Raw genomic sequence first — 527,867 nt, 5'->3', positions numbered from 1 at the left:
CTCACCCCTCCTTCTCTCTCTCTCTCTCCCTCCCTCCATTTTCTCCCTCTCGCTCTCTCCCTCTTCCTCCCTTTCCCTCATTCTCTCCCCCTCCCTCTCTCCCTCCGTCTCTCTTTCTCCCTCCCTCCCTCCCCCCCTCTCTCTCTCCCCCTTTCACCTCCTCTCCCTCTCACGCCCCCTCCCCCTCCTGCGGCCTAGAAAGGGTCCCATCCCTGTGCTCCAAGGGGGAGTCCCGGTTCCGTACCAAGAGCCTCACTAAGCTGAGTCCAAGATCCGAGCTAAACCTAGTCCAAGAACCACGTCCTCTCCCAGCGCAGGAGTGTCTCACCCAGCCCGGTGCTGGGGATTCCTCCTCCTGTGCTGGAGATTCCCCGTCCTGTCCTGTAGCCATGTCCAAGAACCTCATCCTGTCCAAGCCACTTTCCAGAACCTCGTCCTGTCCAGGTCAAGGCTTTGTGGTTCTTGTTCTGTGCAGGGTTTCTACGTCCTGTCCTGTAGCCACGTCCTGTCCTTGCCAAGGTCTTAGTCCCGAGTCCTAGCCTAGACCCGGGTTCCAGTTCCGAGTCAAGACCCAGGTTCCGAGTCCCAACCAAGACCCAGGTTCCCAGTCCTTGTCCAGGCTCTGGTTCCGGAGATCCGTGTCACTAGTCCAGGCTCCTTCTTCCTAGTTCCTCGTCCAGGTCCCGTGTTTCTGGACAAGTCCAAGCCCAGGCCCTGAATCCTAGTCTCGTCCAGGGCCTGTGTTAATGTCCAGCGTCGTTTCTTCCTGACTCCCCTTGCTTTCCTGATAAATCTTGTCCTGTTCCTAGAACTGCAGTCTCTGTGTCTCGCATTTGGATCCACCATCAACTGAACAGTCCAGCCATACATGGACCCAGCAATAATAAAGGACACTGTCTTTCTGAAGCACCGCTCCTTGAAGATGTTGTGGATGCCATGGACACGAGTACCCAAGATGGAGCTGAATAATTTTACAACTTTCTGTCGCTTCTTTCGGTCCTGTGCAGTAGCCGCCTTCCCCACCCCCACCCAAACAGACGGCGATGCAGCCTGTCAGAATGCTCTCCACGGTGAGGTTTTCGAGTGTTTTAGTTGATAAACGAAATCTCTTCAAACTCCTAATATAGAGAACATGTCTTCTGAGGAAAGGTTGAGCAGGCTGGGGCTTTTCTGTTTGGAGTGAAGAAGGATGAGAGGTGACTTGATAGAGGAGTACAAGATGATAAAAGGCACAGATAGAGTGGACAGCCAGAGACCTCTCCCCAGGCGGAAATGGCCAATACAAGGGGGCATAATTTTAAGGTAATTGGAGGAAAGTTTGGGGGGATAACAGAGGTAGGATTTCACAGAGAGAGAGAGAGAGAGAGAGAGAGTGGGTATGTGGAACGTGCTGCCAGAGGTGGAGGGAGAGGCAGATACATTGGGGACATTTAAGAGACACTTAGATAGACACATGGATGATAGAAAAATGAAGGGTTATGTCGGAGGGAAGGGTTGGATTGGTCCTGGATGTAGTTTAAAAGGTTGGCACAACATTGTCGGCTGAAGGGCCTGTACTGTGCTGTAATGTTCTATATATTTGGGTCCACCATCACCACCCCCTGTATGACAGGAACATTGCCTCTTGTAGATATCCTCCATGGTGGGAGAGTCGTACCCCCGATGGAACTCTCTGAGTCCACCCTCTCCAACATTCCCACACAACTCTTCAGAAAATCTCTGCCAGACTCCCACAGTCTCAATTTTTCCTCGTCTGGCTAAACTGCGACAGCCACAGAGCTCTTTCCCCTTATCCCGCAATACCACTGGCTTTCAACAATCAATCTCAGAATTCAAATTAACAATGAACCTGGCATCAATTACGATATGCAAATGAGAATAAATTTATCCAAGTTTATACCATTGTCTGTTTTGAAATGTTTCCTAAAGTCACTCCTGAAATGAGAATCTAGAACTTTCAGATCATTTACAAAGGGTTGGACTCTCAAAGAGAGATGGGTTTATTTCTATCCAACCATTCACTTCTACTTAACGCAGAATAATATAGCACAGTCCAGACCTTTTGGCCCAAGATGTATGTCAACCTTTTAACCTAGGCCAAGATCACTCGGATGCATACCTCACACAGGGCCCTCTGTTTCTCTTTCATCCATGTGCCTAACTCAAAGACTGTTAAATCTCTATAATGTATTGCCTTTACCCTCACTTCTGACAATGCATTGCACACACTTACCACTCTCTTACACATTCATCCAATCATTTCCACTCTGGAAAAAAAAGGCTCTGGCTGTCTACTCTATCACTGCTTCTTATTATCGTATATAGCTCTGTCAATTATACACCTTTACCTTGGAAACGTAAACCAAGTCACCCTTACCCGGTTAAATTCCAAGGATTTCAAATGAGACTGTTATTTCACCGGATAATTTGACCCTGGAGTCCTGCAATCATTCTGCATTGTGCTCATGTTATTTTGTGACTGTATGTGCTTGGTCATCACTATATGTGCTGTATGTGTTTTGCACCTTGTCCCAGAGGTTGTATACGTATGTATAGTTGAATGACAATAGACCTGAAGTTGAAGTTGAACTTAAGTCTTTGTCGCTCTCTCTGTCTGGGCTATTATATCCCATCTATGCTGGTGCTGTTCAGAAGTACTCATGTGGTGATTGAACCAAAGTTCGTGCAGCCGTAATGAATCCTATGTCCTCCACTGTTCAATACCTCAGTATAAAGGACAACCATCTACTGGCCCTTTGACTGTACCCTGAACCTGTAAAGATCACTTTAATGATTCCATCTTTTAAATACTCATGCTGCACTTCCAATATTTAGGCCAACGTAGATAAACTTAAATTCTCCAGCATGGATATCTTTTTCCCAAAGTATCTCTTGTTCACTCGAAGAATTAATATGACCTGCCAGTGTAAATCTTGCACCTGTTGTCACATGAACAAAGTCACCAGAGAGAAGTAGCTGGTAGATATGAAGCAGCCTCTTGATTCGACAAAATGAGACATGGCAGGCATCATATTGAGACCTTTTCAGAGGAAGAGGTCTGCTCAACGTAAGACTACATGACATTTTATATGCTAAAGATAAAAGGACAATTCTATATTTACAATGTATCTGCAATGCTTTCTTTGAACCACACAAAACTGTCACTTTCGGTTCGGAGCAGGCAGCAAAGTGAGAGGGCTTTGGCAGTAACGGGATGAGCGAAGCAGGTTTACCCGTGTTAATTGTGGAAAGGAAGAATGTGTGTGAGGCCGATTTTCTGTGCTCGGTGTCTGTTGTGGGAGGTCCTGGAGTCTCCCAGCCTCCTAGACGTCCATATCTGCAGCCGGTGTGTCGAGCTGCAGCTCCTAAGGGACCATGTTAGGGAACTGGAGGTGTAGCTCGATGACCTTCGTCTGGTCAGGGAACTGAACTGAAGAGACTGGGGAAGAGGCGGTTGGCTCACAAATAAAGAAAGCTTGGAGACAGTGTGTGAGGGAGGATAGGCAGGTGATAAAGAAGGGAAGCATTCAAACCGATGGTGTCTATTTTAATGCAAGGAGTATTGTGAACAAAGCGGATGAGCTTAGAGCATGGATCAGTACTTGGAGCTATGATGTGGTAGCCATTGCAGAGACTTGGATGGCTCAGGCACAGGAATGGTTACTTCAAGTGCCAGGTTTTAGATGTTTCAGAAAGGACAGGGAGGGAGGTAAAAGAGGTGGGGGCGTGGCACTGTTGATCAGAGATAGTGTCACAGCAGCAGAAAAGGTGGACGTCATGGAAGGATTGTCTATGGAGTCTCTGTGGGTGGAGGTTAGGAACAGGAAGGGGTCAGTAACTATACTGGGTGTTTTTTATAGGCCGCCAATAGTAAAGAGGATATTGAGGAGCAGATAGTGAAACAGATCCTGGACAGGTGTAATAATAACAGTGTTGTCATGGTGGGAGATTTTAATCTCCCAAATGTCAGTTGGCATCTCCCTAGAGCAAGGGGTTTAGATGGGGTGGAGTTTTATAGGTGTGTTCAGGAAGATTTCTTGACACAATATGTAGATAACCCTACAGAGGAGAGACTGTACTTGATTTGTTATTGGGGAATGAACCTGGTCAGGTGTCAGATCTCTCAGTGGGAGAGCATTTTGGAGATAGTGATCATAATTCTACCTCCTTCACAATAGCATTGGAGAGAGATAGGAACAGACAAGTTAGAAAAATGTTTATTTGAAGTAAGGGATATTATGAGACTATCAGGCAGGAACTTGAGGAACTTGGAAGCCTAAATTGGGAACAGATGTTCTCAGGGAAAGGTACGGAAGAAATGTGGCAAATGTTCAGGGGATATTTGTGTGGAGTTCAGCATAAGTACATTCCAATGTGACAGGGAAGTTATGGTAGGGTACAGGAACCATGGTGTGCAAAGGCTGTAGTAAATCTAGTCAAGAAGAAAAGCTTACAAAAGTCTCAGAGAGCTAGGTAATGGTAGAGATCTAGAAGATTATAAGGCTAACAAAAAGGAGCTTGAGAAGGAAATTAGGAGAGCCAGAAGGGGCCATGAGAAGGCCTGGCGGGCGGGAGTAAAGAAAGCCCCAAGGCATTCTACAAGTATGTGAAGAGCAAAAGGATAAGACATGACAGAATAGGACCTATCAAGGGTGACAGTGGGAAAGTGTGTATGGAACCGGAGGAAATAGCAGACGTTCTCAATGAATACTTTACTTCAGTATTCACTATGGAAAAGGATCTTGGTGATCGTAGTGATGACTTGCAGTGGACTGAAAAGCTTGAGCATGTAGATATTAAGAAAGAGGATGTGCTGGATCTTTTGAAAAGCATCAAGTTGGATAATTTGCCGGGACTGGATGAGGTGTAGCCAAGGCTACTGTGGGAGGCGAAGGAGGAGATTGCTGAGCCTCTGGCAATGATCTTTGCATCATCAATGGGGATGGGAGAGGTTCCAGAGGTTGTGGATGTTGTTCCCTTTTTCAAGAAAGGGAGTAGAGATAGCCCAGGAAATTATAGACCAGTGAGTCTTACTTCAGTGGTTGGTAAGTTGATGGAGAAGATCCTGAGAGGCAGGATTTATGAACATTTGGAGAGGTATAATATGATTAGGAATAGTCAGTACGGCTTTGTCAAGGGCAGGTCGTGCCTTACAAGCCTGATTAAATATTTTGAAGATGTGACGAAACAAATTGATGGAGGAAGAGCAGTAGATGTAGTGTATATGGATTTCAGCAAGGCATTTGATAAGGTACCCCATGCAAGGCTTATTGAGAAAATAAGGAGGCATGGGATCCAAGGGGACATTGCTTTGTGGATCCAGAACTGGCTTGCCCACGGAAGGCAAAGAGTAGTTGTAGACGGGTCATATTCTGCATGGAGGTCAGTGACCCGTGGTGTGCCTCAGGGATCTGTTCTGGGACCCTTACTCTTCTTGATTTTTATAAATGACCTGGATGGTAAAGTAGTGGGATGGGTTAGTAAGTTTGCTGATGACACAAAGGTTGGGGGTGTTGTGGATAGTGTGGAGGGCTGTCAGAGGTTGCAGCGGGACATTGATAGGATGCAAAACTGGGCTGAGAAGTGGCAAATGGAGTTTAACCCAGATAAGTATGATGTTGTTCAGTTTGGTAGGTCAAATATGATGGCAGAATATAGTATTAATGGTAAGACTCTAGGCAGTGTGGATTAGCGGGATCTTGGAGTCCGAATCCATTGGACACTCAAAGCAGATGTGCAGGTTGACTCTGTGGTTAAGAAGTTTAAGCTTGTTTAACCCCCCCAACCAGTTCGATGACTTCTAACCCATTCTGCCTCACCAGATTCACAGCAATGTGTTGACTTTAAACTGTTCACTGAATTGGCCAGTAAGCCATTCAGGAGTAGTGATGGATAGTCATTTGAATACTGATCTTGTTGGAGATACACACATCGTGTGAATAAAAAAGAAGCGGAGCACACTGATCCTTACAGAATGGACATTTAGAACACAAATGGGAAAATAATTCAGTGGTCATCGATCAGACTACACTTGGAATTCTGTGACCAGTTTTGGGCTCATTATCAGTGAAAAGGATGTGCTGGTATTTGAGAGCATCCAGAGGAGGATCACAAGAATGGTCTGGGAATGAAAGGGTTAACATATGCGGAGCATATGATGGCTCTGGGCTTGTACTCACTGGAGTTTAGAAGAATGAGGGGGAAAATCTCATTGAAACTTATTGAACAGTGAAAGGTCTTAATAGACTGGATGTGGAGAGGATGTCTCCTATAATGGGGCATTCGAGGACCAGGGCGCACAACCTTCAGAACAAAGATGGGGAGGTATTCCTTCAGCGAGACGGTGGTAAATCTGTGGAATTCATTGCTACAGATGGCTGTGGAGGCCAGGTCATTGGGTTTATTTAATGCAGAGTTTGATAGGTTCTCGATTAGTAAAAGCATCAAAGGTTACAGGGAGAAGGCAACAGAATGAGGTTGAGAGGGCATATAATTCAGCCATGATGGAATGGTGGACCAGGCCCCATGGTGCAAATGGCCAAATTCTGTTCCTATCTTTTCTCGTCAGTCAGTTTAAGTAGCCCATAATAGATAATTTTAGATGAATATATGATCTCCGATTGAGCAAAACTAGCCCGATAATCCTTCAAACATTAAAACAGCTTTATTTATTGACTGCCGAATTTCGCACGGTACAAAATAGAATTTACATTATATTAAATTAATATTATTCAGATAATTTGAGCAAAGGTTATTCCCTGCCGTACAGCCAATGGCTGCTATTTTTCACGTTGTACCGATGTGGATTCGCAGAAAAATCTTTTACTCGATTCAAGTCATTATATTTATGATGCTTAAGAGAAGTGCCTTGAGAAAAAAAATTCATAATAATTGAATAGATTCAAAAATCAATAGGCACGTCAATCCACTTTGTACGTGTGTGGTGTAAGAGATGAGAGTTGTGGACAAGCTTAAGGCTTGCCAGAGTTTAAAGTCCACCGTGGGAGAAGTGTCCACATGGGTTTGGTGAGGTCCGAGGGGGGTTGGATTGTGCCTTACAAGGTACCCAAGATGCATAAGTCATCCAAGCTTCCAAATCACCCCCAGTTCCATCAGCAGATATTGGTTACGTTAGCTAACTTGGGTTATGTTCCATCAAAAAGAACACAATATGGAATATGTGTTTCAAGAGTTCCTACCTCACATCAGTTACAGTTAATGTTGATTCGACCAAGGTAATTAACCAATAGTTCCTTAAATGAAAAAACTAATTCAGGTCTTTATCACTGCCATTGATTTTCAAACTGTTTAGTTAGGATCCTCTGCATTAGAAGGTTGAATCTCACTGCCACCACGCAATCTCAGGTTGACAAGGATGGTAGAATTTTGCTTAATGCCATAAGATTGCAGTGTACGTTCATCTTCAAGCGGCATTGATTGAAAGGTTAAGTAGTACTGGCTTCGCCGGATTCGCTCCAGGGATTCAATTTTATCTTTTAAACTTGAAACCTTGTCACTTGGCAAAACCTGGATTGTCAGGTTACGCCCGTTTATTCGGACAATTACACTCAGGGTGACCAGCTGGATTTCTGCATCAAAGAAGATCTTGGCATCCAGCAAGGTGATCCTATCCTCCAGAATGGTGTCTTTGAATAGCAGGCATTGCTGAAGAGCTGGGATGTTCCACTTTTCCTGGATGCCGCGTTTAATCTCAGAGACCTTGTTGTAAATGCTGGCATTTTGCTGTAACGGGTTACAATTCAGGGTCGTCACCGTGACTCGGAATGTCTTCACTGGCTGAGGTAGACAAAACAAAAATGGGCAGAGGTAAAATATGTTCATTTTATACTTCATAGGCAACAGAAAACAAAAGAGGGAGATGGGAAACGACAACTTGAAAGGTAGTTATGGGTGTCGTTAGTGTGCAAAACTACACTTGCACCAAGAGCACTCTGTGGAATAAATTGTGGAGGCTGAAGTGAGGGTGGATGCGTGCCATGGGAATGCGAGCTAGGACAGTGTAGAATAGGCTGTCATGGTCTCAATCAGCAGACAACGCTGATTTGCTGTTCATTTGGAGCTCCATACTCCACTATTTGGCCTGTCACCAAAAACACCTGCAAATTTCGACAGAGCATTCTAGCTGACTGCATCACCGTCTGGTATGGGCGGTGTGGGGGAGGGGAGCTACTGCACAGGATTAGGTAACCAGCACAGAGTTGTAAAATTAGTCCGCTCCATCGTGCGCACTAGCCTTCGTAGTATCCAGGACATCTTCAAGGAACGATGCCTCAGAAGTGTGGCGTCCTTCATTAAAGACCCCCCCCTCCCCAGGACATGCCCTCTTGTCATTGCTACCATCAGAGTGGAGGTACAGAAGCCTGAAGGTCACACCCAACAACTTCTTCCTGTCTGAATGGACATTGAAACCACAAACACTACACCACAACTTCTTTTTTGCACTACTTACTTAATTCAACTATTTAAGATATAATATATGCACACACATAATGTAGTTCATATTTTCACTATTATGTACTGCATTGCCGCAAAGATAACAAATTTCATGACATGTGCCTATGATATTAAAACTAGTTCTCATTAATGTTACACAGCTGAAGATACAACCAAAAAAGGAACCCACTTTGGTGTGATCATCAAGTTACAGGTTAGATACTTGTTAATTTCACTTGCTGTAACTCAGTTTTTCTGTTGAATTTTATAGTCATTTCTACCAGTCGTGGTCAAGCAGCTGAATGAATCGAACACAAAGAGTACGAGAAAAAGAAATCAACCAAAACTGAACTTTTTTGGCTTGATCTGGGTTAAAGATTAATCAGATGACCTACAGCCAATGATACTGGAATACAATCTTTAAATTGGTAAGGGTGAATAAACTTCGAGCGTTCTATCAGCAATAACTCTCCCAAGAGACCCACCATTGCAAGGAAGAGCCCCCTTGCCAGAGGCTGGGCGAAGAAAGAATCGATCATCTGGGCCAATGGAGATCCCCCATTTCAGTGTTACAAATTGGAAAAGTGGCCTGAGTGAGTATTGGTACCAAGGAAGCAGTAGACTTTATGTTCTAAGCTGTTGGTCTGGGATCAACATAGTTACATTGTTGTTTGTACAGAGACAATAAAGTGCAAGATTAGATTATTTATGAGTTGCGTAGTTTATTTCTTAACCTAGTTCCATTGACGAACAGGCAACAACACTACCATGTGGTATGTGCCTGCCTCGTTTAAAGGTAAACACAAAGTTAGACCCGCATTCCCAGACTCCCGGGTCTTCCTTTGAATTAGTTTTAAGTTTTGAAGTTGTAGGACATAACAATTCCATTTAGTATCCTCATGGAGAAGTCCACTAGGACAAGTCTGCATACATAATTAAATAGTTTGAAAAATAATAGAATTGATCCTTGCATGGTTTATGTGTGTGCGTGTGTGTGTGTGTGTGTGTGTGTGTGTGCGTGTGTGTGTATGTATGTCAGAACAATTGCTTAAAAGGCTAAAGCAGTCCAGAGTTTGAAATGTCATGTGGCAGGGGTGAGTATATATGAACTTGTTGAGACCATGAGCAGTGTGAGGAGATATCCAGTCAATTTCAACATACAAGAGAAGTTTGGATAGGCACATGGAAAGGAAGGGTATAGGGGGGGGGGGGGGGCGCTATGTTCCCAGTGCAGGTTATTGGGACTAGGTGGTTTAAATTGTTCAGCCTGGATTCGATGGGTCAAAGGGCCTGATTATGTGGTCTTTTCTATGACTTTCTTCTGTAAATTGAGACATAAAATGTCATCCAGTTTGGTGAATCACCCTTTATATTGGTAGGTGGTCACACCAGCAGACCTGGATGAACAGGTGGGATCATGCCGTAAAGAAAATAAATAAATACGTGATATATGCGTCTCATGTTGCTCCATCTCATTGACATAAGCATCATTTTATTCCCAATGTGTTATCTCATTCTCCACAAATGTTCAGTAATGTTGAAAAGATCTGAGCATCTCAGTGGAAACCACTATTTGGAGACATTTAGAGACGGAGTGGGCCATTGATCACCAGCTTTATTTCATTCTGATTCAACCCAAATAATTGTACCTTTAATGAAAACCTAATTCAAAAGTTTTTATGAGACTTCCTGTTGGCAGTGGATGGATTAACAGCTTTGTACAGCCGCTCCTAGTTTACTTTACTTTTCCTACTTTCCAACCTGATCTGACACTATGACTACGAGAACTGCTGAAAGTAATAAAAGAAGAAGATTCTTCTACAGTTTTGCATTCTATTATTGAATTGATGCAAAACCACAGAAAGGAAACCTCCGAGGAATTGCAGTGATTCAGAAAAGAATCCTCCAAGAGTTTCAACAACTTGGCTTTAAAATTAAGCAATTAAGCACAAAACTGGATTCTATGCAAGAAATCCTAACTGAGCACGATAAACGAATAAAAGAGAATGAAGAAACCCTGTCGATTCTGGATGAGAAAATGGACGACCTGCAAAAGCTTTATGAAAAACAATCCAAGGTTAACAACGAACTAAGACAGAAGATTATTGATTTAGAAAACAGAAGTGGAAGGAATAACATATGAATTCTTGGTCTTGAAGAGTTAACTGAAGGCGATTGTCCTACGGAATTTTTTGCAAACCTTCTGGTTCAGATATTTCCTGATATTTTCAATTCGACACCAATGATCGACTGAGCGCATAGAATACCTGGGAACAGAATATTTACAAGCAAACCTCATTCAGTGCTAATCGCTTTTCATGAGTTTCAAACAAAGGACCGTATAATTCGTGAATCTCGTTGGAAAGGTATGATTGACTTTGATGGAAAAATGATTAGAATCGTTGAAGATTTTTCAGCAGATATTATAAGGGAACATGCTAAGTTCAAAAACGTCATATTAGAGTTCCACAAAAAAGATTTAGTTGCAGTGGGTCCAAACTTCTTCACTGGCTAAGATGCACAAGACAAGACAAGAAATCATAAGTTTTGATCTTCTACTTTGGAGATGAGACACGACAAGAGAATGAGTGGCCCTGTGCCGATATTCACATGAGCTCTTAGAGTGTCATGGTGAGTGGGGTGACTGTTGACATATGCACTGGAAGCATTGGCTGGAACAAGGCACGACAGACTGTCAAGGCGCCATTCACCAGACTGCTCGACAGATGCTGCCAATTTGGCATTCAGCTCTCCACACTCTTAATGTTGCACGGTTGAAGATGCATTAAATAGAAGGAAGGAGCTCACTTCTGTCTTGGTTAGAAGGATCACCAAGTCAACACTGGGTAAATACTGTTAGATTTCAGTGGACAAGACCTTGGGAAGACAACACAAACAAACACTAGAACCAGGAGGCCTGGTGGCAGACTGTACCTCTTGGCCTCAATTCTCCTTTCCTCACACTCTCAGATATTGTCCTTGATCATGTGTATTCCCAAACACTAAAAAAATTGTTCAGGTCAAAGAACATGTTGCAGTGCATACAAAACTGTTTATCACTCATGTGCCTTCTTCTCTAGGCTTTTGTTTAGCTCAATTAGAACATAGAACATAGAAATCTACAGCACATTATAGGCCCTTTGGCCCACAATGTCATGCCAACCATGTAACCTACTCTAGAAACCACCAAGAATTTCCTTACCGCATAGACCTCTATTTCTCTAAGCTCCATGTACCTATCTAAGAGTCTCTTAAAAGACTCTGTTGTATCCTGCTCTACCACCTTCACTGGCAGTGCATTCCATGCTCCCACCACGCTCTGTGTGAAAAACTTACCTTTGACATCACCCTTGTACCTACTTCCAAGCACCTTAAAACTATGCTCCCTCGTGTTAGCCATTCCAGCCCAGGGAAAAAAGCCTCTGGCTATCAACATGATCAATGCCTCTCATCATCTTATACACCTCTATCAGGTCACCTCTCATCTTGCGTCACTCCAAGGAGAAAAGCCCAAGTTCAGTCAACCTATTCTCATAGGCCGCGCTCTTCAATCCAAGCGACATCCTTGTAAATCTCCTCTGCACTCTCTCTATAGTTTCCACATCCTTCCTGTAGTGAGGTGACTAGAACTGAGCAAAGTCCTCCAAATGGGATCTAACTAAGGTCTTATATCGCTGTAACATTATCTCACAGCTCTTGAACTCAATCCCACGGTTGGTGAATGCCAACACACCATACACCTTCTTAACAAGACTGTCAAACTGCACCGCAGCTTTAAGTATCCTATGGACATGGACCCCAAGATCTCACCGATCCTCCACACTGTCAAGAGTCCTACCACTGATATTATATACTGTCTTCAAATTTGACCTACCAAAATGAACCACTTCACATTTATCTGGGTTGAACTCCATCTGTCACTTCTCAGCCCAGTTCTGCATTCTATCAATGTCATGCTGTAACCATTGACAACACTCCGGACTATCCACTACACCACCAACTTTCGGGTCTGTGACGAGAATACACAAAGATAAGATGTTAGCTGTCCTGTGTGATCAGCAGTTGGTCTGCCACCTGTCTTCAGGAGAGAGAGAGAGATAAGGAAAACAATGGCGCAGCATTTGGAGATGTGTAATGAAGGGGAAGGAGAGCTGTCAGGAGCGGCTCCTCCTTTGAACCCTGAACTGTTTGAAGTGATGGACAGGCGATACCCCAGCAGGGGGATAAAAAGGGACAGATTCGCTAAGGCAGGACACACACGATACCCCGAGGTAACGAGACCCTGGAAGCGGTGCGCCTCTCACAAGTCGGTGGGAAGCTCTTGGACGGCTGATCGCGGGATCAGCCTTAGACGCTCAGGGTGGAAAGGCACGATCGGCGAGAACCTGGTGTGTGTCCACCCTTGCCTGGGTGCCAGGTTCAGCGCAGAGAAACGGTCGTATCTGGAAACGGAGCGGTCATGGTCGGTGACCTCAGATGATATCACAAAGGGCTCGCCCGAAAATTGACTGCAAAGGTCTGTGTGGAAGCTGTGTTGAATATTCATTCGTTTTGCTCTCTCTCCTCCCCCCCATTGTCCATCGCCATGACAACGATTACTGTGAACTGAACTAAATTGAACTAGACTGTGTCACTTTGAAACTGGTCATTTACCCCTAAACAACGATAGAGCTTGATTAATCTTGTTATCTTAATTCTGTGTACATGTGTGTTTATCATTGCTGAACTGTTGCATTTATTATCCTTTTTTGATTAGAGTACTGTGTTGCTTGTTTCTTTAATAAAACTTTCTTAGTTCTAGTAATCCAGACGCCAACTGAGTGATCCATTTCTGCTGGTTTGGCAACCCAGTTATGGGGTACGTAACAGGTCCAACCAGTGTTCAGAACTGCAGCATGGAAGGTCAAGGTTGTGACTTTCAGCACTATGGACAGAAAATGAACCTGAAGGACAACACAAAGGCCTGTGACAGACTGCACCTTCTCCCATGGCCAGGGCAATCTGGGATATCTGTCAACAGCTAGGCATTGGTGCGGTGGAAGAAGTGGGCAAGTAAATGTCTTTCCACATTCATCATTTCCTTAAACCAGTTACCTGGACATTCCATGCCCTGACACTAGAGACACAAGGTATTCTTAGGCACTTCCTGGCTTCATTTTCCATCACGTCCCAGCCATCTGATGAAGCCACGTTTCCAGTTGGATTAGCAGGGTCAAGAATTATTGGTCTGAAAAATAAAACCATTTCAACAAAGACCTCGTAAGTTCAACAGCTCGACATCCATCTCATTGAAAATGTCATGGAGTTGCTGTATATGCCATTTGTTTTCAAAGTACGCATACACCAAGAAGTACTGATGGAAAATTTAATACTTTTTGACCAAGCCCCTCAAGTTCAGTTCAGGACTAAAATACCTGCCCACCCCTGGAAACCACAGAACAAGATGCTATTGACTGGCTGGCAAGACCAGGGTTTGTTGCCCATCGTGGTGTGAAGGGGATTAGTCAAAACTACTAAGTTTGACCTAATATTCTTCCCTGTTCATCAGGAAACCAGTAGACTTCTCAGTTGTCCTATTGTCTTTCAGGTTTAACCTAGACTCCAATGGAGGCAACAACACTGAAGTACAGCAAATGGCGTCCTCAATTACAAGCTCTTTTCCCTCATGTCACTGGCTGTACTGGAAGTGAGTTTTATCCACCATTTGTAAAATCCTGCACGTGAGGACACCAAGGACCAGGGTTTTTTGATGGTGTGATTCACGATGGGTTTCAATACCTCAGAAGCCAATTCCTGTGTTGAAACTCCGTGCAGCTATCTGTATCTCTGCAACTATTAACCAGTATTTTTCTATATGTCTTGTGAGGAGGAAATGCAATTTGAGCAGTAATAAAATCTGAGTGATAATGGACAAACTCATTGATACAAAGAAGTAACATTAGAGTGAATAACATATGAAGAATTCCATAAAGTGGAGGTAAGGTTGTTTTTGTAAGTTTTTTTACAGGAAAAGGGGGATTTGGGGACTGATGTTCTTGTTCCATTTTGTGTGGAAGGAGGGGGGCTTTGGTGATCGAGGATCGTGTAGCCTTTCTTTTTTGTGCAGGGGGTTGGGGTTGCTGTTTCTCTCTGAAATGACTTCTATGGTTTTTCCTTGTTTCATAGCTACCTGGAAAAGAAAAATCTTAGAATTGTATAATGCATATGTCCTTTAAAAAAATGAACCTTTGAACCTTGCAACACACACAAACTGCTGGAGGAATTCAGCAGGCCAGGCTACGGAAAAGAGTACAGTCGAACTGTTGGGCCGAGACTCTTCAGCAGGACTGGAGAAAAAAACGATGAAGAGTAGAGTTAAAAGTTGGGGGAGGGGAGGGAGAAACACAAGGTGAAAGGTGAAACCAGGAGGTGGGAGGGTGAAGTTGATTGGAGCTGGGAAGTTGACTGGTGAAAGAGAAACAGGGCTGCAGAAGGCAGAATCTAATAGGAGAGGACAGCAGGCCATGGAAGAAAGAAAAGAGGGGAGGAACACCAGAGGGAGGTGATGGGCAGACAAGGAGAAAGGGTGAGAGAGGGGAAAGGGGATGGGGAATGGTGAGGGATGGAGGACCATTACCTTAAGTTTTAGAAATTGATGTTCATTCCATCAGGTTGAAGACTACCCAGACAGAATATAAGGTGTTGTTCCTCCAACCTGAGTGTGGCCTCATTGCAACAGTAAAGGAGGTCATGGATAGACATATCAGATTGGGAATGTGAAGTGGAATTAAAATGGGTGGGTACCGGGAGATCCTGCTTTTTCTGGCGGAAGGGGTTTAGCTGTTCGGCAAAGCAATCTCCCAATCTTGAACCCTTTTAGGTGACTGAAAGGATTACCACTGGTGGAAAAGGAACGGAAGGGGGACTGGCTCACTGGCTAGGAGAGGTTGTAGATGCAGGGTGTGGTGCGGTGGTGGAGGGTAGGTTGTGGTGTTGGTGAGAAGTGAAAATGAAGGTGACGGTTTGGAATTTAATCACTTCAACAAGGTGAGACAATGCCGGCTACTTTAGAATTGAGGAACATTTGAAGTGCATTGAAGCATCTTTTATTATGATATGATTATTTTTTTCTCTCTGTTAGAACTGTCTGTACAGGAATTTGAAAGGGAACATTAACTAAAATAAAAATGTAGCTTTAATTATCAGTGTGAATTGTGGTCATGCATCTTACCTCCTGTCACGAAGTTTATTGTTTAAAAATTCTGCCAAGGATCCATTAGTGACATCGTAGTAGTCAGTCCAGTAGATGCAGAGTTCCCGATATCTGCAGATCAATTCCAGGACTGTGCGGAATCCTTCAGCCGTGTCAAAACTCTCCTTGCGATTACCTTGTTCCCAGGCATGGATAGTTAATAACTCTAGGGCATACTTTGGTGGCAGTCGTGCTCCAGCTCTCAACTCTGACTTCCGTGGCTTCACATACTAGAGAAAGTTATTGACAAAAATAAATAAATAAATGATGTTAAATATACTCCCTCCGATCCTGTATTTTTGTCTCTACATTTTAATCCTTTGTTATTTGTCTTGAGGAAGATACATGCTTTGGGCACACCCAGATCAACAATGACATGAAAATATCCATTCAACAATCCTTGTGTAACCCTTAATCCAATATTTCCATCACTCAAACTGCTACATCTAAAATTAATTTTCCTCATAAATATATCCTGAGGCTCAGGCTGCCATCTACAGATCTTTGAGGACCTAACCTAGTCCCAACATATTGATGTAGCTATAAAGAAGGCAAGACAGCGGCTAAATTTCATTAGGAGTTTGTCATCTAATACACTCAATAACTTCTACAGATGCACTGTGGAGAGCATTCCGACTGGCTGCATCACCATCTGATATGGGTGTGGGGCTACTACACAGGATCAAAGTAAGATGCAGAGAGTTATAAAATTAGTTAGCGCCATCATGGTCACTTGCTTCCGTAGTATCCAAGACATCTTCAAGGAGCAGTGCCTCAGAAAGGTGACGTCCATCATTAAGGACCCCCACCACGCAGAACATGTCCTCTTCTCATTGTTACCATCAGGAAGGAGGTACAGAATCCTGAAGGCACACTCTCAGTGATTCAGGAACAGTATCTTCCCCTCTACTGCCCAATTTCTAAATGGACATTGAACCCAGGAACACTACCTCACTAACAAGAGAAAATCTACTGATGCTGCAAATCCAAGCGGTCTACTGGAGGGACTCAGCTGGTAAGGCAGCATCTATGGAAAAGTGTATGGTTGACGTTTCCGGCTGAGACCTTTCATCAGGACTAGCAAAAAAAAGATGAGGAGTCAGAGTTAGAAGCTGGGGGGAGGGGAGGAAAAAACACAAGATGATAGGAGGGGAAGAGGGGTGAAGTGGAGCTGAGAAATTGATTAGTGAAAGAAATACAGAGCAGGAGAAGGGGGAATCTAATGGAAGAAAGAAAAGGGAGGGGGTAGCACCAGAGGGAGGTGATGGGAAAGCAAGGAGATAAGGTGAGAGAGGGACTGGGGAATGGTGAAGGAGGAGGGGGACATTACCTCACTACTTTTCTTTCTGATTTTTGACTTGGCCTCCACAGGAGAGCCTCTGAAGAAAGTGGAAGCTGGATATTAAACAAGCTGTCTGTTTATATTGGTATTAGAAAGATTCAGAATGATGCTGTTCTCCAGTAACTTACCAGTATGTACCAATATTTCAGCAGGCGGATCAAATCTTTGACTTTTGAAGTATACTTCTTCACAAATGCTCTCTGAAGTTCAGTAAAGCAGGGAGAAAATTCACCATCTGTGCTCCTGTTTTTGCTTAGAAATCTGATCAATTCACAATGTGCTTCATTTGCGTTGTACTGTCCCTCTGTAAGGAGTAAAATGGTTAACGAGCAACATTTCTGATGACAATCACAGTGCAGTTAATATATCTGAAACCAGGCAGGCGATGCATAGTGCTGCACTGTATTGTTGCCATCCAGTTTAGTAAATCTCATGATTTATAATCCAAAGGTTCTCAAATTTTTTTAGCTAGCTTGCATAGCGTTCCTCAAGGGACAAGGAGGTAACTCAGCCCAAGCTGCTAACTATTGTCATTTAACATATGGCACACAGTTCTGGTCACCCCGCTATAGGAAGGACGTTGAGGCTTCGGAGAGGATGCAAAAGAGGTTTACCAGGATGCTGCCGGGTTTGGAGGATGTGCTCTCACGAGAGGCTGGATGAACTTGGGTTGTTTTCTCTGGAGTGTCGGAGGCGGACGGGAAATCTGATAGAGGTTTACAAGCTTAAGAGAGCCACAGACAGAGTAGTCAGGGGGTATCTGTTTCCCAGGGTTGAAATGTCTATAATAGTAGAGGGCATGCATCGGAGGTGAGAGGAGGTTATTCGGGAATTTCCCACAGCTCAATCAGTGGCAGGGGCAGGTTTCTCGCAGGTCGGCAACGCATGTTCAAAGTACAGAAGGGACAAGCGGGGGCAACCATTGTCAGGGCAGCAATTGTCGGGGCAGCCATTGTTGGGATTAGGCTAGTGGTGAATGTAGGAGAGTCAGGCGCTGGCTCAAAGGAGACTTCGGATTGAAAGAGGAGTTGGCTCTGGGTGAGTTTCTGTTCAGGTTCCTCTTTTTCCTCTGGCTGTACCTAGTGTAGTGAATGGCTGTTGTGTGTTCTTCATGCTGATTGGATGTTGAGTCCTGGGAGACCCAGAGTCTCCCAGGGTTCTACACCTACATGCAGTGCATCCAGCTGCGGCTCCTGGAAGACCGTGTTAGGGAACTGGAGCAGCAGCTTGGTGACCTTTGGCTTGTACGGGAGAGTGAGGAGATAATCGATCAGAGTTACAGGGAAGTAGTCACCCCGAAGTTGCAGGAGGCGAGAGTTGAGGAACAGATCTGTGGGTGAAAATGCCTTGTTAATGAGAGAGGTCAGAGGAGAATGGCCAGACTGGTTCAAGCTGACAGGAAGGTGACAGTAACTCAAATAAACACACATTACAATAGTGGTGTGCAGAACAGCATCCCTGAACGCACAACTCAACGAACGTTGAAGTAGATGAGCTACAGCAGGAGGCACCTAATAAAGTGGCCACCGAGTGTGTTCTTCCTGAGTAAAGGTAGCAATAACTAAATATAGAACTCAATTGTCCCATGATCTGAGCCATGAACCAGAAAAGAGACACTGAAGGGAGAAAATCAAACAAGCTCCACTCTTCCCATCCTTCCAGAGCAGTATTTCCCAACCTTTTTTAATGCCATAGACTCTAAGCAATAACCAAGGGGTCCATGGACCACAGGTTGAGGACAATTGTTCTAGAGCTTACACAAAGATTAAAGTTACCTTTCAGATTTAATAATACTTATAAACATAGGTGAGATAACATTGCTGCAAGTTCTTACTTAATGCATCATAGGTCGGCAGAACATCAAATGACACACTCTCTGAAGACTTCTTTGATTTCAACTCAAAGCTCAGAGATTTTGGTGGGATGCTGCTTTGCTTTGTTGAGGTGATAGTAATATCACGGATCTCATAGGCAATGCTTCTGGAGCATTCTTCCAGAATTTGCTGAATTCCCTCGAGAATTTCAAGCCTGGTGTCTCTCTGGTCCTGGAAACTTTTGAAGCAACTGAGAAAGACGACAAGATCTGCATCTGAGTTCTGTTTTACGGCTGTACCTTTCCCCGATGACCCACCCTGTCAAAAACAATAATGTTTAATTATTTCTGATTATTACAATGAGTGGCAGACAGTTCCATTCCAGATATATGATGCAAACAAATGACCTCCATTTATTAGCTTCACTATTGATAGTCATGGGATTACAGTCCATTTACATTGTTACTTTGTTTTCACAATTACACACAGTGGCTATTTTTTCAGCTGCTTTCCATCCAAATATTCCCCTTTTCCAGAAATCATCAATCAGATGGGATGTCCACAATTTTTTCCCGAAGTAGATATTCTATGCGTATGATCATAAATGATCACTGACAGCAGGTTATTGTACTTTATTGGCAAAACATCCAGCCTCATACTCACTGAAGATACAGTTTTTATATTAAAAAAAAGTAAAACAGGAGCGGGAAGACCTGTGCTGATAACTCCATCCTGAATCTGTGGAATGCTCTGCCACAGACTGCAGTGGAGGCCAAATCCGCGGGGATATTTAAAGCAGAAGTTGATAGTTTCCTGATCGGGCTGGGCATCAAAGGATATGACCTGAAGGCAGGTGTATGGGGTTTTGAGTGGAATACAGTATCAGCCATGATGGAATGGAGGAGCAGATTCGATGGGCTGAATGGCCTAATTCTGCTCCTATGTCTTACGGTATTATGGTCCCTGCAACCAGCACTAAGTGATTCTGCTGGAAGATCTCAGTCAGCGCTGAGAGAATCACTATTGATTGCTCGGAGTAGGGCTACAAAGTTTGAAGATACGAATTTGCAGATAGCGTGTCGGCTAATGAAAATACAAAATGTAGAGGCAGCTCGAAGGGCCCATTGGGAACCTGATCCTGTGAAGGTTCAAGCAATGTTGAGACAGGGCAATGATCCTACTGTGGGGCTGGGAGATGGGGATACCAGGCTGGATGATGAAAATGAGGGGGACAGGGAAGAGTGAACACCTCTGCTTAATCCTTGTGATGATCGCATTCTCCCTTGTGAGTGCAAAACAGTAGGGACCAGGCCAGTGATTACACGTTTCCACACCAGCCACGGGGGGCATCGGCACACTGCTTCTTCCTCTCAGGGGGTGGGGCCAAGGAGGAGGCTCAGGAATGTGTGAGGGATGGTGTAATGGACACCTTCGACACATCACAGCTCAGAGAATTCTACGACGAGGAATTAGCAAGTTTAGAGGAAAGATAGAGACAAAAGACTGGGGAGCCCTTGGCTGCATAAAGGTTATTGAGAATATGGGAAGAGGGGGTACCAGAGGGAACCTATCTAACGAAGAGATGGGTGCCTTAAGAAGCCTGTCGTCCCAACATGCAATTGATAATGCCCTGAGAACATGGCATGCTTCTCCTGAGCATGATGCATCACCATGGATTTGAGTAACAGCAGCAGTTCAACTTGGGTATCCCACTCTTACTGAATGGAATTTAAACCCCAAAAGGAGTGGAGCACAGTAGACAAGGCAACTACACTTCTATGCCAGTGGACTCTTATCAGACCAGAGGATATTGAATTAACTTCTGGAATGTTAGGACACATGGTTACCGAGACAGTTTTCTCAATAAAAGGGCTACTGCTGTCTTTAATAGCACCAGCAGCTGGTCATCCTATAAGTAGAGCGATTCAATTATTACAGGTGTCGAAAATGTAGAAGAGGGTGCCCATAGCCAGGTGCAGAGGTTAATTGGCAGACCACAGTATGTGTGCCTGCAGACAGAGTGATCAGCAGCACTGGGGCTCCACAGGGGACTGTCTTGTCTCCCTTTCTCTTCACCATTTACACCTCGGACTTCAAATACTGCACAGTCTTGTCATCTTCAGAAGTTTTCAGATGACTCTGCCATACTTGGATGCATCAGCAAGGGAGCTGAGGCTGAGTACAGGGCTACGGTAGGAGACTTTGTCACATGGTGTGAGCAGAATTATCTGCAGCTTAATGTGAAAAAGACTAAGGAGCTGGTGGTAGACCTGAGGAGAGCTAAGGTACCAATGACCCCTGTTTCCATCCAGGGGGTCAGTATGGACATGGCGGAGGATTACAAATACCTGGCAATACAAATTGACAATAAACTGGACTGGTCAAAGAACACTGAGGCTGTCTACAAGAAGGGGCAGAGCCATCTCTATTTCCTGAGGAGACTGAGGTCCTTTAACATCTGCCGGACGATGCTGAGGATGTTCTAGGAGTCTGTGGTGGCCAGTGCTATCATGTTTGCTTTTGTGTGCTGGGGCAGCAGGCTGAGGGTAGCAGACACCAACAGAATCAACAAATTCATTCGTAAGGCCAGTGATGTTGTGGGGATGGAACTGGACTCTCTCACGGTGGTGTCTGAAAAGAGGATGCTGTCTAAGTTCACAGGATCACAAGACAAAGGAGCAGAAGTAGGCCATTTGGCCCATTGAGTCTGCTCCGCAGCTCCCCCATGAGCTAAACTATTCACCCATCTAGTTCCAATTTCTGGCTTTTTCCCCATATCCCTTGATACCCTGACTAATTAGATACCAGTCAATCTACTCTTTAAACACCCTCAATGATCAGGCCTCCACAGCTGTATGTGGCAATGAATTCCACAAATCCACGACCCTCTGGTTAAAAAAAATTCTCCTCATCTCTGTCTTAACTGGATACCTTCTAATTCTAAGACTATGGCCTCTTGTCCTGGACTCACCCACCAAGGGAAACAACCTTTCCACATCTACTCTGTCCAACCCTTTCAACTTTCGAAATGTTTCTATGAGATCCCCTCTCATTCTTCTATACTCTAATGAACACAGTCCAAGAGCCGACAAATGCTCCTCATATGTTAGCCCCTGCATTCCAGGAATCATCCTCGTAAATCCTCTCTGAACTCTCTCCAACATCAGTACATCCTTTTTAAGATAGGGGGCCCAAAACTGCACACACTATTCCAAATGAGGTCTCACCAGTGCCCGATAGAGCCTCATCAACACCTTCTTACTCTTATACACTATTCCTCTTGAAATGAGTGCCAACATAGCATTCACTTTCCTTACTGCCGATCCAACTTGGTGGTTAACCTGTAGGGTATCCTGCACGAGGACCCCCAAGTCCCTTTGCACTTCCAATTTTTGAATTTTCTCCCCATCTAAATAATAATCTGCTCGATTATTTCTTCTTCCCAAATGTACAACCGTACATTTGTCAACGTTGTATCTCATCTGCCATTTCTTTGCCCACTCTCCTAAACTGACTAAGTCTCTCTGCAACCTTTCCGTTTCTTCAACATTTCCTGCTCCTCCACCTATCTTGCTGTCATCCGCAAACCCACAAAACCATTTAATCCATAATCCAAATCATTGATATACATCGTAAAAAGAAGCGGCCCCAACACCGACCCCTGTGGAACACCACTAGTAACCGGCAACCAATCAGAATAGGATCCCTTTATTCCCACCCTTTGCTTTCTGCCTATCAGCCAATGCTCCTCCCATTTCAATATCTTTCCTATAATTCCATGGGCTCTCATCTTATTAAGCAGCCTCATATGCGGCAGCTTATCGAAGGCCTCTTGAAAATCCAAATACACAACATCCTCAGCCTCTCCCTTGTCAAGCTTATTCGAGATTACCTCTAAAAATTCCCATAGGTTGGTGAGGCAGGATCTTCCCTTCATGAAACCACGCTGGCTTCGGCCTATCTTGTCATGCACCTCGAGGTATTTCATAACCTCGTCCTTGCGGATTGACTCCAATATCTTTCCAACTACCGATGTCAGACTAATAGGTCTGTAATTTTCTGTTTGCTGCCTCCTTCCTTTCTTAAATAGCGGAACTACATTTGCAACCTTCCAGTCCTCCGGAACCATGCCAGAGTCTATTGATTCCTGGAAGATCATTTCCAATGCTTCCACAATCTCCAAAGCCACCTCCTTCAGAACCCTTGGTTGCACCTCATCCAGACCAGGATACTTATCTATTCTTAGTCCACTTAGCTTCCCAAGCACTTTCTCTCTAGTAATCTTGACCGTACCTAATTCTATTCCTTGATACCTCTGGCTATCAGGTATACTGCTCATGTCTTCCACTGTGAAGACTGATGCATAATACTCATTCAGTTCCTCCGCCATCTCTTTGTTATCCATTATAATTTCTCCAGCATCATTTTCAACTGGTCCCGTATCTACTCTTGTCACTCTTTTACTCTTCATATATTTAAATAAACTCTTAATATCCTTTTTCATGTTAATAGCCAACTTCCTGTCATAATTCATCTTTTCTTTCCTAATGACTTTCTTAGTTTCCTTCTATAAGTTTTTTAAAGTCTTCCAGTCCTCATTTTTCCCACTAATTTTTGCTTCCTTCTACGCCGTTTCTTTTGCTTTTATATTTGCCTTAACTCTCTCGTTAGCCACATTTGTGCCATTTTTCCATTCATGATTTTCTTTTTTCTTGGAATATATTTTTCCTGCATTTTCCTTATTTCTTGTAGGAATTTCATCCAATTCTGCTCTGCCGTCCCTCCATTTAGCTTACTTTTCCAATCGACTTGGGCAAGTTCCGCTCTCATACCACTTTAATTTTCCCTGTTCCACTGAAATACCGATACACCTGATACCAGCTTCTCCTTTTCAAATTTGAAACTGAACTCAATCACATTATGATCACTACTTCCAAGGGGTTCCTTTACCTCCAGCTCCCTAATTGCCTCAGGTTCGTTACACAGCACCCAATCCAAAACAGCCGGTCCCCTGGTGGGCTTATGGACAAGCTGCTCCAAAAAGCCATCCCGTAGGCATTCTACAAACTCCCTCTCCTGAGATCCACTACCTTCCTGACTTTCTCAATCCACTTTCATATTAAAATTCCCCAGAATTATCTTGACATTTTCCTTCTGACACGCTTTTTCTATTTCCAGCTGCAACTTGTAGCCCACATCCCGGCTGCTGTTTGGAGGCCTGTATATAACAGCTATTAGTGTCTTTTTACCCTTGCCATTTCTTAATTCTACCCATAAGGATTCTACCTCTTCTGATCCTATGTCCCTTCTTTCTATTAATTTGATATCATTACTTACCATCAGGGCCACGCCACCCCTTTTACCTACCATCCTATCTTTCCTATACACTGTGTATCCTTGGATAGTCAGCTCTCAATCACATCCATCATTTAGCCATGACTCGGTGATGGCCACAATGTCATATCTTTTAACCTGTAGCTGTGCAGCAAGGTTGCATGCCATCTTGGACAATGTCTCCCATCCACTACATAATGTACTGGGTGGGCACAGGAGTACATTCAGCCAGAGGCTCATTCCACCGAGATGCGGCACAGAGCGTCATAGGAAGTCATTCCTGCCTGTGGCCATCAAACTTTTCAACTCCTCCCTTGGAGGGTCAGACACCCTGAGCCAATAAGCTGGTCCTGGCATTATTTCATAACTTAGTGGCATAATTTACATATTACTATTTAACTATTTATGGTTTTTATTACTATTTATTATTTATGGTGCAACCGTAATGAAAACCAATTTCCCCCGGGATCAATAAAGTATGACTCTGACTAATTAAACAGATGGAGATTGGGTGATCCTGCACATCCCATAAAGAAATATTTTTAGCGTAGTTTAAAGCTGGTATTCGGAAGGAGTAAGTAAATGGGTTTCCTACCCCTAGCCGCTACGCAATGTGGAAGTACTATCAGGAAGAGCAAGAAGGCGAAACTGTTGAGGGGGAAGGGTCATTATTCAAGTCCTATGCAGACAGAGGTCCTTTTGTCCTCTGCCAGATTCCTCACATTCCATTCATGGTTCCCTGCGAAGGATATTAGTTCGCCAGCAGTGGGAATTGAGGTGTGGTTAGTACATTCGCGCCTCATCGTTGTAGGGAGGGGTTCATTTGACCTGCATCCCTCTTCCCTGTAAATAGTGTGATTGATCTAAAGGTGGAGAAATGCAAGGTGTGGCCACGTGCGCCAGTTATTTTTGTGCGTTTAAAGCCTTGAAGAGATTCTGTGAATGCCTTGAGTCCCAGCCATTTGCTTTTTCCCTATTAGTTGTTCTCTGATAAGTGTTGTTTCTCTTTGAGAAATGAACTGTCTTTTTTAAGTTTTTGCAGTTTCATAGGAAGTTTTAAAGAGGAGTACTACAGCCAGGCTTTGTGATTTTTGTTTTGTTTTTAATCTGTTACTTTGTTTCTTGTTTTCTAAATCTGTTACATGTTTATTGTGTCTTAATATGTTACTTTGTTATTTGTCTCTCCACATCATTGGTTTATGGATGACTCATTTCATACTGGCCGTATGAAATTTGAGTTGAAATTTGGGCAACTTAATTCCTGATATGAGCTGCCCACATTTCAGAGGGAATTGAGCATCTGGAGAGCAATTCTTATAGTTCTACTGTTTTTGTGTTTTCTAAATGTCCAGTGACAATCAGGATAAATATACCTATTCACAGAGAGTGCTGTCTGTATCACTTGCCAGACCCACAAACCTGATTCTACATTACAGGCATGGCTGCTATACAAGGAAGTAAGGGGACTAGGACCTCGTGATTTATAAGGCAGAGTTTGAACTGGGGCTCCAGTGAGCTAGAAGATAATGTGGGAAATTCGGACCCAGTGGGTTTGATGGCAGGGGATAAACTGGTTACTGGTCAGTTAAAAGGCAGTGTTGCCAGGATTTGGTCTGTTCCCTTCCCTTTGTGCAAGGGTATTAATGGCTTGAAACCTGACGGTGGTTGCTGCAAGTGAGGTGAACTGTGTTATAAGGGAGAAGTAGTTCTTTTGGGAAATGTGGAAGTTCTGGATGCTTATCTACTGCAGACCTGAAACAGATTCCATTGGCAAGACAACCTGATTGACTGGTGAGAGCCCATTCACCTGGCCCCTGCAGCCAGCACCATGTGATTCTGCTGCTAATACAGTGCTGCCCATGATGGGTGTCTTAGTCAAGAGAGGAGGAGGGCAAATCTGATCTCTGTCCTTGGGGAACTGGTAGGAGGACAAAGGAGGGGCAAAGCAGATAAAATACAATTTCCAATTCTAAATAATAATTCAACTGATCAATCATATCACAGTGCTGAATTGCATCCTCACGCTTTTCCCTGCCTCAATTTATACCAAAATTGTTTAGCTATCCGATTTTCAAAGTTTTAACATCTCAACCAATCCCAAACCGTAATTTTTTTTTGGATGGGACTAGAAAGATGAAACCAAATTTCAAATTGTCACCATTGGCCACCTCATTATCCAGAAAGCTGAAGTAGAGGCAAGCCATTCCTGAGCTCTATCAGCTGTCCAGGAAGACGATGATAGCTAGGATACCTTGGGAGATTTCCCAATGAGCCAAAACAGATTATAATTTAATGTAGTTCTTTGGCAGAAACTCTATAATACTGCTGTACAACTGTTTGCTGCCAAACTTGTTAACATTTTGGGAAACTTCTTTGACATTCTGGTGTCCTAGAAGAAAACCCATTTTCAACAATTTATCTTCAAATCAGGAGCGAAAAGGGCTGTAAAGTTGGAGATTCAGCCAACACCATTACAGGCACAAACATCCCTACCAATGAGAACATCTTCAAGAGGCAGTTCCTCAAGAAGGTGGCGTCTACCATTAAGGTCCCTCACCATCAGGGACGTGGCCTCTTCTTGTTACTACCATCAGGGAGGTGGTACACATTCAACGTTTTGCCAACAGGTTTTCTCCCTCTGCCATCAAATTTCTGGATTGTTGATGAACCCAAGAACACTGTCTCACTGTTTCTCTTCAGCACTATTTATTTATTTCTTTACTAGTTATAACTTATCGTAATTTTCTCAAGCTTGAACTGCACTGTTACCGCAAAATAACAGATTTCACAATGTATGTCAGTGATATAAACCTGATTCTAATATCATCAAATTCATCTGAAAACAACTCCATTCACAAGGAAATGAATTAAAAGATAAATTAAAATAAGAAATTATTCAAATCACTTGGAGGCACAGTAAACGTTTACATTAAAAGCCAAGCAACTCACCTTAACAGCTCTGACCACTTTAATGTTGGGTTGAGACATAAAACATCGATTCTTTAAAAATACACAGATTCTCTGCACAGCCTGCTTCACCTCAGCATTAAATCCGACTGGCTCCAAGTTTCTTTTGATGAAGTCATCCAGTCTCCTGGGCTCTGTGTAGTACAGCTCCATTGTCGCTGAGCGTATGTTCTTCCTCAGGACTGCGGTCTTATCTCTGCCCCACAGATGCAGTGGATGAGGAGCTGAACTTCTTTATAAACTGGTTGTTAGCTCCACCTTCAAATAATAAAAATTCCGTGTAACGTGGAGATAAGCTTTTCCCAGTGCAATAAGATTTGTACACATCACAGTTCAGTGACTGATCCACCCCTGCACTGCCTCGGGATGTTTTGGAACACAATGGAAATTAGCTCTCCTAAGTTTCATTTCCTTACTGTGCTGTTCCTGTGACTTTCTATTCCTGGTTCCATTAAGATTTTCCTCACTGCACTCTGGTCAGTGGCATTTTTCCTTCATTGATCCACATTTCAAGGGTAATTTTGGTAACTGGAGTAACACAGGGCAAATGCTAAGAAGTCCTATCCCTGAGACCCATATTGCAACCCAAAAAGGAATCAAATCACAAACAAGAGTAAACCTGCAGATGCTGAAAATCCAAAGCAACACACACAAAATGCTGGAGGAACTCAGCAGGCCAAGCAGCATCAATGGAAAAAAGTGCAGTCAATGTTTCGGGCTGAGACTCTTCAGCAGGATGGAGAAAAATAGATCAGAAGTAGACTTAAAAGGTGGGGGAGGAGAGAGAAGCAGAAGGTGAAACTGGGAGGGGGAGGGGTGAAGTAAAGAGCTGGGAAGTCGATTAGTGAAAGAGATACAGTGCTGGAGAAGGGGGAGTCTGATAGTAGGGAACAGAAGGCCATGGAAGAAAGACAAGGGGGTAGGAGCACCAGAGGGAGGCGACGGGCAGGCAAGGAGATAAGGTGAGAGAGAAAAGGGAATGGGGAATGGTGAATCGTGGGGCACATTCCCAGAATTTTTAGAAATGGACGTTCATGCCATCTGGTTGGAGGCTACCTAGACAGAATATAAGGTGCTGTTCCTCCAACCTGAGTGTGGCCTCATCGCGACAGTATAGGTGGCCATGGATTGACATATTGGAATGGGAATGAGAAGTGCAATTAAAATGGGAGATCCCACTTCCACTGGCAGACGAAACAGTCTCCCAGTCTACGTCAGGTCTCACCGATATACAGGAGGCCAGACCTCTGCAATCAGCTGGACCACATGTCACCTCGGGGTTCTGAAAGAAGAAGCTGAAGAGATTGTAGAGGCATTGGTAATGATCTTTTGAGAATCTCTAGAATTTGGAATGGTTCCGGAGGACTGGTAAATTCCAAATTCATTCCGTTCTTTAAGAAGGGTGGGAGGCAGATGAAAGGTAATTATAGCAACACACTCAAAACACTGCTGGAACTCAGCCGGCCAGGCAGCATCTAGGCAAACGAGTATAGTCGACACTTTCAATTGCTGGTCCTTAAACTTTCTCACGTCCTGCAAGGAGCAGAGCATTGCCTGTCTACTGACTACAGAACCTGCCGTCTACAACACCGGCAGGCATGGACGTCTCCAGACCGTGACCCCTGTTGCAGGCCTCAATGGCTCTAACGGTCCTGAGCAGATTCAAAACCCAGAATCCATCGCCATCAAAGCGTGTTCCAACAATCTCAGACACCTTCAAGGTACCAATTGTACATTCTCCAACTCCGACTTTATCCTTGACCAACAGCACCTTCAGGCCAGGACTTTTATGAACTCCACTGGAACCCCCGTCTCCCATTCCCCCACCACCACTCTGCAATCCCCTGTCTCTCTCCCAGCACTTGGGTCCTTGGAGATGCTCTCTCCTTCTTACCCCACTTTCCCTGAACACCCCAACCCACTGCTCTCTGACACGACCAACCCCCTTCCCCCCTCTGATCCAAGCTCTCATCCATACCAGGCCTTCACCGTCCCCTCCGACCTTCCCCCCTCTGAGGCAGAACGTTCTGTCCTCAGTAAGGGTCTCACCACTCCTCTCTCCAATTCCAAACTCACTCCTTCCGAATGTACTGCTCTCCACGCACCCCCGGGCTAATCCTAACCTCACCATCAACATCAAACTCACAGATAAGAGGGGTGCTATAGTAGTTTGGCATTGACCCTTACCTTGCTGAGGCCCAGCGACAACTGTCAAGCACCTCCTCTTACTTACCCCATGGACAGGACCCCACTAAGCACCAGGCCTCAAAGCACTCCATTTCTTTCTGGACACCAGACCCAGCCAGTTTCCTTCCACCACCACTTTCCTCCATCTGGCGGAACATCCTCACTCTCAATAAGTTCTTCTTTGGCTCCTCCCACTTCCTTCAAACAATAGGTTTAGCAAATGGTACTCGCATGGATCCCAGCTATGCCTGCCTTTTTGTCAACTACATGGAACAGTCTATCTTACTACTCTGACGTCTATTCCCCAACTTTTCCTATGCTACATCGACAACTGCATGGGATCTGCTGCCTGCACCCATGCCCAGCTTATTGACATCATCAACTTTGTCTGAAACTTCCACCCTGACCTCAAATTTAACTGGTCCTTTTCCGACACCTCCCTCCCCTCTCTAGATCGCTCTATCTCTGTCTCTGGAGACAGCTTATCAACTGATGTCTATTATAAAACCCGTGACTCTCACAGCTACCTGGACTATACCTCCTCCCACCCTATCACTTGTGAAAATGCCATCACAGTCTCTCAATTCCTCCATCTCCGCTGCATCTGCTCTCAGGATGAGGCTTTTCACTGCAGAGCAACGGAGATCTTGTCCTCCTTCAAAGAAAGGGGCTTCCCTTCCTCCATCTTCATCATCGCTGCCCTGAACAGCACCTCTTCTATTTCGCACAAGTCTGCCATCTCCACATCCTCCCACACCCCTACTAGTCCTCATCTACCACCCCACCAGCCTCCACATCCAGCACATAATCCTCCGTCTTTTCGTCATCACCAACAGGATCCCAAGCACATCTTTTCCTCACCCCTACTTTCTGCTTTCCGCAGGGACAAGTAATTGGGAACACAAATGGAACGTTGCTCTTTGTTGCCAATGCGGTGGAGTATGAAAGAAGGAAATGTCTCCATACAACTCAACGGGGCATTACTGAGGCAATGTGTGGAGTGCTATCTAAATATTTCTTTGGTCTTCTTATTCATGGGAAGAGAGGAAACAGTTTGTAAGCTTGATTCCTGGGATTAAAAGCTGTTTTATGAGAAAAGGCTGAGGGGGTTGGTCATTTCCTCTTTGGAAATTATACCCACTGGAGTTACAGAAAGATGAGAGGTTTTCTCACTGACAGTCTGAGAGGAATCGACAGGACAGATAGTCAACAAATACATGCCTTGTGAGAGAGGGCATATTTTCAAAAATGAGGAGAGAGATGAAGAATGAATGATTATATATCTCAGACCGAGATGGACACATGGTTGTTCTATGGGGAAGTTCATCACAGGTAAAACCGTGCTGACCACTGAGCACGTTTACATGAAATGCTGTCATAGGAAAGCAGCATCCCTCATCAGAGATCCCCATCTCCCAGGACATGCATTCTTTTCGCTTCTGCCATCAGGTAGAAGGCACAAGAGCCTCTGGGCTCCCACCACCAGGTTCAGGAACAGTTACTACCCCCTAACCATTAGTCTCGTGAATAAAATGAAGGGCCTCGTGCTTGCCCCATCATTGAAACCTTCCCACAACCACTGATCTCACTTTTAGGGAATCTTTATCTTATCTCATGTTCTTGTTATTTATTACCATTTATTTATACTGTATTTGCATTTGCACAGTTTGTTGTCTTCTGCACTCTGGTTGGTCTTTCATTAATCCTGTTATAGTTACCATTATATAGACAATTCTGTGGAATTGGGCTGGAAAAGGCAGCAGGTGTCCAAATGGAGTGGAATAAAACAAATCCATTATAAAACTGCTCACATCCCTTTTTTTATATAACAGACATCTGTCCGCTTTATCATTCTGAGAAGTTGGTCTGCACCTGCACTTTGGCTCATTCCTCATACGTTACGTTGTCCCAAACATTCAGCCCACTCCCTCTTCTACTGGAAAATAGAATTTTCCAACCCACTCTCTCTTCTATTGGAAAATAGAATAAAATAGAATAGAGTTTTCTATTGGAGAGCTTGCATGCCTATCTTTGCAGCTCATCCAATCAGAAAGGGAACAGATCAGCTGTGTCCGAGTGAGTGATGCTCGATGCGCCGTGAAACTAAACCCTCGGTAGGATGTTTGATACTAACTGTGAAAAAAGAATTAAAATCACTTATTGCAAAGCTCCGAAAGCCCAGGAAACAATGGTGACGCGTTCTGCGTCGTAATTACCTTAGGAGTGCAGTGGCCCCTTTGTGTAAATTCGGACCTCAGCAATAAATGGAAGCAATCCTGCTAAGTTTCACTGGGAAGAGTACAGCCTAGGGTTAATCGAACGAGTGGAGATGAAAGGTGCTGTTTCGACACAAGTAAACAATATTCGTGTCGATTCACAGGCTGAAGTTCAGCAAACTGTTTTGATTTCCCCGTTCTCGGGCTAAGTTTCGATTTCGAGATCTGACGTTGCTGTTAACAGAGGAAACGTTCAAAGTCAGAAGCAGGAAACTGTGGAAAAAATTATCAGCAGGCAGCAAGTATTAGAGATCGGAGAGAACAAGTTATCGTTAAGTGCAGAGAGCAGACAAAGGGAATTCTGTATCTCTGGTAGAGTGAGGCCACGGTTAAAGTGACTGACAGGTGAGATGCAGTGATAATGTTTCCTCTTACTGGGTAGCCTGGGACCAAGAGACATCGTTGACAGGAAGAATTGAACTCTGAGATGGAGAATGGATAACTCTCTACCCCGGAGGGATGTGGAAACCCAGTAAATTTCATCCATTTTCGGTCCGACACCACCAGGTTCAAGGACAGTATTAACACCCACACTTCACTCACCTCAACACTGAACTGATTTCACAGACTATGGACTCACTTTCAATAACTCTACAACTGATGTTCTCAGTATTCGTTATTTAACTATTTTTATAGCATTATTTTATATTTGAACAGTTTCTTTTTATTTGCAAATTGGTTGGCAGTATGTAGTTTTTCATTAATTCTATGCATTTCTGTGTTTTAAATGCCTGCAAGAAAATGTATCTCAGGGTGGTGTATGCTGACAGATACACACTGATAATAAATGTACTTTGAATTTAGAGGTTCACATCTTCTATTGCTGTCAGCATACATTGGCGTGCTTTAATTGCCATAACAATATTCTTTTTGCAGATAATTACAAGATGAGGAGAAGCATAAGTAAAAATAAACTTAACTTACATAAATTATCAATAACTTGCACATGTGCAAATTAAACAGTGACACCAGTGTGATTGACAGTGAAAAAAATACTCTGAGGTTTTTCAGATTGGCTCATGTACTTAATAGCAGTGGGAATGAAGCTTTGAGACTTGGGTCTTCAGGCTCCTGTTTCTCCTGCCTGATGCCAGCATCCAGTTAGCGGGGATCCCTGATGAGGGATGCTCCTTTCCTGGAACTGTCATGGTCCGGTCCATGAAATCTACATTCCGGTTCATCGATCCTTATTCCGGGTGTTCCTGTTTTCCTTTGATTCTAGTTTTGGACTGGCTACATAAATAGCTCCTCGATTCAGCTTTGGGCGCTAGACTGTTCGTTTTCTCTCCCTCTCTGACCCTCTCCCCCTCTCCCCCTCCCTCCCTCCCTCTCTCTCTCCCTCCCTCCCTCCTTCACTCTCCGTCCCCTTCTCTCCCTCTCCCCCTCCATCTCCATCTCTCTCTCCCCTCAATCTCTCTCTCCCTCTCCCTATCTCTCAATCTCCCTCCCTCTCTCTCAGTCCCCCTTCCTCTCCCTCTCTCTCTCTCCCTCCCTCTCCCTCCTTCTCTCTCCCTCCCTCTCTCTCTCTCTCTCTCTCCCTCCCTCCCTCCCTCTCCCCTCTCTCCCTGTCTCTCACTCCCTCTCCCTCCCTCTCTCACTCTCTCGCTCTCTCACTTCCCCTCCCTCTCCCGCTCTCTCACTCTCCCTCCCTCCCACTCACCCCTCCTTCTCTCTCTCTCTCTCTCTCCCTCCCTCCATTTTCTCCCTCTCGCTCTCTCCCTCTTCCTCCCTTTCCCTCATTCTCTCCCCCCTCCCTCTCTCCCTCCGTCTCTCTTTCTCCCTCCCTCCCTCCCCCCCTCTCTCTCTCCCCCTTTCACCTCCTCTCCCTCTCACGCCCCCTCCCCCTCCTGCGGCCTAGAAAGGGTCCCATCCCTGTGCTCCAAGGGGGAGTCCCGGTTCCGTACCAAGAGCCTCACTAAGCTGAGTCCAAGATCCGAGCTAAACCTAGTCCAAGAACCACGTCCTCTCCCAGCGCAGGAGTGTCTCACCCAGCCCGGTGCTGGGGATTCCTCCTCCTGTGCTGGAGATTCCCCGTCCTGTCCTGTAGCCATGTCCAAGAACCTCATCCTGTCCAAGCCACTTTCCAGAACCTCGTCCTGTCCAGGTCAAGGCTTTGTGGTTCTTGTTCTGTGCAGGGTTTCTACGTCCTGTCCTGTAGCCACGTCCTGTCCTTGCCAAGGTCTTAGTCCCGAGTCCTAGCCTAGACCCGGGTTCCAGTTCCGAGTCAAGACCCAGGTTCCGAGTCCCAACCAAGACCCAGGTTCCCAGTCCTTGTCCAGGCTCTGGTTCCGGAGATCCGTGTCACTAGTCCAGGCTCCTTCTTCCTAGTTCCTTGTCCAGGTCCCGTGTTTCTGGACAAGTCCAAGCCCAGGCCCTGAATCCTAGTCTCGTCCAGGGCCTGTGTTAATGTCCAGCGTCGTTTCTTCCTGACTCCCCTTGCTTTCCTGATAAATCTTGTCCTGTTCCTGGAACTGCAGTCTCTGTGTCTGGCATTTGGATCCACCATCAACTGAACAGTCCAGCCATACATGGACCCAGCAATAATAAAGGACACTGTCTTTCTGAAGCACCGCTCCTTGAAGATGTTGTGGATGCCATGGACACGAGTACCCAAGATGGAGCTGAATAATTTTACAACTTTCTGTCGCTTCTTTCGGTCCTGTGCAGTAGCCGCCTTCCCCACCCCCACCCAAACAGACGGCGATGCAGCCTGTCAGAATGCTCTCCACGGTGAGGTTTTCGAGTGTTTTAGTTGATAAACGAAATCTCTTCAAACTCCTAATATAGAGAACATGTCTTCTGAGGAAAGGTTGAGTAAGCTGGGGCTTTTCTGTTTGGACTGAAGAAGGATGAGAGGTGACTTGATAGAGGAGTACAAGATGATAAAAGGCACAGATAGAGTGGACAGCCAGAGACCTCTCCCCAGGCGGAAATGGCCAATACAAGGGGGCATAATTTTAAGGTAATTGGAGGAAAGTTTGGGGGGATAACAGAGGTAGGATTTCACAGAGAGAGAGAGAGAGAGAGAGAGAGTGGGTATGTGGAACGTGCTGCCAGAGGTGGAGGGAGAGGCAGATACATTGGGGACATTTAAGAGACACTTAGATAGACACATGGATGATAGAAAAATGAAGGGTTATGTCGGAGGGAAGGGTTGGATTGGTCCTGGATGTAGTTTAAAAGGTTGGCACAACATTGTCGGCTGAAGGGCCTGTACTGTGCTGTAATGTTCTATATATTTGGGTCCACCATCACCACCCCCTGTATGACAGGAACATTGCCTCTTGTAGATATCCTCCATGGTGGGAGAGTCGTACCCCCGATGGAACTCTCTGAGTCCACCCTCTCCTACATTCCCACACAACTCTTCACAAAATCTCTGCCAGACTCCCACAGTCTCAATTTTTCCTCGTCTGGCTAAACTGCGACAGCCACAGAGCTCTTTCCCCTTATCCCGCAATACCACTGGCTTTCAACAATCAATCTCAGAATTCAAATTAACAATGAACCTGGCATCAATTACGATATGCAAATGAGAATAAATTTATCCAAGTTTATACCATTGTCTGTTTTGAAATGTTTCCTAAAGTCACTCCTGAAATGAGAATCTAGAACTTTCAGATCATTTACAAAGGGTTGGACTCTCAAAGAGAGATGGGTTTATTTCTATCCAACCATTCACTTCTACTTAACGCAGAATAATATAGCACAGTCCAGACCTTTTGGCCCAAGATGTATGTCAACCTTTTAACCTAGGCCAAGATCACTCGGATGCATACCTCACACAGGGCCCTCTGTTTCTCTTTCATCCATGTGCCTAACTCAAAGACTGTTAAATCTCTATAATGTATTGCCTTTACCCTCACTTCTGACAATGCATTGCACACACTTACCACTCTCTTACACATTCATCCAATCATTTCCACTCTGGAAAAAAAAGGCTCTGGCTGTCTACTCTATCACTGCTTCTTATTATCGTATATAGCTCTGTCAATTATACACCTTTACCTTGGAAACGTAAACCAAGTCACCCTTACCCGGTTAAATTCCAAGGATTTCAAATGAGACTGTTATTTCACCGGATAATTTGACCCTGGAGTCCTGCAATCATTCTGCATTGTGCTCATGTTATTTTGTGACTGTATGTGCTTGGTCATCACTATATGTGCTGTATGTGTTTTGCACCTTGTCCCAGAGGTTGTATACGTATGTATAGTTGAATGACAATAGACCTGAAGTTGAAGTTGAACTTAAGTCTTTGTCGCTCTCTCTGTCTGGGCTATTATATCCCATCTATGCTGGTGCTGTTCAGAAGTACTCATGTGGTGATTGAACCAAAGTTCGTGCAGCCGTAATGAATCCTATGTCCTCCACTGTTCAATACCTCAGTATAAAGGACAACCATCTACTGGCCCTTTGACTGTACCCTGAACCTGTAAAGATCACTTTAATGATTCCATCTTTTAAATACTCATGCTGCACTTCCAATATTTAGGCCAACGTAGATAAACTTAAATTCTCCAGCATGGATATCTTTTTCCCAAAGTATCTCTTGTTCACTCGAAGAATTAATATGACCTGCCAGTGTAAATCTTGCACCTGTTGTCACATGAACAAAGTCACCAGAGAGAAGTAGCTGGTAGATATGAAGCAGCCTCTTGATTCGACAAAATGAGACATGGCAGGCATCATATTGAGACCTTTTCAGAGGAAGAGGTCTGCTCAACGTAAGACTACATGACATTTTATATGCTAAAGATAAAAGGACAATTCTATATTTACAATGTATCTGCAATGCTTTCTTTGAACCACACAAAACTGTCACTTTCGGTTCGGAGCAGGCAGCAAAGTGAGAGGGCTTTGGCAGTAACGGGATGAGCGAAGCAGGTTTACCCGTGTTAATTGTGGAAAGGAAGAATGTGTGTGAGGCCGATTTTCTGTGCTCGGTGTCTGTTGTGGGAGGTCCTGGAGTCTCCCAGCCTCCTAGACGTCCATATCTGCAGCCGGTGTGTCGAGCTGCAGCTCCTAAGGGACCATGTTAGGGAACTGGAGGTGTAGCTCGATGACCTTCGTCTGGTCAGGGAACTGAACTGAAGAGACTGGGGAAGAGGCGGTTGGCTCACAAATAAAGAAAGCTTGGAGACAGTGTGTGAGGGAGGATAGGCAGGTGATAAAGAAGGGAAGCATTCAAACCGATGGTGTCTATTTTAATGCAAGGAGTATTGTGAACAAAGCGGATGAGCTTAGAGCATGGATCAGTACTTGGAGCTATGATGTGGTAGCCATTGCAGAGACTTGGATGGCTCAGGCACAGGAATGGTTACTTCAAGTGCCAGGTTTTAGATGTTTCAGAAAGGACAGGGAGGGAGGTAAAAGAGGTGGGGGCGTGGCACTGTTGATCAGAGATAGTGTCACGGCAGCAGAAAAGGTGGACGTCATGGAAGGATTGTCTATGGAGTCTCTGTGGGTGGAGGTTAGGAACAGGAAGGGGTCAGTAACTATACTGGGTGTTTTTTATAGGCCGCCAATAGTAAAGAGGATATTGAGGAGCAGATAGTGAAACAGATCCTGGACAGGTGTAATAATAACAGTGTTGTCATGGTGGGAGATTTTAATCTCCCAAATGTCAGTTGGCATCTCCCTAGAGCAAGGGGTTTAGATGGGGTGGAGTTTTATAGGTGTGTTCAGGAAGATTTCTTGACACAATATGTAGATAACCCTACAGAGGAGAGACTGTACTTGATTTGTTATTGGGGAATGAACCTGGTCAGGTGTCAGATCTCTCAGTGGGAGAGCATTTTGGAGATAGTGATCATAATTCTACCTCCTTCACAATAGCATTGGAGAGAGATAGGAACAGACAAGTTAGAAAAATGTTTATTTGAAGTAAGGGATATTATGAGACTATCAGGCAGGAACTTGAGGAACTTGGAAGCCTAAATTGGGAACAGATGTTCTCAGGGAAAGGTACGGAAGAAATGTGGCAAATGTTCAGGGGATATTTGTGTGGAGTTCAGCATAAGTACATTCCAATGTGACAGGGAAGTTATGGTAGGGTACAGGAACCATGGTGTGCAAAGGCTGTAGTAAATCTAGTCAAGAAGAAAAGCTTACAAAAGTCTCAGAGAGCTAGGTAATGGTAGAGATCTAGAAGATTATAAGGCTAACAAAAAGGAGCTTGAGAAGGAAATTAGGAGAGCCAGAAGGGGCCATGAGAAGGCCTGGCGGGCGGGAGTAAAGAAAGCCCCAAGGCATTCTACAAGTATGTGAAGAGCAAAAGGATAAGACATGACAGAATAGGACCTATCAAGGGTGACAGTGGGAAAGTGTGTATGGAACCGGAGGAAATAGCAGACGTTCTCAATGAATACTTTACTTCAGTATTCACTATGGAAAAGGATCTTGGTGATCGTAGTGATGACTTGCAGTGGACTGAAAAGCTTGAGCATGTAGATATTAAGAAAGAGGATGTGCTGGATCTTTTGAAAAGCATCAAGTTGGATAATTTGCCGGGACTGGATGAGGTGTAGCCAAGGCTACTGTGGGAGGCGAAGGAGGAGATTGCTGAGCCTCTGGCAATGATCTTTGCATCATCAATGGGGATGGGAGAGGTTCCAGAGGTTGTGGATGTTGTTCCCTTTTTCAAGAAAGGGAGTAGAGATAGCCCAGGAAATTATAGACCAGTGAGTCTTACTTCAGTGGTTGGTAAGTTGATGGAGAAGATCCTGAGAGGCAGGATTTATGAACATTTGGAGAGGTATAATATGATTAGGAATAGTCAGTACGGCTTTGTCAAGGGCAGGTCGTGCCTTACAAGCCTGATTAAATATTTTGAAGATGTGACGAAACAAATTGATGGAGGAAGAGCAGTAGATGTAGTGTATATGGATTTCAGCAAGGCATTTGATAAGGTACCCCATGCAAGGCTTATTGAGAAAATAAGGAGGCATGGGATCCAAGGGGACATTGCTTTGTGGATCCAGAACTGGCTTGCCCACGGAAGGCAAAGAGTAGTTGTAGACGGGTCATATTCTGCATGGAGGTCAGTGACCCGTGGTGTGCCTCAGGGATCTGTTCTGGGACCCTTACTCTTCTTGATTTTTATAAATGACCTGGATGGTAAAGTAGTGGGATGGGTTAGTAAGTTTGCTGATGACACAAAGGTTGGGGGTGTTGTGGATAGTGTGGAGGGCTGTCAGAGGTTGCAGCGGGACATTGATAGGATGCAAAACTGGGCTGAGAAGTGGCAAATGGAGTTTAACCCAGATAAGTATGATGTTGTTCAGTTTGGTAGGTCAAATATGATGGCAGAATATAGTATTAATGGTAAGACTCTAGGCAGTGTGGATTAGCGGGATCTTGGAGTCCGAATCCATTGGACACTCAAAGCAGATGTGCAGGTTGACTCTGTGGTTAAGAAGTTTAAGCTTGTTTAACCCCCCCAACCAGTTCGATGACTTCTAACCCATTCTGCCTCACCAGATTCACAGCAATGTGTTGACTTTAAACTGTTCACTGAATTGGCCAGTAAGCCATTCAGGAGTAGTGATGGATAGTCATTTGAATACTGATCTTGTTGGAGATACACACATCGTGTGAATAAAAAAGAAGCGGAGCACACTGATCCTTACAGAATGGACATTTAGAACACAAATGGGAAAATAATTCAGTGGTCATCGATCAGACTACACTTGGAATTCTGTGACCAGTTTTGGGCTCATTATCAGTGAAAAGGATGTGCTGGTATTTGAGAGCATCCAGAGGAGGATCACAAGAATGGTCTGGGAATGAAAGGGTTAACATATGCGGAGCATATGATGGCTCTGGGCTTGTACTCACTGGAGTTTAGAAGAATGAGGGGGAAAATCTCATTGAAACTTATTGAACAGTGAAAGGTCTTAATAGACTGGATGTGGAGAGGATGTCTCCTATAATGGGGCATTCGAGGACCAGGGCGCACAACCTTCAGAACAAAGATGGGGAGGTATTCCTTCAGCGAGACGGTGGTAAATCTGTGGAATTCATTGCTACAGATGGCTGTGGAGGCCAGGTCATTGGGTTTATTTAATGCAGAGTTTGATAGGTTCTCGATTAGTAAAAGCATCAAAGGTTACAGGGAGAAGGCAACAGAATGAGGTTGAGAGGGCATATAATTCAGCCATGATGGAATGGTGGACCAGGCCCCATGGTGCAAATGGCCAAATTCTGTTCCTATCTTTTCTCGTCAGTCAGTTTAAGTAGCCCATAATAGATAATTTTAGATGAATATATGATCTCCGATTGAGCAAAACTAGCCCGATAATCCTTCAAACATTAAAACAGCTTTATTTATTGACTGCCGAATTTCGCACGGTACAAAATAGAATTTACATTATATTAAATTAATATTATTCAGATAATTTGAGCAAAGGTTATTCCCTGCCGTACAGCCAATGGCTGCTATTTTTCACGTTGTACCGATGTGGATTCGCAGAAAAATCTTTTACTCGATTCAAGTCATTATATTTATGATGCTTAAGAGAAGTGCCTTGAGAAAAAAAATTCATAATAATTGAATAGATTCAAAAATCAATAGGCACGTCAATCCACTTTGTACGTGTGTGGTGTAAGAGATGAGAGTTGTGGACAAGCTTAAGGCTTGCCAGAGTTTAAAGTCCACCGTGGGAGAAGTGTCCACATGGGTTTGGTGAGGTCCGAGGGGGGTTGGATTGTGCCTTACAAGGTACCCAAGATGCATAAGTCATCCAAGCTTCCAAATCACCCCCAGTTCCATCAGCAGATATTGGTTACGTTAGCTAACTTGGGTTATGTTCCATCAAAAAGAACACAATATGGAATATGTGTTTCAAGAGTTCCTACCTCACATCAGTTACAGTTAATGTTGATTCGACCAAGGTAATTAACCAATAGTTCCTTAAATGAAAAAACTAATTCAGGTCTTTATCACTGCCATTGATTTTCAAACTGTTTAGTTAGGATCCTCTGCATTAGAAGGTTGAATCTCACTGCCACCACGCAATCTCAGGTTGACAAGGATGGTAGAATTTTGCTTAATGCCATAAGATTGCAGTGTACGTTCATCTTCAAGCGGCATTGATTGAAAGGTTAAGTAGTACTGGCTTCGCCGGATTCGCTCCAGGGATTCAATTTTATCTTTTAAACTTGAAACCTTGTCATTTGGCAAAACCTGGATTGTCAGGTTACGCCCGTTTATTCGGACAATTACACTCAGGGTGACCAGCTGGATTTCTGCATCAAAGAAGATCTTGGCATCCAGCAAGGTGATCCTATCCTCCAGAATGGTGTCTTTGAATAGCAGGCATTGCTGAAGAGCTGGGATGTTCCACTTTTCCTGGATGCCGCGTTTAATCTCAGAGACCTTGTTGTAAATGCTGGCATTTTGCTGTAACGGGTTACAATTCAGGGTCGTCACCGTGACTCGGAATGTCTTCACTGGCTGAGGTAGACAAAACAAAAATGGGCAGAGGTAAAATATGTTCATTTTATACTTCATAGGCAACAGAAAACAAAAGAGGGAGATGGGAAACGACAACTTGAAAGGTAGTTATGGGTGTCGTTAGTGTGCAAAACTACACTTGCACCAAGAGCACTCTGTGGAATAAATTGTGGAGGCTGAAGTGAGGGTGGATGCGTGCCATGGGAATGCGAGCTAGGACAGTGTAGAATAGGCTGTCATGGTCTCAATCAGCAGACAACGCTGATTTGCTGTTCATTTGGAGCTCCATACTCCACTATTTGGCCTGTCACCAAAAACACCTGCAAATTTCGACAGAGCATTCTACCTGACTGCATCACCGTCTGGTATGGGCGGTGTGGGGGAGTGGAGCTACTGCACAGGATTAGGTAACCAGCACAGAGTTGTAAAATTAGTCCGCTCCATCGTGCGCACTAGCCTTCGTAGTATCCAGGACATCTTCAAGGAACGATGCCTCAAAAGGGTGGCGTCCTTCATTAAAGACCCCCCCTCCCCAGGACATGCCCTCTTGTCATTGCTACCATCAGAGTGGAGGTACAGAAGCCTGAAGGTCACACCCAACAACTTCTTCCTGTCTGAATGGACATTGAAACCACAAACACTACACCACAACTTCTTTTTTGCACTACTTACTTAATTCAACTATTTAAGATATAATATATGCACACACATAATGTAGTTCATATTTTCACTATTATGTACTGCATTGCCGCAAAGATAACAAATTTCATGACATGTGCCTGTGATATTAAAACTAGTTCTCATTAATGTTACACAGCTGAAGATACAACCAAAAAAGGAACCCACTTTGGTGTGATCATCAAGTTACAGGTTAGATACTTGTTAATTTCACTTGCTGTAACTCAGTTTTTCTGTTGAATTCTGTAGTCGTTTCTACCAGTCGTGGTCAAGCAGCTGAATGAATCGAACACAAAGAGTACGAGAAAAAGAAATCAACCAAAACTGAACTTTTTTGGCTTGATCTGGGTTAAAGATTAATCAGATGACCTACAGCCAATGATACTGGAATACAATCTTTAAATTGGTAAGGGTGAATAAACTTCGAGCGTTCTATCAGCAATAACTCTCCCAAGAGACCCACCATTGCAAGGAAGAGCCCCCTTGCCAGAGGCTGGGCGAAGAAAGAATCGATCATCTGGGCCAATGGAGATCCCCCATTTCAGTGTTACAAATTGGAAAAGTGGCCTGAGTGAGTATTGGTACCAAGGAAGCAGTAGACTTTATGTTCTAAGCTGTTGGTCTGGGATCAACATAGTTACATTGTTGTTTGTACAGAGACAATAAAGTGCAAGATTAGATTATTTATGAGCTGCGTAGTTTATTTCTTAACCTAGTTCCATTGACGAACAGGCAACAACACTACCATGTGGTATGTGCCTGCCTCGTTTAAAGGTAAACACAAAGTTAGACCCGCATTCCCAGACACCCGGGTCTTCCTTTGAATTAGTTTTAAGTTTTGAAGTTGTAGGACATAACAATTCCATTTAGTATCCTCATGGAGAAGTCCACTAGGACAAGTCTGCATACATAATTAAATAGTTTGAAAAATAATAGAATTGATCCTTGCATGGTTTATGTGTGTGCGTGTGTGTGTGTGTGTGTGTGTGTGTGTATGTATGTCAGAACAATTGCTTAAAAGGCTAAAGCAGTCCAGAGTTTGAAATGTCATGTGGCAGGGGTGAGTATATATGAACTTGTTGAGACCATGAGCAGTGTGAGGAGATATCCAGTCAATTTCAACATACAAGAGAAGTTTGGATAGGCACATGGAAAGGAAGGGTATAGGGGGGGGGGGGGCGCTATGTTCCCAGTGCAGGTTATTGGGACTAGGTGGTTTAAATTGTTCAGCCTGGATTCGATGGGTCAAAGGGCCTGATTATGTGGTCTTTTCTATGACTTTCTTCTGTAAATTGAGACATAAAATGTCATCCAGTTTGGTGAATCACCCTTTATATTGGTAGGTGGTCACACCAGCAGACCTGGATGAACAGGTGGGATCATGCCGTAAAGAAAATAAATAAATACGTGATATATGCGTCTCATGTTGCTCCATCTCATTGACATAAGCATCATTTTATTCCCAATGTGTTATCTCATTCTCCACAAATGTTCAGTAATGTTGAAAAGATCTGAGCATCTCAGTGGAAACCACTATTTGGAGACATTTAGAGACGGAGTGGGCCATTGATCACCAGCTTTATTTCATTCTGATTCAACCCAAATAATTGTACCTTTAATGAAAACCTAATTCAAAAGTTTTTATGAGACTTCCTGTTGGCAGTGGATGGATTAACAGCTTTGTACAGCCGCTCCTAGTTTACTTTACTTTTCCTACTTTCCAACCTGATCTGACACTATGACTACGAGAACTGCTGAAAGTAATAAAAGAAGAAGATTCTTCTACAGTTTTGCATTCTATTATTGAATTGATGCAAAACCACAGAAAGGAAACCTCCGAGGAATTGCAGTGATTCAGAAAAGAATCCTCCAAGAGTTTCAACAACTTGGCTTTAAAATTAAGCAATTAAGCACAAAACTGGATTCTATGCAAGAAATCCTAACTGAGCACGATAAACGAATAAAAGAGAATGAAGAAACCCTGTCGATTCTGGATGAGAAAATGGACGACCTGCAAAAGCTTTATGAAAAACAATCCAAGGTTAACAACGAACTAAGACAGAAGATTATTGATTTAGAAAACAGAAGTGGAAGGAATAACATATGAATTCTTGGTCTTGAAGAGTTAACTGAAGGCGATTGTCCTACGGAATTTTTTGCAAACCTTCTGGTTCAGATATTTCCTGATATTTTCAATTCGACACCAATGATCGACTGAGCGCATAGAATACCTGGGAACAGAATATTTACAAGCAAACCTCATTCAGTGCTAATCGCTTTTCATGAGTTTCAAACAAAGGACCGTATAATTCGTGAATCTCGTTGGAAAGGTATGATTGACTTTGATGGAAAAATGATTAGAATCGTTGAAGATTTTTCAGCAGATATTATAAGGGAACATGCTAAGTTCAAAAACGTCATATTAGAGTTCCACAAAAAAGATTTAGTTGCAGTGGGTCCAAACTTCTTCACTGGCTAAGATGCACAAGACAAGACAAGAAATCATAAGTTTTGATCTTCTACTTTGGAGATGAGACACGACAAGAGAATGAGTGGCCCTGTGCCGATATTCACATGAGCTCTTAGAGTGTCATGGTGAGTGGGGTGACTGTTGACATATGCACTGGAAGCATTGGCTGGAACAAGGCACGACAGACTGTCAAGGCGCCATTCACCAGACTGCTCGACAGATGCTGCCAATTTGGCATTCAGCTCTCCACACTCTTAATGTTGCACGGTTGAAGATGCATTAAATAGAAGGAAGGAGCTCACTTCTGTCTTGGTTAGAAGGATCACCAAGTCAACACTGGGTAAATACTGTTAGATTTCAGTGGACAAGACCTTGGGAAGACAACACAAACAAACACTAGAACCAGGAGGCCTGGTGGCAGACTGTACCTCTTGGCCTCAATTCTCCTTTCCTCACACTCTCAGATATTGTCCTTGATCATGTGTATTCCCAAACACTAAAAAAATTGTTCAGGTCAAAGAACATGTTGCAGTGCATACAAAACTGTTTATCACTCATGTGCCTTCTTCTCTAGGCTTTTGTTTAGCTCAATTAGAACATAGAACATAGAAATCTACAGCACATTATAGGCCCTTTGGCCCACAATGTCATGCCAACCATGTAACCTACTCTAGAAACTACCAAGAATTTCCTTACCGCATAGACCTCTATTTCTCTAAGCTCCATGTACCTATCTAAGAGTCTCTTAAAAGACTCTGTTGTATCCTGCTCTACCACCTTCACTGGCAGTGCATTCCATGCTCCCACCACGCTCTGTGTGAAAAACTTACCTTTGACATCACCCTTGTACCTACTTCCAAGCACCTTAAAACTATGCTCCCTCGTGTTAGCCATTCCAGCCCAGGGAAAAAAGCCTCTGGCTATCAACATGATCAATGCCTCTCATCATCTTATACACCTCTATCAGGTCACCTCTCATCTTGCGTCACTCCAAGGAGAAAAGCCCAAGTTCAGTCAACCTATTCTCATAGGCCGCGCTCTTCAATCCAAGCGACATCCTTGTAAATCTCCTCTGCACTCTCTCTATAGTTTCCACATCCTTCCTGTAGTGAGGTGACTAGAACTGAGCAAAGTCCTCCAAATGGGATCTAACTAAGGTCTTATATCGCTGTAACATTATCTCACAGCTCTTGAACTCAATCCCACGGTTGGTGAATGCCAACACACCATACACCTTCTTAACAAGACTGTCAAACTGCACCGCAGCTTTAAGTATCCTATGGACATGGACCCCAAGATCTCACCGATCCTCCACACTGTCAAGAGTCCTACCACTGATATTATATACTGTCTTCAAATTTGACCTACCAAAATGAACCACTTCACATTTATCTGGGTTGAACTCCATCTGTCACTTCTCAGCCCAGTTCTGCATTCTATCAATGTCATGCTGTAACCATTGACAACACTCCGGACTATCCACTACACCACCAACTTTCGGGTCTGTGACGAGAATACACAAAGATAAGATGTTAGCTGTCCTGTGTGATCAGCAGTTGGTCTGCCACCTGTCTTCAGGAGAGAGAGAGAGATAAGGAAAACAATGGCGCAGCATTTGGAGATGTGTAATGAAGGGGAAGGAGAGCTGTCAGGAGCGGCTCCTCCTTTGAACCCTGAACTGTTTGAAGTGATGGACAGGCGATACCCCAGCAGGGGGATAAAAAGGGACAGATTCGCTAAGGCAGGACACACACGATACCCCGAGGTAACGAGACCCTGGAAGCGGTGCGCCTCTCACAAGTCGGTGGGAAGCTCTTGGACGGCTGATCGCGGGATCAGCCTTAGACGCTCAGGGTGGAAAGGCACGATCGGCGAGAACCTGGTGTGTGTCCACCCTTGCCTGGGTGCCAGGTTCAGCGCAGAGAAACGGTCGTATCTGGAAACGGAGCGGTCATGGTCGGTGACCTCAGATGATATCACAAAGGGCTCGCCCGAAAATTGACTGCAAAGGTCTGTGTGGAAGCTGTGTTGAATATTCATTCGTTTTGCTCTCTCTCCTCCCCCCCATTGTCCATCGCCATGACAACGATTACTGTGAACTGAACTAAATTGAACTAGACTGTGTCACTTTGAAACTGGTCATTTACCCCTAAACAACGATAGAGCTTGATTAATCTTGTTATCTTAATTCCGTGTACATGTGTGTTTATCATTGCTGAACTGTTGCATTTATTATCCTTTTTTGATTAGAGTACTGTGTTGCTTGTTTCTTTAATAAAACTTTCTTAGTTCTAGTAATCCAGACGCCAACTGAGTGATCCATTTCTGCTGGTTTGGCAACCCAGTTATGGGGTACGTAACAGGTCCAACCAGTGTTCAGAACTGCAGCATGGAAGGTCAAGGTTGTGACTTTCAGCACTATGGACAGAAAATGAACCTGAAGGACAACACAAAGGCCTGTGACAGACTGCACCTTCTCCCATGGCCAGGGCAATCTGGGATATCTGTCAACAGCTAGGCATTGGTGCGGTGGAAGAAGTGGGCAAGTAAATGTCTTTCTACATTCATCATTTCCTTAAACCAGTTACCTGGACATTCCATGCCCTGACACTAGAGACACAAGGCATTATTAGGCACTTCCTGGCTTCATTTTCCATCACGTCCCAGCCATCTGATGAAGCCACGTTTCCAGTTGGATTAGCAGGGTCAAGAATTATTGGTCTGAAAAATAAAACCATTTCAACAAAGACCTCGTAAGTTCAACAGCTCGACATCCATCTCATTGAAAATGTCATGGAGTTGCTGTATATGCCATTTGTTTTCAAAGTACGCATACACCAAGAAGTACTGATGGAAAATTTAATACTTTTTGACCAAGCCCCTCAAGTTCAGTTCAGGACTAAAATACCTGCCCACCCCTGGAAACCACAGAACAAGATGCTATTGACTGGCTGGCAAGACCAGGGTTTGTTGCCCATCGTGGTGTGAAGGGGATTAGTCAAAACTACTAAGTTTGACCTAATATTCTTCCCTGTTCATCAGGAAACCAGTAGACTTCTCAGTTGTCCTATTGTCTTTCAGGTTTAACCTAGACTCCAATGGAGGCAACAACACTGAAGTACAGCAAATGGCGTCCTCAATTACAAGCTCTTTTCCCTCATGTCACTGGCTGTACTGGAAGTGAGTTTTATCCACCATTTGTAAAATCCTGCACGTGAGGACACCAAGGACCAGGGTTTTTTGATGGTGTGATTCACGATGGGTTTCAATACCTCAGAAACCAATTCCTGTGTTGAAACTCCGTGCAGCTATCTGTATCTCTGCAACTATTAACCAGTACTTTTCTATATGTCTTGTGAGGAGGAAATGCAATTTGAGCAGTAATAAAATCTGAGTGATAATGGACAAACTCATTGATACAAAGAAGTAACATTAGAGTGAATAACATATGAAGAATTCCATAAAGTGGAGGTAAGGTTGTTTTTGTAAGTTTTTTTACAGGAAAAGGGGGATTTGGGGACTGATGTTCTTGTTCCATTTTGTGTGGAAGGAGGGGGGCTTTGGTGATCGAGGATCGTGTAGCCTTTCTTTTTTGTGCAGGGGGTTGGGGTTGCTGTTTCTCTCTGAAATGACTTCTATGGTTTTTCCTTGTTTCATAGCTACCTGGAAAAGAAAAATCTTAGAATTGTATAATGCATATGTCCTTTAAAAAAATGAACCTTTGAACCTTGCAACACACACAAACTGCTGGAGGAATTCAGCAGGCCAGGCTACGGAAAAGAGTACAGTCGAACTGTTGGGCCGAGACTCTTCAGCAGGACTGGAGAAAAAAACGATGAAGAGTAGAGTTAAAAGTTGGGGGAGGGGAGGGAGAAACACAAGGTGAAAGGTGAAACCAGGAGGTGGGAGGGTGAAGTTGATTGGAGCTGGGAAGTTGACTGGTGAAAGAGAAACAGGGCTGCAGAAGGCAGAATCTAATAGGAGAGGACAGCAGGCCATGGAAGAAAGAAAAGAGGGGAGGAACACCAGAGGGAGGTGATGGGCAGACAAGGAGAAAGGGTGAGAGAGGGGAAAGGGGATGGGGAATGGTGAGGGATGGAGGACCATTACCTTAAGTTTTAGAAATTGATGTTCATTCCATCAGGTTGAAGACTACCCAGACAGAATATAAGGTGTTGTTCCTCCAACCTGAGTGTGGCCTCATTGCAACAGTAAAGGAGGTCATGGATAGACATATCAGATTGGGAATGTGAAGTGGAATTAAAATGGGTGGGTACCGGGAGATCCTGCTTTTTCTGGCGGAAGGGGTTTAGCTGTTCGGCAAAGCAATCTCCCAATCTTGAACCCTTTTAGGTGACTGAAAGGATTACCACTGGTGGAAAAGGAACGGAAGGGGGACTGGCTCACTGGCTAGGAGAGGTTGTAGATGCAGGGTGTGGTGCGGTGATGGAGGGTAGGTTGTGGTGTTGGTGAGAAGTGAAAATGAAGGTGACGGTTTGGAATTTAATCACTTCAACAAGGTGAGACAATGCCGGCTACTTTAGAATTGAGGAACATTTGAAGTGCATTGAAGCATCTTTTATTATGATATGATTATTTTTTTCTCTCTGTTAGAACTGTCTGTACAGGAATTTGAAAGGGAACATTAACTAAAATAAAAATGTAGCTTTAATTATCAGTGTGAATTGTGGTCATGCATCTTACCTCCTGTCACGAAGTTTATTGTTTAAAAATTCTGCCAAGGATCCATTAGTGACATCGTAGTAGTCAGTCCAGTAGATGCAGAGTTCCCGATATCTGCAGATCAATTCCAGGACTGTGCGGAATCCTTCAGCCGTGTCAAAACTCTCCTTGCGATTACCTTGTTCCCAGGCATGGATAGTTAATAACTCTAGGGCATACTTTGGTGGCAGTCGTGCTCCAGCTCTCAACTCTGACTTCCGTGGCTTCACATACTAGAGAAAGTTATTGACAAAAATAAATAAATAAATGATGTTAAATATACTCCCTCCGATCCTGTATTTTTGTCTCTACATTTTAATCCTTTGTTATTTGTCTTGAGGAAGATACATGCTTTGGGCACACCCAGATCAACAATGACATGAAAATATCCATTCAACAATCCTTGTGTAACCCTTAATCCAATATTTCCATCACTCAAACTGCTACATCTAAAATTAATTTTCCTCATAAATATATCCTGAGGCTCAGGCTGCCATCTACAGATCTTTGAGGACCTAACCTAGTCCCAACATATTGATGTAGCTATAAAGAAGGCAAGACAGCGGCTAAATTTCATTAGGAGTTTGTCATCTAATACACTCAATAACTTCTACAGATGCACTGTGGAGAGCATTCCGACTGGCTGCATCACCATCTGATATGGGTGTGGGGCTACTACACAGGATCAAAGTAAGATGCAGAGAGTTATAAAATTAGTTAGCGCCATCATGGTCACTTGCTTCCGTAGTATCCAAGACATCTTCAAGGAGCAGTGCCTCAGAAAGGTGACGTCCATCATTAAGGACCCCCACCACGCAGAACATGTCCTCTTCTCATTGTTACCATCAGGAAGGAGGTACAGAATCCTGAAGGCACACTCTCAGTGATTCAGGAACAGTATCTTCCCCTCTACTGCCCAATTTCTAAATGGACATTGAACCCAGGAACACTACCTCACTAACAAGAGAAAATCTACTGATGCTGCAAATCCAAGCGGTCTACTGGAGGGACTCAGCTGGTAAGGCAGCATCTATGGAAAAGTGTATGGTTGACGTTTCCGGCTGAGACCTTTCATCAGGACTAGCAAAAAAAAGATGAGGAGTCAGAGTTAGAAGCTGGGGGGAGGGGAGGAAAAAACACAAGATGATAGGAGGGGAAGAGGGGTGAAGTGGAGCTGAGAAATTGATTAGTGAAAGAAATACAGAGCAGGAGAAGGGGGAATCTAATGGAAGAAAGAAAAGGGAGGGGGTAGCACCAGAGGGAGGTGATGGGAAAGCAAGGAGATAAGGTGAGAGAGGGACTGGGGAATGGTGAAGGAGGAGGGGGACATTACCTCACTACTTTTCTTTCTGATTTTTGACTTGGCCTCCACAGGAGAGCCTCTGAAGAAAGTGGAAGCTGGATATTAAACAAGCTGTCTGTTTATATTGGTATTAGAAAGATTCAGAATGATGCTGTTCTCCAGTAACTTACCAGTATGTACCAATATTTCAGCAGGCGGATCAAATCTTTGACTTTTGAAGTATACTTCTTCACAAATGCTCTCTGAAGTTCAGTAAAGCAGGGAGAAAATTCACCATCTGTGCTCCTGTTTTTGCTTAGAAATCTGATCAATTCACAATGTGCTTCATTTGCGTTGTACTGTCCCTCTGTAAGGAGTAAAATGGTTAACGAGCAACATTTCTGATGACAATCACAGTGCAGTTAATATATCTGAAACCAGGCAGGCGATGCATAGTGCTGCACTGTATTGTTGCCATCCAGTTTAGTAAATCTCATGATTTATAATCCAAAGGTTCTCAAATTTTTTTAGCTAGCTTGCATAGCGTTCCTCAAGGGACAAGGAGGTAACTCAGCCCAAGCTGCTAACTATTGTCATTTAACATATGGCACACAGTTCTGGTCACCCCGCTATAGGAAGGACGTTGAGGCTTCGGAGAGGATGCAAAAGAGGTTTACCAGGATGCTGCCGGGTTTGGAGGATGTGCTCTCACGAGAGGCTGGATGAACTTGGGTTGTTTTCTCTGGAGTGTCGGAGGCGGACGGGAAATCTGATAGAGGTTTACAAGCTTAAGAGAGCCACAGACAGAGTAGTCAGGGGGTATCTGTTTCCCAGGGTTGAAATGTCTATAATAGTAGAGGGCATGCATCGGAGGTGAGAGGAGGTTATTCGGGAATTTCCCACAGCTCAATCAGTGGCAGGGGCAGGTTTCTCGCAGGTCGGCAACGCATGTTCAAAGTACAGAAGGGACAAGCGGGGGCAACCATTGTCAGGGCAGCAATTGTCGGGGCAGCCATTGTTGGGATTAGGCTAGTGGTGAATGTAGGAGAGTCAGGCGCTGGCTCAAAGGAGACTTCGGATTGAAAGAGGAGTTGGCTCTGGGTGAGTTTCTGTTCAGGTTCCTCTTTTTCCTCTGGCTGTACCTAGTGTAGTGAATGGCTGTTGTCTGTTCTTCATGCTGATTGGATGTTGAGTCCTGGGAGACCCAGAGTCTCCCAGGGTTCTACACCTACATGCAGTGCATCCAGCTGCGGCTCCTTGAAGACCGTGTTAGGGAACTGGAGCAGCAGCTTGGTGACCTTTGGCTTGTACGGGAGAGTGAGGAGATAATCGATCAGAGTTACAGGGAAGTAGTCACCCCGAAGTTGCAGGAGGCGAGAGTTGAGGAACAGATCTGTGGGTGAAAATGCCTTGTTAATGAGAGAGGTCAGAGGAGAATGGCCAGACTGGTTCAAGCTGACAGGAAGGTGACAGTAACTCAAATAAACACACATTACAATAGTGGTGTGCAGAACAGCATCCCTGAACGCACAACTCAACGAACGTTGAAGTAGATGAGCTACAGCAGGAGGCACCTAATAAAGTGGCCACCGAGTGTGTTCTTCCTGAGTAAAGGTAGCAATAACTAAATATAGAACTCAATTGTCCCATGATCTGAGCCATGAACCAGAAAAGAGACACTGAAGGGAGAAAATCAAACAAGCTCCACTCTTCCCATCCTTCCAGAGCAGTATTTCCCAACCTTTTTTAATGCCATAGACTCTAAGCAATAACCAAGGGGTCCATGGACCACAGGTTGAGGACAATTGTTCTAGAGCTTACACAAAGATTAAAGTTACCTTTCAGATTTAATAATACTTATAAACATAGGTGAGATAACATTGCTGCAAGTTCTTACTTAATGCATCATAGGTCGGCAGAACATCAAATGACACACTCTCTGAAGACTTCTTTGATTTCAACTCAAAGCTCAGAGATTTTGGTGGGATGCTGCTTTGCTTTGTTGAGGTGATAGTAATATCACGGATCTCATAGGCAATGCTTCTGGAGCATTCTTCCAGAATTTGCTGAATTCCCTCGAGAACTTCAAGCCTGGTGTCTCTCTGGTCCTGGAAACTTTTGAAGCAACTGAGGAAGACGACAAGATCTGCATCTGAGTTCTGTTTTACGGCTGTACCTTTCCCCGATGACCCACCCTGTCAAAAACAATAATGTTTAATTATTTCTGATTATTACAATGAGTGGCAGACAGTTCCATTCCAGATATATGATGCAAACAAATGACCTCCATTTATTAGCTTCACTATTGATAGTCATGGGATTACAGTCCATTTACATTGTTACTTTGTTTTCACAATTACACACAGTGGCTATTTTTTCAGCTGCTTTCCATCCAAATATTCCCCTTTTCCAGAAATCATCAATCAGATGGGATGTCCACAATTTTTTCCCGAAGTAGATATTCTATGCGTATGATCATAAATGATCACTGACAGCAGGTTATTGTACTTTATTGGCAAAACATCCAGCCTCATACTCACTGAAGATACAGTTTTTATATTAAAAAAAAGTAAAACAGGAGCGGGAAGACCTGTGCTGATAACTCCATCCTGAATCTGTGGAATGCTCTGCCACAGACTGCAGTGGAGGCCAAATCCGCGGGGATATTTAAAGCAGAAGTTGATAGTTTCCTGATCGGGCTGGGCATCAAAGGATATGACCTGAAGGCAGGTGTATGGGGTTTTGAGTGGAATACAGTATCAGCCATGATGGAATGGAGGAGCAGATTCGATGGGCTGAATGGCCTAATTCTGCTCCTATGTCTTACGGTATTATGGTCCCTGCAACCAGCACTAAGTGATTCTGCTGGAAGATCTCAGTCAGCGCTGAGAGAATCACTATTGATTGCTCGGAGTAGGGCTACAAAGTTTGAAGATACGAATTTGCAGATAGCGTGTCGGCTAATGAAAATACAAAATGTAGAGGCAGCTCGAAGGGCCCATTGGGAACCTGATCCTGTGAAGGTTCAAGCAATGTTGAGACAGGGCAATGATCCTACTGTGGGGCTGGTAGATGGGGATACCAGGCTGGATGATGAAAATGAGGGGGACAGGGAAGAGTGAACACCTCTGCTTAATCCTTGTGATGATCGCATTCTCCCTTGTGAGTGCAAAACAGTAGGGACCAGGCCAGTGATTACACGTTTCCGCACCAGCCACGGGGGGCATCGGCACACTGCTTCTTCCTCTCAGGGGGTGGGGCCAAGGAGGAGGCTCAGGAATGTGTGAGGGATGGTGTAATGGACACCTTCGACACATCACAGCTCAGAGAATTCTACGATGAGGAATTAGCAAGTTTAGAGGAAAGATAGAGACAAAAGACTGGGGAGCCCTTGGCTGCATAAAGGTTATTGAGAATATGGGAAGAGGGGGTACCAGAGGGAACCTATCTAACGAAGAGATGGGTGCCTTAAGAAGCCTGTCGTCCCAACATGCAATTGATAATGCCCTGAGAACATGGCATGCTTCTCCTGAGCATGATGCATCACCATGGATTTGAGTAACAGCAGCAGTTCAACTTGGGTATCCCACTCTTACTGAATGGAATTTAAACCCCAAAAGGAGTGGAGCACAGTAGACAAGGCTACTACACTTCTATGCCAGTGGACTCTTATCAGACCAGAGGATATTGAATTAACTTCTGGAATGTTAGGACACATGGTTACCGAGACAGTTTTCTCAATAAAAGGGCTACTGCTGTCTTTAATAGCACCAGCAGCTGGTCATCCTATAAGTAGAGCGATTCAATTATTACAGGTGTCGAAAATGTAGAAGAGGGTGCCCATAGTCAGGTGCAGAGGTTAATTGGCAGACCACAGTATGTGTGCCTGCAGACAGAGTGATCAGCAGCACTGGGGCTCCACAGGGGACTGTCTTGTCTCCCTTTCTCTTCACCATTTACACCTCGGACTTCAAATACTGCACAGTCTTGTCATCTTCAGAAGTTTTCAGATGACTCTGCCATACTTGGATGCATCAGCAAGGGAGCTGAGGCTGAGTACAGGGCTACGGTAGGAGACTGTCACATGGTGTGAGCAGAATTATCTGCAGCTTAATGTGAAAAAGACTAAGGAGCTGGTGGTAGACCTGAGGAGAGCTAAGGTACCAATGACCCCTGTTTCCATCCAGGGGGTCAGTATGGACATGGCGGAGGATTACAAATACCTGGCAATACAAATTGACAATAAACTGGACTGGTCAAAGAACACTGAGGCTGTCTACAAGAAGGGGCAGAGCCATCTCTATTTCCTGAGGAGACTGAGGTCCTTTAACATCTGCCGGACGATGCTGAGGATGTTCTAGGAGTCTGTGGTGGCCAGTGCTATCATGTTTGCTTTTGTGTGCTGGGGCAGCAGGCTGAGGGTAGCAGACACCAACAGAATCAACAAATTCATTCGTAAGGCCAGTGATGTTGTGGGGATGGAACTGGACTCTCTCACGGTGGTGTCTGAAAAGAGGATGCTGTCTAAGTTCACAGGATCACAAGACAAAGGAGCAGAAGTAGGCCATTTGGCCCATTGAGTCTGCTCCGCAGCTCCCCCATGAGCTAAACTATTCACCCATCTAGTTCCAATTTCTGGCTTTTTCCCCATATCCCTTGATACCCTGACTAATTAGATACCAGTCAATCTACTCTTTAAACACCCTCAATGATCAGGCCTCCACAGCTGTATGTGGCAATGAATTCCACAAATCCACGACCCTCTGGTTAAAAAAAATTCTCCTCATCTCTGTCTTAACTGGATACCTTCTAATTCTAAGACTATGGCCTCTTGTCCTGGACTCACCCACCAAGGGAAACAACCTTTCCACATCTACTCTGTCCAACCCTTTCAACATTCGAAATGTTTCTATGAGATCCCCTCTCATTCTTCTATACTCTAATGAACACAGTCCAAGAGCCGACAAATGCTCCTCATATGTTAGCCCCTGCATTCCAGGAATCATCCTCGTAAATCCTCTCTGAACTCTCTCCAACATCAGTACATCCTTTTTAAGATAGGGGGCCCAAAACTGCACACACTATTCCAAATGAGGTCTCACCAGTGCCCGATAGAGCCTCATCAACACCTTCTTACTCTTATACACTATTCCTCTTGAAATGATTGCCAACATAGCATTCACTTTCCTTACTGCCGATCCAACTTGGTGGTTAACCTGTAGGGTATCCTGCACGAGGACCCCCAAGTCCCTTTGCACTTCCAATTTTTGAATTTTCTCCCCATCTAAATAATAATCTGCCCGATTATTTCTTCTTCCCAAATGTACAACCGTACATTTGTCAACGTTGTATCTCATCTGCCATTTCTTTGCCCACTCTCCTAAACTGACTAAGTCTCTCTGCAACCTTTCCGTTTCTTCAACATTTCCTGCTCCTCCACCTATCTTGCTGTCATCCGCAAACCCACAAAACCATTTAATCCATAATCCAAATCATTGATATACATCGTAAAAAGAAGCGGCCCCAACACCGACCCCTGTGGAACACCACTAGTAACCGGCAACCAATCAGAATAGGATCCCTTTATTCCCACCCTTTGCTTTCTGCCTATCAGCCAATGCTCCTCCCATTTCAATATCTTTCCTATAATTCCATGGGCTCTCATCTTATTAAGCAGCCTCATATGCGGCAGCTTATCGAAGGCCTCTTGAAAATCCAAATACACAACATCCTCAGCCTCTCCCTTGTCAAGCTTATTCGAGATTACCTCTAAAAATTCCCATAGGTTGGTGAGGCAGGATCTTCCCTTCATGAAACCACGCTGGCTTCGGCCTATCTTGTCATGCACCTCGAGGTATTTCATAACCTCGTCCTTGCGGATTGACTCCAATATCTTTCCAACTACCGATGTCAGACTAATAGGTCTGTAATTTTCTGTTTGCTGCCTCCTTCCTTTCTTAAATAGCGGAACTACATTTGCAACCTTCCAGTCCTCCGGAACCATGCCAGAGTCTATTGATTCCTGGAAGATCATTTCCAATGCTTCCACAATCTCCAAAGCCACCTCCTTCAGAACCCTTGGTTGCACCTCATCCAGACCAGGATACTTATCTATTCTTAGTCCACTTAGCTTCCCAAGCACTTTCTCTCTAGTAATCTTGACCGTACCTAATTCTATTCCTTGATACCTCTGGCTATCAGGTATACTGCTCATGTCTTCCACTGTGAAGACTGATGCATAATACTCATTCAGTTCCTCCGCCATCTCTTTGTTATCCATTATAATTTCTCCAGCATCATTTTCAACTGGTCCGTATCTACTCTTGTCACTCTTTTACTCTTCATATATTTAAATAAACTCTTAATATCCTTTTTCATGTTAATAGCCAACTTCCTGTCATAATTCATCTTTTCTTTCCTAATGACTTTCTTAGTTTCCTTCTATAAGTTTTTTAAAGTCTTCCAGTCCTCATTTTTCCCACTAATTTTTGCTTCCTTCTACGCCGTTTCTTTTGCTTTTATATTTGCCTTAACTCTCTCGTTAGCCACATTTGTGCCATTTTTCCATTCATGATTTTCTTTTTTCTTGGAATATATTTTTCCTGCATTTTCCTTATTTCTTGTAGGAATTTCATCCAATTCTGCTCTGCCGTCCCTCCATTTAGCTTACTTTTCCAATCGACTTGGGCAAGTTCCGCTCTCATACCACTTTAATTTTCCCTGTTCCACTGAAATACCGATACACCTGATACCAGCTTCTCCTTTTCAAATTTGAAACTGAACTCAATCACATTATGATCACTACTTCCAAGGGGTTCCTTTACCTCCAGCTCCCTAATTGCCTCAGGTTCGTTACACAGCACCCAATCCAAAACAGCCGGTCCCCTGGTGGGCTTATGGACAAGCTGCTCCAAAAAGCCATCCCGTAGGCATTCTACAAACTCCCTCTCCTGAGATCCACTACCTTCCTGACTTTCTCAATCCACTTTCATATTAAAATTCCCCATAATTATCTTGACATTTTCCTTCTGACACTCTTTTTCTATTTCCAGCTGCAACTTGTAGCCCACATCCCGGCTGCTGTTTGGAGGCCTGTATATAACAGCTATTAGTGTCTTTTTACCCTTGCCATTTCTTAATTCTACCCATAAGGATTCTATCTCTTCTGATCCTATGTCCCTTCTTTCTATTAATTTGATATCATTACTTACCATCAGGGCCACGCCACCCCTTTTACCTACCATCCTATCTTTCCTATACACTGTGTATCCTTGGATAGTCAGCTCTCAATCACATCCATCATTTAGCCATGACTCGGTGATGGCCACAATGTCATATCTTTTAACCTGTAGCTGTGCAGCAAGGTCATCCACTTTATTTCTAATGCTGCATGCATTTAAGTTGCATGCCATCTTGGACAATGTCTCCCATCCACTACATAATGTACTGGGTGGGCACAGGAGTACATTCAGCCAGAGGCTCATTCCACCGAGATGCAGCACAGAGTGTCATAGGAAGTCATTCCCGCCTGTGGCCATCAAACTTTACAACTCCTCCCTTGGAGGGTCAGACACCCTGAGCCAATAAGCTGGTCCTGGCATTATTTCATAACTTAGTGGCATAATTTACATATTACTATTTAACTATTTATGGTTTTATTACTATTTATTATTTATGGTGCAACCGTAATGAAAACCAATTTCCCCCGGGATCAATAAAGTATGACTATGACTATGACTGTGACTAATTAAACAGATGGAGATTGGGTGATCCTGCACATCCCATAAAGAAATATTTTTAGCGTAGTTTAAAGCTGGTATTCGGAAGGAGTAAGTAAATGGGTTTCCTACCCCTAGCCGCTACGCAATGTGGAAGTACTATCAGGAAGAGCAAGAAGGCGAAACTGTTGAGGGGGAAGGGTCATTATTCAAGTCCTATGCAGACAGAGGTCCTTTTGTCCTCTGCCAGATTCCTCACATTCCATTCATGGTTCCCTGCGAAGGATATCAGTTCGCCAGCAGTGGGAATTGAGGTGTGGTTAGTACATTCGCGCCTCATCGTTGTAGGGAGGGGTTCATTTGACCTGCATCCCTCTTCCCTGTAAATAGTGTGATTGATCTAAATGTGGAGAAATGCAAGGTGTGGCCACATGCGCCAGTTAGTTTTGTGCGTTTAAAGCCTTGAAGAGATTCTGTGAATGTCTTGAGTCCCAGCCATTTGCTTTTTCCCTATTAGTTGTTCTCTGATAAGTGTTGTTTCTCTTTGAGAAATGAACTGTCTTTTTTAAGTTTTTGCAGTTTCATAGGAAGTTTTAAAGAGGAGTACTACAGCCAGGCTTTGTGATTTTTGTTTTGTTTTTAATCTGTTACTTTGTTTCTTGTTTTCTAAATCTGTTACATGTTTATTGTGTCTTAATATGTTACTTTGTTATTTGTCTCTCCACATCATTGGTTTATGGATGACTCATTTCATACTGGCCGTATGAAATTTGAGTTGAAATTTGGGCAACTTAATTCCTGATATGAGCTGCCCACATTTCAGAGGGAATTGAGCATCTGGAGAGCAATTCTTATAGTTCTACTGTTTTTGTGTTTTCTAAATGTCCAGTGACAATCAGGATAAATATACCTATTCACAGAGAGTGCTGTCTGTATCACTTGCCAGACCCACAAACCTGATTCTACATTACAGGCATGGCTGCTATACAAGGAAGTAAGGGGACTAGGACCTCGTGATTTATAAGGCAGAGTTTGAACTGGGGCTCCAGTGAGCTAGAAGATAATGTGGGAAATTCGGACCCAGTGGGTTTGATGGCAGGGGATAAACTGGTTACTGGTCAGTTAAAAGGCAGTGTTGCCAGGATTTGGTCTGTTCCCTTCCCTTTGTGCAAGGGTATTAATGGCTTGAAACCTGACGGTGGTTGCTGCAAGTGAGGTGAACTGTGTTATAAGGGAGAAGTAGTTCTTTTGGGAAATGTGGAAGTTCTGGATGCTTATCTACTGCAGACCTGAAACAGATTCCATTGGCAAGACAACCTGATTGACTGGTGAGAGCCCATTCACCTGGCCCCTGCAGCCAGCACCATGTGATTCTGCTGCTAATACAGTGCTGCCCATGATGGGTGTCTTAGTCAAGAGAGGAGGAGGGCAAATCTGATCTCTGTCCTTGGGGAACTGGTAGGAGGACAAAGGAGGGGCAAAGCAGATAAAATACAATTTCCAATTCTAAATAATAATTCAACTGATCAATCATATCACAGTGCTGAATTGCGTCCTCACGCTTTTCCCTGCCTCAATTTATACCAAAATTGTTTAGCTATCTGATTTTCAAAGTTTTAACATCTCTACCAATCCCAAACCGTAATTTTTTTTTGGATGGGACTAGAAAGATGAAACCAAATTTCAAATTGTCACCATTGGCCACCTCATTATCCAGAAAGCTGAAGTAGAGGCAAGCCATTCCTGAGCTCTATCAGCTGTCCAGGAAGACGATGATAGCTAGGATACCTTGGGAGATTTCCCAACGAGCCAAAACAGATTATAATTTAATGTAGTTCTTTGGCAGAAACTCTATAATACTGCTGTACAACTGTTTGCTGCCAAACTTGTTAACATTTTGGGAAACTTCTTTGACGTTCTGGTGTCCTAGAAGAAAACCCATTTTCAACAATTTATCTTCAAATCAGGAGCGAAAAGGGCTGTAAAGTTGGAGATTCAGCCAACACCATTACAGGCACAAACATCCCTACCAATGAGAACATCTTCAAGAGGCAGTTCCTCAAGAAGGTGGCGTCTACCATTAAGGTCCTTCACCATCAGGGACATGGCCTCTTCTTGTTACTACCATCAGGGAGGTGGTACACATTCAACGTTTTGCCAACAGGTTTTCTCCCTCTGCCATCAAATTTCTGGATTGTTGATGAACCCAAGAACACTGTCTCACTGTTTCTCTTCAGCACTATTTATTTATTTCTTTACTAGTTATAACTTATCGTAATTTTCTCAAGCTTGAACTGCACTGTTACCACAAAATAACAGATTTCACAATGTATGTCAGTGATATAAACCTGATTCTAATATCATCAAATTCATCTGAAAACAACTCCATTCACAAGGAAATGAATTAAAAGATAAATTAAAATAAGAAATTATTCAAATCACTTGGAGGCACAGTAAACGTTTACATTAAAAGCCAAGCAACTCACCTTAACAGCTCTGACCACTTTAATGCTGGGTTGAGACTTAAAACATCGATCCTTTAAAAACTCACAAATTCTGTGCACAGCCTGCTTCACCTCAGCATTAAATCCGACTGGCTCCAAGTTTCTTTTGATGAAGTCATCCAGTCTCCTGGGCTCTGTGTGGTACAGCTCCATTGTCGCTGAGCGTATGTTCTTCCTCAGGACTGTGGTCTTACCTCTGCCCCACAAATGCAGTGGATGAGGAGCTGAACTTCTTTATAAACTGGTTGTTAGCTCCACCTTCAAATAATAAAAATGCCATGCAACATGGAGATAAGCTTTTCCCAGTGCAATAAAATTTGTACACATCACAGTTCAGTGACTGATCCACCCCTGCTCTGCTTATTGGATGTTTTGGAACTCTATGGAAAATAGCTCTCCTAAGTTTCATTTCCTTACTTTGCATTCCTGTGATTTTCTATTCCTGGTTCCATTAAGATTTTCCTCACTGTCCTCTGGTCAGTGGCATTTTTCCTTCATTGATCCACATTTCAAGGGTTAATTTTGGCAACTGGAGTAACACAGGGCAAATGCCAAGAAGTCTTATCCCTGAGACCCATATTGCAACCCAAAAAGGAATCAAATCACAAACAAGAGAAAACCTGCAGATGCTGAAAATCCAAAGCAACACACACAAAATGCTGGAGGAACTCAGCAGGCCAGGCAGTATCTATGGAAAAAAGTACAGTCACTGTTTCGGGCCGAGACCCTTCAGCAGGATAGAGAAAAATAGATCAGAAGTAGACTTAAAAGGTGGGGGAGGAGAGAGAGAAGCAGAAGGTGAAACTGGGAGGGGAAGGGGTGAAGTAAAGAGCTGGGAAGTTGATTGGTGAACGAGATACAGCGCTGGAGAAGGGGGAGTCTGATAGTAGGGAACAGAAGGCCATGGAAGAAAGACAAGGGGGTAGGAGCACCAGAGGGAGGCGATGGGCAGGCAAGGAGATAAGGTGAGAGAGAAAAGGGAATGGGGAATGGTGAATGGTGGGGCACATTACTGGAACTTTTAGAAATGGATGTTCATGCCATCATGTTGGAGGCTACCTAGACAGAATATAAGGCGTTGTCATCCAACCTGAATGTGGCCTCATCACAACAGTATAGGAGGCCATGGATTGACAGCTCGGAATGGGAATGAGAAGTGCAATTAAAATGGGAGATCCCACTTCTTCTGGCAGATGAAATGGTCTCCCAGTCTACATCGGGTCTCACTGATGTACAGGAGGCCACACCTCTGCAATCACCTGATACGAATAATCTAATCTTATCTAAAAAACCCGGAATCCATCGCCATCAAAGTGTGTTCCAATAACCTCAGACCCCTTCAAAGTACCAATTGTACATTCTCCAACTCCAAATTTAGCCTTGACCAACAGCACCTTCAGGCCAGGACTTTATGAACTCCACTGGACACCCCGTCTCCCATTCCCCCACCACCACTGTGCAATCCCCTGTCTCTCTCCCAGCACTTGGTCCTTGGAGATGCTCTCTCCTTCTTACCCCACTTTCCCTGAACACCCCAACCCACCGCTCTCCTCTGATATGACCAACCCCCTTCCCCCCTTCTGGTCCGAGCTCTCATCCATACCAGGCCTTCACCGTCCCCTCTGACCTTCCCCCCTCTGAGGCAGAACGTTCTGTCCTCAGTAAGGGTCTCACCACTCCTCTCTCCAATTCCAAACTCACTCCTCCCGAATGTACTGCTCTCCACGCACCCCCACGCTAATCCTAACCTCACCATCATACCCACAGATAAGAGGGGTACTATAGTAGTTTGGCATTGAAACTTACCTTGCTGAGGCCCAGCAACAACTGTCAAGCACCTCCTCTTACTTACCCCATGAACAGGACCCCACTAAGAAGCACCAGGCCTCAAAGCACTCCATTTCTTTCTGGACACCAGACCCAGCCAGTTTCCTTCCACCACCACTTTCCTCCATCTGGCGGAACGTCCTCACTCTCAATAAGTTCTTATTTGGCTCCTCCCACTTCCTTCAAACAATAGGTTTAGCAAATGGTACTCGCATGGATCCCTGCTATGCCTGCCTTTTTGTCAACTACATGGAACAGTCTATCTTACTACTCTGACGTCTACTCCCCAACTTTTCCTATGCTACATCGACAACTGCATGGGATCTGCTGCCTGCACCCATGCCCAGCTTATTGACGTCATCAACTTTGTCTGAAACTTCCACCCTGACCTCAAATTTAACTGGTCCTTTTCCGACACCTCCCTCCCCTCTCTAGATTGCTCTATCTCTGTCTCTGGAGACAGCTTATCAACTGATGTCTATTATAAAACCCGTGACTCTCACAGCTACCTGGACTATACCTCCTCCCACCCCATCACTTGTGAAAATGCCATCACAGTCTCTCAATTCCTCCATCTCCGCTGCATCTGCTCTCAGGATGAGGCTTTTCACTGCAGAGCAACGGAGATCTTGTCCTTCTTCAAAGAAGGGGGCTTCCCTTCCAGCACCATCATCGCTGCCCTGAACGGCACCTCTTCTATTTCGCACAAGTCTGCCATCACCACATCCTCCCACACCCCTACTAGTCCTCATCTACCACCCCACCAGCCTCCACATCCAGCACATAATTCTCCGTACCTTTCATCATCTCCAACGGGATACCAAGAACATCTTTTCCCCACCCCCACTTTCTGCTCTCCGCAGGGACAGGTAATTGAGAACACAAATGGAATGTTGCTCTTCGTTGCCAATGTGATGGAGTATGAAAGAAGGAAATGTCTCCATACGACTCAATAGGGCATTACTGAGGCAATGTGTGGAGTGCTACCTAAATTTTTTGTGGTCTTCTTATTCATGGAAAGATAGGAAATAGTTTGTAAGCTTGATTCCTGGGATTTAAAGCTGTTTCATGAGAAAAGGTTGAGGGGGTTTGTCATTTCCTCTTTGGAAATTATACCCACTGGAGTTACAGAAAGATGAGAGGTTTTCTCACTGACAGTCTGAGAGGAATTGACAGGACAGATGGTCAACAAATACATGCCTTGTGAGAGACAGCATATATTCAATAATGAGGAGAGAGGTGAAGAATGAGTTATTATATATCCCACACTGAGATAGACACAAGATTGTTCAATGGGGAAGTTCATCACAGGTAAAACCGTGCTGACCACTGAGCACGTTTACATGAAATGCTGTCATAGGAAAGCAGCATCCATCATCAGAGATCCCCATCTCCCAGGACATGCATTCTTTTTGCTTCTGCAATCAGGTAGAAGGCACAAGAGCCTCTGGGCTCCCACCACCAGGTTCAGGAACAGTTACTACCCCTTAACCATTAGTCTCGTGAATAAAATGAAGGGCCTCGTGCTTGCCCCATCATTGAAACCTTCCCACAACCAATGATCTCACTTTTAGGGACTCTTTATCTCATTATCTCATGTTTTTGTTATTTATTACCATTTATTTATACTGTATTTGCATTTGCACAGTTTGTTGTCTTCTGCACTCTGGTTGGTCTTTCATTAATCCTGTTAGAGTTACTATTATAGAGACAAGAAAATGAATCTCAGGATTGTATATAATGACATATATCTACTTTGATAATAACATTTTCTTTGAATTTGAAATTAAATGTTCTGTGGAATTTGGGCTGGAAAGGGCAGCAGGTGTCAAAATGGAGTGGAATAAAACAAACCTATTATCAAACTGCTCTTTGGCTCATTCTTCATGCGTTATGTTGTCCCAAACATCCAGCCCACTCTCTCTTCTATTGGACAACTTGCATGCCTATCTTTACAGCTCATCCAATCAGAAAGGGAACAGATCGGCTCTGTCCGAGTGAGTGATGCTCGATGCGCCGTGAAACTAAACCCTCGTTAGGATGTTTGATACTAACTGTGAAAAGAGAATTAAAGTCACTTATTGCAAAGCTCCGAAAGCCCAGGACTCAATCGTGACGCATTCTGCACCACAATTACTTCAGGAGTGCAGCGGCCCCTCTGTGTAAATTCGGACCTCAGTAATAAATGGAAGCAATCCTGTTAAGTTTCACTGCGAAGAGTACAGCCTAGGGTTAATCGAACGAGTGGAGATGAAAGGCGTTGTTTCGACACAAGTAAATAATATTAGTGTCGATTCACAGGCTGAAGTTCAGCAAACTGTCTTCATTTCCCCGTTCTCGGGCTAAGTTTCGATTTCGAGATCTGACGTTGCTGATAACAGAGGAAACGTTCAAAGTCAGAAGCAGGAAACTGTAGAAAAAAATAGCAGCAGGCAGCAATTGTTAGAGATCGGAGAGAACAAGTTATCGTTAAGTGCAGAGAGCAGACAAAATGTTGTATCTCTGGTAGAGTGAGGCCACGGTTAAAGTGACTGACAGGTGAGATGCAGTGATAATGTTTCCTCTTACTGGGTAGCCTGGGACCAAGAGACATCGTTGACAGGAAGAATTGAACTCTGAGATGGAGAATAGATAACTCTCTACCCCGGAGGGATGTGGAAACCCAGTAAATTTCATCCATTTTCGGTCCGACACCACCAGGTTCAGGGACAGTATTAACCCCGACACTTCACTCACCTCAACACTGAACTGATTTCACAGACTATGGACTCACTTTCAATGACTCTACAGTCATTGATATAGACTTCATTGATCCCAAAGGAAAATACGGTATCACTGTAGCATTACAAGTGCACAGATATACGAATATTAGAAGAGAAGTAAGAAAGAATAAAAAAATTAGTTACCTCTAACAGTCTAACAGGAGGGGTTCACAACTTCCAGGGCTTTAGGCTGTCTCATTATAGACCCTAATGACCAAGGTAAGAATGACCTCATATTTGGAGCAGCGCAGTTGTCTTAGTCTGTTACTAAATGTGTTCCTCTGTTCAGCCAAGGTGGCATGCAGAGGGTGAGAAACATTTTTCAGAATTACCGGGTTTTTCCTTAGGGTCTTTTGTTCTGCCACAGCCCCCAGTGTGTCCAGTTTGACTGCTATAACACGGCCAGCCTCTCTAATCAGTTTATTGAGCCTATTGACATCAGCTGTGTTGATGCCATTTCCCCAGCACACCACCGCATTGAAGATTGTACTGGCATCAACAGAGTGGTAGAACATGTGAAGGAGAGGCCTGCATACTCCAAAGGACCTCAGTCTCCTCGGGAAGTAGAGGCTGCTCCGGCCCTTCTTGTACACAGCATCTGTGTAGGTGCTCCACTCAAGTCTGCCATCCAGGTGCACCCCCAGGTACTTGTAGGTCCTCACCACATCCACATCCAAACCATCAATAGTAACAGGGAGCAGTGCAAGCTTAGTCTTCCCAAAGTCCATCACCATTTCCTTTGTCTGACTGATGTTGATCTACAGATGATTCAGCTTGCACCACTTGACAAAGTCCTCCAGCAAGGCCCTATATTCATCCTCCCGTACTCCCTTTAAATAACCAACTATTACAGAGTCATCAGAGAGTTTCAGCAGATGACATGACTCAGTGTTGTCTCTGAAGTCAGAGGTTTGCAGGGTAAACAGGAAAGGAGCCAATACTGTCCCCTGTGGAGCCCCAGTGCTGCTTATTGTCATGTCTGACACACAGAACAGCAGTAGATTTAAACGATAGGGGAGGGGAGAGAGAAGTACAAGGTGATAGGTGAAACCAGGAGGGGGACGGATGAAGTAAAGAGCTAGAATGTCGATTGGTGAAAGAGATACAGGGCGGGAGAAGGGAGAGTCCAATAGGAGGGAACAGATGGCCATGGAAGAAACAAAAGAGAAGAGAAGCACCAGAGGGAGGCGATGGGCAGGCAAGGAGATAAGGTGAGAGATGGAAAAGGGGATGGGGAATGGTGAAGTGGGTGGGGGCATCACTGGGTTCAAGAAATCGATGTTCATGCCATCAGGTTGGAGGCTACCCATATGGAATCTCAGGTGTTGTTCCTCCAACTTGAGTGTGACCTCATTGCGACAGTAGAGGAGGCCATGGACTGACATATCGGGAAAGAAACGGGAAGTGGAATTAAAATGGGTGTCCACTGGGAGATCCTGCTTCTTCTGACGGATGGCATGTAGGTGCTCAGCAAAGCTGTCTCCCAATCTACGTCGAGTCTCACCGAGAGACAGGAGGCCACACCTCTGCAATCACCTGGACCAGATGGACGACACCTCAGGGTTCTGAAAGAGGTAGCTGAAGAGATTGTGGAGGCATTGGTAATGATCTTTGGAGAATCTCTAGATCCTGCAAGGGTTTTGGAGGACTGGAAAATTCCAGATTCACTCCATTCATTAAGAAGGATGGAGTGATACATCGCAATACACACAAAATGCCGGAGGAACTCCGCAGGTCAGGCAGAATCTATGGAAAAGAGTATGGTCAACATTTCCAATTGCCGGTTCTTCGACTTTCTCAAATCCGGCAGCCTTACATGCTGCTGCTGGAACCCCCATCACCCCTTCCCCCACCACCATTCTGCAATCCCCTGACTCTCAGGTCCCACCACCAGCTCTTGGGTCCTCTGAGATACCGTCCTCTTCTTAACAGTCCTTCTCTGAACACCCTAACCATCCCCTCTCCTCTGACATTACCAACCCTCTTCCCCCCTCTGATCCTAGCTCATCTGTGCCGGCTCTTCACTACCCCCTCCAACCTTCCCCTCTCTGAGGCAGAACGATTTCTCCTCAGTAAGGGCCTCACCTTCTTCCCACTGCACCCACACCTCAGTGAGTTCCGCTCCCACCATGACGTTGAACTCTTCTTCCGCCACCTCCGTCTCCATGCCCACTTCTTTGGTAAGGGCTCTCCACCTGCAATGATGACCCCTTCTCCTGTCTTCAATCTACCTCCTCTTCCTAGACACCCCACACTGGACTTCTGCCTGCTCTGGACCATTTCATTGCCAACTGCCAATGGGACATCAACTGTCTCGATTTCACCACTTCTCTCTCCAATTCCAACCTCACTCCTTCCGAACGGACTTCTCTCCAGTTCCTCCACCTAAACTAATCTTAACCTCACCATCAAACCTGCAGATAAGGGGCAGACTGACCTGTAGCTAGTGGAAACCCTGCAACAGCTGTTACAGACCTCCTCTTACCTACCCCTCGAACAGAACCCCATAAAGAGAACCAGGCCATTGCCTCCCACACCATCACCAACCTCATTAACTCTGGCAATCTCCTATCCACTGCCACAAACCTCATCATTCCCGCACCCTACACTTCCCGTTCCTACCTCCTACCAAGGATCCACAAGCCTGCCTGTCCCGGTAGACCCATTGTTTCTGTTTGTTCCTGCCCCACTGAACTCATGTCTGCGTTCCTCAACTCACTTTCATCCCCACTGATTCAGTCCCTTCCTACCAACATCCGTGAAAGTCACGAGATCTTGATCTTTTCAATGATTTCAAGTTCTCTGGCTCCAAAGATCTTATTTTCACCATGGTTGCCCAGACCCTCTACACCTGCATCCCTGCATCCCCCACCAAGAAGGCCTCAAAGCTCTCCGTCTTTTTCTGGACACCAGATCCAATCAGTTCCCCTCGCCCACCACTCTCCTCCATCTAGCAGAACACGTCCTCATTCTCAATAATTTCTCCTTTGGCTCCTCCCGTTCCCTTCAAACAAAAGGTGTAGCCATGGGCACTCACACGGGTCACAGCTATGCTTGCCTTTTTGTCGGCTACGCGGAACGAGTCTATGTTTCAAATCCATGCTGGTGTCACTCCCCAACTTTTCCTACACTAAATCGCGGAATGTGTCGGAGCTGCCTTTTGCCCCCGTGCCGACCTCGTCGACATTATCAACTTTGCCTCCATCTTTCACCCTGCCCGCAAATTTACCTGGTCCATTTCCAACACCTCCCTTCCCTTTCTCAATCTCTCTGTCTCTGTCTTTGGAGACAGTTGATCTACTGATGTCTATTATAAACCCACTGACTCTCACAGCTATGTGGGCTATATCTCTTCCCAACCTGTTACTTGTAAAAATGCCATGCCCTTCTCTCAATTCCTCCATCTCCACTGCATCTGCTCTCAGGATGAGGCTCTTCATTGCAGAACGAACAAGATATTATCCTTCTTCAAAGAAAGGGGCTTTTCTTCCTCCAACGTCAACACTGCCTCAACTGTATCTCCTACATTTTGCTCACGTCTGCCCTCACACCATCCTCCTGCCACCCCACCAGGGATAGGGTTCCTCTTCTCCTCACCTACCTCCACGCACGCCCAGAATAAAATTCTCAGTAACTTCCGCCATCACCAGTGGGATCCCAAGCACATCTTTCCCTCGCCCCCCACTTTCCTCCTTCTGTAGGGATCACTCCCTACGTGTCTCCCTTGTCCATTCCTCCCTCCCCACTTATTTCCCTCCTGGCACTTACCCTTACAAGCAGAACAAGGGCTACACCTCCTCCCTCACTACCATTCAGTCCTTCCAGCTGAGGTGACACTCATCTTTGAGTCTGTTGGGGTCAAATACTGTATCTGGTGCTCCTGGTGTGGCCTCCCGTATATCAGTGAGACGAACGCAGATTGGGAGATCTCTCTGACAGCCATGTACGCCCCAACCGCCAGAAAAAGCGGATCTCCTCGTGGCCACCATATTAATTTCACTTCCCTTTCCCATTCCAATATGTCAGTCGATGGCCTCCTTTACTGCCACGATGAGGCCACACTCAGGTTGGAGGAGCAACACCTTATATTCAGTCTGGGTAGCCTCCAACCTGATGGCATGAACATTGATTTCTGAAACTTCCGGTAATGTACTCACCCCCTTGCCTCGTTCACCATTTCCCATTCACTATTTTCTCTCTCACCTTATCTTCTTACCTGCCCATCACTTTCCTCTGGTGTTCCTCCCCCTTTGCTTTCTTCCATGACCTTCGGCCCTTTCCTGTCAGATTCCCCCTTCTCCAGCCCCTTCACCATCAACTTCCCAGCTCTTTACTTCACACTTACCCCCTCACAGTTCCATCTATCACTTTGTGTTTCTTCCTCCACCCCTACCCCCAAATTCCAACTTTGATTCCTCATCCTTTTTCCTCCAGTCTGGATAAAATGTCCCAGCCCATACCATTGACTGTTCCCTTTTCCATATGTGCTGCATGGCCTACTGAGTTCCCCCAGCATTTTATGTGTACTGCTTGCATTTCCAGCATCTGCAGATTTTCTCTTGTTTGTGAAAAGTAATTATAGGCCAGATAGTCCAACTTCAGTGGTGGGAAAGATGGAATGTATTATTAAAGAATGGGTTTTAGACTTCTTTGAGGCACATGATAAAATAGGCTATAGTCAGCATTGTTTTCTCAAGAGGAATTCTTGCCTGACAAATCTGTTGGAATTCTTTGAGGAAATAACAGACAGGATAGACAAAGGAGAATTGGTTGATATTGTGTACTTGGATTTTCAGAAGGTCTTTGATAAGATGCCACAGATGAGGCTGCTTAAGAAGATAAGAGCCCGTGGTATTACAGGAAAGGTACTATCAAAGACAGATTTTTGGCTGACTGGCATGAGGCAAAGGGTGGGAATAAAGTGGACCTTTTGTGATTGGCTGTCAGTGTGTAGCGGTTGCTGCAGGGTTCAGTGTTGGGATTGCTTCTTTTCACGATATACGGCTTTATGGACAAGTTTGTGGGCTATACAAAGACGGGCAAAGGGCAGGTAGTGCGAAGAAAGCAGGGTGTGTCTGCCAAAGGACTTAGACAGTTTCGAGGAATGGTCAAAGGAGTGGCAAATGAAATAAAATGTATGGAAGAGCATGGTCATGAATTTTGACAGAAGGAATAAAGGTGTGGACTATTTCTAAATAGGAAGAAATTTCAAAAATCAGACATTCAAAAGGACTTGGGAGTTCTCATGCAATATTCCCTTAAGACTAACTAGCAGGTAAGCAAAGCTAATGTTAGCTGCTTATGTGTATGTGTGTGTGTGTGTGTGTGTGCGTGTGCATGCGTGTGTGTGTGTGTGTGTATGTGCGTGTGTGTACGTGTGTGTGTGCGTATGTGTATTTGTGTGTGTGTGTGTGTGCGTGTGCATGTGGCTTGCGTGTGCGCGTGTGAGTGTATGCATGCGAGTGTGTGTGCGTGTGCGTACGTGTGCACGTGCGCGCGTGCTTGTGTGTGTGCGTGTGCACGTGTGAGTGTGTGTGTGTGTGTGTGTGTGTGTTGGAGGGAAGCCCCAAGTAGTGGTAAATGCGGTGAATGCGGAGGTGGGCCGGTGGGGAGATGGGCTGAACAGAGGAGGGTGAGTGCTGGGACTGAACCCTATATGGAGTGCTAACATGAACACAAAATCGTCTGCAGACACTGGTGATAGGCTCTAACTAACTTGCTGGAATTGTTTGTTTATTTTGAGGGTCGGTACGGGCTGGTACTTTGAGACCCCCACCACCACCCCCCCCCCCAATGGCCAGCAACACACCTACTTAACCCTGGCCTAATCACAGGACAATTTGCAGTGACCAATCGACACAGTCGCAGGACTGTGGGAGGAAACTGGGGCACCGGAGGAAACCCACAGGGAGGTTGTACAGAAGATGCCAGCTTGAACTCTGAACTCTGAACCCTGACGCCCTGAGCTGTAATAGCATTACGGTACTGCGGTGTCCCGAAGAAGGATCGTGCAAAGCGGTGGATGTACTAGACTGATGAGGGGTAGTGTCAATGATGGGCAGTCAAAGCTCTTGTTACAGGGGCTCACATTCCAGTGTGGACAGGAGATGGATTATTGGCAAACAGAGTCAGGACCCTTTACAGGATGGAAGAAGTAATGAGTACTGTGCCACAGCGATGGTGCTGTGATCCCCAGTGGAGAAAGGACTTGGATGTAGCCATTGGACTGTCAAGTTGTAAAGACGGGTAACCAGTGAGAAGATATCTGCTGTCTTTAGGAATTTATACATCCTTCCCATGAACGTGTGGGTTTTATCTGATGCTCTGGTTTCCTCCCACAGTCCAAAGACAAACCAGTTAGTAAGTTAATTGGTCATTGTAAAGTGTTCTGTGATTATGCCCGTGTTAAATCGGTGGGTTGCTGGGCAATATGGCTCGTTAGACCGGAAGGACCTGTACCACACCATTTCTCTAAAGAAATAAATAAAATAAACACGAGATTCTGCAGACGCTGGAAATTCAGAGCAACGCATACAAAATGCTGGAGGAACTCAGCAGGTCAGACAGCATCTGTGGAGAGGAATAATCCACTGTTTACTCGCCTTCACATATACTGCCCGTTCTGCTGATTTCCTCCAGTGTCTAGACCACTGCCATGTTCATTCAAATGTCCTAGGACTTGAGCAAAGTCTGAATTCCTCAGGGTACAGCTCTGAGAGGGGAGATCAGTGAGATGGGAGTGGGATCAGTCAATGGCCTCTGCCAGTCTCGGTGAAAGTCCCTCCCTGACTGAGTGGTTTAGCACTGAGAGGGGAGATCAGTGAGATGAGGGTGGGATCAGTCAATGGCCTCTGCCAGTCTCGGTGGAAGTCTCTCTCCGACTGAACAAAGCAGATCTCTGGATCTCCTTAACAACAATAAACAAACAATTCCTGAGTCTTCACCCCCTCCCTCCTCCCAGCAACTTCAGAGTGCAATGTATTTGTGTTCTAGTGAAGAAGTTATAGGAAAGATGTGGTTAAACTGGAAAGAGTGTAGGAAAAATATAGAAGGATGTTGCCTGAGTTCTCAGACAGGTTGACCAGGCTGGGTCCATTCCTTGGAGCGTAGGAGAATGAGGGGCGGCCTGATAGAACTGTTTAAACTAATGAGAGGCATCGATGAGGTGGACGGTAACAGTCATTTCCCCAGGATAGGGGAATCCAAAACTAGGGAGCATAGGTTTAGGCTGAGAAGGGAAAGGTTTAAATGGGAGCTGCCAGAGCAGGGGAGAATTCCATAGTCTGTCAAACTGCTGGTGTGTCCTGCAAGTGCAGAAAGGTTCTGGGGTGTCAGAGGGATGTAAGAACATTTCAGAGATGATTTCTACTCAAAAACCAAAGGGCAGAGGTCTAAGGTGATGGGGGAGGGCTTTAATAGGGCATCATTTTCACCAAGAGAGTAGTCAGTATACTAAGCAAGCTGCCAGTGGAAGTGGTTTTGGCAGATCCATTAACAACATTGAAGAGGCATTTGGACAGGTAGATGATGGGAAAGGTTTTGGAGAAATATGGGCAAATATGACAAGCTTAGTTGGCAGTCTTGGTGCTGAGGGGCCTCTTGCCATGCTCAGTGACTAACTTACCCCAAGTCTGACCCGTTCCCGTAGTCCTGTGGTATTTATGTGATGGTTTTACTGTGTTTCTGGTTGACAGTGATTCCCAGCACACTGACGATGGGGTCTTGGTGATGTCAATGTCAAGATTAGGAGGTTGGATTCTTGTTGGAGGAGGTCCTTTCCTGACAATTCCATTGCATGAATGTTACTTGCCACTTCAGCCTGTGCCTGACTGTAGCCCTGCTCTAGCTAAAGATTAGCTTTATTTATCACATGTATGTTGAAATGCTTCAAATCAAATCAGCTAGGATTGCGCTAGGCACCCCATGAATGTCGCCACACTTCTGGTACCAACATAGTGTGCCCATGGCTTACATCTAACCCGCAACGTCTTTGGAATGTGGGAGGAAACCCACGCGGTCACAAGGAGAACGTACAGACAGCAGTGGGAATTGTAACCAGTCAGTGATCCCTGGCACTGGAAGGCATTTGTGCAAACCTCCATGCTACTGTGCGGCACGCAGGCCTGGGACTTGTGTGTGGAACTGAGAATCATGCAGTTATCAGTGTGTGAACTCCCCACTCTGACCTCCGGATGAAAGGCAGGGCACTGGGCCAGAGGAATTCCTGCAGTGACGTCCCTCAACGTCCACAACCCTTGGATGAGCGTGTAAATCCAGCCATCAGTGCCTGGCTGAAGTGCTGGGTTAGGTCAGTGGCTGATGTGGATGGAGACTTAAGTAATGGCCATGGAAGGGAAAGAGACAAATCCTCATCCTTGAGGATAAATCTCACCCTCCCTCCCCCTTGTTCACAAGGTGAATGGAATCGCTGAGGCACTGGTGCGACAATGGGGCCACAATCGAGCAGCACTTATCTGCGTGTGTCTACATCTGTTTAATAAGCAATGTTTCTATCTTCACTGCCTCGAATCCTCACAGCCTCATGCTGGTAATCTGCAACTAATTATAGACAGCTGGCAAATGATCAGGTAATTGAACAAAATATACCCCTTGGCAGTGAAGAAGGAGCTGAGATTTGTCATGAGGACGAGGAGGAGGAAGAACCAGAGGAACAGGTTGCAGTAATCACGTTTCACACCACCGGTTAGCACTGTCTTACTCTGGGGATGGGGACACAGACGCTGGAATCAGGAGCTCAGTGGCCTGGGCAGCGTCTGTGGTGGCAGAGGAGAAAAGAAGTGTTGATAGTTCAGGTCGAGACCCTGCATCAGGATATCCTGAAACATCGACAGTTCCTTCCCTCTCACGGACCACTGCCTGAGCCGCTGAGATCCTGCAGCAGATTGTACATTACTAGCTTTGACAGCGTAGCACAAAGCCAGAGAAATGAGGGTTTCAGAGTCTGGTATGAACTCAGAGTGTCCTGTCTCAATGTCTGCAATGGGAACATCAGACATAGGAGCAAAATTAGGCCATTCAGCCCATTGAGTCTGCTCCACCATTCCAGCATGGCTGATTTATTATCTCTCTCAACCCCCTTCTCCTACCTTCTCCCTGTAACCTTTGATGCCCTGACGAATCAATCTCTGTTTTAACTATCCCAATGACTTGGCCTCCACATCCATTTGTGACAGGGAATTCCACAGATTCATCCCCTGCGGCTGAAGGAATTCCTCCATATCTCTGTTCTAAAGAAGCAGGCTTGTATCTGAGGCTGTGCCCTCTGGTCCCACAATATTAAATATCCTCACCACATCCACCCTGTCTAGGTCTTTCCATGTTCCACAGGTTTCAGTGAGATCCTCCTTAGTTTTCTGAACTCCAGCCAGTACAGTCCCAGGACCATCAACACTTGATGCTGTCAGTGCCCCTGTAATGCGTCACGAACACTGGTGCGGTAGGAGCATTATGCTACGTTACTGTGCTGCCCCAACTTCTATCTATTTATTTCGAGAAACAGTGTGAAACAGGCCCTTCCAGCCCAACGAGCCGCACCACCCAGCAGCCCAGCCGAATACAGGACAGTGACCGGCTAACCGGTATACCTCTGGGCTGTGAGAGGAAACTCGAGCATCCAGAGGAAACCCACACCCACACAGAATGAGATGCAATCTTTTTTACAGAGGATCTCAGAATTCTTTCGAACTGAACTCTGACGGCCCAAGCGATAATAGTGTTGCACTAACAGCTGTCCTGGCTTTGTTCCATTCCCTGCATTGCGAGTCTGGTCCCTGCATTGCGAGTCTGGTCTCTGCATTGCGAGTCTGGTCCCTGCATTGCGAGTCTGGTCCCTGCATTGTGAGTCTGGTCCCTGCATTGCGAGTGTGGTCATTGCGAGTCTGGTCCCTGCATTGCGAGTGCGGTCATTGCGAGTCTGGACGGCTCAGGTTGTGAGAAGGTCCCAGGGAATTCAAACTCAGGTTACAAACGAAAGGGAGCTGGTGCTGGATCCATTGGGGTCACCAGGAGTGATCAAGGATACTGGGACCATGGTAAATGCTGCATTCTGCAGAGGGTGTAGGGGAGGAAGAAAGAGGTGAGTAGCTGAAAGGACAAGGAGCTCAAGCGGGTATGGTGATGCAGCCAAAAGGAGTGTTGGGGACGGCAGTACGTAGAGGAATGAAGAGTTACGGAATACGGAAGTGCTGTTAATCTGTGCCTGGTGGCCCTGTGCTAGAGACAGTGGCCTGGCAGGCGCCCTATGCAACACCAGCCCCATAACGGGCGAGTGGAGTAGAAAACTGTTACCGTGACACCCAAATTCCCCAAGGAAAGGTAAACTTTGGTAAGTTCGAGCAGCAAATGTTCTGGGTTGGTTGCCCATTCCCCGCACACACTCACTCACACACTCACACACACACACAATCACACTCACACACACAATCACGCTCACTCACACACACACACACACAATCACACACACACATACACACACACACACACACACACTCACACAATCACACACACACACACACACTCACACGCACACACTCACACACACACATACACACACACAATCACACACACTCTCACACACACACACACACAATCTCAAACACACAAATACACACACACAATCACACACGATCACACACACATACACACACACTCACACACACACACACACACACACAATCACGCACACACACACACACACACACACACAATCTCACACACACGCAATCACACACACACATACACACACACACACACACACACACACACACACACACACAGACTAAGCAGATGGTGAAGCTCGGTGGTTGAGGTTGTGGGTTGTGGCAGATACACTCACAGCATCTGAAGGTGAAACACTCTGGTTCTGTCAGCTGTGTAAGTCTGGGGAAGGCAATCTCCAGCCCCAGCAAACGTGTGAGGTTGAGGTGTGAGCCCACCCCGAAATCTCCTGTTTGTGTGGATGCTGCGTGATTTGTTACTGTTACGAAATAACAGACAATTAAACGATTTAGCTTTATAATTAATTTGACTAAAGGATTCGTAAAGAAAAAGCAAAAAAAAGAAGGGCCCATTTTAATGAAACAGTCTATTGTGACAAGTTGGAGCTCACAGTTTCCCCTTCGCCGATCCTCCCTCGATCTCCCAAAGCTTCATCAAATCATGACCTTGCTCCAGGTCAAGTCCTACGACCTCTTCTCGCTGGCATCTTCTCCCGCCAAACAAAGTCCCAGCTCACCCCAATGTCAGGCACACAGGATGAAGCACACTCCCTTCAATGGACGGCTCACATTCCAAAGCACCCATTATCTCTAACCATAACACAAACCACTGCTTCTACATTAAGATCAACACGTTAGGAGTGAAACCTTTCCCAGGGTGTTACAGTCTCCCCCACCTCCACCCCCACCAAAATTAGTCACCCCTTCATACAAAGCACAAAGTCCACCCCAGGTGTAAAAGGCAGATAGTTTCTCCCCAGCTTGTCTGACAGGGACACTAGACATTACCATCACCGGGAAGAGATGCACTATGGACATCCCCTGCTTGAAGGTGACCTCCCTCTTCGTAGCGTTCCTGACGATCACTGCCATCCTGCTCACCTGTACAACCGAGAGCTTCTGCAGTTCGGGCCTCACCAGCACCCCAGCAGGTAAGCCCGACTCCTCCTGGTGAACTTCCAAAACATCCAGCAAGAGGAGCTCGGCCTCAGGCATTCCGGGAAATTTGGGGTTTCCCATCACTCTTGCATCCCTGGGCAGTAACATGATTGACCTTGACTGGGTGAACCACACAGTCCCTCATCTAAGCTCATTATCTGGCCCGGTGTGGCCACGAACTTCCTCGAAAGCAGCTCGAACCACCAGGTGAACGGATAATGTTCCTAGGAAGCCCTCTCCAGCTCCCTCCTTGCAGGCCCTCATGAGTCTCCTCACAACAGGAGTATTTGTCCCCACAAGAATTGAAACGCCGCCCTTCTCGCGGGATCCGGACAAACTAGTGTTAATGTACCAAGGACCTCAGCCACTCCCACATCAGCCTCTGACAACTCCAGCTTCACTGACAAATAACCATCATACAGAGAGGCAGATACATTAAGACCCCAGATCTCCAGTGCACTGAGTAGCGTCAGTGGTAAATGCGTCAAATACTGGTTGTAAAACAAACGGTACAGCAGAGTGACCTGTGACCTTGTGTCAAGTATGGCTCTGGCATAGATACCCTCTATCCATAGTGATACACTGGAGCTTGGCCCCACTAAACCTTCAGGAATGGGGTTTTTTGCTTTAGTGTATTCCTATTGCTGGGAATATGTTCCCCCAAGATGCCAGACCATCCCCTCACTGGGTCTCTTATAACTTTCCCAGCGTCTCTCTCAGCTTAGGTACCGGGGGCTCACTCTCCGAGGGGTTTCCTGTCGCTCACACTCCCGCCTGAAGTGTCCCTCTTCACCACAGTTATAACAGACAACACCGCCCGCTCCCCTTCTCATGGGACCCAGGCTGCTGGCAGCCCTCTGCATAGTCCATGCCCTTAGACCATCCACCTCCCTATCAGCTCCATCATACGGGGGGGGGCACACCCACTGATAACAACCGGGATATCTCAGTTCTCAACTCAGCCACAATCTCCTCTACCACTCCCCGGGGCAGGCTATCTGTGGTTACTTTACCACAGAGGACCACTACTGGGGACTGTACCCTGCTGACGGAGTCCTCCCACTCCTCCAATGCATTCTCCTTCTCTCGTACTTCTCTGATCAGCTCAACAAACAAGGGAGGAGTGCACGTCTTATGAGACACTCGGGGACCCCATGCGATCAAGTTCTGGGACTGGGCGCCTGTCGCTCTTTGGTCCATTCTTAACTGATCCACCTCAGCCGTCTGAATGGCCCCTCAGCACCACAAGCAACTTAGTTGCCTCTTCAGCTGAAGGATGTCACCAGAAAGCTTCTCCCCCTTCTCTTGACACGTTCTGAAACCCCGTCATGATCTCCATTGGGCTTCCAGTCGCACCAAACACCTTCTCTAGTGCTTGTATGTCGGCTGCAGAAGTGGCAAGGGGGTTCTGTGCCTTACAGCCCTCACTACGTCAACAGCCCGCCCCCTCAAACTCTCAACCAATCACTGCTGTCTTACATCATCAGAGCACTGTCAATCATCTAACAACTGAGAAGTCTGCTCCGCCCAACTCTCATACTCCTCTTCCCCTTTAAGGGTGGGATTCGTTCCTGAGAATAAACGGAGCCTACGATAGCCAGGACTCTGAACCTGGACATTTTTCCATTTATTCGACAGAGTGGTAAGAGCCGCTACCAACTCAGAATTCTCACTTTTCCCTGGGGAACTGATTAGACATTCCATTCAGACCACTCCTTCCCCTCGCTCTGAAGAAACGAGAGAACCCTGTCTTTGAAATCTCTGCCTCCAGCTACAGGAGACTCGACTTGTGATTCGGCCTGCTCCCCTAAACTCTCCTCCTCCCAGGAAGTATGGACAGTCCATGGCCCCACTCTACCGGGGCCCCAGTAGTACCAGGCAGTTCCACTGCCAATACGTCAGTGCTAGTCTGAACTAAAACAGTCTCTGACCGCCATTTTTTCAAATCTCCACCTCACAATCGTAACTTTGCCTATACCTTTAACAGTACTTCAAAGTCAAATTAACAATCCAACAGGAGTACAAATATGTACCCCACCCAACACGCACACATTCGTTGCCGGTAACCACACGGATGTACATCACCGCTCAACCCTGGCAGCATCCATACCTATGTAACATAATCGCTTTACCAGACAATAGTTTAGTACAGACTTAAACACACAACCTCTGGGCAATCACACAGCATCCAATGAAATTGATCCCGGATGAGCCCCCACAATTGAAACACTCTGGTTCCATTGGCTGCGTACGTCTAGGGAAGACAATCTCCAGCCCCACCAAACGTGTGAGATTGAGGTGAAAGCTCACCCTGAAATCCCCATTTGTGTGGATGCTCTGTGATTCGTTACCCTTTTACAAACCAGTACCACGAAATAACAGACAGTATACTGCATACAATTAAATGATTTAGCTTTATAATTCTTAATTTGACTAAAGGATTAGTAAAGAAAAAGCAAAAGAAAGAAAAGGGCCCATGTTAATGTGCACAGGTTGGAGCTCATGGTTTCCCCTTCACCGAACCTCCTTCGATCTCCTCGGGCTTCATCGAATCATGGCTCCTGCTCTGGGTCGAGTCCCACGACCTCTTCTCTCCGGCGTCTTCTCCCTTCATCTCCCGCCGAACAAAAGATCCAGCTCTTACCGGTGTCAAGCACACAACATGAAAGCACAATCCCTTCATTGGACAGCTCACATTCCAAAGCACCCGTTATCTCTAACCACCACCCAAACACTGTTGCTACAGAAAGACCATTATGGAAGCAGTGAAATCTTTCCCAGGGGGTTACAAAGGACATTTGAAATGTGCTTAGATTGGAGAAGGTGAGAGGGGCATGGACCAAACACTAGCCTGGTTCGATATGTTGGTCAGCATGGGCGAGCTGAGCCAAATGGCCTGTTTCCATAGCAACACACACAAAGTGCTGGAGGAATTCAGCAAGTCAGGCAGCATCAATGAAAGTGAATAAACAGTTGACGCTTTGGGCTGAGGACCTACATCGGGGCTGGAAGGAAGAGGGAAGACCCAAGATTAAAAAGGTGGGGTGAGGGGAAGGGGAACTAGCTAGAAGCTGATAGGTGAAGCCAGGTGGGTGGGAAAGGTAGAGGGCTGGAGAAGAGGGAATTTGACAGGAGAGGAGAGTGGACCATGAGAAAGGGAAGGAGGAGGGGACCCAGGGGGAGGTGAAGAGAAGAGGTAAGAGGCCAGAGTAAGAAACAGAAGGAAAGGGAAGGGGGAGGGAAAAGTTACTGGAAATTGGAGAAATCAGTGTTCATACCATCAGGTTGGAGGCGACTGAGACAGAGTATGAGGTGCTGCTCCTGCACCCTGAGAGGGGCCTCATTCAGAGTGAAGAGGAGGCTGTGGACTAGCATGTTGGAATGGGAGTGGGGATGGGAATTCAAATGGTTTGCCACTGGGAAATTCAACTTTTTGGACAAAGCAGGTGCGCCACAAAGTGGTCCCCAATATACGTTGGGTCTCACCAGTGTTGAGGAGTCCACATCAGGAGCCCCGGATACAATAGGCGACCCCAACAGATTTGTGGATGAAGCTTGCTTTGCCTGGGTGGAGTGTTTGGGGCCCTGAATGGAGGTGAGGGAGGAGGTGAACGTGCAGGTGTGGCATTTCTGTATTGGCCAGGTCCATACGGTGTAACTGACTGTAACAGGTGGGTAACTGTGGGATGATATTGAAAAAGGACATAAATGTCCTTGACCTTGCATCCACACCCCCATACTGACTGGGTGCACACAGGCAGGAATGGTTCTGTGGACCGATTAGTGATGTTCAAACTCAAATCCACAGAGGTTGGGTAGCCTGGACCCTGCCGAGGTTATTGATGTAATGATCAGGAAGACAAACTGATTCATTATTCACTGTCGAACTTACAGGAAATATTTTCACTTCTGACCCAGATATCACGGTTCCTCTCTCACTGTCTCTTCCCTGTTTCCAGCCTCCTGCTCAACTCTCCTGGGTCCTATGAGGTTTCCGAGTGAGGAGATGGGTAGAGGGGATACATTAATGCTTTTACACGCAGCCAGGCGAAAGACGGGGTGGGAGCCGTGAGAGGGCACTGCCAGGAAGCGTAGTGATTGTGGAGACCGGGCCAATGCCCTCACCTGCCAAAGGAGGGAGCTACAAGGTGAAGTGGCAGAGAGTTCACACAGAGGAGGAAAGGGGGCTTTCAGTGTGTAAATGGCCAACATTATACAGGGGCTGCAGTCAGGGCAAAGGAAGATGGCACATCCAAAGAGCCACTACAAAGTGTAGCCTTTCCCTCCCCAGCTACCCATTCCCCCCTCTCCTAACATTAAGCTAACATTAGGTGTTTGAGGAGAATTGGTTTGTCAACTGAAATACTCCAAAACTTCTACAAATGTATCGTGGAGAACAACCTGACTGGCTGCATCACAGTCTGGTATGGGGCAGGGCTACTGCACAGGATCGAAATCAGTTGCAGACACTTGTGAAATTAGTCAGCTCCATCATGGTTATCACCCTCCATAGTATCTAAAATATCTTCAAGGAGAAGTGCCTTCGGAAGGCTGTGTCCATCACTAAGGATCCCCTCCACCCAGGACATTCCCTCTTCACACTGTTAGCATCGGGTGGGAGGAACAGAACCCTGAAGGCCCATCGTCAGCAGTTGAGGAACAGCTTCTTCCCCTCTGCCATCTGATTTCAAAATAAACACTGAACCCACGAACAGTACCTCACTACTTTTTTATTTCTGTTATTTTGTTAACTTATTTTAACTGAACTATTGAATAGATACATAATATATCTATGTCGATATACATCTATATCTATAAATATATATGGGCATCTGTTAGTCTCGTGAGACCGTGGATTTGCGCCTTGGAAGGTTTCCAGGGCGCAGGCCTGGGCAAGGTTGTATGGAAGACCAGCAGTTGCCCATGCTGCAAGTCTCCCCTCTCCACGCCACCGATGTTGTCCAAGGGAAGGGCACTAGGACCCATACAGCTTGGCACCAGTGTCATCGCAGAGCAATATATTGCTGCCATTAAGTTAACAAATCTCACAACATATGCCGGTGATATTAAATCTGATTTGGATTCTGATTTTAATTCTGATTCTGAAAAGGCATTGGTCAGGCTACACTTGCGATATTCTCTTGAAACATATCAAGTATTGAAAAGCTTAGATAGAGGTGGTGTGGGAAGGATGTTTGCTGTAGTGGGGGAGTCTAGGACCAGAGTACACAGTCACAGAACTGAGGGACCTCCATTTAGAACACAGATGGCAAAACACTGCTTTAGCCAGATGTTCAATCTCTGCAGCTCATTGCCACAGGGAGCTGTGCAGATCAAGTCATTGGGTATATTTAAAGCAGAGGTTGATAGATTCTTGGTTAGTCAGGGCAGCATAGGTTATAGAGAGATGGCAGGAGAATGGAGTTTAGAAGGATAATACATCAGCTATGATAGAATGGTGAAGCAAACTAGATGGGCTGAATGGCCTAATTTGTTCCTACTCTATGCCTTATGGTGGATGTCAATAGTAGTTATTTCTTGGCTTTCAAATGGGGCATTCAGCTTCATGTCATAAATAGGTTGAAAAGAATTCGTAAAGCAAGATATTACCAGAAAAGATTTAACTGCAGAGATCACCAAAACCAAAACATTTCACAGGCTGTGTAAAACAAAGGACGGGCATACTGTCCATGTTACTGAAGTTGCCACAGACATCCTGTGCTCTACTATCTTTACGGTGCAGCCAAGCTCAACCCATCAAGTTATTCCACGACAGTGGTCATTGTCATCGCTGGTTAAAGCAATCCTTTTACACCAATACTTCATCTTTTTCTGTCTCAAAGTGCTGGAACACCCTACAGCAGGTGAAGGTCTGCAATAGTAAATCAGCACCCAGTTCTCAAGGGTAAGTAGGGATCAATAGTAAAAGCAGGCATTGCTAGCAAAGCCCAGGTAGTGAAAATTATCTAACAACAAGTTTGCTGTTCATTATCCTTCTCTTCGTACAGAAACATCTGTATGATGCTAAGCTAGGACACAGCATCAGTGATGTTACCTGGGGTCAAACAGGTGTTTTGGGTCTTTCAACATCGTACACCCTCGCCCAGGTGACCCGACCGGGGTTGATCAGACCCTGGCCTGTGCCCTAGCAGCAATCCACGGATCTGCCCTCTTTATCCAGAGCCATCTTGACGCTTTCTCTGCTGCATCTATGGCGGTAGAAATGGCTCTCCTTCTTGTCTCTCCCGTGATTCCAAGTGCAGTGTATACTTTGAGCGTGACTGGCCTGCAAAGCCACGACACCCGACCTCCATGGGCCAAAACTTTGCTCTCCAGCCTCTTCTTTGGCAGTTGTTCTTCAGATCCTCATACTTAGCTCTTTTCTGCTCGTAGGCCTCCTCCATGCGTTCTTCCAACGGCACGGTAAGCTCAAGCATAAAAACGTGCTTCAATGGGTCAGACCACAAACACAACGTCAGGTCGCAATGTAGTCTCTGTGATGTGGGGTGGAAACTGCAGCTGTTTTCCCAGGTCTGATTTTAGCTTCCAATACTGTGAAGTGAAGAGCAACCCGGTTGCTTTCTGGTGTTCTGTTCGATTTTCCCCCTCTTTGACAAAGCAGATGGTATTCTTGACCGGACTTGTTTTCCGGCAGATGTTAGGGGTGCTGCAGATATTTTAGCAATTGTCCGGAGGACCTGGTCATGCTGCCACTGATAACGGCCATCGGCAAGAGCTCTGGGGCAGCAGCTCAGAATGTACTCTAGCGTACTGGTCTTCTCACAGAGGGTGCAAGCTGGTCGTTCTGCAAGGCCCCAGCAGTGCAGGTTGGATGGGCTAGGATGGATGTCATAAACAGCCTGGATAAGGAACTTGATGTGGTGTGGATCCACCTTCCAGAGATCATTCCACGTGATCTTTCGCTCGATCACCTGCTCCCATTTGGTCCAGGCTCCCTGTTGTTTCATTGCCACTGCTCTGCTGGTCCTCTCCTCCTCCACAGCTGCCCCTACTTCATTCTGAACCAGTTCTCGTCACTCTTTCCCTTGTACTTTGTCAAAATGGGGGACTTCAAGTTTCACAATGGGGGCGTTGGGAATGGACCCAAATGCAAGCCTGGGCTTCCAACTAGGCTCAATATTGCCTCTTGGCGCCCTTAATGGCTTTCCGGAGTTCACGCCTGGATTCCATGTAGCAACTGGTATCCCTGGACCTAAAAGCCGCAGCCCTAGCCTTTAAAAGGGACTTGACCTCATAATTCATCCAAGGTTTCTGGTTAGGGAATACCCGGATCGTCTTGCGAGACTCACAGTGTCCGTGCATTTCCAAATAAAGTCCATGACAGCTGAGGCATACTCATCGAGGTTAGCTGACGAATTCTTGAATACTAACCAGTCCACTGATTCAAAGCAGTCACGGAGGACCTCATCCGTTTCCTCCGTCCAACGCAACACTACTTTTGACACCGTGACCTCCCGCTTCAGTTTCTGTTTGTAAGCCGAGAGGAGGAGTATGGCCTGATGGTCCGATTTTCCGAAGCGAGGTCGTGGGACGGAATGGTAGGCATCCTTGACTGCTGTGTAGCAGTGGTCAAGTATATTCAGGCCTCTAGTGGAGCAGCAGACATGTTGGTATAACTTTGGCAGTGCCTTTCTGAGGTTGCCCTGGTTAAAGTCCCCGGCCGTAATGATCAAAGCCTCCAGATACCTGGTCTCAAGTTCACTGATGTTGGCACACAGTATGTTCAGAGCACACTCCACGTCCACCTGGGGGGGAATGTAGACCGCTGTCAGTATGACCTAGGTGAATTCCCGTGGCAGATAGTAGGGACAACACTTCACCAACAGGTGTTCCAGGTCTGGGCTGCAGGAGTTTGTCCGTGCCACTGTGTCCGAGCACCACCCAGTGCTGATCAGTAAGCAGACACCACCTCCTTTCGTCTTGCCCGAAGATGCCGTGCGGTCCATCCGATGGATCATAAATCTCTCCGGTCGGATGGCACAGTCGGGGGTGGCAGGGGAGAGCCAGGTCTTGGTGAAACAGAATACACAGCAGTTCTGCATCTCCCTGCATTAGGTGAGTCTCCTTTTAAGATCATCCACCTTGTTCTCTATAAACAGCCTGGATAAGGAACTTGATGCAGTATGGATCCACCTTCCAGAGATCGTTCCACGTGATCTTTCGCTTGATCACCTGCTCCCATTTGGTCCAGGCTCCCTGCTGTTTCATTGCCACTGCTCTGCTGATCCTCTCCTCCTCCACAGCTGCCCTTACTTCATTCCGGACCAGTTCTTGTGACTCCTTCCCTTGTACTTTGTCAAAATGGGGGACTTCAAGGCTTCCAAGTCCAACTCTTCCCTTGGCAACTGTCCCCACCAGCACTTTGTGGCACAGTCGTGCCTCAGCTTCTTCCACTGCAGCCTCTGCTCTCCACTTTCTTCCAGTTCTCACTGCCACTCTTGCTCCAGCAACCTTTTTGGATCTGAAGACTCCCAGAACTGCAGCACCTCTCTTGCTCGCCAAACCTTGAACTCCTCCTCGATGGACTTCAGGGGGAGCCTCGGTTTGCAGTTATTCCTGTACGGAGCGATGCTGCTGATGTTCCTCGGTAAACCCAGCCATCTTCGCAGGAACTGGCTGACTACCCTCTCTAATTCAGCAGCAGTGGAAACTGGAAACTCCTAGGGGATTCTTGGTAGAACACCGTGCTGGTAAATCCATGCCTTAAACCGCCCTGGAAAGCCAGTGCTGTCAACCTCTTGCAACCATTGTTCAAACTCTCCACAGGTGGAGTCTGGACAGTGCTATTTTAGCAGTTGGACAGACTTCTGTTCATGTCAGTGTGTTGTATGTATATTTGCTGAATACTTCAGTGGGAAAGCACATTGGAGGAGAATACAGTGAAGCTGTGAAGCGATGTGTTATAAGTTACATGTGTGAGAAACAGAATGAAATATAGGAAAAATGAGGTTGTCCACTTTAGAAGAAAAGGATAAAAACATGGTCCTAGAGCAGGGGATCTCAAGCTTGTTATACGCACTGGACCCCAACATTAACTGAGGGGTCTGTGGACTCCCAGTGGGGAACGTCTGTCTTCGAGAATGTTGTTATGCAGAGGAACCATACAGGAAGCATGAGAATTAGCATACAGGGACAACAAGTAATTGGGAACACAATTGGAATCTGTACCTTGTAGCCAATGCGGTGGAGTGTGAAAGAAGGAAATGTCTCCATACAACTCAACGGAGCATTACTGAGGCAATGTGTGGAGTGCTATCTGAGCATTCTTTCTGGTCTGCTTATTCATGGGAAGATGGGAAACAGTTTGTAAGCTTGATTCCTGGGATCAAAAGCTGTTTTATGAGGCAAGGTTGAGGGGTTGGTCATTTCCTCTTTGGAAATTATACCCACTGGAGTTACAGAAAGATGAGAGGTTTTCTCACTGACAGTCTGAGAGGAATCGATGAGACAGATGGTGAACAAGTACATGAGTTGTGGGAGAGGGCATATTTTCAAAAATGAGGAGAGAGGTGAAGAATGAATGATTATATATCCCAGACCGAGATGGACACATGTTTGTTCTATGGGGAAGTTCATCACAGGTAAAACCGTGCTGACCACTGAGCACGTCTACATGAAATGCTATCACAGGAAAGCAGCATCCCTCATCAGAGATCCCCATCTCCCAGGACATGCATTCTTTTTGCTTCTGCCATCAGGTAGAAGGCACAATGGCCTCAGGGCTCCCACCACCAAGTTCAGGAACAGTTACTGACCCTTAACCATTAGTCTCGTGAATAAAATGAAGGGCCTCGTGCTTGCCCCATCATTGAAACCTTCCCACAACCAATGATCTCACTTTTAGGGAACCTTTATCTCATTATCTCATGTTCTTATTACTTATTACCGTTTATTTATACTGTATTTGCATTTGCGCAGTTTGTTGTCTTCTGCACTCTGGTTGATCTTTCATTAATCCTGTTATAGTTACTACTATATAGATTTGCTGATTATGCCCACAAGAAAATGAATCTTAGGGAAAACGATGAAAATGATGGCATATATGTACTTTGATAATAAAATTTACTTTGAATTTGAAGTTAAGTGTTCTGTGGAATTAGGCTGGAAAGGGCTGCAGATGTCAAAATGGAGTGGAATAAAACAAATCCTGTTTACATCCCTTTTTTTATACATCAGGCATGTAAAAAGAGAATGAAAGTCACTTATTGCAAAGCTCAGAAAGCCCAGAACACAGCCGCGATGCGTTCTGCACCACAATTGCTTCAGGAGTGCAGTGGCCCTATGTGTAAATTCGGACCTCAGCAATAAATGGAAGCAATCATATTAAGTTTCACTGCGAAGAGTACAGCCCAGGGTTAATCAAAGGAGTGGAGATGAACGGTGTTGTTTCAACACAAGTGAACAATCTTTGTGTCAATTCACAGGCTGGTGTTCAGCAAACATTTTTTTGCACAAGTTTCCATTACCCCGTTCTCGGGCTAAGTTTCGATTTCAAGATCTGACGTTGCAAATAACAGAGGAAATGTTCAAAGTCAGAACCAGGAAACTCTAGAAAAAAATATCTACATGAAATGCTGTCATAGGAAAGCAGCATCCCTCATCAGAGATCCCCATCTCCCAGGACATGCATTCTTTTCGCTTCTGCCATCAGGTAGAAGGCACAAGAGCCTCTGGGCTCCCACCACCAGGTTCAGGAACAGTTACTACCCCCTAACCATTAGTCTCGTGAATAAAATGAAGGGCCTCGTGCTTGCCCATCATTGAAACCTTCCCACGACCAATGATCTCACTTTTAGGGACTCTTTATCTCATTATCTCATGTTCTTGTTATTTATTACCATTTATTTATACTGTATTTGCATTTGCACAGTTTGTTGTCTTCTGCGCTCTGGTTGGTCTTTCATTAATCCTGTTATAGTTACTATTATAGAGACAAGAAAATGAATCTCAGGATTGTATATAATGACATATATCTACTTTGATAATAAAATTTTCTTTGAATTTGAAATTAAATGTTCTGTGGAATTGGGTTGGAAAGGGCAGCAGGTGTCCAAATGGACTGGAATAAAACAAACCTATTATCAAACTGCTCTTTGGCTCATTCTTCATGCGTTATGTTGTCCCAAACATCCAGCCCACTCCCTCTTCTATTGGACAACTTGCATGCCTATCTTTACAGCTCATCCAATCAGAAAGGGAACAGATCGGCTTGTCCGAGTGAATGATACGCAATGTGCTGTGAAACTAAACACTCAGTAGGATGTTTGATACTAACTGTGAAAAAAAAGAATTAAGGTCACTTATTGCAAAGCTCCGAAAGCCCAGGACATAACCGTGACGCGTTCTGCGCCATAATTACTACAGGAGTGCAGTGGCCCCTCTGTGTAAATTCTGACCTCAGCAATACAGTAAATGGAAGCAACCCTGTTAAGTTTCACTGCGAAGAGTACAGCCCAGGGTTAATCGAACGAGTGGAGATGAGAGGTGTTGTTTCAACACAAGTAAACAATCTTTGTGTCGATTCACAGGCTGAAGTTCAAACATTGTTTTGCACAAGTTTTCATTTCCCCGTTCTCAGGCTAAGTTTCGATTTCGAGATCTGACGTTGCTGTTAACAGAGGAAACGTTCAAAGTCAGAAGCAGGAAACTGTAGGAAAAAATATCAGCAGGCAGCAAGTGTTAGAGATCGGAGAGAACAAGTTATCGTTAAGTGCAGAGAGCAGACAAAGGGAATTTTGTATCTCTGGTAGAGTGAGGCCACGGTTAAAGTGACTGACAGGTGAGATGCAGTGATAATGTTTCCTCTTACTGGGTAGCCTGCGACCAAGAGACATCGTTGACAGGAAGAATTGAACTCTGAGATGGAGAATGGATAACTCTCTACCCCGGAGGCATGTGGAAACCCAGTAAATTTCGTCATTTTAGGTCGGACACCACCAGGTTCAGGGACAGTATTAACCCCGACACTTCACTCACCTCAACACTGAACTGATTCCATAGCCTGTGGACTCAAATTCAATCACTGATGTTCTCAGTATTCTTTATTTAACTATTTTATAGTATTATTTTATATTTGAACAGTTTCTTTTTATTTTCAAATTGGTTGTCAGTGTGTAGTTTTTCATTAATTCTATGTATTTCTGTGTTTTAAAACCTGCAAGAAAATTAATCTCAGGGTGGTATATGCTGACATATACACTTTGATAATAAATTTACTCTGAACTTGTAGAGTTCACGTCTGCTATTATTGTAGACATACATTGGCAGGGTGTAAATGCCATAACAATGAGCTTTTTGCAGATAATTACAAGATGAGGAGAAGCATAAGTTAAAATAAACTTAAATTACATAAATTATCAATAACTTGCACATGTGCAAATTAAACAGTGACACCATGTTACAAGTGTGCGTCGATGGCGGACCCAAATACAAGACAAGGACACTGGAGTACTAGGAACAGGACTAGGTTTGACAGGAAAGCAAGGGAAGAAACAATGCTAGACATTGACACAGGCCCTGGATGAGACTAGGATTCAGGGCCTGGGCAAGGACTTGGGCTAGAAGCACAGGACCCGGACGTGGAACTAGGAACTCCTGAACCAGCGTCTGGACAAGGACCTGGAACTTGGGTCTTGGTTGGGACTCGGAACCTGGGTCCTGACTCGGAACCGGAACCCGGTTCTAGGCTGGGACTCAAGATTGGACGTGGAACTCCTGCACAGGACGAGGCACATGGACAGGACGAGAAAACAAAGCCTTGGCTTGGACAGGGTGAGGTTCTAGGACTTGGCTTGGACCGGGCGAGGTTCCTGGACTTGGACTGGACAGGGCGAGGGAACTCCAGCGCCGGGCTGGGTGATGCACTCGTGGGCTGGGCGAGGACACGAAGCTCAGACTTAGACAGGGCTGGAACATGGCACCTGGACTTGAGAGACAGGAACACAGGAACATGGAACACAGAGCCAGGACCCAAACTCAATGTTAGATAGCTCCTTATCTTGGCGTGGCAAAGCTCTGGTCTCACTCCAGTGGTGTTGCACTTGGCGGGGATACTGACAAGGTTGCAGCTGAAGGTTTCAGGCAGAAGGGAGAGGGAAGGGAACAGTCCAGCACCCCAAGCTGAATCCAGGAGCTATTTATGTAGCCAGCCCGGAACTAGAATCGGTCTTCTCCTATCATTTTGGATATCCCCCTCCCCCTCCCACTTTCAAATCTCTTACTGGCTCTTCTTTCAGTTAGTCCTGATGAAGGGTCTCGGCCCGAAACGTCGACCGTACCTTTTCCTAGAGATGCTGCCTGGCCTGCTGCGTTCACCAGCAACTTTGATGTGTGTTGCAGACATATTTTATACATTTAACAAGGTGCTTTATTAAGGTATTGCTTGTGCAAACATTCAATAGATGTAATTGTCACTTCTATCCAGTAACTCGTTTTATTGCACATGTTAATACAGCAAAATAATACATAAAGACACGGCAAAAGTAAAGGCAAACAAATGAGGTAACAGCAAATTTCACTTTTGCCCAGTAACAAGCCTTAATGCATTTTGTTGTAGCTGTCATCCCTTTCATCGGTGAAGAGACTGGCTGTAGGAGATCCTTCTGGACAAACGCGCACCAAGTCTTTCATTTCGCAATTTCCTTTTAAGCTTTTCAAGTGTGTAACTGGACAAACATGCACCAAGTATACCATTTCCTCTTCGCTTGTTTTCTGTGTGTCCTGCGCACGCCCAGTTGGAGGAGATTTGCCCAAATACCCGCTTTAATGTGGACGGAGGTATTTTCAAGAATGCCTCATGTGGGTGCCTATCGTTTTTACGCGAAACCGGCGTTTTCAAAATTATCCAGTCTAGTGTGGACGTAGCCTAAGAAACTGGTAAATCTCCATAATGTATTGCCTTTACCCGCTCTTCTGGCAATGCGTTCCACACAATTACCACTCTCCTACACATTCCTCCAAAAAAGCAGAGGGAGGGGAGGGGGGAATGTTAACTCAGACCGTGGGAGGCCTGTGTTGGGTATTTTCATGCCTTACAAGGCGCAGATTGGAAGTCTGTGTGGGGAGCCAATTACCTCCAATCACCTGAAAATTATCTCTTCTTGTATTAGCCATTTCCACTCTGGAAAAAAAAAGGCTCTGGCTGTCTACTCTATCACTGCTTCTTATTATCGTATATAGCTCTGTCAATTATACACCTTTACCTTGGAAACGTAAACCAAGTCATCCTTACCCTGTTAAATTCCAAGGATTTCAAATGAGACTGTTATTTCACCTCATAATTTAACCCTGGAGTCCTGCAATCATTCTGCATTGTGCTAATGTTATTATGTGCTTGGTCATCACTATATGTGCTGTATGTGTTTTGCATCTTGTCCGCAGAGGAACGATGGTTCATATTAGTTGTATACGTATGTATAGTTGAATGACAATAGACTTGAAGTTGAAGTTGAACTTAAGTCTTTGTCACTCTCTCTGTCTGGGCTATTATATCCCATCTATGCTGGTGCTGTTCAGAAGTACTCATGTGGTGATTGAACCAAAGTTCGTGCAGCCGTAATGAATCCTATGTCCTCCACTGTTCAATACCTCAGTATAAAGGACAACCATCTACTGGCCCTTTGACTGTACCCTGAACCTGTAAAGATTACTTTAATCATTCCATCTTTTAAATACTCATGCTGCACTTCCAATATTTAGGCCAACGTAGATAAACTTAAATTCTCCTGCATGGATATCTATTTCCCAAAGTATTGCTTATTCGCTTGAACAATTAATATTACCTGCCAGTGTAAATCTTGCTCCTGTTGTCACATGAACAAAGTCACCAGAGAGAAGTAGCTGGTAGATATGAAGCTGTCTCTTAATTCAACAAAATGAGACATGGCAGGCATCATATTGAGCCCTTTTCAGAGGAAGAGGTCTGCTCAACACAAGACAACATGACGTTTTATACACTAAAGATAAAAGGACCCTTCTATATTTACAATGTATTTGCAATGCTTTCTCTGAACCACACATAATTGTCACATTCTGTTCGGAGCGGGCAGTGAAGTGAGAGGGCTTTGGCGGTAATGGGACGGGGCAAAGTAGGTTTACCTGCGTTAATTGCGGAACGGAAGAATATATGAGAGGCCGGTTTTCTGTGCTCAGTGTCGGATGTGGGAAGTCCTGGAGTCTCCCAGCCTCCCAGATGGCCATATCTGCACCCAGTGTGTCGAGCTGCAGCTCCTAAGGAACCACATTAGGGAACTGGAGATGCAGCTCGATGACCTTCGTCTGGTCAGGGAACTGAACTGAAGAGACTGGGGAAGAGGCGGTTGGCTCACAAATAGAGAAAGCTTGGAGACAGTGTGTGAGGGAGGATAGGCAGGTGATAAAGAAGGGAAGCATTCAGACCGACGGTGTCTATTTTAATGCAAGGAGTATTGTGAACAAAGAGGAGGAGCTCAGAGCGTGGATCAGTACTTGGAGCTATGATGTGGTAGCCATTGCAGAGACTTGGATGGCTCAGGCACAGGAATGGTTACTTCAAGTGCCAGGTTTTAGATGTTTCAGAAAGGACAGGGAGGGAGGTAAAAGAGGTGGGGGCGTGGCACTGTTGATCAGAGATAGTGTCACGGCAGCAGAAAAGGTGGACAACATGGAGAGATTGTCTACGGAGTCTCTGTGGGTGGAGGTTAGGAACAGGAAGGGGTCAATAACTCTAGTGGGTGTTTTTTATAGGCCGCCCAATAGTAACAGGGATATCAAGGAGCAGATAAGGTAACAGACCCTGGAAATGTGTAATAATAACAGAGTTGTCATGGTGGGAGATTTTAATTTCCCAAATGTCGATTGACATCTTCCCAGAGCAAGGAGTTTAGATGGGGTGGAGTTTGATAGGTGTGTTCAGGAAGGTTTCTTGACACAATATGTAGATAAGCCTACAAGAGGAGAGTCTGTACTTCATTTGGTATTGGGAAATGAACCTGGTCAGGTGTCAGATCTCTCAGTAGGAGAGCATTTTGGAGATAGTGATCATAATTCTATCTCCTTTACAATAGCCTTGGAGAGAGATAGGTACAGACAAGTTAGAAAAGTGTTTAACTGGAGTAAGAGGAATTATGAGGCTATCAGGCAGGAACTTGGAAGCTTAAATTGGGAACAGATGTTCTCAGGGAAAGGTACAGAAGAAATGCGGCAAATGTTCAGGGGATATTTGTGTGGAGTTCTGCATAGGTACATTCCAATGAGACAGGGAAGTTATGGTAGGGTACAGGAACCGTGGTGTACAAAGGCTGGAGTAAATCTAGTCGAGAAGAAAAGCTTACAAAAGGTACAGAGAGCTAGGTAATGTTAGAGATCCAGAAGATTATAAGGCTAACAGGAAGGAGCTTAAGAAGGAAATTAGGAGAGCCAGAAGGGGCCATGAGAAGGCCTTGGTGGGTAGGATTAATGAAAACCCCAAGGCATTCTACAAGTATGTGAAGAGCAAGAGGATAAGACAAGAAAGGATAGGACCTATCAAGAATGACAGTGGGAAAGTGTGTATAGAACCGGAGGAAATACCAGAAGTTCTTAATTAATATTTTACTTCAGTATTCACTATGGAAAAGGAGCTTGGTGATCGTAGTGAAGACTTGCAGCAGACTGAAAGGCTTGAGCATATAGATATTAAGAAAGAGGATGTGCTGGACTTTTTGGAAAGCATCAAGTTGGATAAGTCACAGGGACCGATGAGATGTACCCCAGGCTACTGTGGGAGGCGAGGGAGGAGATTGTTGAGCCTCTGGCAATGATTTTTGCATCATCAATGGGGACGGGAGAGGTTTCGGAGGTTACGGATGTTGTTCCCTTATTCAAGAAAGGGAGTTGAGATAGCCCAGGAAATTATGGACCAGTGAGTCTTACTTCAGTGGTTGGTAAGTTGATGGAGAAGATCCTGAGAGGCAGGATTTATGAACATTTGGAGAGGTATAATATTGTTAGGAATAGTCAGCATGGCTTTGTCAAGGGCAGGTCATGCCTTACGAGCCTGATTGAATTTTTTGAGGATGTAACTAAACACATTGATGAAAGGAAGAGCAGTAGATGTAGTGTATGCGGATTTCAGCAAGGCATTTGATAAGGTACCCCATGCATGGCTTATTGAGAAATTAAGCATTATGTGGCACCATGTTCCTGGAGGAACGTTGTTTTGTTTTTACTGTGTACTGTACCAGCAGTTTATGGTCAAAATGACAATAAAAAGTGACTTGACTTGACTAAGGAGGCATGGGATCCAAGGGGACTTTGCTTTGTGGATCCAGAACTGGCTTTCCCACAGAAGGCAAAGAGTGGTTGTAGACAGATCATATTCTGCATGGAAGTCGGTGACTTGTGGTGTCCCTCAGAGATCTGTTCTGGGACCCTTGCTCTTCGTGATTTTTATAAATAACCTGGAAGAGGAAGTGGACGGATGGATTAGTAAGTTTGCTGATGACACAAAGGTTGGGGGTATTGTGGATAGTGTAGAGGGCTGTCAGAGGGTGCAGCGGGACATTGATAGGTTGGAAAACAGGGCTGAGAAGTGGCAGATGGAGTTCAACCCAGATAAGTGTGACGTTGTTCATTTTGGTATTGTCTGTCCTTCAATCAATCGTTGTTTTCACACCTCTACGATCCCATGCTCCAGAGCATTTTACGATCAATCTACAGTCCATATTCAGATCTGAAGATTGGTGGCTGAAGTTATTTGATATATGTCCTAACTCCAAAATTGCCTTAACAGCATCCATATTAATAAAAAAAAACCCTTGTGTCAATCTGTCAATCATGAATAAACTTTGCTTTCTTTCTCATCATCTGAATCATTTGTAAATATGCTGATTATGATCACAGGAGTTAAGCTGACTGACATTGCATAGATCTGGACATTGATCCAAATGTATAAGGCCTATTGTCACTGAAAAGACTGGGCAGTCAATATCTCTCTGTAAACTCTGGTGCTGCAGGTGGTTGCCAGGAAAGTTTAAGCTTGTTTAAACCCCCAACCAGTTCAGTGACTTCCTAAACCATTCTGCCTCACCAGATTCACAGCAATGTGTTGACTTTTAACTGTTCACTGAACTGGCCAGTAAGCCATTCAGGAGTAGTGATGGATTGTCATTGAATACCAATCTTGTTGGAGATACACACATCGTGTGAATAAAAAAAACCAAGCACACTGATCCTTACAAAATGGACACTTAGAACACAATGGGAAAATAATTCAGCGGTGATCGATCAGACTACACTAGGAATTCTGTGAACAGTTTTGTGCCCATTATCGGTGAAAAGGATGTGCTGGTATTTGAGAGCATCCAGAGGAGGATCACAAGAATGGTCCAGGAATGAAAGGGTTAACATATGCAGAGCGTATGATGGCTCTGGGGTTGTACTCACTGGAGTTTAGAAGAATGAGGTGGGGGAAATCTCATTGAAACTTATTGAAAATTGAAAGGTCTCAATAGACTGGATGTGCAGAGGATGTTTCCTATAATGGGGCATTCGGAGACCAGGGCACACAACCTTCAGAACAAAGATGGGGAGGTACTTCTTCAGCCAGATGGTGGTAAATCTGCAGAATTCATTCCTACAGATGGCTGTGGAGGCTAGGTCATTGGGTTTATTTAATGCAGAGATTGATAGGTTCTCAATTGGTAAAAACATAAAAGGTTACAGGGAGAAGGCAACAGAATGAGGTTAAGAGGGCAAATAAATCGGCCATGATGGAATGGTGGACCAGGCCCGATGGTGCAAATGGCCAAGTTCTGTTCTACCTTTTATAGTCAATCAGTTTAAATAGCCCACAATAGATAATTTGAGCAAATGAATATAAGATCCCCGATTAAGCAAAACCAGCCCGATAATCCTTCAAACATTAAAACAGCTTTATTTATTGACTGCTGAATTTTGCACAGTACAAAACAGAATTTACATTATATTAAATTAATATTATTCAGATAATTTGAGCAAAGCTTCTTCCCTGCCATACAGCCAATGGCTATTTTTCACGTTGTATCGATGTGGAGTCGCAGAAAAATCATTTACTCGATTCAAGTCATTATACTTATGATGCTTAAGAGAAGTGCCTTGAGGGAAAAAACGGCATAATAATTGAATAGATTCAAAAATCAATAGGCACGTCAATCCACTTTGTACATGTGTGGTGTAAGAGATGAGAGTTGTGGACAAGCTTAAGGCTTGCCAGAGTTTAAAGTCCACCGTGGGAGAAGTGTCCACATGGGTTTGGTGAGGTCCGAGGGGGGTTGGATTGTGCACTTACAAGGCACCCAAGGTGCATAAATCATCCAAGCTTCCAAATCACCCCCAGTTCCAACAGCAGATATTGGTCACATTAGCTAACTTGGGCTATGTTCCCTCAGAAAGAACACAATATGGAATATGTGTTTCAAGAGTTCCTACCTCACATCAGTTACAGTTAGTGCTGATTCGACCAAGGTAATTAACCAAAGCTACTTTAAATGTAAAAACTAATTCAGGTCTTTATCACTGCCATTGATTTTCAAACTGCTTAGTTAGGATCCTCTGCATTGGAAAGTTGAATCTCGCTGCCACCACGCACTCTCAGGTTGACAAGGATGGTAGAATATTGCTTAATGCCATAAGATTGCAGTGTACGTTCATCTTCAAGCGGCGTTGATTGAAAAGTTAAATAGTACTGGCTTCGCCGAATTCGCTCCAGGGATTCAATTTCAGCTTTTAAACTTGAAACCTTGTCACTTGGCAAAACCTGGATCGTCAGGTTACGCCCGTCTATCCCGACAAATATCTCCATTACACTCAGGGTGAGCAGCTGGATTTCTGCATCAAAGAAGATCTTGGCATCCAGCAAGGTGATCCTATCATCCAGAATGGTGTCTTTGAATAGCAGGCGTTGCTTAAAAGCTGGGATGTTCCACCTTTCCTGGATGCCACGTTTGATCTCAGAGACCTTGTTGTAAATGCTGGCATTTTGCTGTAACGAGTTACCATTCAGGGTCGTGACCGTGACTTGGAATGTCTTCACTGGCTGAGGTAAACAAAACAAAAATGGGCAGAAGTAAAATATGTTCCTTTTATACTTCAGAGGCGACAGAAAACAAAAGAGGGAGATGGGAAACGACAACTTGAAGGGTAGTTATGGGTGTCGTTAGTGTGCAAAACTACACTTGCACCAAGAGCACTCTGTGGAATAAATTGCAAAGGCTGAAGTGAGGGTGGATGCGTGCTGTGGGAATACGAGCTAGAATAGTGCAGAGTAGGCTGTCATAGAACATAGAATAGTACAGCACAGTACAGGCCCTTTGGCCCACAATGTTGTGCCGACCCTTAAACCCTACCTCCCAAATAACCCCCCACCTTAAATTCCTCCATATACCTGTCTATCAGTCTCTTAAACTTCACTAGTGTATCTGCCTCCACCACTGACTTAGGCAGTGCATTCCACGCACCAACCACTCTCTGAGTAAAAAACCTTACTCTAATATCCCCCTTGAACTTCCTACCCCTTACCTTAAAGCCATGTCCTCTTGTATTGAGCAGTGGTGCCCCGGTGAAGAGGCGTTGGCTGTCCACTCTATCTATTCCTCTTAATATCTTGTATATCATGGTCTCAATCAGCAGACAACTCTGATTTGCTGTTCATTTGGAGCTCCATTCTCCACTATTTGGCCTGTCACCAAAAACACCTGCAAATTTCGACAGAGCATTCTAGCTGACTGCATCACCGTCTGGTATGGGCGGTGTGGGGGAGGGGAGCTACTGCACAGGATTAGGTAACCAGCACAGAGTTGTAAAATTAGTCCGCTCCATCATGGGCACTAGCTTTCGTAGTATCCAGGACATCTTCAAGGAACGATGCCTCAGAAGGGTGGCGTCCTTCGTTAAAGAACCTCCTCCCCAGGACATGCCCTCTTGTCATTGCTACCATCAGGGTGGAGGTACAGAAGCCTGAAGGTCACACCCAACAACTTCTTCCTGTCTGAATGGACATTGAAGCCACGAAAACTACACCACAACTTTCATTTTTGCACTACTTATTTAATTCAACTATTTAAGATATAATATACACACACACATAATGTAGTTCATTTTTTCCTCTATTATGTACTGCATTGTCGCAAAGATAATAAATTTCATGACATGTGCCTGTGATATTAAACCACGTCTCATTAATGTTACACAGCTGAAGATACAATCAAAAAAGGAACCCACTTTGGTGTGATCATCAAGTTACAGGTTAGATACTTGTTAATTTCACTTGTTGTAACTCAGTTTTTCTGTTGAATTCTATAATCATTTCTACCAGTTGTCGTCAAGCAACTTAGTGAATCGAACACAAGGAGTAGGAGAAAAAGAAATCAACCAGAACTGAACTTTTTTGGCTTGACCTGGGTAAAATAGTTATGTCTATAACCTCAACTGCCCATTCCTCCACAGCCCCAGATACTACTGCTGATCAGCTTTCCCAAACACATCATTGAAAACTTAAATCCATAAGACATAGCTACAGAATTAGGCCATTCAGCCCATTGAGTTTGCTTCACCATTCTATCATGGCTGATATATTTTCCCTCTCAACCCCATACTTCTGCTTTCTCCTCTTAACCTTTGACGCCCTGACTGATCAAGAACCAATCAAACTCCTCTTTTAATACACTAAGTGATTTGGCCTCCACATCTGTCTGTGACAATGAATTCCACACATTCACCAGCCTCTGGTTACAGAAGTTCCTTCTCATCGCCATTCTGAATGAATGTCCCTCTATTCTGAGGCTTGGCCTCTAGTCCTAGAGTCTCCACTGTAGGAAGCATCCACTCCACGTCCACAGTCTAGCCCTTTCAATATTTGAGGGGTTTCAATAAGATTGCCACCTCAAGAAGTTTTTTTCCAATATTAAACATGTTGTATAAATCCACAGTTCAAGACCCCAAAAGCTGGGTCACCCCCTGCTTCGGTTGTGTATTACGTAGTAATCAACTGTATTTTAAAATGGTTAGGCTTTAAACATTTAGGATGATTAACCTAGATAATGAAATAGAACCATGTCACAAGGCATTCAAATCTGCACGTAATACATGTGTCATCTTCACCAGGACCTTGCTTAGCTCGAAACTCCACCCAATAATGTGCAACATAGTGAGGTAAGGTGACTGGTTTTCAGCACCAAAGACTGCAAATTACCATAGAGGACAATTCAAGCAGTGCAAAATCAGAAGGCCTGCGACAGACTGTAGCATATCCCCTGGGCAGAGGCAGTCTGGGATGTTTATCAGTAGCCAGACACTGGCAGGGTGAAAGAAAGTGGAGAATAATGTATCTCCACTCCCTTATATCTGAAAATCAATTATTCAAACTCTTACCTGGACATCCCATGCCTCAACATTAGAGACACAAGGCATGCTTAGCCATTTCCTGGCCTCATCTTTCATCACATTCCAACCATCTGATGAAGCCACGTTTCCAGTTGGATCAGCTGGATCAAGAATGATCGGTCTGAAAAATAAAACCATTCCAATGACAACATTGAACTTTGAGCTATTTGCTGACAGTACACGCGCTGCGTATAATGGCCATCTTTGTGATCAATTTGCATTAATCCTCCATCAGTTTATGACAAAATTGTTCAATTTATTATCAGAGAAAGTATACAGTACACAACTCGAAATTCTTACTCTTCACAGACATCCACAAAATTAAAAAAAACGAATGAATGACAGGAACATCAGAACATCAAAGCCCCCCATTCCCCATCCCATACACAGGCAGCACAATGAGCAGAAAAAGGAATCAACTTTCCTGCCCAGCTCTAGTCCGCTACAATGGTAGTGTCTGTGGCCTCAACTCTCCATTCCTCCGCAGCCTCAGAATTTGTCATTAATCATCACAGTATTCCCAAACATGGTAACAATAATTCAAACAGATGTATCACTGAAAACATGTCACAATGCATACAGATCTAGACATTCCCCATCTGCCATCACAACAGAAACAGAAATGGACATCCACAAAATGTGAGGAATGTACTCTGAGATTTTGAGTCAAACTTTGAAATGAGGAAGTACTCTACGGAAAACTCCATAAGGTGAGAGAAAGCTGACAGAAAATACTACTACTGATGGAAAATGGCCAAAAAGTGAAATAGAAACACTGGCTAAAAGAGCTTGAGGAGGCAAAAAATGGTGAGGTGACAGACGGTAGACTGTAATGATGTAGAGAATTGTAAATAAGGCTGAGGACTCTGAAGTCAATCATCTCAGTAAGGTAGGCAACAGTGGTTAGTTAGGAAATGAGGAACATTAAGAGATACATTCAGATGTTACCTTCGGAAATGTAGAGGGTTCAAAGGAGGTTCACGAAAATGATTCCAGGATTGAATGGTTTGTCATATGAAGAGCATTTGATGGCTCTGTGCCTGCACTCACTAGAATTCAGAAGGATGAGGGTGATCTCAATGAAACTTAATGAATGGTGAAAGGCCATGATAGAGTGGATGTGGAGAGGATGTTTCCTATGGTGGGAGAGTTTAACACCAGAGGACACAGCCCCAGAATAGAAGGGTGTCCTTTTAGATTGGAAATAAGGAGGAATTTCTTTAGCCAAAGGGTGGTGAAACTGTGGAATTCTTTGCCACAGCCAACTGTGGAGGCCAAGCCTTTATGTATATTTAAGGCAGAGATTGATAGATTCTTGACTGATCAGTGCATGAGGTGATACGGGTGAAGGCAGCAGATTGGGGCTAAGGGGAAAATTGAAACAGCCATAATAAAATGACAGCAGACCTGATGGGCCAAATGGCCTAATTCTGCTCCTATACCTTGTGGTCTTATGTTTTAAGAATGTGATGCCATGTAATACTTTCTATTGGACCTGTATGTACAAGAATCCAGAAGGTGAACCCAATTTAAAAACATAGGGTCCCATTATTTGGCATAGTTTGAAGTGTGGTTGGGAACCTTACCTTCTGTTGTGGAGTTTCTTGATTATGAAGTCTGCAAGAACTGCATTATTGACATCATAGTAGTTAGTCCAGTAGATACATAGATCCTGATATCTGCAGATCAGTTCCAGGACTGTGCGGAACCCTTCAGCCATGTCAAATCTCTCTTGATGATTACTTTCCTCCCAGGCATAAATGGTCAATAACTCTAAGGCATACTTTGCAGGCAGTCGTGCTCCATTTCTCAGCTCTGACTTCCGTGGCTTGACATACTAGGGAGAATTATTGACAATCACCAATAAGCAAATGTGATGTTAAGCACACTCATTACCCTCTGTTTTGGTTCTATACTTCGAATCTTCATTATTTTCTCTGATGAAACAGCCTCCCTGAGGTTACATGCCAAGACCACACCTAGACCAATGGCTACATGGGATCATTCCCGAGTGGCCCCTATCTCAACATCTCCACCACACAAATTGCTGAATCTGCACTGAGATCTAGGTCAGGTCAGCCACGATCACAGCCTGAAGTCAAACTCCCATGGGCTGACTCTTCCTCCTGTTTTCTTGGCCTTATGAATGTTCTGAGAGTACCAGAAGAACATATAGAGAAAAGACTTGGATTTAAGTACCCCATTTGTGTAAAGCAAGATTTCACACAGGGCAATGATGGAAATGACGAAATGATCTGTATATTGTCAGTCAGTTGGGGAGTACATGTTGTCCAATCTCTGATAGTGCTGTGGTGCCATCAGTCAAGCAGAGAGGACCATCACATCCTTTGGTTAAATCTCAACCGAATGAGAAATTGAATCAAAAATAAATTTTGAATTCAATTAGAAATGTCTTTCTGACCATTTCTAGCCTGAAGCAGGTTGCATGCTGGGAGGATACTCTGGAAACTAGGGACTCAATCCAAAATTGTACCATGGAAGTCAGTGATTTCATTGGAGAGCTGTGTTCTACCAACAAACATACAATGGTATCTCATGGGTTTCCTGCATTGGCTATTGGGCAGGTCCTTGGCAGACAAAAGCAAATAGCAACATCCCCAAAGATTCTGGGGATCTTCGGTCCATAACCATTCAAACTTGGAGAAGGGATATTCAAGACTGTATTGAGAACCTGATGCATTGGACTAGGGACACACTTACTCCATGATCCTGAGGAAATGCCAAAGAGGAAGAAGGTGTAATCTGAGATATCAAAGGAAGATAGCATTTTAGGTTTGATACAACAACCCTTCTATAGGCTTTCAATGATTAACCATTATCACTTTCTTCCGTCACTCACCTCCTTGTACCAATATTTCAGCAGGCGAATCAAGTCTTTAACCTTTGGAAATTGCTGCTTCACAAATGATCTCTGAAGTTCCGTAAAACAAGCAGAAAATTCTCCATCTGTCATCTCGTTATTGTTTGCAAATTGGATTAGTTCGAGATGTGCTTTGCTTGTATTATGCAGTGGTGCTGCAAGAAATAAAATGATGAATGAGAACATGGTCAAAAGACTATTGATTAATATCTGGTCAAGTATCACTTCCAAGACCAAACAGGCCATTCTATTGGATTCACTCCAGTTTATTTAACCTCAGGATATTTTCCACCATCCCAAAGGTTCCCAGAAAGAGTTTGCTGAAGTTTGCATAACAAGCAAAGGAGAATGAGGGGAGATTTGATAGAGGTATTCAAAATAATGACCGGTATAGATGGGGTAAAAGCAAGCAGGCTTTTTTCCCCACTGAGGTTGGGTGACACTAGAAATAGAGGTTATGGTTTAAAGTTGAGAAGCAATTTTTTTTAAAGGCAGGGGTCCCCAACCTTTTTTATGTCATGCACCATTAACCAAGGGGCCTGTGGACCCCAGGTTGGGAACCCCTGGTTTAAGGGGAATATTTGGGGGAACTTTTTCACACAAGAGGGTTGTGAGTGTGTGGAATGAGCTGCCAGCAGAATGATGGCTGTGGGTTCAATTTCAACATTTAAAAGAAATTCAGATAGATACATAGATGGGTGTGGTATGGAGGGTTGTGGTCCAGGTACAAGTTGATAGGACTGGGCAAAATAATAGTTCAGCATGGGGTAGATGGGCTGAAGGGCCTGTTTCTGTGCTGTAGTGTTCCGTGACTCTATTTCTGCCAAGAATCACCTGTAAATTTAACCCAAGGTAATGCCTAATGCTTTTTGCATCTTGGTAAGAGTGGCCAAGAAAATGAATCCCTTTCTTATGAAAGGAAAGGAAAAAGGCAGATATTATCTTTTAAGAGCAAGTTTTAGACTTGCTACCCAAGATTTCCCCTGGAATTCATTTTGTTATCAAACTGGTTTAATGTCAGTGGTAAAGCAATATCAGTAACATTTAGGGTTAATATTCCTTGTTATTTCTCCTATGAAAGGATCTTCTGTGCCATATACAGACAAAAAGTGAACTGTAATCTACACTCAGTGGCCACTTTATTAGGTACACCTGCTTGTTAATGCAAATATCAAATCAACCAATCACATAGCAGCAATTCAATGTACAAAAGTATGTAGTCCTGGTCAAGAGGTTCAGTTGTTGTTTGGACCAAACATCCAAATGGGGAAGAAATGCATTCTAAGTGACTGACTGTGGCATGATTGTTGGTGCCAGACAGGGTGGTTTGAGTATCTCAGAAAATGCCGATCTCCTGGGATTCTTATGTACAATAGTCACTAGAGATGGCTTAGAATACATTAAAAAAGATAAAACGTCCAGTGAGCACAGTTCAGTGGGTGAACTCTCCTTGTTAATGAGACATCAGAGGAAAATGGCCAGACTGGTTCAAGCTGACAGGAAGGTGACAGTAATTCAATCGCCTTGTGTTATAGCAGAGCCATGCAGGAGCACATTTGTGAATGCACAACACTTCGAAACTTGAGGTGGATGGGCTACAGCAGCAGAAGGCCAAGATTACAGGAAGTACTGAATAAAATGGTCACTGAGTGCATTTTCTTCCTCAACAACAGCAGCAACAACTTGACTCAGAATAAGACTCTGAAGAGAGCAAATCAGACAAGCTCCTTTCAAACCGCCTATCCACAGAAGCAGTGACAGAAGAATTAAAATTACATTTGAGATGTAACATTACTATTAATTATAGTCAACGTATCATTGCTATTAATTCTTACTTAATGCATCATAGGTTGGCAGAACATCAAACGACACGGTCTCTGAACTCTTCTTTGATTGCAGCTCAAAGCTCAGAGATTTTGGCGATGTGGTACTTTGCTTTATGATGTTGATATTGATATTATCGACTTGATATGCAAGGCTTTGAGAATATTTATCCAGCATTGCCTGAATTCCCTCAAGAATTTCATGCCTGGTGTCTCTCTGGTGCTGGAAACTTTTGAAGCAACTGAGAAAGACGACGAGATCTGCATCTGAGCTATTTTTTAAAGCTGTTCCTTTTCCTGATGATCCACCCTGTCAACAAAAAAAAAGTTACACATCTAATTATTGTTGTTTTCAAACATTCCCAGAATTAGAATTGAAATCACGTTTAACATAGCCAGCATATGTTTTGTGTGCAGGATTAACATGGTGGAGCTTTGTTCTGCTCCTTTAGTTCAGAATTTTCCCCTTTTCCTGAAAATCCAGAAGGGAGGCAGTTGAACAAACACTCTTTAAGGAGATCCCCAAGTAGACATGCACTACGTTCATAGAAGACATTTGACAGTTGGTCATCGCTATTACCATCCAGCCTTGTCCTCACTGGAGGACACAAATGCAGTCTTTCCAAGGAAATGGAGAGGTAACCTTTGTATATACCTCCATCCTATCCAGAACACTGCCACCAAAATTAACGCCCTAATTTTTTTGTATTTCATTTTTTTTAAAATTTAGCATAATTTCATGCATTCTAAGCCCATATTCACTGACAAACAACAATTTGTTGAAGCCGAATGTATGCCTTGTTACGCCCTGAAGACACGGGTCACGTCCTCCCCACCATTGAGCACATCTGCATGGAGCATTGTCACAGGAAAGCAGCATCCATCATCAGGGACCCCCACCACCCAGGACATGCTCTCTTCTCGCTGCTGCCATCAGGAAGAAGGTACAGGAGCCTCAGGACTCACAGCACCAGGTTCAGGAAGTTATTACCCCTCAACCATCAGATTCTTGAACGGGGGGCGGGATTACTTACTTGCCCCCGTGTAATCCATCTTTCATCTACAGTTCCCAGCTGCCCTGGAAGAGAGCCCAATGATCCATGCATCCAAAGCCCTCCCTCCTGCACGATCCCCTTAGCCACAGGTTTAATTCTATTATCTTCCGATTTGTTGCCTTCTTAGCCCAGGGCTCTGGGAGTAATCCTGAAATTACAACCCTAAGGTACTGTTTTTTTTTAGGACTTTCTGCCTAAATTTCTGAATTGACCTTGCAGGACTTCACCTCTTCTTCTGTTGATGTTGCGAGTGTCAGGTGGACACAACTCCTGCAGAGTCATTCCCGCTGAACCCTCCCTGATCTGTCCGGCTTCCATCACTTCACCGGCTGCTGTCCTGCCCCTTTAATAAACAGCAGACTTGGAAAAGAGAAAATTCTTCTCCGGCCTTGCCTCACCGCTGCTGGCCTTTCTCACGGAAGCCCGGTGTTCATCATCGCGCACACGTTAACCGCCCAGCAACATTTCCACCTCAAGGAAGACATTCTCAAAGTGGCCACTCAGCTGGAGACCACTTCCCTTTCACTCATTGCTAAGCGCCTCGGGGTCATGCACTGGGTGCTGACAGAAGCTTCACACAAGGATCAGGGGACCACCTCGTAAATTACTCGCCATACACCGCGCCTACTTCAAGCAGCGAGGCAGAAAGTTTTTTTAAAAAAGCGGGAACTCCAGACTTACTCCCAGTGGAACTTCCAAAGCTCAAGACAAATTTATTATCAAAGTACATATACATGTCGCCATATTCTGCCCTGAAATTAATTTTCTTGCCGGTAGTGTAGATCCGTGCTTTCCACTCAGAACTCTTCATCCACCACAGAGCACTCAGACCTGTGGTGGAAACAAGTCGGATTTGTCTTGAATTGCTGCCCAAGAGGGAGAAAGCTGTGGCAAGTTGATAAGATCCCCCATTGGACCTGGGCAGGTACACAATTTAACAAAGACCTTTGGACCGAACCACACTGACTGCATTACAAAACTGTTGACAGCTTCGCCTTTAGTTTTTAAAAAAAATGAAAACCATTCACCAGTTTTGCCATCATTACACTGGCTGCCCGTGTCCTATGGGATTAGTCTTAAAATAATTTTTAAAATATATCTTACCCCTAAACAAACCTCCCCTCACCCGCCCTCCTCGAACATACCATGGCAGCTAATGTATTTACAATACAACAATTCAGAAATACAAGTGCGGACATTTCACAGCCATACTCCCACACCACTTCAAGACGAAGGCCCACACACATCCACGACATGTCAGATGATCCAAAATACACTCATATTACAATTCGTCAACCACCCTGTGAGGTAAACCATATGCGTGTTAAGAGGGAGGCAGCTTCCCAAGTACAATCAAATGCCCTCAACTCGTAGGTAATTCCTTAAGACTCCCAAAATATGACAAGAAAGGTCCCCATTTCGAATAGAACTTTTTCACAGACCCCCTCATAGTGAATTTAATATTTTCTAATTTTAGAAAAAACATTACGTCCTCTAACCAAGCAGCAGCAGATGGGGGAGTGGCATATTTCCAGACCAGCAAGATTTTCCTACGGGCCAATAGCGATGTAAATGCAATGCTATCCGACTGGCTTGCATTTAAACCTAAAACATCATCTGCCACGCCAAATACAGCTATAAGCGGGCAAGATTTCAGTGTCACCTCCAAAACCTCTCTGATAATTTAAAAACCAGTGTCCCATAGCCATCAAGCCGAGGGCAAGACCAAACTGCATGCACTAAACCAGCCGGAGAGAAGGAACACCTGTCACAGCCAGCGTCTGTCCCGGGATATATGTCAGCAAGCCTGGCTTTACTTAAATATACCCTGTGTAAAACTTTAAATTGTATGAGCCCCAGTCTAGCACATGGTGACGTAAAAATAATTTTAACTGTATACATGACTCTAAATAATCTAGCTCCTCAATATATCCCTTACGTCCCTAATCGTAATCTTAAATCCGTGAATACTGGTTTGCTTAAAGTTCCTAGAGTCAAGCATACAAGAACTGGTGATGCGACCGTTTGCTCTGATACAGCAAAAATCTTGCAAAAAAAAAACTCAGTGACTGAGATACGCCAGACTAGTTTCACAACACTTCCAAAAAACTACTTTTTAAATTTGGCTTTCTTACTATATAGGATTACTTAATGTCTCTTGATGTTGATTACATTTATATAATTCGGTATATTGGATTACAATTTATCCTATATAATGTTTACCTTGTTACTCTTAAGCTTATCTCTTATTTTTATGAGTAGATTAATTTATCAGCATCTTCATTCACGAGGAAAAGAAGCGCTTGCTGTTTTAAAAAGTGAATTGTAGTTAAGTACCACTCGGTAAGTATTTTTCATTTAAAAACTAACCGACTCACCTTAACGGCTTTGATCACTTTAACGTCGGTTTGTTTGGTGAAACACTGATTTCTTAAAAACTCGCAGATCCTGTTCATGGCCTCTCTCACCTCGACATTAAACCCGCTTGGCTCCAAGTTCTTTTTAATGAAGTCGTCCAGTTTCTTGGGGTCTATTTCGTGTAGCGCCATCGTTACTGAGCGTACGTTCTTCCTCACAGGCGGCGTCCAAACTTCTTGCTTCCACCGCTGAGAAGTTCCTTATAAGCCGGTCGCCAGCCCCGCCTTCAAATTATTCTAATATGGTGAAATTTGCCGGTACATTACATTTTATGCACGTCACTGCTCTGGTTGGCTGTCATCGCTCGAGCTGATTAATGGCAGCACCGCGCCCATTTCGATTTCAGTGGATAACGCCGTAGTTTCGGTTCCTTTTCTTTCCATCGCTTTTCCTGGCCCCATCAATGCTGACTCAATATGCGCTGATCACTTGTTTTTATTTTTAAAAAGCATCTTTCCTTCAGACTCTCGCTCTAGTTATTCAGACACCCGGAATAACATTCCAACCCACGGGGCAAACTGCCCTCCTCTAAAACACGTCTCGCATCTCAAAATGAACTTACTTGTATGTCAGAGTCTGAATCCCTCCACCCACTGTTCAGGGGCCCTGTCCTCTTCACTGTTCCTCTCCTGTCCCTGTCTGTACTTTGTGCCTGCGCAAGTTTTTCATTGCACCTGTGCGTATGAAATTAAAATCGACCTTCACATTGCTGAGGCTCAGTCTAAACACAAGAGTCTACAGATGCTGGAAATCCAGAGCAACACACGGTAAAATACTGGAGGAACTCGGCAGGTCAGGCAGCAGCTATGGAGAGGAATAAACAGCCTATGTTTGGGGCCCAGACTGGAAAGAAATGGGAATAATGCAGAATAATAAATTGGGGGAGGGGGAGGAATGCAAGCTATAAGGTGAGGGGGAAAGGGAATGAGGTGAGAAGCTTGGAGGAGATAGGATAATGGAGAGTCCGATCCCTGTGTTGAGTAGGGGTGGGGAGACATCTCCAAGGTTCTGGAGAGGAAAGCCTCATCCTAGGAACAGATCTGCAGAGCATCAGAGATATCTCCCTTCTTCAAAGAATAGGATTTCCCTTCCTCTACCACCTACAAACCCTTCTCACAGTGGCATGCCTGTCACATCCCTCACACTCTGCTTCATTCTGATCCCATCATTTTCACTTCTTTCTCTACAAGTGCCCAAACCCTAAACCCTCTCGTTACCTGGTCCACGTCACCACTCTCTATTTGATGCTGACTTTGTATCCTCCGGTACAATATGCTGGGAACTAGAAAAAGGCGCTGAATATCCTGTTCACTCAGCAAGTCCCCACCACTAGTACTTCCTACTCTCACTGCTACTGCCTGTGTCTTCTACCTGTGTCAGTCAAGCAGCAGAGGTTCATCTCCGCACAAAGTGCTCCCCTGTTTTGAGAACAGCAGCCTGGGGGATCATTTTGCTGCAGTGGGGCGGTGTGGGGAGCCATTCCCTCTTGTGATTCTGTCATCACCATTCACCACCTTCTGGGGGAAGTGGGATGGTCACACTCCAAGATGAAGATATGGTGGGGTCCAAAAGGGGATTTGGTACACAGCGTTGGCTCCCTTTGGAACAATGAAAGGGTATTGATCTGTGGCCTTGGACAATGCTCCTCAGGGATTGCCAGCTCTTTTTGCATGCTGTCCATTCCTTGTAAGCCACAAAGCTTGTCCTTCTCAGCTGGTGTGGCAAGTAAGAGGAAGGACAGGGAGCATTGGGGCAGTGCTACTTTATACTTTATACATTATACTTTATTGTCGCCAAACAATTGATACTAGAACGTACAATCATCACAGCGATATTTGATTCTGCGCTTCCCACTCCCTGGATTACAAATAATAAATATTAAAAATAGTAAATATTCAAATTTTAAATTATAAATCATAAATAGAAAATAGAAAAATTGGAAGTAAGGTAGTGCAAAAAACACCAAGGCAGGTCCGGATATTTGGAGGGTATGGCCCAGATCTGGGTCAGGATCCGTTCAGCAGTCTTATCACAGTTGGAAAGAAGCTGTTCCCAAATCTGACCATATGAATCTTCAAGCTCCTGAGCCTTCTCCCGGAGGGAAGAGGGACAAAAAGTGTGTTGGCTGGGTGGGCCGTGTCCTTGAATATCCTGGCAGCACTGCTCCGACGGTGTGCAGTGTAAAGTGAGTCCAAGGATGGAAGATTGGTTTGTGTGATGTGCTGTGCCATTCACCACCTTCTGGGGAAGTGGGATGGTCATACTCCAAGATGAAGATATGGCGGGGTCCAAAATTGCTGAGACTGTTCATCAGGACTGGAAAAAAGAGATGAGAAGTTAGAGTAAGAAGGTGGGGGGAGGGGAGGAAGAAGTACAAACGTTTGTACAAGGTGGTAGGTGATAGGTGAAACTGGGAGAGGGAGAGAGGTGAAGGTAAGAGCTGGGAAACTGATAGATCAAAGAGGGAAAGGGATGGAGAAGGGGAATTTGATAGGAGAGGACAGAAAGCAATGGAAGAAAGGGAAGAGGAGGAGCACCAGAGCGAGGTGAGATAAAGTGAGAGGGGAAAATGGGAATGAGGAATGGTGAAGCGGGGGCGGGGGGGGGGGAGCAATTACCACCTGAAGTTCAAGAAATTGATGTTCATGCCTTTAGGTTGGAGGCTACCCAAATGAAATATAAGGTGTTGCTCCCCTAACCTGAGTGTGGCATCATCGCAGCAGTAGAGGACACCATGGACTGACACGTCGGAATGGGATTGGAAAGTAGAATTGAAATGGGGGCCACCAGGAGATCCTGCTTTTTCCAACAGATGGGTCATAGATGCTCGGTGAAGCGGTCTCACCGATGTACAGAAGGCCACTCCAGGAACACCAGATACAGTAGATGACCCCAACAGAGTCAAGGTGATGTGTCGCCTCCCCTGGAAAGGGCCATGAATAGTGCCTCATTAGAGTAGGTGTAGCACTTGTTCCACATGCAAAGGCAAGTACAAGGAGGGACATCAGTGGAGAGGGGTGAGTGGACAAGGGAATTGCATAGGGAGTGATCGCTACAGAAAGTGGAAAGTGGAGGTGAGGGAAGATGTGTTTGGTGGTGGAATCTTGTTAGAGATGGCGGAAATCATGGAAAATTTTGTGCTGATGGGGTGGTAAGTGAGAACAAGAGGAACCCTATCCCTCATGGGGTGGCAGGGGGATGGGTGAAGGCAGACATGCATGAAATGGAAGAGGTGCATGTGAGAGCAGCATTGATGGTGGAGCAAGGGAAGTCCCTTTCTTTAAAGAAGGAAGACATCTCATTTTTTCTGGAATGAAAAGCCTCATCCTGAGAGCAGGCGCGGGCAGAGGTGTTGGAATTGAGAGAAGAGGATGGCATTTTTACAAGTGACTTTGTTCTGAGACAGTGACCCCAGATTCTAAAGCCCTAAGCCAGAGGAAACATCCCTTCTGCATACAAACTGCCAAGGCCAGTAGGAATCGGTAACTTTAAATGAGGTCACTTTTCATTCTGCTGATGTCTGGAGATTGCAGACTTCAGACTCAAATTTATTTATCACATGTACTTGGAACATACAGTGAACTGTGTCATTTGTGTTATCATGCAACATAACCCAAGGATGTGCTGGGGGCAGCCCACAAATTACCAATGTTCATCTGCACAGTAAAAGTAGCAACAGCAACAATAAAAGCAAAACAGTCCCCTTTCACACCCACTCACACAGTTAGACTGGCCTCCAACCTCAGGACAGACCATCTCTGGGCCTTCATTTCTTGCCTATAAATACTCACTGGTAAACTCCCTATCCCAGAAGGTAGTCGAGTTGATCTTCACCACATTACCCCAATAGCATGTATTTTCTTTCTTGTCTAAAGAGATAATCGTCTACGTAATACTCCAGCTGTGGTGTAATAATGGTACTAAATAAATGAGTAAGACATCTTTACTCCTGCACTCCAATCTTCTCATAATCAAAGCAAACAAATGAAGGACGTTTGCTGGGTGGGAAGTATCCACAATGACTTTTTCCGCCTGTTTCTTTGTTTTGGACACATACGACCCCTGCATTGTTGGTAGACTGCAGCCAATAATGTTTTCTGCTGACCTGACAGTTGGCTGTAGTTTTTCTGTATTGCACCAAACCAGATAGTAATGGCTGATGTGAGGATGCTCTCTATGAAGAATTGCACCAATAGATTTTGGGTAAGAACATCTTACCAACATTCTCTGCCAAGACTTTTTGTTAATGAATGAGATATGGGTCTCCCACACAAGGTCCTATGAAATAAACAAGGGATGAGTGTAGGATGGGTATAAGATCGGAGCTTAGTGGTTGGTATGGACATGGTGGCCATTTCTGCATTGAATTGCAATGACTCTCTAAAGGAGTACTGTTAGGGTGTATTCTGAAGTTGGCAAATATTAATTTCACCAGCAACTAATCTTCAGACTTGAATGTGGATTGTAGATTGAATTTAAGGCACAGCTCAGAACAATCAGACCTCAGAAGCCTGCATATGCATGAATGCAGCCGAGAGTCAGTGGAGTTTAATATTCATTTTGGGTATCTGGAGTGTGGGTGCAAAGGAGATGGCGTGTGATAACTATATGTAATTCAAAAGGAAGTATTGTACATACATTGAAATGGTAGAATTGCTGTGTTGTTACCTTTGATCTTCAGCATATAAAATGTCATGTAATATTGGGTCGAGCAGGCCTCCTCTTACAAAAGTGTCTCAATATGATGCCTGCTGCTGGTTTTTGTTGAATAAAACACTTCTATATCCACAAACTTTAGTGTCTCTCTGGTGACTTTTTCACAACAGAACAAGTACAATCTGACAAAGTGACCAAGTCCCGGAAATGAACATTTACATCTGTTCAGTGTTTCAGAGGAATAAGCAGAAGGGAAGATAGATGGAGTCATTCCATTTATCTTGACCACAGGAGCACCAAAGAGTGGGAAAGTGAGGTAAGTCTCACTGCAAATCACTTGTGCCGCTGGTGTAGGGTCCCAGGAATTTCCAACATGGAAACTTCTCAATCAACTCAGAACTTGATAAATGTGAAGCTCCAGAAGAGATACTGGAGGAACTCAGTATGTCAGGCAGCATCTATGGGTGGAAATGGACAGTCAATGTGACATTCTTTATCTGGACTGAAAGGCAGAACAGAGATGGCCAATATTAAGAAGTGAGGGGAAGGGGTGGACCAAAAACTGGATCCAGGTGAGAAGGGATGATAGGCAGATGGAAGAAGGAGGAGTGGACATGGGGACAGAAGCTGGGAGGTGATGGCTGGAGGCGATAAAGGACTGCAGATGAAGGAATCTGGTAAGAGAGGAAGGCCTAGTTTGCACTGGTCTCACCAATGTAGAAGATGTCATATCGGAAGCACTTGATACAATAAACAAGACCATAGGAGATGGATGTGGATGCCCGGCTCACCTGGAAAAACTGCTCAGGACACTGCCACGATGAAGCCAAACACAAGTTGGAGGAGGAACACCTCATACTCTGTCTGAGTAGTCATTAACCTCTAACTGTCATGGTCCGGTCCGTAAAGTCCACATTCCGGTTCACAGTCCGGTCCGTGGACTCAGGATTCCGGGTCTTCCAGCTGTCCCTTGTTTTGTTTGAGTTATTCATAGGCACCTGATTCCCATCTTGGGGCTTGGAATATAAGTAGCCTTGGGCTCAAGTGTGAGCTGCTGGTTTGTCTTGTCAAGATTTCCTAGGAGCAATCTGCTGGTGGAAGGCTAGAGCGGCTACTTGTCATCTTTAGGCCATGTTGGAGAACCATCGCTTCATGGAGCCCTGCTGTCGGCAGTCGGAGCTGTCTTTGTGGTATGGATTCGGCTGTTTCCCATGCCAGCTGAGTGACTGCCAGCCGCTCTGAGCTAGGTAGGGATCTGGCTGTTTCCGTAGCCAGCTGAGGTTGCTGGCTGAACTGCGACTCGGAGCAACCCCGATGCAGAGAAGAAACTGTCTGTTGTTCTTTGGTGTTTGTCTCTTCTTGTCCTCGCCTCTATGGGGTAAGTCAGGCCATTCTGCCGTTGCCCTGTGGGGGGTCCTGTCTTGTTATGTCTTGTCCTCGCCTCTGTTGGGTAAGTCTGGCTGTTCTGCCATTACCCAGCAAGTGGACCTGTCCCACCTTGGTGTGGAGGTAAAGTTGAGTCCTGGTTCTATGTCAATGTACTGTCCAGTCTTGTATTGGTGTCATGTTAAAGATGAGTCCTGGCTTTTCGATGGATAAGTCCTAGCTCTATGTTGATGTACAGTTCCCAGTCTGTCTCTGAGCTCCAGCCTCTGAGTTATCAGCCTCCGCATTCTAAGTCCCCAGCTTCTAGCCTCAAGACTCAAGAACTAAGACCCCAGCCACGTCCTGTCCTGTAGCCATGTCATGTCCTTGCCTGGTTCTGGGGACAGAGCCCGAGGCAAGACCCAGGTTCTAGGTCCTTGTCCAGGCTCTGGCTCGGACTCCAAGCACAGGCTCCTTGTTCATAGTTCCTTGTCCAGGTTCCCTGTCTAGTCCATGTCCTGGCCCTTGTCTGCGTTTTTGTCCTTGCTCCTTGTCTGCGTTCTTGTCCCTGCTCCTTGTCTGTATCCTGTCACGTCCCTACTCTAGTCAAGTCCTGTTCCTTGTACTTCAGTGTCTGTGTCTCACATTTGGATCTGTTCTCAATGCCCCCATTGTGACACTAACTTCTGGTAGGTACCCACTCCCCTGTGGATCCCCCCCTTTAGTTGTTTTCCCCAGTTTAGTAATCCTCTCACCACTTTCCTCCCCCACCCACATGACCTGCCCATCACCTCTGTGGTTCCCCATCTACTTCCATGGTCCACTGTCCTTTCCTATCAGATTTCTTCTTCTCCTTCAGCCCCATACTTCTTCCAGCTATCACCTCCCAGCTTCTCACATCATCCCCACTCCCACACCCATCCAGTCTCCTCCTCACCAATTTATACCCCCTCCTCCCCATTCCTACCCCTCTCTTCTTAATCTGGTTTCCTGTGCAATCCTGATGAAGGATCTGGACTGAATCATGGACTGTTCATTTCCCTCCTTTGATGTTAACCGACCTCCTGAGTTCCCCCCCCCCAACATCTTTTGTGCTTTCTTCAAGATTCCCAGCATTTGTAGAATTCCTTTGGGTTTCCTTATTTGACGCCCTGGTTGGTGATGGGGGCTGGGTGAGCACTGGTGAGGTCAACTGTAACACATCCTACCGTTACAAAGTGCAGGTGGGCAGGAGCAAGAGAGATGTGAGGACCAGGGAGTCTCAGAGAGAGGGCTCCATGCCGAAAGCAGAAAGAAGTGGAGAGCGGGATGTACGGCAGGTGCTGGGCTCACGTTGGAGATGGTGCACGTCACAAAGCATAGATGGGGTGAAGCTTAAGGTCCGGGGGTACACACTGTTTCGGTTCTGTCCTCGGGGAGATGGGCGACAGAGGTGGGGAAATAGAGGTGCTGTGGATGGAGCACAATTGTTTTCTTGTGTTACATTTTATCACTTACGTAGTCATTTCATGAACCACGTAATTGTATTCAGAGATGACACGTTTAAGGTTATATTCAGTCCAGATCCGGCTTCGCATTCTCGGCTTCCAGCTGTTGTGTCATTCCCGGAATCCGAAAGTGAAACAGCCGATAGCGTTGAACCCTGTAACAGGGCGCACGCTTTTCCAACTCACTGCGGGGAATTTTTCGGAAACGAAACTTCGGCTGGAACCTGATTGGTTTGTTTGTCAACACAGCGACAGCGGGCCGTGAGATCGGCGCAGCGGCGCGGTGACGTTCGGAAACGGGAGCAGAAGATAAAGCGAGCCGGGGGAGGCGGAGAGACTCAGAGTTGCGGGAGCAGGGATACCGATCAGCAGCAGCCGGAGAATTTCTATTGATTTACCCGGACCGGAGCTGAAAGTCGGTGCAGAATAAAGGGCAAAGAAAAAAAGCTGCGGATCAGATTTTCTTCAGATTCGTCCTGACTTCCGGTACTGTCGACAAAAATTGTAGACTTTATTTGATTATCTCAAAGTTCTCATTTTTATCTAGCTGTTTACAGCATTGACAATATAATTTAACTTACTAAGATCCTCTGAACCGGGTGGGAAATGTAGTCTCTAAGGTTGACAAAACGCGGGGCGAGAACAAGTTAGTAGAAAATTACAAACGTTTGTAACTTTGCAGAAAGGGGCAATAGATATGCTACAAATGTTGGCAACTATCGGCGAGGGAAAAGAGCATCCGTGATATCATTGAATAGCGGTGCAGGCCGAATGACCATTCCTGCTTCTCAGATTGATCGTCTCAGGGTTCGGTGAAACCCGTTAATCGGCTGATGTAGAGTGACGGTCTTGTTAAAACGGTGCATGAAATCTTCGCTTATGTCATGACAATAAATTGCGTGTGAAATGAGTGACTCGGGAAGTCTGGGTCGGAAGTGACCACTTTCTGTGCAGGAGAGCGAGGGGGGGTGGGGATTGTGGTGAATGTTTGTTTGAAAGTCAAATGGAGTTTATTCTCAGCAGAATCGATTTAGAATCCGAATTGGGGTGATCACCACTAACTTACATCGATAAACTTGGCAGCTTGTGGCGGCAGCACAGTGCAGTGCAGAGCATATGATATAAAGTATAATAACACACTCACACACATATAGATACAGTATATATACGTGTGTGTGTAGCGAAAATACTGTTCATTAGTTCATGTGTTCCTAAAACGCTGAGCGTAAGGCTTCAGACTCCTCGCTGATGGTAGCAATGAGAAGCGGGCATGACCGGCAGGCCCATACTGATGGATGCCTTCTCCTTCAGTCATCACCTTTTGAAGATACCCTCTGTTAGTGCCCATGATGGAGCTGAATGAGTTTACCACCCTCCGCAGCTTTTTCTGACCCTTTGTCGTGGCTTCTCCATATCAGACGGTGATGCAACAAGTTCGAATCCTCTCCCCGGTACACCATTAAAGCGATATGACAAAAGTGATTTTTTTCCTATTAAGCGGCAGTTGGAATGGCCCTGGCTTAGAAATCTAAACAAGTTGCACATTTACACATGTGCATTTACAAATGTCACTTACACATTTGTTTGCCGCTGATCGGATTACATTCAAAAATGTTTAAGTTTACCGGCTCACGCAGTCCCTCCCCCTTAAGTTGTCAGTATTGCGGCTCAAAATTCCTGTCACACATTTAGAACTGCTAGGGACAGAGGGGTCTGTCTTTTCCCGCTTGTCTACAGATCTTAGTAAGTAGTCTAATTGTGTTGATATTATAGGCAATGCCATATTAATGCATCATAGTTCATGCACATCTGGTGTAAAAACTCTCTAATCACTTCTCCTTTCTCCACAGCGATTTAACAAGATGAGACTTCAGGTGAGGTTTATCACCGGCGATGGTTTCGAACTTGATGTCGACCCTGCCATTCAAGTGTCGACTCTCAAGATGAAAATCCAGGAAAAGACCAAGGTGCCCATTTTGCAACAGCGTCTGATGGTGCAAAATGGCCAAAGCGTGGAGATGCAGGACCAGAGAAGTCTGAGCTACTACAACCTCAGCCCCAGCCCCACCGTCATGTTGCTGGTCAGGAAAGAGGAATCCATGCAGATATTTCTCCTGAATGACAAGGGGAAAACCTCGACGTACGACGTGATGCCCTCTGAGTCCGTGCAGAATTTTAAAGCGCGGGTCCATCGGCAGGAGGGGGTCAGACCCGACCAGCAGCGCCTGGTTTACGAGGGCAAACAGTTGGAGGATGGGCGATTGCTCTCCGACTACAACATCAAACCACTAACCACCATCTCTCTGCTGCTCCGGCTACGTGGAGGCTGATTTACTCCTGCAGACGGTTGAGAAAACTGTGATTAAAAATAATTTATTGGTATTTTATTGCATTCCTATATCCTGTCGTTAGCACTTTGTTACATTATCCTGTCTATCTGCTACGTTCCACACTGGCATTCACAAGTTGGACAAAGGACCGATTTCCGCTCTGTATTAATGCTGTGCTGTTGGGGTGTCTGTCGGACAATGACATAAATTCCCATCGAGGTTTGTTGCCTATCACCTTGTTGCCTTCTTAGCCTGGAAAACATGGGTTGTCAATTTTGCAGAGGCCAGATATTAACAATATCGAAGGAACTCTGGCAACCTGCACCTCCTCTTCAGATCAATGTAACTCCGAATGGCTGATCACAATCTGATGGTCTATGACTTCCCACATAAAATGGGTCTCACTCAGAGACCCAGAAATAACTGCTGTGGCAATTTCAATTTACAATGTTTTAAAACAAATCCCACTAAAAAGATTGGGTTTGATGGGGGAGGGGGAGATGACTTACTGCTTTACCTTAACGAGCTCAGAAATTGTTTGCTTCAGTTACTGTGTTCTTCCAATGATCTTTATTTTCATTTTAGCATTAAAATTTAATGAAATCAGATTAGTTGAAGTTCTAAATGTTTTGAAATTTTCATTGTTGAGATTTCCAATATGATTTGAAATGATTTTTTTAAATAAAAGTCTAAAGGCATGAACACTGGCATTTCTGTGTGATTGCTTTCATCTAGTTCTATAGACCCTGGTAAGAGATGAAGTATCTTGACCGAAGTTTGATTGTGGTGTTTGAACCATGCACAAGATTCTCAAAAACCCCAATTCACATTCAACACTTTACCCAATGGAATCATTATGTTAGCTATTCTGCATTCTTTCCTATTTAATCCGAAGCAAATATTGAAGTTTAACTGTCACTATTCCCCACTGTGTTACTTTTACCTCACTTAACCATAGAAACCATAGAAACTACAGCACAGAAACAGGCCTTTTGGCCCTCCTTGGCTGTGCCAAACCATTTTCTGCCTAGTCCCACTGACCTGCACAGGGACCATATCCCTCCATACACCTCCCATCCATGTATCTGTGCAATTTATTCTTAAATGTTACAAAAGAACCGGCATTTACCACCTCGTCTGGCAGCTCATTCCATACTCCCACCACTTTCTGTGTGAAGAAGCCCCCCCTAATGTTCCCTTTAAACTTTCTCCCCCTCACCCTTAACCCATGTCCTCTGGTTTTTTTTCTCCCTTTGCCTCAGTGGAAAAAACCTGCTTGCATTCACTCTATCTATACCCATCATAATTTTATATACCTCTATCAAATCTCCCTTCATTCTTCTACGCTCCAGGGAATAAAGTCCTAACCTATTCAACCTTTCTCTGTAACTGAGTTTCTCAAGTCCCGGCAACATCCTTGTAAACCTTCTCTGCACTCTTTCAACCTTATTTATATCCTTCCTGTAATTTGGTGACCAAAACTGAACACAATACTCCAGATTCGGCTTCACCAATGCCTTATACAACCTCATCATAACATCCCAGCTCTTATACTCAATACTTCGATTAATAAAGGCCAATGTACCAAAAGCTCTCTTTACGACCCTATCTACCTGTGACGACACTTTTAGGGAATTTTGTATCTGTATTCCCAGATCCCTCTGTTCCACTGCACTCCTCAGTGCCTTATCATTAACCCTGTATGTTCTACCTTGGTTTGTCCTTCCAACGTGCAATACCTCACACTTGTCAGTATTAAACTCCATCTGCCATTTATCAGCCCATTTTTCCAGCTGGTCCAAGTCCCTCTGCAGGCTCTGAAAACCTTCCTCACTGTCTACTACACCTCCAATCTTTGTATCATCAGCAAACTTGCTGATCCAATTTACCACATTATCATCCAGCTCATTGATATAGATGACAAATAACAATGGGCCCAGCACTGATCCCTGTGGCACACCACTAGTCACAGGCCTCCACTCAGAGAAGCAATTCTCTACCACCACTCTCTGGCTTCTTCCATCGAGCCAATGTCTAATCCAATTTACCACCTCTCCATGTATACCTAGCGACTGAATTTTCCTAACTAACCTCTCATGCGGGACCTTGTCAAAGGCCTTACTGAAGTCCATGAAAACAATATCCACTGCCTTCCCTTCATCCACTTTCCTGGTAACCTCCTCGAAAAACTCCAACAGATTGGTCAAATATGACCTACCACGCACAAAGCCATGTTGACTCTCCCTAATAAGCCCCTGTCTATCCAAATGCTTGTAGATTCTGTCTCTTAGTACTCCCTCCAATAATTTACCTACTACTGACATTAAACTCACCGGCCTATAATTTCCCAGATTACTTTTTGATCCTTTTTTAAACTACGGAACAACATGAGCCACTCTCCAATCCTCCGGCACTTCACCCGTAGACAGCGACATTTTAAATATTTCTGCCAGGGTCCCCGCAATTTCAACACTAGTCTCCTTCAAGGTCCGAGGGAACACTCTGTCAGGTCCTGGGGATTTCTCCACTTTAATTTTCCTCAAGACAGCAAACACCTAGAATGTACAATCATCACAGCGATATTTGAATCTGCACTTCACACTCCCTGGATTACAAATATTAAATATTAAAAATAGTTAAAATTAGTACATATTAAAAATTTAAATTATAAATCATAAATATAAAATAGACAAATGGAATGTAAGGTAGTGCAGAAAAACTGAGAGGCAGGTCCGGATATTTGGAGGGTACGGCCCAGATCCAGCTCAGGATCCGTTCAGCAGTCTTATCACAGTAGAAAAGAAGCTGTACCCAAATCTGGCTGTACGAGTCTTCAAGCTCCTGAGCCTTCTCCCGGAGGGAAGAGGGACAAAAAGTCTGTTGGCTGGGTGGGTGGTGTCCTTGATTATCCTGGCAGCACTTCTCCGACAACGTGCAGTGTACAGTGAGTCCACGGACGGAAGATTGGTTTGTGTGATGTGCTGCGCCATGTTCACGATCTTCCGCAGCTTCTTTCAGTCTTCGACAGGACAACTTCCATACCAGATTGTGATGCACCCTAGAAGAATGCTTTCTACAGTGCATCTATAAAAATTAGTGAGGGTTTTAGGGGACAGGCCAAATTTCTTTAGTTTTCTCAGGAAGTAAAGGCACTAGTGGGTCTTCTTGGCAGTGAACTCTGCTTGGTTGGACCAAGTCAGATCATTTGTGATATTGACCCTGAGGAACTTAAAGCTTTTGACCTGTTCCACTTGCACACCACCGATGTAAATTGGGTTGTGTGGTCCACTACTCCTTCTGAAGTCAACAACCAATTCCTTCGTCTTGCTGACGCTGAGGGATAGGTTATTGTCTTATTATTGTCTTAAGATATTGATCTTAATTGAAATGGAACCACCTTTGATTGGGGCGCATGGTATTAAGGTTCTGAATTTAAACTCACCTCCAATTTTACTGATGTAGCGAGGTGGAATTGATCCTTTTGTCATTTAAAACCTGAATAATTAATTGCTGTAGCCCTGAATAAAGGTTTCAAAATTGTCCTTTAACTGTCCTAGAATTTTACTTTAAGAACTTTAATAGACTCCTGCAGGATCAAGAAGAGGCGAAGGAAACAAATCTATCAATGAGTCTGTGCATTTTAAGAATTAGGTGTAAATTGATGGTTTAACATCTTTTCAATTTTGTGCTGAGTCCCAAAGATAATAATTAAGGCATTAACACATGCCAGAAGATAATTCTACATATTAACTTAAACAAATTATATGATTCCACAATTTTTAGTATGCTTACACTGAGCATTAGCAATGTCCACCTGACCTCTCAAATAGTTAATGATTGCTCAGGTGAATCTATTCCAAGAGGATCACAACCTTGTCATAGGACTTGGAGGCTTGTGTGCCTCAATGACCCAGAGAGTTATGTTGCCTGGAGTCAGAGCCTTTTGCTTTGGCTCTTGGTAGGGTCACGTGTGCCAAACAGGTCAAAAGGTAGAGGGTGTTGTAGCGTGGATGACATTACTGGAGAGTCAGAGTCACTGGTAGATTCAAACCAGCTTCTTTATTTGACATTCGACACAACAAGCAGGCATCATATGGACGGAGACGCTTCCGGTAGAAAGGTCTGCTAGTCCAATGTGGTTCACATATTTATATGCTAAACTCAAAGGCCATCACTACCTAAAAAGTTATAGACAATACTTCCTTTTGAAGCTACATACAAACATCACATCTTTGGATTTCATCCTTTCCTTCCAACGCCAGCATGTCTGGGTTGGTATCCACAGCCTTTAGTTAAATCCACAATAAATTTATCTGGCATTTTACGTGCTACCATACAAGACAATTAATATTTATAAAGTACAGATAATACTGTCTTTGAAACTACAGCATCTGGTCAAGCTATGGCACCAGAAGCATCTGGTATTCACACCTTTTTAGGAAGCGCATTGTTGTGGACTCAATCCATAGTACTTTGTCAAATAGAAGTCTGGTGGCAAAAGTCATTTAAGTGTAAACAAATCATCTATCCAAAAAAATTCACTCTAACAGAGGGCACTCTAACAGTGGACCACCACATCTCCAGGTTCAGGTGTTCAGCTCATGGATAAGAGCAGTGACTGGTCAAAAAATAATTGTCACAGAAACAGCAATGAAGAAACCTTGTGTCCAGATGGAGATGGAGGTCCTTTATTGCTGTCCTAAACACCAGAAGGATCCAGGTGAGAAGGGATGATAGGTGGATAGAGGAGGGAGAGTGGACATGGGGACAGAAGCTGGGAAGTGATGGGTGGAGGTGATAAAGAGCTGCAGATGATGGAATCTGATAAGAGATTCCCAGTCTAATTTCCACCTGGTCTCACAAATATAGAGGACACCACATCAGAAGCAGTTGCTACAATAAAGAAAGCCAAGGGAGGCGCACGTGAATGTCCGCCTCACCTGGAAGGGCAGTTTAGGACACTGCCAGGATGAAGCCAAACACAATCTGGGGGGGGGCAATATCTCATACTCAGTCTGCGTAGTCTTTAACCTGATGGCATTAACCTCTGACCTCTGGTGAACACGCCCCCTTTAGTTTTTTTCCTATTTTGGTGATCCCCTCACCTCTTTCCTCCCCCACCCTCATGACCCTCCCAGGATCCCCATCTCCTTCCATGGTCTCCTGTCCTTTCCGATCAGATTCCTTCTTCTTCAGCCCCTTAGCGCTTACACCTATCACCTCCCATCTTCTCACATCATCCCCACTCCCACACCCATCCATTCTCCCCCTCACTAATTTATACTCCACCTCTCTCTCATCCCTCCTCCTTATTCTGGCTTCAACCCCCTTTCTTTCCAATCCTGATGAAGGATCTCGAGTGAATTATGGATGTTCATTTCCCTCCATTGATGCTGCCTGACCTCCAGAGTTCCCCCAACTATTTTGGCTGCTCTTCAAGATTCCTGGCGTCTGTATGATCTCCTGGGTCTCTCTGTAGGGACCTGGTTGGTGATGGAGGCGGGCTGACCATTGGAGAGGTCAACTGTAACACATCCTATGAAGTTTCGCTGGTGGGGGTGGGGGAGGTGGGGTGGGGGGAGGGATCTGAGGACCTGTGAGCCACGGACCGAGGGGTTCATGCCGAAAACAGAAAGAGGTGCTGAGCAGAACTTGTTACAAATGGTGGAATCACGGTGGAGATGGTGGACGTTGAAAAGATTGATATGCTGGATGGGGTGAAGCTCGGGAAACGGGGTAACACTACGGCTGTCTGCCCACGGTGATCTGGGCAAGAATGATGGGGAAATAGAGGTGATCTGGATTGGGCACAGTTGTGTTGTATTGTTTGGGTGGATTCGTGCATTTTCTCACTTAGGTCGTCACTGAATGAACCAGATTAATGTATTCAGAGATGACATGTTTCAGGTTATTTTTCGGTCAAGATCGGGCTTCACATTCTCGGCTCCCTGTGCCTGTGTTATTGTTGCAGATGCTGACACCAGAACGGAATCCGAAAGTGAATCAGCCGATAGCGTTGAACCCTGTAACAGGGCGCACGCTTTTCCAATTCACTGCGGGGATTTTTTCGGAAACGAAACTTCGGCTGGAACCTGATTGGTTTGTTTGTCAACACAGCGACAGCGGGCCTTGAGATCAGCCCAGCGGCGCGGTGACGTTCAGAAACGGGAGCAGAAGATAAAGCGAGCCGGGGGAGGCGGAGAGACTCAGAGTTGCGGGAGCGGTGATACCGATCAGCAGCAGCTGGAGAATTTCTATTGATTTACCCGGACCGGAGCTGAAAATCGGTGCGGAATAAAGGGCAAAGAAAAAAAGCTGCGGATCAGATTTTCTTCAGATTCGTCCTGACTTCCGGTACTGTCGACAAAGAATGTAAGACTTTAATTGATTATCTCAAAGTTCTCATTTTTATCTAGCTATTTACAACATTGACAATATAATTTAAATTACTAAGATCCTCTGAACCGGGCAGGAAATGTAGTCTCTACCGCTGACAAAACGCGGGGCGAGAACAAGTTAGTAGAAAACTAACTTTACAGAAAGGGGCAATGGATACGCGACAAATTGTTGTCAACTAGCGGCGAGGTAAAAGATCATCCGGGATATCATTGAATAGCAGTGCAGGCCGAATAGCCACTCCTGCTTCTCAGATTGATAGGCTCACGATTCGGTGAAACCCGTCAATCGGCTCATGTAGAGTGACGGTCTTGTTAAAACGGTGCATGAAATCTTCGTTCATGTCACGACAATAATTTGCGTGTGAATTCAGTGACTCGGGAAGTCTGGGTCAGGAGTGAACACTTTCTATGCAGGAAAGCGGGGGTGGAGGGTGAATGTTTGGTTGAAAGTAAAATGGAGTTCATTCGCAGCAGAATCGATTTAGAATCAGAATTCGGGTGATCACCACTAATTTAAATCGATAAATTTGGAATTTGGGGCGGCAGTACAATGCAGTACATAACATATAATATAAATTATAATAGCACACACACGCACACACACACAGTATATATACGAGTGTGTGTGTGTGTGTGTGTGTGTGTGTGTGTGTGCGTGTGTGTGACAAAAATACTGTTCATTAGTTCATCTGTTACTAAAACGTTGAGCGTGAGACTTCAGGCTCCAACTGATGGTAGCAATGAGAAGCGGGCATGACCGGCAGGCCCATACTGATCGATGCCTTCTCCGTGAGGTACCACCATTTGAAGATACCCTCTGTTGGTGCCCATGATGGAGCTGAATGAGTTTACCACCCTCAGCAGCTTTTTCTGACCCTGTGTCGTGGCCCCTCCATATCAGACGGTGATGCAACAAGTCCGAATGCTCTCCCCGGTACACCATTAACACAATGTGACAGAAGTGATTTTTTTCCCTATTAAGCGGCGGTTGGAATGGTCCTGGTTTAGAAATCTAAACAAGTTGCACATTTACTGCGGTTCCAATGAGTAACATTTACACATTTTTTTGCCGCTAATCGGATCAAGTTCAAAAATGTTTAAACCCACCGGCTCACGCAGTCCCTCTCCCGTCAATTGTCAGTATTGCGGCTCAAAATTCCTGTCGCACATTCAGAACTGCTGGGGAAAGAGGGGTCTGTCTTTTCCCGCTTGTCTACAGATCTTTGTAAATAGTCTAATTATGTTGATATTATAGGCAATGCCATATTAATACATCATAGTTCATGCACATCTGTTGTAAAAACTCTCTAATCACTTCTCCTTTCTCCACAGCGATTTGACAAGATGAGACTTCAGGTGAGGTTTATCACCGGCGATGGTTTCGAACTTGATGTCGACCCTTCCATTCAAGTGTCGACTCTCAAGATGAAAATCCAGGAAAAGACCAAGGTGCCCATTTTGCAACAGCGTCTGATGGTGCAAAATGGCCAAAGCGTGGAGATGCAGGACCAGAGAAGTCTGAGCTACTACAACCTCAACCCCAGCCCCACCGTCATGTTGCTGGTCAGGAAAGAGGAATCCATGCAGATATTTCTCCTGAATGACAAGGGGAAAACGACGACGTACGACGTAATGCCCTCTGAGTCCGTGCAGAATTTTAAAGCGCGGGTCCATCGGCAGGAAGGGGTCAGACCCGACCAGCAGCGCCTGATTTACGAGGGCAAACAGTTGGAGGATGGGCGATTGCTCTCCGACTACAACATCAGACCACAAACCACTATCTCTCTGTTGCTCCGGCTACGTGGAGGCTGATTTACTCCTGCGGACGGTTGAGAAAACTGTGATTAAAAATAATTTATTGGTATTTTATTGCATTCCTATATTCTGTCGTTAGCACTTTGTTACATTATCCTGTCTATCTGCTACGTTCCACACTGGCATTCACAATTTGGACAAAGGACCAATTTCCGCTGTGTATTAATGCTATGCTGATGGGGTGTCTGTCGGACAATGACATAAATTCCCATCGAGGTTTGTCACTTGTCACCTTGTTGCCTTCTTAGCCTGGAAAACATGGGTTGTCAGTTTTGCAGAGGCCAGATATTAACAAGATCAAAGGAAATCTGGCAACCTGCACCTCCTGTGCAGATCAATGTAACTCCCAATGGCTGATCACAATTTAATGGTCCATGACTTCCCACACAAAGCGGGTCTCACTTAGAGACCCAGAAATAACTTGTGGCAATTACAATGTTTTAAAACAAATCCCACTAAAAAGATTGGGTTTGATGGGGGAGGGGAGATGACGTACTGCTTTACCTTCATGTCCTCAAGAATTAATTGCTTCAGTTACTGTGTTCTTCCAATGGATCTTTATTTTCATTTTAGCATTAAAATTTAATGAAATCAGATTAGTTGAAGTTCTGAATGTTTTGCAATTTTCACTGTTGAAATTTCCACGATGATTTGAAATGATTTTTTAATAAAAGTCTAAATGCATGAACACTGGCATTTCTGTGTGATTGCTTTCATCTAGGTCTATAGACCTTGGTAAGAGATGAAGTATCTTGACCAAAGTTTGATTGTAGCATTTGAATCATGTACAAGAATCCAGACATCCCACCCTGCAAAAACTCCTTTCAGGGAAGTAGCATCATCAATTTGCGGGAGACTCCTGGAACTTCTGGGAGAGGTGGGATTTCTGCAATAGAGTAGCTCCTGAGCAGCTGGACAGCTAGTTTAAATAATGTTCGCTATGCTAATGAATGAATGACACATGTTAAACTCACCTCAGCATGTCTTTTACAGTCTTAACCCACCATGGGCAATAGAAAAGTTACTGTTGCAAACAGTGCAGCGAGCAACACTGTCATTATTTTTGACCCCTATTAGGCAGGGGTACACTTTAGTGTAGCCTGGGGTGATGTACGTTTTATATTTTATTTTTTTGGAACACTCTGCCATGGCATGCGTTCTGTCTCTCTCATGGTCACTCTTGCTCTCATACTCTCTCAAAAAAAAATTGATTTCCAGGACATTTTGTATTCTTTGTGGGCATCAGGGATCCGCTATTAATATGCAGGAGACTCCCGAAACTTCCAGGAGAGGTGGGATGTCTGAGAATCCCAAAAAACCCAATTCACATTACACACTTTACACAATGGAATTATTATATAAGCTATTCTGCATTATTTCTTATTATACCCCAAGCAAATATTGAAGTTTAACTGTCACTATTCCCCACTGTGTGTTACTCCTACTTCACTTACTCCCTTTCCTACATCATTATGCATGGAATTGTGAAAACAGTTTTCGAAAGTTGCAGTATGAATTTCCTGTTCCAACACATTTGCATATATGCCAGCCCCTTGCTTTGGATATAGATCTAACTGAAATGGAAACACGTTTGATTGGGGCAGATGGTATTAAGGTTCTGAATTTAAACTTACCTCCAATTTTGCTGATGTAGCGAGGCCAAACTGATCCTTTTGTCTTTTAAAACCTGAATAATCAATTAACTTTAAATTATGATTTCAAAATTGTCCCATTTTTTCTTTTAAAAACTAAAAGACTTCTGTTGGACCAAGAAGAGGTGAAATAAAACAAACCTGTCAATTAGTCCATGCATTTTAAGAATTAGGTGGAATCTGATTTTTTGGTTCAACATTTTTTCAATTCTGAGTTGAGCCCCCAAGATAATTAAGACAGTAACACATGCCAGAAGATAATTCTGCATATTAACTTAATCATTATACAAATTATATGATCCCACAATTTTTAGAATGTTTACACTGAGTATTAGAAATGCCCACCTGACATCTCAAATAGTTAATGATTGCTCGGGTAAATCTACTCTAAGAGGACCACAACCTTGTCGTAGAGTTTGGAGGATTGCGTGCCTCAGTGACCTGGAGAGCAGTGAGGGCCTTGTGCTTTGGTTCTAGGTAAGGTCACCTGTGCCAAACAGGTCAAAGGGTAGAGGGCAGACTAACAGTGGACCACCATACTTCCAGGTTCAGGTGTTCAGCTCATGGATAAGAACAGTGACTGGTCAAAAAACAATTGTCACAGAAACAGCAATGAAGAAACCTTCTGTACAGATGGAGATGGAGGTCCTTCATTGATGCCCCAGACGACAGATCGATCCAGGTGAGAAGGGATGAAGCGGCAGATGGAGGAGGGAGAGTGGGAATGGTGACAGAAGCTGGGAGGTGATAAAGAGCTGCAGATGATATAATCTGATATGAGAGGAAGGCTTAGTTTGCACTTGATCTCACCAATGTAGAGAACACCACGTCGGAAGCACCTGGTACATTAAACAAGGCCATAGGAGATGCATGTGAATGTCCACCTCACCTGGAAGGACTACTTAGGACTCTGCCATGATGAAGCCAAATACAAGTTGAAAGAGGAACACCTCATATTTTGTCTGTGTAGTCTTTAACCTGACAGCATTTACCTTGAACTTCCGGTAAGTAATCACTCCAATGTGTCCACCCTTTAGTTTTTCCCATTTTGTTCATCCTCTCACCACCTTCCTCCCCACCTTCATGACTTGCCCATCACTTCTCTGGTTCCCCATCTCTTTCCATGGTCCATTGTCCTTTCCTATCAGATTAACTTTTCCATGAGACTTCAGCTAATTGGGGCAGCCACATACTTTGGTCCCAATGTGTCCTAACTAACTAGAATCCACTGTATTTCAATGTGCATGAAGCAGCATGTCATGTAAGGCCAGAGACAGGGAACTGAAAAGTGGGATTAGTATGGATGGATATTTGCTGACATAGAATGGTATATTTCTGTGCTGTGGGATCTGCAGCCAATGTCTAATTTACTAACTCATCCTGAAAGTCAAGTGACTGAATCTTTCTGACAAACCTCCCATGCAGGACCTTGTCAAAGGACTTGCTAAAGTTCATGTAGACAACATCCACTGCTCTACCTTCATCAATTTTCCTGGTAACTTTCTGCAAAAATTCTATAAATTTGGTTAGACACGACCTACGACGCATAAAGCCCTGTTGACTATCCCTAATCAATCCTTGCCTATCCAAATACTTATATATACTGTGATGGAGTCCTGAATTAGCCCTGAATAGAAACTGTGCTCGATTACCCCTATGAACTGTGTTTTTGAAGAGAGAGAGTTATTTAACACCAACATCTTGTTTTGAAAAGAGAGAGAGAGAGAAAGAGAGAGAGAGAGACAAAGACTAACTTTTGGACTGTCACTTTAAGGCACGAGGAGGAACTGGGATTAACTTTTGGATTTCTGCTCAATTGGAGAGAGAGAGCACTGAGCAGCTCGTAAGTTGCTATGGTGACCGAGGGCGGCATCATTTGATGGACAATCGATGTTATGATTTTTTCGGCAGGGTGCTTATACTTCCCAAGGACATGGCATGCTAGTACACTCTTACACAGACAGAGATGGGAGGAGTTATTTGAGTGACAGTTGGTACTCAGTACAGTGAGATAAATAGGAGGTCAGATGATAGACCTCAGGCTCATGTTTTTAGACACTGAATGAGCTTTGTTGTGCCCACAAAAAAAAGTGGGTTTTTGGAGGATCGATCAGTGGCTCTTGCAGTGAGAAAAAGGAGTGACCCGTGGGGAGTGATCCATGTGTCCAACCTTTGCCTGGGTTGATGATTCCACCACAGAAAAATGGTCCCCTTTGTTGAAGTCACAGTCGGTGCCTTTTAAAGGATTTCAGAGGACGACGGGAAGATCGACGGCGTCAATTCACCTGAAGACTCAAATCTCTCCCCTCTCTCTCTCCATCACTACTCAACTCAACACCACGAACTGAACTGAACTTTACTCATCATCGTAAGGCTATTTACTCCTACACTTGAAGAAGCTTGGTTTTCATATATTTTTGCACACTTACTTACATATGATTATTGCTAACCTGTTTGATTTACCTGCATATATATCACTGTATTGCGTAGTTACTAATAAGTATTATTAGTTAATAGCAATACTGGACTCCAAAGTGTTTTATATTTCTGCCGGTTCTTTAACCCGTCACCGGGTACGTGACAATACTGTCCCGTAAAATAACTTCCAAACACTTTCCCACTCTGATAGCAGGCTCAGTGACCTATAATTTCCCGCCTTTCTTAAACAACGGAAAAACATTAGCCAGTCATCCGACACCTCTTCTGTTGCTATGGACGTTTCAATATCTCTGCTCAGGTCGCTGCATTTTCTTCACTCGCCTCCCACAAGGTCAAAGGAAACACCCTGTCAGGCCCTGGGGATTTATTCACTCTGATTTGCCTCAAGACAGTAACCAGCTCCTCCTCTGTAATCCGTATACGGTCTGTGACCTCACTGCTGTGTTGCTCATTCCTAAAGACTCTGTATCGGTCTCATGAGTAAATACAGATGCAAAAAAAAAATCCGTTTAAAATCTCTCCCCCCACCCCACCTCCGTCTCTTTCGGCCTCATGCATTGATGACCACTCTGATCTTCAAGAGGACCAATTTTGTTCCTCGTAATTTATCTGTAGAAGCCCTTGGGATTCTTCTTCAGTTTATCTGCTAGAGCATGCCTTCGTTTAGCCTTCCTGAGGGTTCAATGAGATAGCCGATAATCTTCAACCCTGGAACAGGATGGAGACTTTTTCCAAACACGGCAGGGGAATTTCCCGGGAAGTCTGGCTGGAATCTGGTTGGTTTGTTTGTCGACACCGTCACCATCAGGGCTGTGCAATCAGGACAGCGGCTCGGCGAGGGTCCGAAACCAGCGCGGAAAATAAAAAATAGCGGGCGGAGGAAGGCGGAGACGGGTCTGACACCGGAAAGTAGATCGGCAGCGCTCAGAAGAAGCCCACACAGATACGGCGCAGAGCTGAGAGTCGGTGCGGAGTAAAAGGCACAGAAGACATCTTGTAGATCAGATCTTTCTATAAATTCGTCCCTATTCCCTGTACTGCCAAGAATTGTAAGGCTTTATTTGGTAATCTCAAAGTTCTCACTTTCATTTGATTTTTTCTTTGAATATAAAGTACTGTATATAACATACAATTCTCTGAACCGTAGTCTTCAGGTTACAGTTGACAATATAGAGGGAGAGAAAGGTTAATCAGAAAAAGAAACTTTATAGAAAGGGATTCGATGGATTTGGAGTGACTGCAGAGAAGTGGCGGCAAGGGGAACGTCAATCGGGATTATCACTGAACTGTAGAGCAGGTGAAATGGCCGCTCCTGCTTCCCACAGCGATACGTTTATGGTTTTGCGATGCTTGTTTAGCTATTTTACACAGTCGGCCTCGGTAAACTGGCTTCGCGAAAGAAAGCGGGTGCTGGAATCGCGTAACGCACAAAACACTGGAGAAACTCAGCAGGTCAGGCAGCATCTGTGGAAAAGAGTGAACAGCCTACACTTCGAGCCGAGGCCCTTCTTCAGGACTGGGGATAAAAAAAAAGATGAAATGACAGTCCACCTCCTGCCCACCCCTATTCCCAATCCTGATGAAGGGTCACGTCCTGAAACGTCGACTGTGCACTCTTTTCCATAGACGCTGAGCTCCTCCAGCATTTTGTGTGTGTTGCTTTGGATATACAGCATCTGCAGATTTTCTCCTGTTTGAGGAACACCGTGGGTCAAGCAGTTCATGTGGAGGGAGATGCAGACATCCCACCTCTCCCGGAACTTCCAGGAGTCTCCCGCATATTAATAATGGCTCCCTGATGCCCGAAAATTATATACAATATCACGGAAATCAATTTTTTTGAGAGCAAGCGAGAGAAAAGCAAGAGAGAGCGCGAGAGCGTCCACGAGAGAGAGAGCGCGCGCGCTAAAGTGAGAGAGCGCGAAGGCAAGCGAGCGCGCGAGCGAACGAGAAAGCCAGCGAGAGCGCAAGCGATAGAGAGAGAGAGAGAGAGAGAGAGACAGAGAGAGAGAGAGAGAGAGAGAGAGCCATGGCAGAGTGTTCCAAAAAAATTATAAAACGTTCGTCACCCCAGACTACACTAAAGTGTACCCCTGCCTAATAGGGGTCAAAATAATGACAGTGTTGCTCGCTGCCCTGTTTGCAACAATGACTTTTCTGTTGCCCATGGTGGGTTAAGACTGTAAAAGACATGTTGAGATGAGTTTAAGAGGTGTCATTTGTTCATTAGCATAGCTAACGTTATTTACACTAGCTGGCCAGCTGCAAAGGAGCTACTCTATTGCAGACTTCCCACCCCTCCCGGAACTCTCCCGCAAGTTGATGGTGCTACCTCCCTGAAATCAGTTTTTCACGGTGGGATGTCTGGAGATGCCGGTCCGTGGTTTCAGGCCGAGAGCTTTCGTCGCCAGGGAAGACGGAGGGCGGGCGGGGAACTTTATTGAAAAGTCGGAAGATCCGCTGCACCGCAGTGAGCATAGTTGGGCTCTTCCCTCCTCCTTTAACCTTAAAACCGGATAAAAAGACCTCGGCTGGAATCGTTCCTATGGGATTATTGTGTGGCTTGTTGAGATAGTGCGTAAAATGTTCATTAATGTTGCGAAGATAATAACGCGTGTGTGAATAGGGTGACTCGGGAGTCTGGGTTCGGAGTGAACACTTTCTGTGCGGGAAAGCAGTGTTGGCTGAGAGTCAGACCGAAATAATTCACGGCAGATGATCGCGCTGGGAGAAGTGGTGTGTGTGTCGGGCGGGGCGGGGGGGGGGTGTTAATTTGTTTTATTTGTCTCTGTGGAACGCTGATTTGAGTACGCCAAGCTTATAAAACTACACAAGTGCGTCATTTAACACGGCCCCGAGTATCTGCAGTCTTTATCTCTAATTCACGCACTTTCTCGGCCACTGATTAGATAAAAGGTTCGGAGAAAAGGAGCGAAATCAGTTTGGCACACTGAACTGCCATTGCGGGAATCTGGATAAAAAGCGAATTGCTGGAGGAACTCGTCGGGCTGAGCGGCGTCCGTGAATACAGAGAGATGGTCGACCTTTCAGGTCAAGACCCTGCATCGGGACTCCGGGTCCGACGCGTCGACTTCCCCCAACTTTCACAGGTCTACCTGACCCGCGGAGTTCCCCCATCGAGTCAGCTTTTTGCTGCCGGTGTTTAAAACCCTGTTCTGATTTCCCCTGAAACAGTCCCATTGCAGCTTGCTAAACCTGAGCCCGATTACGGAGGACCTGGTGTGTCCAGCAAACTTTGAACTCAATACGACCATAGGACCGTAAGATGAACAGTACTGTGCAAAAGTCTTGTGCACATGCAGTATATAGCTAGGGTGGCTAAAACTTCTGCACAATACTGTAGTAATTTTATGTATTGCATAGTACTGCTGCCACAGAAAAAAAAATCATGACGTATTTCAAACAACAGGAATTCTGCAGATGCTGGAAATTCAAGAAACACACATCAAAGTTGCTGGTGAACGCAGCAGGCCAGGCAGCATCTCTAGGAAGAGGTGCAGTCGACGTTTCAGGCCGAGACCCTCCGTCAGGACTAACTGAAGGAAGAGTGAGTAAGGGATTTGAAAGGGGGAGGGGGAGATCCAAAATGATAGGAGAAGACAGGAGGGGGAGGGATGGAGCCAAGAGCTGGACAGGTGATTGGCAAAGGGGATATGAGAGGATCATGGGACAGGAGGTCTGGGAAGAAAGACGGGGGGGGCGGGGGGGACCCAGAGGATGGGCAAGAGGTATATTCAGAGGGACAGAGGGAGAAAAAGGAGAGTGAGAGAAAGAATGTGTGCATAAAAATAAGTAACAGATGGGGTATGAGGGGGAGGTGGGGCCTAGCGGAAGTTAGAGAAGTCGATGTTCATGCCATCAGGTTGGAGGCTACCCAGACGGAATATAAGGTGTTGTTCCTCCAACCTGAGTGTGGCTTCATCTTTACAGTAGAGGAGGCCGTGGATAGACATGTCAGAATGGGAATGGGATGTGGAATTAAAATGTGTGGCCACTGGGAGATCCTGCTTTCTCCGGCGGACAGAGCGTAGATGTTCAGCAAAGCGGTCTCCCAGTCTGCGTCGGGTCTCGCCAATATATAAAAGGCCACATCGGGAGCACCGGACGCAGTATATCACCCCAGTCGACTCACAGGTGAAGTGTTGCCTCACCTGGAAGGACTGTTTGGGGCCCTGAATGGTGGTAAGGGAGGAAGTGTAAGGGCATGTGTAGCACTTGTTCCGCTTACACGGATAAGTGCCAGGAGGGAGATCAGTGGGGAGGGATGGGGGGGACGAATGGACAAGGGAGTTGTTTAGGGAGCGATCCCTGCGGAATGCAGAGAGAGGTGGGGGAGGGAAAGATGTGCTTATTGGTGGGATCCCGTTGGAGGTGGCGGAAGTTACGGACAATAATATGTTGGACCCGGAGGCTGGTGGGGTGGTAGGTGAAGACCAGGGGAACCCTATTCCTAGTGGGGTGGCAGGAGGATGGAGTGAGAGCAGATGTACGTGAAATGGGGGAGATGCGTTTAAGAGCAGAGTTGATAGTGGAGGAAGGGAAGCCCCTTTCTTTAAAAAAGGAAGGCATCTCCCTCGTCCTAGAATGAAAAGCCTCATCCTGAGAGCAGATGCGGCGGAGACAGAGGAATTGCGAGAAGGGGATGGCGTTTTTGCAAGAGACAGGGTGAGAAGAGGAATAGTCCAGATAGCTGTGAGAGTCAGTAGGCTTATAGTAGACATCAGTGGATAAGCTGTCTCCAGAGACAGAGACAGAAAGATCTAGAAAGGGGAGGGGGGTGTCAGAAATGGACCAGGTAAACTTGAGGGCAGGGTGAAAGTTGGAGGCAAAGTTAATAAAGTCAACGAGTTCTGCATGCATGCAGGAAGCAGCGCCAATGCAGTCGTCGATGTAGCGAAGGAAAAGTGGGGGACAGATACCAGAATAGGCACGGAACGTAGATTGTTCCACAAACCCAACAAAAAGGCAGGCATAGCTAGGACCCATACGGGTGCCCATAGCTTCACCTTTAGTTTGGAGGAAGTGGGAGGAGCCAAAGGAGAAATTATTAAGAGTAAGGACTAATTCCGCTAGACGGAGCAGAGTGGTGGTAGAGGGGAACTGATTAGGTCTGGAATCCAAAAAGAAGCGTAGAGCTTTGAGACCTTCTTGATGGGGGATGGAAGTATATAGGGACTGGACATCCATGGTGAAAATAAAGCGGTGGGGGCCAGGGAACTTAAAATCATCGAAAAGTTTAAGAGCGTGAGAAGTGTCACGAACATAGGTCGGAAGGGATTGAACAAGGGGTGATAAAACAGTGTCGAGGTATGCAGAAATGAGTTCGGTGGGGCAGGAGCAAGCTGAGACAATAGGCCGGCCAGGACAGGCAGGTTTGTGGATCTTGGGTAGGAGGTAGAAACGGAAAGTGCGGGGTGTGGGAACTATAAGGTTGGTAGCAGTGGATGGGAGATCCCCTGAGCGGATAAAGTCGGTGATGGTGTGGGAGACAATGGCCTGGTGCTCCTTAGTGGGGTCACGATCAAGGGGTAAATAAGAGGAGGTATCCGCGAGTTGTCGCTGTGCCTCGGCAAGGTAGAGGTCAGTACGCCAGACTACAACAGCACCCCCCTTATCGGCGGGTTTAATGATAAGGTTAGGATTAGTGCAGAGGGAGCGGAGAGCAGAGTGTTCCGAAGGAGTGAGGTTGGAATGGGGACAAGGTGCGGTGAAGTCGAGACGGTTGATGTCCCGTCGGCAGTTAGCGATAAAGAGATCCAGAGCAGGCAGAAGACCAGAGCGGGGTGTCCATGAAGAAGAGGAGGGTTGAAGACGGGAGAAGGGGTCATCGGTGGGGGTGGAAGAGTCCTTGCTGAAGAAGTAGGCTCGGAGACGGAGACGGCAGAAGCAAAGTTCCGCATCGTGGTGAACACGGAACTCGCTGAGGTGTGGGCGAGGGGGACAAAGGTGAGGCCCTTACTGAGGACAGAGCGTTCTGCCTCTGACAATTGAAGGTCGGAGGGGATGGTAAAAACCCGGCATGGATGAGAGCTGGGATCAGAGGGGGGAGGGGGAGGCTGGGGGTGTCAATGGAGTGGGGAGGGTTGGGGTGAGAGGAAGATGGAGCCTCTGAGGGCCCAGGAGTTGACGGTGGGATCTGAGGAAGACGGGGCTGCGGAGTGGTGGTGGGGAAGGGGAGACGGGAGTCACAACAGCAGCACATAAAGACCCGGCCTGGAGTTCAAGGCTGGAGTTGCAGTTGGTGGTTGCGTAATCGCTGTGAAGGTGTCCATGGTCGTTGCTGGAGTCCGGGTTTTGAATATGCCCTGAGGTGTTGGAGCTGCCGAGATCAATGGCGGGAGCCGCAATCTGAAGTTCATGCCTGCTAGCGTCGGGGCCGGCAGGCTCTGGAGTCCGTAGATGTAGGATCTTGCGATCTTTGCCTAACATGACAAAGTCAAAAAAACGTATTTCATGACATATTTCAACAGTTTTGGTCCCGATATCTCAGAAAGGATGTGCTGTCTTTGGAGAGAGTCCAGAGGAGGTTCTAGAGGATAATTTGGGAATGAACAAATTATCCTACAGCTTTGGGCCTGTACTCACTGGAATTTTGAAGAATGTGTGGAGATCTCATTGAAACCTACTGAATGTTGAAAGGACTAGATGGGGTGGATGTGGAGGGGATGTTTCCTATGATTGGGGGCATTCAGAACTAGAGGGCACAGCCTCAGAATTGAGGGGCGACCCTTTAGAACAGAGGTAAGGAGGACTTTTTTTAGCCAGAGAGTAGTGAATCTGTGGAATGCTCTGCCACAGACCTCGGTGGAGGCCTAGTCCATGGGAATATTTAAGGCGGAAGTTGAGCATTTCATGATTGGTCAGGGAAACAAAGGATATGGCGAGAAGGCAGGTGTATGGGGTTGGCTGGGATCTGGGACCAGCCATGATGGAATGGTGGAGCAGACTAGATGGGCTGAATGGCCTAATTCTGCTCCGATGTCTTATGGTCTTATGGCCCGAAAAGTCGACTGTACTCTTTTCCATATGTGAATGATGATGAACCTGATCCTGATTCTGATATGCAGACTGATATTGGGAAGGGGGCAGGGAGAGGGGAAGCATGGTTGGGAAAAGAGAAGGGAGAGGGGAGCGAGTGGGAAGCACCAGAGAGACATCCAGTAATGATCAATAAACCAATTGTTTGGAATCAAATGGCCTTGCCTGGTGTCTCCCGGCACACCTTCTGCCATGTCACCATCCTTCCGCAGCGCTCTACCCTCACCATTCCGAACTTCCTTTGTTACGGTCAGATTTACAAACTCGCCTCTCATTCCTGTTCTGAAGGGTTGTCCTTCTGTTTTGAGGCAGTGCCCTCTGGTCCTGAACCCTCCCAGTATTAGAGACATGCTCTGCACATCCACTCTATCTGGTCATTTCAAAATCAGGTTGATTTCAAGGAGGTTCACCCCTCATTCTTCCAAACTGCCATTGATACAGGTCCAGAACCATCAAATGCTCTCATGTGTGTTCGCACTTTGATTCCCAGGCTCATGTTTTAAGCCTCCTTTGGATACTCTACAATGCCAGTGCATTCCTTCATAGAGATGGGGCCCAAAACTGCTCACAACACTCCAAATGTGGTCTGACCAATCCCTTAGAAAACCTCAGCATTATGTGCTTGCTTTTATAATTTCATCGTCTTCAAAAGAATGGTGACATCCTATTTGCTTGTCTTACTATCAACTCAAGATGCAAGTTAACCTTTGGGAATTTTACACTAGGACTCCTGTGCATCTCTGATTTCTGAATTTTCTTTCCCACTTAGAAAATTGCCTTTTTTTTTCTTTTTACCTAGGTGCATGACCTTAAAATTACCTACGAATTCCATATTCCATCTGCCATTTCTTTGTGTGATCTCATCCTGGCAGTAGAGGGGACCATAAACTGATATGTTGGAATGAGAATGGGAAATAGAATTGAAATGGGTAATTAGAATTAATATGTCAGAATGGGAATGCAAAGTAAATTTGAAATAGCATGGTTTGTCCATGCTAGTATCTTTCCTGTAATACCACAAGCTCTTCTTTGTCTATCCTGCCAGTTATTTCATCAAAGTTCAAACACCATCACTTTAGAATTACAGTGTCTGGAGGAGAAAAGATCAGATTAATAAATAAGGCTTTCTCTGCTTGTCTACAAGGTCAACATTTGTGAAACATTCTGTTATTACTAAGAATACTAATTGTGTTGATATTATAGGAAATGTCACATAAATACACCGGTATACATCCCCGTGTGATGCAAAGCTCCCTAATCACTTCTCCTTTCTTGACAGTGACTTGACAAGATGAGAGTTCAGGTGAAATTTATGACCGGTGAGGGTTTTGGACTTGACGTCGACCCTTCCATTCAAGTGTCAACTCTCAAGATGAGAATCAAGCAAAAGACCAAGGTGCCCATTTTTTAGCAGTGTCTGATGGTGCAAAATGGCCAAAGCGTGGAGATGCAGGACCAGAGAAGTCTGAGCTACTACAACCTCAACCCCAGCCCCACCATCATGTTGCTGGTCAGGAAAGAGGAATCCATGCAGATCTTCCTCCGGAATAACAAGGGGGAAACCACGACATACAACGTGATGCCCTCTGAGTCTGTGCAGGGTTTTAAAGAGCGGGTCCATCGGCAGGAGGGGGTCAGACCCGACCAGCAGCGCCTGCTCTTTGGGAGTATCCAGTTGGAGGATGGCCGGTTGCTCTCCGACTACAACATCGAGCCTCAAAGCACCATCATTCTGCTACTCCGTCTTCGTGGAGGTTAATTTATCATTTGATGGAAATATTATTAAAATATTGTCACAATATTTTCCAATTTAAAATGAAATAAAACTAGTTCATGTTTATAAAGGAACTAATGTTGTGAGCAATGGTGTTTGTCTGACTGAATAACCTTCAGATTTCTATATACTTCAAAAACTGTACCTTCTTCACACCTTGATATGCATCGGGTGGCATATTTACTATTCTGTAGCATTTGACTTTTTATTAAGAGGCTAACTTAATGCTCAACCCAGCTCATATGGTAAGTGTGCGAGGAGCCGGTGAGATTTGAACTCATGACCATTTGCCTTGAAGTCCAGTGCTGATGCCACTACACCACCAGCCAGCTATGTCTATATTTCAAGATCAAGTTGATTGTCAATCAAACGTACACGTGTATACAACTAAACGAAACAATGCTCTTCAGAGACCAAGGTGCGAAACATAGTGCACATATCATATACAACACATGAAATAATATTAACACAATAATATTGACAGATAAAAAAGTATTGTGTAGATGTGCAAGTTGACATACAGTTAAATATACAACAGTACAGTACTGCTGGTACTGTCAGAAATAATGTGCACTGGGTGGTAGCAGGATTCATTTTCAACCAATGTCCATGTTTGACATTGGTACAAGATTCAGTGGCTCTAAAAAAGTATTCACCCCCTCTTGGAAGTTTTCATTGAATCACAGTGGATTTAATTTGTTTTTTTTGACACTGATCAACAGAAAATTACTCTTTCGTGTCAAACTGAAAACAGGTCACTACTAGGTGATGTCAATTTATTACAAATATAAAACACAAGATAATTGATTGCGTAAGTGTTCACCCCCTTCAAGTCAGTATTTAGTAGATGCACCTTTGGCAGTAATTACAGCCTTGAGTCTGTGTGGAGTCTTTGGTGAACTCTTGAAACCGCTCCCCCCCCCCCCCCCAGACCTCTATGGAAAAGAGGACCATGACAGACTCTGTCAATAATTCTGCTGTCTCATCCTCTCTGGAGATCTGCCAAGTGCCTGCTGCTGTCCACCTCCGATAAGTTAAATGCTGCAGTCAATTCAATGCTTTTATCAACTTTTGGTTAGGTCATTTACGGTGCCCATAAATAGTATTCACTCAACTTTGGAAGTTTTTGTGATTTATTGTTTTACAAAATTGAATCACAGTGGATTTAGTTTGGCTTTTTTGACAATGATCAACAGAAAACTACTCTTTCATGTCAAAGTGAGAACAGATCTCTACAAAGTGATCTAAATTAATTACAAATATAAAATACAAAATAATTGATTGCATAAGTATTCTTACAATTTAATATGACACTTTAATAGCCTTTTAATATGACACACCAAATCATCACTGGTACAGCCAATTGGTCTCAGAAGTCACAGAGTCAGTTAGAGTGTCCTAGCTATACTGTATATAAACCTGTGTGTAGTCAAGGTGTTTCAATTCATTGTACTGAAAATACCCTGTATCTTAAAGGTCCACCTGCTGGTGAGTCAGTATACTGGCAAAAACTACGCCATGAAGACAAAAGAGCATTCCAAGCAACTCTGCAAAAAGGTTATTGGAAAGCACAAGTCAGGAGATGGATACAAGAAAGTTTGCAGGTCACTGAATATCCTTTGTAGTGCAGCTAAGTCACTCATCAGGAAATGGAAAGACTATAGCACAGTGTAAATCTACCTAGAGCAGGTGATCCTCAAAAACTGAATGACCGTACAAGGAGGGGACTAGTGAGGGAGGGCACCAAGAGACTTATAACAACTCTGAGCTTCAGTGGCTGAGATGGGTGAAACTGCACATACAACACTGTTGCCTGGTGTTTCACTGGTCGCAGCTTTATGGGAGAGTGGCAAGAGAAAGCCACTGTTGAAAAAAAAACTCACATGAAATCTCAGCTGGAGTTTGCCAGAAGGCATGTGGGAGACTCTGAAGTCAGCTGAAAGAAGGTTCTGTGGTCTGTTGAAACCAAAATAGAGCTTTTTGGCCATCAATCATCAAAAACACATCATTCCCACCGTGAAGCATAGCGGTGGCTGCATCATGCTGTGGGATGATTCATTGTAGCAGGCCCTAGAAGGCTATGAATGAGGAGAGTAAAATGAATGCAGCAAAATACAGAGAAATCCTGAGGGAAACCTGATGCAATCTGCAAGAGAACTGCGACTTGGGAAAAGGTTTGTTTTCCAGCAAGACAATGACCCCAAGCATAAAGCCAAAGCTACACAAGAATGGCTTAAAAACAACAAAGTCAATGCCTTGGAGTGGCTAAGTCAGAGTCCAGACCTCAATTCAATTGATAATTTGTGGCAGGAATTGAAAGTGCTGTCCACTCACGATCCCCATGCAATTTGACAGAGTTTGAGCAGTTTTGTAAAGAAGAATGGGTAAAAATTGCAGCGTCCAGATGTGCAAAGCTGATAGAGATCCATTATTGGGACACCATGGAATAAACTTATTACAACAGTTTTAACTTTAATCATTGTATGAGCCCTTTACAATTTATCTGCCCAATGAATAGCAGACAACCAGCCTAACGAAACAATAGATCCCCAGCTCGTCCTTGGAATAAGACCGGGGCAGCAGCATTTGAGAGAGTCAAACAGGTTCTGGGGTTTCACTTGGGCCTGAGGTTGGTGAGACTCAACAAGCCTCCTCCTGGACCTGATGCCCATTGCCCACTTGGGCACTCACTGGATGGTGCTCAGCCTGGACAGGGGCAAGTTATTGGACTGGCTGAGTCAGTAGTTATGGGGGAAGGGGGGAGAACACCTGTACTGAAGGAGTTACAAAGGCATTGGGAACAGCCTACCTGGGCAGAAACTTCCATCAATGCCACGTCCCACAACCTCTTCCACTCCAGTGGCAAAAACAGTTACACAGTAGTCTGTGCTGCCTCTCAGTTCAAGAGGCCAGGATTCAGTCCTGACTCTGGCCAGCGTCTTGTGTGGGATTTGTACATTCTCCCTGTCTCCGCACCCACCACCCCCACAGGCACTTCAGTTTCTTCTGCCATGCTGGTTGGTGGCGTAATTGTCTATGATAAATTTCCCCAAGTGTAGGTAGATGGGGGGAAAATCTGGAGGGTACTTGGTGGGATTGCAAGAGGATAACCAGGGATTTAGTGTAAATGAGTGCTTTCCGGTGACTATATGGTGCCTGTATTGGGCAGTAGAGCCTGATTCCCAGTAGTGACTTCACACTCAGTGGGCCCTTTATTCGGTAGATACCTCCCGTACCTTATAAAGCAGCCACTGAGAGTAAGTTTGTGGTCTTCTGCTGCTCAAGCCTGTCCACTTCAAGGTTCGGTGTGCTGTGTGTTCAGAGATGCCTTTCTGCACACCAAATATTGTAACAAATGATTTCTTGAGTTACTGTCGTCTTCCTGTCAGCTTGAACCAGTCTGGCCATTCTCCTCTGACCTCTTTCATTAACAAAGTGTAGCCTCAGTCTCGCTCAGCTCGCTTTCGTCTAAGGGGAGCAGACTTCAGCCCCACCAAACTCTGTAATCGATTTTGTGTAAATGCTGTGTGATGTACCCCACCACGCCAAATAACAGACAGCACACCATAGGCGATTAAATGATTACACTTTATAGATCTTACTGGAACTATGTAATTAATAGCAATACAATATAAAAAGGAAGAAAAAGGCACCAAACTTATCAATGTCCAACCACTTTGTGCACAAAAGTTGGAGCTCAATTAACAGAGTCTGCTTTCCACCATTAGATCCCCTCCGACTTCCTTGACCCGCCGCCTGGGAGCAACCACGGTGGTCAACCAGATGCTCCACACGAGTCTGTCCTCGTCTCCTCTCCTCCTGAAGACCCTGGGCCTCGGACTCCCGCTCGGGGTCCGTTCCGTCGCCCAGCTTACAGCATCATGTCTCCTCTCTCTGTCCCCATTGCATCTTCTTCCCCAAAGCCTATGAAAATAATAGCTTACAGACACACAAGAAAGAATAACATCTATCCCAATTGGTTAGCAAATGAATACAATTCTCATTATCAGTAATATAACCAAACAAGCTGCTAGAGAGAGAACCAGTCTCAGCAAACATCACAGAGAAGCCGTTTTATTAGCCTTAGCAATAACATAAAAGAAGAAACCCCTTACAAAAGCATTTTCACCCACTGAACAGAAGCTCACTGGATTTTTCTTTTGTTTGTTTTTTATGGAACCATTCTCTGTAAACTTTTGACACTGTTGACTGTGTGAAAATCCCAGGAGATTAACAGTTTCTGAAATACTTAAACCTCCCCATCTGGCACCAGCAATCATTCCACAGTCAAAATCACTTAGATCACATTTCTTCCCCTTTCTGTTGTTTGGTTTGGACCATATCTGCATGCCGTTCTGAAATGAGTTGCTGCCATATGATTTGCTGATTAGATATTTGCATTAAAGAGCAGGTGTAGCTCATAAAGTGGCCGCTGAATGTATGACTGATTAGCTTCAGGATGTGGCTAGTGTGCGGGCCTAGCATCTTTGTCCAGCTCCCCCACTGTCCTTCCAACCACCAACTTTGGACACTGGCTTCAGTCACTGCCATTGGAGTTGGTACATGGCATCAACAATTCTGAACAGATTGATGGTGCACCTACATTGGATTAACAGCCGCTTTGCGTCAGGATTTTACTGAAATGAAAGATTCTGCATTTGCCCAAAATCTTGCTCAGCACCCACGGAAAGTGCTGGTAGAACTCAGCAGGTCAGGCAGCCTTTCTGGTGGGGAATAAACAGATGACATTTTGGGCAGAGTTGCTTGGTAGTTGTTTGAATCTGTAATAAATGTGCGAAGAAACTAAACGAGAAAGTTGCAGATAATGAAACGATGTTGGAGTCCAAAATAAACACAAACAGTTAGAGAAGTATTGATTTTAATGGAATGAGAGGATATCTTGCCTGGGTTAAATAGAATGAAAGTTTAACAAGAAAAAATGTACACCCTATCCTCGATATATGCGTCTTCATTCTATGCGGATTCACAGTTATGCGAGGAACCTGTTTCTACCAACGTCTCGTTATATGCGTCCAAAATTCACAGTTATGCGAGGAGCACTGCCTTCCCGCCAATTCGAGTCACGTGCACACGCTTCACCGTCTCACTGTTGGGACGAGAAGCACCGCTTTCCCGCCAATACAAGTCACGTGCACGCGCCTCACGGTCTCGCGGCCCCCGCCACTCTCGCATTGCTTCTGGCAAGCTGTGGATGCGCGATCATAAACTAGTGTTGGTTTTACCTACGGCGCAGTAATTTTGCGCTTGAAATATTTAACTATGCCTCCTAAGCGTCCGATGTCATGTCCTGGGCCGTCAGCCGTGCGGCAGAGAACCGCTCTAACACTGGAAAAAAAGTTGGAAATTATAAACAGCGTGGTATCAGCTGAAAGTAGCACAGCTCTGGGACGCTACTGCCAGGAACAGAATCTTGCCTTTAAAGTTCTTTTGTTGCTTGAGAATGCGCCAGCCCACCCTAAACATCTGGACAGCATTCATCCTAACATAACAGTGCGTTTCCTGCCGCCTAACACAGCATCGCTGATTCAACCACTCGACCAAGGTGTGATCCACATTCAAGGCGCGCGTTTTTTTTTTACGGCGAACTATCTCTCAGATGCTGCAAGCAGCAGACGATTTTGAAAATCCCGGGAGTTTACCAACGGTGAGGGAATAGTGGAAGTCGGAACACTTGGCACAAATGGCGATGGACATGGACCCACGTTTAGAATGGAGTCAGCATTTCAGTCGTTCCCGGCCGTCAACCCTTCTTCCCTACAAGCAAATTTATGCTGAAAAGCAAAATGCCGCCAAGCAAACAACCCTCACCACTTTAAGCAAATCGCTCTAATCTTTGTGCTGCCGGCAGTTCTAAGAGTTCCGTGAGTCTTCTTTCACCCCTTGCTGTGCTTGATATGATCCTGACGACCACAACCGTCCACCGTATCCATGTAAAGCTGCCCGACACCACAACAACCACTCATCTCCTGGAGCGAACACACCTGCCACTGTTGGTGAGTACTGTACACCCTCGGATGTTAACTTTCTATGATTTATTACATTGAAGATTACCTTAAATTGATTAAATATAGTACAAAGGTTGTCTTGTAGTACTGCATTTGTGTCCTATTGGTATAAAAATGTGAATAAGTTACAGATAAAACATATTTAGGAAGCCCTTTGGAACGCATCCCTATTTTCTCTATTTAAATAATTATTCACATTATGCGTCAACTTCGAGGAAGGTATCCCTCGCATATAACGAGGATAGGGTGTATTTAAACAATGTGGTGCACTTAAGAGAAAGTTTCTTTGGTTACGTTGGTTCATTATCTGTCGTGTCATATGACATGGGTGATCATGGTCTTTGACCATAATTGTTCTTGGCAAATTTTTCTAAAGAAGTGGTTTGCCATTGCCTTCTTCTGGGCAGTGACTTTACAAGACAGGTGACCCCAGCCATTATCAATACTCTTCAGAAATTGTCTGGCTGGTCACATAACTAGGATTTGTGATATGCACCAGCTGCTGATAGGATTGTCCACCACCTGCCCCCATGGCTTCGCGTGACCCTGATTAGCGGAGCTAAAACGGTGCTACACCTTGCCCAAAGGTAACCAGAGGGCAGAAGCACCTTACATCTCCTCTGGTAGAGATGTATCTCCACCCCAATACCCAATATTTGGCTACAGTTTAGATATATTCCCGCAGGGTTCCCTGGAAGAACAAAAAGAGAGGGAATAGTCATAGATCATAGTTCATAGTCCTACTTTATTGATCCTGGGGGAAATTGGCTTTCGTTACAGTTGCACCATAAATAATAAATAGTAATAGAAATAGTAATAGAACCATAAATATTTAAATAGTAATATGTAAATTATGCCAGTAAATTATGAAATAAATCCAGGACCAGCCTATCGGCACAGGGTGTGTCTGACCCTCCAAGGGAGGAGTTGTAAAGTTTGATGGCCACAGGCAGGAATGACTTCCTATGACGCTCTGTGCTCCATCGCGGAGGAATGAGTCTCTGGCTGAATGTACTCCTGTGCCCAACCAGTACATTATGTAGTGGATGGGAGACATTGACCAAGATGGCATGCAGCTTAGACAGCATCCTCTTTTCAGACACCACCGTGAGAGAATAAAGCATGGCAGAGAAAATAGAGTTAAGGGCATCTTCCATTATTGATAATAGTAGTGAACACCAGGCTGATTGGAAAATGTTCAGAGAAAGTAAAAAAGCGTATCAGAGAGATGAAGACAGCATGAGAAAAGAATAGCAGCACATATTAAAGTTAATCCGATGCCTGTCCAGGTTTGATTGATCTAAGATTTGGAAAGGTCAGGTACGGGCCAAAACATGGCCGTGAGGTTTAGGCCCAGAGCATATCAATGCAATAGGGTCAGGGTCCGAGAGCAAGGAACGACCCGATGTTTGGATGTTTTAAACGCCAGACCAGATGGTTTGAAAAGTCAGGGTGTCAGGACCAGAGGTCAGGGTCAGGACGGGTCTGCCCACTGTTTTGCGATGTTTGCTCTGCTCTGCACCTCAATGAGGCTGAGGCAGTAGGCCTGCTCTAGGCTTCGTGTCTGCAGGCCCTGTGACGTTTACTACGCTATGCGCCTGAACTGAGGCTGAGGCTGTAGGCCTGCTCCAGGCTTCATGTCTGCAGGCCCTGTGACGTTTACTACGCTATGCGCCTGAACTGAGGCTGAGGCTGTAGGCCTGCTCCAGGCTTCGTGTCTGCAAGACTGTGACATTTACTACGCTATGCGCCGCAATGAGGCTGAGGCTGTAGGCCTTCTCCAACTGCTCCAAGTTTCATGTCTTAGGACTCATTTTCGTTCTAAATGCTATTTGCTTACTTTTACTGTTTGCACAATTTGTTTTTTTTATCTCTCCCTGCACATTGGGTATTTTTCAGTCTTTTTTTATGGCTCTTTTGTGTTCTTTGTTTTGTGGCTGACTATAAGTAGATGAATCTCAAGGTTGTATAATGTATTTTGAACCTTTTTGAAACTTTACATGCAAAAGTACTCAGTGGGCAGGAAATCATTGTAAAATGAGGTCAAGAAACAAAGAGGTGGGGGAATTCAGCAGGTCTGGCAGCATCTGTGGAAACAAAGGGATGATGGATGTTCCAGGTCGAGAGTGTGCTTCCGAACTTGGCATGTTACACTGAAGTTGTACAAGATGTTGGTGAGGCCTAATTTTACATACATACATACATACATGAATAGCTATTAATGCCTAAGTGTGGAAGAAAATAAAGAAGAAAATTAAATTTTGAATTAAATTTTGTCTTCAAGCTTGACTACCTAAGTATTGCTGAAGATTTGGCTCATTGGGACTTGATAAAATGCAGATGCTGCCTTGCTTGTGCTAGCTAACAGTAGATCATGCCAATAATGAGGTATTGTTAACCTTTGTCCGAGACTGTCTAGCTAATGGAGGAACTGACTATAGACATGCAGTTCTGATTTTAAGTATTGCACCGAAACAGTTGTAAACTGGCTGATACCTACCAAGTGGTTCTCGAAGTTGTTGACTAAGTATGTTTAGTGGTTGGCTATTGCCCAAAGTTTACTGTATAAATTTAAGATGTAACCTGACACTGACAGTCGTAAGGCAACGGCTCCCCTGTGATCACGTATTAAAGGGTTAACCTTATGCCGAAGTCTGTGTCTTTATTTCTGTTTGATAATGGGGTAAATTCTTTCTCAGTAAAATATGAACAGGGTAGATTTCTTTGACATTAAGACATTTGCAAGAAGATATCAAAAAGACTGGACGAGTACAGCGAATACTTACAAGGATGTTGCTGAGTCTTGAGGACCTAAGTTATATGGAAAGATTGAATAGGTTAGCACTTTTTACCCTGGAGCATAGGGGAATGAGGAGAGATTTGACAGAGGTGTACATAATTATGAAGGGTATAGGTAGGGTGTACAAGCAGGTGTTTTGCACTGAGATTGGATGAGACTAGATTAAGTGAAAGGTGAAATATTTAAAGGGAATCTAAGGGGGAATTTCCTCCCTCAGATGGTGATGAGAGTATGAAATGAGCTGACAACAGAAGTGGGGGATACAGGTTCTATTTCAACATTGAAGAGAAGTTTGGATAAGTGTCTGGATGGGAGGGGTGTGGAGGGGCTGTGGTCCAGGTTTGGGTCAATGGGACAAGGCAGAATAATAGTTTAGGACAGACTAGATGGGCCGATGGGCCTGTTTGTGTGCTGTCACGCTCTATGACTGGATGACTCTCACTGACGGTATGTGCAGAGGGGAGATAGCCAGTATTGAGAGGTTAAAGAACAGAATTGAGGGAGGGGCTAGGAGGTGATGACAGGTATTTCTGGGAATAATGCAGAAGGTGCAGGATCAGTTCATTCCAAAGAGGAAGAAAGATCCTAAGAGGAGTAAGAGGAGGCCGCGGCTGACAAGGGAAGTAAAGGACTGTGTAAAGATAAAAGAGAAGAAGTATAACATAGCAAAGACGAGTGGGAAGCTGGAGGATTGGAAAACTTTTAAAGAGCAACCGAAGATAACTAAGAAGGTAATAAGTGGAGAAAAAATGAGGTACGAAGGTAAACTAGCCAAGGATATAAAGGAGGATAGTAAAAGCTTCATTGGGTATGTGAAAAGGAAAAAAATAGTTAAGACCAAAATTGGGCCCTTGAAAACAGAAGAGGGTGAATATATTATGGGGAACAAGGAAATAGCAGACGAGCTGAACAGGTACTTTGGATCTGTCTTCACTAGGGAAGACTCAGACAATCTCCCAGATATAATAGTGGCCAAAGGACCTAGGGTAATGGATGAACTGAAGGAAATTTATATTAGGCAGGAAATGGTGTTGGATAGGCTGTTGGGTCTAAAGGCTGATATGTCCCTGGGATCTGATGGTTTGCATCCCAGGGCACTTAAGGAGGTGGCTTTAGAAATCGTGGACACATTGGTAATCAATTCTATAGATTCAGGATCAGTTCCTGTGGATTGGAGGGTGGCTAATGTTGTCCCAGTTTTCAAGAAGGGAGGAAGAGAGAAAACAGGGAATTATAGACCGGTTAGCCTGACGTCAGTGGTGGGAAAGATACTGGAGTCAATTATAAAAGATGAAATTACGACACATTAGGATGGCAGTAACAGGATAGGTCCGAGTCAGCATGGATTTACCAAGGGGAAATCATGCTTGACTAATCTTCTGGAATTTTTTGAGGATGTAACTATGAAAATGGACAAGGGAGAGCCGGTGGATGTGGTGTACCTGGACTTTCAGAAAGCCTTTGATAAAGTCCCACATAGGAGATTAGTGGGCAAAATTAGGGCACATGGTATTAGGGGCAGAGTACTGACATGGATTGAAAATTGGCTGGCTGACAGAAAACAAAGAGTAGCGATTCACAGGTCCCTTTCGGAATGGCAGGCAGCGACCAGTGGGGTACCACGGGGTTCAGTGCTGGGACCGCAGCTATTTACAATATACATTAATGGTTTAGATGAAGAGATTAAAAGTAACATTGGCAAATTTTCAGATGACACAAAGCTGGGTGGCAGTGTGAAATGTGAGGAGGATGTTATGAGAATGCAGGGTGACTTGGACAGGATGGGTGAGTGGGCAGATGCAGTTTTATGTGGATAAATGTGAGGTTATCCACTTTGATAGTAAGAACGGGAAGGCAGATTATTATCTAAATGGAGTCAAGTTAGGAAAAGGGAAAGTACAATGAGATCTAGGTGTTCTTGTACATCAGTCACTGAAAGCAAGCATGCAGGTACAGCAGGCAGTGAAGAAAGCTAATGGCATGCTGGCCTTCATAACAAGGGGAGTTGAGTATAGGAGAAAAGGGGTCCTTCTGTAGCTTTACAGGGCCCTGGTGAGACCACACCTGGAATATTGTGTACAGTTTTGGTCTCCAAATTTGAGGAAGGACATTCTTGCTATTGAGGGAGTGCAGCGTAGGTTCACGTGGTTAATTCCCGGGATGGCAGGACTGTCATATGTTAAAAGATTGGAGCGATTGGGCTTGTATACACTGGAATTTAGAAGGATGAGAGGGGGATCTGATTGAAACATATAAGATTATTAAGGGATTGGACAGGCTGGAGGCAGGAAGCATGTTCCCGCTGACGGGTAAGTCCAGAACCAGAGGCCACAGTTTAAGAATAAGGGGTAGGCCATTTAGAATGGAGTTGAGGAAAAACTTCTTCACCCAGAGAGTGGTGGATATGTGGAATGCTCTGCCCCAGAAGGCAGTGGAGGCCAAGTCTCTGGATGTTTTCAAGAAAGAGATGGATAGAGCTCTTAAAGATAGCAGAATCAAAGGTTATGGGGATAAGGCAGGAACTGGATACTGATTGTGGATAATCAGCCATGATCACAGTGAATGGCGGTGCTGGCTCGAAAGGCCGAATGGCCTACTCTCCTGCACCTATTATCTATTGTCTATTGTGATAGGTGGAGCAAAGTGAGGAAGAAGTTGATGGGCTAATGGATGCAGGTGGGGGAGGGGCACAGAACTGGGGAGACAGGGTGAGAGGAGCTCAGAAAACCTGTGTGGGTCAGGATCAGAATCCAGTTTAATATCACTGGCATATGTTGTGAAATTTGTTATGTCGCAGCAGTACATTACAATAAAACATTATTATTATAGTAAGTAACAGTAAGAAGGATATATACATATACTTTAAGTTGAGCCTGATTGAATTTTTTGAGGATGTGACTAAACACATTGATGAAGGAAGAGCAGTAGATGTAGCGTATATGGATTTCAGCAAGGCATTTGATAAGGTACCCCATGCAAGGCTTATTGAGAAAGTAAGGAGGCATGGGATCCAAGGGCACATTGCTTTGTGGATCCAGAACTGGCTTGCCCACAGAAGGCAAAGAGTGGTTGTAGACAGGTCATATTCTGCAAGGAGGTCTGTGACCAATGGTGTGCCTCAGGGATCTGTTCTGGGACCCTTACTCTTCGTGATTTTTTATAAATGACCTGGATGAGGAAGTGGAGGGATGGGTTTGTAAATTTGCTGATGACACAAAGGTTGGGGGTGTTGTGGATAGTGTAGAGTAAGGGTCGTCAACTTGTCGATCGCGATCGACCGGTCGACCTTTCAGACTTTCCCAGTAGATCCCGAAGAAAAATCAAAAATAAATTCACAAATACTGTTGTAATGTGAGCATTATAAAAGTAAGTGATACTAATTAGGATAATGGTAATATAGCAATATTTTTGCTAAAAAGCTGTTTGTAAAGAGAGATTGTTTCCGGTTTGCGGGGGTTTAGTTCCATTCTTTCTGCTCAGTGTGCATGTGTGTAGTTCCCCCGACATGCACCGCATTTTCAGCGTAGCCTGTGCTGCATCAAAGTGACCAATCAGATTAGGGATAAGAGTCCTGACTGTCGCAAACATCAATATACGGCAGTGTCCCCAACCTCCGGGCCGCGAAGCAGGCAGTGGTGCAGCGGTAGTCGGGATGCGCACAGCACATTTTTAAGAAAAAAAGCCAAAATAAACAAGGTAATTAATGAGGTGCTGCCCGGCACGTAAATGTCGGCTCAGATCAGAGGCAAGGCAATCAGCAATCGCTCGTGATATCCTGATAGCATAGTGGAGGCTCCACGAAAGAAGGCGAAAACATACAAATTCCATCCAGAATAGGAAGAGGAATTTCTACTTACCTTGGTGAAAGACAAGTGTGTATGTATGTTGTGCCACCAAACACAAGCACTGACTAAAAGAGGGAATCTGGAGAGGCACCACAACACCAACCACCAGGAATTTAAAGACACCTACCCCCCAAAGAGCGCAATTCGTGCCTGGAAAATTGAGCTGAAATCGAGGTTGAAGGCCCAGCAATCATTTTTCACAAAACATGCTGCTCAAAATAAGGCTGCTATTGAAGCATCATTTCGTGTAAGTCACCCTTTGGCTAAACACAAGAAGCCTTTTACAGATGGCGATTTATTCAAGGAAGCAATGGTCATTACCGCTGATGAAGGGTCTCGGCCTGAAACGTCGACTGCACCTCTTCCTAGCGATGCTGCCTGGCTTGCTGCGTTCACCAGCAACTTTTATGTGTGTTGTCATTACCGCAGAGACTGTTTTAATGACTTTAAAAACAAAAACGGCATCACAACCGCAATACATAATATACCACTTGGCCCTCCAACAGTGACAAGGAGGTAGAGTCACCGTCAGAGGATGTGAATATTTTTCATTACAGTTCGATGAATCCCTGGATGTAATGCAAACAGCTCAGCTTGTTGTATTTGTCAGAATGGCTTTCCAGGATTTTACAAGAAAGGAGGACTTCCTCACTCTTTTGCAATTAAAGGAAAGAACGAGAGGTGAGGATATCTACAATGAATTTAAAAAAATGTCCATGAAAATGACATCCCCATTCATAAACTGGTGGCAATTACTACTGATGGGGCTGAGCAATGTACAGTGTGCGCGTTGGTTTTGTAACAGTAAAATTCAGTGCCTACTTTGGGTGAACATCTATGTGAAATTGTATCTTCACAGATGAAAATTATTAAATCTAAGTACAGGAGCTGACTTACTGACAGACACCTCTCTCGGGTTGCCAACTTTCTCACTCCCAAACGACGGACAAAGGTTGCAGTCAAATCCCAGGATATTTGTGTTTACCCCAAGAAAGACTACCATGACCATGAAGCCTTTGCATGGGCACCTGTGTGCGCATGCACGTACATGCCGATTTCTTCTCTTTACCCCACCAATCGGTTTTGGCTTAATTTTCATTATTTCTACTTTATAGGCTGTGTATTTATCATGTCATTGCTGCTTTTACTATATATTAGTGTTATTTTAGGTTTTATGTGTTATTTGGTATGATTTAGTTTGTTATTTTTTGGGGTCTGGGAGCGCTCAAAATTTTTTCCATATAAATTAATGGTAATTGCTTCTTCGGCGTAAAGCATTTCGGCACGAAAGGTTTCATAGGAACGTTCTACCTTAGCGGGGGAAATACGGGACAGCTGGCAACCCTACACCTCACAGACTGTCTCAGACTGGCTGTCTGCAGTTATGAGCCAAATTTCAGGGAACTAGCAGAAAGTATTCAGCCCCAGTCATCACACTGAGTGCAACAGTCAATTTTTATTCATTTATTTTTCGTATTGAGATAAAATTAAATAATGAAACTTAGAATTAAAGGTGTGAAGTGTTGTAATATTCTTAAAGAAAGACAGCTATGGCCTGTTTGATATGCTAGTTACAGTGTTTTCTTGTTTGAATTAATTTGAAAGTTTGACAAAAGTATTTTGTGTAATTACACAATTCGCCCAAATAAAAGGCCTCAAATTGGAAGTACAATCTGAGCTGTTTTTTCTCTAAACGATTTAGTAGGTAGATCTTGCCTTTCACTGAAGTCGAGGTAGGGGATCTTGGGCTTAAAATGATTGGTGACCACTAGTGTAGAGGGTTGTCAGAGGTTGCAGCGGGACATTGGTAGGATGAAAGACTGGGCTGAGAAGTGGCAAATGGAGTTCAACCCACGTAAGTGTGAAGTGGTTCATTTTGGTAGGTCAAATATGACAGCAGAATATACTATTACAGTAATGGTAAGACTCTTGGCAGTGTGGAGGATCAGAAGGATCTTGGGGTCCGAGTCCATAGGGTGCTCAAAGCAGCTGTGCAGATTGACACTGTGGTTAAGAAAGCATGTGGTGTATTGGCCTTTATCAATCATGGAACTGAATTTAGGAGCCGAGAGGTAATGTTGCGGCTATATAGAACCCTGGTCAGACCCCACTTGGGAGTAATGTGCTCAGTTCTGGTCACCTCATTACAGGAAGGATGTGGAAACCATAGAAAGGGTGCAGAGGAGATTTACAAGGATGTTGCCTGGATTGGGGAGCATGTCTTATGAAAACAGGTTGAGTGAACTTGGCCTGTTCTCCCTGGAGTGATGAAGGATGACAGGTGACCTGATAGATGATGAGAGGCCTCAATCATGTGGATAGTCAGAGGCTTTTTTCCCAGGGCTGGAATGGCTATCACTAGAGGGCACAGTTTTAGGTGCTTGGGTGTAGGTACAGAGGAGATGTGAGGGGTAGGTTTTTTTATGCAGAAACTGGTGAGTGTGTGGAATGGGCTGCTGGTAACGGTGGTGGAGGCGAATACGATAGGGTCTTTTAAGAGATACATGGAGCCTAGAAAAATAGAGGGCTATGGGTAACCCTAGTAATTTCTAAGGTAAGGACATGTTCAGCACAATTTTGTGGGCCAAAGGGCTTGTATTGTGCTGTAGGTTTTCTATGTTTCTATTCCACCCCCCAACTGTGCCTACACACCAGCCAATGTTAATCAATATTGTCTGGTCCTTCAATCAATTGCTGTTTTCACACCTCTACGATCCCATGCTCCAGAGCATTTTACACTCAATCTACAGTCCATATTCAGATCTGAAGATTGGTGGCCGAAGTTATTTGATATGTGTCCTAAGTCCAAAATTGCCTTAACAGCATCATATTAATAAAAAAAATAACTCCCTTGTGTCAATCTGTCAATCATGAATAAACTTTGCCTGCTTTCTCATCATCTGAATCATTTGTAAATATGCTGATTATTATCACAGGAGTTAAGTTGACTGACATTGCATAGATCTGGACATTGATCCAAATGTATAAGGCCTATTGTCACTGAAAAGGCTGGGCAGTCAGTATCTCTTTGTAAACTCCGGTGCTGGGGGTGGTCGCCAGGAAAGTTTAAGCTTGTTTAAACCCCCAACCAGTTCAGTGACTTTCTAACCCATTCTGCCTCACCAGATTCACAGCAATGTGTTGACTTTTAACTGTTCACTGAACTGGCCAGTAAGCCATTCAGGAGTAGTGATGGATTGTCACTGAATACCGATCTTGTTGGAGATACGCACATCGTGTGAATAAAAAAAACCAAGCACACTGATCCTTACAAAATGGACACTTAGAACACAATGGGAAAATAATTCAGCGGCCATAGATCAGACTACACTTGGAATTCTGTGAACAGTTTTGTGCCCATTATCGGTGAAAAGGATGTGCTGGTATTTGAGAGCATCCAGAGGAGGATCACAAGAATGGTCCAGGAATGAAAGGGTTAAAATATGCGAAGTGTATGATGGCTCTGGGCCTGTACTCACTGGAGTTTAGAAGAATGAGGGGGGGATATCTCATTGAAATTTATTGAAAATTGAAAGGTCTCAATAGGCTGGATGTGCAGAGGATGTTTCCTATAATGGGGCATTCGGAGACCAGGGCACACAACCTTCAGAACAAAGATGGGGAGGTACTTCTTCAGCCAAATGGTGGTAAATCTGCAGATTTCATTGCTACAGATGGCTGTGGAGGCTAGGTCATTGGGTTTATTTAATGCAGAGATTGATAGGTTCTCAATTGGTAAAAACATCAAAGGTTACAGGGAGAAGGCAACAGAATGGGGTTGAGAGGGCAAATAAATCGGCCATGATGGAATGGTGGACCAGGCCCGATGGTGCAAATGGCCAAATTCTGTTCTACCTTTTATAGTCAATCAGTTTAAATAGCCCACAATAGATAATTTGAGCAAATGAATATAAGATCCCCGATTAAGCAAAACCAGCCCGATAATCCTTCAAACATTAAAACAGCTTTATTTATTGACTGCTGAATTTCACACAGTACAAAACAGAATTTACATTATATTAAATTATTATTATTCAGATAATTTGAGCAAAGGTATTCCCTGCCATACAGCCAATGGCTGCTATTTTTCACGTTGTATCGATGTGGAGTCGCAGAAAAATCATTTTCTCGATTCAAGTCATTATACTTATGATGCTTAAGAGAAGTGCCTTGAGGAAAAAAAAAGCATAATAATTGAATAGATTCAAAAGTCAATAGGCACGTCAATCCACTTTGTACGTGTGTGGTGTAAGAGATGAGAGTTGTGGACAAGCTTAAGGCTTGCCAGAGTTTAAAGTCCTCCGTGGGAGAGGTGTCCACATGGGTTTGATGAGGTCCAAGGGGGGTTGGATTGTGCACTTACAAGGTACTCAAGGTGCATAAATCATCCAAGCTTCCAAATCACCCCAGTTCCATCAGCAGATATTGGTCACATTAGCTAACCTGGGCTATGTTCCATCAGAAAGAACACAATATGGAATATGTGTTTCAAGAGTTCCTACCTCACATCAAGTACATTTAGTGCTGATTTGACCAAGATAATTAACCAAAAGTACTTTAAATGTAAAAACTAATTCAGGTCTTTATCACTGCCATTGATTTTCAAACTGCTTAGTTAGGATCCTCTGCATTAGAAAGTTGAATCTCGCTGCCACCACGCACTCTCAGGTTGACAAGGATGGTAGAATATTGCTTAATGCCATAAGATTGCAGTGTACGTTCATCTTCAAGCAGCGTTGATTGAAAAGTTAAATAGTACTGGCTTCGCCGGATTCGCTCCAGGGATTCAATTTTAGCTTTTAAACTTGAAACCTTGTCACTTGGCAAAACCTGGATCGTCAGGTTACACCCGTCTATCCCGACAAATATCTCAATTACACTCAGGGTGAGCAGCTGGATTTCTGCATCAAAGAAGATCTTGGCATCCAGCAAGGTGATCCTATCATCCAGAATGGTGTCTTTGAATTGCAGGCGTTGCTGAAAAGCTGGGATGTTCCACTTTTCCTGGATGCCACGTTTGATCTCAGAGACCTTGTTGTAAATGCTGGCATTTTGCTGTAACGAGTTACCATTCAGGGTCGTCACCATGACTCGGAACGTCTTCACTGGCTGAGGTACACAAAACAAAAATGGGCAGAAGTCAAATATGTTCCTTTTATACTTCAGAGGCGACAGAAAACAAAAGAGGGAGATGGGAAACAACAACTTGAAGGGTGGCAATGGGTGTCGTTAGTGTGCGAAACTACACTTGCACCAGGAGCACTCTGTGGAATAAATTGCAGAGGCTGAAGTGAGGGTGGATGCGTGCTGTGGGAATACGAGCTAGAATAGTGCAGAGTAGGCTGTCATAGAACATAGAATAGTACAGCACAGTACAGGCCCTTTGGCCCACAATGTTGTGCCGACCTTTAAACCCTACCTCCCAAATAACCCCCCACCTTAAATTCCTCCATATACCTGTCTATCAGTCTCTTAAACTTCACTAGTGTATCTGCCTTCACCACTGACTCAGGCAGTGCATTCCACGCACCAACCACTCTCTGAGTAAAAAACCTTCCTCTAATATCCCCCTTGAACTTCCTACCCCTTACCTTAAAGCCATGTCCTCTTGTACTGAGCAGTGGTGCCCTGGGGAAGAGGCGTTGGCTGTCCACTCTATCTATTCCTCTTAATATCTTGTATATCATGGTCTCAATCAGAAGATAACTCTGATTTGCTGTTCATTTGGAGCTCCATTCTCCACTATTTGGTCTGTCACCAAAAACACCTGCAAATTTCGACAGAGCATTCTAGCTGACTGCATCACCGTCTGGTATGGGCGGTGTGTGGGAGTGGAGCTACTGCACAGGATTAGGTAACCAGCACAGAGTTGTAAAATTAGTCCGCTCCATCATGGGCACTAGCTTTCGTAGTATCCAGGACATCTTCAAGGAGTGATGCCTCAGAAGTGTGGCGTCCTTCATTAAAGACCCCCCCCCTCCCCAGGACATGCCCTCTTGTCATTGCTACCATAGGGTGGAGGTACAGAAGCCTGAAGGTCACACCCAACAACTTCTTCCTCTCTGAATGGACATTGAAGCCACGAAAACTACACCACAACTTTCTTTTTTGCACTACTTACTTAATTCAACTATTTAAGATATAATAAACACACACACATAATGTAATTCATTTTTTCCTCTATTATGTACTGCATTGTCGCAAAGATAATAAATTTCATGACATGTGCCTGTGATATTAAACCACGTCTCATTAATGTTACACAGCTGAAGATACAATCAAAAAAGGAACCCACTTTGGTGTGATCATCAAGTTACAGGTTAGATACTTGTTAATTTCACTTGCTGTAACTCAGTTTTTCTGTTGAATTTTATAGTCATTTCTACCAGTTGTAGTCAAGCAACTTAGTGAATCGAACACAAGGAGTAGGAGAAAAAGAAATCAACCAGAACTGAACTTTTCTGGATTGACCTGGGTAAAATAGTTATGTCTATAACCTCAACTGCCCATTCCTCCACAGCCCCAGATACTACTGCTGATCAGTTTTCCTAGACACATCACTGAAAACTTAAATCCATAAAACATAGCAACAGAATTAGGCCATTCAGCCCATTGAGTCTGCTCCACCATTCTATCATGGCTGATTTATTTTCCCTCTCAACCCCATTCTTCTGCTTTCTCCTCTTAACCTTTGACGCCCTGACTAATCAAGAACCAATCAACCTCCTCTTTTAATACAATAAGTGATTTGGCCTCCACATCTGTCTGTGACAATGAATTCCACACATTCACCAGCCTCTGGTTACAGAAGTTCCTTCTCATCGCCATTCTGAATGGATGTCCCTCTATTGAGGCTTGGCCTCTAGTCCTAGAGTCCCCACTGTCGGAAGCATCCACTCCACGTCCACGGTCTAGCCCTTTCAATATTCGATAGGTTTCAATAAGATTGCCACCTCAGGAAGTTTTTTCCAATATTAAACATGTTGTATAAATCCACAGTTCAAGACCCCAAAAGCTGGGTCACCCCTGGCTTCGGTTGTGTATTACCTGGTAATCAGCTGTATTTTAAAATGGTTAGGCTTTAAACATTTAGGATGATTAACCTAGATAATGAAATAGAACCATGTCACAAGGCATTCAAATCTGCACGTAACACATGTGCCATCGTCACCAGGACCTGGTTTAGCTCAAAACTTCAACCAATAATGTGCAACATAGTGAGGTCAGGTGGCTGGTTTTCAGCACCAGGGACTGCAAATTACCATAGAGGACAATTCAAGCAGTGCAAAATCAGAAGGCCTGTGACAGACTGTAGCATATCCCCTGGGCAGAGGCAGTCTGGGATGTTTATCAGTAGCCAGACACTGGCGGAGTGACAGAAGATGGGGAATAATGTATTTCCACTCCCTTATATCTGAAAATCAATTATTCAAACTCTTACCTGGACATCCCATGCCTCAACATTAGAGACACAAGGCATGCTTAGCCATTTCCTGGCCTCATCTTTCATCACATCCCAACCATCTGATGAAGCCACGTTTCCAGTTGGATCAGCTGGATCAAGAATGATCGGTCTGAAAAATAAAACCATTCCAATGACAACATTGAACTTTGAGCTATTTGCTGACAGTACACGCACTGCGTATAATGGCCATCTTTGTGATCAATTTGCATTAATCCTCCATCAGTTTATGACAAAATTGTTCAATTTATTATCAGAGAAAGTATACAGTACACAACTCGAAATTCTTACTCTTCACAGACATCCACAAAATTAAAAAAAACAAATGAATGAATGACAGGAACATCAGAACATCAAAGCCCCCCATTCCCCATCCCATACACAGGCAGCACAATGAGCAGAAAAAGGAATCAACTTTCCTGCCCAGCTCTAGTCCGCTACAATGGTAGTGTCTGTGGCCTCAACTCTCCATTCCTCCGCAGCCTCAGAATTTGTCATTGATCATCACAGTATTCCCAAACATGGTAACAATAATTCAAACAGGTGTATCACTGAAAACGTGTCACAATGCGTACAGATCTAGACATTCCCCATCTGCCATCACAACAGAAACAGAAATGGACATCCACAAAATGTGAGGAATGTACTCTGAGATTTTGAGTCAAACTTTGAAATGAGGAAGTACTCTACGGAAAACTCCATAAGATGAGAGAAAGCTGACAGAAAATACTACTACTGATGGAAAATGGCCAAAAAGTGAAATAGAAACACTGGCTAAAAGAGCTTGAGGAGGCAAAAAATGGTGAGGTGACAGACGGTAGACTGTAATGGTGTAGAGAATTGTAAATAAGGCTGAGGACTCTGAAGTCAATCATCTCAGTAAGGTAGGCAACAGTGGTTAGTTAGGAAATGAGGAACATTAAGAGATACATTCAGATGTTACCTTCGGAACTGTAGAGGGTTCAAAGGAGGTTCACGAAAATGATTCCAGGATTGAATGGTTTGTCATATGAAGAGCATTTGATGGCTCTGTGCCTGCACTCACTAGAATTCAGAAGGATGAGGGTGATCTCAATGAAACTTAATGAATGGTGAAAGGCCATGATAGAGTGGATGTGGAGAGGATGTTTCCTATGGTGGGAGAGTTTAACACCAGAGGACACAGCCCCAGAATAGAAGGGTGTCCTTTTAGATTGGAAATAAGGAGGAATTTCTTTAGCCAAAGGGTGATGAATCTGTGGAATTCTTTGCCACAGCCAACTGTGGAGGCCAAGCCTTTATGTATATTTAAGGCAGAGATTGATAGATTCTTGACTGATCAGTGCATGAAGTGATACAGGTGAAGGCAGCAGATTGGGGCTAAGGGGAAAATTGAAACAGCCATAATAAAATGACAGCAGACCTGATGGGCCAAATGGCCTAATTCTGCTCCTATACCTTGTGGTCTTATGTTTTAAGAATGTGATGCCATGTAATACTTTCTATTGGACCTGTATGTACAAGAATCCAGAAGGTGAACCCAATTTAAAAACAAAGGGTCCCATTATTTGGCATAGTTTGAAGTGTGGTTGGGAACCTTACCTTCTGTTGTGGAGTTTCTTGATTATGAAGTCTGCAAGAACTGCATTATTGACATCATAGTAGTTAGTCCAGTAGATACATAGATCCTGATATCTGCAGATCAGTTCCAGGACTGTGCGGAACCCTTCAGCCGTGTCAAATCTCTCTTGATGATTACTTTCCTCCCAGGCATAAATGGTCAATAACTCTAAGGCATACTTTGCAGGCAGTCGTGCTCCATTTCTCAGCTCTGACTTCCGTGGCTTGACATACTAGGGAGAATTATTGACAATCACCGATAAGCAAATGTGATGTTAAGCACACTCATTACCCTCTGTTTTGGTTCTATACTTCGAATCTTCATTATTTTCTCTGATGAAACAGCCTCCCTGAGGTTACATGCCAAGACCACACCTAGACCAATGGCTACATGGGATCATTCCCGAGTGGCCCCTATCTCAACATCTCCACCACACAAATTGCTGAATCTGCACTGAGATCTAGGTCAGGTCAGCCACGATCACAGCCTGAAGTCAAACTCCCATGGGATGACTCTTCCTCCTGTTTTCTTGGCCTTATGAATGTTCTGAGAGTACCAGAAGAACATATAGAGAAAAGACTTGGATTTAAGTACCCCATTTGTGTAAAGCAAGATTTCACACAGGGCGATGATGGAAATGACGAAATGATCTGTATATTGTCAGTCAGTTGGGGAGTACATGTTGTCCAATCTCTGATAGTGCTGTGGCGCCATCAGTCAAGCAGAGAGGACCATCACATCCTTAGGTTAAATCTCAACCGAATGAGAAATTGAATCAAAAATAAATTTTGAATTCAATTAGAAATGTCTTTCTGACCATTTCTAGCCTGAAGCAGGTTGCATGCTGGGAGGATACTCTGGAAACTAGGGACTCAATCCAAAATTGTACCATGGAAGTCAGTGATTTCATTGGAGAGCTGTGTTCTACCAACAAACATACAATGGTATCTCATGGGTTTCCTGCATTGGCTATTGGGCAGGTCCTTGGCAGACAAAAGCAAATAGCAACATCCCCAAAGATTCTGGGGATCTTCGGTCCATAACCATTCAAACTTGGAGAAGGGATATTCAAGACTGTATTGAGAACCTGATGCATTGGACTAGGGACACACTTACTCCATGATCCTGAGGAAATGCCAAAGAGGAAGAAGGTGTAATCTGAGATATCAAAGCAAGATAGCATTTTAGGTTTGATACAACAACCCTTCCATAGGCTTTCAATGATTAACCATTATCACTTTCTTCCGTCACTCACCTCCTTGTACCAATATTTCAGCAGGCGAATCAAGTCTTTAACCTTTGGAAATTGCTACTTCACAAATGATCTCTGAAGTTCCGTAAAACAAGCAGAAAATTCTCCATCTGTCATCTCGTTATTGTTTGCAAATTGGATTAGTTCGAGATGTGCTTTGCTTGTATTATGCAGTGGCGCTGCAAGAAATAAAATGATGAATGAGAACATGGTCAAAAGACTATTGATTAATATCTGGTCAAGTATCACTTCCAAGACCAAACAGGCCATTCTATTGGATTCACTCCAGTTTATTTAACCTCAGGATATTTTCCACCATCCCAAAGGTTCCCAGAAAGAGTTTGCTGAAGTTTGCATAACAAGCAAAGGAGAATGAGGGGAGATTTGATAGAGGTATTCAAAATAATGACCGGTATAGATGGGGTAAAAGCAAGCAGGCTTTTTTCCCCACTGAGGTTGGGTGACACTAGAAATAGAGGTTATGGTTTAAAGTTGAGAAGCGATTCTTTCCTTTCCATCTCTTTTCCTGGCCCCATCAATGCTGACTCAATATGCGCTGATCACTTGTTTTTATTTTTAAAAAGCATCTTTCCTTCAGACTCTCGCTCTAGTTATTCAGACACCCGGAATAACATTCCAACCCACGGGGCAAACTGCCCTCCTCTAAAACACGTCTCGCATCTCAAAATGAACTTACTTGTATGTCAGAGTCTGAATCCCTCCACCCACTGTTCAGGGGCCCTGTCCTCTTCACTGTTCCCCTCCTGTCCCTGTCTGTACTCTGTGCCTGCGCAAGTTTTTCATTGCACCTGTGCCTATGAAATTAAAATCGACCTTCACATTGCTGAGGCTCAGTCTAAACACAAGAGAGTCTACAGATGCTGGAAATCCAGAGCAACACACGGTAAAATACTGGAGGAACTGGGCAGGTCAGGCAGCAGCTATGGAGAGGAATAAATAGCCTATGTTTGGGGCCCAGACTGGAAAGAAATGGGAATAATGCAGAATAATAAATTGGGGGAGGGGGAGGAATGCAAGCTATAAGGTGATGGGGAAAGGGAATGAAGTGAGAAGCTTGGAGGAGATAGGATAATGGAGAGTCCGATCCCTGTGTTGAGTAGGGGTGGGGAGACATCTCCAAGGTTCTGGAGAGGAAAGCCTCATCCTAGGAACAGATCTGCAGAGCATCAGAGATATCTCCCTTCTTCAAAGAATAGGATTTCCCTTCCTCTACCACCCACAAACCCTTCTCACAGTGGCATGCCTGTCACATCCCTCACACTCTGCTTCATTCTGATCCCGTCATTTTCACTTCTTTCCCTGCAAGTGCCCAAACCCTAAACCCTCTCGTTACCTGGTCCACGTCACCACTCTCTATTTGATGCTGACTTTGTATCCTTCGGCACAATATGCTGGGAACTAGAAAAAGGAGCTGAATATCCTGTTCACTCAGCAAGTCCCCACCACTAGTACTTCCTACTCTCACTGCTACTGCCTGTGTCTTCTACCTGTGTCAGTCAAGCAGCAGAGGTTCATCTCCGCACAAAGTGCTCCCCTGTTTTGAGAACAGCAGCCTGGGGGATCATTTTGCTGCAGTGGGGCGGTGTGGGGAGCCATTCCCTCTTGTGATTCTGTCATCACCATTCACCACCTTCTGGGGGAAGTGGGATGGTCACACTCCAAGATGAAGATATGGTGGGGTCCAAAAGGGGATTTGGTACACAGCATTGGCTCCCTTTGGAACAATGAAAGGATATTGATCTGTGGCCTTGGACAATGCTCCTCAGGGATTGCCAGCTCTTTTTGCATGCTGTCCATTCCTTGTAAGCCACAAAGCTTGTCCTTCTCAGCTGGTGTGGCAAGTAAGAGGAAGGACAGGGAGCATTGGGGCAGTGCTACTTTATACTTTATACATTATACTTTATTGTCACCAAACAATTGATACTAGAACGTACAATCATCACAGCGATATTTGATTCTGCGCTTCCCACTCCCTGGATTACAAATAATAAATATTAAAAATAGTAAATATTCAAATTTTAAATTATAAATCATAAATAGAAAATAGAAAAATTGGAAGTAAGGTAGTGCAAAAAACACCAAGGCAGGTCCGGATATTTGGAGGGTATGGCCCAGATCCGGGTCAGGATCCGTTCAGCAGTCTTATCACAGTTGGAAAGAAGCTGTTCCCAAATCTGACCATATGAATCTTCAAGCTCCTGAGCCTTCTCCCGGAGGGAAGAGGGACAAAAAGTGTGTTGGCTGGGTGGGCCGTGTCCTTGAATATCCTGGCAGCACTGCTCCGACGGTGTGCAGTGTAAAGTGAGTCCAAGGATGGAAGATTGGTTTGTGTGATGTGCTGTGCCATTCACCACCTTCTGGGGAAGTGGGATGGTCATACTCCAAGATGAAGATATGGCGGGGTCCAAAATTGCTGAGACTGTTCATCAGGACTGGAAAAAAGAGATGAGAAGTTAGAGTAAGAAGGTGGGGGGAGGGGAGGAAGAAGTACAAACGTTTGTACAAGGTGGTAGGTGATAGGTGAAACTGGGAGAGGGAGAGGGGTGAAGGTAAGAGCTGGGAAACTGATAGATCAAAGAGGGAAAGGGATGGAGAAGGGGAATTTGATAGGAGAAGACAGAAAGCAATGGAAGAAAGGGAAGAGGAGGAGCACCAGAGCGAGGTGAGATAAAGTGAGAGGGGAAAATGGGAATGAGGAATGGTGAAGCGGGGGTGGGGGGGGGGGAGCAATTACCACCTGAAGTTCAAGAAATTGTTGTTCATGCCTTTAGGTTGGAGGCTACCCAAATGAAATATAAGGTGTTGCTCCCCTAACCTGAGTGTGGCATCATCGCAGCAGTAGAGGACACCATGGACTGACACGTCGGAATGGGATTGGAAAGTAGAATTGAAATGGGGGCCACCAGGAGATCCTGCTTTTTCCAACAGATGGGTCATAGATGCTCGGTGAAGCGGTCTCACCGATGTACAGAAGGCCACTCCAGGAACACCAGATACAGTAGATGACCCCAACAGAGTCAAGGTGATGTGTCGCCTCCCCTGGAAAGGGCCATGAATAGTGCCTCATTAGAGTAGGTGTAGCACTTGTTCCACATGCAAAGGCAAGTACAAGGAGGGACATCAGTGGAGAGGGGTGAGTGGACAAGGGAATTGCATAGGGAGTGATCGCTACAGAAAGTGGAAAGTGGAGGTGAGGGAAGATGTGTTTGGTGGTGGAATCTTGTTAGAGATGGCGGAAATTACGGAAAATTTTGTGCTGATGGGGTGGTAAGTGAGGACAAGAGGAACCCTATCCCTCATGGGGTGGCAGGGGGATGGGTGAAGGCAGACATGCATGAAATGGAAGAGGTGCATGTGAGAGCAGCATTGATGGTGGAGCAAGGGAAGTCCCTTTCTTTAAAGAAGGAAGACATCTCATTTTTTCTGGAATGAAAAGCCTCATCCTGAGAGCAGGTGCGGGCAGAGGTGTTGGAATTGAGAGAAGAGGATGGCATTTTTACAAGTGACTTTGTTCTGAGACAGTGACCCCAGATTCTAAAGCCCTAAGCCAGAGGAAACATCCCTTCTGCATACAAACTGCCAAGGCCAGTAGGAATCGGTAACTTTAAATGAGGTCACTTTTCATTCTGCTGATGTCTGGAGATTGCAGACTTCAGACTCAAATTTATTTATCACATGTACTTGGAACATACAGTGAACTGTGTCATTTGTGTTATCATGCAACATAACCCAAGGATGTGCTGGGGGCAGCCCACAAATTACCAATGTTCATCTGCACAGTAAAAGTAGCAACAGCAACAATAAAAGCAAAACAGTCCCCTTTCACACCCACTCACACAGTCAGACTGGCCTCCAACCTCAGGACAGACCATCTCTGGGCCTTCATTTCTTGCCTATAAATACTCACTGGTAAACTCCCTATCCCAGAAGGTAGTCGAGTTGATCTTCACCACATTACCCCAATAGCATGTATTTTCTTTCTTGTCTAAAGAGATAATCGTCTACGTAATACTCCAGCTGTGGTGTAATAATGGTACTAAATAAATGAGTAAGACATCTTTACTCCTGCACTCCAATCTTCTCATAATCAAAGCAAACAAATGAAGGACGTTTGCTGGGTGGGAAATATCCACAATGACTTTTTCCGCCTGTTTCTTTGTTTTGGACACATACGACCCCTGCATTGTTGGTAGACTGCAGCCAATAATGTTTTCTGCTGACCTGACAGTTGGCTGTAGTTTTTCTGTATTGCACCAAACCAGATAGTAATGGCTGATGTGAGGATGCTCTCTATGAAGAATTGCACCAATAGATTTTGGGTAAGAACATCTTACCAACATTCTCTGCCAAGACTTTTTGTTAATGAATGAGATATGGGTCTCCCACACGAGGTCCTATGAAATAAACAAGGGATGAGTGTAGGATGGGTATAAGATCGGAGCTTAGTGGTTGGTATGGACATGGTGGCCATTTCTGCATTGAATTGCAATGACTCTCTAAAGGAGTACTGTTAGGGTGTATTCTGAAGTTGGCAAATATTAATTTCACCAGCAACTAATCTTCAGACTTGAATGTGGATTGTAGATTGAATTTAAGGCACAGCTCAGAACAATCAGACCTCAGAAGCCTGCATATGCATGAATGCAGCCGAGAGTCAGTGGAGTTTAATATTCATTTTGGGTATCTGGAGTGTGGGTGCAAAGGAGATGGCGTGTGATAACTATATGTAATTCAAAAGGAAGTATTGTACATACATTGAAATGGTAGAATTGCTGTGTTGTTACCTTTGATCTTCAGCATATAAAATGTCATGTAATATTGGGTCGAGCAGGCCTCCTCTTACAAAAGTGTCTCAATATGATGCCTGCTGCTGGTTTTTGTTGAATAAAACACTTCTATATCCACAAACTTTAGTGTCTCTCTGGTGACTTTTTCACAACAGAACAAGTACAATCTGACAAAGTGACCAAGTCCCGGAAATGAACATTTACATCTGTTCAGTGTTTCAGAGGAATAAGCAGAAGGGAAGATAGATGGAGTCATTCCATTTATCTTGACCACAGGAGCACCAAAGAGTGGGAAAGTGAGGTAAGTCTCACTGCAAATCACTTGTGCCGCTGGTGTGGGGTCCCAGGAATTTCCGACATGGAAACTTCTCAATCAACTCAGAACTTGATAAATGTGAAGCTCCAGAAGAGATACTGGAGGAACTCAGTATGTCAGGCAGCATCTATGGATGGAAATGGACAGTCAATGTGACATTCTTTATCTGGACTGAAAGACAGAACAGAGATGGCCAATATTAAGAAGTGAGGGGAAGGGGTGGACCAAAAACTGGATCCAGGTGAGAAGGGATGATAGGCAGATGGAAGAAGGAGGAGTGGACATGGGGACAGAAGCTGGGAGGTGATGGCTGGAGGCGATAAAGGACTGCAGATGAAGGAATCTGGTAAGAGAGGAAGGCCTAGTTTGCACTGGTCTCACCAATGTAGAAGATGTCATATCGGAAGCACTTGATACAATAAACAAGACCATAGGAGATGGATGTGGATGCCCGGCTCACCTGGAAGAGCTGCTCAGGACACTGCCACGATGAAGCCAAACACAAGTTGGAGGAGGAACACCTCATACTCTGTCTGAGTAGTCATTAACCTCTAACTGTCATGGTCCGGTCCGTAAAGTCCACATTCCGGTTCACAGTCCGGTCCGTGGACTCAGGATTCCGGGTCTTCCAGCTGTCCCTTGTTTTGTTTGAGTTATTCATAGGCACCTGATTCCCATCTTGGGGCTTGGAATATAAGTAGCCTTGGGCTCAAGTGTGAGCTGCTGGTTTGTCTTGTCAAGATTTCCTGGGAGCAACCTGCTGGTGGAAGGCTAGAGCGGCCACTTGTCATCTTTAGGCCATGTTGGAGAACCATCGCTTCATGGAGCCCTGCTGTCGGCAGTCGGAGCTGTCTTTGTGGTATGGATTCGGCTGTTTCCCATGCCAGCTGAGTGACTGCCAGCCGCTCTGAGCTAGGTAGGGATCTGGCTGTTTCCGTAGCCAGCTGAGGTTGCTGGCTGAACTGCGACTCGGAGCAACCCCGATGCAGAGAAGAAACTGTCTGTTGTTCTTTGGTGTTTGTCTCTTCTTGTCCTCGCCTCTATGGGGTAAGTCAGGCCATTCTGCCGTTGCCCTGTGGGGAATCTGTCTTGTCCTTGCCTCGGTGGGGAAGTCAGGCTGTTCTGCCGTTGCCCTGTGGGGGGTCCTGTCTTGTTTTGTCTTGTCCTCGCCTCTGTTGGGTAAGTCTGGCTGTTCTGCCATTACCCAACAAGTGGACCTGTCCCACCTTGGTGTGGAGGTAAAGTTGAGTCCTGGTTCTATGTCAATGTACTGTCCAGTCTTGTATTGGTGTCATGTTAAAGATGAGTCCTGGCTTTTCGATGGATAAGTCCTGGCTCTATGTTGATGTACAGTTCCCAGTCTGTCTCTGAGCTCCAGCTTCTGAGTTATCAGCCTCCGCATTCTAAGTCCCTAGCTTCTAGCCTCAAGACTCAAGAACTAAGACCCCAGCCACGTCCTGTCCTGTAGCCATGTCATGTCCTTGCCTGGTTCTGGGGACCGAGCCCGAGGCAAGACCCAGGTTCTAGGTCCTTGTCCAGTCTCTGGCTCGGACTCCAAGCACAGGCTCCTTGTTCATAGTTCCTTGTCCAGGTTCCCTGTCTAGTCCATGTCCTGGCCCTAGTCTGCGTTTTTGTCCTTGCTCCTTGTCTGCGTTCTTGTCCCTGCTCCTTGTCTGTATCCTGTCACGTCCCTACTCTAGTCAAGTCCTGTTCCTTGTACTTCAGTGTCTGTGTCTCACATTTGGATCTGTTCTCAACGCCCCCATTGTGACACTAACTTCTGGTAGGTACCCACTCCCCTGTGGTTCCCCCCCTTTAGTTGTTTTCCCCAGTTTAGTAATCCTCTCACCACTTTCCTCCCCCACCCACATGACCTGCCCATCACCTCTGTGGTTCCCCATCTACTTCCATGGTCCACTGTCCTTTCCTATCAGATTTCTTCTTCTTCTTCAGCCCCATACTTCTTCCAGCTATCACCTCCCAGCTTCTCACATCATCCCCACTCCCACACCCATCCAGTCTCCTCCTCACCAATTTATACCCCCTCCTCCCCATTCCTACCCCTCTCTTCTTAATCTGGTTTCCTGTGCAATCCTGATGAAGGATCTGGACTGAATCATGGACTGTTCATTTCCCTCCTTTGATGTTAACCGACCTCCTGAGTTCCCCCCCCCCCAACATCTTTTGTGTTTTCTTCAAGATTCCCAGCATTTGTAGAATTCCTTTGGGTTTCCTTATTTGAGGCCCTGGTTGGTGATGGGGGCTGGGTGAGCACTGGTGAGGTCAACTGTAACACATCCTACCGTTACAAAGTGCAGGTGGGCAGGAGCAAGAGAGATGTGAGGACCAGGGAGTCTCAGAGAGAGGGCTCCATGCCGAAAGCAGAAAGAAGTGGAGAGCGGGATGTACGGCAGGTGCTGGGCTCACGTTGGAGATGGTGCACGTCACAAAGCATAGATGGGGTGAAGCTTAAGGTCCGGGGGTAAACACTGTTTCGGTTCTGTCCTCGGGGAGATGGGCGACAGAGATGGGGAAATAGAGGTGCTGTGGATGGAGCACAATTGTTTTCTTGTGTTACATTTTATCACTTACGTAGTCATTTCATGAACCACGTAATTGTATTCAGAGATGACACGTTTAAGGTTATATTCAGTCCAGATCCGGCTTCGCATTCTCGGCTTCCAGCTGTTGTGTCATTCCCGGAATCCGAAAGTGAAACAGCCGATAGCGTTGAACCCTGTAACAGGGCGCAGGCTTTTCCAATTCACTGCGGGGAATTTTTCGGAAACGAAACTTCGGCTGGAACCTGATTGGTTTGTTTGTCAACACAGCGACAGCGGGCCGTGAGATCAGCCCAGCGGCGCGGTGACGTTCAGAAACGGGAGCAGAAGATAAAGCGAGCCGGGGGAGGCGGAGAGACTCAGAGTTGCGGGAGCAGGGATACCGATCAGCAGCAGCCGGAGAATTTCTATTGATTTACCCGGACCGGAGCTGAAAGTCGGTGCGGAATAAAGGGCAAAGAAAAAAAGCTGCGGATCAGATTTTCTTCAGATTCGTCCTGACTTCCGGTACTGTCGACAAAAATTGTAGACTTTATTTGATTATCTCAAAGTTCTCATTTTTATCTAGCTGTTTACAGCATTGACAATATAATTTAACTTACTAAGATCCTCTGAACCGGGTGGGAAATGTAGTCTCTAAGGTTGACAAAACGCGGGGCGAGAACAAGTTAGTAGAAAATTACAAACGTTTGTAACTTTGCAGAAAGGGGCAATAGATATGCTACAAATGTTGGCAACTATCGGCGAGGGAAAAGAGCATCCGTGATATCATTGAATAGCGGTGCAGGCCGAATGACCATTCCTGCTTCTCAGATTGATCGGCTCAGGGTTCGGTGAAACCCGTTAATCGGCTGATGTAGAGTGACGGTCTTGTTAAAACGGTGCATGAAATCTTCGCTTATGTCATGACAATAAATTGCGTGTGAAATGAGTGACTCGGGAAGTCTGGGTCGGAAGTGACCACTTTCTGTGCAGGAGAGCGGGGGGGGGGGAATTGTGGTGAATGTTTGTTTGAAAGTCAAATGGAGTTTATTCTCAGCAGAATCGATTTAGAATCCGAATTGGGGTGATCACCACTAACTTACATCGATAAACTTGGCAGCTTGTGGCGGCAGCACAGTGCAGTACAGAGCATATGATATAAAGTATAATAACACACTCACACACATATAGATACAGTATATATACGTGTGTGTGTAGCGAAAATACTGTTCATTAGTTCATGTGTTCCTAAAACGCTGAGCGTGAGGCTTCAGACTCCTCGCTGATGGTAGCAATGAGAAGCGGGCATGACCGGCAGGCCCATACTGATGGATGCCTTCTCCTTCAGGCATCACCTTTTGAAGATACCCTCTGTTGGTGCCCATGATGGAGCTGGATGAGTTTACCACCCTCCACAGCTTTTTCTGACCCTTTGTCGTGGCTTCTCCATATCAGACGATGATGCAACAAGTTCGAATCCTCTCCCCGGTACACCATTAAAGCGATATGACAAAAGTGATTTTTTTCCTATTAAGCGGCGGTTGGAATGGCCCTGGCTTAGAAATCTAAACAAGTTGCACATTTACACATGTGCATTTACAAATGTCACTTACACATTTGTTTGCCGCTGATCGGATTACATTCAAAAATGTTTAAGTTTACCGGCTCACGCAGTCCCTCCCCCTTAAGTTGTCAGTATTGCGGCTCAAAATTCCTGTCACACACTTAGAACTGCTAGGGACAGAGGGGTCTGTCTTTTCCCGCTTGTCTACAGATCTTAGTAAGTAGTCTAATTGTGTTGATATTATAGGCAATGCCATATTAATGCATCATAGTTCATGCACATCTGGTGTAAAAACTCTCTAATCACTTCTCCTTTCTCCACAGCGATTTAACAAGATGAGACTTCAGGTGAGGTTTATCACCGGTGATGGTTTTGAACTTGCTGTCGACCCTGCCATTCAAGTGTCGACTCTCAAGATGAAAATCCAGGAAAAGACCAAGGTGCCCATTTTGCAACAGCGTCTGATGGTGCAAAATGGCCAAAGCGTGGAGATGCAGGACCAGAGAAGTCTGAGCTACTACAACCTCAACCCCAGCCCCACCATCATGTTGCTGGTCAGGAAAGAGGAATCCATGCAGATATTTCTCCTGAATGACAAGGGGAAAACCTCGACGTACGACGTGATGCCCTCTGAGTCCGTGCAGAAGTTTAAAGAGCGGGTCCATCGGCAGGAGGGGGTCAGACCCGACCAGCAGCGCCTGGTTTACGAGGGCAAACAGTTGGAGGATGGGCGATTGCTCTCCGACTACAACATCAGACCACGAACCACCATCTCTCTGCTGCTCCGGCTACGTGGAGGCTGATTTACTCCTGCAGACGGTTGAGAAAACTGTGATTAAAAATAATTTATTGGTATTTTATTGCATTCCTATATTCTGTCGTTAGCACTTTGTTACATTATCCTGTCTATCTGCTACGTTCCACACTGGCATTCACAAGTTGGACAAAGGACCGATTTCCGCTGTGTATTAATGCTGTGCTGATGGGGTGTCTGTCGGACAATGACATAAATTCCCATCGAGGTTTGTTGCTTATCACCTTGTTGCCTTCTCAGCCTGGAAAACATGGGTTGTCAATTTTGCAGAGGCCAGATATTAACAATATCAAAGGAACTCTGGCAACCTGCACCTCCTCTTCAGATCAATGTAACTCCGAATGGCTGATCACAATCTGATGGTCTATGACTTCCCACATAAAATGGGTCTCACTCAGAGACCCAGAAATAACTGCTGTGGCAATTTCAATTTACAATGTTTTAAAACAAATCCCACTAAAAAGATTGGGTTTGATGGGGGAGGGGGAGATGACTTACTGCTTTACCTTAACGAGCTCAAAAATTGTTTGCTTCAGTTACTGTGTTCTTCCAATGATCTTTATTTTCATTTTAGCATTAAAATTTAATGAAATCAGATTAGTTGAAGTTCTAAATGTTTTGAAATTTTCATTGTTGAAATTTCCAATATGACTTGAAATGATTTTTTTAAATAAAAGTCTAAATGTATGAACACTGGCATTTCTGTGTGATTGCTTTCATCTAGTTCTATAGACCCTGGTAAGAGATGAAGTATCTTGACCAAAGTTTGATTGTGGTGTTTGAACCATGCACAAGATTCTCAAAAACCCCAATTCACATTCAACACTTTACCCAATGGAATCATTATGTTAGCTATTCTGCATTCTTTCCTATTTTTTCCAAAGCAAATATTGAAGTTTAACTGTCACTATTCCCCACTGTGTTACTTTTACCTCACTTAACCGTAGAAACCATAGAAACTACAGCACAGAAACAGGCCTTTTGGCCCTTCTTGGCTGTGCCGAACCATTTTCTGCCTAGTCCCACTGACCTGCACACGGACCATATCCCTCCATACACCTCCCATCCATGTACCTGTGCAATTTATTCTTAAATGTTACAAAAGAACCGGCATTTACCACCTCGTCTGGCAGCTCATTCCATACTCCCACCACTTTCTGTGTGAAGAAGCCCCCCCTAATGTTCCCTTTAAACTTTTCCCCCCTCACCCTTAACCCATGTCCTCTGGTTTTTTTCTCCCTTTGCCTCAGTGAAAAAGCCTGCTTGCATTCACTCTATCTATACCCATCATAATTTTATATACCTCTATCAAATCTCCCTTCATTCTTCTACGCTCCAGGGAATAAAGTCCTAACCTATTCAACCTTTCTCTGTAACTGAGTTTCTCAAGTCCCGGCAACATCCTTGTAAACCTTCTCTGCACTCTTTCAACCTTATTTATATCCTTCCTGTAATTTGGTGACCAAAACTGAACACAATACTCCAGATTCGGCCTCACCAATGCCTTATACAACCTCATCATAACATCCCAGCTCTTATACTCAATACTTCGATTAATAAAGGCCAATGTACCAAAAGCTCTCTTTACGACCCTATCTACCTGGGACAACACTTTTAGTGAATTTTGGATCTGTATTCCCAGATCCCTCTGTTCCACTGCACTCCTCAGTGCCTTATCATTAACCCTGTATGTTCTACCTTGGTTTGTCCTTCCAACGTGCAATACCTCACACTTGTCAGTATTAAACTCCATCTGCCATTTTTCAGCCCATTTTTCCAGCTGGTCCAAGTCCCTCTGCAGGCTCTGAAAACCTTCCTCACTGTCTACTACACCTCCAATCTTTGTATCATCAGCAAACTTGCTGATCCAATTTACCACATTATCATCCAGCTCATTGATATAGATGACAAATAACAATGGGCCCAGCACTGATCCCTGTGGCACACCACTAGTCACAGGCCTCCACTCAGAGAAGCAATTCTCTACCACCACTCTCTGGCTTCTTCCATCGAGCCAATGTCTAATCCAATTTATCACCTCTCCATGTATACCTAGCGACTGAATTTTCCTAACTAACCTCTCATGCGGGACCTTGTCAAAGGCCTTACTGAAGTCCATGAAGACAATATCCACTGCCTTCCCTTCATCCACTTTCCTGGTAACCTCCTCAAAAAACTCCAACAGATTGGCCAAACATGACCTACCACGCACAAAGCCATGTTGACTCTCCCTAATAAGCCCCTGTCTATCCAAATGCTTGTAGATTCTGTCTCTTAGTACTCCCTCCAATAACTTACCTACTACTGACGTTAAACTCACCGGCCTATAATTTCCCGGATTACTTTTTGATCCTTTTTTAAACTACGGAACAACATGAGCCACTCTCCAATCCTCCGGCACTTCACCCGTAGACAGCGACATTTTAAATATTTCTGCCAGGGCCCCCGCAATTTCAACACTAGTCTCCTTCAAGGTCCGAGGGAACACTCTGTCAGGTCCTGGGGATTTCTCCACTTTAATATTCCTCAAGACAGCAAGCACCTCCTCCTTTTTAATCTGTACACTTTCCATGGTCTCACTACTTGATTCCCTCAATTCCATAGATTTCATGCCAGCTACCTTAGTAAATACAGACGCAAAAAACCTATTTAAGATCTCCCCCATTTCCTTTGGTTCCGCACAAAGCTGACCACTCTGATCTTCAAGAGGACCAATTTTATCCCTTACAATCCTTTTGCTCTTAATATACTTGTAAAAGCTCTTTGGATTATCCTTCACTTTGACTGCCAAGGCTTCTCCCTTTCCTACATCATTATGCATGGAATTGTGATAACAGTTTTCGAAAGTTCCAGTATGAATTCCCTCTTCTGCACGCATTTGCATGTTTGCCAGCCCCTTGCCTAGGATATACTTTACACTTTATTGTCACCAAACAACTAGTACTAGAATGTACAATCATCACAGCGATATTTGAATCTGCACTTCACACTCCCTGGATTACAAATATTAAATATTAAAAATAGTTAAAATTAGTAAATATTAAAAATTTAAATTATAAATCATAAATATAAAATAGACAAATGGAATGTAAGGTAGTGCAGAAAAACTGAGAGGCAGGTCCGGATATTTGGAGGGTACGGCCCAGATCCGGCTCAGGATCCGTTCAGCAGTCTTATCACAGTAGAAAAGAAGCTGTACCCAAATTTGGCCATATGAGTCTTCAAGCTCCTGAGCCTTCTCCCAGAGGGAAGAGGGACAAAAAGTCTGTTGGCTGGGTGGGTGGTGTCCTTGATTATCCTGGCAGCACTTCTCCGACAGCGTGCAGTGTACAGTGAGTCCACGGACGGAAGATTGGTTTGTGTGATGTGCTGCGCCATGTTCACGATCTTCCGCAGCTTCTTTCAGTCTTCGACAGGACAACTTCCATACCAGGTTGTGGTGCACCCTAGAAGAATGCTTTCTACGGTGCATCTATAAAAATTAGTGAGGGTTTTAGGGGACAGGCCAAATTTCTTTAGTTTTCTCAGGAAGTAAAGGCACTGGTGGGCCTTCTTGGCAGTGAACTCTGCTTGGTTAGACCAAGTCAGGTCATTTGTGATATTGACCCTGAGGAACTTAAAGCTTTTGACCTGTTCCACTTGCACACCACCGATGTAAATTGGGTTGTGTGGTCCACTACTCCTTCTGAAGTCAACAACCAACTCCTTCGTCTTGCTGACGCTGAGGGATAGGTTATTGTCTTATTATTGTCTTAAGATATTGATCTTAATTGAAATGGAACCACCTTTGATTGGGGCGGATGGTATTAAGGTTCTGAATTTAAACTCACCTCCAATTTTGCTGATGCAGCGAGGTGGAATTGATCCTTTTGTCATTTAAAACCTGAATAATTAATTGCTGTAGCCCTGAATAAAGGTTTCCAAATTGTCCTTTAATTGTCCTAGAATTTTACTTTAAGAACTTTAATAGACTCCTGCAGGATCAAGAAGAGGCGAAGGAAACAAATCTATCAATGAGTCTGTGCATTTTAAGATTTAGGTGTAAATTGATGGTTTAACATCTTTTCAATTTTGTGCTGAGTCCCAAAGATAATAATTAAGGCATTAACACATGCCAGAAGATAATTCTACATATTAACTTAAACAAATTATATGATTCCACAATTTTTAGTATGCTTACACTGAGCATTAGCAATGTGCACCTGACCTCTCAAATAGTTAATGATTGCTCAGGTGAATCTATTCCAAGAGGATCACTACCTTGTCATAGGACTTGGAGGCTTGTGTGCCTCAATGACCCAGAGAGTTATGTTGCCTGGAGTCAGAGCCTTTTGCTTTGGCTCTTGGTAGGGTCACGTGTGCCAAACAGGTCAAAGGGTAGAGGGTGTTGTAGCGTGGATGACATTACTGGAGAGTCAGAGTCACTGGTAGATTCAAACCAGCTTCTTTATTCGACATTCGACACAACAAGCAGGCATCATATGGACGGAGACGCTTCCGGTAGAAAGGTCTGCTAGTCCAATGTGGGTTCAGATATTTATATGCTATCAAAGGCCATCACTACCTAAAAAGTTATAGACAATGCTTCCTTATGAAGCTACATACAAACATCACATCTTCGGATTTCATCCTTTCCTTCCGACACCAACATGTCTGGGTTGGTATCCACAGCCTTTAGTTAAATCCACAATACACTTATTTGGCATTTTACGTGCTACCATACAAGACAATTAATATTCATAAAGTACAGATAATACTGTCTTTGAAACTACAGCATCTGGTCAAGCTATGGCACCAGAAGCATCTGGTATTCACACCTTCTTAGGAAGCGCATTGTTGTGGACTCAATCCACAGTACTTTGTCAAATAGAAGTCTGGTGGCAAAAGTCATTTAAGTGTAAACAAATCATCTATCCAAAAAAATTCACTCTAACAGAGGGCACTCTAACAGTGGACCACCACATCTCCAGGTTCAGGTGTTCAGCTCATGGATAAGAGCAGTGACTGGTCAAAAAATAATTGTCACAGAAACAGCAATGAAGAAACCTTGTGTCCAGATGGAGATGGAGGTCCTTTATTGCTGTCCTAAACACCAGAAGGATCCAGGTGAGAAGGGATGATAGGTGGATAGAGGAGGGAGAGTGGACATGGGGACAGAAGCTGGGAAGTGATGGGTGGAGGTGATAAAGAGCTGCAGATGATGGAATCTGATAAGAGATTCCCAGTCTAATTTCCACCTGGTCTCACCAATATAGAGGACACCACATCAGAAGCAGTTGCTACAATAAAGAAAGCCAAGGGAGGTGCACGTGAATGTCCGCCTCACCTGGAAGGGCAGTTTAGGACACTGCCACGATGAAGCCAAACACAATCTGGGAGAGGCAATATCTCATACTCAGTCTGAGTAGTCTTTAGCCTGACGGCATTAACCTCTGACCTCTGGTCAACACGCTCCCTTTATTTTTTTTCCTATTTTGGTGATCCCCTCACCTCTTTCCTCCCCCACCCTCATGACCCTCCCAGGATCCCCATCTCCTTCCATGGTCTCCTGTCCTTTCCAATCAGATTCCTTCTTCTTCAGCCCCTTAGCGCTTACACCTACACCTCCCATCTTCTCACATCATCCCCACTCCCACACCCATCCATTCTCCCCCTCACTAATTTATACTCCACCTCTCTCTCATCCCTCCTCCTTATTCTGGCTTCAGCCCCCTTTCTTTCCAATCCTGATGAAGGATCTCGAGTGAATTATGGATGTTCATTTCCCTCCATTGATGCTGCCTGACCTCCAGAGTTCCCCCAACTATTTTGACTGCTCTTCAAGATTCCTGGCGTCTGTATGATCTCCTGGGTCTCTCTGTAGGGACCTGGTGGGTGATGGAGGCGGGCTGACCATTGGAGAGGTCAGCTGCAACACATCCTATGAAGTTTCGCTGGTGGGGGTGGGGGAGGTGGGGTGGGGGGAGGGATCTGAGGACCTGTGAGCCACGGACCGAGGGGTCCATGCCGAAAACAGAAAGAGGTGCTGAGCAGAACGTGTTACAAATGATGGAATCACGGTGGAGATGGTGGACGTTGAAAAGATTGATATGCTGGATGGGGTGAAGCTCGGGAAACGGGGTAACACAACGGCTGTCTGCCCACGGGGAGATGGGCAAGAAAGATGGGGAAATAGAGGTGATGTGGATTGGGCACAGTTGTGTTGTATTGTTTGGGTGGATTCGAGCATCTTATCACTTAGGTTGTCACTGAATGAACCAGATTAATGTATTCAGCGGTGACATGTTTCAGGTTATTTTTCGGTCAAGATCGGGCTTCACATTCTCGGCTTCCCTGTGCCTGTGTTATTGTTGCAAATGCTGACACCAGAACGGAATCCGAAAGTGAATCAGCCGATAGCGTTGAACCCTGTAACAGGGCGAATACGTTTCCAACTCACTGCGGGGAATTTTTCGGAAACGAAACTTCGGCTGGAACCTGATTAGTTTGTTTGTCAACACAGCGACAGCGGGCCGTGAGATCGGCCCAGCGGCGCGGTGACGTTCAGAAACTGGAGCAGAAGATAAAGCGAGCCGGGGGAGGCGGAGAGACTCAGAGTTGCGGGAGCAGGGATACCGATCAGCAGCAGCCGGAGAATTTCTATTGATTTACCCGGACCGGAGCTGAAAGTCGGTGCAGAATAAGGGGCAAAGAAAAAAAGCTGCGGATCAGATTTTCTTCAGATTCGTCCTGACTTCCGGTACTGTCGACAAAAATTGTAAGACTTTATTTGATTATCTCAAAGTTCTCATTTTTATCTAGCTGTTTACAACATTGACAATATAATTTAAATTACTAAGATCCTCTGAACCGGGCAGGAAATGTAGTCTCTACCGCTGACAAAACGCGGGGCGAGAACAAGTTAGTAGAAAACTTACTTTACAGAAAGGGGCAATAGATACGCGACAAATTGTTGTCAACTAGCGGCGAGGTAAAGAATCATCGGGGATATCATTGAATAGCGGTGCAGGCCGAATGGCCACTCCTGCTTCTCAGATTGATAGGCTCACGGTTCGGTGAAACCCATTAATCGGCTGATGTAGAGTGACGGTCTTGTTAAAACGGTGCATGACATCTTCGTTCATGTCACGACAATAATTTGCGTGTGAATTCAGTGACTCGGGAAGTCTGGGTCAGGAGTGAACACTTTCTGTGCAGGAAAGCGGGGGTGGAGGGTGAATGTTTGGTTGAAAGTAAAATGGAGTTCATTCGCAGCAGAATCGATTTAGAATCAGAATTCGGGTGATCACCACTAATTTAAATCGATAAATTTGGCATTTGGGGCGGCAGTACAATGCAGTACATGACATATAATATAAATTATAATAGCATGCACACACGCGCACACACACACACAAAATATACGAGTGTGTGTGTGTGTGTGTGTGTGTGTGTGTGAGAGAGAGACAAAAATACTGTTCATTAGTTCATCTGTTACTAAAACGTTGAGCGTGAGACTTCAGGCTCCAACTGATGGTAGCAATGAGAAGCGGGCATGACCTGCAGGCCCAGAATGATCGATGCCTTCTCCATGAGGTACCACCTTTTGAAGATACCCTCTGTTGGTGCCCATGATGGAGCTGGATGAGTTTACCACCCTCAGCAGCTTTTTCTGACCCTGTGCCGTGGCCCCTCCATATCAGACGGTGATGCAACAAGTCCGAATGCTCTCCCCGGTACACCATTAACACGATGTGACAGAAGTGATTTTTTTCCCTATTAAGCGGCGGTTGGAATGGTCCTGGCTTAGAAATCTAAACAAGTTGCACATTTACTACGGTTCCAATGAGTAACATTTACACATTTTTTTGCCGCTGATCCAATCAAGTTCAAAAATGTTTAAACCCACCGGCTCACGGAGTCCCTCTCCCGTCAATTGTCAGTATTGCGGCTCAAAATTCCTGTCGCACATTCAGAACTGCTGGGGAAAGAGGGGTCTGTCTTTTCCCGCTTGTCTACAGATCTTAGTAAATAGTCTAATTATGTTGATATTATAGGCAATGCCATATTAATACATCATAGTTCATGCACATCTGTTGTAAAAACTCTCTATTCACTTCTCCTTTCTCCACAGCGATTTGACAGGATGAGACTTCAGGTGAGGTTTATCACCGGCGATGGTTTCGAACTTGATGTCGACCCTTCCATTCAAGTGTCGACTCTCAAGATGAAAATCCAGGAAAAGACCAAGGTGCCCATTTTGCAACAGCGTCTGATGGTGCAAAATGGCCAAAGCGTGGAGATGCAGGACCAGAGAAGTCTGAGCTACTACAACCTCAGCCCCAGCCCCACCGTCATGTTGCTGGTCAGGAAAGAGGAATCAATGCAGATATTTCTCCTGAATGACAAGGGGAAAACCTCGACGTACGACGTGATGCCCTCTGAGTCCGTGCAGAATTTTAAAGCGCGGGTCCATCGGCAGGAAGGGGTCAGACCCGACCAGCAGCGCCTGGTTTACGAGGGCAAACAGTTGGAGGTTGGGCGATTGCTCTCCGAGTACAACATCAAACCACTAACCACCATCTCTCTGCTGCTCCGGCTACGTGGAGGCTGATTTACTCCTGCGGACGGTTGAGAAAACTGTGATTAAAAATAATTTATAGGTATTTTATTGCATTCCTATATTCTGTCGTTAGCACTTTGTTACATTATCCTGTCTATCTGCTACGTTCCACACTGGCATTCACAAGTGGGACAAAGGACCGATTTCCGCTCCGTATTAATGTTGCACTGATGGGGTGTCAGTCGGACGATGACATAAATTCCCATCGAGGTTTGTCGCTTATCACCTTGTTGCCTTCTTAGCCTGGAAAACATGGGTTGTCAGTTTTGCAGAGGCCAGATATTAACAATATCAAAGGAAATCTGGCAACCTGCACCTCCTGTTCAGATCAATATAACTCCGAATGGCTGATCACAATCCGATGGTCTGACTTCCCACACAAAACGGATCTCACTCAATTTCAGTTTACAATGTTTTAAAACAAATCCCACTAAAAGATTGGGTTTGATGGGGGAGGGGGAGATGACTTACTGCTTTACCTTAACGACCTCAAGAATTGTTTGCTTCAGTTACTGTATTCTTCCAATGGATCTTTATTTTCATTTTAGCATTAAAATTTAATGAAATCAGATTAGTTGAGGTTCTAAATATTTTGCAATTTTCATTGTTGAAATTTCCAATATGATTTGAAATGATTTTTTTAATAAACGTCTAAATGCATGAACACTGGCATTTCTGTGTGATTGCTTTCATCTAGTTCTATAGACCCTGGTAAGAGATGAAGTATCTTGACCAAAGTTTGATTGTGGCATTTGAACCGTGTACATGAAATTCAAAAACCCCAATTCACATTCAACACTTTTACACAATGGAATTATTATATTAGTTATTCTGCATCTTTCCTATTTTATCTGAAGCAAATATTGAAGTTTAACTGTCACTATTCCCCACTGTGTTACTCTTACCTCACTTCTCCCTTTCCTACATCATTATGCATGGAATTGTGATAACAGTTTTCGAAAGTTCCAGTATGAATTCCCTCTTCTGCACACAGTTGCATGTTTGCCAGTCCCTTGCCTAGGATATACTTTATACTTTATTGTCGCCAAACAACTAGTACTAGAATGTACAATCATCACTGCAATATTTGAATCTACAATTTACACTCCCTGGATTACAAATATTAAATATTAAAATAGTTAAAATTAGTATTAAAATTTTAAATTATATTTCATAAATACAAAATAGAAAAATGGAAAGTAAGGTAGTGCAAAAAAACCGAGAGGCAGGTCTGGATATTTGGAGGGTACGGCCCAGATCTGGCTCAGGATCTGTTCAGCAATCTTATCACAGTAGGAAAGAAGCTGTTCCCAAATCTGGCCATACGAGTCTTCAAGCTCCTGAGCCTTCTCCCGGAGGGAAGAGGGACAAAAAGTCTGTTGGCTGGCTGGGTGGTGTCCTTGATTATCCCGGCAACACTTCTCCGACAGCATGCGGTGTACCATGAGTCCACGGACGGAAGATTGGCTTGTGTGATGTGCTGCGCCATGTTCACGATCTTCCACAGCTTCTTTCAGTCTTCGACAGGACAACTTCCACACCAGGTTGTGATGCACCCTAGAAGAATGCTTTCTGCGGTGCATCTATAAAAATTAGTGAGGGTTTTAGGGGACAGGCCAAATTTCTTTAGTTTTCTCAGGAAGCAAAGGCGCTGGTGGGCCTTCTTGGCAGTGAACTCTGCTTGGTTGGACCAAGTCAGGTCATTTGTGATATTGACCCCGAGGAACTTAAAGCTTTTGACCTGTTCCACTTGCACACCACCGATGTAAATTGGGTTGTGCGGTCCGCTACTCCTTCTGAAGTCAACAAGCAATTCCTTCGTCTTGCTGACGTTGAGGGATAGGTTATTGTCTTATTATTGTCTTAAGATATTGATCTTAATTGAAATGGAACCACCTTTGATTGGGGCGGATGGTATTAAGGTTCTGAATTTAAACTCACCTCCAATTTTGCTGATGTAGCGAGGTGGAATTGATCCTTTTGTCATTTAAAACCTGAATAATTAATTGCTGTAGCCCTGAATAAAGGTTTCCAAATTGTCCTTTAATTGTCCTAGAATTTTACTTTAAGAACTTTAATAGACTCCTGCAGGATCAAGAAGAGGCGAAGGAAACAAATCTATCAATGAGTCTGTGCATTTTAAGATTTAGGTGTAAATTGATGGTTTAACATCTTTTCAATTTTGTGCTGAGTCCCAAAGATAATAATTAAGGCATTAACACATGCCAGAAGATAATTCTACATATTAACTTAAACAAATTATATGATTCCACAATTTTTAGTATGCTTACACTGAGCATTAGCAATGTGCACCTGACCTCTCAAATAGTTAATGATTGCTCAGGTGAATCTATTCCAAGAGGATCACTACCTTGTCATAGGACTTGGAGGCTTGTGTGCCTCAATGACCCAGAGAGTTATGTTGCCTGGAGTCAGAGCCTTTTGCTTTGGCTCTTGGTAGGGTCACGTGTGCCAAACAGGTCAAAGGGTAGAGGGTGTTGTAGCGTGGATGACATTACTGGAGAGTCAGAGTCACTGGTAGATTCAAACCAGCTTCTTTATTCGACATTCGACACAACAAGCAGGCATCATATGGACGGAGACGCTTCCGGTAGAAAGGTCTGCTAGTCCAATGTGGGTTCAGATATTTATATGCTATCAAAGGCCATCACTACCTAAAAAGTTATAGACAATGCTTCCTTATGAAGCTACATACAAACATCACATCTTCGGATTTCATCCTTTCCTTCCGACACCAACATGTCTGGGTTGGTATCCACAGCCTTTAGTTAAATCCACAATACATTTATTTGGCATTTTACGTGCTACCATACAAGACAATTAATATTCATAAAGTACAGATAATACTGTCTTTGAAACTACAGCATCTGGTCAAGCTATGGCACCAGAAGCATCTGGTATTCACACCTTCTTAGGAAGCGCATTGTTGTGGACTCAATCCACAGTACTTTGTCAAATAGAAGTCTGGTGGCAAAAGTCATTTAAGTGTAAACAAATCATCTATCCAAAAAAATTCACTCTAACAGAGGGCACTCTAACAGTGGACCACCACATCTCCAGGTTCAGGTGTTCAGCTCATGGATAAGAGCAGTGACTGGTCAAAAAATAATTGTCACAGAAACAGCAATGAAGAAACCTTGTGTCCAGATGGAGATGGAGGTCCTTTATTGCTGTCCTAAACACCAGAAGGATCCAGGTGAGAAGGGATGATAGGTGGATAGAGGAGGGAGAGTGGACATGGGGACAGAAGCTGGGAAGTGATGGGTGGAGGTGATAAAGAGCTGCAGATGATGGAATCTGATAAGAGATTCCCAGTCTAATTTCCACCTGGTCTCACCAATATAGAGGACACCACATCAGAAGCAGTTGCTACAATAAAGAAAGCCAAGGGAGGTGCACGTGAATGTCCGCCTCACCTGGAAGGGCAGTTTAGGACACTGCCACGATGAAGCCAAACACAATCTGGGAGAGGCAATATCTCATACTCAGTCTGAGTAGTCTTTAGCCTGACGGCATTAACCTCTGACCTCTGGTCAACACGCTCCCTTTATTTTTTTTCCTATTTTGGTGATCCCCTCACCTCTTTCCTCCCCCACCCTCATGACCCTCCCAGGATCCCCATCTCCTTCCATGGTCTCCTGTCCTTTCCAATCAGATTCCTTCTTCTTCAGCCCCTTAGCGCTTACACCTACACCTCCCATCTTCTCACATCATCCCCACTCCCACACCCATCCATTCTCCCCCTCACTAATTTATACTCCACCTCTCTCTCATCCCTCCTCCTTATTCTGGCTTCAGCCCCCTTTCTTTCCAATCCTGATGAAGGATCTCGAGTGAATTATGGATGTTCATTTCCCTCCATTGATGCTGCCTGACCTCCAGAGTTCCCCCAACTATTTTGACTGCTCTTCAAGATTCCTGGCGTCTGTATGATCTCCTGGGTCTCTCTGTAGGGACCTGGTGGGTGATGGAGGCGGGCTGACCATTGGAGAGGTCAGCTGCAACACATCCTATGAAGTTTCGCTGGTGGGGGTGGGGGAGGTGGGGTGGGGGGAGGGATCTGGGGACCTGTGAGCCACGGACCGAGGGGTCCATGCCGAAAACAGAAAGAGGTGCTGAGCAGAACGTGTTACAAATGATGGAATCACGGTGGAGATGGTGGACGTTGAAAAGATTGATATGCTGGATGGGGTGAAGCTCGGGAAACGGGGTAACACTACGGCTGTCTGCCCACGGGGAGATGGGCAAGAAAGATGGGGAAATAGAGGTGATGTGGATTGGGCACAGTTGTGTTGTATTGTTTGGGTGGATTCGAGCATCTTATCACTTAGGTTGTCACTGAATGAACCAGATTAATGTATTCAGCGGTGACATGTTTCAGGTTATTTTTCGGTCAAGATCGGGCTTCACATTCTCGGCTTCCCTGTGCCTGTGTTATTGTTGCAAATGCTGACACCAGAACGGAATCCGAAAGTGAATCAGCCGATAGCGTTGAACCCTGTAACAGGGCGAATACGTTTCCAACTCACTGCGGGGAATTTTTCGGAAACGAAACTTCGGCTGGAACCTGATTGGTTTGTTTGTCAACACAGCGACAGCGGGCCGTGAGATCGGCCCAGCGGCGCGGTGACGTTCAGAAACTGGAGCAGAAGATAAAGCGAGCCGGGGGAGGCGGAGAGACTCAGAGTTGCGGGAGCGGGGATACCGATCAGCAGCAGCCGGAGAATTTCTATTGATTTACCCGGACCGGAGCTGAAAGTCGGTGCAGAATAAGGGGCAAAGAAAAAAAGCTGCGGATCAGATTTTCTTCAGACTCGTCCTGACTTCCGGTACTGTCGACAAAAATTGTAAGACTTTATTTGATTATCTCAAAGTTCTCATTTTTATCTAGCTGTTTACAACATTGACAATATAATTTAAATTACTAAGATCCTCTGAACCGGGCAGGAAATGTAGTCTCTACCGCTGACAAAACGCGGGGCGAGAACAAGTTAGTAGAAAACTTACTTTACAGAAAGGGGCAATAGATACGCGACAAATTGTTGTCAACTAGCGGCGAGGTAAAGAATCATCGGGGATATCATTGAATAGCGGTGCAGGCCGAATGGCCACTCCTGCTTCTCAGATTGATAGGCTCACGGTTCGGTGAAACCCATTAATCGGCTGATGTAGAGTGACGGTCTTGTTAAAACGGTGCATGACATCTTCGTTCATGTCACGACAATAATTTGCGTGTGAATTCAGTGACTCGGGAAGTCTGGGTCAGGAGTGAACACTTTCTGTGCAGGAAAGCGGGGGTGGAGGGTGAATGTTTGGTTGAAAGTAAAATGGAGTTCATTCGCAGCAGAATCGATTTAGAATCAGAATTCGGGTGATCACCACTAATTTAAATCGATAAATTTGGCATTTGGGGCGGCAGTACAATGCAGTACATGACATATAATATAAATTATAATAGCATACACACACGCGCACACACACACACAAAATATACGAGTGTGTGTGTGTGTGTGTGTGTGTGTGTGTGTGTGTGTGTGAGAGAGACAAAAATACTGTTCATTAGTTCATCTGTTACTAAAACGTTGAGCGTGAGACTTCAGGCTCCAACTGATGGTAGCAATGAGAAGCGGGCATGACCTGCAGGCCCAGAATGATCGATGCCTTCTCCATGAGGTACCACCTTTTGAAGATACCCTCTGTTGGTGCCCATGATGGAGCTGGATGAGTTTACCACCCTCAGCAGCTTTTTCTGACCCTGTGCCGTGGCCCCTCCATATCAGACGGTGATGCAACAAGTCCGAATGCTCTCCCCGGTACACCATTAACACGATGTGACAGAAGTGATTTTTTTCCCTATTAAGCGGCGGTTGGAATGGTCCTGGCTTAGAAATCTAAACAAGTTGCACATTTACTACGGTTCCAATGGGTAACATTTACACATTTTTTTGCCGCTGATCCAATCAAGTTCAAAAATGTTTAAACCCACCGGCTCACGGAGTCCCTCTCCCGTCAATTGTCAGTATTGCGGCTCAAAATTCCTGTCGCACATTCAGAACTGCTGGGGAAAGAGGGGTCTGTCTTTTCCCGCTTGTCTACAGATCTTAGTAAATAGTCTAATTATGTTGATATTATAGGCAATGCCATATTAATACATCATAGTTCATGCACATCTGTTGTAAAAACTCTCTATTCACTTCTCCTTTCTCCACAGCGATTTGACAGGATGAGACTTCAGGTGAGGTTTATCACCGGCGATGGTTTCGAACTTGATGTCGACCCTTCCATTCAAGTGTCGACTCTCAAGATGAAAATCCAGGAAAAGACCAAGGTGCCCATTTTGCAACAGCGTCTGATGGTGCAAAATGGCCAAAGCGTGGAGATGCAGGACCAGAGAAGTCTGAGCTACTACAACCTCAGCCCCAGCCCCACCGTCATGTTGCTGGTCAGGAAAGAGGAATCAATGCAGATATTTCTCCTGAATGACAAGGGGAAAACCTCGACGTACGACGTGATGCCCTCTGAGTCCGTGCAGAATTTTAAAGCGCGGGTCCATCGGCAGGAAGGGGTCAGACCCGACCAGCAGCGCCTGGTTTACGAGGGCAAACAGTTGGAGGATGGGCGATTGCTCTCCGACTACAACATCAAACCACTAACCACCATCTCTCTGCTGCTCCGGCTACGTGGAGGCTGATTTACTCCTGCGGACGGTTGAGAAAACTGTGATTAAAAATAATTTATAGGTATTTTATTGCATTCCTATATTCTGTCGTTAGCACTTTGTTACATTATCCTGTCTATCTGCTACGTTCCACACTGGCATTCACAAGTGGGACAAAGGACCGATTTCCGCTCCGTATTAATGTTGCACTGATGGGGTGTCAGTCGGACGATGACATAAATTCCCATCGAGGTTTGTCGCTTATCACCTTGTTGCCTTCTTAGCCTGGAAAACATGGGTTGTCAGTTTTGCAGAGGCCAGATATTAACAATATCAAAGGAAATCTGGCAACCTGCACCTCCTGTTCAGATCAATATAACTCCGAATGGCTGATCACAATCCGATGGTCTGACTTCCCACACAAAACGGATCTCACTCAATTTCAGTTTACAATGTTTTAAAACAAATCCCACTAAAAGATTGGGTTTGATGGGGGAGGGGGAGATGACTTACTGCTTTACCTTAATGTCCTCAAGAATTAATTGCATCAGTTACCGTGTTCTTCCAAAGGATCTTTATTTTCATTTTAGCATTAAAATTTAATGAAATCAGATTAGTTGAGGTTCTAAATATTTTGCAATTTTCATTGTTGAAATTTCCAATATGATTTGAAATGATTTTTTTAATAAACGTCTAAATGCATGAACACTGGCATTTCTGTGTGATTGCTTTCATCTAGTTCTATAGACCCTGGTAAGAGATGAAGTATCTTGACCAAAGTTTGATTGTGGCATTTGAACCGTGTACATGAAATTCAAAAACCCCAATTCACATTCAACACTTTTACACAATGGAATTATTATATTAGTTATTCTGCATCTTTCCTATTTTATCTGAAGCAAATATTGAAGTTTAACTGTCACTATTCCCCACTGTGTTACTCTTACCTCACTTCTCCCTTTCCTACATCATTATGCATGGAATTGTGATAACAGTTTTCGAAAGTTCCAGTATGAATTCCCTCTTCTGCACACAGTTGCATGTTTGCCAGTCCCTTGCCTAGGATATACTTTATACTTTATTGTCGCCAAACAACTAGTACTAGAATGTACAATCATCACTGCAATATTTGAATCTACAATTTACACTCCCTGGATTACAAATATTAAATATTAAAATAGTTAAAATTAGTATTAAAATTTTAAATTATATTTCATAAATACAAAATAGAAAAATGGAAAGTAAGGTAGTGCAAAAAAACCGAGAGGCAGGTCTGGATATTTGGAGGGTACGGCCCAGATCTGGCTCAGGATCTGTTCAGCAATCTTATCACAGTAGGAAAGAAGCTGTTCCCAAATCTGGCCATACGAGTCTTCAAGCTCCTGAGCCTTCTCCCGGAGGGAAGAGGGACAAAAAGTCTGTTGGCTGGCTGGGTGGTGTCCTTGATTATCCCGGCAACACTTCTCCGACAGCATGCGGTGTACCATGAGTCCACGGACGGAAGATTGGCTTGTGTGATGTGCTGCGCCATGTTCACGATCTTCCACAGCTTCTTTCAGTCTTCGACAGGACAACTTCCACACCAGGTTGTGATGCACCCTAGAAGAATGCTTTCTGCGGTGCATCTATAAAAATTAGTGAGGGTTTTAGGGGACAGGCCAAATTTCTTTAGTTTTCTCAGGAAGCAAAGGCGCTGGTGGGCCTTCTTGGCAGTGAACTCTGCTTGGTTGGACCAAGTCAGGTCATTTGTGATATTGACCCCGAGGAACTTAAAGCTTTTGACCTGTTCCACTTGCACACCACCGATGTAAATTGGGTTGTGCGGTCCGCTACTCCTTCTGAAGTCAACAAGCAATTCCTTCGTCTTGCTGACGTTGAGGGATAGGTTATTGTCTTATTATTGTCTTAAGATATTGATCTTAATTGAAATGGAACCACCTTTGATTGGGGCGGATGGTATTAAGGTTCTGAATTTAAACTCACCTCCAATTTTGCTGATGTAGTGAGGTGGAATTGATCCTTTTGTCATTTAAAACCTGAATAATCAATTGCTGTAGCCATAAATAAAGATTTCAAAATTGTCCCATATTTTTTTTCCTTTAAGAACTTTAATAGACTCCTGCAGGATCAAGAAGAAGTGAAGGAAACAAATCTATCAATGAGTCTGTGCATTTTAAGAATTAGGTGTAAATTGATGGTTTAACATTTTTTCAATTTTGTGCTGAGTCCCAAAGATAATAATTAAGGCAATAACACATGCCAGAAGATAATTCTACATATTAACTTAAACAAATTATATGATTCCACAATTTTTAGTATGCTTATACTGAGCATTAGCAATGTCCACCTGACCTCTCAAATAGTTAATGATTGCTCAGGTAAATCTATTCCAAGAGGACCACAACCTTGTCAAAGGACTTGGAGGCTTGTGTGCCTCAATGACCCAGAGAGTTACATTGGCTGGAGTCAGGGCCTTTTGCTTTGGCTCTTGGTAGAGTCACGTGCGCCAAACAGGTCAAAGGGTAGAGGGTGTTGTAACGTGGATGAAATCACTGGAGAGTCAGAGTTACTGGTAGATACAAGCCTGTCTTTATTCGACATTCGACACAACAAGCAGGCATCATAGGGACGGAGACGCTTCCGGTAGAAAGGTCTGCTAGTCCAGTATGGGCTCTATATTTATATGCTAAACTCAAAGGCAATCGCTACCTAAAAAGTTATAGACAATGCTTCCTTTTGAAGCTACATATAAACATCACATCTTCGGATTTCATCCTTTCCTTCCGACGCCAACATGTCTGGGTTGGTATCCATTGCCTTTAGTTAAATCCACAATACATTTATTTGGCATCTTACATGCTAACATAGAAGACAATTAATATTTATAAAGTACAGATAATACTGTCTTTGAAACTACAGTATCTGGTCAAACTACAGCGCCAGAAGCATCTGGAATTCACACCTTTTTAGGAAGCGCATTGTTGTGGACTCAATCCACAATACTTTGTCAAATAGAAGGCTGGTGGCAAAAGTCATTTAAGTGTAAACAAATCATCTATCCAAAAAACTTCACTCTAACAGAGGGCACTCTAACAGTGGACCACCACATCTCCTGGTTCAGGTGTTCAGCTCATGGATAAGAACGGTGACTGGTCAAAAAATAATTGTCACAGAAACAGCAATGAAGAAACCTTGTGTCCAGATGGAGATGGAGGTCCTTTATTGCTGTCCTAAACACCAGAAGGATCCAGGTGAGAAGGGATGATAGGTGGATAGAGGAGGGAGAGTGGACATGGGGACAGAAGCTGGGAAGTGATGGGTGGAGGTGATAAAGAGCTGCAGATGATGGAATCTGATAAGAGATTCCCAGTCTAATTTCCACCTGGTCTCACCAATATAGAGGACACCACATCAGAATCAGTTGCTACAATAAAGAAAGCCAAGGGAGGTACACACGAATGTCCGCCTCAGCTGGAAGGGCAGTTTAGGACACTGCCACGATGAAGCCAAACACAATCTGGGGGAGCAATATCTCATACTCGGTCTGAGTAGTCATAGCATTAAACTCTAAGTTCTGGTCAACACCTCCCCTTTAGTTTTTTTCTTATTTTAGTGATCCTCTCACGTCTTTCCTCCCCCACCCTCATGACCCTCCCAGGATCCCCATCTCCTTCCATGGTCCCCTGTCCTTTCCGATCTGATTCCTTCTTCTTCAGCCCCTTAGCGCTTACACCGATCACCTCCCATCTTCTCACATCATCCCCACTCCCACACCCATCCATTTTCCCCCTCACTACTTTATACTCAACCTCTATCTCATCCCTTCTCCTTATTCTGGCTTCAGCCCCCTTTCTTTCCAATCCTGATGAAGGATCTCGAGTGAATTATGGATGTTGATTTCCCTTCATTGATGCTGCCTGACCTCCAGAGTTCCCCCAACTATTTTGGCGTGCTCTTCAAGATTCCTGGCATCTGTATGATCTCCTGGGTCTCTCTTTAGGGCCCTGGTTGGTGATGGAGGCGGGCTGACCATTGGAGAGGTCAACTGCAACACATCCTATGAAGTTTCGCTGGTGGGGGTGGGGGAGGTGGGGTGGGGGGAGGGATCTGAGGACCTGTGAGTTACGGACCGAGGAGGCCATGCCGAGAGCAGAAAGAGGTGCAGAGCAGAATGTGTGACGGGTTGTGGAATAACGGTGGAGATGGTGGACGTTGAAAAGATTGATATGCTGGATGGGGAGAAGCTCGGGAAACGGGGTAGCACTACGGTTGCTCAGCCCACGGGGAAATGGGCAAGAAAGATGGGGAAATACAGGTGATCTGGATTGGGCACAGTTCTGTTGTATTGTTTGGTTGATTCGAGCATTTTATCACTTACGATGTCACTGAATGAACCAGATAAATGCATTCAGAGATGACACGTTTAAGGTTATTTTCCGGTCAAGACCGGGCTTCACATTTTCGGCTCCCTGTGCCTGTGTTATTGTTGCAGATGCTGACACCAGAACGGAATCCGAAAGTGAATCAGCCGATAGCGTTGAACCCTGTAACAGGGCGAAAACGTTTCCAATTCACTGCGGGGAATTTTTCGGAAACGAAACTTCGGCTGGAACCTGATTGGTTTGTTTGTCAACACAGCGACAGCGGGCCTTGAGATCAGCCCAGCGGCGCGGTGACGTTCAGAAACGGGAGCAGAAGATAAAGCGAGCCGGGGGAGGCGGAGAGACGCAGAGTTGCGGGAGCGGGGATACCGATCAGCAGCAGCCGGAGAATTTCTATTGATTTACCCGGACCGGAGCTGAAAGTCGGTGCAGAATAAGGGGCAAAGAAAAAAGCCACTGATTAGATTTTCTTCAGATTCGTCCTGACTTCCTGCACTGTCGACAAAAATTGTAAGAATTTATTTGATTATCTCAAAGTTCTCATTTTTATCTAGCTGTTTACAACATTGACAATATAATTTAAATTACTAAGATCCTCTGAACCGGGCAGGAAATGTAGTCTCTACCGCTGACAAAACACGGGGCGAGAACAAGTTAATAGAAAACTAACTTTACAGAAAGGGGCAATAGATACGCGACAAATTGTTGTCAACTAGCGGCGAGGTAAAGGATCATCGGGGATATCATTGAATAGCGGTGCAGGCCGAATGGCCACTCCTTCTCAGATTGATAGGCTCACGGTTCGGTGAAACCCGTTAATCGGCTGATGTAGAGTGACGGTCTTGTTAAAACGGTGCATGAAATCTTCGCTCATGTCACGACAATAATTTGCGTGTAAATTGAGTGACTCGGGAAGTCTGGGTCGGGAGTGAACACTTTCTTTGCAGGAAAGCAGGGGGATTGAATGTTTGGTTGAAAGTAAAATGGAGTTCATTCGCAGCAGAATCGATTTTAGTATCAGAATTGGGGTGATCACCACTAATTTAAACCGATAAACTTGGTAATTTGCGGCGGCAGTACAATGCAGTATATAATATAGAATAGTACAGCACAGTACAGGCCCTTCGGCCCACAATGTCGTGCCGATCCTCAAACCCTGCCTCCCATATAAGCCCCCATCTTAGATTCCTCCATATACCTGTCTAGTAGACTCTTAAACTTCACTAGTGTATCTGCCTCCACCACTGACTCAGGCAGTGCGTTCCACGCACCAACCACTCCCTGAGTAAAAAACCTTCCTCTAATATCCCCCTTGAACTTCCCACCCCTTTCCTTAAAGCCATGTCTTCTTGTATTGAGCAGTGGTGCCCTGGGGAAGAGGCGCTGGCTATCCACTCTATCTATTCCTCTTATTATCTTGTACACCTCTATCATGTCTCGTCTCATCCTCCTTCTCTCCAAAGAGTAAAGCCCTAGCTCCCTTAATCTCTGATCATAATGCATACTTTCTAAACCAGGCAGCATCCTGGTAAATCTCCTCTGTATCCTTTCCAATGCTTCCACATCCTTCCTATAGTGAGGTGACCAGAACTGGACACAATATTCCAAGTGTGACCTAACCAGAGTTTTATAGAGCTGAATCATTACTTCGCGACTCTTAAACTCTGTCCCTCGACTTATGAAAGCTAACACCCCATAAGCTTTCTTAACTACCCTATCCAGCTGTGAGGCAACTTTCGGAGATCTGTGGACATGTACCCCGAGATCCCTCTGCTCCTCCACACTACCAAGTATCCTGCCATTTACTTTGTACTCTGCCTTGGAGTTTGTCCTTCCAAAGTGTACCACCTCACACTTCTCCGGGTTGAACTCCATATAACATATAATAGAAATTATAATAGCATACACACACACACACACACACACAGAGTATATATACGTGTGTGTGTGGGGGGGGGGGGCAGAAATACTGTTCAGTATCTGTTCATGAAACGTTGAGCGTGAGTCCGCAGGCTCCTCGCTGATGCTAGCAATGAGAAGCGGGCATGACCTGCAGGCACATACTGATCGATGCATTCTCCTTGAGACATCACCTTTTGAAGATACTCTCTATTGGTGCCCATGATGGAGCTGGATGAGTTTACCACCCTCAGCAGCTTTTTCTGACCCTGTGTCGTGGCCCCTCCATATCAGACGGCAATGCAACAAGTCCGAGTCCTCTCCCCGGTACACCATTAACGCGATGTGACAAAAGTGATTTTTCCCCCCCAATTAAGCGGCGGTTGGAATGGTCCTGGCTTAGAAATCTAAACAAGTTGCACATTTACTACGGTCTCAATGACACATTTACACATTTTTTTGCCGCTAATCGAATCAAAGTTCAAAAATGTTTAAACCCACCGGCTCACAGAGTCCCTCTCCCGTCAATTGTCAGTATTGCGGCTCAAAATTCCTTTAGAACTGCTAGGGAAAGAGTGGTTTGTCTTTTGCCGCTTGTCTACAGATCTTAGTAAATAGTCTAATTATGTTGATATTATAGGCAATGCCATATTAATACATCATAGTTCATGCACATCTGATGTAAAAACTCTCTAATCACTTCTCCTTTCTCCACAGCGATTTGGCAGGATGAGACTTCAGGTGAGGTTTATCACCGGCGATGGTTTCGAACTTGATGTCGACCCTTCCATTCAAGTGTCGACACTCAAGATGAAAATCCAGGAAAAGACCAAGGTGCCCATTTTGCAACAGCGTCTGATGGTGCAAAATGGCCAAAGCGTGGAGATGCAGGACCAGAGAAGTCTGAGCTACTACAACCTCAACCCCAGCCCCACTGTCATGTTGCTGGTCAGGAAAGAGGAATCCATGCAGATATTTCTCCTGAATGACAAGGGGAAAACCTCGACGTACGACGTGATGCCCTCTGAGTCCGTGCAGAAGTTTAAAGAGCGGGTCCATCGGCAGGAAAGGGTCAGACCCGACCAGCAGCGCCTGGTTTACGAGGGCAAACAGTTGGAGGATGGGCGATTGCTCTCCGACTACAACATCAGACCACTAACCACCATCTCTCTGCTGCTCCGGCTACGTGGAGGCTGATTTACTCCTGCGGACGGTTGAGAGAACTGTGATTAAAAATAATTTATTGGTATTTTATTGCATTCCTATATTCTGTCGTTAGCACTTCGTTACTTTATCCTGTCTATCTGCTACGTTCCACACTGACATTCACAAGTGGGACAAAGGACCGATTTCCGCTCTGTATTAATGCCGTACTGATGGGGTGTCAGTCGGACAACGACATAAATTCCCATCGAGGTTTGTCGCTTGTCACCTTGTTGCCTTCTTAGCCTGGAAAACATGGGTTGTCAGTTTTGCAGAGGCCAGATATTAACAATATCAAAGGAACTCTGGCAACCTGCACCTCCTCTTCAGATCAATGTAACTCCGAATGGCTGATCACAATCTGATGGTCTATGACTTCCCACACAAAACGGGTCTCACTCAGAGACCCAGAAATAACTGTTGTGGCAATTTCAATTTACAATGTTTTAAAACCAATCCCACTAAAAAGATTGGGTTTGATGGGGGAGGGGGAGATGACTTACTGCTTTACCTTAATGTCCTCAAGAATTAATTGCATCAGTTACCGTGTTCTTCCAAAGGATCTTTATTTTCATTTTAGCATTAAAATTTAATGAAATCAGATTAGTTGAAGTTCTAAATGTTTTGCAATTTTCATTGTTGAAATTTCCAATATGATTTGAAATGATTTTTTTAATAAAAGTCTAAATGCATGAACACTGGCATTTCTGTGTGATTGCTTTCATCTAGTTCTATAGACCCTGGTAAGCGATGAAGTATCTTGACTAAAGTTTGATTGTGGTGTTTGAACCGTGTACATGATTCGCAAAAACCCCAATTCACATTCAACACTTTACACAATGGAATTCTTATATATTAGCTATTCTTCATCTTTCCTATTTTATCTGACACAAATATTGAAGTTTAACTGTCATTGTTCCCCACTGTGTTACTCTTACCTCACTTCTCCCTTTCCTACATCATTATGCATGGAATTGTGAAAACATTCGAAAGTTCCAGTATGAATTTCCTCTTCCACACACATTTGCATGTTTCCCAGCCCCTCACCTTGGATATTGATCTTAATTGAAATGGAAGCACCTTTGATTGGGGCAGATGGCATTAAGGTTCTGAATTTAAACTTGCCTTCAATTTTACGGATGTAGCGAGGTGGAATTGATCCTTTTGTCATTTAAAACCTGAATAATTAATTGCTATATCCCTAAATAAAGGTTTCAAAATTGTCCCATTTTTTTTCTTTTAAGAACTTTAAAAGACCCCTGCAGGATCAAGAAGAGGTTTAAGAAACAAATCTATCAATGAGTCTGTGCATTTTAAGAATTAAGTATAAATTGGTTTGTTGGTTTAACATATTTTCAATTTTGTGCTGGGCCCCAAAGATGATAATGAAGGGATGAACACATGCCAGAAGATAATTCTGAAATGTCCTAGGGGGAGCGTTTGCTCCTGTTGTTCAAGAGGATTTAAACTAATGTGGCAGGGGAATGGGAACAAGTGCAGAGAGACAGAGGGGTGTAAAATGAGGGTAGAAGCAAAAAGTAGTAAGGTGAAAAGTAAAAGTGGCAGGCCGGCAAATCCAGGGCAAAAATCAAAAATCATAATTGTATAAGGGCTAAGAGTGTTGTAAAAGCGTGCCTGAAGGCTTTGTGTGTCAATGCAAGGAGCATTCGTAACAAGGTGGATGAATTGAATGTGCAGATAGTTATTACTGAATATGATATAGTTGGGATCACAGAGACATGACTCCAGGGTGACCAAGGATGGGAGCTCAACATTCAGGGATATACAATATTCAGGAGGGATAGACATGAAAGAAAAGGAGGTGGGTGGCATTGCTGGTTAAAGAGGAGATTAATACAATAGAAAGGAAGGACATTAGCGGGGAGGATGTGGAATCGATATGGGTAGAGTTGCATTACACTAAGGGACAGAAAACGCTGGTGGGAGTTGTGTACAGGCCACCTAACAGTAGTAGTGAGGTTGGGGATAGCAATAAACAGGAAATTAGAAATGTGTGCAATAAAGGAACAGCAGTTATAATGGGTGACTTCAATCTACATATGGTTTGGGTGAACCTAAATGGTAAGGGTGCTGAGGAAGAGGATATCTTGGAATGAATGCAAGATGGTTTTCTGTACCAACGTGTCGATGAACCAACTAGAGAGAAGGCCATTCTAGACTGGGTATTGAGCAATGAGGAAGGTTAGTTAGCAATTTTGTCGTGCGAGGCCCCTTGGGTAAGAGTGACCATAATATGGTGGAATTCGTCATTAAGATGGAGAGTGATATAGTTAATTCGGAAACAAAGGTTCTGAATTTAAAGAAGGGTAACTTTGAAGGTATGAGACGTGGATTAGCTAAGATAGACTGGCAAATGATACTTAAAGGGTTGACGGTGGATATGCAATGGCAAGCATTTAAAGATAGCATGGATGAACTACAACAATTGTTCATCCCAGTTTGGCAAAAGAATAAACCAGGGAAGGTAGTGCACCCGTGGCTGACAAGGGAAATTAGGGATAGTATCAATTCCAAAGAAGAAACACACAAATTAGCCAGAAAAAAGTGGCACACCTGAGAACTGGGAGAAATTCAGAGTCCAGCAGAGGAGGACAAAGGGCTTAATTAGGAAAGGGAAAAAAGATTATGAGAGAAAACTGGCAGGGAACATAAAAACTGACTGTAAAAGCTTTCATAGATATGTGAAAAGAAAAAGATTAGTTAAGACAAATATAGGTCCCTTACAGTCAGAAACAGGTGAATTGATCATGGGGAACAAGGATATGGCAGACCAATTGAATAATTACTTTGGTTCTGTCTTCACTAAGGAGGACATAAATAATCTTATGGAAATAGTAGGAGATCGAGGGTCTAGTGAGATGGAGGAACCGAGGAAAATACATGTTAATAGGGAAGTGGTGTTAGGTAAATTGAAGGGATTAAAGGCAGATATATCCCCAGGGCCAGATGGTCTGCATCCCAGAGTGCTTAAGGAGGTAGCCCAAGAAATAGTGAATGCATTAGTGATAATTTTTCAAAACTCTTTAGATTCTGGATTAGTTCCTAAGGATTGGAGGGTGGCTAATGTAACCCCACTTTTTAAAAAAAGGAGGGAGAGAGAAACCGGGGAATTATAGACATCAGTGGTGGGGAAAGTGCTAGAGTCAGTTATCAAAGATGTGATAACAGCACATTTGGAAAGCGGTGAAATCATCGGACAAAGTCAGCATGGATTTGTGAAAGGAAAATCATGTCTGATGAACCTCATAGAATTTATTGAGGATGTAACTAGCAGAGTGGATAGGGGAGAACCAGTGGATATAGTATACTTGGATTTTGAAAAGGCTTTTGACAAGGTCCTACGCAGGAGATTAGTGTGCAAACTTAAAGCACACGGTATTGGGGGTATGGTATTGATGTGGATAGAGAATTGATTGGCAGACAGGAAGCAAAAAGTGGGAATAAACGGGACCTTTTCAGAATGGCAGGCAGTGACTAGTGGGGTACCGCAAGGCTCAGTGCTGGGACCCCAGTTGTTTACGATATATATTAATGACTTGGATGAAGGAATTAAATGCAGCATCTCCAAGTTTGCAGATGACATGAAGCTGGGCGGCAGTGTTAGCTGTGAGGAGGATGCTAATAGGGTGCAGGGTGACTTGGATAGGTTAGGTGAGTGGGTAAATTCATGGCAGATACAATTTAATGTGGATAAATGTGAGGTTATCCACTTTGGTGGCAAGAACAGGAAAACAGATTATTATCTGAATGGTGGCCAATTAGGAAAAGGGGAGGTGCAACGAGACCTGGGTGTCATTATACACCAGTCATTGAAAGTGGGCATGCAGGTACAGCAGGCGGTGAAAAAGGCGAATGGTATGCTGGCATTCATAGCAAGAGGATTCGAGTACAGGAGCAGGGAGGTACTACTGCAGTTGTACAAGGCCTTGGTGAGACCACACCTGGAGTATTGCACGCAGTTTTGGTCCCCTAATCTGAGGAAAGACATTCTTGCCATAGAGGGAGTACAAAGAATGTTCACCAGATTGACTGCTGGGATGGCAGGACTTTCATATGATGAAAGACTGGATCGACTGGGCTTATACTCTCTGGAATTTAGAAGATTGAGGGGGGATCTTATTGAAACGTATAAAATCCTAAAGGGATTGGACAGGCTAGATGCAGGAAGATTGTTCCCGATGTTGGGGAAGTCCAGAATGAGGGGTCACAGTTTGAGGATAAATGGGAAGCCTTTTAGGACCGAGATGAGGAAAAACTTCTTCACACAGAGAGTGGCAAATCTGTGGAATTCTCTGCCACAGGAAACAGTTGAGGCCAGTTCATTGGCTATATTTAAGAGGAAGTTAGATATGGCCCTTGTGGCTAAAGGGATCGGGGGGTATGGAAAGAAGGCAGGTACAGGGTTCTGAGTTGGATGATCAGCCATGATCATACTGAATAGCGGTACAGGCTTGAAGGGCTGAATGGGCTGCTCCTGCACCTATTTTCTATGTTTCTATATTAACTTAAACAAATTACATGATTCCACAATTGTTGGTATGCTTACACTGAGCATTAGCAATGTCCACCTGACCTCTCAAATGGTTAATTGTTGCTTGGGTAAATCTATTCGAAGAGGACCACAAACTTGTCATAGGGCTTGGAGGCTTGTGTGCCTCAATGACCCAGAGAGTTACGTTGGCTGGAGTCAGGGCCTTTTGCTTTGGCTCTTGGTAGGGTCACCTGTGCCAAACAGGTCAAAGGTTAGAGGGCAGAGTAACAGTGGACCACTGCACCTCCAGATTTCAGGTGTTCAGCTCATGGATAAGAGCCGTGACTGGTCAATAAACAATTGTCATAGAAACAGCAATGAGGAAACCTTTTGTACAGATGGAGATGGAGGTACTTTATTGCTGTCCTAAATGCAAGATGAATCCTGGTGAGAAGGGATGATAGGCGGATGGAGGAGGGAGAGTGAACATGGGGACAGAAGCTGGGAAGTGATGGGTGGAGGTGATAAAGAGCTGCAGATGATGGAATCTGATAAGAGATTCCCAGTCTAATTTCTACCTGGTCTCACCAATATAGAGGACACCACATCAGAAGCACTTGATACAATAAAGAAAGCTAAGGGAGGTGCACATGAATGTCTGCCTCACCTGGAAGGGCAGTTTAGGACACTGCCACGATGAAGCCAAACACAATCTGGGGGAGCAATATCTCATAATCCATCTGAGTAGTCTTTAATCTGATGGCATTAAGCTCTAACTTCTGGTCAACACTCTGTCTTTAGTTTTTTTCCTATTTTGGTGATTCTCTGATCTCTTTCCTCCCCCACCCTCATGACCCTCCCAGGTTCCCCATCTCCTTCTATGGTCTCCTGTCCTTACCGATCAGATTCCTTCTTCTTCAGCCCCTTAGTGCTTACACTGATCACCTCCCATCTTCTCAAATCATCCCCACTCCCACACCCATCCATTCTCCCCCTCACTAATTTATACTCCACCTCTATCTCATCCCTCCTCCTTATTCTGGCTTCAGCCCCCTTTCTTTCCAATCCTGATGAAGGATCTCGACCGAATTATGGATGTTGATTTCCCTCCATTGATGCTGCCTGACCTCCAGAGTTCCCCCAGCTATGTTGGCGTGCTCTTCAAGATTACTGGCATCTGTATGATCTCCTGGGTCTCTCTTTAGGGCCCTGGTTGGTGATGGAGGCGGGCTGACCGTTGGTGACGTCAGCTGTAACACATCCTACACTTACAAAGTTCCGCTGGTGAGGGTGTGGGAGGCGGGTTGGGGTGAGGGATCTGAGGACCAGTGAGTCACAGACCGAGGGGTCCATGCTGAAAGCAGAAAGAGGTGCAGAGCAGAATGTGTGATAGGTGGTGGAATCACGGTGGAGATGGTACAGATGAACCTGTACTGATTGGATGGGTCGCACCTGAACTCGAGGGGGAGCAATATCCTTGCAGGTAAGTTTGTTAGCATGGTTCGGGAGGGTTTAAACTAATTTGCGAGGGGGATGGGACCCAGAGCGATAGAGCAGTGAAAGAAGTGCATGGAGTAAAGCCAGATCTAAAATATAGAAAGGCTTTGCGGAAAGAGAAGCAGAATAAACGGTGTAAAGACAGTAAGGTAGAAGGGCTGAAGTGTGTGTACCTCAATGCAAGAAGCATCAGGAACAAAGGTGATGAACTGAGAGCTTGGATACATACATGGAATTATGATGTAGTGGCCATTACAGAGACTTGGCTGGCACCAGGGCAGGAATGGATTCTCAATATTCCTGGATTTCAGTGCTTTAAAAGGGATAGAGAGGGCAGAAAAAGGGGAGGAGGGGTGGCATTACTGGTCAAGGATATTACAGCTACAGAAAGGGTGGGTAATGTAGCAGGATCCTCTTTTGAGTCAGTATAGGTGGAAGTCAGGAACAGGAAGGGAGCAATTACTCTACTGGGGGTATTCTATAGGCCCTCGGTAGCAGCAGAGATACAGAGGAGCAGATTGGGAGGCAGATTTTGGAAAGATGCAAAAATAACAGTGTTGTTATCATAGGTGACTTTAACTTCCCTAATATTGATTGGCACCTGATTAGTTCCAAGGGTTTAGATGGGGCAGAGTTTGTTAAGTGTGTCCAGGATGGATTCCTGTCACAGTATGTGGACAGGCTGACTAGGGGGAACGCCATACTAGATCTAGTACTAGGTAATGAACCGGGTCAGGTCACAGATCTCTCAGTGGGTGAGCATCTGGGGGACAGTGACCAGTGTTCCCTGGCCTTTAGCATTATCATGGAAAAGGATAGAATCAGAGAGGACAGGAAAAATTTTAATTGGGGAAAGGCAAATTATGAGGCTATAAGGCTAGAACTTGCGAGTGTGAATTGGGATGATGTTTTTGCAGGGAAATGTACTATGGGCATGTGGTCGATGTTTAGCGATCTCTTGCAGGATGTTAGGGATAAATTTGTCCCGGTGATGAAGATAAAGAATGGTAGGGTGAAGGAACCATGGGTGACAAGTGAGGTGGAAAATCTAGTCAGGTGGAAGAAGGCAGCATACATGAGGTTTAGGAAGCAAGGATCAGATGGGTCTATTGAGGAATATAGGGAAGCAAGAAAGGAGGTTAAGAAGGGGCTGAGAAGAGCAAGAAGGGGGCATGAGAAGGCCTTGGGAGGTGGGGTAAAGGAAAACCCCAAGACATTCTTCAATTATGTGAAGAAAAAAAGGATGACTGGAGTGAAGGTAGGACCGATTCGAGATAAAGGTGGGAAGATGTGCCTGGAGGCTATGGAAATGAGCGAGGTCCTCAATGAATACTTCTCTTCAGTATTCACCAATGAGAGGGAACTTGATGATGGTGAGGCTGATGTTCTGGAGCATGTTGATATTAAGGGAGAGGAGGTTTTGGAGTTGTTAAAATACATTAGGACGAATAAGTCCCTGGGGCCTGACGGAATATTCCCCAGGCTGCTCCACGAGGCGAGGGAAGAGATTGCTGAGCCTCTGGCTAGGATCTTTATGTCCTCGTTGTCCACGGGAATGGTACCGGAGGACTGGAGGGAGGCGAATGTTGTCCCCTTGTTCAAAAAAGGTAGTAGGGATAGACTGGGTAATTATAGACCAGTGAGCCTTACATCTGTGGTGGGAAAGCTGTTGGAAAAGATTCTTAGAGGTAGGATCTCTGGGCATTTAGAGAATCATGGTCTGATCAGGGACAGTCAGCATGGCTTTGTGAAGGGCAGATCATGTCTAACAAGCCTGATAGAGTTCTTTGAGGAGGTGACCAGGCATATAGATGAGGGTAGTGCAGTGGATGTGATCTGTATGAATTTTAGTAAGGCATTTGACAAGGTTCCACACGGTAAGCTTATTCAGAAAGTCAGAAGGCATGGGATCCAGGGAAGTTTGGTCAGGTGGATTCAGAAGTGGCCTGCCTGCAGAAGGCAGAGGGTCGTGGTGGAGGGAGTACATTCAGATAGGAGGATTGTGACTACTGGTATTAACGACCTGGATGTGGGGGGTAGAAGGGTGGGTTGGCAAGTTTGCAGACGACACAAAGGTTGGTGGTGTTGTAGATTGTGTAGAGGATTGTCAAAGATTACAGAGAGACATTGATAGGATGCAGAAGTGGGCTGAGAAGTGGTAGATGGAATTCAACCCGGAGAAGTGTGAGGTGGTACACTTTGGAAGGACAAACTCCAAGGCAGAGTACAAAGTAAATGGCAGGATACTTGGTAGTGTGGAGGAGCAGAGGGATCGGGGGGTACATGTCGACAGATCCCTGAAAGTTGCCTCACAGGTGGATACGGTAGTTAAGAAAGCTTATGGGGTGTTAGCTTTCATAAGTCGAGGGATAGAGTTTAAGAGTCGTGATGTAATGATGCAGCTCTATAAAACTCTGGTTAGGCCACACTTGGAGTACTGTGTCTAGTTCTGGTCACCTCACTATAGGAAGGATGTGGAAGCATTGGAAAGGGTACAGAGGAGAGTTACCAGGGTGCTGCCTGGTTTAGAGAGTATGCATTATGATCAGAGATTTAGGGCTTTACTCTTTGGAGAGAAGGAGGATGAGAGGAGATATGACAGAGGTGTACAAGATAATAAGAGGAATAGATAGAGTGGATAGCTATTGCCTCTTCCCCAGGTCACCATTGCTCAATACAAGGGGACATTCCTTTAAGGTAAGGGGTGGGAAGTTCAAGGGGGATATTAGAGGAAGGTTTTTTACTCAGAGAGTGGTTGGTGCGTGGAACTCACTGCCTGAGTCAGTGGTGGAGCCAGATACACTAGTGAAGTTTAAGAGACTACTAGACAGGTATATGGAGGAATTTAAGGTGGGGGCTTATATGGGAGGCAGGGTTTGAGGGTCGGCACAACATTGTGGGCCGAAGGGCCTGTACTGTGCTGTACTATTCTGTGTTCTATGTTCTATGACGGACGTTGAAAAGATTGATATGTTGGATGGGGTGAAGCTCGGGAAACGGGGTAACACTACGGCTGTCTGCCCACGGGGAGATGGGCAAGAAAGATGGGGAAATAGAGGTGATGTGGATTGGGCACAGTTGTGTTGTATTGTTTGGGTGGATTCGTGCATTTTATCACTTACGTTGTCACTGAATGAACTAGATAAATGTATTCAGAGATGACACGTTTCAGGTTATTTTCCGGTCAAGATCGGGCTTCACATTCTCGGCTTCCCTGCGCCTGTGTTATTGTTGCAGATGCTGACACCAGAACGGAATCCGAAAGTGAATCAGCCGATAGCGTTGAACCCTGTAACAGGGCGAATACGTTTCCAATTCACTGCGGGGAATTTTTCGGAAACGAAACTTCGGCTGGAACCTGATTGGTTTGTTTGTCAACACAGCGACAGCGGGCCTTGAGATCAGCCCAGCGGCGCGGTGACGTTCAGAAACGGGAGCAGAAGATAAAGCGAGCCGGGGGAGGCGGAGAGACTCAGAGTTGCGGGAGCGGGGATACCGATCAGCAGCAGCCGGAGAATTTCTATTGACTTACCCGGACCGGAGCTGAAAGTCGGTGCGGAATAAAGGGCAAAGAAAAAAAGCTGCGGATCAGATTTTCTTCAGATTCGTCCTGACTTCCGGTACTGTCGACAAAAATTGTAAGACTTTATTTGATTATCTCAAAGTTCTCATTTTTATCTAGCTATTTACAACATTGACAATATAATTTAAATTACTAAGATCCTCTGAACCAGGCAGGAAATGTAGTCTCTACCGCTGACAAAACGCGGGGCGAGAACAAGTTAGTAGAAAACTAACTTTACAGAAAGGGGCAATAGATACGCGACAAATTGTTGTCAACTTGCGGCGAGGTAAAGAATCATCGGGGATATCATTGAATAGCGGTGCAGGCCGAATGGCCACTCCTGCTTCTCAGATTGATAGGCTCACGGTTCGGTGAAACCCGTCAGTCGGCTGATGTAGAATGACGGTCTTGTTAAAACGGTGCATGAAATCCTCGCTCATGTCACTACAACAATTTGCGTGTGAATTGAGTGACTCGGGAAGTCTGGGTCGGTAATAAACACTTTCTCTGCAGGAAAGCAGGGGCGCGAATGTTTGGTTGAAAGTAAAATGGAGTTCATTCGCAGCAGAATCGATTTAGAATCAGAATTGTGGTGACCACCACTAACTTAAATCGATAAACTTGGCAATTTGCGGCGGCAGTACTGTACATAACATATAATATAAATTATAATAGCATACACACACATATACAGTGTATATTTACGCGTGTGTGTGAAGCAAAAATACTGTTCATTAGTTCATCTGTTCATGAAACGTTGAGCGTGAGTCTTCACGCTCCTCGCTGATGGTAGCAATGAGAAGCGGGCATGACCTGCAGGCCCAGAATGATCGATGCCTTCTCCGTGAGGTCTCACCTTTTGAAGATACCCTCTGTTGGTGCCCATGATGGAGCTGGATGAGTTTACCACCCTCAGCAGCTTTTTCTGACCCTGTGTCGTGGCCCCTCCATATCAGACGGTGATGCAACAAGTCCGAATGCTCTCCCCGGTACACCATTAACACGATGTGACAGAAGTGATTTTTTTCCCTATTAAGCGGCGGTTCGAATGATCCTGGCTTAGAAATCTAAACAAGTTGCACATTTACTACGGTTCCAATGAGTAACATTTACATATTTTTTTGCCGCTAATCGAATCAAAGTTCAAAAATGTTTAAACCCACCGGCTCACGGAGTCCCTCTCCCGTCAATTGTCAGTATTGCGGCTCAAAATTCCTTTAGAACTGCTAGGGAAAGAGTGGTTTGTCTTTTGCCGCTTGTCTACAGATCTTAGTAAATAGTCTAATTGTGTTGATATTATAGGCAATGCCATATTAATACATCATAGTTCATGCACATCTGTTGTAAAAACTCTCTAATCACTTCTCCTTTCTCCACAGCGATTTGACAAGATGAGACTTCAGGTGAGGTTTATCACCGGCGATGGTTTCGAACTTGATGTCGACCCTTCCATTCAAGTGTCGACTCTCAAGATGAAAATCCAGGAAAAGACCAAGGTGCCCATTTTGCAACAGCGTCTGATGGTGCAAAATGGCCAAAGCGTGGAGATGCAGGACCAGAGAAGTCTGAGCTACTACAACCTCAACCCCAGACCCACCGTCATTTTGCTGGTCAGGAAAGAGGAATCCATGCAGATATTTCTCCTGAATGACAAGGGGAAAACCTCGACGTACGACGTGATGCCCTCTGAGTCCGTGCAGAAGTTTAAAGCGCGGGTCCATCGGCAGGAGGGGGTCAGACCCGACCAGCAGCGCCTGGTTTACGAGGGCAAACAGTTGGAGGATGGGCGATTGCTCTCCGACTACAACATCAAACCACTAACCACCATCTCTCTGCTGCTCCGGCTACGTGGAGGCTGATTTACTCCTGCGGACGGTTGAGAGAACTGTGATTAAAAATAATTTATTGGTATTTTATTGCATTCCTATATTCTGTCGTTAGCACCTTGTTACTTTATCCTGACTATCTGCTACGTTCCACACTGACATTCACAAGTGGGACAAAGGACCGATTTCCGCTCTGTATTAATGCTGTACTGATGGGGTGTCTGTCGGACAATGACATAAATTCCCATCGAGGTTTGACGCTTGTCACCTTGTTGCCTTCTTAGCCTGGAAAACATGGGTTGTCAGTTTTGCAGAGGCCAGATATTAACAAGATCAAAGGAAATCTGGCAACCTGCACCTCCTGTTCAGATTAATGTAACTCCGAATGGCTGATCACAATCTGATGGTCTATGACTTCCCACACAAAACGGATCTCACTCAGAGACCCAGAAATAACTGTTGTGGCAATTCCAATTTACAATGTTTTAAAACAAATCCCACTAAAAAGATTGGGTTTGATGGGGGAGGGGGAGATGACTTACTGCTTTACCTTAATGTCCTCAAGAATTAATTGCTTCAGTTACTGTGTTCTTCCAATGGATCTTTATTTTCATTTTAGCATTAAAATTTAATGAAATCAGATTAGTTGAGGTTCTGAATGTTTTGCAATTTTCACTGTTGAAATTTCCACGATGATTTGAAATAATTTTTTAATAAAAGTCTAAATGTAATGACACTGGCATTTCTGTGTGACTGCTTTCATCTAGGTCCATAGACCTTGGTAAGAAATGAAGTATCTTGACCAAAGTTTGATTGTAGCATTTGAATCATGTACAAGAATACAGACATCCCACCCTGCAAAAATTCATTTCAGGGAGGTAGCACCATCAATTTGCGGGAGACTCCCGGAACTTCTGGGAGAGGTGCAATAGAGTAGCTCCTGAGCAGCTAGCCAGCTAGTTTATATAATGTTAGCTATGCTAATGAACGAATGACACCTGTTAAACTCACCTCAATATGTCTTTTACAGTCTTAACCCACCATGGGCAATAGAAAAGTCACTGTTGCAAACAGTGCAGCGAGCAACACTGTCATTATTTTTGACCCCTATTAGGCAATGTGACAAGAATACACATAGATAGATGTTAGCTGTCCTGTGTGCTCAGCAGTTGGTCTGCCACCTGTCTTTGGGAGAGAGAGAGATAAGGAAGACAATGGAGCAGCATTTGGAGATGTGTAATGAAGGGACGGGAGAGAGAGCTGTCTAGAGCGGCTCCCCCTTTGAACCCTGAACTGTTTGAAGTGATGGACAGGCGATACCCCAGCAGGGGGATAAAAAGGGACAGGTTCGCTAAGGCAGGACACACACACGACACCCGAGGTAACGAGACCCTGGAAGCGGTGCACCTCTTACAAGTCGGTGGAAAGCTTTTGGACGGCTGATCACAGGATCAAGCCATAAAACACACAGGGTGGAAAGGCACGATCGGCGGGAACCTGGTGTGTGTCCACCCTTGCCTGGGCGCCAGGTTCAGCGCAGGGAAACGATCATATCTGGAAACGGAGGGGTCACGGTCGGTGACCTCAGATGACATCACAAAGGACTCGCCCGACAGCTGACTGCGAAGGTCTGTGTGTGGAAGCTGTGTTGAATATTCATTCGTTTTGCTCTCTCTCCCTCCCCCCGACTGTCCATCGCCATGGCAATGATTACTGCAAACTGAACTAAATTGAACTGAACTTTGTGTCACTTTGAAACTGGTCATTTACCCCTAGACAGCAATAGAGCTTGATTGATCCTGTTATCCTAATTCTGTGTGCATGTATGTTTATCTTTGCTGAACTGTTGCATTCATTATCCTTTTAATTAGAGTACTGTGTTGTTTGTTTCTTTAATAAAACTTTCTTAGTTCTAGTAATCCAGACTCCAACTGAGTGATCCATTTCTGCTGGTTTGGCAACCCAGTTACAGGGTACGTAACAGCAGGGGTACACTTTAGTGTAATCTGGGGCGACGTACGTTTTATATTTTCTTTTTTTGGAACACTCTGCCATGGCGTGCGTTCTCTCTCTCTCTCGTGGTCACTCTCGCTCTCATGCTCTCGCTCTCTCACTCTCATGGTCTCTCTCGTGCTCGGTCCCTTTTCGCTCTCCAAAAAATTGATTTCCAGGACATTTTATATAATTTGCGGGCATCAGGGAGCCACTATTAATAGGCAGGAGATTCCCGAAAATTCCGGGAGAGGTGGGATGTCTGAGAATCCCAAAAAAACCTAATTCATATTACACACTTTACACAATGGAATTATTATATAAGCTATTCTGCATTATTTCTTATTATACCCCAAGCAAATATTGAAGTTTAACTGTCACTATTCCCCACTGTGTGTTACTCCTACTTCACTTACTCCCTTTCCTACATTATTATGCATGGAATTGTGAAAACAGTTTTCGAAAGTTGCAGTATGAATTTCCTGTTCCAACACATTTGCATATATGCCAGCCCCTTGCTTTGGATATAGATTTAACTGAAATAGAAACACGTTTGATTGGGGCAGATGGTATTAAGGTTCTGAATTTAAATTTACCTCCAATTTTGCTGATGTAGCGAGGCCGAACTGATCCTTTTGTCTTTTAAAACCTGAATAATCAATTAACTTTAAATTATGATTTCAAAATTGTCCCATTTTTTCTTTTAAAATCTAAAAGACTCCTGTTGGACCAAGAAGAGGTGAAATAAAACAAACTTATCAATTAGTCCATGCATTTTAAGAATTAGGTGGAATTTGATTTTTTGGTTCAACATTTTTTCAATTCTGAGTTGAGCCCCCAAGATAATTAAGACAGTAACACATGCCAGAAGATAATTCTGCATATTAACTTAATCATTATACAAATTATATGATCCCACAATTTTTAGAATGTTTACACTGAGTATTAGAAATGCCCACCTGACATCTCAAATAGTTAATGATTGCTCGGGTAAATCTACTCTAAGAGGACCACAACCTTGTCGTAGAATTTGGAGGATTGTGTGCCTCAGTGACCTGGAGAGCTATGTTGGCTGCAGTGAGGGCCTTGTGCTTTGGTTCTAGGTAAGGTCACCTGTGCCAAACAGGTCAAAGGGTAGAGGGCAGACTAACAGTGGACCACCGCACCTCCAGGTTCAGGTGTTCAGCTCATGGATAAGAACTGTGACTGGTCAATAAACAATTGCCACAGAAACAGCAATGAAGAAACCTTCTGGACAGTTGGAGATGGAGGTCCTTCATTGCTGCCCTAGATGACAGATAGATCCAGGTGAGAAGGGATGACAGGCAGATGGAAGAGGGAGAGTGGGAATGGTGACAGAAGCTGGGAGGTGATAAAGAGCTGCAGATGATATAATCTGATATGAGAGGAAGGCTTAGTTTGCACTTGATCTCACCAATGTAGAGGACACCACATGGGAAGCACCTGGTACATTAAACAAGGCCGTAGGAGATGCATGTGAATGTCCACCTCACCTGGTAGGACTACTTAGGACTCTGCCATGATGAAGCCAAATACAAGTTTTGTCTGTGTAGTCTTTAACCTGACAGCATTTACCTTGAACTTCCGGTAAGTAATCACTCCAATGTGTCCACCCTTTAGTTTTTCCCATTTTGTTCGTCCTCTCACCACTTTCCTCCCCACCTTCATGACTTGCGCATCACCTCTCTGGTTCCCCATCTCTTTCCATGGTCCATTGTCCTTTCCTATCAGATTAACTTTTCCATGAGACTTCAGCTAATTGGGGCAGCCACATACTTTGCTCCCAATGTGTCCTAACTAACTAGAATCCACTGTATTTCAATGTGCATGAAGCAGCATGTCATGTAAGGCCAGAGACAGGGAACTGAAAAGTGGGATTAGTATGGATGGATATTTGCTGACATAGAATGGTATATTTCTGCGCTGTGGGATCTGCAGCCAATGTCTAATTTACTAACTCATCCTGAAAGTCAAGTGACTGAATCTTCCTGACAAACCTCCCATGCAGGACCTTGTCAAAGGACTTGCTAAAATTCACGTAGACAACATCCACTGCTCCACCTTCATCAATTTTCCTGGTAACTTTCTGCAAAAATTCTATAAATTTAGTTCGACACGACTTACGACGCATAAAGCCCTGTTGACTATCCCTAATCAATCCTTGCCTATCCAAATACTTATATATACTGTGATGGAGTCCTGAATTAGCCCTGAATAGAAACTGTGCTCGATTACCCCTATAAACTGTGTTTTTGAAGAGAGAGAGTTATTTAACACCAACATCTTGTTTTGATAAGAGAGAGAGAAAGAAAGAGAGAGAGAGACGAAGACTAACTTTTGGACTGTCACTTTAAGGCACGAGGGGGAACTGGGATTAACTTTTGGATTTCTGCTCAATTGGAGAGAGAGAGCACTGAGCAGCTCGTAAGTCGCTATGGTGACCGAGGGCGGCATCATTTGATGGACAATTGATGTTATGATTTTTTCGGCAGGGTGTTTATACTTCCCAAGGACATGGCATGTTAGTACACTCTTACACAGACAGAAATGGGAGGAGTTATTTGAGTGACAGTTGGTACTCAGTACAGTGAGATAAATAGGAGGTCAGATGATAGACCTCAGGCACATGTTTTTAGACACTGAATGAGCTTTGTTGTGCCCACAAAAAAAGTGGGTTTTTGGAGGATCGATCAGTGGCTCTTGCAGTGAGAAAAAGGAGTGACCCGTGGGGAGTGATCCATGTGTCCAACCTTTGCCTGGATTGATGATTCCACCACAGAAAAATGGTCCCCTTTGTTGAAGTCACAGTCGGTGCCTTTTAAAGGATTTCAGAGGACGACGGGAAGATCGACGGCGTCAATTCACCTGAAGACTCAAATCTCTCCCTCTCTCTCTCTCCATCACTACCCAACTCAACACCACGAACTGAACTGAACTTTACTCATCATCGTAAGACTATTTACTCCTACACTTGAAGAAGCTTGGTTTTCATATATTTTTGCACACTTACTTACATATTATTATTGCTAACCTGTTTGATTTACCTGCATTTATATCACTGTATTGCGTAGTTACTAATAAGTATTATTAGTTAATAGCAATACTGGACTCCAAAGTGTTTTATATTTCTGCCGGTTCTTTAACCCGTCACCGGGTACGTGACAATACTGTCCCGTAAAATAACTTCCAAACACTTTCCCACTCTGATAGCAGGCTCAGTGACCTATAATTTCCCGCCTTTCTTAAACAACGGAAAAACATTAGCCAGTCATCCGACACCTCTTCTGTTGCTATGGACGTTTCAATATCTCTGCTCAGGTCGCTGCATTTTCTTCACTCGCCTCCCACAAGGTCAAAGGAAACACCTTGTCAGGCCCTGGGGATTTATTCACTCTGATTTGCCTCAAGACAGCAACCAGCACCTCCTCTGTAATCCGTATACGGTCTGTGACCTCACTGCTGTGTTGCTCATTCCTAAAGACTCTGTATCGGTCTCCTGAGTAAATACAGACGCAAAAAAAAAAAATCCGTTTAAAATCTCTCCCCCCACCCCACCTCCGTCTCTTTCGGCCTCATGCATTGATGACCACTCTGATCTTCAAGAGGACCAATTTTGTTCCTCGCAATTCTTTTGCTCGTAATTTATCTGTTGAAGCCCTTGGGATTCTTCTTCAGTTTATCTGCTAGAGCATGCCTTCGTTTAGCCTTCCTGAGGGTTCAATGAGACAGCCGATAATCTTCAACCCTGGAACAGGATGGAGACTTTTTCCAAACACGGCAGGGGAATTTCCCGGGAAGTCTGGCTGGAATCTGGTTGGTTTGTTTGTCGACACCGTCACCATCAGGGCTGTGCAATCAGGACAGCGGCTCGGCGAGGGTCCGAAACCAGCGCGGAAAATAAAAAATAGCGGGCGGAGGAAGGCGGAGACGGGTCTGACACCGGAAAGTAGATCGGCAGCGCTCAGAAGAAGCCCACACAGATACGGTGCAGAGCTGAGAGTCGGTGCGGAGTAAAAGGCACAGAAGACATCTTGCAGATCAGATCTTTCTATACATTCGTCCTGATTTCCTGTACTGCCAAGAATTGTAAGACTTTATTTGGTAATCTCAAAGTTCTCATTTTCATTTGATTTTTTCTTTGAATATAAAGTACTGTATATAACATACAATTCTCTGAACCGTAGTCTTCAGGTTACAGTTGACAATATACAGGGAGAGAAAGGTTAATCAGAAAAAGAAACTTTATAGAAAGGGATTCGATGGATTTGGAGTGACTGCAGAGAAGTGGCGGCAAGGGGAACGTCAATCGGGATTATCACTGAACTGTAGAGCAGGTGAAATGGCCGCTCCTGCTTCCCACAGTGATACGTTTATGGTTTTGCGATGCTTGTTTAGCTATTTTACACAGTCGGCCTCGGTAAACTGGCTTCGCGAAAGAAAGCGGGTGCTGGAATCGCGTAACGCACAAAACACTGGAGAAACTCAGCAGGTCAGGCAGCATCTGTGGAAAAGAATGAACAGCCTACGCTTCGAGCCGAGGCCCTTCTTCAGGACTGGGGATAAAAAAAAAGATGAAATGACAGTCCACCTCCTGCCCACCCCTATTCCCAGTCCTGATGAAGGGTCACGTCCTGAAACGTCGACTGTGCACTCTTTTCCATAGACGCTGAGCTCCTCCAGCATTTTGTGTGTGTTGCTTTGGATTTACAACATCTGCAGATTTTCTCCTGTTTGAGGAACACCGTGGGTCAAGCAGTTCATGTGGAGGGAGATGCAGACATCCCACCTCTCCCGGAACTTCCGGGAGTCTCCCGCATATTAATAATGGCTCCCTGATGCCCGAAAATTATATACAATATCACGGAAATCAATTTTTTTGAGAGCAAGCGAGAGAAAAGCAAGAGAGAGCGCGAGAGCGTCCACGAGAGAGAGAGCGCGAAGGCAAGCGAGCGCGCGCGCGAGAGAGAGAGAGAGCGCGAAGGCAAGTGAGCGCGCGCGCGCGAGAGAAAGAGAGCGCGAAGGCAAGCGAGCGCGCGAGCGAACGAGAAAGCCAGCGAGAGCGCAAGCAAGCGAGAGAGGCAGCGAGAGAGAGCGGGGGGGGGGGGGGGGGAGAGAGAGAGATAGAGAGAGAGAGAGAGAGACAGAGAGAGAGAGAGAGAGAGAGAGCGCGCGCGCGCCATGGCAGAGTGTTCCAAAAAAAATATAAAACGTACGTCACCCCAGACTACACTAAAGTGTAGCCCTGCCTAATAGGGGTCAAAATAATGACAGTGTTGCTCGCTGCCCTGTTTGCAACAATGACTTTTCTGTTGCCCATGGTGGGTTAAGACTGTAAAAGACGTATTGAGGTGAGTTTAAGAGGTGTCATTTGTTCATTAGCATAGCTAACGTTATTTACACTAGCTGGCCAGCTGCTAAGGAGCTACTCTATTGCAGACTTCCCACCCCTCCCGGAACTCTCCCGCAAGTTGATGGTGCTACCTCCCTGAAATCAGTTTTTGCACGGTGGGATGTCTGGAGATGCCGGTCCGTGGTTTCAGGCCGAGAGCTTTCGTCGCCAGGGAAGACGGAGGGCGGGCGGGGGACTTTATTGAAAAGTCGGAATATCCGCTGCACCGCAGTGAGCATAGTTGGGCTCTTCCCTCCTCCTTTAACCTTAAAACCGGACAAAAAGACCTCGGCTGGAATCGTTCCTATGGGATTATTGTGTGGCTTGTTGAGATAGTGCGTAAAATGTTCATTAATGTTGCGAAGATAATAACGCGTGTGTGAATAGGGTGACTCGGCAGTCTGGGTTCGGAGTGAACACTTTCTGTGCGGGAAAGCAGTGTTGGCTGAGAGTCAGACCGAAATAATTCACGGCAGATGATCGCGCTGGGAGAAGTGGTGTGTGTGTCGGGCGGGGCGGGGGAGGGTGTTAATTTGTTTTATTTGTCTCTGTGGAACGCTGATTTGAGTACGCCAAGCTTATAAAACTACACAAGTGCGTCATTTAACACGGCCCCGAGTATCTGCAGTCTTTATCTCTAATTCACGCACTTTCTCGGCCACTGATTAGATAAAAGGTTCGGAGAAAAGGAGCGAAATCAGTTTGGCACACTGAACTGCCATTGCGGGAATCTGGATAAAAAGCGAATTGCTGGAGGAACTCGTCGGGCTGAGCGGCGTCCGTGAATACAGAGAGATGGTCGACCTTTCAGGTCAAGACCCTGCATCGGGACTCCGGGTCCGACGCGTCGACTTCCCCCAACTTTCACAGGTCTACCTGACCCGCGGAGTTCCCCCATCGAGTCAGCTTTTTGCTGCCGGTGTTTAAAACCCTGTTCTGATTTCCCCTGAAACAGTCCCATTGCAGCTTGCTAAACCTGAGCCCGATTACGGAGGACCTGGTGTGTCCAGCAAACTTTGAACTCAATACGACCATAGGACCGTAAGATGAACAGTACTGTGCAAAAGTCTTGTGCACATGCAGTATATAGCTAGGGTGGCTAAAACTTCTGCACAATACTGTAGTAATTTTATGTATTGCACAGTACTGCTGCCACAGAAAAAAAAATCATGACATATTTCAAACAACAGGAATTCTGCAGATGCTGGAAACTCAAGCAACACACATCAAAGTTGCTTGTGAACGCAGCAGGCCAGGCAGCATCTCTAGGAAGGGGTACAGTCGACGTTTCAGGCCGAGACCCTTCGTCAGGACTAACTGAAGGAAGAGTTAGTAAGGGATTTGAAAGTTGGAGGGGGAGGGGGAGATCCAAAATGATAGGAGAAGACAGGAGGGGGAGGGATGGAGCCAAGAGCTGGACAGGTGATAGGCAAAAGGGGATACGAGAGGATCATGGGACAGGAGGTCCGGGAAGAAAGACAAGGGGGGGGGACCCAGAGGATGGGCAAGAGGTATATTCAGAGGGACAGAGGGAGAAAAAGGAGAGTGAGAGAAAGAATATGTGCATAAAAATAAGTAACAGATGGGGTATGAGGGGGAGGTGCGGCCTAGCGGAAGTTAGAGAAGTCGATGTTCATGCCATCAGGTTGGAGGCTACCCAGACGGAATATAAGGTGTTGTTCCTCCAACCTGAGTGTGGCTTCATCTTTACAGTAGAGGAGGCCGTGGATAGACATGTCAGAATGGGAATGGGATCTGGAATTAAAATGTGTGGCCACTGGGAGATCCTGCTTTCTCTGGCGGTCAGCAAAGCGGTCTCCCAGTCTGCGTCGGGTCTCGCCAATATATAAAAGGCCACATCGGGAGCACCGGACGCAGTATATCACCCCAGTCGACTCACAGGTGAAGTGTTGCCTCACCTGGAAGGACTGTTTGGGGCCCTGAATGGTGGTAAGGGAGGAAGTGTAAGGGCATGTGTAGCACTTGTTCCGCTTACACGGATAAGTGCCAGGAGGGAGATCAGTGGGGAGGGATGGGGGGACGAATGGACAAGGGAGTTGTTTAGGGAGCGATCCCTGCGGAATGCAGAGAGAGGTGGGGGAGGGAAAGATGTGCTTATTGGTGGGATCCCGTTGGAGGTGGCGGAAGTTACGGACAATAATATGTTGGACCCGGAGGCTGGTGGGGTGGTAGGTGAAGACCAGGGGAACCCTATTCCTAGTGGGGTGGCAGGAGGATGGAGTGAGAGCAGATGTACGTGAAATGGGGGAGATGCGTTTAAGAGCAGAGTTGATAGTGGAGGAAGGGAAGCCCCTTTCTTTAAAAAAGGAAGGCATCTCCCTCGTCCTAGAATGAAAAGCCTCATCCTGAGAGCAGATGCGGCAGAGACAGAGGAATTGCGAGAAGGGGATGGCGTTTTTGCAAGAGACAGGGTGAGAAGAGGAATAGTCCAGATAGCTGTGAGAGTCAGTAGGCTTATAGTAGACATCAGTGGATAAGCTGTCTCCAGAGACAGAGACAGAAAGATCTAGAAAGGGGAGGAGGGTGTCCGAAATGGACCAGGTAAACTTGAGGGCAGGGTGAAAGCTGGAGGCAAAGTTAATAAAGTCAACGAGTTCTGCATGCATGCAGGAAGCAGCGCCAATGCAGTCGTCGATGTAGCAAAGGAAAAGTGGGGGACAGATACCAGAATAGGCACGGAACGTAGATTGTTCCACAAACCCAATAAAAAGGCAGGCATAGCTAGGACCCATACGGGTGCCCATAGCTTCACCTTTAGTTTGGAGGAAGTGGGAGGAGCCAAAGGAGAAATTATTAAGAGTAAGGACTAATTCCGCTAGACGGAGCAGAGTGGTGGTAGAGGGGAACTCATTAGGTCTGGAATCCAAAAAGAAGCGTAGAGTTTTGAGACCTTCCTGATGGGGGATGGAAGTATATAGGGACTGGACATCCATGGTGAAAATAAAGCGGTGGGGGCCAGGGAACTTAAAATCATCGAAAAGTTTAAGAGCGTGAGAAGTGTCACGAACATAGGTCGGAAGGGATTGAACAAGGGGTGATAAAACAGTGTCGAGGTATGCAGAAATGAGTTCGGTGGGGCAGGAGCAAGCTGAGACAATAGGACGGCCAGGACAGGCAGGTTTGTGGATCTTGGGTAGGAGGTAGAAACGGGAAGTGCGGGGTGTGGGAACTATAAGGTTGGTAGCAGTGGATGGGAGATCCCCTGAGCGGATAAAGTCGGTGATGGTGTGGGAGACAATGGCCTGGTGCTCCTTAGTGGGGTCACGATCAAGGGGTAAATAAGAGGAGGTATCCGCGAGTTGTCGCTGTGCCTCGGCAAGGTAGAGGTCAGTACGCCAGACTACAACAGCACCCCCCTTATCAGCGGGTTTAATAATAAGGTTAGGATTAGTGCAGAGGGAGCGGAGAGCAGAGTGTTCCGAAGGAGTGAGGTTGGAATGGGGACAAGGTGCGGTGAAGTCGAGATGGTTGATGTCCCGTCGGCAGTTAGCGATAAAGAGATCCAGAGCAGGCAGAAGACCAGAGCGGGGTGTCCATGAAGAAGAGGAGGGTTGAAGACGGGAGAAGGGGTCATCGGTGGGGGTGGAAGAGTCCTTGCTGAAGAAGTAGGCTCGGAGACGGAGACGGCGGAAGAAAAGTTCCGCATCGTGGTGAACACGGAACTCGCTGAGGTGTGGGCGAAGGGGGACAAAGGTGAGGCCCTTACTGAGGACAGAGCGTTCTGCCTCTGACAGTTGAAGGTCGGAGGGGATGGTAAAAACCCGGCATGGATGAGAGCTGGGATCAGAGGGGGGAGGGGGAGGCTGGGGGTGTCAATGGAGTGGGGAGGGTTGGGGTGAGAGGAAGATGGAGCCTCTGAGGGCCCAGGAGTTGACGGTGGGATCTGAGGAAGATGGGGCTGCGGAGTGGTGGTGGGGAAGGGGAGACGGGAGTCACAACAGCAGCACATAAAGACCCGGCCTGGAGTTCAAGGCTGGCGTCGCAGTTGGTAGTTGTGCAATCGCTGTGAAGGTGTCCATGGTCGTTGCTGGAGTCCGGGTTTTGAATATGCCCTGAGGTGTTGGAGCTGCCGAGATCAATGGCGGGAGCCGCAATCTGAAGTTCATGCCTGCTAGCGTCGGGGCCGGCAGGCTCTGGAGTCCGTAGATGTAGGATCTTGCGATCTTTGCCTAACATGACAAAGTCAAAAAAACGTATTTCATGACATATTTCAACAGTTTTGGTCCCGATATCTCAGAAAGGATGTGCTGTCTTTGGAGAGAGTCCAGAGGAGGTTCTAGAGGATAATTTGGGAATGAACAAATTATCCTACAGCTTTGGGCCTGTACTCACTGGAATTTTGAAGAATGTGTGGAGATCTCATTGAAACCTACTGAATGTTGAAAGGACTAGATGGGGTGGATGTGGAGAGGATGTTTCCTATGATTGGGGGCATTCAGAACTAGAGGGCACAGCCTCAGAATTGAGGGGCGACCCTTTAGAACAGAGGTAAGGAGGACTTTTTTTAGCCAGAGAGTAGTGAATCTGTGGAATGCTCTGCCACAGACCTCGGTGGAGGCCAAGTCCATGGGAATATTTAAGGCGGAAGTTGAGCATTTCATGATTGGTCAGGGAATCAAAGGATATGGCGAGAAGGCAGGTGTATGGGGTTGGCTGGGATCTGGGACCAGCCATGATGGAATGGTGGAGCAGACTAGATGGGCTGAATGGCCTAATTCTGCTCCGATGTCTTATGGTCTTATGGCCCGAAACGTCGACTGTACTCTTTTCCATATGTGAATGATGATGAACCTGATCCTGATTCTGATATGCAGACTGATATTGGGAAGGGGGCAGGGAGAGGGGAATCATGGTTGGGAAAAGAGAAGGGAGAGGGGAGCGAGTGGGAAGCACCAAAGAGACATCCAGTAATGATCAATAAACCAATTGTTTGGAATCAAATGGCCTTGCCTGGTGTCTCCCGGCACACCTTCTGCCATGTCACCATCCTTCCGCAGCGCTCTACCCTCACCATTCCGAACTTCCTTTGTTACGGTCAGATTTACAAACTCGCCTCTCATTCCTGTTCTGAAGGGTTGTCCTTCTGTTTTGAGGCAGTGCCCTCTGGTCCTGAACCCTCCCAGTATTAGAGACATGCTCTGCACATCCACTCTATCTGGTCATTTCAAAATCAGGTTGATTTCAAGGAGGTTCACCCCTCATTCTTCCAAACTGCCATTGATACAGGTCCAGAACCATCAAATGCTCTCATGTGTGTTCGCACTTTGATTCCCAGGCTCATGTTTTAAGCCTCCTTTGGATACTCTACAATGCCAGTGCATTCCTTCATAGAGATGAGGCCCAAAACTGCTCACAACACTCCAAATGTGGTCTGACCAATCCCTTAGAAAACCTCAGCATTATGTGCTTGCTTTTATCATTTCGTCGTCTTCAAAAGAATGGTGACATCCTATTTGCTTGTCTTACTACCAACTCAAGATGCAAGTTAACCTTTGGGAATTTTACACTAGGACTCCTGTGCATCTCTGATTTCTGAATTTTCTTTCCCAATAGCCTTTGTTTTTTCTTTTTACCTAGGAGCATGACCTTAAAATTACCTACGAATTCTATATTCCATCTGCCATTTCTTTGCGTGATCTCATCCTGGCAGTAGAGGGGACCATAAACTGATAAGTTGGAATGAGAATGGGAAATAGAATTGAAATGGGTAATTAGAATTAATATGTCAGAATGGGAATGCAAAGTAAATTTGAAATAGCATGGTTTGTCCATGCTAGTATCTTTCCTGTAATACCACAAGCTCTTCTTTGTCTATCCTGCCAGTTATTTCATCAAAGTTCAAACACCATCACTTTAGAATTACAGTGTCTGGAGGAGAAAAGATCAGATTAATAAATAAGGCTTTCTCTGCTTGTCTACAAGGTCAACATTTGTGAAACATTCTGTTATTACTAAGAATACTAATTGTGTTGATATTATAGGAAATGTCACATAAATACACCGGTATACATCCCCGTGTGATGCAAAGCTCCCTAATCACTTCTCCTTTCTTGACAGTGACTTGACAAGATGAGAGTTCAGGTGAAATTTATGACCGGTGAGGGTTTTGGACTTGACGTCGACCCTTCCATTCAAGTGTCAACTCTCAAGATGAGAATCAAGCAAAAGACCAAGGTGCCCATTTTTCAGCAGTGTCTGATGGTGCAAAATGGCCAAAGCGTGGAGATGCAGGACCAGAGAAGTCTGAGCTACTACAACCTCAACCCCAGCCCCACCATCATGTTGCTGGTCAGGAAAGAGGAATCCATGCAGATCTTCCTCCGGAATAACAAGGGGGAAACCACGACATACAACGTGATGCCCTCTGAGTCTGTGCAGGGTTTTAAAGAGCGGGTCCATCGGCAGGAGGGGGTCAGACCCGACCAGCAGCGCCTGCTCTTTGGGAGTATCCAATTGGAGGATGGCCGGTTGCTCTCCGACTACAACATCGAGCCTCAAAGCACCATCATTCTGCTACTCCGTCTTTGTGGAGGTTAATTTATCATTTGATGGAAATATTATTCAAATATTGTCACAATATTTTCCAATTTAAAATGAAATAAAACTAGTTCATGTTTATAAAGGAACTAATGTTGTGAGCAATGGTGTTTGTCTGACTGAATAACCTTCAGATTTCTATATATTTCAAAAACTGTACCTTCTTCACACCTTGAAGTGCATCGGGTGGCATATTTACCATTCTGTAGCATTTGACTTTTTATTAAGAGGCTATCCCAATGCTCAACCCAGCTCATACGTTAAGTGTGCGAGGAGCTGGCGAGATTTGAACTCATGACCATTTGCCTTGAAGTCCAGTGCTGATGCAACTACACCACCAGCCAGCTATGTCTATATTTCAAGATCAAGTTGATTGTCATTCAACCGTACACCTGTATACAGCTAAACGAAACAATGTCCTTCAGAGACCTAGGTGCAAAACATAGTGCACATATCATACACAACACATGAAATAATATTAACACAATAATATCGACACATAAAGTATTTTGTAGATGTACAAGTTGACATATAGTTAAATATAGAACAGTACAGTACTGCTGGTACTGTCAGAAATAGTATGTACTGGGTGGTAGCAGGATTTGGCAGACCACCTTGAGTCTGTGTGGAGTCTTCGGTGAACTTTTGAACCCCTCCGCCCATCCCACCCCCCCCCAGAGACCTCTATGGAACAGAGGACTATGACAGACTCTGCCAATAATTCTGCAATTCTGCTGTCTCATCTTCTCTGGAGATCTGCAGAGTGCCTGCTGCTGTCCACCTCAGACAAGTTAAATGCTGCAGTCAATTCAATGCTTTTATCAACTTTGGTTAGGTCATTTACAGTGTCACTCAACTGTGGAATTTTTCATGGTTTATTGTTTTACAACATTGAATCACAGTGGATTTAGTTCGGCTTTTTTGACAATGATCAACAGAAAACTACTCTTTCATGTCAAAGTGAGAACAAATCTATACAAAGTGATCTAAATTAATTACAAATATAAAACACAAAATAATTGATTGCATACGTATTCATACAATTTAATATGACATTTTAATAGCCTTTTAATATGACACACCAAATCATCACTGGTACAGCCAATTGGTCTCAGAAGTCACAGAGTCAGAGTGTCCTAGCTATACTGTATATAAACCTGTGTGTAGTCAAGGTGTTTCAATTCATTGTACTGAAAATACACCTATATCTTAAAGGTCCACCTGCTGGTGAGTCAGTATACTGGCAAAAACTACACCATGAAGACAAAAGAACATTCCAAGCAACTCCGCAAAAAGGTTATTGGAAAGCACAAGTCAGGAGATGGATACAAGAAAGTTTGCAGGTCACTGAGTATCCCTTGTAGTGCAGCTAAGTCACTCATCAGGAAATAGAAAGAATATGGCACAGCTGTAAATCTACCTAGAGCAGGCGATCCTCAAAAACTGAGTGACCGTACAAGGAGGGGACTAGTGAGGGAGGGCACCAAGAGACTTCTGACAACTCTGAGCTTCACTAGCTGAGATGGGTGAAACTGCACATACAACACTGTTGCCTGGTGCTTCACTGGTCGCAGCTTTATGGGAGAGTGGCAAGAGAAAGCTACTGTTGAAAAAAAACTCACATGAAATCTCAGCTGGAGTTTGCCAGAAGGCATGTGGGAGACTCTGAAGTCAACTGGAAGAAGGTTCTATGGTCTGATGAAGTTTTTTGGCCATCAATCATGAAAAACACAACATCCCTACCGTGAAGTATAGCAGTAGCTGCATCATACTGGGGGATGATTCGCTGTAGCAGGCCCTAGAGGGCTATGAATGAGGAGGGTAAAACGAATGCTGCAAAATACAGAGAAATCCTGAGGAAAACCTGATGCAGTCTGCAAGAGAACTGCGACTTGGGAAAAGATTGTCTTTCCAGCAAGACAATGACCCCAAGCATAAAGCCAAAGCTACACAGGAATGGATTAAAAACAACAAAGTTAATGCCCTGGAGTGGCCAAGTCAGAGTCCAGACCTCAATCCAATTGATAATTTGTGGCAGGAATTGAAAAGGGCTGTCCACTCACGATCCCCATGCAATCTGACAGAGTTTGAGCAGTTTTGTAAAGAAGAATGGGTAAAAATTGCAGCATCCAGATGTGCAAAGCTGATAGAGATCCAATACTGGGACATCATGGAAGAAATTTATTACAGCAGTTTTAACTTTAATCATTGTATGAGCCCTTTGCAATTAATCTGCCCAATGAATAGCAGACAACCAGCCTAATGAAACAATAGATCCCCAGCTCGTCCTTGGTAGAAGACCAGGCCAGTAGCATTTGAGAGAGTCAGACAGGTCTCTGGGGCTTCACATGGGCCTGAGGTTGGTGAGACTCAACAGGCCTCCTCTTGGACCTGATGCCCATTGTCCACTTGGGCACTCACTGGGTGGTGCTCAACCTGGACAGGGTAAGTTACTGGACTGGCTGAGTCAGTAGTTCTGGGGGGAGTGGGGGAAAACACTTGTACTGAAGGAGTTACAAAGGCATTGGGAACAGTCTACCTGGGCAGAAACTTCCATCAATGCCACGTCCCACAACCTCTTCCACTCCAGTGGCAAAAACAGTTACACAGTAGTCTGTGCTGCCTCTCAGTTCAAGAGGCCAGGATTCAGTCCTGACTCTGGCCAGTGTCTTGTGTGGGATTTGTACATTCTCCCTGTCTCCATGCACCCCCCACCCACAGGCACTTCACTTTCTTCTGCCATGCTGTTTGGTGGCGTAATTGTCTATTATAAATTTCCCCAAGTGTAGGTAGATATAGGGAAAATCTGGGGGTACTTGGTGGGATTGCAAGAGGGAAGCCAAGGATTTAGTGTAAATGAGTGCTTTCCGGTGACTATATGGTGTCTGTATTGGGCAGTAGAGCCTCATTCCCAGTAGTGACTTCACACTCAGTGGGCCCTTTATTCGGTAGATACCTCCCGTACCTTATAAAGCAGCCACTGAGAGTAAGTGTGTGGTCTTCTGCTGCTCAAGCCTGTCCACTTCAAGGTTCGGTGTGCTGTGTGTTCAGAGATGCCTTTCTGCACACCAAATGTTGTAACAAATGATTTCTTGAGTTACTGTCGTCTTCCTATCAGCTTGAACCAGTCTGGCCATTCTCCTCTGACCTCTCTCATTAACAAAGTGTAGCCCCCGCCCCCCCCCCCCCCCCCGGTAAGCCTCAGTCTAGCTCAGCTCACTTTCGTCTGGGGGAGCAGCCTTCAGCCCCGCCAAACTCTGTAATCGAGTTTGTGTAGATGCTGTGTGATGTACCCCACCCCGCCAAATAACAGACCGTACACCATAGGCGATTATATGATTACACTTTATAGATCTTACTGGAACTATGTAATTAATAGCAATACAATATAAAAGGAAAGTAAAAGGCGCCAAACTTATCAAAGTCCAACCACTTTGTGCACAACAGTTGGAGCTCAATTAACAGAGTCTGCTTTCCACTATTCGATCCCCTCTGACTTCCTTGACCCGCCGCCTGGGAGCAACCATGGTGGTCAACCAGATGCTCCACATGAGTCTGTCCTCGTCTCCTCTCCTCCTGAAGACCCTGGGCCTCGGACTCCCGCTCGGGGTCCGTTCCATTGCCCAGCTTACAGCATCATGTCTCCTCTCTCTGTCCCCATTGCGCCTTCTCCCCCAAAGCCCACGGAAACAATAGCTTACAGACACACAAGAAAGAATAACTCTATCCTAATTGGTTAGCAAATGAATACAATTCTCATTATCAGTAATATAACCAAACAAGCTGCTAGAGAGAGAACCACTGTCTCAGCAAACATCACAGAGAAGCTATTTTATTAGCCTTAGCAATAACATAAAAGAAGAAACATCTTACAAAAGCATTTTCACCTACTGAACAGCAGCTCACTGGATTTTTCTTTTGTTTGTTTTTTATGGAACCATTCTCTGTAAACTTTTGACACTGTTGAGTGTGTGAAAATCCCAGGAGATCAACAGTTTCTGAAATACTCAAACCTCCCCATCTGGCACCAACAACCACTCCACAGTCAAAATCACTTAGATCACATTTCTTCCCCTTTCTGATGTTTGGTTTGGACCATATCTGCATGCCGTTTTGAAATGAGTTGCTGTCATATGATTTGCTGATTAGATATTTGCATTAAAGAGCAGGAATACCTCATAAAGTGGCTACTGAATGTATGACTGATTAGCTGCAGGATGTGGCCAGTGTGCGGGCCTGGCATCTTTGTCCAGCTCCCCCACTGTCCTTCCAGCCACCAACTTTGGATATTGGCCTCAGTCACTGCCATTGGAGTTGGTACATGGCATCAACAATTCTGAACAGATTGATGGTGCACCTACATTGGATTGACAAGCCGCTTTGAGTCAGGATTTTACCGAAATGAAAGATTCTGCATTTGCCCAAAATCTTGCGCAGCATGCACAGAAAGTGCTGGTAGATCTCAGCAGGTCAGGGAGCCTTTCTGGAGGGGAATAAACAGATGACATTTTGGGCAGAGTTGCTAGGTATTTGTTTGAATCTGTAATAACTGTGGGAAGAAACTAAATGGGGAAGTTGCAGATAATGAAACTGTGTTGGAGTCCAAAATGAACACAATCAGTTAGAGAAGTATTGATTTTAATGGAATGAGAGGATCTTGCCTGGGTTAAATAGAATTAAAGTTTAACAAGAAAAAATGTATTTAAACAATGAGGTGCACTTAAGAGAAGGTTTCTTTGGCTATGTTGGTTCATTATGTGTCATGTCAAATGACATGGGTGATCATGGTCTTTGACCACAATTGTTCTTGGCAAATTTTTCTAAAGAAATGGTTTGCCATTGCCTTCTTCTGGGCAGTGACTTTACAAGACAGGTAACCCCAGCCATTATCAATACTCTTCAAATATTGTCTGGCTGGTCGCATAACTAGGATTTGTGATATGCACCAGCTGCTCATATGATCATCCACCACCTGCCCCCATGGCTTCATATGACCCTGATCAGGGGAGCTAAGCAGGTGCTACACCTAGGGTTGCCAACTGTCCTGTATTAGCCGGGACATCCCATATATTGGCCTAAATTAGTTTGTCCCATACGGGACCGCCCTTGTCCCGTATTTCCTCTGCTAAGGTAGAGTATTTCTATGAAACCGTTTGTAAGCCAAAATGGCGTAAAGCACAGAAGCAATTACCATTAATTTAAATGGGAAAAATTTTTGAGCGTTCCCAGACCCAAAAAATAACCTACCAAATCATACCAATAACACATAAAACCTAAAATAACACTAACATATAGTAAGAGCAGGAATTATATGATAAATACACAGTCTATATAAAGTAGAAATCATTTATGTACAGTGTGTCAGAATCGGGAAGATTAAGCCAAAACCGATTTGTAGAAAAAATTGACACGTACATATATGTGCACGTCACGCATGCGCACACAGGTGCCCGCGCAAGGCTTCGTGGTCATGGTAGTCTTTCTCGGGGTAAACACAAGTGTCCTGTATTTGTCTGCTACTTTTGGCCCTTATTTGGGAGTGAGAAAGTTGGCAACCCTAGCTACACCTTGCCCAAGGGTGACCTGCAGGCCAGCAGAGGGAAGGAGCACCTTACATCTCCTCTGGTAGAGATGTATCATTCTCCACCGCAATACACAATATTTGGTTACAGCTTAAATATATTCCCGCAGGGTTCCCTGGAAGAACAAAAAGAGAGAGAATAAAGCATGGCAGAAAAGCGTATCAGAGAGATGAAGACAGCATGAGAAAAGAATAGCAGCACATATTAAAGGAAATCCGATGCCTGTCCAGGTTTGATTGATCTAAGATGTGGAAAGGTCAGGTATGGGCCAAAACATGACCGTGAGGTTTAGGCCCAGAGCGTATCAATGCAATAGGGTCAGGGTCCGAGCACGAGGAACGACCCGGTGTTTGAATGTTTTAAACGCCAGACCAGATGGTTTGAAAAGGCAGGGTGTCAGGACCAGAGGTGAGGGTCAGGACGGGTCTGCTCACTGTTTTGCGATGTTTGCTCTGCTCTGCGCTGCAATGAGGCTCAGTCTGCAGGCCTGTTGCAGGCTTCGTGCCTGCAGGCCCTGTGACGTTTACTACACTATGCACTGAACTGAGGTTCAGGCTGTGGCCTGCCCCAGGCTTCATGTCTGCAGGCCTGTGATATTTACTACGCTATGCACTGAATTGAGGCTCAGGCTGTAGGCCTGCTCCAGGCTTCGTGTCTGCAGGACTGTGACATTTACTACGCTATGCACTGAACTGAGGCTCAGACTGCAGGCTTGTTGCAGGCTTCATGTCTGCAGGCCTGTGATATTTACTACGCTATGCACTGAATTGAGGCTCAGGCTGTGGCCTGCTCCAACTGCTCTGGGATTCATGTCTTATGACTCATTTCCGTTCTAAATGTTATTTGCTTACTTTTATTGTTTGCACAATTTGTTTTTTTTATCTCTCCCTGCACATTGGGTATTTGTCAGTCTTTTTTATGGGATATTTTGTGTTTCTTTGTTTTGTGATTGCCTATAAGTAGATGAATCTCAAGGTTGTATAATGTATTTTGAACTTTTTTGAAATTTTACATGCAAAAGTACTCAGTAGGCAGGAAATCATTGTAAAATGAGATCAAGAAACAAAGCGGCGGAGGAATTCACATAAAAGTTGCTGGTGAACGCAGCAGGTCAGGCAGCACCTCTTCCTAGAGATGCTGCCTGGCCTGCTGCGTTCACCAGCAACTTTTATGTGTGTTGCTTGAATTTCCAGCATCTGCAGAATTCCTGTCGTTCGGCGGAGGAATTCAGCAGGTCTGGCAGCATCTGTGGAAGCAAAGGGTTGGTGGATGTTTCGGGTCAGGAGTGTGCATCCGAACTTGGGATGTTACGCTGAAGTTGTACAAGATGTTGGTGAGGCCTAATTTTACATACATACGTACAGACATAGCTATTAATGCCTAAGTGTGGAAGAAAATAAAGAAAATTAGATTTTGAATTAAATTTTGTCTTCAAGCTTGACTAGCTAGGTATTGCTCAAGATTTGGCTCATTGGGACTTGATAAAATGCAGACGCTGCCTTGCTTGTGCTAGCTAACAGTAGATTATGACAATAATGAGGTATCGTTAACCTTTGTCCGAGACAGTCTAGCTAATAGAGGAACTGACTGTAGACATGCAGTTCTGATTTTAATTATCGCACTGGAACAGTTGTAAACTGGCTGATACCTACCAAATGGTTCTCGAAGTTGTTGACTAAGTATGTTTAGTGGTTGGCTATTGCCCAAAGTTTACTGTATAAATTTAAGATGTAACCTGACACTGACAGTCGTAAGGCAACGGCTCCCCTGTGATCACGTATTAAAGGGTTAACCTTATGCCGAAGTCTGTGTCTTTATTTCTGTTTGATAATGGGGTAAATTCTTTCTCAGTAAAATATGAACAGGGTAGATTTCTTTGACATTAAGACGTTTGCAGGAAGGTATCAAAAAGACTGTACGAGTACAGCAAACATTTACAAGGATGTTGCTGAGTCTTGAGGACCTAAGTTATATGGAAGGGTTGAATAGGTTAGCACTTTTTGCCCTGGAGCATAGGGGAATGAGGAGAGATTTGACAGAGGTGTACATAATTATGAAGGGTATAGGTAGGGTGTACAAGCAGGTGTTTTGCACTGAGATTGGATGAGACTAGATTAAGTGAAAAGTGAAATATTTAAGGGAATCTAAGGGGGAATTTCCTCACTCAGATGGTGATGAGAGTATGAAATGAGCTGACAACAGAAGTGGTGGATACAGGTTCTATTTCAACATTGAAGGGAAGTTTGGATAAGTATCTGGATGGGAGGGGTGCAGAGGGGCTACAGTCCAGATACGGGTCAAGGGGACCAGGCAGAATAATAGTCTAGGACAGACTAGATGGGCCGATGGGCCTGTTTGTGTGCTGTCACGCTCTATGACTGGATGACTCTCACTGACGGTATGTGCAGAGGGGAGATAGCCAGTATTGAGAGGTTAAAGGAGAGAGTTGAGGGAGGGGCTAGGAGGTGCTAGGTGGAGCCAAGCGAGGAAGGAGTTGATGGGCTAATGGATTCAGGTGGGGGTGGGGCACAGAACTGGGGAGACAGGGTGAGAAGGAGCTCGGAAAACCTGTGTGGGTCAGAATCAGAATCCAGTTTAATATCACTGGCATATGTTGTGAAATTTGTTATGTGGCAGCAGTACATTGCAATTCATAAGAATAAAAGCATTATCATTATAGTAAGTAACAGTAAGAAATATATATTTTTTAAGTTAAATTAAATAAGTAGCGCAAAAACTGAAATAAAAAAAAGTAGTGAGTTAGCGTTCATGGATTCAATGTCCATACAGAGATCGGATGGCAGAGGGGAAGCTGTTCCCGAATCACTGAGTGTGTGGCTTCAGGCTCCTGTACCTCCTCCCTGATGGTAACAATGAGAAGATGGCATATCCTGGGTGATGAGGCTCCTTAATGATGGATGCTGCCTTTTTGAGGCGTCGCTCCTTGAAGACGTCCTGGATGCTGGGGAGGCTAGTGCCCATGGTGGAGCTGATTGAGTTTACAGCTTTCTGCTGCTCATTTTGATCCTGTGCAGTGGCCCCTCCATACTAGGCAGTGATGCAGCCCATTAGAACGCTGTCCATGGTACATCTGTAGAAATTTGCGAGTGTCTTTGGTGAAATGCCAAATCTCCTCAAATTCCTACTATAGTACCATCTTTGTAACCACATCGATATGTTGGGCCCAGAACAGATCGTCAAAGCTGCTGACACTGGGGAAGTAGGATTGCAAGATATCTGAAATTGGAAAGTTCAATGCCGATAACAGTGGGTTGTAAGCTACCCAGGCAGAATATGAGGTGTTGTGTGTGTTGCTCTTTTAGTTTGTGTTTGGCAGTGGAAAAAGCAATGGGCAAGCAGTGGGGTGGGAGAAAGAAGAGTTCAATCAAGCAGTAGTAAATCAAGGCAACTGGACTTGCTGTGTTGTCTAGAAGACGTTTCGCCACTCATCCGAGAGGCTTCTTCAGTTCTGATCCATGGTGGGTAGTTTCTGATTTATGAACCCTGAACCCTGTGAGTTGTTTAAAGGTATAACAATCACATGAGGGTCGTTAAGAGTCGTAGAGGTAATGAGAGGGTTATTAGACTTGCCTTTGCATGAATAGAGGTGTGAAATGTTGTGGAGATGCTGGGGTAGAGATGTTAGGACTGTACAGCAAGTAGCTGATAAGCGGTGTTGTACCCCACCCCCTCTGTTCAGGGACGGGGTTTCCAGTTTGACAAAGATGTCTTCTTTAACCTGTCTTTCAAATCACTGTCCTCAATGTGCACATTGTTATCAAAGGGGAATCCCTTCTCCTTTAGGCGTAGTCTTGGCCTGAGCTGTTAGCCCTCCCACGATGGGCCATCCGTTTGTGAAGCGGTTGTTTTGCCTCGCTGATATACAGATCTGTGCGGTTCTCATTGCAGTGAACAGCATATACAATATTGCTCTGTTTATGTTTGGGTGTGGGATCCCTGAACAGAGGGGTGAGGTACGACTGAAACGCCTGAAGACCCCAGGTTGCATTACTGACGATGTGTCCCACTGCACATCCGGTTAATTAAGCCAAGTGGTGTCGGACCAGGATAATGAAAGGCATGGGCCAGATTAAAGGGACTCAATGACCCTATCTGTCACAGTCCCACATAGCTCACCACATTATACTCCACATCCTTATCTCTCCCAGCCCACATCTACAACCCTGAACCCTACCCTTAAATCTAGACCTAACGTCCAAGGGCCGGCACACCTCAACTAACCCTAAACGCACACAAACTAACGCTGGCCACACCCCCACAGTCCCACTGACTTGTGTAAGGACGAGGAAGATCCAATAACAGCAAGTGTTGGCCCTGGTCAATGAAAGTGTGGGCCAGATCAAAGTGGCAGGGTTGCTTGACACTGAATTTCAAGTGACAAGATCAAGCACAAGAGGGATGATTTTCCCACTGCCTGCATAATCTCAACCACCTATCAGCTACTTACTATACAGTCCGAACAGCTCTCCCCGGGGTCTCCACAATGGTTCACACCTCCATTCATGCAAAGATTAGACTAATGTCCCTCTCATTACCTCTGTGACTCTTAACAACCTTTAAATAACTCAGAGTTTATAAGCCAGAAAACTACCCACCATGCATCAGAACTGAAGAAGCCTCTCGGATGAGTGGCGAAATATCTTCTAGACAACGCAGCAAGTCCAGTTGCCTTGATTTACTATTGCTTGATATACAATGACCTGGATGACTGAGAACCTTCCTAGGCAAGAGGAGTTCAAAAAAAGGTCACTGTGCCCTTTGCAGAAGGCAGCTGATCCATAGGCAGATGATGTGGATGAGGCTTGAAGTGAATACTTTATATCAGTCTTCACCATTGAAGAAGATGCTGCTGGAATCTCAGCAAAGGAAAATAAGCAAATATTTTCAATGGGCTAAGATTCTGAAAGAAGAGGCACAAGAAGCCCACCTGTAATTTACGTGGATAAGTCACCTGGTCCAGCAGAAATGCATCCTCGATAGCTGTGAGGAAAGTGTAGAGCCCCATAGTTCCCCAAACTCCCACAAGTTGGGCTAACAGACAGAAGAATGGAGAATTGCTAATGTTACGCGCTTGTTCAAAAAAAGGGAAATTCAACTTCACCAAGGAAAAGCAGTTGTGGTTGTCTATAATGGCTTGAGTTGGTGCCAAATAATCAGTTTGGTTGAAGGCCATGGAACATTATGGCCAAAGGAGTAAATTAAACAGTTAACTTGTCACCCCAGGTTCGGATACGGCCCAAGTGCGGAGTGAGAGATACTGAAGCAGGTCGATAGTTCACAGACTTTAATGCGAACAGTGTTAAAGGGAAAAGAAAACAATAAATGTTAGGCCAAACAGGGTCATTAATTAAAACTCTCAAATGGAAAATGAAGCCTATACTGCGGCTGAAAAGAACAACTAAACATTAAACGAATAACACTAGTCTTCAGAGTCAGTTGACACAACAGTCCAAATTCTCAGGCAAGGCGGAATGCAAGCAGGCTGTGAAGTGTTGCAGTGTCCAAGTCTCGACAAATACTACGATGGAATGAATGGAGTTAAATACTATCATAATAAAATAATAATTAGCTGACACATACATATTCACGAGCGTAATGGCGTTATCTGCTGTGCTGCCAAATCTGTGGTTGTGAGAGAGAAGGACCAGAGAGACATTCTGCAGTGATCAATAAACCAATTGTTTGGAATCAAATGACCTTGCCTGGTGGCTCAGGGCTGGGTGTGTCTGCACCTGTGTCCATCCCTGCTCCTCTCACTCCTTCTCTGCCACCTATCCCACACCCCTCCTGCAGCGCTCCAACCTCACCATTCCCGATATCCTTTGCTCCCACCAGATTTACAAATTCGCTCTCAGCTCCACATTGACAAATACAGTACTGTGCGAAAGTCTTAGGTACCCTAGCTATATATGTGCCTATGATTTTTGCACGGTCCTGCAGTGAGGAAGATAGTACCAAGTTTCAAATCAGATGGGATGGGTGGATGGAGATGATTTGCAATTGAACAAGCAGTGAAATGTGTAAACATCTGTCTATCACAAGCAGCTGGGTTGTGAAATTCACTTTTAGAGAAAGCAGTGGGAGTAGATTCAAATCTAATTTACGAAAGGGGTTGGATAATTATGTGAAGTGTAAGAGTTTGTAGCATTATCGGGGATGAGTGCAAATAGCAAGCTTGCTCTTGTATAGAGCCTGAGTGAACCAAATGCCTTCTTCTGTGTATTTCTGTAAATCTTTGATGCCACAACATAATGATAGATTAGAATCATAGATCTGTATGTTATGGAAAACAGACCATTTGGCCCTACCCATCCATGCCAACTAAGTTGACTAATGGAGCTAGTCCCATATATCTACATTTGACCCATACCCCTCTAAAACAGGATTTCCCAACTTGGGGTCCACAGACCCCTTTGTTTAATGGTATTGGTCCATGGTATAAAAAAGGTTGGGAATCCCTGGTCTAAACCTTCCTTGTGCATGTACCTGTGCAAATATTTTTTAAAAGTCGTATTTGGACCTCATCTACTGCTTCATCTGGAAACTCATTCCATAGAGTTCAAGTTCATTTTATTGTCATTTATGTGTATCCCACCAAATGAAACAATATTCCTCTGGACCAAGGTGCACACGCATAACACATAAAGTAATATTACTACAAATAAAGTAACAAATAATAAGGTGTATTCACTACACAAGTTTAAAGAGTAAACAGTATAACACTATTAGCACTTCATACGTGATGAGACCTGGGTGGTCGCAAGGTGATCAGTAGTCTTACAGCCTGGGGGAAGAGGCTCTTTCTAACACTACGGGACCTCCTGCCTCGTGCTCGGGGATGTAAGAGTTTGTTGGACAGATTGGAGGGATCCTTGACAACGCTAAGGGATCGCAGATGCTCCTGATAACTACTTTTGAAGGATGGAAGAGAATCTTGTCATGGTTATTTGGAGGCTTGCATGCCTCAGTGACCCAGAGGGCTAGGTTGGCATGAGTCAGGGCCTTGAGGTTTGGCTCTTGGTAGGGTCACTCATGCCAAACAGGTCAAAGGGTAGAGGCCAGACTAAGAGCATTCCACTGGTCCTCCAAGTTCGGGGATTCAGCTCAGGGTTGACAACCCCGAATGGTAAAACAAAGTTGTTACTTAAACAGCAATGACTCTTTCTTTTATATCCGTATGCAATGGTAGGGACAGACAGAGATGGAGGTCCTTCCTTGCTGCCCTAAACACCAACAGCGTAACAGGCAGTTAGTAAAGGTGGAAGTGGAACCCCGATGATCCACTCAACAGTCTTCATAATCCTCTCCTCACCACCCATCCCCTGTGTGGAAAGAAAATGCCTCTCAGGTCTCTTTTCATTTTTTTTCCCTCTCACTTTAAACCTCTTCCCTACCCTTTGGAAGATTATGGTTATTCAATCTATCTATTCCCCTTATGCTTTTATAAAGTTCTATAAGATTATCTCTCTGCCTCTTATGCTCCAGGGAAGCACGTCCTACCCTATCCAGACTTTCCTTATGATTAAAACCCTCCAGTCCCAGTAACGTTTTCATAAAATACTTTTTGCACCGTTTCCAATTTTAATGTTATATTCCTGTAGCAAAGCAAACAGAAATATATACAATACTCCAAATGTGGCCTTACCAATATCTTCAAAGAAAGGGGCTTCCCTTCCTCCACCATCAATGCTGCCCTCTACTGCATCTCTTCCATTTCGTGCACGTCTGCGCTCACCCCATCCTCCCACCACTCCACCAGGGAGAGAGTTCCTCTTGTCCTTATCTACCACCCCACCAGCCTCTGCGTCCAGCACATAATCCTCCGTAACCTACTCCATCTCCAACAGGATCCCACCACCAAGCACCTTCCCCCCACCGCCACCCCCAACTTTCTGCTTTCCGCTTGGATCGTTCCCTACCCAACTCCTTGTTCGTTCATCCCTCCCCACTGATCTCCCTCCTAGCACTTATCCTCGCAAGCAGAACAAGTGCTACACCTGCCTCTACACCTCCTCCCTCCACTACCGTTCAGGGACCCCAACAGTCCCTCCAGGCCAGGCGACACTTTACCTGTGAGTCTGTTGGGGTCACCTATTGTATCCAGTGCTCCCAGTGTGGCCTCTTGTATAACAGTGAGACCCAATGTAGATCAGGAGACCGCTTCGCCGAGAACCTAGGCTCTGTCCACCAGAAAAAGTGGAATCTCCCAGAGGCCACCCATTTTAATTCCATTTCCCATTTCCATTCTGACATGTCCATCCATGGCCTTTTCTGCTGTCATGATGAGGCCATGCTCAGGTTGGAGGAACATCACCTCTTATTCTGTCTGGGTAGCCTCCAACCTGATGGCATGAACATGATTTCTCAGGCTTCCAGTAACATCTCCCCACCCTGTACCTATTCCCCATTCCCTTTTCCCTCTCTCACCTTATCTCTTTGCCTGGCCATCAATTCCCTTTGGTGCTTCTTCCCCTTTCATTTTCTTCCTCGGTTTTCTGTCCTCTCCTATTAGATTCCACCCCCCAGCCCAGTACCTCTTTCACCAATCAACTTCCCAGCTCTTTACTTCACTCTCCCCCTCCCAATTCCACCCATCACCTTGAGTTTCTCCCTCCCCTCCCCCATCCTCTGACTCCATCTTATTTCTCCAGTCCCGCTGGAGGGTCTTGACCCAAAAGATCGACTGTACTCTTTTCCATAGATGCTGCCCGGCCTGCTGAGTTCCTCCAACATTTTGCGTGTGTTTCTTGGACTTCCAGCATCTGCAGAATTTCTCTTCTTTGTGATTGGATTAACATTAACTCTGTTTTTCACACTGCAGATGCTGTCTGACCTCCCTGGTCTTTCCAGCACTTTCTGCTTTTATTTCAGATTTCATGCATCTGCACTATTTTGCTTTTGGATAACTTACCGTTGTTTCAGTGGTTCAGTTGAGCGAACATTGCCCAACACGGAACTGAGTCATATTATTGGTCTGGTCCTTGTGCTGGGCTAAAACAACGAAAGCTGGAGATCTCGAGCAGCAGGCTCGGCTAAAATAACTAGCCTTAATTCTCGTTATTAGGCCTTAGTAATCCTTGGGAAGGGAACATTTTAAAAAACACTGCTCACTGATATTCAGCAACATCGATAGAAAGGGGACGGGCTTGGATATCTTCAAAGAATAATGGTTCACTTAACTTGCAGCAGCGGAGCCAGATTTGGTCTCTTGGGTGCCAAGATGGAGCATTGCTCAATATCCTGACACAAAGTAGGGCCCTGATGACCTGCGCTGGACTCTGAAGAGGTGAAGAGATAAATTTGAAAATAGTTGAAGTTCAAAAAAGAAAACAGAATCTATGAGCCTATACAAATAGGGGTTAAAAAGATGCAACTAAATTAATGCACACCAGATTAACAGAAGGTCTATATTTCACACCTACCTGTTCAAGCAGAGCTTGGAGCAGGTGCTACTCAGGTGTTTACACTTTGTTTACCTCTTCAGAAGAGCAGCCCCAGGGGAAACGCAGAACTAATCCAATCCATAAAACAACACTCTCAATGCCTGTCAAGTATCCTTCATTGCTGAAAGCGCCCCCCCCAACTCCCTGCGAATGCGGAAATGGTGCAAGCTGTACAAATCACTCAACCACTCTGCCAGATGATGTCACATAGGGCTCTCAGTACACAATCCTCCTGCGCATTTAACCTGGGTGACATGCAGGGACATTTTGGGCAATGACTAATTGAACATTAGCAAAAGACAATATCTTTGAATGTTAATAATTTGAAATCGGCAACAGGCCGCCCGGTTTAGCCTAGTTCCTCACAAGCTCGGGGGACTTTAATAAAAATCCCCTGCCAGCTTCGGATTTTGTTGGGATTCTAACAAAGCTAACCAATCAGAATTTGTAAGGTATCAGTAGCTCAGAAACAACAGGAAGGGAGATGAGGGGAGGGGAGGAGTTTGCCAAGGGCACAGTGAGATAGCAATACAGGTGGAGGCAAAAAGAGGAATAAGTGAATATCAGAAAGAGGAATAAGTGAAAACCGAGGAGAAACCCTAAGGAGAAGGACTGGGGGGTGCAGAGAATCCACTTATCTCACTGTATAACAAGTGCATCTGAGAAGACTTACACATCCCTGCACTCAGCTGGAGAGGTGCTACCGGCAATCACAGTGAGTACATTTCATATTTCTGTGAAAATGAGGATTTGGGGTTTTCTTTAGGGGTTTTTCTTCTGTTTCATGGCTGTCTGTGGAGAGAAAGAATTTCAGGGTGTATATCATATATATTCTCCGATATTAACTGGAGCCATTGAACCAACGAACCCCAGTGTTCCAGAGTGGAGAGCAAATTATTCTGAATTTCAGAAAGAAGTTTACATTTTCTTCTTTATATTGTCAATTGAAAGCTCAATTCCAAAGAATGTTTTTATGTTCCTTCCTAATTTTCCCTGTGATCTGTCACCACATAAGAGGTTTTTGTAAAATCTTGCAATCGTTGGCACATTTTCTGTCTCCCTCCTTCCTGTTCCTGATCCAACCAGCCCTTCCAGTTCTGTTTTTGCCTTTTCCATTATTGCTGTTGTTGACAGATGAGCAGCTCACACTCACCAGGGCAGCATAACATTGGTTTGAGTGAAAAATGTTGGCAGGTGGCCCTACCAGTCTTGATGAGAAGTACTTGGTTGTTTTTCCTTCTGCTGCATACTGGGGTGATAAATTTAATTTCTGCATAGCATTTCAAATATGTTCATCGTCAATATAGTGGACAGGGAGGTTCTGTTTCCCAGGGTTGAAATGCCCAACACCAGAGGGCATGCATTGAAGGTGAGGGGAGGCAGGTTCAAGGGGGATGTGAGGGGCAAGTTTTTATTTACTCAGAGAATTGTGGATGCCTGGTATGGTGGTAGAGGCAAATACATTAGAGGCTTTTAAGAGACGTTTGGATCGGCACATAGACATAATGAGGATGAGACATATGGACATGGTGTAGGTAGGAGGGATTAGTGATTGGGCGTTTTTGATTTGCTTTTTAGCTGGGTCAGCACAACAATGTGGGCCGAATGGCCTGTTTCTATGTTCCATCTTGTAATTGTAAATCATGGCGAGCTCTGTAAGGCATCTGCAGTTTACCTGAAATGCAAGCTTTAGCATGAGCAGAAGTTGGAGCAGGTGAGACACAGAAATAGAACTGGGTCCAACAATCTCGGGTCCCTGAAGAATCATCTCATGCGACGCCACTCACCTGCCGCAGGCCACCTTGCAGAGATAAACACAACGAGGAAGCGGGCCTCAGAGAGCTTCTGCAGATCAAAAACAGAGACCTGGTCTCCTTCCCGGTGTAGTCTTAAGGAGATAAGGATGGGAGAAGGCAGGCAAGCCAGGAATAGTTGGGGGGCAAAACAAGGCATTTCCTTTTTCAAGATGAAACATGTGAAGATCAAGATGTTGTTCCTAGAGGAGACAGTAGTATAATGATAATCCCATAATCCACAAATGGAATGGGAATGGCAAGAAAATGATTCTCAAGGATGTACAGTATATAATGACATATATGTACTCTGATAATAAATTTACATTGAACTTCGAATGGATACTTATGAGTAGAGCCTGTCAATTTTGGTTGAGTAATATGATTTTTTTTTGTGTACTATCAGTAATATCAAGCAGAAAATTTGGGAGAGATGCATTAAAAAAACTCTTTGCTTTTTTATGCTGTTGGAGTGATGGAGATAATATTTTCTGTTGTTTCTCTCATCTGGGTTTGCAGAAGTCTTTGAGACAACTGCTGCCTTTCTGTCCCAGTCCCACTGAAAGTGTCGTTGATGGGAATCTATCGTGCGTGTGCTATTTGAAGGAAGGAGAACATCAGTGTAGGCGGCTTTTCTAATTTCCGTGTCCAGTTCGAAGCTGTCCAGTGGGGAAAGTCAGATAAAGCTTACAGAGCAGAGTAACTCTTAACTCCACAGAGCAATTTTAAACAACCTGGACAAATGCCACAAATGAAATAAAATATTACAAACACAAACACTATAAATTGTAGTACCTGCAATGAGGGTATGATTTATACTGAAGATATGATATAGAGTTATGGAAAAGTACAGCACAGAAACAGTCCCTTTGGCCCATCTGGTCCATGCCAAACCATTTAAGCTGCCTACTCCCATATTGACCTGCACCAAGACCATAGCCCTCCATACTCCTACTATACATGCACCTGTCCAAACTTCTCTTAACATTGAAACTGAGCTCGCATGCACAACATGCTGGCAGCTCATTCCTCACTCTCACGACCTTCTGAGTGAAGAAGTTTGCCCTCATGTTCCCCTTAAACCTTTCACCTTTCACCCTTAACCCATGACCTCTGGTTGTAGTCCCACCCAACCTCAGTGGAAAAAGCCTGTTCGCATTTATCCAATAAATACCCCACATAATTTTGTATACCTCTGTCAAATCTTCTCTCAAACCTTCTATGCTCTAAGGAATAAAGTCTTAATCTATTCAATATTCCCTTATAGCTCAGGTCTTCCAGACCCCACAACATCCCTGTAAATTTTCTCTGTACTCTCTCAAGCTTATTTACATCTTTAAAATGTAGCAAAATATTCCACTCTAATATGACTTCTGTATGCTGTTTATCTTTTACCCCTTAAGTACAGCATCTGGCCTCTCTTTCTTTCTTTCTTTCTCTCTCTCTCCTCTCACTCTGTCTTTCTTTTGGAGGGGAGGGAACGTCAACTCAGACCATGAGAGGCCTGCGTTGGGCATTTTCATGCCTTACAAGGCACAGATTGGAAGTCTGTGTGGGGCGCCACTCCTCACACAGACACTAGAGCAATGTGTGATTAAGTGCCTTGCTCAAGGACACAAACACACTGCCACAGCTGAGGCTCGAACTGGTGACCTTCAGATCACTAGACGAACACCTTAACCACTTGGCCACTTTACTCTCTACAAATAATCAATCCTGTTGATGTTGCCTTGCAATTTATGTGCTCTTTGTACTGAAGCTCGGGATGACTTCATATAAAACTCACCAATGCTGACTACTAAGATTATTCTGCCTCTGACAGAATAAATTGCCCTGAAAAGATGAGGTCATATCATCATGTGCGTGTTAATTGAAGATTAGCACAAAACTTTACTGTACCAGCGGCCCGGGTCCAACTCCCGCCGCTTTCTGTAAGGAGTTTGTATGTTCTCCCTGTGACCGCGTGGGTTTCCTCCAGGTGCTCCAGTTTCCTCCCACAGTCCAAAGACGTACCGGTTGGTAGGTTAGTAGGTTAATAGGTAAACCATCGCGTGATTAGGAACACAAGATAATCTGCAGATGCTGGGGTCAAAGCAACACTCACAACACGCTGGAGGAACTCAGCAGGTCGGGCAGCATCCATGGAAAAGATCGGTTGACGTTTCGGGCTGGAACCTTTCGTTGGGTTCCGGCCCAAAACATCGACCGATCTTTTCCACGGATGCTGCCCGACCTGCTGAGTTCCTCCAGCGTGTTGTGAGTATCGCGTGATTAGGCTGGGGTTAAATAGAGGGATTGCTGGGTGGAGTGGCTTGAAGTGCTGGAAGGGCTTAATCTGCACTGCAGCTAAATAAATAAATAAATAAATAGAAAGACAGATTAAATCATACATGGATGGATAGATAGATAAATAAATAAATAAATAAATTAAAGACTTTTATCCTAAATTGCATCTGTTCCCTCCTTTCTCTCAGCTCTGTTTACTTATAATCCCAAAATCACATCCATGATAATTTACTAACACAAACTTCCTTTTCATTGTACCACTCACTTCCTGTACATCTCATATACAAATATTTGATATCCATCATTAGTGCTACATGATTGGATAGGAAATAAATCCAGCTGTGTTCATTATTTGCAGAGAAAAATAATTTCTTTGATCCTACCGTCAGTCTGAACCTTGCTCTCGAATGTTGCCACCCATGCATGCCCATCAGGGGCAATGATGGTCACACTACAGTCAACTTTTTATTTATGTAGTAGTTTCTTATTTAGATTGAGAAGAAAAGATTGTACTTTAAATCAACAAATACTTTAGTATTTCCCTTCCAGCCTACATCCTGTTTGATAGATTCAGCTCTGACACTGGCCCCACATCAGGCTCCTGAACCAGTGTGGATAACTTCACTCATTTAGTCATAGTCATAGTCATAGCCATACTTTATTGATCCTGGGGGAAACTGGTTTTTGTTACAGTTGCACCATAAATAATAAATAGTAATAACACCATAAATAGTTAAATAGTAATATGTAAATTATGAAATAAGTCCAGGACCAGCCTATCGGCTCAGGGTGTCTGACCCTCCAAGGGAGGAGTTGTAAAGTTTGATGGCCACAGGCCGGAATGACTTCCTATGACGCTCTGTGCTGTATCTCGATGGAATGAATCTCTGGCTGAATGTACTCCTGTGCCCACCCAGTACATTATGTAGTGGATGGGAGACATTGACCAAGATGGCATGCAACTTGGACAGCATCCTCTTTTCAGACACCACCGTGAGATTGTCCAGTTCCATCCCCACAACATCACTGGCCTTACGAATGAGTTCGTTGATTCTGTTGGTGTCTGCTACCCTCAGCCTGCTGCCCCAGCGCACAACAGCAAACATGATAGCACTGGCCACCACAGACTCGTAGAACACCCTCAGCATCCGGCAGATGTTAAAGGACCTCAGTCTCCTCAGGAAATAGAGATGGCTCTGACCCTTCTTGTAGACAGCCTCTGTGTTCTTTGACCAGTCCAGTTTATTGTCAATTCGTATCCCCAGGTATTTGTAATCCTCCACCATGTCCACACTGACCCCCTGGATGGAAACAGGGGTCACTGGTACCTTAGCTCTCCTCAGGTCTACCACCAGCTCCTTGGTCTTTTTCACATTAAGCTGCAGATAATTCTGCTCACACCATGTGACAAAGTTTCCTATCGTAGCCCTGTACTCAGCCTCAGCTCCCTTGCTGATGCATCCAACTATGGCAGTCATCAGAGAACTTCTGAAGATGACAAGACTCTGTGCAGTAGTTGAAGTCCGAGGTGTAAATGGTGAAGAGAAAGGGAGACAAGACAGAGGCTGAAGTGACTCCCCAACCCACAGACTCGCTTTCAAGGACTCTACAACTCAGTATTATTTATTGATAGGTAGAGGAAGGTGAATGGGTGACATCAACGTGGATACTTAAAATCAACTAATATCCTGATGAAGGATCTCGGCCCAAAACGTTGACTGTTTACTCTTTTCCATAGATGCTGCCTAGCCTGCTGAGTTCCTCCAGCATCTTGTGTGTGCTGCTTAAAATCAGCTGAAGTTGAGAGGGTTCTACAGGCAGCTGCAGAGGTCAGGTCATTGGGTACATTTAAAGCAGAGATTGATAGATCCTTCATTAGACAGGGCACGAAGGGATACGGGGAGGAGACAGGAGATTGGGGCTGAGAGGGAATTGGATCAGCCATGATGAAATGGTGGTACAGACTCGATGGGCCAAATGGCCTAATTCTGCTCAATATGGATTCAATTCATGAACTTGAAGTATTCCACCACACAGATTACTAAAGCCAATTGAATCATAGCACTTGAGTGAGACCGTTCATATTTGAACAAGGTTTGTTTAAACGCGGGAGAATAAGGGAAAGAGAGAGAGAGAGAACGAAGAGGATTAGAGGGAGTAATTGATAGGAAGGATAAATGACCACAGATTAAGAGGGTCTAATTAATGTTTATTTTCTCACTAGATTCTAGTGCTGACTGAAGTCAAGTACAAGACTGAGCGGAAGTAAATTGTACAGGCTATGGGTAACAACGCAAGTGACAACTACAGTGACTTCGACGAGTTTGACTTCAGCGATGGGGAAAGCAACCTAATCCGTGAAGCCTCAGCCTCCTCCCTCGACCTAAATGAGAACGAGTTCCTGGAACAGAACGGTGCCACCGTTTACATGTACGTCCTCGGGGAGGCAAAGACGTCCTTCTATAAAGTCGGTCACAGCGTCTGCCCGCAGCTGCTGCAGGCTAAAATTCAGAACGGAAATCCGCGGAAACTGATCTTCAAGAGTGTTCTGAAGCTCAAGCTATTGAAGGAAAAGCGAGGGGCCTTTTTCAAGTTGAAGGACTTGGCCGAGGGCATTGAAGCCGACATTATCAAGGAGCTGGCGGAGTTCTGCTGTGACCACCAGCAAGCCGCAAACTGGTTTGAGTTCACGCTGGGGACGAAGCCTGTCCTGTATGATATATTTAACAAAAACATTTATAACACTGTGAATTTGAACAAAGACTGGGTCAAAGTGGAACCTCTGCCTAAGAAATGTAACCAGTGGGGAGATAATCAGTATAAATCAGCACCCAATACCTTTCATTAGACTGCAGCTCCTTCTGCCATCCATTAACTTGGTGTAAAAGCTTTTGAAAATCACAATTAGATTCCAGCCTGTAAATCAAAACCACTACTCTATATATAATCTTACCTCTGTGACCAGATACCTGCAAGTTACCCACTCTATAGAAATTGAACTACCTGCTGACGGGGGGGGGGGGGGGAAGGCGGCAGGGGAGTTATTTTAGCCAGCCGGTGGCCACCGAACTTTGGAAGGAGGCTTTAGAGAGGCTGCTGAAGAGGTTTACCGCGATTTAGTCAGGATATATCGAGAGGTTGGACACACCAGGGTTGACTTCTCGGGAGTGGTGTAGTGCTGAAGGGAGCTCTGACAGAGGTTTATTAAATGCTGAGAGTCATGGATAGAATAGAAAGCTGGTTGCTATTTCTCTGGGGTGAAAGTGCCCAATGCTGGAAGGTGAGAGACCAGGAGGTTCAAAGGAGATGTGTGAAGCAAGTTTTGTTTTTACGCAGGGAGTGGTGGATGTCTGGAATGGTCAGCCAGGGGTAGTGGTGGAGAGAAAGATATAATAGACTCTTAGACAAACAAAGAACAGAGGGATATGGGTCATGTTTAGGCAGAAGGGATGGATGTAATTAGGGGTCATTAGTTTAATTATTCTGATAGAACACCATGGGTCAAAGAGCCTGTTCCTGTACTGTACTATTCTGCATTCGAATTAAATCTCTGCAGTTAGAACACAATTTTGGTTTCAGTTGCCGGATACAATTCGCAATGGTAGGAAAAGTGAGCGCCCGGTTACCCAGCCCACTGAGGACCCCAGTTGCCACACTGGGAGTGACTTAGCATTGGAGTGCACAGATTATCTATCCCAAGTTCCTGCTGCAGGAGGGACATCCTGTACCGGGCAGAGGGGAACACCATCATTTCACTGTCCTGGCTGCCTTGCTCGGTGGCTGCTACTGCACAACCTGGTCTCACGTTCTCATCCAATCTTCGTCCAGACGGGAGAGGAACTCCAGCAAGATGCCCTTGACCACACACTCACCCTTTCAAGGTGGTCGAAAAGGAACTTGTGAAGAACCTACTTGTCTTACGGAAGTCTTCAAAGAGTTCCTGAAAATAGATGCTGCTGGGTTCTCAGTGACGTTTTGTCAGTATTCTCATGGTTTCCAGCTACAGCAATAGAAACATATTTAATTCTTACTTGCTTGTTCATCATTTATACCCAAGCAAGAACATTTTGCGACAGCTGCCAGCCACCAAGCCACCATCTGAAGTGACATTCAGCTTCTTTCCGAATGCTGTGGGCTGCTCCGAACACGAACGTCAACTCCTTTAACCAAATGGCGTCTTGACCATTGGGGAAAAAATGGTGTTTCTGCTAAAGATCAGAAGATTCTTAAGTCTCCATGCAATGTCAGATAAAGGAGAAGGTGAAATAGAACTAGTAATTGCTATTATTACTAGTGTGGGGTCTCAGTGATTTTATGATCCTGGGGTTCTTTTAAAAGTCCAAGACTGAATGAAAACTTTGTTCCTTCATGATTGTTTACTTTAAAGTTTAACCAAAGGAACAGATACAGAGCATATGAACTAAAGGCAGAGACAGAGACAAGGGAAAGATACAAGACAAGATGATACAAAGATGGCGCTTTTGCAAAAGCTGGTACTTTTATACTCAAGATAAAACCACATCCTTGAGATAAAAATGACCCAATCAATGTCACAGCACTTGTGTTATGTGCTGATACCTAGCAGTCAAAAAATGAAAAAGGTGATAAACTGTTAGGTAACTGCTATACCACTTTGCCACCAGCAGGCAGAGCCAGAACCACACATGTTGTGAAAATGTGCACGTTTAAAAAAAGTTAGTTTCCTACTATTTTTAGTCTTGCATTAACTCAACTAATACTTTATCAAAAACATAAACAATAACAAATGATTCCAACACTAGCTTGCCAGCTGTTACTTGGAGATTCACTGATAGGACTGGACTAAGATTGCTTAAAGCCTATCCGTACAGAGCACTTCCTTTTATATGTCCAAGTTCTGTGCTTAGTAGAGGCCAATAGGTCTTCATCCAGAAAATAAAAAGACTTGCTTCTCTTTTGTAAGCAAAAGTGATACCGTGACTGAGGTGTGGTCATTGCTATACAGTAATAAAAACAACATCAACCAGATTCTCATTGAGATCATAGCCTAGAAGTTAATGCCGTATTTTTCAGTATAAAGTGAATCCCTAAAGTGAGATTGTTGCAAGAGATGAGCAAAGAGAGGGAACAAGCACCTGTCCGAGTCGATGGAAATCGCACATAAAGTACATGTTACATCTCCTGACTGTGTCTTTGTTCTTATATAGAGATACAGCACAGTAGCAGGCCCTTCTGGTGCAACGTAGTCACACCGCACCACCCAGTCACACCCATGTGACCAGCTAACCTACTGTCCCGTGCACCTTTGAATGTGGGAGGAAACTGGAGCACCCAGAGGAAACCCACATGGTCACAGGGAGAACAGCCAGCGACAGACTTGAACCTGTATTGCCGTCATAGCGTAAACTACCACGCTATATTGCAGCTTCTTGCTTCTGCCAATGGCTTTAACGCTGCTACATACTCCTCAACACCTTCAATAAATCCCACCAGTGTGAGCAAGCCAGGGATAACTGAATCCACGCCTCAAGTTTGAATGCAAAAAACTTTTCGGGTTAAGGTGGCGCCTGCGTACAATGCTCCCACAGTCGACATCTTCTGGATAGACCACACTACCATTCATTTCACATCTTTTGTTTTATCTTGATTGTGTTTCTGGAGCTGTTGGAGCCTGTGATTTGCAGTTTGGAGATCGTTTGGGTGTTCCAGCGCTCTGCAGTCTCCGAGAGGATCGAGCGCAAGTCTCGTGGCGAGGAGACTACGGGAGCGGTGGTGGGTGTAAGCCCATGTTTGACTCTTTTCGCCGATTAAAGCTTCCATCGTTTGTCAATGAAAACGATGATGGAGATTGAAACATCGAGGCAAATGCAGAGGGTGAGAGCCAGCTGCCTGCCTTTTGATGGGTGGTGAATGGCTCTGCTGCCAGAGAGGGGGGAGCCTGCTACTCTGCCCGGAGAATGTTACCCAGGTTTTTTTGCATCTTGGATATGGATGTAGACTTTTTATCCATCTCATAGTTTTTTATATTCTCTGTTTATCGCCCGATCTTTCTTTCTTGTTTTTTTTTGTGCACGGGAGGGGGATGGTCCTGTTCTGTTTTTTTGTGTGGGGGGGTGAGATTTCGGGGTTGATGATGATGCGGTCATTCTTTTCTTTCTTGGTTTGGTGGCTATCTGGAGAAGAAGAATTTCAGAGTCGTATACTTTGATAATAAATGAATCTTTGAAGTTTATAAAGACAAGTTGCTTAGGGCTGCAACCAGCACAGGAAAATGTTTTACAGGTTTCTACTAAAGGTAAGTAGCACGAGACACCAACCTCGGTTTCTCGACTCCTGCTCTTGAGATGTAGTTGGAAGAGGAGGGACGAGTATCCTCCATTCAGAGAAAGGCAGAGGAGGGGTAGGGGGGATTTCTGCGAAACCAGGACTCGAATCTAGCGGTAAGGATCCGGATCAATTTCAACAACAGGTCTTCTGTCTCTCACATGGTTTCTCTTCTCCTCCTCATTAATGTACTCATGCGCCATTGCCTCAGACACTCTGACACCTCTGTCGTCTATGTAGCCAGATTCTGAAATTACTCTTTGTGCGCTCATATATGAAAATTATTCCAACACATAATAATCCGTCACAACCAGGGGTTGCTTTTTAAAAAGCGCTTTTTTTTCAATTAGTATGTGGATTGCATTTTCTCAAGTATGCAGTGTCCCTTGGATCATTTGTCTTTGGACTGGCTCTGGGTTTTCACTTTGTGTTGCAAAAGGTGTCTCATGTGGGATCATGGGGATTGTTGAGCTCTCTTTGTACGTACCGCTTCTATTCAGTTTAGGGTAATTGAATTAGCATGATATGTTTAATGCCTTTGTCTTTGGGGGTTATTGTTTCATCTGGACACCAGGGCTGTTGGATTGGTCCTGCTTTCCTACGTGCTCCAGGGTGTATTTCAGAGGGTCTTACCAACCCCTCTTTGCTCAGTCATTGTGGATCCTTGTCTGGTGGAACACTGACCGAGTTCTTCTGTGTATCGTGAGTGCTTTCAGTTCGTCAAGATTCTGCATAGTTTGCTTGAGTCCTTGTTAGTTTTTCTGGCTAACTTAAGTAATAAATCTTCTGTTTTGTTTGAATTGCCAATGCCTCTGGGATTCCTGCCCTCAAGTTCACTGGTGACCCTGACATAGCCACAACACCGGGGCTTCCCTTCATTACCAGCTACTCAGCTCTGAGATTTCCAGCATCTGCAGATTGTCCCTTGTTTGTGGTTCAGCTGTGAGCACATCACGTTGCAACTAACTCACTAACATTTTCCCCTCCCGCAGATGAAGGTGACACAGAATCGTAGGCAGCAGACTAGTGAGAAACAGTCCGACTGGCTTGCAAAATATGGTACTTAATTCCTCTGCAAAGAGCATGATGCCGGAAGATGCCAGGAAATAACTTTGCTCCACAGCCAAATTTAAACTCCAACTTAGATTCCAAGAATCTGCAAATAAATAAGAATCTGTTTAAATTGTGCTGGTTGCCGTGATGGTGTGGGAGGGGAGGGTGTAAATACTTCCTGCCCTGATTAGAATCCTCTTCCAAACACCCACCCCATCCACCAGACATCCTTACAGCTCATAGACAAAGTTCAGCAGGGCATTTTCTGGAGATGCCGGTGTAGGTCTCTCTGTTCTGAAATAGACAGGGCCCACAGCAGGAGCAAACAGAATTCTAGGCTGATCATCGAACAGGGTAGCTGTGGATTTGAGCGCATCACCATCAACCATTCTCTATCGGTTTCCTGCTCTATTCAGTTCCCAACGAAGGCACACAGGAGCCTGTCTCCTTGTTTCTGTCTCGGTGTTCACTCACTTCCTCAGCACTCTCCCACAATCAAGTAGCACTTATTCCCACTCGGTGAGGTGGGCTTTGAGGTGGTCGATCAGGCTAATGTGGGACCTTGTCTCCACCACAGGAAGTGTGTGTAATGGTTGGGTACTAGGAGAGACATCACAGCCTTCTCCTGTTTACCCAGGGTTCCTCCCTCCTCCCCAATAAAGTTTTCATCTCCCCCTCCCCTCTTCTTCTATTACCCACTCTGGCCTCTTACGTCTTCCCACCTGCCTCTCACTTCCCCTGAATCCCCACCTCTTTCTCTTTCTCCCATGGTCCACTCTCCTCTCCTATCAGATTCCTTCCTCCCCAGCTCTTTATCTTTCCTACACCCCTGGCTTCACCTATCACCTTCTACCTATCCTCCTTCCCCTCCCCCACAACCTTTTTATTCTGGAATCTTCCCCTTCCTTTCCAGTCCTGAAGAAGGGTGTCGACTGTTTATTCATTTTCTTTAATGCTGCCTGACCTGCTGAGTTCCTCCAGCATTTTGTGTGTGTCTTGCTTTGGATTTCCAGTGTCTACAAACTTTCTCATGTTTAGAATTATCTTTTTTCCATTCTCACAGTTCACTGTGGATTATATGTATTTTCAAGAAAGCTTTGAGAACATCTTTGAATTATTTCTCTGTCCTCTCCATAACTCCTTGCTCATAGTTGGACATTGGGCGTGTGGGATACATTGACGACAGAGGGCCATGAACATAATGATAGGGATGTTGGCCTAAGAGAGCATCTGAACATCAAGCTGCTCTGTGCAGATGACACCCGTGTGCATGTTGCTTCTGGACATTGTCAAATCATTCATATAAGAGAATCGTGCTTCACAGTATCCACGAAACTGAGCTCCTCTACCAATCTGCTCCTGCTGTAAACAAACAAACAAATAATTAGATAAATATTGCCTCCAAACCCACTGTTCATTAGACTAAGACTGCTTTACTCTCTTTTATGAACATACTTTTCTTAATCAAAATTATAAAGATTGGAACATGATGTGTTTTTGATCTGAATAGATTTTAGATGCAATTACTGAGAACTTAGTAAGATTTTGAAGCATTATTAAGCTACTAAAGAATCATCATCATGATTATATGCCGTCTCGTATTACATACGCGATCATGGTCTCATGACCATGATTGATCTTGGAAAATGTTTCTATAAAAGTGGTTTGCCATTGGCTTCTTCTGGGCAGTGTCTTTACAAGATGGGTGACCCCAGCCATTATGTAACAAAATACACTGATGAAGGTAGAGCAGTGGATGTAGTGCATATGGATTTCAGTAAGGCTTTTGACAAGGTTGCCCATGCAAGGCTCATTCAGAAAATAAAGAGGCATGGGATCCAAGGAGACCTTGCTTTAATTGGCTTGTCCACAGAAGACAAAGGCTGGTTGTAGGTGGTTCGCATTCTGCATGGAGGTTGGTGACCAGCGGTGTTCTGCAGGGATCTGTTCTGGGACCCCTCCTCTTTTTGATTGTTATAAACAACCTGGATGAAAGAGCAGAAGGGTGGGTTAGTAAGTTTGCTGACGACACAAAGGTAGGGCATGTTGTAGATAGTCTGGAGGGTTGTGGTGTCAGAGGTTACAGTGGGGCATCGATAGGATGCAGAATTGGTCAAGGAAGTGACAGATGGAGTTCAAACCAGATAAGCAGGATGTGGTTCATTTTGGTAGGTCAAATTTGAAGACAGAATATAGTATTAATGGTAAGATTCTTGGCAATGTGGAGGATCAGAGAGAGCTTAGGGTCTGTGACCACAGGACACTCAAAGCTGCTGCACAGGTTGACAGTGTTGTTAAGAAGGCGTATGGTATGTTGGCATTCATCAATCATGGGATTGCGTTCAAGAGCCGTGAGGTAACGTTAGAGCTTGGTCAGACCCCACTTGGAGTACTGTGCTCAGTTCAGGTCGCCTCATTACAGGAAGAACGTGGAAACCATAGAAAGGGTGCAGAGGAGATTTACAAGGATGTTGCCTGGATTGGAGAGCGTCCCTTATGAGAATAGGTTGAGTAAACTTGGCCTTTTCTCCTTGGAGTGATGGAGGATGAGAGGTGACCTGATAGAAGTGTATAAGATGATGAGAGGCATTGATCATATGGATAGCCAGAGGCTTTTTCCCAGGGCTGAAATGGCTAACACAAGGGGCCATAATTTTTAGGTGCTGGGAAGTAGGTATAGAGGGGAAGTCAGGGGTAAGTTTTTCTCACGGAGAGTGGCGAGTGCGTGGAACGCATTGCCAGCGACGGTGGTGGAGGCGGATACAATAGGGCCTTTTAAGAGACTCTTAGATAGGTACATGGAGCTTAGTAAAATAGAGGGCTATGCGGTAGGGAAATTCTAGTCAGTTTCTAGAGTAAGTTACATGGTTGGCACAACTTTGTGGGCTGAAGGGCCAGTAATGTGTTGTAGATTTCTATGTTCTATAATCAATTCTCTTTAGAGATTGTCTGCCTGGCATCAGTGGTTGCATAACCAGGACTTGTGATTTGCACTAAATGCCATCCACCACCTGCTCCCATGGCTTCCCCTGACCTTGATTTTGGGGGGTGGGGGTGGCTGAGCAGGTACCACACCTTGCCCAACGGTGACACCTGCTTGCTAGCAGAGAGGAGGAGCGCCTTACATCATCACCCCACTACCCTTAATAAGGAGTATAAAATAACATTGAACATATCTTTTTGTGAAGCCCATTTCCTGTAAAAAAACACAGCTGAAAAAATAGCTTTTTTTTAAGGTGTAGTGTAGTTACTGATTAATGCAACAGTATGTTTGCCACAGAGAATTTGCATGTATATTGTGGTATTCACATAAACTTTAACGTGACCTTTCACCAGTTAAAGTTTGTTTGCTCTTGAAAGGCAGCTGCAGTATTAGAAAACAACGTTCAACACAGAAATCCCTTTAATTTTTTTTATATAGAATATTACAGCACAGTACAGGCCTTTTGGCCCACAATGTTGTGCCAACCCTTAAACCCTACCTCCCATATGACACCCCCCCCGACCTTAAATTCCTCCATATACCTGTCTAGTAGTCTCTTAAACTTCACTAGTGTATCTGCCTCCACCACTGACTCAGGCAGTGCATTCCATGCACCAACCACTCTCTGAGTAAAAAAACTTCCTCTAATATCCCCCTTGAACTTCCCACCCCTTTCCTTAAAGCCATGTCCTCTTGTATTGAGCAGTGGTGCCCTGGGGAAGAGGCGCCGGCTATCCACTCTATCTATTCCTCTTATTATCTTGTACACCTCTATCATGTCTCCTCTTATCTTCCTTCTCTCCAAAGAGTAAAGCCCTAACTCCCTTAATCTCTGATCATAATGCATACTCCCTAAACAAGGCAGCAGCCTGGTAAACCTCCTCTGTACCCTTTCCAATGCTTCCACATCTTTCCTATAGTGAGGTGACCAGAACTGGACACAGTACTCCAAGTGTGGCCTAACTAGAGTTTTATTGAGCTGCATCATTACATCGCGACTCTTAAACTCTATCCCTCGACTTATGAAAGCTAATACCCCATAAGCTTTCTTAACTACCCTATTCACTTGTGAGGCAACTTTCAGGGATCTGTGGACATGTACCCCGAGATCCCTCTGCTCCTCCACACTAGCAAGTATCCTGCCATTTACTTTGTACTCTGCCTTGGAGTTTATCCTTCCACCTCACACTTCTCTGGTTTGAACTCCATCTGCCACTTCTCAGCCCACTTCTGCATCCTATCAACGTTGCTCTGCAATCTTTGACAATCCTCTACACTATCTACAACACCACCAACCTTTGTGTCATCTGCAAACTTGTCAACCCACCCTTCTACCCCCTACGAAAAATAGAGGTCCCAGAACAGATCCTTGTGGAACACCACTAGTCACGATCCTCCACTCTGAATGTACTCCCTCCACCACAACCCTCAGCCTTCTGCAGGCAAGCCAATTCTGAATCCACCTGGCCAAACTTCCCTGGATCCCATGCCTTCTGACTTTCTGAATAAGCCTACTGTGTGGAACCTTGTCAAATGCCTTACTAAAATCCATGTAGATCACATCCACTGCACTACCCTCATCTATATGCCTGGTCACCTCCTCAAAGAACTCTATCAGGCTTGTCAGACAACACTAGGAAATTATCTTGCATAAAACAGGCTGAATAGATTATGGCAGAGAATTAGTTTTCACCAGCATATGTTGTGAAGTTTGTTGTTATGCATAGTAAATTACAGTAAGAAGTATATAAATATAGTTAAATCTAACAGGTAGTGCAAAAAGAGAAAACGATGAAAAAGTAGTGAGGTAGAGTTCATGGGTTCAATGTAAAATCTCCATTCAGCAATCTGATTGCAGAGAGGAAGAAGCTGTTCCTGAATCACTGAGTGTGTGCCTTCGGGCTCCTGTACCTCCTTCCTGACGGTAGCAATGAGAAGAGGGCATGTGCTGGGTGATGGGGGTCCTTAATGATGGATGCCAACTTCTTGAGGCTTCGCTCCTTGAAGTTGTCTGGGGTGCTGGAGAGGCTAGTGCCCATGCTGGGCAGCATTTGGAGTGGGCAGTGGAGTGAGGGTAGCAGAGTGATAGGGCTTTGGCTCAACGGGCTTAGGTGGCAACAGGACGAGGCGAGGTAGGTTTACCTGTGTTAATCGCGGAAAGGAAGTGTGTGTGTGAGGCCAGTGTTCTGTGCTCAGTGTCAGATGTGGGAAGTCCTGGAGTCTCCCAGCCTCCCAGACGGCCATATTTGCACCCGGTGTGTCGAGCTGCAGCTCCTAAGGGACCACGTTAGGGAACTGGAGTTGCAGCTTGATAACCTTCATCTAGTCAGGGAGAGCGAGGAGGTGATAGAAAGGAATTATAGGCGAGTGATTACACGGAGGCCACGGGAAACAGACAAGTGGGTCACAGGCAGGAGAGGAAGGGGAAGAGTCAGGTACTAGAGAGTACCCCTGTGGCTGTACCTCTTGACAATAAGTACTCCTGTTGGAGTACTGTTGAGGGGGACAGCCTGCCTGGGGGAAGCAACAGTGGCCATGCCTCTGGCACAGAGTCTGGCCCTATGGCTCAGAAAGACAGAGAAAGGAAGAAGATGGCAGCAGTGATAGGGGACTCTACAATTAGGGGGTCAGACAGGCGATTCTGGGGATGCAGAAAAGAAACTCGGATGGTAGTTTGCCTCCCAGGTACCAGGGTCTGGGATGTTTCTGATCGCATTCATGATATCCTGAAGTGGGAAGGAGAACAGTCAGAGGTCATGAAACTGACTACAGGGAATTAGGAAGGAAGGAGAGAAGCAGGATCTCAAAGGTAGTAGTCTTGGGATTACTGCCTGTGCCACGTGACAGTGAGTATAGGAATAGAGTGAGGAGGAGGATAAATGCGTAGCTGAGGGATTGGAGCAGGGGGCAGGGATTCAGATTTCTGGATCATTGTGACCTCTTTTGGGGCAGGCGTGACCTGTACAAAAAGGATGGGTTGCACTTGAATCCCAGGCAGACCAATATCCTGGCAGAGAGGTTTGCTAAGGCTACTGGGGAGAGTTTAAATTAGAATTGTTGTGGGGTGGGAACCGAACTGAAGAGACTGGGGAAGAGGTAGTTGGCTCACAAATAGAGAAAGCTTGGAGACAGTGTGTGAGAAGGGACGCACTCAGACTGACGGTGTCTAATGCAAGGAGTACTGTGAACAAAGTGGATGAGCTTAGAGCATGGATCAGTACTTGGAGCTATGATGTGGTAGCCACTGCAGAGACTTGGATGGCTCAGGGACAGGAATGGTTACTTCGTCGGGTTTTAGATGTTTCAGAAAGGACAGGGAGGGAGGTAAAAGAGGTGGGGGCGTGGCACTGTTGATCAGAGATAGTGTCACGGCTGCAGGAAAGGTGGACGTCATGGAGGGATTGTCTACAGAGTCTCTGTGGGTGGAGGTTAGGAACAGGAAGGGATCAATAACTCTACTGGATGTTTTTTATAGGCTGCCCAATAGTAACAGGGATATTGAGGAGCAGATAGGGAAACAGATCCTGGAAAGGTGTAATAATAACAGAGCTGTCATGGTGGGAGATTTTAATTTCCCAAATATCAACTGGCATCTCTCTAGAGCAAGGGATTTAGATGGGGTGGAGTTTTTTAGGTGTGTTCAGGAAGGTTTCTTGACACAATATATAGATAAGCCTACAAGAGGTGAGACTGTACTTGAATTGGTATTGGGAAATGAATCTGGTCAGGTGTCAGATCTCTCAGTGGGAGAGCATTTTGGAGATAGTGATCATAATTCTATCTCCTTTACAATAGCATTGGAGAGAGATAGGAACAGACAAGTTAGAAAAGCGTTCAATTGGAGTAAGGGGAATTATGAGGCTATCAGGCAGGAACTTGGAAGCTTAAATTGTGAACAGATGTTCTCAGGGAAAGGTACGGAAGAAATGTGGCAAATGTTCAGGGGATATTTGTGTGGAGTTCTGCATCAGTATGTTTCAATGAGACAGGGAAGTTATGGTAGGGTACAGGAACCGTGGTGTACAAAGGCTGTAGTAAATCTAGTCAAGAAGAAAAGAAAAGCTTACAAAAGGTTCAGAGAGCTAGGTAATGTTAGAGATCTAGAAGATTATAAGGCTAACAGGAAGGAGCTTAAGAAGGAAATAAGGAGAGCCAGATGGGGCCATGAGAAGACCTTAGCGAGCAGGATTAAGGAAAACCCCAAGGCACTCTACAAGTATGTGAAGAGCAAGAGGATAAGACGTGAAAGAATAGGACCTATCAAGTGTGACAGTGGGAAATTGTGCATGGAATTGGAGGAAATAGTGGAGGTACTTAATGAATACTTTACTTCAATATTCACTATGGGAAAAGATCTTGGTGATTGTGGTGGTGACTTGCAGTAGACTGAAAAGCTTGAGCATGTAGATATTAAGAAAGAGGATGTGCTGGAGCTTTTGGAAAGCATCAAGTTGGATAAGTCGCCGGGACCAGATGAGATGTACCCCAGGCTACTGTGGGAGGCAAGGGAGGAGATTGCTGAGTCTCTGGCGATGATCTTTGCATCATTACTGAGGACGGGAGAGGTTCTGGAGGATTGGAGGGTTGCGGATGTTGTTCCCTTATTCAAGAAAGGGAGTAGAGATAGCCCAGGAAATTATAGACCAATGAGTCTTAATTCAGTGGTTGGTAAGTTGATGGAGAAGATCCCGAGAGGCAGGATTTATAAACATTTGGAGAGGTATAATATGATTAGGAATAGTCAGCATGGCTTTGTCAAGGGCAGGTCATGTCTCACGAGCTTGATTGAATTTTTTGAGGATGTGACTAAACACATTGATGAAGGGAGAGCAGTAGATGTTGTGTATATGGATTTCAGAAAGGCATTTGATAAGGTACCCCATGCGAGGTTGATTGAGAAAGTAAGGAGGCATGGGATCCAAGGGGACATTGCTTTGTGGATCTAGAACTGGCTTGCCCACAGAAGGCAACGAGTGGTTGTAGACGGGTCATATTCTGCATGGAGGTCGGTCACCAGTGGAGTGCCTCAGGGATCTGTTCTGGGACACTTACTCTTTGTTATTTTTATAAATGACCTGGATGAAGAAGTGGAGGAATGGGTTAGTAAGCTTGTTGATGACACAAAGGTTAGAGGTGTTGTGGATAGTGTGGAGGGCTGTCAGAGTTTATAGTGGGATATTGATAGGATACAAAACTGGGCTGAGAAGTGGCAGATGGACTTCGACCCAGATAAGTGTGAAGTAGTTCATTTTGGTAGGTCAAGTATGATGGCAGAATATAGTATTAATGGTAAGACTCTTGGCAGTGTGGAGGATCAGAGGGATCTTGGGGTCCGAGTCCATAGGACGCTTAAAGCAGCTGCCTAGGTTGACTCTGTGGTTTAGAAGGTGTGCGGTGTATTGGCCTTCATTAATTGTGGAACTGAACTTAGGAGTCGAGAGGAAATGTTGCAGCTATATAGGACCCTGGTCAGACCCCACTTGGAGTACTGTGCTTAGTTCTGGTTGCCTCATTACAGGAAGGATGTAGAAACCATAGAAAAGGTGCAGAGGAGATTTACAAGGATGTTGCCTGGATTGGAGAGCATGCCTTATGAAAGCAGGTTGAGTGAACTCGGCCTTTTCTACTTGGAGTGACAGAGGATGAGAGGTGACCTGATAGAAGCGTATAAGATGATGAGCGGCATCCATCGTGTGGATAGTCAGAGGCTTTTTCCCAGGGCTGAAATGGTTGCCACAAGTGGACACAGGTTTAAGGTGCTGGGGAGTAATTACAGAGGAGATGTCAGGGATAAGTTTTTTTACACAGAGAGTGGTGAGTGCGTGGAATGGGTTGCCAGCAACGGTCGTGGAGGCGGATACAATAGGGTCTTTTAAGAGACTTTTGGATAAGTACGTGGAGCTTAGAAAAATAGAGGGCTATGGGTAACCTTAGTAACTTCTAAGGTAGGGACATGTTCAGCACAACTTTGTGGGCCGAAGGGCCTGTATTGAGCTGCAGGTTTTCTATGTTTCTATGATGGAGGTGACTGAGTTTACAGCTCTCTGCAGCTTACTGCAGTCCTGCGCAGTGCTCCCACCCCCACAGCAGAGGATGATGCGGCCAGTTCAAATGCTCTCCACGGTACAGCTGTAGAAATATGTGAGTGTCTTTGGCAACATACCAAGTCTCCTCAAACTGCGAATGAAATATAGCCACTGTCGTGCCTTTTTGGTATCCGCATGGATATGTCAGGCCCAGGATGGATTGTTGGAGATGTTGACACCCGGGAACCTGAAGCTGCTCACCCTTTCCACTGCTGATCCCTCGATGAGGACTGGTGTGTGATCCCTTGCTTTGCCCTGTATGAAGTCCACAATCAATTCTTTGGCCCCACTGACGTCGAGTGCAGGGTTGTTGCTACAGCAGCACTCCACCAGGCGATTGGAGTTGAAGTGGCAGATTGAAAACTTCCCATCAGAACTGGGAAAGAGGAAGAAAACAATTTTCAATTGTAGTGCAAGTGGGGGTAGGAGGAATAAATAGGAAAATGGAATATCTGTGATAGGATAATTCAGAATTTCAGTGGGGATAACTAGCTGTTGATGCTCTCTGACATCAAATTTCTAAATGGACATTGAACCCATGACCACTACTCACTAATTTTTTTTCTTTTGGCACTATTTATTTAATTTAACTTTAAATATATATATACTGTACTGCACTTTTTTAATTATTGTGTATTGCAATGTACTGCTGTACGTACCTGCAAGCGGTTAACAGCACGAGAGAAGACGTGGGAGTGGATTGAGTATCAGAGCGCACTTTCTGTTGGGAATTCAATGCAGTTCATCACCTCCTCGGCCCTGTTCTACTGAATATCAACATTACTTCTCAAGGGATTCTTATCTGTGAGGTCTCATGCAAGATCGAATTAAACTCGGTTTAAGATTTTGCAGCAAAGTGCGCTGGACATACAGATGGGCAAACATGAGTTATTTTACAGGAATTCAGTTATGCAGATTAGCGAGCTCTGCTTACCATAGAAGCAGGCAGGATAAGTACTTTCCTTCCTCAGAAATTCCCGACCACGTAGACTGAGAAGGAACTGGTTCCAGAAAGCACCACAGTGGCTGGGACGATTCTGGGAAGTGTGCTATTTATCTGTTACTGAGAAATTACATGAAATGTAGGCATCTCCATTCACCAAAGCAAGCAGCAAGATTCCTCCGGAAGACAGGGTCATCAGGTGCAACTCCGAAACCCTACTCTGTTGATGCTTCCTTACTACCAGCAAAGGCCATGTTGTAGTGGAATTATACCTGTTGCACCAAACGCTGATTGTGATGTTCTGCCCCACCCGTTCTTTACATTTTCCCACAAAACAGAAATTTCCGAGGGGATTTTGAACGGACGTACGAATTTGGGATATTAATGATCTGTACAGTTCCAAGGAGTCTGACCATTCAAACTCGTTAAATGGCGGTAAATATAACAGTGGTCAGAAACAGGCTCTTCGGCCCATTGGGACCATGCTGACCCTTTCTTCCCATCTACACCAATCCCATTTGCCAGCACTTGAACAACACCCGTCTATGGCTTTTTACGGGGAATGGGATTGGACAGGAAAGTGGGGAGGTTCTAGAAATCTCATCGCTGATTGGTTGTGTGGCGAATTTAAATTCTTGAAACTTGGGTTGTTTACTACAATTTAATAGTGTTAGGTATTTCTATATTTATTTATTCAGTGATTATTATTATTATTAATAGTAGTAGTAATTCATCTTGGGGGTAATGAAGGTACCGCAATTCCCTCCTGAATCCTTCTCACATTGCAGTTCAATAGGTGGCGGTAATGCACCTTTTTAGTTGGCCTGCCTGCCAACCACCAATAAAAAAAACCAAGAAGAAAATGGGGAACCAGAATGAGGAATAAATTTTCCCACTTCCTTTTCAGTCCTGATGGAGGGCCTGTAGAGTGTAGACTGTTTATTCCCCTCCATACATGCTACCATGTTGTAGTAGGAGACTACGCCACAGTCGGGGAGGGTGAGAAGTGGTGAGGAGATGACCGCTAGGCTGATTCAGTGTGCTGCGTGCATGATGTGGGAGGTCAGGGACACCGATAGTGCCTCTGGCTCCTACACCTGCGGAAAATGTGTCCAGATTCAGCTTCTGAAGGACCGTGTTGCAGCACCGGAGAGGCAACTGGATGACGCTAGGTTCATCCGGGAGAACGAGAGCTTTCTGGACAGGACCTACAGTGAGGTCGTTACACCCAGGATACCGGAAGAGAGAAGGAGGACGACGATGAGCAAGGAAAGAATGCTTGAAGTACAGGAGACCCCGGGAGATGTGCCTCTCGTAAACAGGTTCTCCCTCTTGGAAGCTATCGGGACAGAAGACAGTGCCAGTCTGAGAGGCGGACGGGTCTGCGAGTCAACAATTGGCGCTGAGGCAAAGCCGAGGAGACAGACGTCAGGCAGAGCCGTGGTAGTAGGGGACTCCATAGTGAGAGGTACAGATAGGGGTTTCTGTAGCAACAGGCGAGATTTAAGGATGGTGTGTTGCCTCCCTGGTGCCGGAATCCAGGATGTCACGGACCGATTGCAGGGAATCCTCAAGAGTGAAGGTGAACATCCGGAAGTGGTGGTGCATGTCGGCACAAATGACGTGGGGAAGAAGAGGAAAGACATTCTACAGCGCGACTTCAGAGAACTCGGAAGAAGGCTGAAAAGCAGGACTTCCAGGGTGGTTATCTCCGGTTTGCTTCCAGTTCCCCGTGCTGGAGTGGTCAAGAACAGGGAGATAATGGATCTGAATGTGTGGCTGAGGAACTGGTGCAGGAAGCAAGGATTTACATTCTTGGACCACTGGGGTATGTTTCGGGGTAAGGATGAATTGTATGAAAGGGACGGGTTGTACCTTAATAAGCGGGACACCAGCATTCTGGCAGGCAGGTTTGCCTCTGCAACACGGGTGTGTTTAAACTGAGTAGTGGGGTGGGGGGGGGGGAGGGGACGAACTGGAAACATAAGGATGGAGATAAAGGGAAAGTGAGAATAAGAAAAGTTAAGAAAACAGCAGAATCAACAGAGCAGAAAGCTCAAGAAGGGATCGTACAGTATGGCCAAGTGATATAGGAACTGATATGGGAGGTGAGGGGAGTAATGAATTAAAAGTATTATATATGAATGCACGGAGTATAAGAAATAAAGTGGATGGGCTTGAGGCACAGTTGGAAATTGGTAAGTATGACGTTCTGGGAATAGTAGAGACATGGCTTCAAGTGGACAGGGCCTGGGAAATGAATATTCAAGGATATACGTCCTATCGAAAGGACAGACTGATGGGCAGAGGGGGTGGGGTTGCTCTGTTGGTGAGGAATGATATTCAGTCCCTTGCGAGGGGGGACATAGAATCAGGAGACGTTGAGTCAGTATGGATAGAACTGAGAAATTCTAAGGGTAGAAGACCTTAATGGGAGTTATCTACAGGCCCCCAAACAGTAGTCTGGATGTAGGGTGTAAGTTGAATCAAGAGTTAAAATTGGCATGTCGCAAGGGTAATGCTACAGGTGTTATGGGGGACTCCAACATGCAGGTAGGCTGGGGGAATCAGGTTGCTACTGGACCCCAAGAAAGGGAGTTTGTGGAGTCCCTCCGAGATGGGTTCTTAGAACAGCTTGTACTGGAGCCTACCAGAGAGAATGCAATTCTAGATTTAGTGTTGTGCAATGAACCGGATTTGATCAGGGACCTTGAGGTAAAGGAGCCATTAGGAGGTAGTGAACATAATATGATAAGTTTTAATCTACAATTTGAGAGGGAGAAGGGAAACTCGGAAATGTCAGTATTACAGTTGAACAAAGAGAACCATGGTGCTATGAGGGAGGAGCTGGCCAAAGTTCAATGGAACAATACCCTAGCAGGGATGACAGTGGAACAGCAATGGCAAGTGTTTCTGGGAATAATGCGGAAGGTGCAGGATCAGTTCGTTCCAAAGAGGAAGAAAGATCCTAAGGGGAGTAAGGGGAGGCCGTGGCCGACAAGGGAAGTAATGGACAGTATAAAAATAAAAGAGAAGAAGTATAACATAGCAAAGACGAGTGGGAAGCCAGAAGATTGGGAAATTTTTAAAGAGCAACAGAAGGTAACTAAAAAGGCAATACGCAGAGAAAAAAATGAGGTACAAAGGTAAACTAGCCAAGAATATAAAGGAGGATAGTAAAAGCTTCTTTAGGTATGTGAAAAGGAAAAAAATAGTTAAGACCAAAATTGGGCCCTTGAAGACAGAAGCGGGTGAATTTATTATGGGGAACAAGGAAATGGCAGACGAGTTGAACAGGTACTTTGGATCTGTCTTCATTAGGCAAGACTCAAACAATCTCCCAGATGTAATAGTGGCCAAAGGACCTAGGGTAATGGATGAATTGAAGGAAATTTATATTAGGCAGGAAATGGTGTTGGATAGGCTGTTGGGTCTGAAGGCTGATAAGCCCCGGGACCTGATGGTCTGCATCCCAGGGTACTAAAGGAGGTGGCTTTAGAAATCATGACGCATTGGTAATCATTTTCCAATGTTCTATAGATTCAGGATCAGTTCCTGTGGATTGGAGGGTGGCTAATGTTGTCCCTCTCTTCAAGAAGGGAGGAAGAGAGAAAACAGGGAATTATAGACCGGTTAGCCTGATGTCGGTGGTGGGAAAGATGCTGGAGTCAATTATAAAAGAAGAAATTACGACACATCTGGATAGCAGTAACAGGATTGGTCCGAGTCAGCATGGATTTACGAAGGGGAAATCATGCTTAACTAATCTTCTGGAATTTTTTGAGGATGTAACTATGAAAATGGACAAGGGAGAGCCGGTGGATGTGGTGTACCTGGACTTTCAGAAAGTCTTTGATAAAGTCCCACATAGGAGATTAGTGGGCAAAATTAGGGCACATGGTATTGGGGGCAGAGTACTGACATGGATTGAAAATTGGCTGGCTGACAGAAAACAAAGAGTAGCGATTAACAAGTCCCTTTCGGAATGGCAGGTGGTGACCTGTGGGGTATCGCAGGGTTCAGTGCTGGGACCGCAGCTGTTTACAATATATATTAATGATTTAGATGAGGGAATTAAAAGTAACATTAGCAAATTTGCCGATGACACAAAGCTGGGTGACAGTGTGAAATGTGAGGAGGATGTTATGAGAATGCAGGGTGACTTGGACAGGTTGGGTGAGTGGGCAGATGCAGTTTAATGTGGATAAATGTGAGGTTATCCACTTTGGTGGTAAGAACGGGAAGGCAGATTATTATCTAAATGGAGTCAAGTTACGAAAAGGGGAAGCACAACGAGATCTAGGTGTTCTTGTACATCAGTCACTGAAAGCAAGCATGCAAGTACAGCAGGCAGTGAAGAAGCGAATGGCATGCTGGCCTTCATAACAAGGGGAATTGAGTATAAGAGCAAAGAGGTCCTTCTGCAGCTGTACAGGGCCCTGGTGAGACCACACCTGGAGTATTGTGTGCAGTTTTGATCTCCAAATTTGAGGAAGGACATTCTTGCAACTGAGGGAGTGCAGTGTAGGTTCACAATGTTAATTCACGGGATGGCAGGACCGTCATATGTCGAAAGATTGGAGCGACTGGGCTTGTATACTCTGGAATTTAGAAGGCTGAGAGGGGATCTTATTGAAACATATAAGATTATTAAGGGATTGGACACGCTGGAGGCAGGAAGCATGTTCCCGCCAATGGGAGAGTCCAGAACCAGAGGCCACAGTTTAAGAATTAGGGGTAGACCATTTAGAGCAGAGTTGAGGAAAAACTTTTTCACCCAGAGAGTGGTGGATATATGGATACTCTGCCCCAGAAGGCTGTGGAGGCCAAGTCTCTGGATGCTTTCAAAAAAGAGATGGATAGAGCTCTTAAAGATAGCGGAATCAAAGGTTATGGGGATAAGGCAGGAACTAGATACTGATTGTGGATGATCAGCCATGATCACAGTGAATGGCGGTGCTGGCTCGAAGGGCCGAATGGCCTACTCCTGCACCTATTGTCTATTGTCTACCTGATTTGCTGAGTTCCGCCAGCACCTTGTGTGCCTCTCTCCTTTAATTCATATTTTCCTTAAAGGCAAACTTTGTTCTCAGAACAATCCCGTCTACCCATTGTTCCCTACAACATTCACCTGAAGGCGCTTCGACTCTAACATGATTTCCTGCCACCCAGCTCACTAGGAGTAATTTAAAACAACCGGCATTTTGCCTGCAAAGCAGTGAATCTTTTGTGTGTGTGTGTGTGTGTGTGTGTGTGTGTGTGTGTGTGTGTGTGTGTGTGTGTGTGTGTGTGTGTGTGTGTGTGTGTGTGTGTGTGTGTGTGTGTGTGTGTGTGTAGCCGGGCGGGGGAAAGCGGGGCTCGAAGCACTCGGGACAAACTCACTCGGTCACAAGCAACACACATCAAAGTTGCTGGTGAACGCAGCAGGTCAGGCAGCATCTCTAGGAAGAGGTACAGTTGACGTTTCTGGCCGAGACCCTGGGGGTCCCTGGGGGTCTCGGCCCGAAACGTCGACTGTACGTCTTCCTAGAGATGCTGCCTGGCCTGCTGCGTTCACCAGCAACTCTGATGTGTGTTGTTTGAATTTCCAGCATCTGCAGAATTCCTCGTGTTTGCGGTCACAAGTAGGATGCCCTATCCACAGCCAGCTCCGAGGATCGGGATCGAACTCGTGTTGCTGGAGCTGCCAGCCTCCACCCGCCCGTTATCCACGGCATGGCTGCAATATAATAAACAACTCGGCAAAGCCGCTCAGCTGCAAGTCCAGTCGCTGTTGTGCTGCGAGACTAGCGGCATTGGCGCTGTCTGAAGAAACAAACGAAAGTACTGTCTAATGGATCAAGCGGCTGTGGCATGTCCTGCGCAGGCCACGAGCCCGGGCGGAGACCGGCTGAATCCCGAGCTGCACATACTCTGCAGATCCATGCAAACGAGAGCTGACATCATAGAACTATTCCGGGTTCTAGGTGGTGAGCAGATTTGCTTTCACTAAATTGCCCGGGGACAGAAAGGCAAGTTTGGACGAGTACGTGCAAAGTAAGATTAAAAACTGTTTTCCGCACAAATAGGTAAGATCTATATCGAGATTGGGAACTAAAAAAAACAATTAAAATGGAGATTCGGGGAAACTAAATGCGAACTGACCAAAGTTCCTCGTTGCGACTTCTCTTGATACTGGATGAAAACAACAGTTGAACCCCCCAGGGTATCCATGTAAATTGCAAGAATCTGGCCGGGCCGGTGGAGAATGTGGAAGTAACCTGTGTTCAGATGTCAATCGCCCTTCAAACTCAGCGCCAGTGTGCAGCTGGAAGAAGGATAAGAGAGGTTCGTTTCGCCAGAGCCCATAAACCGAACACCATGGGTTACAACTCAGTGTGTAATATGTGGTCAGAATTTTGGAGTTACGAAACGCAAAAGGTTATGGTGGTTAAAAACCGAAATATAGCAGTCATCTACAGAATTTTCCAACTTGCCATCGTGATGTACTTTATCGTGTAAGTATACTGTGGAATTCGGGCTGGTTGCATTAAGCTTGAACGGAAGAAAATGACGTTAGCACCGCGGTTATTTTGCACAACTCTCTTGTTTTCTTATTTTCTGTTCTGACGAAGGTTTTCTACCTGAAACGTTAACTCGGTGTCGATTTCCATTTTGTCCAACTTTTCCCTTATTTTACATTATCGAGGCTTCTTTTTCGCCCGGTACAATCGGGTTTCTGTGGCGTAGATCCGTTTGTAAAGTGGCATTTTGGTAAAACTTTGGTCATCCTGTGGTTGTTTTACATTTGGTGTCAGATAATTTCCGACCACACACACACGCACACACAGCTGATCTTCAAGGTAAACAGTAACACCGCGATGTTCATTTGAGTTGCCGGGAGCCGATGGGGGGCAAATTGACTCCTTGAGCGGTAAATCCTGGGACGCGTAGAATTGGATACAACTTCTCAGATTAAACATTGAGTTTCATGAGTAAGTTTAACGGAGCGGCGACGTGATCTTGTTTATAGTTCTTTTGAACACGGCCATCTTGTGAAATATTCCCAAACACCTCAGAGAAAAATATTATCTGGGTTGATATCCGCGGCTTGTCAATTTACCAACATCACCCACATATAGGGACTATCAGTTTGCCCGGTGCCCGTGAGGTTAAAGGAACAGAGGGAGAGTGGGTCAGCAACTTTGATTTCCTTGCTGTTATTATTTCGGTGGAACTATCCTGGGTCAGCGCGGGATTAGTGCAATTAGGCAGAAAGCATGGGAGCATCTTTACTTCCTTAGGACTCTGTGAAGACAAACTTCTTATAGATCTGTAGTGGAGAGCATACTAATTGACTGCATCACAGCCTGGTATGGAAACACCGATGCCCTTGGACGGGAATTCCTACGAAAAGTAGTGGATACTGCCCTGTCCATCACGGGCAAAGCCTTCCCCACCGTTCAGCACACCTGCACCGAGCGCTGTGGCAGGAAAGCAGGGACCCCCACTACCCAGGACATGCACTCTTCTCGCTGCTGCCATCAGGAGGAAGGTGTAGGAGCCTCAGGACTCACCCCAGCAGGCTCAGGAACAATTACCCCTCAACCATCAGGCTCTTGAACCAAAGGGGTTTACTCAACTTCACTTGCCCCATCATTGACATCTTCCGACAACCAATGGACTCACTTTCAAGGACTCTTTGTCTCATGTTCTCGACGTTTATTGCGTAAATATTTATTATAATTCTTTCTTTCTTTTGGTATTTGCACAGTTTTTTGTCTTTTGCACACTGGTTGAAAACCCAAGTTGGTGAGGTCTTTCTTTGATTCTGTTTATTTATTAAATATGACCACAAGAAAATTGAGATTGCCGGTCTTTCGGGAAAGCTATGTGGACTGACTAAAGTCCCTCGTTGCTATTATCTTGATACCGTATGAAAACATTTTGAAGACAAGAGCTGAAGCCTCGAGGGTGTCGATGTAATTTGCATGAACCTGGCCGGCCCGGTAGAGGATGTGGGATTAACCCGCAGTCAGGTCTCACTCACTCTTCATACTTGACAGTGACAGTGTGCAGAGGGTAAGAGGTTCATTTCGCCAGAGCACAGTAGAATTTAACACCATGCGTTGCAAAGCATTGTCTAATGCGTGGGCAGACTTTTGGAGTTACAAAACTCCAAAGATAGTGGTGTTTAGAACCGGCAATATAAGAATCATCCACAAAAGCATCCAATTTGTCATCATAACGTACTTTGTCATGTAAGTATATTCTGGAATTCGGTGTGTTTGCATTAAGTTTGAATGAAAGAGAATGACGTTAACACAGCGGTTATTTTGCATGACTCCCTTTTTTTTTACTCGGTTTTGACGAAGATTTTCTACGTGAAACGTTAACTCGGTGTCGATTTCCATCTTGTCTTATTTTACGTTATCGAGACTACTTTTTTCGCCCGTTACAATCGGGTTTCTGTGGCGTGGATCCATTCATAAAGTGGTACTTTGATAAAACTTTGGTCAACCTGGGGTTATTTTAAATTTGGTGTTAGATCATTTCGGATCCCCACCTCACCCCCACGCTGCAGACAGCCTGATCTTCAAGGTAAAACCGTACCACCGCGATGTTCTTCTGAGTTGCTGGGAGCCGATGGAGGGCAAGTTGTCTCCTTGAGCGGTAAATCCTGGCACCTGTACAACTGGATATAACTTCTCAGATTAAACAGAGTTTCATGAGTGAGTTTAATGGAACTTTTTTATAGTTCCTTTGAACACAGTCATCTTGTGAAATATTCCCAAATACCTCCGAGAAAAATTATAAACTGGGTAGATATCTCGCAGGTTGTCAATTTACCAACACTAGCCAGATCTAGGAACTATCAGTGTGCCCGGTCCCAGTGAGATTGAAGAGTCAGAGGTGGAGAGATCAGCTACTTTAAATCCCTCGCTGTTGTTATTTTTGGAGGACCTGTCCTGGCCCAGTAAGTGCAATTAGGAAGAAAGCACGGCAGCACCTCTACCTAGGAGTTTGTGAAGATTCAGCATGGCATCTAAAACTTCGACAAACTTCTGTAGATGTGCAGTGAAGAGTATACTGACTGACTGCATCACAGCCTGGTATGGAAACATCAATGCCCTTGAATGGAAATTACTACAAAAAGTAGTGGTTATTGCCCAGTCCATCACGGATAGAGCTCTCTCCACCTTTGAACACATCTACACTAAGTATTCTGGCAGGAAATCGGCATCCATCACCAGAAACCCCCTACCACCCAGTTCATGGTCTCTTCTTGCTGCTGCCATCAGAAAGAAGGTACAGGAGCCTCAAGACTCACACCACCAGGTTCAGGGACAGTTATTACCCCTCAACCATCAGGCTTCAGAACCAAAGGGGATAACTTCCCTTGCCCCATCATTAAAATCTTCCCACATCCAATGGACTCACTTTCAAGGACTCTTCCTGTCATGTTCTTGTTTCTTATTGTACTCGAACAGTTTGTTGTGTTTTGCTGACTAGTTGAATATCCAAGTTGGTGCAGTCTTTCATTGATTCTATTATGTATTTGCTAAATATGCCCACAAGAAAATGTGGCGATTTACGGTCTTTTGGGAAAGTTAAATGTGGACTGACTGAAGTTCCTCATTGCCCTATTTATCTTGATACTGGATGAAAGCATTTTGAAGACAGCAGATAAAGCCTCGAGGGTATTGATATAACTTGTGTGAACTTGGCCAGGCCTGCAGATGATGTGAGAGGAACCTGTATTCAGATCTCAATCGGTCCTTCAAACTAGAGAACACATCGCAGTTTAAGTGATGATGTCATAACGGGGGTGTTGATGGTGGACCCAAATGCAAGACACAGACACTGAAGTACTAGGAACAGGACTTGGTGTGTCAAGCAAGCAAGGGAAGTGGGGAAGAAACGACACTGGACAAGACACAGGCCCTGGACGAGACTAGGATACAGTGCCTGGGCTAGGACTAGACTAGGAAAGTGGGACCTGGATGAGGAACTAGGAACTTTGAATCTGGACGAGGACTCCGAGCCAGAGACTGGACAGGGACCCGGGACCTGGGTCTTGACTTGGGCTCGGACTTCGGATCTAGGCAAGGACAAGACGCGGCTACAGGATGTGGCATGGCTACAGGACTGAATGTGGCAGTCCTGCACAGGATGAGGCACATGAACAGGATGAGAACCTGAAGCCTTGTGGTCTTGGCAGAGACAGGAACACAGGGACATGAAACACAGAGCCGGGAACAGGACTTGGGGCCAGGGCTCTACATAGAGTTAGGACCCCTCTTAGGGAGCAGGACATAGAGCCGGGACTCATACACAGAACACTGAGAAACAGATCTCCACTCAAGGTAGCGGCAAACGGCTGTACCTACCCAGCAGAGGCGAGGACACTAAGAGACGGTTCCCAATACAAGGTAGCGGCAAATGGCCGGACCTACCTAGCGAAGGCGTGGACACAGAGACAGTTCCCAACAATGTAACAGCAAACGGCCAGACCCACCTTGCGAAGGCGTGGACACAGAGACGGTTCCCAACACTAGATGATGGCAAATGGCCGGACCTACCTAGCGAAGGCAAGGACACAAAGAAACAGTTCCAAACAATGAAAGACAGTTCCTTATCTAGACACAGCAAGGCTCTGGTCTTGCTCTGGTGGTAGAACTTGACAGCGATACAGGCAAGGCTTCAGGCAAAGGGTGGCTTCAGAAGGAAGGGGAAGGGAACAGTCCAGCAAATGAAGCTGAACCAAGGAGCTATTTATGTAGCCAGCCCAAAATGTGAATCAGGTGCCTCAATTAGAGCACCCAACAGAACAAGGGAAAACTGGAAAACCTGGAATAAGGAACGATGGACCGGTATATGACATGAAATTTGTTAACTTTGCGACAGTAATACAATGCAAAATATAATAATCGAAAAAAACTGAATTACAGTGTGTATATATACAAACATTTGTATATATATAAATATATAGGAGGTAAATTAAATAAGTATTGCAAAAAATAGGAATAAAAAGGAGTGAGATAGTGTTCAACGTCCATTCAGAAATCTGTTGGCAGAGGGGAAGATGCTGTTCCTGAATCATTCAGTGTGTGTCTTCAGGCTCCCATACCACCTTCCTGAAACATAGAAACATAGAAACATAGAAAATAGGTGCAGGGGTAGGCCATTCGGCCCTTTGAGCCTGCACCGCCATTTATTATGATCATGGCTGATCATCCAACTCAGAACCCTCCCCCTGCCTTCCCTCCATACCCCCTGATCCCCGTAGCCACAAGGGCCATATCTAACTCCCTCTTAAATATAGCCAATGAACTGGCCTCAACTGTTTCCTGTGGCAGAGAATTCCACAGATTCACCACTCTCTGTGTGAAGAAGTTTTTCCTCATCTCAGTCCTAAAAGGCTTCCCCTTTATCCTCAAACTGTGACCCCGCGTTCTGGACTTCCCCAACATCGGGATCAATCTTCCTGCATCTAGCCTGTTCAATCCCTTTAGGATTTTATATGTTTCAATCAGATCCCCCCTCAATCTTCTAAATTCCAACGAATACAAGCCCAGTTCATCCAGTCTTTCTTCATATGAAAGTTCTGCCATCCCAGGAATCAATCTGGTGAACCTTCTTTGTACTCCCTCTATGGCAAGGATGTCTTTCCTCAGATTAGGGGACCAAAACTGCACACGATACTCCAGGTGTGGTCTCACCAAGGCCTTGTACAACTGCAGTAGTACCTCCCTGCTCCTGTACTCAAATCCTCTCGCTATAAATGTCAGCATACCATTCGCCTTTTTCACCGTCTGCTGTACCTGCATGCCCACTTTCACTGACTGGTGTATAATGACACCCAGGTCTCGTTGCACCTCCCCTTTTCCTATTCGGCCACCATTCAGATAATAATCTGTTTTCCTATTTTTGCCACCAAAGTGGATAACTTCACATTTATCCACATTAAATTGCATCTGCCATGAATTTGCCCACTCACCCAACCTATCCAAGTCACTCTGCATCCTCTTAGCATCCTCCTCACAGCTAACACTGCCACCCAGCGTCGTGTCATCCGCAAACTTGGAGATGCTGCATTTAATTTCCTCATCCAAGTCATTAATATATATTGTAAACAACTGGGGTCCCAGCACTGAGCCTTGCGGTACCCCACTAGTCACAGTCTGCCATTCTGAAAAGGTCCCATTTATTCCCACTCTCTGCTTCCTGCCTGCTAACCAATTCTCTATCCACATCAATACCTTACCCCCAATACCATGTGCTTTAAGTTTGCACACTAATCTCCTGTGTGGGACCTTGTCAAAAGCCTTTTGAAAATCCAAATATACCACATCCACTGGTTCTCCCCTATCCACTCTACTAGTTACATCCTCAAAAAATTCTATGAGATTCATCAGACATGATTTTCCTTTCACAAATCCATGCTGACTTTGTCCAATGATTTCACTGCTTTCCAAATGTGCTGTTATCACATCTTTGATAACTGACTCCAGCAGTTTCCCCACCACCGACGTTAGGCTAACCGGTCTATAATTCCCCGGTTTCTCTCTCCCTCCTTTTTTAAAAAGTGGGGTTACATTAGCCACCCTCCAATCCTCAGGAACTAGTCCAGAATCTAACGAGTTTTGAAAAATTATCACTAATGCATCCACTATTTCTTGGGCTACTTCCTTAAGCACTCTGGGATGCAGACCATCTGGCCCTGGGGATTTATCTGCCTTCAATCCCTTCAATTTACCTAACACCACTTCCCTACTAACATGTATTTCGCTCAGTTCCTCCATCTCACTGGACCCTCTGTCCCCTACTATTTCTGGAAGATTATTTATGTCCTCCTTAGTGAAGACAGAACCAAAGTAATTATTCAATTGGTCTGCCATGTTCTTGCTCCCCATAATCAATTCACCTGTTTCTGTCTGTAGGGGACCTACATTTGTCTTTACCAGTCTTTTCCTTTTTACATATCTATAAAAGCTTTTACAGTCCGTTTTTATGTTCCCTGCCAGTTTTCTCTCATAATTTTTTTCCCCCTTCCTAATTAAACCCTTTGTCCTCCTCTGCTGAACTCTGAATTTCTCCCAGTCCTCAGGTGAGCCACTCTTTCTGGTTAATTTCTATGCTTCTTCTTTGGAATTGATACTATCCCTAATTTCTCTTGTCAGCCACGGGTGCACTACCTTCTTTGATTTATTCTTTTGCCAAACTGGGATGAACAATTGTTGTAGTTCATCCATGCGATCTTTAAATGCTTGCCATTGCATATCCACCGGCAATCCTTTAAGTGTCATTTGCCAGTCTATCTTAGCTAATTCACGTCTCATACCTTCAAAGTTACCCCTCTTTAAGTTCAGAACCTTTGTTTCTGAATTAACTATGTCACTCTCCATCTTAATGAAGAATTCCACCATATTATGGTCACTCTTACCCAAGGGGCCTCTCATGACAAGATTGCTAATTAACCCTTCCTCATTGCTCAAAACCCAGTCCAGAATAGCCTGCTCTCTAGTTGGTTCCTCAACATGTTGGTTCAAAAAACCATCCCGCATAGTTTCCAAGAAATCCTCTTCCTCAGCACCTTTACCAATTTGGTTCACCCAATCTACATGTAGATTGAAGTCACCCATTATAACTGCTGTTCCTTTATTGCACACATTTGTAATTTCCTGTTTAATACCATCTCCGACCTCACTACTACTGTTAGGTGGCCTGTACACAACTCCCACCAGCGTTTTCTGCCCCTTAGTGTTACGCAGCTCTACCCATATCGATTCCACATCTTCCCGGCTTATGTCCTTCCTTTCTATTGCGTTAATCTCCTCTTTAACCAGCAACGCCACCCCACCTCCTTTTCTTTCATGTCTATCCCTCCTGAATATTGAATATCCCTGAACGTTGAGCTCCCATCCTTGGTCACCCTGGAGCCATGTCTCTGTGATCCCAACTATATCATAATCATTAATAACAATCTACACTTTCAATTCATCCACCTTATTACGAATGCTCCTTGCATTGACACACAAAGCCTTCAGGCGCTCTTTTACAACTCTCTTAGCCCTTATACAATTATGTTGAAAAGTGGCCTTTTTTAATGCTGAAGGTAGCAATGAGAACAAGGCATGACCTGGTTGACGGGAGTCCTTAATGATAGTTGCCTCCTTTTTGAGGTGTTGCTCCTTGAAGGTGTCCTGGATGCTGGGGAGGCTAGTGCCCACGATGGAGATGACTGTGTTTACAACTCTCAGCAGCTTACTTTGATCCATACGAGGTGGCGATACAGCCAGTTAGAATACCCTTCACGGCAATTCAGGTTATGGTTTTGTAATACAGAATCACACAGACTGAAGAACACCAAAAAGGCCATTCAGCCCTGCAGAGTTTTGCTAGTATTTATCTTTCTGAGGTTCATGCCTCTCTCTTCTGTTTCTCCTACAGCCATAACCTTTAATTCCAGAATCTTTCACATTTTTCTCTCATTTCCTAATAAATAGGGTGATGCTGAATGCCTTGCCTATCACCTGTGTTAGCAGATTCCTCATTCTAATCACTTTTGGATTTAAAAAAAAATCTCTCTCAAATTCCTTACTGACATTACATTTAAGGCCCTTGTTTCTTTTAATTATTCAAAAATTGAAACACTTTTAAGTCTATCCTATTCAACTATTTTAAATTCTTAAAGATATGTATCAGGTTACACCACAGACTATCTCATTCCTTTAAAAAAGCTTCAGTCTGTTCAATATAAACACAAGAGATTCTGCAGATGCTGGAAATCCAAAGTAACCTTCAAAATGCTGGAGGAACTCAGCAGGTCAGGCAGCATCTATGGAAATGAATAGACAGTCGACGTTTTGGGACAAACCCTTCTTCCGGACTGGAAGGGAAGGGGGAAGGTAACAGAATAAAAAGGTTGGGGAAGGGAAGGAGGCTAGCTGGAAGGTGATAGGTGAAGTTAGGTGGGTGGGAAAGGTCAAAGGCTGGAGAAGAAAGAATCTGGTGGGAGAGGAGAGCAGACCGTAGGAGAAAGGGAAGGAGGAGGGGACCCAGGGGAAGTAAAGAGTGGTGAGAAGAAGTGAAAGTGGAAAATAGAGGGGGGGGTGGGAATTTGTTCACTGGAAGGAGAAATCGATACTCATGCCATCAGGTTGAGGGGTACCCAGATGAAAAGTGTTTGCTCCTCCAGCCTGAGGGTGGCCTCATCTTGGCACAAGAGGAGGCCATAGATCGACACATCAGAACAGAAATGGGAATCAAAATTAAACTATTTGGTCCCGCTTGCAGTGGATGGTGCCGAGGTGCTGGACGAACTGGCCCCCCCCACCCCAATTTACAATGGGTCTTACCAATGTAGTGGAGGTCACATCAGGAACACCGGTCACAATAGACGACCCAGGCATATTCACAGGTGAAGTGCTGCCTCACCTGGAAGGACTGTTTGAGTCCGTGAACTTAGGCCACGCGCAGGGATCAGTACCTGGAGGGAGTTTAGTGGGAGGGTGGAATAGACAAGGGAATCAGAGAGAGAGCGATCCTTGCAGAAAGCGGAGGTGAAGATATGTTCAGTGATAGGATCGCTATGGAGATGGCAGAAGTTGCGGAGGTTAATGTGTTGGATGCAGAGGCTGACGGGGTGGTAGGTAAGGACAAGGGGGACTCTATCATTATCACGGCTGCGGGAAAATGGGGTGAGCGTAGATGTACGGGAAATGGAGGAAATGTGGATGAGGGCAGCATTAATAGTAGAGGGAGGGAAACTCCATTCGTTAAGGAAGGAGGACATCTCTGATGTCCCCCTTCTTCAAAGAACAGGCTTTCCTCCCTCTACCATCTCTGATGTCCAACGATGGAAAGATGTATCCTGGGAAGAGATGCGGTGGAGGCAAAGAAACTGAGAAAGGGAGATAGCATTTGTACAAGAGACAGGGTGTGAAGTGGTAACCATGGGAATCAGTAGGTTTATAAAAGTTGTCAGTAGACAGTTTGTCTCCAGAGATGGAGACAGGGAGATCAAAAAGAGGAGTGAGGTGTCAGATTTGGACCAAGTGAATTTAAGGGCAGGGTGGAAATTGAAAGCAAAGCTGATAAAATCGACAAGCTCAGCATGGGTGCCTGAATCAGCACTAATGCATCGTCAATATACAAGTGGGGAAGGCTTCAGACATAGACTGTTCTACTTAACTGATGAAGAGGAAGGCATAGCTGGGACCCAAGCGAGTGCCTGTGGCTAGCCCTCAGGTGTGGAGAAAGCGGGAGGAGCTGAAAGAAAAATTGTTTAGGGTGAGGACCAGTTCTGCCAGATGGAGGACGGCGGTGTTGGGTGGAGATTAGTTGGTTCTTTTGTCAAGAAAGAAGCGGAGGGGTTTGAGGCTTTCCTGATGGGACATTGAAGTATATAGGGATTGAACAGGCAGGGTGATGATGAGGCAGTCGGGGCCGGGAAATTGAAAGTTACTGAGGAGATCGAGGGCATGAGAAGTGATGTCGGTGGGAAGGGGACTGAACCAAGGGAGACAGAATGGAATCGAGATATGAGGACACGAGTTCAGTGGGGCAGGAGCAGGCAGAGACAATAGGCCTACCTGGACAGCCTGGTTTGTGGATCTTCGGTGGGGTGGAAGCGAGCAGTGTGGGGTAAGGGAACCATGTATTTGTGGGAGTTCTCCAGAGTAAACAGAATTATAAGTAGAATTTAGAGTTTTCATAGCCAACATCATCCTTGTAAACAACAAGAATTCTGCAGATGCTGGAAATTCAAGCAACACACATCAAAGTTGCTGGTGAACGCAGCAGGCCAGGCAGCATCTGTAGGAAGAGGTGCAGTTGACGTTTCAGGCCGAGACCCTTCGTCAGGACTAACTGAAGGAAGAGTGAGTAAGGGATTTGAAAGTTGGAGGGGGAGGGGGAGATCCAAAATGATAGGAGAAGACAGGAGTGGGAGGGATAGAGCCAAGAGCTGGACAGGTGATAGGCCTTGTAAATCTTTGTAATCCTTGTAAATCTTATTTTGCACATTCTTCATTGTCTGTATGAAACCCAGAAAAATATATTTTACTAAATGTTACCTATACTTCAATAATATAGTCAACTAAAGTAAACCTTTTCTTCTTTGGTTCTTTTTCTCTGTAAATTGAGCTTTTGTATTATTTGACTTTTTTTAAGCCTAATTAACGTGCTGCACAACCTTAAGTAATTTGCTAATATACATCTCAAGATCTGTGTTCACCTGTACCCAAATTAGACCATTAAACATTGCTTACAATGAAGTGCAATTATCTGAGGTATTTCAAAGAAGTGTATGCCAGGAAGTTTAATATTATGTGTCTCCCAACATGCCATTGTAACTATGGAAACCACCCAGTAATGAGATATGTGCATCTTCTTCGTATCGTCTAGCAGAATGACATTGAGCTGGACGTTAACTGATTTAAACATTAGGCCATTTCACTCATTTGAAAATCAAACTGGTGTGTGGAATTCTTATTAAATTGATATGTAATTGGTCTTAATAATTGAAGCATTAATTGAAAAATGTTCCAATTGCTCCCATTTTGCCCTATATGATTACCACAAGAGAGCCTTAATATCTGTGCAAATGGAAATTGTACCTGATTCTTAAATATTTAATGGCATAAAAATCAAATTATCCTGATCACAGTATACAAAAGCATTATAGGAAATTGTTTGTTAGCTAACGTAGTAGCCATCGGCCCAGTTATATAAAAAAAGGGATAACATCCTTATAAAACAGCAAACAAATTTCCTCTGTAAACTTATACATTTTATCAAACCTTTGGCTATCATAAAACTCACAATTTTGTGCTGAACCCTCTACTTGCCTATAGTCCATTTCCCTCCGTTCTCGGCATGTTCATATGCTTGTCTAAGAGACCTGTTGAATCTATCTCTACTACCATCCCTGACCCTCCGAGAGGACCACGACTTTGTCATAGGGTTTGGAGGCTTGCATGTCTCAATGACCCAGAGGGCTCTGTTACCTGGAGTCAGGACTTTGTGTGTTGACTCTTGGGAGGGTCACCCATACCAAACAGGTCAAAGGGTAGAGGCCAGTCTAAGAGTGGTCCACCAGTCCACCAGTCCACCAAGCTTGGAGATTCAGCTCAAGGCTAAGAACCCTGACTGGTAAAACAAAATTATTATGGAAGCGGCAATGAACAATCCTCCTACATCTGAGTGCGACAGTATTCCTGAGTCTCCACCCGGGACTTGCATGACTGACGGTAATGAAAACTGAGAGGAAGCTATTGACGTGATGAAAGAAGCTCCAAACACTGCCAGGACCTCCAATGCTGCCCCAAATGGCAGCAGTGCAGTGGGCAGCAAGTACCATCCCTGGCAGTGCACTTCAGACTCCTTTCCTGTAAAAAAATACGAGTTTTCTATTAAAAAAAAACTTGCCTCACACATTCTTTTGAAACCCTCCCCTCTCACCATAAATGCATGCCCTGTAGTATCAGATGTTTGAACCCTGGGAGGAAGATATGGGCTGTCTACTCCACCTATGCCATCTGAGAAAGCAGGCCTAGTTTGCCCAGTCTCTCTTTATAAGACATATCCACTAATCCAGACAACATTGAGGAAAATATTTTCCAAATCGTCTCCGTAACCTCCACAGATTTCCTGTAATGGGGCGATTGAGATTGAATACAATACTCTCAAGTATGGTGTAACAGTGTTTTACAAAGCTGCAACATAATCTCCTGACCCTTGACTAACAATGGCAGGCCTGCCATTTCCATTTTTATCATTTCATCAACCTGTGCAGCCACCTTCAAAGAAGCTATGGGCATGGACCCCAAGATCCTTTTGTACTTAAACACTGTTAAGGATCCTGCGTTATTTGTGTGCTTTCCCTCTACATTTGATTGCCCAAAGTGCAAGACCCCACATTTGCCTGGATTCAAAGATTCAAAGTACAGTTACTATCAAATTATGTATACAGAATACACCTCTGAGATTCATCGTTCCACAGGCAGCCACAAAGCACAAACACTGAAAACGCAGAGAAAAGAACAAATTGAGCCAACGGCAAAAAGGAAATGAACTACATGGAGCATACCAAACGTCAAACCAGGATGTCACCTGCCATTTCTGCATCCTATGTGGAACTGATGTCTATCCTGCTGTATATCATTGGCACTGTCCAGAATGCCACCAGTCCTTAGGTCTGACTAGCCCTCCCGTCCATGTTTTCATCCAGATCATAAACAGCAGAAGCCCTTGTATGGGTTCATGTGGACACCACTAGTCACAGACCTAGAAGCCAGAAAATAAAATGCAATGCACTGATTCTACTGAGCAGTCACGAAAAGGAGCTGTGTTGGAAATGTCCCTCAGAAACAGTGATTCAACACAATCCATTGGCAACTTTTATCTTTTATTTGATTGGCAATTTTAATCCGGCCATCTCTCTCCCATTCTCTGTTCCTTTGTTCTACATTTCCCTAACAACCACTTAATGTGTTTCTTTAATGTGGTTATCATCCCTGTTTCAGAATCAGAATCAGAACCTGGTTTAATGTCATTGGCATATGCCATGAAATTTGTTGTTATGTGACAGCAGTACAATGCAATACATAATAATTAAAACTGTGGATTACAGTACCATTTTCTATTCTTGTTTCCCTCTCATGCTTTCTCTTATTACCTGTGCATCACCTCCCTCCGTCCCCTTCGCTTTCTTCCATGGTCTTCTGTCCTCTCCTATCAGATTCCCCCTGCTCCAGCTCTTTATCTCTTCCACATATCAACTTCCAGCTCTTTAATTCACCCCTTCCCCTCCCAGTTTCATCTATCACCTGCCACCTTGTACTTCTACCTCATCCCTCCCCCCCACCTTCTTATTCCGTCCTCTTCCCCCTTCCTTTCCAGGGTCTCGGTTGGAAACATCAGCTGTCTATTCCCATTCATCCTGACCTGCTGAGCTCCTCCAGCACATTGTGTGTATTGCTCTAGATTTCCAGCATCTGTAGTACCTCTTTATAAATAAAGAAAGTTAAATTAAATAACTAGTACAAAAGTAGTGAGGTAGTGTTCATGGGTTCAATGTCCATTCAGAAATCTGATGGCAGAGGGGAAGAAGCTGTTCCTGAATTGTTGAGTGTGTGCCTTCAGGCTTCTGTACCTCCTTCCTGATGGTAACAATGAGAAAAGGGCATGCCCTGAGTGATGGGGGTCCTTAATGATGGACGCTGCCTTTTTGAGGCATCGCTCCTTGAAGATGGTCCTGGATACTGTGGAAGCTAGTGCCCATGGTGGAGCTGACTGAGTTTACAGCTTTCTGCTGCTCATTTTCATTCTGTGCAATATCACCCCCGCCCTCCAACCACCCCACCCACACCAGATGGTGCTGCTGCCAGTTTGAATGCTCTCCGTGGTACATCTGTAGTAATCTGTGGGTGTCAGTCAGTAAAGGAGTGATTTCTGTGCAGTCACTGGCCTATTTACAGCCAGTCATGAAGGGAAGGAAAAAGAAAATTGAAAGGCTGTGCCAATTTTCCAATGTTAAACTGCATGTTTGAAATATCCAACATTTTAAAAAATCTAAATTGGCTTAGTTGGAGAAGCTGGAGAGTGGCAGTAGATGACTGTCTCTCTGACTGGAGGTCTTTGACTAGTGTTGTGCTGCAGGGATTAATGCATTGTTGTTTATCATCTATATAAATTATTTAGATGATTATGTGGTAAACTGGTGATAATATGGCATGAGAAATTCTGCAGGTGCTGGAAATTCAAAGCAACACATACACGAAATGCTGGAGGTGCACAGCAGGTCAGGCAGCATCCATGAAAATAAATAAACAGTCGACGTTTTGGGCTGAGACCCTTCATCAGAACTCTTGACAATATGGTAAATTTGCAGATAAATTTGGGGGCAAGTTGGACTATCAAAGCCTGCAGCACGAACTCAACCAGCTCGGAAAATGGTCTGAAAACTGACCGCTGGAATTTAATGCAGACAAGTGTAAGGGTGCCCTCAGACATAGGAACCTGATCCATAATCCTGTGCAAATGACATCACTGGATAGGGCTATAAAGAGCTTTTAGCACGTTGGCTTTCATAAATCAGGGCACTGATTACAGGAGATGGGATATCATGTTGAAGTTGTGCAAGACATTGGTGAGGCCTAATTTAGAGTATTGTGTGCAGTTCTGTTCACCTACCTGCAGGAAAGATATTAACAAATTTGAAAGAGTGCAAAGAAAATGTACAAGGACGTTGCTGGAACTGAGTTATAGGGAAAGGTTGAATAGATTAGGATTTATTTCCTAGAGTGCAGGAGAATGAGGGGAGAGCTTAAAGAGATACAAAGCATCATTTGGGTATAGACAGGGTAAATTCATGCAGGCTTTTTCCCCTGAAGTTGGATGAGACTGGAACTGGAGGTCGTAGGTTTAGGGTGAAAGGTGAATTCTTTAAGGGAAATCTGAGAGGAAACTCCTTCACTCAGTTGGTAGAGTGAGTGTGAAACAAGCTGTAAGTGGATGTGGTTCAATTGTAAAAGTTAAGAGAAGTTTGGATAGGTACATAGATGGGAGGAGGAGTTTGGAGGGATATGATTGACTTTTGGGTAGATGGAACTAGCCGAGGGGCTCCAAACCTGACATCCATGGACCCCTTGGTGAATGCTATAAAAATGGTTGAACTAGACAGAAAATCAGGTTGATATGAACTAGGTGGTGCAAAGGTCCTTTTTATCTATGATCTAGTTCTCTGTGAATCTAAATATTGAGAATTCCCATGAAAAGAAGAGTTTTCTGATGCATCGAGGTTAAATGTCATCATTGCGAACCCCAACTTGAGTTTTGACTTGACGGTTGAATGCCAGCTTTAATTCCTGATCTTGCCCGCAAGCCATTTCCAAGTTGGAAGGTAACCACTGTAGAGGTATCGATAGGGTGAATCTTATCTTGGTATCTTTGTTGGCTTTCAAATAAAATGAAGGAGAAGGAGATTTGGAAAAATGCTTTGCTTCTGTTACATAGTGATTTTAAAAATATTTTCCTCTGTGTTAGGCCAATTTCAAAGTGCTGACTTTCACTCTAAAATGTTTTCAACTTCTAAGGGTCTTTTATTAATGCACTGGTGGTTCCTTCCAACATTCCCATTTTGTTAGGAGGATGAGGAGGAAAAGTGTGAAGCAACATCAGCCTAACTGCAACCGACAATGTCCTAAAGTACAATGCTTCTTTTTTCTTTTCTTTCTTATAACAACATAATGAAAGTCAAATGAGTGTATGTATAGTAAACAAGCAAAAAGCAAAGGAAACCCTACCACCCCGTCTCCTTTCCCCTTCCCAGCCCTTCCCTCCCCTCACCCCTCCTGTATGTGCTGTTTAGGTCCTACTGTCCCCCACACTTAGTTCAGCTGTCGGTCTCTTCCAAATACAACAGTAATGGTTGCCAGGTTTTTTCAAGTTCCTTGAGTCTGTCCTTGAAAACGTATCTTATCCTCTCTAGATGCAGAGTATCCATTAATACAGCCAGCCATTGTCTGAGTGTTGGAGTTTCCTCCTTTTTTCAGAACATCAGTGTGAGTTTCTTTCCAAAAAGTATGCCGTAGGTCAGGAGTTGTGGCTGGGTAGCCTGGAATTTATTTCACCTCGCAGAAGTTCCAAGAGTTATTAAAATGGGGTCTGGTATTATCTGAACCTTTAGTACCTTCGATAGGACCTCAAATATTTGCATCCAATACTCTTGTATCCTGGGACATAAAGCATAACTATGTAACAAATTTGCCTCTGAAGACTTGCATTTCTCACCCATTGGGGACACCTCTGGGAATATTTTATGAATCCTTACTTTTGAGTAATGTAGTCTATGTAGGATTTTAAATTGTATTAAACAATGCCTGGCATTGATGGAACAGGAGTTTACATACTTCAAAACCTCATTCCATATAACCTCCTCTATCTCTGTACCCAACTCCTTTTCCCACTCTTTTTTAATATTATCCATTGTTGTATAGCAATTGTTTTGTATGGCATCATACAGATGGGCGATGATGTGTTCTGAACCTAAACATGATCTTAAATGACTATCTAATTTATCAGGTTCTGCCGTCTCAAAACCGGAAAGATGTGATCTTATATAGTGTCTTAGCTGGAGATATCTTAAAAAATGATGCTTTTGCAATCCGAATTTGTCCTGGAGCTGCCGAAACAATGCAAAAATCCCTTGTATGTATAAGTATCCAATGCTGTGTATCCCTAATTCTCGCTATGCATCAAAGGCCCCATCTATACTTGAGGGGATGAAAGAGGGGTTCGCTGATATAGGTACAAGAAAAGATAGGGTCGTGAGTTTCAAATGCTTCCCCATTCATCTCCACATCTGTATGGTGCTATGGATAATGGGATTGCCTCTATAACAGGCTTTATTTAACCAAATAGGGGACATAATGATTGCCCCTATGGAATATGGTAGGCAATCCTCATGCTCCATCTCCAGCCATCTGGGAAGTACAACTGTATCATCTATCCAGTATGCTATATGGCTAACGTTAGCAGCCCAGTGATAAAAAATAAAGTTCGGTAGTGCCAGCCCCCCACTAGTCTTATTCTTGCAGGGATGTTCTCTCCTAATTCGATGGGCTTTATAATTCCATATAAAAGGTAGAATTATCCAATCTAATCCTTTAAAAAAGGTTTTGGTAAGATAGAGGGGCAGGTTCTGAAATAAATAGAGCAGTTAGCAGTTGGGGAAGAAAGATCATCTTGACTGCATTTACTCTACCCACTAAAGAAACTGGGAGTGTCTTCCAAAATTCTATTTTCTTTTTAATCTTTTCAATTAGAGGGGTAAAATTTGCTTCAAATACTTTTTGGTTATTGCAATTCCAAGGTAAGTAAACTTCTCAAGAATTATTTTGAATGGAAATTGTTTAAGCCCCTCCTGTTATTCTACTCGGACTGGGAAGAATTCACTTTTCCCCCAATTATTCTTACACTCCGAGAAAGTGCCAAATAAATTGACTACTTCCAGCAAAACTGGAATAGTAATATATGGTTTCATTACAAACAACAAAACATCGTCCGAATGAAGGAAATTTTGTTGATAGTATATTCTGTATTATACCCACAGATTTCGGGGTGAGAACGTATAGTCTCCGCCTGTGGTTCCAGACCCAACACAAACAATAAGGGACTTAATGCACAGTCCTGTCTTGTGCCCCTGTGCAAACTGAATGGTTCCGAGAGGGTCTGATTAGTTAGTATTTTAGCACTAGGGTTACTGTACAGTAGCTTAATCCAAGGTATAAATTTGTATCCCATTCCAAATTTTTTGAAAACCTCATAGAGGTATTGCCATTCCACTTGGTCAAATGCTTTCTCAGTATCTAAACTTAATATTGTAGGGTCTTCCTTAGGATGTCTTGGGGAATGCATTATATTAAGAAGGCGCCTGATGTTATGGAAAGAATTCTTTTTAAGGAATACCCTGTTTGATCTGAGTGCACCAATTTATTTACCTGCTGACTGAGTCTCCTTGCCAGCGTTTTAGCCAAAATTTTCTGATCTGAATTTAGCAGTGAAATCGGCCTATAAGATCCTACCTCCTCTGGGTCTTTGTCCTTCTTCGGAATACGTGTGATAATGGCCTCGTTCAGGGTTTGGGGTAACCTGCCAGTTTCAAATGACTTTCTATATGTCCTTACCATATAAGGTGCTAATAAGTCACTAAACTTCTTATAAAACTCATTACCTATTCCATCCGAACCTGGACTCTTGCCATTTTTCAGGGATCTTATTGTTCTTACTATTTCGTCATTTGTAATCTCTGCTTCCAAAGCCTGACACTCCGTCAGATTGAGTGAAGGTAACCTACAGGTGTCCAGAAATGTGTGCACACTCCCCGTCAGGACGTTAGATCGAGATGCATACAATTTTTCATAATACTGACGGAATCTTTGATTAATGTTTTTGTGTGACATCAACGGAGCGCCCGAGTCTGATTTGATGTTATGAATGGCCCGATCACTTTCCAATTTGTGTAGCTGTCTTGCCAGCAATTTGTGCGGTCTATTACCAAACTCAAAGAAATTCTGTTTCGTAAACATAAAGGCTGGGCACATCCCTTCTAAGAGTATTTGGTTAAGTTTGTATTTTAATGCTGAAATTCTGTTGTATTTTTCCGCGGGTGGTTGTCGCGCATTCTCCGTGTCTAGTTTACGTGTTTGTTCTTCTAGTTCTATTTGTTCTGCTCTACTACGTTTCTTTAGGGAAGACTGAAAAGAAATGGCACATCCTCTAACATAAGCTTTAAATGTTTCCCTTAGTAGTCCTGGGGGTGTTTCACTATCATCATTTGTATGAGGAGGAAAAGTGGAATTAGTAGACCAATGCACGGCAAGGATGACAGAGAGAGGCACAAAGAAGGAGGCAAGACTGAGAAAATTATAACCTTCCATTATATTTCAGAGGCCTGGCCATAGCAAGAGCTAGAATCAACTGCTGAAGCTACCTGTAGTAGTCTGTTATCTCACCTTTCCACTTTTCCTTTGGTCAGTACAGATTGTAACAAATGTACTAACAAACAGTACTAACTAATATCTGTTTGTTCTTTCTTATTGTGGTTTGGCATGATTTTTCAGTTTTCTTTGTGTGAGTAGGGGGGTTGTGCAATTTTTTTCGTGTAGGGGTGTTGATCATGTTGTGGGTCGTTCAATTTTTTCTCACATGGGGATGTTTTGCTCATGTTGCCAATTGCGAGATTTGTTTTTTTTTCGTGTGGGGGAGGGTTGATGTTTTCTTTTGAGCAACTTCCATGGTTTTCTTTGTTCTGTGGTTATCTGGAGAAGTTGAATCTCAGAGCTGTATGCTACGTACATACTTTGATAATAAATGAACCTTTAATACAGACTGTGACAAACTTACTAACTAACGAACAGAACTAACTAATGTCTGAGGTATTCTGAAAGTAGTTATTGGGGAAGTTTCAATTGACTACCCATCCAGATATCACTTGAAAAACAAATTAATTGTACCCAGTAGTCTAGCATGATCTTGTGCATATAATTTGCCTATCCAATCAACTTTTTGGGTACTCAGTCATTCCACTGAAAATTGGCAGAAAGTTGTTTAAAGAAATCAATGCATCTGTGAGACTACAACTGCAATTGAAAGATAACTAAATTTTCCAGGCAGTGAAAGGTATGACTGACGTTGCTTACAGAGACCTGCAGAGACTTTTTGCCAAAATATGTACCGTTGCAAGTATTACTCTGTGGACCTTTAATAAATTCAATGTTATTTGCAATCATGAATACAGGGCTATGGTAGGAAACTTTGTCACATGGTGTGAGCAGAATTATCTGCAGCTTAATGTGAAAAAGACTAAGGAGCTGGTGGTAGACCTGAGGAGAGCTAAGGTACCGGTGACCCCTGTTTCCATCCAGGGGGTCAGTGTGGACATGGTGGAGGATTACACATACCTGGGGATACGAATTGACAATAAACTGGACTGGTCAAAGAACACTGAGGCTGTCTACAAGAAGGGTCAGAGCTGTCTCTATTTCCTGAGGAGATGGTCTTTTAACATCTGCTGGACGATGCTGAGGATGTTCTACAAGTCTGTGGTGGCCAGTGCTATCATGTTTGCTGTTGTGTGCTGGGGCAGCAGGCTGAGGGTAGCAGACAACAACAGAATCAACAAACTCATTCGTAAGGCTAGTGATGTTGTGGGGATGGAACTGGACTCTCTCACGGTGGTGTCTGAAAAGAGGATGCTGTCTAAGTTGCATGCCATCTTGGTCAATGTCTCCTATCCACTACATAATGTACTGGGTGGGCACAGGAGTACATTCAGCCAGAGACTCATTCCACCGAGATGCAGCACAGAGCCTCATAGGAAGTCATTCCTGCCTGTGGCCATCAAACTTTACAACTCCTCCCTGGAGGGTCAGACACCCTGAGCCAATAGGCTGGTCCTGGATTTATTTCATAATTTACTGGCATAATTTACATATTACTATTTAACTATTTATGATTCTATTACTATTTATTATCTATGGTGCAACTGTAATGAAAACCAATTTCCCCCAGGATCAATAAAGTATGACTATGACTATGACTATTTCAGATATACTGTCTATTCTATCTACTGTGTGTGTATACACAATATCAGTTCATTCTAATTATTTCAGCTCTTAAAATATTTGGATAATCTATTTGGATGCTTTTAAAAACTGAAAGCAATACAAAGAAAAGCATGCTATGTCGCACTTGAAACGTACATCCAAAGAAACCGGGTCCTTCTCTAGCCTTGATTTGCATATCTAAATTAAATAGATTAAGAATCAAGAAATGCAAAACTCGTGTAAATAGGAACGAAGATGTTTTGCTGCTCACTGGGGTCAGTAGAGTGGCAAAAACTGGTACAAGTGCAAAGAAGGTAGACAGAGGACAGACACACACAATTAGCCTTTCTGCGGGATTCCGTAAAGGTTAATTTGCTGCTTGAGTCGATGGTGAGGAAGGCAAATACAATGTTAGCACTCATTTCGAGAGGACGAGAATATAAAAGCAAGGATGTAATTTTGAGGCTTTATAAAACACTGGTGAGGCCTCACTTGGAGTATTGTGAGCCGTTTTCGACCCTTATCTAAGATATTGGAGGGGGTTCAAAGGATGATCATGAAAATGATTCCAGGATTGAAAGGTTTGTCATATGGAGGGCATTTGATGGCTCTGGGCCTGTACTCACTGGAATTCAGAAGAATGAGGGGGTGACCTCATTGAAACCTATCGGATGTTGAAGGACCGCGATAGGGCAGATGTGGAGAGGAGGTTTCCTGTGGTGGGGAAGTCTAGGACCAGAGGGCAGAGCCTCAGAGTTGAGGGGCATCTTTTTAGAATGGAGATGAGGGGGAATTTCTTTAGCCAGAGATTGGTGAATCTGTGGAATTAGTTGCCACAGGCGGTTGTAGAGGCCAAGTCATTGGGTATATTTAAGGAAGGGGTGATAGGTTCTTCATTATTCAGGGCACGAAGGGATACAGAGAGAAGGCAGATTAGGACTGAGAGGGAAAGTGAATCTGTCGTGATAAAATGGCAGAGCAGAACCAATGGGCCAAGTAGTTTAATTCTACTCCTATATCCTATGGTTTTATGCTTGGTGAGAACAAAGTTGGTGCTGAAACAAAGAAAACCAAGGTCTCTTTTCAATGTTGTTGGACCAATAGTACCTGGTATTAGGATAATCCATAGTCATTGAGTCATAAAACACAACAATATTACTATTCAGCTGAGAAATTAAAACCCTTTTCCTGGAAGAATAAAGAATTAATTTGCAAAAAAAAAAACTACTTGATTTAATACTGAGATTAATAATTGTTTCTGATTTATACAGATATGTCTTCATCATCCAGAAATCATACCAAGATAAAGAGAATGCTCCTCAAAGTTCAGTCATCACCAAGGTCAAAGGGATAGCAATCACAAATTCCTCTTTTGAAGGTGATGTTTTGGATGTGGCAGACTACGTTAATCCACCAGAGGTAGGTGTACTTTCTGCTTCCCTCTCTCACTTCATCTCCTTATCTGCTCATCACCTCTGGTGCTCCTCCCCCCTCCCTTTTTTCCATGGTCTTCTACCCTATTCCTTCTCCAGCCCTGTATCTCTTCCACCAATCCACTTCCCAGCTCTTCACTTTACCTCTCCCCTTCTCCCGCTCACACCTATCAGCTGCCACCTTCTCCTTCTTCCTCCCCTCTCCCTGCCTCCTTACTCTGACTTCTCGTCTTTCATTCCAGTCCTGAAGAAGGGTCTCGGCCCAAAACGTCGACTGTTTCCTCTTTTCCATAGATGGTGCCTGGCCTGCTGAGTTCCCCCAACACTTCGCATGTGTTGCTTTGTGTGTGCTGCTTTCTGTTCAAGGCAGGTCGTGGAGCTTCTCGGTTGCTGGAATGGGGATCCTGGTGCTTTCTCTGACCTAGTGAAACCTAGTCATTGTTGGAAGAAACTGGATCACCCAGCATTCATGTTTTCAGATCTTGTGTGACGCCAAGTTGATTTTATCTGCAGTGAATTGCTAAGCAGTCGTGGCGTCTGTGAAACCAGACTGGGCATAGCTGGTCAGATTTGACCTATATGCAGATGTGCATGGAATTATGTAACAAGTTGAGGACCACACTTACTAACCAAAACTGAACCTGCCACTGCGTGAGAATGGTTGATAATGAGCCACAAAATTGAAGGAGGAGCACAATACCTTGTCGCTTTAGTGCAGCAAATGAGAGGGGAATAATTCTAACCCTACTGACGTATTTCTGAAGATAAATACGGTGGCATAGTGGTTAGCACAGCCCTTCACAGTGTGGGTGATCCTGATTCAATTCTTGCCGTTGCCTGTAAGGAGTCTGAACGTTCTCCCTGTGACCGCGTTGGTTTCCTCCGGGTGTTCCGGTTTCCAAGAGCCCAAAGACATACCGGTTAGTGGGTTAGTTGGTCGTTATAAATTGTCCCGTCATGAGGCCAGGATGAAGTCAGGACATTGCTGGGTGGTGCACTTCAAGAGGGCCAGAAGGGCCTATTCTGCACTGTATTGCAAATAAAATAAATAAATAATATATGTGAACTTCATTATAGTGTGGTCCACCAATGCTGGGCAGCACAGAAACGTAGCACTTAACATAGCATCGCAGCAGCGGTGATCACTGATTGGGGTTCGATTCTCTCTGCTGTACCTTCTCCCCGTGACTGTGGGTTTCCTCCGGGTGCTCTGGTTTCCTCCCCCATTCCGAAGTTGCACGGTTAGGGCTAGTGAGTTGTGGGCTTGTTACGTTGGCACTGGGAGTAGTGGTGACGTTTGTGGGCTGCCCAGCCCAATCCTCACTGATTTGATTTGACGCAAATGACGTATTTCACTGTATGTTTTGATGTACATGTGACATATAAAGATAACCTCTCTCTTTAATGATTGCGTTTTCGGCATCTCAGTGTAACATGCTGTGGCCTTGGCCTCACTAATTGCACCTTGCCACGCTGTGGGAGCTTCAACAGAGCAGGACACTTAGAGAACAGGCAATCACGGTGAGGGTAGAATGGTCAAACACTACCATCATGTAGTCCTCCTTCACCAATATCCATCTCAGCCTTTTACGGAATTAGTCTTGGTTGCCACATAGAGGGGGTCTTTATTGTCTGGCAGTCTTTCCTAGGAATGGCCCACCAATGAAGTGGCCTTTGTGGGTTCCTCATGCACATGGAGAAATATGAACTCGAGACTTGTGCTTCATTTAACACAGAGTTCTGGAGGCCTGCTTTGTGTGAGCTTGTCATCCAACAGCGAGGGACCCGAACTGGTGTTGGTGTTGCATTCAATTTGAAAACATGTTCCCATAACTCACGTGGGTCCATTTCGATAGTGTTGATAATATCCAAGTTCACCAAAGGCTAAGAATTAACTCTACAATCATTTTCATTCCAGGGTCAAGACACTTTCAGCATCACTGTGCAGACTAAAACAACCCCTTATCAGAAAATGATCACTTGCCCTGAGGTAAGAGTGATGGTCAAGTTAAAAGTCAAAATTTACTGTCAAAGTACCATATACAACCCTGGGATTCATGTTCTTGCAGGCATTTACAGGAAAATAAAGAAACACAATAGAATTTGTGAAAAGCTGTATATAAACAGGAACTGACAAACAACCAATGTGACGAAAGAGACAAATCTTGCAAATAAAAAAAATGCTGAGAACATGAGTTGAAACGGGTCCTCAAAAGTGAATCTGTGGGTTGTAGAAACCAGTTCAGGGTTGTGGTGAGTTAAGTTAACCATGCCACCTCAGGAACCGGGTGGCGGTAGGGTAATAACTGTTCCTGAATCTGGTGGTGGGGATCTAAGGCCTCGGTACGGTTACGTACCCCGTAACTGGGTTGCCAAACCAGCAGAAATGGATCACTCAGTTGGAGTCTGGATTACTAGAACTAAGAAAGTTTTATTAAAAAAACAAGCAACACAGTAATCGAAAGGATAATAAATGCAACAGTTCAGCAATGATAAACACACATGTGCACAGAATTAAGATAACAGGATCAATCAAGCTCTATCGTTGTCTAGGGGTAAATGACCAATTTCAAAGTGACACAAAGTCCGGTTCAATTTAGTTCAGTTCGCAGTAATCGTTGCCATGACGATGGACAACGTGGGCGTAGGGAGAGAGAGAACGAGAACGACTGATCATTCAGAATGGCTTCCACTCACAGACCGGCGATATTGCTCACAAGCAGCTTTCGGGCGAGTCCTTTGTGATGTCACCTGGGGTCACCGACTGTGACCCCTCCTCCAGATGCGGTCGATCCTCTGCAGTGAACCCGGCACCCAAGCGAGGGTGGACACACACCGGGTTCCCGCTGATCGTGCCTTTCCACCCTGTGCGTTTGTGGCCCGGTACTTCCCACCGACTCGTGAGAGGCGCACCGCTTCCAGGGTCTCGTTACCTCGGGTGTCGTGTGTGTCCTGCCTTAGCGAACCTATCCCTTTTTATCCCCCTGCTGGGGTATCGCCTGACCATCACTTCAAACAGTTCAGGGCTCAAAGGGGGAGCCGCTCTAGACAGCTCTCTCTCCCGTCCCTTCATTACACATCTCCAGATCGCCTGTCCATCACTTCAAACAGTTCAGGGTTCAAAGGGGGAACCGATCTTGACAATACCCAGACTGATGGCTCCTTCATTAACATCTCCAAATGCTGCTTCATTGTTCCTTATCTCTCCCTCCCCTGGGGACAGGTGGCAGACCAACTGCTGATGCCACTGGTGCTAGCCCAGGCCAGCAAACATCTTAATTTATGTGTATTCTCATCACAGTACCTCCTGAGAAGAGAGCATGGCCTGGATGATGAGGGTCTGTGGGGGAAAAAAAGGAGGGTTTAAACTAATTTGGCAGGGGGATGGGAACCGGACTGATAGTGCTGAAGGTGAGGTAGTTGGTTTACCATCAGGCAATGTGCAGTGAGGAGAGGCTGATGATAGGGCAAGATTGCAGTCAGCAGGATGAGTTGTAACGTAAAAGGCGGACAAAATCGAAAAGGATGAATAGAGGACTGAAGGTGTTGTATCTGAATGCGCACTGTATACAGAATAAGGAAGGTGAACTTGCAGCACAGTTGCAGATTGGCAGGTATGATGTTGTAGACATCACTGAATCATGACTGAAAGAAGATTATAGCAGGGAGCTTAATGTCCAAGGATACACATTATATCGAAAGGACAGGCAGGAAGGCAGAGGGGGCGTGGTTGCTCTGTTGGTGAAAATGAAATCAAATCATTAGAAAGAGGTGACATAGGGTCAGAAGATGCTGCATCATTGTGGATAGAGCTAAGGAACTGCAAGGGTGAAGAGACCCTGATGGGGTTGTATACAGACCCCCAAACAGTAGTAAAGATGTAGTCTACAATGGGAGATGGAAAATGCATGTCAAAAGGGCAGTGTTACAATAGTCATGGGGGATTTCAATATTCAGGTAGATAGGGAAAATCAGGTTGATGCTGGATTTCAAGAGGGGGAATTTCTAGAATGCCTGCAAGATGGTTTTTTTAGAGCAGCTTGTTGTTGAGCCCATTAGGGGTCCGCTATTCTGCATTGGGTGTTGTGCAATGAACCCTTAGGTGCAAGTAATCATATTATGATGAAATTCACCCTGAAATTTGAAAGAGAGAAGCTAAAGTCAGATGCATCAGTATTACGGTGGAGTAAAGGGAATTACAGAGGCTTGAGAGAGGAGTTGGCCAGAACAGATTGGAAAGAACACTGGCAGGGATGACAGCAGAGCAGCAATGGCTGGAATCTCTGGAAGCAATTTGGAAGGCACGGGATAGGTACATCCCAAGGAGGAAGAAATATTCTAAAAGCAAGGTGACACAATCATGGCTAACAAGATGAGTCAAAGCCAACATAAAAGCTAAAGAAAGTGTATATAATAGAACAAAGATTAGTGGGAAATTAGAGGATTAGGAAGCTTTTAAAAACCAACAGAAGGCAACTAAGATGTCATAAAGTAGGTGAAGATGGAATATCAAGTCAAGTCAAGTCACCTTTTATTGTCATTTCGACCATAACTGCTGGTACAGTACACAATAAAAACAAGACAACGTTTTTCAGAACCATGGTGCCACATGAACAATACAAAAACTACACTGAACTACATAAAACAACACAAAACTACACTAGACTACAGACCTACCCAGGACTGCATAAAGTGCAGAAAACAGTGCAGGCATTACAGTAAATAATAAACAAGACAATATACACAGTAGAGGGCAGTAGGTATGAAAGTAGGCGAGCCAATAATATTAAAGAGGATACCAAAAGTTTCTTCAGATACATAAAGTGTAAAAGAGAGATGAGAGTGGATATCAACCTGCTGGAAAACAATGGGAGGACAGAGAAATGGTGGATGAACTGAACAAGTACCTTGCATCGGTCTTCACTGTGGAAGACACTAGCAGTATGGTGGAAGTTCCAAAGTTCAAATACATTTATTATCAATGTATGTACACTTTATACAACTTTGAGATCCATTTTTGTTACAGGCAGCTATAAAACAAGGAAACGCAATAGAACTCATTAAAAAAAGACCATCAAATACCCAATGTGCAAGGGGAAAGAAGTGCAAATATTAAAAGTAAGCAAATAGCATTCAGATTTGAAGTTCACAAAAGTGAGTCTGCACCTTGATAGTTGCAAGCCACAGCCAAAGTTCAGTGCAGCAGTGAGTAAACCTCGCAGACCATCGAGCTGAAGTCCAGTGCAGAGTCGAGTAAAACTCACGGAGCAGCAGCTGAACTGGTCATCCGTCGCCTCTGGCCCAGACACCCTGACCTTTTTCAATCTGACCCGGTGCTTAAATCGTTCCAAGCTCGGGCTATTCCTTGCACTCGGACTCAGGCCGTGTCACTTCGATACGCTCTCAGGCTGGTGCCCTGCCGCCTCAATTCAGCCCATTCCCAACTTTTCCAATTTGACTCGGCACTTAAATCGGTCACTCGTTGGGTCTTTCTTCGCTCTCAGGCCCTGCCACCTTGACTGTCCATCACCTCTGTTCTCCTTGCCTCGGCTCTGCCAAACCAAATTGCCTCCGCCTGGACTCGGCTGCTCCGATTCAGCCTGCACACACTGCTCCACAACTGTACTGCTTCCTAGAGATTTCAGTCCCTACCGCGAAAATGCCAGGTTGTACAGGCAGTTCAAAATCTCAACTCCGACCAGGAAGTTACAGGTTACTGTTTGCAGTGATCGTTCAGCAGAAAAGGTGTGATTAGTAAAGTACTTAGTTGTTTTCTTTGTTTTCTTTGCCATCAGCAAGTAGTCACTGAGCTCCGTTTTTTCTTTTTTAATCTTTTTATTAATTTTCAAGTTCATAAACATAATAACAATAGTGATATAAAGAGATTGGAATTACCTTATTGTTAATAAACATATACAAAAAAGTCTACAAATAGTACAAGTGTAATAGACGTCAAAACTCTTGCTATAGTTAATCATGAAGAAAAAAGACCTAAAAAGAAAAGGATATTGCAAAGAAAAACACCAAAAAACAAAAAGAACTAAAAAAAAACAACTAATAGCTAAACCCAAAAAAAAGCAAATGAAACAAAACAAGGCTGAACCAATATATTAGATAGAATACATCCATTAATGTCGTCAACTCTGCTCCTCTATTCACAGAGGTCAAACTACGTCATATGAAAATGTTGAATGAATGGCTTCCAAGTCTCTTCAATTTTAACCGAAGGATCAAAAATGACACTTCTGACTTTTTCTAAATTTAAACATGATATATTTTGGGAAAAGGCACTGAGTTTCACTGGTACCACCTTAAACCGGGTTGTCAGGGGTCAGGAGTGTGTGAAGTTACCATCACTGGAGAAAAGGCTCTTAGGCAACTGAAAGGTCTGAGGGTAGATAAGTCGCCTGGGCCAGATGGTGTACACAACAGAGCTCTGAAAGAGGTGGCTGAAAAAATTGTGGAGGAATCAGTAACGATCCTTCAGGAATCACTAGATTCTGGAATGGTTCCAGAAGACTGGAAAAATGCAAATGCCACTCCACTCTTCAAGAAGGGAGAGAGGCAGAAGAAAGAAAATTATAGGCCAGTTAGTTTGACCTCAGTGGTTGGGAAGATATTGGAGTCAATTATTAAGGCTGAGGTCTCAGGGTACTTGGCGGCACATGATAGAATAGGTTGCAGTCAACATGGTTTCCTCAAGGTAAAATCTTGCCTGGCAAATCAGTTGGAATTCTTTGAAGAAGTAACAAGCAGGATAGACAAAGAAGGTCCGTTGTGTACCTTGTTTTTCAGGCGGCCTTTGACAAGGTGCCACACATAAGTCTGCTTAACAAGGAAAGATTCTAGCTTGGATAAACCAGTGGCTGATTGGCAGGAGGCAAGGAGTGGGAATAAAGGGAACATTTTCTGTTTGGCTACTGATGACTGGTGGTGTTCACAATGGTCTGTGTTAGGACAGATTCATTTTACGTTACATGTCAATGATTTGGATGATGAAATTGATGGCTTTGTGGCCATATTTGCTGACGATACAAAGGTAGGTGAAGGGGCGGGTAATTTTGAGGAAGTAGAGAGGCTGCAGGAGGACTATCAACAAAGTAGAAGAATGGGCAAAGAAGTGGCAAATGGAATACGATGTCAGGAAGTGCACTTTGATAGAAGAAAGGGAAGTGTTGACTACTTTCTAAATAGAGAGAAAATACAAAAAAACTGAGGCTCAAAAGGGCTTGGGAGTGCTTGTGCATGATTCCCTAAAGGTTAATTTGCAGGTTGAGTCTGAGGTGAGGGAGGCAAGTATGACCTTAGCACTCATTTCAAGAGGACTAGAGTATAAAACAACCTTTCTCAACATCTTTGCCCTGGAGGAGCTCTTGAATTAATTTTCAAGTCTCAGGGAAACCCTGCATAAAAATTATTATATCTACAGCTCACAGTACCTTAGTTAGCGTGATCAGTAAGTTGTAGATTAATAATCCAAAAATAATTGTCAATGCTCTTTTGAGTAGAGAATGAATTTTTAGCCAACCTTTCTTGAAAAAAAGAGATAGTTAAGCTTAGCTTGCCCTTCTTGAAATTAATCTCTTTATTTCCCTTTCATAAATTTTAGAAACTCATAAGGCAAAACATTATACATTTCTCAATTCTGGGTCGAACTTGAGATGAGCACACATGGATTTCAACTTCAACTGAAATGTGATTATTTCTATCCTTGCTCTTGATGGTTGTTGAACAAAGAAAAGCTTGCTCACACTTGTAAGAAGTTGAAAACTGCAGCAAAATGTTCATTGTTTTCCTATGAATGGCAGGATACTCTCCTTTCACAGAAATCCAAAAGTTGTCCCAGGGCAGGTTAGTAAATCTCATCTTGAGGGCATGATCAGACTGCAGCTCACAAAGTTCTTCCTCCTCTCCCAAAGTCATGTTCTCAGGCTGAGCAGAAGATTCAGGGAACGGGTCCCTCACCCAGTCATACACTTGTGTTGAAAGGGAGGAAAATACTCTTCAATTTTGTTCTGCAGTTTTTCCAGGTGGTTTTCAATAAGACTCGAAACTTTCTGATATCCTTCCTCACTCTCAAGCCCAAGCAGCAGTGGAAACATTTCAAGATTTCCTTTAGCAACATGATTTTTTTCAAAGATTCAGTTTCCTTTTAAATCCAAGAATCTTGTCACTTAAAGTCAAAACATTTTCTCCAGGGCCTTGCAGGGTCTTGTTCAACAGATTCATATGATGAAAAATGTCTGTTAAATAGGCGAGTTTCTGCAGCCATTCTTCATCTTCAAAGTACTCAGAAAAATCTGGCTTACTATTTTCTGCAAGTACTCCTGCAATTCACCTTTCAGCTCAAACATCCTGTTGAGGACTCTTCCTCTGCTAAACCACCAGATTTCTGTTCATAGCAGGAGACTGGTGTGCTCTTTGTTCAGGTTCTCACAGTTTTTTAAACATTCTCAGTAAACTGATCTTAAAGCTACTAAAAAACTAGATTTTTGAGTCTTTTTACTGACAGCAACTTTATTTTCAAAAGCTTTAATCTGTTTGTTTTGAGATTCCAATAGTCGTTTAAAATAACCAGCACTTTTATGTGTCATATTGCTGTGATTTGTAGTTAAGTGTCTTTTCAATTTTGCTGCAGTGCTACATTTGTAAGTTGTTTGCCACAGACTAGTCACAATGGAATAGGACCACTTGAATCACCAGTCCACATAAAATCCATTGATAAGTAGCTTTCATTGTAAAGATAGACTTCTGTGTCTGTTGTTGCACTAGTGCAGTGAAATGACTCAGAGGATTATAATTCCTCATCATTAACCTTATCAGAATTGTCCGTAGGCCTAGGGCTAGAATCCTCCTCTTCCATCTCACACCTCCTTTTCAAAAATAGCCACACTGGACCATCTTTAGAATGAAAATTTCTCTCCTATTTTCTACTACACCGGTAGTTTGTTCACTCTCATAAGTCAGTCGGTGGCACGTAAGGGGAAGTGCGGGGAGGTAAATCGGGAGGGAGAGGCTGACATCACAGCCCAAGTTGGGCGAGTCCATTCAATGCTCAGAAAACACACTTCACGCTTCTCAACAGCCTACCGTCCTCCCTTCCTTGCCATACAGCATTCACCAATTTCCAGCCCACCATCCTCCCGTCCCTGCAATACAGCACTCACCAATTATCTATGGTCTCAACCAAATAAACACGGTCCAACTACACACTGCCGCACTGGCTCAAGCGACCTCCAATGAGATTGCTAACAGAGCTGCTCGGTCACTGCCCACCACTGCGAGCACTAGCATCACACGCTGCGCGGAGTTCAAAAAACTATGTTTATTTTTCCTTCATCACGATCTCTCGCAGAACCCCTAGCAACTCTCACGGAACCCCGGTTGAGAAACCCTGATATAAAAGCAAGGATGTAATGTTGAGTCTTTATAAGGCACAGGTGAGGCCTCACTTGGAGAATCGTGAGTAGCTTTGGGCCCCTCATCTTTGAAAGGATGTGCTGAAAGGAGAGGGTGCATAGGAAGTTCACAAAAATGATTCCAGGATCAAATGGTTTGTCATATGAAGAGCATTTGATACCTCTGGCCCTGAAGTAATTGGAATTGGGAAGAATGAGGGGTGACCTAATGGAAATCTATTGAAGGTGAAAGGACTTGGAGTGAATGTAGAGAGGATATTTCCTATGGTGGGAGAGTCTCACACTTTCAGATTAGAGGGCATCCTTTTAGAACAGAGATGAGGAGAATTTCTTTAGCCAGATAGTGGTGAATCTGTGGAATTCTTTGGAAGAGGCAGCTCTGGAGGTAAAGTCTGTATGTATATTTAAGGCAAGGTTAATAGATTCTATATGAGACAGGACATGAAGGGGCACGGGGAGAAGGCAGGAGAATGGGGCTGAGAGGAAAATTGGATCAGCCATGATGAAATGGCAGAACAGACTTAATGGGCCAAATGGCTTAATTCTGCTCCAATATCTTCTGGTCTTAGGGTCTCATGAAGAATGATATTTCTTGTGGCAGTGCTCCATGTAAATGTGTAAATGTACAAATCTCATTACTCCTCCAAATTTTTATCATGTAGAGGGTCTGCCAGACTCTCTAATCTATGATCATACTCCGGAAATGTTCACTAGCAAATAATATCGACCAGGACCTGTTGCATCTCCACTGTTGTTATGTTTTCATAAATATCCTTTCAGTCCACTTCGTACAAGACAAGGGTCAGCCAAAGGACAGAGTAGTGGAAAGAGCTTCAACGATAATCTCCAGAATGTCAGACACCAGCACGGGTGTGCACAGGAGGGGATGCGCTTATGCAGAATTTGGCCTCTGTTGAATTATCCTGTTTCTGTCTAGTCTTGTATCTCTGCTAGCATCTGGCTGACCCCGACCTGTACTATTCCTACGGATTTTATTCGATGTAAACAGGACTCCAGTTGAATATACCCTTTTCCCAGTTTAGTATCGGCTCTGTATTCTAAACGCAATTGTAGACAGAAAATGCATTCTTCCTACATCAATCAGCTCAGACGAGTGATAAGTTACCTCAGATACAACCGTTAGCTAGCTAAGCAGTACATTAAGTTAAAAATGTTGCCAGTGAGAATAGTCAGTCTGCCCATGTTCCCCAGTGGTTCCTCCTCAACTCTCTGTCGTTTCCTCACTTAAAGCACCGGGGAAAGCATCCTGTCTGGATACATCAAGACTTGGTACGGCAACTGCTCTGCACGTGATCGCAAGAAACTGCAGAGAGCCATCTGAGGTGTTGGTGAGGCCGAATTGGGTGTACCGTGTGCAGTACCTCCAGGAAAGATGTAAATTAGGTTGAAAAGTACAGAGAAAATTTACAAGGGTATTTCCGGGTCTGGAGGACCTGAATTATAAGGAAAGATTAGGACTTTCTTCCTTGGAACATAGAAGATTGAGAGGAGATTTGATAGAGGTATACAAAATTATGAAGGGTATAGATAGGGTAAATGCAAGCAGGCTTTTTCCCACTAAGATTGTGTGACTTAAGTGGGAGGGTGATCAGCCAGAGGTCGTGGTCTGTGTAGGTACCAATAACGGCAGTGAGAAGAGTGACGAGGTTCTGCTAAGTGAGTTCAGGGAGTTAGGTGCTAATTTAAAAGACAGGGCCTCCAGGGTTGTGATCACTGGATTGTTACCTGTGCCACATGCAAGTGAGGCCAGAAATAGGAAAGAATCGAAAGGTTGAGGACAGTGTGACTAGTGTCCTGAGCTGCATATATTTCAGTGTAGGAAGGAAAGACAGATGAGCTGGGCATGGATCAACACTTGGAATTATGATATTGTAGCCATTAGTAAGTCATGGTTGCAGAAGGGACAGGACTGGCAGCTCAGTATTATGGGGTTCCATTGTTTTAGATGCAACAAAGAAGGGGGAGTGGTGTTGCTAGTCAGGGACAATGTCATGCCAGTGTTCAGTCAGGACAGACTGGAGAACCTGTCTACTGAGGCTTTATGGGTAGGACTAAAGGTAATGACCACATAGATAGATTAACAGACCACCCAACCGTCCGTAGGATTTAGAGGAACAAATTTGTAGAGAGATCGCAGACTGTTGCAAGAAACATAGGAGTTGTTATAGTAGGTGATTTTAACTTTCCACATATTGACTGGGACTCTCATATTGTAAAAGGACTAGATGGGATAAAGTTTGTCAAATGTGTTCAGGAAAGTTTCCTTCATCAGTACATAAAAGTCCCACTGAGAGAGTGTGCGACACTTGATCTGCTCTCTGGGAATGAATCAGGGCAGGCGACAGAAGTTTGCATAGGGGGACACTTTGCATCTGGTGATCATAATGCCATTAGATTCAAGGTAAATATGGACAAGGATAGGTCTGGGATTCTAAATTGGAGAAAGGCCAACTTTGATGGTATCAGAAAGGATCTGGCAAGTGTGGATTGGGACAGATTGTTTTCTGGCAAAGGTGCTTTTGGTAAGTGGGAGACCTACAAAAGTGAAATTTTGGGTGTACAAAGTTTGTAATATGTCTGTCAGGATAAAAGGTAGAGATAACAGTTTTAGGGAACCTTGGCTTTAAAGAGATATCGAGGCCTTGGTTAAGAAAAATATGAAGTTTATAGCAGGTATGGACAGGTAGGAACAAATGAGGTGCTTATGGAGTATAAGAACTGCAAGAGAACACTTAAGAAAGAAATCAGGAGGGCTACAAGAAGGCATGAAGTTGTCCAGCAGACAAGGTGAAGGAGAATCCCAGGGCTTCTACAGATATGTTAAGAGCAAAAGGACTGCAAGGGACAAAATTGGCCCCCTGAAATTGTATGCGCCCTAGCAGAGATATTTAAATCTAGGTACGTAGTGCACAGCGAAGAAGACTATCAGACCATGCAGTGGAATCTGGACCAGCTGGAACAATAGGCTAAAAAATGACAGATGGAATTTAATGCAGACAAGTGCGAGGTGTTGCACTTCATTTGAACAAACCAGGGAAGGTCTTACACAGAGAACAGTAGGGCACTGAGGAGCGTGATAGATCAAAGGGATCTGGGAATACAGGTTCATAATTCATTGAAAGTGCAGCACAGGTAGATAGGGTCGTAAAGAAAGCTTTTGGCACATTTGCCTTCATAAATCAAAGTATTGAGTACAGTAGATGGGATGTTATGGTGAAGTTGTATGAGATATTGGTGAGGCCTAATTTGGAGTATTCTATGTGGTTTTGGTCACCTACCGACAGGAAAGATGTAAAGAAGGTTGAACGAGTAGAGAGAAAATTTACAAGGATGTTGCTGGGACTGGAGGACCTAATTAAAAAGGAAAGATTGAATGGGTTAGGACTGTATTCCTTAGAACATAGAAGATTGAGGGGAGACTTGATAGAGGTATACAAAATTATGAAGGGTACTGATAGGGTAAACCCAGGCAGGCTTTTTCTAGTGAGATTGGGTGGGACTTCAACTAGAGGTCATTACAACTAGAGGGTGAAAGGTGAAGTCTTCACTCAGAGGGCCATGAGAGTGTGGAGTGAGCAGCCAGCACAAGAGGTTCATGCGAGTTTGATTTCAATGTTTAAGAGAAGTTTGGATAGGTACATGGATGGCAGGGGTATGGAGGGTTATGGTCCTGGTGCAGGTGGATGGAACTAGGCAGTTTAAATGATTCGGTATAGACTAGATGGACCAAAGGACCAGTTTCTGTACTGTACTTTTCTATGATTCTATAAAACTATTAAATGGTCCCCTAGTATGATAAAATAGATTTATGAGTGCACAGTCTCCCTTGAGAAAGCCTTTTACCTTATAGTCCACCTGCACTGCACTTTCTCTGCAACTGTAACACTTTATTTTGCATTTTGTAATTGTTTTACCTGGCACTACCTCAATGCACTGTTGTAATAAAGTAATATTGGACATAGAACACAGTTTAGACCCTTTGGCCCATTAAGTTGTGCCATCCTTTAAACCTACTGCTCAATCAACCTAACCTTTCCCTCCTACACACCCTCCATATGGATGACATCTGTAATGATCAATATGCATGGCATGTAAATCAAAGTGTTTAGCTTATCTTATTTCATTACACACTTTTTATTATAGTGCTCTGAGTTTTTCTTCAGATGATAACATTTTTGAATTCTTCCAATGTAATTAGCTATTTTAGAATGTTAATTGGAATAAATGTTAATTGGTGCATTTTTAATTTGCGGTCTTCTCTCTCTGATTTAAAAGAAGTTTCTTTAACAAAGGTAGTCAATTCTTGTTAAATTGTTTCCTAGCACTATGATGTACCTGGATCGAACTGTACGAATGACTCAGAATGTGTGTCTGAAGAAATGAATCCTTTTGGAAACGGTACCGTATCAAGTGACATGGTTGTGGGAAAAGGATGGTATAGAGGGAGAAATGAAATAACCTGCAAAACTATTTTAGCATTATACATTATTTCTTACTTACTTACTGCCCGTTCTACTGCTTGCATTTAGGGGCAGCAATGAAGGTCCTCCATCTCTAGTCACAAACAAGAAAATATCTGCAGATGCTGGAAGTCCAAGCAACACACACAAAATGTTGGAGGAACTCAGCAGGCCAGGCAGACCAATGGAAAAAAAGTACAGTCGATGTACTTATTTTCCATAGATGCTGCCTTGCCTGCTGAGTTCCTTCAGCATTTTGTGTGTGTTGCCTCCATCTCTGGTGACGTTCAGAGTTTCCTTCATCATTGCAGCAGCTTCCTCTCAGTTTTTACTGCTGTCGGTCACGCAGTCCCGGGTGGAGACTCAGAAATACCGTCGCTGTCAGATGTAGAAGGATTTTCATTGTTCTTTCCATAACAAGTCCGTTTTAACCAATCAGGGTTGTTACTCCTGAGCTGAACCTCCAAACCTGGAGGACTGGCGGACCACTCATCGTCTGGCCTCTACCCTTTGACCTGTCTGGCATGGGTGACCCTTCTAAGAGCCAAAGCACAGCTCTCTGAGTCATTGAGGCACACAAGCCTCCAAACCCTATGACAAGGTTGTGGTCCCTTTGGAGGATTATACATTGTAGATGAAGAAAAATAAGACTTGATTTTTCAGGAAATACTGGCAGTTTTGCAAAGAACCATTAGTGTATCCCCATGAAAATGCCAGGAAGTTTAGGATTTTGATGCAGGTGTGAACAAGTTGGAGGTCCCATTCTCCCAGCTGCCTTCTAGCAATAGATTCATGACTATGCTGTCCAGTCTGAATCCTCACAGAGGACAATTTTGGAACAAGTCCCCAGTGCTTGTAGTGGAGAATCCATTCTCAGAGTCAACAAGGTAGAAGGTACATGCTTAAATTTATTGATTTTTTTAATGCGTTCATTTTATATTTTAAGTCTTTTAAAATCGTTCAACAATTAAAATCTTCGGCATGATTATTAATGTTTATTTAAACATTTTGCACTCCTACGGCTGGGTAAAACAGAATCAGGTGGCCAAGCCAGATGTAAGGAGTATTTTTTAGCATTTCATGGGCAGAGCTATTCTTGTTCCCCACTACTGGAAGAACTGGCTTTGCCTCAGGGACATCATTCCTGAGGTTGGAGCCTGTCTGTACTTTCCATCGAGTTGCCCTAGGACGTCTTCATATGCACAAGTCTTTATAGTGATAGCAGAGAGCTCACTGCTGATTGCAAGTTTTAGATGATGATTTCAAGTTCCTAGTTGTGTGGAAGATTAAAGCCAGGACTGCATTACATTGCAGGTTTCAGTGACATGGTGCTCTGTATTCTAGTTAGTTGATCAGAAAGACCTTTTGCCCTCTCTCTCCAAAAGTCATATCAAGTTCTGTTGACCAATTCCTAATTTGTGTCAAATTGCATTCAGTTAATGCCCGTGTCCTTGCTGTCCAATATTGATCACCGGTTTGACAAAACCTCACTTGCCATCATAGTTTTCCTGCAGACTAACAGATTCTGAGATCTTTCTCATTCTTGAGTTCCAGCCTCTTGCAAGTTCCATCTCACAACCTCACCCCTCAAGGACACCTTCTACCTGGTGTTATAAGATGACTGAGTGGTTCCCGAGTACAATAATATGGACACTTGACCTAACAAGCTACCTTGTTACAATCTTGCCCCTTGCTGTCTACCTGCACTGCACTTTATTCGGGATTTTGTTATTCTTTTATCTTGTACTACCTCTTTGCACTGTGTGATGATTTGATCTGTATGAACAATATGCAAGACAAGTTTTTCACTGTTATCTTGGTATATTTGACAATAATAAAGCAGTTCCATTTCTAATGGCAAAGCATTATTCTTTCAGCTGCCTAGATTTAAGTTGTAGATTTTCCTTGCTATAAGACCAAAAAATATAGGAGCAGAATTAGGCCATTTGGCTCATCAAGTCCGCACCACCATTTCCTCATGGCCAATCCACTTTTCCTCACAGCCCCAATCGCCTGCCTTCTCCCTGTATCCCTTCATGCCTCGACTAATAAAGAATCTATCAACCTCTGCATTAAATATACGTAAAGACTTGGCCTCCACAGCTGCCTGTAGCAATGAGTTCCACAGATTCACCACTCTCTAACTAAGGAAATTCCTCCTCACCACCGTTCTAAAAGGATGTCCCTCTACTCTGAGGCTGTGTCCTCTGGTCCTAGAGGGTCCCACCATAGGAAGCATGCTGTCCACATCCACTCTGTCTTTCCAAATCTCTCTCATTGAGATGCATCTTACATTTTATCTCTTTGAGAAGTTTTATCATGCCATGTAATATTTTCTTATTTGATTCAAGAGTGGCAAATTTCTAAAATTTGTAACCAGTGAGGCTTGGAAATATGAAAGATATAATAAAATCTATATTGTTGCTCTTATCCATCAAAACTAGCCCAGATTTCAGCTCTTAGTGTTGGGATTGGGGGTGTTATTATCACTGTTTTTATTCACCCCTGAAAACTCCAGGTTCTGCCAGCCTGATTTACAAAGACTGGCATCAGGTATACAAAGGAAAGTCAGGAACCGGATTATCTTTAGGGCTTGGTCTCCATTGAACCAATGAGTTTCCTAAGTTATTACTTACCAAAATAAATCATTGCAATAAACAGGATAAAGTTTCAATTGCTTTTAATCATGTTTACAATCACTCTTCCTGCACAGGGGTAAAGACGGGGAGATGTGTAACTTTCCGTGACTCAATAAAGACATGTGAAGTCCGTGCCTGGTGCCCAGTCGAGAATACAGCGTCAACGAGGTTTTTATAAAACTCTTGCTAACTACTGCTTGTTACCACCGCCGTTCTTATGATTAGCTATCTGTAGTGTTACAGCTATTATTAGGCAACTACTGCCGATATTAACGTCAAGTAACTTTGGCTGGGGGTGACAGTATGCATAAACACAATAAATTACTGGAAAGAATCAACTGGTCAGGTAGCATCTGCAGAAAAAAAAACAGAGAAAGAAAGAGCATGTTGAAAATACACTCTAAACTAATTCACCTAACTAACTAAATAGTTAATAAGCTGAGCAAGTGATACTTATCAGTTGCAGCACTGCAGTTCAGAGTGATCATATCTCAGCAAGTGTTTCCTGCTCAAGGGACTTCTTCTAAGGAACTATAAGGAGCCTGAACTTCACACATTGTGACACATCAAGAAGGACAGGGCTCCAGTACTGTGCAAAAGTCCCAGGCACGTATAGCGTCGGGGGCAAGCTAACATAAGGGGTGGTACAGTAGTGTAGTGGATAGCTCAACACTTTGCAGTACTGGTGTCCTGGGTTCAATTCCCGCCACTGCCTGTAAGGAGTTTTCACGTCCTCCCCATGACCGTGTGGGTTTCCTCCGGCTGCTCTGGTTTCCTCCCACAGTCCAAAGAAGTACCAATTGGTAGGTTACAAGCAAGAGAAAATCCGTAGACGTTGGAAATCCGAGCAAGCCACGCCAAGTGCTGGAGGAACTCAGCTAGCCAGGCGGCATCTTTGGAAAAAAGCAAACAGTCGATGTTTCAGCCTGAAACGTCGACTGTACTCTTTTCCATAGATGCTGCTTGGCCTGCGGAGTTCGTCCAGCATTCTGCGTGTGTTGCCCGGTTGGTAGGTTAATTGGTCATTGTAAATTGTCCCGTGGTTCGGCTGGGATAAATTGAGGGTCTGTTGGGCAGCATGGAAGGCCTGTTCCACACTGTATCTCAATAAATAAATAAATATAGCTGGGGTGCTAAGACTTTTGAACAGTACTGTATATTTTCTTCCCAGATACCAAATAACACCGAGCTAATACAAAGCTAAGTATCCTAATTTCTGTTTCCCAACCACCTTCCTATTTTAACCAATGTACAGTACTGGTTATGCGACCACTGATGCCAGGCAGACAACCTCTGAAGAGTATTGGCAATGGCTGGGGTCACCCATCCTTCTAAGGACACTGCCCAGAAGAAAGCAATGACAGATTGTTTCTGTAGAAAAATTTGCCAAGAACAGTCATGATCACAGAAAGACCATCATGAGCCATAATACACAGCATATAACAACCAAATGAATAGTACTGTGCAAAAGTCTTAAACAACCTAGCTATCTATATGTGCCTAAGAAATATCATGTTCCAAGAGGTAGTCCCATAGCATAGACTAAGTTCCACAAGTTTGATCAGACTTGAAGAGAATCAGGTGGAGGGATCTGTGGGGTAGCAATGGAGAAGCTTTAACATTTACCCTTCTGTAACAGGTACTGAATTCTTGCTCTCCGAACGGAGGTGGGGACTGCAGACAGGATGTGACTCATACCAGAGGCCATTCCAGAGTGGAGAGAAAAGTCATAAAGGACAGCATAGTTAGGAGAACAGACACTGTTCTCTGCAGCAAGGGGGGAAGAGTCCTGAAAGCTGTGGGACTAGAATTAAGGACATCTCCTGGGTTGGAGAAGATCTTGGAGTGGGAGGAGAAGGATCAGTTAATGTGGTCTACCGAGCCTCGAAAGGCATGGGTAGCATGAGGCCAGTTTTGCTGAGCGATTAAGAACAACTCGTGGAAAAATTAAAAAGCAAGACTAAAAGGGTGAACTCGCAGATACTGCCTGAGCCACATGCAAATTGGTATATAGGATTAAAGGACTAAGCACATGTCTGAAAGATGGTTAAAGGATCCCAGGGAGTGGTAGAATTCCAGATACAGTTGACTGAGAGCACTAGGCTCCAAAACTAGTGTCTTCAACTTCAATATGGGCACTTACAAAAGTAAGAAGGTAGTTTTCTCCAAAGTGAACTGGGTCAACAGGCTAAGGGATTGGTCAGTGAATGAACAATGAATGGTGCTGGAAAGGTGGTGCATGGCACATCATCAAATTAAAACTCTGATTTAAAGATTAATATGTGTGATCACAAATTTGGTTTGATTTCTCATGATCTCCATTGCCTCCATAAAGAAACTGCTAAGCTTTTCTATTGGATCTTCTTCAGCTTTTTAAAAACTTTGTTTTTCTCCATCTTTTTGTAGGATCTCATCACTAAAAGGGATTGAGAATTTGACTTTGTTCATCAAAAACAGTATACATTTCCCAAGGTTTGGGTTTTCAAAGTAAGGTGAAAGCTGTTCCTTCATGCTCAGGGTATACTATGTATTTAAAGATCATTGATTACACCGGACAACAGGTTCTTTCAAGAGTATTGCTTCCTCAGAATTTTTTTTTTGCTTATGATGGACCACTTGAAGCTGAACACAAATTTTGGAATAATTGTATCACATAGGGATTTGGAGAAACAAGAAATTAAATTTTATTGAATATAATGTGTTTAATTGCATCTTGATGCTCAAACTTTGCAATAGTTCAACAAGCTAAATATGTTCTGTTGATGATTTTCGTTTGCGCTCAGTATGTGAGGTTTCTCACTTAAGTGTCCAACGATAATCAGTCAGCATTGATGGATTCCAGTTGCCCTGATACCATTTCTCAATGACCGCAATGTCCTGGTGAAACCATCACGGTCAGCGCCAAGATTTGCAGGGAGAAAATCTAAATGGGAATGCAGAAAATGAATCTTTAGTGACACATCGCCCTTCATGGTTTTGTATGCTGGAAGCATGTTGTCAACCAGTTGCATGTAGTTTGCTGCTCTGTAGTTGCCAAGAAATTTTCAACAATACCCTTGAATGCCTTCCATGCAATTCTCTCTAGTCTCACTAGAAATTCTTCGAATTGCCAGTCATTGATAATCTGTTTGATTTGTGAACCAACAAAAATGCCTTCCTTAATCTTGGCATCAGTTATTCTGACTTGAAATATGAATTGAAATAGTAAATATAGGCGATTTCAAAGAAATGATGGATGATAGGGAAATTTCATCGTAATTTTCATCATCAGCAGTCCAAAATCCACAAGGAAAGGATTCAGGAAGCAAAATGGTTGTTGTCCAGTGTTGTCTTTCTTTTATGATCTGGAAAGGCACAGCAATGGTATGTTAACTTTACAGATTTTAACGGGACCTAATTGATTGCTATTTGTATTTCTCACACATTGCCTAATGTACAGCTGAATTTGGTATGTATTTGAGCTTTCATTGGGATTATTGCTGGGAATTTCCTCTGGATAACTCTGGTATGCTACTGAAACTTTGAAAGATTAGTGGAAATGTTGGTATGAGTATATCTGAGGTTTCTCCTGAAGTTCAAGTGGATAATTGGCAGACTCCCTCAGACAAGTTAACACCCAAAGCATTAATTTATTTAATAACATTACTGAAGAGTATGTGTATTTGTAGAACTGACGGTCAAAAACATGTGAAAGGGTACCACTAAGGTTTACGTATGTGCATTGCCAACAATCTTTCCAAAGCGCTCAGATATGACCCAAGAGCAGAGAGAGAGAGAGAGAGAGAGAGAGAGAGAGAGAGAGACACACACTGAAGCGGGTTGACAGGTCACTGACTTTAATGAGAACCATTGCGGAATTTAAAGAAAAAGAAAAGCAATAAATGCTAGGCCGATAGAGCCATTAGCTACCAAAACTGAAACTTAATGCCAGCTCCGAGGCTGGAAACAATAACTAAACACTAAAGGAATACCGTCCCTGACAGCATCAATCCAGGTGGTAGTCCTTGTTCCCTGCACAAGGCCGAGGGTAAGCAGGGAGCGTAAGTGTTGCTCAGCAAGACTAGAAAGGAAAAGCAGGGAGTTAAATACCACCATAATGAAACAGTAATTGGCTGGAACGTGCGTTCTCATGAGCGTGACTGCCAAACCAGCGGGTATGTAGACTCTGCCGTAGAGTCCATGGTCACGCCAAATCTTGAGGGTATGTAGATGAATAAAGTGAGTGTATACTTATGTACATTCAGAGAATATTAGTGCTCCTTACAAATATATATATATATACGTATATGGTATTTTAGATTAGATTAGATTCAACTTTATTGTCATTGTGCCGAGTACAGATACAAAGCCAATGAAATGCAGTTAGCATCTAACCAGAAATGCAAAGAATAGTGTTATTTACAAAATAACTGTGAATAAAAAGTAAATGCTATAGCACACAAATATAAAAGTACTGAGATGGTACAATATGGGTGCAATACTGCTTAGCGCTGTGTTGTGAGGTTCAGCAGGGCCACAGCCTCAGGGAAGAAGCTCTTCCTGTGCCTGCTGGTGCGGGAGCGGAGGCTCCCTACAATACTTATTCTCTCCCCTCCTCAGCATATCTGTAATTATGGTGACAGGCTGATGTCTGTTGAATGGTAACAGGCCAATTATGTTGTCAGCATATCAATATCTGCAGTTGCTAATTGTGGCAGAATCCCAATCCAGTTTCTCACATCTTATTCACAGTTTACCCAAACCTGTTTCAGTCAAATTAATTTGACTAGTCAAATTAGTAAATATCACCCCCTTCTGTAACCAGATCCTAGACTTCTGGATCAACAAACTGCAATCAGTAAAGACAGACAGAAACACCTCTGCCACAATTACAGTAATGTTACCAGTTATGTCCTCAGTCCCCAACTCATGATGACATGGCCAGATTCTGCTCTAGCTCCATCTACAAGATTGCAGAAGATACCAACCATAGTGGGCCTTATCTCAAATAACAATAAGTTGGAGTACAGGAAGGGGGTAGGAAGCTTTGTGACCTGCTGTCATGGCAACAACCTTAAATGTCAGCAAAAGCAAAGAGCTACTCATTTACTTCAGGAATGGTGGGTGGTGCACATGTCCATATCGTAATCAATGGGACTGAGCTCGAGGGGGTTGAGAGCTTCAAGTTCTGAGGAGTGAACGTCACCAATAGTCCGTCCTGATCCAAACACATAGATGCCATGGACAAGAAAGCTCACCAGCGTCTCTGCTTTCTCAGGAGACTAAAGAAATTTGGCATGTCCCCATCAACCCGTACCTATTTTTGGCAACGGACCATGGAGAGTAGTCTAGCTCGATGAATCATGGTTTGGAAAGACAGCTGCTCTGCACGTGTCTGTCAGAAACTGCTCAGCTGTGGACACGCCATTCAAACCAGCCTCCCCTCCACGAGCTCTATCTATACTTCTTGCTGCCTGCATAATCAAAGACCCCGCCCCCCGGAGATCCTCTCCTCCCCTCTCTCATCAGGCAGAAGATACAAAAGCCCGAAAGCAGGTCCCACCAGACTCAAGGTTGGCTTCTTCCCCACTGTTCTAAGGTTATTGAACGATTCCCTAGTATGATAAGATGGACTCTCAGCCAGTGTGTGTCTCAATAGGGCTTTCCCTGTGGCTGTTGCACCCTGTCAATGGTTTTACCTTGTACAACCTCAATGCACTGATCTGTATGAACGATATGCAAGACAACTTTTTCACTGTTTTTCAGTACATGTGAAACCAATTACAATCTTTAGATCATATCTAAGATAGTTCTTATCTGTACATCACAGTTAAACAGTATCATACTCACCTAATCCGTAATGGATTGTAGTATTTACATCCTCATAAGGCATAAATTAAGTCCTTTTAGCCAATTAAGTCAATACTGGTTCTCACAGAACTCTCATCAATTTCACTTGGGAGCTTGGTGATAGAGGAGGGAAAAATTCAGTTTCACAGTGACTAGTTTCTATGGCTGTAGAAAAGGTGGACGTCATGGAGGGATTGTCTACGGAGTCTCTGTGGGTGGAGGTTAGGAACAGGAAGGGGTCAATAACTTTACTGGGTGTTTTTTATAGGCCGCCCAATAGTAACAGGGATATCAAGGAGCAGATAGGAAAACAGATCCTGGAAAGGTGTAATAATAACAGAGTTGTCGTGATAGGAGATTTTAATTTCCCAAATATCGATTGGCATCTCCCTAGAGCAAGGGGTTTAGATGGGGTGGAGTTTGTTAGATGTGTTCAGGAAGGTTTCCTGACACAATATGTAGATAAGCCTAATAAGAGGAGAGGCTGTACTTGATTTGGTATTGGGAAATGAACCTGGTCAGGTGTCAGATCTCTCAGTGGGAGAGCATTTTGGAGATAGTGATCATAATCCTATCTCCTTTACAATAGCATTGAAGAGAGATAGGAACAGACAAGTTAGAAAAGCGTTCAATTGGAGTAAAGGGAATTATGAGGCTTTCAGGCAGGAAATTGGAAGCTTAAATTGGGAACAGATGTTCTCAGGGAAAAGTACAGAAGAAATGTGGCAAATGTTCAGGGAATATTTGTGTGGAGTTCTGCACAGGTACGTTCCAATGAGACAGGGAAGTTATGGTAGGGTACAAAGGCTGTAATAAATCTAGTTAAGAAGAAAAGAAAAGCTTACGAAAGGTTCAGAGAGCTAGGTAATGTTAGAGATCTAGAAGAATATAAGGCTAACAGGAAGGAGCTTAAAAAGGAAATTAGGAGAGCCAGAAGGGGCCATGAGAAGGCCTTGGCGGGCAGGATTAAGGAAAACCCCAAGGCATTCTACAGATATGTGAGGAGCAAGAGGATAAGACGTGAAAGAATAGGACCTATCAAGTGTGACAGTGGGAAAGTGTGTATGGAACTGAAGGAAATAGCAGAGGTACTTAATGAATACTTTACTTCAGTATTCACGATGGGAAAGGATCTTGGTGATTGTAGTAACACACACAAAAAATGCTGGTGAATGCAGCAGGCCAAGCAGCATCTCTTGGAAGAGGTACAGTCGTCATTTCGGGACGAGACCCTTCATCAGGACTAACTGAAAGAAGGGATAACTATCTGTCTGGACTGCTGTGTGACCAACTCTTCTTTCAGTTAGTCTTGCAAAGGGTCTCGGCCCGAAACGTCGACTGTACCTCTTCCTATAGTTGCTGCCTGGCCTGCTGCATTCACCAGCATTTTTTGTGTGTTTTGCTTGAAATTCTAGCATCTGCAGATTTCCTCATGTTTGGTGATTGTAGTGATGACTTGCAGCAGACTGAAAAGCTTGAGCATGTAGATATTAAGAAAGAGGGTGTGCTGGAGCTTTTGGAAAGCATCAAGTTGGATAAGTCGCCGGGACCGGATGAGATGTACCCAGGCTACTGTGGGAGGCGAGGGAGGAGATTGCTGAGCCTCTGACGATGATCTTTGCATCATCAATGGGAATGAGAGAGGTTCTGGAGGATTGGAGGGTTGCGGATGTTGTTCCTCTATTCAAGAAAGGGAGTAGAGATAGCCCAGGAAATTATAGACCAGTAAGTCTTACTTCGGTGGTTGGTAAGTTGATGGAGAAGATCCTGAGAGTCAGGATTTATGAACATTTGGAGAGGTATAATATGATTAGGAATAGTCAGCACGGCTTTGTCAAGGGCAGGTCGTGCCTGATTGAATTTTTTGAAGATGTGACTAAACACATTGATGAAGGAAGAGCAGTAGATGTAGTGTATATGGATTTCAGCAAGGCATTTGATAAGGTACCCCATGCTAGGCTTATTGAGAAAGTAAGGAGGCATGGGATCCAAGGGGACATTGCTTTGTGGATCCAGAACTGGCTTGCCCACAGAAGGCAACGAGTGGTTGTAGACGGGTCATATTCTGCGTGGAGGTCGGTCGCCAGTGGAGTGCCTCACGGATCTGTTCTGGGACCCATGCTCTTCGTGATTTTTATAAATGACCTGGATGAGGAAGTGGAGGGATGGGTTAGTAAGTTTGCTGATGACACAAAGGTTGGAGGTGTTGTGGATAGTGTGCAGGGCTGTCCGAGGTTACAGCAGGACATTGATAGGATGCAAAACTGGGCTGAGAAGTGACAGATGGAGTTCAACCCAGATAAGTGTGAGGTGGTTCATTTTGGTAGGTCAAATATGATGGCAGAATATAGTATTAATGGTAAGACTCTTGGCAGTGTGGAGGATCAGAGGGATCCTGCGGTCCAAGTCCATAGGACACTCAAAGCAGCTGCGCAGGTTGACTCTGTGATTAAGAAGGCATACAGTGTATTGGTCTTCATTAATCATGGAATTGAATTTAGGAGCTGAGAGGTAATGTTGCAGCTATATAGGACCCTGGTCAGACCCCACTTGGAGTACTGTGCTCAGTTCTGGTCGCCTCACTACAGGAAGGATGTGGAAGCCATAGAAAGGGTGCAGAGGAGATTTACGAGGATGTTGCCTGCATTGGGGAGCATGTCTTATGAAAGCAGGTTGAGTGAACTCAGCCTTTTCTCCTTGGAGCAATGGAGGATGAGAGGTGACCTGATAGAGGTGTATAAGATGATGAGGGGCATCGATCATGTGGATAGTCAGAGGCTTTTTCCCAAGGCTGAAATGGTTGCCACAAGAGGACACAGGTTTAAGGTGCTGGGGAATAGATACAGAGGAGATGTCAGGGGTAAGTTTTTTATTCAAAGAGTGGTGAGTGTGTGGAATGGACTGCCAGTGGTGGAGGTGGATATGATAGGGACTTTTAAGAGACTTTTGGATAGGTACATGCAGCTTAGGGAAATAGAGGGCTATGGGTAACCCTCGGTAATTTCTAAGATAGGGACATGTTTGGCACTTCTTTGTGGGCCAAAGGACCAGTCTTGTGCTGTAGGTTTTCTATGTTTCTATCTAAGGCCAGGAGGTCATTCATTTCCTGTTGCTTTATCACAATTCATGTGGTTAATCTGTACTTCTGTTCTATTCATTTACGATGCTCTGATATCTTTATCTTCTGGCCTGCCTAAAACAAGCAAATGTCCCCAGTTTAAAAAAAAATCAATTGATGCACCAGCTGGGGAAAGATGTTCTAGGTCCCATTCTATTACTAGAAAAACAACTCCTGAAATAATGCTCAAGGAGTCCCATCATTAATGAATCCTCAGATCTCTATAGGTTTCATTTCTTCTCATGTTCTATTTCACAGTCTCTTACTCTGTCTCATTCCACGTGACACCATACACCAAGGACAATTTGTAACCCTCTGTTATGCACTCTTAAGCAGGCCTCTCATCTGCAGAAGATAAACTCTCGCTATCCTAATTTGATATCCATTGTGGCTTTTCCGTCTGCCTGCATTGTGTTATTTTTTTACTTGGAGTTACAGCATGGAACTGGCTCTTCCGGCCCTTGAGCTGTGCCACTCAGAAACCCACCTATTTAACCCTCGTCTAATCTCAGGACAATTCACAATCACCTTTGTGAAACCAGAGCATCAGGAGGAAAGCCATGCGCTCGTGGGAAGGATGTACAAGCTTTCTGTGCAACTCCGACACTGAATGAACTGCCCAGACAACACATCAAACAGAACCTTTTCACGTGTATCTCCATACATGTGACAAGAACAGACCAATCCAGTAGCGCTGTTTCAATGCTGAGGCAAGAGCAAACATTTTGCCGGGGAGATTCACATGGAATCGCTTGAAAGATGGGAATGCACTTGCTGGTGACAATGCATTGGGTGACTTAATGGGACCAGTAATTGGAATCAGGTTGTAGTGTCCAAACTGAGGAATCGTACAGGTAGTGGGTTTTTGAGGGATGTGTGTGACATAGGGTATCACTCTGAAGCCACTCCTGGAGATCCCAAAATGCCAGGCCACCCGGCAAGTTCCGAAGACCGAGAACCCACTGTCTGTGAAGAGCATAGTTTGAGTGCAGGTGTACATCATGGACTCTGACAGGACGCCAGCCACCCAGCCACCTGAAAGAGAGTAAAGGGACCTGAGAAGAGGAAATCTGAATTGTTTTACAGATGAACTGGCAGAAGTCACCCAGGTCTGCCAAAACCTCTGGTACCATCTACCTCAAATGATGTAGGTCACCTGTCCTCGATCACAATTGTTCAGGGAACCTCTCTATATCCCTGAATTTTCAGTGGATCTCTCCGAGCCTCTGGTCCTCCAGTGTCATTAGTTTTACACCAGTCTCTCCTTTTACACGTTCAGTCATTCAGTGAGTACGTTCATCTCCTGATTCTCCAGCGAGGTGCTTCCTCTCCCATCCTCCCTCTCTTTTCCTCTGTTTTAATTACTTTTTAAAAAATTTCTGCTTGCTTCTGATCTGTCTGTGAATGTTGCCTTCAGACACTGCTGGCAAAGTAGGCTATTGACAGTTCCACTGGAACAATCTGCCAGATAAGTTTTGGTGGCATAAGACCACAAGACATAGAAGCAGAATGAGGCCATTTGGTTCATCATGTCTACTCTGTCATTCCATCATGGCCGATTTATTATTCCCCTCAACCCCATTCTCCTGCCTTCTCCCCATAACCTTTGAAATGCTTCCTAATCAAGAACCTCCACTTTAAATTTACCCAACGACTTGGCCTCCACAGCTGTCTACGACAATGAATACCATGGATTCACCACCCTCTGGCTAAAGAAATTCCTCCACATCTCTGTTCTAAATGGACATACACATATGTCACCATATACAACCCTGAGATTCATTTTCTTGGAGACAGAAATGGATTGGCAACAAAGGATAAAGCCACTCTAATTCAAAATTTATTATCAAATTATATATACGTCACCATATACAACCCTGAAATTCATTGCCTTGTGGGAATATCCAATAAATCTATAGAATAATAACCATAATAGAATCAATGAAAGACCACCCAACTGGGGCATCAACCAGACTGCAGAAGATACCAAACTGTGAATATACAAAAAGAAAGAAATAATATTAATAAATAAGCAATAAAAATCAAGAACATGAGATGAAGGATCCTTGAAAGTGAGTCTGGTTGTGGTAACATTTCAATGATGGGGAAAGTGAAGTTGAGTGAAGTTATCCCCTTTGGTTCAAGAGTCTGATGGTTGAGGGTTAGTAACTGCTGAACCTGGTGGTGTGAGTCCTGAGGCTCCTGTGCATTCGTCCTGATGACAGCAGCAAGAAGAGAGCATGTCCTGGGTGGTGGGGATCTCTGACGATGGATGCTGCTTTCCTGTGACAGCATTTCATGTAGATGTGCTCAGTGGTGGAGAGGAGTTTACCCATGATGGACTATATAAAAAAAAGGAATTACTGAGATTTTGTTAGAGTTCTTGTTGTTGGCTTCACAGAGCAGAGCACAATTTTAGACATGAAAAGATGTTGACTTTATTTTCAATTATCTTTCAATTTACAATGCTATGAGCAGTATTGAATTTCTAATGTTATCATATTTTTTTTCTTTTTCTATTACCAGAGGAAACATTCTGACAAATGGAGGCTCACGGTATTTGAGAAAATGCATGTTTGATGAAGTGGCCAATCTCTACTGTCCTATTTTCTCACTCAAATCCGTTGTTGAAAAATCTGGGGTGACTTTCAACAGCATACTCAAAATGGTATGACAATTTATGTAAACTCTTTTTTTCAGTTTAGTTTTAGTGAGGATACTGCTTTATATTTTTTTACCTTCTGGAAGTAAATGCCAGAACTTTGACTATTCACTGCCTTTCTGACCCATACTACCTCTGATAGTAGGTATCACTATACTCCAGATATCTGTGCCCTTTCCTCTTTGGACTCCTGCTATGTGACCACCTCATTCATTTTAAAATTGATATTAACTAGACAACTATACATTCTCCAGTCACCAGCTTCTTCATTTCAGTTCAATTCAATTCGTTTTGATCATTTATTTATTTATCTACCTATTGGCCTACAACGTGAAGTAGGCCATTCTGGCCCTTTGAGCTGCACCCCGATTTAATCCTGGCCTAATCACGGGACAATTTACAATGACGAATTAACCTATCAACTGGTATTGTCATTCAACCGCCAGTGAATACAGCCAAATCAGACAGCGTTACTCTGAGGTCATGGTGCAAAATGCAGTACCAACAGTCATACACAGCACAAAGCACACGTAACACATATAAGATAGAACTATACAACCACTCAATAAAAGACACCGATCTTAAGCTTTCCAAAATCTGCAGGTGACCACGACAAAGCTTGTCTTTTGACGAGCGAATACTGGGGGGTGGGGGGGGGGGGTTGTGCGGGGATACAGCACCATCTTCAGCCTGGACATCGCACCACACTGCCCCTGATGGCACCAGCTCCTCTCCCTGGCAGCTGTGAACAGACAACACTGTGGCTTGAGGCCCAGTCCTTGCACGTAAAGATAGCAAGCAGATATAGTATATTAGTAAAATACAATCACGTAAAATATATATGTATGTAGCATGGACCCTGAGTCCATTGTTCTGCCGAGCAAATGTGGAGGTGTGGGGGTTGCCCATGAAGTCCATCTCTCAGATTGACTACCCAAAATGATATACAAGCCAGAACTACAAACAGAAGGTTTAATTTCTCTCCCCCCAATAAATCCAACTCCGATTCATCTGACCTCAGTGGTGTCCAGTCTCACTGTACAAACTAAAGAGTTTGTGGTATCAGGGCAAATGTCTAAACTTGGGTTGAAGACTAGTTGCTACCTAGAAGACCGAGGATTAGAATAAACATGTTTTATTTTGGAAGGGTTTAATTACTGCAATGTCCCAAGGACGAGTTTTTGGCCCTCATTTAATTACAGATGATATTAGTAATCCAGCGGAAGAGGCATGGTGTAACGTAGCTGATACCATGAAAATAAGTTTGTAGGTGAGAGGGCATATTGTGATGAGGATAAAATAGGTTTGGTGATTGGGTAAAAACTTAGCAAATGCAATTTAAACAAGAGAACATCTGCAGATGCTGGAAATCCAAGCAACACACACAAACTGCTGGAGGAACTCAGCAGATCAGGCAGCAACTATGGAAAAGGGTGAACAGTCAATGTTTCGGGCTGAAGCCCTTCATCAGGCCTGGAGAAAAAAGATGAGAAGTCAGAGAAAGAAGGTGGGGGAGGGAGGAGGAAGAAATACAAGGTAGAAGGTGCTAGGTGAAACGGAGAGAGGGGGAGTGATGAAGTAAAGAGCTGGGAGTCATCTCTCCCAGTTTCACCTATCACCTCCTTCCTCCCCTTCCCCCCCCACCCCCACCTTCTTAGTCTGACTTTTCGTCTCTTTTTTCTCCAGTCCTGATGAAGTGTCTCGACCAGAAATTTTGACCGTTTACTCATTTCCATAGGAACCGCCTTGTCTGCTGGGCTCCTCCAGCATTCTGTATGTGTTGCACAAATGCATTTCAGTATGGGAACAAGCGAAGATATGCACTTCTAAGTGGGAAGATATGCACAAGGGCGGCTACACTTCATTAGGAGTTTGAGGAGATTTGGTATATCACCGAAGACATAGAAGATAGAATAGTACAGCACAGTACAGGCCCTTCGGCCCACACAGTTGTGCCGACCCTCAAACCCTGCCTCCCATATAAGCCCCCACCTTAAATTCCTCCATATACCTGTCTAGTAGTCTCTTAAATTTCACTAGTGTATCTGCCTCCACCACTGACTCAGGCAGTGCATTCCACGCACCAACCACTCTCTGAGTAAGAAACCTTCCTCTAATATCCCCCTTGAGCTTCCCACCCCTTACCTTAAAGCCTTGTCCTCTTGTATTGAGCAGTGGTGCCCTGGAGAAGAGGCGCTGGCTATCCACTCTATCTATTCCTCTTATTATCTTGTACACCTCTATCATGTCTCCTCTCATCCTCCTTCTCTCCAAAGAGTAAAGCCCTAGCTCCCTTAATCTCTGATCATAATGCATACTCTCTAAACCAGGTAGCAGCCTGGTAAATCTCCTCTGTACCCTTTCCGATGCTTCCACATCCTTCATATAGTGAGGCAACCAGAACTGGACACAGTACTCCAAGTGTGACCTAACCAGAGTTTTATAGAGCTGCATCATTACATTGCGACTCTTAAACTCAATCCCTCGACTTATGAAAGCTAACACCCCATAAGCTTTCTTAACTAACCTATCCACCTGTGAGGCAACTTTCAGGGATCTGTGGACAGGTACCCCGAGATCCCTCTGCTCCTCCACACTACCAAGTATCCTGCCATTTACTTTGTACTCTGCCTTGGAACTTGTCCTTCCAAAGTGTACCACCTCACTCTTCTCCGGGTTGAACTCCATCTGCCACTTCTCAACCCACTTCTGCATCCTATCAATGTCTCTCTGCAATCTTTGACAGTCCTCTACACTATCTACAACACCACCAACCTTTGTGTCGTCTGCAAACTTGCCAACCCACCCTTCTACCCCCACATCCAGGTCATTAATAAAAATCACGAAAAGTAGAGGTCCCAGAACAGATCCTTGTGGGACACCACCAGTCACAATCCTCCAGTCTGAATGTACTCCCTCCACCACAACCTTCTGCCTTCTTCAGGCAAGCCAATTCTGAATTCACCTGGCCAAACTTCCCTGGATCCCATGCCTTCTGACTTTCTGAATAAGCCTACCATGTGGAACCTTGTCAAATGCCTTACTAAGATCCATATAGATCACATCCACTGCACTACCCTCATCTATATGCCTGGTCACCTCCTCAAAGAACTCTATCAGGCTTGTTAGACACGATCTGCCCTTCACAAAGCCGTGCTGACTGTCCCTGATCAGACCATGATTCTCTAAATGCCCAGAGATCCTATCTCTAAGAATCTTTTCCAACAGCTTTCCTACCCCAGACGTAAAGCTCACTGGTCTATAATTACCCGGACTATCCCTACTACCTTTTTTGACACTCACTAATTTCAACAGATGTACCAAAGGGAGCATTTTAAATGGCTGTATCACTGTCTGGTATGGGAGTAGGTGAGGGAAGGAACTGCAGCACAGAATTGAAGTAAGCTGCAGAGAGTTGTAAATTAGTCAGCTCCATCATGGGCACTAGCCTTTGTGGAATCCAGGACATCTTTGAGGAGAGATGCCTCAAAAAAAAGGTGGCGTCCATCATTAAGGACCCCCATCACCCAGATGCCCTCTTCTCATTGGTACTATCTGGGAGGAGGTACAGGGGCCTGAAGGCTCACACTCATTGATTCAGGAACAGCTTCTTCCCCTCTGCCATCAGACTTCTGAATGGACATTGAACCCATGAACACCACCTCGCTACTTTTTTAAAATTCTATTATTGCGCCACTTATTTAATTTAACTATTTTTAATCTTCCATGTTTTTCTTCTATTGTTATGCATTGGATTGTACTGCAGCCACAATGCAAACAAATTTCACAATGTATCCCTGTGATATTAAACCTGATTCTGATTCTGTGAGAGAAATCTCAGGTAAACTATCATCTAAGTGGAGGGGAAGCAAAGTACATCCAGGTGTTCACCTGTGTGAATTGCAACAATGCAGCAGGCAGGTGCAGCAAGTGGGGAGGAAGGTAAATGGCACATCGGCCTTTATGACAAAGAGGATGGAGTTTAGAATAGGGAAGCATTGTTACTATTGTACAGTGTGTCACTGAGCCACACCCAGAGTACTACATCCAGTTTACGCCCCCTTATTTAAGAAAAAAATATAGTAGTATTGGTGGTGCTCAGCTTTTAATTTCCTTTGGAGTTTAGAATAGGGAAGCATTGTTACAGTGAGTTGTCGGGACCACACCCAGAGTATTGTGCCCAGTTTTGGTCCCCTTGTTTAGGAAAGGATGTAGTAGCAATGGTGGTGATCAGCCTTCAATTTTCTTTGGAGTTTAGAGGAATGAGGGGTGTTCTTATTAAAACATCTAAGATCCTTGGAAGGCAGTGGGGGACTCTCAGGCAAGGTGACAAGATTAGAGTGCGGTCATTTAAAATTGAGGTGCGGAGAAATTTCTTCGGGCAGAGGGGCAGTGAATCTCTGCAGTGCACGCAGCAGAGACAATATTATTGTATAATATTAAGGTGGAAGAAAACTGCGAACGTTCAGAAATTGAGGGCTCAGAAGAGGTGATGAGGCCTGGGGCAGGACAGCCATTATCATATTGAAGTACAGAGCAGGCTCGAGGGGCCGAATGGCCTGCCTCTGCTTCTATCTTGTTCAGCTCTAAATTTTGAGGGATTGGATGGCTGTATTTTGACAACTTTTTTTTTGGGTGTGTGTGTGAGAGAGAGAGAAAGAAAGAAGAAATGAGGGAGGGAAAGAGATGGGAGGGAGGGAGAGACTGAGAGGGAGTGCTTCACAGGGAGGTGTCATGGAGAACATCATCAATTTTATGAAAAGAGTGTAAATGGAGTAGTGGTCTGTTCTCACAAAGTTTAAGTTTAGGTGTTTCTAGTCCTCCATGCAAGCAGCAGGAGACATATATCACAGGTTACCCAACCATCAAAATCAAATGGGAGATCTGTACTCTCTTTACACTAATGCAATAATTCCAATTTTCCTTTAATTGTTTGTTTCTGTGCACCACAGGGAGGAGTTCTAGGAGTAATTATAAACTGGAAGTGTGACCTGGATAAGGCGGCTTCAGAATGTAAACCTCAATATTCCTTCAGAAGTCTCGATATAGGATATAACTTCAGGTCAGTTCCTCCTTGGTTTACAGGTGCTTGCTGTAATGCAGGGATTGCCAGCCCAGGGTCCACAGACCCCTTTGCTTAATGGTATCGGACCATGGCATGAGAAAGGGTTGGGATCCCCTGTTCTATTTTGTGTCCATTTGTGTTACGTTGCTACGGAAGAGTTAAGATGCAGATCAAATGAATAAATAGAAGAGGTTCTGCAGGTGCTGAAAAACCGGAGTAACACATGCAAAATACAGGAGCAACTCAGCAGGTTAGGCAGCATCTACAGTGAGGAATAAACAGTCAACGTTTCAGGGTGAGACCCTTCTTCAGGACTGGAAAGGAAGGGAGAAGGAGCCAGAATAAGAAGGTGGGGGTGGGAGGGGAAGGGGTGCAAACTAGAAGGCAGTAGGTGCTGTGCGAGCAAGTCTGGGTGAGCACGTGGCAGGGAGCAGCAGAGAGCACAAAGGAGGGGCAACGAGTCTCACTGAACTTCCATCAAAGAGAAGGTTTAAACTTCTTCTGGAGTAGCTTTTGTTAAAACTTCAAAGAGCCTGGCTAGATGGATTAATGTGTGGAATGAAGATGCGGACATTACTGAAGCTGTAACTAATTTGAAGCAACAGATTAATGTAATTTGGTGTGCGGTGGTTGGATCTAAGCTACCTACGACATGTAGCAACCGCAAGTGAGATAATGAACATGAAACTTAAAAAGAGAAGAGTAACATCTCAAAAGGGTAGGTATGTAAAGATGTAGTTCTTCAAACTCATTACTGCCTTAGACAGTTCATGTTCTAAATGTGAGCAAATGGGGTGGCATGGTAGCATAGTGGTTAGCACAACGCTTTACAGTATGGGCGACCTGCGTTCAATTCCCACCACTGCCTGTAAGGAGTTTGTACATTCTCCCCGTGACCTACGGGTGCTCCAGTTTCCTCCCACAGTCCAAAGACATACCAGTTAGTATGTAAATTGTCTGTAAATTGTCCCGCGACTAGGCTAGGATTAAATCGGAGGATTACTGGCTCAAAGACCCGGCTGGTGGCTTCATGGTCTCTTCAGCATCATCATTATGTGCCATATTGTACATGGACGTTCATGGTCTTTCCATGAACATGATTGTTCTTGCCAATTTTTTTCTACAGAAGTGGTTTGCCATTGTCTTCTTCTGGGCAGTGTCTTTACAAGATGGGTGACCCCAGCCATTATCAATACCCTTCAGAGATTGTCAGCCTTGCGTCAGTGGTCGCAGAACCAGGACTTGTGATCCGCACCAGCTGCTCATACAACCATCCACCACCTGGTCCCATGGCTTCACGTGGCCCTGATCGGGGGTTGAGGGGGGGCTAAGCAGGTGCTACACCTTGCCCAAGGCTGACCTGCAGCCAGTGGAGGGAAGGAGCACCTTACACCTCCTTTGGTAGAGATATATCTCCACCCAACTACCCAACAAAACAAATCAACTACTTTGTTTAAATATCCCTGCTATACATTGAAATCTTGCAGATTTAATTTATGCATCTGAAAATGGGCTTGGCCACAAGAGTTAAGCATTTTAAATCAATGTCAATCCAGTTACTGTGAGGTACCCAATTATAAATGTTGGAATTTACTTTTAAAGAATGTAAATATTTTTGGTTAGTCTAATGCATGTTACCCAGTTATAAAGAATCAAATTTCAAAAAGTTTTGAATGATATTCTTTGAAATATAGATAGTGTGCTTGGGTCCAGAAATCCCGACTTTAGTTTTTATGCCTTCCTGCAAGCAATCAGAATTAGCAGAAACTCTAAAATACAATTAATTCATCCTTGTATAGGGCCAGTTTTGCAGCCTAAATTTATTGCAAAAAAAATGGAAGCTTAAGTTTCATGGAATATAATTTCCAGTTTTTCAATAAGATACTAGAAGTTGAGTGTTCTTCATTCCCAGACTTTTACCAATGCACTGCTTGTCACTTTCCCACATCTTACTTTCTGATCAGCGACAAACTCAGTCTGTGTCTATCATGCACAGCTCTGTTCAATAACACCCCTCTTAATGCTGCCTCCCATTTTCAGCAATACTGTCACCTTACAATTCTGATTCTTTTTCCAATACATGGCTCAAACCTTCCTTTCTCTCTAAACGTCTATGTTAAATTCCCCATGACTTCTACCACCCTGCAGTTGTGTTTTCTTAAGCTGTCTAACTTTATTCATTCACGCCTGTATCAACATGCCTGTTAATTTGCCCACATTAATTAATTATGAAATATTTAGCTACATTGTGTTCACATCTGCTTCTGGCAGTGGTGATTAAATTTGTTGTCAGTTGTTATGTACCCCATAACTGGGTTGCCAAACCAGCAGAAATGGACCACTCATTTGGAGTCTGGATTACTGGAACTAAGAAAGTTTTATTAAAGAAATAAGCAACACAGTACTCTAATAGTAAGGATATAAATGCAACAGGTTAGCAATGAATAAACACACATGTACACAGAACTAGGATAATAGGGTCAATCAACTCTATCGCAGTCTAGGGGTAAAATGTTCAATCACAAGTGACAGAGTTCAGTTTAGTTCAGTTTGCAGTAATCGCCGTCGTGCTTTTGGGGAGAGAGAGAGAGCGAATGCTGATATTCAAATCGGATTCAACAGACCTTTGATATTCCTCACAGTTAGCTTTCGGGCGAGCCCTTTGTAATGTCTTCTGGGTCACTGACTATGACCCCTCCGTTCCAGATACGATCGTTCCTCTGCGGTGAAGCCGGCACCCAGGCAAGGGTGGACACACACACCAGGTTCCCGCCGACCGTATCTTTCCACCCTGTGCGTCTATGGCTGGTCCCGTGATCAGTCCTCCAAAACTCCCACTGACTTGTGTGTGTGGGGCACACCGCTTCCAGGGTCTCATTACCTCGGGGTGTCGTGTGTGGTGTCTGTTGCCTTAGCGAACCTGCCCCTTTTTATCCCCCTGCTGGGGTATCGCCTGTCCATCACACTTCAAACAGTTCAGGGTTCAAAAGGAGCCGGTCTTGACAATACTCAGACCGGTGTCTCCTTCTGTTAAACTCTCTCGTCTCTTCATTAACATTTCCAAATGCTGCTCCATTGTCTTACTTATCTCTCTCTCCTGAAGACAGGTGGCAGATCAACTGTTGATCCCACTGGTGCTAGCACAGGACAGTTAACATCTTAGTCTATGTGTACTTTTGTAACCATCTTTCGTCACACAGTCAACTCCAGATCATTTCTCAGCTAAGGTTTTGTAAGGCACTGGTCAGACCGCACTTGGAGCATTGTGAGCAGTTTAGGGCCCCTTATCTAAGAAATGATGTGCTGGGATTGGAGATGGACCAGAGGAGATTCATGAGAATGATCCTGGGAATGAAAGGGTTAATGTACAGTATAAAGAGCAGTTGATGGCTCTGGGCCTGTACTCACTGGAATTCAGAAGAATGAGGGAGGATCTTATTGAAGCCTATCAAATATTGAAAGGCCTGGATAGAGTCGGCATGGAGAGGATGTTTCCCATGGTGGGGGAATCTTGGACCAGAGGGCATAGCCTCAGAACACAAGGATGTCCCTTTAGAACAGAGGTGAGGAAGAATTTCTTTATCCAGAGTTGTAACAAGAAAGCTATAGATGGTGGTGAAAGTGTGAAGTAAGGTCTAGAATTAACTTGGACTTGAAATCAACAAAGAAAATCCAAGGGTGGAATCACGAATTGTAGTACTAGAAATAGAACTCCTACAATTGAGCACTGAGTGCTCAGTACGAGGCCCTTCAGAACAGAGATTCCATGAAAGAACGTGGCAGGCAATAATTGGCAGTCTGAGTCTTAAAGGGACAGTGGCAACTAACCACACTCTGGGGAACTGGAGCGCAAAACTTGATTTCTGGCAGTGTTCAGTCAGGACCATGACCAGAGAATGGCAAATCTATGGAATTCATTGCCACAGACAGATGTGCAGGGCAAGTCATTGGATATATTTAAAGTGGAGGTTGATAGATTTTTAATTAGTAGGGGTGTCAACGGTAATGGGGAGAAGGCAGGAGAATGGGGTTGAGAGGGATAATAAATTAGGTACGATTGAATGGTAGATCAGGCTCGAAGGGCTAAATGGCCTTATTCTGCTCCTATGTCTTTATGGTCTCATTTAGTCTTACGGTTGATCGAGGCATAATCCTACCTTTATCTGCTCAGTTTACTAATCTATCAACCAGTGAAGTCTGCTTCTCCGTAACAATGTCAAAACTTGTATTAAATCTCACCTTGCTCATCATTGCTATGATAGGGTTCAAAAACGACAAGAGTCAGAGATTTCGGCAACAATATGAGATGCTGAAATCTATGACTCTCAATTTTCTTCATGTAACATGAATTACATTTGTAAGGAAATCTTCTGTGGAGCCTATGTAATTCTGTGACATATTTCCTCAAGTGATCTTGTGAGGGTGTTTCCCCTCACTGGGAAAAGCCCTGAATGGAGTGGGGTGGGGGCTTACTCTCAAAATAAAACATTTCTCAATTAAGAATGAGGTTTGCAGGAATGTTTTGAGAATTTATATCTTCAGAATCCTCTAACCAACAGTGCTGGAGGTGTCAAGCCAGAGCTAAATTGGTAGATTTTGTGGAGAACAGGAAAGTCAAGAGTTGTGTGGTTAGACAGGTGGAGTGGATACCAGGAACAGATTAGCTATGCTTTTCTCAGAACTGCAGAGCAGGCAATTAATTTACGAATAACTCCTGTTGAAATTGATTATACTGTTGTGTACGTATGATATTCAGAAATGAACACAAACCAGCAATTTATTTTCAGTTGTTCTTTTTTCTCCTGATGAATTTATAGTAATCACTTTAAAATTTGCACAACCACAAATTCAAAGATTATGCAACATGTTGTTACTAATTAACTTTGTCAAGCACAACTAAAAACATTCAGGTGTGATGTTCAAGCAAACTCTGTCACCATAATAAACTCTCTTCTTGCAATTTTCCATCTGACTGATAGAAAAACGAGGTACTTCATGGAGAACGATACTGAATATAGGACCCTAACGAAAGTATTTGGGATAAGAATTGACGTTATTGTTTACGGTGAGGTAAAATCAATTTTATATTCTGAAGTATTATTGAATAACGTAACTGCTTACGGATTATTTGACCTCTGCAGAAAGATGGTTACACCGATACTCATATGATTTGTTCTGTGAGTAACTTTGGCTAAAGGTTGGTGCTTCAAAAAGATCCCATTGATGCTTCTTTCTATTTCAACATCATTAATTTATGCAGAGTTAAGCGGCAAATAGGATTGGTGTAGATGGTCAGCATTGATGTGATGGGCCAAAGGGCCTGTTTCTGGGCTTTATAACTTTATGACTTCAATTGTTCCTTTGTTCCAGTAGCCTGTCCGACTAGATCTCTATCTCTATTCTCCTTTTTCCTGTCTAAGGTCCTTGGGTGTATCTGTACCAACCCCATCCCCAATCGCTGTCCTGATGAAGGGTCTTGGTCCGAAATGTCGACTATTTACTCTTCTCGGTAGATAATGCCTGGCGTGCTGAATTCTTCCAGCATTTTGTGTGTGCTGCTCTGGATTTCCAGTGTCTACAGATTTTCTCATGCTTGTCACTGTCAATCTTTTCCCAAATTTCATGTTCCATTGTAAAATTTTAAACTAGTGATGATAACACATAATTTTGAACTGGTCTAGACCAGGGGTTCACAACCTGGGATCCACAGACCCCTAGGTTAATGATAAAGGTCCGTGGCATAAAAAGGGTTGGGCACCCCGGTCTAGGTAGTACAGGTGCTGGGATGATGCTTTCCTGCAGCTGGGGTTTCCAGAACCAGGTTCAGTTTGAAAATAGGAGGCTGACTATTTACAATTGAAATGTGATTTCTTAACCCAGAGGGAAAGCAATCTTTGATTTTCTCTATTCAAGAGGACTGTGGCAGTTCTGTCACTGAAGACTTCAAGGCTGAAACTGATAGATTTTTGGATAAGGAAATCGAGGAATATGGGGTTGGTGCAGGAAAGTGTTGTTGAGATCAAAGATCAGCAATGTCTTATTGAATGAGATTTTGAATGGTGGAGACGGCAGGAAAAGACTGAAAGAGCCTCTGTCTGTTTCATTTCTTTTGCTCTTACTCACAATAAATGGGCCCATGCCTCAACTTTGTACTTCTTGAACTCCCTAACTCTCTTGCTTTTGACCTGCTTGACCTGTTTCTACAGAAAATCATGGACACTGGAAGTAATGGATTTTTGAACTAATCATTATTTCACTGGCAAGTTCAGAAGCCAAGTACGATAGATAAGAGTCAAACAATGACCTATGATTTGTACTTTGGATATGAATCCAATAGAAGTATGTGTAAGAGAGCTATTCAGACTACAATGATGATATGGACTATCGTTGTGGTCAGTAATATGTATTGGCTGCCCCGGAACTAAAGCGTTATTTCCTAATACCATTGCAGTTTAGTTGTGTTCTTATTTTTGGATGACTCTATTTAAAATGAAATAATATTAAAATATCTTGATTTTTGTTTACTTAGAACATAGAATACAGAAACAGGCTGTTCGGCCCACAGTGTTGTGTTGAACCAATTAAATTAGTAATCAAATGGCTAACTAAACTAATCACTTTCGCCTGCGCATCCTTCCATTTTCCTCACATTCATGTATCCATCAAAATGTCTCATAGAAGTTCCTAAAGTTTCTGCCTCTACCACCACCCCTAGGCACCCACCACTCTCCGTGTAAGATAAGTTGCCCCTCAAATCTCCATTGAAATTACCCCTTCTCACCCAAAATGCATGCCCTCTGGTATTAGACATTTCAACCCTGCAATAAAGGTGTTTCTGTCTACTCTATCTATGCCGCTCATAATCTCATAAACTTCTATCAGGTCTCCCCTCAGCCTCCATCACTCCAGAGGAAACAGCCCAGGTTTCTCCAGCCCTTCATGATAGCACATGCTCTCTAAACCAGACAGTATTCTGGTAAACCTCTTCTGGCCCCTCTCTCAAGCCTCAACATCCTTCCATTCATGGCCAACCAGAACTGTATGCAATACTCCAGATGTGGCCAAACTAGGGTTTTATAAAGTTGCAACTTAACTTCCTGACTTTTGAACTCAGTGCCTGGACTAACAAAGGCAAGCATCACAGATGTCTTCTTAACCGCCCTACTAACCTGCACTGCCACTTTCAGGGAGCTATGAACTTGGACCCCAAGATTTCTCCGCTAATCAACACTGTTAAAGATCTTGCCCTTAACAATGTACTGTCTCTTTACATTTGACCTACCAAGTTGCAACACTTCACATTTGCCTAGTCAAGTCAGTCAAATTTACTTATACAGCACATTTAAAAACAACCCACGTTGACCAAAGTGCTGTACAGATCAGAGCAGAATAGCTAAAATCACAAATACAAGAGAAACAGACATAACCAACAAGGCACACAGCTTATAGGCACAAAAGAAACAACACAAGGGCCGAGGCACAAGCCAAAAATGAGCCACATCAAGAGGATTCAAACGCTAGTGAATAAAAGTAAGATTTGAGCCTGGATTTAAAAGAGTTGATGGAGGGGGCAGATCTGGTAGGGAGGGGAATGCTGTTCCACAGTCTAGGGGCTACAGTAGCAAAAGTGCGGTCACCCCTGAACTTAAATTTAGATCGGGGGACAGCCAGGAGCCCCAAGTCAGCCGACCAGAGGGATCTGGAAGTAGAATAACGGGTTAGACCGTCTGTGATATAAGGGGGCGCAGCCCATTTAGGGCTTTATAAACAAACAGGATTTTATTAAAGTCAGTTCTGAACCGTACTGGCAGCCAGTGGAGAGAGGCCAGGATAGGAGTAATATGGTCCCTCTTCCGGGCACCTGTCAGGAGCCTGGCTGCGGCGTTCTGGACCAGTTGCAGGCGGGACAGGGACGACTGACTAATCCAGTATACAGGGAGTTGGAGTAGTCCAACCGGGAGGATATAAGGGTGTGGATGACTTTCTCGAGATCTTTGACCTTGGTTAATCTCCTTATGCCAGTTCTCCATCCATATCCGTAACAGATCTATATCCTGCTGTGTTCTTTGCCAGTCTTCTATGCTATCCACAACACCACCAATCTTCATATCATCTGCTTACTTACAAACCCACCCATCTATATTTTCATCCAGGTCATTCACAGTACATACATCACAAATCAGCAGAGATCCCACTACAGATCCCTGCAGAACACCACTAATCACACACCTCCAGCTAGATCAAGTCCCTTCCACCACTACCCTCTGTTTTTTTACAGGCAAGCCAGGTCTGAATCCAAACAGCCAGTTCATGATGGATTGGGACCTATTAAAATTATCAAATATTAAATATTTCGCTATTAAAACTTTAAGTATTTGACACCAGCTGCCCTTTCCTAATAAGAAGCGTTCTTCTGAAGAAGAAGCTAATTTTCTTGGCATCTGATAAAATATGATATCTGGTGTTAACTCACAAGGATTTATGGATGTGTATCCCTTGTTAGCTACCTTTAAAGAAAGGTATGTCCTGCTCTGCATTACCAGATTCCTTACTTATGTAATTCAACGCAACTGAATTTTACATAGACTCACAAAATATTTCACATCAATTGAATTTTCTTGATGATTTGTTGCTCTTGTAATTTAGGAAATAAGCATGACCTAGCACACAGTGGTGTGCTTAAATCATCAATAATGGCCTCTTCTGCTTTTTCTGTCAGCTTTTGTTTTAGCTCCTTTCCTTGGTTTGTTCAAACATGCAGACAGTAATCAAAATTCAGTCAACATCTGAGCTGACTTCACAATTTACATTTAACTTACCCTGTGCACAATTTTTGTGAACAATATGTGACTCCCACACGGACAATATAGGCTGAATTATTACATCATGAGTGTCTGTTGCTGGTTTTCTCTGGTTAAACTCAAAAGAATATTTGTAAACATATGGTAGTCCCTTGGCTCAGCTAACCAGCAATTTAGTTGAGTGTCGCAAACACGAGAAAATTTACAGATGCCGGAAATCCAAAGCAACACGCACAAAATGCTGGAGGAACTCAGCAGACCAGGCAGCATCTATAGAAAACAGTAAACAGTTGCCATTTCAGGCCAGGACCTTCATTGGTGCTCTTGGAGGCTGCAGAGATCACAGAGGGGGAGCAGTGAGAGAGGGTTTCACTGAACTCCCGTCGAAGGGAAGATTTAAACTTCTTATGGATAGGCATCTCTCAAAGAGACTTCACAGTGGTAGCAAAATCACCAACAGGAGAAAATCTTAGGTGCTGGAAGTCCAAAGCAGCACAAACAAAATGCTGGAGGAACTCAGCGGGCAAGTCAGCATCTGTGGAAAAGAGCGACCAGTGACATTACAGTCCGAGACCTTTCATCAGGACTCAGTTTAGTTTAGCGTCCCTGCCAGTTTGGTGCATTAATTTCTCAGTTTCAAAGAAAATGAAACTCAGAAACCCTTTGGAAACTGTGTTTGTCTGCAAAGGTATCTGTGTTACAGTTAATTGGATTTCTGCTATGTGTAGATACTCTACAAACCTCAAACCTAGAGTTACATAACAGGAACACTATGTAACTGTGTTCTCAGCATCCTTTGCAAAGAGTAGTACAAACCTCAAACCTCATTATAGTACTCTACTGTTCGCAAAGAGTTGCTATCATGCCGCTGCCTCGTCCACAGATTTCCTCCTGTGTGTTCCATTTAAGTGTAAGCTAAGACAAGGTCACACACCCATCAAATTTACTGCTTCTCCAGTGTCACTCATACAGTTAGAGACAGGTGAAATCTCCTTCTCAAACTCTTCAGCAAAATATCCTGGCTGTTAGTATAATGTAATGAATATTATTCATTATGATGTTGCTTTCCAATCTTCTATTTGCAATGTGGATGTGGATAGGTAATTCAATAAATTATTAAAACATTCAATCATTTTCACAACCATATATTGATTCAGTATCTTTATGAAAAAGTTTATCGTCACTATGACTATCCCCTGTCAGTTCAATGTTCAAAGTTCAAAGTAAATGTTATTATCAAAGTACATAAATGTCACCACATACAACCCCAAGATTTATTTTCCTGCAGGTACACTCAGCAAGTCTATAGAATAGTAACTATAACAGAACCAATGAAAGATCAACCAGAGTGCAGAAGACAACAAACTGTGCAAATGCAAATATAAATAAATAGCATTAAATAACAAGGGCATCAAAGAACAGGATAAAAAGTCCTTAAAGTAAGGTCATTGGTTGTGGGAACATCTCAGAAGATGGGCGAGTGTGTGTAGTTATCCCCTTTTGTTCAAGAGCCTGATGGTTGTGGGGTAGAAGCTATTCTTGAACCTGGTGGTGTCTGCCCTGAGGCTCTCGTATCTTCTACCTGATGGCAGCAGCGAGAAAAGAACGTGGCCTGGCTGGTGAGGATTTCTGATGATGGATCAATTGATGAGAACAAAAAGTGTATTCACCTCAGCCAGGGGATGTATCCCACCTCCATCTACCCTGCAAAGTCATCTCAGTTTTCTGTATTATTCAATGCTAACAAACTAGAGAGAACAAACTTCTAGCCTCTCAATTTCCAATAGGCAAGAACCAGTCTACTGCAAATATATGCAAACACGAGGAATTCTGCAGATGCTGGAAATTCAAGCAACACACATCAAAGTTGCTGGTGAATGTAGCAGGCCAGGCAGCATCTCCAGGAAGAGGTACAGTCGACGTTTTGGGCCGAGACCCTTCGTCAGGACTAACTGAAGGAAGAGCTAGCAAGAGATTTGAAAGTGGGAGGGGGAGGGGGAGATCCAAAATGATAGGAGAAGACAGGAGGGGGAGGGATGGAGCCAAGAGCTGCAAATATATCCTCAGGAAGGAAGACCAAAATAGTTACAGTGTTCAAGTTTGGTCCAGAAAAAACACCATGTGTTGGAGAATTGGTTGTTCAAGGTTTATCATTGCATGTTACCCAGACACAAGATGAGGTGCTGTTCAAGATTGTGTTAGGCTCCATAATTACAATGCTGGAGACCACAGATGGGAAAGGGATGGAGATGGAGGTTGTATTCCTATCGACTTTTGTAGTGGCTGTATCCAGTACAAGAAGTAGTGGATACGGCCCAGTCCATCACAGGTAAAGCCCTCCCCACCATTGAGTACATCTACATGAAACACTATCGTAGGAAGTCAGCACCCATTATAGGAGGCCCTCGCCACCCAGGACATGCTCTCTTCTCGCTGCGGCCATCAGGGAAAAGGTACAGGAGCCTCAGGACTCACACCATCAGGTTTAGGAATAGTTACTACCCCCTCAACTATCAGGCTCTTGAACCAAAGGGGATAACTTCACTGAACATTTGCCCCATCATTGAAATGTTCCCACAACCTATAGGCTCACTTTCCAGGACTCTTCTCCTCATGTTCTTCACGTTTATTGATTATTTATTTATTATTATTATTTCTTTCTTTTTGTATTTGCAGTTTGTTGTCTTTTGCACACTGGTTGAACACCCAGTTAGGTGTGAATGCCCAAAATTTTGATTTTGTTATGGTTATTATTCTCTGGATTTATTGAGCATGTCTGCAAGACAATGAATTCCAGAGTTGTATATGGTGACATATCAAGTCAAATCAAGTTTATTGCCATTTAACTATATACAAACATTTGTACATGCATATAACATATATAATGTATATGGAAATGAGACAAAGTTTTATCGAACCAGGGTGTAAAGCACATAACACACAATGACTTATGAAGGTAAAGTCTACAGATGAATCACACATAAATAACAAACTAAAGTGCATTAATATTAAATATTGTAAGGTACAGAATAGATTAACCAGTGACACTTCGAATACGGTTCAGCCGGGAGTTCAGAAACCTAATGTCCTGGGGGAAGAAAATTTTTCTCATCCTGACCGTTCTTGTTTTTATGCATTGTAGTCTCCTGCCTGATGCTAGAAAGTCAAAGAGAACACTGGATGGATGGGTGGGATCCTCAACAATACTAGGGGCCCTGCATAGGCAGCGTTCCTGATAAATGTCCAGGATGGATGGTAGGGAGACCCCTATGATCCTCTCCGCTGTTCTCACAGTCCTTTGTAGGGAGTTCAGGTCAGATGCTCGACTGCTCCCATATCAGATGGAGATGCAACTTGTCAGGATGCTCTCAAAGGTGCTCCTGTAAAATGCAGTTAAGATAGGGAGGGGGTGGGTGCCTTGCTTGCCGCAAAGTATATGTACCTTGATAATAAATTTACTTTAAACTTTGAATTAGGGTGGCACCATCCTCCACATTGTTCCTCATCCACTTCTGCCACCAATATCCCTTAAAATGCCTTTGTTCCATCCTGACTAATCACATCCCCATTTTGTTTTGAGTCATTAATTTGACATGTCTGGTCTTCATTTGGAAATGTTTTGATTTCTAGTCTTGCCATTCTTGTTATACTTTATTGTAATCCAAGGTAGACAATTTAAATTAATTTGGAAACACCCACATTATCTACGCAGCAAAGTATCTTTAAGACTTAGATTACATCTCAACTCAGCTTTCTTCTCCAGGTTGAATAAAATTGCTTTAGCAACAACATATTTTTACAGATAATTGCTTGGAAGGAAATATTAGTCAATTGGCCTGAAGCAGAATTTTATCCACTCCTTACAATAATATTTTGAGATGTTAGAACTCTTTTGTTTGAGAGCAATGTTACACTCCTGATTTGGCAGTTTTACAAGTCTCTCTGCCATGTGAGTGGAATTGGGAAATGACTGGAAGCTGTTTTTCAATCAGAAGTTCCCAAAGTTGTGTTGCTCTTGATTTCAGTGAAATTGGCCAGCAGCAGGTGAGGTAACCTAGCTTTGCCTTGGCGTGTCAGTGACCAATCAAGTCGTAGACTCAAAGTTTGTTGAAGCCCCTGTCCATGCAATGAGGTGGAATGCCTTGACAGAGGATGACAAGGTCAAAATTGTGCTCATTTTGATAAGTGATTTATTTTCAGAATTTTTAACTGAAACACATTTACATCGCATCAAATGCAAAATCTGTCATGGGCCAATGTAATCGAGCAGTGTTTAGGGAGAGCACAGCATTAAAAATGCTTTAAAATCTTTCTTTGATACAGATTAATAACACGATACAAATAATATATTCCAGGGTGTCACCTAGTTTGGACTAAACTTATCACATTTTGGCTTGATATACAAAGTTTCATTTAGTTGGTTCATTTCTGGCTGTTGACAAGTTTATGAAATTGCATAAAATCCAGACTTTCCGTTAGCCACCAGAAGTAATTAGGACTTGATCTCGGAGGTTCTACACTCATGAAGTATTATTCAATTAACTCAAATTCCTACTGAAAACACATGGGCTAGTGTGGATGTCAGAGAAATATTTAGAAATAATAGCAACATTCATCAGCTCTCTAGTTAGCTATTTAGCAATTTGTTCAAAGTTTGAAGTTCAAAATAAATTGTATTAGCAGAGTACATATATGTCACCAGATACAACCCTGAAATTCATTTTCCTGCTCTCATACTCAGCAAATCTAGAGTCATAACTATAATGAGAACATGAAAAAACTAGAGTCCTTAAAGTGAGATCATTGGTTGTGGGACATCTCAATGGATGGGCAAGTAAGTGTGGTTATCCCCTTTTGTTCAAGAGCCTGATAGTTGAGGGGTAGTAATTGTTCTTGAACCTGGTGGCGTGAGAGCTGAGGTTCTTGTACCTTCTACCTAGTTACAGTAGCGAGAAAAGAGCATGGCCTGGATAGTTGGTAGTCCCTGATGACGGATGCTCTTTTCCTATGGCAGTTTCATGTGGATCTGCTCAATGGTTCGGCGGGCTTTCCCTGTGCTGTACTGGGCTGAATCCACTACCTCAAGGACATTGGTGTTTCCATACCGGGCTGTGATGCAGCCAGTCAATATACTCTCCACTACACATCTATAGAACTTTGTCAAAGTTTTAGGTGTCGTGCCAAATCTCCGCATAGTTTGTTAAAATACAACAGGAAATCTATCCAGTGCAATAAAAATCTTTCACCCAACATTTACGACGGCTCTAAACATGGATCATTGAGCGGTACAGAATGGGAACAGGCTCTTCGACTCATTAGATTTGTACCACCCATGATGCCAAATTATACTAATCCCGTTTGCCTGTACGTGATCTATATCATTTCATTTCCAGCATATTCGTGAGCCTGTCTAACTGCCTCTTAAACACCACTATCATGTCTATAAGTTTTTTTCTCTCTTTCAACGTACTCATATGTTTGTATTTGTTGTGCAAGTTATGTATTATTTATGTTAATTTATGTTTATTACATCTGTAATGTATTGCAGAAAGCTTATTTTCATAGTGTTTATATCCTATGATAATGAACTTGAGCCTGAGGCTTGCACACCACCCTGGTATAATGTTTCAGGCAGCTACCACTCTGTAGAAACAAACTGTGGTAACTGAAAAAGGATCTGGTGGTTTCCCGACATGAAACTTCTTAGGGCACTTTACATGGGTGTTATTAAACAATTTATTATTAACAGTAAGCACAAGAGATTCTGCAGGTGCTCGACGTCCTGAGCAACACAACAGGTCAGGCAAGGTCTATGGATGGCAATGAACATTCAGTCGATGTTTTGGACCAGATGAAGGGTTGTGGCCTGAAACATTAACTGTTTATTCCTCTCCATAGAAGCTGCCTGACTCGCTGAGTTCCTCCAGCATTTTGTGTGTGTTATTAACAATAACTGTTTATTAATTAAAAATACAATTTACCATAAGACATAGGAGCAGAATTAGGCCCTGTGGCCCATCGAGTTTGCTCCACCATTCAGTCATGGCTGATCCTCTTTTCTCTCCTCCTCAACCCCAGTTCCCAGCCTTCTCCCCATAACCTTTGATGCCATGTCCAATCAAGAACCTATCAATCTCTGCCTTAAATACACCCAACAACCTGGCCTCCACTGCTGCATGTGGCAACAAATTCCACAAATTCACCACCCTTTGGCTAAAGAAATTTCTCCACATCTCTGTTTTGAAAGGGCGCCCCTGTTTCCTGAGGCTGTGCCCTCTTGTCCTAGACTCTCCCACCATGGGAAACATCCTTTCCACATCTACTCTGTCGAGGCCTTTCAACATTTGGAAGGTTTCAATGAGATCCCTCCTCATCCTTCTGAATTCCAGAGAGTACAGAACCAGAGCCTTCAAACATTCTTCATATGATAACCTGTACATTCCTGGAATCATCCTTGTGAACCTCCTCTGGACTCTCTCCAATGCCAGCACATCCTTCCTAAGATGAGGGGCCCAAAACTGTTCACAACAGTCAAGATGAGGCCTCACCAGTGCCTTATAAAGCCTCAGCATCACATCCTCGCTCTTGTAATCTAGACCTCCTGAAATGATGCTAACATGGCACCTCACCACCGACTCAACATGCAAGTTAACCTGTTACTGTTTAATTGTTTGTTATTAACTTCAAACGTTAAAACTAGTGTGTTTAACTGAGAATAGAGAGTAGTTGCCTGGACACCCTTGAGCTGTTTTACCACTTTCAGTGTCATCTGAGTCCATTGCCCAGTCCAATGTGTTGTATTTTCTTGCAGATTCTTAATTATAGGAAATTATATGTTAACCTGCCATTTTAACAGAACGTCAAGTTCTCGAATTTCTATCTTCCTCCATACATAGGTGATCATCTTCAGTGGTCAAAGTTCCATTTCTCACCTTCGAAGGCAATGCCAAGCAAAGCCCAAATCTCCAGACCACTGTGTTAGAGCATATTCTGAACTTGGGGCGTACAGCAAAATATTAACTTCAGCAACCAATCTTCAGGTCTGAATATGGACTGTAGATTAAATTTAAAGTGCAGCTCTGGACAGTAGGTTCCTAGAGATGCGAACCACAGTTCGTTGGAAAAGCAGACAATGCGAGCTAACATTCGTTTTGGTTGTCTGGAGCGTGGGTGTGAAGAAGAATGTGTGAAAGATGTACGCAGTTCAAAGGAAGCAAAGTAGATACATTGCAAATGCAGAATTGTCCTTTGATCTTTAGCATATAAAATATCATGTAATATTGGGTGGACTAGGCCTCTTCCTCCAAAAGGGTCTCAATATGATACCTGCTCTGCCTCATTCTGTCAAATAAAAGACTACTTCAGATCTACAAGCTCGGTCTCTCCGGTGACTTTGTTCACACGAAACGCGCTGTATCCAAGATCTGTGTGTCGATGGGTTAGTGAAGCGCCAACCTAATAACTTCTGTTTCATACTTTAAAATTGCTATGGTGCCATGTTCAAAGTCAGAAGCTTTCTAATTAGTGTTCATCATTTTAATTCAAATGTAGTAAAAAGTGGAAATAACCAAATTTATAATTAAAATAAATTTAAAAACTAAAGTACTTCACTTTCCATTTTAGGCAGGAAAGTTCAGTATCATTCTACTGGTTATTAATGTTGCTTCAGCCCTCACATCAGTTGGGATTGTAAGTACCTTTGTTTATATATAACACTGATTAATTACGGTATGTGCGGTATCGTTTGAAATAATAGTATGTACATTTTTGCAGTGCCAAGAATTTCATATTGAAGTGGGATTATTTAAATTGGACTGGATTATTACACCTGTGTAGTAAATATCTTTATACAAACTCACTCTGGGCTGATGCAGAGTTCCAAGGGGTCACTTCATTCCCCCCTCCTCTACCCACTTGGCTTCAGCTATCAACTTTGACCTTGTATTCCTTCCCCTCTCCAACCCCCATCCCTCCCCTTCCCCCTTCTGGCCCCCTTCCCCCTCATCTCTCTTTCCAGTCCTAATGAGGGGTCTCGGCCCAAAACATCAACTGAGTTCTTAGAGCATTTTGAATGTGTTACTTAAGATGAAGGTGGTGTAGGGTTAAGTGATAGTCACTGAGTGGTTTGAATGATCTTACAGTCAATTGGTAGTTCTGCGGAGTGGTGGTGGGGTAGTTCGGCTTGCTCTAGTTTGCATATCACAACATTCCAGACTTCTGAGCCTGTGCATTGCAAGGTGTGACTGGTAAAAGAGATGTCAGAGCATCTGATCCACTGCTTGATCCCTGGACTCAACACAGGAGCCTGGGCAGCTCCTGATCACAGTGAGCTCAGGGGCAGGATGAACATCAGTACTCTCTTCTGAGCTTGTGTATAAATGGCCCATTCATTTGAATGGGATTATAACCTTCATTAAAGTGGTAAGAGGGGCAAAGGATTCTCCGACTTTTATATCCATTAATATTTATGCTTTTAATTTGAAGTTATGCATATTGTCTTGTGAAATATTATTAAACTAATTTATATCTAAACTATTTTAATGTTAAAATGTCTTTCAACTGCTTCTAAGTGTCTGATAATCAGTTTCCTGGAGGTACATGGACACGTGTACTGTAGACCAGCAAAAAGTAGATGAACATGCATTCAGAGAAATGGTGTAGGAAGGACGGCTATAAATGGCAGGGCAATTCGGGCCACTTCATGGGAAGGATAGGATCTCTACAAGCCAGATGAGCCACATCTCAATTTCCTCACAGGACATTTTTGCTTGTAACTCTGCGAAGGTATGAAGGAGTGGGAGAGGACCTGAGTTATGAGGAAAGATTGAATCGGTGAGGACCTTAGAATGTAGAAGGTTGAGAGGAGGTTTGGTTGAGGTATACACATTTATGAGAGGTATAGATTGGGTGCATCCGAGCTTGATTTCAACATTTAAGAGAAGTTTGGATAGGTTTATGGCTGGTTCAGGTATGGAGGGCTATGGTCCTGGTGCAGGTTGATGGGAGTAGGTGGGTTAAATGGTTTTGGCACAGGCTAGATGGGCCGAAGGGCCTGTTTCTGTGCTGTACTTTTCTGTGACTCCATGGCTCTGGCTAGGATTTGGGATGGGAACCAAAAAGAAGAATTAGGAAAGAGGGAAGCTTGGCTGAAAATAGAAAGAGGTTTCGGTGAAGTGATTTTCAGGAGGGCAAAGATCAAAGGAGTTGGCAACTGCGCAGAACAACCATGGGGTTAACAAAACCAGAGTGATTCAGGGACAGAGCCACCCCTCTATCCCTACCCAAACTGATTCTGCATTTTCAAGCTGATTCCTCATCACTGCAGTAGCTTGATTCTTTATTTGACAGCCTCACTCATTTCAGTTTTCTTATTGCCTATCCTGAAAATATTACATACTCCTAAATATTCACTCATGTGTTCTACCTCAGGCCAATTATGGTTTGAGGACCTTGCAGCAGAGCCTTTGGATTGTTGAGAAGGTGCTGCAGTTAAAGACATGCATTGTCAGTGAAAGACAAAGTGAAGTAAAGTCTAGCCCAAAGAAAGCGATTCTGAGAAGATTTGAATCATTAGATTTGGTTTTTGCCAACTGACTCTGCCTTATGAAACAAGTACATTTCTGACCACTCATTTATGGTTTTTTTTCCCTGATCTGACCACCCTCCCATCTGCTCACACTGGTGGTACACCATATAAGCTCACTGGCAATTTTATGAGCTGCAAGTGTGGAACTCAGTGGGAGCCAAAGTATAAAGCCCAGACTCCAGCCAATGTAGCTCTCCAGAGCATCTAGACATGCAAGCCTCCAAACCACAGGAGGACAACACTGTTGTAATGTGTGGATATTTGTGTTGATTTCTTACTTGAACCAGTCTGCCATTCTCCTCTGACCTCTCTCATTAACAAAGTGTCTTCACCCACCGAACTGCCACTCGCTGGTTGTTTTTTGGTTCCTTCTCTGTAAACTCTAGAGACCGTTGTGTGTGAAAATCCCAGATCAGCGTTTTCTGAGATACTCGAACCACACCATCTAGCAACAACAGTCACAGTCACTTAGATCACATTTTTTCCCCATTCCCCATTCTGATATTTGGTCTGAACAACTGAACCTGCTATGTTAGCTTGCTTATACGCATTGAGTTGTTGCCATGTGGTTGAGTGATTTGGTATTTACATAAACAAACAAATGATCCTAATAAAGCATGTAACCACTGTCTTACTACTCTTCTTAGAGTTCACCTGAACTGGAATTGTAGGAAGTTAACAATTATGATCACCAGCCTGATAAGACCATAAGATAATCAGGGCAGTACTCACTCGTTTCAAATCTCCACCCTCTCGTCAGCTCCGGGCTTAGTTTCAGCTTCACTTTCTACAGTAGCCACAATCGTGGCAAAGGTATTTCCTTTAGCTAGAGAATGAGTTTGTGACCACATTTGATCACTCCTTTACTTACTGTCAGTGACGTAGCATTGCATTTCTTTCCACCACACTGGGTGTGCAGCAATCTCCACTTGCCTTTCAATAAAATCAACAATGTCAGCAAAACTAAGATTACGGTTGTGCCTTTTCTGCAGCTCGTACATGGTCAATCTCCATTCTTTACTAAGTTCATTGGACAATTTATCTACAAACGTACAACAATCTTCATATTAGCAGGCACGTTCAATTCATGCATGTCTGCATGTCTTCCATGGCTTTGCAACAACTTCTAAGAGAAAGACTGTAGTCTTGAAGAGCTTTCATGTCCTCTGATTTGATATGTGGCCAAGAAAGAGTCTTTTTCCATGTTGGCCACAGCGATCATCTGCTCATCACCAAAACTTTCCTGTAGTAAATCTTGGGCCTTTAGATACCCTTGCTTTGGTCAGGCCTGCTGACGACTTTTGACAAGCTCTCCAGGAGTGTACTGTTCAAGAAAATGAGATGGTGACCAAAATCCTCAGTCTTACTTTCAATGCTAGTCATGAATTCCCTTATAAGTGAATGATACTGCAATGGATCGCCATCTTAGATTTGAATCTCTCTTTTGGGCAGAGATGCAATGAGTTGTTGTTGCATGACTATGCTTGTTATTTCCTTTCCTGTCCTTCTGGACTCCAGCATGGCATTTAGATCTAAAATACCAGTGTCATTGCACTGTAAGTAAATGTTCTTTGAAGTACCTTGTGCTATTGTATATGGGCTATGTTCAGAGTACCATCAGAAGACCTTTTTGGTACAAGCTGAGAATGAACGACCCCTTAGAGTTCAAACTCGTGGCTCATACACTCTTAATTCTCAAATGTATCCATTTTGACATCGATTATGCTGGATTTTCTCTGGTCCATGTCAACATAGGACCTCTCACCAGAGAACTGCTCTGCTGGAGCACGTTTCTCACTTGAAGTCCTTAGCACTTCCAATCTGGCCATCTCGGCTGTGATTTCATCTTGCAACTTAAGCTCCTTCATCTTCCTCCAAAACTTTTCCGCCTCTTCTTCCTGGCTTCTTCGAAGTTGGTTTGGTTGTTCCCCTAAGGCTCACTTATCCCTCAATATCTGATGCCTTACGTATCAGTCAGCTAAAGCAGCCTCCATTCTGATGCATACCAATGTGATTTTAGCCACACGAGACATCCATCTGCTAGCAACGGAACATGCACCATGCATGTCAGACACACTGTCCTCAGCGCCTATGCTGTCCTGTAACTGTTCAGTTGTCACAGCTTGTTCTTGTCTTCATTAATATTTTCGTTTCCCTCAGGGGACTGACCTTCACATTTTTTTTAATCACTCTCTCAGCTTCACGGTTGCTGCTTCAAACTGAAATAATTTTGTCTTCCAAGTGCGCCAAACAGACAAAGCAATGGCACCTGTTATATTTACTGAGGGAGTTCTTATCCATGGATCCTCGCCAGATTTTACGTACCACTAGCAGCCGACTGTAATCAAGTGTTGAGATACTGCACGATGTTGTCTCCAAACAAGAAACAATCCATCTTGATGCATTTCAAATCATAGTCGGGGACTTCAACAAAGCTCCTTTGAAGAAATCCCTGCCCAATTACCATTGGCATATAACCTGTAGCACCAGAGCTTTCAACACACTGGACCACTGTTATACTAAGATAAAGAATGCCTACCATTCCATGCCCAGACAGCGCCTTGGGAAATCTGATCACTTGGCTGTTGTTCTCCCACCAGCATACAGGCAGAGGCTAAAGAGCAAAGCTCTAGAGATTAGGACAACAAAGAGGTGGTCACAGGAGGCAGAGGAGTGGCTCTGGGATTGCTTTGGTTCGGTGGACTGGGCTGTATTCGAGGACTCTTTTGTGGATCTGAATGAATACAATATGGTAGTCGTGGACTTTATGAAAACAGTTGTAGATGAATATGCCCCCACAAAATCATTCAGAGGCTTTCCCAATCAGAAGATCTGGATGAACCATGAGATTCGCAATCTGCTGAGGGCCAGATCAGAGGCATTCAAGTCTTGTAACCAAGAAAGTTACACGAGGCCCAGGTATGGTCTTTGGAAAGCCACCTCACAGGTGAAGTGGCAATTCCAGACTAAACTTGAATCAACAAAGAATGCTCAACAGTTGTGTCAGGGCTTGAATTCCATCACGTTTTATAAAGTAAAATCAAGTGACACAGGCAAGATCAGGGCTCCACTTCCAGATGAGCTCAATGCCTTGGCTTCTCACTTTGACTGTCACAACATGGAGAAACCTTCACAGAGCCCCCCATGACCCTGTGAGGCTAACCTGAGTAGCCTTCGGAGGGTGAGCCCCCAACAGGACTTGGCCCAAACAGGGTAGCTGGCCAAGTGCTAAAGACCGTGCTGATCAAATGGCTGGAGTGTTTTTCTGAGACCTTCAACCTCTCACTTCATCGATCAGAGGTACCCACCTGCTTCAGATAGGCTTCACATGTAACGGTGCCTAATAAGAAAGTGGTAAACTGCCTCAATGACTATATATAACCATATCACAACTACAGCACGGAAACAGGCCATCTCGGCCTATCATCCAGAAGCACTTGCATCCACAGTTCTGACAGGTTGTTGATGAAACATATCAACTCCTGCCTGAGAAGAGACTTGGATCCATTCCAATTTGCCTACGGAAACAACAGGTCCTCAGCAGATTCTGTCTCTTTGACTCTTCGCTCAACTCTGAAACATCCAGACAGCAAAGATACATACCTTTTTTTATCGACCACAGCCCAGCATTCAATATCATCGTCCCTTCAAAGCTAATCAATAAGCTTCAAGACCTTAGCCTCAACACCCCCTTGGGCAATTGGATTCTCAATTTCCTCACTTGCACACCCCAGTCATTTTGGGTTGGCAACATCATCCAGCACAGGTGCCCCACAAGCCTGTGTGCTTAGCCTTTTGCTCTGCCTGCTTCACGCTTGTGACTGAGTGGCTAAGCACAGCTCCAATGCAATGTTCAAGTTTGTTCAGTCATAGGACACATCAAAAGTGGATCAGCATGAAGGAGGGAGATATAAAATCAGGCTGAATGGTGCCACCTCTTACTCAATGGTAGGAAGACCAAGGAGCTGGTTATTGACTTCAAGAGGAGGAAATTAGAGGTCCATGAGCCAGTCCACATCAGGGGATCAGAGGTGGAGAGGGTCAGCAATTTTAAGTTCCCTGATGTTATAATTTCAGAGGACCTGTCCTGGGCCCAGCACGCAAGTGCAGTTGCGAAGAAAGCACAATCAGGGCCTCTACTTCCTTAGAAGTTTGCAAAGTTTTAGCATGACATCTAAAACTTTGACAAATGTCTATAGAAGTGTGGTGGAGTGTATCTGGACCGGCTGCATCATGGCCTGGTATGGAAACACCAATGCCCTTAAGTGGAAAATCCTACAAAAAGTAGTGAATACGGTCCAGTTCATCGTGGGTAAAGCCCTCCCCACCATCAAGTACATCTACAAGAAGCACTGTCGCAGGAAAGCAGCATGCGTCGTCAAGTATTCTCTCCACCCAGGACATGTTCTCTGCTCACTGCTGCCACCAGGAAGGAGGTACAGGAGTCTCAGGACTCATACCGCTAGGTTCAGGAACAGAATATTATCCCTCAACCAACAAGCTCTTGAACCAGAGCGGATAACTTTACTTGCCCCATCATTGAAATGTTCCCACATCTGTGGACTCACTTTCAAGGACTCTTCGTCTCATGATCTCAATATTTATGTCTTGTTTGTTTGTTTGTTTGTTTATTTATTTATTCTGTGCGTCTGCACAGTTTGTAGTCTTTTGCACACTGGCAGAGTGCCCAACTTGGTGTGGTCCTTCTTTGATGTTGTTATGGTTATTATTCTAGTATGGATTTATTGAGTATATCTGCAAGAAAATGAATCTCAGGATTCTATATGGTGCCATATTTGTACAAACGCTACTTTGATAATAAATTTACTGTGAACATTGAAAAATAAAAGATATTTTACATGGTTTTCAAATGTTAACCTGTGAACTACTAAATTTGCTTGTTTAGTTTTCAGTGTAAATACTTGGAGTAATTAGTTTGTCTTCCCTGCATTTAGGCGTCATTCCTGTGTGATTGGATTTTGCTGTACCTCATGAAAAAGAGTGATGTTTACAAAGAAAAGAAGTTTGAAGAGGTGAGTGATCAAATATAAAAATTACTATTTTCTGTGGTGTGTACTTAAAAATAGTGCTTGTGTGCCTCTAAGCCAGGGATTCTGCAGTTGTCCATTTCTGCTTTGGTCAGATATCAGGAAGTGTTTGTGATCAAATTGGCTTGAACTGGCTGGGTTTATTGTTAAGAACTAATACTTTAGTGACCATTGAGTAGCATTTTAATTTGCCAGCGTGATTATATAAGCTTTATTTGTCGTATGTAAATTGAAACATACAGTGAAATGCGTAGGCTGCATCCAATTAAGTCCACGAAGACTGTGCTGGGCACAGTGCACCAGTGATGCTAAGCTTGCTGCGTCAACATAGCACATCCACAACGTACTGACCCTACAATGCATTTTTCGGATGTAGGAGGAAATTAGAACACCTGGAAGAAAGCCATGTGGTTGCAGGAAGAATGTACAAGCTCCTTACAGATGGGTGATCACTACGTCACCAAACCACCCTCGCTAGAGAAATGTAGCTTTCCAGTTGAAAAATTACTTGAGCTGAAAGATTACCCACAACAGACAGGTAGCTCACAATCTAATAGCCCACAGCTAGATTCAAATAACCAGGAGATTTCTGCCTGTGGCAGGAAATGTTCTTCCTTAAACCAACTGCAAACGTTGGAATCTCCTGCTAGAGTGGGTCACTAGCTGTGTGGAGCAAAAGAACTGTAGATGTTTGGGGTTGAGATACTACATTAAGACAAGGAGCTGAGAGGAGAAGTAGTTAGTGTAAGAGGAGAGTGAGGGTAGTGGGACAGGAGCCAGAGGTGTTTGGCGGACCAAGGAGGGGGTGAAAGATGGAAGGATGGTGGGCAGGTCAAGCTAGGTGGGGGGGGGGAGGAGGGAGGGAATTTGGAGAAAGAGTCATATGGATGGTAGATGGAGGCGGACAAAAGGAAAAACAAATGGGGAGGGGAGTCTGAAGGTAAAAATAGCTGGGAGGATGAAAAACAGGAACATAAGGGGTAACACATACACAATGCTGGAGGAAATCAGGTCAGGTAGCATTTATGGAGGGGAATAAACAGTTGAAATTATGAGCCAAGACACTTCATCGGGACTGTTTAAACTGGAACGTGGGAATGAGAGTGGCGGTGCTGTTAACCGGATGAAGGCAAACATACAAATGCAAGACGCAAGTGCTGATTAGTCGGTACTGTTGGGAGGTGGGGATTTGGTTGTGGTGGAAAAAAATCAGTATATTTAGGCTAGTGGTGTAACTGACAGGATGCGAAATCGGTTACTGATCTTGAAACAATTGTACAAGTCTGCTGTATTTCACACAGTACTGTTCTTTAGACTCCTAATACTGATTGGCTTCTGCTGCTTTTTGAATGCAAGATTCCCTGTGAATTCAGATTTCCATTTTATTTTTTTTTAACTCCACATCACAATTCCCATTTGTTTATGAAAACCATGCCCTCCCTTCCTTGTTGTAGGCCTAATGGTTTCTCCAGAAATCCACAGTTCCTGCCCCCTTTCCCAAATCAAAGGATCAGGCCAGCTTTAAATTATGCAACACTGCTGAATGCTGTTCACCCAAAACATTAACTCTGCCTCACTTGAGCTGCTGCCCGAGCTATTGAGCATTTTTAGCACTTTGTCTTTATCTCAGATTTCCAGCATCTGCAATTTTGGTGTCAGAACAGTGCAAGTTAGATTTAACTGATGCTAGAAAACAATAGTGGCCTTCTGCTGATGTGTAGTTGGAGGCTGGCTATACGTATGGATCTCATTTGTTCATTTCAGCCCAGTTTAGTCCCTGACACTCCCCCCCCCCCGACAATTTTGACAATGCGTCTGTAGAACTGTTGTCATCTTTCACTGTTCACCATACAATAAGATCTTTGACTGAAGCAACACACACAAAAAATGCTGGTGAACGCAGCAGGCCAGGCAGCATCTATAGGAAGAGGTACAATCGACATTTGGGAATGGGATGTGGAATTAAAATGTGTGGTCACTGGGAGATCCTGCTTTCTCTGGCGGACAGAGTGTAGGTGTTCAGCGAAACGGTCTCCCAGTCTGCGTCGGGTCTCGCCAATATATAGAAGGCCGCATCGGGAGCACCGGACGCAGTATATCACCCCAGCTGACTCACAGGTGAAGTGTCGCCTCACCTGGTAGGACTGTCTGGGGCCTCCTCTACTGTCACACATTTTAATTCCACGTCCCATCCCCATTCTGATATGTCTATCCACGGCCTCCCCTACTGTCAAGATGAAGCCACACTCAGGTTGGAGGAACAACACCTTATATTCCGTCTGAGTAGCCTCCAAACTGATGGCATGAACATTGACTTCTCTAACTTCTGTTAATGCCCCACCTCCTCTTCGTACCCCATCCCCTATTTATTTATTATCATTATTTTTTTCTCTCTTTTTTCTCCCTCTGTCCCTCTCACTATAACTCCTTGCCCATCCTCTGGGTTCCCCCCCCCCACCCCTTTCTTTCTCCCTAGGTCTCCTGTCCCATGATCCTTTCCCTTCTCCAGCCTCGTATACCTTTTGCCAGTCAACTTTCCAGCTCTTAGCTCCATCCCTACCCCTCCTGTCTTCTTCTATCATTTCAGATCTCCCCCTCCCCCTCCCACTTTCAAATCTCTTACTATCTCTTCTTTCAGTTAGTCCTGATGAAGGGTCTCGGCCTGAAACGTCGACTGTACCTCTTCCTAGAGATGCTGCCTGGCCTGCTGCGTTCACCAGCAACTTTGATGTGTGTTGCTTGAATTTCCAGCATCAGCAGATTTCCTCGTGTTCGAGATCTTTGACTGATCAAGCTTCCAGTGCATAGACAAATAACAGGCCATTAGCTTACCAATGGGAAGTCAGGAAACAAACTCCAAATTTTGCTACAACCAATTGCATAGCAAGACAGAAATACTGTGTTTATAAGAAAGAGAAAGAATGACCTATATTTTGAAATAGTACAGTAAATATATCAAGGCTAGTAATTGTAAAACTGCACTTAATCACTGCTTTGAGCAAGAACAAATTTTCACTGTCATAAACTCTACAATCACAATTAATCACCTGGGGCAACTGATTGAAAATCTCTCCATCTCTCGTAAGTAACTAAGCAAAGATCTATTACAGTCTTCATGCAGTGCAGTCACCTTGGCTGGTTATTTCACACAGACTATGCCTCCACCTTCATATGAACGGTAAAAGTCTGTGGGTTCTTGATTACTTTTGTGATATGCTTGTCTGTATGACTTTTAAGTCCTTCTCTTAACTTGCCAATGAAAAATTGCATACAGAGGGATCTTGATGCTGAGATGCATTCTAGGATGCACGGGAACACAATAATTAGTGATGTAACCTGGGGTCCTGGGTGATTCGAGTCTTTCAACATCAAACACCCTTACCCAGGCAACCCAGCCAGGGTTGACCAGGCCCCAGCTTGTGTCCCTGCAGCACTCACCCATGGGTCACACCTCTTGATCCATAGCCCCCTGGTGGCTCTTTTCTTTGCAGCCCCAATAGAGCCGAGGGCTGTAGGTTCTGCAAAATCTCTGCACCCCACCTCTAGAGGTACTGGTTCAGGAAATGGGTCAGGTAGACATGCAGATACAATCAGCAAGTGGAAAGGCAAAAGTTAAATGGGATTTAATTGCAAGATAGTTGCACAGAAGGAAAGTAATCTTTCAAGTAATTGTACAGTATGCTGGTGAGAGACTACATGTGAAGTACCTGGAGTACTAAGCATTGGTTATATCTCCATCCAAGGGAGAATATAATTCTGACAAAAGATCTTTGACTTGAAGCTCCAGCTCTGTTTCTCTTTCCACAGATTCTTCCCAACTGGCTGAATGTTTCTGACATTTTGTGTTTTTATTTAAGATTCCTAGCATCCGCATTTTCTTTTACACTTCTGAAGAATGTAGTTATTTTGGAATTGGTGTAGCATTGATCCCCAGGTTTGATTCTTGGGACGTATTGCTGACCCACTGAGTAGAGACTGAATAAGACTAATTTGTACTCACTGGAGTTTGAGGAATTCTGAGCCGATCTCATTCAGACATAGAATATTCTGAGAGGGAGAGACCGATATTCTGAGAATGTACACTGAACGGTTGTTTCCTCAGCATGGAGAATTTAAAACCAAAATAAATTGGAAAGTCTGCTCAAAGGGTTGTAAATTACTGGATTATTTTTAATCCAAAAAAAAAACCTCGAATACAAAACGACAACAGTGTGTAGGCAGACATCTTCAATATATAGCAATATGGGGTTTCAATGACATACGATCTAAAGTTTAAGCAATTAGCTAGAGCGTTATTGTCATTGTTGAGAACGAGATTGCAGTGCTACTCCATTCTGTGCAAAACAGTTCAATTACTAAAAACGCAATGACTAAATTTAAAATAACATCTGAGCTATTTAGAATGGCATCCAAGTTACTACTGAACTAAAAACAAACAACACTCAAACTAGGAGAAATAGTGGCTGCCTCATTCAAGCACTGTACACGCCCAAGTTATAAAGTACAATCATTCAACATAAAATATCATCAAGAATCAAAGCTGAAATTTAAAAAGAAACACTGAAATCAAAGGAAGGTCGCTGCCCCAGTTAAACCAAATATTGTACACGCCCATGTATTTAGACTTTAGTAAAGACAATGGGTGGGTGGGGGGCATTACCAGTTGCACAACAGCCCTAGGAGAAAAGCTATTTTTCAGTCTGGATTTTGAAAATACTTAAGATCTGAAAGTAAAAAAACTGAAGTTGCAAATATAACTTGCACCAAGATGTTCTTCTGTCCATACCTGGTATGATGGTTCTATTTGCGTTTAGTACATAGGGATATTCATGAAACTTTATTTTTAAACTACACAGGTAGTCAGCGAAGAAGTTAAACAGGCAAATGATGGTCCTGGAACTGCAGAAAAGGAATTGATGACAGGAACTTCACAAGATTACACAGATTGTTGATTTAGATAACATTACCAGCAATGGTACGTTGCAGGTAAGGTACATCGAGGTGGAATAACTCTTGGGCAATCAAATTAAAACAAATAGATGACATTGATTTTTTGTTTACAGAGTGAACATTTTTTTCATGTTTTCTCCAGAGTCTTTGTATAGAGAGCCACCACCCACCTGTGTCTTGGACACAACTTAGTTAATCAAAGGCAAACAGGCCCTTCCCCAATTGTATGCTGACATCAGTAACAAATGTGACAATTCAACTACAATGCTACTGTCATTTGGTCCAATACAATGCAAGATATGTTTAGGCATTTTGTTTTAAATAACTGGATTTGCAAACTGCCACTGTCGACTGTTTAATATTGTTCTAGTGGCCAAAATGGCACTGTCCAAAGAACAGATCACTTGGTCAAACAAGAAAAACTGCACTAACAAACCTAGCCACTAATCAATACCACTGGAGATTTTTTTTTAAACTAAACATTCCCTTTCTCTTGTTAAGAGCCAATAAATTACTCTAGACAATTCTCTCCAGCTCTAGGAACTGATCAGAATAAATCTTGGTGGGAAAATGGAACAAATGGAACCTACAATAGTGGGATAGGTTCTTGATTAGCCAGGGCACCAAAGGGCATGGGGAGAAGGCAGGGGAGTGGGAAGAATTGGATCAGCTATGATTGAATGGCGGAGCAGACTCGATGGGCTGAATGGCCTATTTCTGCTCCTATATCTTATGGTCTTTAATTCCCTCGTTCCCAGTCAATAACTGATCCAGCTCCACTTGGTTTCTACTTAATCTGTTAAACTGGAGTGGGTCTTTCAGCTCCAAGTCTATACATCTCCAAAGTAAATGACTATTGTTCTTAATACCATATAACTAAGGTTTGTTAAACTAGAAAATATTCTTACAGCTTTACTCTTGACCTTTCAAAGGCCACTTTTATCAGACCCTGTAAAGGAACAAAAATTGATCACGTGTCCCTGATGTGGTCCATCTGTCTTCCAAGTGACAGGTAACATCAGATGACATATAACAAATAATACCTTAATGCAACATGCTATCTGTTGGGTATAACACTTACACCTAGGCAATAAACCCTCTGTGCATTGTGTACAACAGAGAAAACTTTTTTTCTTCAAGTTCTTTCACGGCTGGTTCCTGCAAAGACACCCCAATGCAGCGGTTCCCAACCTGAGGTCCATGGTATAAAAGGGTTTGGAACCCCTGCTCTAATATGTATTTATTTATGCCTTCTCAGTTCAGCTAGTACCCACACAATAACTCAAGACGAACATTTAAGTAAGTTGCTATCATTCAATAGGTGTCAATTTAAGACAGTGCATAGAATGGACAGTGATAACATTTTCATTATGATGGATCACTGGGCATAGATAGGGCAGAGGGCATCTGAGAATTTTCTTTTCCACCTGGTGATGACCACAAACTAGGACATATTGCCTGAGGTTATATAGAGGCAGATATTGTTACATTTTTAAAAAGGTATTTGGACAAACAGTTGAATAATGAAGGTGAAGGTTGCTACAGACTACATGCTGGTAAATGTTGTTATAAATGGATATTTGATAACCAGTATTGATGTTGTGTATCCGGCCCGGCTGGTGGCGTAGTGGTATCATGCTGGACTTTGGGACGAAAGATCCCGAGTTCGAATCCAGCCGGCTCCCCTGCACGCTTTCCATCCATGCTGGGTTACAAGCTGGTGATCTCTTTGGAAACTCACCCGAGCTCACCCAGCAGAAGGCAATGGCAAACCACTGCTGTAACTTGCCTCGTACGCGATTTCTGTCTACGTCACAGCGGCGTGGACGGAAGTCGTCCGCTAACCGGAAAAATTCCGGATGTACCTTTCCTTTCCTATTGACGTGGTGTGGTAGCCTAAGAGCCCACTTCAGCACTGAACGACTCTATGCTGATGACAAAGGGGGAAAAGTACAGATGTTTAAAGGCAATGACAACCCTGTTGATTTTAGATTTCATGTTTATATACTCAAAGGGCAGACTAAGACTATGTTTTATCATAAGATCATATTCCTATAAAGGATTATTTGTAGATTATTGCTTAATTTTTACACGGAATCCACCCTTTCATTTTTAAAGAACATTTTTAATCCTTGAAATCCTCAGAAGAATGTTTATGGAAGTTGGAAATAAGGGAAAGGTGGTTGTGGAATAAGAAAGTTTATACAGTTTAGCTGACAATGAATGTACTGCAGTTACGAAGTTTCTTGCTGCTAAGGATCAGTGGGCAAGTGTGAAAGTTTAGTGCAGAAATACATCAGAGCAATAAGAGTCAGTCTTGGGATAGCACCAAGTGAGTTCATTTAGCTGTTTGAAAGCCTTTGATTACTTCCAGTACTCTTAATTACTATCTGTTGAATCTTTTTTTTTGAAAATATTGCTATCTGTATGCTGGTTTAGAGCAAAATTAAGCTTGTTTGTGATTCTTCTCAGGAGAAACCAGCTTAAAAGCCACCATGGGGCTCACACATGAAAGCAAGCCACCAGATACCTGAAGCTTGGCATGAGTCTCAAGACGTATAAGATTTCTTTTAAACAACTGATCTGGATTGCACATATCAGAACTTCTACGTGTGTAATTTCAGTGTTTTCTCATCTTGCAAGCATATCTTTTTTCTCTTCTTTGTACTTCCTTGACACCTCTTTTCTGAATTATGTGATCCATTTATTGGCTGCCAAATCTTCTGTCACTTTCTTAATCTAATGCAATAATGACAGAAGACAGTAAAACTAACCCTTTGAGGTCTTGTAAATTGTGATAATATCAAAATCCAACTTAATGAAAATCCCTTTCAATCAGGGCCGCTTGGCTTCTGCGTCAAGTGACCATGAAGTCCCAATCATCACCCAATAGTTAGACTTTTGCAGTGTTCAGTATGGTAATAGGGAACAAACAAAAGAGCAGGGCAGACTGGCATGCTTTTTATATATAAAAATATAAACAGGCACAAGCACAATAGGATGGATTATTTCCTTTAACACAGTAAGATTCTAATGTTAAAGCAAGGTGAATGGTTCTTAGCTTTCGCTTGATTATGTAGTAAAGAGATAAAAATACATTTTCATATTGAAAATTAAAAATCAAGAATGAATTCAATGTAATAAGTTAAATGGCACCAGTAGATACTGCAGACCCAAGCAACTTCTTCCAGTTCTTCCATGTAACAGCTTACTTCTCTTGTCTTTCTTTACAAGGTGGTTGTGGTTCTGTTGGAATCCGTGATCTACAGTTCAAACTACAGTTCTTTGCAAGTGGCGGGGTTTTTGGACCGACCGTGCAGCCTAGCACTTCGCTACCTCCTGGAACGGCCTGGAAGACGCGCACCCTCGGGGCTGAAGCATCGGGACAGCAAGCAGTGTATCGGGTGATCGCTGGCAGATGTTGGAGGGAGACCCCTGTACCCGAGCAATTTTCACCCCCTCCCCACTCTTTCGGTGGAGAAAGAGCCTGTCGGTCTTCAAGATGAGGGTCTTGGAGAAGTGATGTGGAATATTGTAATATCGGAACAGTAAATTGCTGGTCTCAGCTCTCAGGGTTGCAGGAGTGACCTCTCTTCCCCCCCCCCCCCACTGGAGAGGGGGAGAGAGCCTGTCTGAGGTAGTAAAGTGCTGGTTTGTGAACTGTAGTTTGATGGACTCTGGATCAAGGACTCTTTGGTGCTTCCGCTGCTTCTCGTGTGGTGGGGGGTTTGACGCGTTTGCTGCTGTTTATGCAAAGGGAGGGGTGGCTTTGGGGTTTAGAGGTTTCTGTTATGGGGTTTCTTTGTTTCATGGGTGTCTGTAAATTTCAGTTGCAGTAAGCATACACCGATATTAAATGTTCTTCGACTTTTATCTTAGAAATAAAGTCTAATCACTTTCAGTTCCTGCCACCTCCACACAACATTGCAACCGAACCACATGCCACACTTAACTACTTGCGTATCCCAGTTGCAGCCCAGTCACACTGGGTCAAATCCTTGAAGGGAAACACTCCAGCTTCAAAAGATGACGATTTGCTGGAGATCAGTTACCTCACAGCATTCAAATAATGCTTTTAAATTAATATATTTTTTACATAATCCAGCTCTATTAATAGTATAAATCACAGATCAATGTCACATTGAGCTGTCTGTGAAAAGAGAATCTCCATGAGCATTTTGGTTCTATCACATATAATTCCTATAGAGCAGGGGCAGGGGTTACCAACCTGGAGTCCATGGAACCCTCAATTAATGGTGGGGGTCCTTGGCATAAACAAAGGTTAGGAACCCCTGCTTTAGAGTGAACACAGGTTCAGAAAACTTCTATTGCAAATGAAAATGGAAAATGTAGGTTGATAAATTGGTTTAAATATCTTGCAATAATAGATACTCACAATTTAGCAGGAATTCATGTTACCTCCAAAACAGATAGGGCCGGAAAACATAGTTGTTTGTTCATACCTTAAGTATACAGTAATGATGTTAATCCTTCTATAATGCTGATTTAATACTAGTGCAGCCACACATTAAACCAGGGGTTCCCCAACCTTTTCTATGCCATGGACCAATACTATTAAACAAGGGGTTCGTCGCCTCCAACTTGGGAACACTTGCATTATACACTCACAGGATTCCTGAGGGTTCAGTTGCAGAAAGCATCCACCCTTGCATCATTTACAGGAAATTAAAGTTTTATTCCTCCTCCCACCCCCCAAGGTTTGGTGGTGTGTATTAGAAACCACTATCAGAATCACTCTGGTCAGAACCTGGGGGGCACATTTATTGTACAATGGGTGATTCACTGTCTAACTTCTGAAAGCTTCTCCACAAGACACAAGCAAGTCTAAGTGGAATATATTTAAATTCTCAAACAAGAGAAAATCTGCAGATGCTGGAAATCTGAGCAACACACACAAAATGCTGGAGGAACTCAGCAGGGCTAACAGCATCTATGGAAAAAAGTACAGTCCAGCCACCGACTGTACTTGTTTCCATAGATGCTGCCTGGCCTGCTGAGTTCCTACAGCATTTTGTGTGTGTATATTTGAATTCTGACGGCTTGCATAGATTAATAAAACAATGTTGGAAACCTGATATCTGGGACTAAGTTGCTCATTTGACTGGCTCCCATTCAATGTCCTGAAAGCTTCTTTTTCCTCTAGATGTGCACCGTGCCTGCTGTGCACCATTACAAAATGCATTGCAGCAAATGCAAGGCTTTTTCAACAATGTCTGCCTCAAAGGACGCTTAAGAAGCACAAGAACAACTTCACGTGAAAGTTCCTTTCCAAGTACTATACTGTCGGAAATAAATCTCCATTATAAATTGGGTTCAAACCCTGGGGCTTTCTGCCTAACAGAATTATGCAAGTATCTTTACCATAAAGATAAATCAAGAGTCTTCCTTCACCACCTCAAAGGCAGTGAATGTTGGCTTTGTCAATCGCACTAACAAAATGGTGTGCGTGGGGGAAGATTGGAGTCTGATTGGTGGAGATTGGTGAATGGTGGCTGTTGCACAGGCAAGAATGGCATGGGAAGCACTGTCAGAGCAGCCTAGAAAGGAGACTGCAATGCATTTGTAGATGTGATCTTGGAAGGCACTGGGTAGATGAAATAAATATTGAGAATGGAAGGTGGTTAAAAGACATTAGGATATCAGGAGATTAGTACCCATAGGTCACATAACCTCTGACCTGGTCTTGTATCCACAATATTATGTGATTGCTCTAATTAAATTTGATCAATGGTGATGGCATTGATGTCAAAGGTAGGTGTTAGAGACTCAGTGTCTGGCAACTGTCTGGCATGCTAGTTACTGTTTTCATCCTATTGCCAAATATGGTCTACATCTTGCTGCATACAGGTGTGGACTGCTTTAGTGCAAATAGAATTAAACATTATGCAATCAACAAATATCCCACTTCTAGCATGATGATTTTCAGATAGTTCGGGAAAGAAGCAACATAAACGCTGAAATGGGTTAATTTTTAGTGCTGTTCATAGAAGTATTTTTGTTGCTTGAAATACAGACTGCTGACCTGTCAGCTATGTGTTTTGTTCTCAGAAACTTTTCTGGTTTCACACCACTTCCTCTCTGACAACTGTCTGAACCAGACCATTTACAAACATGGGGCAAATACTTGCCTCAGAATGAATTTCCAGCATATTCAGACCATCATGAAGACTGCCTACCTTCAACTTCACGACAATGCCCGACTCCACCACTGCATCAACCTTATTGTTATTGAAACCCTTGACTATGTTACTATTCTAATTCCTTATTGATCAGCTCCTTTGTTCAATTCTCTATAAACACATGATCATTGAAGTCACCCACATATACAGTCAAATCATACAACCTGGAGGTTGGGGATGAAAATATCTGTAAGGGAAAAAAAGTATCAAAATTTCGTTTCTCAGTTTCAATGTGGAATGCACTACCACAAAAAAGTTGCATCAAAAAGCACAAATGCATTTCAGGGGAAGTTAAGTGTGGGTCAAAATACTGGTGCATGACACACCATAAGTCTCAAGAAGATCCTCTGTATTCTCCAGCCAAGAAAGAACTTCGACCATGCCCTACTCTTTCAGAGGCCAATTCCATCATCAAGCCAGCACTCCATTGGACCTCTGAAGGGACAGGAAATACAGGAGACCAAAGACAACTTGGTGCCATACCATAGAGGTAAAAAGATCCTGAGCCACAATAGAGAAGATGGCTGAGGACCGACAGAGATGCAGGACCTTCATTGCTGCCCTAAATGCCAGTGGCGTAACAGGCAGTAAGTAAAGTAATAAAGGGAAGATAAGGGATTCGCAGCGTGGAAAGTGGTTGATATGGAGGATAAATATCAAGAGAGATCTATTGTTCAAATTGCCTTGATACAAAAGGTTTGCAAACATTAACAAATGCCTGCATTTTTACTGGATACAATTGTTCAGTGGAATACAAGCTGAGCACAAACCAAACTAAAAGAACAAATATGTCCCAAAGTAGTAAAATGTTAATATTTTATTTGCATTGCACTGTAAGTCAATGAAAAAATATTCAATTGAGAATAAAAAAATATTCTGATCATTCAAGTGTAGTACTTCTTGCTAAAATTAATCCCAACAAAAAAAAATATCCTAATTACAATTAAAATTTATTATCAAAGTATGTATACTTTACACAGCCTTGAGATTTGTGTCCTAACAGGCAGCCATAAAACAAAGAAACCCAAAAAAAACCATTAAAAAACTGTCAAGCACCCAATGTGCAGAGAAAAAGAAACAAATCATGCAAACAAATTGTATTCTGAACTGAAGTTTACAAAGAGTTTGTCCATGAACCCTTAGTTCAGCGCAGAGTCGAGTAAACGTAGCGGAGCAGCTAACTGAACGAACCCTAACCCGCGCCTCGAGCCCTAAAGTCCTGACCTTTTCAATCTGGCCTAGAGCTTAAATCTTTGTCCAAGCATCGGTTCAGTCGCTTCAAAATGTTCTGGGGCCTGGATCCCACTGCCTCCATTCGGCCTGTATCTGACCTTTCCGATTCAGCCCGGCACTTAAATCAATCGAACCTCAGGTCTTCCTTGCTCTTGGCGACACTGTTTTTTCTCGCCTCATTTCTGCCACATCAAACTGCCTTCAAATGGATCTTACAGACTATTGCTTGCGATGATCGTTTTAATTACTCTCTGCAGCTTATCTGCACAATAACATGGGAACAGATGGGAGCCAGCACAACAACTGAAGAACTTTACATAGTTAAACTGCAAGCTAAAAAAAAAGGATTTGGTTCTGTAATAAATAAAAATAAGCTATTTTCAGTCAGACTCAGAAAAAGCATGCAGAAACTGGATTATCTCCCCACTGATCTCTCTCTCTGTATATAGTGGATTGCTTATCGGCCACATTCCTCCTTTGCTTACCCAAACCTTCCAGCAATCATAGTTAAAGGTACAGGCAAAATCTAACCAAGTATACCCAAAGTACTTTTGCATTCAAACATATTGAAATTCCTCCACTCTTCAGATGAATACAAGATAACATTATTCCACCAGATATCAGTGTCATTTTTCTTTTGTTTAACCAAACATTTCTGGTGATTTTCAAGCTTTTCTCAAGCAAGCTCTGTTCCCTCTAATCAGCACAGGTGCGTAGGTGTGTGGCTGCGCAGTAACTGAAATGCTCCCATGCACATACCCCTTGTTGCCACGCAGCTGGAATTTTCTTCTATATAATGTCAATATAAAGTGCTGTGCAGTTTTCAGGCCATGTAAACATTTCCTACTCAGAGCAATTGTTGATCCACGTAAATGTAAAAAAAAATAGAGAGAACATTGCACGCAAGATCAGAAGGGCAGGCCACAAACATATTTAAAAGATTGACATTAAAGATTACAGAAGAGGAAAGAATAGTGCATGGGCTGCTAGCCATAAAACTAATTGCATAACTATACCACACACAGAAAATGCTGGAGGAACTCAGCTGGTCAGGCAGCATGTATAGGAATGAATAAAAACTGATGTTTTGAGAGCTCAGTTGGCAGCTGATATCGTTATATCATTATCTTAACATTGTCTTAGATTGCTCCTACCCTGTTTACTTAATTGTCTCCTACCAGTCTTTTTTTTGAAACCTTATTATAATGCTTTAATACTGCTCTTCTATGGCTGGGAAAAGAACAAATCTTCTGCAAAAGAAAGAGAAAAAGAAGATGAATCCCCAGTCACTTTGGATTCAATCAATGACTTCCTTAAACGGCAAAAATCGGAATTTTCTGAGGAGTTTCAATGACTTAATGGCAAATTGGACACAATTCAACAAACTTTATCTGAGCATGAGAACGGAATTCAGGAAAATACTGTGAAGCTGGTGACACTTGAAGAAGACGTTGATGATATAATTAAACTCTGCAAAGAGTTATCTTTATCCAATGATAAAATGATGAAAAGGATTATCAGTCTAGAAAATAGAAACAGGAGAAATAACCTGCGAATTCTGGGTCTTGAAGAATCAATTGAAGGCGCTGACCCTATGAAGTTTTTTGCAAACTTTCTGAAACAGCTATTCCCTGCTTTATTCACTTCTGAGCTGAAGCTCGATCAAGCATATCGCTCCCTGACTTCGAAGCCATTGCCGTCGTCGGCGAGACCCAAATCGGTCATTCTAAGTTTTCATGAATTTTGTATTAAAGACCTTTTAATTTGCCATACCCATCGACAAGGAATGATCGATTTCCATGGTTACAAGGTCAGATTTGTGGAAGACTATTCGCCTGAAGTTATGGCTGGTCGCATGAAATATAAAGAAGTTATGTCGGAATTTTATAATAAAGGATATAAACCATCCCTTCAGTTTCCTGCCTGTCTGAATATTGTCTTGAAGAACGGATTGCAAAAAAGAATAAAGTTGGTTGAAGAAGCAAAAGAGTTTCTGAAGGATGAAGTCTAAAACTGTTATATTTCTTATTTGATCAGTTTTTTTCTTCTGTTAATATGAACTTGAAATAAGGTTTCAATAAGCTTACGTTTTGGCTGTTCATATATTGTCTTTTGTTATATTCTTTTGATACTTTTATATCCCTTTTTGAGGCTTTATTTTAATACGGCTTTCTTTGAATTTGTTTAAACTGATCCTTTTATATTTTTTGAATACTGAGTTATTTTTCTTTTTATGTTGTGTCTTGGTAGGGACATAATGACCTGGTAGGACCAGAGTTTTTGTCAACAGGAATATTTTTGGGGAGGGAACTTAGTTCTTAGCTTGCCAACTGCCTATTGGTCAGCTTTCTCGCCTTGGGTGGGTGAAGGGGCCTATTTCTCTCTGGGTGTTGTGTTGGGTTGATTATATGATTGCTTGCTTGATTACCTTACCTTAAGGTTTCCTTTCTAGTTTTAATAACTTATAGCCAGATCTTTTAATTACATGTTGATTGGTATTTAAAATGGTTCGAAATATTAATGTATTTAGTTTGAATGTGAAAGGGTGAATCACCCCATTAAACGGAACAAAATGTTGCTTATATTAAAAAATTAAAAGCACCCATTATTTTCTTACAAGAAACATACATACGCAGCCGTGATAGCATATGTTTTTTTACTCGGTGGAAGGATATGCAATTCCATTCTTCGTTTAATGCAAAATCACGTGGAGTTTCCATTTTTGTAGATAATAGTTTCCTTTATTCAGCATAAAGTTGTTTCGGACCCTAATGGTTGATTTTTTTATTGTATCAGGAAGTTTAGACAGTAAATTAATTGCTTTGCTAATGTATATGCCCCCAACGTAGACAATCCAGGAATTTCTGAATGTCTATTTTCATTTTTGCCAGATTTGTGTACTTACTCTCGTGATGGGAGGAGATTTTAATTGCTGGTTTGATCCAATATTAGATCACTCATTTGTCAAACCAGCCACACTTAATAAATCAGCTTTGCTTACTCAATCCTTTCTAACTAAATGTGGTATAGTTGATGCTTGACATTTTCTTCATTCAACAGACAGGGAGTATTCTTTTTTCTCTCATGTTCATCGTTCTTATACCAGGATTGAATTTTTTTATTGACAGTCAAATGATTCCATCAGTTCGATTGATCGAATGTAAAGAGATTGCTATTTCTGACCACTCTCCTGTACTTCTATCTTTAAATCTTCCTGGTCCTATCTCTATGAGTAGATTTTGGCAATTTAATTTAACTCTGTTATCTGATGAGGACTTTTAAAAATTTATGGAGAATCAAATTACTCTTTTTTTCTGAAGAAAATACATTGGAAGAGATGTCTAGTCTTATTATATGGGATACTTTTAAAGCATACATCCAGGGTCAAATTATTTCTTATACTGCAAACATCATTAAAAAAGTTAACAAAGACAGAAATAAACTAGCTAATCAATAATAACAACTGGACCATAAATATGCTTCAGTACCTGATCCTGAAACCTATAAGAGATGTATTGAAACTAAAACTAAATATGATCTTCTTTTAACGTATCCAATTGAAAGCCAACTTTTAAAAGATAGAAGTGAATTTTATATTCATGGAGATAAAACTGGTAAGCTACTGGCTAATCAATTGAAGCCATTTATAGCCAAGCAGCAAATCAAAGAAATACGTAAAATTAATGGGGACATGACAACTGACCACCTTGAAATTAATGACTTTTAGGGAATTTTATTCTAAATTGTATAGTTCTGACTCTGTTAATGACAATATTGCAACGAATAATTTTTTAGATCAATTAGATATTCCCAATCTTTCGATAGATGGCCGTAGGCAATTGGATCAACCCATTTCCCAGGAGGAAATTGCTCAGGCTATTTGAGAATTGCATTCTGAGAAATCCCCAGGACCCGATGGATTCTCTGGAGAGTTTTATAAGGCTTTATCCTCCTTGCTTATACCACTTATGTTCCTTTAAGGCAGGAAGATTACCGCAGTTTTTTTACGAAGCTTCTATTTCGCTCATTCTCAAAAAGAATAAGAATCCTACTGAATGTTCTTTGTATAGACCTATCTCTTTATTCAAATTTGATACTAAAATTTTATCTAAAGTGTTGGCTTGCAGACTTGAAAATATTATATCTTCTATAGTTTCGGATGATCAGACAGGATTTATTAAAAATCGATATTCCCATTTTAATATATGGCATTTATTAAATGTTATGCACTGCCCATCTAAGGAAATATCGAAATGTGTGATATCTTTGGATGTAGAGAAGGCTTTTGACAGAGTTGAATGGAACTATCTATTCACATCCTTAGAAAAATTTAATTTTGAACCTAATTTTATTCATTGGATTACTGTATCTATCTCCCTCCACTCAGGTTCTTACTGACTTTCAGAATTCTAAACCCTTTAAACTGCAACGTGGAACTAGACAAGGTTGCCCTTTGAGCCCTCTGCTTTTTGATTTGGTATTAGAACCCTTAGCAATTGCTTTTTGAGAGTCTAAAGAGATTACTGGTATTTTAAGGAGAGGTACTATTCATAAAGTGTCGCTCTATGCTGATAACTTAGTGATTTTTATATCTAATGTTACAACCTCCTTACCATTTGTGTTCCATTTACTGACTAATTTTAGTCAGTTCTCAGGATATAAATTAAATTTACATAAGAGTGAACTGTTTCCTTTAAACAATTTAATACCAACTAATATTAACTTTCCTTTTAAAATTTTAAGAAAACTATTTATGTATTTAGGAGTAACAATTACTAAGAATTATAAAGATTTATTTAAGGAACATTTTTTTTAAGTTTAATGAATTATGTCAAAAAAACACTTTCTAATTGGTTGCCTCTCTATTACTGAATGGCCAAATTAATTCTATTAAAATGAATATCTTACCTAAATTTATATACCTTTTTCAAGTTGTGCCTGTTTTTATTCCTAAATCTTTTTTTGACTCTTTGGATTCAATTCTTTCTTCCTATATATGGAAGAATAAAAACCTCGTATAAATAAAGCTCACCTTCAAAAAACCAAACAGAACGGAGGCTTTGCCTTACCCAATTTTAGGTTATATTATTGGGCAGTTAATACACAAAATATTACATTCTGGATATATTACATTAACCATGAGAAATGCCCTATATGGGTTTCTTTGGAAGTCAACTTCTGTTATGAAATTTTCCATTATTTCTTTACTTGGATCCTCGCTTCCTTTATCTTTAAATAAACTAACTGACAATGTGGTGGTCAAACATACTTTGAGGATTTGGTTACAGTTTAGAAAACATTTATGTTTATTGAGATTCTCCCCTCAGGTCCCATCTTTTCTAATTATGTTTTTAAACCATCTTTAATTGACTTATCTTTTAAAAAATGGGATAGATTGGGTATTAAACAATTTCAGGCAACACACATCAAAGTTGCTGGTGAACGCAGCAGGCCGGGCAGCATCTGTAGGAAGAGGTGCAGTCGACGTTTCAGGCTGAGACCCTTCGCCAGGACTAACTGAAGGAAGAGTGAGTAAGGGATTTGAAAGTTGGAGGGGGTGGGGGAGATCCAAAATGATAGGAGAAGACAGGAGGGGGAGGGATAGAGCCAAGAGCTGGACAGGTGATAGGCAAAAGGGGATACGAGAGGATCATGGGACAGGAGGTCCGGGAAGAAAGACGGGGGGGGGGACCCAGAGGATGGGCAAGAGGTATATTCAGAGGGACAGAGGGAGAAAAAGGAGAGTGAAAGAAAGAATGTGTGCATAAAAATGAGTAGCAGATGGGGTACGAGGAGGAGGTGGGGCCTTAGCGGAAGTTAGAGAAGTCGATGTTCATGCCATCAGGTTGGAGGCTACCCAGACGGAATATAAGGTGTTGTTCCTCCAACCTGAGTGTGGCTTCATCTTTACAGTAGAGGAGGCCGTGGATGGACATGTCAGAATGGGAATGGGATGTGGAATTAAAATGTGTGGCCACTGGGAGATCCTGCTTTCTCTGGCGGACAGAGCGTAGATGTTCAGCAAAGCGGTCTCCCAGTCTGCGTCGGGTCTCGCCAATATATAAAAGGCCACATCGGGAGCACCGGACGCAGTATATCACCCCAGTCGACTCACAGGTGAAGTGTTGCCTCACCTGGAAGGACTGTTTGGGGCCCTGAATGGTGGTAAGGGAGGAAGTGTAAGGGCATGTGTAGCACTTGTTCCGCTTACACGGATAAGTGCCAGGAGGGAGATCAGTGGGGAGGGATGGGGGGGACGAATGGACAAGGGAGTCGTGTAGGGAGCGATCCCTGCGGAATGCGGGGGGGGGGAGGGAAAGATGTGCTTAGTGGTGGGATCCCGTTGGAGGTGGCAGAAGTTACGGAGAATAATATGTTGGACCCGGAGGCTGGTGGGGTGGTAGGTGAGGACCAGGGGAACCCTATTCCTAGTGGGGTGGCGAGAGGATGGAGTGAGAGCAGATGTACGTGAAATGGGGGAGATGCGTTTAAGAGCAGAGTTGATAGTGGAGGAAGGGAAGCCCCTTTCTTTAAAAAAGGAAGACATCTCCCTCGTCCTAGAATGAAAAGCCTCATCCTGAGAGCAGATGCGGCGGAGATGGAGGAATTGCGAGAAGGGGATGGCGTTTTTGCAAGAGACAGGGTGAGAAGAGGAATAGTCCAGATAGCTGTGAGAGTCAGTAGGCTTATAGTAGACATCAGTGGATAAGCTGTCTCCAGAGACAGAGACAGAAAGATCTAGAAAGGGAAGGGAGGTGTCGGAAATGGACCAGGTAAACTTGAGGGCAGGGTGAACGTTGGAGGCAAAGTTAATAAAGTCAACGAGTTCTGCATGCGTGCAGGAAGCAGCGCCAATGCAGTCATCGATGTAGCGAAGGAAAAGTGGGGGACAGATACCAGAATAGGCACGGAACAATTTCAAGATTTGTTTGATGGAGGGAATCTCTCTTCTTTTGTACAACTTTCAATGAAATTTAACCTTTCCAATACTTACTTTTTTCGATACTTACAGATTAGAGATTTTTTAAGATCTCAATTACATACATTTCCTACAAGTCCAGGTAAGAATATAATAGATACATTTTTCAATCTGAAACTCTTTGATAACAGTTCAATATCTTACATTTATGGTCTACTGTTGGGACTGAAAAAGGCCTCTTTAGATAAAATTGGGAAAAGGACCTACAGATTTTCATATCTGAAGAGAGCTGGAAGATTATTTTAAAATTGATTAATTCTTCATCATTATGTGCTCGTCATTCTTTATTACAATTCAAAGTGGTACATAGAGTTCATACGTCGAAAGACAAGCTCTCTCGTTTCTATGCAAATATTTTCCATTACTGTGATAGATGTACCAATGGAGTGGCCACGCTAATGCATATGTTTTGGACAAGTCTGAGCCTTGAAAAATTTTGGAAAGATGTATTTCAAACTTTTTCTGTACTTTTCAATATCAGTTTAAAGCCCAATCCTTTGGCTGCCATATTTGGTATTGCTGAGGACAGTGCTACAAAATTGAAGCCATCTAATTTGGGGGTATTGGCCTTTATGTCTCTTATGGCCAGGAGGGCGATCTTGCTCATGTGGGAGGCTGCCCCGCCCACTCATGTTCAATGGCTATCTGATTTTAGGTTGTGCCTTGATCTAGACAAGATTCCTCGTTCAATTTCTGATTCTAAACATGATTTTCTAATACTATAGGGACCCTTCCTGAATTATTTTCATAATCTTTGAACTATTATTATTATAGTATCATATGGTAAGGTATTTTTCTTTTTTTTTAAACCAACCAGCTCATTTTGGTAGTGGGAGTAGATTTTTTTTACGTTTATAAATAAAATACAATTATTTTATTTTATTTTATTTCATTTCATAATTCAATCTTTTCTTCTACATGATTGATTTGGAAAATGGAATACTGTGGGATATGGGATACTGAAGCTTATGGAAGAGAGAAGGAAGCACGAGAAGGACACATCTAGGAACAAGGAATTGGACCAACAAATAAGAGGAGAATGTGCAAAAGCTAAAGAACAATGGTTTATCAAACAATGTGAAAAGAGAGAGACCATGGACATGTTGCATCATTCAAGGGATGTGCACAGGGAGATTGCAGAGATGACCAACTAGAACAAGAAACAATCAAGGACTGGCATTATTCAAGACAAGGACGGGAACATACTCTTTGAGAATGACAAGGTGGAAAGTAGATGGATGGAATACATTAGGGAATTATACTACGATGCTAGAAATGATCAAGTGAGGGAGAAGAACACGGAAGGTCCGGAAATTTTGGTAGTGGAAGTAAGAGCAGCCATTGGGAAGTTAAAAACTGGTAAAGCTTGTGGTGTAGGTGGTATTACAGCCGAAATGTTGAAATGCCTTGGCGACTCGGAGGTTGAGGAGATCACGAGGCTTTGCAATACAATCTACTCAACAGGAAAGTGGCCAACAGATTTTGTGGTGTCGGAGTTTGTTATGATCCCAAAGAAAAGTAAGAGCACGAAATGCTCAGACTTTAGAACTATAAGTCTTATAAGTCATGCCTCCAAGATCTTATTATTAATACTTCTAAGCAGAATAAAAAGGACAGTTCTTAATGAAATTAATGAGTGCCAGAGTGGATTTATACCAGGTAAGGGTACCCGTGAAGGGATTTTCAATTTGTGAATGATTGTGGAATGAGGCCTAGAGGGGGAAAAAAAAAGACATCTACATGTGCTCTAGGAAGAGGTGCAGTCAACGTTTCAGGCCGAGACCCTTCATCAGGACTAACTGAAGGAAGAGTGAGTAAGGGATTTGAAAGTTGGAGGGGGAGGGGGAGATCCAAAATGATAGGAGAAGACAGGAGGGGGAGGGATGGAGCCAAGAGCTGGACAGGTGATAGGCAAAAGGGTTACGAGAGGATCATGGGACAGGAGGTCCGGGAAGAAAGACGGGGGGGGAGGAACCAGAGGATGGGCAAGAGGTATATTCAGAGGGACAGAGGGAGAAAAAGGAGAGTGAGAGAAAGAATGTGTGTATAAAAATAAGTAACAGATGGGGTACGAGGGGGAGGTGAGGCATTAGTGGAAGTTAGAGAAGTCGATGTTCATGCCATCAGGTTGGAGGCTACCCAGACGGAATATAAGGTGTTGTTCCTCCAACCTGAGTGTGGCTTCATCTTTACAGTAGAGGAGGCCATGGATAGACATGTCAGAATGGGAATGGGATGTGGAATTAAAATGTGTGGCCACTGGGAGATCCTGCTTTCTCTGGTGGACAGAGCGCAGGTGTTCAGCAAAGCCATCTCCCAGTCTGCGTCGGATCTCGCCAATATATAAAAGGCCACATCGGGAGCACCGGACGCAGTATATCACCCCAGCCGACTCACAGGTGAAGTGTTGCCTCACCTGGAAGGACTGTTTGGGGCCCTGAATGGTGGTAAGAGAGGAAGTGTAAGGGCATGTGTAGCACTTGTTCCGCTTACACGGATAAGTGCCAGGAGGGAGATCAGTGGGGAGGGATGGGGGGGACGAATGGACAAGGGAGTCGCGTAGGGAGCGATCCCTGCGGAATGCAGAGAGAGTGGGGGAGGGAAAGATGTGCTTCGTGGTGGGATCCCGTTGGAGGTGGCGGAAGATACGGAGTATAATATGTTGGACCTGGAGGCTGGTGGGGTGGTAGGTGAGGACCAGGGGAACCCTATTCTTAGTGGGGTGGCGGGAGGATGGAGTGAGAGCAGATGTACGTGAAATGGGGGAGATGCGTTTAAGAGCAGAGTTGATAGTGGAGGAAAGGAAGCCCCTTTCTTTAAAAAAGGAAGACACTTCCTCTCTTACCACCATTCAGGGCTCCAAACACTCCTTCCAGGTGAGGCAACACTTCACCTGTGAGTCGGCTGGGGTGATATACTGCGTCCGGTGCTCCTGATGTGGCCTTTCATATATTGGCGAGACCCGACGCCAGCAGACTGGGAGACCGCTTTGCTGAACACCTGCGCTCTGTCCGCCAGAGAAAGCAGGATCTCCCAGTGGCCACACATTTTAATTCCACATCCCATTCCCATTCTGACATGTCTATCCATGACCTCCTCTACTGTAAAGATGAAGCCACACTCAGGTTGGAGGAACAACACCTTATATTCCGTCTGGGTAGCCTCCAACCTGATGGCATGAACATCGACTTCTCTAACTTCCGCTAATGCCCCACCTCCCCCTCGTACCCCATCTGTTACTTATTTTTATACACACATTCTTTCTCTCACTCTCCTTTTTCTCCCTCTGTCCCTCTGAATATACCCCTTGCCCATCCTCTGGCCCCCCCCCCTTGTCTTTATGCCCAGACCTCCTGTCCCATGATCCTCTCGTATGCCTTTTGCCTATGATCTGTCTAGCTCTTGGCTCCATCCCTCCCCCTCCTGTCTTCTCCTATCATTTTGGACCTCCCCCTCCCCCTCCAACTTTCAAATCCCTTACTCACTCTTCCTTCAGTTAGTCCTGATGAAGGGTCTCGGCCTGAAACATCAACTGCACCTCTTCCTAGAGATGGTGCCTGGCCTGCTGCGTTCACCAGCAACTTTTATGTGTGTTGCTTGAATTTCCAGCGTCTGCAGAATTCCTGTTGTTTGCATTTACATGTGCTTCCTGGATTATGAAAAAGCTTTTGACCAAGTCAATCATGAACAGCTGGTCAATTGCCTGAACTCACTGGGGCTGGATGGGAACAATGCTTGACTGATTGTGAGTCTGTACTGGCATCAGAAGGCAGTAATAAGAACTAGTGGTGCGAATTCACTGGAAGTTGAGATCCAAAAAGGGGCTCGCCAGGGCTGCATTATCTCCCCTTTATTATTTAACATTTACTCAGAGGTAATCTTCAGGGTGTTGAATGATGAAGCTGGTGTCCAAATTGGTGGAGTGATGGTGAAAAACTTGAGGTATAGTCATAGTCATACTTTATTGATCCTGAGGGAAATTGGGTTTCATTACAGTTGCACCAACTAAGAATAGAGTATAGATATAGCAATATAAAACTATAAATGATTAAATAATACATAATTTATGCCAGATGGAAATAAGTCCATGACCAGCCTTTTGGCTCAGGGTGTCTGACCCTCCAAGCGAGGAGTTGTAAAGTTTGATGGCCACAGGCAGGAATGACTTCCTATGATGCTGTGTTGCATCTCGGTGGAATGAGTCTCTGGCTGAATATACTCCTGTGCCCACCCAGTACATTATGTAGTGGATGGGAGACATTGTCCAAGATGGCATGCAACTTGGACAGCATCCTCTTTTCAGACACCACAGTGAGAGTCCAGTTCCATCCCCACAACATCACTGGCCTTACGAATGAGTTTGTTGATTCTGTTGGTGTCTGCTACCCTCAGCCTGTTGCCCCAGCACACAACAGCAAATGTAATAGCACTGGCCACCACAGACTCGTAGAACATCCTCAGCATCGTCCAACAGATGTTAAAGGACCTCAGTCTCCTCAGGAAATAGAGATGGCTCTGACCCTTCTTGTAGACAGCCTCAGTGTTCTTTGACCAGTCCAGTTTATTGTCAATTCGCATCCCCAGGTATTTGTAATCCTCCACCATGTCCACACTGACCCCCTGGATGGAAACAGGGGTCATCGGTGCCTTAGCTCTCCTCAGGTCCACTACCAGCTCCTTAGTCTTTTTCACATTAAGCTGCAGATAATTCTGCTCACACCATGTGATGAAGTTTCCTACCATAGCCCTGTACTCAGCCTCATCTCCCTTGCTGATGCATCCAACTGTGGCAGAGTCATCAGAAAACTTCTGAAGATGGCAAGACTCTGTGCAGTAGTTGAAGTCCGAGGTGTAAATGGTGAAGAGAAAGGGAGACAAGACAGTCCCCTGTGGAACTCCAGTGCTGCTGATCACTCTGTCAGACACACAGTGTTGCAAGCACACGTACTGTGCTCTGCCAGTCAGGTAGTCAATAATCCATGACACCAGAAAAGCATCCACCTGCATCGTTATCAGCTTCTCCCCCAGCAGAGCAGGGTGGATGGTGTTGAACGCACTGGAGAAGTCAAAAAACATGACCATCACAGTGCTCGCTGGCTTGTTCAGGTGGGTGTAGACATGGTTCAGCAGGTAGACGATGGCATCCTCAACTCCTAGTCAAGGCTGGTAGGTGAACTGGAGGGGATCTAAGTGTGGCCTAACCATAGGCCGGAGCAGCTCCAGAACAAGTCTCTCCAGGGTCTTCATGATGTGGGAGGTCAATGCCACTGGTCTGTAGTCATTGAGGCCACTGGGGCATGGTGCCTTCGGCACAGGGCCGAGGCAGGACATCTTCCACAGTACAGGAACCCTCTGGAGACTCAGGCTCAGGTTGAATACATGGTGAAGGACTCCACATAGCTGAGAGGCACAGGCTTTGAGCACCCTAGTGCTGACACCATCCAGGCCTGCAGCCTTGCTTGAGTGGAGATGTTTCAACTGTCATCTCACCTGTTCAGCTGTGAAGCCCACTGTGGTGGTTTCATGTGGGGGAGGGGTATAGTCATGAGAGCAAGGTGGGGGACTATGAGGAGGGGTAGAGTGGAATATGTGTTAGTTGGGGGGCCAACAACAGATGAATCATGTGGGGGATGGGCAGGGGCCACAATGTCAAATCTGTTAAAGAACAGGTTAAGTTCGTTGGCCCTGTCCACACTGCCTTCAGCTCCTCTGTTGCAAGTTTGCCAGAACCCAGTGATGGTCCTCATCCCACTCCAGACCTCTCTCACGTTGTTCTGCTGGAGTTTCCACTCAAGCTTCCTCCTATACCTGTCTTTAGCCTCCCTGATCCTGGCTTTCAGGTCCCTCTGTATTGCCCTCAGCTCCTCCCTATTTCCATCTCTAAACACCCTCTTTTTAGCATTCAGGATGTCCTTTATGTCCTTTGTTACCCATGGCTTGTTATTTGAATAACAAAGGATAGTTCTTGCCGGAACATTGCAGTCCACACAGAAGGTATGCAGATGATTCAGTGTTGTTAGCCGAGACTGAGGACGAGTTACTCAGAATAGTAGATAAGATAAATGCTGAGGGAGAACGATTTGGAATGAAAATAAATGCTGCAAAGACGAAGATGATGGTAGTATCACGGAAGAAAGAAGTCCCCAAAATCAGTATCAAAATTAATGGCGTAGGCATAGAGCAAGTCAAGAAGTTCGTGTACTTGGGAGAGATGGTCACAGAGGATGGGAAATGTGATACAGAAATTAGATGAAGAATTGAGATTGCAAGATCAATGTTCTGGAGCCTGAGTGAGTGACAATGCTATGTGGCAAGAGGCTGGACTTTGGGCTGCGTTGTAGAATTTGGAAATGCTACGTCTGGAGCATTCTGTTGTATGGAGTTGAATCGTGGACCTTATGCAAGGAAGTGCAACGACAACTGGAGGCATTTGAAATGTGATTAAGGAGAATGCAGAAAATTAGATGGGTGATGAAGGTCAGTAATATGGAAGTGTTGAAGAGAGTGAGGAGAGAAAAGGAGTTGCTGAAGAATGTGCAGAAAAGGAAGCTGGAATATGCTGAACACTTGTTAGGAGGTGGTGGACTACAGAAATTGTTATTGGAAGGGATGATAGAAGAAAAGAGGGAAAGAAGGCGGCAGTGAACCACTTGGTACGATAATGTGAGGCAATGGACTGGGTTGAGTTATGCTGAGGCCAGAAAAAGAGCGCAAGATCGAAGAAGATGGAGGTGCATAGCCGCCAACCCTGGATTCGGGACGGCACCCACTGACTGACTGATATTGTGATCATATTACTGAGATTTAAATGTAATGTAATTCGTATTATTTACTTGTATCCTTATGAATTTTGCATTTGTATTCAGGCAATTTATATAATATCAATAAAAATATTGAAAAAGAAAAAGAAAACTGATGTTTTGGGCCTTTCTTCAGGACTGGAAAGGAAGGGGAAAGACGTCAAAATAAAAAGGTGGGGGGATTGCATAACTATACAATTGTGCTCAAATCAGTCATGGAACCTGAACTGGCTTGAAAAAAATTAAACCACGTGCAATTTTTTGTTAGCTGCTGCTAGTGTATACTCTTTATTCACAATGGATAATTTGGTACTTAGTTTTATTATTCCTTTAGAAATAAATGCTAAGTCCATTGTATTTCAAGTCAAAAAAGTGAAACTGAGAATTATTAAAAGGATAAAAGGAACTTATTTTGCAGCTTAGTCGTGAAAAATACATTTGTGAATTACAGAGCAAGTTCTATAATACATTGTGCATTTCAAAAATATACAAGATCACAAATTAGGATATCAGATACTTCCACAAATGCTGCTGACTCTCAGGAGTTTAGCTGATAAGTATATTTAAATCAATTTTCAACAGTTTTCTTTCAGCTTCTGTTATAAAATTACTAAAGGATTGACACTAAATATGTACAGTACTTACAGCTAGCATAGAACACTTACTTTTCAAGCAATTATAATCTACACTATTTGGAAATGCACGACTGTTCCTTGATTGTGTTTTTACAAACCTGTGTTAAACATTTTGGAAAAAGAAACATCTTTTATGAATGTTGTTCACAACTTGATGAAATTTGTGCGAGGTTTATAAACTGATAATCACACAAAATTTTACATACTTTGTCAATTAAACATATAGCAGGGACAAAGTCCAGGAGTTGACCTCTTCAGTTTGAGACAAGCTTCATAAATTGATTATTTTAACTGGAGAAGTTTATGAAACTTAAACCCTTTCAAACATAGTGCAATACTAGATAGTAGTTCCTTTTTGGACCTGTAGCTTACATCCACAGATATGAATATGAAATGTAAGTTATAGAACAAAGTAAATTTTAATTTATTAGTATCAAAAGGGTGCACCAGGATGCATTTGGTGTCTTTCAAAAAAAAAAAAACTGGTTTCATCTAACCTTTTTGTGGCACTGTTAGAAACTTCCCTATAGGAAGAAATTGTTTTCCTTGGATTGTTCAGCAAGTCAGCTGCTGTCACAGAGCTGGGATAGTGCATTAGTTGCCGAGAGAAAAAAAACATTTAACAATGCTTCAATGGACTACAAGCTGTGATGCCCATCATTTTGTTACATGCTAGCCTTCTATCTTGTTAATTCTTCTGTCTTCAGGACTTCAAGTGTATATTCATCTTAAACATCCAATCAACAGTCTCCATCAGGAAGGGCATGTTGTAATGTCTTGCAATGTTCCTAAATACCTGGATTTGCTCCATAAATCCCTGTATGTACATACATAGAAAAACAAAAGGGACAAATTAGGCAAGTCTTTTTGTGTTCCATGCCAGCAGGGATGGTGATGTTTTTTGATGGCTAATCTTGTGTCACTGTGTTGATCTTTACTAAGTTTCAGTTAGGCTAGTGTTTGCAGATCTGAGCAAAATGAATAAACTTCCGAAAGACAAAAACAAAAGTAAAACAAAGAAGTAGTAAAGAAAGGGAAACAATTTTCAACCAATATCAGAAAAAAATTCCCACTGTAAAATCAAGCTTATTCAAACACACCAGAAGATACTGGTATGGAGTGAAACCTACCATCATAGAAATAGTCAAATCAAAGTCCCGGGCACAAGGACAGTAGATAGGCATGTTAGCTTCTTTGACACCTTTACATTTCGAACAAACCTAAAGATACAAAAATGAAATTAAATCATTACATTTTTCAAGTTTATTCCAAGCAAGCAAACTTTATAGTTGCCATTCTACATCAACAAATAGGAAAGTACTTTAACTTAGAAGATGTGGCAATTCACTATTTAGATTCATTCATTCATTATGTGCTTTGTCATATGATGTGGGCGATCATGGTTTTGACCATGACTGCCCTTGGCAAATTTTTCTACAACCCTTCTTCTGGGCTGTGTCTTTACAAGTTGGATGACCCTGGCATTATCAATACTCTTCAGAGATTGTCTGCATGGCATCTGTGGTTGCATAACCAGGACTTGTGATATGTACCAGCTGCTCATACAACCATCCACCACCTGCTCCTGTGGCTTCACATGACCCTGATTGAGGGGCTAAGCAGGTGTTACACCTTGCCCAATGGTAACCTCCAGGCTAGCAGAGGGAAGAAGCACCTTACACCTCTTTTGATAGAGATGCATCTCTACCCCGTCACCCTATTATTTAGATTACATATCAATACATACATTAAAATAGCACAGGTGGTTAAGATAGAAAAATTAAGCAGATTAATAAGTTAATATACACAGATTTGCAACAAATACCATAATAAACACAGTTCCCCAAAAAATAAGTTGTACCAAATGAATCTGAAAAACACAGATCTGGTCAAGACATAAGAGAGTTCGCAGATGATTGATATCTGGAGCAACACACACAAAACACTGTACGAATACAGCAACTATGCAGAAAAATGTATAGCTGCTGTTTCGGGTCAAGACTCTTCAACAGTATTGAAAAGAAAGAGGGCGGAAGCCCAAATAAAAGGGTGGCTGGAGGGAGAGGAGCACAAGCTGAGGGCTGATCGGTGAATTCAGATGAGAGGGAAAAGACAGGAAGGTCACGTACAGGGAAAAGAGAAATTATGTGAGAAGCTGGGAGATGATAGGTGGAAGAGGCAAAGGGATGAAAGAGAGGACAGTTGATCATGGAGTAAAGGGAGAGAGGTGAAAGACCAGAGGGAGGAAAGTGTAGGTGATAGGCAGATTGTGAGGGTGGGGGAGAGGAGGAGAAGGGGTAAAAGAACCAGAGGGATAAAGGGAAGGCATAGGGGAAAACAGTGAGGTGATGTTATCAAAAATTAGAGAAATCAATGTTGGTGCCATTAGGTTGGAGACTACTAAAACAAAACATGAGCTGTTAGTCCTCCAATCTACATTTGGCCTCAACGTGGCAATAAAGGAGGTGTGGAGTACCAACTCTTTCTCCGCTACATTGATTCCATTGCATTGGTGCTGCTTCCTGTAACCATGATGATGACAATTTCATCAATTGTTATTGAAAACAATTGGATATCTCTGACACCTTGCTCTCTTTTCTTGATCTCGGTTTCCATCTCCCTTTTCACAAACCCACTGACTCCCACAGTAACCTTGACTACACCTCTTCCCACGCTGTCACTTGCAAAGATGCTATTCCCTTACCTTAGTTCCTCCATCTGCACTGCATCAGTTCTCATAATGAGACATTTCATTTCATGATATATGAGCTGTCTTCTTTATTTTTCCTTCAGAAAATGGAGTTCCCCTCCATTGCTATCAATGCAGCACTCACCCGCATCTCCTTCATTTCCTACACATCAGCCTTCACCCCATCCCACCATTCCTCCTCCCTCCCAAGACATAATGGGTATAGAACTCCCTTTATCCTCAACTACCACTCCCAAGATTCTGCATTCAACTTGTCATCCTCTGTACTTTCCACCTTCTCTAACGAAATCCTACCATGAGGCACATCTTTTCCTCCCCTCTCTGTGCATCCTTCTCCACTGATTCCTGTCCAGGCACTTATCCCCGTAACTGTGCTATATGTTAGACCTGTCCCTACACCCTCATCATCAATCAGGGCTCCAAACAGTCCTCCAGGTGAGGCAGCACTTGTGAATCCATCGGGTCTTGCATTGTATCCAATGCTCCCAGTAAGGCCTCATCTACGTCAGCAAAACTTGATGCAATTGGAGAAATGACTTCACCGAGCATCTGCACTTTGCCCACCGTCACAACTAGGATGTCTTGGTGGTCAGCTATTTTAATTCAGCTTCCCATTCCCACACTGACATGCCTGTCCATGGCCTTGTCTAGTGCCCAGTTAAAGACGGATGTAGAATGGAGGACCAGCACCTCATACTCTGTCTTGGTAATGTCCAACTTGTCAACATCAATACAAGTTTCTCTAATTTCTTAATTTCTGGCAACTACTCCCCTTACTCACCCGCTGCCCCTCCCCCACATTTTGTGGTCCCACTACCTTTTTCTTTCTATGTCCTCATGACCTGCCCACCACCTGCACCTTCCTCTGATTTTTCAGGTCCTTCCCTTTACTCCATGGTCTACCTCCTTCTCTTCTCAGATTCTTTCTTTTATAGCCCTTGGCCTCTTCCACCTGTCACCTCTCAGCTTCTCACATCATTTGGTTTCCCCTCCTATCTCCCCAGCTTCCTACCAGTCACCTGCATTCACTCATTACCTGCTAGCTCATGCTCCTCTTCTGGCCTCTTTCTTTCTAGTCCTGATGAAGAGTTTCAGCCCGAAACATTTACTGTCCATTTCTCTTCACTATGCTGCAGGGTCTACTGCTCTCCTACACCATCTTATGAGGTTGCTAAAGATCTGGTCAAGGTCTGTAGAGTACTTTTCAGTACACTTGTCAGAGCCAAATTACTGAGTTTGGATGATGACATGCGGATCAAGATTGGTATTGGAACTATTCATTATCATCATTATGTGCTATGGTCTTTCCATGACATGATTGCTCTTGGCAAATTTTTCTACAGAAGCAGTTTGTCATTGCCTTCTTCTGGGCAGTGTCTTTATAAGACGGGTGACCCCAGGCATTATCAATACTCTTCAGAGATTAACTATCTGCTTGGGGTCAGTATTCGCAGAACCAGGACTTGTGATATGCACCAGCTGCTCATACGGCCATCCACCACCTGCTCCCATGGCTTCAAGTAACCCTGATCAGAGGGTGCTAAACAGGTGCTACACCTTGCAGGTGACCTGCAGGCGAGCAGAGGGAAGAGACACATCTCCACCCCGTCACCCAGATTGGAACTATTAGTGTTTCTAAATTGTATCCAAGAACTGATCTCAGGAACCAAATGTTCAGAAGAAACAAACCAGGGAATTGGGACAATGGGTGTGAAAATTAATTACATCATGACCTGTGCAAATGCATAAGTGGACAGATAATAGTAGACAAAACTTATTACTGATAAACCTAACACACAGGGGTAAGCTTTCATTGCCAAAATAGTCAAATGGAAGGTCTGAGGACCTTTTGATCCATTGTAAACTGCTCTGGTCTGATCACTTTTACACATAGTTATCAAGATGCAAGTGAAATGTTCAAGTTCTGAAACTGAAGCAAAGAACCTGATGTTCTTGAATATTCAAATTGAGTTAATATTAACCAAATTTGAATAATCTAAGAACTTCCATTTCAATATCATAACTATTTATTGCAATTCTTACAATGGGGTATAGGCCTATTGTACAGCATTTCAGCAGATCTTTTTTAATACACTTTTAAACATTTAAAAAGTAAGCATTTTAAAATTCAGGAAATTAAGATTTTCTGTTTTCCATGTTGATTTGCTTGCCGATATTACCACAAACATTAAACTACTGCTTTACCATCCCATTTTTATATTTGTGAATGTTACACAACATTTTCCTGTATCTGATGTATGTCATTGACAGAGGTAATCTTTCAATATGACAATATGACAGAGGTAATCTTTTACAACTTATATGAATGACCTGGATCAATAATACAGTTTTATTCAATAGCTGGTGCTATGTAATGGTTGGAGAATGTGGATGATGTGCATACCAAATCCTGAAGCGTATAGGCCATCATTTTCTTTTTCAGTGCTTCAACCAGTGCCATTTCTATAGCATCCGAGTCATATGTGCCCTGGCAGTTAGTGCAACACCACTTGGGTAATAACGTGCCATCCTGCTGAAAAAGCAAAAAATATAATTGATTAAGGTTGGTTGGTTGTTCGTCCATCGTTGACGTCGATGAGGACCTCGACACCATTATGATGGTGTCGAGACTAGCATGTGATTTGGATTTAAGTGAGGGAGAGTTGTGTAGCGTCAGCCTCACTCTCTCTTCCCAATTCCCATCTGGATCCAGTGGCAAGACAGAGTCTAGACGGCTGGAGATGGGACTAGGCGCTGTGGATGACCAGGACGTCTTCTGTGTCTTGTCCTGCTCTACACGTTCCACGACGCTTGCAGAGACCGCCTTCGTGACCGTTGGACCTTCCATAGGTCTCGTCCGCTCAATCCGCCGGAGTCTGTCTTCACATGCTGGGATAGACAACTCCCTATCACACCGAGGATTTGAGACCCATCGGCTACCCTCACCTGGTTTAGCCGGCTTGTCAAAGCCGTTGCCCGGGGTGTGGCCGCTGTCGCATGCAAACAGCCACCGGGAGCCACAGGTGAGAGCTGAGTGCCAGGTGGGGACCAAAGGTGGACTAACCGCCCTGAAAAGGACACGACATGTTCCCCCACCAGAGGTGCTACCCCTCCCTGACACCCCATACCCCATGATTAAGGACAAGTTCCATAAATTCATTGACTGACGCAATTTTAAAAATAAAGTTGTTGGTTTTATATTGTAGAAATATTTTGCAATCTTAAACAAAATCATGGGATATGAATGCATGGAAATAGACAATTAGTTGCATAATCAGCTTCAAATATTAATAAAATATGGCCAGTGATAGAAAACTAATTTATTCACAAGAAAAATTCAAAAAATTTCAAATTATGAACATATGTTGTACATAATTCAATCCATCCTTATGGTTTTTACAAAGATTTGGAAATGAGCTGTAATTGTGTCTTGCAGTTATTTTATTACAAACACACTTGCCTTAAAAAATATCATTATTTAGTGTTTCTGGCATTTTTTGTTCATCCCTCACTACACTGTTGAACCCCACATGTCCTCTCAAGTTTGCTCCACCATTCCATAGCTGGGGCTGTAACTCGTTCACTTTTGATTGATTCACTGTTAATTGAACCAATAGTTCAATCACTATTGATGAGATACAGCATGGAGTAGGCCCCTCTGGCCCTTTGAGCCATGCTGCCTAGCAACCCCCAATTTAACACTAGCCTAATCAGGGACAATTTACAATGACTAATTATTCTACCAACTGGTGGGTCTTTGAACTTTGGAAGGAAATTGGAGCAGTCAGAGGAAATCTTCACGATCAAGGGAATAACGTACAAATTCCTTACAGGCTGCAGTGGGAATTGAACCCTCGTTGCTAGTACTATGAAGCGCTGTGCTAACTACTACGCCACTATGCTGCGCCATTTGCTTTATGTCCTTCACCATCACTTGGTTAAAACCCTGGAAATCTGTCTCTAACAACTTTGAGGGTACTCCCACAACTCGAGGGCTGTAGTTCAAGGAGGAAATTGAACAGCACCTTCTCAAGGGTTACAAGAGATAGGCAATCTCTGCAAAGCCCATATCCCTTGAATGAATAAAAAATTATTGCTTCTTAGTGAAAATGATGAGCACAGAAAATATTCCATGTGACAGAAACGTTTCAATGAAATAAGATCAATTCGTCAGTTGTAATGTAGCAGTGTAGCCCGGTACAACAGACTGCCCTTCATACTGTCCACTGACAACTCACTAATGTCAATGGGACAACAAAATCCTATTTTCTACAATATTTATGACAGGTTATGTCATGTTTAGACTCAATGCTCCCTCCCCTCTTGAAATACTGCCAGAAATGATAAAACCACAAGGATATGAAACAGCTTCCTCCCACAGGCAGTCAGACTGCTAAATAGCTGCTGTACCTGACTCTGCTCTGGACACTTTTAACTTGATTTTAACTGACATGTGGCTGTTGTGTTTTACTATTTATTGTTATGTTTATTATTTAGTGTTGCATTTGTTATGTTATGATTGCACTGCTCCTGGGAAACGCTGTCTCATTCTGCCCTGCAGAGCTGATGTACGGTTAGAATGACAATAAAGTTTTTTGAATCTTTGAATCTTGAATCTTACTCCTTACTAACCTGCAAGATGGAAGGGTCTTTGCAGAGGTCCAAATCTCGGCAAAAGTTACAATTCCTGCAGATGATCTCGGGCACTATGTAGGACCGGCAAGGGTCCTTAAACTGTGCTTCTTCAGAGAATTCCCCCACATCAATTAGACGCAAAAGATCCCGTTTCAATTTGTTAACCTGATTGGTTATGTTTGAATCCAGAGACAAAATCTGTTTGAAGACAACAGTGCATTAACAAACATAGCTTTTGTACACATAACAAACAGCAGCCAGGTTACTTATTTATAATAAGAGGGGGATTACTTATCCAAACTTTATCCTTCAGAAATGATTAAAGATGTAAGGGAATGGGAAGTCTTCTGTGAACAATAAGATCAGATACCCAAGAACAGCAGTCAGATGAAGCATGACCCCTATATTATACATCAAACCTAAAGTACATGTTAAAAATGTTATAGAAATAACATTTCTAGGGGATACAAGAATCAGTATTGGTATTTTTGCTGATTCATAATATTTCAGATTCAAAACCCCTTTCAGAGATCTAATTGGAAATTGTCACTCTTTATTTTGTATTGAGAGGTGCCTGGCTTAGAGAGATGTTAAATTTGCCCTCACAGATCAATGTTACAAGATATTTTGGCATTATTTTGGAAGCTAAATCTTTGAGTTGTGTACATATTGGCTGGTACTATTTTTTTTCCAAATTTACTTGCCTTCAAATAGGATTTCACGTTGTGAAGTTACTCTAAAACTATTTCCCTAAAGGGAAAATGATGCAAGTTCAATTTAACTGATTTACTGGTGGATGGCAGGGGAGCTCCATGGCCTCAGTTGTAGCGAGGGCTAGGCCTCAAGCCGTGGTGTCTCCTGTTCACAACTGCCCAGGAGAGAAGCAGAGTCATTGCACTCCACCAGAAGCGATGTGGCGCAGCTTCCAAGCTGGAGTTGATGCTGCCCCCTAGTGTTTGTTTGGCAGAAGACAAGCTGCATTGTGTTCAACTGCAGAGTGCTGCAACATTCATGGACTCAGGGTCCTGGACTATATCTTTCGTGTAACTGTTGGTACTGTGTAATGCACCTTGGCCCCAGAGTAATGCTGTTTTGTTTGGCTGTATTCATACATAGTTGAATGACAATTGAACTTGAACTTTGAACCTGCTAACCATTTACAACTGTCCTGCAGTTCATGGTCAAAGTGTTTTGTTAATTCCAAGTTTATCTACTGTCTGAATTAAAAATTTCTCCAGTAGGAATTTGAACAATAATTCAGAGAAATGGATTACTAACCCAATCATTAAATCAATATGTTACGGAATGCAAGTGGACAGCTACTAGAGGGAAAAAAACAATTTACAGGGCTAAGGAGAAAGAATGCTGGATTGGGAGATTGCTCTACCAGCGACTAATCTGACCATCTTCTGTACTGTAAGAATTCTGTGATTGCATAATAGATTCAAAAGAACATTATGACAGAGTTTCTGTCCAGAGAATAAACATTTATGTTCATCCGCAGTGAAATGAAATTTATCTAAAATGAAAACGCACATTTTAGTTTCGCAATCTTCCTTCCAAAATAGCAAATCTAAAATAACATTTATACCACTCGAGGTAAATTTGCAGCTCCATTTGCCTCACCTTGCAGACTGATTTGATGAATTCCAGAGCTGGATTATTGAATGGAAGATAGGAGCCCGGCAGAACTGGGAACATCTCAGAGGATTCAGTGGAGTGCCTGTTGCTGCTCACCTTCTTCTGAATCTTTTGGGTAATAGTGAAGAAGTTCTGTGTGAGCTCATTAGATACATATTCCTGAGAGAAGGTGATCAACCCTGCAGAATTGAAGAGTAAAAAGACATCTTTTGTACGCCCACCACATTGCATTCTTATGATAAGATTCACATCCTCATATGCTTAGCTAAAAAGACTTCTCTAAAGTACTTTAGAATGTTATTGGTGACTACCTTAAATTAATTGATGATATGGGTTGCTTCACGCTGCTCTACACCCAGTGGTTTGTAGAGAATCACTGGCTAGCTACAGTAGACTCGCGCCCGACTTCCACACTGGCGTTGTGCAATATCAAAGTCAGGAAGGAAGTGGGAGGTCAGACAAAACTGCGGTGGCTGACATTCTGATTGGAAAAGTAAGTGGAGTAAGAATTTTGGTTTCATTAGCAAATTGTAAAATTAGGTAGCTCTATCATGGATACCAGCCTCCAGAGTATCCGAGACATCTTCTAGGAGCAGTGCCTTCGGAAGGTGGTGTCCATGGTGCACTATCTATTTTAACTTCACTATTTAATAGACATATTGTAATTCAGTATTTTTCCCTCTATACTTATTTATCATGTATTTCATTGTACTAGAAACAGAAAACCTACAGCACAATACAGGCTCTTCAGCCCACAATTCTGTGCCAAACATGTACTTAATTTAGAAGTTACCTAGGGTTACCTATAGCCCTCTATTTTTCTAAGCTCCACGTACAAACTGTTGCCGTAAAGTCAAACTATTTCACGACATATGCCGCTGATATTAAATCTGATTCTTAACGTACATAGTTAATTTAGCATAAACGGCAGTTTAAAATTTATAACAATTTTTGATCATAAGCTATTTAGCTCCTTCTAAACATTTTTAAATCTGTCAAATGGTCAGCGGCATTTAAATACAATTTCAAGGCCTTTGCCTCTGGATCACCATGATAGCACTTTGACGGTTTGCTACTATCAAAGTGTCAGGAGCTACTGCTTGTGGTCACGTCTGCCCAACATGACGACCATGGCAATGACTCTAAAAGTACAGCCAAGTTGGCAGGTTCATCAGAAGGAAGGATGAGGTACAAGCCAGTACAATGATCATAGCTGAGCTGTTCCCACCCTCTCTGTGATGTTGTATAGCTGTAAACTAGGTAACAGTGTAACCACAAAGGTTCCATAAGTAGGCCTGACAACAATCTGAAATCATTCTTCCATTAAAACGAAAATGTTTGCGGCCGGATAAAGTACTCTTTAGACAGAAATCTGCTGAACACCTTCCAAATAGTGCCTTCAGAAATTTTACATGCAGCTTAGATGGGGTGTAGTGCCTTGGTTTAACACTGGCTTAACATCTCAACTCATCAAACTCAGCACTTCTTACAATGCTGCTTCCCGGTAGAACAGCATTGGCAGATCAGCCTGGACTTCATATTTCATTTGTGTAAAACAGCAGAGGCAAATGTGCTGTCATTTTGATGCATCTTGCATTAATAATTGAGAGCTAATAGAGTGGAAACCACTACAAAACAGTTTACTTTGATTCCTGCAGAAAATCTTCATTTCCAAGGTGCAGGTAAAAAAAAAAAGCATTAATTCTGCAATAATAAACACAAGAGGTTCTGCAAAGTTCAAAGTTCAAAAGAAAATTTATTATCGAAGTCACCATATGAAACCATGGGATTCATAGGTTTATTCTCTTTCAGGGATACTTAATAAAACTGATAACCATAATAGAATTATGCAAAAGATAAACGGTACAAATACAAAAAGAAAGAAGAAAAAAATCAGCAATAAATATTGAGAATATGAGATGAAGAGTCTCTGAAAGCAAGTCCACAGGCTGTGGGTACGTGTCAGTAATGGAGCAAGTGAAGGTGAGGGAAGTTGACTCCTCTGGTTCAGAAGTCTAATGGTTGAGGGGTAGTAACTATTCCTGAACCTGGTGGTGTGGGTCCTGAGGCTCCCGTACTTTCTTCTTGATGTCAGCAGTGAAAGAGAGCATGACCCGAATGTTAGGGGGTGATGGATGTAGCTTTCCTCTGATAATGCTCCATGCAGATGTGCTCAATGGTGGGGAGGTCTTTACCCTTAATGGACTGGGCTGTATCCACTACTTTTCGTAGGAGTTTCCATTCAAGCGTATTTATCGGTGTTTTCATACCAGGCTGTGATGCAGCCAGTCAATATACTCTCCACTACACAGTGGTGATGGAGATTATGGAGGAGATGTTGCCAATCAGAGTTGACTTGGGGTCTGCAAGTGAGGAAATCAAGGATCTAATTGCATAAGGTGGCATTGAGGCTAAGGTTTCGAAGCTTATTGATTAGTTTTGAGGGGATAATGGTACTGAATGCCGAATTATAGTCAATAAAGAGCATTCTGAAGTATGTATCTTTGCTGTCCAGAAGTTCCAGGGTTGAGTGAAGAGCCAATGACATGGCATCTGTTGTAGACCTGTAGTACCAGTAGGCAAATTGAAGCACATGCAAGTTGCTTCTCAGGCGGGAGTTGGTATGCTTCATCACCAACCTCTCAAAACACTTCATCACTGTGGATGTAAGTGCTACTGGCAATAGTCATTGAGGCAGGTTACTACATTCTTTTTAGGCACCAGTATAATCGAGTCCTGCTTGAAGCAGGCGGGTACTTCAGACTGCCTCTGTGAGAAGTTAAAGATATCGGTGAACCATCCAGTCAGTTGATCTGTGTTGGTCTTTAGTACTCGGCCAGGTACCCCATCTGGATCGGATGCTTTCTGTGTGTTTATGATCTAGAAGGATGCTCTCACGTCAGCCTCAGGGACTGAAATCACAGGATCATCGGGGGCTGTTCATGAAGGGTCCTCCATGTTTTGACAGTCATAACGAGCTTAGAAGGCATTGAGCTCATCTGGAAGCAAAGCCCTGTTGCTGCCTACGTCACTTGATTTGCCTTTATAAGTAGTGATAGTATTCAAGCCCTGCCACATCTGTCAAGCACCTGTTGATTCAAATTTAGCCCAAAATTGACACTTCGCCCATGAGAGTCTTTTCAGAGATCATATCTGAACCTTTTGGAGCTTTCTTAGTCACTATCTGATCTGGCCCTCAGCAGATTGTGGATCTCATGGTTCACTGGGGCTGCTGGCTGGGAAAGACTGAATGATCTTATGGGAAACACTTGTTTACAATGCTGGAAATCCAGAGCAATACCCACAAAATACCGGATGAACTCAGCAGGTCAGGCAGCATCTATGGAGAGGGATTCCCCTCCACAGATGGACTGACCTGCTGAGTTCCTTCAACATTTTGTGTGTGTATTCCTGTAATAAGTACAGCCTAAAATGCCGTTACATGGCTCATAATATTTAACATAATTTAAAAACTCTTTTAGATGTATTCAGCCATAAGTAACAATATCTGTCTTTCTAAAACTGCCCTGTCTTAATTCATTAATTAAACAATTTGCCACCAATTGTTTATTTTTGATTTCTGACATAATTCAAGAGATATTCTGATCTTCAAAATTATTTCAAAGTTACTTCAAAATTATTTCAAAAGCTAAAGAAACATGCAGAATGATATAAAATCTAATGCTTCACTACAAGCAGCAAGAATTTTATGTTTTAAATTTCCTACCTGCTGAAGTACCGGTTTCTCCTGCCGGATCTTGCGAGATTTGGCTGACTCCTCGCTGCTTGATAGGAGTGCACCCTGGGGCACTGCGTCTCAGCTCTTCTTTCATGCTGTGGTACACTGCTACAATATATGCTGTAATAATAGATTCCATTATAGTGAGGTATATTAGATTGTGTAATGAGTGATAAGCAACTCTAGTTAAGTGATCATTTGACTATTAACAACAATATAGACTCTGCAGTATCTGAGGTGGAGAACAGTTATTTGGATTCAAGGTGGCAGACTTTAATGATGAAATAAACATAATATACAGGAAACAAGGCAAGTCTCTTCAGGATAAAACATCAGGGAGATGTTTAAGTTATTTTCATTCTGATCTGATAACAAAAATTGTACCATAAGTTATACAATAAAAATGGATCAAATGAAACCACACAATGTCCACAAAAATTTTAAAAACTCATATATTGTAGATACTGTTCAATCAGCAAGGAAAACTCTAAAAATGGGCTTTTTTGTTCTAATTGTGTTCTTTCTTGTAAAAGCTGGGCAAATTTTATGCTTAATTTACAGATTTATTATGAATGCAACTTACAAGATGCTACACAAACAAGTCTTTTCGTTGCTTCTCTGTGTAAACGTATTGTGTATTTGACAATGAATGGGCAGAACAGATGAGGCAGATAGGGCTCATCAGTCGTGGTTGACAGCTGAACTAGAAGAAGGAAAACTGTGATCTTAAACCTCTGTTTTCCTTACAGCCATATCCACTCATGGGGAAGGTTTCGGGAGTAAACCCAGAGGAAAGATCTGGAGCTGGAGTCCCTAAGGCAGCCCTACGTTAAGTTCAATGCTGACTGGCAACTCCTACGACACCACTGGTGCCAAACTATTGAAATCTGCCATTCCTTTGGGTTCATCAGCTATGTGTAGAGGGGGAGCCTGCTGCATGGGCATCAGCTTTCTCTTCACATTGGTTTGCATATCGTGTAGACAAAATCCATGGTCAACCCCAATCAATGGGAAGAACATTCCAATAAACCAGAGAGCAACAGTAACAGCAAAACTATTTCTGCTGTAACCTGCAATCTCATAACCTGGTAAATCCCTCACTAAGTTAATAAAGCGCTAGGCATCCATGACCCTGTTCAATGAGGGGGGTTGAAAATAGCACCTAGGTTCCCTTAAAGCGAATGTCAAATTCACTGAGCTGCAATACAAGAATTTATGATAAGAGAAGTATCTGAACTTAGGGCACAAGGTTCTGTCTAGAACAAGAGAAGTCTTTAAAGTGACCAAAATCCTGACAAGCTAACCCATTAGACATTTAGAAGTGGACTTCGGTCAGTAGAAGTTTGAGAAAGATGTCCGTTTAACTTCTAGTTGACCATATCCTCATCCTTCCATACTATTAGAGATTGTGGGATCTTTCTTTAAATCAACTTTAATAAAAAGGCCATGAGCTGAAGGTGTGGCACAGAAAAAGTCTCTCTGTCCACAAACAAGATGTATCCAAGGACATAATTTATGTTAATCATTCTCTTCATAGTCTGTTTGTGCAATTTCAGAAAAGCAAGGACTTTTAGGGAAACTGAACATATGACAGTAATGTCAGAATAAAACTGACTGCAAGCTTATCATATATGGTTGACTCATGCCACTAATTGAATGTTTGTCTACTGGATGAAGACGTTGTACCTAATCTCTGAATGTGTAAGAATGCCTTGTTTTGTACAATTGTTGAGTGCATCAGAAGAGATGCATAATGAGATGAAAGGGTCCCTCTCCCTACTGCATATAAATATGCAGGTAAACTTGGGTGATTCCTTGCTCCACATCACTCTCCATTTCCTTGGATGAGTGCAGCACCAATAGCACTTTAAAAGCTTGATACATCCAAGACAAAGTAGCCCCAGAACTGGCATCCCATTCACTAGCTTAAACAGTCACTCCCTCCATCTTAGCAAGCAAGGACTGTTGAGCATTACACTATAGGTTACACTCAACGTTAGCTTAGGCTAACACTCTGCAAATAAATGTACGTCCACATTGAAAAACAGAGGGTTCCAGTGGCACGACTTCATCCACTGTGATGAAGTGCTTTGGGAGGTTGATGATAAGGTTGGAACATCTGGACAGCAAAGATGCATACATCAGGATGCTTTTTATTGACTACAGTTCAGCATTCAATGACTGAAGTCACAGTCTCTGAGACGTAATTCATTAACTAAATCAACTTAGGAGTAACTCATTCACAATGCAAATATAATTAAATGCATACATTTAAAAAGTAACTTTTGGACTGCATATAGCGTGTTTGTCTTTATTAATTGAGGCATCAAGCTCAGGAGTCACATTGCAGGTTTACAAAACTCCAATTAGGCTGCATCTGGAGTACTCCATGGAAATTATGAAAGGGTGCAGAAGAGATTTAGCAGGATGGACAAACTTGTTTTTTTTTTCTGGAGCGGTGGAGGCTGAGAGGAGATCTAACAGAGCAGAGGTTCCCAACCTTTTTTATGCCATGGACCCCTACCACTAACACGGGGTCCGTGGACCCCAGCTTGGAAACCCTTGTGATAAACGGTTATGAGATTATGAGAAGAATATATAGTATCTTCCCCACCCCCAAGTCAAAATGTGTTGGGTATGCATTTAAAGTGAGAGGAGGAAGTTAAAAGGAGATAGGCAAGTTTTTTTTTACATAAAGAGTAAATACGATGCCTGGGTTTTGTGGTGAAGACAAATATGATAGAGGGATTCAGAAGGCTCTTCGATGGGCACATGAATGGGCAGAGAATAGTTGGATATGGACTTTGTGTAGGCAGAAGGGACCAGTTTAGTTAGGAATTTAATTGCTATGTTAATTAGTTCTGTACTCTACTGTTCTATGTGTTATTGAGAAATGCAAATTACCTGAGACAATCATGAGGAAATAACTCTGGCACGAAGCATCCTGTGGTAGATATTGCATGATATTCCAGTTATTATCCAAAAGGTCTTCTACATCACTACTGCCTTCATCGTCCTCTGAATGAACCTTTTCAATATCACTGTCACTGTTTTCATCACCATCAAGTCCCTCTACTTCCTTATTACTCTCAGCCTTTACAAAACAGAAATCATCACACAGATCAGTTTTGTTATAAAAGCAAAAACCAGAGTTATTAGCAAAGCAAACTATTTAATGCTGCACTCATTACCATCTTCTTTGGTGGCAGAGTTGAAACTGTTCCATAATGGGCACAGCCATCCTTATGAACTCTCACTGATTAGAACCCTATTTCAGGGACACGGTTGGTGTCCTTTGTCTTTGCTTGCTGATCAATAGCAACTACTTTGGGACCTCAACTATCTAACAGGTAAGTGCAAACAAGGGAGTTGTAAGTGTAGATATTTTGCTACTGTACTGCCTTGATGACGTGCTGTAACATCAACTAGACAGTCAGCCAAGCTTCATTCAAAAGTGTCATGACAGTCAGGAACTGGCCTCCTAGCTCCTTTGGTTTATTGCACTCAATGGCATAACATAGTGAAAAAGGAGTGAAATATCAATGCTGCTGCTGGGGAAACAACAGGATGGCTTTAGGTAGAAACTTCGGATAAACCTCTGGCTTACAGCCAGACAATGTGCTTTTATATTTTCTACTTCCTGGCTGCACAGGAAGTGACCTGAAACAAGTCTGAAACTGCTTATTAAAATAAAAGCTGAATGAACGTAACATAAATTAATTGCTTGAAAGGCAGAACAGCTGATTTCCAGGGTCAGCTGCATGGAACTGTGTCACTGGCCTTGTGCACTCACTGTCGTAGATGTGGTTATGGGATTTTGCATAATCAGCATTTGGGTGACATCACTAAAATGTAGTGATGCAAATTCAAGGCTAATAAGAGTAAAATCAGATGCATCAGGACTGATCAAGGCACCAGGTGTATATACACATAGTAACAATGTTCTTGGGACATTTGACCTTCTACATTTCCCCAGCACCACCAATAACCATAATCAAGCTGAAAAGGCTACACAGTCTGGTACGCAGTCAGGTGAACAGTAAGCAGCTCGCTGTCCTAGTGACAAGACCTTGTGGAGGCAGGGTATTCAATTGGTCTCACAGCATGAGGGAGAAAGCTGTTACCCAGTCTGGAAGTCATAGTCCTGATGCTCATGTACTTCCTTCCTGACGGTGGTGGGTCAAAGAGATTGTGGGATGGGCGGTAGGGATCCTCAATAATTCTTCGGGTCCTTCATCTGCAATGCTCCAGGTCAATGTCACAAAATGGGAGGGAGACCCCCAATGATCCTCTCAGCGGTTGTCATCAACTAGTAGGTGCCACAGGGATAAATGGTGGGACTGCAACTACTTACAATCTATATTTATGGCAAGGATGAAAGAAGTGTAATGTAAACAAATTTGCTGATATAAATATGGATGAGTTTGCATGTTATCAGGAGGACATGAAGAGTGAGCAAAGAGTATAGAGTTGTTAGGTGAATGGGCAAGATGTTAGCATAATGTGGAAAAATCTGGTCATCCACTTTGAAGGAAGAATGAACAAGCAAGTTGTTATTTAAATGGAATTTGGCTATAGAAAGTTGAACCATAAATAGATCTGTGGCTCCTGGTACACGAATTACAAAAAGATAGTATATGGATATGGCAAATAATTCAGAATATACAAGGTGGCACAGTAATGCATTAAGTAGTGCTTCACACCTATTTTAGCCAGGGTTCAATTCTTGTCTCCAAAGCTGTTTTGTATGGACTTTGCATATCTTACTTGTAATCTTATACAAGTTTTTCCACTGGGTGCTCTGTTTCCTTCCACACCACAGATAGCCTGATTAGTGGGTTATTTTGCTACTATAAATAATCACCCAATGAGGTGGAAATATTCAATATAGAACTGATGGGCATGCACAAGAGAATAGATTACTGGGATACAAGTAGTGCAATGGGATTGCTTTGAGAGCCAGTATAAACTCAATGGGCCAAATGCTCTCCTCAAATATATGAAAGTTCATTGAATGTTGGATCTTCATACCAGGGTACAGAATATAAAATTAAAGTGAAATTATGATACAATTTCCCAGGGTGTTGTTGAAACAACATTTGGAATATGGTTTTGGTTTGCATATCTGCGAGGGTATGTACTTGCACTGGAGCAGTGCAGAGGTTTACTGAGTTGAATCTGGTTTGAGCTTTGGTTGATATCCACAGCAATGTGACTGACTCTTAAGCATACTCGAATGTCACCCAGTTTTAGGAAATAAGGGACAGACAATGCTAGCCTTGCTCATGACACTTGAACCCTAGAAATGAATATGTTTCAGAACACAGCTGAAGCACTTTGTTAGCAACCCCCCATGAATCATCTCCTATATAAATGTCAAGACTCAAAGTGATTTGTGGTTTTGGTTTCTGATGTGCTTTCTGGTACCAATTGTAAGCCCATAAAATATCGTTATCCTGTGCACCATGAGATCCAGCATTCTTTTATTAATATATACAGATGGACATTTCAAAATCAAATTGAATAATACATGACCTGCAAGGACCATCTAATAACTTTAGATTAGACCACATACCTCTCCATTGAGATTGTCAAAATGAATTCTTCCCTTAATACCTCCATAATTGGCCGGATCCATCCAAAGCATGAACTCCCAGCAGCGAGAAAATGAGATGGAGAGGGAATGAAAAATCTCACGGGAATGAATGCTGCAATTTTGAGTTTTTTTTTTAAAAAAAAAAGAGAAATTATATAATGTATTTTTCCACAAATGCCATAGAACCTCTGATTGCTAAATTAGGACACTAATTCCAAAAGACAGAAAATATAAAACAAAGATCAATCAAATTTCCCAGATCTCTCTTCTAGTGACATGAGCTCAAGACCAGTACTCAGCTTTTCTCTAACCGAGTCTTATCTATAGTGAAATATGAAATCAGTACATCAAATATGAAACTACAACATCAACAACTATTTGAAAAACTGAATAACATCCAAGAAGCACCACGGTGCTATTACAGTTCGGGGTGGAGTCTGCAGTTCAATTCTGGCACCTTCACTAAGGAGTTTGTATATTCTCCCCATGAGAGAGTGTGTTTTCCTCCAGGTGCTCTGGTTTCCTCCCACAACCCAAAGACATACTGGTTAGTAGGTTAACTGGTCAATGTAAATTGGCCTGTGTTTAAGCAAGGGTTAAATAGGTATGTTGCTGAGTGCTTTGGTTCATTGGGCCAAGACAGCCCGTTCCATGTTTTTAATCAATAGATAGATAGATAAATAAATAAAAGCAGATTTATTGAATCGTTACCTGGGCATGTCTAAATCAAAGACGAAACTTGTAATTGTACAACGATTTACTATATGTCCCAAATAATCTGATGAATTGAGTATTGTCACTGCCGAACAGGTAAGTTGAGCAGAAAACTTGGATATATTATAGGTTGGCAATAAAAGGCTTATTTTAGTAGTGGAGTTTACCGGAAGATATTTTAATCTAGCTTGAAGAGAGCTACAAAATCTTTTACATTTATCTGAACAGGAATTAATGCCTTGTATTATGATGTCACTTAAAATTATTAGTTACTTCAGATAAGTCAAGCAACCTTCCCTTTCACATCCAATTGCAAGCAAAGATTCTGTATTTAAGACCATTGCTTGTTTTGAAATAACCGATTCAGAAGAAAGAGTTATGCCAATAAACAGTTGAAGCCAATCATTCCGAACAGCACAGCCACAGATGCTAGGAGCTTGGTGGCTGGGTGTAGCAATAAGAATTTGCCATTGATTTTGACCAGACATAAAGCACTACTATATAGATGCTCAAACAGGAAGAATGAAAAAAAAAATCAAAAAAGTATACATGTACTTTTCTGGTATTTTCAGAGCAATACAAATATAAACTTCCAATCTGAAATAACACGTTTTTTTTGGAAGGGAAAAAAATCCATCTCTGCTAACAGGCAACTGCTTAAAGCATGTTCTTCCATGTAACTTTTGAAAACTCATCGTTGTTAATTAAAAAGCCTATTTGCATTATTACCTTTTTGTGATATATTCCACGTATCCTATTGAATCCTCAATACGTCGCTTTTTGGTGCACAGTATTATACGGTTGAAATTGGCATAGATCACAGATGAACCCAATCTTTTGAACTCTGCTACCAGCCTATGCGATTGAAAAATATCAAAATAACTTTTAGCCACCTTGAATGTACACTTGATGGGTAACTTGTTTCTTAACAACTTTACATTTTCACTTTATAGTGCAAGTTGAAATTCGTACTATAGTTCAACACTAACGTAGGAACAGTGACTTATTGGATTTTTGTATATATTTCTTATGCTAACACAAATTGAAAATTTGAACTCATTTGAACTAACTTGTTACATAACCTCTTTCACTAACTTGTTATATTTTTTCCAATTAACTAATCTATTGTAATCTCTTCAGTTCAATTTACCAGTTGCTAAAATATGCTTCTTCTCTTTATAAAATCTGTTTTTCAGTTAAGGTTGCAGAGGATGTGATAAAGTATTAATCCAGAAATTCTGGTAAAGGGTGTTTGTCTGATTTTTACCAATGAGTGAATATATGTGCAAAAATTTCTCTAGATTAGAATAACAGGAAGCTGATACTTGCTTTGTAGGTGGTATTTATCACTGCGCACAAAAGGAACCTCAAAGGAAATACTGTACTGAAAAGATTAACATGATATGTTGCTACAAATCTTCTATGTTGTGGTGGATTGTCAATTAAGAATTTACAAGAAAACGAAACAGCAACAATAAAATAAAATACAAAAGGAAAGTTTTGTCAGTGTACACCTTCCTTGCAGATGCAGGATGCATTAACCCAAATTATTCAAAAATCAAAATAGCTGATACTCAAAAGGATGCCAAGTTTTCCTTACAATGCAACTCTACCACCATCTTTTTTTTAAACAAAAGCTAAATACTGCTAGTATTATCTCAACTTACTTGTGCAATGATCCATGAAATCAAATGACAAAATATATTTTTTCCTCATAAGGGTTAATACATCCTGCAAGGAAAATGTATGACAACAAAACATTTCTTTTGTATTTGATTTTGTTATTGTTGTCTTGTTTTCTTGTAGGTTGTTAATTCACAATCCACCAAAATATGGAAGATTTAAGACCATAAGATATAGGAGCAGAATTAGGCCATTTGGCACGGCGAGTCTGCTCTGCTACTTCATCATGGTTGATCCATTTTCCCTCTCAGCCCCATTCTTTTGTCTTCTCCATGTAATCCCTTCATGCCCTGACTAATTAAGAATCTATCAACCTCTGCCTTAAATATATCCAATGACTTGGCCTCCATAGCCGCCAGTGGCAACGAATTCCACAGATACACCACTCTCTCGTTAAAGAAATTCCTTCTCATCTCCATTCTAAAAGGACACCTTTCTATTCTCAGGCTGTGTCCTCTGGTCATAGAATCCCCCTACCACAGGAAACATTCTCTCCACATCCACTCTACTGAGGCCATTCAACATTCAATAGGTTTCAAAAAGGTTACCTCTCATTCATCTGAATTCCAGTGAGTAGAGGCATGGAATCATTTTTATGAACCCCCTTTGAATCCTTTCCAATGTCAGCACATCCTTTCTTATCAAAGGGGCACAAAACTGCTTACCAAGTGAGGCCACATCAGTATTTTATAAAGCCTCTATATTACATTCTTGCTTTTATATTCTTTTGAAATGAATGCTAACATCTATTTGCCTTCCTCAGCAATGACTCAACCTGCAAATTAACCTTCAGGGAATCCTGCACAAGGACTCCTTTGTTGCAAAGGACTTGTTGCAAAGGACTTGCTTTGCACCTCAAATTTTTGAATTTTCTCTTCATTTTGAAAATAGTCTACACTTTTTCTTCTACTAACATGCTTGACCATACACTTACCAACACTGTATTCCATCTGCCACTTCTTTACCTATTCTCCTAATTTGCTGAAGTCCTTCTGTAGCCACTCTGCTTCCTCAAAACTACCTGCACCTCCACCTACCTTTGTATCATCAGCAAACTTGACCACAAAACCATTAATTCCATCATCCAAATCACTGACATAGAGCATAAAAAGAATTGGCCCGAAAAGAAGTGACCCCTGTGGAACACCACTAGTCACTGGCAGCCAACCAGAAAAGGCTCCCTTTATTCCCACTCTTTGTCTTCTACCAATCAGCCAATGCTCTATCCATACTAATATCTTTCCTGTAATACAATAGGCTCTTATCTTGCTAAGAAGCCTCATGTGTGGCACCTCGTCAAAGGCCTTCTGAAAATCCACATACACAACATCTACCGATTCCCTTTTGTGTATCCTACTTGTTGTTTCTTTAAAGAATTCCAATAGATTTGTTAGGCAAAATTTTCCCTTATCATGTGCCTCCAAGGAGCCCGAAACCACATCCTTAACAATTAACTCCAACATCTCAACCACTGAGGTCAGACTAACTGGCCTATAATTTTCTTTCATCTGCCTCTCTCGCTTTTTGAAGAGTGGAGTGGCATTTGCAAGTTTCCATTCCTCTAGAACCATGCCAGATTCTTGAAGGATAATTATTAATACTTTCACAATCTCTTCAGCCACCTCTTTCAGAACCCTGGGTTGAACACTATCTGATCCAGGTGACTTAACCATCTTCAGACCTTTCAGTTTCCCCAAGAACCTTCTCCCTAGTAATGGCAACTTCACACTTTTACCTGACCTTTCAAACTTCCAGCATACTGTTACTGTCTTCCACAATGAAGAAAGATGCAAAATACTTACTCAGTTTACTTGCCATTTCTTTGTCACCCTTTACTACCTCTCCAGCATCATTTTCCAGTGGTCCGATATCTATTCTCACCTCTTTTACACTTTATATAGAAGAAATTTTTGGTATCCCCTTTAACATTATTGGCTAGCTTACCTTCATATTATGAATTTTTGATTGTCTTCTGTTGGCTCTTAAAAGCTTCCCAATATTCAAAGTTCCCACTGATTTTTGCTGTATTATATGCCCTCTCTTTGGCTTTTACGTTGGCTTTGACTTCTCTTGTCAGCCACAGTTGTGTCATCCTGCCTTTGGAATACTTCTTCCTCTTTGGGATGTACAGTATATATCCTGCACCTTCCAAATGCTCCCAAAAGTTCTAGCCATTGCTGCTCTGCCATCATCCCTGCTAGTGTTCCTTTCCAATCAATTCTGGCTATCTCCACTCTCATGCCTCTGTAATTCCCTTTATTCCACTGCAATACTAAAATATCTGACTTCAGCTTCTCCTTTTCAAATTGCAGGGTGAATTTTATCCTATCTTGATCACTGTCCCCTTTATCTTAAGCTCTCTAATTAATTCCAGTTCATTGCACAACACCCAATCCAGAACAGCTAAGTCCCTAGTGGGATTGACCACGAGCCATCTCATAGGCATTCGAGAAAATTCCCATCTTGGGATCCAGCACGAACCCAGTTTTCTCAATCTATCTGCATATTGAAATCCTTCATGACTATCACAACATTATCCTTTTTACATGCATTTTCTATCTCTCATTCTAATTTGTAGACCATTGGGGTTTTTTTTTTACTACTGTTTGGAGGTTTGTACATAGCTCCCAGAGTCTTTTTAACCTTGCAGTTCTTTACCTTCATCAACAGCAATTCTATATCTTCCAATCCTGTATCATCACTTTCTAATGGTTTGATTTCATTTTTTACCAATGGAGCCATACCATCCCCTCTCTGTCTACTGCCTGTTCTATTGCTACAACATGTATCCTTGGACATTACGCTCCCAGCTATAAGCTTCTTTCAGCCACAATATATACCAATCTGTAACAGGGTTACATGTTCATTCTACCTTATTCTGTATACTGCGTGCATTCAGATATAACATCTTCAGTCCCATATTCACCCTTTTTGATTCTGTCCACCTTTTACATTGCAACTCATCCTGTTAACTGCAATTTTGCCCTTTCACCAGCCTCTACTTGCTAACAGGAAAGGCTGACTTATAGCAATATACCTTTAGCCATTTTAGTACTTCCTTTGAAGTTCCTTTTGTACACAGTGCTAAATTCTACCTTGTAAGCAAATATCAGCTTCCTATGATTCTAGAATAGTTTTTGCACATATTTTTGCTCATTGGCAAAAATCAAATAGAAACTCCCACCACTAGAATTTCTGAAATTGACATTTCCTTTTACAGTTTATTCTGATATCCTGTACTCTCTGTATAACATGCCCTTCAAAACTACATGAGATACAATTTTGAACAATAACTTGATGAGACACAAGTGATCTTTATTTATAGTGTCAATTTCCATTATCACTGGGGAAAATAAGAGTCGTCACCAGTCAAGCAAATAAATGTGAAATAGAATGCAGAAAGTACTGAGTAGTTCTGGTGTAATCAGTATAAAGCAGTGGTCCCCAACCATTGGAATGCGGACCGGTACCGGGCCGCAAAGCATGTGCTACTGGGCTGTGAGGAAACGATATGATTTGGTGATATGAAACGATATAAGTCAGCTGCACCTTTCCTCATTCCTTGTCACGCACTGTTGAACTTGAACACACCCCTCCCCCCCACCCCGTCGGCCGGTCCGCAAGTATATTGTCAATATTAAACCGGTCCACAGTGCAAAAAAGGTTGGGGACCCCTGGTATAAAGAGAAATAGAGTTAACATAATCAACTTGCATCAGCTAAATTTTAATGTGGTTTCTCTCTCCACAGAGGCAGCCTGACCTGAGTATTGCCAGACAAGAGAAAATCTGCAGATGCTGGAAATCCAAGCAAAACACAAAATTCTGGAAGATCTCAGCAGGCTAAGCAGCATCTATGGAAAAAAGTATAGCCGACATTTCGGGCCAAGACCGTGCTAAAGGATCTTGGCTCGAAACATCGACTGTACTCTTTTCCATAAATGCTGCCTAGTCTGCTGAGTTCCTCCAGCAATTTTTGTGTGTTACTTCAGTATCGCAGAAATCTATTTTAAATTCTGAATTTCCAGCATCTACAATTTTTTCTTCAGCTTAAGATATTTATATGTTGCTTGCTTCAGCTTGTGTTAAATGAACTTCAAGAGCCAATATACTGCACAAATCGATTCCTCATCATTAACTGCACCAATTAGAAAACATTCTATCACTAGAGTCCTAGACAGAGAATAAAGTGTCCATTTAGTAGGAGCTTTTCAGGAACTCGTAAAAATTTTAAACTTAAGCATTAACAATACTACAGCCACCAGAAAATGCTGAAAAGCTTATTTAGGCTTATATTTCACTCTTTAGTATTCACTCTCTCACATCATTCTTTTATAAACTTACTGCAGAAACAGCTTCTTCATCATGTTTTGAAGCGTGCGATGCAGCGCGGGGTCATACAGCAGTGAAGAGGGAGAACGCAGCCAACGATAAAAGTGCATTACTTGGTTATCAGCATACATATTCTGATAGTGGGTGATCTCCTTAACCCAGCCTACAACCATACTCTTCAAAATTCTGCAACAATGAGAAGCAAGTACTCATGAGTTATAAAGCAATGTTTTATGAAGCCCATAATGCACAGCACTCACACCCATGTTTAACCATTCTACAGAATGACATAACTAAGTAGACCTTAGCTGGTAGGAGGGGGAAGAAGGGCAAAGCAATGCGTTGGTACAAACTTTCCATTATTAGATCTGGAGATGCTGTTGCCCAGAAGCTTCCTTGGAAGTCAAAAATGATGCACAATTGTTGTGCTTCTAGCCATTTTATTAGATGTTCATAGTATCAGTCAGCCTGCACCAGTAAACAAGGCAGAGAGGTAACAAAGGAAACATAACTGCAAATAACTGTAACAAACTTGAAATGAAAAGGCTGCAACAGTGGGTTGCGAGCACATGCTCTTCTTTCTTATAACAAACCAGTTTGGATTAAAAACAAAACTGTTTAGCACAGCGGTCCCCAACCACCGGACCGCAAAGCATGCGCTACCGGGCCGTGAGGAAACGATATGATTTGGCGATAGGAGTCAGCTGCACCTTTCCTCATTCCCTGTCATGCCCACTGTTGAGCTTGAACACACGCGAGGTCATTACCACACATCATCCATGTCAGCAAGGGAAGGAGATCAACTCCTTGAGCTTGCAAATGACGGCGGGCTGAAAAGTATGTTTGACATAACATCTCTGCTGATATTCCCGATCAAAGTCAAGGCTGAATATCCTGAGATAGCCACGAAAGCACTGAAAACGTGACTTCCATTTCTAACATCATATCGCTGCGAAACAGTGTTTTCTGCGATGAATGCAACGAAAACTAAATTGCAGAATAGACTGGACATCAGGAACCCCCTTCGAGTATCGCTGTCTCCCATCACCCCTCAATAGGACCGTCCTGTTGCAGGGAAACAAGCCCAGGGCTCCCACTGATTCAGTGATATTGGCGTGTTGCAATGATTTTATATGAATATACGGGGAAAATATGTGCTGTGTGTTTAATATCCAAACGTTACTTAAAATGTTATGATGCTATTGATTTGTAAGTGATTTATGTAACCATATAACAATTACAGCATGGAAACAGGCGATCTTTGCCCTTCTAGTCCGTGCTGAATGCTACTCTGACCTAGTCCCACCGACCTGCACTCAGCCCATAACCCTCCATTCTTTTCCTATCCATATAGTTGTCCAATTTTTCTTTAAATGATAATATCAAACCTGCCTCTACCACTTCTACTGGAAGTTCATTCAACACTTACTTCAAGCTCCCCTGTCCTCCCCCGATAATTGACTTATCACTATACTCATGTGAGGAAAATATGTGCTGTGTGTTTAATATTAAATTCGTTAGATAAACCCTTTTAGAAACGAAATTGAGTGTATTAGCCACTTACCACCTATATTCCGGTCGTGATTAACAACCCCTCCCCCAAACAGAATCGCCAAAAACAATGTGTAGAAAAAAATCGACACATACAGGCATGCGCAAGTTACGCATGCGCACTGGTGCCCGCGCAAGGCTTCATGGTCATTGTAGTCTCTCGTGGTAAACACAACGTATTTGACCGCTACTCTTGTCCGTTGGCAACCCTACCCCCCCCCCCCACCGGTCCACGAGAATATTGTCAATAATAAACCGATCCGCAGTGCCAAAAAGGTTGGGGGCCCCTAGTTTAGCAAGTGAATCACACTTCATTTTTGAAAAGAAACTACAGAAATGGAGAATCAAGTACAGTGGATTCCAATTAATTGGGCCATCAGTTAATTGGGGCAGCCATTTATTTGGGGGCAACTCTTGAAGAACAAAAACTCATTCAAGAAAATAGCTGGGATTCTCTTTGTTTATTTGCGACACTATGCTGCTTAATTGGGGCAGGAGACTGTTGCTAAACAGGTTCTAACTAGCATCAGTTGTGTGCACTAATGTGGCTGTTAGACGCTACACTGTGCTTAGTGAGCGGTTTTTAAATAGCGTCAGTTGCACGTGTTTGTGCTCAGAAACCAGTGATGTTTGTCACTGAAAGTTGGAAAGAAATAACAGTAAGACAATTCCAAACTGCTTTGCTCACATCAGTTTCATGCATTCAGGCTTGGAGATGCCAGAAACAGCCAGTAGTGATAATGAAATTACTTCATTACTTCAGCAAATTTTGAGCTGCAAAAAATTTCAAAGATTCAAAGTTTATTTATTATCAAAGTCTGTATGCAGTATACAGCCCTGAGATTAGTCTTCCCACAGATAGCCGTGAAACAAAAAAAACACCATGGTACTCGTTCAAAGGAAACATCAAACACCGAGCGCACAAGAGAAAGAACAAAATTGCACAAACAACAAAAATGAGTGCAAAAAAAAATATAAAACATCAAACCACAAAGTCATTGAAACAGCCCAGGAATGTTCAGTTTAGTTCCGATCAGTTCAATTTAGTGCTGTGCCATCCGTTGACTGCAGGCTGCAGTGTCAGCCAACTCTGATCAAAATTGCTCAAAATAGAATTTTAAAAAAAAGGAGTAACCAGAAACACACACAACATTAACTACAGAGTCTAATCCACAAATCACTTTGATTAAACCTTGCTCAAGACCCAAAACTTCAGCAGCATTGAGAGAGTGAGAGAAAGAGAAACAGAGAGGTGCACACATACACACAGACGGAGACAGACCCAGTCAAATGCAGGCACCTTCTTCCAGGAGAAGCAAGTGAAAGAGAGAGTCAAACGCAGGCAGACAGCACTGAACACCTGCTCGCCTTCTGCTCTCGTCCTCATCGATTTCAATCTTGTTTGACACTTTCATCGGTGAGAAATGGCGTCGATCATGGGCTCATGCACCGTGTCTCCAGGCTGCTTGGCCTCTAGGCTGCATACTTTGCTCAAAACCTCATCAGATTCCCTTGGAGACAGCAAAGCACCAGATCGCTCAATTGGCCCGAAAACACATCATCAAAAAGTAAATCACAGGTTCCAATAGTAGCAGAATGATATTTGAAAGCAGTAGAATTTAAAAATATCATCTTGAATACCACAATGAAAATAAAGATTTAAGGGATGCCATTGTCAACAGCATTGGATGAAAGCAGTCCATCCATTATTTGTACTAGGTGTCTTCACTGATTTTGTTCATTCCATATACTCGATGAGTTCCTCTGTTGATAACTATTAGAGACTAATACACTATTTTATAGTACTTTGGTACTATTGGTAGCATTCTAATTTGTTCTGTGTTTCATTCAATACATACATTAATTTATTACTCAGTTTATCTTTTTTTTAATACCTTTTTAACCATTTCTATGAAACTTCAGCTAATTGGGACAGCCACTTGACTGGGCCAAAATGTACAGGTCCTGATGTATCCCAATTAACTGGAATCCACTGTATATTACAAGTTACTAAAAGTCTACAGACCAACAGACAATTAGACAAATATAAAAAACAAGTCTAAGGAAAGTTGAAAGTACTAGGAAAAACATAATATAGTCAACAAACTAGACCCAAATCCAACATCATCAACCTGCTCTGAACACCACAAGCAGAGACTCAAATAAAGAACCCACCTTCCAGTGAGGGAGGGGGATGAGAAACAACAGGCCCAAAATAACATTTCACCAGGGTTCATCTAACTCAACTTCCAGCAACTTTTCTTGATATGTTTAGAATACAGTCCTATATGCTTCAAAGCCACATATACCGAAAAGAGCAATGTAGAGAGCTATGTTTCAGTACCGCAAGGCAAATTGTTAAAATAAACAGTGGTTAAGTAGTAATCCACTGGGAGAATCTGTCAAACTTCTCAATCCCTAATGACTTACAATCACCAGTGAATTTCAGGCCAGTTGGATAGGGAATGCCACACAAGAACAAACACTTAATGAACATATTACTTGAGAGTTTGAACTGTAACACCAATGGCACTAATTTTCTCTAGAACAGCTGAATAGGAAATATCTACATTCTTAGTGTAAAAAATAAAATCAATGCCCAAACTCCAATGAAGGCTATCTGCTGACAATTTTCTCATACAAATACCTGAATGTATGTGAGCACAATGCTGTCTCATCGTAACTGGCCAACGCATTAGCTGCTTGGTTACCAGCCATCATATCTTCAAGCGAAGCTTGCTGGATAACATCAAAGCTGACACCCAAGCTGGATGCTCCCTCCATATCATTGATGTGATGGGACTGCAAGATCGTATTCACAGCCAGGTTCTGAATATCCAGTTCAACAGAAGCTATATAAGAGAGAGTGTATTAATTTGAAATCTCCAAGGAAAATATCAGAAATTTACAAGACAGAAGGCAGCCATTCAAGTCATTATGTCCACGCTAATGAAAAGAAATACCAAATTCATATTGAAGCTTAGTCTGAGCTTTGTTGATCATAGCTCAAAATTCAAAGCATATTTATTATCAAAGTATGTATAAATTATAAAACCTTGAAATTCCTTACAGGCAGCCACAAAACAAGAAACCCAAAAGAACCCATTAAAAAAAAAGACCAACAAATATGAGAGAGAGAGCGAGAGAGCGAGAGAGAGAAGAAAACAGAAATCGTGGCAACAATAAAAGCAAGCAACAGCAACCAGAAGGAAATTGAGTCCATAGATACCAAGCCTGGAGGAGTGAAGCACACCAACTACTCACCCAAATGATTTATAAAATGTAGCATACGACTTGCTTTCACTAACCCCAGTCAGTAACATACAGAGTCCCCACCATACTCAAAGTGATTTCTTTCTCCCTGAAAGTTTAGTAATAGCTTCCCATAACTTGTCTGGAAAACCCCCAAGTACTGACTATTTGTGTCCACTCCCAGTTCAAAATCAGTAACAAGTTGAGAAATCGTACTTTTGATTCCAAAGTCTAAGTTCGTCAATTAAATCTGAAGAACTGCAAAGAAAACCGATCATTGTGGAACATTCCTATCAACCTTCTTCCCCTGCAGATAAACATCTTTGTTTCCCTCTCTGCTCTTTATCCAATAGCCAGCTAGCAATCAAACCTGGTATGTTTCTATTAATTGTAATCTTCTCTAATCTTATTCATTGGCTCTTATGGGATACTTTAAATCACTTACGTCTATTGTATCCTCCAACTGCTCTGCTACCCACTCAAAAAAAAATTAATAATTTTGCTCAAACTAGATTAGTTCTTTTGAAGTCCATGCTGACTCAGTTGGTTCCTCAGCTATCACAATTAAACATGATCTATATGCATGTATTGTAGGTTCAAGTGAGATAACTCACTAGACTCAAAGTCAGACCAATTACATGCATTGATGAACACACCTGAGATGACTACCACGTGGAAAGGGAATGCTGCCATCAGCAGTAGTAGTCACCTCATTTTACTTTGAGGTTGCTGTACAGAACAATAACTAAAATAAACAAATTAGGTTCCAAAATATATTCTGCATTTGCAACTGTACTCCAGGTAGCCCTACATATTTCCAAAAAAATTAATTAAACAAATAAAAAAACTATTTAGATTTTTTTCCTGCAGTTTTCAATGCTTTACCGAGTTTGCTTTTTTCCTTCATTTGAATTCCTGTGAGAGTCTCGGCTTCAGAGAAGGAGGAAGAAGTGAATAATATGCAGAACTAAGCAGCATAGAAGTAGTTGACATTGCCTATGGGAAGCAGTGTTTATTGCGGTTCAGCAGCCCATGTACCTGTGGAGTAACGCCCTGGATTATTGATCTCAACTGTTGACCTCTCATCAAATTCCATCACCAGACGATTATCATCTGCCTCTTTCCCTCCTAAATCAGGCCGAGATGTTGGGGAAAGCCACAACAGATGGTTGTGTCGTCGAAGATGTCTGGAAAAGAAAAGGTCTGATCCAAAAGTGGAGATGTCATCTGGGAGATTTCCAATAGGTATGTGGTAGTATCTGGAATGGAATTAAGCATTGGTAGCATTAGTACTGAATAACATTTGCTTATTTGTTGACAATATACTAAAGTAATCTTCAATTTTTATTCATTAGAAACTGCCCAGATATAATGCCCATTGTTGTTAGGGTCTTTGGTAAAAGGGAAAAATATAACGCACTGGGACCTAGCAGTCACTTTGATTTACACAAGTGAATAGACTTTACTTTCTAATGTTCTTTCCAACAAATCACATTTTCTATGGTTTAGCTATGAGCTGAAAATGTTGCACCTATTAGATATAGCTAGAGAATAACTCTCCAAACTCTCCACAGTGCAATGTGGCTCATTAAGGAACTTGCTTTTACTTGCTAGCATCGGTAATTTGTATTGGTAGATGCAGATGCACAAGACCAGTTTAAGATTACATCAAACTGTCACAAATAGGTGGTTGAGAAAAGCCATATCTTTGTGTAGATGTTCATGAAAACGATTCCAGGATTGAAAGGCTTGTCATATGAGGAGTGTTTGATAGCTCTGGGCCTCTACTTACTGGAATTCAGATGAATGAGGGGTGAACTTATTGAAACCTATCAAATGTAGAAAGACCTTGATCGCCTGTACGTGGAGACGAAGTTTCCTATGGTGGGAGAGCCTAAGACAAGAGGACACAGACTCAGTATAGAGGGGTGTTCTTTTCAGAGAAGAGGAGTAATTTCTTCAGGCAGAGAGTAGTGAATCTGAGCAATGATTTGCCACAGGTGGCTGTGCAGGCCAAGTATTTGGGTATATTTCAGGCAGAGGTTGATAGATTCTTGCTTAGTCAGGGCATGACAGAGGTTGATAGATTCTTGCTTAGTCAGGGCATGAAGGGATACAGGGAGAAGGCAAGAGATGGGGTCTGAGAAGAAAAATAGATCAGCCACGATGAAATGGTGGAGCAGACTCAATGGGCTAAATTGCTTAACCTGCTCCTATATCTTATGATCATGAACCCAAGTTACACCAAAAGTGGAAACCAGCTGTTTTCTTCTTTTCCAGAAGCAACAATCTGGGAACGATAACTTCACCAATATTATTCATTATCCTCAACAAAAGCAAAGGAATCTTTTGCTGGGGGTTGTGGGAACTTAAAATATTACTCCTATTTAGACCATCAGACCATAAGACAAAGGAGCAGAAGTCAACCATTCAGCCCATCGAGCCTGCTCCGCCATTTTATCATGAGCTGATCCATTCTCCCATTTAGACCCACTCTCCAGCCTTCTCACCATTTAGATGCATATTCAAACAGAGACGACCCAGTGGGTAAAAAACAGTAGAAACCTTGGTTGATTAGTTTCCTTTCTAAATCCTGGAATATCGTGGTAATTGTAGATCCCATTACTCTGTTCTGCCAAAAGCAGGACAGCGCAGAGATCTGTACTGGCATGACATTTGGATAGAAGCCACATACAGATCTTAAGCCTTTATTAAAACTGGACAGGAACCAATTTAACATACATGCTAAGTTGTCAAGCAACTTTTAGAAGCTGAAAGGTTCCTACCTGGCCATTTCAAATGCCTTAGACAAAATGCTATCCAGACTGAGGTAGTGTTTAATCATTCTACGGACACCATGACGCTGCCAATCTAATACTCCATAGCTAATGTCATCAATCACATTAACTGGCACTAATGGGAAATCATCCAGAATTGGCATTCCATTCGTCAGCCTCTTCAGGTCCCACTTTGACTGGACAGCTATGAGAGTTGGACCTCTTCTTTCGTCCTGAAAAAGAAGAAGTACTATCAAGTTTCATCTCACTCTTTAAACACTGCTAAAATCTAAATGGATATGAGGTCAGATCCACTGAAATGCAATCAACAGAAATTCACCCCTTCTCAGTCAACCAATCACCTCTGGCTCCTGTTACACTGCTCACGCTGTCTTCATAATAGCGGCTGTCTCCTCTCTCTGCACTCAATCCCGATGCAGGGTTTCAACCCAAAACATTAACAAATCCTCCCCACTCCACCAGCTGCTAGTCAAACAACTGAATTCTCCCAGCAGACTGCTTGTTATAACAGAACAAGGAAAACATATAATTGTTCTCATCCCTATTAATAGGAATTGGCAAAGTATGGAAAGGCAACAGCACAATGCAGGTAATAAATTTTTTGCAAACAACACAACCTGAGGGTATTCCACATCTCTTGGTGGTGTTAAATCACAACTGACAGACAGAAGTATAAAAAGCCAAATAATTTGGCCCTGCCAATTTTTATAATCATAGGAATAATGAAATGAACACGATGACAGATATGTCACTGAACAATAATCACGAGGCAAAGTAGATCTAGTCAAGAGTGAGTGCAAAAGCAGCAGGCTAGAAATCTGCAGGGTATTTAAAAGTTGGCCCTGATTTAAATCACGATAACAGCCAGTGAGAAAAACTGTCGCACTAACAAACCTCAAGAGTGCAATTACAAAGGAATTAATGGGTGTATAACAGAAGATAAGATTAAAAAGCTCTTTTTCTCAGTAGCAAATCAACTAGTAAGACACGAATTACAATGTATGAAATTGCTAGCATATTTCAATAGCAGTTTCATGTATTAATTCACAATATTTTACCTTCCTCATTCAAAGCCTGAAAGTACAATTTCAATGGGTGCATATCAAACTAGTTTCACTAATTTAAACATTGAAATCTTATCATTAAAAAATAGAACACTAAATGAAAAGATAATTGAAAATAATTTCTATGAAACTGAATGAGCATTTAATCAAGGTGATTCCATATACTTCTTCCAAATTCTAGTATTACACACCTATTGTGTGTAATTACTCTGGTTTAAATTTCAAAAATCAACTTCTATTCAGACACTCAAAAATTATTAAATGGTGCTCAGCTAAAAATGACACTAACAAAAGCCTGAACATAGATTTTGTACCATATTTTGTAAGCCACACATCACTCTTTCAGTACCACAGTTTGCCTGCAGACGCAGAAGTCATTACCTTGTAGCTCAGGATAAGCCGCTGAATTGCTCTGTAGACTTGCTTTGAATCCTTTTCTGCTCGAACTTCAAACGTGTGTTTATCAGGTGGCAGCAGTTCTTCATCCAATTTCTCCAGCATAGCAGTCCTCTCAGCAGCATAAAGATTGTTCAAATTTGGCATTTGATTACTACGTACCTATAACAGAATCAAAATCAGAATCAGGTTTATTATCTCCGGCATGTGTTGTGAAATTTGTTAACTTATAAGCAGAAGTTCAATGCAATACATAATATAGAACAAGAGGGAAAAAATAATAATAATAATAGTAAGTAAATTTACTTATACACGTAAATTTACCAGACAGAACTTCAGGATTTGTATCAATACATCTAAACAAAAGCCAAAACCTCATTAATTCAGCCATCAACAGGTACTATCAATAAAGGTTTTGTAAAATTGACATATGCTATACTAATTTGTTGAATTTCTGTATTTTATATCTGTAGAAGATTATATATTAATAAAGATTTTAAAATGAAATGAAAATTGACATATGCTAGATAACTGTTTCATAATTTTCATCATGGAATTTTTGTTATGTCAATGGCCATTGTTAAATAAATGTTCCCATCCCTTTAATGAAAATGAGACTATATGACATCTTTGTTGCCATATAATGTAGCACTACCTTTGATTAACAAGCAGAACAGGTATAAGGCAAGCATAACAGACAAAAAAAAACATTATTGAGAAAATTGAAAACTCCACAGGAAACATGAGATTATCCGGATGCATCACAGCTTAGCATGGCAACTACTCTGTCCATGATGACAAGAAACCGCAGAGAGTTGTGGACACAGCTCAGCACATCACGGAAACGAGCCTCCTCTCCATTGACTGTACCTCTTGCTGCATCAGTAAGGCAGCAAGCACAATCACGAACCTCACCCACTGTCGACGTTCCCTTTTCCCCTTCTATCACACAGAAGATACAAAAGCCTGAAATCAAGTATCACCCAGCTCAAGGACAGCTTCTAACCACTCTGACAAAAGTAGTGAACTGTCTCCTAGTATGACAAGATGGACAGTTGACCTCAACATTTACCTTGTCATGGCCTTGTACCAAATTGTCTACATGCACTGCAGTATTCCTGTATTGTAACACTTTACTCTGCACTCTTATTGCTTTCCTTTGTGGAACCTCAATGCACTGTTGCAATGAATTAATCTGTGAGGAAGGGGTACAAAACAAGTATCCCACTGTACACAAGTGCAAGTGACAATAAACTAATTTACCAATTAAACAAAATCAGAATTATTATTACTGACAAACTGTATGTCATAAAAGGGTGTTGTTTCGTAGTGGTGCATAGATATAGAAAAAAACTATAAGTTACGAAATAAACAAAGAGTGTCAAAAATAAAGGAATAATGAGGTACTGTTCATGGACTTTAAAGGAAAGGGGAAGAAATTGTTCTTGAATCATTGAGTTTGGGTCTTCAAGCTCCTGTACCTCCTCCCTGATGGTATGAACAAGAAGAGGGCATGTCCCTGATGACGATTCTTCATGATGCATGGTGGGGAGGGCTGTGCCTGTGATGGAGCTGTCTGAGTCTACAACACTTCACAGCCTTATGTAACCCTGTGCATTGAACCCAGTCAGAATGCGCTCCACCATAATCTATAGAATTTACAAGAATCTTTGTAGATACAGTAAATCTCTTTAAACTCCTAACAAAGTAGCGCCACTGGTATGCCTTCTTTGCAATTACATCAAAATGCTGGGCCCAGGATAGATCCTCCGAGATGTTGACGTCCAGGAAGTTGAACCTGCTCACCCTGTTATCCTCACACAAATACAACATCTTTCACAAAATGCATGAAAAATAAAATAACCTCTACGGCAACTTCTCTTAGAATACCCCTCAGCCAGGACTACCAGGGGAACTTTGCCTGTCATTAAGTAACATTTGACAATATTGTATAGTGGTTATCAATGAAGAGTTTTATGGCCAAAATATACTAGTGCACCTCCAACTCATTAACTCCATTGCATGGGCAAAGATACAAGAGATTTTGCAGACGGCAAAGCAATACATGGCAATTAAGGTCTTCTCTCAGCAAGATGGTTTCACTCCTGATTTCTCATGTGCTCTACTTTGGTGTATAGCGCCTCTGTCAAGGCTCATCATGCCTTCATTGGTCACACACACATGCACTTGGGTGAAAATGGAATTTTCCTTTCCCTTTTCCAAACCTGCAAAGGCCAATTGAGATCAACCAGTCTTAGAATGAGTTATTTTAGTTATATATTTTTTTAAAAAAAAGAACATTAGTTATTTTACGATGCACATATTTCCTCTCAAAGTACACAATATAGCCAAATTCTCAATGAAACTGAATTTCTTGAAGGTACTCACAGTGTCAAGAACAAATACAGAAGCTTTCCTTTGAGAAGGTATGAATAGACCAAAGAGAGCCTTATTCCCCTGAGCATTGTGATAGAAATAAATGTGCCGAACACTACCTGCAAAAGCAAGGAATGAGTTACTGTACAGACAATTATTAGTGGATTTAACCAACTCACAATAAGTGAAGCCCAATTCCAAAATTACTTTATCAATGGGTAGGAAAGGTTTGTTGTCTGGGCATCTGTATAACTGTGGATCTTCTACAGAACGTATTCAATTTGCAAATTACATTGTGGTTGATTTGTACTTGGGTAAAGGGGATGGTAATGGGGTAAGAACTAAAAGATGGGTACACATTAAAATTGAGGTATTATCTGAAATTGCCAAACTCCAAAGATGAGACAATGTTCCTTAAATTTACACTGACTTTCATTAGAACTTACTTGCAGCAGAAAGTGAAGAGGTCACAAATGGAGCTGTTAATAAGTGACAGGAAATTCAGGGTCACATATGTTGACTGAATAGAGAAATTTTACAAATCGGTTAACTAATTTGCATTTAATCTTCCTAATGTAAAGGAAATTTACATTGAGGTCAGCAAGCTGAAGGTATTACAAGTAAAATGCTGGAAAGAATATCTGGGCATTGAGAGAGTAGGAAACTGTGACAGAACGGGCAATTGTTGCAGTATCTACAATTGTATGACAAAATGTTAGATGGAGAGGGTAACAAGGTTTTGCAGGGTATTGCATTTTCACAATACCTCGAAGCAGGCGTGTTTGATATGGTATTGTGTTAGGTGCCAAGATTATCTGGTAAATAGTGAGAATGAGAAAAAATAAAGATAACCTATCATAGAAACATAGAAAACCTACAGCACAATACAGGCCCTTTGGCCCACAAAGTTGTGCCGAACATGTCCCTCCCTACCTTAGAAATTACTAGGCTTACCCACAGCCCCCTATTTTCCTAAGTTCCATGTACCTATCCAAAAGTCTCTTAAAAGACCCTATTATATCCGCCTCCACCACCATTGCCAGCAGCCCATTCTACGCACTCACCACTCTCTGCGTAAAAAACCTACCCCTGACATCTCCTCTGTACCTACTCCCCAGCACCTTAAACCTGTGTCCTCTTGTGGCAACCATTTCAGCCCTCGGAAAAGCCTCTGCTTATCCACACCACCAATGCCTCTCATCATCTTATACACCTCTGTCAGGTCACCTCTCATCCTTGGTCACTCCAAGGAGAAAAGACCGAGTTCACTCAACCTGTTTTCATAAGGCATGCTCCCCAATCCAGGCAACATCCTTGTAAATCTCCTCTGCACCCTTTCTATGGTTTCCATATCCTTCCTGTAGTGAGGCGACCAAAACTAAGATCATGGATCTGTGCTAAAGAGAAGACTATTCTGGAAGCGGGTCAGACATGGATGAGATCCTGTATTATAATCATTCCCATATTTTCTGGGATTGTCCTAAATTAAGTCTATATTGGGAAGGTATTCATAGAACATTAGGTAAGGTACTTAGGACCCAGATACCTCTGAACTTTGAGACGCTCTATTTGGGGCATGTATTCTTTCTTGAACAGAAGGAAGATATAAAGTTGCTGCAGGCCCTTTTAGCGGCAAGTAAGAAATCAATCACTAGAAAGTGGCTAAATCCAAAACCACCTACATTAGAAGATTGGCACGAAATTATCTTGGAAATATTTAAAATGGAAAAGTTGACTTACTCCCTGAGAATTCAAAAAGAAAAATTTTATCAAATCTGGAATAAATGGATTGAATATATAACCCCAATGCGAGCAGACTTTAGATGACTCTCTTAATGATTTATACTGCTCTTCTCATCAACACAGTAATATTGCTAACGTAAGCACCCCTAGTCTAAATGTTTACTGTTTTTGTTTTTTTTTGGAAAATAGAGAATTAATACAAGTAAAGGAAAAGATTTGGGTAAGGGATAAAAAATGATAAAATTAAGTAAATAAGTACATAGGGATTGGATAATTATGTTTGGGGGCAGGAGCAAGTATGAACAAGTTAGGATATAAACACCTACAATGGTTGTTACATAGGCTTACATACAACATTTTGGACCAGAAGAAATGTTCCAGAAGAGATGTATGGAAACTATTACTAATCCACTATTATTACTATTTTTCTTAACAATTAATACCATTACTTAGCCTAATAGATTAGAATTTCCACTGTACATAATTATCTATTTGTGTCTAATTTCTTTTTATATCATCTCAATGTGTACTTAATGTATAAATATAGTTTTATACACATAAAAAAAATGGAAAAGGTTATACATGTGAAAAAAGTACACGATACTTGTGAATTCCTTATCCAAATAAAAATAAAATTTAAAAAAGAAGAGATCCTGTATTATAAAGTCCCCTTGGTTAAGGAGATATTGGAAACATGAGCAAGGAAAATAGCTTGATCAAAACAGATGCAGTCAAAATTGAGAAAGTGGGAAAACAAATCCTTATAGGATATAGGGTAATCAATACTTCATGCTTATTGCAATGCAACATGCTCCATTGATATTGCTGGTGAATCACATAACTCACCAACCAAAAAGTTCTACAAAGCCATTGGAGACTTCTGACAAACCATTCAGTTAATAGAAACAAATTAGAGCTCCTCAACTGAAAACTGAGCTCATTTCCTGCTATTTAAATATCTTTTAAAGCATAGAAATCTAATTTTGGATTTCCCCTACTATTACTCGATGGAACTTTAAAGATCTACTGTTATTTGTCTTTGCATTACTACCTCAAGTATGTAACTGAAGAGCAGACATCTTCAAAAGCTGCATTTGGGTAATGCATTAGCTAAACTCTTAATAGGTTCAGCAATTTTTACAAAACTAATTTAGTCAGTACAGTTCTGAAATCACTTTGGATATGGAAATCAATTCATCATGTCTTATTAAATTTAAATTTCCCCAAGGTGTTATCCAAATTAAATCTCCCGCAACAGCAATATATGGGTCATTCCATTAATTCCACACAGAAGCACATGTCAAAAGCTTGAAAGAAGGCCGAGACCATTTTTGATATTGGTAAGAGTTGGCAGAGCAAGGTGAAAGGAAAAGATCAGATCTGGAGAAGATATTTATCTTGGACAACTGAATATAAGCTGACTCGTGAAAAAGACCAGAGACAAGGATTGGGGTCATGAATGACTCCTTCTTGAAGCGGCGAGGAAGAGTGAAGCGTCGAGTGAATGCAGTGGGGGTCAGCGATGGCTCCCAACAGAGATGGTCAGCAGCCAAATCAGCAACATTAGGACCTGGGTCGTGGTCACTCTTTACAGAAGGACTGAGCTCATGCGGCTGCTCTCCTCGTATGCAGACAAAAATAAGTTCCTGATATTCTGAGATTTATGTGATTATTTTACTGTACTTTATATTGGTTTCCTTCAGTTTTTTTGGTGCTTTCTTTCTTGTGGTCGATTGGCAGGTGGGTGATGTGTTCATTTTTGTGTGTGGGAGGGTTTGATACTATTGTCACTGTTCTTTTCTGCGAGTGAGAGGGCCGGGGACTGTTATTGACGCTGTTTTTTTGCTGCGGGGGCGGGGGGGGATTTTGGAGTCTGCAAGTTTTACTTCTTTTCTTTTTGTGCTGGGGGAATGGAGTTGATATCTTTTCTTTCATCAACATCCGTGGTCTTTCTGTATTTAATATCTATCTGGAGTAGACAAATATCAGAGTTTTATTGTACCTGCATACGTTGACAATAAAATAAACTTTTGAACCTCTTTTTTTGAATGACTGACTGCATTTAAATTTTTATCTATTAATTTTTAGATTTTATTCCAATCAAATTTCATATGTCTTTCTAATTATAACAATATAATTACTCAAATATTAAAAATGAATTATATTATAAGCAAACTACTTGTATTAAAAGAACAAATACCACTTTTTTATTTTTATTTTTTACTGAGAGATAGAGCTTGGAGTAGGCTCCTCCAGTCTTTTGAGCCACACCACACAGCAATACCCCAGCCTAATCACGGGACAAATTACAATGACCAATTAACCTACCAACCGGTACGTCCTTGGACTGTGGGAGGAAACTGGAGAACCTGAAGGAAACCCACGCGGTCACGGGGAGAACGAACAAATTTCTTACAGGCAGTGGCAGGAATTGAACCTGGGTCAGCTGTACTGTAAAGCGTTGTGCCAACCACTACACTTCCTAGTGCCACCCTTCCTAGCTGTCAAAAATTAACCTAGTCACGTAACTTAACACATCCGTATCCCACAAAGAACAAACACATATTAAAAAGCTTATGCTGCTTTCAAATCTGAAATGAATAATTAAAGCACTTATTTTTAAGATGGTAACATATTCCAGAAGGGTCAAAGAAATAACTTTCCAAAATGTGGTGGTAAAATTGGAAACACTGAGAAAAATAAATTCAGAAAATGTCTATTTCAAGTACCTCAATTCCAAGCTAGAAATTGCTTTCAATTTTGCCTTCTGAACAATGGTTACTTTAAAGGTCAAAATAAATCAGTACCGATGAAGAAACAGCGATTTCATTCACATTTACCAGTTCAAGAAATACAGGAGGTTATCATCAAACATCATAATTTCAAATGTTTCTAACTCTCTGCATGTGTGATAGCACTGCAGTAAATGTGTAATATTGATTATGGGAAATGTGCTGGAGTTACATGAACTGCTCAGTATCATTTTCACTTTGTTTCTAGTGAGTAAACAATAAAATTTGTGAAAAAGGATCCACTGTTTTCCCAGCGTATATGACGAATAAACTCCTCGAGCTTCCCTCCAGGTACAGGTATCAATTATAACCGATGTTTCGATGACAAACTGCCATCTTCATCAGGGATGATGCATGGGAATGCCTAGTCTGGTGGTATTTATACCCCCGTAGTTCATCCTCCTGATAGACTAGCTCTCTTCCAATCAAGTTTCTACTATACCTTATCGGGACTACATCGGTAGAGAAGATCAAGCAATCTGAAAACTACCACCAGATACCACAGAGGAGGTAACGATAGAGGTCTGCATGGCCCTGAAAAGAGCTGTTTTGCTGATATTTAACATTACAAGATGAGAGCGACTGGCTCCCCCCCCCCCCCCCCCGGCACTATGGCAAAACCAAGCCATTATGACTTTACCAGCGAACAAAGGAAATGCAATAGACCTGATACCCTTGGAGGAATGCCACAGGACAGTCCAACAGATTCTGGACGATCCCACCTACAGAGTTCTACAGCGGGATCCCACAGATTCGACTGAGGATGACCTCTGATTTATTGAAGAAATCCAGCCTTCAGTAGACATATGCAAGACACTTCTGCCTCAGGCACCAGTACCACCAAGTCTTTATGGGCTCTCTAAGATACACAAGGAGGCTTTCCCCCTTGAGGTCTATTGTCAGTGGGATAGATTCTCTGATCTTCTACCTCGCTAGGCATTAAACAACCATGCTGTCTCCCTTTGTTGGGGGTTGTGAACATCACATCATGGATTCAATGTACTTTGTTAAAATGATAACCAATATCCAGCTAAACCCGAAGTCAGTTTTGACGTAGTATCCCTGTTCACGAAGAATTCCCATGAAGGACAGCTTGGTCCTCCTGCGGTCAAGGTTTAAAAGGGTTCCACTGACCTTTTTGAACACACCCTTACATTGATGTGCTTCCTCTATCAGGAGAGCAACTATGAACAAACAGACAGGGTGGCCATGGGATCTCCCTTGTCACCAGCTATTACTAATTTCTACATGGAGGGCATTGAGGAGAGGACTCAAGAGTTCATTGCCCTTACACCTCAAATGCTTCTTCAAGTACGTCAATGACACCTTTGCAGTGTGGCCTCATGGACTCCAGGCACTCTAATAGTTCCATGACCTTCTTAAGCAGAATACATCCAAATAGTCAATTTACAATGGAGATGGAGAAGAACGGTTGCCTCCCTTTCCTGGATATTCTAACACAATGCAAACCGGACAGTAGCCTCAGACATAGTGTCTATTAGAAACCAACTCACATGGACTTATACTTCAACATTAACAGCCGTCTTCATGCTTCCCAATGTAGAGAGGTTCCTTCTAGTTTGATTAACCGTGAAAAATCTATTTCGGTCCCAGAGTCTCCCTGAGGAAATAAGACGATTACGCACAACATTCCTTCGGAATGGCTACAAGGAGAAGGAAATCAATTGGGCCCTTAAAAGGGCTGACGGAAAAACCAGGAAACCTAACAATGAGGAGGAACCAACAGGAATTCTGCAGATGCTGGAAATTCAAGCAACACACATTAAAGTTGCTGGTGAACGCAGCAGGCCAGGCAGCATCTCTAGGAAGAGGTGCAGTCGACGTTTCAGGCCGAGACCCTTCGTCAGGACTAACTGAAGGAAGAGTGAGTAAGGGATTTGAAAGTTGGAGGGGGAGGGGGAGATCCAAAATGATTGGAGAAGACAGGAGGGGAAGGGATGGAGCCAAGAGCTGGACAGGTGATAGGCAAAAGGGGATACGAGAGGATCATGGGACAGGAGGTCCGGGAAGAAAGACGGGGGGGGGGGGGGTACCCAGAGGATGGGCAAGAGGTATATTCAGAGGGACAGAGGGAGAAAAAGGAGAGTGAGAGGAAGAATGTGTGCATAAAAATAAGTAACAGATGGGGTACGAGGGGGAGGTGGGGCCTTAGCGGAAGTTAGAGAAGTCGATGTTCATGCCATCAGGTTGGAGGCTACCCAGATGGAATATAAGGTGTTGTTCCTCCAACCTGAGTGTGGCTTCATCTTTACAGTAGAGGAGGCCGTGGATAGACATGTCAGAATGGGAATGGGATGTGGAATTAAAACGTGTGGCCACTGGGAGATCCTGCTTTCTCTGGCGGACAGAGCGTAGATGTTCAGCAAAGCGGTCTCCGAGGAGGAACCCTTTTCTACCGCCTGTCTTCCCTATATTTCCATGGTTTCTTGAAGGTTCGCCAGGATTCTGAAGAAATACCGGATTAATACCATCCACAAACCTGTAAGGAAGCTCAAATCGCAGCTTCTGCAGGTCAAAGATGACCTGGGATTCAGGTTGGCTGGCATTTACAGGATTCCCTGTGAATGCGCAACAGCATATATGAGCCAGATGGGAAGCATGGTGGAAATGCACATTAAGGAGCACAGGAGGGGTATACATTTGTGTGTTACCCAGAGAAATCGGCAGTAGCAGAACTCTGCATTTGCAATGGCCATAGGATTTTCTTTGATGGCACAAAACTACTGTGCCACATCAATGGTTTTTGGGACTGCTTGGTAAAGGAAGCCACTGAAATAAAACTAGAGGAAAAGAATTTTAACAAAGACGAAGATCTCACTCTAAGTAAGAACCGGAATTCAATTGTAAACAAGGTGGGAGAGCGGAAACCTGATTAGATGAGGACTAACCACTCATGAAGGACAGACAATGGGGGTATAAATACCACCGGACTAGATATGCCCAGGCATCATCCTTGATGAAGATGGCAGAGTCTGTCATCGAAACATCGGTTATAATCGATACCTGTACCCGACTGGAAGCCTGAGAAGAGTTTTTTCAGAATAAAAATCATACTAATTTTCCTGGTATTCTTGTAAGACGCTCCAACATCGGACAATAGATTATTACCTGGTTCTAGGTAACTAAACTGTGCTAATGAACACATTTCCAGATGCTCCAAATCAAAGTTATCCGTTTCTCGTCCTGCTAGATGGAATGATAATTGCCTATTGACCACGCAAACACACCCAAGCTGGACGAGAGCACGAAAGAGAAGAGGAACCTAGGATTAAAGAGGAGAAAAGCCATCTTAATATTGCAATATATCTTTTCAAAAAACAAAGTGTCTTGATATCAACAGAATTACTGTATAAGAATCAACAAGAAATCAAATACTTGAAAAACTAAAGACTATGGGAAATGGAATCTAAATAAATGGGGAGCAGTACAGAAAAATCTATATGTTAGGTTGCTTCCTTTGGTGCAAAGTAGCGCGATCATTGGAAAATATATTCACATATGCTGAGTTCTGCCATAACGTAGCAGTTAACCTATTTTCTCTTAGTGTTTTAAACAAAGAGGTCCAAAGTTAATTTTTTTAACGAGTTAATATGACCAAGGTCAACTCAAGGAACTGTTGTGGTTAAAATGCTAAAGAAATCTTGATGGTGGAACCTACAAAGGATAATTCCTCTGAATTTGTAAATATTGTATTAGATGTGCCTAAGATTTTTGCACAGTACCATAATTTCAATTACTTTTAAGTTATAATGCACATCATGAATTGAGACTGGTTCTTGTTTGAATTAATATCTATTATATTCACATATGTGTGGGAGAGTGGAGATACGTCTCTACCAAAGGAGATGTAGGGTGCTCCTTCCCTCCACTCGCCTGAAGGTCACCCTTGGGCAAGATGTAGCACCCGCTCAGCCCCCTGATCAGGATCATGTGAAGCCATGGGAGCAGGTGGTAGATGTCGTATGAGCAACTGGTATATAACACGTCCCTGTTATTCAACCACTGACACCAGGCAAACAATTTCTGAAGAGTATTGATAATGGCTGGGGTCACCTGTCTCTGGACACTGCCCAGAAGATGACACTGGCAAACCAATTCTGTAGAAAAATTTACCAAGAACAATCATGGTCATGACACCAAGATCACCTACATCATATAACACGGCACATAGTGATGATAGACAGATAGATACTTTATCGATCCCAAAGGAAATTACAGTGTCACAGTAGCATTACAAGTGCACAGATATACAAATATTACAAGAGAAGAAAGAAAGAATTAAAAAATAGTTACCTCATTGTGGTCATGGGGCGGGGGGGCGGGCTGTCATCACTTCCCCAGCTATCGGTTGACTCACTTTAGAGCCTAATGACCAAGGGTAAGAATGAGCTCATATAGCGCTCTTTGGAGCAGCACAAGGTGGCATGCAGAGGGTGAGAAGCATTGTCCAGAATTGCCAGGAATTTCTGTAGGGTCCTTTGTTCTACCACAGCCTCCAGTGTGTCCAGTTTGACTCCTATAACAGAGCCAATCTTTCTAATCAGTGTATTTAGCCTGTTGGTATCACCCGTGTTGATGCCATCACACCAGCACACCACCGTACAGAAGATAATACTAGCAACAACAGAAGAGGCCTGCATACTCCAAAGGACCTCAGTCTCCTCAGGAAGTAGAGTGACTCTGGCCCTTCTTGTACAAAGCCTCTGTGTTGGCGCTCCACTCAAGTCTGTCATCCAGGTGTATCCCCAGGTACTTCTAGATCCTCTCCACCAACAGCAACAGGGAGCAGTGTAGGCTTAGTCTTCCTTGTCCAGCACCATCCCCTTTGCCTTATTGATGTTGAGCTGCAGCTGATTCAAAGTCCTCCACCAGGGCCCTGCATTCATCCTCCCGACCTCCCTTTATACACCCAACTATTGCTGAGTCATCAAAGAATTTCTGTAGATGACAAGACTCAGTGTTGTATCTAAAGTCCAAGGTATTCAGGGTAAACAAGAAGGTTGATGATGATGACGATATTCACGCAAGTCCAGAATACTCCCTAACAACAAGCACAAAAGGCGTTGAGCTCATCAGGGAGCAAACCTCATTGCCATTTACAATACTATACAAAAGTCTAAGACACATGAGCTATATATATGTGCCTAAGACTTTTGCACAGTACTGTAAACTAAATAATTCACTGCTATGGCTTCTATTGCATCATATCCTTCAAGACATGTATAAAAGTGAATGTCCCTTTACAGCTTGGATAAAAAGGCTAAATATTTGAATAGAATGGATTTTAACTGAAATAGCCAGTGCGATTGAAATGAAAGACAAAACAAGTGACATACCAACACACAAGTTATGAACACGAGGCAGTCATTCAGCACCCTAAGCATGCCCCATAACACACTAAGGTAATAGCTCATTGCCTATCTGACTGTAACTTCAACTCAGCATAATCCATTAATATGTAATAGCTAATCCTTTTGCTCTATCAGTAGCTATCCAACCTTGCCTTAAAGTGTTCACAGACTCTGTCCCCATCCGGAGCATGGACTCCAAAGATTCATTGGTACATTCACCTCATTCATATTAAAGACTACTCTTTTTCTCCCCCAAGCTGTCATAAACACAGCTTTCCCAATTCCCAAGTTCTGCATTCTCCCAAAAGGAAAAACTCCCTCAGTATTTAGCATGGCAAGACTCCTTAGGATCTTGCCAGTTTCAATCTAGATTCTTCTCATTGTTCAAAAATTCAACAAATACAACCAATGTCTCACATTTGCCTCACAGGATAACATGCCCAATTCTGGTATTTGTCTAGGAAAATGTCTGGCATTTTGACACTGCAGTTAGCATTGCTATCTCTCAATTCCAGGGAGCTGGGTTTAATTCTCACTCCAAATGACAACTGTATGGAGCTCAGACACTCTCTCTCTGGCTGTGCAGGTTTCTTCCCACACCCAAAAGATGTGGTAGTAAATTAAGCAGCTATTATGAACAACCCCTTGGTGGAGATAAATGGGAAAAATATTTGAAAAGAGTTGAAGGGATGTTGAAGAATAAGTTACAGGTGCAAAAGGAAATAAGAAAGGACTATGCTGGGATCAAGAATCAACCAACAGAACAAATGGCTTCCTTCTGTGTTGAAATGAGTAAACAAAACCCTCTCTAAACTATTTCAAAGCACATACGTCTTTCATCAACCAAGGAGACCAATACGCTACATAATGCCCCAAACATGAACTTACCAGTGCTTTAGGTAACTGGGGTGTATGGGGTGTCAGACAGGGGTAGCACCTCTGGTGAGGGAACATGTCCCGTCCTTTTCAAGGCAGTCCACCTTTCGTCCCCACCTGGCACTCAGCTCTCACCTGTGGCTCCCATAGCTGTTTACATGCGACAGCGGCCACACCCCGGGCAACAGTTTCGACAACCAGGTGAGGGTAGCCGACGGGTCTCAATCCCTCAGTGAGATAGGGAGTTGTCTATCCCAGCATGTGAAGACTGACTCCGGCAGATTGAAAGGACGAGACCAATGGAAGGTCCAACGGTCAAGAAGGCGGTCTCTGCAAGCGTCGCGGAACGTGTAGAGCAGGACAAGACACAGAAGACGTCCTGGTCATCCGCTGTGCCTAGTCCCATCTCCAGCCATCTCAACTCTGTCTTGCCACTGGATCCAGAAGGGAATTGGGAAGAGAGAGTGAGGCTGACGCTGCGCAACTCTCTCTCACTTAAATCCAAATCACATGCTAGTCTCGACACCATCATAATCAGCTGCACCTCATCGACGTCGACGATGGACGAACACAAGTAACTGAAATATTACCTTCCTACTTTTATACTTGATTTTCCCTCCCAGAATAAAACCCTGCCAAATACAACTAGTTATCAATCTCCAGGCAGAATACGCTTTACAACTACTCTCTGGCTCCTGTGGGCAAGCCAATTCTGAATCTACACAGCCAAGTTTCCAATGGATCCTATGCATCATGAATTTCTGGATGAGCTTACCATGGGAACCATGTCAAATAAGTTACTGGAATCCTTATCTGCCAATCACCACTGCTCTACCTTCATCAATTTGTTTATCACCTCCACAAAAAAGACTCAAAGCGACCTATGATACATTTAAAAAAGCTTTGCCATCTTCGGTACGTGCAAAAATTTCCAGAGATATTATACACTGATCTCACATTTGCCAAAGTCCTTCTATCTGGTGAACACAGAAGCAAAGTATTCATTAAGGCCCTCCCTTACCTCCTTTGATTCATGGCATATGCTTCCCCCTTTATCACCGAGTGGTCAGAGACCCTCACTTTAGTTATCCTCCTCTTCTTAATTCCTATTCACAAGGCTTTCTCAATGTCTCCTTCTAGTCCTCTAAGTCCCTTCTTAAGGTCCCTCCTGACATCCTTATAACCCAAAAGCTCTGTCTGATTTTTGATTCCTTCATCCTGACTAAATATTCCACCTCGTCAACAACAGAGCTGAGAGATGATGACGCCTAACGGCGACTCCTTTGCCTACATCTTCGGAAACAGCTCTATTTCCACCTTAAATATCGTTATTTTTCCCCTTCAGGGTTCTTTTGAAGACCCTGACCTGGAATTACATGCAGACTTCCATTCTTTGCGGGAATGGGACCTATTCTTGGGGTTCCACGACTGGCCGTTAGTCGACATGCTAAAGGTTTGGCCTGAGAATCTTGATTGTGTTCGGAAGCCTAAGATCTTGGGACTCTGGAGATGGGCGGATTGAGGGTCAGTGTCATGGCAGGAGACTCGTGTGTCATTGGGGAAGCCGGAAAATCTTTCGCCGTGGTCCCAAAGACCCAGGGTCATTTCGATCTTCGGACACAGAGATCGAAAAAAGCGACGAAACGGACTTTCAACATCATAAACCAGCACGTTGTTGTTATGTCTCCCGCTCGCTGTGAAAATGGGGGACACCTCCCTCTCCTTTGCCAGGGAGAGAGAGAGAACCTTTGGTTTGTCGATTGTCGGATGAAATGCGAAGCTTTTGGGGTAACCTTGGTCTGTGTCTTTGCTATTGCTTAGCACACGCTTAGACTTGGTGATGGTACCAATGCGTGTTTTTTTTGCTGGTGGGGGGAGGGGGGATCGTTGCTCGCTGCCGCTTACACGTGGAAGGGAGAAGTTGGGGGCGGGACTTTGGGGTTCTCCTGTTTAACTGTCATTCATTCTTTGGGGCACTTCTCTGCTTTCGTGGAAGCTTGCGAAGAAAAAGCATTTCAGGATGTACATTGTGTACATTTTTCTGACATTAAGTTTGACCTTTGAAGCTTCATCCTACCATCTTTTCCCTGGCTCACTGGGATAAACCTATCCAGAATTCCATCCAAGTGGGCTCTAAGCAACCTCCATACATCTGTTCTCAATTTGCACCTTGCTTCTGTTCTTTTGCAAGCTGCAAATAAATCAGCAAATACTTCTGCCTGTCATATAAATTTACTTAGGCTAATCTCTGTGCTTCGAGATGAAAGATATTTCAAGAATGCGCTATAGTTTGCACACAAAATTGTGTATACGAAAGTTAACTGTGGGAGCTCGGGCATGCCAACTCTCTCAGAAGGCAAGCAGACCTTGATTTATGAGATACAATTAGTCTTGGATGACCAAATCCAAATTAGACTAGTTTAGTTTTTCACTAATTTCAGTTGGATAGAATATCAAAGTGGAAAAAGCTATAATTCAGCATATCACTACAGTTGTATATTGATCAAGACTGCTCTAAGTGTTAAGCATTGAAAATAAGCCCTTTTCCTTACTACTTTTAGTCCTGAAGCCCTCAGAGAAATCTGTGCTCATTTGTCCCTTTTGCACATCAGCAGCCTGAATCAGTCCATTCTTGGTGGTAGTGTCTTCAGCTCTAGACTCCTTAAGTGTCTTTGCCTCTCTCTTTTAAGATAGTTTCTATAATCCTATACTTACGTCAAATCTTTTGGTCACCTGATTCAGTCCTGATGAAGGGTCTCAGCCTGAAACATCGAGTGTTTATTTATTTCCATAGATGGTGCCTGACCTGCTGAGTTCCTCCAGCATTTTGTTTCTGGTACTATAACACAGCAAGATCATGACTGATTTACTCCAACTCCTCTTCTATCCTAGATCCCCATGGCCCTCCATCCCATAACTTTTCATAAATTAATTTTACCTCCATTTTAAATAGTTTTAATAAGCTAGAACTCTTTAGAGAATTTCAGGAGTAAAAGGATTCCCTAAGGATGTTATCAAAAAGACGACTCATTCATTGAAGTTCTATTTTAAGAAAAAAAAACCCATGCCGCAATTGGTGAAGGACTCCCTAAGGGTGTTATCAAAATAATATGACTCATTCAGTGAAGTTCCATTTGAAGGAAAAAAGCCTCATATTGCAACCATGAAGCCCAGCTTCCAATTTAAAAAAAAGCCTGCCTTTCATCATTTATTCACACCTGTGTTTCATAGACTCCTTCAATATCTGGAGCAGAGAGGTCTGCGTTGATCTCATTGATGTGCGCCTGGTACATGTCCTCTGGCACGGAATATTCATAAAGATTGTAAATAATGTTGGAACGGGGAAGGATTCGATTGACCTGTTAATAAAGGAGGAAGTGAATTTCAACAAACAGATAAAAAAGTGACGACATATGTAAATGGGAAATTTAAAGACAAGTGGTTACTTTTAAGCAGTGGTCCCCAACCTCCGGGCCACGGACTGATACATCACCGCGAAGGATGCAGCAGTGCAGTGGTGGCTGGAACGCACCCAGCACATCTTTAAGAAAAAAGCCGAAATGAACAAGCTAATTAATTAGGTGCCGCCCGGCACATAAATGTCAGCCCAGATCAGAGGCGATTACCGATTGTGTCGCCTCTGATCTGGGCCGACATCTACGTGCCGGGCAGCACCTAATTAATTAGCTTGTTTATTTTGGCTTTTTTCTTAAAGATGTGCTGGCTGCATTCCGGCCACCGCTGCACTCTTCGCGGCAATGTATCGGTCCGCAGCCCGGAGACTGGGGACCGCTGCTTTTAAACTTTCCCACTAAACAGTGATATAGCTCATCATAAACAGACATGAATATATAAGTTTTAGTCGTTCAGTTGATAATATATCTCCCGAGCAGCTGCATGATAGAGGACTCTGATCTACAGGACCGCATCCAGACACATACAGAGAAATAGACATCAAGTGCTGCTGGAAAATCATCAACTTGGTGAAAATTGCCCTTTGGTCACCCAAAATGTGTTGGTCTGCCAGCACACTGGGATGTCCCCAGACTCGGAATGCTGCTGACTGGCACATTCAGGCTGCAGGAGTATGTGCCGCGGGGAGCACTGAAGCTTGGTGCAGGCACCACAAGAGCTCAGTAGGGGAGGACTACAGTATAGTGTTGTTCCACTGCTGAAAGGGGAGGGGCCGGGTTGAGAGAGGAAGTTCCTGAATTACTGTAGTAGCGTAAGAGCTACGTGAGTGGCAACACTGATACTGGCTTTAAGAAATACCATTGGTGGGAAAAATAAGATTTGCTCAAAAACAAAGTGATACACTTACTTTTTTGTAGACAGCACCATCCTCCGTTTTAGGAATTCGTTGATTTACATAAAAAACTCGTGGGATGTTGAGTTTAATGCAATGCAAATCACTACCAACAACAGCCCATAGTTTGAAGAGACCCGGCTGACTCGTTTCTGCAATCTGAACCATGGGAAGAATAATTTACTCAAGTGTTTTAAACTTTACAATAGTTCAAATAGAAACTAATTTCAAAAGCCTCAAATGCAAAGATTATAAACAAGCACAATACAGTGGTAAAAAGTAATGCAATTTAGCTTCAGTCAACTTGGGAAAACAAGCCACTCATATTTAGAGTTTGTTATATATATTTTTAAATCCCTAGAGTTTTCACAGAAATGTTCACAAAAGGTCACACACAAATGAAAACAAAAGATTCAATGTAAGTGTAGGATTAATTATAGGAAGCATCTTAAAGGAGAGAGGCAGGTACATTTAAGGAGTCTAGAGCTGAAGACTCAACCACTGAGAATGGACTGATTCAGGCTGATGATATGCAAGAAGAACAAATGAGCACAGGTTTCTCTGAGAGCTGAAGATCTAAAGATAGTAAAGAAAATACACGCTGGAATTAAGGAGATTGAGGGGGGGATCTGATTGAGACATATAAGATTATTAAAGGATTGGTCAAGATAGAGGCAGGAAATATGTTCCAGATGCTGGGACAGTCCAGTACCAGAGGGCATGGTTTAAGAATAAGGGGTAGGTCATTTAGGACAGAGTTGAGGAGGAACAACTTCTCCCAGAGAGTTGTGGAGGTGTGGAACGCGCCGCCTCAGAAGGCAGTGGAGGCCAATTCTCTGGATGCTTTCAAGAAGGAGTTAGATAGGTATCTTATGGATAGGGGAATCAAGGGTTATGGGGACAAGGCAGGAACCGGGTACTGATAGTAGATGATCAGCCATGATCTCAGAATGGCGATGCAGGCTCAAAGGGCCGAATGGTCTACTTCTGCACCTATTGTCTATTGTCTAAACGAGCTTATTTAAACTAATGCTTTGAGCAGTATAGGTCAATATGCAGCTGCAGTGATCCCTCGGGATCAATCAAGTATATCTATCTATCTATATTTACAGGACGTTCCAATGCATGAGCTGAATTGACTAGAAATGCACTGAACTGTCAAGCAGTAAAAATAGAAATCAATCAATCAAGATTTCATTAGATAAGCTGATTGGGGCAGTTAGCTAATGTGTCTAATCAAAAATAAGTCAACAATACTCAAGAGTACAAAAACAAGATATCCCAAGGAAATTGAAAGGAGATTATAATAAATGCAGTGAATAAAAATTGACTTGAGTGTTTAAGGACTGTACATAATAAAGTTAACAAATATGGTAGCTTTAACTGAAATTATGAAAGTACTTGAGATAATTGTAGAAATAAAAGTGGATATAATGTGTACTGATTTTTAGAAGTTATCCTAAGGTTAGAAAAGTTTAGGTATTTTCAAGGGGAAATGCAGTCACAAGGGTGAATAGTCGAAACAAAAAAACTAGGAAAAATGAATGAATGAGTGCATTCTGAATCAAAGACATCAGAAGTGGTTTACGTTAAGTATGAATGCTAGGTCTCATTACAATTACAATTAGATTAATAGCACAAAAGAAGCTTGCAAATTCCTGAAGGTAGACAGCTGCAAACAACTCCAGATTCAATCATGGATTAATGCAATGACCTCATAGACTGCAGAGGCAATAAGGTGATTGAGGTTTTGAGCATCTCACCATACAAATAAAAACATTAGAGAGATGGATTAGCTACCAAAGTAAATTCAATGGGATTGTGCCAGGAAAATGAAACAAGTTATTATAACAAACACAATATAGGGGGCAGCATGGGAGCATAGCTGTTAGCACAACTGTCAGTGACCCGAGTTCAATTCCCGTCGCTGTCTGTAAGGAGTTTGTACATTCGCCCCATGACCACATGGGTTTCTTGCAGGTGCTCCGGTTTCCTCCCACATTTCAAAAGACGTACAGATTGGTAGGGTAATTGGTGACATGGGTATAATTGCACAGTGCAGGCTCATTGGGCCATCCTGCATCACCAAATCAAAATAAAAATAAACAATACACTGTGCACCTGTACTGAAGAAAAGGCTACCAGGATTTTTAAAGTTTTAATCTTATGCACATTTGCATTAGATGAAGATGGATTCACAATTTCTCAACTCCCACTAATAACCATTGTGGGTAATAGCGTGCCATTACCCTTACGAATGGGATTCCAGGAACAAGAGAGCCAGAGGTATCAGTGTTAAAAGAGATCATGGAAAAAAAAAAGAGCTACTACAGTGCTGCTATGTCAGAATCTTGGCATAAACCCCACTCTCTCTCTCTGATGCTACGTGTTGCGCAAATAACTTGGGGCTGAGCTCAGATCTCTGACAGTAAGCTCTGCAGCAATGAAATGATCAAAGTGATGAAATGGAGCACTAAAGCAACATACAATTGCTACCGTGACAGCCCGTGATAGCAAGTTCAGCATTGAGATTCAAGGCTTAGAGTTGTGTTCTGACAAGCTTAATGATTGTTGAGAGACCAGAGTGACTGTATAGATTATTGATTCTCTCACCATCTCCTGTTAGATTAATAGAAGCTGCTCTCTCCCACCTATACAAAGATTGGAACTGGTTCCTTTATATTCACGTGTACAGAAATATTATGAAAAGCTTTAATTTGTATGACATTCAGATCAATCATTCCATACAGAAGTACAGCTAGGAAATACAAAGAGAAAGACAAAGCCTTCACCATTAGATTTATGAACAAGTCCACAAATACTACCTCATTATGCCCCTTTTGCAATATTTGTGACTTACTGTAATTTTTATGACTTGCACTGTACTGTGGCTGCAAAACAGCAGTTTTCATGACATACATCAGTGATAATAAACCTGATTCTAGCATTACAGTTACAGAGAAAGTTCAGCGCTGGTAGTGCAAGAGCTGTGACAGGTAGACTGAGAGATCAAGAGCTCATCTTTATCATACAAGCGTCTTGTAACAGCAGGAAAGAAGCTATCCTTGAGCCTGGCGGTTCATGCTCGAGCTTTATCATCATCTGCTCAGTGATGGTGGTGGTGGTTGGGGGAAGAAAACAGAATGACAAGGGTGAAGAAGGTTATGTTACCTACTTACCCAAGGCAGCAGGAACTTCTGTGGTAAAGTATGGAGATCTATCTGTAGTTAATAAGCTCAGTGGTCAATTAGTTACAGGTCTGTGTTTAGATTAAAGGATCAAGAATTGTAATAAATCAACAACTCTTGGTTACACCCATCTTCAACCATGTTAGAAGAAGGCGTTTCAGTGTGAAGTCTATTTGGGCAGCACAGTGATGTATTTAGGAAGCTGCTGCTTCACAGTGCAAGAGTTCTGGGTTTAATATAGGTGATTGGTAGAATCTGGTAGGAATCAATGAGAATGTGGGGAGAATAAAATGGGAATAATGTGGGATTAGTGCAAATAGATAACTGATGGCTACTGCAAACTGTTGGGCAAAAGTCCTGTTCCCCTGCAGTACATCTCTATGACAGTACAGATGCTTGTTGGTCTCCAAGGGAATGGATATTTGAGGCAGAAGATGTCACAGGGCTAAGCCAAACACCATGGTACAAAGAGGATAATGTTGATTGCTCAGGAAATTTTTCCACAGATGTGATGGGCTGTATTGTTCTTCAGTCTGTAAATCAGCTTCAATCAGCAAAAAAAACATTACCTGTACAATCTGCCATGGCATATCTAGAATGGTGCGGGCAGTCCGACGTAGAAAGCTACTGAGGCTGTTTGCTGGGCCATCCCGAATGGGTCTCCCTGGTGCAACCACACCATCATCCAGCTTCCTTCTCTTCCTGCGTGCTTTTCTCTGTTTTGCCTGGAGTTCCCATTTTTTCTTCTGGTACCTTAACCACACTAACCGCTCATTCTGTTTCAAAATACAGCACAATATGAGTAAGCCTTCTATTAAATTACAAGGATTCTTAGTACTTTCATCCTACTTCCACTAAATATATGACAAACTCAAAACACTCATATTCTGCAGACTTTGACAGTGAATACTTCCAGTTCCATTCCTTCAACAATAAATCTGTTTTACACCATAATTCAAAGCACAAGTATGAAAGAGATTTACAGTTCAAATAATGATCGCAGTTTAGGAGTATTGAAAAAGCATATCCACTTCACTAACACTGGAAATAATATTTTTTTTACAAAATACAGCAGAAAAAAAGCAACAGGTTAGGCTGCAAACATGAAAAGTAAAAGGCAGTTAGTGCTTTACACTAATAACCAATCTAATTAAGTTATTGGATTATAATCCAGAGGCTTGCATTACTGACCCCAGGAAACACAAGTTCAAATTCCTTGGCAACTCAGGAATTTAAATTGTTTGAATAAACAAATTATCTTGATGACCATGACTCTTATCACTAATGCTAGTAGGTAAGAAAATCTTTATGGGCTTACTAAACAGACAGAAATGTGATGTCAGCCTTTAATTAATGTGCCCTTACACAATAAGTCATGACCAACCCACAAGCAGAAGAAATCTATTTATCCTCATCAACCATAAGCATCCACAATGTTTTTCCCTCCTGAGGTGCCACCTGTGATACAAGATATTTGCCGCAATTTTAAATTCCCAGTATTAAAAATCTACAAATGCTGGAAACCTGAAATAAAAACAGAAAATACTGGGAGGCTCTCAGAAGGCCAGGCAGCTTTTGTGGAGAGAGAAACAGACTTAACATTTCAGTTTGAGGTCCTTTCATCATAAGACCAGCTGAGTGCATCTTGATTTTAATTGCAACAATATGACTTTGTAGCAGTAACAATGGATAGAAACTCACTACATAAGTAGCACTTACATCTGATAAATAGAGGCTAATAATAAAATGAAAAGCACTAAAGAAACACTTCAGGAAATTGATCTTGCAATGCAAAAGCTTTTTACCAGGACTTTACCGTACACAAGACAGCAATCAAACCTATTTCTAGGTTACTTGGTAATTATGCCAGAACAAGCAAGCACGCGCTCATTACAGATGTTAAAATGCTAGTTTAAAAATAATCCTGGAAAATGGCTATTTAATGCTGCAAATAAATTGAAGCAAGTTAAAAATCAAGTACTGTTATCAGGATATACCACAGATAGACAGTCATGACTCATTCGTACACACGTTTCACCACATCTCTAATGCTAACGAAGCACTGGGAGGTCTACATGAAGCCATCAGTGAGCTACTGACTACACCTCCTGATAGCTTTGTGGTGATTGCTAGTGACTTTAACCACACCAGCTTAAAGACTGTGTTCCCCAAATTCCGGCAATATGTGGATTTCAAAACCAAGGGAAACAACACACTGGACTTGGTTTATACCAACACACCACGGGCATACAAAGCAGTCCCCCGCCCCCATCTTGGCCACTCTGACCACATATCTGTCATGCTAACACCAACATATAAACCACTGCTTAAACGTGTGAGAGCAGAGAAAAGAGAGATAAGGGTCTGGCCAAAAGGAGCAGCCTCAGCACTACAAGACTGCTTTTTGCACACAGACTGGGGCATATTCAAAACAGCAGCCTCCTACGATGAGAATACAGACATTAAGGAGTATGCGGGGGCAGTCATCAGCTACATAGCCAAATGAACGGAGGATGTCACTGTGATGAAAACCTTCACCGCATGTGGTTATAAAAAGCCATGGATGACAACAGAGCTGCATTCACTACTGAAGGCCCGTGACACAGCCTACAGATCGGGGGACAGGGGTGTTTTGCTCAGCCAGGTCTGCGCTTTCACTAGGGATCAGGAAAGCGAAAAGGGCCTACGCGGGCAAAATACATGGACACTTCTGTGATGCAGGTGACACCAGACGGATGTGGCAGGGAATTAAAGCTCTGACAGACTACAAAATCAGGCAAAAAACTGATGACAGCAACACCTCTCTTCCAGACAGGCTTAACAATTTCTTTGTACGCTTCGAAGCATCAAACACTACAGCAAGGGGGAGAGCCAGTCCCTTTTTACCATCTAACCAGCCGGCTCCAATCATTGATGCAGAGCAAACGCGGGGGACCCTTGCCAGGGTCAACCCATGGAAAGCAGGAGGTCCCGACAACATCCCTGGACGTGTGCTCAAGGAATGTGCTGATGTATTAGCAGATCTCCTGACAGACATTTTCAACATCTCCCTTAGTCAAGCCATTGTCCCCAGATGCTTCAAAACCTCCACAATCATCCCTGTAGCAAAGAAATCAGTTGTAGCCTGTCTGAATGATTACCGTCCCGTTGCCCTGACACCCACAGTGATGAAATGTTTTGAACAGCTTGTCAAGCCTCATATCACAGCCAGCCTCCCCTCATCGCCGGATCCTCGACAGTTTGCTTATTGTCTAAATTGCTCTACGGAGGATGCAATATCCACCACACTGCACATAGTTCTCTCTCACTTGGACAACAAAGACACTTATGCCAGAATCCTGTACATTGATTTCAGTTCAGCATTCAATACCATCATCCCGCAAAGACTAGTGGAGAAACTGTCGCTGCTTGGCCTTAACACTGCCATGTGTCGCTGGATTCTGGATTTCTTGACAGAGACCACAGTCAGTCTGCGTTGGCAGGAACATCTCTGAATCCATCACACTGAGCACTGGATCCCCACAAGGCTGTTTACACTGCTAACACATGACTGTGCAGCCAGATTCAAGGAGAACCTGATCATTAAATTTGCTGATGATACCACAGTGGTGGGGCTCATCAGCAAAAATGACGAAACAATGTACAGGGTGGAGGTCAAACACCTAGAGAGCTGGTGCAGTGTCTTGATGCTTAATGTCACCAAAACCAAGGAGATGATCATCGATTTCAGACCGTCTCAGCCTGAGCACACACCCCTCAGCATTAGTGGCTCCACAGTGGACAGAGTGGAAAACATCAAGTTCCTTGGGGTGCAGATCTCGGACAATCTCACCTGGTCCAGGAACACCACTGGGATTGTGAAACGGGCCCAGCAGAGATTGCACTTTCTGAGGAAGCTTAAACAAGCATCACTCCCCACTAACATCTTAACTGCATTCTACAGAGGCATGGTTGAGAGTGTGCTGACCTTTAGCATCACAATCTGGTACTCCAGCTGCAATGCTGTCAACAAAAAAGCTTTGCAGAGGGTGGTTAGGGGAGCAGAGAAGGTTATTGGGGTCTCCCTAACTTCTGTCCAAGACCTCTTTCAGAGTCGATGCCTCCAGAAGACACGGTACATCATTAAAGACCCCTCACACCCTCTCCATGAACTATTTATTCTTCTGCCATCAGACAAACGTTACAGGAGCATCAAAACTAAACCCACAAGGCTACTAAACAGCTTCCTCCCACAGGCAGTCAGACTGCTATATAGCTGCTCTACCCGACTCTGCTTTGGACACTTTTAACTTGCACTGGACAGTTATAACTTGATTTTAACTGACATGTGGCTGTTGTGTTTTACTATTTATTGTTATGTTTATTATTTAGTGTTGCGTTTTGTTATGTTATGATTGCACTGCTCCTGGGAGACGCTGTTTCATTCTGCCCTGCAGAGCTGATGTACAGTTAGAATGACAATGAAGTTTTTTGAATCTTGAATCTTTGAATCTTAAAAATGGCCTGAGTGACAGGCTGACAGCTTATTGCTGAAAGAAATTATGTGAAAAATCTATACTTGATAGTTTCATGTTCACAACAGACTATACTACATAACTCCTACAGTAAATGAATAGTTCTTAAAATTTTTATCTCGATACATGAATCAAATTTGTAATCCAAAGTAATAGATTCTATATTCTGTTCTTTAATTGAAGCTAACATACTTAAAATGTAGATAAACACCATGAATATTTGTTACTCAATTATATTTAACAAGTGCGTTGGCACGTGGCCAAGTGGTTAAGGCGTTGGTCTAGTGACCTGAAGGTCGCTAGTTCAAGCCTCAGCTGAGGCAGCGTGTTGCGTCCTTGAGCAAGGCACTTAACCACACATTGTTCTGCGATGACACCGGTGCCAAGTTGCATGGGTCCTAATGTCCTTCCCTTGGACAACATCGGTGGCGTGGACAGGGGAGACTTGCAGCATGGGCAACTACCGGTCTTCCATACAACCTTGCCCAGGCCTGCGCCCTGGAAACCTTCCAAGGCGCAAATCCATGGTCTCACGAGACTAACTGATGCCTATATATATTTAACAACACATCTTTGAGAACGAGATGCTTGTCAAAAAAGTCAGTAAGACAGGTCCGACAACAGCAAAACAAAACTTCTGGGCACCAGTACAGGACCTGAACTCACTTGAAGAGCTGTATCCTTTTTAACAAAATATAAATTGTAAAACTTCCTTATTGTTTTCTGGTGAGGGGTAATGTTATAGAGTAATGAAGAATAGAGAGAGTGCAAAGGAGATTTTACAAGGATGTTGCCTGGATAGGAGGGCATGCCCTATGAGAATAGGTTGAGTGAACTCAGCCTATTCTTCTTGGCGACGGAGGATGAGAGGTGACCTAATAGAGGTGTATAAAATGATGAGAGGCATTGATCCTGTGAATAGCCAGAGGCTTTTTCCCAGGGTTGAAATGGCTAACACCAGGGGGTGTAATTCTAAGGTGGTTGGAAGTAGGTACAAGGTAGGTCAGAGGTAAGTTTTTCCACAGAGAGTGGTGGGTGCGTGGAATGCACTGCCAGCGACGGTGGTAGAGGCGGATACAATAGGGTCTTTTAAGAGACTCTTCGAGGTACATGGAGCTTAGAAAAGTAGAGGGCTATGTGGTAGGGAAATTCTAGGCATTTTCTAGAGTATGTTACATGGTCGGTACAACATTGTGGGCTGAAGGGACTGTAATGTGCTGTAGATTTCTGATTCTATGACAATATCATTAAAGCAGTAATTGTATTTTTTTAATTGCAACAACATATACTTTTGTTATTCTTTGATGGCTCCAGTGAAGTCATCTCCATCACCTGTACTTACTTTTGCAAATGTTTAAAAACACAGAGACAAAAATACTTACTATCAAGTGTGCGATGGTCAGGTGTAATTCAGTAACTCTCAATCAGTAAGAAAGTCATAAGTTCATGTCACAATGCACAAGGACCAATATCCGGGTTGACAGTGCAGTTCTGCATTGTTGAAATATGCTATCTATATAGAATAGTACAGCACTGGATGGCTACTGAGCCCACGATGTTGTCCTAACATTGATGCCACCTATACTAAACATCCTCTTCCTGTGTATGGCCCATATACTTCCATTCTCTTCATATCCCTGCATCTATCTAAAAGTCTTGTAACCTCCATCAAACCGCCTGCTTCCACTGCTACTCATGATAACCTATTCCAGGTGCAAATAAATTGACTTTAACACCATCATTAAATTTCCACCTCTAACCTTAAAAGCACACCCTCTGGTGTTTGACCTTGGGGAAAGCTTAGACAGTTAAACGCTAAGGGTAATAATACCAAATTAGACCTGGTTTGCTTGAAAAATCTGGACATAAAAGGTGAAATACAATGAAGAACAGATTTGAAGCTTTGACAGTGGAACACACGCCAAGCTAGTTGGAAGTTCAAAAAGGCAGTGGTGGATGTGTCTAATGAAAAAAAGGAAGAATGGATGAAAGATGAAAGTCTGGATCTAATGAAAGAATGACAGAAAAAAAAAATCACACCAAAGAACAGCGGCAAACATAAAACTTTGAACAAAAAGGTCAAGCAGAAACGTAGGAAAGTGAAAGAACAATGATTAAATGGAGAAATTGAAGAGGTAGAAAAACTGAAAATTCTGGGGATAAGTACAAGAAGGTGAGAAAGCTCACGGGTGCTAATTATTGTACATCTAGCAGGTGTTTGAAGGCAAAAGATAGAAAAAGCAGATATACGGGCTAGATAGTCTGAATACATTGCCGACTTGTTTGAAAATATGAGAGAGAAGCCAAAAATTACTAAGAACGTGGATGGCCCAGCAATTTTGAAACCAGAAGTTAAAGCAGCAGATAGGAACATGAAAAAGAATAAAGGTACCAGGACTGGATGGCATTGTTATAGAAATGATTCAAGCACTGGACGATGATGGGATTGAAAGACTGACAGATTTGCTGAATGAAATATATAATAGTGGGGAAATAACTGAGAAACTAAGCAAGTCAGCATTTATTGCACTGGCAAAAAAACCTAAAGCACCTGAACGCAAGTAACAGCAAACAATTAGCTTGATGAGTCATGATGTGAAAGTCTTGTTATGAGTCATCATGATGAAAGCAAGAAAAAGTATGAAAGCAGAGACTGCACAAGAGCGCTGCAGCTTCATTACGGATAGTGGAATGCGAAATGCAATCTTCATCGTTAGAATGGTTTGTGAGCATGCCAAAGAGGTCTAGAAAGACCTGTATCTATGTTTCATCAAATATACCAAAGTTTTGAATAGATGAGACATGAAGAGCTTATAAAAATCCTTCAGCACTTGGACATCGATAGGAATGATATCAGAATCATTAGAAATTTATATTGGGAACAAAGAGCAGAAATGAGAGTTAAGAGTGAGACAAGTGATTTTGTACAGATAGAGGAGAGTCAGACAGGGTTGTGTTCTCTCGCCTGACCTACTCAACTTTCATAGTGAGAAGATTCTAAGAGAAATTGTAAACGCACCTTCAGCATTCGAGCGATATTAAATAACAATTTCTATAAAGCATAAACCTCAGTGATGTGGTGCTACGTTCATTCCACACTACCATATGGAAGCAAATGTTGGACAATATCACAGCAAAATAAGGGAAGACTCGAGGCTGCAGAAATGTAGTTCTAGAGAATGATGAAAATATTGTGGAAGGACGGAGTAACAAATGAGGTAATGTTGTAAAAAACCAGAAAAGGAGAGAACTGATATCATCAATCAGGAAACGGCAGTTGGAACAGGAGAGAAAAGAGATGCTTGAACATCTTGCAGTGGCGGGAAAAATTTATGGAAGAAAAAGTCACAGTTAACAGCACAAGATATCCATGCGTTACACCAGGGGATGGGCAGACAAAAGTTTTGAAGAGTTTATTAGAACTTCTCAGATTAAAGATCATGATCGCCTATGTCAAACAACATGACACATCATGATTTATTTATTTACTGAGGTGCCGCATAGAAGAGGTCCTCTGGCCCTTTGAGCCACACTGTCCAGCAACCCCCGATTTAACCCTAGCATAATCACGGGACAATTAATCTACCAACCGGAACATCTTCGGACTGCGGGAGGAAATCCACGCAATCACGGATAAACTCCTTACAGGCTACAACAGTAACTCTGGGGAAAAGATTCTGACTGTCCACCCTATTTATGCCTCTCATTATTTTAAAAATCTCTATCAGTCTCCCCACAGCCTCCAGCACCCTGTCGTGAACAACCAAAGTTTTTCAAACCTTTTCTTAAAGCTCATAGTCTTTAATCCTAGGAAACCTTTTCTGCACCCTTTACTGTCTCCACGTCCTTCACATGATGGGATGACCAGAAATGCACACAATACTCCCAAGTGCAATCTGACTGACAGTTTATATACTGGCAGCGTGACTTCCTTACTTTTGTACTCAACATCCCCACCAATGAAGACAAACATGCCATACAGCTTCTTTACCACCATATCCACTTGTGTAACTACTTTTTGTGAACGATGGACGGACCCTAAGATTTCTCTGCATGTCAATGTTATTGAGGGCCCACTATTAACTGTATTCTTTCTCCTATCACTTGGCCTCCCAAAAGTGCAACACATCAGACTTGCCCAAATTAAACTCCACCTGTCACTTCTCTGCCCATTCCTGTAACTGATCAATATCTCACTGTATTCTCTGGTAGTCCTTCACACTGCCCACAACTCCACCAATCTTGGTATCATCTACAAGACCTGCTAATTCACCAATCTACATTGTCACCTAAATAGTTCATATACATCACAGACAACAGAGGTCCCAGCTTGATCCTTATTGAATGCCATTGGTCATGGACCTCCAGCCAGAATAGCATCTTTCCACTCCTACTCTCTGCATTCCAAGGGGAAGATAGTTTCAAATCCAAACTTGCAATTCACCCTGGATCCTATGCATCTTCATGTTCAGGATCAACCCAAATTTATCAAGTATCTTATTAAATTCCATGTAGATAATGTCCACTGCCTTCCCCTCAACAAGCACCTTTGTGACCTTAAAAAACTTAAGTTTGTAAGGCATGATCTGTCCCACACAAAGTCACAGTGACTTTCCAAATGTACTTAAATCCAGTCCCCCAGTATTCTCTCCAATAATCTTCCTCTCAGTAACGGGAGGCTGTATGACCTACAATTACCTGAATTATCCCTATTTCCCTTCTTGAACAAAGGCACAACCTTTACTACCCTCCTGTCCTCCAGAACCTTGCATGCTGCTTGTGAGGAGATGAAAGATCTTTGTCAAATTCCAGCACTCTCCTCACTTGTTTCTTCCAATATTTTCGGAGATATGCTATCAGGCCCTGGGGATTTATTCACCTTAATGTTTTCATAAAACCCAGCAATCTCAAAAATTCCCAGCACATCAGCATGCGCCATTCTGGTTTCACCACCCTTCAATTTCCTCTCCTTGGTAAATACAAGCATAAAGTATTCATATAGTATCTCAGATTTGACTCCAAGCACAAATTCCTTCCTTTATCCTTGAGTGAATCTACCCTCTCCTTAGTTATTTTTGTTTTCTTAAAACAGATGTAAAGTTTCCTGGACTCCTGCTTCCCAAGCATATTTCTTGGCCTCTATTGGCCTTCCTAAAGTCCTGCTTGAGCACTTCCCTGCTACCTTTATATTGCACATGGGCTCAGTCTGATTTTAGCTTCCCAAACTTTAATTGTGCTTCCTGATTGAATTTAGGACATTTTGGGTCATCCAAAGTTTCTATATCTTCCCAGTTTTGGAGGAGAATTCAAACTGTAGGACCCGACTCCCCCAAATGTATGCCAAATATGCTATAACAAAATTTTGAACAATAGTCAATGATATATCCGTTCCCAGGTCAATATTCATTCTTACATGAAATGCCCTAGCTTAAACTTAAAACAAAGTTTGCAAAAACTGGTAAGAAATAGTGAAAACACTCACTACTTTTGAGAATATTTTTTATAAAGGACAAGAACAATCCATGTCAACATAAAATATTACTGAACCACTGACCCAAACACAAACAGAATTTCAACCCATTGTTTTAGGTGGAGTTGGCAGAATGACTGAACACTAAGAGGTCAAAACGCCCAACAAAGCAAAATATACCAAAAAGAGGGGAAAAGGACATCCAGACCCAAGAAGTGAACTGCAAGAAGGTTACAATCAAAAATAAACTTTAGGTCCTGCTTTACATAATTTTCCTTAAGGGCAGTGTGGTAGTCACGTGGAAATAGAGCAAACACCAGTGTAATTTATGCTAATTTTTCAATAACCAATTCATGATTATTCTGGAGATACAACATTAGATTCTCAGAATAATACTCAAAACAAATAAATTGACTGTTGCTTTTGAGTAGCCCAGACAGCTGGCTCAGAAATTTCTACATATACTTCTGGGTGCAAAAATGCAAGTTGCTCTTGTGCAGATGAACATAGATTTCACAGGCAAAAGGCATGAGAAAATGTTTTTAAAATAGTGTAACAGAAAGCTACCTATTATGCAAACCCATTTTTAATACTGGATTTTTGATGGCAGATTTTATCAAATGTCTCAAATGATTCAGATTTAATACAAGGTTTGAAAAAAAAAATTCACTTTTATGTCCTAACTACATGAAATAGTCTAGTCCACGTAACATATGCTTCCAAGTTAACCCAAATTGCTTCAAACCCAATCTGCTACTTTATAAATTATTAGGAACATTCTTACTAATTGGCCATATAGTCAATTCACACCCAGCTTTAAAAAGTCGTAATCAAGGGAGAAAAATGGTTACCTTTGTCTCTCCTAGTGGTGGTGGCGGTCCCAATATCTCTCTCCAAGACTGTGTTAATTCCAGATCTTGGGATCCTTCTTGGCTCTCTTCATTCCCACCACGCCTTCTTTTGGTACTGATGGGGATAACCAGCTGTGGTCCTTGCTTTGCATTTCCTAAATCTTCCAGATCTTGAATCTCTGAATGCTGACTGCTTGTCCCACATAGATTGGATGTCACCTGAAGAACATTGGACTATTTTCAGGAAATATTCTCATATTAGATCTATTAAAGACATGCACATGGGTCCCCCTGATCCTAATGTAATTTTTTTCCAGGTTCAGAACATGCACGTGTTTCCATTTATGGAAATAAACAAAAATATTGTTTTCAAAAATATATTTATATTGAAAGAAATAAAAAGAAATTGAATGAACACGGGGGGAGAGGGGGGAGAGGGGGGAGAGGGGGGAGAGGGGGGAGAGGGGGGAGAGGGGGGAGAGGGGGGAGAGGGGGGAGAGGGGGGAGAGGGGGGAGAGGGGGGAGAGGGGGGAGAGGGGGGAGAGGGGGGAGAGAGGGGAGAGAGGGGAGAGAGGGGAGAGAGGGGAGAGAGGGGAGGGGAGAGGGGAGAGGGGAGAGGGGAGAGGATGAATGATGGTAATGATACAAAGGTAAGTAGTGGAGATTCTGGAAAAGTAATAAAAACAGAAAATGCTAAATGCTTTCAGTCACTCAGGGGGCAGCAGTGATTTAAAAACAAGAACTAAAATTACAACTAGATGTCCCGACGTGACAAAGATTCAGAATATGACTTATTTTAGAACTCAATACCATTTCTCTTCACTGTTCTGTGAAGGCAACTGGAGACAACATACCTGCCTGACTCCAGTGTTTGTGAAGAGCTCATTGATCTTCTTTTGTTTGTAAACATCATTTTTTTCCAACAATTTCTTATGAAGCCAATCAGGATGCCGTACCCGTGGAACAGGATTCTTCACCTAAAGGGAATAAGGTTTATTCATCAGACTAAATATAAAATGCATCAACATGTTTTCAACAGTTAAGAATGGTAGATGTAAATGTATCCTTGGCCCAACAGTAGGCATCCCAAGGCAGGGGGGAGAAAAAGACAATCTCTGCAAATTCTTCCAAATGCACGGGAGAGGCAAACAAACAACATCCCCAGTATTGAGGCTCTAGTTGTATAGTCAGTCAGCTATATTGAGCAGTTCATGTTATTTACTTAAAGAACCCACAAATCTGGAGTGGATGCAAGTCATTCTTGATCCCAAAGGATTTCCTAAGACTATATTTTTGTTAGACAAAGACTCTGCTACAAATTTCTAGATATATACAATTTTCAGTCATTTGAAAGAAAGCATTCAAAAGCTACTAACCTGCTGAAGGGCTGCAGGGATGGTGATAATCTTCTGAATAGCGTTGCCAAGACGTTCAATGTAATAATCCCAGTCAAGAATCTAGAAAAACCAGATTGATATTTGCATGTTGTTAAATTTAACTTGTTCTCCAAGTTAACAACAGGCCTATCATACTGCAGTTCTGACACTCATTCTGATTGCTGATCCTACTATCACTATTCAGCAAGTAAACCAGCACCATTGTACCTGCCAAGAGAAGGATTAATAATTTGGGTGTACAGCCAGCAGCAGTCACTTTTCCACCATTTGTTCAGAGTTATCCTGAGTTATTCAGAGTTCCGACTCTTCTTTTATATGCCAAGTTATCAATTTTTCCCCAACATTTTGGGCACATTCCACAATTCCCAAGTACCTCCTCGCCATTAACTCAGAACCTGGAAGAATGCTTTGAAATTATATTCACTTTTGCAAGAAGCAACATCCTAAAGTTCTTTTTTAAAAATAATAATTCATTAGTGAGCCTTCTTCAAAAATAAATTGCTTCCTTGTTAATTCTTTATATAATTTAAAATCAACCCAATGAGATGTTCACATACTAAATTTAACCGTTATCCGTTTGGTCATCATATCCAAATCCCCTCAATTTGGGGCGATATATTTGCACTTGTCAATGGATTTTCATGTCTGGTACAGCCATGTTGATGCAATACTTCTAAAACTCAAATAAGAACTAAATGATCAGTGGAAATAAAGTATAATTTTGTCAATACTTTTTGTATTTGTTCCATGAATCAGCAGCTTTCCTGCCCATATTTTGCTTTTGCCATCACAAACTAGTTTTGAAAGGCATGTAAGCAGACTTGAGCACTAATGTTAGGCGACGTGGTCTGGAGGGACAGCTCCACCATGTTATGAATTCGTGGCTGTACAGTTTAAGAAAGTGTGGCGTAATAATATTAAAAATATGCTGAATAAAGTATGAAGTAGCAGGACATTGCATCTGGGATGCAATGTATCAGAAAGGGAGGAAACTATGTGAGCATTTTTATCCAGAATGCAGTCAGCAAACTGTGGCTTTTGCATGTAACTCCAAACTTAATGGTCATGAATCTCAGAAATTCACTCCAACTATCTTTTTTTTTTTTTTTTACAGCTGCACAGACCAACCATTGCTCTGAGCAGGAAATTTTTACACGTCTTGAAAACTGCATCACTTTAAATTTTTTTTTGTAATATGCACACTAGGAATATTCAGAATGAAAACTAAAAAATCATACTTTTAACTTTATTAATTGAAGGGTATAATGAAATATAGTATAACAAAGAAAATTTTTCACATTTCATAAACTTATTTATCTTCATTCCAGCTGTGTGGCAACAAAGGCTATATGCGCAAGGACATTTCAGTTACTGCGCAGCCGCACACCTGAGGGAGCAGTGCTCCCCAAGGAAGGAATCTGATGACTTTGAGCACAAAAAACTCAAGGATTGCAGGTGAACACAAAGTTGATGTACAGCTCCAATCCAACTCAAAGGCAGACATGAAGGACCCACGGGCACATGTTTACATTCTAATTCTAATATTTTGTCTTAGCCCCATTAACAAACTTAAAAGTGGTTATATTTAAAAAGTGAATGCAGCAGGTTTAAACTTTGCTTTGCTCAATTTCATTTGGTAGTAAATAAATGCTTACAGTGAAGATCAAAGTCATCTTAATATCTTAAAGCTGTGAAACGTTTAGGTTTCAAAACGTTTCAATGGTACATTTAATGTCAGAGAAATGTATACAATATACATCCTGAAATGCATTTTCTTTGTAACCATCCACAAAAACAGAGGAGTGCCCCCAAAGAATGAGTAACGGTTAAGTGTTAGAGCCCCCAATGTCCCCCACCCCAGCTTCCCTCCCTCGCGTGTATAAGCGGCAGCAAGCAATGACTTATCAAAGGGATTCTCCAGTGAAACATACTAATCGTATATCGAGGTCCTGCAATGAAGGACTCTTCAACCACTTCCTCAGATAGTGCTTTCTAACACTTGGCTCTGCCTGAAAGATGGCCAGTGGAATTGCCCTGCAAAAGAGTAGAGTTTTCATTTATACTCAGCCTTTCACATCTTTAAATGTCCCAATGTTTTAAAACAAATGAATCTCTTTCCACTGATCACAGAAAAAGCAAATGAATAAATTGCTTTTGCTGATTTTAGTTGATAAATGAACTCTCTAACAAAATGTCAGTTTTTCTTTTTAAGTTCCACATGACAAGCTTTACTTTTCTGACAGATGAAATAGTTAAGAATGTTACACTCAGCACAAAATTACCAAGGATTAATGGGGACAAATAAGATTCATTTAATACCCAATATGTGACATTTTCCAGTGTTCTGTAAAACTCAAAGTTTCTCCATTCATTGCTCTGTCAACTTATCAGTCTAAAACATTCAAAATACTTTTGAATTCAATGAAGGTTGTGAGTTTTTTTTTAAAAAAACACTTTCAATGCACTAATACCAAGTATAACCAGTTCAAGCAAAAGATACAGAAAATTCATATAAATTTACAAAATGGTGAGGACTTCTTTTTCTTACCTTTCTGTCACTGGGGATCCTTCTGGTTTCTTGGAGATGACAAAACGACAACTCAGTCCTGCGTCTTTCACCATTTGGTCCCCAAGAAATTCTGCAAGCCGTTTGGCAGTACTGATTGAGGTGGACTTTTGCTCCCCATAATCTTCCAACTTACGAGACATTGATCGATTCTCAGAGATCAGTTCAAATAACTCTGTGTCAGGCATGTTTGCTGCCTACGAGACAAAACAATGGAGTAAGTCTGAACAAACCATCTACAACAGCTTCTTTCTCATTCATTATCACATTCCTATTTGGTAAAGAGTCGTTTCTTAGCTCTCATCAGGTGTCCGTATTATTCAAGCAACATTTATAAAATCGTCCTTATCCTTCAAAAAGCATTTTAAAACTGAAGACCAAAAGGTACCATTTAAATGCAAACTATTTTTGCAACAGATATTTTGTAATTCAACGGGTTTTTTTTTTGCACACCACAGTTCCCGAGAAGACACTAGATTGCATAGAGGGATAGAGTTTAAAAGTAGTAAGCGGGGACACAGCACATTTTGCATGCCACAGTTCCTAAGGAGATGCTGGACTGCATATAATTAAGTACATGGCAAGGGCAAATAAAAAGTTGGGTTTAAGTGGAGTGGCCATTGCATGAGTGGGGAGTCGTGGCTTTGGCTCATTGAAACTATAGTGAGAAGGGGTATAGGCCGTAAGTAGATTTTTTTCTATTGCTTATTCTTTCCTTCTTAATGAACATATAGAGCTGTGGGCATGCCAGGCAGAACAGTGGAATGCTCCTCTTGCAGGATGTGGGAAGGAAGGGAGACCTCCAGTGTTCTTGATGACTACAGCTGCAAGAAGTGCATCCATCTGCAGCTTTTAACAGACCGCGTTAAGGAGTTGGAGCTGAAACTCCATGAACTCTGGACCACTTGGAAGGCTGATGGGTTGATAGACAGGACATACAGGGAGACAGTTACGCCCAAGTTGCAGGACACAAGTAACTGGGTGACCATCAAGAGGGATAAAGGGGATAGGCAGCCAGTTCAGAGTAGCTCTATAACCGTTTCCCTCAACGCTTCGGATACTGCTATGGGAGATGGCCAAGCAGAGGAAAGCCATAGCAGTCAGGTCTCTGGTACTGAGTCTGGTTCTGTGGCTCAAAAAGGAAGGGGGAAAGAACAGGCTAGCTGTAGTGAAAGGGAATTTGTTGGTTAGGGGAACAGAAAGGAAGCTCTGTAGAATGTATCTGGCAAGTATGGATTGGGACAAGCTGTTTTCTGGCAAAGTGGGAGGCCTTCGAAAGTGAAATTTTGGAAGTATAGAGCTTCTATGTGCCTGCCAGAATAAAAGGCAAGGATAACAGGTTTATCAGGAAAACCTTGGTTTTTGTGAGATATTGAGGACCTGATTAAGAAAAAGGAGGTGGTGCCTGGCAGGTATAGACAGGAAGGAACAAATGAAGTACTTAAGAAGTACAAGAAATACAAGAGAACAATTAAAAAGCAAATCAGGAGGGCTAAAAGAAGACATGAGGTTGATCGAGCAGACAAGGTGAAGCAGAATTCTAAGGGCTTCATATATTAAAAGCAAAAGGATAGCCAGGACAAAATTGGTCCTCTAGAAACTCAGAGTGGTAATCTGCATAGAGCTGAAAGAGATGAGGAAGATCTTAAGTAAATGGATTTTTTTTTGCATGTGTATTTACTCAGGAGACAGACACAGAGTCTATAGAAGTGAGTCAAAGTGGCATCAACTACATGGACCCTATACAGATTACAAAGGAGAAGGCGTTTGCTGTCTTAAGGCAAATTAGGATGGCTAAATCCCCAGGGCCTGACAAGCTATTCCCTTGGACCCTGTGGGAGGCTAGTGCAGAAACTGCCAGTGCCCTAGCAGAGACATTTGAAACATCCCTAACCATGGATGAGGTGCCAAAAGATTGGAGGGTAGCTAATATTGCTCTGTTGTTTAAAAAACGCTCTCAGTATAAGCCACAAAATGATAGGCTAGTCAGCTAGACATCAGTAGAGAGAAAGTTATTGGAATGTATTCTAATGGACCAGATATAAAAGTATTTGGATAGACAGGGACTGATTAGGGATAGTCAACATTGATTTGTGCATGGCAGGCGGTGTCCAGCCAATCTTACAGTCTTTTTTGCGGAAGTTGATGAAGGCAAGGCAGTGGGTGTTGTCTACATGAACTTTAGCAAGCTCTTTGACAAGGTCCCGCATGGGAGTTTGAACAAGAAGGTTCAGTTGCTTAGCATTCAAGACAAGGTAGTAAATTGGATTAGACATTGGCTTTGCAGAAGAAGCCAGAGCGGCTGTAGATGGTTGCCTCTCTGACTGGAGGCCTGTGACTAATGGTGTCACAGGGACTGGTGCTGTCTCTATTGTTATTGGTCATCTACATCAACAACCTGGATGATAATGTGATGAACTGGATCAGCAAATATGCGGATGACATCAAGATTGGAGTGTAGTGGACAGCGAGGAAGACTATCAAAGATTGCAGTGGGCTGAAAAATGGCAGACAAGGTGAGCAGCAGGGTACTGAGGAGTGGGGTAGAACAGAGGGATCTGGGAATACAGACCCATAATTCTTTAAAAGTGGCGTCACAGGTAGATAAGATCGTAAAGAAAGCTTTTGGCCTTCATAAAATCATGTATTGAGTATGTTATGTTGAAATTGTATATGATGTTGGTGAGCCCTAAATTGGAGTATTGTGTCCAGTTTTGGTCACTTAACCTCAGGAAAGATGTAAATAAGATTGAAAGAGTGCAGAGAAAATTTACAAGGATGCTGCTGGGTCTTGAGAACCTGAGTTGCAGGGAAAGGTTGAATAGGTTAGGAATTTATTCCCTAGAATGCAGAAGATTGAGGGGAGATTTGATAGAGGTATACAAAGTTATGAGGGGAAAGATATGGTAAATGCAGTCCTGACGAAGGGTTCCGGCCCGAAATGTCGACCGAACTTTTCCACGGATGCTGCCCGACCTGCTGAGTTCCTCCAGCGTGTTGTGAGTGTTGCTTTGACCCTAGCATCTGCAGATTATTTTGTGTTTATGAGGTGGGAGCTTTTTCGCTCAGCAGGTAGTGAAAGCATGGAACAAGCTGCCAGCGCAAGTGGTAATTTCAACATTTAAGAGTAGGTTGGATAGGTACATGGATGGCAGGGGTATGGAGGGCTATGGTCTGGGTGTATGTTGACGGGACTAGGCAGATTAATGGCACAGCAGACTAGATGGGCCAAAGGGCCTGTTTCTGTGCTGTAGTTTTCTATGACTCTATGAGTTTAACTCCACAACAGCACCCTTGGAAATTAAAACTCCCATGCAAAGCACCACTCTAGAACTTTGGAGCTTGCAAAGAATTAAATGTTATTTGATGCAATACTAGCCTTTGGTTAGCAAATGATCAAAGAATTATTTGTAACCTGAAAAGAATTAACAACTCAAAGAAAATCTAAAAGAGTTACAGGTTGCTAAATTATTGTTTTCTTCAAGTGTCCCATAGGAGTTAATATTTGTGTATACTGTTTATGGTAGTAGATGAGTCCTTTAAATTCATCAAAAACATCGCAAGGACTTAATCCCTCATTATCATGTCTTTAGAAAGGATTCCACCTCCCCAGTCTAGTTATTTCTTTCAAAGATTGTGCTGGCCTGCCATTTGCTGTTGAGTTGTGTAACCACAAAAAAAAGTTAATGCAAAACATTGCTTGCAAGTTAGAATGTAATACAAGTTATTGAAAATGTACTAACTTCCATCCAAATGGGGTCACAATGCTGAAATCACTGCTTCAGTACCAACTACCATACCTTGCTATAGAGTACATCCAGCCAGTAATCAGCTACTTTGGCAACTGACGCATACACTTCCTCCAAAGTAGTGCCTTTCAGAAAGGCCTCAAACACAGAAGACTGAAAAATCTTGATGAGCTGCAATTCTCCGCGACGCTTCACTTCAAAACCTTTCAGTTCAGCTAGTGAGCCATCCTCATTAAAGACTGCATATCTGCCATGAACATATTAATCAATCAATATCACTCATAAAAACATACCCATGGCATTGGCTAGTAACAAGAATACAGTCCAAATAGGTTTTCTAGCTAAATAAATATCTTTCAAAGAATGGATTTATCAACCAGACCGTCTTTAGTGAAACAAGGGAAGGCATGACTGGGCTACAGGCCTCAGTAAAAGTTAAAGGAGCAAACCACATATGGGCTGAAACTAGCCTTGATAAAGCCACCTCAAGTGTATCTCTATCTCTATCTTAGAAAGGTCCATAGTAATAAGTGAGGATCAAGCTGCTCTAACTTACTTCCCAGGAGATGGTTGTAGATCGAGGAGAACCCCCAAAATTACACAGAGAATATGCAAACTCTACACATACAGTGCTGAGAGCAACATCGAACTGGGTTGCTGGAGCAGTGAGACAGGAACACTACCTGCCAAGCTACTGTGCATCTTTAAAAGCAGGCATTATTTCTTACAACTTTAGTAATATGGTCGTTCTTCTCAACAACAGAGTTTACATTATGATATCTATTTCTCACACAGTGCAGCTGAGCAGTGACATTAAAAGGAAGGCTGGCAAGTGTGGAATGACACTACAGCTAATAAAAAAAAAGCATCAGTCACCTCTTCTTGAGTTTTTTTCCTTCCTCTTTGGAAGCCGGCAGAATCATAGCTAGATATGGACCATCAACTTCAAAGAAAATGCTGTTTTCTGAGCGCGTTTCATAGGTCAGTGTTGCAGGGTCCATCAGCTCCTGGTATTGTTCATTGGTGAATCGCTCCTGTAACAGCAAAGTGTTTAAGTTCAGCTGCAGCAAAACACACTACCGAGTTCAGCCATGTTACATACCTGGTACATGAAATGAACAACTGGAGATCACACAGCCATCTCTTCAAATAATTATTCAGTTTATGCTAAATTATTCCCTTAAATAAAAACTACACACAAATCCATGAAATTACAATATACCCTTGGGTATTAAAAACAGTCTCTGTAAATTGTTTTTAAATATTTCATATGAGGATGGGTACAAAGCCTTCTAACTCAAACCACACAAACTGTTTTAACAAAAAATCAAACACAGATAAAGTGTAAGACTATTATTTGGTGTTTTTCTGTCAGCTATTCAGTTACTTTGTTACTCAGTGGCTTCTACTTGCCTTCACCAGGATATTTAACATGGCACCAGGATAAGAGATTGTCACTTTGGGCTTTTTAGGATTGTTCGACTTGATGACAAAGTTTTCCGGGAAAGAATTAGGAAGGACACACCAAATACCATCAGTGTCCAACTCCAAGGGTCGCCTGTGAAAAGAAACAATTCCTTTGTGTTCTTTTTTTTTTAAGTAGAAGAGGGCAATTTAAATTTTTAAATTCAATGCATAACACATTTTGCTCAGAAACATAGAGGATATTCCCCTTGAAACTCAAAAATATATAGTACTGTGCAGAAGTCTTAGATATAAAAATGAAAGGATGTTGGGAATGGTGAGGCTGGAGTGCCAAGTGAGCGGAGTGGGACAGGTGGCAGAGGAGTGCCAGGTGGGGGGTGGCACGCGTGCAGACACACCCAGCCCTGAGACACCAGGCAAGGTCATTTGAATCCAAATATTTGGTTTATTGATCATTGCAGAATGTTTTTCTGGTGCCTCCCACTCTCTTCCATTTTTTCCAACCACAACTACTTACTCCATGCCCCCTTCCCACTCTCAGTTCACAATAAGACACAGAATCAGGTTAATCATCACTCACATATGCCATGATATTTGGATTTTTGCAGCAGCACAGTGCAATACATAAAATCACTACAGTATTGTGCAAAAGTCTTAAACAAGCTATATATGCCGTATATGCCTAAGATTTTTAATCAGTATTGTACCAATTTTTAATTGTACCATTTAAAAATTAATTACTGAAATCATCAGTGCTCCTTTGATCATGCACTCATATGCATCACTCATATTCATGCTCCCCCACCACCCAATGGGTTAAATCTTCTGTTCTACTTATATTTCATCTTGAATGTCCCAGCATTTTTCTCAAGAATTTCTGGAGAATCTCCAGACAGCTGGAGAATAGTTCTACTCCCATCGCTTTAAATAAGGAAGCATTATTGATGAGAATGCATATTAATATTTCATTCCCAACATAAAAATAAAAAATACAAAAAATTGGAAGGGATTTAGGCAGACAACACATGGCTCAAGTGAGTCTACATATCATACTTCTGTGTTTGCACATATAGGAAGTGGACAATTCAATACTTGTTACAAACAAATTAAGATACCATGATTTGCTGCAATTTGGCAGATAGCAGGGGGAAAAAAAAGAGGAAGATTTAAGGAAATACAAATTAACTAGGCAATCCACTTTCCACAATCTTCTTACCCAATCTGCTCTATCAGTTCTCTTGCCTGCATGATAATATTAGCACCAGTGTGACAGACAATCCCAGCCATTTCCATGGAATACCAACGAGCTCTGTTACAGAAAACGTGTCGTGAAATTTGTTAACTCAGCAGCAGCAGTACAATGCAATACATGATAATACAGAAAGACAAAAAAGTAAATCAATTATATTATATATACTGTATGTATATTAAATAGTTAGATTAAAATCATGCAAAGGGGGGAGAAGCTGTTCCAAAATTGCTGAGTGTGTGCCACCAAGCTTCTGTACCTCTTTCCTGACAATAGCAATGAGAAGAGAACATGTCCTGCGTGATGGGGGTCCTTAATAATGGATGCCGCCTTTCTGAGGCACTGATCTTTGAAGATGTCTTGGAAACTACAGAGAATAGTACCTAAGATGGAGCTGACTAAATTTACAACTTTCTGTAGCTTCTTTCAGACCAGTGCAGTAGCAACACCCCCCCCCCCGCATACCAGACAGAATGCTCTCCACTGCACATCTATAGAAGCTTTCGAGTGCTTTAGGTGACACACCAAATCTCTTCAAACTCCTAATGAAATATAGCCACTGGCTTGCCTCCTTTACAACTGCATCAGCATGTCACTGGATCTAAATGCTGTAACTTCTTCCCTGACACTACTGAAGGAGGGATCAGAGGGCGGAGCAAAGTCAAGATGGTGCTAAATGGCGACTCCTTCGCTTGCATCTTTGGAAACAGCTCTATTTCTATCGTTCATATATCCTTTTTCCATTTTCGAGGTTCTTTTGAAGACCCTGATCTGGAATTACACTCTGACTTCGGTCCTTTGCGGGAATGGGACCTGCTCTCAGAGCCTCATGACCGGTCACTTTTTGATATCCCAAGGACACGGCCTGGAAGACTAGCACACCTTCAGGTTGCCGGATTTTCGTGGCTCTGGAGACTGGCTGATTCAAGGTTGGTGCCCCTGACTGAGGTGTGGTGGGAGAACATGGAACATGGGGAGTAGCAGGTTAGCTGCCGTGGGCTATGCATCCAGACACCTGAGCCCTGGGGCCGACTCTCTGGGTGCAAAACTCGGGAAAAGCGACACAACAGACTTTTAACAGTACAAAACAGCAAGTTGTTGTCATGTCTCCATTTTCACTGTGAAACGGGGACATGGGGGAGAGGGAGGGAGGGGGAGAGGGAGGGGGAGAGGGAGGGGTTGAAATTGCCATAAATTTCAATAGGTGAAAACCTTTGCACTAGCAAAAGAAAATAAGTTGACAACTAGGACTCTAACATCAAATGGATATCAAAGAGATCTTCTCAGTTAACTTGCAACATCTTCCCCACATTAGAGGCAATGAGGCATGATTTCAACATCACCTAAATTTGGGTTACATTATTATTATTGCTCATGCAGGCAAATTAGCATATGAGGGACATATTCAAGATGGTGGCTCAAATTGTGAGAGCATTTCTATGCCACAAATTAATTTGCAAATTTAGAGATTTAACAGACTTATGGCTTGTTGTTATTTCATAAATGCCTGAAAAGATCTGTGATGAAAAGCCATTCAGAGTTAGATTCTGACCTCGGTGCTATCTGTCTGGAGTTTGCATCTTTTTTCGGAAACAGTGTAGGGATTCCCCAAAGTGTTTTGGCTTCCTACCACATCCTAATGACATGGTAGTTGCTGGTTACTTCAAATAACCCACAAAGAATGCTGGGGTTGGGGTGAGGAGTGAAATTAATGGTAAGCATGAGAGAATTGACAATAGCCAAAATAATCAGGAAGTTGCTCCAAGAGCCTGCATCGGCTTTGTGGGCCAGGTGGCTTCTTACTATGTTTTTATCTTCTGAAATATTGCAAATCTAAGCTGCACCCTCAGAATAAGATACCACCAGCTGATATTCCACGCATTTTCTGTTGGATTTTAGTTGTAATAAGTCTTAATGCAAGCACTCATGAATTGTTTCCAGTTGGGTACTAACCCTTTGCGCATGACATAACCATAGAAGGAGTTTAGAATACATTTGTGTGCCAGCTGCAGGGACTCGTACAGAATCTCCATGTTCTTACAACGTTTGATCTCTGTAGCATCTCCAGACTCAATAGCAGCAGACAATTTCTTTTTCCACACCTAGAAAAGTTCAATAGAAATCAGTGATGGTCGAAAGTGGCAAAATTCAAAACTAACATTTTCACTATTGCCAATGCAATATTAAAGTGTTTCACAAATAAATCTTTGAAATGGGTTGGATCTATGGAAAAAAATCTGGCAAAACTGTGGGCCTCAAATGAGCATGGTCTGAAAGGCATCTCTCTGAACAGTCACTAAATTATATGTTTAAAACATTGGAGGAAGGATTTTAATTTAAAGGTCATCAATGGAAAGTGATACTTGCAACAATAGTTTCTCTTGAGATCAAAACTTAGGTCAAATTAGCCAAGAAAACACAAAAAATCCAAGAACTAGATCAAATATAGTTAAAGGACTGCTACAAAGGCAAAGTAAGAATAGGAAACTGAAAAGAAATTGATTGTGGATGTTCCAAAGTAATATCAAATGCAGTGGATTCCAGTTAATTGAGACATATCAGGACCGGTACATTTTGACCCAATTTAGAGGCTACCAAGGTTTCATGGAAATAGTTAAAAAAGTATAAAAAGACAAACTATCATTTAACTTAGTAACAAAATATGCATTTAAATGAAATACAGAACAAATGAGAATACTACCAATATCTCTACGGTATTATAACACCATGTATCAGTTTCTAAAAGTCAACAATGGGAAATTCAAATGTATGCTGCTGTGTATGTTGTGTCTAGGGAGGGGTGGCACCTCTGGCGAAGGGGCTTGTCATGTCCATTCTGGGGCAGCTCACTCACCTTTGGACCCTGTCGGGTACTCAGTTCTCACCAGTGGCTCCAAGTAGCTGTTTGTATGCAATGGCGGCCACACCCTGGTACACCCTTTCGACAGGTTGGCTAAACCAGATGAGGGTAGCCAGTGGGCCTCATATCCCAGTGAAATAGGAGCATGCCTATCCTAGCACTTGAAGTTAGCTCTGGCAAACTGGGCGAATGAGATCTGCAGTGAGATTCAATGGCCAAGAAGGTGGTTCTGCAATGCTTCATGTAGAACAAAGGGCATGTTAAATTCCACAAGTAGTCATGATTCTCCACGGCAACCAAAGACGACCCCATTTTGTGACAACTACTCATACCACTGGACCCAGATTTCCAAGGTGGAGAGTGTGGTACTGTCCCAATAAAGTTTTTCCAACTTTAAAACCTCTCCCGCACAGGTTTCACTGTCATCGTCGTATATGACAGACAAACAACACGTTGCCGTGTTCTTTTCATTGAATGTAAATGAACAAAATTAGCACAGGCACCTAGTGCAGATAATGGACTGCCTTAATACAATGCTTTTAATGATTGCATCCACCAAATCTTCACTTTCAATGCAACTTTCAGATTTTTATTAATACAGTACCTTCAAATCCTTCATAGTTCCTAACTTGAAGTAGTGAAATCATTTCATTTTCACTTTCTGGCATCTCCAAGCCTGAATAGTTCTGAATTGTCCTGCTGCTTCTATTTCTCACCAACTATGACAAAGATCACTGATTTTTTGAGCACAAATACACAAATGACACTACTTAAAAACATTTCTTGACATATGGTGCAAGGTAGGCCCTTAGAGCCACACCACCCAGCAATTCCCCAATTAAATCCTAGCCTAATCATGGGACAGTTTACAATGACCAATTAACCTACCAACTGTCTTTGGAATGTGGGAGGAAACCAGAGCACCTAGAGGTAACCCACACATTTGTGGGAAGAATGTACAAACTCCTTATTGCTCTAAGCATGGAGTAGTGTCTTAACAGGCACACAAGTTTACGCAACTGGTGCTAGTTAGAAATTACCTATCAACAGTCTGCTATCCCAATTAAATGACATAGTGTCCCAAATAAACAAAGGGAATCCTGGCTATTTTTGTGATTAAATTTTATTCTTTCAGGGTTGCCCCAAAAAAGTGGCAGTCCTGATAAACCGAAGGACCAATTAACTGGAATCTATTGTACTCCCAAAAGAATTCTTTACAGACATATCAATAAACTGATTGAGCATAGTACAACAACAAATGATAAAAGTGAGAAGAAAAAAGGTCCTTGCCTTATGTGAGCCCTTAAATTCATACCGCCTGTCACGGAAAGCTCGCACTGTATCAACGTAAAAGGAATTTTCACGCTGGCAAATTGTGGTTACTCGTTCCTCTGTTCTAGTGATATGAATTTTCTTGTAAGCTTTGCGACAATAGTCTGAAAAATACAGACAGAAGTGTATCAATTATCAGACTGTGCCACAAGTTACAGAAATTGAGCAAACATTGGAAAGACATTGAAAATATTTGAACAGGAGTTCACCAGCTTGACTGATTTTGACCGGAGAAGTTTTGGCATGGTGTTATTAACCTCAGCAGCTGGGTCAAAGAGATTGCCATCTCTTTCCTACTTGCGTTTGTGCATTTACAAGAAAATGAAAGCATTCTAAACTGAAAGTATTCAGACATGCACAAATATGCAGTAAGTAAAAAAAATACCTGCCAATCTCTTCTTTTCATACTTTGCCTGTTCTTCACGAGACAGCTCATGAAAAGCTTGCGGTTGGCCATTTGGAAAAGCAGGAGGAAACTTCTCAGATTCAAGCTGCTGTTGAATGCGATGGTACTCACTGCGTGAGGCAGGCACTGCAAAGGCAAAATACAAGATTTTGTATGCTATTTTAAATAGCTTAATTAATGTAAATTAATACCTTGCTGAAGATTGAAGGATTGTCAGTTTGTGGTGAAATATGCAGTTCAGAGGAACACATCGATATCTACTTTTGAGTTGTCAGATACATTCTAATTCAGTCTTATTTAGCAAAGTGGCAATGCGACTAACATGATGGTAGGTCATCTCCACACAAAGATGAATCTTTGCATAAAGGAGACCGACCATCATGTTGGTAGCATTGGTGAGTCTATGCCCCAGCAAGACAACATGGGTGTCTATCTCCCTTAGGTTGACCGAGGAGATTGAGGGTAGGTATAGTAATCCTTTGTGTGGGTTCTCACACTACACACTGTAGGCCTGGACAGCCAGATTGCTATACGGTGATTACTCAAAATGTAACTAAGTCAGTCTCTGTATAGACATTAAAGTTGCCCACTAAGAGAAACTTGCATACTATTTGAAGAGCACTATTTCATTGGTTCAGCTAGCACAGGACATGGGGGATCTTCTTGCCCTTGTTTAACCTTACATCGCAAGATGTAACATTAACGCTACCACAGCATTCTCTCCTACCCATGTACCACTGTGCCACTACCTCAGATGGGTCTATTCGGCCAGTGGGACAGGGTGTGATGGCAGCAACCATTATTTTGCACCAAGGTGCTTCTACCCCAATTAAGGCATCATTACCACCACCCCCCACCCCCAATGTCTGCGAGGATAGTTGTACTGTGGAGAGCATTCTGACAGGCTGCATCACTGTCTGATAATGGAGGGGCTACTGCACAAGACCGGAAGCAGCTGCAGAAGGCTGTAAATCTAGTCAGCTTTATCTTGGGCACTAGCCTACAAAGTACCCAGGACATCTTTAGGGAGCGGTGTCTCAGAAAGTCAGCATCTATTATTAAAGACTTCCAGCACCCAGGACATGCCCTTTTCTCACTGTTACCATCAGGTAGGAGGTACAGAAGCCTGAAGGCACACACTCAGTGGTTCAGAAACAACTTCTTCCCCTCTGCCATCCGATTCCTGAATGGAATTTGAAGCTTTGGACACTACCTCACTTTTTTTTTCTTAAATATACAGTATTTCTGTTTTTGCACATTTTTTAATAATCTATTCAATATATGTAATTGATTTACTTATTTATTTATTATGTTTTATTTTATATATTTTTTCTCTCTCTGCTAGATTATGCATTGCATTGAACTGCTGCTGCTAAGTTAACAAATTTCACATCACATGGCCGTGATAATAAACCTGATTCTGATTCAACAAAGTCAAAAACTCAAAAGATCTGGGGGTAAGTTGAACACATTCAAGTCCAGTGCCTCGGTCTACATTAGGTGGTCTATCAATCTTATCCTTGTTCCATTTCAAATACTGTTTCTACAAAATAAAATGAATGACATTCTTGGTCATTTTAGAAGGTATTTATGAGTCAACAACAGCACTATGAGTCCCCTGTCTTGCACAGGCCAAACAGCACAGGATAGCAATTTCAATGACTCGACCCCTCCATCAAGTGCCTTTAAGCTTTTCACAACACTGGAAGTTAAATCCTAGATGATTTAATCTATTCAGTTCTAAATCCACAGATACCAAATTGGGATTTGTACTCATGACCTCAGACTGTTAGCTCAGCTCTCCAGATTAGTCCTGTGATTTAACTATTGCACCTCCATTGTACTTTGCTGAAGTAGGAAGGGCAGAACACCAGTGGCTTCACTTGGGTCATTTTGCATTATCTTGGCATCTGATCTTCTATCAGTTATGTTCAAATCTTACCATACAAGACGATAATCATCCACACAGTGTGAGGGGAGTAGTTTGGAACACTACCCCAGGTTTGTTTTTTCACAGAAAGATATTCAAGTTTTATTGTAGTACTTCTTATGAAAAATAAGCAGGACTTGAAGGGTGTGCTGTTCATCATTGGAAAGGTTAATCATAAGACCATAAGATAAAGGAGCTGAATTAGGCTATTTGACCCATCGAGTCTTCTCCGCCATTCCGCTATTTCATCATGGCTGGTCCATTTTCCCTCTCAGCCCCAAACTCCTGCCTTCCCCCTGTATCCCTTCATGCCTTCTGGTTAAAGAAACTCCTACTTATCTCCATTCTAAATGGACGTCACTCTATACTGAGGCTGTGTCTTCTGTGCTTAAACTCCCACACCAAAGGAAACATCCTCCCCACATCCACTCTATTGTGGTTTTTATGGAATTCTATCATGGAGGCCTACCATGGAGTTTTTCTGCATTGAACTTAGACAAAGAGGAAACGTTTTTTGTAACTTCCAATCCGTTTTTCTGGGACCTTAGAAAATGAACCCCATTCTTTCTGTAAATGAGCTTTGCAACTTCACTTCACAAGAAATGATCCACAATATTTGGTGTTGGGTTACATAAGCATAATGCAATAAAAATCCTTCCTGATATGACCTTTAATAATATGCTTTTCTGATCTTTCTAAGTATGCCAACATACTTTTAAATCATAGCTTTATAGTAATGACTAAGGCTGTATTATTCCATTTAATTCAACAGGTACAACCTATCTTTGCATGATAGAAAGCAGCGCCACGCTTCATAATAATCAGTGGATAACATTACTTATCTTCTCTTTGCCTATCCAGCTAAATGTCCTTGAGATTTCCTGCTTTAAAGATGGCAAATTCATGATACTACACTCATTTCTGGAGCATCCAGACAGGAAAGACTACTGTTAAGACTATTGCTTATTGACTACAGCTCTGACTTCAATACTATTATTCCAAGCAAACCTTTCTACAGTTCACAATCAGAAAGGACGGGTAGCAGTACTACCGCCACAATTATTTTCAACACTGGTGCTCCACAAGGTTACATCCTCAGCCCCCACCCTGCTGCCTATACAATCACGACTGCGCGGCCAGATTCTGCTCTAATTCTATCGAAAAATTTGTGTATAATACCACCACAGTAGGCCATATCTCAAAGTTGGATTACAAGAAGGAGACAGATAGTTGAGTGACCTTGTGTCATGACAATAATTTTTCCCTCAATGCCAGCAAAAAAACTTCAGGAAGGAAGTTGGTGCACATAGTCCTGTCTACATCAATGGTGAGGGGTCAAGAGGGTTTTGAGCTTCAGTTTTTTTTGGAGTGATCATAACCAAGAGCTTGTCCTGGTCCAACCACATAGACAATACCACCAAGAGAGCTCACCTTGCATTGTACTTCCTCTGTAACAGTAGCACTTTGTTCAGCATTTTGTTACTGTTTTACCTTGTATTACCTCAATGCACCGTATAATAAATTGATCTGCAACAATGGTGTCAACAGGAATTCTGCAGATGCTGGAAATTCAAGCAACAGACATCAAAGTTGCTGGTGAACGCAGCAGGCCAGGCAGCATATCTAGGAAGAGGTACAGTCGACGTTTCAGGCCGAGATCCTTGGACGAACGGTCTCTGCCTGAAATGTCAACTGTACCTCTTCCTAGAGATGCTGCCTGGCCTGCTGCGTTCACCAGCAACTTTGATGTGTGTTGCAAGAATGGTATACAAGTTTTTCACCTCACTCCATACATTTGACAATAACAAACCAATTTAGTGAAAGTCCTCTCAACCTATTCATTTCAAAAGGCCTCTTTCCATTTAGGCATGGCTTCACATCATCTGCTTCAGCTAACAGATTAACCATTCTTCATCAAGAAGTTTCTTAAAGTACAGAAACACATTCTGTTAAAAAAAACCATGAAGGACAATTTGGAAAAAATCTTTCTGCAGAAATCACTAACATTTTTCACCAATGACTTGTGTCAAATAATAACCAAAACAGTGAAGAATGTTGGTAAATCTATTTATGGTACTAAGAGGTCTTGATTTATATTTGAGGTGAAATCAGGAGAAAAAAGTGGCAACCTTTCCTTGTGTTCTCCATGTGCAGAAAACATTGCTGGCATAGCTTAAGTTGGCAAGGATTCAATAACATTTGTGACAAAGAACAATTTACCTTTGATACCATATGCATTTCCAAGTGTATAATATACAATATAGCCAATGATGTTAAATCATAACTCCAGCACCAACCTAAAGGTTTGTCTGCGACTCAATATAATTGCACATTTGACAGTTTTCTAAGCAGCCATTCAAGGTAGCACAACCCTATCACTGGACCAGATACTGTGATAACTTTGATTATTGTTGAAACATGCCCAAAAACTACCCATTATTTAAACAACATGTAAATTAAGCTTCAACAAGTAATGGCCCTAAAGATTGACTTTCTTCCCTTTCCATAGAGTCTGCCTGATTGGCGGAGTTCTTTCAGAATCTGTGTTTTTGTTCCACATTCCACTAACTCCAGTTTTAGTTGCTTTCATCTTAAAAAGACCATTTTCTCCCTTTTACAATAAAATGATCAATTCCTACAATGTTGACAAAATCTTCTCCATATTTCCTATCAATATTGTTGGAGGCCACTTCAGCCCATCTAGTCTCTACTGGCTCACAACAATCCTATTTCCCCAGTGATTTTCACTGTCACTTAATCTCACAGTATTTTTACTAACTTCCCTTTCCCACCCCACCACTGCATTTACCACTCATCTAAACACCAATGTAGTGGCCAGTGAACTTACTAACCCACTTCTGGGGTGTGGCAGGAAAATGCAGCAACACCACGTGGTCACAGGGAGAATTTGCGAACTCCACACAGACAGCACCAGAATTCTGGATTGGCTGCACACTACTATGCTGCTCTTATCTCTATTACTGTGATAACAAATTTTGCAGCAAATTAACAACATGATAAAACGACAAAATTATTATAGGACACAAAAGGTATGAAAGGGATGGGGTATTACTTACTCATTTCCAGATGTACAAATATACTCACTGAATTCTCCTCTCCAAGTCCATGTCATTTTGCGCTGGCAGTTTGCACCAGGTTTGTTAAAATCACAGGCTGCACAGGTAATTTCATCCACCATGGCAGATGGCTGTAAACAGAAATCAAAAATTCCAGGGTGTGAGACAATAATCAATAGACACAAACTGAAATTTTACCTGTCTTTAACTGATTAAGAAACTAAATCAAGCAAGCCACATACGCTGGAAAGCTAGCAGTGGACACAAGTACCTGTGCATGAAAACGTGAACGGATAGTCAGAAAATAGTATACAGTTTTAAATAATTAGAAACCATTTGGTTTTAACCAAAATATCAAAATTGAAGGAGCAGAGGACAGGAAATTGGGTCACTGTCAGGCGAGGGAAGGGGAAAGGGCATTGGATACTGTTGGGAGGGATGACTTACCTGGGACTAGCTGCAGTAGCCGGATCTCTGGCACTGAGTCTGGCTCTGCAGTGCAGAAGGGAGGGGGGAGAAAAGAGGAGAGCGGTAGTGATAGGGGACTCGATAGTTAGAGGTGCAGATAGAAGGTTCTGTGGTCGTGACAGAGAATCCAGGATGGTTTGTTGCCTCCCAGGTACCAGGGTCAAGGATGCCTCTGATCAATTGCATGACATTCTGAAGTGGGAGGGTGACCAGCCAGATGTCGTGGTGCACATCGGTACCAATGACATAGCAAGGAAGAGTGAAGAGGTCCTGGACAGTGAGTATAGAGAGCTTGGTAGGAAGTTGAAAAGCAGGACCTCGAGGGTGGTAATCTCAGGATTGCAACCTGTGCTAGGTGCCAGTGAGGGTAGGAATAGGATGCTTTGGAGGAGGAACAAGTGGCTGAGGAACTGGTGTAGGGGGCAGGGTTTCAGATTTCAGGATCATTGGGACCTCTTCCGGGGCAGGTGGAACCTGTACAAGAGAGACTGGTTACACTTGAACCACAGGGGGACCAATATCATTTCAGGCAGGTTTGTTAGTGCTATTGGGGAGGCTTTAAACTAGATTTGCAGGGGGATGGGAACCAGAGTGCCAGAGCTGACAGTGTGGCTGGGGTGAAAATAAATGATATTGAAAGTTTAAGCAAATCCGCTGATAGAAAGGTTGTGAGTGGTGGTAAAAATCTTCTGAGGTGTATATATTTCAATGCTAGGAGTATTGCGGGGAAGGCGAATGAGTTGAGGGCGTGGATTGACACGTGGAATTATGATGTTGTAGCAATTAGTGAAACTTGGCTACAGGAGGGGCAGGACTGGCAGCTTAATATTCCAGGGTTCCGATGTTTCAGATGTGATCGACGCAGAGGAATGAAAGGTGGGGGAGTAGCATTGCTTGTTAGGGAAAATATTACAGCAGTGCTCAGGCAGGACAGATTAGAGGGCTTGTCTACTGAGTCCTTATGGGTGGAGCTGAGAAACAGGAAAGGTATGGCCACATTAGTGGGATTGTATTACAGACCACCCAATAGTCAACGAGACTTGGAAAAGCAAATCTGCAGAGAGATAGCAGGCAACTGCAGGAAACATAAAGTTGTGGTGGTAGGGGATTTTAATTTTCCATACATTGATTGGGACTCCCATACTGTTAGGGGTCTAGATGGTTTAGAGTTTGTAAAATGTGTTCAGGAAAGTTTTCTAAATCAGTATATAGAGGGACCAACTAGAGGGGATGCAATACTGGATCTCCTGTTAGGAAACGAATTAGGGCAAGTGACAGAAGTCTGTGTAGGGGAGCACTTTGGTTCCAGTGATCATAACACCATTAGTTTCAATTTGATCATGGACAAGGATAGATCTGGTCCTAGGGTTCAGGTTTTGAACTGGAAGAAGGCCAAATTTGAAGAAATGAGAAAGGATCTAAAATGCGTGGATTGGGACAGGTTGTTCTCTGGCAAAGATGTGATTGGTAGGTGGGAAGCCTTCAAAGGGGAAATTTTGAGAGCGCAGAGTTTGTATGTTCCTGTCAGGATTAAAGGTAAATTGAATAGGAATAAGAAACCTTGGTTCTCAACGGATATTGCAACTCTGATAAAGAAGAAGAGGGAGTTGTATGAAATGTATAGGAAACAGGGGGTAAATCAGGTGCTTGAGGAGTATAAGAAGTGCAAGAAAATACTTAAGAAAGAAATCAGGAGGGCAAAAAGAAGACATGAGGTTGCCTTGGCAGTCAAAGTGAAAGATAATCCAAAGAGCTTTTACAAGTATATTAAGAGCAAAAGGATTGTAAGGGATAAAATTGGTCCTCTTGAAGATCAGAGTGGTCAGCTATGTGCGGAACCAGGGGAAATGGGGGAGATCTTAAATGGTTTTTTTGCATCTGTATTTACTCAGGAAGCTGGCATGAAATCTATGGAATTGAGGGAATCAAGTAGTGAGACCATGGAAACTGTACAGATTGAAAAGGAGGAGGTGCTTGCTGTTTTGAGGAAAATTAAAGTGGATAAATCCCTGGGACCTGACAGAGTGTTCCCTCGGACCTTGAAGGAGACTAGGGTTGAAATTGCGGGGGCCCTGGCAGAAATATTTAAAATGTTGCTGTCTACGGGTGAAGTGCCGGAGGATTGGAGAGTGGCTCATGTTGTTCCGTTGTTTAAAAAAGGATCGAAAAGTAATCTGGGAAATTATAGGCCGGTGAGTTTAACGTCAGTAGTAGGTAAGTTATTGGAGGGAGTACTAAGAGACAGAATCTACAAGCATTTGGATAGACAGGGGCTTATTAGGGAGAGTCAACATGGCTTTGTGCGTGGTAGGTCATGTCTGACCAATCTGTTGGAGTTTTTCGAGGAGGTTACCAGGAAAGTGGATGAAGGGAAGGCAGTGGATATTGTCTACATGGACTTCAGTAAGGTCCTTGACAGGGTCCCGCATGGGAGGTTAGTTAGGAAAATTCAGTCGCTAGGTATACATGGAGAGGTGGTAAATTGGATTAGACATTGGCTCAATGGAAGAAGCCAGAGAGTGGTGGTAGAGAATTGCTTCTCTGAGTGGAGGCCTGTGACTAGTGGTGTGCCACAGGGATCAGTGCTGGGTCCATTGTTATTTGTCATCTATATCAATGAGCTGGATGATAATGTGGTAAATTGGATCAGCAAGTTTGCTGATGATACAAAGATTGGAGGTGTAGTAGACAGTGAGGAAGGTTTTCAGAGCCTGCAGAGGGACTTGGACCAGCTGGAAAAATGGACTGAAAAATGGCAGATGGAGTTTAATACTGACAAGTGTGAGGTATTGCACGTTGGAAGGACAAACCAACGTAGAACATACAGGGTTAATGGTAAGGCACTGAGGAGTGCAGTGGAACAGCGGGATCTGGGAATACAGATACAAATTTCCCTAAAAGTGTCGTCACAGGTAGATAGAGTCGTAAAGAGAGCTTTTGGTACATTGGCCTTTATTAATCAAAGTACTGAGTATAAGAGCTGGAATGTTATGATGAGGTTGTATAAGGCATCGGTGAGGCCGAATCTGGAGTATTGTGTTCAGTCTTGGTCACCAAATTACAGGAAGGATATAAATAAGGTTGAAAGAGTGCAGAGAAGGTTTACAAGGATGTTGCCAGGACTTGAGAAACCTAGTTACAGAGAAAGGTTGAATAGGTTAGGACTTTATTCCCTAGAGCGTAGAAGAATGAGGGGAGATTTGATAGAGGTATATACAATTATGATGGGTATAGATAGAGTGAATGCAAGCAGGCTTTTTCCACTGAGGCAAGGGGAGAAAAAAAACCAGAGGACATAGGTTAAAGGTGAGGGGGGAAAAGTTTAAAGGGAACATTAGGGGGGGCTTCTTCACACAGAGAGTGGTGGGAGTATAGAATGAGCTGCCAGACGAGGTGGTAAATGCGGGTTCTTTTTTAACATTTAAGAATAAATTGGACAGATGCATGGATGGGAGGTGTATGGAGGGATATGGTCCGTGTGCAGGTCAGTGGGACTAGGCAGAAAATGGTTCGGCACAGCCAAGGAGGGCCAAAGGGCCTGTTTCTGTGCTGTACTTTCTATGGTTCTATGGTTATGAAGGTGGTTGATCTCTGGTCAGTGAGGAACTTAATTTGTTTTAAGCCAACATTTGGAAAATAGATTTTGTATTTGATTTGTTTCAAGGTGAGGGATAATACAGCAGAGCAGTTGCCTTTCATTGGGCTATCAAACAATGGGGGGGGGGGGGTTAGAAAATCAGGAGATTCCAACATAGATTCAAATACAGCATTTCACAACATGCCAGATCCAAAGCCTCACTTCAAGGGCTGAAGTTTTAATCTTTATTTTCTAAACTACTATTTAAAGCCAGCAAGGAGTGTACAGCTGGTATGTGTGGGTCCAAGGAACATCTTTCTTCTATTCTTACAACTAGCTTTCCCCATTTTGTTTTCTTCCTGCTGATCTAAAGTGGATAGGATTTATCCTTGGCCATTGATGGTTGATCTCATTTTATTATTGTACTGCACAGAAGTGGGTGAGGAGGTCATACGTCCAGTGAATCGTGTGAAAAATAAAGTGCAAAACCAGTCAGGATTTGCTCATAAGGAACTGTTTTTCAAATTCATCCACAAGCTGCTGGAGGAAATTATTATTAGACGAGGGCAATATCTTTCATGTACTCTCTCCATCTGCCCATTATTGTTCACTTTTCTTTGGTTCACCATTCACTTACCAGTCCCTGTGCATTCACTCAGTTGCCACTTTATTAGGTACCTCCTGTACCCAATAAAGCAGCCACTGAGAGTTATGTTCTTGGTCTTCTGCTGCCATAGCCCATCTACTTCATGGTTTGAAGTGTTGTGTGTTCAGGGATGCTCTTCTGCACACCATTGATGTAACGTGTGATTATCGAATTATCGTCACTTTCCTGTCAGCTTGAACCAGTCTGACCATTCCCACCTGACCTCTCTCATTAACAAGGCATTTTCGCCCACAGAGCTCATTGGATTTTTAAAAATTTTCTACACCATTCTTTGTTATCTTCAGAGTTTGTTGTGCGTGAAAATCCTAAGAATTCAGCAGTTTCCGAAATTTTCAATCCACCCGTCTGGTACCAACAATCATTCCACGGTCAAAGTCACTTAAATCACATTTCCTCCCCATTCTGATGTTTAGTCTGAACAACAAATTAACTCCTTGACCATATCTGCATGTTTTATGGATTGAGTTGCTGCCACCATTGGCTAACTAGATATTTGCATTAACGAAGTGTACCTAATAAAGTTGACACAGAGTGCTCATGTTCTTGTGTATAAGACAATAAACTCTACTCCAAGAAATTCTGACATCTTTCCTCTCCACTTTCAGTCCCGATGGATGAATGGAGGTTTTCAAACCTGAAATATCAGAAATTACTTTCCCACCCCTCCACTGCTAGCCCCCACAGCTGCTGCTAGGTGGAGTTCCTCCAGCAGATCATTTGCCACTCCAGATTCTAGCATCTGCAGTCTCTTATGAATCAATCTTCCATAACTTGTGTAATTAATATACATTTAAACGACTATGTCAACTTTTAAACAAAAGATTCTACAGACGCACTTTTTTTTCTTATTTCTAGCATAAAATGTGGCTATAATTTCCTTTTTCACCCCCATTTTCAATCCGATTTGCCACATTAAGTTTCCACAGTAACATTAGCAAAGCTTGCTTACCGGGACAATTGAGATCCACTTTACCGGACCACCTCACTCAATACCTTGAGAAGAGTACCACTTAGGTAAAGTTACCAGATACCTGACTATAAATCTGTAAAATAGGATGTAGGTAACTAATCAGACTGAAAAATAGCGATGTGATGCTCCACAGGGATAATACAGTCAATAACAAATTTAAGAAGGAATTCAAGAATGACAGCTTCCTCAAAGGGACAGCAAAAAGGTAATAGCAATTAAGGCAAACAATAACAGCAGATGTAATTGAAAGCTAAACAATTATTTAAAATGCTAAAGTAGACAGGCAGTAAAGATGCATGTATGGGGATGGGGGTGAGAGTGGGGATGAAGTTGGAGGTGACTTCCAGAAGGCGATAAGGCAGCTTAGTTCACTTTGGCCAAAAGGTTTGTCATGCTGCTGCATGTGGAATGGGAAACCTGAAAGGTTCAGGTATTCATCTGTCAAAATTGTTAACTATGTTGCACAACAGGGAGCAGTCATCAGCAGCAATTGGGAGGAACAGTTAAGCAAAATGATTAGTAGGCAGATGAGAAACTCTGAAGATCGATTTGATAATTTGGTGTTCATCGGAAGACAGGATCCTTTATTCTTTCCCTGGCTGAACATTACATCAACCGTACCTGTAAGCGGTTGGTCAGAATGATGTTCGGATACATCGCTCCAACATCCAAATGGTAAATGAGAGGACATTCAATTCTGTTGGGAACTTCTTTCAAACAGTGCAGTTTCTGTTTTATTTCTTCACATACCTGGAGGAGAGAAAGTGAACAAAACTGAAATTGAGCACAAGTCACTTAGTAATGACGATAATGCAAGTTAACCAATTTGTGGATTGTTCTCTTTCCTCTTAAGAACGATCTGTCAAAACAAAACAGGGAAGTGCAGTGGGCAAGACAGACAGTAGCAGGAGAAGCACAAGTGGGCTGGGAAGCTTACCTTCATTTACTTCACTGCAAGGAGACTTGCAAATAAGATAGTTGACCCAAGAAAACAGAGCAGTGCACGTGATTACAATATTACTGCAACCACAGACATATGGCTGAGGGAGGAGCAGGACTGGCAGCTCAATGTTCCAGGAATAAAGGTTTTCGCCTTGACAGGAGTGGGGGACAGGGAAAGAGGAGGAGCCACTGACTGCTAATCAGGGAAAGCATTATGGCAATACTCAGTGAGGATATCCTGGAGGGACTGGCCAACAACGCTAGATGGGTAGAACTTAGAAATAAGAAAGAGGTAAGTAAGAAAATAATAAAAATTAAGAATATAGAACAATACAGCACAGGAACAGGCCCTTTGGCCTACAAAGTTGTGTCAAACCAATTAAGTTATCAAATGGCCCACTAATCTCCTCTGCCTACACTTTTACCTTCCATTTTCACACATTCATGTGCCTATCTAAAAGTCTCTTCAGAACTGTCTAATGTATCTGTGTCTACCACCACCCCAATCAGCGCATTTCAGGTACCATCACTGTGTGTGAAAAAAAAACTTGCCCCTCAGATCTCCAATAAAATTATTCCCTCTCACCTTCGATACGTGGCCTCTGGTATTAGACATGTCAACCCTGGGAAAAGGACTTTGTCTATCTACTCCTCTCATAATCTTATAAAACTCTATCAGATCTCCCCTCAGCCACGGCCACTCCAGAGAAAAATAAGCCGCAGGCGTAGAATTAGGTCATTTTGCCCAGTGTCTTCTGCCATTGCATCATGGTTACTTTATTATCACTCTCAACTCCATTCCCTTGCTTCTCCCTGAAATCTTTGACAACCTTACTAATGAAGAACCTATCAACCTCCACGTTTAAAAAAAAACAATGGTTTGGCCTCCACAGCTGTCTGTGGCAATGAATTCCACAGATTCACCACCCTCTGGCTAAAGAAGTTTCTCCTCATCTCAGTTCTAAGTGATCATCCCTCTATTCTGAGGCTGTGCCCTCTGGTCCTAGACTCCCCCACTATCAGAAAATATAGCCACTCTATATAGGCTTTTCAATATTCAATAAATTTCAGTGAGATCTCCCTCATTCTTGCAAACTCCAGCAAATGCAGGCCCAGAGCCATCAAACACTCCTCATATGTTAACCCTTTCATTCCTGGAATCATTCTTGTGAACCTCCTCTGAACCCTCTTAAATGGCATCACATCGTTTCTTAGAAAAGGGGCCCAAAACTGCTCACGATACTCCAAGTGCAGTGTGACCAGTATCTTGTATTCCAGTACTTTCGAAATAAAAGCTATCATTGCATTTACCTTCTTTACCACCGAATGAACCTGCAAGTTAACCTTTAGGGAATCCTACACAAGGCCAAACAAGTCCTTTTGCACTTCTGATTTTTGAATTTTCTCTATTTAGAAAATAGTCTACGCCTTTATTCCTTCTACCAAAATGCATGACCATACACTTCCATACACTATATTGAATCTGACTCTTCTTTGTCCATTCTTCCTTCTTCCCCTGCTTTCTCAACACTACCTGCCTCTCCACAATTTCTCCGCCCATAACTGCAACTGATCTATATCCTACTATATTCTTTGCCAGTCTTCTACACTATGCACAAAATCATAAAACCATCACATCATCAAACTTATTAATGCACTCATCTACATTTCTATTTAGGAATGTGTATATCTTTCTACAGAAGCAGCATTTAGGTTATGGTTAGAGATAACAGGTGCTTTGGAATTTCATGGAAATTTTTTGGAAATGATGGGAGTGTGTTTTCGTGTTGTGTGCCTGACACCGGGGTGAGCTGGGTCTTTTTGTACTTTGGGAGATGAAGGGAGAAGACACTAGAGAGAAGAGGTCGTAGGACTCGACCCGGAGCAGGGCCATCATTCGGCGAAGCCTAGGGAGATTGAAGGAGGATCAGCGAAGGGGAAACTGTGAGCTCCAACTTGTGCATCTTAGACTGTTTCATTAAAATGGGCCCTTTTCTTTTTTTTTTTGCTTTTTCTTTACTAACCCTTCAGACAAATTAAGAATTATAAAGCTAAATGGTTTAATTGTATGTGATGTACTGCCTGTTATTTTGTGGTGCTAATTTGTAACAGGGTAACACACACACACACACAACCAATCCACTACCCTGCCTTCTATGGGCAAGCCAGTTCTGAATCCAAATAACCAATTCAGCATGGATCTCATGCATCTTAATCTTCTAGATGAGCCTCTCATGAGGGACCTTGTTACGTGGCTAAGTACGTAATATTTGATCTGCTAATGGAGAATGAGCCAGCGTAGGTGATGGAAGTTTGCACAGGAGAACACTGCATCCAGTGATCAGAATGCCATTAGTTTCAAGGTAAATATGGAAAAAGATAGGTCTTGTCTGTGGGTTGAGATTCTAAACTGGAGAATGGCCAATTTTAATGGTATCAAAAAGGATCTAGTAAGTTTGAACTGGATAGGCTGTCTTCTGGCAAAGGTGTACTTGGTAAGTGGGAGGCATTCAAAAGTGAAATTTGAATAGTACCAAACATATATGTGCCTGTCAGAATAAAAGGTAAATATAACAGATTTAGAGAACCTTAGTTTTAAAGAGATATTGAGGCCCAGGTGAAGAAACAAAAGGAGGAGCATAGCAGGTATAGACAAGTAGGAACAAATGAAATACTTGAAGAGTATAAGAAATGTAACAGAACATTTAAGAAAAATATCAGGGGGGCTAAAAGAAGGCATGAGGTTGCCCTAGCCGACAAGGTGAAGGAGAATCATAACGGATTCTACAGATATGAAAAGAGCAAGAGGATTATAAGGGACAAAATTGGTCCTCTGGAAGATCAGAATGGTAATTCATGTGTGGAGCCAAAAGAGATGGGGAAGATCTTAAGCAGATTTTTGTTGCATCTGTATTTACTTGCAAGGTGGACACAGAATCTATAGAGGCAAGGCAAAGTGGCAGCAAGGTCATGGACCCCATAGAGATTATGGTGGAAGAGGTGTTTGCTGTCTTGAGGCAAATTACAGTGGATAAATCCCTCAGACCCTGTCGGAGGCAAGTATAGAAATTGCAGGGGTCCTAGCAGAGATACTTAAATCATCCTTAGCAACAGGTGAGGATTGGAGGATAGCTACTGATGTTCTGTTGTTTAAGAAAGGCTCTAAAAAATAAAGCAGGAAATTATAGGCTGGTGAGTCTGACATCATTCATGGGAAAGTTATTGGAAGGTATTCTAAAGGACCAGATATACGAGTATTAGGATAGACGTGGATTGATTTGGAATAGACAGCATGGCTTTGTGCGTGGTAGGTTGTGCCTAACCAATCTTAGTGTTTTTCCACGAAATTACTAGGAAACTGGATGCAGGGAAGGCTGTGGATATTGTTTGCATGGACTTTAGCAAGTAATTGAGAAGAGGTCCCAGATGGGAGGTTGGTCAAGAAGGTTCAGTCACTCAGCATTCAAGATGAGGAAGCAGATTGGATTCGACATTGGCTTTGTGGGAGAAACTAGAGAGTGGTCGTAGTAAATGGTTGCATTTGACTGGAAGCCTGTGTCTAGTGGAGTGTTGCAGGGACTGTTGCTGGGTCCGTGTGGGGGACTTTTGGCCAAATGAGTCAGGTAAATACCTTTGCGAGACTATAGAATTGTGTGCATGTATTGCTTAATGCCTGGATCAGCAGAAAATTCTGGTGTTGTCCTTTAGCATACTGCTGTAGACATTAAACCACATGATGTTGATCTCTAGCCTACAGCTGTACACCACGAGGCTATGTGACTTAGGTGATTTTTTCCTCCAGTTTGCTTAGAACACCAAATATGGATATGTTGAACAAAACAAACCGATTAGAATCAACCATAAAGAGGGTGTTAGTACTGACTGTAAGCAGTCATTGCTCTCTGGAGGGATGGCTCCCCGTGTCACATAAATAAAGAGTCTCCTCACCAATACCTGGGTCTGAGTCTTAGTGTGGAAAAGGAAGTTCCCTAACAATTTGGCAACGAGGTTGGGATCCCTATATATGGGATCCAACGGAGCACCGACTGAGTAATCGGCCCCTCAGAAAGGAATTGAAACCCTACCTGTGAGATTTCCCTGAAAGATGGGAATCAAGACTAGGTGCAGGGTGAGGCATGAGGAAGGTCATCCCTGACTGCTAGTAACCAGCTCCTGAGTTCCAGCAGGAACAAGGAGGAAACTGGGAGAGGAAAAACATACCTAATAGACAAAATATTTTTGTGATATTTAATGGGACCCAGGTATTTGTATATGGGAATCAGCTGACTATGAAGTTCAGTTCGTACAGAAAATAGAACACAATACTAATAAAGAAAAATAAAAGTATATGTTAAAATGGGAAATCGGGCCGCTATGTTCCTGGCCAAACCAACCCAATCAGAAAAGAACAAGGACCTCCCCATGAACAACGCCCGATCCAATTACAAAGGCCCAGATTAATAAGGACACAGAGAAGAAAATTGTAAATACAAGAAATACAATTGTTGGGCGACCCCCCCCCCCCAGGTTCACCCACCAATAAGGTTTGGTTGGAAACAGAGGACAGCAGATACTCTGTTACATTTTCCAGCTATTTATATGGAGGTTATTGAGCTGGCAGTGAGATTGCACCGGCTGCTACCCTGGACCGGAACCCGACCCATGTGCCTGATTCTTCTGGAACTTATGGGCAGGGATGGACACTCCATTCATGGAGGGTTGAGTTTCCACCAGACAGAGGAGAGGGGATGCCCAATAGCACCACAAGGGGAGGAACCTCTCAATTCCCCTGGATAATGGTGGGCAACATCTCCATTTTAAAACCCTGGACCACGGCTGAGGAATGCAATATGATCAGCGACGGCCCTGATCCACTAAGAAAACTGTAGTGTTTCATAACTGGCTTTCTCAGACATGTGAAATATTTAATCCACTGCCCGGCAATTTATGGAACCGTGTTATATATGGAACTTCATGGGATGGGGCCGTGGCCAACTTCCAGTCCACTATGCTAATCCTGAGGGAGACTGGCAACCAGCAGTCAGCGAGGATGCCCAACAGGCGATGGAAATGTGGGAGCACGAAATTAAAGCCCCCATCCTTGCCACAGCCCGACAATATGGGGACTTCAGAGAATTACCCAGTGCATGTAAAAGAAAGGACAGACCATTACTAACTTCGTAGCTCGATTCAAAAACACTTGGGAATCACATGCAGGAGTACTCCTGGACCAGCAAAATGCCCCCTTGTCTGTACAAACCTTCCTTAACTGCCTCCAACCCGAGATCGCCCATGCCTTTAAGTTGACCAACCTGAACTGGCAGACCCAGCAATGGAATGTGATAACCCAGACCCTGACCAACATGGAACGAAATGGGTTGTTGAAGATCACTGGAGAAAAGGGGCAAACATACAAAAAAAAAAAAAAGGGAGTGGAAGGCAGGAGCTTGACCAAGGCCCTGAAACAAGAGACAGGACATATGTAGGAATGTGGGTGAAAGCGGCGTTTGGCCAGAGTGCCAAGGTGGCATGGAGGGACAGGATAGGAGAGGGTAGGGAGAAAGGATGACCAGCAAAAATCCCTGGGGACTGACACCTTTCACTCTGCGTAACTTCTTCAGACCCCAACAGACAGGCCACGAGAGGAAGATGACATAAGCAGCTATGATCAAGCTCTCTGAGATCCCTCAGGAGGATGCTTTCCTGGAAGTAAAAACAGCTAAGAAACAAGTACATGAACTGATTGATTCCGGCACCACTATATCATCCTTAAGCCCCTCTGTGGCATTGCCTCAGAGTACTGAGACTACAAAAACCGTGGGGATAGGGTCTCCATAACAGATCTATTATCCCAGCCCATAGAAATTAAGAGAAGGCAGAGGGATAGAGGAAACATTTGTTATAGCCAATAACTCACCCATTAACCTAATATTATGCCGTAATCCATTACACTCCTGAGGGATTGTACCTCAAGCTAACCAATGAAAAGGTACCTGAGCTTCGCTTTATAAACCTCCAAAAAACAGGACCCACAGAAAAGCAGGCAGTTTTATATGCCTGGGATATAGAGCGGCTCCCCTGGGGAAATTGACTGTGGCAGGAATAATGATGATAGTGGGGGACTGGGGATTCTTGGGAGATTTTGTAAATACCTGCAAGTTGGCAACTGCATTGCACTGTCCTGCCGCCTTCCAAGACCCTGATCGTGATGATGGTTATCGTAAAAAGACTTCTAAATATGGGGGTACATTAGGGTGCATTTCCTTTAGTGGGGCCATGGTTTTTGGCCCTCAGGGACTAGCTGCCAAAGTCCATTTAGACCCCGGCCTTTTCCATGCTCAGACACAATTATTCCTAGAGACAAAGACACCACAAGTCTCTTTAGCCCTGAAACCTCCTTTCATGTCAAAGGACTTGGGCCCCATGGTGAAGAGAATAATAGTTGACCTGCCCCTACTCTGGGAACCCAGCGTACACTTCCTGAACCCCAAAAATGGCATTACTTCCATGCAAGCCGAAGAGACATCGTCTCATCATCGTCCCCTGCCCCAACTTCAATGGTCAGGGCCTGCTGACAGCCACCAAGTGAACCCAGAATTACGGGCTCACCATTAAAAGTACGTCGGCCTTGTCAAGACAGTAACCCCCCCCCCCCCCGCCCCATGCGGTGACTCTGAAGCAGACTAGCCACGTCCTCTCCATCAGATAGAACCAGCTATCGGAGGATGCCCTGAAGGGCATCAGGCCAGTGATCGAGACCATGATACAACGAGGGCTTCTTCGGCACAAGGGCTTCTTCAGCCCACTCAGAGCCCTTGCAACACACCTATTCTGTCAGTCCCTAAACTGGGAAGACCAGAGGAATGGTGGTTCATACAGGACCTACGGGCCAATAATCAAATCGTGTAACTGATTTCACCCATTGAGCCAGACACCAAATGTTATACTAGCCTCCTTCCCCTCCCAAAGCTGCTGGTACACTGTAGTCACCTTGTGCTCTACTTTCTTCTCCATCCCCCTTCATGAAGGCAGCCAGTACTTATTTGTGTAATGGCAGAAGTACATTTGGGACCTATTCCCAGCTATTGGACTCTGGGAATAATGCGATTATTCAGCTACTTAATACTACATAGTTGAATGTATTTATTCTGACAATCTCAGCAGGATTGCACCTAATAGGTAAACTTGTCTTGCAAATGTCTCATTGAAAAAAATGGCCTCCAGCTACAGTGACTTCTGCAGTAGCACATTAAGTTCCAGTTATAAATCAAATTTATGGTTTGTTCAATGCATCAAGTTTCAATTAAATTCAGAGCTGTTAATATGAATGAGTGTAGGCACGTGGCCAAGTGGTTAAGGCATTGGACTAGCGACCTGAAGGTAGTGAGTTGGAGCCCCAGCCGAGGCAACGTGTTGTGTCCTTGAGCAAGGCACTTAACCACACATGGCTCTGCAACGACATTGGTGCCGAGCTGTATGAGTCCTAATGCCCGTCCCTTGGACAACATTGGTGTCGTGGAGAGGGGAGACTTGCAGCATGGGCAACTGCTGGTCTTCCATACAACCTTGCCCAGGCCTGCGCCCTGGAGAGTGAAGACTTTCCAGGCGCAGATCCATGGTCTCGCAAGACTAACGGATGCCTTTACTTTAATACGAATGAACAGCTATGAGAGAGGGGAGTGTCTGGGGTCCAATGACTGATCAGAGGTCATAATTTTGAATGGTATCAAAGTAAAATCAGTATATTCTGGGGTATATACTGCAGAAAGGCATGCAAAGAATAGGTCTACCATCACATGGGCTCCTAAGCCTTCCACCAAGAAGCAAATGATGACCTTTCTAGGCACGACGAACTATTGCAGGCACTTAGGTCCCTGAATACTGGACTTTGGGAGTCTTCAATACAAACTGAACAGAGGAAATGGAATACGCTTTCACCACAGCTCACCAAACAGGCTATAAAGTGATGTTGCTAAGTAAACCTAACCTTTTCTTCCAAAAAGCACCAGCTCTAAATCCTTCTACCTTAGCCTCTCCCTGGTGCTCGCAAACCCCATCATTGCCTGAAAGTAGTAGAGATAGTCACCCCGCCCGGCCGATCTGTTACCTATCCCCCTGGATAATCCAGATCTTATTCTTTTTACAGACAGCTCCTCCTACAAGCCCTGTCATCACACAATCATGGCAGGCTATGCAATTGTCACACCCTTCAAGACACTGGAGGTAGCAGCCCTTCCCCTAGGCACATCCACTCAGGCAACTGAGCTATGTGCGTTAACCTGGCCTGTATCTTGGCCGCCGGGAAGACCGCCAGTATCTATACCGACTCTCATTACACCTTTGGGGTTGTACATGATTTTGAACCCTATGGAAAAATAGGGGATTTATTACCTAACCTGGGAAACCTATACTACACGCCAGTTTGATCACTCATCTGCTACAGGCGGTGCAGGTGCCAAATAATTTAGTAATAATCAAGTGCGACTTACACACTCACGCTATGGATCTCACAACACAGACAACGCAGCAGACTCCAAAAGTGTGTGGCACCACCCTGATGGGCGGCCAGTTTGCCCCCAGAGTCTCCAACACGCCCTTGTTCACGTAAGTCATGAAAGGGGGCATGTAGAAAAAGGAGGTATTATATATCTGGTATCAAAACCATGGTTTGCACCTGGTCTAACGGCAGTGGCCGAGCACACAGTACAAGGTTGCGAAATCTACCAAACATATAATAGAGAGAAATCACCCATTACATTTGACTATCTGCCCCTCGCAGAGACTCCTTTTGCCAACCTACAGGTTGACTTTGTGCACATGCTGGCTAGTGGGGGGGTGGTTTAACTGTTTGCTAGTAAGAGCTGATATATTTTCTAAGTGGGTGGAGGCCTTTCCGACCCAAAAAGATGATACCCAAAAAGATGATACCAGAATTGCGGTCAAGACCCCTATGAGGGATATCATTTCCCCGCTTTGGGGTCCCTTACCAAATCAATAGCTACAGGGGAACCCACTTTACTGGGAAGTTGACTGAGGAATTGAGTCAGGCTCTAGGTTTCAGCTGGGAATACCACTTCCCATATCAACCTCAGCCCACTGAGCTCGTGGAATGAATTTACAGGGTACTAAAAGATACACTGGCTGAAACATGTCAACAAACTGGGTAAAAATGGCCCAAGGCGCTGCCTATCGCCCTGTACACCTTACGAAATCAGGCCAACCGAACAAATAAATTGACCCTGTTCAAGGTCCCAATGGGATGCCCCACGTTTGCCAGATCCTGACCCTCACTGGAGGGGGTAACAGCCCTCTAATTTGGACAGATGAAAAGACTACTGAAGCAGTGAACCCCTTAGGGAAGGCCATTTGAATAAACCAGAAACAAGTAGAGGTGGTACTACCTCCGCCGGGAGAAGGAAACATGGATATGTTTTTATCTTTTTTTAATGTTTTTACATGTACTGTGCCACCAGGCATAAAAGGATATGTAAAAACATTAAAAAAAGATTCTCTCCCAGGTGGAAAGGACCATACCAGGTACTCCTGATCACTTGAGACCCTCCTGCTAATACTGACAGGACTGAAGGGAATAGTGGGGGTGGGAGAGGGAACGGCACGCCTGCTACCTAATACTTCCATGCTTATGGCTTATGATTATGCTAGCTAGCTTTGGAAGGAACTCAGCAAAAAAAAAAAAAAATATAGAAGTCATCACAGCTGAAGTAGTTTGCAGAATGGGACAGCCTTAGATTTTATACCCACTGAAAAAGGAGGAGTTTGCTCAATCATAGGACAAGAATGCTGCACAAGTATCCAGATGAATCTGGGAATATCGCCCATCTAGCTGACCACATACAGAAAAGCTCAGAGCAAATTGGGAATGTGGGTGAGGGAATCCATGATTACAGCCCAAAAGGAGGGTGGTGGCCCCTTCACGGACCCCTGGGTGGGGTTGGGGGGCAACAACTGCATATTACAGCCTAATCTTGCTCTTAATAATCGCGAGGTTTGTTTATTAAAATGCACGCTGCCCCTCCTGGACTCTTGCCTCTTGCGTCCGGTACCCTCTGGGAACGATATCTTTCCCCAGTTAACCAGGGGATCCAAGCTACCGAACAAGAGACAGACCAGCAATCCAGAGTACGATGAGGAAGCCTGCCTGGTCATGCATCCCTTCCGCCCTTCAAATGGACCCCTTTTTCCCCCAAGGATCAGAATGACCAAAAAGTAGGGGACTTTGGAGCATTTTGGCCAACTGGGTTGGGTAATACCTTTATGAGACTATAGAATTCTGTATCTGTATTGCTTAATGCCTGGATCAGCAGAAAATCCTGGTGTTGCCCTTTGGCCTACTGCTGTAGACAAAAGACTACATGATGCTGACATCTAGCCTACAGCTGTATACCATAAGGCAATGTGACTTGGGTGTTTTTTCCCTCTAATTTGGTTCAAACAATACCAAATATGGAGAAGTTAAACAAACCACACCCATTAGAAACAACCATAAAGAGGGTGCGTGTATCGATTGTAAGCGGAGCCGTGGCTCTCTGGAGGAAAAGCTGTCCATGTCATGTAAGTAAGGAGTCTCCTAACGAATACCAGGGTCAGAGTCTTGTGAGGAAAATTAAATTCCCTACTAGTCTGTTGTTGTTTGTCGTGAATAATCAATGATCAGGATGATAATGTGGTTATTTAGATCAGCAAATCTGTGGATGATATGTAAGTTGGACAGTGAGGAAGACTATCAGAACTTGCAGTGTAATCCAGACCAGCTGGGAAAATGGCAGATGGAATTTAATACAGACAAGTAAGTAAGGCACTGAGGAGTGCTGCAGAACAATGGAATCTGGGAATACAGGTACATCAGGAAAGTAGTATCACAGGTAGGCAAGGTCATAAAGAAAGCTTTTGGCATATTGGCCTTCAAAAATTAAAGTTACTTTATTGTTGCCAAACAATTGATACTACAACGTACAGTCATCATAGCAATATTTGATTCTGTGCTTCCCGCTCCCTGGAGTACAAATCAATAGTAAATATTAAAAATTTAAATTATAAATCATAAATAGAAAATAGAAAATGGAAAGTAAGGTAGTGCAAAAAAACCGAGAGGCAGGTCCGGATATTTGGAGGGTACAGCCTAGATCCGGGTCAGGATCCACTCAGCAGTCTTATCACAGTTGGAAAGAAGTAGTTCCCAAATCTGGCCGTTAACGAGTCTTCAAGCTCCTGAGCCTTCTCCCAGAGCGAAGAGGGACGAAAAGTGTGTTGGCTGGGTGGGTCATGTCCTTGGTTATCCTGGCAGCACTGCTCCGACAGTGTGCGGTGTAAAGTGAGTCCAAGGACAGAAGATTGGTTTGTGTAATGTACTGGGCTGTGTTCACGATCTTCTGCAGCTTCTTCCGGTCTTGGACAGGAAAACTTCCACACCAGGTTGTGATGCACCCTAGAAGAATGCTTTCTACGGTGCATCTATAAAAATTAGTGAGGGTTTTAGGGGACAGGCCAAATTTCTTTAGTTTTCTCAGGAAGTAAAGGCACTGGTTGGCCTTCTTGGCAGTGGACTCTGCTTGGTTGGTCCAAGTATGAGTGCAGGAAGTGGGATGTTATATTGAAGTTGTATAATACATAGGTGAGGCTTAATTTAGAGTATTGTGTGCAGTTTTGGTCACCTACCTGCAGGAGAGATGTAAATAAGGTTGATAGATATAGGGAAAATTTACAAGGAAGTTGCTGGGACTGGATGACCTGAGTTATATAAAAAAAAATTATAGGTTGGGAGTTTTTTTTCCCATGGAAAGTAGAAAATTGAGGGGGGATTTGATAAAGGTATACAAAATTATGAGGGGTGTAGATAGGGAGCATGCAAGCAGGCTTTTTCCACTGAGGTCAGGTGGGACTACAACTAGAGGTCATAGGTTAAGGATGAAAAGTTTAAGGAGAGCAAGAGGGGAAGCTTCTTCACTCACGAGGGTCATGACAGTGTGGAACAAGCTGCCAGCTCAAGTGGTGCATGCAAGCTCGATTTCAACACATAAGAGAAGTTTGGATAGGTCCATACCCAGCTATGGCCCTGGAGCAGGTCAATGGAAGTAGGCAGTTTAAATAGTTCGGCATGGACTAGATGGGCTGAAGAGCCTGTTTCTCCACTGTACTTTTCTGTGACTCTAAAATCCATATAGACAACATCCACAGTTCTCCTTTCATCAATCACCCTCATCACCTCGTCAAAAAACTAAATCACAGTAGTAAGACACAACTTGCCCCCCATAGAGCCATGCTGGCTCTCGCTAATTAGGCCATGGTTTTCCAAATGCCCGTAAATCCTATCCATAGGATTTCTCAATAATGTTCAGTCCTAATCAACAACCTCCAAAACCTGGCCGGTACTAATCAACAAGCTCCAAAAGAGGACCTCTGCAGCTGGATCTTTGACTTCTTCATCGGGAGAGCACAGATAGTCGGGATCAGAAATAACATCTCCTCACATACGACCAACATCGGCACATCTCAAGGATGTGTGCTTAGCCCACTGCTCTTCTCTGTCTGCACCCATGACTGTGTGGCTAGGCACAGCTCAAATCCCAATTATAAATTTACCAATGACACGAATATCGTTGGCAGAATTCCAGACGGTGATGAGGCGGCGTACAGGAGTGAGACAGATCAGCTAGCTGAGTGGTGTCAGAACAAGAATCTTGCACTCAACGTCAGTAAGACCAAAGAATTGATTGTGGACTTCAGGAAGGAGAAGTTGAGGACACACTCACCAGTCCTCATCGAGGGATCAACAGTGAAAAGAACAAGCAGTTTAAAGTTTCTGAGTCTCAACATCTCTGAAGATCTATCCTGGATCCACCACATTGATGCAATTACAAACAAAGCACAACAGTGGCTATTGTTCATTAGGAGTTTCAGGAGACTAGCAAATTTCTACTGATGTACCGTAGAGAGATTTTAACTGGTTGCATCACCGTTTGATATGGAGGGGCCACTGCAGAGGATTGGAAAAAAACTGCCTCATGGGCACTAACTTCTCCATCACTGAGGACCCACATCATTCAGGACATGTCCTCTTCTCACTGCTACCATCAGGGAGGAGGTAGAGAAGCCTGAAACTACATAGTCAGCGATTCAGGAACAGCTTCTTTCCCTCTGCCATCAGACTTTTGAATGGATATTGAACCCAAGATCATTACCTCACTATTTTTGTCCTCTTTTTGCACTATTAATTTAACTTTTTTTGATATATGCAAGTAAGTTTTTTTACCAGTATGCATTACAATGTACTGCGGCCGCATAATGACAAATTTCACGACACATGCCAGTGATATTAAACCCGATTCTGATTCTGCATTGATGTTACAACACAACAACTTTCATGGCATAAACATGAGAAAGTCGCAGATACTGGAAATCCAAATCAACACACACAAAATGCTGGAGGAACTCAGCAGGACAGGCAGCATCTGTGAAAATGAATGAACAGTCAAGGTTTCAGGCCGAGGCTTTTCTTCAGGATTGAAAAGGAAAGGGGAAGACGCCAGAATAGAAATGTGGGGAGAGAAGGGGGCTAGCTGAAGGTGATTGGTAAAGACAAGCAGTGGGAAAGGTAACAGGCTGGAGAGGAAGGAATCTGATAGGAGAGTGGACCATACGAGAAGAGGAAGTGATAGGCAGGAAAGAAGAGGTAAAGGGCCACAGTGGGGAATAGAAATGGGGAAGGAGAGGGAATTTATTTTTAAACAGAAGGGAGCAATCAATATTCATGGCATCAGTTTGGAGGCTACCTGAAGGAATATAAAATGCTGCTCCTTCACCATGAGGATGGCCTTATCTTGGCAGAAGAGGAGGCTATGGAACAACATGTTGGAATGGGAATGGGAATTGGAATTAAAATGTTTGGCCACCGGGAAATTCCGCTATTGGCGGATGGAGCAGAGATTTACAATGAAGCCGTCCCCCAATTTACAATGGGTCTCACCAATGTAGAGGAGGCCGCATTGGATGCGCCGGACACAATAGACAGCCCCAGCAGATTTGTGGGAGAATTGTTGCCTCACCTGAAAGGACTGTTTCGGGCCTTAAATGGAGGTAAGGGAGGAGGTGAATGGGCAGGTGCAGCATTTAGGCTGCAAGGATAAGTGCCAGGAGGGAGATTAGTGGGGAGGGGAAAATGGACAAGGGAATCACGGAGGGAGTGACCACTGCCGAATGCGGGGGGGGGGGGGGAGTAAATATAATATTAGTGGTAGGATCCTTGGAGATGGCAGAGGTTGCGGAGGATGTGTTGGATGCGGGGCATCATGGGGTGGTAGATAAGGAACTCTATCCCTGTTAAGAGGGCACAAAAATGGGTAAGCACAGATGGAGGAGATGCAGGTGAGGGCAGCATCAATAGCACAGGGAGGGAAAGCTCATTCTTTGAAGAAGGTCATCTCAGATGTTCTGGAAAAGAAAGACGCGCCCTGGGAACAGAGACAGCGGAGGCAAAGGAACATGAGATGGGGTAGGAAGGAGGTACGGTCAAGATAACTGTAGGAATCGGCAGGTTTATACAAGGTGTCTGTTGATAGTTTGTCCCCAGAGATGGAAAAAAAGAGTTCAAGGAAGGGGAGGGAGCTGTCAAAAATGGACCAAGTGAATTTAAGGGCTGGGTGGAAGCTAGAGTCAAAGTTGATGAAATTCACAAGCTCAGCATGGGTGCATAAGGCAGCACAATGTAGTCGTCAATGTAGCAGTGAAAAAGTTGGGCAGTAGTACAGGGCAAGGCTTGGAATATGGACTCTTCTATGTAGCCAACGAAGAGACAGACATAGCTGGGGCCCATGTGCGTGCCCATGGCTACTCCTTGAGTCTGGAGAAAGTGGGAGGAACCAAGGGAAAAATTGTTGAGGGTGAGGACCAGTTCTGCAAGATGAAGGAAGGTGGTGGAGGAGGGTATTTGGTTAGTTCTTTTGTCCAGAAAGAAGCAGAGCGTTTTGAGGCCTTCCTGATGGGACTCATCCTGACTGAACATCCATAGTGAAGATGAGGCAGTCAGGGCTGGGGAACTGAAAGTTACTGAGGAGGTCGAGAGCATGAGAAGTGCCACGGGTGTAGCTGGAAAAGGACTGAACCATGCTGGGTAGAATGGAATCAAGATACGAGGACATGTGCTCAGTGATCGGAGCAGACAAGGACAATTGGCCTACCTGGACTGTCAGGTTTGTGGATCTTGGGTAGGAGGTAGAAGCAAGTAGTGGGGGTTAAGGGAACTATGAGTTTGGTGGCAGTGGATAGTCTTGCTTTCACGACATAAGCATAACTCTCCTCTTAACTCTCCAACCTTCACATTCTTCTCCTTGGTGAATACCAATAGGAAAACATTAATTTAGGATCTCACTTACATACACTAGCACCAAACAGATTTCCATTTTGGTCCCTAGCCTAGGTATTCTCTTGCTTCTGTATACTGGGATTCTCTTTATTCTTGCTTGCCTAGGCCATTTTGCCCTCTTTTCATCCTCATTTCTTTTTTGCTCCATCATACATCTCTTATAAACTTCAATGAACTCACTCAATATCAAATGCCTAAACGTGACAAGTTTCCTTCCTGGAAACTATAGTCCGGTGAGTCACATGTCAGTGGTAGGAAAGTTATCGGAGAGGTATTACACTTGATTCTGATTCTCTCCAATAACCATCTAACAAGACATAGATTACTTTGACTTTGGCATGGCTTTTAACAGCATTCTGCATGGCAGGCTTGTTTAGAAGGTTAGGGCAAATGGGATCCAAGGCATGTCGACAAACTAGATCCAAAATTAGCTTGGTGATAGGAGGCACGGGGTAGTAGTCAAGAAGTGTTTATCTGACGAAGTATATAACCAATGATGTATATAGGCATTGGTGTTGGAACCATTGTTGTTTATCACATAAAAATAATTTGGATAAGAACATTGGTGGACTTAATTGCAAAATTGGTTAGGTAGTAGATAGTAAAGAAAGTTGTGAAAGAATACAGAGAATAAATCAGTTGGAAAGTTGAGTGGAGTGATGACAGATGAAATTTAATTCATACACATTAGGTTAAACACTAACAGGAAAAATGCAGGGACCTCAGGCATTTTGATATACAGTGGGACCTTAGGGTGAAAGCTCATAGCATCCCGAAAATAAAGCATTCACTATACTTGTCTTCGTAGGCTGAGGCTTTGAGGAGAAGAGTTGAGGTGCCACATTGCAGCTGTAACAAAATATTGGTCAAGCTGTACTTGTTCAGGACTATGGGAGTTATAAGTATATGGTAACAATGGTGCACAAGAAATTCGAAAGGAAGGCTTTACAAAGGAGAGTTTGAATATGCTGCGTTTATTCTCTCTGGATTAAAGGAAGCTGAGAGATGACCTTATAAAGGTTGATAAAAACTACATGACAATCTACTCTTTTCCAAGAGTGGGAGATTCTAAAGCTTGAGGCTATAGGTTTAGGGTGCAAGGGGAGAAATTTATCTGCTAAGGGACAGATTTTTCACACAGTTTACATTGAATAATCTATGGAGGAAATGGTGGAGGCAGATGCAACAACCTTTAAAAGGTATTTTGACAGGTCCAAGGATTGGAAAAGAGTAGAGGTTGAAGCCTAACGTGGGCAAAGAAAGAAGTTACAACTGACATGGATGAGTACAGCCAAAGAGCCTTTTTGGCACGCCATACATCTTTATGATTCCATGTTTATTAAAAATGTAATGTGTACCTATTACATCTGTACTGCTGTTGCTAAAATCAGCTGTTCTAACAGCAGATCCCAAAGATGAAACCAATACCAATAGGTTTCCCCACAAATCACACACTATCCTGATTGGGACATATATTACTGTTGGGTCTTAATCCAAGAACTCTCTGCCTGACAGCACTGTCGGTGTATATTCCCCAGAAGGACTGCAGAGGTTCAAGATAGCATTTCAACACCAAACTCAAGGTCCAAAATGAGCAGTAAATGCTGTCCACCAACGTCACCCAGATCTTGAGCAAGAAATATGAACAAATAAAAGGAAAACTGCCAGGTTAGAGAATAAGTTGGCTGATAAATTTTATCCAGAAATAAATCCAAAATAGGTGAAGGGATTAAGCTGAAATTAATAATAATGGTTAATTTTTTTCTAGAGATTTGATAATTGAAGAATGCTAAAGTAGTAAATAATCTGGCAGGTAAATTAAGAACAGCAAGCAGATAAGTTAAGAATTCAAAATACTTTCATTCAAAACGAGCCCAAATTTTTACTCAAAAGAAAGTTGAAATTGAAATATTCCTTTTTTCTTTCCTCTAACTACAATATGTACACAATTATACCGTTTACCTCTTGGAAATTGATAACCTGCTCCATTGGGAGCTTCTCCTCCTCCTCAATGGCATGTTGCATTGTGCGCTCCACTCTCTGCAGCAAAAAGTCAAACGCTGCTGGGTTCTGAAAGGCAAGTCAATGAAAAAAATTCACAATTTAAACAATTCCAATAGTCTTATCATTCTTATTATGTTTATGCTAAATTCCCAATTAGTAATGCCCAAGTTATGTATAAAATTGACAGCGCCTCATTTAAAAAGAAATTAGTTTCCATCCATGGCCAAGATATAAAGTAGCAGTCTTTTTCAAAAAACTCAACCAACAAGGTTCTCAGAGGTGACAGTTGGGTTGGAAAGAACATAGGTCTCGCTTCTGATTTTACTTTGATACCATTCAAAATTATGACCTCTGATCAATCATTGGACCGCAGACACTCCCCTCTCTCATAGCTGCTCACTCATATAACAGCTCTGAATTTAATTGAAACTTGACGCATTGAACAAACCATAAATTTGATTTATAACTGGAACCTAATGTGCTACTGCAGAAGTTACTGTAGCTGGAGGCCATTTTTTCAATGAGACATTTACAAGACAAGTTTACCAATCAGGTGCAGTCCTGCTGAGATTGTCAGAATAAGTACATTCAATTATGTAGTATTAAGTAGCTGAATAATCATGTTATTCCCAGAGTCAAGTGTCAGAGCATTTTTCTCAAAGAATTCCCCAGATGTGCCTTGGAGAAAAACAAAATACCCTGCCTTCAGTTTTACACAGGTCCATTCATCACTGCTTGTTCTTGGAATCCAGCCCCAATTTAACACCTGAAATGTTTTGTGGGTTATCCAGGATTATAGTGGAGCACTTGACACAGTCAATAGAACTGCTCTGACTTGGAAATAATTAACAGTAACACTGTCTAGTGATGCCACCTCTCTTTAAGCCCAACAAATCATCAGCTTTCTATAGGAAAAGTAAAATGGGAAAAGCACATGGTGACAAAAGAAGAAATAGCAGGGTCTGGAAAGGCAGCAGCAAAGTACTCCTGAAATGTACTAAAAACAGACCCAACCCATCCCACCAATTTTAGACAGTTAGCTGAATTTAAGGATGGTAGATTTGCTGAAATAAATTAGAACTTATTACAAATGGAACATGGTCCATACAGCCTTGTACCTGCTGTCAAAGCCCTGCAACTGTGTAAAGTTGAAGGGAAGTAATTTTTCCAAGGCACATCTAGAAGAATTCCCTGTGATAAATGCTCCCTAACGTATGGGACCTTTGGGACTGTATAAGTAAGATTATTTAGCAAGTTAATAGTACATAGCTTCCATGTGCAAGTGAGAATTTGAGGAGATACCATAATGTAGTCACCGAAAAAAAGTTGTCTGAGTGCATATTAACCAGCACGAAGAAAGAAAAGGAAAGTGGTATCAAATCTGAAGGCATAGATACCAAATGGATCAGCCAGTTGGGCCTGTTAACATTTGGACTCCCTAATATCCTCACAGCACAAAACAGGAGCAGTGAAGAATCTACTTCTCATCCCTGCTTAATGAATCAGATCACAGCTTCCCGTATGTTTTACTTCATCTGATGAGAGATACAACACACATGCAACTGTTCATCCCAGCTTTTTTTGCCCGACAAAATTCAGATTTCAGATAAACCTCTTAACTTTGAATGTGTGTGCCCAGAGAGTTACAATAGGAGGATTAATCCTCAAATACACACCATTTTAAATCGGCACGGTATGTCACTGCGAAAAACTCCTGATTCCAAAGCCTCAACGTGTCCTCCTACATACGTCTCCGAGTCAAGCACATGACCATCACTTGTCAGCTTATTAAAGACCTGTTCCTGCTTGTTTGGGAAGATGATGTTGGCATGAAAAGCCTGGACCATCAGGAGGGCCTCACAAAGTGTTCCAGACCCCTTTCTTAACACCTAGAACACAAGGAGCTTATTACCAAAAGTCAAAATGCAATTAATTGCATCTCAAAACGTATGAATGTTTACCATGGGGGAAAAAAAACAAGCACATTGCTTCATGTAATTAAACAATTGAACTAAGTCACATTTAAAAGTTCACAAGCTTCTTTACTGGTATTACAAAACTCTGGGGCCATCTTGTGGTGGAATTATGCACTGGGAGACCAAGCAATGCCCACAGCAAACATCAGCTAAATACTCACACATCTTGTACCGACTGTTCATTAATCAACTCGATTTACTTACTTTACTACTGGACACCATTAAATAAAATGACAAAATATGTCACTTTAATAATTTCAATTCTATTGGTGTCTAATGAATTTTTGGAAGTCTGTTGAATTTTAACTGTATGATGCATTTTACTGCATGTTTCAATGTACGTGAGATAAATAAACCTGAATCTGAACCTTTGCATGAAAAGGGTTTTTTTTTTCCTTCTCAGCATCCAATTTCCAATTTAAGCCCACCTTTTCACCCATATTCCAATGGCAGACGACAGGTTCCTGTACGGCCATAATCATACCATACAAAGTACACCAATCAGATTAACATTCAATAAAGCAAAAAAAGGCAGCAAATTGGAAGGCCACCAGAGTTCTGTAGGTAACCTAGGACAATTGGCACACACCTATGATGCTTTAAGTTTAATTTTTGTCTTTGTGTTTCCGGGCATTCTTTGTGATAACAAGCTGACTAACAGGCAGTCAGTGGTGCGCTTGATCTCCCATACACAGGTTTTCCTGCTAACAGAACTCTCATGTTCATCAAAATGGTCCTTGAATGAATTAATCAACAATAGTAACTCTGGTTTACTAGGTTTTATGTTCTGTCTGAATTCCTTAAGATTCTTTGAATCAACACACTTAACTCAAAGTATACCTTCTTCAGCCATCATCTCAAGGCTTGTAATTTTTTGATGAATTTATGAGGATTTAATGCATGCATTAAGAACTTGGATGGAATATTAAATTTGTCTTCTTATATATTAAAGTCATCTAATAATAGCTATTTTAACTTTTTTTTGCAGCAACACACCAAAGACTGACCAATGGTTATGACCCATTTTTGGCATTTCCCTTATTGGTTTGTTCTGCTGCATAGTGTATAATTGGCAAGTCTCGACTTTTTTCTCCTGTTCTTCATGTTTTAAAGAATTATTTTGTCACCTCCATGACGAAGTACACTATGTAGAAGTAGAATTCAACAGGGTTCTGATGTATTTTTGAAGTCTTTCTAAAATTACAGAATAATCTAGCATATCTAAAAACAAAGTTTGGAATTGAAGAAACAGTACTTCATGTTACCTCTGCACCTGCTGTCATTCAATTTCATGTTTAGCTGCTGTTCCACATTTCATTGCTGTCTCGATTTAAAAGGGTCAACATCCCATTCCCAATTCAACCCATTTTATTTTATTTATTTGGAGACATAGCGTAGAACAGGCCGCTCCACCCAGTAACCCACTGATTTAACCCCAGCCCACAGGACCATTTACAAAGGCCAACTAACTTACTAACTAGTATGTCTTTGGACTATGGGAGGAAACCAGAGCACCCGGCTGAAATAAACAAACACACACACACACACACACACACACACACACACACACACAACATACAAACTTTCTTACAGTGGACACAGAAATTGAACCATCTTTATCCTGTTATATTTGGACTATAAGTTATTACATTGTCTGCATATCACAGCAATAAGTGGCATTCTACTAATTCGTACTGAGACAATCAGATGCAAAGGAGCATAGTACTGATTACTCATTTTTGTTTCCCCATGAGTCTCACTAAGCCCAAGTCTCATCACATAAATATTTCACAATCTTGACTGCGGGTTCTAATTATGTATTACTATGATGGTAAGAACTCACTTCTTTGCCCACTACTGATGCCATGGGAGATGTTTTAGAGTGGGAATTTTTTCCTCATCTTACTAGAACCAGCTGGCTATTGCGTTGCTGTTTTCAACACAATAGCTGAGATCTTGAATACCAGCACAGTCAGGATACATCCCAGTATGAATAATGAGCATGAGAAAACGCTACTTTGCAATATCGCTCCTTACCTCACAAAGGTCTTGCTTCAGTCTGTAGTTAGGTCTATAATAGTTTAATTGCCACCAGTGCCTCCTCAAAATATTGACCAATCAATTCTCCAAGATTTGCTTCTTTAATTAAGTTGTATCTTCACTTTATTTGCTTAGCATCCTCTGAGAACTGTACATGCTATTAAAATCACTTTTGTATTCTTCTTCTTCTTCATGTGCCTTGCGCATTACAAGCTTGGGCGATCATGGCTCTCCACATCAAACGATCCCTCGCAGCGTCAATGATATCTCACACACTTAGATCTGTTAGTTCTTTCACAGTGTCCATATATTTTCTTCTTTGCCTTCCTCTTCTGCATTTCCCAGGCATACGGCCTCGTAATGTAAGGCATTTTATTTCTCCCTTTCTGATGACGTGGCCCAGGAATTTAAGTTTCCTCTCATTTAATGTTCTCATTAAAGATCTTTTTGTATGGGCACATTGGAGTACGGTCTCATTAGTTACCCTATCTCTATAGGATATTTTCAGCATTCTTCTAAGAAACCACATTCCTGTTGCTTCTAAGTTTCTTTGGAGTTCTGGTGTTATAGTCCATGTTTTGGAAGCGTACAGCAAGATTGACCAGGTGTAACATTTTAGTAGCCTAAGCCTTGTTGTCATTGAAGTGCGTCTGTTGGCAAAAAATGGGTTTCATTTTTTGGAAGTTGGTTTTGGCACTGGGAATTCTTCTTTTTATTTCTACTTTACTTCTAGCATCTTGTGATATAGAACTACCAAGGTAATTAAAGCTGGTCTTTTGTTCAATCTCTTGGTTACCGATTGCACAATTGGCAGTTGGAAGTATCCTGTTTTGATATTACCATACATTTGGTTTTTTTTTTTTTTTTTTTTTTTTATATACAGTTGATGGTTAGACCAAAATCTGCACTTGTTTGTACTACTTTGCCTAGGAGGATTTGTAGGTCGTCTGCAGCACTTGCTTTAGTCACCCCATATCACTTTGTATTATCACTCTCCAAATGTTATCAGAACTAAAAACACTAACTATTCTTCTATTCTGAGAAGATTCTTTTAATCCCTTCATTAATATATCATCAGCTTCAAGTAGCACCGCGAAAGGAACCCGTTGTCTACATTTCAACCTCACTAGAATCTCATACCAAAAACCACTAACAAAATTCAATCACAAGAACAGGCACAGCTCAAGAATTTTTAAAAGACTGGAACAGCAACTCCTGCAACAGAAAACAAGTTTAAAATACGCCAAATTTCATAAACCTACCTCATCGGGTTCCATTGGAATGATTGTACACAAGGCAAAAATGAAGGGATGTACATACTTCATGTACATGTAATAAGTAGACACAGCATCAGACACCGAGTAAGTAGCTAACGTCTGAAACAGAAAATAGGAATCATTTGATATTCCAGGAACCCCTGCTGATACATCTTCTTGCTAAAACTGTCAATCTTAAATCAAGCTCAATAGATATCTATATAATTATTTCCCTCAACATCAGTTACATTGCAATTTTAGACGTGCAATTGAAAGGTGTAGAGTAATAATTCATCGCATGTTGAAGTTGCAAGCAAATTTGAAGTCTTAAGACTGTATTCCTGATTATCTTTTTGAAGTTGTGAGAGAAGTGTTTCCTTTAAAACAATTAACTCCATTCAGATCAGCAAAAGTTAATGCAAGTAACTTGGAGAATCAATTAAAGAATCCAAGGAAGATTGCATAAAATTGGTAAATAGCAAATATACTCATTAATTCATCAGCCCGACATTTGTCAGGGAGAAAACGTTAGTTGCTATTAGTAAATATATTAGATTAAGGCACAGAATAATTCTTGATAAGCATGTTAACATGGCTTTGTGAAAAGGAAATGGTTTCTGACCTATTTATCAAAGCTCCTTGAAGGGACAATGCGCATTGTGGATAAAGGGGAACATATGCTGTAGATCTATGGAATGCATTTGACAGGCTACAACATCAAATGTTACTGTGGAAAATACTAGCTCGTGGTATAAAAGGCAAAATTTGATGGTAGATGGGAGGTAGACAAATGAGCAAGAAATAGAAAGTAAACTTAAATCAATCTTTTTCTAGTTCACAGAATGTAATAAGTGGTCATAGAGTGACGAAGTCATACAGCACTGAAATCTGACACTAAGATGTCCATCTACACTAATCACATTTTCATGCATTTGGCCATATTTTTCTATTCCTTTCCTATCCATTTACCTATCAAATGCTTTTGAAACACAGTGATCGCACCTACTTCTACTAGAACATTGGTCCTGGTACCTACTACCCTCTGTGTGAGAAAAACACGCACCTTACATTTCCTTTAAATATTTCCCCTCTCAGCTAAAACCCAAGTCCTCCAGCTTTAGGTTCCCTTACCCTTGGAAAAAAGACTGGAACCATCTATTTTTCTGTCATCATTACCTGTGGTTCTTCAGTGGCCATTCGACACATTTCTTCAGGATCCAGTTCCACAGGGTCATAGCCCAGTTTGGCTTTGGCTGCAGCCTTCAAGTTCTGACTACCCACAGGCAGGTAACTGTCTCGTTTCACCCATCTGACATGAAAAGAGCAATCATGACACATCAGTGCAACCCAAACCCAGAGAGAAAGAGAAATTACTGTTCAGCAGTTCTCAAATTTCTCACTGTAACCTTTCATGCTCTTACTAATCAACCTCTGCTTTAAATATACCCAATGACTTGGCCTCCACCGCCACCTGCAGCAATGACAAATTTGCACATCTAATTAGTATGCAGTGTCAAGAAAGTTAGGGCATTTATTGGCATCAATTTTGCTCCTTAGTTTGCACTTCAGAGCAAAATACTAACTTCCAAGCCTCAAATGAATCTTTGTAGTCATGCTTGCCTTTTTTTTCTTTATTTGGAGATTTAATGCTTAAGTGGAATATATGGATATTTTCACATCTATATATGACCACATATATCTGCAATATAAATACTTCAGTTGCAAATTTTATCAGCTTGCTAGCTTGTACAAGGACCCCTCCCAGGGCTCGAGTCATCTAACTGTGAAATTACACTTCGTTTCTGGAGGTTTGCCTCAGGCACACTGTCTATAATGAATTTATTTACAAATCAAATTGGAAAGAAAGCTGCTCTGTTCTCATCTAATAATGCTTTCATTTCAACAATAACTTACTTCTCACTGATTATTTATCTAGACCTGGCTTTTCTGGTTCATTTCAAAAGTCTGGAAGTTTCACCTCCTGAAACATGCCTGGTCTGGTTCAAGGTGAGCGAGTGGATGGTGATTCTTAAGTCATTTAAATATATTAAATGTTGTTAACAGTGAAGAATGCTCACAAGTTCTAAATTCCACTAACAATTTTTGACATCAAGTTTGCTAAGTGTTTCTGCTTGCCAGTGTTAGCATGATCTTGACCACAGTTGAAGATGAGTATTGATTAGTTACCCTATTCAAGGTTTTGAATCTAGGCATTTCCACAACTATCCATTAGGGTTCTCTCTCTCTGCACAATGGAGCTAACCCTGTTAATAGACAAAGACATAAACCTATTATCTCCTTGTGCTCCACTTCATTGTTCCTTTCCAAATTTTTCTCTTCAACTTAACAGGTGCTTGCATTGTGATGGTTTTATTTTGAGTAGCTAGCATGCATGTGATATGCAAAATTCAAGAAACCAATTGTTTCATCAAAACACTCTGTTCACATTTGCCTTAGGATTACTTTCTTCCTTTTTGATGGGCCTTTTTTTTTTAAATAAACATATGGTTTTAATTCCCTTTGTCATCTTCATCAGTTTTCACAAGCAACTTGGCAAATCCTTTCATCTTGGATATAGAACAAGTTGTTAACAGTTATCTCTTTAGGTTGTATAAGGCATTGGTAAGGCCGAATCTGGAGTATTGTGTTCAGTTTTGGTCACCAAATTAAAGGAAGGATATTAATAAGGTTGAAAGAGTGCAGAGAAGGTTTACAAGGATGTTGCCGGGACTTGAGAAACTCAGTTACAGAGAAAGGTTGAATAGGTTAGGACTTTATTCCCTGGAGCGTAGAAGAATGAGGGGAGATTTGATAGAGGTATATAAAATTATGATGGGTATAGATAAGAGGGAATGCAAGCAGGCTTTTCCCACTGAGGCAAGGGGAGAAAAAAAACCAGGGGACATGGGTTAAGGGTGAGGGGGGGGAAAGTTTAAAGGAAACATTGGGGGGCGGGGTTCTTCACACAGAGAGTGGTAAGAGTATGGAATGAGCTGCCAGACGAGGTGGTAAATGCGGGTTCTTTTTTAACATTTAAGAATAAATTGGACAGATACATGGATGGGAGGTGTATGGAGGGATATCGTCCGTGTGCAGGTCAGTGGGACTAGGCAGAAAATAGTTTGGCACAGCCAAGAAGGGCCAAAAGGCCTGTTTCTGTGCTGTAGTTTTTCTATGGTTTCTATGTACCTCTGTGATTTAGGACCTTCCAAAATGTGGAATTTTATCTACTCTATATTCTGTCAATATGAGCTAAGTATGTGAAACAAAATTATATTCTTCCCAGCTTTCAAAGAAGACCTTTCGCTACAATCTGAGTAACATGATGTCATCTTGTGCTCCTGCCTCTTGTTTTAGCTTGGTTGTGGCTTTCCTCAATATATAGTTGTGTGGATGGCATTTCTTGGGAAACGCAACATGTAATCACTTGTACATTCTAATGTTAAAGGTTCCCTCAAATTCTATCTTGAAAGGAATGAAAATCTTGACTATTTTTTTCAGAATTGGTCCTTTTAGTCTTCCATGGACATTGTTTAATGTTTCAATGAGTGAGATCATCTCCCTTATTGAAGGGGATTTTTGCAGTTTATCAGATCAGATTTCAATCAAATACATTCATTGTTCCCCCCCCCCACCCCTGTCCAGAGTTGCTGTGTGGCTCCAGCATTTTATTCTTCTCTGTATTTCATAGGTTGTTTAATTTATGTCTTTACATATAATTGGAGTGCTCTCTTCCTTCTGTAGACACTATTGCAAAGAACTGTGCAAGATTCAAATCAGTCAAAATTTTAATAGTAATGGAATGACAGAGTTACTGCTCACAAAATCAGAGATTAGCTTCCTCAAACTCAGACAAGAACTCTAACGGAAGTCAATGAAGAAGGAATGAGTACCTGGAAGCAAGCTGAAAAAAAAAAAGCTTGCAAACTAAAAGTTCAAGGGATAGAAATATTTTCTATGTGTATATTAACTTGACAATAGCTACCATAATAAAGCTGAATTTAATCAATCTTTCAATCCCAACATTTTGTACCTGTAGCAGTCCATGTGAATGCTCTGACTGGCTTTGAACTCTCCCTGACTGTCTTTCTGAAAGCCAATCTCTCTGTACATGTTGAAACCATGCACCGCTGCTCGTGTCTCCACAAATGGCCTGGAAAATAAACCAAATTACAAGTCTGAAGCCACCTTTCCTCTCCCCAGTGCAAAATAACAACACTGCTACAGAAGTGACTGGTGCATTTTGCATTAATCTGCACTGATTCTGACATCTAGTGACAACAAAGGGTACTGCAGGAAGGAATACAAAAGACAGTGCTATGTATTTTAACTGGACAAGCAGAGAAACAATTACTATGAATTGAATTTATTTATATCTTACATCCATCCCACAATGTGAGGGAGTGAAAATCTTTGCATTATGACTCCAGCGCAATGTACTGACATGTGAACTTATAAGTCTAATGGCTTGTAGAAAGATGCCATCCTGTAGCCTGTTGGTCCTGGCTTTAATGCTGCGGTACCGTTTGCTAGACAGAAGCAGCTTATGGTTTAAGTGACAGGTGTCCCCAATGATCTTGCAGGCCTTCTTTATGCACCTACTGCTGTAAATGTCCTCTATGGAGGGAAGTTCACATCCACAGATGCACTGGGCTGTCGGTACCACTTTCTGCAGTGCCCAGCGATCAAAGCTGATGCAGTTCCTGTGATACAGCCAGTCAGGATGCTCTCAATAGTGGCCCTGTAGAAGGTCTTGAGGATCTGGGGGCTCCTGCTGAACTTCTTCAATCGCCTGAGGTGGAAGAGACGCTCTTGCGCTTTTTTTTGCCACACAGCCGGTGTGTACAGTCCAGGTGAGATCTTCGATGATGTGTATACCAAGGAACTTGAAACTACTCACCCTTACAACTGCAGTGCCACTGATGTTGATCAGGGCGAGCCTGTCTCTATCCCTCCTATAATCCACAATCAGCTCTTTTGCTTTTTGGACACTGAGTGAGAGATTGTTATCTTGACACCACTGTGTCACAGAATATTAACCTCTCCTCTGTAAGACCCAAAATTATGCAAAAATATCTGAAAATCTCCACATGTATTTAGTGCAGTGCAATTTGCTTCTTAAATTTCACTTTAGTGCATTAAAGTGGTGATTGCTGCAACAAATTAGAATCTTCAAAGTAACTCAAAATCTAGGTACAAGAGACTATCCATATCTATTGAGGTAAAGAACACTGGAAAGCCCAGTGGCATTAAATCACTAAGCATATTTGAAAAATCACTTGTTTCAGAATCTACAGTTGCAGCCTCAGTCAATGCATAATGAACCACACAGAAAACTCACCAATCAAAAGAGTCTCCATTATAAGTTACAAATATGTTAGGCTTAGTTTCTTGGATGTGCTCGAACCATCTCCGGATTAAGCTCGCCTATATAAAATAGAAAGTAAAAAATGATAATAATAACGACAGATTTATAGTAATAAGCAGGGGAATTCTGCATAGTGATGAAAACAAAAACCTACTCCGTTGAACTGAGAGGCCATTCTCAAATGGTATCATATTGTACAGCTGAACTAGTGAAAAGCATTGAATTATTCAACATTAACACTCAAGATCACATATTAATAAATCATCAGTTAAACAGATTTCCCCACCTCATCTGGCTCATTAAACACACAAAAAGGGCCCTCATATTCTGGCTTTGGTGTGAACTCAAAATCCTCAATGTCTTCAGATACAATTTCCCTGTTTGTAATCAAATAACCCTGAAAATAGAAAAATAAACACAATTCTTAGGGTAGCTGAAATCTTACATAGGTGCAATGTAGTTAATAAGATTCATATATATGCATATCCTGGTAGATAAACATTTCAACATTTTAATAGATCTCATGAAAATACTTACAGGACAGGTTCTTAAAATTTTGGTCAAAGTGAACTTTAAAAATGATTTTACGAAGAGAATAGAGAACAGTAAATTGTAGAATAGGCCCAAGCAGCTAAAGGGGTGCATATGAGACCACTGTTGGAGATAACAAGATTTATGATTGAAGACTGAAGTGGTTGAACTAACCGAATTGCACGGATAAAGTGGTGATAAAAAGACTTAAAAGATTAAAACAACATTCACTGGTAAGCGTAAAAAGTAGGGAGAGGTATGGTGGCTGAGTGGAATAAATTATACTAGAGGATTTCAATGAATGGAGGATGGGGATCCAGCCATGAAAGCAATGCAAAAACACAACAACTACTAGAGGAAATTGGCAGGTTAAGAAGCATCTGTGAAGGCAAAGGATTAGTGAACATTTTCGGTTGATGCCCTGCATCAAGACAGGCCATGTAGAGGTGTAGAGGAGAGATGGCCAGAACACAGAGAACCTGCTGAGCTTTTCTAGCAGTTTGTCTTCTGCTCTGAATTACAGCATCTGAGGTCTTTTGTGTCTCCAGTGAAACAATCAGGTTCTAGAAGTGGTGGTATTGTACAAGCAGAGACACGCTGTCATGGGATAATGTTGAAGAGAAATTCAGATTGTCCCTATCACGAAGGGGTTGAGGTTAGATGTTCAACCCTTACCAAACAGAAATGTGTAATTGTTTAATTCAATCTAAGATAAAAACCAAGAGGATATATGAAATAGATAATAAGGTCATATTTCTAAGGCGGGGCTAAAGAGAATGATTTCTATCTTTCCAAATTTTTACTAGGCTTAACTGAACATTTAAGGTAATAAACAGCATTTAATCTGTTTTATTTCATTTCATTAATAATTATTTTTCATGACTTTAGATTTGATATCAACATTTAAGAAAGGTACAAAATGTTTTCTAAATATTGCAATAACGTGATCTTGCTATTCTAAGTCAGTATTTACAGTTTCATAATTTTTTAAAATTACAAATACCCAAACAAACCTGTCCATCAATCATATATGAAATCATCATAATCTGATCATTTTCAGCATCTGGAAATTTTAATGGTAGTTTTGTGGTTTCAATGTCGAAAGCCAAAACAATGGGATCCTGAAAAAAAGTATAAAGGTAATATAAATATCCATTCCATATAGTGAACAAATTACCCAATGATAAAGGATGAATAAAGACTATAACTTCAGATACATCATTTGCAATTAGATTAAATTTTCAGAAAAAGATCTCTAAAATGGAATAACACCGAAGATGTTGCAGATTAAAGATTTACTTTGCTCATCAAACCCAATTCTGGAATCTTGTTTCTTTAAGAATTAACTATATTCAATACTTGACTGACAATATTTGTCAAAGGCATTTACAATGGATCTGTAACGATCATAGACCCATGAACACATTTTGTAACTAGAGGTCATTTTTATGTTTTGCATAGTAATGCTCCCATAAAGCAAACTTCATGACAAACGTCAGTGATGATAGCCCTGATTTTGCTTCTATTATATCAGTGAAAAAAGACAAAACTAGAAAGCTTGTTTGTTGAGTATTTATTAAAAATTGCAGGTTTACTAAAAACAATTAACCACATTATAAAAGAAGAATTTAAATTAATGTGTAGTTATGCATTACTTACTGGGCGTTCAACCAAGTCATCTCTACGCACAATCTCAGGAGGATAAATACCACCACGTATTTGAATGTTATACCAATGTGCCTAGAAAGACAATAATATTGGAACAGAAGAACATAGGAAAGAGGATCAGGCATGGATTTTGTGGTCAAGTCGATTCCATTATTCCTCAAGATCTTAATCAATCACCAAGCCATTTTTCTGCACTATTTCCAAATTCCTTTAAAATTCAGAAAATAAAAGGAAGCAGAAATTTTCAAAAAAAATGTGGTGAAATTGAAACAGGAGAGAACAGACTAAATTACAGAATAATCTCACTACTTGAACACAACCTGACAACTTTAAGCCACTTCTAATAGCCAGGGATATTATTTCAAATAAGTCATTAGTGGAGTAAGTCTAACAACAGAATCCTATCCCAAATAATCTAGAATTAAGAAGAGAAAGCTACTACAGGCTTAATCTTACATATCTGTTCAGAAAAATTGCAAGCCACATGGAGCTTCAGATACAGATATCCTTTCATACAACTCCTGGCTACTCAAACTGAAGGATCAGAAAAGTAGGAACAGATAACCAGCTAACTGCTTGATTGCAGATGGCACAAGATTTGGGAATACACCAATGCGTAGAATGTAACAAAATTCAGAGCAGTCATGAACCAGGTTTGGTTTCAGATTCAGTTAATAGTTTTTCATTACAATAGAGATAACACAGGTCTTATTGTATGTTAGCCATTGTTAAAATATTAGGCCAATCAGTATACTTACCACCTGAATCTTCAGATCAATGGATACCCGGACATGATAAGGTACATCATATTCTCGAATGTCAATAATGTTTTCCATCTGATCAGAAATTTTCTTTGATGTTTCTTCCTCTTCTGTCACATTTCCTCCAGCCAAGGCACTACAATGAGAAACAGATATCAAATATATGAAGAAATGACATGCATTCTAAAAAAATTGCACAATAAATTAACAAAAACACATTTAGATAAAATGTTTCAGCAATTTACTAATGAACTACACACAAAGCACAACATTTATTCCCGGAATTATCTAAGTATTGGTCACCACTGACTTCCGATTTTAGTGCGGAACATTTTTCCCTAACCTCTGGCATTTTAGAAATCAGGATAGAATGGGTGTTAATTAACCAGGTTTCTTTCGGAGAGAAAACAAGAGAAGAAAAATCATGAGCTTTTGAAACCACCATTCATCGTTAGGGATATAACAATGCTAACCACATACATGCTTCATTATTTTCCCTCTCTAATAAGTAACAAAATTTTGCTTCCTTCAAAACTAGCTGTGACATTAGTTTAGCTGCTTAATACTGAAATGTTGGAACAGCTCCCCATTCCTACTACCAACTTCACAGTTTCCTTAAAAACAGAAAAAACTGCTGTAAAATAGATACTTTACATTTAAACTAAAAATTAAAATATCTTTAGTAAACATTGGCAGTTCAAAAGAAAACTTTCAATTTATTTCAAAATTTTTTAAAGTAGCTTTTTAAAAATCCTAAACAAATCTGACTCCCCAATATTTCACTCATCACCAAGCATTAGTTTGAGCCAGATTAGTTTCAACTATTTCTTGGAATAAGACATTCCATAGTCCAAAGATTGATAAACATGAGGTTTTACCCATTAATTCCCTGTCAGTTTCACAATTCTTACACTGATTATCGGTCAGCTTAGACTATGATGTTCGTTCCAACAGGATAGGTTGGACTGTTTTGGAAGCCGGCTTAACAGTTGCCCAGCCAATATTTTAAGGAAAGTGTTACTCTTTCTTTCTAATTTTTGTTTATAATCATTCACATTCCCTGTGCATTCTTCTCACACCGTGTGCTCAGCTATATACAACTGTATCTTCCACCTGGCCATTACACAAAACTAATCTACATTTTCCTTATGAACCGAATTCAAAATCACAGGAGCAAGAGTGGGCCATTTGGTACCATTTATAGCATTTTGCACTTAAGAACATTCTTCTCCATCAGCACTAATACCCTATATTGCCCAGAAACCTATCAGCTTTGGCAAAATTTGATTTCATTTTGATGCCTTCAAAATGGCTGAGGTATCACACCCTCCAAGACACAGAATTCCAAAGATTCAGCATCCTCAAAGTGAAGGGCAACTTCTTTTTTTTTAAAACTTAAATGGCCTCCCACTAATTCTCAAGTTGTGCCCCCAGTCCTAGATATCTCAAGCAGGGAAAATTTCCTCCACGTATCATATTCCATCTCACTAATGCATAATCAATTGCAATACAAATTCCTTTCATGTTAATTTCTCTCAGCATAAAGGTTGTCATGTCAATTGCTCTCCCAAATGTTGGCTGTATCTTCACTAGTTTTCAGTTACTTGTGTCTTCCGCTCTACTCAAAAGCCATCTATAAATTTGCAGATAACACCACTGCTGTTGGCAGAATCTCAGATGGCAACAAGGAAATATACAGGAGCACGAAAGATCAGCTAGTTCAGTGACGTCACAACAGCAAGCTTTCATTCAGCAACAGCAAAACCAAGCAACTGATGGTGAACATTGGGAACTGGAAGTCAGGAGAACACACAGCAGTCCTCATTGAAGGCTCAGTGATAGTAAAGATGAGCAATTTCAAGTTCCTAGGCATCAACATTTCAAATGATCTATCCTGGGCCCAGCACATTGATGCAATCATGAAGGAGGCATACTAGTGGCTATACTTCATTTGGGGCTGCAGGAGATTTGGTATGTCACCAAAGACTCCAGCAAATTTCTGCAGATGTGCCATGGAGAGCATTCTGACTGGTTGCATCATCGCCTGGCATGAAGGTTCCAATGCACAGGATCAAAACAGGCCGCAGATGTTGTAGATTCAGCCAGCTCCATCACAGGCACAATCCTCCCCACCACAGAGGACATCTTCACAAGGCTGTGCCTGAAGAAGACAGCATCCATCACTAACGATCCTCACCGTTTGGGCCATGCCTTCTTTTCAATACTTTCGATGGGGAGCAGGTACAGGAACCTGAAGGCACACACCCGATGTTTTAAGAACAGCCTCTTATACTCCACTGTCAGATTTCTGAATGGTCCATGAAAACTAACTCACAATTTCTCATTTATGCTATTTATTTATTTTTGTAATTCATTCGCAATTCTTATGCCTTGCACTGCTCCCACAAAATAAATTTCATGACATATTAGTGATAAACTTGATTCTGATACCAGAGGTTCCTTTAAATGACAGTATAATGCATTCCCTCAGCATTTAACAAATACAGTGTATTCCAGTTAATTGCTCCAGCCGCTTATTGGGACAACTATTAAAAAACAAAAACTAAATTGAAAAAAAGCCAGGATTTCCTCCATTTATTTGGGACACTAATTGGGGCAGGAGCCTCTTGCCTAGCAGCTCTTAACTAGCGTTATTTGCGTGGCCGTTAGACACTACACCATGCCTACAGTGATTAGTTTTTACATAGTGTCAGTGTTTATGTTCAAAAATCAGTGATTTTTGTCACTGATAGCTGGCAATAAATAAGCAGTAAGACAATTCAGAACTGTTTAGCTCATTACAGTTTCGAGCATTCAGGCTTCAAGATGCCAGAAATTGCCAAGAGCGGAAATGAAACAATTCCATGGCAAATGAATAATTATTAGAAACTAGTACAGTTTTTATAGTACTGTAAAGTTATTGGTAGTGCTCTAATTTGTTCTGTATTTCATTTAAATACATAAATGGTTACTCAGTTAAATGATAGTCTATTTTTATACCTTTTAACTATTTCCATGAAATTTCGGCTAACCAGGGCAAGCAGCCGAATTAGGCCAAAATATACATTGGGTCCCAATTAACTGGAATCCACTGTACTCTGATTTTCTGTGATTTGCACCAACATGGATGATGTTACTTTTTATACATGATATTCCATACTTATACTTGAAGGCAAAGACAAGTGATGATGGAGACAGCAGCCAGAAAATTGGAAATGAATACCAATGAATTGATCCACTTGACCCAAAACAAGAGAATGTGGGCCATGGCAGTCAAAGCTCAATATGGGCATGGCACCTGATGATGATGATGATGATTCCATCTCCTCCTTGGATGCCCACTCATTCAGCTTATCCATAACCCTTTGGTTCCCTCAGCAAAATCATTTGGATAAAAAACGAATAACTGGAGTCCAGGCACCAATTCTTGCGATTCTGAACTCATCATAGTCTGCCACCTAAGAATGATTATTTATTCCAATTTTTTACTTTGATAACCAATTCTCAACACATGCCAATATATTACTCTCCGTTTCCTGCACTTTATTCTTGCTGACCAACTTCCTATGCATGAATTCATCAAAATCCTTCTAAGAATTTAAAAATATCACATCAGCTCCCCCTAATCTATTCGCTCAGTCATCCAGTCAAATCAAAGAACACCAGCAGATTATTCAAACCTGATGTGTGTTGTATAAATCCACTTTGAATCTGCTCAATCCCATTATTTATTACATTCTTTTATACACATCCTAGCATTTACCGGCTAACTGACATTAAGATAAAAGGCAAGTCTCCATTTGCTTTCTTTCTCCTTGCCACCATCCAATCTAATGGAATATCTCCAGAATTTATAAAACACTTTAAAGCTCAGGAGTATCTATTTACCAAACTTTAAAGTTGCTCAGTTCTGTATATTTTTATTCAAAATTAAATATTCTCTAAGAGTTATAGTAGTAGCCAAAAAAATCTTTTCTTAAGACAACACAAGAATCAAGCAACCAAGAACTGAAGCAGTTGTCACTTGTATACAGAACACTTAACATGCTGATAGTTACCTGACAATCTTGGCATATTCTGTTATAAGGTCTTACAAATATCACAAGCATTATGTACTGCAAAACTGCAGAAAGTGCGATGCTAACAACAGCATTTTCATGTAGAAAACAACACAAGACCATAAATTATGGAATTACCTTGCTAACATAACCGTGTAGGCATCATTTGATTTCTCCTTCTCTTTGTTTTTCCTCACTGCTGGAAAAATTTCTTTCCGAACTTTCATTAGTTCATCAACTGTGTTAAAGGCAAGCTTAATGTAGAGTCTCTTCAAGCCAACTAGATGGTTAGGCTGTAGAACAAACATATTTAACAGTAATGTTACACCATCCAAACATTATTTTTCTACCTCCAAAAACAAAAAAAAAAGAAAGCAGTAACAGCACAACTTACCAAATCCAAATCCTCTTTTGGAACAGTTGTTATTTTACTTATTTTGCCCTGAAATTTCTTAGACAAGAATGACGAAACCTCTCGCTCACAGCCCTGTTTTATTAAAAGAAATTTCCATGTTACTTTCTCACTACTTATTCTATTATTATTACCATTTATTTCATCTTTTGTTTCCAAATCTTTTTTTAAGATAATTACATTCCTCTCAATGAAGGTAGTGATTGTCCTTAAATAATAATTACGGAAGTAAAGGTTATTTTTTTGTTTAAACATATTGTCCAAACACATTAGCAGTCTATTCTCAACTAGTATTCTGCAAGAAGCATTTGAGTTGCATTAATAAAACAATAAATAAAGCATATTCAAAATAATTACCTAAGCATTTGGACTGAATAAATGCAAATAATGAACTCGTGAGACAAATCAGGTTTATTTTCATCTTTTGTCTAGGTTTCGAAATGACTTTTGACGTACCTTTTTTGTGGCAACATAGAAGTAAGGTTGGAAAGGCAGAGCAACCTGAAGAGAGAAAATGATAATAAACTAACAATTGGCATAATATCAAAAGATAAAACAAGGGTCGCTGTTTCTAAATGGAGTTTCGTATGATACCTTAATGTCAAAATTAGTCTAAAGTATTAAAAAAAATTCCTGGTAAATAAAATCTCCAAAAAAGAAAACCATGTTAGATTACAGAAAGAAGCTGTACATTCTGTGCATTTTATAGCCTATACATTGCAAGTTTAATCATTGTGAGCCCCCCCCTCCCCATACCATGAACAGGCCACAGAGATAATGAACAGTAAAGCCGAGAAGAACAAAAGTTATTGAGATAGAGACTGCAGAACACAGGATTTTGGTAGGGGTGTCAAACATGGGACAAGAAAATTGGGGAAGTGCTGGAAACACAGCAAGTCAAGAAGCATTCTGCTGGAAAATCAGTGAATAAAAATTTTAACTAATGGAATCTCTCCATAAATGCAGCTTTATTGAGTATTTCTATATTTTTTGTTTTATATCTGACTTTCACCATTTATGTTTTTTATTGTTTTATGGCATAAATTGTAATTAACATTTCATGTTGAAACTTCCACTATATCAGAAATCGCTAACACTTTCATTATGCTGTAGTACCAACTGCTAGCAGAATCAGATTCATAGTATACTAATTAATATTACATATACAATCAGTTCATATTAATAAATCTAGATTAGCAACTAGATATAAACCACAATTGAAGCTATATGTTTGATAAGTAACGAAGCCAATAGGAAGACCAGCCATAATTTCAATGAACAGCAGAATGAACTGGAAGGATGTCGTGACGTACTTTTTGTGCTATCCAAATGTTATACAGCTAACTTACTTCCAGCTAAATATGTTGAAATGCATGGTTAGAGTTGCAAAATGGTGAACAAGTTCCTTAACAAATATAAAATCATTGAAATAATTAGGCTTGCACACACACAACTAATATAATCATACTACTGAGGGTTTTCAGGGTAATCAAAAACAGTGTAACTTGGAAGTTGAGGCGCAGTGTACAAGAGCCTGGAGTTTATGCTAGGACTACACAGCATTAGTTAGACCACAGGTAAAATACTTCCTCAGTTGCAGTCACCATATTACAGGTAAAATGCATCTGGAATTATGCAGTTTAGAGTTGGAGAAGGAATGAGGAAAAAAATAAGTCACTGAAAGAATGGTAAGGTTTGCAATTCTGCTGGAAAGGGCATTGGAGGCAGAAATCTCATCACACTAAGAAAGTACTCAAATGTGCATTAATAAAAGTTACATTGAAGTTACACACCTCCTGATGGAAGATGTTGATTACAATCAGACCAGAAGATCAGCTTCCGCACCATAATTCATTGGACAGAGTTACAAATATCTTATTGTCCATGTGTACACAGTCGTGAGACAGAAGGTCCAAATATTGTTACAAACCTTAAATCTGCTTCCATCCTCCTCAACAAAATAATAATCCACAACACTGATCATTCTTTTGTCTTCATCTAGGATTTCAGCCTGCAAACCAAAATGCATACAGTTGGTTTGATAAACAGGAAGATTTTGTTTTTGATACACTAATTTCCTGATAATGAACAAAAGTCTTTAGGAAGGGTAAAGACAAGCGAACACAAACCGGTCCTCATAGAGGGATCACAAGTGGAGAGACTGAGCAATTTTAAGTTCCTGGGTGTCAAGATCTCTGAGGACCTAACCTGGTCCCAACATGTCATTGCAGTTATAAAGAAGGCAAGATTAAGATTAGATAAAAGTCTGTCACGAGCCTTGTGGCCCATCAGGCTGGTGTTTATGCCGGTTTCCGTGGCGTGAAGCGATCGAGAGTATGAGACTCCTCCCCGGATGGGAGGCCAATCTGTCGCAAGGTTAATCCCCAGCATTTTGCCAGTACCCACTCTCAGCTGGGTGGACTGGAGCATTGTGTGGTTAAATGCAAAGAAGGCAAGACAGCAGCTATATTTCTTTAGGAATTTGAAGAGATTTAATTTGTCACCTAAAACACTCAAAAACTTCTATAGACATACCATGGAGAGCATTCTGACTGGCCGCATCACCGTATAGTATGGGGGTGGGGGGGGGCTACTGCACTGGGCTGAAAGCTACAGGAAGTTGTAAAATTAGTCAGCTTCATCTTGGGTACTAGCCTCCGTAGCATCCAAGACACCTTTAAAGAGCCATGCCTCAGAAAGGCGACTGCATTAAGGACCTGCACCACCCAGGGCTTGCCCTCTTCTCATTGTTACCATCAGGAAGGAGGTACAGAAACCTGAAGGCACAGACACAGCGATTCAGGAACTCAGCCATACAATTCTTAAATGGACATTGAATCCATGAACATTATCTCACTTTTTAAAAATATACAGTTATTTGCTTTACACCATTTTAAATCTATTTAATACAAACACATATACTTACTGTAATTGATCTACTTTTTTATCTTTCTATTGCATTGTGCTGTTGTTGTTAAGTTAACAAATTTCACGACACATGCTGGTGATAATAAACCTGATTCTGAAAAGTTACATTGCTCCTTCTATGGCCGCTAATATTACTCAGTTATTAAAGTAAAGTAACCACACTGCTTGTATTAGTCACATGTCCACTATCAAAAAGCCCAGGGTTATGGGTGGCAATTATTTCTCATATAAGTAACTAAATTCAAATAGGTAACCAACTGGGTGCATGTTGATCAGCCAGCCTGTTTTCTCTCCTGGATCTTTGAGGCGTTCAAACCCAAAACGCGCATCCATCTCATCTGTCCACTGACTGCGCTCCAGGCGCTTGAGTGCAGGAAGGGAGGAACCATCATCGCTGGAGAACAAAAACACAGAGGCATGGTAATATCTGTTATTAGCCATTCATTGCCTATCACAAGAAAGCAGTTGGTATCATTTTCCTTTTCAATCAAGGCATTATTTACAGCAGGGGTCCCCAACCTTTTTTGCACTGTGACCTGCGCATGTGTGTACCAGCCGATTTTTTTCTGCAAATCGTTTTTGGCAATTCTGTTCGGGGGGGGGGGGGGTGTTAATCACGACCGGAATATAGGTGATAAGTGGCTAATACACTCAATTTCATTTCTAAAATGATTTATCTAACGAATTTAATATTAAACACACAGCGCATATTTTCCTTGCATGAATATAGTGATAAGGCAATTGTCAGGGAGGCGGGGGAGCTTGAAGTAAGTGTTGAACGAACTTCCAGTAGAAGTGGTAGAGGCAGGTTTGATGTTATCATTTAAAGGAAAATTGGATAGATATATGGACAGGAAAGGAATGGAGGGTTATGGGCTGAGTGCAGGTCGGAGGGACTAGGTGAGAGTAGCGTTCGGCACGGACTAGAAGGGGCGAGATTGCCTGCTTCCGTGCTGTAGTTGTTATATGGTTATATAAGTAAGTCAATAGCATCATAACATTTTCAGTAACGTTTGAATATTAAACACACAGCGCATGTTTTCCCCGTATGAACATATAAAATCATCGCAACACACCAATATCGCTGAATCAGTGGGAGCCCTGGGCTTGTTTCCCCGCAACAAGACGGTCCTATTGAGGGGTGATGGGAGACAGCGATACTTGAAGGGGGTTCCTTATGTCCAGTCTATTCCACAATTTAGTATTCATTGCATTCATTGCAGAGATATGTTGGAAATGGAAGCAACGTTTTCAGTGCTTTCGTGGCTATCTCAGGATATTTAGCCTTGACTTTGATCCAGAATGCCGGCAGAGATGTTATATCAAACATACTTTTCAGCCCGTCATTTGCAAATCGAGGAGTTGATCTCCTTCCCGCGCTGACATGGATGACGCGTGTGTAATGACCTCGCATGCGTTCAAGCTCCAAGTGGGTATGTCAGGGAATGAGGAGAGGTGCAGCTGACTCCTATCATTTCATCGCGGCCCGGTAGCACATGCTTTGCGGCCCGGTGGTTGGGGAATGCTGATTTACAGATCTGACTTGGATCTTGCATTTTAGTTCTTCATTGGCTGAAGAGCATTTTGGGATGCTACAAGATTATGAAAGGCCCTCAGATAAATATCAATATCCTACAGTATTTAAGTTAAGGAAGATACATTAAATTATATCAGCAAACGATGCAAGCTCATTAGCTTGAGACTTTAATTTAGATTTTCTGTATACAAAAACTGGCTGTCTGAAATGCATCTCAGCATTTTGTGCACTAACCAGTAGGGAGGCAAAAAGGATCATTTAAACGTGAAAAAAAGGGAAAGAAAAAGGAGGCTGAAATGGGAGATCATTAAAAACTGAATCTCAGTGCATGTGGCCAGAGAAAAATGTGGAGTTGTATTTGAAAAAAAGGAAAATAACTAGTTATAGGACCATAACACGAGGAAATCTGCAGATGCCGGAAATTCAAGCAACACACACAAAATGCGGGTGGAATGCAGCAGGCCAGGCAGCATTTTGAGAGTTATAGGACCATGAAATCTAGAGAATCATATTCACAAATTTTGAACCCCCCCCAAGAGAAATTAATGAAGACTATATAACTCAAGATGTACAAATAGTTGTCGTCAACCTTCATAAAGTCAGTGGTCAACCTATTCTGGTGAATATTTTCCAAAATCAGGGCATTGTACGTATTTTAGAAAAGATGACTAAGCACTGGAAAGAGTGCATAACACCTGGGACAAAGGGGTTCAGTATGCTGAAGAGAAATTGCGATTTTTCTCCTCACAGCAAAAAATGGTTAAGCAGAATGGGTGGTCAGCATTACACAATACTGATGTACAGAAGGAAATGCTTCCACAATCAGTTGAAATAGTAACTACAGAACACAGATTTAAGTTAATTTGTCAAAAGAACAAACACAATTGTTATGGCTTGGAGCAATTGATAAGCCATTGTTCCAGACGATATTGAAAGCATTAAATTATAGTTAACAAAGAAAGAATCACATTAGATCATTAAAGGATAAAAATTAAAGACCAATGCAGAAGGCAAAGTAAATACAATTAGTTGGACAGTTCTTGCAGAGCGATGATAAAGCATGGTGGGTTGAATGCCATCTGTGCTGTCATATGTGGCTTATTTTGTAACAGGGTTAACTTTACAAAACCATACGCTGTGCACCCTAAGTAGGTTAAGATGAAACGTTTGCAAGTTAAAACACTAAAAGGATATTGACAGAGGTGCTGGACATCAGATAAAACGCTAATTCTCACTGGTCACATCACATCTCCTGGTCTACCTACTTTAATTCTCAATCAACACCATATTGGTCACTTGTTACTTTGTCGTAATTTAGTGGTATTTTCACTGCACAATCCCTATCAATATCTTGCAATATCCCAATACACATTTCTGCAGCTATAATTAAGAATGGTTTAACGCTTCAACATTGGGTAAAGTTCAAAAAGTTTATCACTTCATTAATTTTTCTTTAAAAAATCCACTGGGTTCTATACATATATGTTTTCAAACAGGATATATTTTATAAGTTCTGGCATCAAAATTTGAAAGGTCCATGTGCCCACTATAATTTTAATTGTAGTTTACAGTAATTCGTTATGCCTGCACTATAACGCTGACACAAAACTAATTTCACGACTAATATCAGTAACAATAAATTGATACTGGTTCTGCAGGCAACTACATTTCAAACTATCAAAACAGTTTCACAAATTTTCATACTGCATAGAACTATAGAGGAAACGTGAACGGTTTCATTTTCCCTCGTGGATACATTTTCTCTAGTGGAACACTGGACAACTTGTTTGCCACTAATTTCAGGAAAGTGTGCAGAGTCAACAAAAAGTGAGACTGGGGGCTGGAGGAAGCAGGGGATGTCAGTGGAAGGGGGTGGTTAGTCAGTTGTTTACCACCTCTGGTAAATCCCGGCTGGGACACAATCACAGCGCAGGGTCACGATCGAATTCAACCTCTGGCAATCTCATTGCAACGCGGGTTTTCCGACCAGACTTCCATCCTCCCGATACCATTGCCCAAAAGTTCAGAATCTGGTGGCAACGCACCGCTGACAGGCTGCGCCCACCCCGCTGTGAGACTTACGAGTAATTGCTGTCGGTACCGTGGGCCCGCTCCGGTCTCAACCTGCCGCTGTTCTGTAACACCATGACAAGCCACCCTCCAGCTCCCGGACTCGGGGACTCGGTCTCCAACAGAAGATTGGCGCGCTCCGCCAGCTCTCGCGAGACAATTCTCCGCAACGCCGTGAAACCACGCCACGATTGGTCTGCACTGGGGACGCTTCTCATTGGATAATCCGCAGTGATTACACCAACACTGTACCGTAATTGTCTGAGTAAATGAGGGAAAAGACAAATTGTATGGTGATATCCAAAAAGAAGGATAATTCTATCTGCAGGCTGAGAATAAACGGGGAAGACATAAAGCAAGTAAAGAACTTTTGCTACTTAGGAAGCTGGGTGACATCAGATGACAGGTGCGACTTGGACATCAAAGGAAGAATAGGGATGGCAAAAGACACCTTTACGAGAATGAAGAGTATACTGACTAATACTAAACTAGGCCTCAGAACACTGAAATGTTACGTTTATGCAGTTATGTCATATGGCTCAGAATGTTGCACAATATCTAGTAACATGAGAAAACGAATTGAAGCAGCAGGAGATGTGGTTTTTGAGGAGGATGCAAAGAATATCATGGACGAAACGAATATCTAATGAGGATGTCATGAACAGAGCAAACACAAAAAGAGAAATAATGTATGAGATCATGAAAAGGCAATGTAACTTCATTGGACATGTGATTAGGAAAGAGGAGTTAGAATGCACGGTAATTATGGGAAAAATTGAAGCGAAGAAAGCAAGAGGAAGACAAAGACAAATGATGATGGAGACAGTAGCCAGAGAATTGGAAGTGAATACCAATGAATTGATCCACTTGACCCGAAACAGCAGTGTGGGGCCATGGCACCTGAAGATGATGAAATGAGCGAATAAACCAGAACTCGGGGGGGAGAAACCAAGATGATTCCGTTCATAACTTTTCCCCCTCATTTTTTTATGTTGTGCATTGACCCATTCTTCGATTTTGACTGTAATAATTTGATTTAGTAAATGATTTCTGTGATAACCTGACTGTTTCTGTGATACCTGTCTTTTGATGTTTTGCACGTATTCCTTTACCGATAACGTGCATGGTATTTCAAGCACAGACTTTGATATTGAACAAAGGCAGTCCATATCTATTTTAGAGACAAGAGATACTAAACCTTAGATTTACAACAAAAACAAACAAGCCATGTGGCCAATTGTGTGTTGAGGCATTGCTGAAGCAATATTTTACCCAGACTGCTGGGGATACAGAACTTAGTGGGTCAAGCAGCACCTGGAGAGAGTCAATGCTTCAATTACCTTTGTGATTGAAGTTGATGAGGAAATCTGCTCTGTAATTACAGAATTTGCCATTTTATAATCACTTTATAACACTTGCAATTTGTTTTCTGTTTACCTACATACCGTAGTCCATCGACAAACAGCTTCTTTGTTTGGACCACAGGTCAAAAGTAATATATCAATCTGAGCTTTGCTGAAAGGTTATGGAATCAGAATGTTGATTCTTTTTCCCCCTGATTTCCCCTCAAATATCGCCTGCTCTGCTGTAAATTGCCTGCAATTGCACCTTTATTTTCTGATTTGCTTTTCCATGATATACAAAAGTAAGTGCTAGTACTCCGCCCAGCTATCATTTAATAATTGTCTGTCATTTAATAATTAATTAAATATATTTAGCATACAAATTTACTATTTTAATTTCACATTTCCAGCACTTTCTTGCTTAGTTGAAAGGTTAACCTAGCAAATCAGTTCTCAAAATCCACACATTTTTCTGGTTTGAGTAATTTTCCCCATCAGTTGTCAAAATGTTCCAGTGGTAATTATTAATTGATTTGAGGAATCTCATGGAATTTCTTTAGATAGGTTGCTTTCGCACGTGGGAAAATCTGGAACCAAACGTCCAGATTACTTTTTAAAAACTAAGGGATTACCCATTTAAGAAATTGCTGGGTATACACCAGAGATGAAGTGAAATTGGAAGCCTTTGAAGATCTTTTTTACAAAGGGCAGTGGAACAAGAATCTATGAATATTTTAAGAAAGATAGATAGGTTCTGGTGAAAGAACATGCAAAGTTATTGGAGGTATGCAGACATAAAGTTACATTCAGATCCACTTTATTGACTAAATGTAATTCACATGATTACAAGTAAAAGACTAACTTCCTTACTGATCAGAGCAGGAGATAGTCCTAGACCAGATATTTTTGGGATCTTTTATGTTAAGCAAGGCATGGAAGCCTTTTAATTCATATTTTAAAAGGATTGATTTTTTTTCCAGGCAAAGAACTTAGATGAGACAGACAGAATGCAGTGAACTAAAATAATGGCAAAGCAAGTTTTAAAAAGAGGGACAATCTTTATAACAGAGAACCACAGAAGGGAAATTCACACATTTTGAGATAGATGAGAAATGTGAAGAAATCAGTTTAAACACCACATGTGCCACTATTAGTGACAAAATCAAATATTAACAAGTTTATGCTGCTGACAGTCCCATGGGAAGATAGCTTGGAAGAGGCCTTTGAAAGGAAACTGTCCAAGTACGCAGGACTGGTCAGCAACTGTCAGCAGGCTGGATGGAGAGCGAGGTGTCTCCCAGTGGAGGTTGATTGTAGGGGATTCATAGCCCATTCTTTAGTTAGAGCCTTCAGCATTTTGGGCATCGAGGGATAGAGGAAGAGGAGAGCCATCCGCAGTACCACCGATGCGGCAGAGAGGGCCTCAAGATGGCTGTGGCTCAAAAGAGGGGAGCCATGGAGTCATAAGCAGCTAGCCATCTGGACACAAGCTGGGGTCTGATCACCTGGAGGAGGTTGTATGATGTGCAGTACCACCGATGCGGCAGAGAGGGCCTCAAGATGGCTGTGGCTCAAAAGAGGGGAGCCATGGAGTCATAAGCAGCTAGCCATCTGGACACAAGCTGGGGCCTGATCACCTGGAGGAGGTTGTATGATGTTGAAAGACCCGAAACACCCGATGATTCCAGGAACATCACTGAAGATGTGTCCAGAAGCATCAATAGATGTATGTACACAGCTGCTGAGGATTAAAAATCAAGATATTATTACCAATATTGGCACAACTATTCCATCATAAAAAGTGACATTTACACACTTTAATTTACCATTAATGAGAAACACTCTTAAATTTAGAACATGCTCTGTTGAAAGTCTGAGCTAATTAAAGTGTATTGATTATTACAACTGAATAGGTTAATATTGTACAATTAAGTGATTGATTTAAAGGCTTCTGCTTAGACTAGATAAATGTGCTGAAGGCCACTATATCACAACCATATGCGGCAGGCTGTATATAAAAACATATATAAGGATTTGTTCAGTCACTGAACACCATAAAGTTAAAACATATATAGAAGTGGGTTTATTGTAAATCCCTACCTGGCCCTATGTACTCCTGCTAGAAGAAGAGCAAAGCAGAACTAAAAGATATGAGAGATTGCAGTGGTATAGACAGTTGAGGGGTAAAGAAACAGTTAAGTAGAGGAATTGAGAACAACAAACGGGACTTGGTCCACATGAAGCTGAAGGGACGTTGTAAACTGGGGTCACACTGACACTTGGACAGTTCATTAGTTTCAATGTGGGAACATAACTGTAGTAATTTTCCACCTGAGACAGCTTTGCTGCCTGGTATCCCTGGCACTGAGAAACATGCACAATTTTGAGCACTGTGTATGAGGAGCAGTCCGGTAAATTTTGCAAGCTTTAAATTATGAACCAAATGGCTAAGGTGATTATGAAAATCAGCAGGAATTTGAAAGTATCAAGAAAAACAAGCTCATATATAGAAAAGGAGTTGGCTTATAGCCATGCAATTGGTTGTTAATTCAAAGCAATTCATGGAAAGTTTACAAAGAAATCTATAAAAAGGTGCCTCATCAGATGACCGGCTGTAATAACTCCAGAGTCCAATGAAAACCTCAAGTCTTAGACTTGGAGAAGAATGCAACTCCGAAACCTGGCCAGGTTCATCTAGAGTGAGCAATTTCTGAATAGAACTAATTAATTTAAGAAGTTATGAAGCTAACTAAGAGTTGCATAACTAAAGAGTTAATGAAGTTCTTTTAGGTAATGTGTCCTTGAGTTGCTCGAAATAATTGCAATTAATAAAGTAACACATTTTAATGGGCAAATTTATTGTATGATGTGGTTTGTTGTATGTTATGTTTAATTGAACACAGCAGCAGAAAGTGAACAGACAATAGACATCATGGCAGTTGCCAGAGTGGCCAAAATCACTGCTTTTCTGGAGATTACAATATGTTCCTAATAAAGCAGGTGAGGATGAGTAATACTGTTTGTCTACACTTCAGAATTTTCATGCCAGATTGGTAGGGCACATGTCGCTCATGACTAGGCCCAGCTTAATATAAACAAATACAAGCAGTATTTCTTGTTTAGTAATAATGGCAGGGCCCATTCTCAATATTGAAGTAGAATATGTGGTACAACCAGTGCGATATTCCAAACGGCTGTGCATAAAATACCACAAGGAATTAAGTGTTGCTTATGCTACCAGGGTGATATTCTAAGGAGGAGGAGAACATTAAATTACCAGATGATGTATTCCAAAGATTATATTTGCATAATTTCAAGGTTAAAAAAGAAATTGTGCCCTCATCCAAAAGGTGATGATTTATTCGGGCCTGTGTGCAGGCAGGAGCCTAAACTTTTACCAAGGTCTGGTTGTTTCAGGTAAGATCCATGATTTTGTCCAGTGTTCCACAAGACTTACACCACTTCTCCGACTATTGAAGGAAATCGAGGATAAGTTGAAAAGAGGACCAATGAAAACACAGTAAGCTGTGCAAGAGTGCTCACCAGTGAATGGCCTTTGGTATATTACAGCACTAACTGCATGTAGAAACTGGTTTGCAATATTTCTGACTAGGAGGTTGCAGCAGTAATTAATCACATCATGGAGCCTGGCAATGACTGATGCACTGGGGGCTCCTTATGCACACAGATCAAAGAATGAGCTCCTGGCAAGTCAGCAATGCAAAGACAGGTAGTGAGAGTGTATGGGACTCAGGATAGTTCAGTGAAAACTGACAGTCGATTCCATCGTCAACACACAAAATGCTGATGGAATTCAGCTGGTCATGCAGCATCTGTGGAGGAAAATGGATGGTTGAGGTTTCAGGTCGCGTCCCTTCCACCGGACTTTCACACTTCTAGCATCCACATTCTTTACTGTGTCTCCTACTAGATTCCACGATGACCATTTACTCTTAATGCACGCGCCCCAAATATGTAACATTTGTCACAAACACGAGAAAATCTGCAGACACTGCAAATCCAAAGCGACACACACAAAACGCTGGAGGAACTCAGCAGGTCAGGCAGCATCTACGGAAAAGTTGACGTTTCGGGTCAAGACCCTTCATCAGAACTGTAAAATCTGTGGCATTTTATCAGTGGATCCTGCAGTTGACGTGTGATACTGCCGATGAGAGTCATGATGTGACAACATAATTGCGTTCATTAAGTTCGCATAATGTGTTTATTTTAAAAAAACTCGCCTCATTAGAGGAAAGATAATCCCAACAGCAGGATTCACAGTCCAAGGATAAGGATGAAATGAAAAAACTTTTTGATGCAAAGGTGATTTATTGTAGCGCCTGCACTGTTTTGTGCCCTTTGTGCAGTCCTGAATAGGACTGTAGTCTAGTGTAGTTTTTGTGTTTTTTCTTACGTAGTTCAGTGTATTTTTTTGTATTGTTTCATGTAGCACCATGGTCCTGGAAAACGTTGTCTCATTTTTACTACGTTCTGTGCCAGCAGTTATGGTTGAAATGACAATAAAAAGTGACTTGACATGACCTGATGGTGAATCTGTTGAATTTCTACCACAGAAAGCAGATGATGCTAAATTATTAAACTCATATTCAGTCAGTTAGGTGTAAATGCAGTTAGATATGGAGATATTCAAACTCGCACCGAATAGCAGAGAAAGTTCATAAAGCGGACAGAGCTACTGTTGCTTCGAACTCCTGCGTTTTGTAGATCTGCCGAACCGCCGATGCTAATATTTACGGTAGTTGTTCAGTGATGTGTCAATCCGGTCGCGGCTGGCGAGTAGTTCGAGGACAGATCGCTAAAGCTAAGCTATGATGTCGGGACGATCCACACCCGACCGCTCTTTCAACCGACTTCTGCTGCAACAATACTTATTTCTGCTCAAGAAGTACCCAATATTGACCAAGTCAGTTACCAGGTAGGAATGTTTCAACCGGGACTTGTACGCACTTCCTGGAGAAGCGATGCGAGATGCAAAATCCGAGAGTTGGATCTGAGTGTTTATGGTCTCGTTTCTTATCCCAAAATATTCGCCTTCATAAAGCTGACTAGTATCTTCTTTTTATAATCAGTAGTATGTGTTTTAAGAGCTCAAGAATGCGGCAATTTATATTTGTGAATAAAATTCGCCATGAAGCCGAATTGCTCGTTATTTTGTAGTCGGCCACGAATTGTATACCAATAGGCAGGACTGGAAAATACATGCCTGGACCGCAAAATACCGCACTATATATCTTTAAAATGCTTAGTTTGATTAAACAGTTTGTCTTTTCTCTGGTTTAAGTATTCAGTGTTTTCTTTGTCTCTCCTTAGCACTCGATCTATTCACTATTCTGTCTTCTAAGTCAAGAGCTGACATTTTGAAATCCGTAATAATGACACAGTATTCAACGTTTTAGTTTGTGTTTCAGGCCAGCTGAGCCAGGTGATCCAAGACCAAATGATAACACTTCCAGTAATATTTAAGCCAAATGTTGGCCATGCTGTTGTAATACCATGTGTGTGTACAAAGGATAATCTTTAAATGTTTATTGTCTGCTGTCTCTGAATAGAGCAGACTTTTAATCCTTCCTCCATAGACCTGGAAGTTAATAATATGTAGGTTTCCATTCAGTGATGATCTTGCACAGCTTTCTTAAGACCACACTTTGCTCCAAAGAGAATAACTTCAGCTTCTTAGTCTACCTTGTACCTGGAATACATTGTACCAGAAACATTTAAATTGGTTTTATTTGTTACTCTTGAAGTCTTTGCATCCTTCCTCAAGGCAAAGGAGGATGCAGTGCTCCAATTATAGCACAATCAGTTTGTCAAACTTGTTTACCATAATTTACCTCCTTGATTTTTGCAATTAGATTTCTTTTTATATTAAGGCCAGAGGTTTTTGTGAGCATCTCATTTCTCTTTTAATGATTTATGCATATGTAGAACCAATTCCCTTGGCTTTGGAACCGTGCTAGGCAGTCTACATTGTGTCTTTGTTATTATTGCATCATCACTGCATGCTTCTTTTAAATTTCTGTCCATTCTGCCAGACTGTATTTGTTCTCTTACAGTCTATTGTTATCCTACTCACTAGTTACCACACTTTCAGTGGTCAAAGAACACTGAGGCTGTCTACAAGAAGGGTCAGAGCCGTCTCTATTTCCTGAGGTGACTGAGGTCCTTTAACATCTGCCGGGCGATGCTGAGGATGTTCTGCGAGTCTGTGGTGGCCAGTGCTATCATGTTTGCTGTTGTGTGCTGGGGCAGCAGGCTGAGGGTAGCAGACACCAACAGAATCAACAAACTCATTCATAAGGCCAGTGATGTTATGGGGATGGAACTGGACTCTCTGACGGTGGTGTCTGAAAAGAGGATGCTGTCTAAGTTGCATGCCATCTTGGACAATGTCTCCCATCCACTACATAATGGACTGATTGGGCACAGGAGTACATTCAGCCAGAGACTCATTCCACCGAGATGCAACACAGAGCGTCATAGGAGGTCATTCCTGCCTGTGGCCATCAAACTTTACAACTCCTCCCTTGGAGGGTCAGACACCCTGAGCCAATAGGCTGGTCCTGGACTTATTTCCTGGCATAATTTACATATTACTATTTAACTATTTATGGTTTTATTACTATTTAATTATTTATGGTGCAACTGTAACCAAAATCAATTTCCCCCGGGATCAATAAAGTATGACTATGACTATGACTATGAGTATTTAAAGTTCTGTGCCATCAGAAAGTTTAGAATTTCTACCCACTCATTCCTATATATCAGTTGACAACAATCAATAAAAGCTTATCTTAATATTGTAAATCTGTGCTTTTCTTCTCGGTGATATGCTTCAGGAAGGAGAACTCAGCCTGGTTACGTTCCGCATGCGGCTTTAAAACAAAATCAAACAGGCAATCAACTTTAGCTTTCAGTTTTGAAAATATCTTTAAGAGTGCCATAATATGGTCCCAACATATTGATGTAGTCATAAAGAAGGCAAGACAGCAGCTATACTTTATTAGAGTTTGGAACGATTTGGCATGTCAACAAATACGCTCAAAAACTCCTATAGTTGTACCATGGAGAGCATTCTGACAGACTGCATCACTGTCTGGTATGGAGGGGCTACTGCACAGGACCGAAAGAAACTACAGAAGGTTGTAAATCTAGTCTGCTCCATCTTGGGTACTAGCCTACAAAGTACCCAGGACACCTTTAGGGAGTGGTGTCTCAGAAAGGCGGCGTTCATTATTAATGAACTCCCGCACCCAGGGCATGCCCTTTTCTCACTGTTACCATCAGGTAGGAGGTGCAGAAGCCTGAAGGCACACACTCAGCGATTCAGGAACAGCTTCTTCCCCTCTGCCATCCAATTTCTAAATGGACTTTGAAGCTTTGGACACTACCTCACTTATTTTAATATACAGTATTTCTATTTTTGCACTTTTTTGATAATCTATTCAATATACATAATTGATCTACTTGTTTATTTATAATTATGTTTTATTTATTTTTTCTCTCTGCCAGATTATGTATTGCATTGAACTGCTGCTGCTGCTAAGTTAACAAATTTCACATCACATGCCGGTAATAATAAACCTGATTCCGATTCTGATTCTGATATTGTCTGCAGAATATATGACTATAGAAGGAATAGAAATAGAAAGCAAAACTTAGCTTTTTTTCTACGTTACAAAATGTAGGATTGGAGAATCTTTTTGTTTCTCTGTTGTACTGGTTTAAAAACACACTAATGGAAGATTCTCAACCTGTAAACAAATTTTATTGTTCAAGCCAGATAAATAACTGAAACTGGTGACTGTTTTGTGGAGAATACATGATTGTCAATATTACAGCTTGTACTTTCAAAAAATATGTATTTTTTTGAAATGCATAGTTTTTGATTGCAGATACTGAATCCAGATTTTCCACTTCACTTTTTTATGTCATAGATGAAACTTTTAAAAAAGAGCTGTAAGTTAGGTTGCTCGTCTGATTATGTTATATTTATAGTATTAAACTAAATTATCAGAGTGAAGTTTATTAAGTTTGGAATTCTGGTGTTTGTCCAAAATTTATTTGCAAGCAGTTGATGAACAAGAATATTAAAATCTAAATATTAATTATTTTTAACTGAAATATATATGTTATGAAACTGCATTTGATCCTAAAGCAAAAAGCATTTTGAGTTTTACTGAAAGCTATGTTTTATTATTAACTTGAAGTCTCTAGAGCATACATGGACAGTTATTAACTGTAATTAATCATTTACTAAAAGTCATGGACCATGTAATCAAATGGTTGCACTACAGAAATAGAGTAAACTTGAAGATAGTTGTTACAACTGTGTATAAAAAGTTAGACTTGTGGCTCTAATCATGGAAATGCAGCTATATGATAATGAGCAATGTGTGGATATTGTTTTATTTTATTTATATACTCTTTGAATATGTAATTACAAGAAAAGACTACACATTTACTCCGAATGTCAAAGTTAGATACTTTTACATAAGTACAAGACACTGATCAAGTACATTGAACAAAAGTGTTGGAGGTTGGATTACTGTGTGATTGAACATACACCCAAGAAAGATTAATTATGCTTTTTTTTAAGGTGAGCGGATAAGAATCATGGTTAATCAGAAGCTTTGGTTCCAAATGTAGTAATTACTGAAAGCTAATGGAGAGGTACAAAATGTAATTTAAAAAGACCATTGGAATGGTGGCCATTTTCCAAAAAGAAAAAAAACAATATGAAAAGAAACTACAAAGTCCTGAGCATTGCTTGGCAAGCAAGTGCTGGCTCTTAAACGTGGTCAGCAGGGATTGTCACAGCATTTCAGCAGTTTATGGCATTAAACTGTGGACATTTTGCAAAGGTTTTGCATTCCTTTAAATATAAAGAAAGGTGATCTGCATAACACATACAAAATGCTAAAGAACTCAGCAGGTCTGGCAGTATCTATAGAAGGGAATAAACAGTTGTTGTTTCAGGACAAAACCCTTCATTGGGACTTGCTGTTTAATATGATTATTCCATATTGTGTATTATACTAATATGGAAATATTAGTGCTATTCTTTCATCATTTATGATGGGAAAACCTTTGCATGGGTTGCAAAGTGACCCAACATTAAATTATTGACAGGATTGAAGAATGGGTTAAAATTGCGCACCTTACCAGTGATGCAAATATGCTGTAAGTGAATAAATAAGTTTTATAGGGTAGGTAGAGAGAGAAAAAAACATCTAGAGCGAGAATCTGAGAGGGCAAAAAAAAATTAGACTGGAGCCATTGAAAGCCTATGAAAGAAAACAATTCTCTACATAAAGTATAATAAAATCTGGAACTCTCCAAAATTATGATCAGTTAAAATTAATTATTGTTAATTAAAAATATAAAAATTGAGTTTTTTGTGAGACAAAGAGATCAATGGGTTAAGGATTCAAGACTGTAATTAAGATACAGATCAGCCATGTTCTAGCGGAACGGTGGAATTAGGTGTAGGAGCTGAAACACCTATGTATGTTCCTTACAATAGTAAAATGAGCGATAGTGTCTCACATGAAGAAAGTAAGAAAATATAAAATTAGAATTAAGAACTTGCCATCACTCTTGTATCTTTCTGTTGCCTTCCAGTAGAAGACCTCTTCATTCCCCACTGGGAGAAGTGGAATTAAACTTCTAAATATGCTCAAATGTCTTCATTTTTTCACCCTTCCTTCCAGTGGCATTCTCTCAGGGCTTGGAAATGTTCTGTCTCAAATTATAGAAAACCGAAGAAAGGATCTAAGTATAACAAAGAATATAACATTTGGAGGCCCTATCAGATTTGGAATATTTGGGTAAGGATGTTGTGGAGTCCTATTTTTCCTGATTTTTCAATTCTACATTTAAGGAAAATGTGTATGTTTAATATGCTTCTGTGTTGCTGCACATTCAAAGGCTAAACAACAAGTCAACATTGACTCCCTCACTGAAGCACACAAAATAATAAGCTGTACTTTAAACATGCAGAACAGTAAAGCATTTGGTTTGCGTATTGCAGCTAGCAGAGTATATTGTACCCTCAGTGGTGGGATGTAGATCCCTTCCCACCAATTTTACCAACCCCCTGGCACTTTCCCTGCAACTATTGAAGGTGCACCACCTGTCCCCTCACCCCCTCTCTCACCAACATCCATAAGCCTGAACAGTCCTTCCAGGTGGGGCAGACATTAGCATATACCCCTCCAGCCTTGCCTATTGCATTCAGTACACACAATGTGGTTTCTATGTTGGCAAGACCAAGAACAGAACAGGTAACTGAGTGCCTGCACTCTGCAATATTATCTTGGGCTTTCAGTTGCATATCATTTAAAGTCCCCTTCCCATTACCACACCGACTGGTCTGTCCTCTGTTTTCTTTACTGGCATGGTGAAGTCAAGGGCAAATTATAAAACAGTACCTCGTATTTGTCTTAGAGAGTCAGTGACTTAATGATATGAACATTAATTTTTCCAATTTCTGATAACCCACTCCTGCGTTCCTTTCCCACAAATACGTTTACCCTACTTCATCCCATCTTTGTTCACATACGTATTTCATCCCTACCCTCTCATTACCAACTTGTTGCCCTTCCTTACCTGATACCATCTGTTCATCAGCCACATATTTATCCACTTGGATTTACTCTCTCCGATTCACTTTTCCTGTACCAACCCCCGATACATGGTTCCATCAGCCCTCCCTTGCATGTTTCCACCTATCACCTATCTCCCTCTGCCCTCCCTGTGCTCTCCCCCAAAGAGGGAAGATTATGAGGAACGGTTAAGAATTCTAAGTCTGCACTCCATTAAGTGTAGGAAAATGGGAGATGTTCTCACTGAAACATTAACAAAAAGTTCTAATGGGACTTGACATATAAATGTAGAATTAATTGTTTCCAGGGCCAATGGTCTAGAACCAGGAATCACAGTCTCAAAATAAGGGGTCAACATTCAAAACAGAGCTTAAAAGAAATTTCTCATTGTGGTTAGTTTTTCTGGTTCACTGCCCAAGAAGCATGTGAAGTCTCAGGTAATGAGTATATTCAGGACGATGATCAATGCACTTTTATACGTTAAAGGAATCAAAGGACATTGGGTTAGTGCAGGAACTTGGCTTGGAGATAAAAGACAGACATGGTTCCAAGGGCCAGTATAGTCTGCTTCTGGTTACAGTTCCTATCTTCATTTGGAGCATAAAAAGATTAATGTGCAGAATGATCTCTACGATGTAAATATTTCAGGGAAATAGAAGATTTCCCAAGAAAGGGAGAGCAGGGTGAAAGAAATGGTATTTAATATGAACGTTTCTATCTCCCAAGTTTAAAGTACTTTATACAATTGAATCTCCTTTATTGAGCAACCTTGCAGTGGTTGCTGGAATGGTATTTGAACCTCAAGCCACTTTCCTAAGTTGGAATATGCACCTGATGATCCATATTCCCTCAGAATGTACCAACATCCCTTTATTTCAGCCAACAAAATCTTAAAAAATAAATCTGGATTCCTGCTCCGATTAGGATTTACATACTTAATTCCTTTCCAGCTAAAGGCTGAAGTGCTACAATACTGCCAAAAGATTTCAGATCACTCAAGGAGCAAGTTCAAACTTGACATAGGAGTTGCTTCATAGTGTTGAAAATGAAGGGACCCAACAAATTCAAAGATTTCCAATCAGTATCCTGTCAGCGAGCAGAAGTATTGTCTTGTCATATTAAGTTCATAGCTCTCTGAAAGTGGCTACACAGGTTGATAGGGTGGTTAAGAAGGCTTATGGCATGCTTGACTTTATTAATTGAGGCATTGCATTCAAAAGTCAGGATGTTATGTTGCTGCTTTACAAAACTCTAGTTCGGCCAACTCGGGAGTATTGCATACAGTTCTGGTCCCCCCACAATTGGATGGAAAGGAGATTTGAGAGGCAAGTTTTTTTACACAGTGTAGTGAGAACTTGGAATGCACTGCCTGGCATGGTGGTAGAGGCAGAAACATTCACGACTTTAAAGAAAACCACAAACACAAGAAGATCTGCAGATGTTGGAAATCCAAAGCAACACATACAAAATGCTGAAGGAACTCAGCAGGTCAGGCAGCATCTATGGAAAAGAATAAACAGCCGACGTTTTGGATCCAAGGGCTGGGAGGGAAGCGGGGCAGATGCCAGAATTAAAAGGTGGGGGGCATGGAGGAGAGGGGAAGAGGCTAGCAAGAAGGTAATAGGTGAAGCCAGGTGGGTGGGAAAGGTGAAGGATTGGAGAAGAAGGAACCTGATAAGAGATGAGAGTGGACAATGGAGAAAGGGAAAGAGTAGGGGACCCTGGGGAAATAATAGGCAGGTGAGAAGTAAAAGGTCAGAGTGGGGTTGGGGAAATTTTAAGAGATAGGCACACGAATATGAGGAAAATGGAAGGACATGGGCATTGTTTAGGCAGAAGAGATTAATTAACTATTTGATTGCTAATTTAATTGGTTCAGCACAACATTTAGCCTGAAGAGGCTGTTCCTGAGCTGGACTGTTCTATGTACAATAACTGTGTTATTTGGTAATTTATTCAGTTATTTGCTCCTGAGGTACTTAAACTATCAATTATTGCTCTGTGTCTCCCTGCCAAACCAATTTAATTCCTGCAATTAATTTTTCTTTAAATTTCTTGATAAAGTCTAATAAGAAAGAATATAAATATATCCAACACACATCAAAGTTGCTGGTGAACACAGCAGGCCAGGCAGCATCTCTAGGAAGAGGTACAGTCGATGTTTCGGGCCGAGACCCTTCGTCAGGACTAACTGAAGGAAGAGTTAGTAAGAGATTTGAAAGTGGGAGGGGGAGGGGGAGATCCAAAATGATAGGAGAAGACAGGAGGGGGAGGGATGGAGCCAAGAGCTGGACAGGTGATTGGCAAAAGGGATATGAGAGGATCATGGGACAGGAGGCCCAAGGAGAAGGAAAAGGGGGGTGGAACCCAGAGGATGGGCAAGGAGTATAGTCAGAGGGACAGAGGGAGGAAAAGGAGAGAGGGAGAGAAAGAATGTGTGTATATAAATAAATAACGGATGGGGTACGAGGGGGAGGTGGGGCATTAGCAGAAGTTAGAGAAGTCAATGTTCATGCCATCAGGTTGGAGGCTACCCAGACGGAATATAACGTGTTGTTCCTCCAACCTGAGTGTGGCTTCATCTTAACAGTAGAGGAGGTCGTGGATAGACATATCAGAATGGGAATGGGATGTGGAATTAAAATGTGTGGCCACTGGGAGATCCTGCTTTCTCTGGCGGACAGAGTGTAGGTGTTGAGCAAAATGATCTCCCAGACTGCGTCGGGTCTTGCCAATATATAGAAGGCCACATCGGGAGCACCGGACGCAGTATATCACCCCAGCTGACTCACAGTTGAAGTGTCGCCTCACCTGGAAGGACTGTCTGGGGCCCTGAATGGTGGTAAGGGAGGAAGTGTAAGGGCATGTGTAGCACTTGTTCCGCTTACACGGATAAGTGCCAGGAGGGAGATCAGTGGGGAGGGATGGGGGGGAACGAATGGACAAGGGAGTTGCGTAGGGAGCGATCCCTGCAGAATGCGGGGGGGGGGGGGGAGGGATTAGATGTGCTTAGTGGTGGGATCCCGTTGGAGGTGGCGGAAGTTACGGAGAATAATATGTTGATAGAGTGATTAGCAGCACTGGGGCTCCACAGGGGACTGTCTTGTCACCCTTTCTCTTCACCATTTACACCTCGGACTTCAACTACTCCACAGAATCTTATCATCTTCAGAAGTTTTCTGATGACTCTGCCATAGTTGGATGCATCAGCAAGGGAAATGAGGCTGAGTACAGGGCTACGGTAGGAAACTTTGTCACATGGTGTGAGCAGAATTATCTGCAGCTTAATGTGAAAAAGATTAAGGAGCTGGTGGTAGACCTGAGGAGAGCTAAGGTACCGGTGACCCCTGTTTCCATCCAGGGGGGTCAGTGTGGACATGGTGGAGGATTACAAATACGTGGGGGTACGAATTGACAATAAACTGGACTGGTCAAAGAACACTGAGGTTGTCTACAAGAAGGGTCAGAGCCGTCTCTATTTCCTGAGGAGACTGTGGTCCTTTAACATCTGCCGGACGATGCTGAGGATGTTCTATGGGTCTGTGGTGGCCAGTGCGATCATGTGTGCTGGGGCAGCAGGCTGAGGGTAGCAGACACCAACAGAATCAACAAACTCATTTGTAAGGCCAGTGATGTTGTGGGGATGGAACTGGACTCTCTGACGGTGGTGTCTGAAAAGAGGATGCTGTCCAAGTTGCATGCCATCTTGGACAATGTCTCCCATCCACTACATAATGTACTGGGTGGGCACAGGAGTACATTCAGCCAGAGACTCATTCCATGTAACACAGAGCATCACAGGAAGTCATTCCTGCCTGTGGCCATCAAACTTTACAACTTCTCCCTTGGAGGGTCAGACACCCTGAGCCAATAGGCTGGCCCTGGACTTATTTCATGATTTCCTGGCATAATTTACATTTTACCATTTAACTATTTATGGTTTTATTACTATTTAATTATTTATGGTGCCACTGTAACAAAAACCAATTTTCCCCAGGATCAATAAAGTATGACTATGACTAACATTTGGACCCGGAGGCTGGTGGGATGGTAGGTGAGGACCAGGGGAACCCTATTCCTAGTGGGGTGACGGGAGGATGGAGTGAGAGCAGATGTGCGTGAAATGGAGGAGATGCGTTTGAGAGCAGAGCAGGATTCCTCGTGTTTACGTATATAAATATATCCAGTTACTTTACTTCATTAAGAAAAACTGTTTGTCCCTTTTGTTTTCTATTTCAGATTGGTTTTCACGGGTCCTCTAAGTCATTACTTCTATCAGTATCTCGATAAACTGTTTCCATCCAATGTTGCTTACTCCCAAATAAAAAAACTTCTGCTGGACCGACTGATGTTTGCCCCAGCATTCCTTGCTCTTTTTTTTGTGGTGATTTCTCTTCTTGAGGTGGGTCCCAGTGTTTGTTATGATGCCAAAACTGATATTATTGGCAAGGGATAGTTAACTTGCAAAATCTGTGGCATGGTGTGGAGTTATAAAATTTGAGATGTTGAAGTTGTAGGCTCTTTTATAAGAGTCATGTCTACTCAGACTTTGGGCTTTGAGGAGAACTAGCACAGTTCTATTTTTATCCAGTGAAAACCAAAATGGTAAATCCTAAATTTAACACTAATCGATAACACTGACCAATGCATTCATCACCCTAACAACTTCACTTTGTTCTTGTAGTTACAATCCTCCCGGAGGATACATGAACTGTTTTTATTATGTATTTCCTATGTCATTAACAGAGGTCAATACCAAACAATACCCAATTAATGTTAAGCAAATATTTAACATTTGCCATCCAGAATAGTAGTTCTGATATGACAACTCAATGTAAATCCATATTTGGCCATTCTGGATGATAAATTATTTTTATTGACTTATTATGAAGAGTAACCTACATGCTTTAATGAATAAATCTGTTCCCCTATTAGAACAATATTTAATATACATTTTCTTATATATTTCCTATCCTCCCAAAACTTTTTCACGTAAAATATTCAGTGTGTGAAACCATTCATAAATTGAACAAGAAAACTAGCTTTCACCCATTGCTGTAGATTTCTTCTTTTGCAATTACAGCTTGTTATTATTAAATGATGTTTACAGCTTCATTGCACAGTATCTAATTGTCAAATTACTGCAGTTCTTTGAAGAAGAGTATATACTGTGGATTAAGGAAAACCAGTGGGCATATATACTTGGGTTTCCAAAAAGGCATTTGACAGATGCCACATCAAAGGTTATCTCAGAAATAAAAGTTATTGGTATAGGACATAAAATATTGGTGTGTATAGTGGCTGTCAGTAAGATCATAAGACATAGAAACAGAATTAGGCCATCTGGCCCATCGAGCTTGCTCCGCCATTCAATCATAGCTGATCCTTTTTTTTCTCCTCAACCCCAGTTCCTGGCCTGCTCTCTGTAATCTTTGATGCCATGTCCAATCAAGAACTTATCAATCTCTGCCTTAAATATACCCAACAACCTGGCCTCCACTGCTGCATGTGGCAACAAATTCCACAAATTCACCATCCTCTGGCTAAAGAAATTTCTCCGCATCTCTGTTTTGATAGGGCGCCCCTCTATCCTGAGGCTGTGCCCTCTTGTCCTAGACTCTCCCACCATGGGAAACATCTTTTCCACATCTACACTGTCTAGGCTTTTCAGCATTCAAAGGGTTTCAATTAGGTCCCCCTCATCCTTCTGAATTCCAGTGAGCACAGACCCAGAGCCATGAAATGTTCCTTGTATGATAACCATTTCACTCCTGGAATCATCCCTGTGAACCTCTGGACCCTGTCCAATGCCAGCACATCTTTTCTTAGAAGAAGGGCCCAAAACTGTTGACAATACTCAAGGTGAGGCCTCACCAGAGTCTTATAAAGCCTCAGCATCACATTCTTGCTCTTGTGTTCTAGACCTCTTGAAATGATTGCTAACATGGCATTTGCCTTCTTAACCACCAACTCAGCCTGCAAGCTAACCTTCAGGGTGTTCTGCACAAGGACTCCCAAGTCTCTTTGTATCTCAGATTTCTGGATTTTCTCCCCATTTAGAAAATAGTCTGCAGATTTATTTCTACTGAGAAAATGCCTGACCATGCATTTTCCAACATCGTATTTCATTTGCCACTTTCTTGCCCATTCTCCTAACCTGTCTGAAGTCCTTCTGCATCCTGCCTGTTTCCGCAATGCTACCTGCACCTCCACCAATCTTCGTATCATCTACAAACTTGGCAACAAAGCCATCTATTCCATATTCTAAATCATTTATACACAGCATAAAAAGAAGTGGTCCCAACACTGACCCCCTGTGGAGCACCACTAGTCACTGGCAGACAACCTGAAAAGGATTCTTTTGTTCCCACTTGCTGCCTCCTGCCAATCAGCCAATGCTTTAACCATGTTAGTAACTTTCCTGTAATACCATGGGTTCTTAACTTGGTAAGCAGCCTCATGTGTGGCACCTTGTCAAACAGAATGTTGGTATAAATGGTCTTTTTCTCATTGGCAAGATGTGTGCCATGGATACTGCGGCTGAGGCATCAACGTTTTGCAGCTGTACTAATGATTTGAATAAAGACTGGAATGATTTAGTTGCTGAATTTGCTGAAGACACAGATATACAGGAAATTAAATTGTGCAGAAGATGTGAGGAACCTACAAAAGGGATATAGGTTAACAGTGTGAGAAAAGATTCGGCAAAGAAAGTAAAATAGAGGGGAAAAAAAGAAGCTTGTGATTTAAAAATGAAAATTTACAAAGTTCTGAGAGGTGCCCAAGTAGATGAATTGCACTGGGCTAGCTAGTATGTAGCTATAGCAGGTAATTGGGAAGCCAATAAAATACTATTTTTCATTGCAATGAGAATTGAGTACAAAATTAGGGAGGTAATGCTTTGATTATAAAGAACATTAGTGAGACCATGTCTTTGTACTGTGTACAGTATTACAGGTCCACAATCCTTTATCTGAAATCCTTGGGACCAGTTGCATTTTGGAATTCAGAATTTTTTGGATTTGAGACCCCCCCACCCCCCTCCGATACCAAAAAACACGTATACCCAAGTCCCTTATTTAACCTGTCTCAGTGCGGTGGACTTTAGGACCCGGTGGCGCACCAAACCTATGCCAATTCTCCCGTATACTTTAAGTCATCTTTAGATTACTTATAATGCCTAATACAATGTAAATGCAATGTAAATAGTTGTTATACTGTACTGTTTAGGGAATAATGACAAGAAAAAAAAATTATTTCCAACAAAAACATTCAATAAAACATAAAAATATGCAGCTTCAAACAAACCAAATCAAACACATGGTAAATGACTTAATGGAATAAATGTAGAATGTCACTGTCACTGTAAAACTTCAGTAACTTGTCTTTCTGTTTATTTAAATCATATACAGTGGTAGTTCCAACACTATTTTCTTCAGTAAGACGCCGCACAAACACATCACGATCAAGCTTCTGCAATAACTCCGCTTTCTGCGTTATTGATAATGATAGATGCTTCCTTCTCTTTTTCTCATTGTTACCCATAGGGGTATCTGCAGCTCTTTTTGACATTTTCACAGTGAAATTAAACACAAAGTCAACAGTGAACACAAAATATCAGTGCACAGCAAATACACGTGTAACCAGTACGAGCGCTGAGCCACAACTGACATCTGGCGGCCTCTGCTAGTGCTGCCACGTCACACCTGGGTGACGTCAGCTGTTGGGAAAAAAAGCTTCATTTTAGGAGCTTTTTGGATTTCAGAATTTCGGATAAAGGAATGTGCACCTGTACTCTCCTATTTAAAGAAGATTGTTAAAATGTTGGAACAGTTCAAATAATATTTGCTTATTAGACTAATAGCTGGAATGGGTGAGTTGTCTTTGGAAATACTGGGCCGATCAGTTGCGAACCTCAAAGAAGTTAGAAGGGAGAGAGGTGATTTTATTTAAACACAAGATCCTGAGGGGTCTTACCTGGTGAGCTTGCAGAGCATGTTTCTTTGCATGGAAGTATTTGAAACCTCTTTTCTCTTCAATATTAATGGGTCTTAGGAACTCACTTCCTTAGGACAGTGGAAGTGAAACTTTGGATAGGTTTAAGGCAGAGGTAGATAGTTTCTTGACAAAGAAGAGGGTGAAAACCAATGGCAGATAAATGGAAATGTAGAGTTGAGGTGACAGGTCAGTCATAATCTTTGTAAATGGTGGAGCAAGCTTGATGAGCTGAGTTACTGCCTATTAGTTCATGTGGATGAGTGTTCAGCAAAGAGCACATTGAATTATTCTTTCAACAGACCATGATTGGAAGGATTTTAAGTGAAACCTTATAATTTGGGCTATAAGCTTCAAATCAGCTGTATTAGAAGTACATGGTGAACTAGTAGAAAGTTAATCCATCATATTTAATAATAATACAATATTTAGTTTACATTTTTTCCTCTGATTTGAGAAATTACGAGCCTTAGCTGATTTTCCTTTTGGTAATATCAAATTGCAGAACAAATGTATATTATAGAGAATTCCACAGATTTATATTATCTAAAAAAAAGAGATTTTCAATTGCTTTGGAATCTGAAAAACAAAGGAAGTCTGAATATCTGACACAGTTAATGAACTTAAATAATAATTCCCTGAATTTAAGCATAATAGACTAAACACGCCTGTGAACTAAACCATTATAAGCACAATGCAAGCAGTTTAATGATTAAACATGTTCTGTCACCAGAATAAGTTTTTTTTTGTTTTTTTGTCTAAAAACAGTATTTCAATGCAACAGCTTGTTTCATTAAACAAAATTCAATGACTAGCTTAAATGATAGAAACTTCATGTGGCTCATTGTTTATCATAGTTGAATAGGTAAATATAGTGCACTTGGTTTTGAGACTGAGAACGATTCTATGTTAGATTTGCTGCACAGACAAATTTAGGAGTACTGTCAAAAATAATTCAGCTAAGGAATGATGTATATTTAATATTATCCTCCAGCCACTGCAATTGCTTGGCTTTATCATTCAAGGGTTAGGAGAATTATGTGATTGGGGACAACCTTAGGTTCTTTTGTTTATAAATGGATTAGAAAAGAGATGCATTTTTAAAGCTCGTATAGCAAAAGATGTGATTTTTTTTGGCATGCTTTGGAAGTTTGCACCCATTTCTAGTTGGAATCTTTCCGATGCTAAGTTGATCCAGGTAGCTCCAGTCATTTCCATGCCACTTTTTATGTAAATGATGACATCATCAAGATTTGTGATGCCTATTAATGGCCTAACGATACATCTTTGATCAAAAGATTGTGATTTACATTCTTCATGTGGGCATGTGGCCAAGTGGTTAAGGCATTCAACTAGTGAACTGAAGGTCGTGAGTTCGAGCCCCAGCCGAGGCAATGTGTTGTGTCCTTGAGCAAGGCGCTTAGTCACACATTGCTCTGTGACGACACTGGTGCCAAGCTGTATGGGTCCTAATGCCCGTCCCTTGGACAACATCGGTGTCGTGGAGAGGGGAGACTTGCAGCATGGGCAACTGCCAGTCTTCCATACAACCTTGTCCAGGCCTGCGCCCTGGAGAGTGAAGACTTTCCAGGCACAGATCCATGGTCTCGCAAGACTAATGGATGCCTTTATTACATTCTTCATTATTAACTCACCATTTAGCAGGAAAAGAATCATGTTGAAAGCAGGGAAATCTGTGTGAATCAAACTGTCCTCCAGGGTTTTTGTTATATGTTGAAACATTTAACTGCTTGGCTGCCAGCAGCAGTTCGCAGTTCACGAATCCCTGGACTGTGAACAAATGGCAGCCATATTGCATGGGCTGTGTAACACGCATGGCCCCAGGCACAATCAGTTCAGCCATTCTCATTAGTTATCCCCCAGCACATTCATGTGCTGCTAACCCTTTAACAACATACCTGCCTACTTAGCAAGTATCATTCAGAATTCTGGTTTTAATATCCCTTAAGAGGACTAAGCCACATAATGATTCCTTTAAAAATGATGCCCCAGTCACCATTTATTTTTGGTAATTTGGCATTTCAGGTGCTTACTGAGCCTAACATAAATGAGTGTAATCTAATCTCTCTGCTGTATGAAGAGCCTTGAACAGAAGTAAACCAGGTTTAATTAGCTTTGGTGTTTTACATCATGCAACTGGCAGCATTTCTCTTTCAGTTATGGATGAATATCCATGTGTATCAGTGCAGTAAAGGTTGGCACTGCCACTTTGCTAGCAGCATCCAAATGAGAACTTAAATCAAGGCTTTGTCTGCCTGTTTCAGTGACTTCAGGTAGGAAACCATGGAACTACTTGAGGAAAAACAAGGAGTTTTGCAGGTGATCTGCCCAATATTCTCTCCTAATCAGAATTTTTTCCTGTCTTTGGAACAATGTTACCTTGCCTACCCTCTAGTAAAAGTCACAGATTTTATAGAGTGTTTTAAGTTGTTTTTTAATATCAATTGTCTATAAAGGAGCAGAATATGTTACTAAAGTGATCAAAAATATTATGTCTGCAATAGGGAAAGAACTTGAAGGCGTTAAAGGACAAGATGAAGACTGGATACTGGATAGCACTGAAAATGAATTGGAAAGTTTGGACCATCTTTCAGTACATTAACATTAATTATGTGCCTGTTCAGGTAAAGTACAGTTACTGACTGGTATTGTTTCTGGATGATTTGCCTAGATGGTTCAGCACCGTCAACGTGTTAAAGTAGCCATTTTCAAGATGCACCTATATAATTAATCAGCCATGTTGCTGTTTAGAAAGGTAATGTGCTAGCAGTTTCATATTCAACATGTTTATCTTAAAACCCTTTAGTCAGTTTCTTGCATATTTTGGATTACTCAGTGGTACAATTCTGATGGAGCTGCAAAAAAAGATGAAACTGTTTTCTCCCACTCCTGCCTCTGTGTTTGCAGTTGGGTTTCAAAGGACTTGGTATTTTGTCTTTTGGTGTCTATAGTATATGTTAATAATAACTAAAGAAGCTTCAGTAAAGATGCTTGTTGATGTTTCAAAAACTGGCCATGTGATTGGCAGTAACAAGGACGACTTCAGTTTACCGGGAGATATTAAATCAGTGAGGCAGAAAAGTGGCAAATCAGATTTAATCTTCAGAGGTATGGGAAGGTGTAACAAGACAAGAGAACACACAAAAAGTATGAGGATAGTGAGAGTTTTGAAGGAATAGAGGGTCAATGGAGTTCATATCCACAAATATTCATAGATCGGAAAAAACAATAAAATAATTAAAAAGATGTGTGGAATTCTATGTTTCCTTTATTTGCCAAAGAATGGAGATAAAGGGAAGTTATGCTTGCATATAAAATAAGGTAAGTCACAACATGAGTCCACAATTCTGGTCACTATGTTGCAAGAAAGTTTTGATTGCACTAGTGGGCACAGTGGTGATTCATAAGGATGATGCTATAATTTTTGATCCATTTACTGCGAAAGGATTGCGTAGCTGTGGAGATTGCTCAGGGAAAACACAAACCTTATTTTATTATTTTTGTCTAAGAACTTGATACATTTGTCTCTGTCTCTGACCAAAGCTGATCCAGCTGGGTAAAATCAAATTCTCTCATCATTGATCTCATTTACTGTTTGAGGTCACAATTGGAAGTATGTTAAAAAGCATGCAGTGTTGCTGTTTGATATATTCAAGGTGGCACAACTTAAAATATTTTCTTCCCAAATGCTCTCTTAACTATCACAAACAAGACAAAACCTGCAGATGCTGGAAATCCAAGCAACACACATAAAGTGCAGAAGGAACCCAGCAGGCCAGGCAGAACTGCTGACGGATCTCGGCCTGATACGTCGACTATACTCTTCTCCACAGATGCTGCCTGGCCTGCTCCGTTCCTCCAGCATTTTGTGTATGTTACTCTCACAACAATGTTTATTCCCATTCATGACTGATCAATTATGACCTTTAAATTCCTTTATTTTTCTATAATGCATAATGTAAATCTACCATAGAGACTCCAAAAAAATGGTGATTGGGACATAATTTTTAAAGAAATCGCAATTGTGGTTTAGTCTTCTTAAGCAATATTAAAACCAGTATTGTGCATTTCACTTTCCATGATATTAAGTTGCTTTTAGTTTAATTATTATGAATGCCACAACAATTGAAATGAAATCTTTGTATGTTAATTGCTGTTTTTCTTTGCTGTTTGTTTTGCAGTTCCGGGTGCTGTTTGCAAATTTGGTAGCCCTGTTCTGGTATGCATACCTAGCTTCAATCAGAAGATGATGCTTCATCATTAGTATTAATCACTAGCAGCCTGGAATAATTCCTTTTTCTTCGAGAATAACCTTGAAAGAAGACGGCAATGAATGGACATGGCCAAATCCTAATATAATTTTTCATATTTTCCCAAATATGTAATGGACAGATAACTCTTTAACTTGGAGAAAAGTGTTTTAGTGTAACCTAGCTGTGACATTTGCAGAATACTTAACTGTATTTTTAATTGCTGAACATCAACTAATTCTGCAAACTATTTTCTATGTTAGATTTTTAAGTACATTTGATTTTATAATATTGGTAGCATTCAATCAAGGATTTAAATTGTAATTGAAAATTGTAAAAAACTTAAGCAAGAATGTCATGAGTTCTATCTGCAATAACTATCTAATTTATACTATACTCAGAAATTTTATTTAATGTACTAGGGAATATTGGTTACTGTTTCTGGATATATCAATAATTTAATTGAACCATTATTTCGAAAGTTGGCAGATTTTGAGCAAACTAACAAGTTGATCATTAATATAATGATAGTGTACGTACCTTTCTAATATGTTAAGAGAAATTAACTTGCCATAAACATATTAATACTGTGTTAATTGCCCATGATCACAATGGATGAATTAAGTTTGTCTTTGAACAGTAATATATAAAGAAATAAGAGCAGGTTTAGGCTGAACAGTCCCCTTAGCCTGCTTCACCATTGAATAAGATCCTGGCTGATTAGATCGTAGTCTCAAAGCTAATTTAAGTTCTCTTAACTCTTCATTCCTTAGTTAAAAATTAATCTCAGCTTTTAGCACTCTCAATGACTCAACATTTAGTACTCGAGTCGCTTGACAGTAGAGTGGAGAATTTCAAAGGTTCCCTCTTTTTTCATCGTTAAGGGGCCCACTGATTATTCTAAAAAGCACCCTTTATAGGCTCTACCATCAACAAAACTTTTTTTACAGGATCGATCCTTTTGAGCCCATCAGGATGCTGTATGTCACAACTGGGTAAACTCTCATTCTTCTAACTCCAGTGTTGTGGCCCACTCTGCTCAATCTTTCTTCAGAGGCCAGCTACCTTATAGACATGGATTGATGAGCAGAACCTTCGCTCTACTATATGACGCCCTTCATCTAAATTTCAATATAGATTATGAATAATACACTTCCTTAATCACCTATTACTTTTCTTTAACAAACCAATCAAGGAGAATTAATATTCTGCAGCCAGCTATTTAATTTCAGTTGTTCTGTGGCACCGGGTAACACAAAATACAATTGAAGATAATCACTGGAGAAAAATAAAGAATTTTTGATAAAGGCAAGACTTAGTGAGATTGAATGGTTTATATCCAAGGATAGATAAAAAGAAGAGTTTTACCGTTTCTTATGGTGTTCTGGGTTATTTTTGACTGGTAGGTTACTTATACATAGAATAAACACAAAAGATTCTACAGATGCTGGAAATCCAAACCAACGTATACAAAATGCACCTATGCTCCATCCACCAGAATAAGTGGGATCTCCCGGTGGCCAACTACTTTAATTCTACTACCCATACCCATTTTGACATGCCAGTCCATGGCCTCCTC

The 527,867-nt window shown here is 42.9% G+C and overlaps 11 protein-coding genes across 19 annotated transcripts; 8 read left to right on the top strand and 3 right to left on the bottom strand.

Annotated features, from left to right (window-relative positions):
• Window positions 1-6,645: 6,645 nt before the first annotated feature.
• On the bottom strand, window positions 6,646-107,490 carry LOC140190728 (2'-5'-oligoadenylate synthase 3-like). Its single transcript, XM_072247544.1, has 22 exons — window positions 107,236-107,490; window positions 103,815-104,112; window positions 101,959-102,134; window positions 100,685-100,935; window positions 99,087-99,219; window positions 96,261-96,753; window positions 85,226-85,350; window positions 83,009-83,146; window positions 76,644-76,820; window positions 73,633-73,745; window positions 60,419-60,632; window positions 52,112-52,409; window positions 50,406-50,581; window positions 48,915-49,165; window positions 46,799-46,931; window positions 40,579-41,062; window positions 27,125-27,366; window positions 18,862-19,159; window positions 17,156-17,331; window positions 15,665-15,915; window positions 13,549-13,681; window positions 6,646-7,797 (listed from the first exon to the last, which is right to left on the bottom strand). Exons 1-22 carry the CDS (start codon window positions 107,404-107,406, stop codon window positions 7,309-7,311), a joined length of 5,220 nt encoding a protein of 1,739 aa, XP_072103645.1. The 5' UTR covers window positions 107,407-107,490; the 3' UTR covers window positions 6,646-7,308.
• A 7,690-nt stretch (window positions 107,491-115,180) lies between these two features.
• On the top strand, window positions 115,181-126,014 carry LOC140190727 (polyubiquitin-B-like). The gene is made up of 4 exons (XM_072247542.1): window positions 115,181-115,269; window positions 116,634-117,108; window positions 123,038-123,138; window positions 124,844-126,014. Exons 2-4 carry the CDS (start codon window positions 116,646-116,648, stop codon window positions 125,321-125,323), a joined length of 1,044 nt encoding a protein of 347 aa, XP_072103643.1. The 5' UTR covers window positions 115,181-115,269; window positions 116,634-116,645; the 3' UTR covers window positions 125,324-126,014.
• Window positions 115,236-180,546, top strand: LOC140190922 (polyubiquitin-B-like). Its single transcript, XM_072247883.1, has 4 exons — window positions 115,236-115,287; window positions 137,756-138,230; window positions 171,031-171,264; window positions 179,404-180,546. The coding sequence occupies exons 2-4, from the start codon at window positions 137,897-137,899 to the stop codon at window positions 179,871-179,873; spliced, it is 1,038 nt and encodes a 345-aa protein (XP_072103984.1). The 5' UTR covers window positions 115,236-115,287; window positions 137,756-137,896; the 3' UTR covers window positions 179,874-180,546.
• Window positions 155,515-166,885, bottom strand: LOC140190704 (2'-5'-oligoadenylate synthase-like protein). The gene is given in 5 exon segments (XM_072247521.1): window positions 155,515-156,030; window positions 158,363-158,495; window positions 159,965-160,215; window positions 161,239-161,414; window positions 166,741-166,885. Coding segments are annotated over 5 exon segments (1,203 nt in total). The 3' UTR covers window positions 155,515-155,532.
• Window positions 180,547-184,528: 3,982 nt separating the features above from the next.
• On the top strand, window positions 184,529-187,267 carry LOC140190997 (polyubiquitin-like). Of its 2 annotated transcripts, none has more exons than XM_072248041.1 (2): window positions 184,529-184,732; window positions 186,115-187,267. In XM_072248041.1, the coding sequence occupies exon 2, from the start codon at window positions 186,127-186,129 to the stop codon at window positions 186,592-186,594; it is 468 nt and encodes a 155-aa protein (XP_072104142.1). In that variant the 5' UTR covers window positions 184,529-184,732; window positions 186,115-186,126; the 3' UTR covers window positions 186,595-187,267. The 2 variants fall into 2 exon arrangements, with proteins under 2 accessions (XP_072104142.1, XP_072104141.1); XM_072248040.1 differs by having other exon boundaries at window positions 184,530-184,750.
• Window positions 187,268-191,188: 3,921 nt separating this feature from the next.
• On the top strand, window positions 191,189-194,741 carry LOC140190689 (uncharacterized). The gene is made up of 2 exons (XM_072247491.1): window positions 191,189-191,453; window positions 193,560-194,741. Exon 2 carries the CDS (start codon window positions 193,572-193,574, stop codon window positions 194,037-194,039), a length of 468 nt encoding a protein of 155 aa, XP_072103592.1. The 5' UTR covers window positions 191,189-191,453; window positions 193,560-193,571; the 3' UTR covers window positions 194,040-194,741.
• Window positions 194,742-203,282: 8,541 nt separating this feature from the next.
• LOC140190834 (polyubiquitin-like) lies at window positions 203,283-206,165 on the top strand. Of its 2 annotated transcripts, none has more exons than XM_072247709.1 (2): window positions 203,283-203,672; window positions 204,991-206,165. In XM_072247709.1, the coding sequence occupies exon 2, from the start codon at window positions 204,991-204,993 to the stop codon at window positions 205,456-205,458; it is 468 nt and encodes a 155-aa protein (XP_072103810.1). In that variant the 5' UTR covers window positions 203,283-203,672; the 3' UTR covers window positions 205,459-206,165. The 2 variants fall into 2 exon arrangements, with proteins under 2 accessions (XP_072103810.1, XP_072103809.1); XM_072247708.1 differs by having other exon boundaries at window positions 204,979-206,165.
• A 5,173-nt stretch (window positions 206,166-211,338) lies between these two features.
• Window positions 211,339-219,449, top strand: LOC140190835 (uncharacterized). Of its 2 annotated transcripts, none has more exons than XM_072247710.1 (2): window positions 211,339-211,524; window positions 218,906-219,449. In XM_072247710.1, the coding sequence occupies exon 2, from the start codon at window positions 218,918-218,920 to the stop codon at window positions 219,383-219,385; it is 468 nt and encodes a 155-aa protein (XP_072103811.1). In that variant the 5' UTR covers window positions 211,339-211,524; window positions 218,906-218,917; the 3' UTR covers window positions 219,386-219,449. The 2 variants fall into 2 exon arrangements, with proteins under 2 accessions (XP_072103811.1, XP_072103812.1); XM_072247711.1 differs by lacking the exon at window positions 211,339-211,524 and adding an exon at window positions 212,699-212,786.
• A 41,949-nt stretch (window positions 219,450-261,398) lies between these two features.
• On the top strand, window positions 261,399-350,926 carry p2rx2 (purinergic receptor P2X, ligand-gated ion channel, 2). 5 transcript variants are annotated; one of them, XM_072247486.1, is made up of 13 exons: window positions 261,401-262,375; window positions 284,245-284,392; window positions 286,325-286,396; window positions 298,169-298,244; window positions 301,020-301,113; window positions 303,352-303,432; window positions 312,419-312,560; window positions 317,507-317,616; window positions 322,599-322,689; window positions 334,044-334,109; window positions 340,962-341,039; window positions 345,911-346,029; window positions 349,239-350,926. In XM_072247486.1, the coding sequence occupies exons 1-12, from the start codon at window positions 262,149-262,151 to the stop codon at window positions 346,004-346,006; spliced, it is 1,281 nt and encodes a 426-aa protein (XP_072103587.1). In that variant the 5' UTR covers window positions 261,401-262,148; the 3' UTR covers window positions 346,007-346,029; window positions 349,239-350,926. The 5 variants fall into 5 exon arrangements, with proteins under 5 accessions (XP_072103589.1, XP_072103587.1, XP_072103585.1 ...); XM_072247484.1 differs by having other exon boundaries at window positions 348,477-350,926; XM_072247483.1 differs by lacking the exon at window positions 349,239-350,926 and having other exon boundaries at window positions 345,911-346,030.
• Window positions 350,927-367,572: 16,646 nt separating this feature from the next.
• On the bottom strand, window positions 367,573-502,242 carry pole (polymerase (DNA directed), epsilon). Of its 2 annotated transcripts, none has more exons than XM_072247599.1 (49): window positions 502,064-502,242; window positions 498,703-498,838; window positions 497,447-497,527; window positions 495,973-496,017; window positions 495,499-495,591; window positions 495,243-495,397; window positions 491,044-491,182; window positions 490,277-490,357; window positions 489,631-489,738; window positions 488,373-488,483; window positions 488,060-488,145; window positions 486,752-486,871; window positions 483,895-484,027; window positions 482,725-482,838; window positions 479,123-479,335; window positions 477,405-477,512; window positions 459,743-459,871; window positions 453,468-453,570; window positions 448,412-448,558; window positions 447,985-448,130; window positions 445,788-445,936; window positions 443,802-443,894; window positions 442,574-442,718; window positions 442,037-442,194; window positions 441,212-441,407; window positions 437,394-437,608; window positions 436,777-436,879; window positions 434,825-434,905; window positions 434,303-434,425; window positions 433,449-433,667; window positions 423,183-423,389; window positions 419,441-419,584; window positions 418,338-418,478; window positions 412,001-412,154; window positions 404,349-404,455; window positions 401,946-402,122; window positions 400,489-400,712; window positions 398,741-398,961; window positions 397,098-397,302; window positions 392,912-393,085; window positions 387,616-387,741; window positions 386,152-386,284; window positions 383,481-383,670; window positions 380,565-380,696; window positions 376,823-377,016; window positions 375,194-375,394; window positions 372,966-373,094; window positions 368,982-369,071; window positions 367,573-368,668 (listed from the first exon to the last, which is right to left on the bottom strand). In XM_072247599.1, exons 1-49 carry the CDS (start codon window positions 502,126-502,128, stop codon window positions 368,555-368,557), a joined length of 6,858 nt encoding a protein of 2,285 aa, XP_072103700.1. In that variant the 5' UTR covers window positions 502,129-502,242; the 3' UTR covers window positions 367,573-368,554. The 2 variants fall into 2 exon arrangements, with proteins under 2 accessions (XP_072103700.1, XP_072103699.1); XM_072247598.1 differs by having other exon boundaries at window positions 372,966-373,091; window positions 502,064-502,163.
• A 5,928-nt stretch (window positions 502,243-508,170) lies between these two features.
• Window positions 508,171-527,600, top strand: pxmp2 (peroxisomal membrane protein 2). Its single transcript, XM_072247752.1, has 5 exons — window positions 508,171-508,333; window positions 513,129-513,245; window positions 518,262-518,424; window positions 524,543-524,662; window positions 526,220-527,600. The coding sequence occupies exons 1-5, from the start codon at window positions 508,227-508,229 to the stop codon at window positions 526,286-526,288; spliced, it is 576 nt and encodes a 191-aa protein (XP_072103853.1). The 5' UTR covers window positions 508,171-508,226; the 3' UTR covers window positions 526,289-527,600.
• The last annotated feature ends 267 nt before the right edge of the window (window positions 527,601-527,867 follow it).

This window comes from Mobula birostris, chromosome 31 (genome assembly GCF_030028105.1).
Source record: "Mobula birostris isolate sMobBir1 chromosome 31, sMobBir1.hap1, whole genome shotgun sequence".
NCBI classification, from domain to species: Eukaryota; Metazoa; Chordata; class Chondrichthyes; order Myliobatiformes; family Myliobatidae; genus Mobula; species Mobula birostris.
The sequence above is the reverse complement of the archived record's forward strand: the minus strand, read 5'-3'. Positions and strand labels throughout refer to the sequence as shown.

Coding starts and splice junctions, on each gene's coding strand:
- LOC140190728 (XM_072247544.1), bottom strand. CDS start 107,406: ATGGCGCTACACGAAATAGACCCCAAGAAACTGGACGACTTCATTAAA. Junction 83,147..85,225: donor CCATCGAGGAGGAGTTCAAG/GTTTGGCGAGCA, acceptor GACCCATTGAAG/CACGTTTTTATGCTTGAGCT. Junction 7,798..13,548: donor TCAGGGCATGGAATGTCCAG/GTAACTGGTTTA, acceptor TGTCTACCTCAG/CCAGTGAAGACATTCCGAGT.
- LOC140190727 (XM_072247542.1), top strand. CDS start 116,646: ATGAGACTTCAGGTGAGGTTTATCACCGGCGATGGTTTCGAACTTGAT. Junction 117,109..123,037: donor GCTGCTCCGGCTACGTGGAG/GCTGATTTACTC, acceptor TTTTCGGTCAAG/ATCGGGCTTCACATTCTCGG. Junction 123,139..124,843: donor AGCCGATAGCGTTGAACCCT/GTAACAGGGCGC, acceptor CTTTCTCCACAG/CGATTTGACAAGATGAGACT.
- LOC140190922 (XM_072247883.1), top strand. CDS start 137,897: ATGGTGCAAAATGGCCAAAGCGTGGAGATGCAGGACCAGAGAAGTCTG. Junction 138,231..171,030: donor GCTACTCCGTCTTCGTGGAG/GTTAATTTATCA, acceptor TGGTCAGGAAAG/AGGAATCCATGCAGATATTT. Junction 171,265..179,403: donor GCTGCTCCGGCTACGTGGAG/GCTGATTTACTC, acceptor AGCGATTTGACA/GGATGAGACTTCAGGTGAGG.
- LOC140190997 (XM_072248041.1), top strand. CDS start 186,127: ATGAGACTTCAGGTGAGGTTTATCACCGGCGATGGTTTCGAACTTGAT.
- LOC140190689 (XM_072247491.1), top strand. CDS start 193,572: ATGAGACTTCAGGTGAGGTTTATCACCGGCGATGGTTTCGAACTTGAT.
- LOC140190834 (XM_072247709.1), top strand. CDS start 204,991: ATGAGACTTCAGGTGAGGTTTATCACCGGCGATGGTTTCGAACTTGAT.
- LOC140190835 (XM_072247710.1), top strand. CDS start 218,918: ATGAGAGTTCAGGTGAAATTTATGACCGGTGAGGGTTTTGGACTTGAC.
- p2rx2 (XM_072247486.1), top strand. CDS start 262,149: ATGTCAATCGCCCTTCAAACTCAGCGCCAGTGTGCAGCTGGAAGAAGG. Junction 312,561..317,506: donor TCAACAGCATACTCAAAATG/GTATGACAATTT, acceptor TGTGCACCACAG/GGAGGAGTTCTAGGAGTAAT. Junction 322,690..334,043: donor ACGTTATTGTTTACGGTGAG/GTAAAATCAATT, acceptor TTTCCATTTTAG/GCAGGAAAGTTCAGTATCAT.
- pole (XM_072247599.1), bottom strand. CDS start 502,128: ATGGTGTTACAGAACAGCGGCAGGTTGAGACCGGAGCGGGCCCACGGT. Junction 489,739..490,276: donor ATGACTTGGTTGAACGCCCA/GTAAGTAATGCA, acceptor ACTTTTTTTCAG/GATCCCATTGTTTTGGCTTT. Junction 445,937..447,984: donor AATTTAAGGGCTCACATAAG/GCAAGGACCTTT, acceptor GAACTTTTCTAG/GTGTGGAAAAAGAAATTGTC.
- pxmp2 (XM_072247752.1), top strand. CDS start 508,227: ATGATGTCGGGACGATCCACACCCGACCGCTCTTTCAACCGACTTCTG. Junction 513,246..518,261: donor ATCAGATTTGGAATATTTGG/GTAAGGATGTTG, acceptor TTTCTATTTCAG/ATTGGTTTTCACGGGTCCTC. Junction 524,663..526,219: donor TTAATTATGTGCCTGTTCAG/GTAAAGTACAGT, acceptor TTTGTTTTGCAG/TTCCGGGTGCTGTTTGCAAA.